Below are 515,668 nucleotides of genomic sequence, written 5' to 3'. Positions count from 1 at the left end.
ATTAGAAAACTAAATGAAATTAGGAAAACAATGCATGAACAAAATCAGAAGTTCAGAGAAATAGAAACCATCAAAAACCAAACAAATCCTAAAGCTGAAAAATACAATGACTGAACTGAAGAATTCAATAGAGTTTCAGAAGCAGACTCAAGCATGCAGAAAAAAGAAACAGTGACATAGAAGACAGGACATTTGAAAGGTGCAAAAGGAAAACAAGAATGAAGAACAGTGAAGAAAGCCTACAGGACCTATGGGACACAATCAACAGAAGCAATATTCACATTATGAGAATTCCAGAAAGAGGAGAGAAAAGGGAACAAAGTATATTTAAGGCAATAATGGCTGAAAACTTTCCAAACCTGGGGAAAGAAATGGACATCCAAATCCATGAGGCCCAAAGGACTTCAAATAGGTTGAGCCTGAATAGGGTTACACCAAGACACATTATCATTAAATTGTCAAAAGTGAAAGAAAGAATTTTGAAAGCTGCAAGAGAGAAGAGAGAAGTTACATACAAGGGTACCTCATAAGTTTATCAGTAGATTTCTCAACAGAAACTTTTTAGGCCAGAAGAGAATGGAATGATATTTTCAAAATATTTTGAATGTGTTTTGATATCAGTATGCTTTTGACTTCTTTATCTTATTCTTTTGTGTAATTACTACAGGTTTCTCCCTTGTGGGCACCATGAGGCTTACATAAAATACCTTAAAATTATAACACCCTATTATAAAGTGATAACGTCAATAGAATTCTCAAACTTTACACTTTTTATTCTCCTCCCCCTCACATTTTATGTTATTACAGTTTACATACAGTGACAGAAAAAAAAAATCCTGTCAACCAAGAATTCTATACTAGGCAAAGCTGTCCTTGAGAAATGAAGGAGAAATAAAGACTTTCCCAAACAAACAAAAGTTGAGGGAGTTCATCAACATTAGACCAGCCTTACTAGAAATGCTAAAGGGAGTTCTCTGAGTGGAAGTAAAAGGATACCACTTAACATCATAAAAACATAAGAAGGTAATGTATAACTCACTGGTAATGGTAAATAGATAGTCAAAGTTAGATTCTGTAATATGGTAATGGCAGTGTGTAATTCACTTACAACTCTAGTTTAAAAGTTAAAAAACTGCCACTGCCTCCTCTGCCCCTGCTGGCCCCAGCGGGCTTGTGCGCCCTGCCCATCACTGCCTCAGCCTCCACCGACCTGGGCAGGCATGTGTGCTCTGGGGCAGCCTCGGGGAGCAGATGCTGGTGGGAGGCCCACACGCAAAGGTGCGGCTGAAACCATAGCTGAGCCTCGGGGCCATGCTACTAAGGAAGAAGAGCTGAGATCTCTCCATGCAGCTGCAGGAACCACAGATTTATAACACCAACCCCCCCCACCCCCCCCCCCCCAACCTGGCCAGCTTTGTAAACTCAGCACCTGTGGAACATCCAAATGGATGAGTGCTCCCATAGCTGAGATGGGTCTAGCTTTAGCAGTTGTGGGCTTTGTGGGCATGTAAATGCAGGGATTGGAGCAGGCCAGAATCTGAGCTGCCTCCATAGCCTCCATAGGGGGTCCAGGTGCACGACTACTGCAGTCTTGGGACCTGGCATTGGTGGATCTGCACAGGTGGCCTGGTGAAAATAATGCCTGAGAGACACCAGAGCCAATTGCCCGCATACCCATGGTTAAGGTGGGACTGAGAGCAGTTCCAACAGCAGTGTAATTTGTGAGCCAGCAAAACAGGTGAGAAGTGACACAACAGAGTGCACTCACAGGTGAACAGCTCCAGTGGAGGAATACTCAGTGGCTTCTCTCCCAGTGGGAGTGCTCCAATCCTGCCTAACTCGCACCACAGATCAGAAACACAGCTCAGAAACAGATCTGGGGGCCTCTACTCCAACAACTAGGGAGCAGACCCTGCCCCTGACAGGGCAGTAACAACCACAGAGCAGAGGAGAGGCCCCACTCAATATCCAGTGCAGGCTCAGGTCACCACAACATCAGTCACACCTCCTATCAAGGGGATAATGGCCAGCTTACACTGAGGAAAGAGGTGGCAGACATCCATACTAAAAACAGCCCTCACACCAAAAATTATTAACCCACACAGGCTATGCAGGGATGTTCCCACATAAAAATAGCCCTCCCAAGACAGTCTGAGGGTCAGGCATCAGGAGGAAGGACCCCCAGAGCATTTGGCTTTGAAGGGCAGCAGAGCCTGAGTGCATGAGCTCCACAGGGCTGGGATAAGCAGAGACTCCACTCCTGGAGGGTGCACACAAGACCTCTCATGCACTGGGACCCAGCACAGAGCAATACCTCCATAGGAACCAGGGCTAGGCCTAATTAGGGATCTTGGAGGGTCTCCTGGGGAGGCAGGGGTTGGCTATAGCTCACTGTGGGGGCAAGGACACTCTGGTGGTGGAGGCCCCAGGGAATACTGATCACCATGAGCTCTTCCAGAGGTCCCCATTTTGGCACCAAGACCCAGCCCCACCCAACTGCCTACAGGATCCAGAGCTGGAACACCTCAGGCCAAATAACCAGCAAGACAGGAACAGAGCCCCACCCATTAACAGACAGGCTGCCCAAAGTTGTACTGAGCTCACAGTTACCTCAAAACACACCCCTTGGCGTGGCCCTGCCCACAAGAGGGACAAGCCCCAGCTCCACCCACCAGAGGGCAGGCACCAGTCCCTCCCACCAGGGAGCATGCACAAGCCCCTGGACCAACCTCACCCACCAGGGGGCAGACACCAGAAGAGGAACTATGATCCTGCAGCCTGCAGAAAGGAGACCACAAACACACAAAGTTAGACAAAATGAGATGGCAGAGAAATATGTTGGAAACGAAGGAACAAGATAAAAACCCACAAGAACAACTAAATGAAGAGATAAGCAATCTACTTGAAAAAGAATTCAGAGTAAAGGTAAGTAAAGATGATCCAAAATCTCAGAAAAAGAATGGAGGCACAGGTTGAGAAGACGCAAGCGATGTTTAGCAAGGAGATAGAAGATTTAAAGAACAAAGAGATGAACAATACGATAACTGAATGAAAAATACACTAGAAGGCATCAATAGCAGAATAACTGAGGCAGAAGAACAAATAAGTGAGCTGGAAGACAGAGTGGTGGAAATCACTGCCACAGAACAGAATAAAGAAAAAAGAATGCAAAGAAATGAGGACAGTCTCAGAGATCTCTGGGACAGCATTAAATACACCAACGTTAACATTATAGAGGTCACAGGAGAACAGAAAGAGAAAGAGCCTGAGAAAATATTTGAAGATATTATAGCTGAAAACTTCCCTAGCATGAGAAAGGAAACAATCAAGTCCAGTAAGTGCAGAGAGTCCCATACAGGATGAACTCAAGGAGTAACACTCCAAGACACATTAATCAAACTGACAAAAATTAAAGACAAAGAAAAAATATTAAAAGCAACAAGGGAAAAGCAACAAATAACATACAAGGGAATCCCCATAAGGTTATCAGCTGATTTTTTCAGCAGCAACTGCAGGCCAGAAAGGAGTGGCAGGATATATTTAAAGTGATGAAAGGGAAAAACCTACAACCAAGAATACTCTACCCAGTAAGGCTCTCATTTAGATTTGATGCAGAAATCAAAAGCTTTACATACAAGCAAAAGCTAAGAGAATTCAGCACCACCAAACCAGCTTTACAACAAATGCTAAAGGAAACTCTCTAGGCGTGAAAGAGACCATCAACTTAAAACAACCGTGTGTGTGTGTGTGTGTGTGTGTGTGTGTGTGTGTGTGTGTGTGTATTGCTATATCAAAAACCTCATGGGAACAGCAACCCAAAAACTACAATAAATACACACAAAAAAGAGGAAAAGCAAACCAAACACAACACTACAGATAGTCGTCAGATCACAAGAGAACAAAAGAGGAAGGGAAGAAAAAAGAACTACAAAAGCAAACCCAAAACAATGAAAAATGTCAATAGGAATACACATATCGATAATTACCTTAAATGTAAATGGATTAAATGCTCCAACCAAAAGACACAGACTGGCTGAATGGATACAAAAACGAGACCCATATATATGCTGTCTACAAGAGACCCATTTCACATCTAGGGACACATACAGACTGAAAGTGAGGGGATGGAAAAAGATATCCCATACAAATGGAAACCTAAAGAACGCTGGAGTAGCAATACTCATATCAGACAAAATAGACTTTAAAACAGACTTTTACAAGAGACAAGGAAGGACACTATATAATGATCAAGGGATCAATCCAAGAAGAAGATATAACAATCGTAAATATATATTCACCCAACATAGGAGGACCTCAATATGTAAGCCAAATGCTTACAGCCATAAAAGAGGAAATCAACAGTAACACGATAATGGTGGGGGACTTTAACACCCAACTTACACCAATGGACAGATCATCTAGACAGAAAATTAATAAGGAAACACAAACCTTAAATGACACGTTGGATCAGATGGACTTAATTGATATTTATAGAATATTCCATCTGAAAGCAGAATACACTTTCTTCTCAAATGCACATGGAACATTCTCTACAACAGATCACATCTTGGGCCACAAATCAAACCTCAGTAAGTTTAAGAAAATTGAAATCATATCAAGCATCTTTTCTGACCACAATGCTATGAGATTAGAAATAAATTACAGGAAAAAAACTGTAAAAAAACACAAACACATGGAGACTAAACAATATATTACTAAACAACCAATGGATCACCGAAGAAATCAAAGAGGAAATCAAAAAATACCTAGAGACAAATGACAACAAAAACATGATGATCCAAAACCTATGGGATGCAGCAAAAGCAGTTCTAAGAGGGAAGTTTATAGCAGTACAATCTTACCTCAGGAAACAAGAAAAATCTCCAATAAACAGCTTAACCAGGCTTCCCTGGTGGTGCAGTGGTTAAGCATCTGCCTGCCAATGCAGGGGACACGGGTTCAAGCCCTGGTCTGGGAAGATCCCACATGCCACAGAGCAACTAAGCCCGTGTGCCACAACTACTGAGCCTGCGCTCCGCAACAAGAGAAGCCACCACAATGAGAAGCCCATGCACTGCAACAAAGAGTAGCCCCTGCTCGCCGCAACTAGAGAAAGCCTGTGCATGGCAATGAAGACCCAACGCAGCCATAAATAAATTAATTAATTAATTAAAAAAAACCAAAAACAAAAAACAGTTTAACCTTACACCTAAAGCAACTAGAGAACAAACAAAACCCAAAGTTAGTAGAAGGAAAGAAATCACAAAGATCAGAGCAGAAATAAATGAAATATAGATGAAGAAAACAGTAGAAAAGATCAATGAAACTAAAAGCTGGTTCTTTGAAAAGATAAACAAAATTGATAAACCTTTAGCCAGACTCATCAAGAAAAAAAGGAGAAGACTCAAATCAATAATATTAGAAATGAAAAAGGAGGGAACTCCCTGGCAGTTAGGACTCTGCACTTCCACTGCAGAGGGCACAGGTTCAATCCTGGTCAGGGAACTAAAATTCCCACATGCCGTGCAGTGTGGCCAAATAAATAAATAAATCATAAAAGACTACTACAAGCAACTATATACCAATAAAATGGACAATTTAGAAGAAGTGGACAAATTCTTGGAAAGGTACAACATTCCAAGACTGAACCAAGAAGAAATAGAAAACATGAACAGAATAGTCACAAGTACTGAAATTGAAACTGTGATTTAAAAACTTCCAACAAACAAAAGTCCAGGACCAGATGGTTTCAAAGAGGAATTCTATCAAATATTTAGAGAGGAGTTAATACCTATGCTTCTGAAAATCTTTCAAAAAATTGCAGAGGAAAGAACACTCCCAAGCTCATTCTACAAGGCCACCATCACCCTGATACCAAAACCAAAGATACCACACAGAAAAAATTAAAGGCCATTATCACTGATGAACATACATGTAAAAATCCTCAACAAAATACTAGCAAACCAAATCCAACAACACATACACCGTGATCAAGCGGGATTTATCCCAGGGATGCAAGGATTCTTCAATATTCACAAATCAATCAATGTGATACACTACATTAACAAACTGAAGAAAAAAACCATATGATCATCTCAATAGATGCAGAAAAAGCTTTTGACAAAATTTACCACTCATTTATGATAAAAACTCTCCAGAAAGTAGGCATAGAGGGAACTTACCTCAACGTAATAAAGGCCATATATGACAAACCCACAGCAAACATCATTCTCAATGGTGAAAAACTGAAAGCATTTCCTCTAAGATCAGGAACAAGACAAGGATGTCCAGTCTCGCCAATTTTATTCAACATAGTTTTGGAAGTCCTAGGCATGGCAATCAGAGAAGAAAAAGAAATAAAAGGAATCCAAACTGGAAAAGAAGTAAAACTGTCACTGTTTGCAGATGACATGATACTATACATAGAAAATTCTGAAGATGTTACCAGAAAACTACTAGAGCCCATCAATGAATTTGGTAAAGTTGCAGGATACAAAATTAATACATAGAAATATTTTGCATTCCTACACACTAACAACGAAAGATCAGAAAGGGAAAGGAAACAATCCCATTTACCATCACATCAAAAAGAATAAAATACCTAGGAATAAACCTACCTAAGGAGGCAAAAGACCTGTACTCAGAAAACTATAAGATACTGATGAAAGAAATCAAACATGATATAAACAAATGGAGAGATATACCAGTTCTTGGATTGGAAGAATCAATATTATCAAAATGACTATACTACCCACAGCAAGCTACAGATTCAATGTAATCCCTATTAAATTACCAATGGCATTTTTCATAGAATTAAAAGATTTTACAATGTGTATGGAAACACAAAAGACCCTGAATAGCCAAAGCAATCTTGAGAAAGAAAAACGGAGCTGGAGGAATCAGGCGCCCTGACTTCAGACTATACTACAGAGCTACAGTTATCAAAACAGTATGGTACTGGCACAAAGAAATATAGATCAATGTAACAGGACAAAATGTCCAGAGATAAACCCACACACCTGTGGTCACCTAATCTATGACAAAGGTGGCAAGAATATACAGTAGAGAAAAGACAGTCTCTTCAATAAGTGGTGCTGCAAAAAGTGAACAGCTATATGTAAAAGAATGAATTAGGACACTCCCTAACACCATACATAAAAATAAAGTCAAAATGGGCTAAAGACCTAAATTTAAGGCTGGATACTGTAAAACTCTTAGAAGAAAACATAAGCAGAACACTCTGACACAAATCACAGCAAGATCTTTCTTGATCCACCTCCTAAAGTAATGAAAATAAAAATAAATGGGACATAATTAAACTCAAAAGCTTTTGCACAGCAAAGGAACCATAGACAAAACGAAAAGACAATCCACAGAATGGGAGAAAATATTTGCAGATGAAGAGACCAAAAAGGGATTAATTTCCAAAATATACAAACAGCTCATGCAGCTCAATATAAAAAAAAAAAGATCAAAAAATGAGTGGAAGACCTAAATAGACATTTCTCCAAAGACGACATACAGATTGCCAAAAAGTACATGAAAAGATGCTCAGCATCACTAGTTATTAGAGAAATGCAAATCAAAACTACAATGAGGTATCACCTCACATCAGTGAGAATGGGCATCACCAAAAAATCTACCAACAATAAATGCTGGAGAGGGTGTGGAGAAAAGGGAACCCTCCTATACTGTTGTTGGGAATGTAAATTGGTACAGCCACTATGGAGAACAGTATGGAGGTTCCTTAATAAACTAAAAATAGAGCTATCATATGATCCAGCAATCCCACTCTTGGGCATATATGTGGAGAAAACCATAATTCAAAGAGATACATGCACCCTGATGTTCACTGCAGCACTATTTACAATAGCTAGGACATGGAAGCAACATAAATGTCCATCAAAAGAAGAATGGATAAAGAAGATGTGGTACATATATACAATGGAATATTACTAAGCCATAAGAAGAATGAAATCATGCCATTTGTAGCAACATGGATGGACCTAGAGATTGTCATGCTGAGTGAAGTAAGTCAGAAAGAGAAGGACAAATATCATATGATATCACTTATATGTGGAATTTTTAAAAATGGTACAAATGAACTTATTTACAAAACAGAAACAGACTCACAGATTAGAAAACAATCTTATGGTTACCAGGGAGAATGGGGGATAAATTGGGAGATTGGGATTGACATATACACAGTATTATATATAAAATAGATAATTAATAAGGATCTATTGTATAGCACAAGGAACTCTACTCAATACTGTATAATGACCTATGTGAGAAAAGAATCTAAAAAAGAGAGGATATATGTGTATCTATAACTGATTCACTTTGCTGTACAGCAGAAACTAACACAATATTATAAATCAACTACACTCCAATAAAAATTTTAAAAGTAAAAGTAAAGTAAAAAAACATAGTAAAAAAGCATAACTACAATAATCTTATTGGTTACATGATATAAAAAATATGTAAACTATAACATCATAACCTAAAACGTGAGGGGGAAGAGAAGGAAAAGCGTAAAGTTTAGGAATGCTATTGAAGTTGTTATCACTTTAAAATAGGGTGTTATAATTTTAAGATATTTTATGTAAGTGTCAGGGTACCCACAAGGGAGATTTACCTGTAGTAATTACGCAAAAGAACATGATAAAGAAGTCGAAGCACACTGAAACCAAAAAACATCAAAACACACACACACACACACACACACACAAAGACAGCAGTATAAGAATAATGGATCTACAAAAGCCAGAAAACAATTAACAAAATGGCAGTTTTAAGTCCTGACCTATCAATGATTACTTTAATAATTAGATTCTCCAATCAAAAGACACAGAATGGCTGAATAATTATAAAAACAAGATCCAATGATATGCTGCCTACATGAGACTCACTTTAGCCTTAAAGCACACAGACTGAGAGTGAAAGGATACTTCAAGCAAATGGTAACAACAACAACAACAACAAAAGAGGTAGCTATCAGACTTATCAGACAATGGTATAGCAGTAGCTATCAGTTACTTAGACAAAACAGACTTGAAATGAAAAATGGTAAAAAGAGAAAAAGGTCATTAATGATAAAGCGATCAGTACATCAGGAGGATATAACAGTTGTAAATATTTGTGCACCCAACATTGAAGCACCTAAATATGTAAAGCAGAAACTAACAGAGCTAACAGGAGAGATAAACAGCAATACAATAGTAGTTGGGGACTTTAATACCCCACTCTCAACAATGGAGAGATCATCCACACAGAGACTCAATAAGGAAACAGTGGATTTGAACAACACAATGGAGCAAATGGACCTGACATACAGAACACCATAGATAACAGCAGAATTCACATTCTTCTCAAGCACACATGGAATACTTTCTAGGACAGACCATATATTAGGCCACAAAAGAAGTCCTGGAAAATTTAGGAAGATTGAAATCACACCAAGTATCTTCTCTGACTACAATGGTATGAAAGTAGAAATCAATAACAGAAGGAAAACTGGAAAACTCACAAATACATGGAAATTAAGCACTCTCCTGAACAACCAATGGATCAAAGCATAAATTAAAAGGGAAGTAAAAAAATGTGTTGAGACAAATGAAATTGGAAACACAACATACTAAAACTTACAGGATGCAACAAAAGCCATTGTAAGAGGGAAGTTCATAGCAATAAATGCCTACATTAAGAAACAAGAAAGACTGCAAACAACCTAACTCTATGCCTTAAGCAACTAGAAAAAGCAAATTGAGCCTAAAGTTAGCAGAAGGAAGGAAATAATAAAGATTAGAGCATAAATAAATGAAATAGAGAACAGGAAAATAATAGAATTAACAAAACTAGGAGTTATTTCTTTGAAAAGATAAAATTGATAAACTTTTAGCTAAATTAACCAAGGAAAGAAGAGGACACAAATCAAAAAAATTATAACTGAAAAAGGAGATGTTACAATGGATACCACAGAAATACAAAGGATCATGAGGCTTCTATGTAAAACTACATGCCAACAAACTGGATAACCTAAGAGAAATGGACAAAATCTTAGAAACATACAACTTACCAAGACTGAATCAGAAAGAAACAGAAAATCTGAACAGGCCAGTTATTAGTAAAGAGATTGAATGAATAATGAAGAAAAAATCTCCCAGTGAAGAAAAGGTCGGGATCAGATGACTTTATGGGTGAATTTTACCAAACATTTAAAGAAGAATTAACACCAATCCTTCTCAGACTCTTCCAAAAAATTGAAGAGGAGGGAACATTCCCAAACTCATTTTACGAGGCCAGCATTACCTGCTACCAAAGTCAGAAAAGGACACTATGAGAAAAGAAAACTACTGGCCGTTATCTTGATGAAAATAGATGCAAAAATTCTCAATAAAGTATTAGCAAATGAAATTCAGTAGCATTTTTTAAAAAATAAATTTATTTATTTATTTATTTTATTTTTGGCCACATTGGGTCTTTGTTGCTGCATGTGGGCTTTCTCTACTTGTGGCGAGCGGGGGCTACTCTTCATTGCAGTGCATGGGCTTCTCATTGTGGTGGCTTCTCTTGTTGCAGAGCACAGGCTCTAGGCACGTGGGCTTCAGTAGTTGTGGTACATGGGCTCAGTAGTTGTGGCTTGCGGGCTCTAGAGCACAAGCTCAGTGGTTGTGGCACACGGGCTTAGTTGCTCCACGGCATGTGGGATCTTCCCGGACCAGGGTTCAAACCCGTGTCCCCTGCATTGGCAGGCAGATTCTTAACCACTGCACCATGAGGGAAGTCCCTTAGTAGCATTTTTAAAGGGATCATTCACCATGATCAAGTGGGAATCATCCCTGGGATACAGGGATGGCAAATCAATATGATACATCATATTAATAGAATGAAAGAAAAATACCATGCAGGAAATGCAGGAAAAAAATTGAAAAAATTCAACATCCATCCATGATTTAAAAAAAACTTTTAACAAATTAGGTTTAAAAGGAATGTAATTTGACATAATAAAGGCCATATATCACAAGCCTAGAGCTAACATCATACTCAACAGTGAAAGGTTGAAAGCTTTTCCTCTAAGATCAGGAACAAGACAAGGGTGCCCATTCTCACTCCTATTCAACATAATACTGGAAATCCTAGCTAGGGCAGTTAGCCAGGAGGGGAAAAAAAGTGGAAAAGCCATCTGAATTGGAAAGGATGAAGTAAAGTTGTCTCTATCTGAAAATGACATGATTTTATATATAGAATATCCTAAGGACTCCACCAAAAAACAGATCTAATCAACAAATTCAGTAAAGTTGCAAGATACAAAATTAACATACAAAAATCAGTAGTTTCTATATACTAACAATAAATTATCTGAAAAACAAATTATCCCATTTACAATAGCATCAAGAGCAATAAAATACATAGGAATAAATTTAACCAAGGAGGTGAAAGATCTCTACATTGAAAACCACAAGACATTAATGAGAGAAATTGAAGAAGCCAGAAATAAATGGAAAGGTATCCCAAGTTCATGGATTGGAAGAATATTGTTAAAATGCCCATACTGCCCAAAGCCATCTATAGGTCAAATGTAATCCCTATCAAGAGTCCAACAGCAGTTATTTTTTTTACAAAAGTAGAAAAAAGCTTTCCTAAAATTTATATGGAACCACAAAAGACCCTGGATAGCCAAAGCAATCCTGAGAAAAGAACAAATTGGGAGGCATCACACTTCCTGATTTCAAGCTATATTATAAAGCTACAGTAATCAAAACAATATGGTATTGGTGTAAAAACAGACACATAGACCAATGGCACAGAATCAAGAGCCTAGAAATAAACCCATGCATATATTGGCAAATAATATTTGATGAGAGCTGAGAATACGCAATGGAGAAAATACAGTTTCTTCAATAAATGGTGCTGGGGAAATAGGATATATCCATGTAAAAGAATGAAACTAGACCCCTATCTTCCCCCACAAAATTAACTTGAAATGGGCTAAAGACTTAAATGTAAGACCAAAGACCATAAAACTCCTAGAAGAAAATATACTGAAAAAGCTCCTTGACATGGGTCTTAGTAGTGATTTTTTTGGATATGACATCTAAAGTATAAGCAACAAAATTAAAAATAAACAAGTGGGACTACATCAAACTGAAAAGCTTCTGCACAGCAAACCATCAACAAAATGAAAAGACAGTTTATGCATTGGGAAAAAATATTTGCGAACTATATATCTGATAAAGGGTTAATATCCAAAATATAAAAAGAATTCATACAACTCAGTAGCAAAATAACCCAAATAATCCAATTAAAAATGGGCAGGAATAGACAATCCAAAGAAGGCCAACAGTTACATGAAAGAGTCTCAACATCACTAATCATTAGGGGAATGAGTTATCACCTCATGCCTGTTAGAATGGCTATCATCAAAAAGACAAGCAATAAATGCTGGCGAGGATTGGGAGAAAAATAAATCCCTGTGCATTATTGATGGGATTGTAAACTGGTACAGCCACTATGGAAAAGAGTATGAAGTCTCCTCTAAAAAAGTTAAAAACAGAGTTACCATATGATCCAGCAATTCCACTTCTGGGAATATACCCAAAGGGAAAAAAACCACTGTCAAAAAGATATCTGCACCCCCATGTTCATAGCAACATTATTTACAATAGCCAAGACATGGAAACAACCTAAGTGTCCACTGATGGATCAATGGACAAAGAAGATGTGATCTCTCTCTCTCTCTCTCTCATACACACACACACACACACACACACACACACACACACACACAAAGGAATATCATTCAGCCATAAAAAAGAAGAAAATCCTGCCATTTGCAACAACATGGATGGATCTTGAGGGCATAATGCTAAGTAAAATAAATCAGACAGAGAAAGACAAATACTGTATGATGATGACATCACTTATATTTAGAACCTTTTTTAAAAAGGGGAGGAGAAAAAAACTTATAGAAAAAGAGATTAGATTTGTGGTTACCATAGGTGTGGGTTAGGGGGACGGGGAACTGGATAAAGGTGGTCAAAAGGTGCATACTTCCAGTTATAAGAGAAGTAAGTCCTGGGGATGTAATGTACAGTATTGTAAATATAGTTAACAAAACTATATTGTATATTTGAAAGTTGCTAAGAGTGGATTTTAAAAGTTTTCATCTTTTTTCAAGAAAAAACTTATAACTGTGGTGATGAATGTTAACTAAACTCGTGGTAATCATTTCTCAATATATACATATATCAGGTTATTATGTTGTACCCCTAAAATTAATACAATGTTACATGTTAATTATATCCCAATAAAGAAAAAGAGTTGGTTTGGAATTTGAGATATGAGTATTAACTTATGATTTTGTGTGTGTGTGTGTGTGTGTGTGTGTGTGTGTGAGAGAGAGAGAGAGAGAGAGAGAGAGAGAGGGAGAGGGAGAGGGAGAGGGAGAGGGAGAGGGAGAGGGAGAGGGAGGGAGAGAGGGAGAGAGAGAGAGAGAGAGAAAGAAAGAGAGAGAGAGAGAGAGAGCCCAGAAACAACATCACACCAGTAGCAATGAGCACATTAAGAGCTAAGATCTTGATTTCAAAATACTGAAAGCAACCACTGGAGAAAAGACTAATTCCAGGTCTGAAATGGGAAAAGTATAAGATGAGCCTAGAAGATCTTGTTGTACCAGAGAGGGCTTGAACACACTCCTAGTTGCCAAATATGAGACAATTTGAGCATCATAATAAATAATGATAGTGATAGATTATAACCTGTTTAGCAAAATAGGAATCTATGAGCCCAAACAGACATAAATAAATTAAAAAATTAATGCGGGAGAGGAGAAAGCTCTTTATAGTAGCAAGGCAATAAGAATATAGAAGAAATGATGAAGTTTGGTAGTCATCAATGGATGCTAAAACCAGTGGGTAAATTTTTTATGGGGAACAGCATATTTACCTAGTCTCAAAGTATTTCCCAATAAACTACTAATTACAAAGAGAAAAAGAATAACTTTACAGTGGAAGAATTGGGCAGACATTATCTAACCTAAGGATCAAATTTAACATCACCAACATTGGGACAAACCTCCACCCTGTGGCAAGATGTTTTCAACTTATTGTCAAGTTGCTCAGAAAATGCACGTGTGCACTCATGCACACACACAGATTGATAAAGCAAATGAGACAAAATGTAATTAGCAAACAGCGGTATAAGGGCTTTCCTTGAACTATTCTTGCTTGCAACTTAAGTTTGAAATTGTATCAAAATAAAAAGTTGCCAAAAAAATGTTGGAAAAGATGCTGGGAGAAAATTTTCCGTGGGTCTTCCATGTTTCTCTCTATCTTGTGAGCAGAGGCACTGATAGCTTTTGTCCCAGTCTAACTTTTCAAGGATATTTGTAAAGTTAAAGAGCCTTAGAGATTGTATCCCCTTCTGGTGCAAAGGACAAGTTTGTTTACTGTCAAGTATAATAACATAATGTCTCCCTCCAGGGCAAAGTTTGGGCAGGATTGCTTGTCGTCCATTTAAAGATTCAGATCCCCTAAACTTAAGGTTCCTCAGCTTTGAGGCACATCTACTGTGTGCACAGCACGCACCTAGACCCCTTTGTGTCACTCTTTGAGACTTTGGGGGCGAGAGGAACCAATGGAATCATGAAGCTCCATGCTGCCAGATGTCCCATGAATAATAAAATCCTTTGTCTCTGACCTTGGAGTCTTACATCTTCTGCCAGCAACCAGGAAACTGTGACAAGCTAACTTCTTGATTTGCAAGTGGGGGGAAATCTCAGAACCATCACAGTTCTTAGCAAAAAGAAATGTAAAAACAAGAACTGTCAACCAATTTGACAAATGTTGATATGTGTTGTTCTATATTAGCAGACACTTAATGGAAGGCATGGGGGAAAAATATCAATATATGTGGGGGAAGTGTGGCTAGAGAGGAGTCTGGAAGAAGTAGAGAACTGGTGTCAATCAACAGTGAAAGGAGGAGGGAACAAAGGGGGCAGAACAGTCATCAGGGAGCAATGATTAAGATCAGAATTCTGAGATTTACAGTAATAGAAGCAAGTGTCCTGAATCAGTAACATCAGTGAAAATTCGTTTGGGGCGTTATTTTTGGGCACTGTTTGCTTGTTTATTTCTCATCACATATGTACACATAAAATACAGACTGGAGAAAATGTCTCCATTTGGGATTTTAAGATAACTGAGGCCAGAGAAAGTGACTATTTCTTTATTTTGCCCCTAGTAGCATATAACTCAGTGGTTGGTCCAATAAATATCTTTTAATTGATTGATTCTATAAGAAATAGCCCCCTGGGGGCTTCCCTGGCGGCGCAGTGGTTGAGAATCTGCCTGCCAATGCAGGGGACACGGGTTCGAGCCCTGGTCTGGGAAGATCCCACATGCCGCAGAGCAACTAGGCCCGTGAGCCACAACTACTGAGCCTGCGCGTCTGGAGCCTGTGCTCCGCAACAAGAGAGGCCGCGATAGTGAGAGGCCCGCGCACAGCGATGAAGAGTGGCCCCCGCTCGCCGCAACTAGAGAAAGCCCTCGCACAGAAAGGAAGACCCAACACAGCCATAAATAAATAAATAAACAAACAAACAAACAAACCCAAAGTTAAAAAAAAAAAAAGAAATAGCCCTCTTTTTGCACTGGTAGTAATGGTAGAAAATGAGTTTTCATGAATCCCCTTCTTACTATTTTACTAAAAAGTACTTTTTAAAATTCACATTATAAAATAAATGTTTATTGTTAAAGAGAAAATAATAAAGAAAAAATTTAGATCACCCTCATTATACTATTCAGAGAAAAATCACCATTAATATTTTAGCTTATTTTCACTTCGTACAAAATTTAAATTCTATGGTATATAACTTTCTATCTTGCCTTTTTAACCCAACATTATATTAAACTATTTTTACATCATTAAATTTTCTTTGAAAGCATGACTTTGATGGCTGCATAATATTATAGCTAATGAATCTACTATCATGTATCTGTAATTATCTTTCTGGGTTTTGTCATTTAAACTGTTTTTAATTTTTTGCTTTTATGGGATAAACTCTGATTATTTGGTTAGGATTAATTTCCATGCGTGGGATTACTGGATGAAGTCATTATAAACTAGCTTTCTATAAAAGTTCTGCTACTTTGCCATTCCATATAGAAACTTTCTGGTATGTATGTTACCTGGCAAAATCTTAACCAAATTTAAATAACCAAATTTAAGTAAAAACATGTGTTTTAATTTGTGTTCATTATTAGTGGCTTATATTTTAGAATATAAGTATTAATCAAAACAGTATGGTATTGTCACAAAAACAGACACATAGATCAATGGAGCAGAATAGAGAGCCCAGAAATAAACCCATGCATATATTATCAATTAATTTATGACAAAGGAGCCAAGAATATACAATGGAAAAAGGACAGTCTCTTCAATAAATGGTGTTGCAAAAACTGGACAGCCACATGCAAAAGAATGAAACTGGACCCCTATCTTACACCATACAAAAGAATTAACTTCAAAATGGATTAAAGACTTGAATGAAAGACCTGAAACCATAAAACTTTTAGAAGAAAACATAGGCGATGAGCTCCTTGACATTGGTCTTGGTGATGAAAAAGTTTTGGATTTGACACCAAAAGCAAAGGCAACAAAGGCAAAAATCAAGTGGGACTACATCAAACTAAAAAGTTCCTGGTACAACAAGGGAAACCATCAGCAAAATGAAAAGGCAACCTACCAAATGGGAGAAAATATTTGCAAGTCATATCTCTGGTAAGAGATTAATATCCAGATTAATATCTGGTAAGAGATTAATATGTGGAGAAAAGGGAACCCTTGGTGCACTGTTGGTAGAAATGTAAATTGGTGTAGTCCCTGTGGAAAACAGTACAGAGGTTCCTCACAAAATTAAACATAGAACTACTGTATGATCCAGCAATTTCACTTCCAGGCGTTTATCCAAAGAAAAGGAAAACACTGACTTGAAAAGATACATGCACCCCCCCCCCCCATATTCACTGCAGCATTATTTACAATAGCCAAGATATGGAAGCAACCTAAGTATCCATCGATGGATGAATGGATAAAGAAAATGTGATATATATATATGGTAGAATATACTCAGCTATAAAAAAAGAAGGAAATTTTGCCATTTGCAACAACATGGATGGACCCTGAGGGCATTATGCTAAGTGAAATAAACTGGACAGAGAAAGACAAATACTGTATGATCTCACTTATACATGGAATCTAAAACAAAACAAAATAGAACAAAAAGTGAACTCATAGATACAGAGAAGAGATTGGTGGTTGCCAGATGTGGAGGGTGGGAATGGCTGAAATGAGTGAAGGAGGTCAAAAGGTATAAACTTCCCGTTATAAAATAAATTAGTACTGAGGATGTAATGTATAGCATGATGATTATGTTTAATAATACTCTATTGCATATTTGCAAGTTGCTAAGAAAATAGATCTTAACGGTTCTCATCACAAGAAAAAAATTGTAACTATGTATAGTGTTAACAAGACTTATTGTGGTGATGGTTTTACAATATATAAAACTATCAAATCACTGTGTTGCACACCTGAAGTTAATATATATTATATAATGTTATGTCAGTTATATGGCAATGAAAATAAATATTTAAATATGACAAAGTAAGGAATACAATTCACATTAAGTGGGCATTTTTTCTGTGAAAAGAAATTTTTAAGGGAAACATGACATCCTTCTTTCTAATCTTTGTTATCAAAACAGCTTACTCTAACCCTGTTCTTATTTTTAAAAATTACAATTATTGACATTTGTATTCTTTCACAACTTATCTGTTCGTGTCCTTTGCCTAACTTTTTTTTTACTGAGACATTAATGATTATGTCATTGATTTGTAAGAATGCTTTAAATATTAAGATTGTTAACCTTTTCTCCATAATTGTCACAAACTGTGTTATTACTGCCTTTTAAATTTTTTGTGGCTTTTTTTTTTTGATATGCAGAAGTTTGAATTTTTATGTAACCAAATCTATCTTCTATGTTGTGTGTTTTTAAACTATTTTAAAACCTGGAATATATGTGGTACAAATTCTGATGGGAAGCTCTAACTTATTTTTTTCCCCCAATAATTAACCATTTCCCTCAGTATGAATTACTGAATAGACTTTCCCCTGTTAATTTGAGATACACTTTTAATCATATCTAAAATTCTTATTATGGAGAAGTGGCTCTTAGTATTTCTTCTGTCTCCACAAAATTCAAACTCACAACATGCAGTGATTTACAAGGAGGGTTGTAAATGGAGGCATACTAGAATTTCCAATGAATGGCACGCATTGTTTGAAAAAGCCCCTCTTTTTGAAAATCACTGCATTGGGAGTCACATAAACTATTTCATTGATCTAGTTATACATTCTTGTGTTTTATTTATTGTAGCCTTATAGCATGCTTTCATTTCTGCTAGAATTAGCCTTTTTCTTCCAAAAATTTATTGGTTATTTTTGCTTGTTTATTCCTTTATATGAAGTTTAAAATTCCTTTGTTAAGCACCTTCTTACTAGGAGAGTAATTCTAATTATATTAAATGCGAATGTTAATCTGTAAAGCATTGGCATTTCCTCCATATTTAGACTTAATAACTTTTTGTGTCTTCCAGTAATATTGTACGCTTTTCTTCATATAGGTTATTACCTGAAACTTTATCCTATACTAGGTCTTAGTTTATTTTTGGATCCTACTCACCATCCAAGTTTCACTCACTTTTGCCTTTTACTCACTCTCCTATCTAGACAGGTTCCATGATTTTCAGTAATTTAATATGAGGCAGCGTGGTATAAACCGGTGGCTCTCAAACTTTAGTGTGCATCAAATCACCTGAAGAGCTTGTTAAAACACAGATGCTCTGATTTAATAGTTCTAGAATTGGGTCCAAGAATTTGCATCTCTAACAAGTCCTCAGGTGATACAGATGCTGCTGGTCCAGAGATTACACTTTGAGAACCACTGGTATAGACCAATGCTTCTCAAAGCATTTGTATGCTTTAATGTGCATACAAACTTCCCAAGCACCTTGTTAAATGCAGATTCTGATTTAGTAGGTCTTCACCAGGACCTGCGATTCTTCACTTCTAACAAGCTCCCAGATAATTCTCCTGCTGCTGGTTCACACACCATATTTTGAGTATCAAGGGAATAGAATGAAGAGTCTGGACTCTGAATTCTGGCAGAACTGAGTTTGAATCCTAGTCTACGCTTATTAATTGATGACCTTGAACAAAGAAGTTCTTTTTCTTAGCTCAACTTTCTTATCAGTAAAATACTTTATATTAAACCAAGAACAATAAAACTTATTTTATGAAATGATACTGCCTGGCACATAACAAGCACTTAGTACAAAGTTGTTCTCTGCCCCATATCTCAGAATTATATCTGCCCTACAGAATACTGATTCAGTACCAGAGTCAAACCAAAGCCCTAGAGCTTTTGTTTACAGTCTAATCACAGACCCCTTAACTTGAATGTCTAAGGTAGTATTATTCAAACTGTGTTCTATTGTGTTCTTTACAGTTCTGTGATGAAATTTGGGAAACAGTTCTATAGTTCATTTCCCTCATGATGCACATGAACACATTTTAAAAATCTGCATTAAAGAAATCTGTGTAATTTTAAGATATTATATTTTTCAGTTCTAGAATTTCTATTTTTCTGCTGAGATTTCGTATCTTTTCATTCACTGTGAGCTCACTTTCTTTTATAATCCTTGGACATTGAGAATAATACACTGTAGACACTCTGAATTCTATCATGTTCCTTTAAAGAGTTTTCAGTTTTTGTTTTAGCAGAAAGATAACGTGGCTGAACTCAAATTGCAAACTATCTTCCCTGAGAAGGGCATCAACTAAAATCTCAGTTTATTTATTTTAGTCTTAGCTGGGCTGCTTGGAGTCTGCCCCATGCATGCATGGTACAAATATCAGACAGAGACTTGGGCAGAGTTTATATCAAGAATGTGGGCCTCCCCCTTTCTGGTTCTCTCCTTTCTGAAATGCCTCCCGTTTTCTAGCTGCTGTGGTCACCCAGAACTGTGTCTTCTAGTTCTTCAACTCAGTAATACTGAGTTTCTATTTGAATTTTAGCCACTCTGCTTGGCACAGCTGTCTGTAGGGGCCTGCTTTACGCAAAGGCCAACAGCTATAAAAATGGGAAGTTCATCCCATGCCATCCCCTTCTTCATAGTGTTGGCCACGTTCAGTATCTGCTTGCATTCAGTTTTTCCAGTTTTTGTTTATAGTTTTCAAGAATTATATTTTCTCAAGAATTTAGCTTTCCTCTGCAGAAGCGTTGGTCTAACATGAGCTCCTGGGCCATCACTGGAAGTGGAACCTGTATAATTTCTTTGATCTAGGATTCCCGAAAGAGATTCCTCATTTGGTAGAACCTTATGACTATATCACAGGCCTTAGTATTTCACAGAACTCATTTTGGGAGATGCTATTCTAAGATTTTTATCCTGGGAGACTTAAAAAGTGATGATAAAATTAACAGATTAGATAGTTAAGAAGCAAAATGGGTTTTGAGGGAAAGATGATGGAAATTAACTTGAGAAATGCATTAAAAATGCAATCTTTCTCTTAATATTCTCTGAGGGAAGAGTGGTGGTTTTCCATGATAATGCTCTCAGAAATTAGGGATGTACCCCCAAATTACTTTATTCCTCTTAATCTATTAGGCAGCTGAGATCCACAAGTTTTTCTCAACTCTTCTTGAACCTGTTTATATTTTCAACTATTATTTAAGGTCATAGTTAACTCGAAAACAAAACGTTTGTTTGGGAGAATTAAGGCCCGTAATTTTGTTTTGCTTGAAGTTCTTATGGCCAAATGTTGAGAGCAGGTCATAATGGATCTACACAAAGAGGTAAATAATAGCAAATACTATATGGAATCCACACAACCAAAATTCTCAAATAACTACCTTTTTGTTCTTCTGGCCTCTCATTTTATTAGAAAAAGCAATTAATTAAATAATTTGATATTAGAATATGACATAGGATCAGTATAGTTGCAGCCTTACCTACTCCTGTTTTATTTTTAACTATGATGTATGTGAAAGTAATAAGATAAAGCTAAGCCATGATAGTTGCTGTTTAGAGAAATCGAACCTGAGATAAAGTGCATTTTTGATCACAATAGAAGATTAAGTTTTTTTCACTATGATTTTACTGTCAAGTAAATTTTGTTATATTCTCTTTCTCTGAAAATTGGCAAACTGTGTGCCATAATGGAACACAGAGGGAGGATCTCAAGCATAGGAACCAGACACTCTGGGGTTTAATAATTATTCAGTGTTGTAAAAATTAAATTAGATAATATTTATGAAATATATACTGTATGTAAAGTACCTAACATAATGCCTGACATTCAGTAAATGTTGGTTTTCTTCTCCTATCTGGTTTTCTGGGACTGCAAAAAGGAAATTCTTTGATACCAAACATGGATAGGAACATTTTACTATTATTTATTTTAACTTTGGACATGGAAAGGAATGAAAGAAATGTGCCTTTCTATTGATAGATCGACAGCCCAGATCCTAAACTGAACCAAAAGTTCCAAAAGGTGAACCTGATCTTGTAATATTTTTAATCCAAATTTTAATGTACTTCATGAGAATTGTTTCCCATCACTTATACCTTTATTCCCAAACTGTCAAAATAGCAACTTCCTACTTAAGTTATATTTATACAAACACATAAAGGGCTTCTTATTAAATTTGCTTTTGGTTGAATTAGATGGAATCTTTTAGAGGAAATAAATCATTCTTACAATAGTGAGGAAGTTGACCTTATGGGCACCTTCCTGAGAATGATGTTTCATTAGTCTTGGATCAGCTTTTGGTGACTGCAAGACAAATCTGAGGTCTGGAAACTCTGAGCAGTTTCTCTCACATTCATACGCCACAGGCTCTCTACCTGGGTCCTAATTTACCTTGACAGTAGCTTACTTTTGTCTTCATTCTTTGTCCCTGTTACATAGACTGGTGTATTTGAGACAAAACAATTAAGAAGGCAGGAGCCGGGAGCTGTCTCCAATCTGAGCATCCTACACAGGTTGAACCTTTAAAGATGAAAATGAAAAAGAAGCTGTCCACTATGGTCCATTGTGAAAGAGGTCTTTTGGCTCTCATCTCACAAATGGAGCAGAATAAAAAATGGGAGGAATGGAGTGAGATGGGGGAGGGTAGGCAGAAATTATGAGACAGGAGGTTAGGCCCTTGGTTTCTCAGCCCACAAATCCTGGCTATGATTAGATATGGGTGCATGAACTTTCCAAAGATGGCTGGAGAAGAAATCACCTGCGAACTGCATTCTGCTGGTTGGATTTGGAAGGAGTAGGTTTTACCCAAGACCTCAATTTTTTACTGCAGATACATGTGCCAGCACCAGAGGAGACTGATGGTAACCAATTGTCTATGTGCTGTTGTTAGTGCCTCTTTCCTGCTGTGCTGGGCTATGTAATTACTGGAGCCCTTGAGAATGCTGATTGTCAATGTGAGTAATTTCACATCCCATCCATTTAGTGAAAAGATGTGAAAGTTGATCTTGCTTCTGCGGTAAGACTGGAACCAGAACGCAGGCTACAAATGCCTTGGAAATAAATATGTGCCCATCATTGTTTTCATTAGGTGTTGCTGTAGCCCAGCCTCCAGGGAAATGAACTCTAGTCCGGCTGTCTTTCTGGAGAAGTCCAGATGTATTCTCAGTCTTGTGAAGTAGGCTGTCAGTTTCATTTATTGTTAAATTTTTGTAGTGGTTGTCAAGTTAGATGTTGGCAGCCTCGAAGAGCACAGTTCTCTGTTTTATCCTCAGACAGGGGACATTGTAATTTGACACTTACTGCCAAAGAGGAACTCACCCTTGCAATTCAGCTTATTGTTTTGTTTTCCCTTACAGGCTTTTTATGGTTTCAAAATTCTTCTTAAAAGGGCAGCAAAATTAACCTTACATAGTATTTCTTGGATTGCTTTTTAACAATGGCAAGAAGGCCAAAGCTTCTAGTCTTGACAGAAGTGGTTTCTTTACAACTTGCTTTTATCTTGCCAGAATAAGAAACTTAAAAATGTGTTTTCATTATAGCTAAAGACCATGTTTTAGCTGATATCTCCTGCAAGGAGAGAACAACCTGCAACCTCGATGATTATGTCTCTCTTTAGCTTTCTGCTCCTAAGGCAAAAAGTAGGTTTGTTTGTGTTTTATAGAGGACTTCTGCTTCAATTAGCACATTTAACATATCAAAAAGAATTTGTATGGCCATAAGTTCTGCATTTCACTGCAAGGAATCAGACTTTTAAAATGACATCTATTTACCAAGAGCTGTAATCAAGATGAAAATCTTTATCTTAAAATTTAACTTTGGAGGGACTTCCCTGGTGCGCTCTAGAGCCCTTGAGCCACAACCACTGAGCCTGTGCACCTAGAGCCTGTGCTCCACAACAAGAGAAGCCACTGCAATGAGAAGCCCAGTCACCACAACGAAGAGCAGCCCCCGCTCGCCGCAACTAGAGAAAGCCCACACGCAGCAATGAAGACCCAACGCGGCCAAAAAAATAAATAAAATAAAATAAAATAATTTAACTTTGGGAACAGAAGGCAACAAAACAAAACAAAACAAAAAAACCCACCCATAACAGAAACTATTTTTCAACTCTTTTTTCCTTGCAGGTGACACTAGCCCGACTTTGATCTACAGACATGAAATCATCTGCAGGCTGTGCCCAGTGCCAAACTACTGAATTCTTTTGACCAAAACAGTGGTTTTGTGCAGCCTTACAGATGCAGGCTAAATAGCTTCAGAGTTGGCCTGAGTCTTCACAAACAGGTCAGAGCAGATTTGAGTTACACAACCCCTGCAGAAAGAGCCTCTTCCCCTGTGGCCAGCTGGAGAGTTTACATCTGTCAATTACTTCCTTCAGGGCCTGGCTCAAGATTCATTTCCTCCAAGACTCCCTCTTTCAGGAACTTCCCGCCCTCAGCCATTCCCTTATACCACATATGCTGATTACTCGTCTGATGTTCTCTGTTCTGCTCTGCCATGGCACTGTGATGTCTTACCTCGTGACCATTCTCTAAATTTTTACTTTATCCTTCAGCTAAATTAAAACTGCCTTGAAATTAGGACCTGTCTACTACCTCTTTTGTGTACTTCTATAGCATTTAAGTATAGTGCTATAGGTACATAGTTTCTTAATAAAGGAGGAAGGTTTCGTGGTGGTTGTGTTGGAGTTGGGATCCTGCCTTTGCCTTCTGTTCCTGAAAACCAGACTCACCGCTTCCACTTCATGGGATTTTCCCAGACTGCTCTGGTGATGGCATGCCACCCTGGCCTATTTCTCTCTGCTCTGACCCCAGAAATCTGTCACAAGTTTCTCTCCTAACATCTCATGAATTTGATTTTTCCAAAGGTTAGACTGTCCATAATCAAGATGGTAAGTAAGGGTAGGGAGGCAGGGAAGAGTGAGGTCTGCAAAGAGTGATATTCAGTGGAGAGCAGAGGACCCAAGAAGGCATGGGAGCAAACCTGTAAGTGTTGGGAGAATCGTGGGGGGAACAGGTAGTTGGGATATGACATGGCAAAGAGCTTAAACTCTTCACAGGCAGCTCAGGTTGAGGAGGGGCTGGGGAAATTTAGAGCAAAAGTGTTCCGAATCAATGCTGATTTGAAGAATAGTTAGAGATGCAGTTAAAGCATCTCTGAAATAACGATTATAAGGCCTCACACATTCCTAAGGGATACATGACAATGTGCCGGGGGAAATATGAAGCCACAGGATAAACAAGGCACTTTTTCTGGAATGTCTATTTTACTAAACAATTTTGGAATCTTTCAGTCGCACATGAACTAGCTTAAGCAAACCTACCGCCCGTTTCTTGGAGGGGCTCACTTGTCTGGGAAGCCCATGAAGCTTCAGATGTGGCTGGATATACAGGGGCTCCAATGATGTCAGAATTCTAGCTCTCTTTCCATCTTTCTGCTCTGCTTGGCCTCGTTCTATATGCAGGCTCTCTCCAACTTGCACTTAAGCTGATTGCTGGCAACTCGGGATCCTTATTTACCTTACTTAGCCAACCACAAGAAGGAAAAGAACTTCTTTCTCCTTATATCCATACACCTATGAAAAGACACTGCAGCTGTGCCTTGCTTGAGATATGTGCCAGTGGGGTACCATGACTGCTAGGAAATTGGTGCCTTCCCTAGTCCATGTCAGCATCTCAGCCCTGTGACAAGGGATCAAAGCCATTATGAATAACAGCTCCCTGGCAATGATGCAATAGGTGAACAGTGATTTCCCCCAAGGAAAGGATGCTGGCACACAAAACCGTCAGGTCTACTACACTCAATGTCCAATCATTTAAAACATTTTATATTCAAATAAACCCACTTTGGGCTACCAGCAGGGTTAGGGGTATGCGGTTTAACTTTTTCTGCCGGTATCGGAACTTTCATGAAAACGTTTGGAGAGCACTGATCCGTACACATTGCTTTTTCAAGCCACAGCTACTGTGTTAGTTGTGACTGTCCTTATCACACAGATGTTATACTTTTCAGATGGAAGTCTGACACTGTAGATGTTGTAAAACTGCAGGGCCTGTGTTTCCAATTTCATAGACAGCATCCATCTCTTCGCCCCACAGACCAAACAGACCTGAACTGTCAGACTTGTGGGCAGCTACAGTAAAAGCCAGTCATGGGCGTTGCCACCCATCTTCATCCCAGTGGAATGGACACCCTAGAAAGTGATAGAAGGGATGAGAAAGGACTGGAAAAGACACAGGAAAATGTACATAAGTATTAAAAAAAAATAGTGGCATGGAGGAGGACATGGGGTCCCAGTGCTCCAATCTGACCAGCACATGCTTGACCTGCCTAGCACTCAACCTACCGTGGTTTCATGCTCCCCAAATTGAGGCAGAACCCGAATGGAGGAGCCGCAGACACATCAGTGCCCCCCACCCTTATCCCTTTGCCTATCACTTCCAGTACAAGACGACCAGACTCCTGATCGCCAACATCTGCATTTCCCTGTCTGAGGGTGTTCTCTGGCTGCTAGTGTGGCTGGCTGGAAGTACCCGGATATTATCCCCCCAGTGACTGACTGGCCAGAGCTGAAGCAGCACCCCAGCTCCCCATCCCTGGATGGGATTGCTCTGAGGCATGGTCTGCACTGGCTCTCAGCTCTCAGCTCTCAGCTCTCCCGATGGGATTAAGCTCCAGTTGTTCATAGTAGCTGGCTTAGTAACACATCCTTTATTGTCAAGTTTTCCTCCCTTGTGTTACCCACTCCCACACTTACACCACTTAAACTACTTGCACTTGAGTCCTTATCTCAATGTCAACATGTGGAGGTACCCAAGACAAGATGAAGATTTCAGGTAAAGATTCAGGAGTTTTCTTTAGGCTAAGGAAGGCTTTCTGTGGTTCTGGATAGGAATGGTGGGCCTATTATGCAAATATCCACTACTGTCTCTGTTGATTCATTTGGTTATTAACCCTTATGACATTAGGCCTATTCTGAGGTTATAGAACTACCTGGGGGGCCAATATGACCCCGTAACACCTCTATTGGTTAGTTGCTGTTGCACAACAACAGTAACCGACCATAGTAATAATAATCCTTTATTATTACAGTTCATGCATCTAGGGATTGGTTGGAGTTGGCTGATCTAAACTGGGCTTGCTCATTCATGGGCAGTCAGCTGGGGCTCTCTTGCAGGCTGAGCTTAGCAGGGCAACTCTGCTCCACGTGTCTTTCCATCCCCCCTCCTGGGACCAGCCAGCCAGCCTGCCTGGGCACATTCTTCTCTTGGCGATGGCAGAGGTAGAAGAGTAACATGTCCAATGGAGCAAGTGCTTTTATAAGCCTCTATTTGTACCATCTATGTGAATCTTCCTTTGGCCCAAGTAAATTAGATGACCAAACTCAGAGTCAAAGGGTAGGAAAATCTACTCTTCCCCTCTTGGGGAGGATCTGCAAAATCCCATGGCAAGGGGCATGGAGAGAGCAAGGGATGAGGAACTGAGGCCAAATCTACTCAACACCTATTCATTTGTCTTCATAAGTCTTTAACCTTTCTACTCATCTGTCTCCTGGGAGAGTCCTGCAGGAAACACTTGGCTGTCATCTATTTTTGTAACTTTTGTAAATTACATTCTGACTTGCTTAGGAAGGACTTTTATCTATTTCTCTTATACAGTGAACAACCTGTTTTTACACTTTAAAATGGATCCAATAAAGGTGCCCATCTGAACTTGTCTTAGTACTGAACTAATGAATTTGAAGTGAAGTGTGTATTTCAATAGCTGAAGCATGACAGAAAAACCAATTAGCAGCCAGGAGCACTGCTTCAAGACAACACACAAATTTCCAGAAGTGTTTAATTGGAGGATTCCTTTTCATGATGATTCAGACGGCATTATTTCTTAACCTTGACATAGATGATCCTCATGCCTTCCCCAGACATGCTGAAACAGCAGTGAAATGGAAACACCTAGCATCAGTATTCATGCTGCCCTTTTTTGTATTCTCTGCCCATCAGAGGAGTTCAAAAAAAAGAAAAAAAAGATTTATGACTCATTGTTTTCAAGGACACTGCTCCCTCTGCAGTTTTCCAAGCTGTTTTGGGATAAGATTTTCTCCTTGTTTATATACTGCCCACTGAAGTTCTTTTTATATCCTAGGTTTGTATGTTTATGGGCCCATTAGCAAACTTCATAATACTATTTTCTGCCCCTCAGTTGTCTTTGGTGCTTTGAAAGAGACAATACACAAAAGAGAAAGAAAATGTACCTAGATTCAGCCAGTGCCATTAAAAACAATCATATTGTTTGACTCCTTACTCTGATGGTAACCTTTTATAATAGTTCTGTTTCCTCAGATCTGCCTTTTGGGATTGCCTTTGGGCCATTTCTGAAGTGGTAGGTTCCCGGGGTTCTCTAGGGAATTGTCCCATTATCTGTGGGAGCACAGGAAGGAATTTTACAGTAATTCTGCTACAGTGAAACATTTGCCTTGAGGCCAGAATCGAAAATAGCAGCTGGAAGGACATTTGGAAAAGGGGGGGTAGAGGGAGGTGTGGGAGTGCAAGAGAGGTGGAGAGGGAGAGTTTTTCACATTTGGATAAAAACACTAGCTCCAAGGCAAAACTGAGACAGGGCTGGCATCTCCCACCCTTGAAACTATCCCAAACTCAATTTCTCCTCGGGCTTGGCTCTCAAAGCCAGTGATTTCAGTGTCGAGTCGAGCGTGCTGGCCGGGGTCAGCACACTGCTCTTGGCGATGAACAGCGAGCACCAAGATTCCTGGATGTCAGCCAGCAGCACTGGCCTCTCTTCCACCACACCAAGAGGTGCAGAAAGACTGCTGCCCTCCCACAGCAAGTTAGCCTCCAAAACGTACAGCAGCTTCCTGGAGTAACTTGAAATTGAAGGACTAGCGTCAGTCCTCTGAAAACTTGCAGAAGAGATGCTCAACCTTTACCAATAAGTGTCCTTGCAATAAAGGACACAAATTATAGAAGGCGAGGGCAAGAGCCTAAGAGAAATAAACAAAGGAATGTAAACTAGGAACAGAGGCACCTACATCTTCATGGTATAAGAGATCGTAGCAGCTAGTCTGCCAAGATGGCCCCCAGTGAATCATACTTCTCAGCACCAGCCCTTTATGCCCTTGTAAAATTTCCTCCCTTGAATCTGGGTTGCCTTGTGACTTACTTGTCACTACTAGAATATGGCTTAAATGACACTGTGGGTCTTCTGAAGCTAGGTCATAAGAAGCCTTGCAGCTTCTGCTTTGGTCTCCTAGACAAAAGGAGATACTCCCTTGTGACACTCCTTCTCGAACCCAGCCACCAAGCTGTAAGCAGCCCAAGCCACATGGAGAATCCAGGTGCAGACATTCTAGTTGACAACCCAGCTCTGCTCCTTGCTGACAGCCTGCACTGACTGTCACTTCAGATGACTCCAGCTCCAGCTGCCACTGGGCTGCAGCCACATGAGATACCTCAAGAAAAACTGCCCAGTTGAGACCACTGAATGCACAGAACATGAGATAATCAGTTGTTGTGTTAAGCCATTAAATTCAGTGGTTTGTAATCCAGCAATAGGTAACCAGAACAGAAGTTATACATTTACACGCATGGACAGATACACTTATGGATGGATCCATCCATTGATGGATCAACTGAATGGCTTTTTATTTACTGACTTATTAATTTCTCAACAAGTATCTACGGAGCATGCATGTGCCAGGCACTGTGCTAGTCTCTGGGAAGACAGTGGTGAGTAAATTAATTATGGTGCCTGCCTCCGAGGAGCTTACAGTCTACTGGGAGGGAGTGGGGGGGCGGAGATGACAATAAATAAGCAAACATATAAATCATTGTAAAATTATAAATTATGTCAAGTTTTATGATTTAAAAAAAAAAGGGGGGCTTCCCTGGTGGCGCAGTGGTTAAGAATCCGCCTGCCAATGCAGGGGACACGGGTTCAAGCCCTGGCCGGGGAAGATCCCACATGCCGCGGAGCAACTAAGCCTGTGCGCCACAACTACTGAAGCCTGCACGCTTAGAGCCAGTGCTCCGCAACAAGAGAAGCCACGACAATGAGAAGCCCATGCACCACAACGAAGAGTAGTCCCCACTCACCGCAACTAGAGAAAACCTGCGCTCGGCAATGAACACCCAATGCAGCCAAAAATAAATAAATAAAAAAAAGACCATAGTGCAATGCTAGAATAAGAGAGGGAGGCCTGGGTGGTCAGGAAAAGTCCCTCTGAGGTGTGATTTTTCTTTTCTTTTTTTTTTTTTTTGGCCTTGCCACGTGGCATGCGGGGATGGGGATCTCAGTTCCCCAACCAGGGATCAAACCCGCGCCCCCTGCAGTAGAAGCGTGGAGTCTTAACCACTGGACCACCAGGGAAGGCCTGAGGTGTGATTTTTAAGTAGATATCTGAAATATGAGAAGGAGCTAGCCACATTAGGGGTGGGGGTGGGTGCAAAGAACTTTCTAGAATAAGGGAATAATAAGGACCCTAAAGTGGGAAGGAGCTTGGAGTATTGGAAGAACCGAGAGAAAGCCAGTGTAGTTGAGCTGGAGGAATTCTAGGGAGAAACCCTGGAGAGGGAGACCTGGGCCGCACTGGGCAGACTTGCAGGCCATGATGAAGAGTCTGGATCTTCTCCTAAATGCAATGGGAAAGCGTTAAAGGTTTTTAAACAGAGGAGTGACAAGATCCAATTTACATTTTAAAAAGGTCACTCAGGCAGCCTGATTGGAAGAGGGCAAGAGGGGAACCAGGGAGGCCGTCATCCAGGTGAGATGATGGAGGCCTACAACACTCCAGCTGGAGCCCTAAGAGACATCCCACAGCACCTGCTTCCCACTGTGTCATTTGGGTCACCGCTCCTCAAAGAGCCCCAGCAGCATTTGTCCTAAGGCAGGTGTTCTATGGCATGTGCTTCCGATTGATGACAAATGCCACAGGTCCATCAATTCACATCCAGAGAATCTCTGAATTGTTTCAGTGATGAAAATGCTACCCTTGTTCTGGCCTGATAGATGAGCAAGGCTCACAGCTAACCCATCCTGGTGAGAGTGTGTGTCAGGAGTGCTCAACAAGCCTGTTTCCCTCACCCACCTCTCCCCACGCACCCTCATTTCACACAGGACACCACCCCAGGCTGGCTGTGCACCAGGGACTGTAGCAATGCCACCCCCCCCCCCCAAGCCGGCAGCAAATCCTGCATCTTGAGGCACTTGATGTTCCAAGTGCCAATCCATCTGGTTGACCAGATTTACTGCCTGGGTGAAGCTGTCTTTCCTGACCAAGTTGGCTACTGTTACTAGCAGATACTGGGTCCTTGCGCTGTTGTTAAATTAGCTGTGAATAAAGGCAACCAAAGTAACTAAAGCCTACAATCCTCATAGGCTAGAGAAAAACCTGTCAATAGTAATTATTCCCCAGAATTGTCATTACAAAGGTATTTAGCTCTGCAGGCTCAGCTTCTCTCCGACTTTCTCAGGATTTATAGATTGTATTTTCATAGAAACTGCCAGCCACATTTCTGACAAAAAAGAAATTATGCATGTGTGTGTGTGTGTGTGTGTGTGTGTGTGTGTGTGTATGGCAAGCACTAAACTGAGCCCTCAGGGGAATAGATCCCATCACCTATCCCCAACCCACCCCTCAAATCTGCTTCCCCCAGTTCTCCCACTTCCCCCCAGCATCATCTACCCACTGCCTGTCTGGGCGTCGGCCTTGACCCTCCCTCTCCCTATGACCACTCACTGAATCTCTCCCTAAACCATTCACTTTTCTCCCTCTGCCCACTGCTACCCTAGCCCGGGAAGCCTAGGCAGCAAACTCTCTGGTCTCTGCATCCAGACGCCTCCCATCCACTTTCTGCAGCTCTGTTTTTAACTCCCCAGACCCCTCCCTCCCTGCTTCCCCATCATCCCCTCTGCAGCAGCCATACTGATCGACTGTCAGTGCCTCAAATAAGCTTTTTCTGAACACTGGGCCTTCCCGTATACTAAGGAGATGGCAAACTAGGATCTTCGGGCCTGCTGCCTGTTTTGTAAATAAAGTTCCATTGGAACATATCCACACCCATTCATTTATGTTTTGTCTACAATACACATAACAACGTATTGTTACATACAACAGTGGAGGTGAGTAGTTGCAACAGAGGCTGTATGGCTTGCAAAGCCTCAAATATTTACTATCTGGTCCTTCATAGAAAAACTTTGCTGCCCCTGCCACACACGATTCCTTCTGCCTGGAACTCTCTTCATCTTATGTCCTTTTTCCATTTCTAATCCTTCCCTCCCTTCACTTGGTTACATCTGATTATCCTTCAGCTCTTAGCCTAGAAATAACTTCCTTCAGGAAGTCCTCCCTGACCACATCCCATCCTCTGTATATGTTTCCCTAGCACTCTATTGTTGTATCACAACAATAATTACAAGGGCCTACTAGTCTCTCCCTTTAGACTGTAAGCTCCTTAAGGACAAAGACTGGGTCTGCCTTGCAGACCTGCTTCTCCATTAGAGGGCCCTGGGGCAAGAGTATAAAGTCCTGTGTATCATTTGTCTAAATATTTAAGCATTATAAACTACATTATAAACTACAAGCTAGCAAACCATTAAATAAAATAACTTTATACTCTTACCCTGACAAGTATTCCTTCATATATGGTGAAAAATACATATCAAGCTATTATTTTGATATGATTAAAAGCTGGCAAAATATTAGACAATTTAATTATTATTGTGAATGTCTGAGTATTCCACTGATAGACCAGTGTTTAGATGAGTAACGAAAATGACACACAATTTAAGAACTATTGTATTATTTATTTTGTAAAATTTATTTTTGCCTTCGTTTTGGCAAAACCACCAATCATGTTATTATAATCTAGATTTTCACATAATGTGTGTTCAACTGCTTGTAATAATCTAAAGGATTAAAAATAAAATTGTATTAAAAGTAACAAAAAATTTGGATTACTTACATCAAAAAAGTAAATTAAAGTAAAAATAAGGAAAACGTGATTTTATATGTTATTTTTCTTCTAAGTTATTCAAAACCATGCATTAAAAAGGCAAAATCAGGGAATTCCCTGGTGGTCCAGTGGTTAAGACACCGCACTTCCAATGCAAGGGGTGTGGGTTTGATTCCTGGTCGGGGAACTAAGATCCCACATGCCTTGCGGTGCAGCCAAAACATTAAAAAAAAAAAAAAAAAAAGCTAAATTTAAAATTTAATTTTGTGAAAAATTAACGAAATCTTATTAAATATATACATAAAGGATTTCAATTCTAGTGTGCAATGCCTATTAGTTGACAATGTAAAGAATTGGTATCACTCTTCATATAGTATATCTAGACCTACAAATGCACAAATATAATGTAAATTATTTAACATAGTTAATATCATGCTATTTCATAAGTACTCTGAGAACTGTAAATTGGAAGAATACTAAAAAGAAAATGGACTCTCAGCCCCCCTGGGAAATCATACTTCGTTTTGCACCAATCTATTGCATTCATGCTGAAAGGAGGATTTGAGAACGTATTTGTCTTGTCTCTTACCTAAGCCCTTCCACTGCTCAAATCCTCCTTGCATGCCAAAGAAGTGTGTTGCTCCAACATTAGCAGTGCCACAACACACAAACCTCTGTGGCCCTGACACAGTCATCTATAGTTTTGAGGACATATTGCCAGGGATGTAATGAAGCATCTTCCTGGGGCCTGAATGAGCTGCAAAGGGTAGTTGCTTAGAGTTACAGGTCATGCTCTGCCAATGCTGAGCACAAGGGCTCAAGTGACAGAAGCACCATGTATTCTTTAATAAATTTGTGTCTGTGTGTATTTGTAATATGCATAGGCTTCTAAAGTGAGGACTCCCTGGTAGGGCTTCCTCTTGCTGGAGTATAAGGGCAATATGGGTCTCTTGTCCACGGTTGTATCCCTGCTTCTTACCATAGAGTCTGGCACATCGTAGGTGCTCAGTAAATGCCAAACTGGGTACACTGTGAAGGATTTTTATTCTTTTGGACCAGTGAGACACTAATATATAAATGACTGGTCTCTGGCCTAACCACCATTAGGGTGTAGTCATCTACTAAAGCAGGGGTCGGTAAACCTTTTCTGTAAAGGGCCAGATAGTAAATAGTTTAGGCTTTGTAGGCTACTATGGTCTTTGTTGCAAATACTCTGTTGTAGTGCAAAAGCAGCCATAGACAATACATAAACAAGTGTGACTGTCCTCCAATAAGACTTTATAAAAACAGGTGGCTGACCATCACCCTGATACCAAAACCAGACAAAGACACCACCAAAAAAGAAAATTACAGGCCAATATCTTTGATGAATATAGATGCAAAAATTCTCAAAATATTAGCAAACCAAATCCAACAACACATAAAAAAGATCATACACCACAACCAAGTTGGATTCATCCCAGGGTTATAAGGATGGTTCAACATGTGCAAAATCAATATGATACACCACAACAACAAAAAGAAAAGATAAAAACCACATGATCATCTCAATAGATGCAGAAAAAGCATTTGATAAAATTCAACATCCATTCATGATGAAAACTCTTATGAAAGTGGGTATAGAGGGAACATATATGTCAACATAATAAAAACTATCTATGACAAACCCACAGCCAATATAATATTAAACGGTGAAAAGCTGAAAGACTTCCCTCTAAAATCTGGAACAAGACAAGGATGCTCACTCTCACCACTTCTCTTCAACATAGTATTGGAACTCCTAGCCACAGCAATCGGACAAGAAAAAGAATTAAAAGGTATTCAAATTGGTAGGGAAGAGGTAAAATTGCCATTATACGTAGATGACATATTATACATAGAAAACCCTAAAGACTTCACACAAAAACTACTAGAAATGATAAATGAATTCAGCAAGGTGGCAGGATACAAGATTAACACACAGAAATGGTTTCATTTGTTTACACTAACAATGAAATATCAGAAAGGCAATGTAAACAAAAATCCCTTTGAAAATCACATCAAGAAAAATAAAATACTTAGGAATAAACCTCACTGAGGAGGTGAAAGACATATGCTGAAAACTACAAAACATTAATAAAGGAAATTAAAGATGATTCAAAGACATGGAAAGATATCCATGCTCTTAGATTGAAAGAATTAATATTATTAAAATGGCCATACTACCCAAAGCAATCTACAGATTTAATGTGATCCCTATCAAAATACCCATGACATTTTTTTTTTTTTTAACAGAACTAGAACAAATAATCTTAAAGTTTATATGTGAACCATAAAGGACCCAAAATTGCCAAAGCAGTCCTGAGGAAAAAGTACAAAGCAGGAGGCATAACCTTTACAGACTTCAGACAATGCTACAAAGCTACAGTAATCAAAATATCAATAGCACGGTTTTGACAAAGCAGACATATGGATCAATGGAACAGAATAGAGAGCCCAGAGATAAACCCACACACCTATGGACAATTAATCTCCTCAAGGAGGCAAGAATATACACAATGGAGAAAAGACAGTCTCTTCAGCAAGTGGTGTTGGGAAAGTTGGACAGCCACATGTAAATCAATGAAGTTAGAACAAACCCTCACACCATACACAAAAATAAACTAAAAATGGCTTAAAGACTTAAATATAAAACACCATAAAACTCCTAGAACATAGGCAAAACATTCTCTGACATAAATCATACCAATGTTTTCTTAGGTCAGTCTCCCAAGGCAATAGACATAAAAGCAAAAATAAACAAATGGGACTTAATCAAGCTTGTAAACTGTAAATAAAATGAGAAGACAAACTGTGAACTGGGAGAAAATTTGCAAATGATGTCACCGATAAGGGCTTGATTTTCAAAATATACAAACAGCTCATACAATTCAAAAAAACACAAACACACACACACCCAGTCGAAAAACAGGCAGAAGACCGAAATAGACCTTTCTCCAAAGAAGACATACAGATGGCAAATAGGCACATGAAAAGATGTCATCATTGCTAATTATTAGAGAAATGCAAATCAAAACTACAATGAGGTACCACCTCACACCAGTCAGAATGGCCACCATTAAAAAGTCTACAAATAATAAATGCTGGAACAGGTGTGGGGAAAAAGGAACCCTCTTACACTGTTGTTGGGAATGTAAATTGGTACAGCCACTATGGAAGACAGTATGGAGGTTCCTCAAAAAACTAAAAATAGAGTTGCCATATGATCCAGCAATTCCACTCCTGGGCATATACCCAGACAAAAGCTATAATTTGAAAAAATACATGCACTCCTATGTTCATAGCAGCACTATTTACAATAGCCGAAACATGGAAACAACCTAAATGTCCATCGACAGACGGATGGATAAAGAAGATGTGGTGTGTGGTGTGTGTGTGTGGTGTGTGTGTGTATATACACACACACACACACACCACACACACACAATGGAATATTACTCAGCCATTAAAAAGAATGAAATAATGCCATTTGCAGCAACATGGATGGACCTAGACATTATCATACTAAGTGAAGTAAGTCAGAAAGAGAAAGACAAATACCATATGATATCCCTTATATGTGGAATCTAAAATATGACACAAATGAACATATCTATGAAACAGACTCACAGACATAGAGAACGGACTTGTGGTTGCCGAGGCGGAATGGGGGAGGGAAGTACTGGGAGTCTGGGATTAGCAGATGCAAACTATTATATATAGAATGGATAAACAACAAGGTCCTTCTGTATAGCACAGGGAACTATATTCAATATCTTGTGATAAACCATAAGGTAAAGAATATGAAAAAGAATATATACATGTATAACTGAGTCACTGCTGTACAGCAGAAACTAACACAACATTGTTAATCAACTATACTTCAATAAAATTTAAAAAATTTAAAACAAAACCCAAAAAACATTTGGCTGGCCAGATTTGGCCCATGGGTCATAGTTTGCCAACCCCCATACTGGAGGATAGGAGGAAAGGGACAGTGCTGATGGAGAGGGGGAGGCAGAATTGGGAAATAGGAGGTGGAATTATCAGGAGCTGATGACTCCTAAGGGCATGGCCACCCTACTCAGACGGATCCCCTTAATTACTCTGAGGTGCCAGTGGAAGCCGAGCTGAAACTGTGCTGAGATGTTAAAGGCATCCTGGAGGCTGGCTTTCCTTTATCTGGGTTGCTCCTCCTCCTTGGCTTCCCTGGTTAGTCACCGTGTTTGTCTTTTTATAGATATCTCCAGTTTTCTGTCTGGCTCAATGCTTCTCCAACCTGGCTGTACATTAGAATCACCCAGGGAGTTTATGAGAAAGATTCCTGTCTGGACTTTCTACCAGGTGTATTAGTTTGCTTGGGCTGCCAAACAAAATACCACAGACTGGTTGGCTTAAACAAAAATTTAATTGACTCAGTTCTGGAGGCTCGAAGTCCAAAATCAAGGTGCTGTCAGGGTTAGTTTCTGGTGCAGCCTCTCCTAGGTTTTATAATGGCCCCCTTCTTGCTGTGTCCTCACTTGGCCTCTCCTCTGCGCATGCACCGGGAGACAGCTCGAGGGAGCTCTGGCATCTCTTTTTCTCATAAGGACACCAGTCCTATCAGACTAGGGCTCTACTCTTGTGACCTCATTTAACCTTAATACCTCCTTAAAGGCTTTATCTCCAAATATAGTCACATTGCAGGTTAGGGCTTCAACATATGAATTTGGCAAGGGGGTGGGGGGAGACACAGTTCAGTCCTGTGATACTGTGATTTATAATAAGAAATATATATTAGGTCTTCGTCCACTGTTCCTAGCACATAGTTCCTAAAAGCCTTGTGAAGAACCATAGGGGTATCTTTTGTTACAATATTTCATTTTGTCCTCAGTTCTTGAGATCGCTTCAGAGCATAAAGGTGAAATGGGTGTCTTTTGTTATTCATAACAAGCTCCTTTCAACCACACTAAGTTTATGCTAACGAGGTAATTTTTGGAAAGCTCCGAAGGACGGGGCAGACTGCCAGGGGAACCAACCACGTTTAGAGGGTTGGAACCTATAGTCCCACATCCAGGCCCCCACCCCCATCTCTGGGGAGGGGAGAGCCGCTGGAGATTGAGTTCAGTTGTTCGGGGAAACACTGACCAACACGGCCTGCCCTGGCCAGGCCCGATAGTAATCACTTGCATGAATTATCTTACAACAGGAGGTCTTGGTAAGGAATGCGGAACTAACAAGCTACTACCAACCAGAAGAATTCCGGAAAGGTCAAAAGGAGAGAGAAGACACCAGTCCCTATGTCCTACCAACCTCCCAGAATCCTTCTCGCTGGAATCCATCTTGGCTTAGAGATGTATGCGACACCAGGAAGGACCCTGAGTCAGAATGATTGGCCAGAGACAACCTGGAAAATTAACCCAATTACCATAAAACCTGAGACTGGGAGCCGCGTGGCAGAACAGTTCTTCTGAGTTCCCTTACCCTGCTGCTCTCTGCCCGGGCACCCCTTCCCGATAAAGTCTCTTGCTTTGTCAGCACATGTGTCTCCTCAGACAATTCATTTCTGAGTGTTTGACAAGAGCCCACTCTCGGGCCCTGGAAGGGGTCCCCCTTCCTGCAACATGAGCACCAATGACCTATAATCTAATTATAGCTATGTTATGAGCCTCCTATAAAACCCCAAAAGGACAGGATTTGGAGAGCTTCCAGGTTGATGAACAAGTATGCACCCATGTGCTGGGAGGGTGGCACATCCCAAGCGCCACTGGGACAGAAGCCCCTGCACTCAGGACCCTCCCAGACCTTGCCCCATATATCTGTTCATCTGGTTGTTCATATCCTTTAATGTCCTTTGTAATAAACTGGTAATCTAGTAAGTAAACTTGTCTCCTGACTTCTGTGAGCCCTGCCAGCAAATGAATCAAACCAGAGGAGGGGAGCCTGGGAAGCTCAGAGTTAGCTGGTCTGTCAGAAGCACAGGTGACAACCTGAACTTGTGACCAGTGCCTGAAGTGGGGGAGGCAGTCTTTTAGGACTGAACCTCTACCCTGTGGTGTCTGACACTAACCCCAGTGTCAGAGCTGGGTTAAATTGTAGGACACTCAGCTGGTGTCACAGAATTGCTTGCAGTGTGGAAAACCTACACATCTGGTTTCAGAAGTGATGTAGTGGTGTATCAAAAATAGAGGAGACACACAGGAGGTGTGCTTTTCCTTTCTAAGTCCATAACACCATATTCTTGGATTCATTGGTTTTAGGTGGGGTCCAGGTACCCAGAAAAATCTAATGCTCAGCACAGTTGAGAAGCCACTTAGATTGGATATCCTGGTTCTGGTCTTATTTTCCCAGCTCTGTCACCTCTTCAGGACAAATCCAGTTAATAGCTCACCATTTCTGCACTTGAGCTCTCCTTTGACCAGTCCCCATTTCAAGGGAAAGAGAAGTGGACAGTATGTGGAAGGCAAGGAATTAGAGGAAGATTTCAGGGTAGTGGCAGGGCCATTCACTTGGTGGGAACCGTAAGGAAAGGAGCAGGTTTATAGGGGAAGTTGATGTGTTTGGCTTTGCTGTGCTGACTTTGAGAAGCCAGTGAGACAGTCCCATGTTGCTATCAATAAGTAAGTCTGGAATCGAGATGAGAGGTCTTGGCTAGACATAAAGAATTTGGTCTTTATCAGCAAAGAGTTGGGAGTTACATGCATGGGAGTGACTGAATGAGGAAAGAGGATCAGACATGGAAACCTGGAGAATTCTAACACTTAAGAGAGGAGTGAACAAGACTAGCAAGGAGCCATTTGAGTTAGCTGGAAAACTAGAGGAGGGAGTATAAAGGAGGAGAAAAGTCACATGTAAATTATAACCAAGAAGCTAAGTTTAAAAGCATCCGAAGCATCTCCCGGGTTTGACAATTAGCAGGAAGTGGCAAACTTTGTGAGACATGGTGGAGCCTATGGATACTCTCAGTTTGTCCCTGTTCTGAGTCCTGGGAAGCTGACCCGTATGGGCAGCATCAGTGGATTTCTTGGCCCAGTGGTTTCGGGCTGGGCTTGGCCAAAGGAGGATACTGACAGGAAATCAGAGGGAGGGAGGACAGGGAGGTGGAGGTACCCATTCTCTCCAGTTCCCTTGAGGAGGGTCACCATAGGCTGGCTGCATTCCTTGATAAAGGCCACTACTCCTGTTGGGTGGTTCTTTCCACATAGCACTCTCTCAGGCTTTGCTCCTTCCCCTTTTCCTGCAGGCCCCCAGACAGTGACAGCTTCCTGCTGTTACCAGCCCCTGGGGTGCCACACTTTTCTGTTGGCTTCCCTGTATCCTGTCAGTATCTTTGTAAATAGTGCTTATATTAAACTCCCCTAAAGTTAGCCAGTTTGAGTGTGCCCTTTGTTTCCTGCTGGGATCCTGAGTGATGTAGGATGCAATCCAGACTGTAGTGTGTGGGGGAATGAGTGGGAGATTAGAGAATAGAAAGCATTATTTTGAGAAGTACCATAGAAAAAGAACAGATAATATAAAACTGTATATCTACTACCAGAATGAAAAAAAGAGGATATTGGATCACTCTGTTTCATATTTTTAAAAAAGAAATAAAATTAAAATGAAGTTTCTTTTGTTTTCCATTCCAACCCCTATCTCTTCTATATCTTAATGGAGATCACTGCTCTCATGAATTAGGTATGAACCCTTATAGCCCCCCCCCCACCTTTTTATTCTTTTAGTATGTATTTTAGAATTTACCTAATTGCTGCCATACTGTATATGTCACTCAGCAGTTCCTTTATTTTCTCAAGAATACACTTTTGAGAACTATCCATGTTGACATTTATAGAGCTAGGCCATTTAATTGTTCCATAGCATTTTTTTTTAAATTGGGGCATAGTTGATTTACAATGTTGTGTTAGTTTCAGGTATACAGCAAAGTGAATCTGTTATACATATACATATATCCACTCTTTTTTAGATTCTTTTCCCATATAGGCCATTACAGAGTATTGAGTAGAGTTCCCTGTACTATACAGTAGGTCCCCATTAGTTATCTATTTTATACATAATAGTGTGTATGTGTCAATCCCAATCTTCCAGTTTATTCCTCCCCCTCCCCCTTAGCCCCCGCAAAGTATTTTTTTTTTAACAACAATTTAATTAGCTTATGATACTGTGTGTAGCCTGGGTGGTCCCTTTGAGGGTTTTTGGTTTGTTTTTTGTTTTTTTAAGTATAGTTGATTTACAATGTTGTGTTATTTTCTGGTGTACAGCAAAGTGATTCAGTTACACATATACATTCTTTTTCATTATGGTTTATTACAGGATATTGAATATAGTTCCCTGTGCTATATAACAGGACCTTGTTATTCATCTATCCTATATATGATAGTTTGCATCTGCTAATCCCAAACTCCCAATCCTTCCCTTCCCCACCCGCCCTCCGCCTTGGCAACCACAAGTCTATTCTGTCTGTGAGTCTGTTTCTGTTTTGTAAATAAGTTCATTTGTGTCATATTGTAGATTCCACAAAATGGTATTTTTTTTATATCAATTTATTTATTTCCTAATAATGGACATTTTTATGATTCCAGTTCTTCTACTATTATAAACAATACCGTAATGAACATCTTTGTACCTTTCTCCTGATGTATGAGCCTTTCTCCAGGGTATGTACATAAAAGAGGAACTGATGATGATCAGGTTTGTGCATTTTTGATCTTACTTGACATTACCGAATTGACACCCTTAGGAAGTAGTTCTATAAACTTCCATAACAATGGATACAAGTTGTCGTTTTTTCATTTCATGGTCAACATTTTATGTTGTTAGAGTTTATGATTTTTTAAAAATCTGATGATTGTAAAATCAGTATATAAAAAACAACATACAACTATTGCTATTAAACATAAATGTATGTTTTTGGAATAGATAATACATGCACATGGCATAAAATTCAGAAGGTACAAGAGCATATGCAGTAGAAAATAAGTCTTCCCCCAACCCTTGTCTCTTAGCCACCTAGCTCTCTGTCCTGTAATCTGTTTCTTGTGTGTTCTTCAGATACATCTAACTGCATAGAATGTATGTAGTAAAACACTAAGACAATTCATTCTATTGCACTTCTTTTGTCTCAGTAGGTTCTACACAGTTTTATAGACTCAGTGTTAATTATTTCATTTTACCATAAACCCTGTTTCTGTAGATCCCACAAGCATAGGTTTGGGTGACAACTTGAAGAACTCCCAATTCCAAAGTCAAGGACCCATCAATTCTAAAGGTCCCATCACTACTGCTCTGAGGGGCTTAGGGAACAACTATATCAAGTTCTACTCTCCTAGACTTTCCAATGGAAGATTGTGGACTAGGTCCTATTATCTGTCATGGTACCATTAGGAAAACAGTCAGCACTGTAGGTATTTCAAATAGGAAGGGATTTAACACAGGGAATTAGAGGCTTTCACAACTCTGGGAAAGCAGCAGGAAGGATGGCGGTTAAGATCTGTTTCAGGAAATCTGGAAGTGCAGGGATCACAAGGAAGCTACTGCCATTGATCTCAGCTGCCTGTAAAAGCAACAGGAGGGTTCTCAGACCACCCACCCAAAAGCTGTAGGCAAAAATCCCACGTCAGCCATCCCATCTGCTGCTGCCTATACTTCTGCCCATAACTGCCTCTAGAAGCCAATGACTTCTCCTTCTCTTCCCTACCACATCTCATGCAAGTGCCTCTCATTAGTGGAGTCTAAGAGAACATGTTCTCCTGTGGAAAAAGACAGATATGATACCGAATATCCACATATGGCAACCAGAAGGATTCTCAATAAACCCTCCCTCCCTTATACATAGGTGATTTTATTACTCAAATTTGTAGTATTACATTCTGCTCCTATTAGAGACAGACAGCATGAGAATTGGTAGAATACATATGATTTATTTCATACATTTTATATAAGGCAACAGTAATTAAGCACCTATTTTACTCTCCAAAATCACCCAGTATGTGAGAAAGACTTTGGGAAGAGTAACAGAAAAGGAAGGAAAAGATCCATTTCCTATTCAAGCAAGCAAGCATTACTCATTTAACAAACTTTGAGATCCCACTATGTGTTCACATCAGAAACCCGAGGAAAGCAGAACTTGATATGGACTCATACATATTCAATCAAGGGAAAAAAATCTGCATAGGAAACAAGCTTATGGTTACCAAAGGGGAAAGGTGGAGAGCAGGGATAAATTGGGAGTTTGGGATTGACATATACACACTACTATATTTAAAATAGATAACCAACAAGGATCTAATGTATAGCACAGGAAACTCTGCTCAATATTCTGTAATAACCTAAATGGGAAAAGAATTTGAAAAAGAATAGATATATGTATATGTATAACTGAATCACTTTGCTGTATACCTGAAACTAACACAACACTGTAAATCAACTACAGTCCAGGCTTCCCTGGTGGCGCAGTGATTAAGAATCTGCCTGCCAATGCAGGGGACACGGGTTTGAGCCCTGGTCCAGGAAAATCCCACATGCTGCAAAGCAACTAAGCCCATGCGCCACAACTGCTGAGCTGACGCTCTAGAGCCTGCGAGCCACAACTACTGAGCCCATGTGCCACAACTACTGAAGCCCGTGCACCTTAGAGCCCGTGCTCTGCAACAAGAGAAGCCACCACAATGAGAAGCCCGCATACTGCAATGAAGAGTAGCCCCCACTCTCCGTAACTAGAGAAAGCCCTCACGCAGCAACGAAGACCCAATGCAGCCAAAACTAAAAAAAAAAATAAAAAAATAAAATTCTTAAAAATAAATCAACTACAGTCCAATATAAAATAAAAATTTTTTAAAAAAGAAAAAAGAAAAAACATACTATCTCAAAAAAAAAAACAAACAACGATAAGTACAAACCAATCTTTGTGGAGCTAATTAACTAGATCAAGAAGATAAATTATATATGAACTCTGCAACAAAAGATAAATTTAGTGTTGGTATAAACTTTCATTTTTTTAAAAAAAACTTTCATTTTTAAATCAAGGTGTTCAACTTAAAATCCTTCTTGTTTTGGGAGGGAAGACAGAATAAAGCTAAAGTCCCACCTCATGTTTTCTGTGATTCTACATCCAACAGAACACTCTATAGATCAAAAATGCAAGTATAAAGAGATACGAGGTAAGGTGGTGAGCAGCACGAGATGGGGTTTCGCACAGCAGAAGGAAAGGGAAAGAAAAGGAGGGGAACAAAAGGCAAGCATTCAAAATTCACTTATACTTAGGGCTATATGTTAGATGCCATGGAAAATTTAAAGATAAGACATGTTCCCTGGCCTCAAGGAACTTAAGGCAGGATTTGCCCAAAGGCTCTGAGGTGCCTAGAAAAAGGCTGTTTGCTGTGTGCCTTACAAGAATGGTCTCATTTAATTCACACACTAACCCCACAAGGCAAGCACTTCTGAGCCTATGATTCAGGAAAGGAAACTGAGGCACAAATAAGTTCCATGACTTGCTCCCCTCCAGCAAGAAGTGGAGCCAGGAGTTTATGTCAGCACCATTCCTAACCGCTACCCTCTCCAGGGCAGAAAGACTCTAGTGGACGATGGAACTGATGTCTCCTAGAAAAATTTGTCTCTAGAAGGTAGAAGCATAACTCATTCATTCCTCAGCCCCCCTCCCCAGGTCCCACAGATACATTTTCTAACTCTGTACTATTTTAAAAATCATATTTCTTTCTTCTCTTGCCTTCCCTAATTCCCATTTCTCCATGCTTATCTTCTCTTTCTGTCCCACTTCTCTCCCAAAGCCTGCAATACATACATAATGAATGTAAGCTGTGCTTTTAGTTTTTCCAAATTGTCATCTTTCTTTGGGTCTACGCTTGGAGGAGATGGGATAGGTAACCTCTCAGACTAATTTTTCCCTCTGTCCTGCATCATTCCCATCAGCTTACATAGTTTAGTACTCTCATCTTAAAAAAATATATAGTAACTATTTTAAAGAAAATAGTCCTTGGCCCCTCATTCTCCTGCAACTGTATTTCTCTACTCCCCATTTGCAGCGTCAGCTTATAAAAAGTTGTTTGTAGCTACTGTCTTCATTTCTTACCTTTTCATTCTCTCTTCAGCCCACTTCATGGGCTTTTGTCCTACTCTCTACGCTGATATCTCCCAAATTTGTATTTCCAGCCCCAACCTTCTTTTTTTTTTTTTTTAAACATCTTTATTGGAGTATAATTGCTTTACAATGGTGTGTTAGTTTCTGCTTTATAACTAAGTGAATCAGTTATACATACACATATGTTCCCATATCTCTTCCCTCTTGCATCTCCCTCCCTCCCACCCTCCCTATCCCACTCCTCTAGGTGGTCACAAAGCACCGAGCTGATCTCCCTGTGCTATGCGGCTGCTTCCCACTAACTATCTATTTTACATATGGTAGTGTATGTATGTCTATGCCACTCTCTCACCCTGTCACATCTTCAGCCCCAACCTTCTTAACCAGCTGTCTACTTCACTCTGATATGGATGTTTAATTTCAAAATTAACATGCTGCCAAGGCAAACCCTTTTTTCCCCAGCCTGATCTACGCCTCTCCCAGCTTTCCTTATCTGGCAAATAGCTCCAACAGGAGCCCAAAGAGTCTGAGGATCATCCATTCCCTCGTTCCCCCACCTTGAACCCACCAACAAGAGCTATCTACTCTACCTCAGACACATCCAAAATCTGTCTGCTTCTCCCCATCTTGATCCTCATCCAAGCCACCATTATCTCTTACTGAGATTGTTATAGACACTTTATATAACCCATGCTACATGTGGTAGCCAGAGTAATATTTTAAAATGCAGACCAGGTAATATCACTCCTCTGCTCAAAACCCCTCGATGTCATTCCATCACGTTTAGCATAAATTCTGGCTTTCAAGGCTCTGCATTGTTAGGTTTCTGGTCCTCTCTCTGACTAGATCATCCCCTCCCCCTGCTCTCCAAGCCCCAGCCGTACTTGCTATTTTTCTGCTCCTCGTGCAGGTTAAGGTTTGGAGCTTCTGCATTATTTGCCCTCCTCCCTAGATTATCAGCTCCTTTGATCTTCATTGCTGGCTTCCTCCCAATATTTGGGTCTCAAATCAAATGTCACCTTCTCAGAATGGCCTTCCTGCATCACCCAATTTAAAACATCCACTCATCTACTCTCTATCACCCTGTCCTGTTTTATTTGATATCAGCACTTATTACTACCTAGTGTTCCATTGCTTCGTGTGAGTCTATCCACATTAGAATGCAAGCTCTGTGAGGACTAGAACCTTGTGTTTCTTGTGTTTTGTTATGTGCCCAGCACCTAGAATGGTGCCTAGCACATAGCAGGGACTCAAATATTTAATAAATTAGCGAAAGATAAGATTCTTGAAATCTAGGACCATTATGACTCATAAATTGCTACATAATTTTTCCAATTGCCTAATGACATTGCTACATAACTTATGAGCTCTCAAAATGTGATTCATGATGATGAAAGCACAAAAAATAACTTTCCCTTAAAAATTCTGGAGAGACAAAGGAAAAGAGAAGATCTTAATGTATGCTTTCATCTTAATGAAAATTTGGGTTTTTTTTTAGTTTTTAGTTTTTTTTTTTTTAAGGGGGGGATGAAGCACTTCCAAATTAAGTTTCAGATTGCATTAATTATTTCTATCACTCAACGAAAATTTCTGATGAAAATCTGTTATGATATACTAACTGCAATCCCCCAAATATGGGAATCTTTTCTAGGTTTGGGGTTCAAACCTTTGAACCAATAAGTGGTTGACAAGTCCCAAGGACAAAGCATTCCTCATGCCCTTAGTCTGTCACACTTACCCTCCTTTCCCCTTCTACCCTGTGAACTATAGGAGCAGCGAGTATTTAATTGAGAATTCTTCTCTTCCATCAAGAAACAGTGTCAAGAATTCCACGCCCTGAAGAATTTTCTAAGGTTTTCGAGTCTATATTATGAAACACTTTTAAATAAGTGGGTTATAGGCACTTTTCTATCCACTCTGTATAACTCGAATAGATTGTGTAATGCCTCATGACGGGCCTGGATACTCACCACCCACATCTCCAGTCTAAAACTAGGTTATGAGTAAAATGAAAACTCCGCAAAAAAAAAAAAAAAAAAAAACCTTCTGCTTCTCATAAAGTCCTCGGCTCAATTCATATCTCACAGGCATGAAAATCCAGATCGTGTAAAGAGGTCAAGAACCTAAATAATGATTCAGCTCATAATGAACAGAAACAGACACTCCCTTTAAAATTGTGGAAATTCTCATTTCCACACTATAGCCAAGGGAACAGAGGCATGCCGTCAGCAGGCAAGAAACTGAAAGGGTACTTTCCTTATTTACCTGATAGTTCTTGCCCTACTTCATCCTGAACAAAAGCAAGCCTGCCACACCTAGGGTTCAGGGAATTTTAGGGTGGAGGAGGGGTAGGATGGAATGGAGAGGCTTTATCTAGTCTGGGAAAGTGCCCAAGTGAAAACAATTGAATACCAAATCATTTTCCCACAAGGCTGACAGAGTTCTCCATAGACTGTTAAGCTTCAACCACTCTGCAAACTCTATGAAGACATCTTTAAGGCCCTACTTTTTTCCCCTCTGGGGAAATGTCTTCACTCCAAGAGGTTAGCCTGGGAAGATAACATTATCTTCAAACCACAACAACAAAGCCCTTAGTCCCCCCATAGTGAAATTCCTGTGCTCCACCCTAATTGAGTTTAGGAAACTGATAAGACAGCTGTGAAAATAAAACGGAAAAACGTTCCCTCTCATTCAAATCAGCTGGCACAGTTTGCACTTTTTAAGAAGAAACCAGGAGGTGGTTTTTTTCCATTTTTTAAAATGGTTATGGACCAACACACATCTAAGCAACCACACTTATACTGCAAAGTGAATCTGTCCACCCATTAGCTCATGTGTATATTCATTTAAAACTCTGTATCATCAATATTTTAAAACATCCACAAAGGTAGAGAGAATAATACAATGAACCCCACGTACTCGATACCCAACTTCAATGATTATCCACATAAATCCATTCCATTTTAATGTCTTGCAATAAAACACACAATTCTGCTGTGAGAAATATGCCCATGTGTCTTACAGGCTATAACATGTGTTATGATACATAATAACTTCTTTAGAGTTTGGGGGCAAAAGAATAAAACTTCACAAATTCTGACTAGTTGGCTACAACTCTGTCCAAACTATTGAAAAAGCTGCCCTATACTATTTTCTAAAGGGCACTTTTATCACTTCCAAGTTAAAGAGTATCATAAAAGCGTTGCCATGGAGAGGTCCTATCTCTCCTCTAAAGAACGCACACACAAATGATAACTGTAAAATTATTATCTTTGCATGCAAATAGGTGCTTCTAAAGTAATGAATGATGTATTTATCAGCTCAGGCTACCAAAACAAAACACCATAAACTGGGCGGCTTAACCAACAGAAATTAATTTTCTCACGGTTCTGGAGGCTGGAAGTCCGAAATCAGGGAGCCAACATGGTCAGGTTCTCTTCCTGGTTTGCAGACGACCCTGTCTAGCTGGGTGCTCAAGGCAGAGTGAGAGCACGCAAGTTCTCTGGTATCCACTAATCCCTTCACCGATCACACCCTCATGACCTCACCTAAACCTAATTATCTCTCAAAGGCCCTACTTCCAAATACCATCACACTGGGGATTAGAGCTTCAACATACAAATTTTGGGGAAACACAATTCAGTTCATAGCAAAAGACATGTTTTTTTGCCTAGCAAATCCTTTCAATTCAGGGTACAAATACAAACTTTGGACAAGTTCATAACAAACATCACAAATTCCACAATAGATACATTTTATGGAAGAGGTTTTATAGCATATGAGATAACTCTCTAGTCAGTACCTGCCAGAACGTTACTCTTCTCTTTGGGATACATTTTCCCCTAAATAAACTGGTAAGGGGCAAGAAATAATAAGGAGTAGGTAGGCTTTCTGAGTCTGCCCCTGAGCCTGAAGTTGGGGGCAGGGTGGGGGGAGGGTATAGCTGATTTTACAACAAACAGGCTAGTTTAGGGTTTATAGAGTTAATTATCAAAGCTTACCTAATAATACTCAAAATAAATACTAAGATCTTCGAAAAGAAACCTGAATTTAAACCTTGTTTGTGTTTTTCTAAGGATCAGTAATTGTTTATTAACTGAAATTAGGTTGCTTACCAAGAACCTGGAAAAAAATCCAGGCCCTCAAAATTCCCCTTGAATCTTCAAGTGGGCAATTCATTATTCTGCTCCTGTCCCGTGGATGCCCAGCTGTTGGTAGCTGAACTCTCCCGCAAAGGTGGCCCCCACTTGGAGGAGTGAAGTCCTGATTGCAGAGCACTGTTGAGAGCTCACCTTAGGATGAAAAGGGGAATCAATTCTCTTCATAAAAGGGCTCTCTGACTACAGATGAAAGTGCTTTGGGGATTTGGGGCCACACCTCGTGAACTGAGTGGGAAAAAAAAAAAAGGTACTTTGTGAAGGGTATTTGAGTTGCCAATATCCTGAGATACCCTTAAGAATGATCTGCAACTGACCGTAGTGAAACTTACTTTGACATTTTCCCGAAAATGGGAAGTAAATATTGGAAATCAGAATGCTTCGGTTGAGGAGTAACAACAAATTAACTCGAATATGGCTCATTATTACATAAAGCCTTATTATATTGTATTATTGTTTGTGAGGCTGAGTGTGGGCTTGGCAACATCTCTGAAGCTTTAGAGAGGACCCCAAGTTGCAGATGAGAATGCAACTGCCAACACTTTGATTGTAACCTTGTGAGACTCTGACCAGAAAACCCAGCCACTCCATGCCAGACTTCTAACCTACAGTTCTGTAAAGCTAATAAATGTGTATTGTTTCAAGCCAAAAAAAAAAGAGTGTGGGCTTGGGATTTCAGGAAGTTCTGAATTCAAATCTTGATGCCAACATTTAGTACCTATGTGACCTCAGACTAATTTCTAACTTCCCCGTTTCTTGTTTGGTTTTTTAAATCTATAAAATCGAGATAATACTACCTACCTTCACTAAGTAAGGAATAAATAAGATAATACATGTAAATAGCTTGGCAGAGTATCTGGTATAGAGTAAGAGCCAAATAAATGGTGACTACTATCATTAGCTTAGCATAATTGAACGTCAACAATTATAATCAACTACACTTGCAAAAATCTGAGTAAAAGATGGCTTTACTTACTTAACAACCAGAAACACCTTCCCAAGGGGAGGGAAGTGGATTTTTAAAACTCTTCTCAGTGTTAGTTTGCATATCTTTGGGGTATATTCAAAGGTGGTAAGCAGCACTTTGAAGTATCCTTCTGGTTCATAGGTTTGGGGAGCTTATTTGCCACTTACATAAGAAGCTGTGTCTTCTTTACGTCTCACTTTGCAGAAAACAGTGGGAATATTTACCAAGCATTTTTCAGAAATGAGAGGTAAGAAATTCAGTCAAGGTTCTGGGGATACATACACAGTGCAACAACATAAATAAGGGGTCTCAATGTAATATACAATACTACTAAAAATAATAGCTTACATCCCCAGTGATGTAGAAGTTGCCTGAATGGGCTTCTCTGACTATTGCAATCACAGTGAAAAGACCAGCTTGAGCTGACTGTAGCCCTGGGGTGCACCCAGTGAGATAGCTCGGCCTAGATAATGCCTGTTTCTCATTTATGGCCAGAAAAGCAGTGTTTGCCTCAGAGAGTGTGAAATTCATCTGCAGATTTCAAGGGGAAAGCTGGAGGCCAAGGATTAAGTGAGAAGACACGAAATCTTTCAGTAAAACACTGGGAAGTGGTAATATGAAAATGACACTCTTGAGTCCTACTTCCCATCAGTGAGATGCTTGAGAATAGTTGGTCTGATTAAGACAGGGAAAAAAATATTCATGAGCCAGAAAATGAGAAGTGGAAGTCTTGCTTTGTGGTCTTCCTCACTACAAACATCTTCTGCGTATTTAGAGCTAGGAAGGGGAGGTGGTGGTGGAAATTTTGGTATTTATGAAGAGTGTAAATCAAGTTTTACTAACGGGATTCTAAAACAGGGGAGTGATTAGAAAATTGGGGAGTAAAATGCTTCATCAGTGTGAAGTTTTGCCAGCTGCTGCAGTTATAGCCTAATATATCCCTGGGTAGAATTATGGCATACTGGTGCCAAGAGGGCTCTAGTTCATCTGGATTTGATAAGATACTGACAATCACACAGCTCCGTGGGCCTGGGACTGTGTGTTACAGGTAAAGTGTTCAGGCTCCTTCACCCTAAAGGCTTTCATAGTGTTTCTCAATCTTGAGTAATGTAATGAACTCTTCTAAGAGGAATGAAAATTCTCCAGGGATCCTTACATTTACTTAAATTATCCTTAGTATAATGTTATCTTAAAATGTACACAAATAAAACTAGGTGCAAACTCCTAATATAGTTCTTATAAACCAAAGGCTTTTTTTTTTCCAGATTAAATTTAAATAAAACTATGGAGCGAATGATATTTAAATTGACAATACTAATTTAATGAGATGAATAATGTTATTTTGCTGCAACTATGTAACTGATTACAAAGTAAACATGGTACTGATTGCCACAGGGCAGGCTCTTTTGATGTTGGTGCATTTATAAAATGATCTCTCTCAATTTTTCTTTATTTGAACTATTAGGTTACCTTCATTAATACAGTGGTAGTGCATCATTCACATACTAAGGCCAGCTCTATTCTTTTTTAAAAAAATTTTTATTTATTTATGGCTGTGTTGGGTCTTCGTTTCTGTGCGAGGGCTTTCTCTAGTTGCGGCGAGCGGGGGCCACTCTTCATCGCGGTGCGCGGGCCTCTCACTATCGCGGCCTCTCTTGTTGAGGAGCACAGGCTCCAGACGCGCAGGCTCAGTAGTCGTGGCTCACGGGCCCAGTTGCTCCGCGGCATGTGGGATCTTCCCAGACCAGGGCTCGAACCCGTGTCCCCTGCATTGGCAGGCAGATTCTCAACCACTGCGCCACCAGGGAAGCCCTCTATTCTTTTATTTGCCCGGGACAATTGGAGAATGCTACATCGTGTCAATATGATCACAAACACAAAGCAAACATGAGCAAAATCATGAGGTTGTACTCAGTGATAAAGTATTTATCTTATTCTTAGTGAAAATGTTCTATATCTGCACTGTCCAATATGGTAGCCCCTGGCCACATGTGGCTATTGAGCACTTAAAGGGGACTAGTGTAACCCATGAACAGAATTTTTAATTAATTTCCATTTAAAAAGCCATATGTGGCTAGTGGCTACTGTGTTGGACAGTGCAGAATTCTAGTTCATGCATTTATTATAGTTTTTTAGATTATCATTAAAATGAAATCACTAGCTGTTTGAGTAGGGCAATGTATTTAACCTCTCTAAATCTCACTGCCTTCATCTATAAATTGGAGATAATGAGATATAATGCATGTAATCACTTAGCACAGTGTCTGGAACAGAAACAACACTCAATCCCTAGGGATGTGAATGGGTGATAGGCCAGGAGGAGGGTTTGCCCCTTTTCATAGTCTCCATCACTGCCCCTTCAAGCCACCCCTGGGTGTGCTTATTCTTTGAAATATGCAATTGACATTTTCTCCATTTTATGTGAAGTGCCAGTGAAGGCATCTTTAGACAACATTGCTATCTTTATTAGTCTATAATAGGCAAACTAAGTAAAACTAAATAAAAACAATGTGTTTATCATGCAAATGTAGCTTTGATAAGTCACCCACCTACCAATTAGATTATCTCCCTGTGCCCCTCCTACACTGAAATTTTTTTTTTATGTATCCTTATTGGAGTATAATTGCTTTACAATGTTGTGTTAGTTTCTGTTGTACAACAAAGTGTATACTGAAATTTTGAAGCTGCCAGTGATCTTGAATAACTGTCACAGAGGCATCACTGGCCAAGGTGTTTAGACCTCATTTTTATTTCTCTGGAAAACAGGAGGCCTAAGCCCCTTTCGAGTTGTGGTAGAACACTGTGAAATTGGTTATGTCACACTCCTTACTGCCTCTGTTGCTGCTCCGACAGGGGATGCTCTTCCATTCCCCAGGCCCAACTCACACCCCATTTGCACCTGGCAAACGTTCAACATCATTTTCCAAAATCTGCTCAAGCTTCACCTCATCCATACAACCTTTTCTGTCTCTCCCAGGTAAAACTCATCCCCTCTCTCCCTGGCCTCACCCTGTACTTGACACAGACTTCCATCATAGCAACTGTTAAGTTTTCACATTTATTTCACATTTATTCTTACCTGGTGTTATGGACTGAATTGTGTCCCCCTTAAAAAGATATGTTGAAGTCCTAACTCCCGGTACCTCAGAATATGACCTTATTTGGAAATAGGGTTGTTGCAGATATAATTAGTTCAAAGAAGATGAGGTCATACTGGAGTAGGGTGGGCTCTGAATCTATTATGACAGGGGTCCTTAATGGAAGAGGAAGGAGACAGAGACACAGACACACAAGGGGAGAATGCCATGTGATGACAGAGGCAGAAATTGAAGAGCTGTAGTTATAAGGATTGCAGGCAAACCACCAGAAGCTAAGAAGAGGCTAGGAAGGACTGTTCCCTACAGGTTTCAGGGGGAGTGTGGCTCAGCTAACACCTCGATTTCAGACTTCTAGCCTCCAGAACTCTGAGACATTAAACTTCTGTTTTTTTAAAGCCACTTAGTTTGTGGTACTTTGTTACGGCAGTCCTAGCAAACACCTTACTAAACCACAAGCTCCTTGAGGACAAGGACCTTGTTTGATATATTTATTGGCAGTTGTCACAGTGTCTGAACTAATACGTGGGATGGATAAATGAATGAACACACTACCTATTCCTTTGCCTTAATCTGGTCTCAGATTGGAACAGCAGAAAAATCACTTTAAATACATTCAGTGCTGCTGCATTTGGCCACACAGGCTAGGCACTGCATGACTCCAGAGTTGTGTGATGTGGTGACCTTCAATTATTTATTATTGAATAACAATCAACGTAAGGAAAGTCAATAGATCAGTGAACCTCCAGGCCATGTGTTAGAAAAACCACTACTATTGGGAGGTGCAGCTCTTACCCAGCCAAACAGCAGAAACCATAAATAATTATCCTCTAGATTGGGAATTGGTAAACTACAGCCTTGGGCCAAGTCCAGCCTGCTGTCTGCTTTTGTAAATAAAGTTTTACTGGAGCACAGCCATACTCATTGATTTACATATTGTCTACAGCTGCTTTAGTCCTACAATGAGAGAGTTGAGTGGTTGTGATGGATAGTGTTTGTGATATAAAACCTAAAATAGTTACTATCTGGTCCCTTACAGAAAGAGTTTGCAGAACCCTGCCCTAGACAGTATAAATTGAGAGACATTTGCCAAAATGTTTTATATTAAGTGGTAAAAAAAAAAATCTCACCTTGAAACTGAAACCATTCGTTTTATCACACTTCGGAAGATTCTACGTTACTACTGTTAACGTCAGCATGCCAGGAAGAAAACTATGTGTAGAAAATAATTTATTTCCATCTCAAAAATGGGAGCCAGGGGTGTTTTATATATATATATATATTAGCTAATTTATGTGTGTATGTGAATAGGGGGTGTGGGTGGAGTAAATTCCAAGCAGATACAACATACGCAACTTACAAAATGAGGTGCTCTATATAGGGAATTTTTTGAACTGTGTCCAGCTCCCCAAATTGGAGAGAAGAAATGGATGGAGATCTGTCATGAAGTCCAGGAGGAGAAATGCTATTCCAATGTTTATGAGAACAGTTCTGCCTGCAGTTTTATTCCTTCTGGAAAGTATTGTGGAAAGTCTTTGACCTTTCTGAGAGGTCCCTTATGCATCAAGTACAGGCCTGCCATGTGACCGCATCACCCTGGCCTCAGCTGATTGGGTCAAGGCTGGATACCTGATCCAAAGGTCAAAGGCATATATAATGGCCTGGTACAAGGGCTCTGCCCAATAGGGGTGAATGAGGGCCACACCAACCTCATGCTCACTCTTGGGGAGCTTAAAGACTTCTGGAGACAGTGAATCTATGTATCAAGATTAGCAAAAGCAAAAACAGAGCGTACTTGTCACCACAATGACAGGGCAATTGTTACCTAAGGGACAGGAAGAAAACCTGTTCACAGCAGCAACACTGCATCCTGAGTGATGCTTCCATTTCTAGAGGTCTGACTGTGCCACTGGGGCACTGTCACTAACCATGGTCCAGTATGTTCCATTTTCGTGTTATCATTTAAGGATGGGTTTAGTTCATGGTCAGCTCAACTTCTGTATTTCATCACTTCATCCACTTGCTTCCCATCCTCTGTACCCTTCCCTGATTGTTCTTTATTTGTAACTGCCTTGCAAACTCTAACCCTCTACCAACCCAACTGTGTACTTCTCTACTCCTATACATGGGCAGTTTAGGGTTTAATCAGCCCTAAATACATTACCTAGCCACTGTATTAGTGGCATTATAAATGCATGGTTTCCAACCTCAGTTTGTCTATTTAGAATTCCATTGTATATACATATTTGACTCACTCTCCTATTCCTCACAGCTGATACTGCGAAGCTTCAATGCTCCCCAGGCTTCCATCTCCATTGCGCACCTTACATCCAACCTCAGAGAAAGGAGAGGTATCTGGCCCCAATTTCCAGACTCTCTCCAAGAACGTAAATAAACCTGCATCCTTTCTTTCCTGCTTTCCTGTTCCTAAGGAAGAGGTGAAGCTACTCTTGTTCAAAGCTAATCCCTCTGCCTGTGCTCCAGATCCTAAGATCTTCCATTCTTGATTCTAGCCTTGTTCCTACACAATTATTCCCTCTCATTCCCGTATCTTCCACTTCTCCCTTGTCCATGGTCTCTTTCCTTGTGCATATGTATATATGCTCATGTCTCTCCTCTTTAAAAAAATCTTTCTTGACTCTTCATAACCTACTAGCTATCATCTGATTGAACTCATTCATTTAATGGCTATTCATCTTAAAAGGTATAGGAAATTCTGCTCAATATGGAGAATGGAGGTAATTTAAAAGAGCCCCAGGGACTTCCCTGGCAGTTCAGTGGTTAGGGCTCTGCACTTTCACTGCAGGGTGCACGGGTTCAATCCCTGGTCAGGGAACTAAGATCATGCCAACCGCGAGGTGTGGCCACAAAAATAAAATAAAATAAAATAGCCCCATTCCCAAGTCCCTGCACATAGAAATGCTGCTTAAAATATAATAAACTATTTTTTTCTTAAAAGAATAACTAAGCTCAGATTGTGTAAGAGGTCAGGGGTGAGGTCATACTGAAGTAGAGAGGGCCTCTAATCCAGTTTGCTGTGTGTCCTTCTAAAAAACACCACCATGTGAAGAGACACAGGGAGACCTCCATGCGATAATGCTGGATTGGAGTGATGTATCTGCAAGCCAAGGAAAAGCAAGGATTGCAGGCAAACCAGCAGAAGCTAAGACCAGGCAAGGAAGGATTCACCAACAGGTTTCAGAGGAAGTAGGATTTTGGACTTCCAGCCTCCAGAACTGTGAGAGAATAAATTTCTGTTGTTCTAAGTTACCCAGTTTGTGTTTTTTTGTTATGACAACTAACTAGGAAACTAATGCAAACAGCAAAGCCATCTTTCCTCTCTGCCACACCATTTTAATATATTTAGGACAGGATTGGCTTATATGGGATGAGCAGAGAAAGAATGTGTGCGTAAAGGGTCTGGAGACTTCATGTGAAATCCTTAGGTTCAGAAAGTACCACAACCATTTGATTCGCATTATGATATTCATGAATGTGAAGAAGTAAGTCCCCCAGTTGACCAAGTACAAGTTATTTCACCAGGGAGAGTACACCAGGGAAAATTAAATGCCCCCCTGGGTACCCTCCCCAACATGTGTTTCTCATTGCCTACCTCTCCACCCCCAAATTCAGGGTGATATGTAGGGACCTCCCTAATTATACCCAAGATGCTTCTCTTTTCTGTTCTTTGTTTTTTCTCCCCAATCTCTACCCCCAACAACCATTTTTTTTTTTTTCTTTAGCTTATCCTGGTTTTGCTTTAAAGCTGTCAGTGGCATCCAAAATAATTTCTTTAATCCCTGTGGAAGAAAACAGACTACCAAAATATCTAATCCCTACTCTAGCACTTTAACCCACATGTATTCCTTCGAATAATATTATAACTCTCCCTGGTGCTGCTGTCAAGACAGGGAGTTGGAGGTGGGGAAGGCAGAGAGAGACAGGATCTGTGTTGCCAGGAGAAGAATAGAGAGGGTAAAAAGGAACACGAAAGTAGACATGGAGGTGGGTGACTAAAGGTCACCAGCCTTTCCTCGTGGAATGGATGTTCTGAGACCTCCTGACCCTTGGGAAAGAAGCGTTTTCCAATGCTTCCTTGCCTTCTGCTCTGAATCTCTGGTATCCTGATTTTTAGAAGTGAAAAAAATATTTTGATTTAAGCCATATGGCCTTTTTCTCCTTACGCTGGAGCTGTAGAAAACTCAGAGGGGCAGGTGTGGAAAGCAGTGGCAGCAGAGTGGGTGGGTACACAGGGTCTGTGTGTCTACCGCTTGTGCAGCTCTGTAGCTATGGCAACCATGTGCAATGCCACTCGCATAGCATCATAACATGGCCCTAGAGTTACCCTTGGCTATTCAACTATTCCTTTTCACTGCACTATCTGTGCTGCTGTTTCCTAGCTACTATAGCTCTATCATAATTTTTTGAAGTCATGCTTAAGTATTGTTTCTGTTGGTTATGCTTGTTGTCAGAACACCTTAGTTCATCTGGTAGAAAAACTAGGTAGCAAAACCAAAAACCTATTTCTTACAGATATTGTTAATAGTTAAAAATTGTCTGGTACTAGATATAGAAAACAAACTTATGGTTACCAAAGGGGCAAGGTGGAGGGAGAAAGGGATAAATTAGATGTTTGGGATGAACAGATATATACTACTATATATAAAATAGATAAACAACAAGGGCCTACTGTGTAGCACAGGGAACTATATTCAATATCTTATAATAACCTATAATGGAAAAGAATCTGAAAAAGAATACATATATATATATATATAAATATATAAAACTGAATCACTTTGCTGTACACCTGAAAATAACACAACATTGTAAATCAACTATACTTCAATAAAAAAAATTGTTTGTACTGAAACATGTTGAGTTAGAAAGATTCTTGAGGCTGTGGTCTGGACAAGATGACCACCTGGGACTTTTTTTAGTTCTAAAGGTCCATGCTAGATTCTGTTTAGAGCTAATGATAGTATCGATTGACTGCCTGCCTACTGAAAATCAATTTTTTTTGTCAGTTGTTACAATTTCCTAACTACAAGAGTAATAAAATTTAAATAAAATTCACAACAATATATGCAAATATATTATTTCCTATGGAGCTTTTATGCAAGTTATTTATGCATATGTACCCCATAAAAGAAAGCTGCATTGTGTTAATTCTGAGAATATATACACAAATGGTTTCTTTTATTTGTTGTTAAAAGCAATCCCCAAATCCTCAGAAATATTTCTGCTGTAATTAAATTTAAATGTTGTGTTTTTTTGTTTTTTTTTAATTCATGTGAGTTGACAATTTACTATGTTCATATTTTTAGCTTCCTTATGTTTGGTCATTAATTGTGGTATCATAAATAGCTAAGATTTAAAGCCCTTAACCTTCCCAGACCCAAGTAGAAGCAAAATGTCAACACCCATAAGTTATGAGCAGTCTCCCAAAGGAACTGTAATACAAAATACACTTATAATTGAATTAACTCAGGAGAGGATTCTGGGAAGATGACAGCATCAGTAGCATAGATTTTCATTCTCTCTGAATCCTTACACAGAAACAGAGAGAACAAATGGATAGCAAAACCTAAAACCCATGAACAACATTTACAACAAAACCAAGAACAAAGTATCCTCACGAACTCCAAAATACAAGTAGGAGGGTACAAATCATCAATAGCCCCAAGATCTGCATGGTAACAGTGTCTGTGTGAGAGAAAGGATAAGGAAGTTGCACCTGGATCTGAGAACAGGAGGACTCCAAAATAGCCAATAGGTATCGACTGAGAAGAGGGCAAGGCAATCTGAGAACATCAGCGGAAACTGGGAGAGGTTTGAACAAAACCAGTATAAAGCCCATGGGAAAAAAGGTCTGATGAAGCTGGAGCAGCCTAGCTCCTATGAACTCTCAAAACCAACTGCTTTGCAGGACAGAACCCCAAACCAAAGAGAAACTACTTGGAGTAGAATAAAAGTTGAACAGGACATGGACAAGAGAGGAGGGAAAGAAAAGCTCCAGACCAAAGCGGTGTAATATTATAAAGCAAGTTGCCTTATTTTTTGACAGTCCCCAAAATCAAGAGAGGAAGTTCTGTGAAGTAAGGAAAGGTTTCTTGTAAATTAAAAAATGTTTTTATTTATTTTTGGCTGCATTGGGTCTTTGTTACTGCGTGGGGCTTTCTCCAGTTGTGGGGAGCAGGGGCTACTCTTTGTTGCTGTGAACAGGCTTCTCATTGTGGTGGCTTCTCTTGTTGCAGAGCATGGACTCTAGGCCCACAGGCTTCAGTAGTTGTGGCACACAGGTTCAGTAGTTGTGGCGCATGGGCTTAGTTGTCCCACGGCATGTGGGATCTTAATTCCCTGACCAGGGGTTGAACCCAAGTCCCCTGCATTGGCAGGCGGATTCTTAACCACTGTGCCACCAGGGAAGTCCCCAAGGAAAGCTTTCTTGAACGCCACCTTATAACAAAAGTTCAGGAAAACTAATTTCACATTAAAAGAAGCAACAGAAAAATATCAAGGCTGCATAGTTTTTATAAAGAAAAAGAAGGGGAGACAAAGCTGAGTAACATCCCTACAGACAATGAAAGCACTCCAGAAAGACATACCCACAAAACAGATAACAAGAGTAACCTAGTAGTTCCAAATGAGCTAAAAGACATTAAGAAAATAATAAAAGATATGAAATAACAGAAATAAGAATTTGAAACTCAGAGAAGAAGTGACTGGATTCAGGAAATAATAAGAAATAAAGAAACAATAATTTAAGAAATAAAGAGTATTCTAGAAAGGAAATAAGAGCAAATAAATCAAACAGTAGTGCCTGAAGAGAAATCAGTGAAATAGAAGAAAATATTTTTAAAAAATTTTAGATGAAGGGACAAAAAAGGATTTGAAAGAAAGTGACAGATATTGAAGAGTAACCAAGACGATCCAAAATATAGATGACAAGAAGATCCAAAATACAGATGACCGAAGTCCCTAAAGAAGAAAACAAAAGTAAGGGAAAAGAACTAATACTAAAACTATATTTAAGAAAACCTTTCTGGAAAAAAAAAAATTGAAATGACACACTGATAGAATATACCACAAACACAGAATGACAAATTCTAGTAAAATTACTGGATATTTATGAACTCAACATCTATGAACTCAGGAAATAGTATTCCCATGAGTCTTTCCTGAGAAATATACTGGCAAATGAGCTTCAGACAAACAAAATGACTGGGGAGACATCAATGTAAGGATTGGCAGTGAGCATTAAATACAGTTTCTGGTATAACTAAGACTAAGTGAGGTTTAAAGGAGAGACAGTATGATATATAATGGCTATATGCTCTGACAATGTAGATGTAGTCCAACTATAAAACAGGGAAGCAGAACATTAGTAAAAAATGTTTAAATGTTTTTATTATCCATAATGGTGGTAGTATTAGTACTAGTAGTATTATTTTGAGATTGTCCTGGGAGACAAAAGTTGGAGTTCATAGTCTGTATTAGTCAGGGTTCTCCAGAGAAACAGAACCAATAGGATGGATGAATAGATAGATAGATAGATAGATAGATAGATAGATAGATAGATAAAAGAACAGATTTACTATAGCAATTCTTTTTTTTTTTTTTTTTGGCTGCGCAGCTTGTGGGATCTTAGTTCCCCAACCAGGGATCAAACCTGTGCCCCCTGCAGTGGAAGTGAAGAGTCCTAACCACTGGACCACCAGGGAATTCCCAAGATTTATTATAGAAATTGGCTCAAGGAGTTATGGAGGCCAAGAAGTCCCATGATCTTCCATCTGCAAGCTGGAGACCCAGGAAAGCTGGTGGTATAATTTAGTTCAAGTCTGAAGGCCTGACAACCAGAGGAACCAATGATTAACTCCCAGTCCGAGGCTGAAGGCCTGAGAGTGGGGATCCACTGGTACAAGCCTTGGAATCTGAAGGCCCAAGAACCTGAAGCACCAATGTCGGAGGGCAGGAGAAGATGAACCTTCTGGCTCAAGAAGAGAGAGAGAGAGAATTCACCCTTCCTCCACTTTTTTGTTCTATTCAGACCCTCAACAGATTGGATGATGCCTGCCCATTTTGGTGAGGGAAATCTTCATTACCCAGTCTACTGATTCAAATGCTAATGTCTCCAGGAAACACGCTTATAGACACCCCCAGAAATAATGTTTTATCAGCTATTTGGGCACCCCGTAGCCCAGTCAAATTGCCACATAAAATTAACCATTACAGGGTCTGTCAAGGAGAAAGGACTCTGATAAACAAAGAAGGTTTTTAAGTAAAAGTCCTGAAAGGGCTATGCCCTTGAATTAGGGCAAGCTAGTCTTACCTGGATAAAGGTGATATGCCTGAAGTGTATCTCACTGCCAGAAGGTGATACTTATATAACTGAATCACTTTCTCCTTCTTTGGAGGAGAGTACCATCATCCAGAGTCTTAAAATTTTATAAAGTCTAGCATTCAAAAAAAAAAAAAAATCAATAATGCCAGGAAACAGGACCAAATGACTGAAAATCAAGAGACAAAACAGACCATGGAAGTAAACCTATAGGGGACAAACATACTTGTATTATTTATTTAGTCACAGTTGTAAAAAAAAAAATGTAGTTAGTATGTTTAAGGAATTAGATGAAAATATGGAGAATTTCAGTAGACAACTGGTATTAATAAAAAAGAATTAATTGTGAATCCTAGAATTAAAAAGTATAATAACTAAATTAAGAATCCAATGGATGGGTTTAACAGTATTAGACCTAGCAGCAGAGATTACTGAACGGGAAGATAGAGCAGTACAAAATATCCAGATTGAAGCACAGAGAAAAAAAGTATGGAATATAGAGAAAAGAATGTAAGAGACATATGGGACACGATGAAAGATATTATTATGATTGTCACTGGAGTCTCAGAAGGAATAGAGACAAGGAATGCAGCAAGAGCCACATTTGAAGAGATATTAGCCAAGAATTTCCCCAAATTAACAGAAGACATTAAGGTACAGAATCAATAAACTCTATGACTCTGAAGCAGGATTAATACAAGGAAAACCACACTTAGTCAAACCACTGAAAACTAAATGCTAATATAAAAATGTTAAAATTAGCCAGAGTGAAAAAAGGTACATTATCTTCAAATGAGCTACAGTAACACTGACAGCTAACTTTTCCAAAATAAATGATGGAAACCAGAAGACAATGATATTACACCTTTAGAGTGGAAAGAATTACAGCAAACTTAGAATCCTAACAAAAAATATTCATCAAAAATTAAGGTAAAACAGTGACATCCTCATAAAAATAAGAAACTACAGAGTTCACAGTCAGCAGATATACACTAAAAGAAATAATATAAAGAATTCTTCAAGTAGAAGTCCAAAGAATCTGAGCTAGAAGCCCAGAAATGCAGGAAGGAACAAACAGCACCAGAAAGAAGATATCTAAATTAGTATTTATTGTTCAAAACAATAATAATAAAGATGTCTTGTGATTTTTTTTTATTTTTTTAACATCTTTATTGGAGTATAATTGCTTTACAATGGTGTGTTAGTTTCTGCTTTATAACAAAGTGAATCAGCTATACATATACATATATCCCCATATCCCCTCCCTCTTGCATCTCCCTCCCACCCTCCCTATCCCACCCCTCTAGGTGGTCACAAAGCACCGAGCTGATCTCCCTGTGCTATGCGGCTGCTTCCCACTAGCTATCTATTTTACATTTGGTAGTGTATATATGTCCATGCCACTCTCTCACTTCATCCCAGCTTACCCTTCCCCCTCCCCGTGTCCTCAAGTCCATTCTCTACGTCTGCGTCTTTATTCCTGTCCTGCCCCTAGGTTCTTCAGAACCATTTTTTTTTGTTTTTTTTAGATTCCATATATATGTGGTAGCATATGGTATTTGTTTTTCTCTTTCTGACTTACTTCACTCTGTATGACAGACACTAGGTCCATCCACCTCACTATAAATAACTCAATTTTGTCCCTTTTTATGGCTGAGTATTATTCCATTGTATATATATGCCACATCTTCTTTATCCATTCATCTGTTGATGGACACTTAGGTTGCTTCCATGTCCTGGCTATTGTAAATAGAGCTGCAATGAACATTTTGGTACATGACTCTTTTTGAATTACAGTTTTCTCAGGGTATATGCCCAGTAGTGGGATTGCTGGGTCACATGGTAGTTCTGTTTTTAGTTTTTTAAGAAACCTCCATACTGTTCTCCATAGTGGCTGTATCAATTTACATTCCCATCAACAGTGCAAGAGGGTTCCCTTTTCTCCACACCCTCTCCAACAGTTATTGTTTGTAGATTTTTTGATGATGGCCATACTGACTGGTGTGAGGTGATACCTCATTGTAGTTTTGGTCTGCATTTCTCTAATGATTAGTGATGTTGAGCATCCTTTAATGTGTTTGTTGGCAATCTGTACATCTTCTTTGGAGAAATGTCTACTTAGGTCTTCTGCCCATTTTTGGATTGGGTTGTTTGTTTTTTGGATATTGAGCTGCATGAGCTGCTTGTAAATTTTGGAGATTAATCCTGTCAGTTGCTTCATTTGCAAATATTTTCTCCCACTCTGAGGGTTGTCTTTTCATCTTGTTTATGGTTTCCTTTGCTGTGAGAAGCTTTTAAGTTTCATTAGGTCCCATTTGTTTATTTTTGTTTTGTTTATTTTTGTTTTTATTTCCATTTCTCTAGGAGGTGGATCAAAAAGGATCTTGCTGTGATTTATGTCATAGAGTGTTCTGCCTATGTTTTCCTCTAAGAGTTTGATAGTGTCTAGCCTTACATTTAGGTCTTTAATCCATTTTGAGTTTATTTTTGTGTATGGTGTTAGGGAGTGTTCTAATTTCATTCTTTCACATGTAGCTGTCCAGTTTTCCCAGCACCACTTACTGAAGAGGCTGTCTTTTCTCCATTGTATATGCTTGCCTCCTTTATCAAAGATAAGGTGACCATATGTGTGTGGGTTTATCTCTGGGCTTTCTATCCTGTTCCATTGATCTATATTTCTGTTTTTGTGCCAGTACCATACTGTCTTGCTGACTGTAGCTTTGTAGTATAGTCTGAAGTCCGGGAGCCTGATTCCCCCAGCTCCGTTTTTCTTTCTCAAGATTGCTTTGGCTATTCGGGGTCTTTTGTGTTTCCATACAAATTGTGAAATTTTTTGTTCTAGTTCTGTGAAAAATGTCATTGGTAGTTTGATAGGGATTGCATTGAATCTGTAGATCGCTTTGGGTAGTATAGTCATTTTCACAATTTTGATTCTTCCAATCCAAGAACGTGGTATATCTCTCCATCTGTATCATCTTTAATTTCTTTCATCAGTGTTTTATAGTTTCCTGCATACAGGTCTTTTGTTTCCTTAGGTAGGTTTATTCCTAGGTATTTTATTCTTTTTGTTGCAATGGTAAATGGGAGTGTTTCCTTAATTTCTCTTTCAGATTTCTCATCATAGTGTATAGGAATGCAAGAGATTTCTGTGAATTAATTTTGTATCCTGCTACTTTACCAAATGCATTGATTAGCTCTAGTAGTTTTCTGGTAGCATCTTTAGGATTCTCTATGTATAGTATCATGTCATCTGCAAAGAGTGACAGCTTTACTTCTTTTCCGATTTGGATTCCTTTTATTTATTTTTCTTCTCTGATTGCTATGGCTAAAACTTCCAAAACTATGTTGAATAATGGTGTCTTGTGATGTTTAAAAAGGTTTTCTATACCCTTTCATAGAGATGGACCAAATACCGTCAATCAAACATGGCATTTACTTTCTTGTCTCTGGGCCTATTGTCTCTCCCTTGCCCATCCTTTGAGGCTAAATTTACATCATAACATCTTCAGAAGAGTTCACTGACCATTCCGTCATTTATATCTCTTCTCCCACGCCTCTAACTCATCACCACGTTGTATGGCTCACTTATTCAGAACTTAAACTGACAACTTTTTGTGTTATTTTTTGTTTTTATTTTGCTTTGCGCTTCTTGGTTTCTCAGAGTGCAAATTTAATGTCTTTTCAAAGTGTCTCCTATATGTTATCTATATAGTATGTGCTCAATAAATGTTTGTTGAATAAATTTGTTGAAGAATAAATTGGTAATGAGTGAGATGACCTTGCTGTTTTCTAGGACAGAACCTTCCATCCATTAGTTAATAAATTGTTTTACTGAGATTTAGTAATCTAAGTCATCTTAGATTACTAAATCTAAGGGGCCCAGTCAGACCCCTTAGCTGATACAGTGACGATCCCAGTTCCTAGGCTGTTATTTGCAATAATTTCTGCCATATGAGTGTAATGGGGAAAACACACTGCAAAGTGAATTACTTTTATTTATTTATTTATTTATGTCTGCGCTGGGTCTTCATTGCTGCGCGCGAGCTTTCTATAGTTGTGGCGAGTGGGGGCTACTCTTCGTTGTGGTGTGCAGGCTTCTCATTGCAGTGGCTTCTCTTGTGGAGCACGGGCTCTAGGCGCACGGGTTTCAGTAGTTTTGGCACATGGGCTCAGTAGTTGTGGCTCATGGGCTCTAGAGCACAGGCTCAGTAGTTGTGGTGCACAGGCTTAGTTGCTTCGTGGCATGTGGGATCTTCCCAGACCAGGGCTCAAACCCGTGTCCCCAGCATTGGCAGGCAGATTCTTAACCACTGTGACAACAGGGAAGTCCCAAGTGAATTACTTTTGAAATGTATAGCATGCTGACATTTGGGAAATTAGATCCTGAACACAATGCATCCTGATTGTTTGAAGTGCCGTGCCATTATGAAAAGATAATTTCAGTCCAATAATTAAAACAATATCTGCATGTTAAATTAATTTAAAGTTCTATCATTTGGCGAGGTTCTTCTCAAAACTTTCGGTCACTATTCAGATGAATAACCGTGGACAGGGATTGTTCCTTGCCTAAACAATCTACGTGGGTCTGAGGAGTCCAGAAATGCCCTCATTCAAACATACTTTAGGCTAGCCCCTGGCAGTGACTGCCAACCTAGCTCCATTTGTGAAGAATTCTCTTGTGCCCATTCTCTATGTCCCCAAATGTGTCACTGCTAGAGATGACCCTGCTCAGCTGGCTTCCTTTCCATTTTCTGGAAAAAGCACAGCCACGCTCTCTTATGAAGAACAAACAGCTCTTCACTTCTCCATCCCCACTCAGCAAATTCCTCTGGCACCACTGGTCCATCTTGTCATGAATATACATTTGCTTTGGCCCTTCCTCCTCCTCCAATAAGTTTCTGTGTTAATGGGCTTCCGGGCTGAGCCACAGTAAGTCCTGAATCCAGGAGCACAGCTAGGGAATGAGTTTGACAAAGGGCCTTCTGAGAACTGCCATAAATGTTGCTATTTCAAGGCAGAAGCCTTCCTTGTTTACTGAACATTTCCAATTTGTGTGCTGAATAGAACAATGTGATTAGAGTATGGGAAGATGGACAGAGAGAAAATGAGACCTCACATGAAGATTAGAGAGTAAATCTGGAAATTAACTAGGAATGCTAAAGAGGAATAAGGATATGAATGCCATAGTGGAGGGTCAATAATTTCCACATAAGTGAGATTAGATTGTTATTTTGATCATTAAATTGATCTAAGCATGCATATAACCATGGCTTTACATATAAAATAATAGCTCTTGGTCATGAACCTGTGCTTTGGAGTCAGAGAGACCTGAGTTTGAATCCTGGCTTTACTGCTTACTAGATTAATGACCTTGGTTCTATTATTTAATCTCTCTAAACCTTTGTTTATTTCTTTATAAAATGAGAATGCTAATAGTACCTACCTCAGTAGGGTTATTGTGAGGATAAAAAAGCTAATACTTATAAAGAGCTTAGCACTTTGCCTAGCATGCAGCAAGCACAAAATAAATGTTAGCTTTTATTATTTTTGAAATTTATGTAAGTCTAATTTCTCTAAGGCAAATTGGTTTATATTCACTAGGAGGAATGCCTAATTAAAAGAATCTTATATTGAGTCTTTGGGGGCAGCAAATTATCACTCTCTGACTGATCTTTTTGTATTTTCATTGAGTTGGCTTAAAAGAAGTTGCACCTGTAAATATAAACACGCCTCTGACACCACTGAGCAAGGTTTTTTGTTTTTTTTTGAAAGCTAGGCAAATATTTAATAGTTAATAGAGTTTGCAGTTTCCCCAAAGCAGATTTGGTGAATATCCCTAATACCAAATTCTGATATATATATCATATATGCATATATGATATATGTATCATATATATGGTTAGTTCATTTTTATTACAATACTGCCATTTTATAGATCAGGAAACTGCATCAGAGAGAGATTAAAGTTATTGCCTGCTGGACACATTCGCTTGACCATTTTCCAGGTGTCTTCTACCTAAGTATTGTCCCAAACTAAACTTAAAATTTAAGCCTACAAATTTCCTCTTTTTATATTTCTTTTCTCAGTTAATGGTACCATCATCCACCCAGTGACCCAAGCCAGAAATCTGTGAGTCATCCCAGACTTCTCCCTCCCCCTCATTTATCATCACACCAAGCTTTATAGAGTTTTACCTATTAAACATTATTTTGAATCTCACCTCCTCTTCTCCATTCTTACCACCACTGTTTTCATTCAAGCTTCCACCACTTCTCACTCAAACTACTGCAACTGTCTCCTAACTGATCTCTCTGATGCTAGCCATGCTACCTTCATATCAGTCTTCTACACAGCTGCCAGGATGATGAATCTAAAACACAAAACTGATCATGTCAATACCCAGCCTAAAAACTTTCAATGGTTCCCTACTGCCTCTGGAACAAAGCCCAGGTTTCTTGGTTTGGCCCTCATGATCCCAAAGCACACTTCTATCTTAGTCCTAACCAAGTTCAGTTAAAGTGAAGTATGTATATGATGTTCTCCCTTTTTAGACTCTGGGCTCTTTAAAGGTAGAGACAAAGTCTTTTCATCTTTGTATCTGAGCATCTAGCAGCACCAGTAAAAAACTGTTAAACTCAAATGAAACAGTGATGTTAGGTTTGAAGTCAGGTGGATCAGCTGATACTTTTAAAAGTGATTTTTATACTTAAAAAATTGAGATATAATTCAGGTACCAGGAAATCTACCATTTTAATGTATTATATATATACTATAACATTACTAATATATATAATACATATTACTATATTCACAGTTGTACAGCCATCATAACTAATTCCATAATACTTTTGTCACCTGAAAAAGAAACTCTTTACCCATTAATGGCCTCTTTCTACTATTCCCTCTTCTTCATCATCAAGAAAGTGAAAAGAATGGGAGAAAATATTTGCAAACCATATATCTGGTAAAGGGCTATTACCCAGAATATATAAAGAACACTTACAATTTAATAATAAAAAGATAAATAACCCAATTAAAGAATAGGGAAAGGATTTGAACAGCTATTTCTCCAAAGGAAATATACAAATGGCCAATAAGCACATGAAAATATGTTCAACATCATTAGTCATTGGGGAAATGCAAATCAAAACCACAATGAAATACCACTTCATACCCACCAAAATAGCTATAATCAAAAGAATGGACAACATCAAGTGTTGGAAAGGATATGGATAAATTGGAACCTACATATATTGCTGGTGGGAATGTAAAATGGTACAGTTGCTTTGGAAAACAGTTTGGCAGTTTCTCAAAAAGTTAAAAATGTTACATATATACAATGGGATATTACTCAGCCATTAAAAAGAATGAAGTAATGCCACTTGCAGCAACATGGATGGACCTGGAGATTAGCATACTAAGTGAAGTAAGTCAGACAAAGACAAATATATGATATCGCTTATATGCGGAATCTAAAAAAATGATACAAATGAACTTATTTACAAAACAGAAACAGACTCAGACTTAGAGAATGAACTGATGGTTACTGGGGGGAGGGATAGATTGGGAGTTTGGGATTGACATGTACACACTGCTATATTTAAAATAGATAACCAACAAGGACCTACTGTACAGCATAGGGAACTCTGCTCAATATTCTGTAATAACCTAAATGGGAAAAGAATTTGAAAAAGAATTGATACTTGTATAACTAAATCACTTTGCTGTATACCTGAAAGTAACACAACATTGTTAATCAACTATACTCCAATATAAAATAAAAGTTCAAAAAAAAAAAGAAATGAAAACCAGAGAACCTCTTCTTCCTCCCAAAAAAAGTTAAAAATGGAGTTACCATATGACCCAGCAATTCTACTCCTAGGTATATACCAAGAAAACTGAAAATGTATATCCACACAAAAACATGTACGTGAATATTCATAGCAGCATTATTCATAATAGCTCCAAAGTGGAAACAACTCAAATACGCATAAAATGATGAATTGATAATTAAAATGTGATAGAGCCAAACAATGGAATATTATTCAGCCTCAAAAAGGAATGGAGGGCTTCCCTGGTGGTGCAATGGTTAAGAATCCACCTGCCAATGCAGGGGACACGGGTTCGATCCCTGGTCCGGGAAGATCCCACATGCCGCAGAGCAACTAAGCCTGTGAGCCACAACTTCTGAGCCCACGAGCCAGAACCACTGAAGCCCGCACACCTAGAGCCCATGCTCTGCAACAAGAGAAGCCACTGCAGTGAGAAGCCCACACACCACAATGAAGAGCAGCCCCTGCTCGCCGCAACTAGAGAAAGCCCATGCGCAGCAACGAAGACCCAATGTACCAAAAAAAAAAAAAAAAAGGAATGGAATATTGACACAAGCTACAACATAGATGAACCTCAAAGACACTGTGCTATGTAAAAGAAGCCACACACAAAAGACCACATATTGAATGATTTCATTTATATGAAATGTCCAGAATAAGCAAATCTATAGAGAAAGAAATGGATTAGTGGTTGCCTAGAGATGGAAAGATTGAGAGGAAATGGGGAGTGACTGCTAATGGGTAAAAGGTTTCTTTTTGGGGTGATGAAATATTCTAAAATCTATGGTGGTGATGGTTGCTCAACTCTGTGAATATACTAAAACCCACTGAATTATCCACTTTGAATGATGAATCTGGTGGTATGTGAATTACAACTCAATAAAACACTGTATAAGAAAAAAAGCCCCCCCTCAAAAAAAAGCAACTTAAATACAAAACTGGCCATCTGCACCTAAAAAAGAAAAAGAAAAATGAAAAAGATGGCTAGTCTGTCTTTCCTGTCTTAAGAATGGCAGAATCTGATCAGGTTGGCAGGAATCATCACTCTGATAAATTGCTTGGAGCAAGAGAAAAGAAAGGGAATTTAAATATCCTTTAAATAAGAGATAATAGGGGTTAAGGAGGCAGAGGAGGAATTTTACATTTTCAAGTTCACCCCCAAACTCTGGTTTGAACAGTTGTTTCCAATTTGAGCTGCTAAGCCACTCTTGAAAATAGCTGTCTAGTCCTGCATATTGTGATTGAGGTCTTGAAAGCGTAACTGAAAAGCGCTGGCACAGTTTATCCCAGTCCAGGGCTTGGCTAGCATGCCAAATTTAGCCTTTGGCAACTTCTTCCTGTTGAGAGTCCCTGGGGACTTGTTTGACCTCCTTTTGGAGAGCTGCAAGGGAATTCACTTCTGGATGGTGGCCTAGCAAGCAGGGAGCGGCTCAGCCGGCTGCCTAATACTCTATTAAGTTAATGGTAAAGTGTTCCTGGGCACAGTCCACTGGAAGGCCAATTCCCTATATGCGGCGTTTGGACTAGTTTTCCAGATAACCCAAGGTAATTCCCAGCAGTAAATATTATAACCACCTTGAGAGGAAATCTTTCAGAATGTATCGTATACATTCCTGCCTTTTTGTACTTAGGCTTTATTTCAACTGATAATAAAGTATTACATGCCACTATGGAAAACTTGGAAAGTATACTATTCTCCTTCCCTAGAGTTAACCATTGCTAATAGCTTGGTGTGTATCCTTTCAGACCATTTTTAAAATTTGTTTATAAACATAGATACGCACAGATACACACAATTCACACAACTCACACCCACAGCAGACTTTTTGAAAGCTTTTTTTTTTTTTTAATTTTATTTATTTATTTATTTATGGCTGTGTTGGGTCTTCGTTTCTGTGCGAGGGCTTTCTCTAGTTGCGGCGAGCGGGGGCCACTCCTCGTCGCGGTGCACGGGCCTCTCACTATCGCGGCCTCTCCTGCTGTGGAGCACAGGCTCCAGACGCGCAGGCTCAGTAATTGTGGCCCACGGGCCCAGCCGCTCCGCGACATGTGGGATCTCCCCAGACCAGGGCTCGAACCCGTGTCCTCTGCATTAGCAGGCAGACTCTCAACCACTGTGCCACCAGGGAAGCCCCTAAAAACTTAAAAAAAAAAAATACAAATGGGATCATACTCTACCTCTTGGTCTGTCACTTGCTTTTCCATTTAATACAACCTGGAGATCTCTCCATGTCAGTGCATTGTCAGTACATACAGATCTACCTTATTCTTTTCTATGCCTGCACACCATTCCATGGATGGATATACTATAATTTATTTAACCATTCCCTATTGATGCATATTTCCTACGTTTTAAATTATTATTTCTAAATATGAACTCGTACATATACAACATCTTTGTGTATATGTGAGAAATTTGGGGGACAGATTCCAGGAAGTAGAATTATTTAGATTTTTGATACATCTGGAAATTATTTTTATGACTTTTTACTCTGAAATAATTTCAAACTCACTGAAAAGTTGCAAGAGTAGCATAATGAACTCCCATAACCTATGTGCCTTGATTCCCCAATTATTATCATTTCATTACATTTGCTTCATCTCTTCTCTCTGTCCCCCACCTTACATATATGTTATATACATGCAGTATTTTTTTTCTGAACCATTTGAGACATCTGATCCATTGTGAACATGAAGCCCTTACCTCTAAATACTTCACTGTATATTTCCTAAAAACAAGGGCTGCTCCTATATAACCTTAGCACAAGCATCCAAATTAGAACACAGATATATAAAACGTTGAGTTCACACCAATTCCTCCAATCCAAAATTATACAGTTCATTTTAGGTTTCTCACTTTCCATATTTGCAACTCCCTTCTCCAAAAGAGAAACCTGCTCTCATCATTTTCCTTAATTTCCCTGTTTGCCCAATAGCCCTGGGCATAACAGATCTCCCTGCCATGTCGTTTCCTCTGCCCCACCCCTGTGGCCTGCTGTCTGCTTGGCTTCAGCTCTGCCCATCCCCGCCATGCTGGCCTTCAACCTTGCTCTTCAGGCCTTGACCCTGACCAGACCAATTTCTGGGAAGGGGAAGTTAATTAATTTATTTTTGAATGGTGTGATGTAAGAGATATATCTTTTTTTTTTTTTAATGGATAACCAATTGTCCTGACATCTATTTTCAATTATTTGAAATGCTCCCACATATATTTGTGTCAGTAGTTGATGATCTATTCTTTTTCATTATTTTATTTTTTAATTTGTGACCCAATGTCACACTTTAATCACTGTGATTATATATTTTGATATCTGGTAGGAAGAGGCCCCTCATTATGTTTAAAAAAATATCTAGCTATTCTTAAGTATGTAGTCTTCCAGATGAATTTTAGAATTAGCATGTCAATTTTGTTAAAAATCCTATTATAATTTTGATTGGAATTACATTGAATTTGCAAATTATTTGGGCAAAATGGCTTCTTTGCAATATCGTGAGTCTTCCCATCAGGGAACATGGTATGCATTTTCGTTTATGCAGTTTTTATTTTCCTTCAGTGAATATTCGTAGTTTTCTTTGTGTGGGTATTGCATATATAGTTTTTTCCTAGGTTAAGATTTTTTTTGGTGGCCATCATTAATGAGAGCTTTTCATCTTCTTTCTATGTATTTTGTACATTGTAGACATTATGCTGCATATACAATTCTGTATCTTGTATTTTTTTTAAAATAAATTTTATTTATTTATTTATTTATTTTTGGCTGCGTTGGGTCTTTGTTTCTGCGCGGGCTTTCTCTAGCTGCGGTGAGCGGGGGCTACTCTTCGTTGTGGTGCGCGGGCTTCTCATTGTGGTGGCTTCTCTTGTTGCAGAGCACGGGCTCTAGAGCACACGCTCAGTAGTTGTGGCACACAGGCTTAGTTGCTCTGCGGCATGTGGGATCTTCCCGGACTAGGGCTCAAACCCATGTCCCCTGCATCGGCAGGCGGATTCTTAACCACTGAGCCACCAGGGAAGCCCTGTATCCTGTTTTTTAACTTTAAATTATGTCATACAAATTTCCTGACTACCAAAATATAATTTTTATGGTTGCATAATTGTCCTTCAAATTTTTATGAACCATAATTTAACCATTCTTTAAGGTTGGTAAATTGGATTGCTTCCAATTTTTAAAATGCTAAATACTGCCATGATGAACATCTTTGTGCATAAATCTTTGTTCTATTTTGGATTGTTCCTTAAAATATATTCCTATTAGTGATATTCTCTATCTTATGCATAATACAGATATCCCCTGAAAGGTCCTGGATAACACAAAATCAGAGTAGGGTGAAAATATCTTCAGACTTGTTTAAAGTTTTAATATTTTGCTCTCATTCATTTTACCTACTCTTATAAACCGGTCCTGCCTTCTTCCCATCACTTAGCCACTTTTTGGACATGATTAGAAAGTAACAAAATGGGGAACAAACAAACAGTAGTGTCATAACATGAGCTGATGCAGTGAGAATCTGCATGGGGACAAAAGCCATGCAAGACTGACCATGGAAGGCCATTATCTCCTTGAACCGGCAACTTCTGGCCTTGCACACTTATTTTGCGGTGTTCATTTACACACTCGACTTCTTTGCATTTCTCAATGTGATATGAAATCTCTCACATCTTGGGGACTTGGTGGTCCAGTGGTTAAGACTCTGCGCTTTCAATGCAGAGGGCACGGGTTCGATCCCTGGTTGGGGAACTAAGATCCCACATGCCGTGTGGCCAAAAAAATCTCTCTTATCTTCAAAATTTCATTATGTGCCTTATGGAACTACTTACATAACGTTGAGTGCTGCAAAACTCTGAGAATGTCTGTATATTGAATAAATTTAATTTTCTTGATTACTCAGGGTTAATATAGACTCAGACTTAAAAATTTCTTCCCCAAGCTCTATGGAGGTACGTAGAACTGTTTTTCCCTTGCTAAAGGCACTAAATTGCTGTGCTTTTTTGATCATTAAGTCAATTTTTATGCCTCTTTTCCTCTCTACCCTGCTTACAGACTTGCAGTGTTCTCTTCTCAGTGCTACCTGCATGCCTACATGGGATAGTTTCTCCTCCCTCTTCTAGTTTACCGCTTTTAATTTTTTATGAGTTTGGAAGCCAGATTGCCAGGTCTTTTAAAATCGAATCCAAGTAAAAATTAATAGCCTCTGAGAAAGGGCTTCGATAAATCTCTAGGAGTAATGGGTGTGATCTTTAGGGCATGGACTTTGGTGAGCTCTATTTTGTTTCTGCAGAGGTCTTTTTCCATCTCCTTTGTTTCCTTGGTTCCTTGCTGCACTTCAGATAGATGAGATTGTCAGACAGCAGAGTTTCACACATATGAAGTTTTATTACAATTATCAGGTTGATAACGTAATATTAAAATGCCTCCTTTCCTTTTCCTCTACTGAATTCTGATTCTTTACTTCCTTTTGTTCCTTTCACATTGTGTGTTAGGTTGACTAAATCTAGAGAAATTGTTACTTGGGCTTCAGGACCAATCGAAACCTTCATTTCCCTTACCTTTTCTTTCTCCCACCTCTTTTTAATAACTAAAATATCTCTACATTTCACATCAACAAAGCTATAATTCCCTTATATTAAAAAATCATTTCCTTGGTACAAATGAACTTATTTACAAAACAGAAATAGAGTCACAGATGTAGAAAACAAAGTTATGGTTACCAAGGGGGAAAGGCAGGGGAGGGATAAATTGGGAGATTGGGATTGACATATACACACTACTATATATAAAATAGATAACTAATAAGAACCTACTGTATAGCACAGGGAACTCTACTCAATACTCTGTAATGACCTATATGGGAAAAGAATCTAAAAAAAGAGTGGATATATGTATATATATAACTGATTCACTTTGCTGTACAGCAGAAACTAACACAACATTGTAAATCAACTATACTCCAATAAAAATTAATTTAAAAAATTATCTAAGGCCTCTTTTGATTAAAAAGAAATTAAGTGTATTCCATTTTGTGAAGAAAACGAAGACAATTTACACAACTCTACTGCATTCTTACCTTCACTCTTACTCATGGCTAATTGATAAGGGCTGTGGTACTAAACCATGATTGTGTGGTCATTCTCTGTAAAGGCCAATCATTCTTCCTTTGCTGCTGATTGCCTCCCTTAATATTTAACTACATTGCAACTACTTAGGTGCTTTGAGTGAGGGGATATGGCAGGTTCAATAAAACCCACACAATACTGGAGAGTCAACTCAATCTTCATGTCTTATTAGTGGTGGGTCAGTGGCATCATCTTTGTATTAGGGCACAATAAATACCCTTGATGATGACAGTGTTGTGATTCCTTTAGTATGTTGTCCTTGAAGAAAAAATGTGTCAAGTACGAGTGCAAAATAGGTGGTCATCAATGTTTATAATTTCAACTTTGGATCAACTCAAACTTTCTTATACAATGCCATTCCTCAGTCATTTTAAAATACATTGAATTGTAATATTCACGCATTTGCAGATGAATGAACATTTTATGCTCTTACACAGTGGTGTAGCCTACCAGTCAAGAGTTTATTTTCAGCATCATCACCATTTTCAGTATTTGTTTATGCAATTATTTGAATATTTTATTACATTTTTTACCACTATTTATAAATGAGTAGAAAATGGAAATGCTGATACTAGTAATAAGAAGCATAGTTTTCCTAAACATAACCCAGTTGAGCAAAGGTGGAGTCATTAGCTATATACAAAGCAGGGACTCTATCCTCAGTCAGGTAGATGTTAGGACAAAATTAGAAAATATTATATATGCTGGAAATACTTTACCAAAGATCATATCTTAAATGTGAGTTGCAAATAGCAATTGAATACTGCTTTCAGCTCTTTGGGGGAAAATGCTCTTGTATTATGTGTGCATTTAATTTTTTCATAGTCAACTTTTGTATATGTTACCAGGATTGTATTGAGAAATTGCATAGGAATGGGTAGGGAATAAACTAGGGGTCCACCTATAGGGAGTTCCAAATGGAACTTTATTTACCCTCCTTTTCCCTTCCAAGCATCTTTTTTTTTTTTTTTTTAAGTTTTTAAAAATTACTTATTTATTTATTTTTGGCTGGGTCGGGTCTTCGTTTCTGTGCGAGGGCTTTCTCCAGTTGCGGCAAGCGGGGGCCACTCTTCATCGCGACGCGCGGGCCTCTCACTATCGCGGCCTCTCTTGTTGCGGAGCACAGGCTCCAGACGCGCAGGCTCAGTAGCTGTGGCTCACGGGCCCAGTTCCTCCGCGGCATGTGGGATCTTCCCAGACCAGGGCTCGAACCCGTGTCCCCTGCATTGGCAGGCAGACTCTCAACCACTGCGCCACCAAGGAAGCCCCCAAGCATCTTTTATAGAATTTACATGATCAATACTAAGTACCTTCAAACTCTGTAGAGAAGCGAGGAAGAGGCCTGTGTCTAAAACAGTACCAGACATACAGATGTGCTTTCTGCCTCTTGCTTCTCTGTATCCTTTCCTGACTTCCCTTTCCCCAAATAAAGGTGTTTCTCAAGGTTCAGCCATAACCTAGGGTGTCTGAGTTTTAATGGTAAATGTATTTTCACAGTTTTAAGTCGTTACGAATTGAAAGGGCATGGCAAGAAGGCGAGGGTTCTTTGAGGAAGTTTGGTTGAAAGGTCAACTAGGTCGAGAGCCTTGTCCTCAGTTTTATAGGTCCACAAATTCTAGCTTGTCCATAACATAGAGTGGACTAGACTCTGAAAGTGTGGTTCAGGCTAACTAAAATCATGAGAAATGATTATATTTTCCAGAGGGCCAATATTTAATTTTAATATGCAAAACTGTACATGGATTAGAAGGGTTATGTTGGTATGAACACTCTTTCCATACCCTTTTTTACAGATCTGGATTATTTAATAAATTTAATTCACAAATATATATCCAGCATCTATATGAGATAGATGCTATATGAGATAGATGCCGAATAAATATATATATACATAATTAGTATATACACATATATACACATTAATTCTTAGGATAGGTAGTATGCTCTATTAATTGTAATGAAAATCTTCTTCATTTTCTATTCAAATATTCTGTATTTTAATTTGGATTTTGTCTCTTACTGTGGGATCTGGGGCAAGTTATTTTGAGCCACAATGTTTTCATCTAGTAAAATGGGCATAATAATTCCGATCCTGTAAAGTTTTTATGAGGATTAGATTAAATAATATAACATATGTGAAACGCCTAGGTACAGGTCTGTTACATTGAATGATAATAGTCCATAGAGACTTGCTATGGACCAGGTACTTCCACCTGTACCAACCTAAGCCTCACATCCACCCTATAAGGTAGGTATAGTTTTTAATCCCCAATCCACAGATGAGTATCCTGAAATCTAGAAATGTAGAATAACTTGCTTGTGGTCATGCATTTAGTAGATAGTTGAGTTAGGATTTGAGTGTAGTCTGGGTCCAGGGTCCTTGCTCTTATACACCTGTGCTATATTCCCTCTCCTTGAGTATTCACTATCTTCCCTTTCTCACCTAAATCCCATCTTTCTACTAGGTATTTCCAAGTTATCTTAAATTAGGAGTTCTTACCTGGAGCCCATGGGTGGGTTTCAATTAATACCTTTAACCTGTGAATTAATCAGACCTCTCATATAAATGGCAGAAATGTGGCTCAAACAAGCTGAACCATGGAGGAATTTCAACAAAGGACTAGGAAATGTCCTGGAATCCAAGGATAGGAATGTGAAGGATCCTGGACTCAAATGCATTTGAGCATTCTTCGTTTCTCGGGCTCATGTGTTAGGAAACACATCAGCTAACAGCATCCATTGCTTCAGTTACTAGGGAGAGATTGACATGATCCTTTGGATATAAAGTACAAAAATTCCAGAAAGGGCTTTAATGTGCCCAGCTGGGGTCAAGAGCTCTCCAGCAGCCAATTCTATGGGTGTCCATTACAAATCGTATAACATGTATAAGTACGAATACATTTTTTTTTCCTGAGAAAAGGATCCATTGATTCTGTCAGATTCTCAAAAGAAGTGATTTGTAACTGTAAAGCAGTAAAGAACTACTACAGCACAAAACATGCCAAAACCATCTCTTTCTTCTCCTTAACACCAATCCTCTGACTCCCCTGCTTCTGTCACAGGTACCACAGTCTTCTAGACAGTTAGTCTTGTCACCTTGCTGTATTTTCATTTCTCACTGTTCTTTTCTCTCTGCATTCAGCTATTCAGAAAGTTCTGTTAATTCTTCCCACGCAATGGCTGTTGGGACTATTCCTTTCTATCTCTACTGTCACAGTTCTTGACTAAAGCTGTCCTCTTCTTTAGCTCCTTAAATAGTAATAGTAGTATCTTACCCAAATCATTATTACTTGTCCCTCCTTGCTCAAATCTACCCTATGAGATGAATATTTTAAACACTGTCTTCTTGTCATTCTTCTGCTCAGAGACTCCAGGGTGTTCCCCTTCCTGGGCAGGACCCACTGCAGTTCAGTCCTGTCCCACCTTTCCAACCTCTTACCAACTGATGTTTTCTCCCCTGATTAGTAAATACTCTTCTGTTCATTCACACCTGTTGCTTGCTGGTCTGTTTTTTCGACTTGCAACACGTCTATTTAGAGTTCACGTCATTGCTTGTCTTTGTTAAGAAATAAGAAAGCAACTCAGACCTCCCTGGTGGCGCAGTGGTTAAGAATCCGCCTGCCAATGCAGGGAACACGGGTTTGATCCCTGGTCCGGGAAGATCCTACACCCCGCGGAGCAACTAAGCTCATGTGCCACAACTACTGAGCCTGTGCTCTAGGGCCCGCGAGTCACAACTACTGAAGTCCGTGTGCCACAACTACTGAAGCCTGTGCGCCTAGAGCCCGTGCTCCGCAACGAGAAGCCACTGCAATGAGAAGCCCGCGTATTGCAACAAAGAGTAGCCCCTGCTCACTGCAACTAAAGAAAGCCCATGTGCAGCAGCTAAGATCCAATGCAGCCAAAAATTAAACAAATGAATAAAATAAAAAAAAACCAAAAACTTACCTGATAGGATGTTGTGAGAATTAAATGAAGTAGTATATACAAGGCATTTAGTAAAGTATTTGCAGCCAGTAGGCAATCCATCAATGGTAGATGTTATGACTCTTTATTCAGTAGGGAGAGAGAGGTGGCCCCGATGCTTTACTTAAGAGACTTGGAGGTGCCAGGGAAGGCATATGCCATATGCAGAGGTGAGTGATTGTGCAGAGTTGACAAAGCAAGGAAGGTCATTTTGAATGGTATAGATGGCACTGAAAAGTTGGGAGGTATAGAGTATGGTTGGGCCACTTTACGGACAATTGCTTACAGGTTCCTCTTACATGGCATAAATTACGTTTCCAAGTTTAAGTTACAGACTAAATTATCATCTTGACTAGAATGGAGTTTTAGTAGGTAAAAAAAAAAAAAAAAAGCATTCTCAGGATTTCAAGTATTAGTGACCGAAAAGGAAATCAGGGTGAGGAGTTGAGAACAGAGGTGGCTTCTCTCTACATTGTTGCTTTCCATCCCTACCGTACCTCACCCTTACCTCTGTCAGGGACAGACTGTTTCCTCCACAAAGTTAAGAGTGTGGCAGCAAATAGCAAGACTTAACAGCAGAGCTATGTGGAAGAGAACTGGCTAAGTAGCATCATGTTAGATGATCGAAACAGCGAAGCAGTAAGTTCATTCCAGTGGGCACTGGCACTGCTCAGTGTGAACATGGGATCTTGGAAAGGTTGGCTGAAAGAAATGGAGACGGATCTTTGGAAGTATGATGAGGATAGTGAGTCAGAGCTACTCACTTCATCAGAGCAAGAGACCCTGTGGGTCACAGCTATTAGAGTTTACTGTGGGAAAATCCAATAAAGAGCTCTGCTGCTAAAATTGAACAGTTACAGTGTTTTTCTAATTTCCAGGAAGAATGGATTTAAAGGTTTTCATTTTGTGAATTGTTATTAAACTTTTGGTACTTTCTAGTGAAAAGTTGCAAACAAATTTTATAGGAAAAACACAGACATATTATTTCTTAAAAATACATTTTTTTAATATGTGGGAGATCTGCATAAACATAATGTAGCCAGATTTAGTGCTAGTAAAATTGTGTCAAGTCCATATGGCAGAATTCAATCTAACAATATTTCATGGTGTTCCACAATGAGCACCATAATTTCTAAGTATCACCACCTGAACTAGTTTGAAAACCAACACGTTACACCCCTGACCGCCTTGTGTTATTTCTTAGGGAAAGGAATGTTATTAGCTCAGTGAAACTCACAGGCAAAGGCTCAGAATCAAAGTAATCTTTAAAATAAATAAAAAGACCAGAAGAGAATTAAATAAGGTAAATTTGAGTGCAAGAAGAATAGCATAACAATAGCTAATGTTTCCTGAGCATTTATTATACACCAGGCTCTGTGATAAGTACTTTTCAAACATAATTTCATTTAATCTTCACAACCATCCTGTGAGGTAACATCACCCATATTAGATAGATAAAGAAAAAGAAGGCTCAGACCTGCTCAAGGTCTCATAGGCTGGTAAGTGGTAGGTGACACTGAGATTCAAATCTAGGTTTCCAGACTCCAATCATGATGACGTTGTAATGCCTCTTTTGTGTATACAATTTTTTAAAAACTCTAAAAATTGAGATAGAGTAAAGCACACCAATCGTTTTGCACATATATTAACCCTTGTAATCATTAACAAGATCAAGGTATTGAGCATTTCCAGCAACCCAGAAGGCTCCCTCCTGCCCCCCCCCCCATTCAATTCCTCCAAAGTAATCACTACTCTGCCTCTATCACCATAGATAAATAGGTTTTAGTTGGAGTAATCTAACTTTTTGGAGTTATAACCAAAAGATTCCATAGACCAATCCTTCATCTTGCCATTTTAGCTGTAGTATTCAAAGCTGCTCTAGCTCTGACTTTTCAAGAATTCACTGTAGAGACTAGCTGTTACAAAATGGCTTCATATTCAGTTTCCTGCATTACTCTGAAATTAATACTAATTTTGAAAAAAACACAAAGAAAATCCTGGATGCAGTAGATTAAAGGACTGTTATCAAATCTCTCTTAGAAACACCACAGACACAGGTTGCTTGACTAAAATAATTTGGTGTATCTATTTCCAATCATGGTGTCTCATTAAGGAATGGATGACCACGAAAGGTCATCTCAGTTTACGGAAGAAAGGCTAGCCAGGCAGAGTAGGTAACAGTGATTGCTTTGCATCATCTTAAAGCACACGAACAAATTTATGTGCAGATATCTTCCACAGTTGACTTGTTGTTCTACGATGCAAGGGAAAGGAAGAGTAAAGGGGAAGAAGATCTAGGTGGAGGGAAGTGAGGGAAATATGACCTTCAAGGAGGCTTCGTTGTGGTGGCTTTCCGTGCCTTGCCAACTAGCTCTTAAAATCACATTACTTCTTGTCCAACCTGGCAGTGACAGAAGCAGCGTCACAACTTCACCTCAGGTTCCCAAGCTGTGGTTGGTGAATTTCAGCAATGATTCTAGATAATAGCTCTCACTTCTCTCTCTCCCCTCCCCACTATCCCCCCATTCCTGGTTTTGCACTTCATTCTGTTTTCTACACCAGCCAACTATGGCATTTTGAAGCAGTCTACAGATTACAAATGAGCATCAGGGAAAGAATAACTGACATTTGTAGGGTTCGAAAACTTCTAGAAGTGATATGTGTATGAGGTGACTTAAGTGGGGAAAATCTAGAGGAACGTTCTGGCCATCAAAGCAGCAGGACAGGCCCAGAAGTGGGCGCACGTGACAGCAGCAGCACCTCGAGAGTGACATCACCCTGGGGGCGGAGCCGAATCATCCAGGGCCTTGTCTGCTATTGAGCTCCCCTCCCCTCTTCCCCACTGAATGCCGATGACCCCACCAGTCAAAGTCCCCTGAGGAAACAGAAATGCCCAGACCTCACAGAGAGGCAGAGCCAGGGCCAAACCTCTCGGCGGAGAAAAGGGCTCGATCTTCTCTCTCTCTCCCTGCCACTCCCCACCCCCAAACGGTGGAGGGGGCGGGGGCGCGCGCGCTCCACCACGCACGCGCTCCCACGCACGCGCTCTCCCTCCGCGCTCGCGCTCCTCCCCACCCCGGCCCGGAGGGGGCGGGGCTGCGGGCGGCCTCGGAGGGTGCGACGCCCCCGGCGCGGCGGCGGCGCTAGCGAGCGGCCGGCCGGGCGCGGGTTGCTGGGTGCGCTGCTCCGGCGGGGCCCGCTTGCACGGCTGCCTCGTGCGAGCCGCCCGTTCGGCGGCTGAAGCTGCGAGCGCTCTGAGTGCCGGGCCCGGGGCCGCCAGCGCTGCCCTCCAGCCGCCGCCCTCCGTGCCTCCTTCGGGCGGCCCCGCCCCCGTTCCCATCCCCCTCGCGCTCACCTCCTGGCTGTGCAGCGCGCGAGGCGGAGCAAGTTGCCCGCCGCCGCCGCCGCCGCCGCCGCCGCCGCGCTGGGCGAGAGCCTGCACCCGCGCCGCCGCTGACAGGAGGACCGCCGAGGGCTGCGCTAGCCGCCGGGAGGCCCCGCCGCGCCTTTCCCGGACGCAGACCCACAGCGGGCGTCGGAGCGCAGCGAGGTGCTCTGGGATCGCGGGCGGCGCCGGCGGGCGGCGCGGTCCTCACAGGAGACCCCGGGGACTCGGGCTTGACCCCGAGGTGCAGCGAACCCCCCTCAGAGCGGCAGGTGAGAGACCCCGGGAGCCCGGGAAGGGAAGGTTGCTTCAGTGACAGCGGCGTTCGCCTCCGACGCCTGGGCTCCAGGGAGAGGGGCGGGGGCGAGCGGGGAGGCAGCGAAATGGGCAGTGGAGTGCCTCTGGTGTCCAGGGCGTGGGGAAGGTTGGCTCCAAATGTGGCACTCGGGGCGGCTTCGGATGGGTCCGGGGTCGGTCACTTCGGTGTCACCGAAGGTGTCATGGAATTTGGTACCGAGAGAGTCTCCGGATGACGGGGACCCAGGAGGAGATGCGAGGCAGATTGCTAAACGTGGCAGGGAATGTGGTGCAGAACGAGTTGTAAAATGTGCCCCCTGAATGCAGCATGAAAGTAGTTGTGAAATGTGCCAGGTAAGGCACAGGGTGAGTTGGCCTGTGTGGCGTTGAAATTCACGGTAGAAGTGTTATTAGTGATATTATTAATTTCTCTGGGAAAGGAGGCGTAGTCTAAGAAGAGATTAATAAGGCTCATAGCTAGATATTTTAACACAGGGAATCGAGAGGAGCTATGATACGCTATTTTTTGAGATAGAGATAGTGCCCACGTGAAAGAAACAAGCAAATTGTGTCTGGTTGTGAGATGGGAAAGAAAAAATGGGGCTAAATAATTCCAGGGTTTGCCGTCAGCGTGTAGAGCACTGATATAATTGTATCCTGTGTTGTATTCCAGGTGTGGAATGTTTAAAATGGTTTTCACCAAACATAAACCATGGTAATTAATATTAGGAAGAAGATTTGGTGTTTTGGGTGTCTTGCACTGTCTTCTCTGCTCCTCTCCAGGAAAAGGAAAAAAACAAACCAAAAAAAAAACCACACAAAAAACCCACCCCACATCTTGACCATAATTCTGAGTTCAAGACCATCAGGCAAAAGGACGTTTTTTCATAGGTGCCCCTGTCTTCATTTTTATACAGGTGAAAATTTCTGGAATGAGGAAAACAAAACAATATGGTGAACAAAAGGGATAAATTTTCAGGCATTTTGAGGGTTTGAAGCCAAAAGCTGTTGCAATGGCTAATTACGGTGAATGACGGTAGTGAAATATTCTTGATGTTGGGGTGGCAGAATAGGGAAAAAATTGAATACAGTAAATGTGGCATAAAAAGCAACAACATGTATACTGTCAGTGGAGCGCTTCTTGCAGCATTTCCCAGGTAGATCATATAAGGAATGTGAGCACAGAAATGAAATATTAAATATTCTTATTCTCTCTCTCTCCCTATTTGTGTGCGTGTGTGTGTGTGTATATATATATGTATATATATATCATTACCCACATGCTGCAAAACATTGTGACTTCCATTTAAGAAGAACATCTGTGTTTTGAGAGGATTGTCAGAACATAGCTGGAATTTCAGAAGTAACAAAAGACAGCTCCGTGGGCTATTTAATATAACTTATATACATTCAGTGAGTATATGTCTGTATAGTATGAAACAAGCAGAAATATCGGCATGTGTTCATTAGGGTATAGTTAATTACTGATGAGATTTTAGTGTCTTATGTTACAATTCTTGCAGAGAAACGGAGTTACTTGCCTGAATGTTGTTCTTATAAGAAGAACAGTAAGTAATTTGCCAGATAATTAACATTCGTACTGATTGGCTTCCTCCTGGATCCAGATTCAGCCATTGAGGGATCATTTGCTTCAAAGACAAAACTGGATTTTCCTTGGTGATTAATTTTGGGTTTTAGTCTTTTCTGTTGATATGTCTCTCACCTTGAGGCTGTGTTGGGCCTAAAACATAGAGGAGAGGGCCTGAGGAGAAGAAAGAACAATTCTGTTGGGTCTTCCTGTTTTGTTCTGACTGTAAGCCATATGTACTGCCACCCCCTACTGTCTGTAGGAGGAGGTGTCACAGAGCCCAGTTCTTTTCTTGTTATCACTGCCCCCTTGTGTAAGGGAAGAAATTGATAGTTGCACTTTGGAAAACCGCTCTCCCCAGATTGTTCTTGATAGAGTGGTTATGTAGATTTATAATCACCTATTCAGAGTTGCAGGGCTTTAAACTTACTGTCAGTCAGGCTTCAGGCTTAATGTCTATTTTTAATAGTATCTAATTTTAGCCAGTAATTCAAATTGCTAAGAATGCTTTCAGTATGTTTGGGAAGATGGTACTACTAGTAGTGCTAGTAGTAATGGCTCACCCTTACATAGCACCTACTTTGCGCCAGTCCTGCTACACAGGTTTTAATCAGTTCCAACACCCTACTGTTATTTCCATTTTACAAATGAGAAACTGAAACACTGAGATGTTAAATAGATTAGTTAGTTAGCAAGTGGAAGAGCTGAGTTCCAATTCAGGAACACTGGCTCCACACTCTGTGCTCTTCGTAAGTATACTATACTGCCCTCAATCAAATTAGTATTGACGCACATCATGAAAATGCAGGTGCCCATCATGAAAAAGCAAATACTGTAAGATGTGGATAGGCCCAAGTAGGTAGTAAGACACATAAATGCTAAGCCTACAAATACACCAAAAATACAGTTACTTACAGTATGAACATTTCTCTTTAGGAATTTATTTTTGTAATTTATTTCTGGGATTATGAGTAGAGGAGTATCAGTACTTTTTATGTGGTTAAGGTAATATTTGTGATGGAGGTTGGTTTTGGGGGGATCTTTGGAGGTAGAAAGTTTTACTTTCAGGTAGTTTGGTGTGTATGTCTGTGTGTGTATGTACACGTAGTGTGCAGGAAAGGTTTAGTGGTGCTTTTAAAGAAATAATATATAGATCTCTGTGTAGAGCTATAGAAATTGTTTTCTACAGAAAAATTATGTTCCTACCTACTTACATTTTTATGATCTCTATTTTAAAATTTTTAATTAATTATTTATTTACTGGCCACACTCGTGCCCCCTGCAGTGGAAGCGCAGTCTTTTTTCTTTTTTTTAAATAGAGCTAACCTCATAATAAACTTTTTAAAAAAAATTTATTTAATTAATTTATTTTTGGCTGCGTTGGGTCTTCGTTGTTGCGCACTGGCTTTCTCTAGTTGCAGCGAGCGGGGGCTACTCTTCGTTGCGGTGGAAGCGCAGAGTCTTAACCACTGGATCGCCAGGGAAGTTCCTATGATCTCTATTTATTTAAAAAAATAATTAGCAAAAATGGATTAGATGTATATGTACTTTTTACCTCTTTTTTCCAACAAATATTTGCTCAGATTTTTCTTGCACTTAAACATTGTTTAATATCGACTACATATGAAATAATATTTATAAAAATGTGTAAAGTATAGAAGACTAATAATGCAGCCAACACTTATATACCTTCCACCCAGTTTAAGAAATGGAATATCACCTTCTATACCTAACATTTATTTTCTTAGTCAAACTTTGTGCCATTCTGTGAATCACATATGTCATGTAATCAAACACTTCCTTCATTTTTACATACATTGGTTGATAAGGCAATTTACTGATTATAGCTAAGACTTATTCATGTATGTTTATATATTTTAGTTTATTTAATAAATCATCATAGACTCAGATCGTGCTCTGTATTTATATTGGTTGATGGTTCATTTTAGCATACTTATAAAACCTAATTTGTTGTTTGCATCTTTATCATAAAGTTTTACTAACATGGTTAAACAGTAGTAGATTTATTTCCCTCTTCTGTCATTGATTCTTACTGTCCCATGCTAGCTGTCTAGCTTCCCCCGGCCTTCCTCATAAAGGCCTTTGTTCTTTTAGTATTTTCTGAATGACTCTGTGTGCATTGTTTTGAATGGAGAAGGAAGTAGGCCTAGAAAAGAGTATACTAAACCAGTACTTCCAAAAGGGGAATTTTAAGGTAGTTGATACTAATTAGATATAAGGAAGAACAAGTATGATTAAACGAATGCATCAAAATTCTCTCCTTGTCATATTAATTCCTCTTACAACAGAATTAAAATTGAATCTCTGAGATGTATGGATTGGGCACACTAGTTGAATTATGTTGGATTGTACTTATACAGGATCACCAGTGTTAGCTGTAATATTTTTACTGATGGTACCCAGATTTCATTTCAAGGAGCTAGAATAAGCGGTTGCAGATAGTTGTTTACTTTTCTAGTACGAGTCTGATCAAGGTAACAAATGTTATAAAATAGTTTGGAAGTTAGTTTAATTATTTGGATTTTTTTTTTTCTCAGCATTGTCGTATCTGTTGAGTGCCTATAGTCATCAAATACGATTGTCATTTGGAGAGAAGGCACTGTGTAAATAAATAGTTTAGTCTTTGTTATAATACCATGAAAACTACCACTTGGTTTATTTGAGTAGTATCTTTTGTAATAACTTGTATTAGATGAAGATTGTTTACGATTTAAAAAAAAATGAGTCGAGATGTGTGTATGGTGATCGAGAGACTACATCATGACCTTGATGAATCTCTAAAAGTCTGTGGAGAGAAATAGGTTACAAGAAGAGCTTAAAGACTTACAGCTATATTTCCCCACCCAATGGTCCTTTTTCTTTCTTTTAGAGGATATTTTTACCTTGAGTATTTACGAGTCAAGATAATATTAGATGGGGCTTCCCTGGTGGTGCAGTGGTTAAGAATCCGCCTGCCAACGCAGGGGACACGGGTTCGAGCCCTGGTCTGGGAAGATCCCACATGCCGCGGAGCAACTAAGCCCGTGCGCCACAACTACTGAGCCTGCACTCTAGAGCTCGAGAGCCACAACTACTGAGCTCGTGTGCCACAACTACTGAGCCCGCGAGCCTAGAGCCCGTACTCCGCAACAGGAGAAGCCACTGCAGTGAGAAGCCCGCGCACCACAACAAAGAGTAGCCCCCGCTCGTCGCAACTAGAGAAAGCCCACGTGCAGCAACGTAGACCCAATGCAGCCAAAAATAAATAAATAAATAAACAAATTTTAAAAAGATAATATTAGATGGAGAACGAGCTATTTGGGCCTGGGTTTTAGAAGGCTAAAGCAGGTTGAGGATGCAATCAGTGAAAGAAGTTTCTGGTAGGGATCTTTCATATTCTAGAAAGCTCTAAGTAAATAATTGTAATACCATAATTTTTTTCTGGAAACAAATTTCTTTTATTAGGTCAATTTATTTTATTTACAGAATCCTTATAAATCATTTGAAAGCTGTGTTTGTGGATGTTATAAGTATCAGGTAAGTTGCTTTTTTATGGGCCGCACATTACAACTGGTATCTTGTTATGTTCAACTTCTGTTTGTTCTTGAGTAGTTAAGGGTAAACATGACTAAGTTTAAGAGGCAAAAGAATTAAGTTGGTGTTAGTCATAATCACACCCTTTCTTTACCCTTTCCTTCCCCATAATATTAATTTCTGCCTTTATTCAGTGCATGGTATATCTTACCTCTCAAATGCCTTTCTTTTGATCAGAACTTGAGAGATTCTGGTGTCAGTTATTTAAACCAAATAGTTGCGTTATAGTGAATAATATTGTTGGTATGTTTTTAAAAAATCTAATTGCCTTAGTAATGATTTATCTGACAGGCTCATCTTATGCCTCCTTATGACACCCATATTATGTCTAACTGAAGAAGTTTCTGCCAAAATACATTATTCGATTCTACTTTTTTTTCTCAGAAGAGGTATCCCAAGTGGAGAGGTTTTGGAGCACAGCATGTAAGAGAACATTTTTCTTTGTTTGCTCCGATCTCAGTCTCTCATATACTTATTTTGTATAGAAAAGGTTGTATGAAAAAAACATTGATTTTTGTATATTAGTTTATTATACAGACACATTATGTTTAAGGTATATGAGTTGAGTTAGATTTGTTATGTTGGAAAAATTGGGGGAGTTTTATGCAGTATATTAATACATTAAATCCTTCACTTAAATATTTACTGACCACTATGTGTAAGTAGTTACCTTTACTACTGTAATCTTTCAGTTGAAGGTAGACATATCATATTCTTCCTTAAATAAAAACTAAATTTGTAGTTCAGAATTGTGTCCTGGGTATTCACTCTACCTCTAGGAAAAATATAGTTGAAAAAATATTTTAAAGTTTGTCACTTTCCTAAAGTTTCACTGGCCAATGTTGATAAATTTTACTTTCTTCTTTAGATGGCAAAGGTATCATGAAAAGAAAAACAGTGACTTATATATTTCTTTTTATAAATATCAGCAAGTACTACAGACATAAAATTCAGAATGAAAAGTATGTGAGCAATAGTAATGGAAAACTTTTGTTATTCCAAGCAGATATCTTTGGACCAGGTAGCCATGCTTGTCTGTAACACCATGCTTACATTATCATATATGATTATATCAGATGACATATCTGATCATAGAGATGAACAACATGAAGAGATATGGCACCAGTTTTTTATTGCTGTGGAAACTCCCTTTCCCCACCAATGGATCTAGCCTTATAAGTCGATTCGTTAGTTATTAAATTTGGAAATGGGAGTGGGTGTGTAGATACTGTGATTTATTCATTTAGACAGGAGCCTCTGCCTCACATCTCAGTAAATTCCCTCTGCCTAAATGAAGGAAGTCTCTTTGTAGCCCTTTGTTCCTAATCTTGTGTTGTGAGGTCCCACAATTTCTAGCTCTAATTGCTGAAATTTGATAAGGCAAAACTAAGGAAGCTTGATGGGTATTTGTACTCTAGAATTCTGTTTCTGTTCAAATTCCATGGAATCCTGTAGAGCTCCCAAAGATGTGAATTAGGGTGAATGAAGGTAATTAGCTTTAGTAGACAACGTGGGATGTAGACTTACTACACACTCAAATGCTGCTTCAGCGTCAGAGAATCTTAGCTCTTCCTTTTTAGGGATTTAAAGAGGAAGAGAGACTTCCTTTGGAAGCTGTTATTCAGATGTTGCTATATTGTAGGATGTGACAATACTGTTGTTTGGTTGTAAGTAGCTTTTGAAATTTTACAATCATGAGACCCTTTGTATAGTAGAGAGAACATGAATTTGTGAGTTTTTGAATCATGAAAACAGGTTGAGATTATCACTCTGTCACTTACTAGCTGTGTGAGGGGCTAAAACCTCTCTTGTAGGGTTTCGATGATGATAAAATGAAATAATGCCAGTGAAAAATCCTTAGGACAATGTCTAGTTCTTAATAAATGGTAAGTTTTATTAGGTTTTGGAAAGTGTCCTGGATTTGTTTCGTGATGTGTGCTTCACATAGCTCCGCCCCACAGTGTTTTACTAGCATTGTCTGCCCAGCTTTTCCTTGTTATTTTGTCTTTTCAGCCTAGCAAGGTATTTAAAACAAAAAACAAAAAAAACCTGTGGTAATTCGGCTACTCATTAATTTTGTGTCTTGAAATTTTCTTTTATGAAGGATTTGATGAGAGCTGAGAGGAAAAGTTCTTGAATAACTGTAAACTTAAAAATATAAACTCTCAGGCAGACTCCTAGTATGCGTTTCTTTTTGCACTATTTCCCTTTAAGTACCACAAACTTGCAAAAAATTAATTTTTGATTTCCTCTATAAAATAGCAAACCTCAGCACTTCTTGAGACATTGAGTCCTTTGACAGTTTTTTTTTCAATTTGATCATGTGGACATTTTCTACTTTTACAAACATTTCTCATTTTTGTGAATAACTGAAGCATTCTCTGTTTGATAACTTTATCCCCCACTCACCCGCCACCATGCGCCATGTTGTTAGCTTTTTGTAATTTTTCTTTTTAAAAAATTTGTAAGTGACAGTCATGGTGGTTGATTGTCTTTTGTGATCTGCTTAATAAAAAGGACTTGTTTATTTACAGTGTAAAATTATACATCAAAAGAAGTTTGCCCCTCTTTAGTATAACAAGCTAATTATCAAAATCTCACTTTCTTCCCAAGCTTCGAGGAGTTCTGTAACATTTTGCCCATTTCTGCTAATCTGTTTACGTATCATGCGAACAGTAATTCACTGACTATTTTTCTTTAAATGGACGTGACTCACTTTATCTTAGTTTTATTCTTGGTCATCGTAATATCCCTGAACTGATCAGTTTGTGCTAGTTGTAAGATAAAAACTAGTTCATCCTGAAGACATCTTGCTTAATGCCTTTAGGAAGACCACTTTTATGCGACTTTGGTTCCAGATTGGATTGTTTTGTATTTTTAATCCATTCTTTTTTTTTTTTTTTTTTTACCTTTTTAAAAAAAAATTATTTATTTATATTTATTTTTGGCTGCATTGGGTCTTTGTTGCTGCGTGCGGGCTTTCTCTAGTTGCGGCGAGTGGGGGCTACTCTTCCTTGCGGTGCGCGGGCTTCTCATTGTGGTGGCTTCTCTTGTTGTGGATCACGAGCTCTAGGCGTGCAGGATTCAGCAGTTGTGGCACGTGGGCTCAGTAGTTGTGGCTCACGGGTTCTAGAGCACAGGCTCAGTAGTTGTGGCGCATGGGCTTAGTTGCTCCCCGGATGTGGGATCTTCCCAGACCAGGGCTTGAACCCGTGTCCCCTGCATTGGCAGGCGGATTCTTAACTGCTGAGCTACCAGGGAAGCCCCAGGATTGTTTTGTATTTTTAAGTAAATGAACTTCATAGTGATGCCTCTCCTTGTTTTAGATAATGTAATTCTATCTTGTCTTTGGATGTATTAAAGATAGCCATTTATTAGTTGTTAACAAATGTTAATTTGTCATTAATTATAGTAGATAACTGCTCTCTCTCCCCTCCCCCCCCACGCTTCTACTTTTTTAAAAAAATTACAAAAGTATCTCTCTGCTTGCAACCACTAAAATAAACAAACCAGGGGTGAATAAAGAAAAAAATAATATTTTCCTTTCCTTCTCCACTTTTCCCTTGTTGGTTTAGCCAGCATTAACCAACACTTTGAGTGTTGAGTTTTTTACCGTCTTTCTCTTTGCTCAAAAGCCTTTAAGCATATATATATATATATACACATACACACATATATAGGCTTTTTGTAACTTGCTTTATTTATTTAAGAATATGTCATGGCTGTCTCCAGTTTAGTAAATGGAGCGCTAATTAATTTTAAAAAGCTGAATAACATTCCATAGCATACTACACCATAATTTAGTCTGTTGTTCTCCAACAGATGGATGCTACGATTGTTTTCATTTTTTTTTTCTATTATAAGCATTAGTCCAGTCTTACTCATAAGTAGACAAGCAAACATTCTAAATAAAATATTAGCAAAATAAATCCAGCAGTGTATATAAAAGACAATATATTCCAGGAAGGCAAGGACAGTTAAATATTAACGTAATTTGTTATGTTAACAGATTTTGAGATTAAAAACTGTATGATTATCTCTCTCTTTTGGGGTGAGTTGGGGGACTTTGTATTGTATTTATATAAAACAGCAAAAGGAGATGCCTGCAGACAGTAGTCTAAGTTTTGTAGAATTCTTTGATCCTCAGAGTTGATAGACAAAAACCTTTTTTTCTGGATTCTTTGGGAGGACTCTGTGGAACCTGGGCCTTGGCTCTCACCTTTTGGTTGCTAAAGCTGGTACTCTTGACAGTATGAAAATAAGCATACTTCTAGAAGCTGGGATGGATGATATGGGTGAGCCTGTCCAATTTAGGGCTGGCACTTTTTAAGATCTTGTATTTGATTACTTTGGGCTTAATGAGCACCTTATTGGCCTCTGTATAGGTGCTCAGTGTCTTGAAAATGTTGGCCTGAATCTTTTTGAGGCCTTTCTTGTTGTGCTTGTTGGCAAAATATACATTCCTTAGGATCTGTGTTTCCTGAAGTCATTTCTAGGACTGGTCGTATATGATATTGTTATTGGATTTGGCCACATCTCGACTACTAGCCACAACTCTGGGAGTGGTGGAGACTGGAAAAAAGAGACCCATGACTATCTTAACAGGTGCTAGAAAAACATTTGATAACATTTTGGAGTAATTTCCTCAGAGTGGCATAATTTCTGAATCCTTGCTTAAGTGAAGATGCCTTTCTTTTCTCTTGATCAGTAAAGGGTATCTTGGCTGGATATAGTGTTCTTGAATCATAATCCTTTTTTTTCCTATACAGCATAGACACCTTATACCACTGTCTCTAAGCTTCTTGTGCAATAGATAAGTCTGATGCCAGTCTGATTCTCCTTTCTTTTTAAGTATCAATAACTCGTTCTTTATCTTCTACACAAAAAGTCTTGCCACCTTTATGTGCCCTGAGATTATCAGGTCTAATCTCATTATGCACTTTATCCTTTTTATATCATGCGAAACTCAGTACTGCCAGTTCATCGCTCATTTTCTGGAGTCTAATTCCTATCTGTATAGTTCTGTATTTCTCCCTTTCTGACTCCAGTTTTTCCCTTTTTTTTTTTTTCTTCTTATTCTTTAATGTTTAGTGATAGTAAAATCATTTTGGTCATTCTGAGTTGATATTCTCAGGTACACATTGTGCTCTTTCAAAATGTAGTCTCAATAAATGTACACTGCAAGAAGTGTGCAGTGTACATTTATATAGAGTGTCTGACCCAAACCCTTTACACGTACCAGAAGCTAAGTAACCATTTGTTTTTTGGGTTTTTGTTTTGTTTTGACCACACCACGCTGCATGTGGGATCTTAGTTCCCTGACCAGGGATCTAACCCATGCCCCCTGCATTGGAAGTGCAGAGTCTTAACCACTGGACCTGCCAGGGAAGTCCCAGTAACCATTTGTTGAATGAATTATTAAACGCTTAATAATTGGCTGAGTTCACGGTTAAACAAGAAGGAATTCTCTATAACCACAAAGGAGGAAAACCAACTCTGCGAGTTATGTGTTTACCCCAACCTGTCCCTCATCCTCCAGTGGAATCCAAGTTTTAAAGGCCAAGTAATGCAATAATTCAGCATCTCTGTAATAACTAAAAGAAAATGAGGTGGTGATGCTTGCTGTTATTTTTAGGATTTGTTTCTCACTGGGGGGGTTGAAAAATATTTCTTCTTGAAGTTTTTTAAGATAAATATAACTTTAAAAAAAAAATCAAGTGCTTCCCTGGTGGCGCAGTGGTTGAGAGTCTGCCTGCTAATGCAGGGGACACGGGTTCGAGCCCTGGTCTGGGAAGATCCCACGTGCCGTGGAGCAACTAGGCCCGTGAGCCACACCTACTGAGCCTGTGCGTCTGGAGCCTGTGCTCCGCAACGGGAGAGGCCGCGACAGTGAGAGGCCCGTGAACCGCGATGAAGAGTGGCCCCCGCTTGCCACAACTAGAGAAAGCCCTCGCACAGAAACAAAGACCCAACCCAGCCAAAAATAAATAAATAAATAATTTTAAAAAAAAAATCTAAAAAAAAAAACAAAAAAAACAAAATGTAGTCTCAAATATTTTTTTATTTCATCAAAGTGTTTTTGAATTATTGTTTTGACTGTGTTCTGTTCCTTGCTTTGATTTTCTTCTTCAGGAGTTCCTATCAGCTGTATGTTCAATCTTCTTTGCCTGTCTTCAGTATTTGTCACTTTTTCTCAAATCCTTTTTATCTCTTTTTTTGAGTTTAAATTTTTTTTCTCTTTTTTACCTTCTATTTTTCTTAAGGGACTGTCTTTTTATTTACTCTTGTCTTCATTTCTGGAATGTGTCTTTCCTTTTATTTTTAATTCTTACCTCAGTTATGTCATCTCATTTTGAGTTTTTATAGTTCTTATATTTGTTATTCTTTCATGTCTTACGTCATTTTCTTAAGGTCTTTTAGCTCATTCTGAAATAGCATGTTTTAATTTTGATCTGTTATGTGGGCATGTCTTTCTGGCATACTTTCATTGTCTGCAGGGATGTTATTCCATTTCATATTCTCTCTTTTCTTGTAACAACTTTATATGGGATTGACCTTGATATGTTTCTGTGACTCAGTTTTCCTTGAACTTAGTTAAATGAATCTTTTAGAATGTGGCTGGGTTCAGGAAAACTGCTTCTTTCACTGAGCTTTTTCTTTTGTTGTTTTTGTGTAGTGTTAAAAAATATGGCAGCTTGCTTTCTGAGATGTCCTGGCTTTATTCTCCTCCAGTAGTTTCGTCTGGACCTTCTCTTTCCTTCATCTCTCTTGCCTGATCTCAATTTTCATCCCTTTATGATTGTGAAACGCTTCTCTGTGCCTTCTGGGTCTCATTGTCAGTCATCTCCAAAACTCCCTTTTATCTTTAACCTCTTCTCTAAACATTACTACCTTCTTGCTCTAACTGAAACTTACGTCTCTGCTGAGGGCACTTACTTCTCCTGGAGAGTTCTTAAGTGGTGGTTCCTCCTGGTGAGGTGGATTAAATATTCTCTTTGCTTTTTCATATTTGCTTCTAGACTTCTTCTGGGCTCACTGCTAGTTTCCTACTACTCCAGCTGTAATTATTGGCGATTTCAGTATTCATGCAGATGATCCTTCTGACATTCTGGTCTCTTGACTTCCTCTCCTCCACTCAGCCATTCACTTCTGTGGCATGTCCTGTGCAGATGTTTTTAAACTCTCAGTGCATCTGCATTAACTGGGGAGCTTTGACAAACTACAGATGCCTAGAACTTACTCCCAGAGAGTCTGTTTTGCCTGGTCTGAGGTGTGGCCTGGGATAATATTTTTAACAGCTTTCCAAGGTGACTTTAATGTGCAGCCAGGATTGAGAGACACTGCCCTAGAACTTGTTATTACCCCAAAACTACAACTTTCTATAATATCAATTTCTGGCATTTTACTCTCCAATTACCACCTCCATTTTTTCAGGCTCATTTCTTCTAGTACCCAACAACCTTCATTCCTTGATCTCACAGGGACCTTTTAATTTACCACCTTTTCAACTGTTCTTCAGTGCATTCATGTCCTCACTTTTTTTTTTTTTAAACTAGTTGAATTCCCATAGTCCATCATTACAATTGCTCTCCTGCCTCTACCTCAACCCCCTTGATTTGACCTTTCTTCCTTGGTTGTTCTTGCCTGGTTAAAACTAAGTCTACTTATGTTACACCTGTATACTTGTAGCTGAATGTGGCTGGAACAGAACAACTGTGTTGACTTTAAATTCTTGGCCAGTACCAAATGACTTTAAATGCCTTGCTTAGTGCTGCCAAGCTGTCCTACTGTATTACTCTAGTTCTTCCATACTCCTATTCACTTAGATGATCCTGTCCTTCCCTTGCACCGAAATTTTCCGCATTTCTCTCTTTCAGCTTGTGACTTTACTTTCTATTTTACTAAGAAAACAGAAATAATCTTCTTACCACCTGCATACCAGTGTTACTGTGAATTAATTGTCTTTTCCTCTCTTGAAGGCCATTCCCACCAATTGTCCATTAGAGCTCACCCCTTCTTGCCTTCTCAAGGACATTCTTCCTGTAATTCTTCTCTGTCTCTCCTTTTCTGGATTGCTGTCAACAGAATAAAAACACTGTATTGATAATTCTTTCATCTTAAAGAAACTCTCTCTTAACCTTACTTCTCCTTCCAGCTGCCACCCCATTTCTTATCTCATTTATACCAGACTCCACAAAAACAGTTCTTTGTTCACCTTATCCAACTCTCTTTTTTACAGCTTTATTGAGGTATTATTTACATTTAACAAAATTCAGCTATTGTAACAGCATAATTCAGTGATTATTGGTAAATTTATAGAGTTGTGCAGTCATCACCACAATCCAGTTTTACAGTATTTCCGTCACCCCCCAAAATTCTCTTGAGCCCATTTGCATTCAGTCTCCATTCCCAGCCCCATCCCTAGGCAACAGAAAGATCTGCTTTCTGTTTCTATAAATTGGCCTTTGGGCATTCATATAAATGGAATCATACAATATGTAGTTTTGTTTTATACTGTGCAGTCTTTTGCTTCTGTCTTTTCATTTAGTGTAATGTTTTTGAGGTTAATCCGTGTTGCGCATGTATCAGTACTTGATTTTTATTGCTGAATATTATTCTATTGTATAGACATACTGCGTTTTGTTTATCCATTCACCAAATAATGGACATTTGGATTGTTTCTGGTTTTTGTTTATTATGAATAGTGCTGCTATAAACATTCAGGTACAAGCTTTGAGTGTGGATATATGTTTTAATTTCTGTTGGATAGATTCCTAGGAGTAGAATTGCTGGGTTTGGGATCCATTTTAAGTCAATTTTTGTATGTGGTGTGAGGCAAGGATTTAAGCTTATTTTTCTGTGTATGGATATCCAGTTGCCCCAGTAACATTTATTGAAAAGGTTATTCTTTCTTCCATTGAATTGTCTTGGCACAATAAAAAAAATCATTACCTGGGGTATGAGGAGGGATTATCAACCTCCTATGGCTATCTCACCACCTGGAGCTTTCTCTTAAATCCCCAGATAGTCCATTAGTCCATTGCTTGCTCCAAACAGGACTACAACCTCAGGCAATTGGAGATACCGGCCCTTCCTGTTCACTTGCCACTGAGATGGCTACTATAATTGGCAGTGCTACCAGTTGAGTCCTGTTTGGCAGTGGCAGCAAAGCTGCTGGTTTTCATGGCCTTCCCCACCATGGTTGAATGCTGCTTGTTGGAGGCAGTAGTCCTTTTTTGGGAGGAATGAGAGTAGTCACAGGCAAAAAGATGCCACAGGCTTGCTTTGCTCTTATCCAATGTTAAGTAGTTTGCATGAATGAATACTTCTTAGTTTGTTGTATGCCTTTAGTTGATTTCCAGAGTGCTAAAAAGTCAGATCTCCATTCTCTTTTGAACCCATTCCAACGAGGCATTCTCTCCTACCATTTCACTGAAACTGCTTATTATGATCATTAGTGGCTTTCACATTGCTTAATCCATTGGTTGTTTTTTAGTGTCCATCTTGCTTGAGGTATTTGATACAGTTGGTTACTCTCTCCCCTGGAAAGTCTTTGGCTTCTAAGATGCCACTATCTCTTGGTTATTCTATGTCATGGATACTCCATTTTAGTGAATTTCTTTCACTGATGCCTTCTCATCTTTCCAGCCTATAAGTTGTAGTGCCTTAGGAATTTTATCTCCCTTGAGGACATTGCTTCCCCTTTTGCCCTCTCAAGTGATGCCCTCTTCCTTTCCTTCTTTACATAACCCTCATACCACTGGATCTGGAAATGGAGTAGATGTTCTCTTTATTCCCCTTTTCAGCATTCAAATCATTCTCTCTTTCCTAAAATTCTCTACCTTTGAATCTCATGTCATCAGATTTATTTACTACAGCCCCTCATTATTGCTGTTGACTGTATCTCCTGGTTCATTCCCTACAATGACTTCTGATGCTTACTACCCAGAGTTAGGCCAGACTTCACAGTTAAGGGCACAGCCCTCTGTAAGACTACTCTGACTTCAAACACTAGCTGCAAGTGTCTCCCTCACTTCTGACTAACTGGCTACAAATTTGAGGGTTCCCACTACTCCCTAAAATTCAATAATTCACTAGAACAACTTATAGAACTCAGGAAAGTGCTATACTTATGATTATAGTTTTATTGTAGCAAAAACGATACAAAGCAGAACAACCCAAAAGAAGGGACACATAGGGCTTCCGTGGTGGCACAGTGGTTAAGAATCCGCCTGCCAATGCAGGGGACACAGGTTTGATCCCTGGACTAGGAAGATCCCACATGCCACGGAGCAACTAAGCCCGTGTGCCACAACTACTGAGCCTGCTCTCTAGAGCCTGTGAGCCACAACTAGGGAGCCCATGTGCCACGACTACTGAAGCCTGCGCGTCTAAAGCCTGTGCTCCACAACAAGAGAAGCCACAGCAGTGAGAAGCCCGCGCACCGCAACGAAGAGCAACCCCTGCTCGCTGCAACTAGAGACAGCCACACATGGCAACAAATAACCAAAGCAGCCAAAAATAAATAAATAAATTTATTTAAAAAAAAAAGATCATCTATTCCATTTTTCTAGATTCCACATATATGCGTTAATATATGATATTTGTTTTTCTCTTTCTGGCTTACTTCACTCTGTATGACAGACTTTAGGTCCATCCACATCTCTACGAATGACCCAGTTTCGTTCCTTTATATGGCTGAGTAATATTCCATTGTATATATGTACCACATCTTTATCCATTCATCTGTCATTGGACATTTAGGTTGTTTTCATGTCCTGGCTATTGTAAATAGTGCTGCAGTGAACATTGGGGTACATGTGTCCTTTTGAATTATGGTTTTCTCAGGGTATATGCCCAGTACTGGGATTGCTGGGTCATATGGTAGTTCTATTTTTAGTTTTTTAAGGAACCTCCATACTGTTCTCCATAGTGGCTGTATCAATTTACATTCCCACCAACAGTGCAAGGGGGTTCCCTTTTCTCCACACCCTCTCCAGCATTTATTGTTTGTAGATTTTTTGATGATGGCCATTCTGACTGGTGTGAGGTGATACCTCATTGTAGTTTTGATTTGCATTTCTCTAATGATCAGTGATGTTGAGCATCCTTTCATGTGTTTGTTGGCAATCTGTATATCTTCTTTGGAGAAATGTCTATTTAGGTCTTCTGACCATTTTTGGATTGGGTTGTTTGTTTTTTTGATATTGAGCTGCATGAGCTGCTTGTATATTTTGGAGATTAATCCTTTGTCAGTTACTTCATTTGCAAATATTTTCTCTCATTCTGTGGGTTGTCTTTTCGTCTTGTTTGTGGTTTTCTTTGCTGGGCAAAAGCTTTTAAGTTTCATTAGGTCCCATTTGTTTATTTTTGTTTTTATTTTCATTGCTCTAGGAGGTGGTTCAAAAAAGATCTTGCTGTGATTTATGTCAAAGAGTGTTTTTTCTGTGTTTTCCTCTAAGTGTTTATAGTGTCTGGTCTTACATTAGGTCTTACATTTGGAGTTTATTTTTGTGTATGGTGTTAGGTAGTGTTCTAATTTCATTGTTTTACATGTAGCTGTCCAGTTTTCGCAGCACCACTTATTGAAGAGGCTGTTTTTTCTCCATTGTATGTTCTTGCTTCCTTTGTCATAGATTAGGTGAACATATGTGCGTGGGTTTATCTCTGGGCTTTCTATCCTGTACCATTGATCTATATTTCTGTTTTTGTGCCAATATCATATTGTCTTGATTACTGTAGCTTTGTAGTATAGTTTGAAGTCAGGTAGCCTGATTCCTCCAACTCTGTTTTTCTTTCTCAAGATTGCTTTGGCTATTCGGGGTCTTTTGTGTTTCCATACAAATTGTAAATTTTTTGTTCTAATTCTGTGAAGAATGCCATTGGTAGTTTGATAGGGATTGCATTGAATTTACTAGCTACATGTTAATAACTCCCATATGTCTGTATCCAATCCAGATTTCTTTCCCAAATTCCAGACTCATATATCCAGCTGCTTACTTGACCTTTCTATATACTTGGGTGTCTAATAGATATATCAAGCACATTTGCCCAAAATTATCTTCTCACTGTTCCCCACCCCCCCGACCCCATCTATTTTGCCCGTAGTCTTTTCTATCTTGCTGATGGCAGCTCCATCCTTCTACTTGTTCAGGATGTTGGAGCCATCCTTGATTTCTCCCTTTCACTCACTCCCCATATTCAATCTATCAGGAGATCTATTGGCTATACCTTCAAAACATCTAGAATCTGGCCACTGCTGACCACTTCCACCCAGGTCTAAGCTACTCATATCGCTTACCTGGATTACTGTAGCCAGCCTCCTAACTGGTTTGCTTCTACAACTTCTTTTCAAAACAGCAGCCAGAGTGTTCTTTTAAAAATATGTCAGATCATGTCTTTACTCTTTTTAATATCTGCCCTGTGACTTCCTGTCTTATTCAGAATAAAAGCTAAAGTTCTTACAAGGGTTATTAAGGCTCTAGACATTGTGGCTCAAGTCATTTCTGTCATCTCATCTACTTCCCTAACCCCTCTCTCCTGGCCACTGATCCACTGTGCTCAAGGTACACAGGCCTTCTTGCTGTTCCTTAAACAAGCTGAGCATGCTTCTGGCTTAATGACCTTTGCGTTACTGTTTTTTCTGCCTAGAATTTTCTTTCCCCTGCATAGCTTGCTTTATCATCATCTTCACGTTTTTGCTTATCTCTTTACAATTGAAACCCTCTAACCTCTCTTTCCCTCAACCCCCGATATTCTTTTCCCTGTTCCCTGCCTTTTCTCCCCCTTTAGAGTTTATCACTTTCTGACATACTATATTTTACTTATTTATTTATATAAATATTTATCTAGATTCTAAGCTCACTAAAGGGAATGCTGACTGGTTCCTTGCTGTATTCTCAGTACCTAGAATGGTGTTTGGCACATAGTAGATAATCAGTAGTTACTTGTTGAAAGAGTTGAATAAATTAATTAGTCCTGTCCGGAGCTCAGAGCTCTTTAAATGTTAAGGTTTAAATTATTTTTTTCAACTTACAGCAGTGGTTCTCAAACTTTAGCATGCCTCATAGTCAGAAGAAGGAAAAACTAAAATTTCATTTACTATAGAAGTACATCTAGAATAATTGTTTTAAATGTTATGAATGTATGTGAAGATTATCAGAAAAAATGGTAGAAAAAATAGGACTTTAATAGATCTTGCAGGACTCACAAGGAGAAAGAAGGGGGTATTATTAAGGAGGAGGACTAGGATGATTTATAGAGAAAACAATATAAAGATTAAATATAATAAATATGTTTGCTTAGGTGGCAGGAAGGGATCTGGCAGGGTGTGTGAATGGGGTTTAAAGTTGTTAGTGGGTTAACTTAAACTTTGTTCTTAACGCTTATATCTCTCGTTACCCTTTTTATTTTCTGACTCTGTCTTGATCTGTCTTCACCCTTTGTCTGCCCCTTTCCCTGATCGTTGTGTTACCTATCTATTCTGACTGTTTTGCTTTGTATTACATTCTATACTCTTCTATATTCTGATTCAGGAGATTATCTTGGTAGTATTCTCTTTTGGCTATCATTTTGTAATTCATTATTTTAAGGTAAGAGCTCTGACTGTTATTTAAAAAGAAGAAAACAACTAAACTTTTTCTTAATCTGTCAGTAACTCTCCTTTTAAATTTTTACTTTATCTGAAATAGAAATCTTAGTTCTAGTTGTGTTTACTTCCCCCTCTCTCCCTCTTATTTGAGCCTTTATTTTCTAATTTTTTATAGCTGTCTCCGATTCATATAGTTCGTGCCATAGCATCTAGGGCTTGCACATTATGGTGTGGATGTGCTGTAAATATTAGTGAATGAACTTATAAGCTATAATAATAGAATTTCTATCCAATTGCATTTTTTTCTTCTACCTCATCAAGGATACCTTTCTTTTTTTTTTTTTTTTTTAAATTATTTATTTATGGCTGTGTTGGGTCTTCGTTTCTGTGCGAGGGCTTATCTCTAGCTGCGGCAAGCGGGGGCCACTCTTCATCGCGGTGCGCGGGCCTCTCACTATCGCGGCCTCTCTTGTTGCGGAGCACAGGCTCCAGACACGCAGGCTCAGTAGTTGTGGCTCACGGGCCTAGTTGCTCCGCGGCATGTGGGATCTTCCCAGACCAGGGCTCGAACCCGTGTCCCCTGCATTAACAGGCAGATTCTCAACCACTGCGCCACCAGGGAAGCCCAAGGATACCTTTCTTGATTAAATCTTTGATCCTATACTGACAGAATGTTTATCTTAAGTACATTATAATACCCCATTTTTAATAACTGGGTTGTGTGTGGTGTATATGTTTGTGTGTTAGTTGACATCCTACTGTTTCATTGCTTTACTGTTGAATAATTTAACACTACTTTACTGATGAATAATTTAACACATTCTGTTAAATAAGAAGTTTTGTGGAATAATTGCCTTTACTGATCTTCTGGATGGATTCTTTTCCTAGGTGCTTACATACATTATATTAGGGTGTAACAGCTTCATGTAATGGAAACTCAAGTACAGTGGCTTAATCAAAAAGGATCTTTTTTCTTTGGGTAACAGGAAATATGGATATAGGCAGTCCAGGGTTTATGGCAGTCACACAGTGCCATCAGGAACACTGGCTTCTGTGTTTCTTCTTTCCTCTCCTTGAAGGGTGGCTTTTGCCCTGTGGATTGCAAGATGGCTGTTTCTTCCCCAGACGTCTTTGTTTTAGCAGCAGAACAGTAGTTTTCCTTCAGTCCTGGCTTGTAAGACTTATGCTTTCATCTCATTGGTTACAACTGAGTCGCATGGCCACCATAGGATCCAAAATTAGTGTTCTGTTAATAAGGAAGGGAGTGAGGATCTGGGGTGGGCAACTTTAGCACTTGGTGGGTGGTAGGCAATCACACATCTCTCTATTCCTTAAAACAGCAAGTTACATGGTGTCTTATTTGTTGCAGAGCAGAAACTGGGGAGTCAGAGAGGCTAAGCAACTCGTACAGAGTCATACAGCTAGTAATTGGTAGAGGCAGGGTATGAACACAGGTAAATCTCTGTCCAAAGACCATAGTCTTTCCATTACAGGAGCTCTTTATATTGTCCATTTGCCAGTCTGATTTAAGTAAAGATTTTGTACAAATAGTATTTAAGTTATTTCAATAAAATGTGATGCTTTTTTTTAGACTAGTTTGTTGGTGTTTAAAAAATTATAGTGAATAACAGAGGGTTCCTGTTGCTTGATCTTCTGGATATGTAAAAGCAATGAGATTCTTGTTATATCAGAATCAAGATAAACTGTGAATGCTGTGAATAACTTTGTTGAGGTCTGTTCAGATAGAGAATTTTCACAAGCATCTTATAAGGACTGTGCCTGACTCTTCAAATTAAACTAGATATAATAATGTTTACTCACCTGGGGATTGTCAGAAAGCAGATCATTTCAGGTTTGTTTTACTGAGTTCATTAGCGTTCTATGATTTATGATCACTAAAACACCTGAACACTAATACAGCTGACCCTTGAACATCGCAGGTTTGAACTGCTTTTTTCAATAGTAAATACACATCAGTGGTTGGTTGAATCTTCGGATGTGGAACTGTGGATACAGAGGAGCCACCTATACGAACTATAAGTTATATGTGGATTTTTGACTACCCCTAACCCCAGCGTTGTTCAAGGGTCAGTTGTATTTCTTAGCATGTCTGACCAAAAAACCTAATATATCAAACCATAAAGTGTCACCAATCTGTTATTTTGATAAATGTCCTTAAATGGGCAAAACAGTCCCCATTTTGTTTTATATCCTTTTAATTTTTTATTTTCAAATACTGGTACTTCATATACCTGTTTGGGCTGCATTTTTTCTTCTTTGTAGTAACTACTTATTAAAATGTGTTTGTGTACCTTACTTATATAAACATGTCAAAGAGCTTATAATAAGATATGTATAGGTGGGGATATTACAACAAGGAGAAATTATTATTTACACTGGGAGAAAAGCCTAAGTTCTCTTCTCCTCCTCCCTTCCCCACTGCCAGGATTCAAATCCCGTGGACCCCAGTGATTATAATTTGGTTGGGGAAGAAGGTTTGTCTTAAGGAATAGTGGGAATTTCCTTCTCTCTCCCAGTGGGAATCCTTGAATGTCAGAATAATTAAACTAAACGTATCCTTTCAGAAAATATTTATTGAATTTTACATGCCACACAATGAGCTACATACTAAAAAAATTTTAAAACATTTTCTCATAGTATATAGGGAGGAAGTGATTACAAGCACAGGTTTTGGAGTTTGACAGATTTGAGATCACATTCTGACTCGTTTTAGTTGCTAGGTGTATGATTTGTGGCAAGTTATTTGACCCATGGAAGCCTCAGTTTTCTCATCCTGTAAAAGACTCGTTTCATAGGATTTTGGGGTTAAATTAATGCACCTAAAGTGCTTAGCCCAGTTTCTGGCATATAGTAAGCATTTCAATAATTATTATCTACTGATGTGATGATGATGAAGGTGTAGTAGGGAGTAAATACAGTGGAGGAAAAGTGAGGTTTTTTGCGGGGGTGGGGTGGGGACAGGAGACTAAAATGTAGAAATAAGAGAAGTAACATGATTAAAAAAGCATGTTAGGAAGATTGATATTCTCCATGGTTTTTATAGTCAATATAGTAAATCTTCACTAAACACAGTCTTTTTGATTCACCTGTGGTATTTTTGCTTGGTGAGAGCAGTAATTTTTCTTGCAAGATAAGGGACAACTATCTGGGAAATCAGATTACTTTGGTCTCAGGATGTCTTAGATGGAACCTACTTTCTTGCTCTAATTACTTTTTTGTAGATTTTCTTCAGCTTTCCTCATATTATACTAACACTTAAGCTTTCCTCATACTATAATGAGGTTTTTTTCTGATTGTATGTTGAGAACAACAGTGGTGTTCAGGTTTAAGAATAATTTTTGAAGTTTAAATGCAGTTGATGTACAGTGAGATTTTGTATTAAGGCATAGTAACAATTTCTTTGGGTTGTAGCCCGAAATAGGCAAATCAGGAGCTTGGAGGAAAATAAGGAAGGGAAATTTATTTTAATGGTATGTAATTTGGGCTACATAATTAGGGCAAATATAATAAGGTGATTCTCAGTATGATTTGGATACCCCAGATTTACATATGCAGCACACAGGCGCAGCTCTGAAGTTCCTTTTCAGAAGACAAAACCAGTGCCAGCTCCACTTCTTCAGCGTGCCCAGGAACCGAGCCTAGAGACAGAAGGAAGCAAGGTTAATTGTCTACTTCCTTCAGGATGGAGAAAAGGAGCTGTGGTTTCTCTGTAAACTTTCCCTTGAACTTTATTTCAGAGAAGCTATGAAAAATTATTTTACTTATGCAAAAGTCTAGTCTGGGAAGGTGACATTTTTAAAAAAGAAGAAATAGGCAGCCAGTGTAAGAGGCATATTATAAATCAAGAATTAAGGGGTTTAGAAAAGTGATGATCAGAAGATAAGGGAAAAATTGATGATGGTTTATGTCCTCAATTAATACTGATTTTCATTGAACACTTTAATGTTTATTGATCGCTTAGTAGGTGCCAGACTGTGCTAAGTGCTTTACTTGCTTTAGTTCCCTTAATTTTCACAAGTGATTGGAAAGGTACTTTTCTATTATTAGCTTCAATTTACAGATGGGAAGCTGAGGCTTTGAAAGGCTAATAAGTTTGCTCTTGCGCACAAAACTAGTAACTGGTGATGGAGACTGTCCCCCAAATCCCAATTCTTACGATTACACTATTATAATTATGTCTCTTTGTTTTGTATGAGGATTCAGGACAGATATTGGGAAACTTGATATCTGTTACTGGTTCTGACTTGGTGAAAATTCTGGGAAAGTTAAGCCATCTGCTTTGCATCTTCTTCTGAGCCTTCTCATCAAACTTGGCCTCCCTTCTGGTATCTTCTGCTTCCTATGTCTGTCAGTTTCAGAAACCAGAGGCTGGTACTGGCATTATCCATAAATGTTCAAAACAGACAGCTGGAAATAGGGTTGAAGCCAAGTAAAGGTGTATATAGCATTTTTGGAATTTTGAAGATGATTTGATCAGTTGATTTGACTATGTCCATATTTCATGATGAAATCATGGAAAAACTTGCCTTGGAAGACAGATACCTGATAAAAGTAGTTAATTTCTTACTACAGCTAATCATCATTATTGTTATCCCTGGCATTAACTGTTTTGGTCAGCAAACGTTAGTGTTCTTGTGGGTAACTTATTTTGATCTCCTTAATGATAATGACACTATTGTATTAATAACTTACAAATTATGAGTTTATTGACAGGTTTTTGTTTTAGGTTATTGCAGTATCTGAGTCACTGCTTGCTAAGGATGTTCATTAGGAAACAGTAAATTGTTTCCCATCCTCAACACCCTAAAAATTGAGATTTGAGTATTTTCTTTCTTCCTTCCTTCTTTCCTCCCTCCCTTCCTCCCTTCCTTTTTGTATTTGGTGAACAGAAGCACTTATTTAGTCAGTTCTGCTATACTGCTTGTTTTGAGAATGTGAATTCTAATGTGATTGATAGACATTTACCACCTACCTCAGTTTACCTTGTGTGTTGAGTTATACCCATCCACATTTGGTGTTACAACTTTATACTTGGTATCTGATAACCCTTCTTCTGCCACTTTACAACTCACAAGTTGCAACCCTTCTGACACTCACTTCCACAAGCAAATCTCAGGTCTTTCTCAAGGTAAAGTACCATATTTATTGTGGTATTTATTACTTAGCCATTTAGTATGTGTAAAATTGTGTTTGTTTTTTTCCCATAAGCGCTCTGGTTTTTATTGCATAATTCTGCATAGAATTTTAGGATGGGTTTTCTTATTATGCAAGTCTATTATTTTTATAGTTAAATATTTTGTATCTACATTTTTAATACGTCTAGAATTTATTTTTGTATATGGGTAAAAGTAGGAATACATCCATCCCTCCCACCCCCTCTTTTTCCTTTAATGGCCAGCCATTTGACCCAGCATTTACTGAACCTCTTCCTCTTTTGCTCTTGCCTTAGTCTGACATTTTATCTTTATCCTATACTTAATTTTGGGGGGTTCTCTCTGTATAACAATAAATTATTATTTTAATTATTAATGCTTTATGTCAACTGAAGCCTTATCTCTGGATATCTATTGGGAATTAAAATAAATTAATGTATCGGTATAGATGGATTCCTGTTCTTAAAAGTCCTATTAGTGTTTTGACACTAATAAGGATGTTTAACTTTGTTTGACAATTAGTGTCTATAAACTGCCCTAGAAACCATCCTTAGGTCTAAAAACCATGCTTATAAAGATAATGATTTTTGTGATTGTATTTTTAAGATAGGGGATATGATGAGAGGATGTTATTTACACTTTTTTCTTTAAGTATTTTTTAACCCCTAAAAAATTATGTCAATAAACCAGCAGAATAATTTTAATTCATTAGGATTATTTTCACCCACTATCTAAAGGTGGGTAGATAAGCATGTAAAGTTTTTTGTACTACCAGGCATTTTGTGAATACCTCTATCACTGAATTTTATAATAAGCCATTTATAAGGTTTCTTGTTCACCTGTTGGCTCTACGTTTCTTGAGGGCAGGACAGTGTTGCTATCTTAGTATCCAGCATGGTGCTAGGCACATAGCAGACACTTAAGAAGTGTTTGTTTACTTAATCCTGTAAGTAATCTCTCCCTCTTGTAAATTCCCATTACATTTTGTATTTCTCTTGTGATACCTAGCACCTTCTATCTGGAATTGTGCTTGGGTTCACTTTTCCTTAATTCTCATTACCTGACTGGATGCTCCTTTTAGGCAGGAACTGTTATTAACCTTTTAAAAATTTCCTCCAGTATTTGTTCAAGGCCTTATCTTAGCTTGTTCATAATAAAGATTGAATAAATAGTAGATCAAAAGACACTTTATTTAAAAAATTTATTTCTAGGTTACTACTAGAAAAAGATTAGAGGTAGCTTTGCCATCTGTATTTTACGTGTTTTAGAAGTAGAGAAGTATTCCTAAGCCCAAGAATATAATTTGTAAAGAATTTTAGCTAATATATGTTGCTAAAATAAAGTTTCTGCTGTGTGTGTATGTGTTTTGGTTGTTTCTTGATGTTATTTATAAGAATGCTTAGTGTCTGGACTTTGCCTCTAAAATAGTTTAATTTTAACTTCACAGGCATGCTGGACCGGTTCATTATATGGTTTGGAGAAACCAAGGGAAAGCAAATGATGCAGGGAGTGGTAGTGGCAGTTCTGTAAATACTCTTCTTTTCACTTGACCTTTTACTGAACTGGTAACAAAACAGTTCTCTAATGTAACTTTAAATTTTTTTGTTAGAAAATGGGTATATTAAGAAGGATCTAAACTTTTAAACTTAAAAAAATGATTTTTAATTTTGGGGGTATATATGCCACTGGGTATGCATTGAAACAATGTAGGTTGGTGGGATAACCGAGGAGGCAGCCAACTTGAAAGGCAAAGGTTTTCTAGAGTGCTCTCTCATCCTTCACCCTGTGAGATCTTATCTGCTTTTTGGGGGAGTCAAAGAAAATTTATGCCAACTTAATGAATAATTTAAAAATTTATACTGATATCAATAATGAATAAATACTTTCGGGATGATGAAAATGTTTTGGAACTAGACAGAGATGGTGAATGTACTGTGGGTCGACTGATTTTTATTTATTATTTTTTAACATTAATACAAATACATTTAATAAAAAATTCACATTTATCTTCCTTTCAACATTGTATTCATCTCCTACGGAAACCACTGAGAAGTTTTGTGTATCTTCTCTCACAAGTTTTACTCCACAGTTTTAAGTACATATGTATATCTAGTACAGGTCAATAAACTCATAGTTTTTAAAATTATAAGACTGTACTGCACACACTGCTCTGTTACTTGCTTTTTTTCACTTAAGGATAAAGCTTGGAGAATTTTTAATCTTAGAAGAGATGTGCTACATGTTGTTTAAACCATATACAGTATTCCATAGTTCATAGTATTTCCTATGCCAAATTTAATCATTTTCCTATTAATGGGTCCTCTCTTCCTCTCTACCTCCCTCATTCTGTGCCTTCTTTTATTCTCTTTTTTAAAAAAATTAAGAAGCTTTATATTTTAGAGCAGTTTTAGATTCACAGTGAAGTTAAGTAGAAAGTACAGAGTTCCTGTGTACCCCCTGTCCCCACACATGTACAACCTTCCCCACAGTCAGCATCCCACATTTCAGTGGTACATTTGTTAAAATTGATGAACCTACACTGACACATCATTATCACCCAAAGTCCATAGTTTACATTAGGGTTCACTCTTGGTGGTATACATTCTGTGGGTTTTGACAAACATATAACGACATATATCTACAATTGTAATATCATACAGAATATTTTTGCTGCCCTAAAAATCCTCTGCTCTGCCTAATCATCACCCCCCCCCCGCCCCCAACCCCTAGCAGCCACTAATCTTTTTAGTATTCATAGTTTTGCCTTTTGCAGAATGTCACATAGTTGGAATCTTATAGTCTTTTCAGATTGGTTTCTTTCACTTAATATGCATTTAAGTTTCCTCCGTGTCTTTTCATGGCTTGATAGCTCACCTCTTTTTAGTGCTGAATAATATTCCATAATCTGGATACCACAGTTTATTTATCCACTCACCTGCTTAAGGACATCTTGGTTGCTTCCAAGTTTGGGCAGTTATAAATAAAGCTGCTGTACATACCCATGTCTTCCTTTATTTTTCATACACTGCTAGAGTGAGCATCCTTGTGTGGGCATTACAGTGAGATGATTGAGAGTAAGATGGAGCCCATCATCAATTTCTCCCCTTACTTGAGAAATTAATTGCCCTACATTCCTTCCTGTGCCCTCAAATCTTGAATGAGATTGCATGATTTGATGCTCTTCAGTGCAGTTCAGAATTTCTCTCTTAGAGAAATTATCAGTGTTTATCCGTGGACAGAGCTCAGCTAATTTTGTTCAGTCCAAAGACTTCTCTGGATATAACTTGTTCAAAACGTTCTAGTATGAGCAGATATTTTATGATTATTGTATATTATACTGGATACTCTGGATTTTCCCTTAGTCCTTCCGTCTTTATATTGTCACCGTCTCTTATCTTTGATTAATTGTAGGTACTTCCGGAGTTATTTAATGGAATGTATCTGACACACCTAGCAATTTACCTCAGTCAACATTCAATGGATAGCCATTCTTGATAATATCCTGGTCATTCAACATGCCTTTCACAGATGGAAAAACATGCAATTTCCAGATAGTGGACAGATGATTCTTCTTTCTTGTATTGATTTTGTCCTATCATTGTTTATCCTTTTTTTTTTTTTAACGTAGAGTTTTTACCTTTTTTCAAAAGCCCCAGTTTATGCTGCTGGATTTATTTTTTAACTAATATTCTCATGGTTCACATTATTGCATTTGTCATTGGTTATTTACTTCTCCTGTTACAGTTATGTGCATACTTTTTTGAGATCTTCTGTTCTTCTCTATTTCTCTCTTAGATTATTTGTGAGTCCATTTTTTGGAACCCCCTCATGCCTTTAACAAATACTCACTAAATGCCTTTTATGTGCCAGCTTCTGTGTCTGGTGCCAGGTTTTCAGTGGTAACCTCGCTTTTACAATCTAGTGAGATAAACATATACTAAATAAACACTAAACAACTATATAGTCATTAATTACATTCTTGTGCCATGTTTTCTTTCAGGTTTTCTGTATGAGGAATATGCTATCTTTTAGATATTTTAAAATCAAGGATATGTATTTAAGTGCTTAGCATCTTTCATTAAAACCATGTATTATAAAATGATATTATCATATTTTCCAACATTTCCATCATATCTGCATCATTAACCACTGCATCTTTCCCTGTAATGTTTAAAATTTTTCTTTGAAATGTTTAGTAAGCATGGGTATGTGTGTGTGTTTTTTTCCCTTACAAAAATTTCTCTGAAGGGAAGAGTAATAAATGCTCAAAAATGAGTGGCATTTACTTTAAAGATCTATAGTTTACTTTTCACAGTTATACCAACAGGTTTGTTTTCAAGGGGACTCTGATAAAGGCAGTATCCAAATTAATATTGTGGAGAGAATTCTAGAAGGAGATTTTGTTGGTTTTCTGGATAGGGAAAGATAATACTTAATTCATCATTTGGATCAGTATGTATTCTTGTTTTTGTAATTAAAATTCTACAGACAATATCTTAATTTATTATTTTTCCTTGTTTTTTATTTTCTTACTGTTGAAAACATTTTCTTCAGATCCTATAGAACTTTAACAGCATGTTAATAGTATAATTTATCTACTAGGCGTAGTTCCAACGTCAAGAAACTTGTTTCTAGAATGAGAAAACAACAAAAAAAGTAAGAATAAGTCAATCTACCACAAAACCAGAAATAAGAATAAAAATAATACCAAACCACTGATAATGAAAGAGGATTTAGGAACACAGATTATTTTTTTTTGAAGCTGGCTAACAGAACGCAAAATGTCTGATATGGAAAAGTTAAAGGGAATTCTGCGATTATTTAGCCTGAATGGTGCAGAAGTGCTTAAGAGTTAACTTGATTACATTATTATTACATAAATATTTAAATGAAGGGGGATATTGTGCTCCTTTTTTGAATAACAGGATAAGAAAAGGGCTTTCTATGTGCAGGAGGGATGAACATTGAAAATGAAACTTGATTATCCACTAATAAAATAGTGCAAGAAGATATTGAGATAGGACATTGAATTTCCAGCCTTGGTGGACCATTAGGACCAGAATAGTCAATACTTTTCCTGAATGGTTTAAGCCAGGTGTCACAAACATAGGGTCATGTAGATAACATAAGGTTTGAATCAGTTAAGTACAAGACAATTAGAAATGATTGGGGGTCTGTGAATGTTGGTTGTTATTCTCCTGCCAGAGATTCACTTGCCAGGAATTTATTTGATTATTTCTCCTAGAGAGTTAACATTTAAAAAAATTTGGATCTAAAACTTGGAAAAGTAGGGTGAAATTTAGCCATATATTACTGTCATAAATCCAATTAGATCAAACTGTCATTTTCCACTTAGCTTCAGTTTTGTAGAGTTTCTGTATTAATATTTTATTATAATAAATTTTCTAGTGGTGGGTTAACTTGAATAAGAAAGTCATTTTATCAAAATGTAGCAATGAGATGGATAATTAGCCTTAAATAAGTATTTTATGTTTCATTTCATTCTTTATACATTTTAGTCAATTTTTATAAAATGTTTTAGGACTACCAAAGACCAAAAAAAAAACCCCTATACTTCAAAAAGTGATTATCATTATAATTAATTTATTTCACCCATCATCATTTTTTACTTAAATTAACTGTGGAATGTTATCTTGGTTTATTTTTAGATTTAAAATTTTTATTCTTTTTTACTCCTAGTTTTAGTAAATTTTAAGCAATAATTCGTTTTTCTTCTAATAATAATCTGTGCCTATACATTTTTTTTCCTTTTGAAACTTTGAAGAACTATACATATATAGTAGTAAGGTCTGAGTTAGGCAGAAGTTTGAAGTATGTCTAGAATTTTCTTGATTTTTCCTCAGATAAAAATTTGGACTTGCCTAAAATTTCTGTACCCTTCTCTGACGCACAATCATCTTAGTCTTCATTATTCTAGTTAGTTCATAACCTGTTTTTGTCTATTGAAGCTTACTTATATTACATCCGTTTACCTCTTTACCAAGTTAATAATCTGATGAATCAAGTCTTTGCTCAATTATTCATTGATTTATTTACTCATTTAAGAAGTGTTGAGAACCTCCTATGAGCTAGGCATCAAGGATAAAAAGAGTAAGATCAGGTTTCTCTACAAGAGATTCGATTTGGACAGTGATATACAAACTAAAGAAATTAATTAATTCAATAAATATTTATTTGGTACCTGCTGTTTACCAGGCATTATTCTCCAGTTATGGGCTTGCAGCAGTGAGTTAAATAAGCAGCTTTCATACCCTTGTGAAGCTCATATTCTAGTGGGGGAACTGACAGTAAAAAAAACAGGTATATAACACATCATTTAGAGATCAGTATTTGAAGAAAAATAAAGAATAGAAAGAGATGGGCGAGGGCTTTGGAGCATAAATCATTCCACAGAGTTGCCCTCCTTGAGTTAAAAGGAGCTGGTCTTTTGTACTCCTGCACTAATGAGTCATTGGTGGCTCTAGTCAGTCTAGAGCAGTTCTCTGGTGAAGCGGGAGCAGCTCTCAGCCAATAATAACACCTGGAGGGATGGGTGCACTGATCCTGTAATGAGGATCTGGGTGGGACATCATAGTGTCCACTAAAGCAGGATGTCTTTTCTCCCCCCACCCCCAAATGAGTTTTGTCATAATTTTTCTTTCTTTTTTTAAATTTATTTTTGGCTGTGTTGGGTCTTCGTTTCTGTGCGAGGGCTTTCTCTAGTTGCGGCAAGTGGGGGCCACTCTTCATCGTGGTGCGCGGGCCTCTCACTATCGCGGCCTCTCTTGTTACGGAGCACAGGCTCCAGACGCGCAGGCTCAGTAATTGTGGTTCATGGGCCTAGTCGCTCCGCGGCATGTGGGATCTTCCCAGACCAGGGCTCGAACCCGTGTCCCCTGCATTGGCAGGCAGATTCTCAACCACTGCGCCACCAGGGAAGCCCCATAATTTTTCTTGATGCATTTGCAAAGACTAATGCCAACCTGTAGCAGTACTTAAAAAAGAAAATTTACTAGAGTAAGGTAAAATAAGTATGTGGTAGTGCCACAAAAAGATAAATAAATTAAACGTATTTTAAAAACAAGAACCAAATGGAATACTGCTTCTGGGAGTTTTAATTTGGATCACTAGATTTAGAAATTTCATAGTTTCAGCTCTTTTAAATAGATTTATTAAGTGTTTCTTATTTAAGAAGAGACAATGAGGAGGCGGACAAAGAGCATGGGTTCAAATATGACCTTAAGCATTTATTAGCTGTATAACTGTGGACATGCTATTTTGCTTTTCTTTAATTCAGCTTCCTTTTCTTTAAAATGAAGCAAATACTACCTGTCTTAAGGAGGTTTTGATGAGGACTAAATGAAATCATATGTGTATAATATTTTACATAATATATATTTTTCTCACCTGTATACATGCAGAGAATCTGATATATAAGAAAATAGTTGTTCATTCTCTTCTAAGAAAATATAAATTTAAGAATTCTAAAGTTTGCTATTTAAATTTCATGGTATGTTTTAAAGCATGAAGTGTATTTTTTATATATCCCTACATATAAAACAATTTTTTCAAGTCTTTCAAATATTAGTGAAGTAAGTACTTATCAAGCTTGGAACTTTTACTTCTCAGATAGTCTCTTAAAGTAAGATTAGGGGGCAGAAACCCTAAAAATGGCTCTCAAGATGCATGTATAAAAGGAATATTTCATAAATGCTTGAAATATTTTTAGGATTCATCACCATATTTATCTTCACTGGAAAAAGGATAAGTTATTTTTTCATGTTCACCTTAAATCTTGTTTTACATTGTATCTAATGACCTTGCTAAATTCACTTATTAATTCTAATGGTTTATAAATTCTTTTAGGTTTTCTAAGTAAGTAATCATACTGTTTGTGAAAGTGGCATTTTTGTTCTCATTCTTTATACTTTCTATTTCATGTTCTTACCTATTTGTACTGGCTAAGACCTTCAGGACCATGTTAAGTGCCAGTAGTGATAATAAGTGGTCACATTCTTCAGTCTCAGGGGGAATGTTTGCAGTCATTCACCATTTAGTATGATGTTTGCTGTAGGCTTTTTATTTTTTTATTTTTTAAAATAAATTTATTTATTTTTGGCTGTGTTGCGTCTTCATTGCTGCGCACGGGCTTTCTCTGGTTGCGGTGAGCAGGGGCTACTCTCTGTTGCAGTGTGGTGGCTTCTTTTGTTGCGGAGCATGGGCTGTAGGCATGCAGGCTTCAGTAGTTGTGGCTCGTGGGCTCAGTAGTTGTGGCTCACTGGGTCTAGAGCGCAGGCTCAGTAGTTGTGGTGCATGTGCTTAGTTGCTCCGCGGCATGTGGGATCTTCCCGGACCAGGAATCAAACCCGCGTCCCCTGCATTGGCAGGCAGATTCTTAACCGCTGCGCCACCAGGGAAGTCCTCTATAGGCTTTTTAAAAGATACGCTTTATGATATTAAAGAGCTTCTCTTTTATTTCTTGTTTTGTGTAAGTTTTTTAAAAAATAATGAATGTTGAATTTTATCAATTGGTTTTGTTTCATCTATTGATAATATGATTTATTTCTTTTGTTACATGGTAAATTATATTGATTTTCATGTGTTAAATCATTTTTGCATTTCTGAATTAAACCACCACTTGGTCCTGATCTATATATTGGTAGATTTGATTTTGCTAATATTTTGTTTAGAATTGTTGTACTTATGGCAAAAGAGAGGTCTGTAACATTTCTTTCCTGTAACAACCTTGTTGACTTTTGTTATCAAGCTTATGCTGTCTTTAGAAAACATGTTTGGAAATGCTTCCTATTCTTCTGTGGTCTGGAACAATTTGTGTAAGATTGATATTATTTCTTCCTTAAATTGTTGAAATCATCTGGGCCTAGAGTTTCTTTTGTGGCAGAGTGTTTTTACCTCATATAAAAAAGTTCAAACATACAGATATTTAACATAATTTTACATTTAACACATGTATATCCACTACTTAGAATCTTGTGTTAACATTTTGCTATAATTGCTTTATTACATGTGTGCCTTCACTTCCCTCTATCCATCCATCATTTTGTCTTATTTTTTTAATGCATGTCAAAGTAATTGGATATATCAGTATGCTTTCCTCTAAATATTTAAGCATGAATATCATTAAGTAAAGTTGAATATTTTCTCACTTTTTTCTTCTGAAGTAAAATTTATATGCAATATGATGCATAAATCTGGTGTGAACATTGGCTGAGTTTTGACAAATGTATGCATATGTGTATCCCAAGCTCCCTCAAGATAACAGAATATTACCATCATACTAGAAAATTTTCTCATGCCTTTTCTCAGTTAATTCTCATATGTATCCCTAAGAGACAACCATTATTCTGATTTTTTTCTTACCATATATTACTGCATACATTTTAATGTAAGTTTCTTTCACTCAACATATTATATTTTGAGATTTATCTGTGTTGTTGAACATATGAATAGTTCATACCTTTTTATTGCTGAGTAGTATTCCACTGTAAGAAGATCCCACGGTTTATCCATCTTCCTGTTGATGGGCACCTGTGCTAGTTTTTGGCTGTTATGAATAAAGCTGCTATGAAAATTGTTGTACTAGTCTTTTTAAGCACATATGTTTTCATTTCTCCTGGGTAAATATGTAAGGGGTGGAGTCATATGTTAGGTATATGCTTAGTTTTATAATAAACTCTCCAAAGCAATTGTACCATTATACTCCTAAAACAATGTATTAAGAATTTCAGTTGCTCTCCATCCTGGTCAATATTTGATATTGTCAGGCTTTAAAAAATTAGCTCTTCTGGTGGGAATATAGAGGTAGCTCGTTGTAATTTGTATTTACCCAATGACAAAATGTTGAGCTCCTTTTATATGTGTGTTAAAAAAGAAGATATATCTTTTTTTTAAAAAGTGTCTATTCAAATCTTTTACACATTTAAAAATTGAATTGTCTCTTTATTATCGAGTTGTAGGTATTTTTTATATATCTTGTATGTTTATTTGTGTTAGATATATGTTTTGTGCATAATTTTTCCCAGTTTGTGATTTGTCTATTCATTTACTCAATGTTATTTTTGATGAGCACATGTTTTTTTACATTCTAATGAATTTTTATGGTTATTACTTGCTGTGTCTAAGAATCCTTTGCCTGCCTCTAAATAATGAAGATATTCTCCTGTGTTTTCTTCTAAAAGCTTTATGATTTTAGCATTTATACGATGTTTGATGTTTGATTTACTTTGAATTAATTTTCATGTGTAGTGTGAGGCACAGACCAAGGTTAAGTTTTAAAAAATGGATATGTATTTGTTCCACCACCATTTGTTGAAAAGACTTTCCTTTACCCATTAATGACTTTGTTGAAAACAAATGACGGTATTAAGTATAGGTCTTTTTCTGCACTAGCTATTCTGTTCCATTGATCTATTTGATGAATCTTACAACAGTACTATACTGTCACAATTACTGGAGCTTTATAGAGTGAGTCTTGATTTTGGGTCTTATAAGTGCTTTAGCTTTTTTTGGTAGTTTCCAAGATTGCTTTGGATGTTCTAGGCTCTTTGCAGTACCATATACATTTTAGAATCAGCTTCTCAATTTACACACAAAAAAAATGCCTGCTGAAATTTGGTTGAGATTGTATTGTTTCTTTAGAGCAATATAGGGAAATTGACAGTTTAACGATATTGAACCTTCCAATCTGTGAACATAGTATATAGGCATACCTTGTTTTACTACGCTTCGCTTTACTGTGCTTTGCAGATATTGTGTTTTTTACATATTGAAGGTTTGTGGCAACCCTGAGTCGAGCAAGTCTATTGGCACCATTTTTCCAACAGTATTTGTTCACTTCATGTCTCTGTCACAATTTGGTAGTTCTTGCAATATTTCAAACATTTTCATTTTTTATTATATTTGTTATGGTGATCTGTGATCAATGATCTTTTTTAAAATGGAGGTATGATTTATACAATATTATATTAGTTTCAGGTATACAGCATAGTGATTCAATATTTTTACAGATTGTACTCCATTAAAAGTTACTACAAGATAATGGCTATAATTTCCTGTGCTATACAATATATCCTTGTTGCTTATCTATTTTATGCACAGTAGTTTGTAAGTCTTAATCCCATACCCCTAATTTGCCTCTCGCCTTTGGTAGCCACTAGTTTATTTTCTGTATGTGATCAGTGATCTTTGATGTTATCACTATAAATTGCCGAAGGCTTGGGTGATGGTTAGCGTTTTTTAGCATTAAAGTATTTTAAAATTAAGGTATATACAATACATTGTTTTCTCAGACATAATGGTATTGCATACTTAATAGACTACAGTATAAACATAATTTTCATATGCACTGGGAAACCAAAAAATTCGTGTGACTCACTTTATTGTAGTATTTACTTTTCTGCAGTGGTCTGGAACTAAACCCACAGTATCTCCGAGGTGTGCCTCTGTCTCTACTTATTTAGGTCTTCTTTAATTCTTTTTAAAGCAACCTTTTGTAGTTTTCAGTGTCTTTCGTTAAGGATTTTTGAGTCGATGTTCATGAGATATGTAATCTGTAATTGTCTTTTCTTATAATCTCTGTTAGATTTTGTGATTAAGATCATGTTGCCCTCTTAAAATGTGTTGGGAAGTATTATTTTTATTTTCTTAAAGAATTTTTATAAGGTTGGTGTTTTTCTTAAATGTTTGCCAGACTTCACCAGTGAAATAGTCTGGCCCGGTACTTTTCTTTGTGGGAAAAGTTTTGATAAATTCAGTTTCTTTAATAGAGATAGAGGTAGTTGAGATTTTCTGCTCAACTTTGTGTTTCATTAAGTTGTATTTTTCAAAGAATTTGTTTCATGTAAAATGTTAAATTTGGTGTAAAGTTGTTTGTATATCTTCCTATTTAGAAAAAGGCTTTAGTATCTGAAATGATGTCCCCTATTGCATTCCTGATATTGGTAATTTCCATCTGTTTTTCTTGATCAGCCTTGCTACTAGGTTTTTCAATTTTGCTACTTTTCAGAAATCCATTGTTTGACTTTGTTGATTTTATCCATTTTGGATTTGTTTTCTGCTTCACTCATTTTTACTCTTTACTCTTTCTTTCCATTTACTTTCTTTGGATTTTGTTTGCTGTTTGTTTTTGAACTTCTTGAGATAGAAGTTTAGCTATTGATTTTGACCCTTCTGTTCTAATACTGCATTTAAGGTATACATTTATTTATAAACATTGCTTTAGTTACATCCCATATGTTTCTCTAAGTCATTTTTTCATTATCATTCATTGCAAATATTTTTAAATTTCCATTGTGATTTATTTACTTTTTTTGACTCATGGGTTATTTAGAAGTGCATCACTTAATTTTCAAGCAGTAGGGGATTTTCTCCATTTTTAAAAATTATTCACTTGTAATAATTTGCATTGTAGTCAGAGAATATACTCCCAAAGAGTTCAGTGCTTTGAAATTTATTGAGACTTGCTTTATAACCCAGCATATGGTCCATTTTGGTATATGTTTTGTGTATAGTTTGTGTATTCTCTTTTTATTTGGAAGAGCATACTGTACATATACTTTGTAAGTCTAGTTGGTTAATTATGTAGTTCTAATCTTCTATCAATATATCTTAAGTAAATTTTTTGTCTGCTTGACTTGTAGCTATTGACAAATGTGTGTTAGTCTCCCATGTGATTATGGATTTGTCTGTATCATCTATTAGTCTTGGATATTCTTGCTTTATATATTTTTAAGCTTTGTTGTTGGGTCCATTGAGGTTTAGAATTAGGGTATCTTCTTGTTGGTATGACTTTTTAATTATTAAGAAATATCTTTCCTTGTCTACTTTGTCTGATATTGGCATAGCTATGCTAGCTTCTTTTTAATTGGTTTTTGTGTAGTATATCTTTTCTCATCATTTTATATTTAATCTTTCTGTGTCCATAAATAGTCTTTTAGTAGAGTATTTAACATAATAACAGATATAATTTAAGTTTAAAGCTACCAACATACTATTTGTTTTATATTTTATCCACAGGTACTGTGCTTTTTCTCTCACTTCTTACCTTCTTTGGTTCAGTCAGATATTTTAATCATTCTTTTTCTCACATCAGTTAGCTTTTAATGGCTATCCTAGAAATTACTACATGAATTTTGAGTTGTTGCAGTCTAGTGTAAATTATTACTTCTGCCACTTCCTGCACAATGTAGACAGATATCTTGCACACTTTAACTTCGTTTACCCCACTCCTCACTTTTCTGTCATTGTCGTTATGCATTTAAAATCTCTATATATTTTAAACTTAACAAGTTAGTAATGTTATTTTTTTTACAATTATTGTTCATTCTTATTTGCCAATATGCTTACTTTTCTATGGCTCTTCCTTTTTGCATTTCTATGTTTTTTTCTAGTATCATTTTCCTTCTGTTGGAAGAACTCCCTTTTAGTATTTCTTTTACTGATAAATTCCTTGTTTTTGTTCTGAAATCACCTTTATTTCATTTTCATTTTTCAAAACATTTTAAACTGTGAATAGATTTCTTGATTGGCACCTCTTTTCTTTCAAAAATTTTAAGCAGTCATTCCATTGTCTTGTGCCATTCAGCATTTCTATTGAAAGTTATCTCTCAGTCTGTTGATTGTTGCTTCTTTCAGTGTGTTTATTTTTTCCCTAGCTGCTTAAAGATGTGGCTTTATGTCTCATCAATGTTAGGAAATTCTTGATTGTTGTCACTTCAGATAACGTTTCTTTATTATTTTTTCTGGGATTTCAATGATATGTATGTTAGAACCTTTCAAAGGATTCCATATGCCTCTCATACTCTTCTGTAGTTTTCAACCTTTAATTTCTCTGTGCTTTGGTTCAGAGATTTTCTATTAACCTCTGTTCTAATTCACATTTGCTCTGTTCAATCTGCTGCAGGTGCCAAGTATTGACACTTGGGAAATTTTGCTGTGCAGAGCAAGGATATAGGAGCAGTAATTGGTCCTTGTGGGAATACAGAGAGGGACTTAACTTATTTGTTTTTGGTTAAGACATACTAGCATGTTTATGTTATGACTGGAATGATTCAGTAGAGAGAAAAAAATTAAAGCCACGTGAAAGAGAAAAGGAAGATGATTTTTAGATAAAAGTTCTTGAGGTGAGAGAGGACATAATCCAAAGCACAATCAGCAGGATTTTCCTTTGATAGGAGTGGGACATACAGAGGTTAGTAGTATATCTGTATACTGATGTACTCATATATATTAGTAGTCTTGTGAGGTGGAATTCTGGCTTGACCAATGGGAAATAGGCATCTATTCTTAAGTTCTGAACTCTTAAACTTTGGGTGTGTGTATTGAGCATATGGGAAAATTGTCCAAGAAATGGAGAGCCTGGTGGAAGGGTAAACTGTATTTATACCTACCTAATTGTTTTCTATTTCTGTGTACCCTCAGTGATGTCTACCTTTGTCTCTTAGGGTACTCAAAGTATTATAGTATATTTTTAAGAAACAACATAAATGTTTAATTAAATTAAATTATTTAAATAAATGTTTCTCTCATGTAGTTAAAATTTCTGTACTATAAACAGAGTAGTTAATTCCTTATAGCACATTTAAAATTAATTCTTAATAGTATTTTGAATAGAAAACCAAGTTTTCTAACGTTTTCCCACATTTTCTTTTACAGTTTTGTGAATACTAGACTAGCACAACCATGTTTCGGAATAGTCTCAAGATGCTTCTTACTGGAGGGAAATCAAGTCGTAAGAACAGATCAAGTGGTGAGTGACTCTGCTACATTTATTCCGTGTGATGTTTTAGAAAAGAAAGTTCTCTTAGGGATCTGAATTAGTGCTACAACACTTTATATATTTATTTATTAAATGGCTTATTTAATTTAGAAAAAAAGAAAGTGTACGTTCCTGTAGGCTGTCAGACTCTTTATTAAGAGGAACACTTGATGAACACTCATCAGGAATAGTCAGGTAAAGGAAGAGTTTATGAAAGAAAAATATTTATTTCTTATATATGAGAGTATAATGCTTTTGTGAACTATGTATTAAAGACTTTCTAGACCTAAATTTACTTTTGAATTAACATGTGAAATTATTTCAGTCCTAGATACTCTTTGGGGAATGAGACTAAAAATAATAGAAACTGTCCTCAAAGGGTTATACAGAAAGTGAAATATAAGTTGAACATTTTTCTAGTCATTAAAATAAAGATTTTTTTAAAAAAACAAGAGTGTAATTCTTAGGCTTTTAAGGTAAAAACAAACCAAAACTGTATAGATACTTTTTTGGGAGAAATGTTGAAGATTAATGTACTAAATGTTTGTTTTCTGCAAATGGGTTGTTGGTATTTATCATGTTCTTTTCTTTAATTGAAGTATAGTTGATTTACAATATTGTGTTAGTTTCAGGTGTGCATCATAGCGATTCAGTATTTTTGCAGATTATATTCCATTATAGGTTATTATAAGATAATGGATATAATCCCCTGGGCTATATAGTATATCCTTGTTGCTATTATATCCTTTTAATCTTTTCAATTTCCTAATTTTTATGCATTTTACAAGTTTTCATAAGTAGTATTATGTTCATTATCATTCTCTTCAAAATGTTTTTTAGCTCTCTTTGTGATTTCTTCTTGATCCATAGGTATTTAAAGTATAATTGTTAATTTCCAAACAGTTGATGATTTCCTGGTTATCTTATTATTAACTTAGCTTAATTGTACTCTTATCAGGGAACCTATCCTGTATTTTATTCTTATCATATTTATTGAGATTTCCCTTACAGCTCAGCATATGATCAATTTAGTCTAATGTTCTAGATGCACCAAATAATGTAGATTCTGCAGTTATTGGGTGTAGTGTGGGTCCGTTTTTGTTAATGGTAGTCCTCAAACGTTTTATATCCTAACTTATTTTTTAAAAATTATTTACTGAGAAAGGTGTGATTAAATCTCACACTTTGATTGTAGAATTGTCTATATTTGAAAGATATCTTATTAGATGCATTGAAATTTAGACTTACTATATCTTCCTGGTGAATTAACTGTTTTACCATGATGAAATGTCCCTCTGTATTTTTAATAATGCCTTTTGTTTGAAAGCTGACTTTGTCTAATGTTAGTATAGCTATACTAGCTTTCTTTTGATTAGTATTTATAAGGTATAATTTGTTCCATTCTTTTATTTTCAACATATATATCTGGTTATACTGTTAATAGCACATAGTTGAATTTTCTTTTTTTATTCATTCAGACAAGTTTTTCTCTTAAGGGAGATGTTGGTTCGTCTACAGTAATTCAACCAGTGATACATTTGGGTTTAAATATAACATATTGCTGTGTGTTTTGTGCTTGTCCTGACTGTTCTATGCTTTTTCTCTCTCCTTTATTGCTTTATTTTGGATTGATCAAAAGATTTTTTACATTCCACATCTCTCCTTATTGACTTGGAGATTATATACTCTTATAATTCATTCAGTGGTTAGTTTAAAGATTAAAACATCAATCAAAGTTTGGTATCAATTGGTACTTTTACCCCCTTCCTGGACAATGGAAGAGCCTTATAATCTTTACACCTATATGTATTTAAACACCACAAGACATTATTATTGTTTTATATAGTCACTGTTGTTTGGGTTTATTCACATATTTGACATTTTTATTGATATTCGTTCCCTCCTGCTTCCTTCACTTTCTAGATGGGATCACCAAATTTCTTTTTGTTTGTAGAATACCCTTTAAAATTTCCTTTAGTTGGGATCTTGATGTGGTGATTTTACTTTGTGTTTAGTTATCTGAAAGTGTCTTTATTTTGCCTTTATTTTTGTAGGATGTTTTTGCTGGGAGTGGAATTATAGGTTGGCAGTTATTTTCTTTCAGCACTTTGAAATATTGTTCATTGTCTTCTGGCTTCTTGAATTATTTCTGGTGAAAAGTCAACTGTCAGTCTAATTGCTCCCTCTTTAAAGGCAATCTGTCGTTTTTCTCTTTGTTTTTAGTTTTCTACATTTACATTGATGTGCCTAGGAGTGGTTTTCTTTTTAATCTGTCTTTGTTTCTCTTCTATTCATTTATGTTTGTAGGGTTTTTTGAATCTGTGGCTTGATGACTTTCATCAGTTTTGGAAAGCTATTACTCATTATCTCTTCAAATTTTATTTTTTTCCCTTTTTTCTCTTTCTCCTTTCTTTCTAGGACTCCAGTTATGCATTTGATAGACTACATGCGTGTCATCTATGTCTCTTACACTCTCTTTCTATTCTTTTGTCTCTATATGCTTTATGTTGGATATTTTCTTTTTATCTATCTTATAGTTCACTAATTCACTCTTCATTGGTATATAATCTGCTCTTAACCACATTCAGTTCTTAATTTTAGTTTTTGTATATTTCAGTTCTAGAACTTCCATTTGCTTTAAAAAAATTTTTTTTAATTTGGAAATACTTTTTTTTTATTAATTTTTTTTGGCTACGCTGTGTGGCTTGCAGGATCCTTGTTCCCTGAGCAGGGATTGAACCCAGGCCCTTGGCAGTGAAAGCACAGAGTTCTAACCACTGGACCTCCAGGGAATTCCCAAAATTTGGAAATAATTTTAAGCTTACTGAAAGGTTGCAGCAGTAGTACAAAGAACTCCATATACCCTTGCACAGATTCATGAACTTTTCACCGCACTTGTTTGATCATTCTCTCTCTATAAGTACACACGCACAGTGTCTCCGTTTCTCCCCTACTTCACCCTTTCTCTCTCTCTCACTCTTTTTTAAATCACTTGAGGGTGGGTTAAATACATCATGCCCCTTTACTCCTAAAAATTTCAACAGGTATTTCTTAAGGAAATTCTTTTTTATACCACAGTCCAGTTATCAACCTCAAGCAGTTTAAGATTGATATAATACTTTTATCCAATCTACCATCTATTCTCCAAGTTTTGTCAGTTTACCTAGTAATTTTTTAAAAAAGAATTTTCCCCCTTCGTTTCCAAGATCCAGTCTAGAATAAGGTATTATATTACTTGTTATGTCTTTTTACTCTCATTTAATTTGAAACAGTTTCTCAGCCTTTCTTGACATGTTTGAAGAATAACTAGAATGCTCCTAATTTTATATTTGTTCTGATTTTTTTTTAATGATTAGATTCAGGGTATGTTTCTGTGGTCTGAATGTTACATATGTTCTTTTCTTCTTGGGTTATCACAGCTGGAGGCACATAATGTCCATCTGTCACTCATTAGTGATTTTGATGACCAAATCAGTGTACTGTCCAGTTTCTCTGCTATATAGATACTAATTTTCCCCTTTCAACTTAAAAACAGTCTGCAGGTAGACACCATTAGGTTCTTTTTATTTTTTTCTGTTCTTTGTCAGTACTATTCTCAATCTTGTCTCTTATCTTTTATAAATATAGACCTACTATATTTATGTCTATATTTTTCTGTCTAACTCTAAATGTGTGTTTCTGTTGGTTTTTATTAATAATTTTATTTCCTCCTGTGCCTCTTTTTATTTTTTTTTTCCATGAGCTTTTCATTTTGGGTTAATTTTAGTTTTACAGAAAAGTTGCAAAGATAGTACAGAGAATTCCTGTATATCCTTTACCTAATTTTCCCAACTGTTACATCTTATATTACCATGGTGCATTTGTCAAAACTAAGAAACCAACATTGGTATATTGCTATTAACTAAACTCCACACTTTTATTTGGATTTCATTAGCTTTTTCATTAAACTCCTCATTGTGTTCCAGAATTGAATCCAGAGAACTACATTGCATTTAGGTATTGTATCTCCCCAGACATTAACTGGATTTAGCAGAAGACGAATAATAGTTGACGTCACCCCACTGGTCACTTTTTGAAAGACACACACACACGCGCACACAGAGTAACTCATACATGTCAGAGATCCAAGCTGCCTCCACATTTGACACTTAAAGAAATGGTTTATCCAAAATTTATTTTCTGGTCAAGAACTATGATTTCCGTAGACACCTACAGTTGTTCACTTTTAACACCAGCAGTAGGATTTTCTGTCACTTCACAACAACTAATCCATATAAAATAACTAGTAGAAAACAGTAAAGCCATATTAAGATGCAGATGCTGGGTAGACTTTTTGCCCTGAGTACCAGGTGAGTGATTTATTTCCACATACTACCCTTATTAGAGGTAGGCACCAAATTTGTGCTTTAGCAAAATTACAAATTATTGTATCCTAGACTTCTGAGTAACTACTGCTTTAGTAACAGTCATATTATTAAATCCATATATGTCAAGGTTCTACTGTATTATTAAAGCTTATTATTTTGATTTACTATGTATTTAATTATGTCAGTAATGATTTCAGGGGGTCTTATTCTAGTGTTTATTCTTCTCCATGGCTTTTCATGTAAAATGTTTATAATTTAGAGTAGTTAGTTGTAAGTTAGAGTAGTTATAAAAATAGTGATTTATATTATATATGGCAAGAATTTATAGAGAAGCAGTATTTTTTTTTCAAATGTACTCTAAGACAAGAATTCCAAAGCAAGAATAAATTTGATATTTAAAGAAAAAGTGGTATATGGGATGATACCATTAATGTTTTCATCATTACAGTTTTTTTCTTTAATCATTAATGAATAATTGGGTGGGTACTTTATTCTTTATATTAACTTTTGGCTCATGGCTTATTTTTAAAATTAGTAAGGTAAGTTTTCTCATGGCATAATCTTTTTTTTGTTTTGTTTTAGGGAACCAATTTAGTTTTTAGTTTGAAAAGCACTTGTAATAAAGGAAATTGACTGTTCTAATTTGTCCTTTAAATAGTTGATCTCAACTCTTGTGTGGGGCACTAGGTAAATATTTAACAGAAATAGATTTTATATCAAGTAATAACAAATGAATTTTCTCCAACAAAGTTTTCCCTCTAAGGATATGTGACTATCAGCTTTGAATTTTATAGCTTAATTCAGTTTTATGATGTGAAAATTGTTTCTGATGTACATAGGACTTGGAACTCTTGTTTTGTGAAAAGACAACTGTGTGGCTCTTTTGAATTATGAGTTACAAAGAAATGATGTGTGTTTTTATGTTTTCTAAAAATTAAATGTTTATGTATTTTTTTCTTAACTGTTGTTTTTATTATTTAAAATCATGCAAGTAATTAGTAAAAGTTCCAATATGTTTCTTTGATATAACTAAGCCACTATTTGGTATCATTGTATCATTGTTTTGGTAAACCATCACTCAGGTATGAGGGGGGCAAAATACTGTCAGTTTCAGATATTCAAGAACTCAGGAAGTATAGTACCCTTAATATAACACAGCCATTGGGAGAAAAAAAATATCTTGAGGCTGTCTCCTACCAAAATAAAAAATAAATGTGAGGAAAGAAGGAGATGCAGAAAGAAAAGTGAGCAAAGTAAGTAAAACTTACAGTTAAATATAAATAATTCCTGATTGTGTACTACAACAGTAGAATTTGTTCCAGGAATGCAAAGACGTTTCTATATCAGAAAATCAACGTAAGTTTTTTACTTAGAAAAAAAATTTAAAACCACATTATCATATCATTATATTCTAAAAAAGCATTTTATAAATCTGAGCAGCCATTAAAAACATTAAAATAGAAAAAGGATACTTTAAATGTAATAAAGAGTATTCACCAAATCCAACAGCCAGCATCATTCTAAACAAAGAAGTGGATCAGCCATTTTCATTAAAACAGAAACATGATAGAGATTTCTCCTATTGCCACTCTTTTTCAAAATTGTTTGGAAGGTTCTAGTATACAATAAAGACAAGAAAATAAAGTGACTAATATAAATATTGGAAAAGACAAGACAGTGTCATTTTTATTTTTAAGCAAGGTAAAAACCCCAGAGAATCCATTAAATACTTACTAGAAATAATAATGTAATTTGGCAAAGTGGTTAGCACTTTTAGCCCTACCAACATTTCCTGATTAGAAATGTAAATGAGAAAAAAATTACATTCACAATGATAACAGCCATCAAATTCTCAGGAATAGATTTGACAAGAAACCTTATTGAAGTGTGTAAGACTTGGACAAATGGAAAGACATATCATGCTTCTGGATTTACACAAAAATTTGTTTCAGTTCCATTCAGGAAACAGCAGGTTCATTTTCAGTTGGGTAAAATAACTTTAAAAATTCTATGGAAGAATAAGTATGAAAAGGAATAATTGATTTTGGTCAGGGTATGACTTACAAGATATTAAAACTAGCTGTAAATACTTGGTTACATAGGCACATAGGCTAGACATATGTCTAGGAAAGAGAGCAAAGAAAACCATGGCATTACTGAGGCAAGAGCATTATTGCCACTTCATTTTGTGGCGCTGTCCAACACATTGTAGGACACAAATGCCATTATGACCAAAAGATACATTCTAAATTTGGGAACAGCCAGAAGCTGTCTTTGATTTAGACTTAAACTAGGGATAGAATGGATGTGTTAGAGCTTATGTTTTCTGGCATCATTGTATTACCTTTAATGCTTGGGGCACTGATTCTTCTATGATGGTTTGTGACTTGTTCATGGTGGATCATTTCCGATGTGTTTTCTAAGTTTGTTTATAAGCTCATCTCAGGCAGGAATTGTTCTCTGTGAGGATCCTGTGCTGTTAGTTATTGTAATGGTCTCTTGCTAGGCACTGCACTGGTATCACAGGCCACGGACTGATTTTTTTTAAGTTTTTTATTGTGGTAAATATATATAATATAAAGTTCACTATTTTAACCATTTTTAATTTTACAATTTATTGGCATTAATTACATTCACCATGTTATGCAACCACCACCACTATTTCCCCAAATTTTTCATTACCCCAAGCACAAACTCTGTACCCATTAGGCAGTAACTCCCCATTTTCTCCTCTCCCCAGCCCCAATAACCTCGAATCTTTCTGTCTCTGTGAATTTGCCTTTTCTAGATATTTCATGTAAGTGTAATCATACTATTTTGTCCTTTTGTATGTAGCTTATTTCACCTAGCATAATGTTTTCAAGGCTCATTCCTGTTGTAGCGTGTATCAGAAGTTCATTCCTTTTTATGACTGAATACTATTCCTTTGTATGTGTATGCCACATTTTGTTTATCCATTCATCTGTTGATAGACACTGGTTTATTTCCATTTGAATAATGCTGCTCTGAGCATTGTCATACAGGTATCTGTTTGAGTCTCTGTTTTCAGTTTTTTGGGGGAATATATCTAGGAGTGGAATTGCTGGTCATATGGGGAAATATACAGGGTTTTGTGTGAACATGTGCTTTCATTTCTTTGGGGTAAATGTCCAGGGGTACAGTTGCCAGGACGTATTTTAGTTGCATGTTTAGTTTTTAAAGAAAGTGCCATCTCTTTCAGAGTGTCTATACCATTTTACATTCACACCAGCAATGTGTAAGTAATCCAGTTTCTCCTCATCCTTGCCAGCATTTGGTGTTGTCACTATTTTAATTTTAATTATTTTGATAAGTGTGTATTGGTATCTCATTGTGGTTTAATTTTCATTTCCCTAGTGGCTAAATGATACTGATCATCTTTTCATGTGCTTATTTGCCTTCTGTATGTCTTCTTTGGTGAAACATCTCTTCATGTCTTTTGGCTGTCTTCTAATTGGGCTGTGTGTGTGTGTGTGTGTGTGTATGTGTGTGTGTATTAAGTTTTGAGAGCTCTTTTTATATTCTAGCCTTTGTCAGATATGTTGTTTGCCAATATTTTCTCCCAGCCTATTGATTGTCTTTCTATCCCCTTAGCAGGGTCTTTTGTAAAGTTTTTAATATTTATGAAGTCCAGTTCATTGTTTTACTTTTATAGATCATGATTTGGTTTCTGTCAACAGATGTTTATTCATTAATCACTAAGTACTGGGTAGTGTACTGGTTGCCTGATATTTGAGTTTGAGTTAATTTCTCTTTAACCACTTCATGAGCAAAAATCAGTCCATCTGTGAAAATAGGGCACTTTGTTAGAAGCATTTGTTATTGGCATTCCCTCCGCCCTCCTCACCACCACCAACTGGGCATTGAAATTAATTAAAATCTTCATTGCTGTCTGAATAGTGAATGTTCATAATAAAATGTTCAAAGAAATATGTACAATAGCATTTATGTAAATATACTTTGCTATAAAAATATCTTTTTCCTTCCAGGGACAGTAAGTTTTATTTCACTAATAAACCATGAAATTACAGCATAAGCTTTTCAAGGGTTTTTACCTTTTCTGTACCCTGTTCTAACAAATTTGGTTAGAAAACATACTCCTGTTTAATATGAGGAAAGGATTTTACTTATTTAATTGTAGAGCTATAGCATCTTTTGTAATAAAACCCAAACCTGTCATATTTTTATTGACTGCTGTTTCCCTTTCTCTTCTCTGCCCATCTATTTGCCGAAATTGTGTTTGTCAGTTGAGATATTTACTCTTTATGAAATTCGTTTGTCCTTGCCAATTAAGATAGGCTGTCATAGAACTTGAGGGGAAAAGTCATTAGAGGAAATGACGGAGTGTGGCTGTGTTAAAAAGAAGAAGGATTCTTATTCGGTGGTGGGCTGTGAAAATGAACATGACTGGAGAGTGAAAAAAGTGGTGAGAGCCTTGAAATTGCATTTTGAAACATATCTGATTTGACTGGTTTTATTTATATTTCAGGTATTTGTGGTGGTTTAGCAATTAAACTAATAGCACTTCTCATCAGATAGACACATACACTTGCACTCATGTTTTCACTTCTATTTCCAGTTTTATTTTTACCCTATTTATTCAGAGTTGTTTGAGTTATGCTGACTTCACAAGATGAATTGTCATGGTTTCATCTTTTACGGTGCTTCATGTATCATATAAATTATTTATTCCTTGAAAGTTTAGTGGAACTCAGACATAAAAATGGCTAGCCTGAGCTTTTTGGGGGTTTTTTAGGTAGTTTTTTGACAGTATTTTCTATTTTATTTTCATCAGTGTAATTAGGTTTCCTTTAGGCAATTTGGATAATTTATTGTTTTCCTAGAAAATGTCCATTTCATTGAGATTTTTAAATTTATTTGTATAAAGTTATAAATATTGTGTTCATTTGAGTTTAATTCAGTTTCTCCTAATATTGAATGTTTTTATATTTTCTGTCTCTTAGCTTTGAGGCTTATATATCTTATTAGCTTTTTCAGAAGATCCAACTCTTGATTTTACTAATTTTCTGTTTATTTTTCTTCTCATTTACATTATGAATTTTCTATGATATAGCTTATGCTGTATTCCATAAATTTTGATATATAGTATTCTCAATATTAACTTTTTACATAGTATGATTTTACTGGAACATAGCCACACCCATTCGTGATAGAGACTGTACAGCCCACACTCCTGAAATACTTATGATCTGACCCTGTGAGAAAGTTTGCCAACTTTTGCTTTAAAACATTGAGGGTTTTGTTTTTTTATTTTTGGTTTTTTTTGGCTGTATTTTGATCAGATCTTATAACTATCTAATGGATGCTAGAAAACAAAATGTATTTTCTTTTTATAGGGCAAAGTTTGCTATATTTCTTAAGTAAACTTTACTGCTTTTTTTAGCTACTGTATGTTAATGTTTTGCTTAGTTGAGCTTCTGATACTTTGGCCTTAAATCTATCTAGATTTTGTATTTAAGGTGTATCTCTTGTTGTAAATATGTAGTTTTGTCTTGTTGAATCCAATCTGATTTTCTGTTTTTAAATGCTATATTCAGTCCATTTACATTGACTATATAACTATTGATGTGATTTGGTTTCAGTTTCTCATCTTGCTCTTTGTTTCTTTTGCATTCATGTGTTCCTCGTTCTTTTTTTCCCCTGTTCCCTGTCTTTTTTAGAATTTATGAAATATTTTAAATTCTGTTGTCTTGGCCTTTTAGCTATACCTTCTTGGATTTTTTAAAAAAGAGACTGTGCAAAGGATTACCATATGCATCTTTAACTTTTTATGGTTTAACTTGAAATTTTATTCTACTACTCTGTGAGCACTGTAAGGACTTTAGAATATTTAATTCTATTTATATCCCACTTTTTGTTGTCCTGTATTTTACTTCCACTGTAGTATTGATATATATCCCACAATACATTTGTTACTTTAAGTAGTCATTAGTCTTTAAGATGCTTTTTAAATGTCTTAAAAAATATTAACCCATATATTTCCTTCTTCTAGTATTCTTCATTCCTTTTTGTAAAATGGTGTTTTATCTGGGATAATTTTTTTTTCACCCTGCAGAACTTCCTTTGCATTCTTGAGGTGTAGGTCACTGGCAGTGAATTATCTCAGCTTTCATTTACTCATAATGTTTTAATTTTACCTTCATTTTTGAAGGATATTTTCCCTGGGTATAAAATCTTAGATTGGCAGTTCTTTTCTTTCGACACTTTAAAGATGTTATTCTGTTATTTTTTGTTTCTGATAAGCAGTTGGCAATCATTCTCATTGTTTTTGCCTTTAAATGAAATGTGATTTATTTATTTATTTTATTTAGTATGGCTGCTTAAAAAATTTCTTTATCTTGGCTGTTAGCATTTGGCTATGATATACCTAGGTGTATGCTTCTCTTTCTGTTATATTGTTTGGATTTTGGTGAGCTTCTTGAGTCTAAGTGTTGATGTCTTTCATCAGTTGTGGAAAACCTTAGCCATTATTTCTTAAGGCATTTCTTCTATCCTTTTTTCATCTGTGTTTTGGAACTTTTAGTTTGTACATTAGATTGTTTGATATTACCTAATACATCTCAAACTGTTCTTTTTCTTTGTTTTTTTTTTTTTGGTAATTTTTCCCCTTGGTTAATTTATGTTGGCCTGTCTTCAGGTTTATTAATATTTTTCTGCTGAGTCCAGTCAGCTTTTAAGCCCAGTCAGTTAATTCTTAATTTAGATAGTGTTTTTCAGTTATAGAATGTTCATTTGGTTCTTTTAAAGATAGTTCATTTCTCTGTTGAAATTTTTAATCTTTTCATCTGTTTTTTCTGTTTTTAACCTTTTTTTACTTTTACATAATAGCTAAAAATAATAGTTTAATAGCTGATGTGTCTGCTAAGTCCTGCATTTAGGTCAGATGTGTATCTGCTTCTGTTAATTCTTTTGCTGCTTCACACATCTCATCATTTTTCTGTTGTTTATCAGATATTGTGTTTAAAAGATTTGTAGAGGCTAGAGTAAATAATATTTTTCCCTTGATGAAATAAAATTCATATTTTAAGGCAAGACAAGAAAAAATAAACGTAAAATTCCCTCTCTGTGTTTGTTTGGGCCTTCTCCCTCCCTAATGTGCAGTGTGCATCTGCATTACGCATTAACCAGAGCTCCTCAAAGGTGGGAGTGCCTGCTCAATTGTAAAGGTAAATTTTTTTTTCTTCCTTCTGACGCTAGCAATGTAATTTTTTAAAAGAATAGTGTTCTTTCCCAGCTCTGTAGGGGTCATGGTGCCTTGCTGTTCGCTTTGTACGTGTTTACCTGGACTGTGTATCCTTGGTGAACTTTATGTAAAATCAGTATATCATTTTGATGTATGATCCTTTGTCTCAAAAATGTATATGACTATGCCTTCAACTTCTAACAGGTGGAACAGTTCTCAGAGCTTTCTGAGAATCTGCTTCCTGGGTTATAATCCTCAGTTTGGCTTGAATAAAATTCTCTTTTTTCTTCTTAACTTGATAGTTAATTGAATTTTCGTCAACATGTAGAGAGGGAAAGCTTTTTCCTATGTAAGACAGCTATGGTGAGGGTCTGCTCTCTTGGACCTGATGGAGGGTTGAGGTGGATAAGAGCTAGGTTGCAGTTTAGTTTGTCTCAGTTCACATGTGTTTCAGATGTCTAGGTTGAGGTCTGTTCTGTGTGTATGTCAGTCCTCTCCCTTTAGCAGGACTCTGGGATCTAAGTATCATCTCATTATGAGATCTTGCTCAACATTATTGTCAAGCTTCCAGTCTCCCAGATTGTTGTCTCCCTGAATTTGGTAGAAGTCTTGTGTGGAGTATCAGTGGGCAGGGAGAACTAGCTTTGAATTTGGGGTTCCTTCACTTTCTATACCAGGAGTTGACAACCCATGGCCTCCAGGCTAAATCTGGCCTACCACCTGCTTTTGTAAGTAGAATTTTGTGTGGACATAACCATAATCATTTGTTTATGTGTTGTCTGTGTCTGCTTTCATGCTATAAGAGCAGAATTCTATACTTGGGAAAGAGACTAAAATATTTACTATTTGGCCCATTCTGGACAAATTTGGTGGTCGTTAAAAAAATTTGCTGATTTCTCTTTTTTCCCATATTTTTGTTCTTTTTATTTTTTAATTTATTTCTTTAATTTATTTTTATTGAAGTATAGTTGATTTATAGTATTGTGTTATTTCAGGTGTACTTGCCTATGGTAGACCAGTCTTCCTCTTACTGCCCATGCTTTGACTTAGTAAATGGCTTTAGTGATCTTAAATCAACTTCATCATATTATATCAGTCCTAATCTTAGAACCCTGCAATAGATTTCAGTAGGTTTTAGAATAAAGTTTAAAGTCTTTCACTAAGCTTATAGAGCCCTTGGGACTTCCCTGGCCGTCCAGTGGTTAAGACTCCGCACTCCCAATGCAGGGGGCCCCGGTTCGATCCCTGGTCAGGGAACTTGATCCCACATGCTGCAACGAAGAGCCTGCATGCCGCAACTAAAGGATCCTGTGTGTCGCAACTAAGACCCAGTGCAGCCAAATAAATAAATAAATAAATATTTTTAAAAAAAAGCTTAGAGAGCCCTTGATAATATAAACACTGCCTGCCTCCCCACTCTCCTTCTTTTTTTTTTTTAATAGATTTTTTTTTTTAGAGCACTAAGGTTCATGGCAATATTGAGGGACAGATACAGAGATTTCCCATGTACCGTCTGCCCCTCACATGCATACAGCTTTCTTTTTTTAATAGTCACTGGTCTTTCTTTTCAGTCTCCTCACCAGTCTTCCTTCTCAGTCCCCACCACATTCAAACTCCATCCAGTTACCCTTTCTATCCTTATTGCACATATCACTCTTTGAGGTATTTTACTTTGTTTGCATGGTTTTATTTATTGTTTGCATTCCTTAATAAAGGTAAGTCTTACAAATTCACTGACTGTATTATTCCCAGAATCAGGAATAGTGCCTGGAAATTAGTAGATCAATAAATATTTGTTGAACGGATGAATAAATATACTGTTTTCTCTGACTCACCAGCACTTGCCCTACTCTCATCCTGCTGCCATCTTAATTTTCTTAATTAGAAAATTCTTAGCTTGGCACCTGACCTTACAACTTCTCTAGCCTTATTCCCTATAACTCTTACTCAGAAACTTTCTACTTTATCCAAGTCGATCTTCTTAATGCTTTATATTTTCTGTGACCCTTTGATCATGACATTCACCCTGTCTGGAATAAGCTTGCCATTTATACTTAAGTCACCTCTTTAAATACTACCCAGTCAATCATTAAAGTCCAGCTTATATCTTATTCAGGTTCACAATGATCACTCTTGTGTCTCATGTACTGTAGTGTTTATTCCTAATGTGAAACTTAATAATGTAATGCCTTTTATTGCATATAAACTTTCTAGAAATGCTTCCCTAATACAGTTTAACTATCCTAAGGGTAAGAAATGCTCACTGCCTTTTTACCCTCCATCAGTTCATACTGTCATTATATTTACATTTATATATCTATATTTCATTGAAAGAGAATGTAAGATGTTATTTGGTTAAATTTCTTGTCTTCGATAAAACATGTATTGAGTAACAGTTACCTTACATTTGCATGTGTTCTGTGGTTCACAAAAGGAAAAGACTTTAACGTGTTATTACCTCATTTAATCTGTATAGCAAATACCACTCCATTTTACTGATGAGAGATAAAAAGACTTGCCCAAGATAAAAAGACTTTCCCAAGTATCTATAGCTAGTAGAGAGCCATTGGAGTAGAAGCAATTGAATTCTCACTCTTCCTATATTGCTGTCTCTGAGTAAATGAGACAGTTAGTAACAGAATTAAGTCTAAATTGAGATCTGAACACTACTAAATGTCTTTTATTTGAAGTAGCGAGTCAGTTTTTAACAGATCTTAGGTTGCTAATGATTGTACCAAAACAGAAAGTAGCCAAGAGTTTGGTGACTTCTTTTGGTAGTTGAGAGAGATTTTATTTTAAACTGCATGCATTTTTGCTCTCTGATTTTTTTTTTGCTCTCTCATTTTTTCTGATTGTTTTTCATGAAAACATTTAAAATATGGGTACCAATTATACATTGTGAGTTGATAATTTATAACTATGATACTAATTTTATTTCTGTAACAAATATGGTTTTACTTTCCTCAGATGAATCTGTGGTATATGTACATAAAGAAATAAAACTTAGAAAAATACTTTGTTCATCTCTGCATAAAGTTGATTTAGATTTAGCATGCATTTATTGAATATTACGTTTCTTGCACTATATTAAACACTTTAATCAAACACACATTTATTACTTAGTCTACATTAATGTGAAATATGTGTAATATGTGAAAATTGTGGGATGATTTCCTTTTTGCTCACTAAAGATTTTATTTTAGGGAGCCTATAGTTTTGATTAGGAATGGTAAATATCATTTATGGCTATTGTAAAGCATTTAGGTAGTAGTCTGTGGTCAGACCAAGAATGTTATTGGGAACAGAGACATCTCTTATCCATTTTTTTATCCTTGGTCATTGTTTCATAATAAATGTTTGTCACATAGCATGAATTTTCTTAAAAAGTTATAACATTATTTTGTCTTATGTTTTGTTATTCTTTTAAAAGTCATATAAAACTGGTTTTGAATCATTTTAAAACAAATTAACAACCCTTTAAAATAGTGCTGTTTAATAGAACTTGATGTGATGATGGATATATTTTATAAATCTGCATCATCCAGTACTGCAATGGAAGGAACTTATGACTGCCCCCAAATGTGGTTCATTAAATCATTCCACCAAGATTTTTTTAGTGTTTACTGTGTATCAGTCATTGTGATACATGTTGGAAACAGTTGCTACTCCCAGGGAACTCAAAGTCTAATAGAGGAGAGAGCTTGCTAAACCAACAGTGGCAACAGTTGGGTGATAGGCAGGGAGGAGAGGAGAATGCAAGTTGAACTTTGAAGGATAAGTATGCATTAGGGGTCCACATAGAGAAAGTCGCATTTGCCAGTAGATGAAGATAGGAGACTATATGGTGCATTCTAGCAACTACAAGAATTCTTGATTCCTGGAACCTAGGGTGAGTTAGAAAGTTGCTTAAAAAAAAATGGACAGTTAATCGCACATCAGTTAATGCAGTGTCTTGTATGCCATGCTAAAGAGTTCAGATTATATCCTTAAAGCCTCAAGTGAGCCATTGCAGGACTTCAAACTGGTAAATAAAGAAAGATTTTAACATCTAAACTCAGTACCTCTGCTCCATATTTATTAAATTTGAGATTTCTAGAGGAAATAATAATTTTATGTTAAAATTTAAATTTGATTAGATTCTATAGTCATTTCTCTGGTCATTTTTATTTGCTCTTGTAACAGAGTGGTTAGAATTACCAAAGATCCAATTTACAATGACTGAGATATGAAGGGGATTTATTAGTTCACATGATAAAGAATTTCGGAGGTGTGGTGATTATAGATAAGTTAATTCTGAAGCTCGATAGCATCATCAAGGACCCAATTTCTTTCCAACTTTCTGCCCTGCCATTTTTAGAATTTTGGTTATTCTTCTCAGGCTTATCCTTGCATAGCTGCACGAGGACTGCCATACTTTCAACTTGTATATCCACACACAGCATTGTTCAAAGACTGGTAGAACAGCTGGCCCTTTCTTGGGTCCATATTTAAGATTAAGAAAAACTTTCCTGAAAGCTACCTCTCTCTCTCTCGCTCTCGCATTTGCCTCACGTCCCACTGGCCAAATTTTAGCACATAACCTTTCTTATACCAGTTAATGGAATTGCAGCTGGTGTTCTTAAGATTCATTTACTAATTAAAGTTTGGCTCTGAGGCTAGGGAGAGGACCAGCCTCCCTTGAAGCAAATACCAAAAATAAAATTGGGATTCTGTGAGTATGAAAGAAGGGATTGCACTGAACTTGATAGATTGGGTGTGGGCAACCAGAGGAGTCCACCACTTTGTTTTACTAACCTAGTTATGGGTTTTGTTTATTTTTAAAATTAGTGGTGTTTCCCATGCCAAGAGTTAGAAGGACAAGCCCATATTTGCCCCAAAATAGGAAAGACAGGATCTTCTTACATTTGTCAATAATACTAATATTTTGCTATGAAGTTTGCAGGTGATATAGAGCTGTTATGGTGTGACTCAATCTCTTTGAGTTTTATCCACTTTGAAAATCTTTAAAGACTTGGTTTCTGACCTGCAAGGTTGAGGACTGGGCCTTGAACCATAGGATTTTACTGTATGAGAGGCTTTGCCTGGGAAATAAACCCACCGATCATCTCAGAAGACAGATTTCTGTGATTGTTCTTGGCCAGGGGAATTCTTTTCTAGTCTAGAGTAGGAGTGGATGGGAGATTTGCTCTAAATTTTTTTCCTGAATATATATATATTTTTAAATAAATTTATTTATTTATTTTTGGCTGTGTTGGGTCTTCATTTCTGTGCGAGGGCTTTCTCTAGTTGCGGCGAGCGGGGGCCACTCTTCATCGCGGTGTGCGGGCCTCTCACTATCGCGGCCTCTCTTGTTGCGGAGCACAGGCTCTAGACGCGCAGGCTCAGTAGTTGTGGCTCACGGGCCCAGTTGCTCTGTGGCATGTGGGATCTTCCCAGACCAGGGCTCGAACCCGTGTCCCCTGCATTGGCAGGCGGATTCTCAACCACTGCACCACCAGGGAAGCCCCTGAATATTTTTTTTAAATGAAGGGAAGCCTTTTTTTAAAAAATTAATTTATTTGATGGCGTGGGGTTTTAGTTGTAGCAGGTGGGCTCCTTAGTTGCAGCTCGCCAGCTCCTTAGTTGTGGCACGCAGCCTCCTTAGTTGTGGCATGCAAACTCTTAATTTTGGCATGCATGTGGGATCTAGTTCCCTGACCAGGGATCAAACCAAGGCCCCCTGCATTGGGAGCGCGGAGTCTTACCCACTACGCCACCAGAGAAGTCCCGATTGGAAGCCTTTTTGTGTCTGTAAGGGGCCAGGTCAAATATTTGGAACAGATTTGTCTGCTTTCTTGCTGTCACCTAACCACAGAAAACTTGGCTGCTTGAAAAAGGGGATGTTTACTGGGAGAAAGACAATATTGAATGAAAAATTAATTTCTTCAAAATAATGCCAAGCTTTACTTTTTTTTTCTAAAAATTTACCTCAAGCCTCATTCCATTACCTCTGATATTTTTCATATCAGCCATTTCTTTACTCAGACTATTGTGTTACTTTGCCATTCTTCTTTGTTCCTATCTTAGAGACTGATCGCCATACTGCTAGTAAATCTCCACTCTGTTAACCTTCCAATCACTTCATACTCTGAGGCTACAGTACTATTAGATACTATTTAGATGCTTCTTTCCTTCCTCCCTCTCTGTGTTCTGTCTTTTCATCCCTGATTATATAGTGAGTGCCTGCTGTGGGCCAGGTAAAGTCCTGAGGGATACAGTTTACTTAGAGCTATAAGACATCGTCCCTATTAGATTTGACTATATGGTACGAGTAATCCAGTACTATTAAAATATAGTGTGAGAAGTATTAGGATAAAGTTCTGCACAGGATACTACTGGAGTACAGAGGAAGGACTCCATCTCAGACTGGGAAATAGAACAATTCTTGGAGGAGGTAGTGGCTATTGTTGGACCTAACTAGTAGTTAGCCACTTTGATAAATGGAGAAAAGTACGTTTCAGGCAGAGGATACAGCAAATATAAAGGCATGAAGTTGTGAGAGAGCTTGACAATTAGCAGATGGAATGAGGATTGGTAAAGGGCAGTTTGCAGAAAGGGTGTGTGTGTGATGGTGGGCAGGCAATATGTCATCCTTAGGAGTGATTGCAACAGCAACCAGGGGAGAGTGATGAGAGCCTAAAATAAGAGGATGGCAGTGGGGATGGAGGGATGTCAAGAAAGAATCAACTGAACTTGATAGATTGGGTGTGGGTCCAATGAAGAAAGAGCCCTGGTCTTATATATTCATTCACTCAACAAAAATATTGACTGAGCACTTGCTATGTGCTGGATACAGTTAGAGTTACTGGAGATACAGTAGTGCTATAGATCAAGTTACTGTCCTAGTTACATAGTAACTCACCGAACTTATGCAAGGATGACACCATGTTCTGGCTTAGGTGACTGGGTGAATTGTGGTTGCCATTCATTTGAGGTTTGTGGGGAAATGTAATGAAATCAGTTTTAGAGATATTAAGTTTGAGGTGATGATGGGATAACCAGGAGAAGTTAGACACATGAGTTAGGTTCCTGTAGAAGAGGGCAGAGTAAGAGATCTTAGAACCTCTGTAGTAGTGGTTAAAGTTTTAAAAATTTATCATAAGGTAAAATTTACTTTGTGTGTGTGTACCATTTAGTGAATTTTAACACGTATAGGTGTGTGTAGCTGCCACCACAATTAGTATACATGATGGTACAGGTTGTATTATGATATCCCTTTCTAGTCATACCCTTACCCCATCCTGGATCCTGGAAACCAATGAGCTATTTATTCTCTATCTCTGTTGTTGTTTTTTTGTTTTTGTTTGTTTGTTTGTTTTTTTAAGAATGTCATTTAATGGAAAATGGAATAATATAGCCTTTTAAGACTGGCTTCGTTCATTCAGCATAATGCCTTTGAGATTCATCCAAGTTGGTCCAACAGTAGTTTTTTTGTTTTTTTTTTTTATTGCTGAGTAGTATTCCATTGTATAGATGTATCACAGTTTGTTTATTCATTCACCCACTGAAGACCATTTGGGTTGTTACCCATTTTTTGGCAGTTATGAATAGAGCCACTATAAACATTCATGGACAGGTTTTGTGTGAACATAAGTTTTCATTTCTCTAGGGTCAGTGCCTAGGAGTGAGATTGTTGGATTTTATGGTAAGGTTATGTTTAACTTTATGAGAAACTGCCACGCTATTTTTTTTTTAACATCTTTATTGGAGTATAATTGCTTTACAATGTTGTGTTAGTTTCTGCTGTATAATAAAGAGAATTAGCTATACGTATACATATATCCTCATATCCCCTCCCTCTTGTGTCTCCTTCCCACCCTCCCTATCCCACTTCTCTAGGCGGTCACAAAGCACCAAGCCGATCTCCCTTTCTTATGTGGCTGCTTCCCACTAGCTATCTATTTTACATTTGGTAGTGTATATATGTCAATGCCACTTTCTCACTTCATCCCAGCTTACCCTTCCCCCTCCCTGTGTCCTCAAGTCCATTCTCTACGTCTGTATCACTATTCCTGTCCTGTCCCTAGGTTCTTCAGAACCTTTTTTTTTTTTTTTTACATTCCATATATATGTGTTAGCATATGGTATTTGTTTTTCTCTTTCTGACTTACTTCATTCTGTATGACAGATTCTAGGTCCATCCACCTCACTACAAATAGCTCGATTTCGTTCCTTTTTATGCCTGAGTAATATTCCATTGTAAGACACTGAGGTTGCTTCCATGTCCTGGCTATTGTAAATAGTGCTGCAATGAACAGTGTGGTACATGACTCTTTGAATTATGGTTTTCTCAGGGTATATGCCCAGTAGTGGGATTGCTAGGCTGTATGGTAGTTCTATTTTTAGTTTTTTAAGGAACCTCGGTACTGTTCTCCATAGTGGCTGTATCAATATACATTCCCACCAACAGTGCAAGAGGATTCCCTTTTCTCCACACCCTCTCCAGCATTTATTGTTTGTAGATTTTTTTGATGATGGCCATTCTGACTGGTGTGACGTGATACCTCATTGTAGTTTTGATTTGCATTTCTCTAATGATTAGTGATGTTGAGCATCCTTTCATGTGTTTGTTGGCAATCTGTATATCTTCTTTGGAGAAATGTCTGTTTAGGTCTTCTGCCTATTTTTGGATTGGGTTGTTTGTTTTTTGATATTGAGCTGCACGAGCTGCTTGTATATTTTGGAGATTAATCCTTTGTCAGTTGCTTCGTTTGCAAATATTTTCTCCCATTCTGAGGGTTGTCTTTTTGTGTTGTTTATATTTTCCTTTGCTGTGCAACAGCTTTTATGTTTCATTAGGTCCCATTTGTTTTTTGTTTTTATTACCATTTCTCTAGTAGGTGGGTCAAAAAGGATCTTGCTGTGATTTATGTCATAGAGTGTTCTGCCTATGTTTTCCTCTAAGAGTTTGATAGTGTCTAGCCTTACATTTAGATCTTTAATCCATTTTGAGTTTATTTTTGTGTATGGTGTCAGGGTGTCTTCTAATTTCATTCTTTTACATGTAGCTGTCCAGTTTTCCCAGAACCACTTATTGAAGAGGCTGTCTTTTCTCCATTGTATATTCTTGCCTCCTTTATCAAAGATAAGGTGACCATATGTGTGTGGGTTTATCTCTGGGCTTTCTATCGTGTTCCATTGATCTATATTTCTGTTTTTGTGCCAGTACCATACTGTCTTGCTGACTGTAGCTTTGTAGTATAGTCTGAAGTCAGGGAGCCTCATTCCTCCAGATCTGTTTTTCTTTCTCAAGATTGCTTTGGCTCTTCGGGGTCTTTTGTGTTTCCATACAAATTGTGAAATTTTTTTGTTCTAGTTCTGTGAAAAATGCCATTGGTAGTTTGATAGGGATTGCATTGAATCTGTAGACTGCTTTGGGTAGTATAATCATTTTCACAATGCTGGTTCTTCCAATCTAGAACATGGAATATCTCTCCATCTGTTTGTATCGTCTTTAACTTTTCCATCAATGTCTTAATAGTTTTCTGCATACAGGTCTTTTGTCTCCTTAGGTAGATTTATTTCTAAGTATTTTATTCTTTTTGCTGCAATGGTAAATGGGAGTGTTTCCTTAATTTCTCTTTCAGATTTTTCATCATTAGTGTATAGGAATGCAAGAGATTTCTGTGCACTAATTTTGTATCCTGCTGCTTTACCAAATTCATTGATTAGCTCTAGTAGTTTTCTGGTAGCATCTTTAGGATTCTCTATGTATAGTATCATGTCATCTGCAAACAGTGACAGCTTTACTTCTTCTTTTCCGATTTGGATTCCTTTTATTTCTTTTTATTCTCTGATTACTGTGGCTAAAACTTCCAAAACTATGTTGAATAATAGCGGTGAGAGTGGGCAACCTTGTCTTGTTCCTGATCTTAGCGGAAATGGTTTCAGTTTTTCACCATTGAGAACGATGTTGGCTGTGGGTTTGCCATATATGGCCTTCATTATGTTGAGGTAAGTTCCCTCTATGCCTACTTTCTGGAGGGTTTTTATCATAAATGGGTGTTGAATTTTGTCAAAAGCTTTTTCTGCATCTATTGAGATTATCGTATGGTTTTTATCCTTCAGTTTGTTAATATGGTGTATCACATTGATTGATTTGTGTATATTGAAGAATCCTTGTATTCCTGGTATAAACCTCACTTGATCATGGTGTATGATCCTTTTAATGTGGTGTTGGATTCTGTTTGCTAATATTTTGTTGAGGATTTTTGCATCTATGTTCATCAGTGATATTGGCCTGTAGTTTTCTTTCTTTGTGACATCATTGTCTGGTTTTGGTATCAGGGTGATGGTGGCCTCGTAGAATGAGTTGGGGAGTGTTCCTCCCTCTGCTATATTTTGAAAGAGTTTGAGAAGGATAGGTGTTAGCTCCTCTCTAAATGTTTGATAGAATTCACCTGTGAAGCCATCTGGTCCTGGGCTTTTGTTTGTTGGAAGATTTTTAATCACAGTTTCAATTTCACTGCTTGTGATTGGTCTGTTTCTATTTTCTATTTCTTCCTGGTTCAGTCTTGGAAGGTTGTGCATTTCTAAGAATTTGTCCATTTCTTCCAGGTTGTCCATTTTATTGACAAATAGCTGCTTGTAGTAATCTCTCATGATCCTTTGTATTTCTGCAGTGTCAGTTGTTACTTCTCGTTTTTCGTTTCTAATTCTGTTGATTTGAGTCTTCTCCCTTTTTTTCTTGATGAGTCTGGCTGATGGTTTATCAATTTTGTTTATTGTCTCAAAGAACCAGCTTTTAGTTTTATTGATCTTTGCTATTGTTTCCTTTATTTCTTTTTCATTTATTTCTGCTCTGATCTTTATGATTTTTCCTTCTGCTAACTTTGGGTTTTATTTGTTCTTCCTTCTCTGACTGCTTTAGGTGTAAGGTTAGGTTGTTTATTTGAGTTGTTTCTTGTTTCTTGAGGTAGGAATGTATTGCTATAAACTTCCCTCTTAGAACTGCTTTTGCTGCATCCCATAGGTTTTGGGTCGTTGTGTTTTCGTTGTCATTTGTTTCTAGGTATATTTTGATTTCCTCTTTGATTTCTTCAGTGATCTCTTGATTATTTAGTAGCATATTGTTTAGCCTCCATGTGTTTGTATTTTTTACAGGTTTTTTCCTGTAATCAATATCTAGTATCATAGCATTGTGGTTGGAAAAGATACTTGATATGATTTCAATTTTCTTAAATTTACCAAGGCTTGATTTGTGACCCAAGATATGATCTACCCTGGAGAGTGTTCCATGAGCACTTGAGAAGAAAGTGTATTCTGTTCTTTTTGGATGGAATGTCCTATAAATATCAATTAATTCCATCTTGTTTAATGTATCATTTAAAGCTTGTGTTTCCTTATTTATTTTCACTTTCAATGATCTGTCCATTGGTTAAAGTGGGGTATTAAAGTCCCATACTATTATTGTGTTACTGTCAATTTCCCCTTTTATGGCTGTTAGCATTTGCCTTATGTATTTGGGTGCTTCTATGTTGAGTGCATAAATATTTACAGTTGTTATATCTTCTTCTTGGATTGATCCCTTGATCATTTTGTAGTGTCCTTCTTTGGCTGTTGTAATAGTCTTTATTTTAAAGTCTATTTTGTCTGATGTGAGAATTGCTACTCCAGCTTTCTTTTGATTTCCATTTCCATCCCCTCACTTTCAGTCTGTATGTGTCCCTAGGTCTGAAGTGGGTCTCTTTTAGACAGCATATATATGGGTCTTGTTTTTATATCCATTCAGCCAGTCTTTGTCTTTTGGTTGGAGCATTTAATCCATTTACATTTAAGGTAATTATCGATATGTATGGTCCTATTACCATTTTCTTAATTGTTTTTGGTTTGTTTTTGTAGGTCTTTTCCTTCTCTTGTGTTTCCTGCCTAGAGAAGTTCCTTTAGCATTTGTTGTAGAGCTGGTTTGATGGTGCTGAATTCTCTTAACTTTTGCTTGTCTGTAAAGGTTTTAATTTCTCCATCGAATCTGAATGAGATCCTTGCTGGGTAGAGTAATCTTGGTTGTAAGTTTTTCCCTTTCATCACTTTAAATATGTCCTGCCACTCCCTTCTGACTTGCAGAGTTTCTCCTGAAAGTTCAGCTGTTAATCTTATGGGGATTCTCTTGTATGTTATTTGTTGCTTTTCCCTTGCTGCTTTTAATATTTGTTCTTTGTATTTAATTTTTGATAGTTTGATTAATATTTGTCTTTGCTTGTTTCTCCTTGGATTGATCCTGTATGGGACTCTCTGTGCTTCCTGGACTTGATTAACTATTTCCTTTCCCATATTAGGGAAATTTTCAACTGTAATCTCTTCAAATATTTTCTCAGTCCCTTTCTTTTTCTCTTCTTCTTCTGGGACTCTAATTCGACTGTTGGTGCGTTTAATGTTGTCCCAGAGGTCTCTGAGACTGTCCTCAATTCTTTTCATTCTTTTTTCTTTATTCTGCTCTGTGGTAGTTATTTCCACTATTTTATCTTCCAGGTCACTTATCCATTCTTCTGCCTCAGTTATTCTGTTATTGATTCCTCCTAGAGAATTTTTAATTCAATTTATTGTGGTGTTCATCATTTGTTTGCTCTTTAGTTCTTCTAGGTCCTTGTTAAACGTTTTCTTGTATTTTCTCCATTCTATTTCCAAGATTTTGGATCATCTTTACTATCATTACTCTGAATTCTTTTTCAGGTAGACTGCCTATTTCTGCTTCATTTGTTTGGTCTGGTGGGTTTTTACGTTGCTCCTTTATCTGCTGTGTATTTCTCTGTCTTCTCATTTTGCTTAACTTACTGTGTTTGGGGTCTACTCTTCACAGACTGCCAGTTCGTAGTGCCCGTTGTTTTTGGTGTCTGCCCCCAGTGGGTAAGGTTGGTTCAATGGGTTGTGTAGGCTTCCTGGTGGAGGGGACTGGTGCCTGTGTTCTGGTGGATGAGGCTGGATCTTGTCTTTCTGGTGGGCAGGACTGCATCTCTTGGTGTGTTTTGGGGTGTCTGTTGCCTTATTATGATTTTAGGCAGCCTCTCTGTTAGTGGGTTGGGTTGTGTTCCTGTCTTGCTAGTTGTTTGGCATGGGATGTCCAGCACTGGAGCTTGCTGGTCAATGAGTGGAGCTACGTCTTAGTGTTGAGACGGAGATCTCTGGGAGAGCTCTCACCAATTGATATTATGTGGGCCCAGGAGGTCTCTTGTAGTCCAACGTCCTGAAGTCAGCTCTCCCACCTCAGAGGCTCTGGCCTGACACCCGGCCAGAGCACCAAGACCCTTTCAGCCACATGGCAGTGTTGCGATTCAACCAAGTCTGTTCTCTGGATCTGATTCCTTGCCAGGCTTGTCTTCAACAGCCGAAAGAGAAGAGCTCTGACCCTGTTACCAAACTAGGTTGCTCTTGCCTGACATCCCGCAAGCCAAGATGCTCAGATGTAGAGGTTTGCAGTAAAGAGAGGGTTTATTCACAAGACAGGCAGGGGATGAAATGGGAGAATGAATCTCGAATCCTCCTCCCTGAAGGCAGGGTATTTGTGGCGTAAAGAAGCAGCATGGTGTGAGCATCTCAGGAAATGTCTGCCGAGCTATTTTTCAGAGTGGCTGTATTATGTTGATCCCCAGCAGCTATGTATGAGAGTTCCAGTTGTTCCACATCCTTGCTAGCACTAGATATTGTCAGTATGTAAATTTTTTATTTTAGCCACTCTATTAAATGTGTACCGGTATCTCATTGTGGTTTTAATTTGCAATTTTCTAATGGTGAATGACGTGGAACATCTTTTCCTGTGCATATTTTGCCTTTTGTATATCCCCTATGGTGAAGTGTCTGTTTAGATCTTTTGTTCAGTTTTTAATTAGGTTGTTCGTTTTCTTACTCTTGAGTTTTGAGAGTTCATTGTATATTCTAGATACAGGTCCTTTGTTGGATATGTGATTTGCTTGTTTTGTTTATTCTCGTAACAGTAATTTTTGCAGAACAAAGTTTTAAATTTTGATGAAGTTCAATTTATCTTTTTTTTTTTAAGTGGATCATGCTTTTGGTATCATATCTAAAAATTCTGCCTAACCTGGTCATAAAGATTTCTCCTATTTTTTTCTTAAGTTTTATAGTTTTATATTTAGATTTATGATCCTTTTTGAGTTTTTTAAAAATTAATTTATTTTATTTATTTTTGGCTGCGTTGGGACTTCGTTGTTGCGCATGGGCTTTCTTTAGTTGCAGCAAGCGGGGCTACTCTTCGTTGCGGTGAGTGAGCTTCTCATTGTGGTGGCTTGTCTTGTTGCAGAGCATGGGCTCTAGGCACACGAGCTTCAGTAGTTGTGGCACACGGGCTCAGTAGTTGTGGCACGTGGGCTCTAGAGCGCAGGCTCAGTAGTTGTGGTACACGGGCTTAGTTGTTCCGTGGCATGTGAAATCTTCCCAGACCAGGGATTGAACCCGTGTCCCCTGCATTGGCAGGCGGATTCTTAACCACTGCACCACCAGGGAAGTCCCTTGAGTTTTTTTTAATATGTCTGAGGTTAAAGTTGATGTGTATGTTTGTTTTTTTACATCTGCATATGCACTTGTTCCAACAACATTGTTGAAGAGGCTATCCCTTCTCCTTTGAATTGCTTTTGCACCATTGTCACAAATCAATTGACCATAGTTGTCGAACAGGTCTGTTTTTGCACTGTCCTGTTCCACTGGTCTGTTTCTGTCAATTTGCCAATACCACACTGTTTTGATTACTGTAGCTTTATAGTAAGTCTTAAAAACAGGGTAGTGTGATTCCTACAACTTTGTTGTTTTTCAGACGTGTTTTAGATATTTTAGATCCTTTACCTTTCTGTGTATATTTTAGAATCTTTATCTATAAAAACATCCTTCTGGGATATTGGTTAGAATTGCATTAAATCTATGGACCAGTTGGAGTAGAATTGAAATCTTTCCATGTGGGATCTTCCAGTTCATGAACATATGTTTTTCATTTATTTAGGTCTTATTTGATGTCTTTCATCAGCACTTTTTAGTACTGCCATACAGATCTTGTATTTGTTTTGTTAGATTTATAACTATTTCTTTTCTTTTCCTTTTTTTAAGCTATTGTGTGTTTAACATGTTTGTTTCTAATTGTACATTGCTAATATGTAAAAGTCTAAATAAATAATTTAATTAATTAAAAATATGATTTTTTTTGACTTTGTGCTGTGACCTTGCTAAACTCACTTAGTTTTAAGAGGTTTTTGGAGGGGTTTGTTTGCTTTTGGTAGATTTGTTTGAATTTTTTAAGTGTAAAATAATGTCTTTGGAGAACAGGGACAGTTTTATTTTTTCTTTTCCAGTCTGTATACACTGATGAGTGCTTCTAGTATGATGGTGGCTAGGAGTGGTGAGAGTGGGTGTTCTTGCCTTGGTCCTGATCTTTGGGGTTTGTGGGTAAGCATTCAGTCTTTGACTAAGTATGATGTTGGCTGTAGGTTTTTTGTAGATATCCTTTATCAAGCTGAGGAAATTTCCCTCTCTTCCTAGTTTTCCAGTTTTTATCATGAATGGATGTTGGAATTTGTTAAATGCTTTTTCTATGTCAAGTGATCAAGTGATTTTTCTTCTTTGAATCATTAATATAATGGATTACGTTAGTGATTTCCAAATGTTGACTAGCTTAGCATTCCCAGGATAAATCCCTCTTGGTCATAGTGTATGTGGGTCTTTTAAAAATACATTACTGGATTTGATTTGCTAATATTTTGTTGAGGATTTCTGTTTCTATGTTCATGACGGATATTGGTCTATACTTTTCTGTAATGTTTTTGTCTGCTTTGATATCAGAGTGATTCTGTCCTCATAAAATGAGTTGGGAGTGTTTCCCTCTCTTCTGTTATCTGGAGGAGAGTGTGTAGAATTGTTATTTCTTTAAATGTTTGGTAGAATTTACCTGTGAAGCCATCTGGGCCTGGAGATTTCTTTTTATAAAGGTTTTTTAATCCCAAACTTTATTTAATAGTTATAGGAATATTCAGGTTACTATTTAATCTTTGGTGAGTTTCAGTAGTTATTAATTATTTATTAAAAGATGTGGGTAGAAATCCAGGTTTTGCTACTGACTGCCTATGTGACCTTGGGAAAGGTACTTTAGCATTAGCCTCTCTGGTTCTTAATTTGTTCATCTGAAAAATTAAAGAGTTAGATTTATTTGTCTTCTTTAAGGTTTCTCTCAGTTTTTAAATTCTATAATTCTGGTAGAACGAGAGTGTGTATGTTTGAAGTTTATGTGAAAGGATTGTGAGCTTCTGTTTTTTGTTTCATCCGTCAGTGTTTGAACAATGGTTTACTTAGGTTCACTTTGCCTTTTAACAGATAAGTTCTGTATTTTCTTATCAATGGATTATTTGTTGTTGAAAAGGTATGGTTAAAGGTAGGCCTCTTTATACATTTATTCATGATATACTTAAATGGTATGCAAAAAATTACTTGTAAAGCCATTCATGTAAGACGATGTAAGACATATCACATGTTACTTTTTAATGTTACACTTTCTTGAAAAAATTATCAATTTAGAATTTTTAAAATGTTAGAAATGTATTTCTTTTTTGGTGATTATTCTTCTGAATCTTCATAATTTGGTAATTATCATCCTGATTTAAAAAGTCAGTCATTTTTGGTTACTTAATAGAGATAATATCTATGTATTTTGTGTAAAATGAATTTTTAAAAGATTCATACTGTTGTGTACCCTGTCCATTTATTGGGTTAAAACAAAGTGAAGGTAGCATACAGATCTGCTGCTGAAGGAAACATTAAGTTGCAGGCTGCAGCTAGAGGATTTTACGTAGGCACCTGTGGGTTTGAGTGCGTTCAATATACAGACTGCAGTAGGAGGCTGGCACTGCCTCTGCTGACTTCAGTACACTCCTTCACTGCTGTTCTGCCGAGTTCTCCACTGTCCAGAAGACAAACAAAATGGTGCAGCACGTAGAGGGCATGGGAAAAAAATAACCGACAATATGATCCAAAGGTGGGTTTGCTACACTGCATAGCAGAGAAAATTGTCTAACAAGATTAAAAGCTTAGCTATAGTTCAGTATGTCAGATATCCTTAGCTGTTTTAATATTTGATTATGGCCACTTAAGAATGAAAATATATAGTTCTGAAATCTGCATGCCCTCTATATATAGAAGTTTCAGGTATATTGCATGAGTAGCTTTAATAAATGCATGCATGGTAGCTTATAAACAGATATATACTTGTACTAAATATGTGTAATGTGTATATATAAAAATAGCTACACATATACATATACATGAAGGGTTTTTTTCCTATTAATAGTAGATTTTTTTAAAGGTAAGCACTTACAGGTTTTATATTTTCTTTTGCATATCTGTCGCAGCTCCTAGCAATGTCTCTTTCCTAATAGTGTTCATTTTGTAATAGTAGAGAGCGTTAGTAGAGCATTCTCTGGTGAGATGGAGAATAAGTAGAATGAACACTGGAGTTGGCACTTCATATTTTATTGATGACTGTAATGCAGTGTGAGTTTGCATTGCACATAGTCATGATTTAAATGACTACCTCTTTTATGAAAGCAAAATGTTAGTAAGAACAGCCATGTTGTACACAGTGAGTATAAAATAAGGAGAGGAAATAGGACAAGTAAAATTTCTCTGTCCTTGGTTTCTTGAGCAATGCTCACTATTGATTCAAGGCACTGTCATTTTAGAAGTACAGTAAAGAAACAATGGAACATCAAGCTTAGAAAAACATGGGGGTTTAGTTTCCCACCCTCTCCCGGGAGCACTTACATACTCATATATTTTGGGTGTCGGTGGCTGCATGGTACTGGGGAGCTGTCCAGTTGAGACAAGATGTATTTACTTAAGCCACACCCAACGGATTCAGCTTTTTTATGCATTCAGGCACTATTTTAATCCTGTGCTGATTTGTAAGCATCAAATGTGGGATGCCTTTGAGTTGTAAAAAGAAAGAAAAGACTAGATTCACAGGTTCCAGCTGGCTTTATTCTTGAATATCTGAGTTGTTATATTAATAGCACAGAAGAGCAGTATTTAAGTTATGCAGCATTATCTCTAGCAGAGAGAGAGAGAGAGAGAGAGAATATGAATACTCGCGTGGTTCCAGTATAAGTGTACTGCAAGTATTCTGATCATATAGGTAACAGTGCTGCTGGTATATTGTTTTTTTGGTTGGTATTGTGGGTGTTTATTTGGGCTATGACATATAGAGTTCAGATGTTCTTGTTTGAGGAAATATTTGTTTAAATATTAAATACTTAATTTTTCTGTGCTTTAAAAAAATTAGCAAAAGATTAAGCCTGAGTTTAAATCTATTTATAATGTTTTATTCTGTACTAATGACATGTTGTATGTGATAAGAATTAACAAACTACATGGCTGTTTGCTGCTGTGTTGGATTACCTCACCCACTTTACTGTAGACAGAAATAAGAAGAATCAGCATTAATCTTACTAGTCTGCAGAGTGCTCATATTTTATATTTTCAAAAACTCTTTCTTTTAGACAAAGCAAATTCATTCTATCTTCTCCCCAAAAAGAAAATATTACCTTTTCATCTGTACTGTATTCCTTGATTTTATCGAATGACACAGAAGAATAATAGGGATTTTCATGTGCCAAATTTAGTGACAATAGATAATTAACTATAGATCGAAATACACTATATTATTAGAATGTTTCATGTATCTAAAATGTTATATAACCCTGATGGAATGTTGCAGATGAAACAAAGAAATCTGATTGGTTCCTCACAAGACACAGCAGCCTTGAAATCCATTCTAACCAGAGGCTTCTACAGCAGCCTGGATGGTTAGTTAACATCACAGTAAAAACAGAAAAATGCCTTGGAGGGGTTTGGAAGAGAAAATGAAGTTGTTAAAGCACTCTGATAATCCTTATCCTTGAGCATTTTATTTCCTTGTGGGTTTTTATCCCCTTCAGACTCTGTTGTTGTTCATTGTTATTTCAAGGAAGTGTTATATTCTATTAAGTTAACAAACTTGCTAAATAGTATTATTTAATGAGCTAGAGGAGTCTCTCTAAAAGGAGTTTTATGTTAAGTGGAGTGGGTTAATGAATAATATAATTTCAGAACATTTATTAAATATGGATGAGTGGAACTTACTGGGGGAGGGGGAAGGATGGGATGGAAAGAGTTCTGAAGAACAACAGGACACTAATAGAAACTCTTTGGCCCTACCCTTTCCCATCATATTAAAATTGCATTAGATAGTTTGTCATCTAAGACTTTAGTGATGCTTGGTGAGGGCACATTGTTATTGACATTCAAACAGCAGGCTATTGCAAGTCAAAACAGGTGAAGACTTGTTTGCTGTCTGCTGGTTACTAGAAACACCCTTGAGATGTGAGAACAATATATGTTAGCTTTTAAGTATTTATTATTCTTGGCTAGGTGGCCTGCTGGAATACAGGTGTAAATTACAGTACCAAATATCCAACCCTTTTATCCTTTTACAGAGCATATTTAAAATACACTTGTAGTTTATTCTATTAAAATTGGAAAAGTCTTATATTTAAACAGTAATAGGTCAACATCATTTATAGGACTTGGGGGGAGGAAAAATTACTGTGAGCAGGAATGAGCATTTATATTAAAAAAATAATTATTAATTTCAATTATTATATTGAAAAGAAATAGAGAAGCATCATTTTTAAAACATATTTAGAGAGTATATCTAATGTATCGTTATATTCTGATACAAACCAACTATATCTTTTAGTTCCATTTCTGTGCTTATTTCGTAAATTATCCGATATGCTAATAGAGTCAGGCTGAAGGCAGCTAGTGGCTAGTGTTACAAGCTGAAAACAAAATGGCTGGCAAGGATTAGTACTGTAAATTTGCAATAGAGAGCTGGATGCAATTAAGATATCTTTTGTTGAAGGAGAATGTTGCAAAGTAAGTTGGACTGAATGACTGTTGTACTAGGTGCTTTTGACAATAAAGAAACATCATTTTATTAAAGAAAACGTACAAATACTCTTACAGAATAAAAACAAAAGATTTTACGCTATAAATAGAGAATAATTCATTTTCAACTAAGCAATAAAAAAACTATTGCTAATATTCGTTTAACCATCTTTGTATTTATAATTCTAAGATCCAGGTAGTTTCTTAGGGTATTATTTATGATTTCACAGTAACAGTGTAGTTAAGAATAAAAGGAATAAAAAATGAAAACATTCTTACAATGGGGTGAAATTTAAAGATAAGTTTCTGGGAGTTTTATTTATTCTGGGAGTTTATTTTAGTATTTGTTTTGTGTTACTACAAATAATGCTGCAGTGAATATCCTTACATACGTATCTAGGGGCTCTACCTAAAAGTGGAATTGACGAGATGTAGATTATTTGCATTTTCAGTTGTACTAGATAATTTCTCTCCTGTGTCACTATATCAGTTTACACTCTTCTCAGAAGTGTTTGAGAGTTCCTGTTTTGCTATATCCTTTCCAACATTCACATGGTCAGACTTCTCCATTTTCCCCATTCTGGTAGATGAAAGGTAATACCCTACTGCTTTAATTTCTCTTTCCCTAATTTTTAGCAAGGCTGAATATCCTTTCATGTGGTTATTGGCCTTTCACATTTCCTCTTTTGTTAACAGCCTTCTCGTATCCTTTATGCATTTTCTCATGGATTATTTATCTTTTTCTTATTGAGTTGTGAATATTCTTTATATATTCTAGACAGGGTTCAGCAAACTATATAGCTCATGGGTCAGATCCAGCCCACCACCTGTTTTTGTGCAGATAGTTTTTACATTCATTTTAAATGATTCAGAAAAAAAAATAAGAATAAAATGTCATAACGTGAACATTTATGAAATTTAGATTTCAGTGTCCATAAATAAAGTTTTATTGGAACAGAGCTTTAGCACTACAGTGGCAGAGTTGAGTAGTTGCAACAGAGAACATGTGATCTGCAAAGCCTAGAATATTTGTTCTCTTTACAGAAGTTTGTAGACCCTTAGATTGATCCTTAGTCTGTGATGTTTATGGCAGATATCGTCTCTCAGTCTCCATCTGGTCTTAAAACTTTGCTTTTGGTTATGAGACTAAAACTCTAAACTCCTGTTGAATAGAAGTTAAAATTTTTAATTTATTCATATTTGACATTCTTTTCCCTCATTTTGTTTCAGAAATCTTTCCTTAAAAGATCGCCAATATATACTCCTGTATTTTCTTAAAATGGTTAAAGTTGTGTTTTTCAGTTTCAGATTTTTAGTACATTTTGGTTTTTCTTTTTCTATTTTTTCCGTTTAATTTTTGGTGATGGGATTATGGTGTGAGAAGAGGATATAATTGTTTTTTCTTATATGGAGGAAGACAATTTTCCCACCTTATTTGTTGTTGAGTAGCCTTTCCTTACTCCAGTGTTTTATAATACTATTTTCTCATATACACAGTTTCTTTATTTATATGCAAGTCTGTTTTCTGGTTTTTTATTCAGTTCCTTGCTTGTTCTTTGATTAAATATTTCTATATTCTCCTTGATCCTAATGATCTCTATTATTCAAACACTTCATCATTGTATTCACATTTCCAAAGTTCCTTGGGAGAAAAATACAAAATGGTAATACTCTAGTCTTACCTTACTAGTGACATGTTTAGGGAAAGGAATATAGTTTTTGAGTTTTGTATATAATGTATATCAAGGTCATATTGTTAGCTTTAATAGCATTTTTTCCTTAAAACATTTTGATCTTTTTTTTCTTAACATCTTTATTGGAGTATAATTGCTTTACAATGGTGTGTTAGTTTCTGCTTTATAACAAAGTGAATCAGTTATACATATACATATGTTCCCATATCTCTTCCCTCTTGCATCCCCCTCCCTCCCACCCTCCCTATCCCACCCCTCTAGGTGGTCACAAAGCACCGAGCTGATCTCCCTGTGCTATGTGGCTGCTTCCCACTAGCTATCTATTTTACGTTTGGTAGTGTATATATGTCCATGCCACTCTCTCACTTTGTCACAGCTTACCCTTCCCCCTCCCCATATCCTCAAGACCATTCTCTAGTAGGTCTGTGTCTTTATTCCCGTCTTGCCCCTAAGTTCTTCATGACCTTTTTTTTTTTTTTCCTTAGATTCCGTATATATGTGTTAGCATATGGTATTTGTTTTTCTCTTTCTGACTTACTTCACTCTGTATGACAGACTCTAGGTCCATCCACCTGACTACAAATAACTCAATTTCATTTCTTTTTATGCCTGAGTAATATTCCATTGTATATATGTGCTACATCTTCTTTATCCATTCATCTGTTGATGGACACTTAGGTTGCTTCTGTGTCCTGGCTATTGTAAATAGTGCTGCAATGAACATTTTGGTACATGTCTCTTTTTGAATTATGGTTTTCTCAGGGTATATGCCCAGTAGTGGGATTGCTGGGTCATATGGTAGTTCTGTTTTTGGTTTTCTAAGGACCCTCCATACTGTTCTCCATAGTGGCTGTATCAATTTACATTCCCACCAACAGTGCAAGAGCGTTCCCTTTTCTCCACACCCTCTCCAGCATTTATTGTTTGTAGATTTTTTGATGATGGCCATTCTGACCGGTGTGAGATGATATCTCATTGTAGTTTTGATTTGCATTTCTCTAATGATTAATGATGTTGAGCATTCTTTCATGTGTTTGTTGGCAATCTGTATATCTTCTTTGGAGAAATGTCTATTTAGGTCTTCCGCCCATTTTTGGATTGGGTTGTTTGTTTCTTTGATATTGAGCTGCATGAGCTGCTTGTAAATTTTGGAGATTAATCCTTTGTCAGTTGCTTCATTTGCAAATATTTTCTCCCATTCTGAGGGTTGTCTTTTCATTTTGTTTATGGTTTCCTTTGCTGTGCAAAAGCTTTTAAGTTTCCTTAGGTCCCATTTGTTTATTTTTGTTTTTATTCCCATTTCTCTAGGAGGTGGGTCAAAAAGGATCTTGCTGTGATTTATGTCATAGAGTGTTCTGCCTATGTTTTCCTCTAAGAGTTTGATAGTGTCTGGCCTTACATTTAGGTCTTTAATCCATTTTGAGTTTATTTTTGTGTATGGTGTTAGGGAGTGTTCTAATTTCATTCTTTTACATGTAGCTGTCCAGTTTTCCCAGCACCACTTATTGAAAAGGCTGTCTTTTCTCCACTGTATATTCCTGCCTCCTTTATCAAAGATAAGGTGACCATATGTGAATGGGTTTATCTCTGGGCTTTCTATCCTGTTCCATTGATCTATATTTCTGTTTCCGTGCCAGTACCATACTGTCTTGATGACTGTAACTTTGTAGTATAGTCTGAAGTCAGGAAGCCTGATTCCTCCAGCTTGGTTTTTCTTTCTCAAGATTGCTTTGGCTATTCGGGATCTTTTGTGTTTCCATACAAATTGTGAATTTTTTTGTTGTAGTTCTGTGAAAAATGCCAGTGGTAGTTTGATAGGGATTGCATTGAATCTGTAGATTGCTTTGGGTAGTAGAGTCATTTTCACAGTGTTGATTCTTCCAATCCAAGAACATGGTATATCTCTCCATCTATTTGTATCATCTTTAATTTCTTTCATCAGTGTCTTATAATTTTCTGCATATAGGTCTTTTGTCTCCTTAGGTAGGTTTATTCCTAGGTATTTTATTCTTTTTGTTGCAGTGGTAAATGGGAGTGTTTCCTTAATTTCACTTTTAGGTTTTTCATCATTAGTATATAGGAATGCAAGAGATTTCTGTGCATTAATTTTGTATCCTGCTACTTTACCACATTCATTGATTAGCTCTAGTAGTTTTCTGGTAGCATCTTTAGGATTCTCTATGTATAGTATCATGTCATCTGCAAACAGTGACAGCTTTACTTCTTCTTTTTCGATTTGGATTCCTTTTATTTCTTTTTCTTCTCTGATTGCTGTGGCTAAAACTTCCAAAACTATGTTGAATAATAGTGGTGAGAGAGGGCAACCTTGTCTTATTCCTGATCTTAGTGGAAATGGTTTCAGTTTTTACCATTGAGGACGATGTTGGCTGTGGGTTTGTCACATATGGCCTTTATTATGTTGAGGAAAGTTCCCTCTATGCCTACTTTCTGGAGGGTTTTTATCATAAACGGGTGTTGAATTTTGTCGAAAGCTTTCTCTGCATCTATTGAGATGATCATATGGTTTTCCTCCTTCAATTTGTTAATATGGTTTATCACATTGATTGATTTGCGTATATTGAAGAATCCTTGCATTCCAGGGATAAACCCCACTTGATCATGGTGTATGATCCTTTTAATGTGCTGTTGGATTCTGTTTGCTAGTATTTTGTTGAGGATTTTTGCATCTATGTTCATCAGTGATATTGGCCTGTAGTTTTCTTTCTTTGTGACATCTTTGTCTGGTTTTGGTATCAGGGTGATGGTTGCCTTGTAGAACGAGTTTGGGAGTGTTCCTCCCTCTGCTATATTTTGAAAGAGTTTGAGAAGGATAGGTGTTAGCTCTTCTCTAAATGTTTGATAGAATTCACCTGTGAAGCCATCTGGTCCTGGGCTTTTGTTTGTTGGAAGATTTTTAATCACAGTTTCAATTTCACTGCTTGTGATTGGTCTGTTTATATTTTCTATTTCTCCTGGTTCAGTCTTGGAAGGTTGTGCATTTCTAAGAATTTGTCCATTTCTTCCATGTTGTCCATTTTATTGGCATAGAGTTGCTTGTAGTAATCTCTCATGATCCTTTGTATTTCTGCAGTGTCAGTTGTTACTTCTCCTTTTTCATTTGTAATTCTATTTATTTGAGTCTTCTCCCTTTTTTTCTTGCTGAGTCTGGCTAATGGTTTATCAATTTTGTTTATCTTCTCAAAGAACCAGCTTTTAGTTTATTGATCTTTGCTATCATTTCCTTCATTTCTTTTTCATTCATTTCTGATCTGATGTTTATGATTTCTTTCCTCCTGCTAACTTTGGGGGTTTTTTTGTTCTTCGTTCTCTAATTGCTTTAGGTGTAAGGTTAGGTTGTTTATTTGAGATGTTTCTTATTTCTTGTGGTAGGAATGTATTGCTGTAAACTTACCTCTTAGAACTGCTTTTGCTGCATGCCATCGATTTTGGGTCGTTGTGTTTTCATTGTCATTTTTTTCTAGGTATATTTTGATTTCCTCTTTGATTTCTTCAGTGATCTCTTGGTTATTAAGTAGTGTATTGTTTAGCCTCCATGTGTTTGTATTTTTTACAGTTTTTTTCCTGTAATTGATATCTAGTCTCGTAGCGTTGTGGTCGGAAAAGATGCTTGATACGATTTCAGTTTTCTTAAATTTACCAAGGCTTGATTTGTGACCCAAGATATGATCTATCCTGGAGAATGTTCCATGAGCACTTGAGAAGAATGTGTATTCTGTTGTTTTTGGATGGAATGTCCTATAAATATCAATTAATTCCATCTTGTTTAATGTATCATTTAAAGCTTGTGTTTCCTTATTTATTTTCATTTTGGATGATCTGTCCATTGGTGAAAGTGGGGTGTTAAAGTCCCCTACTATGATTGTGTTACTGTCAATTTCCCCTTTTATGGCTGTTAGTATTTGCCTTATGTATTGAGGTGTTCCTATGTTGGGTGCATAAATTTTTACAGTAGTTATATCTTCTTCTTGGATTGATCCCTTGATCATTATGTAGTGTCTTTCTTTGTTTCTTGTAATAGTCTTTATTTTAAAGTCTGTTTTGTCTGATATGAGAATTGCTACTCCAGCTTTCTTTTGATTTCCATTTGCATGGAATATCTTTTTCCATCCCCTCACTTTCAGTCTGTATGTGTCCCTAGGTCTGAAGAGGGTTTCTTGTAGACAGCATATATACGGGTCTTGTTTTTGTATCCATTCAGCCAGTCTGTGTCTTTTGGTTGGAGCACTTAATCCATTTACATTTAAGGTAATTACTGATATGTATGGTCCTATTACCATTTTCTTAATTGTTTTCGGTTTGTTTTTGTAGGTCTTTTCCTTCTCCTGTGTTTCCTGCCTAGAGAAGTTCCTTTAGCATTTGTTGTAAAGCTCGCTTGGTGGTGCTGAATTCTCTTAGCTTTTGCTTGTCTGTAAAGGTTTTAATTTTTCCATCAAATCTGAATGAGATCCTTTCTGGGTAGAGTAATCTTGGTTGTAGGTTTTTCCCTTTCATCACTTTAAATATGTCCTGCCACTCCCTTCTGGCTTGCAGAGTTTCTGCTGAAAGATAAGCTGTTAACCTTATGGGGATTCCCTTGTGTGTTATTTGTTGTTTTTCCCTTGCTGCTTTTAACATTTTTTCTTTGTATTTAATTTTTGATAGCTTGATTAATATGTGTCTTGGCGTGTTTCTCCTTGGATTGATCCTGTATGGGACTCTCTGTGCTTCCTGGACTTGATTAACTATTTCCTTTCCCATATTAGGGAAATTTTCAACTGTAATCTCTTCAAATATTTTCTCAGTCCCTTTCTTTTTCTCTTCTTCTTCTGGGACTCCTTTAATTCGACTGTTGGTGCGTTTAATGTTGTCCCAGAAGTCTCTGAGACTGTCCTCAATTCTTTTCATTCTTTTTTCTTTATTCTGCTCTGCAGTAGTTACGTCCACTATTTTATCTTCCAGGTCACTTATCCGTTCTTCTGCCTCAGTTATTCTGCTATTGATCTCTTCTAGAGAATTTTAAATTTCATTTATTGTGTTGTTCATCACTGTTTGTTTGCTCTTTAGTTCTTCTAGGTCCTTGTTAAACGTTTCTTGTATTTTCTCCATTCTATTTCCAAGATTTTGGATCATCTTTAGTATCATTATTCTGAATTCTTTTTCAGGTAGACTGCCTATTTCCTCTTCATTTGTTAGGTCTGGTGGGTTTTTGCTTTGCTCCTTCATCTGCTGTGTGTTTCTCTGTCTTCTCATTTTGCTTAACTTACTGTGTTTGGGGTCTCCTTTTCGCAGGCTGCAGGTTCGTAGTTCCCGTTGTTTTTGGTGTCTGTCCCCAGTGGCTAAGGTTGGTTCAGTGGGTTGTGTAGGCTTCCTGTTTGAGGGGACTAGTGCCTGTGTTCTGGTGGATGAGGCTGGATCTTGTCTTTCTGGTGGGCAGGTCCATGTTTGGTGGCATGTTTTGGGGTGTCTGTTGCCTTATTATGATTTTAGGCAGCCTCTGTGCTAACGGATGGAGTTGTGTTCCTGTCTTGCTAGTTGTTTGGCATAGGGTGTCCAGCACTGAGCTTGCTGGTCGTTGAGTGAAGCTGGGTCTTGGTGTTGAGATGGAGATCTCTGGGAGCTTTTCGCCGTTTGATATTACATGGAGCTATGAGGTCTCTGTGGACCAGTGTCCTGAACTTGGTTCTCCCACCTCAGAGGCACAGCCCTGACGCTTGGCTGGAGCACCAAGAGCCTTTCTTCCGCATGGCTCAGAATAAAAGGGAGAAAAAATAGGAAGAAGATAAAATAAAATAAAATAAAGTAAAATAAAATAAAATGAAGTTATTAAAATAAAAAATAAAAAGTAATTATTGAGAAAAAATTTTTAAAAAGTGAACAAAACAAAACAGAACAAAACAAAAAACGGACAGACAGAACCCTAGGACAAATGGTAAAAGCAAAGCTATACAGACAAAATCACAGATGCATACACATACACACTCACAAAAAGAGAAAAAGGGAAAAAAATATAGATATCTTTGCTCCCAAAGTCCACCTCCTCAATTTGGGATGATTTGTTGTCTATTCACGTATTCCACAGATACAGGGTACATCAAGTTGATTGTGGAGCTTTAATCCGCTGCTCCTGAGGCTGCTGGGAGAAATTTCCCTTTCTCTTCTTTGTTCGCACAGCTCCCGGGGTTCAGCTTTGGATCTGGACCCGCCTCTGCGTGTAGGTCGCCTGAGGGCGTCTGTTCTTCGCTCAGACAGGACAGGGTTAAAGGAGCAGCTGATTTGGGGGCTCTGGCTCACTCAGGCCGGGGGGAGGGAGGGGTACGGAGTGTGGGGCGAGCCTGTGGCGGCAGAGGCCGGTGTGACGTTGCAACAGCCTGTGGCGCGCCGTGTGTTCTCCCGGGGAAGTTGTCCCTGGATCACGGGATCCTGGCAGTGGCGGGCTGCACAGGCTCCCGGGAGGGGAGGTGTGGAGAGTGAGCTGTGCTTGCACACAGGCTCCTTGGTGGCTGCAGCAACAGCCTTAGCGTCTCATTCCCATCTGTGGGGTCCACGCTGGTAGCTGCGGCTAGCGCCCATCTCTGGAGCTCCTTTAAGCGGCGCTGGTAATATCCTCTCCTCACGCACCAGGAAACAAAGAGGCAAGAAAAACTCTCTTGCCTCTTCGGCAGCTCCATACTTTAACATTTTGATCTTGAATTTTTATTTTCATTGCCATCACTATCAAAATCAAATAATATAGTAAAGATTAGGTACTCACAAGTGCGTGGTATTGTGCTGAATACTTGAAAAAAACTTATGTATATATAAATATAAACCAGTAGCAACAAAGTATTATTTACAGATATAGGATAAATAAAGAATAATTTATTTGAAAAAAAATTGAAGAATATTTAGATAATATATGATTTGGGGGCTTTTTAATTACTTTGGGTTTTCGGTGTCAATACATTGTTTTTTTCATTTTGCAATTTTATTTATACTGGGCTTTTACTTAAATCATCTCTAGGTGATAACCATGGCTCCCTGTATCTATAATCCCCTTGTATGCTAACACTACTTTTAAATTTATGATTCTGATTCTGTTTGCAACCCACAGATGACGAAGAGAAGTGGGTGGTACTCAGTGAGTTAGGGAATTTGTTCATAGGAAGTTCCTGCTGAGGAGTAACAGGCTGGGGTGTAGCCAGGCCTTTGTGCACTCCCCCAGTAGATTCCCTACCTGCTCCTGTAGTAGTACTGATGTTCTACACTCATCAACCGAGCTTGCATTGCAGCTGGGCTAACATGGCCATGTCAGTGTCAATACATTTAAACATACTTATCAGTCAAAACAGAAAGATGCTGTGCCTTGGGGATGAAGTGGGGAAAGGGAGATTTGAGTTTTAGTCTGTCAGTAGCTATCTTTCTTTTTAGGAAGTAAGAGGAATAAATATAAAGGTTTATTTTATTGTGAACTATGTGACATAAAGTTCTCTATTACTACTGCATTTGAAACTTATCCTCATATATGAAGGCAGGAATTTTGGATGAAAACCATTTTATCCTGGCTCCACAAGTATATAGTAGTTGTTTCTTAGGTTTCTGCTCTGGATATCCTGAGAGTAGAGATCAGAAAATGAAAGAAAGCCAGTATTAGGAAAACAAAGGGAGAACTAATTAGAAATGAAGCTGGAAAAGTAGAACCTTATAGATCATGTTAAGAATTTTTATCTATTCTGATGGGAGATTGTTTAAACATTTTAAACATTAAATGGGGTAACTACTAGATTTGCGTTTCTAAATGATTACTCAGATGCTTCGTGGATAAACATTTAGAAGAGAATCAATATAGGAATGGATGCAGGTTGGATATGGAGATGGGAGGATGGATTCAAGAGACATTTAAGAAGGAAGATCAGCAGTATTTGGGAATGAATTCATTGAGATGGGGAACTCTGATAGAGAGTATCAGGTCTGAAGGGTGAGGGGAAGGTCATAATTTCATGTTTGGATATTTCGAGTTTGAAGTATATTTAAGACATTCAAATACACATTGCAAAAAACAGTTGTTATGTAGATGGAGCTTTCCAGTTTTCATGCAGATAGATGAATGAGGAGCTCCCTAAATAGAATAATGGATTTTAAAGTAGAGCATAAATATTTGGGTTGAGAATTGAGAATCAGTACAAAACTCTTGAGAGTGACTGATTTGGTTTTCAGGGGATTAAATAATTTCATTTCTGGCTGTTCATGTTTTCCTCCACCTAGTTCTAGATCTAGAAATTGATGAGGCTCTAAATAGAGGTGAAGATCAAATCAGATTTTAAATTGACTCCTTGGTTACAGTGGCTTTTATTTTCTCTTTCCCAATCTCCCATCTTCTATTCTCTGTCTTGGTTAATGACATTATAATCAGCGCAGTGGAATTCCCAAATCAATAATTCTAAGGCATCCTTAGAATTTCTTCCTTTTACTCATTTCACTCATGCAAGTTAATTAATTCAAGAGCTATTTTTTGAGCACCTATTATGTGTCAGATACTGTTCTAGGCATGGGGGATAGAACAGTGAATACAAAATTATTTACCCTCATGGAACTTAAATTCTAGTGGAGAACATGCCAAAATTAAGATAAATAAGCAAAATGTAGAATACGTTAGTGATAACTACTAAGAAAAATTAAGAAGGGAAGGGAGAAAAAAGTCTATCTGTGTAAATATGGTGTGTGTGTGGGGGTACAGTTTTAGATAGGGGTGGTGAGGGAAGGCATCACTGAGGGGACATTTAGGTATCTCCCTGAAGGAGATGAAGCAACAAGCCATACTGATATCTGAGAGAAAAGTATTCCAGGCAGAGGTCTTGATATGGGTATATTCTTGGAGTGTTTAAAGCACGGTGAGGGGAACCAGTATGCTTCCAGAAGTAAGAGAAGCCAGAGAGGCAAGAGTAGTAGGAGGTGAAGTCAGAGAGGGGATGGGGGGCAGATCATATAATGCTTTGACCTAAGGACTTTGACTTTTACTCTTATTAAGGTGGGAAATCTTTGAAGGGTTTTCAGGAGAGGAATGTCATGGTCTGATTTGTGTTTTCACAGAACCATTCTGCTTGCTCTGTTGAGACTAGATTGAAGCCAGGCTGGGGCAGAAGCTGAGAAACCAGGTTGTAGATGAAGGTGGCTTGGACCAGTAGCAAAGGGTGAGAGATAGTTTTGCTATGTTATGAATGTATGGCTGACAGGATTTACTGTTGGTTTGTCTGTGCAGTGTGAGAGGAAAAGACGGGTTAAGGATGACTCCAAGGTTTTAGACTTGAGCAACTAAAAGAGTGGAGTTGCTGTTTACAGAGATGAAGAAGATTGTGAGAGGAGCAGGTTTATGGAGGAATATTAAGACATTAAATCTTGAGATGTTTATTTGATATTCAAAGTAGAGATGTAGGGTAGGTAACTCCATAAATATGGAGTTAGTCCATGGATGAGGTCCAGATAGAGATATAAATTTGGAAATCATCAGCATATAGATGAAACATAAAACCCTGGATCTGTTTGAGATAACCAAGGGAATGTACACAGCAAAGAGTACAGATTAGAAAAATGAGCCCTGGGGCAGTACAACATTTAGAGATGGGGGAGATGAAAAAGAACAAGTCAGGGAGACTGAGAAGGAGGAGCCACAGAGGTAGGAAAGTGTGGTGTCTTGGAAGTTAAGTGAAGACAAAGCTTCAGGGAAAAAAGAATGATTAACTGCATCAAATGTTGTTGACAAGTCAAAAAATAAGAAAACTGAGAAATGACCATTGGATTTAGCAATGGACTTTATAAGAGATCCTTGTAAGTGTGAATTTTCTGGAGTGGTGTGGGCAAATGCCTGATGGGAGTGGATTCAAGGAAGAAAAGGGTAAGAAGATTGTTGATAGTGATTAGAAACAACTCTTTTAACCGGCTACAAAGTCTTTGTACTTCTAAGTCCCAAATAGTCCATGAACCTACCTTTTCCTCTTTATTCTTAATGTTAATGCATTTACTCAGGCTTTCCTTTCCTGTGGACTCACTGCAGCGATCTCTTTGCCTTTAGCCTATGACCCCATAGAGCCAACTTATATACACATGCCAAGTTTATCTTCTCAGAACACTAGTCAGATCATGCTCCTCCCCTGCTTAACGTCCTTCATTTTCTTCCCCACACTTAACAGGATAAAGGTCAAACTGATCATCGTGATTATGCCGTTTGTGATTTTGCCTCTGCCAACTTTTCTACTTTTATATTCTGCCTCTTCCCCGTACTTTTCTGTTCTCTAGCCATACCAAACTCTTTGAATTTCCCTAAATGCACTATGTTCTTTTACTCCTGTCTGTCTTTGCAAATAAAATATGGTACTGTTTCTGAACATCCCTTCTCATACTTTAGAAGCTGTGGCTTCCCTGAGACCCAGGTTAATAGGAAGAAGCAGAGGCTTATTCTAGTTTTTAGAATCTTAGGAAACTTTACATTTAGGTGAAATCATCATCTCAGTGATGTAACTTATCAAGCCCAGTACAGAGATGTACATTCAGACTAGTTAACTGTAGGTTAAACTCTTCTCCACTTTACTATCCCAGTTTAATCTACAACCCTCTGTGCAAGTCACCAAAATAAATTATAATAAAAAATAAACAGAAGAGATCAGAGAGTGAACCTGTGAATATAATCTTTGTCCTCAATTGAGAGATCGTATCCTTCTCTGCAGTTAGTATCTTTGACCTACAGCATCTGTCTGTCAGCACTGGAAAATTTCAGATGGATTCAGTTCATCACTGTACCACAGCACCACTTAATCTCTACTAACGTTTCCCAACTTTGGCTGCAATTTGTAATCATCCAGGGAGCTCTAAAGAAATATTCATGCCTGGGTCTCACTCTCAGTGATTCTTGTTTAATTGATTTGGGGGAGTAGCTTCAGCATTGAGGATTTTTCACAATCCCTGGATTCCTAGATCATTCTAATGTGCAGCCAAGATTGAGACCTATATGTATGCTCTTCAGCATCCAGTTTCAACAGATAAGAACACTAAATATAAATTAAGTAAGTATGTGTGTGTATATATACAGTTATTGTTGACATTCAGGTATATTTTTAACTATTATAAATTGCTGTGCTGGACCTTTTTTTAAAGCTTCAACTTCACAGAATGTTAAAAAAATAATAAATTGACAAAAACAAAGAAACCCCAGATTCCTTCTGGCTCTGTCATTCTGTGAATCTAAGAAGTACTTATGTGTAGAGCTATCTATCTTACTAGGAAACTCCATGTGGAGAAAACTGTTAGATCAAGCTCAAGAATTTAAGTGAGCTATACTGAGTACCCAGTTTGAGGGGAAGAAGTTTGAAATCAGAGATTATTTCAAATTCACCTTGGAATTTTTTCATCTTTTTTTTTATATCCTACAACCATATTGTTAGAGCTCCTTAACATGTCATGGTATGTTTGTATATAGATGTGAATAAACTATATTCCCTTTTGCAAGGAGGTGACCTAGAATGGTGGAGAAGAGAACAGGCCTTAGAATCAGGCCATTTCAGATCCTGGGTCCTGCACTTACTAACTCTACAGTTGTGACCATTTTTGCTTAAAGTCTCGACTCCTGTTTCCTGATCTAGTAAAAAGAAAACTAATATTTATCTCATAAGGGTTTTTTTTGTTTTTTGTTTTTCTTTTAATTTTTGGCTGCATTGGGTCTTCGTTGCTGCCTGCGGGCTTTCTCTAGTTGCGGCGAATGGGGTCTACTCTTTGTTGCGGTGAGTGGGCTTCACGTTGTCGTGGCTTCTCTTGTTGCGGAGCACGGGCTCTAGGTGCATGGGCTTCAGTAGTTGTGGCTCGCGGGCTCTAGAACGCAGGCTCAATAGTTGTAGCACATGGGCTTAGTTGCTCCACAGCATGTGGGATCTTCCCGGACCAGGGATCGAACCCCTGTCCCCTGCATTGGCAGGCGGATTCTTAACCACTGCACCACCGGGGAAGTCCCGTCTCATAAGGTTTTACTGAGAATTGAACTACATAAATTCGTAAAACATTTATCATAGTGCCTGACACATAGTAAAGACCAAGTAGGTAATGACTTTTTTCACTAATGTTGGCACACTCTAAGAAGCTTGAGCTTCACTTTTTCCTTTTCAGTTATGTAGGATATTTATTTAACTAGTTTCATGCTATTAATAGTATGTATTCTTGAAATGATATGGTGAGGATGGCAATTTGCCTGTGTCTTCCTCCCCGAAACCTATAATCTCAGTCTAATTCCAATCTAATCATGAGAAAAACATTAAACAAACCCAGCTGAGGGACATTCTACAAAATTCCTGACCAGTACTCCTCAAAACTGTCAAGGTCACCCAAAACAAGGAAAGTCTGATAAACTGTTATAGTCTGAGGAGACTTAGGAGACAGGATGACTAAATGTAGTATAGTATCATGGAATGGAAAAAACAGTAGATAAAAACTGAGGAAATCTAAATAAGTATGGACTTTAGTTAATAATAATGTCAATATTGATTGATTAGTTTGGACAAATGACTAGACTAATCTAAGATGGGAAGCCAGGTTTAGGGTTTATAAGATCTCCCTGTACCGTCTTAGCAACTTTTCTGTAAATCTAAAACTATTCTAAGATAAAAAGTTTACTTTTAAAAAAAAGCAAAAAATATATAATTGTAGACACCTTTATTTTTAACAGAGTTACTCTATTAATTTAACTCAGTGTTAGGCTTGATATTTTGTATATTCATTGTGCACCTTGAAAGCACAGTAATCAACTTTTAAACTACTGACATTATTACTGGTGATTGCTCCATTTACAATTAGCAAGTCTACCTTGTTTCCCTGTTATTAGTCATCATCATTGATGCATTAGCTACATCATGAGAATCAAAACATTCTGTGTTTAGCAGAACTTTTCTTGAGCTACAGATCAGACTTTTTAGGACATTTTGGATGCCTTAGGCAAATATAAATTACTAACTCATCATAGAGAAGTTATTATTTTTTAAATTTAGAGTATACAAGCTAGGTCTATGAAAACCTGTGAACTTGGCAGTTTTATATTCTGGCAAACTTTGAAAATATTTTATAGTATACTTTTGAAAAGTGTTAGCTGTAGTACTTATGGCATGTTAATCAGTATATTTTATTTGGTGTAGAATGCTTCCTTTTCTCTTTAAAGAAACGCTGTATATGTTTTGTTAAGAACTAAATAAACTTTTAGGTGGGTCTGGGCTTCCCTATGAAAATTTTTATTGATAAATAAAGATCATGGAGATAGATGTGGAGGATAAGGTCATAGTGCTTTTGAATGATGCCGCTCATCTTTTCTTTTCATAGAAATAGTTTGGATAAGAAAAGAGAAACACTGAACTCCTAAAACTGTATCTCAAACCATATCAATACCACTTTTTGGTTTTTTCCTTGAACTTAATTTGATGAATACATTAATTTTAGAGCTGGCCGTTGACAAAATTAATTCAACTGTTGTTTTTTCTTTTCAAGGAATACCTTTTAACTCCCAAGTTGGCACTGAAAATACCAATATGAAAAAGGCTTTCAAAGGCACATTTTGAACATTTTACAGTCCAGAGATAGTCATATAAATAATTATTATACAGTGTGGCAGTGCTATAAAACAGATATGTATAATGTGCTTTGGAAGCACAGAAGAGGGAACGTTTAATCCTTTCTGATAGGCCTCCAGAAAGTCTTTACAGAGAAGATTGGAAATGACATTTAAGCCATCTTTTGGTGAAAGGATGTTGTTGATCATGATGATGATAGATAAAAGAGTACAGTTATCATTTAATAAGTGTTTACTTAGTGCCAGATGGCATGCTGTGTTTTATATTACTACATTTGTTTCTCACCACAACTCAATAGGGTATTACTGTATCAATTTCACAGAAGTATGTAGATGAGTGATCATGACTGTGTTCTAATAAAACTTTATTTATGGGTACTAAAATTTCAATTTTATACCATTTTTATTTGTCACAGAATATTATTTTTTTAACTGTTTTTCAGTTATTTAAAAATGTAAAAACCATTCTTAGCTCACTGGCTGTCCAAAAAAAGGCGGCAGGGTAGATTTGGCTTATGGACTAGTTTACTGACCTCTGGTTTATATGATGAAGGGGATTTATTGGATTATATAACTGTAGTCCAGAGATAGGGTACTTTTCTTCAGTAATTCAGTGTCAACAAGGATCTTAGTGTCTTCTGTCTCTCTACTGTAACTTTCATAGTGTTAGCTTTATCCCATAGTTTATTCCCCTTGTGTTTAACAAGATGGCAGTCAGTATATCCACGTCTCCATGGGTTATCTTCCATGTCTAGGGAGAGACAAGACCTTTTTCAGAAGCTCTTTCTAATCTCTCTTGAACTTAATCCCATCAGGTTTTACCCCTACCACTCCACAGGGACCATACTAAATCATCTACACTGACAAATTCAGTGATCAGTTCTCACTCTTCATATTACTTGACCTGTCAACATCTGATCTTTTCCCTTCCATGAAACTCTTTACTTGACTTCTGTACTCTTCTAGTTTTGTTCCTGTTCTCTGGCCACTGCTTCTTATTGTCTGCTGGTCTCTCCTCATACCTGCAGCCTCTACATGTTGAATTCAGCCCCAAGACTTAGACCTCTGACCTCTTTTCTCTCTCTCTGTCTCTCTCCTATCTATACTCCCTTCCTTGGGAATGTCATACACTTTATTTATTTATTTATTTATTTATTTAATAGTCAGGCTATAGTTTATTACAGCAAAGGGATAAAAAGCAGGATCAATAAAGGAAAAAGGTACATCAGGCAGAAGCTGGAGGATACCAGGTATAAGCTTCCAAGAGTCCTCTCCCAGTGGAGTCACACAGGACATACTAAATCCCCCAGCAATGAACTGGAGAAACACATGCAAAATGTTTTCTGCCAGGGAAGTTTGCTTGAGCCTAAAAGTCCAGGGTTTTTATTGGGGTAACTGCAGTGCTGATTGCAGTTACTGAAACTTCAGACCCCCCAGAAGGAAAGCAGGTGTTCACCATAAATCACATTTTTTACACACACTGTCCACACAAGCTGGTATAATGTGGTTCAAGACCTCAAGCATGCACAGTGCCCTAACCAGTTAGTAGCATAGGGAACATTCTAAGACCTCAGTTCCTAGGAGCCAGCCAAGGCTAGTCATACAGGTAGGCCCTTCTGAGAATGTACAAGATTTGAGTAACTCAAGGCTACTGGGTTAATTCTTTACTTCACAGATAGGTATCAAATTATCGTGAATTTAATGTACTATATAAATACATATCTGATAAAGCAGTACATTATAAAATACGTACATCAAATTATTAAATTATAATTAAATGTAAATAAATATATCATAAATGTTATATGACATATCATATATATGATAAGCAGCACATTAAATACAAGGTATTATTATTATTACAAATGAGTAATGAAGGCTAGAGCTGTCCTAGGGTGTGACTGAGCTGAGTAATAAGGGACATTTGCAAGGCAACTCCTCAGAGCAGTGAATGGGAGGCTGTGAAAAAATCCCACTGAAGAGTTTTTCTCTCTGATAGAGATAATTTTGTCACTAGAACCATTTTGTCCCTCTCCAGTTTGTGGGAATGTCATACACTTTAAATGTGATTTATGTAATGATGGCATATGTATGTGTCCATCTCTGCTTATTTGTCTAATAGGCATCTCAAACTTAGTATGTCCAAAACTGAGCTCCACATACTCTTCTCATCCCCAAGCCTATTCTCTCACAGTCTTTCCTATCTCAGTAAATTGCAGATCCATTGTTTGGGCCCCAAATAGCAGAATTACCCATGACTTCTTTCTGTATCTTTCTCTTCTGACAGCAGATTCTCTCCACTGTTCCTTCAGAATATATCCAGAATCTGACCTCTTCTCACCACCTCTACTACTCACTTAGTCCAGGTGTTTATCCTTTTCGTGTTTTTTCAGTAGCCTCTTAATTGGTCTCTACTTCTGTCCTCTTCTGTTCACTTCAGTTCCAAACCACTGCCACCACCACCATCTTAATGATTTGTTTGTTATAGTAAAAGACAGTGGAGGGTCTGGAAATGAAGACAGATTTTTGAAACCAGACACTTTAAATTTTAGGATTGCTACTTACTAGCAGTGTGATTTTGGGAAAGTCACTTTTCTTCTCTGAATGTGTCTTACATTTAAAATGGGCATAGGGCTTCCCTGGTGGCACAGTGGTTGAGAATCCGCCTGCCAAGGCAGGGGACATGGGTTCGATCCCTGGTCTGGGAAGATCCCATATGCCGTGGAGCAACTAAGCCCGTGCGCCACAACTACTGAGCCTGTGCTCTAGAGCCCGTGAGCCACAACTACTGAGCCCACGTGCCTAGAGCCCGTGCTCCGCAACGAGAGAAGCCACCACAATGAGAAGCCCACACACTGCAACGAAGAGTAGCCCCCGCTCGCCGCAACTAGAGAAAGCCTGCGCGCAGCAACGAAGACCCAACACAGCCAAAAATAAATAAACAAAATAAATAAATTTATTTTAAAAAATGGGCATAGTACTTGTTTAATTGAATTATTAGTAGTATTAAATGAGATAATGTTGTAAAGACCTTACTGACCCCATAGCCAGCAGAGAATAGATACTGAACAAATTGTAGTTCTTTTCTCTTTTCTACACCAAACAGATGAGCTGCTTTTCATCTTTTCTGGTTATCATCGTGCTTATGTAGCCAAGGAACATCTTCTGTATGTACCTCTTCATAAGTGGACCTTGGCTGATAAATAAATCTAGCTTATGTTCCTGGTCCCTACTTTTGCATTTTCATTACATTCCATATATGTCCTCCAATTCATGTCTCCCCTTGTTGGCAGTAAGTGTATACAGTTCTTGCAGATTCATACCTGAATAGTAAAAGAGACCAGAGTTCAAACCTGAATAGTAAAACTTTAATCTATATGTATAATAGATTATATGTATATAGTTTTAATAGTTCCCACCCCTTCTATTAAGGTCATATATTTATACTTCTAAAGGAGGATTGAAGACAGTCAACTTCAAAATCTTAATTCATAAAATCTAATATTTATTCTGGCACATTATTTAACTGCGAATACTAAAGATGGGCTGGGGCTACCAAATTCAAGGTCACTTAAGTTGTTTATTTTTCAACTGTAATATTTTGATCCTGGACTGAGAAGAATAATCATTTGAAGTATCTTCTACTTGCAGGAAAGAAAACATTTGTCTTGGACTTGGGCACTTTCTTATAAGCCTTTCTCTAACTTAAATTTCTTCATAGGAAAACACTAAATACGGAATATCCCTATGTGGTTGGTATTTTTTTTACTTAGACTATTTTAGTGTATTTATAACCTGAGTTGAAAGCTGTTCACACTATGAAGTAAATATTCCTATGACATTTTCCCCTTTTAAATAATGGGACGAGGAAGTCTATTAAAGGTGTATTGTTTTATATTATTTGCTGGATTTAATTTAGCATGCTGATAAAAAACAAATGTTCTCTGATGAGAACAAATCTAGGAAACCTAAGCTCTAATTTTAAAAGCTAGCACTTAAATTGGACAGTCAGGTCTTTTCTTTTTGAATTTTGTACCTGTTACATCAGTGGGATTTCCTTTGTAAAGCTCAGTAAGTATATTTGAAGAAAGTCTTTAACTCAAGCTTGATGAGTAAATTCTAACTTCACAGACACAGCCCTGTTCTCCCTTCTGCACTTCAGGGTGAGGTAATGAGTCTTATGCAAGTAACTTGACTTGCTTGATGACTGAAGATCTTCTGTTTTGTCCATAAATGTAGTTGTATGTATTATGTGTGGGAGGTCTTATCTGTACTGAAGGAATTGTGTTTTAAGGAAAGCAAAAATATGTAAAGTACTGTACATCATTGCAGTCTTGCTGTTTTGGATAATGGAGTCATTGATTGCATAGCATACCACAAGACACTTTTAAAGAGCTTGAACTTTTTTTCTGTACCATCTTGGGTCAGTGGTGAGTTTATTATTTTAAAAAAATCTTTAGCTGTTTACTTTTACCTGAGAGTTAATCTCAACTCTTATGACTGACCTCCACTGGAGTAAGACATGGTTAAGATTTCAGTCGTAGAGGAGTGATTTGCTCAAATTTACTGCAATGTATTTCTGATTTAATTTTTTAAATTCAGGCAATTAAAACATTTTAGATTATGATGGTATCAAAATTGGTGACTTTTTATCTTGCCGTTGGCTGGCTGACTCAAAACTGTCTTAAACCATTTCTTGTCTGTAGTTGTCCTGTAGGTTGTTTTATTGATACGCTGACATACTGCAGATCGTGCAAATTTAATGCTGTTTGAAGCCTTGTTTTTTTATTTCTTATTCTCCTTTTATTATTTAGAAAGACATCCTGGTGAGGGGAAATGTCTGTATTTTATTCATATTACTTCTTACGTACTTCAGGGGCATGTTTTGATGTTAAAACAGAGAATGTGATGCGTGTATGTAATTTTATCCATGTGGAAAATGAAAATTTAAGACAGGCCTGAATACAAGTGTTGCTCATTGTAATTTATTCCCAAGTAAAAGAGAAGAAAGAAATTTGCTTTAAAAAATTAGATGATCAGTAGGAAGGGAAATTGACTCGGACTGTATTTACATATCCCGATCCCTGATATAAGATGCCACAGATTTCTTGTATAGTTTTATCTTTTCATAAAATGAATTTTTGTTTCACAATAATTTAGGACCTCATAATACTTTATTTTTTTTCTTTACCTGTTGAGAGACCTGGATTGTTTGACATGTAGAATTTCCCACAATCAGTATTTTTGTTGATTATACACTCAGGAACAATTCAGCATTTTCTTCTGTTCTTTGTTTTTCCTGGAAACTGACAGCTAGTTTCAGAGGTTTGACTAGACTCAGGTTTGATTGCTTTGGCAAAACTGTAGTTGTGTTCCTATCATTAGGAGGCATATAATGTCCAGTTTTTTCTCTTTTTTTATGTTACTAGCCATTGATGTTCGATGGCTGCAGAGATATTAATTAATTGCAATTTGTGAAATGGTGATATTTTATCTTTTGTTTCCCATTTATGTGGAATAATTTTATAGAGAGAGCTCTCTTATATACTTTTTGGCTACTAGTACAGTTTATATAGGAAATGTAGGATGAATTGCTAATTCTTTCATTTCCACAGTTTTCAAGATAATGAACTGGGCCCCTCTCAACCTCAGAAGGTGACCAGTTAGTGTGGTAGCACTGTGGTTTGTTTGTTGTTTGTTTGTTTTAAATCATTATGATCTATAGTCAATTGTACATTTAGTTAGTTAGTTCTCTGGTAGAGCTAGGAAGAGATCCATGGGACAGTATTCGCTGAGTTCTTGCATGTTGATGAGCTTCTTCACTGAGTCTTTTTTGACATGACCTCAATTTTACATTGTCTTTAATAGCTTCTTTACTGTTGCATATGTCAGGGTGTTCCAAGTTCATCTAGTACTTTTCCTTTGCTAAACCAGCTGGTTCTTTAAGAAGTTCTGATTTCTTTTAATGGAGAATGGCATTTGAGGATAACAGTCTGGGCCCTAGGAGTGGTTAGTACTACTTGATCAGTCAAGATGTTAGGTGTTTTAAGTGAACAGAGCTAGGACATACATGTGACTTATAAGACTGTACTGATGTTTCCAATATAGATTCAATACTAAAGAGTTTTTACTTAACTTCTTCTATAGTCTTATATCTATAGTTCCTTTCTTCCACACTGAAAATTCTGGTTCTCAAGATGATACCATTAGAGTATCCCATAATTATTCATTTGCTTTATCCCGCTTTTTAAATACAGTGGTCTCACAACATTACAATTACCAGTTTTGATTTCTGAAATCAGTTACTTTTTGTTTATTCTTTCTTCGTTTGTTTTGGCTGTACTGTATCTTCATTGTCAGATCTTATAGCCATTACATATTATAATCTCTCCATTTAAAACTCTTAGTCTTTTTTTTTTTTGAACTTTTATTTATTTTATACAGCAGATTCTTGTTAGTTAACTATTTTATACGTATTAGTGTATATATGTCAATCCCAATTCATCCCCCCTGCCCCCGCTTTCCCCCCTTGGTGTCCATACATTTGTTCTCTACATCTCATTTAGTCTTAATTCTACAGTCAGTTGTATATGTAATGCTCACCACCAGTCCTTATTTAATGTCTCTCTAGTCACTTTGATTGCCTAAAGGTAGTTTTCTGGTAGAGCTAGGAAGAGGCCCATGGGAACAATATTCCTTGAGTTCTTGCATGTTAGTAATAGTTTTTCTTTACTCTTTATACTTAAAGGTAAGTTTTACTGGTTGTAAAGCCTTTGGTTCAAATTTTCTTTCCTTGTGTGTTTTAAATATATTATTCCATTTTCTTCTGTTGTTTTCCCTTATTAATCATGTGATGTATTTGCCTAAATGCCCAAAGGATTTTTTTCCCCTTTTCTTTAAAGTCCAGTAGTTTTAGTAGAAAATGTCTTGGTACATTGATCTAAGTTGATTAAGTAGGACACAGGGTGCTCTTGAAATATGTAGTTTCAAATATAGATGTATATATATGTGTGTGCACGTATAAATGTATTTATACACATATATAACTATATATATTACACACACATAGCTACTTTTTTTCCTCTGGAAAGCTTTCTTGAATTATAGTTTTTCAGTATTTGTTCTATTCTCTCACTTTGGTTTTCTTCTTCAGGGACTCCTATGTTTATCCTTATGCTGGATCTTCTTTGCCTGTCTCCAGTATTTATCCCCTTCTTGCAGATCCTTTTTAATCTATTTCTTCTTTTTAAAAATTTTGTTAAAGATTTTCTTCCATCTTACCTTCTATTTCTTTTAAGATCTTTTGTGTTTGTTTGCCCTTGTATTTCTTATAGTTTAGTCTTCATTACTGAAATGATTTTTGTTTGTTTTCTCATTATTTCTTGGTTTCTGCCTCCTCATTTCTGAGTTTTTCTGATTCTGATTTATATTGCTCTTTCATGTATTATGTAATTTTCCCATTATCTCTCATAAAACATGTAAATGTGACTTTTATTAGAGTAAAATATATAGCCCTAAGGATTATTTGACATACTTTAGATTAAATAAACAGATGTAATTAATTTAGACATTGCTTTAAATCAAGGCTTTTAAATTGAAATTCTGTGAATGAACTTCAGAGTAGATAACATTGCTTTATTATGTGCAAAGTAGAGTGTATATGTATGGGGGTAGGGAAAGAACACCTTCACTTTCTTTAGACTTTCAGAGAGGAGTGTAAACCATCCCCACAAAAATAAGGGTAAGGACCTTTGGTTTGTGTATGAAAAATCCTCAAATATTTTAATGATTGAGCTTAGAAGAAATGAAAACAAATGATAGATATAGTAGTTTTAAGATATAGATGTCGCCAGGAATGATATTACAACAATTTCATTATCTATTCGCTTATGATCGCTCTAATTTTATGCAGATGGAGGGAACGAGGAAGGACCGGATCGAAGACAGTCAAGTGTAGACTCTCGCCAAAGCCGCTCTGGGCAAGGTAAATTTTCCTCAAATTTATTATTAAATTAAAAAGAATAGATACCAGCTATTCCTTTCCAGTACTTAATCTGAGGACTGGGGTTTTCACTGGGTCAAGTTTAGATATTCTCATTTCTCATTTAGGAGTTCAGATGGTACAATCTAATTAGTTCCATATGATAATCATCTATTCAGGATAAAAGAAAATGAAAAATGGTCTCTTTTTTAACAATATTAAGGTTTTAAGTAATTTTGGAGCATTGTGGTATATGTCTGGATATCACTTTTGGAATATAACCAAAAGTAAATTTTTAGCAGTAACGTTTGTTGTAAGTATCATCACACTGGCTTTTGAAAGTTCATCAATGCAATATTTGTTGTCTTAGCTGTCTCAGAAGAAATGGGTTTTGTTTATAATTGTTATCTAAAATTAAGATCTTCTTACTTATTTTCCTTTTCAGTTTAAAATTTATTACCCGTAGGCTTTTGACTGGTTTTTTTGAAGTGACAACTTCAAAACTAGGTTAAAGTATTCTCTACCAGTGGATTTTCAGATAGGCCTTCCCTAAGGAACATTTAAATTTGCAGGACTAGCACCTCCACATTTTTCTTTATAGTACTTATCACCTTTATATTTGTTTTCTCTAACCAAAACTAGAATGAATGTTGCATGATTGCAGAGATTTTTGGTTTTCTTTGTTCACTACTGTATTTCCAGTGCCAAGAATAAGTACCTGGTATATACAATAGTAGTTACTGAATGAATACTGTTGGATGAATGAAGTCATCTCTAAGAGAATGAGAGTTAGGAACCCAGACTGATTAAAATATTGCAAAATTTCAAGCAGTCATTACTGAGTTTAGTTTTTTGAGAGTATTTACAAATAAAATAAAGCCTTAGATATACAAATGTGTGATGTTTTAATCCTGTAAAAGCTCCTGGTTCATTTATTCTATAATCCTCTTCCCCTTTTTCTCCAACTTTGCTCTTCCCAAGTTTTAGAGTTGTACTACTTTTAATACAATTGTTTGTTGCAGAACAAAAAGAAGAATAATATATGCAGGTTGATTTGGAAATTTTAACTTAACACTAGTACTTTTAATCATTTTTAAATAATATGCGTGTATTGTAAATGTCAGGAATTTATGTAAGTTTTCACTTTTTCACCTTACATGTATTTTGATATAAAAAAAATTAAGAGAAAAACTGAATTGTAATATATAAGTATATCAAATCAACACATTGTACACCTTAAACTTATATAATGTTTTATGTCAGTTATATCTCAATAAACTTTGGTGGCGGGGGAAAGAAAGAAAATGAGCTTATGTATTTAAAATCCTTGCTGGGCTACACCCCGCAGGCCTGCATGCCCTGTACTTGCCCAGCCTCAAGACAGAAGAAAGAGCCCAGAGTCAGCAACAGAGACATCAGTGGTTTAATGGATAGGAGAATCTTACATGTCTGAAGCAAGGTCCTGTGTGCAGCAGACAGTGGGCAGGATATGGCAGCAGTCTTCACTCCTGGGAGAGGGGATGGGTGGAAGTGTTTACCAGTTATAGGGGGAATTGATGTCAGGTTGGCTCATCGGTTACCAGGGAAACCACACCCCTCACTGCCCCTTTGATAAGTTATCGTGGTGGAGATGTTCTGATCTGAAGATTAGACCAGGCATTTACTGATTAGGCTCTATGATTAAGAGGGAAGGTCAATCATGTGAGTAGGGTGTAGGTGAAGAAGGGACTGGTGAACAGGGGTTGTAGAGAGAGCAAGAGAACAGCCACCTTGGGTGCCCTCATCATATAACCCTAAAAATGAAATTAGTGCAAATTAATAGAAAAATAATTATACTAACTTTTATTAAAGTTTAATTTTATTTAATGTCACAGATATAGATGTGGGAGATTATTAATTTACCTTGTGCCCTCTGAATTATGTCAGTTGAAATATTTTTCAAATCAATGAGCATAATTGAATTTTAGTAACAAAAGCTGAACTTAACAGCAAAATCAGTGATTTTCATGATCTGAGCACAGCTGCCTGATCTCAGAACTCATCAGGACTGATCTTAATTAGAAGGCATCAGGAACTGTATCATTATGAGAGTTAACTGATAGTAAAAGCATGTTTCTCACCTTCTTAGAGATTTTATTTGTAATACAGTAAGTCCCCTACATACGAATACTTCAAGTTGCAAACTTTCAAAGATGCGAACATGTGTTCGCATGTCCAGTCACGTAAGTTAGTTCACGTCTGACGTATATTATCACGTACGTGCATCCTCTACAAGTGGTTGTGCTTTTGTGTACTTTACTGTACAGTACTGTATAGAGTACAGTAGTACAGTATCTTTTTGTCAAGCCCAGGATGTCCGGAAGCAAGCATAAAAGCAGCAGTATATAGCCAACTGTGTTAGTTGTGTTGGACTTTCGAACAAATTGGACTTACAAATGCGCTCTCATAACAGAACTCGTTCGTATGTAGGGGACTTACTTTATCTTTTTATTCAAAAGACAGAAATAAAAATACAAAGCCATCTATAATGAGTTGGAATGAATGAGAATCCATATTATCAGGAATAAAGAGATAGGATGAACAGATACTTCTAGTTTTTCTCCTAAAAATAGTAGATGTTTTAGTAGTCCTAAAAGATCAGTAAAGGGGAATTAGAGAGGAGACAAAATCAACACAATTTTAGAAACTAGGGAGTATATGAATAATTGAAGACTGGACGCTAAACTCAGTAGCAGAGAAAATCAAGAAAATAATCTGATTTACCCTCCAAAAGACTAAAAAAACTCAAGAATGGCAGCATGTGGAAGTGGAAGTGAAAGGAGGATTGGTTGAAAGTCAGTTGAAGAAGCCCTTGGTTCCTGGGACCTCCTTCTCAAAATTAGCTAACCAGTCAGCTGGACAAGTGCCCAGCTCTTCACCCCTCACTTTGGCAAAGCCCAGAAATTTATTCTTTGGAGAGGGCAAAAATAGAGACTCTATCTAGAGCAGAAGACACCAGGCATAGTGGAGGGCAGGAGTCCCATACTGAAAATAATCAACCTTTTAGTCCTTTTCTCCTAACTATGAGCAGCTGACCAAGGATTACTAGATATTTGAGGAAACCCTGTAATATATGAAAGGTAGAGATTAAAATAAACAGGATAGAGCAACTGAGAACAGATCTTTTGCAGAGGAAAATAACCATTATAAACAACTTCAGGGAAATAAGAGAAAATAATACAGTCATGAAATAAGGAGTTACTGTAAAAGAGTAATAATTCTGATTTTTAAAAGAGGCTCTTAGACATTAAAATTCTGATAGCAGAGATCAAAAAAGCTTTGTCGAAGTACTTAGAAAATTAATGTTGAAGAAATCTGTGAAAAAGTCAAGTAAAAGAACAAAGGTTACAGAAAAGAAGTGAGGAGTATTAAGAAACTTACAGGGGCAGTCCAGGAATCTCAGTATTCAAATAATAGTAGTTGGGACTTCCCTGGTGGCGCAGTGGTTAAGAATCTGCCTGCCAGTGCAGGAGACACGGTTTCGAGCCCTGGTCTGGGAGGATCCCACATGCTGCGGGGCAGCTGAGCCCGTGCACCGCAACTACTGAGCCTGCACTCTAGAGCCCGTGTGCCACAACTACTGAAGCCTGCGTGCCTAGAGCCCGTTCTCCGCAACAAGAGAAACCACCACAATGAGAAGCCCACGCACTGCAATGAAGAGTAGTCCCCGCTCACCACAACTAGAGAAAGCCCGCACACAGCAACAAAGACCCAACGCAGCCAAAAATAAATAAATTAATTTTAAAAACCCAAAAAACAAAAAACACCAGTAGTTCCCAGAAGAAACAGAGAAAATGAGGAAGAAATCATCAACAAAATGATTCAAGAAAACTTTCTTGGACCAAAGAACATGAGGTTCTGGTTCAAAAGGCTTACTGAGTACTCATTACAATGGATGAATGTAAACACAAACTAAGACACATCATGGTGAAATTTCAAATCACTGGGTGAAACAGAAGATCTTTCCATGCTTTCAGAGAGAGAAAAAAAATGTGTCAAACAAAGTAACAGGAATCAGTTGGCTTTGGACTTCTTAATGGTAGCATTAGATACTAAATGAGAAATGGAGCATCATCTTCAAAATTCTGAGGGAAAGTAATTTCAACCCCTTTGTATTTCATATGCATTGAAACTATTAATCAGATATAAGAGTTAAATTAAGATGTTTTAAGACATGTAAGGTTTTTGTTTGTTTTTTTGGTTTGTTTGTTTGTTTGTTTGCCTACCTTGTACCCTTTCTTAGAAATCTGTTGGAGGATGTGATCCATCAAAATGAGAAAGTCAGCCAAATAAAAAAGGGAAAGGTTACAGGAAATAGGAAATTTAACAAAAGAGAAGGGTAAAGAAATCTTCAGCATACAATGAAAAGACAGGGTTGGAGGGCAAACAGACCAGATTGGAGTCGGTTAGAAGCTTCCAGAAGAACCATTCTCAGGAAAATGAAATTGGTAGAAATCTGATGCATTTAATTATCTTTAGAAAAGTTTTAAGTAATTGATGAAAGGCTTAGGGTTGAATTGGTGATAAATACATAAAGTATTAAGTGAAAAAAGATCTAAACTCAAATAAAAGCAAGTAATGTGTGAAAGGAGATGTTAGAATAAGTTCTCAGTCCTTGGGGTAGTGTCTGGAGTAGCTGAAGTTCATGTCAGTCACCTCCAGTGGTAAACCATATCAGTTTTCTCCAGTGTGGTACAAATATTTTTATTATTTGATTTGGACCATTATGGTTGAGCAGTAGTGCTCTAAAGCAGGGTGAGCAAATCTGGCCTGTGTGGCCTGCTTTTGTACAGTTAATAGATTTGATTTGCTAAGACACTTAATTATTTTTGTATCTGTGTTCATGTGAGATATTGGCCTTTAATTTTCCTGTCTTAGGATGTCTTTGTCTGATTTTTGTATCAAGGTAATCCTGGTCTCATAGAATCAGTTGAAAGTTGAGAGATACTTCTCCCTCTTCAATTTCCTGTAGTATTTTTTATAGAATTGATATTATTTTATTCATAAATGTTTGATAGAATTTCCCAGGGAGGCATCTGGGCCTGGAATTTTCATTGTGGGAAAGTTTTAAAATATAAATTAAATTTCTTTAGTAAATATAGGACTATTCAAATTAACTCTTTCTTCTTGAGTAACCTTTTTAAATCTATAGAATCTGTAGTGGTGTCACCTCTCCTCATTCCTAATATGGGTAATTTGAGTATTCTTTCTCCTTGTCTTGATCATTCTGGATAGAGATATATCAATTTTATTGATCTTAAAGAATCAGTTTCAGTTTTCATTCATTTTCTGTATTGCTTTCCTGTTTTCTATTTTATCAATTTCTTCTTTGCTCTTTATTATTTCCTTACTTCTGCCTGCTTTGGGTTTAATTTTCTCTTCTTTTTCTAGCTTCTTAAGGTAGAAGCTAATATCACTGATATTGGAACTTTCTTTTCTAATACAGGAATTTTAGTGCTATAAATTTCCCTCTATGTACTGACTTAGCTGCATTTCACAGACTTTGATGAGTAATGCTTTTCATTTATTTCAAAATACTGCCTAATTCCCCTTTTGGTTTCTTCTTTAACCCATGTGTTATTTAGAAGTGTGTTGATGTAGTTTTCAAACATTTGAGAATTTTCCAGATACCTTCCTCATATTAATTTCTGGTTTAATTTTGCTGTGGCCAAAGAACACACATTCCGAGTTAAATCACGTTTTATTGAGATTTGTTTTATGGCCCAGGAAATTTTGTATCTTAAATGTTCTGTGTGCACTTAAAATATGTGTATTATGCTCTTTGGGGGTGGAAGGCTCTATGAATATTAGTCTGGTTGAGTTAATTGATAGTGTTGTTCAAGTCTTCTATATCTTTGCTGATTTTATGTCTGCTCATTCTGTCAGTTATTAAGAGAGGAATATTGAAATCTCAGACCATAAGTGTGGATTTATCTATTTCCCCTTGCAGTTCTACCACATTCCTCATACCACTGATCCTCTGGTCAGAAAGGATTCCCCTTCCTCAGAGATTTAAGTATGCCCTACAGCTGCCATTACTGAAATAGTCTTACCTATAGGCGGGGCTGGAAGAGGAAGGTAAAAAGAGAAAAAGGCCAGATCTTCCCACTCTCACAGTCCTATATGGTCTGTCCCCCCACCACTGCCCCATTTATACTCTCTAATCAGAAAGAGAAGACTTGTATCTGTTTGACTCTGGTGTGCCAATCCAGGATTTGGATTTCTTTTGAGTTCATGCTGGGAGTTTGGTGACATTAAAAAACAACAGGAAATGCATCACTGAATTGGTTGTCCTTCAAGCTCTGGTTTCCTTCCACAATTTGCCTGCTACTGTTTAGTTTTCAGAGTCCTCAGATTGCTGCTCCATCGTTCTTTCCAGGGTTTTCAGTTACATTCATGGGTTTTAGTTATATTCAGTTAAGGCAGAGTGTGCTTACTCCATTTTAACCCAGAACCAGAAGAGCTCTTCCATTTTTTTTTTAATAAATTGATTTATTTTATTTATTTTGGCCACGTTGGGCCTTCGTTGCTGCGCGTGGGCTTTCTCTAGTTGAGGCAAGCAGGGGCTACCCTTCGTTGCGGTGTGCAGGCTTCTCATTGTGGTGGCTTCTCTTGTTGCAGAGCACGGGCTCCAGGTGCACGGCCTTCAGTAGTTGCGGTGCGTGGGCTCAGTAGTTGTGGCTTGTGGGCTCTAGAGTGCAGGCTCAGTAGTTGTGGCGCACCGGCTTAGTTGCTCCATGGCATGTGGGATCTTCCCAGACCAGGGATCGAACCCATGTCCCCTGCACTGGCAGGCAGATTCTTAACCACTGTGCCACCAGGGAAGTCCCTTTCCGTTTTATTATATTTAGTGTTGGCCTGTCTGGAGGGTAATATTCAAAATATTTAATAATTGGTATGCCATAAATATCAACCAACCAGAACAGATGCCAGTCTGTTCAGAACAAACATTATCTTTAAACAACTGATATGCCTGTAGAGGGCCATAACGCTTGATAATCTGCCCTGCCTGATTGTGGATATAGTTGCTATTTAAGTCTCTTCTCAGTAGTAATGGCAGACATGTAAGGTAAGGTGTCTGGTGAGGTGTGTTAATCTTTGGGCATGAGGGCTCTCTCTTGTGTGTTAACTAAGTAGTTTGGCCTCTGATCTTTCAGATGCAGTGGATTCTGACTCAAATATACCCACACTCATTGCTATTGGTTTAGGGACAGAGACCTCTGATGTCATCTGCTTATCAAATGTAGGAGATGGGAGATGGCCTGACTGCTTGGACTGAATCAGATCCCATGCCACTCATTAAGATTGCTGCCCCTGAGAACTTCCTGTTCCTTGCATCTCTTGCTTTTGTGGTTAAAACAGACCTGGAAACACTCTCATCTTTTACAGTTATCCTCCTACACATGCTGTGGGCTATAATTTCCTCCCTCCAGTTGCATGTAGTTTCTGTCTTCCATGGATTTCTTAACATTCCTCCTCCATTATTGGCTTTTTGTTTGTTTTATAATGCTTTAAGAATTTGTTCTTTTTAAGATACATTTTCTATCATTTCCCCACCACCTATATGGTTGTCATTTTAGTCTGAACTACCGTCGTTTCTTTCCTTTACTACTATTATAGTGTCCTTATTATTTCCATTCTTGCCAACATATAGTCTGTTGTCCATTTGATAGCTATACTGCTCTGGTTAAAATAAATCAAATTGTATATTTCCCCAAACTTGAAAAAAAAATTCTCCAGTGGCTTCCTATCACATTCAGAATAAATTCCAAAGTCATTTTTTTTTTTTTTTAAATTTAGGGAAGGCTCTTTTATTTATTTATTTATTTTTATATTTATTTTTGTGTTGGGTCTTTGTTTCTGTGCGAGGGCTTCCTCTAGTTGCGGCAAGCGGGGGCCACTCTTCATCGCGGTGCGCGGGCCTCTTCACTATCACAGCCTCTCTTGTTGCGGAGCACAGGCTCCAGACGCGCAGGCTCAGTAGTTGTGGCTCACGGGCCTAGTTGCTCCGTGGCATGTGGGATCTTCCCAGACCAGGGCTCGAACCCGTGTCCCCTGCATTAGCAGGCAGATGCTCAACCACTGCGCCACCAGGGAAGCCCTCAATTCCAAAGTCTTTATCATTCCCTATATGACCCTACCTAAGCTACCCTTTTCCTAATACTTTATGTCCTCCCACTCCCTTCATTATCCACTTTGTTTCATCTATTGCTGGCTTTTTTGCTTAAACATGTTAAAGAGTGTTTTCTTTTCAGGGCCTGTACATTTGTTCTTTCTTGACTAAAGGACTGTAGATTTCTACTCAGGTCAGAGAGGCCTTCTCTCTGACCACCTAAACACCCAGCTCTAGCCTTCATAATTGCCACTACTTTACTTGTTCATTGTTGTCTCAACTACCAGAAAACTGGTTTCATTTGAGTGGAGACTTTGTCTTATTCACCACTCTAGCCTTAGAACACTTGCGTATACAATTTTTTCAGTATTTGTTGAATGAAGGAATGAACAAATATCTAGCACTTAGTGTCCATGGGAAAGTATGTGGATGTGCCCAGGTCACATATTGATCCAATATTCACTTCTGTTATTTATGTAACGGAAAAAGTAAAGCAGCAGTGTGAGAAATTTGTTGGATGTATGTAGTTTGTCAGACTATCAACTATCTATTGATTTGTGAATTGAGGCTCTTGAAATAAGACTGTAAAACTGATTGTGACAGTTTAACCCTAGTATAGCCTTTAAGGTTGGGTGGTTATTTTCGGCTTTCCAGCGTAGCATTTTGTATATTATTGGGTTATATTATTTACTACATTTGGTCTTATTTGTCTGTTGGATCTCTATTTTTCTTAGTAATCTAGGAGTTCATTAATGGTAGGATCTTAGCATCTAGCACAGTACCAATGTCTTGCATTTAGGCCATCGAATTGATGAAGGAAGCTTATCAATTCTAGGAATTCTGGTTCTGTATTTCAGAAATCATGGGGTACTTCATCAGAATTGTTTTTTTATTGTACTAGCTCCATTTTCTGAATCAAATGATTTTTCATTAGAGGTCATCTGTACATAAGCCGACTTATTGCTTCTAGATACTAAATAGGTGCATGAGCTTATGTAATATGGCTGAAACCCAGTTTTGATTCACTTCTGCAAAGATAGCATTATGCAGGCATTAGACTCTGATATACAAGATGTGTATTGGTATAATAATGCCTATGATCAGTTCATGCTGGAAGACTGGGAAATTGTACAGTATTTGACTTTGTGTGATTCCCATTATTTTTAGCCAGTTTCATTTGATTATTACATGCTGGTGTATCTATAGTAATAATGTACTAAATTTTTAAATATGCTGTCTCCTGGTTCTTTTTCTTTCGTTATAAACATATGAAATATTTCGTAGAAATGAGATGTGCTTGAAACATATACAAATTATTCTTTAGTCTGGTGATGATGATTTCTTTATTAAGCTCAGAGTGTTTTATTATATAGAATGATAAGGAAAATTATTTCAATATTCAGTATATCATTTCTTTATCTCAGTGTAAGAGTATATCTGGCATAGTGGCATCACTAATGTACAGGATTATTTTGTTGTTTTAGTACTTTCTCCTTCTGATAAAAATTATTTAGCTTTCAACATAGATTGCTTTAGGAATAAAGAAAAAAATTTTAATAATACATATGTGCCAGGCTCTGAGCTAGGTGCTTTCACAAAATCCTCGTTTAATTCTCAGAATAATGCTGTGAAGTAAGTATTATTTTCAGTCGGAAAATATTTCAGGCTTTACACTAATCTATGCCAAAAGTTTCGAATCAGACTTGTTGGTAGCACATATTTAGAATCTTTCCATTCTGATATTTAAAACACAAATTTGTTTGTTGGTGGTTGGACCAACAGACTTGAAAAGATCTGACCTTAAATGATAAATCCCTCTGAAGTGTCTTTATTTCTAGTCATGTTTCTTCTGAGATTTAACTTCTTGTTGATAATTCTTTGTGTAACACTCTTTTTTCCAAAAAATTAAACTTGAAATTGGCCCTCTAGCCAACAATTTCTTATTATCTTAGGGTGCTAGGGGTATGTCAATGTGTTTATATATTTCAGTTACACTTTATATTTTTTAATGTGAGTTATAATAATTGTATTAAGTAAAAAATTACTTTTATCAAACAATGTAGACATTTAAAAAGGATACGTTAGGACTTCTTCCTCTTCCACTCCCCTAAAGTAACTAGTATTAACTGTATTCAGTCTGTATCCTTCCATGTTTTCCCCTAAACTCATACTGGCACATGCATGGGTGTGTGTGTGTGTGTGTGTGTGTGTGTGTGTGTGTGTGTGTGTATTACTTTGAAGATTTTAAAAAATAAAATGCAGTTTTAATTCTCTTCTCCCTCAGTTAACAGTGTAGCATGGCCATCCCTCCAGGAACATACTTAAATTCTAATTTCTTAAAATCTGTATAATCCTCCTTAGCTAAGTAATCCATAATTTTTTCCACCATTTCCTCATCTATGAGTGTTCAGATTTTCAAAGTGATTCATAATAATTTACTTAGTAATATCTTAAACTCTAGGAATATGCAACCCTAAGCACGTTTTGTGTCAGAACATATTAAGTATCCTACTTAGTATTATGATAATTGGACTAGTTAACACTAGAAGGTTTGTAGAAGCCACTCCTTGCTTATCCATATTTATGAATGAAACGGAATAAAAGCATGGGAACTAAAAAGGTTGGAAAAGGTATGTTGGACATTTAGAAAGATTCTGATTTAAAATATTTTTATCTGAATTCTTCTGGCACGAGATAAAAATGACAAAAACCTCTTTGAAAAACTTCATAAGTTTTATTGAAGGGTCATAAAGAGTTGGATAACAAAGGATGAGGAGGGAACCTATTAGTGAAGCCTAGGGTAACATTATTATCTAGTAAATACATTTTGTGTTTTGTTTTGTTTGAGGACCAGGCTGGATTTAATAAGTTTTATTCCTAGTGAAAGATTGAAGAGCTGGTTCCCACAAGGGGGCAGACTAAGACAATCTGAAATCCTTGACACTATAAACAATATTTATTTTAAATTCATAATTGATTTACTAAGAAGGAAGGGGAAGTCACCAGGGACTAGAAATGAGTAGAGAGACAACTGACCAACCATCCCGTGAATGGTACCGTATATTGGGGGCATCCACCTGCCTCTTCCCCAGTGCATGCGTGAACTTTTGGCAGGTTGGACACTCAGCTGTGGCTGTAGTCAGGTTGGCCTCAGTGAGCAGAAGCCCATATTGCTGAGCCCATGTATAAATTGCATTCCTGCTACCATGGCCTCTTTGTTAATGAGCCCATTGGGCAAAGATAGAATGGCTGGGTAAAGAGACTGGCTTAGTCCTCCAAACTGGTTATTTTATCTACGGGGTTATTAAGCACCTTCTCTGTAGAGTTTGCCCTTTGGTAAGCATTCACATGGGGCATAAATTGCTTCATATTCTGTGCCCTTTCAAAGAGGTCTGTCCATATACCTTATCCCCAGATTTCCTTGTCACCAGTTCTCTAATTATTCCTTCCAAATCTCTGAATATCCAGTCATACCATTAAACACTGTCCATGAGTCAGTATAGAACAGTATCTCTGTCATCTCTCCTTCCAGGCAAAATGAACAACTAGGTACCCTGTTCAAACTTCTGGCCCTGGAAGGGTTTCCCTTCACCACTGTCCTTCAGGACCCCAGAATGGGGCTCTAGTATTGTTGTCATCTGCATGTTATCATGCAGAGATATCAGTAAACAAGCTTGATTTTTTTTTTCCCCCTCAGTGAGATGGTCATAGAGAATTCTCCATGAGATAAAATATATCCAGATTGAGAGGAAAGAAGCAATATAGCAGGAATAGGAACCTTGGGCATATGGGCCACTTGCTTATGCAAATTATTTATGCCTTCAGGACCTGCTCAAGCCTGATCTCATGTACATCCCTTCCTTCTGATGATGAAGTGCTTCAGTATACACCCAACCATAGTGCTTTGTTGGTCCAACAAAACTTAGTTCATGATGGACTGCCCAGGTCACATGGTAACATGGTGGCCCATGATCAAGCAAGCATTCATTCTAAGGCCCTGTGGTAAGCCAAAAGCTGTTTTTCAAAAAAGGGTAATAGTTATTTGTACCGGATGACATAGCTTTTTTACAGAATGCTGGAGATCTGGCCTGAGATTCACCTAAAGTTGTGCAATAACCGTTCAAGATCCCTATCTAGCACAGATACGTCAAGCAACATTGGATCTAGTGGGTTATATAACCCAAGTGGCAAAGCAGCTTTCACAGCAGCCCATATGTGTTGCAGAGCCTTCAATTGCTGTGGGCCTCTCTTACATCCAGCAGTCTTGGTAAATGGTTCATAGTTGCATACCCAAATGAGGAACAGATTGCTTCAAAAATCCAAGGAGGTCTACTGGGCATTGCACTTCTTTCTCAGTATTAAGAGAGAGTAGGTGCAGCAACTTCATCACCTTGAAAGGGATATCTTGAATTGCTCAAGACCATAGGGCTCACAGAAATTTTACCAGTGTGGAAGACCTGTGAATTTTTGTGGAATTTATTTCCCACCCTCTGGAGTGCATATATTTTACCACAGTATTTAGATCAGTTGCTGCTTCTTGTTCACCAAGTCTAATCAACATGAAATTATTAGTGTAGTAGACCAGCATGGTGCCCTTAGAATGGAAAGGCAGTTAAGGTCCCTGTGGATTAGATTATTACTAAGACCAGGAGAATTAATAGCAGGTAGGCCAGTGAAAATGTATAGCTAACCCTGACAGCTGAATGCTTACTGCTTATGATGATCTCATTCTCAGGTCTGTAGCTGCAGACCTGGTACCAGGGATATGTTGATTTGCTTTAGCAAGAAAACCACATCTAAAGCAGCAGCAGCAGTGGGATACACAACCTGACTAAGTTACAAAAATCCATTGTCATTCTCCAAGATTTGTCTTTCTTCTGCTTAGGCCATATAGATGAGTTGAATGGGAATGTGGTAAGAGTCATCACCCTAGGATCTTTCCAGTATTTAGTGATTGGATCATACTTTTTGCCTTATATTCTAGAAACTAAGTGAACTTGATTCTGGACATAGGTGTAAAGCTTTACTGTGCAATACAGTAGTCATTGACCACAGGGAGCTGTGAGTGCCTGAAATGTGACTGGTCCAAAAGGAGATGTGTTGTATGTGTAAACTACACACTAGATTTTGAAACTTTCTGTCTTCCCGTTCATTCAGTAATGTTTGCCTTTACTTATTGAAGCATTGTTGTAATAGTTGCTTTAAGGTCTTTGGTGTTTAATTCTAATATCTGTGTAATCTTGGGAATAACATCTGTTGACTTTTCCTTCTCATGTTGAGATTTCCCTGTTTCTTCATGTGCCATATTATTTTGGATTATATCTTGGACATTTTGAATATTATGATATGAGACCCTAGGTTTTATTTAAGTTCTAAGGAAAAGGTTGATTTGTGTGTGTGTGTGTGTGTGTGTGTCAGTGTCTAGTCAACCAGATTACGTTCAGGAAACAGATTCCTACCTGCATTCTCAGGGCTCTAGTTCCAACGTCAGTTCGGTTTTCTGAGCATTTCTCTTTAGATTATTTCCATGTGTGTGACCCAGTGTCCATTCTGGGACCAGAGTGGTAGTAAGTATATCTTGTTGCTCTGTTCTTAAAGCCTATGGTATGGATGTTTAGGGTCACATCCATGCACGCAGAGCTCAGAGGTGAGCCCTGAAGTTCATATACAACTCTGTGCGATTGTTTGCTTGATACCCCTCCACACCCCAATCTTACCAACATTTTCCAGCTCTCAGACTTTCCCTTGCCAGTAGTCTGGCTAAAAAACAGGGACTTTCGTTTTCCTGTTCCGCTGTTCAATTCCTACAACTGTGTCTGTTTCCAAGTCAAGTGATAAGAGGACAGAGAGATAAAAAGCAGTGAGGATTTGCCTCACACTCTTGGGATTACAATTCCTGGGGTCAGAAAAAAGGGTTCACTTCTCCCAGGGTTTTAGGTGCCTGCCCAGTCACCACTACCATCTCTCTGCTGCTACTGCCATAGAATTGGCTGGAGACCAGGATAGAAGAGAAGGGAAAAAAGAGGGATTTCCCCTAGTTTCTCAGATCAACAAGGGCCCCCTTCCCTGTTCCTCACTAGAAAGGGAGGGATTTTCTTGGAGCTTTTTCTTATCCGGTGTACACTTCTCAGTTTTGGGCTGCCTTTGGGTCCAGGCGAGGCAATACCTGAGAAAAAACATGGCAAACTCACCATCACTTCAATGGAACTTCACATTCTGTGCTTCTTTTCCAATCTGCCTGCTACTGTTTATTTTCATAGTCTTCAGATAGGTACTCTATGCATTCTTTTTGTTTGGTTGGTTTTTGGTTATAGATTTATTTGTTTTAAAAAATAGATTTTCTATTTTAGAGTAGTTTTAGGTTCACAGCAAAGTTGAGTGGAAAGTACAGAGTTTCTATATATGACTCTTGCACCCACACACCCACAGCCTCCCCCACTGTTAACATCCCAGCACCACAGTGGTACATTTGTTACAATAGATGAAGCGACATTGACACATCATTATCACCCACAGTTCATAGTTTACATTAGGGTTCACTCTTTTTTTTTTTTTAAGGAAGCCTTTCATTTTTGTTTTTTTAAAAATTTTTTAAAATTAATTAATTAATTAATTAAATTTATTTTTTGGCTGCGTTGGGTCTTCATTGCTGCACGCGGGCTTTCTCTAGTTGCGGCTAGGGGAGGCTACTCTTCATTGCGGTGCACGGGCTTCTCATTGTGGTGGCTTCTCTTGTTGTGGAACACAGGCCTTAGATGCACGGACTTCAGTAGTTGTGGCACGTGGGCTCAGTAGTTGTGACTCTCGGGCTCTAGAGCACAGGCTCAGTAGTTGTGGCGCACAGGCTTAGTTGCTCCGCAGCAGGTGGGATCTTCCTGGACCAGGGCTTGAACACATGTCCCCTGCATTGACAGGTGGATTCTTAACCACTGTGCCACCAGAGAAGCCCTGAAACAGGCTCTTAGAGTTGGTTCATGGTCCATCTCTTTGAGCAAGTTGTCTCCTGTTTGGACTTGGAACTTAATCTCAAAGAAATTAGTATTTTGCATCAAAATTTTGGGAAGTTTTGCCAAGTGTGATTATGATATTACCCATGATACTGAATTGTTGAAAAACTTGCCTTTCTGTGCCTGATGTCTTTCTGGTGTTATTTGACCTATTACTAGTAGATTGGGGAGGAAAATGTCTGTTTCATCCAGTCACAAATCCCAAATGTATTTCATAGATTACTGAGGTAAGTTAAACATTATTATGTTTTCAGCTTTCATCTTACCTTCTACAATAGCCATTCAGTGGCTATTGTCTTGTTGCGGAGCATGGGCTCTAGGTGTGCGGGCTCAGGAGTTGTGGCTCTCAGGCTCTAGAGTACAGGCTTAGTAGTTGTGGCGTACGGACTTAGTTGCTCCGTGGCATGTGGGATCTTACTGGACCAGGGCTCGAACCCGTGTCCCCTGCATTGGCCGGCGGATTCTTAACCACTGTGCCACCACGGAAGCCCTCCCTGTGCTATCTTAATTCAACTTTTGAATATCTAATCACCGGGTATCCAGCAAAACTGAATTTTTTCTGTCACATTAGCAGTTTATTTTTTTCTGCCATATCTCGATCACATTATTTCAGTAACTTTTATTCAGTTGATTATAGCAGGATAAGTGAGTGGTAGGAAAAGGAAGATTGAGTAATTTGGGGTACCAGGAAATATCATCTTACATGCTTGGTAAATTGGATTTCTTTTCTTTTTTTTTCTTAACATTTATTTATTTACTTGGCTGTGCTGGGTCTTAGTTGCGGCACGGGGGTCTTCATTGCTGCATGCGGGAGCTTTGTTGCAGCATGCAGGATCTTTTAGTTGCGGCACGTGGGATCTTTAATTGCGGCATGTGGGATCTTTTAGTTGCGGCATGCAGAATCTTTAGATGCAGCATGTGAACTCTTTATTTGCGGCAAGTGGGCTCTAGTTCCCTGACCAGGGATTGAACCCGGACCCCCTGCATTGGGAGTGTGGAGTCTTAGCCACTGGACCACCAAGGAAGTCCTGGTAAATTGGATTTCAAATTTTTTACTTCCTTCCTGTTATAAAATTATACATCCATTCCTTTTGCTATGCAGCTTTTCAGTGGTTCATGGTGTATTTCCATGCCCTGTTGATGTTTTTCTTGGACTTGCTTGGGCCAGTAAAATATTAGTGAACAGAGGTTTTAAATATGCTCCTCTGATTTAACTTGGTCTCCTGCAGCCCTGTAATCTACCATGACAGGAGTGTGCCCCACATATTCACTGCCCCTTCAGTGACTAGGCCCAATATGAATGACACATTGGAATAGTTCTGAACTTGATAACCCAACCAAGATCAGCTGATCCACAGTCAATCTGCAGACTCATGAGCATAAAAGTGAATGTTGTAGACTACAGAGATTTTGAGGTTGTTAGTTACCCAAGAAAAACTGACTAATGCAGTCAAATTCTGTTAATGCATACCAGTACTTTTCTTTACTTGAAACATATATTTTTAGTTTTTTCTCTGTATTTATAGGGCAGAGAAGATAGAGGAAAATATTTTTAAGCAAAAAAGTAAACTAGGACATCTATACTGGACTAATTGCAGTATTATTCCTTAAGGAGTATTATTAGATTCTAAAATTATCAGCTGAGTTTTAACATTAGAACATTTCAAGTGAAAAGAGATACCTCACTAAATCAAATGCATTCTTCTAGATATATCATCTTTAAACAATCTAGTGCTGATTTTTCTTTAATTAGGGAATTATTACACTAATGACATGCCTCTTTGTAAACCTGTAAAATACTATAATTCCATATAAATCAGTCTCATGTCTATTCATGAAAGCCCAAAGATTAGAAATCTATTAAGAAAGAGACTTGAAAAATAGGTCTAGGAGATATAGTGTTCATCTGATCACAGTTCCAGAGAGAAAGAGAAGAGAACCGTTGGAAGAAAAGAATTGGTCAACATAGTAAAAGAAAGGACCCAGTGACTAATGAGAAATAAAAAGTTAAGACCTGTTCTGGTAAAATTTTTGAAATCCAAAGATAAGGAATAAATCCTAGATTTCTACCAACAGAAGTTCGGGGGAAAGATAATAGTGATCTGTACTATGGTAGTGATAGGAGAAATGAAGAGAACATGGTAGATTTGAACTCTATATGAGGTTGATAATCTGCAGAATAGCTATTGCATTTGTTGCAAAGGGATGTGATGGGAAGAAATGAATGATTACTAGTCTTCTAGTTCGAATAAATATGTGAGTAGGTGGTAAATACGTAATATTTTTTAATTGAGGTAATTTACCATTTTAACCATTTTAATGTGTACAATTCAGTGGTTTTAGAACATTTACAATGTTGTGCAACCATCACCGCTATATAATCCATCACCCCAAAAGGAAGCCCTGTACCTATTAAGCAGTCACTCCCCATTCCTGTAGTCACCTCTGGCAACCACTAATCTACTTTCTGTCTGGATTTGCTTATTCTGAACATTTCATATAAATGGAATCATACAACATGTGGCATTGTTTTTGTCTGGCTTCTTTCACTTAGTATAAAGTTTTCAAAGTTTATCAGTGTTGTAGCATCAATCAAGCCTTCATTATTTTTATTGCTAAATAATATTTCATTGTATAGATATACCACATTTTGTTTATTGATTCATCAGTTAATGACATTTGAGTTGTTGCTGCTTCTTGGCTATTATGAATAATGCTTCATGAACATGAACATTCATGCTCAGGTTTTTGCTTGAAAACCTGTTTTCATTGCCTTTGGGTATATACATAGAAGAGGGATAGCTGGGTTGTATGGTAATTCTGTGTCTAACTTTTTGAGGAACTGCCAAACTGTTTTATACAGCAGCTGTACCATCTTATATTCCCACCAGCAATGTATGAAGGTTCTAATTTCTCCACATCCTTACCAACACTTCTTTGTTGTTGTTGTTGTTTTATTAGCCATCCTACTGGGTGTGAAATGGTATTTCATTGTGGCTCTGATTTGCATTTCTTTAATGACTGATGATATGAGTATCTTTTTATGAGCTTATTGTCCATTTGTATTGTACATTTCTCTTTGGAGAAATGTCTGCTCAAGTTTTTTGCCTACTTTTAAATTTCATTGTTTCTCTTTTTGTGGTTGAGTTCTAGGAGTTCTTTTTATGTTCTTGATTCTAGACTCTTTTTTTTTTTAAGTTTTTTATTTTAAAAACTTTTTTTGGCCGTGCCATGCTGGCATGTGGATCTTAGTTCCCCGACCAGGGATTGAACCTGTGCCCCCTTCAGTGGAAGCACGGAGTCTTAACCACTGGACTGCCAGGGAAGTCCCCTCAATTCTAGACTCTTATCAGATAAATGATTTGCAAATATTTTCTCCCATTCTGAGGGTTGTCTTTTCACTCTCTTGATAGTGTCCTTTGATGCACAAATGTTTTATCTTCCAGTTTGCTAATTCTCTCTTCATCTGTGTCTAATCTGTTTTTTCAATCCATCTATTGAGTTTTTATTTTCATAATTTTAATTCATTGCTGAAATTCTAAACTTTTACTTTCTTTAAATATTAAGCATGTTAATTTTTTTCTTTTTACATAAGATGACACACAATTTTAATACAGCATTTGGTCAGTATTTCTCAATAGAAACTCTCAGCACTTTTGAGTCAGTGATTGACTGTGTCTAGGAGCCATGATGTATATTAGGTCTCCAGAACTTATTCATCTAATAACTGAAAGTTTTTACCCTTTGACCAACATCTCCTTTTGCCACCACCATTCTCCTCTCTACTACTATGATTTTGACCTTATTTTTTAGATTCCACATGTAAGTGAGATTACATAGAGATTATTTCTTTCTGTGTCTGGTGGCTTATTTCACTTAGCTTAATGTCCTCCAGGTTCATCCTATTGTTGCAAGTGGAAGGAGTTTCTTCTTTTTTAAGGCTGAATAATATTCCTCAGAGAGAGAGGGAGAGAGAGGGAAAGAGAGAGAGAGAGAGAGAGAGTGTGTATGTATGTGTGTGTGTGTGTGTGTGTGTGTAAAATCACATTTTCTTCATCCATCCATCCATTGACAGACACTGAAATTGTTTCTATATTGTGGCTACTTTGAATAATGCTGCAGTGAACATGGGAGTACAAGTATCTCTTTGAAATGGTAATTTTATTTCCTTTTGATATATACTCAGAAGTAGGTTTGCTGGCTCATATGGTAGCTCTATTTTTAATTTTTTGAGGAATCTCCATACTGTTTTTTGTAATCATTGTACCCATTTACATTCCCACCAACAGTGTATAAGGGTTCCTTTTTCTCTGCATCATTGCCAATACTTATTATCTTTTGACTTTTTGGTAATAGCTTTCCTAACAGGTGTGAGGTGGTATCTCATTGTGATTTTGATTTTTGTGATTGATGATTGTTGATGTTGAGTACATTTTCGTGTGCCTGTTGGCCATTCGTATGTCTTCTTTGGAAAATATTTATTCAGGTCCTTTGCCCATTTTTTAAAAAAATTATTTATTTATTTATAATTATTTTTTTGGCTGTGTTGGGTCTTCGTTGCTGTGTGTGGGCTTTCTCTAGTTGCGGTGAGTGGGGGCTACTCTTTGTTGTGGGGTGTGGGCTTCTCATTGCAGTGGCTTCTCTTGTTGAGGAGCATGGGCTCTAGGCACGCAGGCTTCAGTAGTTCTGGCTCGCGGGCTCTAGAGTGCAGGCTCAGTAGTTGTGGTGCATGGGCTTAGCTGCTCCGCGGCATGTGGGATCTTCCTGGACCAGGGCTCAAACCCATGTCCTCTGCATTGGCAGGTGGATTCTTAACCACTGCACCACCAGGGAAGTCCTGCCCATTTTTTAATTAGGTTTTTTGTTTGTTTTATTTTGCTATTGAGTATGAGTTCTTTACATATTTTTAGTATTAACCCCTTATCAGATATTATGGTTTGCAAACATTTTCTCCCATTCTGTAGGTTACCTTTTCATTTTGTTGATGGTTTCCTTTGCTGTGCAGAAACTTTTTAGTTTGATATAGTCTCACTTGTTTTACTTTTGTTTTTGTTGCTTGTGCTTTTGATGTCAAATCCAAAAAAAATCATTTTCAAGATGAATTTCATGGACTTTTCCCCCTGTGTTTTCTTCTAAGAGCTTTATGGTTTCAGGTCTTAGGTTTAAGTTTTAACCCATTTTCAGTTGATTTTTGTGTATGGTGTAGGATAAGGATCCAGTTTCATTCTTTTGCATGTGGATATTCAGTTTTTCCAATGCTGTTTATTGAAGAGACTATCCTTTCCCCATTGTATATTCTTGGTGCCCTTGTCAAAGATTAGTTGACTGTATAGGCATGGGTTTATTTCTGGGTTCTCTGTTCTGTTCCATTGATCTATGTGTCTGTTTTTGTGCTAGTACCAAATTGTTTTCCTACTGCTTTGTAATATAATTTGAAATTAGGAAGTGTGTTATGCCTCCAATTTTGTTCTTCTTGCTCAAGATTACTTGATTACGTTAGCTATTCAGAATCTTTTTTGGATCCATGCAAATTTTAGAGTTGCTTTTTCTATTTCTGTGAAAAAATGCCATTGGAATTTTGATAGGGATTACATTGGATCTGTAGATTACTTTGGATAGTATGGACATTTTAACAATATTAATTCTTACAGTCCATGAATACAGGATATCTTTCCATTTATTTGTGTCTTCAGTTTCTTCATCAGTGTCTTATAGTTCTCAATGTACAGATCTTTCACCTCCTTGGTTAAATTCATTCCTAAGTACTTTAATCTTTTTGGTGTTAAGCATACTACTTTAAATTCTGTGTCTTATTGTTCCATAGTCTGTATTCCCTCTGAGACTATTTATTTTGCATGGTCTTTCTGATTTGCTTTTTTCATGTTCTCTCTTTGTTATTGTTAGTTAAGGACCAGATATTGTATATGAAAGATAGTGGAAGTATTTTGAGATCTATGATGATGTTATCTTCTTCTAAGAAGATTTATGTTTGTTTTTGGCAGGGACTAGCAATCCAAGATTGCCTTAATTAAATTTTGTGGTAGACATTTGGAGCTGAGCTTCAGTCCTGTAAAGGCCAGTCTAGTTTTTTTTTTTGTTTTTTTTTTAAAATAAATTAATTAATTTATTTTTGGCTGCGTTGGGTCTTTCTTGCTGCACGTGGGCTTTCTCTAGTTTCAGAGAGCGGGGGCTACTCTTTGTTGTGGTGCGCAGGCTTCTCACTGCGGTGGCTTCTCTTGTTGCAGAGCATAGGCTCTAGGGTGTGTGGGCTTCAGTAGTTGTGGCATGCAGGCTCTGTAGTCATGGCACGTGGGCTCTAGAGTGCAGACTCAGTAGTTGTGGCACATGGGCTTAGTTGCTCTGTGGCATGTGGGATCTTCCCGGACCAGGGCTCGAACCCGTGTTCCCTGCATTGGCAGGCAGATTCTTAACCACTGCGCCACCAGGAAGGTCCCTAGTTTTGGTTTATACTCACTTCTGGAATGTAGCCCTTTGGGGTTCCAAACAAAAGTGTTGGAGTTTTACCAGCTCCCCCTTCGCAACTTGGTTCTCCAGCCATTCCAGTACTTGTCTTCCCAGCTCTGTAAAACTGTCAATGGCTTCTTAGCCTTTCAGATGCCACAAAGTAAAAAATGGCCCCAAATACCAGGTCTCAGTCTTCTCCTTGTAATTCTTTATCATGCTATTAACTCTCCAGTGCCTTCAGGAAGATTTTTAAAATGTATATAGTTGTAGTTTTCTTAGGGAAAAGTTGGTCTGAAGTATTTAATCTGCCATTACCAGAAGTAGAAGTCAACAGTATGTAAGTGGAAGTAAACAGCATATCATTTACTCTTTTTTTAAATGTTTGAGCAGATTCAAAAATCAGCATATAATGTTAGTCTTACCCATTTATATTTTCATGTACATTCTTGGAGAAAGAGAATAAGAAATAGAGTTAACAGTGATCCTACTAGGAATTGCACAGATTGGATTGTCAAGCAGGGGGATATCTTCTTTCATGTTTGTCTTCTCAGGGACAATTGAAGACCATTGCTGTAATCGTAACACTTGTTGCATTGTACTGTAATCATTTTTTATTATGACTACGTTTTTCATGAGACAGTGAGCCCCTTACAAGGAGGAATCCTGTCTTATTCATGTTCAGTTTCCTAGTGCTGGACTTGAAGTTAAGTACCCAGTTATGTAGAAATGAATCTGTGTGTTGGGAATTCCTTATTTTCTTTTCACAGTGAAAAATCAACATCAGTGTACACTGTGCTGAGTCATCCAAAAAGATAAATTTTAATAGAGAAGAATTTTAGTAGAAGAATATTTTCTCACCAGCTCTTTTCTCCCATTCTCTTCTGTGTAACAGGTGGCATCTCCACAGAAAGCGACTGTGCTTTTGAGCCAGACTACGCCGTCCCACCACTTGCAGTGAGTGAAGGTATGCAGCACATTCGGATTATGGAGGGCATGTCTCGCTCTCTTCCATCCTCCCCCTTACTCACACATCAGTCTATCAGTGTTCGGCTCCAACCTGTGAAGAAGTTAACTGGTAAGGACTTTACCTAAATTTAGTATATTTAACAGGAAACCTAACAGTATGGCACTCTAGGTCATATCAGATATGTTTATGTGCATCTCTAGGTTTTTCCTCTTTGGCCTTATTAATGTCACAGACTCTTAGAAAGTGGAGCTCCTACTGATTTTAGTTTAGGGAATTAGAATAGTGCTCCATTTGACAGATTGTTGTATTTATTTCCTAAATGATCCATCTGTTGTGGACATATTTTTCTAGGCTTTCAGGAAGTTTTCAGTTTTGCCAGAATATACTGTTGTTCTGATTGCATTTATCAGCTTGTTCATGCCAGATTACCAAATGGAGATATTGTAATTTTAGAATAATAAAAGCTTCATAGTTTAGCAAAGGTACATCAGTTTGAAATTCTGATTTGTATATTTCATACCTGTTTTTAAAAGCTGATCTAGATATTTACCTCTCCATGGTGCAGTACTCCAACTTGTTAGGATATTTACTATAATTCATAAGTTGTGGATTGACTTTAATATGATCTCACAGTATGTATTGTGCAGTCAGATCAAGTTGTTAGGTATGAAACTGTGTCTTGATTAAATGAACTTTTATCCCTTAAAGCTTTTTCAGGGAAGAAATTTTAATATATTAAATGATACTTATGTGCGAAAATATGTACACCTGGATCACTTTGTCCGGTTTCTTTTAACATTATTAGTTTATATCAACATCAGTAAGTTGACTGGTATTGAATGGATTATGAGTGTATGGAGGCAAGAAATGAAGTCATTCCCAAAGACTATATTGACTTCCTCCTATGTGTCTGGCATTGAGTTAGACAGTAGTGTTGATTATCGAATGACAATTCAAAAGAAAATAAGATGATAGAGGGGGAAATGAGATTTTTCAGACTCTTCCATCTATTTTGAATGAAACTTTTACAATGTTTATAATTTTCATTAAAATAATAGTATTTCTTTATTCTGTAGTTCCACAGAGCATAACTTATGCTTCTTTACAACCTGCACAAAGCATAAGTTATGCCTCTTATATTTTTTATTGTTTTTTTTAGGCATCTTCAAATGACTGAGTCAAAGTCTACTTTGATTCTTGGGTCATTAGGTAAAAATCAGTAAAGTAGCTTAATAACATTTTACTAAAATACTTATTCCTTCTGTTATCTGAAAACAGGGTAAGTTTTATGTGATTGGGCTTGAATAAAACTTTCAATGCTTAGAAATCCCTGCTTTTTCTTACAGTTTAAGGTATTATTGATTACTGAAAATACAGATAATCAAATCTGATGGCTGTGTAGTGATGTGCTTCATTTTACTACACATATTGGAAGAAATAGTAAGAAAAATTCAGTTTCCATATAGAAGTTAGCTGAATTGCCTGAGGTTTTAGAGATAGCACTTTCCTATCCCATTAGCCTATCCCAGTTTGAACTTTAACTTAAATAGACAACCTTTAGATGACCTAAAAGATAAATACATATACTAACAAAGTCAACAACATGCCTGATGTCACAGAGATAGTACAGGGAAGCAGTAATAGGAAGTACACTTGGTTAATTACAGGTATGAACTATTCAGTTTTAATTTTACAGTGCTCGAAGTATAATCATCCTCTCAAATAATTTTATTTACTGAAGAGGTTGTCAGAGGCCTAAGAATTTGAAGTTTGAGAATGCATTTTTAAATATCTGAATGAAAGAAATCTGTCTCCTGAAAGAGGATGCCATGAAAATTTTTCTGTGGCCAATTTTCTGCCAAGTGAATTAGATGATAAGAATTTTCTGGTTTAACCTGGAATGAAATTACTTTGAAATTTAAATTAAAAATATTATTTAGTAGATTATTCATCAGTTATCTTTCCTTTCCTAATTATATTTTGTTATAAATAAGTAAAAAGAACTTTGTATGGGAAAAGATTAACTGACCATAAGGAAATGTCCTTCAGAGAATGGTTCTTAACAAAATACATTAATTTAATATGGCCATTAGGGCTACACTTCCTAATTTATGCATTTCCATTCATTTAAACTTCCAACTACCTTATCCTTCTTGTATTCATATTACAACCAAACTGAATAAGTAGGGCCAGAATAGTTATTTTCTTCTGTTTTCTTTCTGACTTTCTAATATTTAGTCCCCTGTCTCTGCTATGGTCAGGGTAGTTTGCTCATTATTCTTCTGTGCTTTTCACTTAATCATTAAACAAATATTTGTTTAGGACCTACTATATGCCAGGCACTGCTATAGATACAGTAAATAGAGTAGAGGAAAAGACAGTTGAGGCTCCTGCCTTCAAGGTATTTATACTCCAGTTGGGAGGGAGACTGATAATAAACATATAACCAATAAATAAATAATTTTAGATAGTAACGAGTACTGTGAAGGTGAGAAAGACTGGGGTAGAGGTAGGTTCTTTCTATGAAGTGATCAAGGAGAGTCAGAGAAGGAGATATTTGAACTGAGGTCTGAATAACAAAAAGAAGCCAGCCATGGGAAGATCTGGGATCAGAGCCTTCCAGGCAGAGGGAACAGCGGGAACAAAAGTCCTAAAGCAGAAAGCAACGTTGGCATGTTCAAGTATTAGAAAGAAGGCAGGTGTGTTGTCAGCAAAATAAGTCAGAGGGGAGGGGAGTATGAAATAATTGAAGAGGTAGGCAGAAGCCAGAGTTTTTAGAATCATGGTAAGGAACGTACTCTGTAGGATTTTAAACAGAGCTGGAATGGGATGTAATATGATCTGATTTAGCTTTTAATCAGATCTTGGTGGCAAATGTGCTAAGAGTAGATAGAGTATGGAGATCTGGAGTATCCCATTAACCTTGGGTGTGTTTTCCTGATCTTTAATAGATCTTTAACTTCTAACAAGTTAGTAGAGGTTGAAAAGACAATTAATCTTTTTTTTTTGTTTTATCTTGTAAAACATAATGGAGCAACCTTTTCCTATTATTATATAACCTTTGTACTCTCAACGTATTTGTCTTATACACACAGGTGTATGTGAAGATCCATTTCCAAATACTTTGACTTCTCTTTAGTCTCGAGGGAGTGAGAATGGGGAAAGGTTTGCTCAAGAATAAAGACATGTAGTTTGAAGCTTGAAAACTAATTATATATATATTAACTATGTATATTTAGAATATATATAGCTCTGTCCTGTACAAAAACAAGTTACCATAAAAGTGATCAAGAGAGAAACAGGCTCTGTGGTCATACTGCTTGAGTTTGTATCCCAGCTCTGAGAAAGTCACGTTACTACTGCCTGCTTCTGTTTCTTCATCTGCAAAATGGGGTTAACAATACCTCCTACCTCATGGATAGTCAGGTCTATAACCCATTGATGGTTATCACATTGCTTAATACTTGATTAAAACTGTGTTTGGCAAATAATAAATGCTCAGAATGTGTTCGCTGTTATTTTTAACAAAATTGTTAAATTTGGTGAGAAGTTTTTAAAAATTTCTTTTAGCATTAGACACCAGTTTGGAACTTTAAAACTTTGCACGTTTTAAAAATTATACTTTTTAATGAGTAATAGTAATAACGATAATAATTCTCATTTGAGTGCCTGTTGTGTTGACATACACATGTAAACTCACGTATTCTTCACATGTATCTCAATTTTACACATGAATAAATTAAATCTTACAGAGGTAAAATGTCTTGCTCAAAATGATACAACTAGGAAACGGTCAGAGCCAAGATTAATACCTAGGCCTTTAAACCCTAAATGTGTCTCATTTTACCAATGAAAAAATTGAGGTTTAGAGAACTTAACCAACTCACCCAAGGCATCTGGTATATCGCTTAAGACATTTTTGTTAAAAAAAGTAACATAGCCAAATGGTTTAAGCCAATATAGGGAAACTAGAAGACCTAGAGGTTAGTCAAGCCTCAAGGTTCACTTGCTCAGTGGATGTTGCTCTGCACTGGGGGAGGCGTGGAAGAGAGTGTGCAGAGACATACCGTTGGCCCCAGTAACCGTGGTCATGGGATTGCCCCCGTTCTCTGGATTCTTACTCAGTGACCTTTTCCAGATGCTTTTGTTCATAATATCATAAAGCCCCTCAGCATACTTCTTAAAATATAGAGAATTGGGAGTGCCAGTAGTTCACTCATTCAACACTTAATGAATTTACACTGTCTGCCTACTATGTACACTGTAGGTTTAGTAAAAGTTAAAGTTTGAGTATTCATACTGTTAGTAGAGCTGTAAATTGGTACACCCTTTTTTTATTAAAGTTTTTAAAAATTTATTTATTTATTTGTTTATTTATGGCTGCGTTGGGTTGCTGTGCGCGGGCTTTCTCCAGTTGTGCCGAGCGGGGGCTACGCTTCGTTGCAGTGCGCAGGCTTCTCATTGCGGTGGCTTCTCTTTGTGGAGCACGGGCTCTAGGCACGCGGGCTTCAGTAGTTGTGGCGTGCGGGCTTCAGTAGTTGTGGCTCGCGGGCTCTAGAGCGCAGGCTCAGTAGTTGTGGCCACGGGCTTAGTTGCTCCACGGCATGTGGGATCTTTCCGGACCAGGGATTGAACCCATGTCCCCTGCATTGGGAGGTGGATTCTTAACCACTGTGCTACCAGGGAAGTTCCAGTACGCCTTTTTGTAGAACAGTTTGAAATATGTATCAAAATTGTAATGCACATAATCTTTGACACAACAATTTTATTGCTAAGATTGTATTTTATAAATAAATTTGAACAAATTTGAAATGTATATGTGTGTATGTGTATATAATATTGTTTATGTAGTAAAAAAATGAAAATCTAAATATCAATAATAGTAATCCACTTGTGTTTTAAAATGATATGCAAACATACACACATCACAGGTGTGTTCATTTGGTGGTGGAGTGGAGATATAATAGCTCTAACTCAAAAGCAGGAGGAGAATGACATGAATGTTGTTGTCTATCCTTCTATCATGTTTGTATTTTTATGTGTAAAACACAATGTATCTCATGAGGCAATATAACGAAATGGACCCTGACTGCCCTTTTCTAATTGTGTCAACTTGTGTAAAGTTGCTTAGTCTCTATACTTCAGTTTCCTTGTTTCTAAAATAAGAATAATAATAGTATTTACCTCATAGGACTATAAGAGAATTGGATGAGTTGGTTTGTGTAAAAGCTCATAAAACAGCGTCTGGCATAGAATAAGTAGTCCAATAAATGTTAGCAACGGTCATTATTATAATTTTAAAATAGATTTGGGTGACTTTCTGTCAGCTGTCAAATATGAATTCTGAGCCTTTGGAAGATGACCTTCAAGTAATTTATTTAATAGCCTTAAGTAAGTCCCTCTCCTGTTCTGAGGAGTAACCTTAAAATACTGATATCAAAAGGATTAGTATCTGGGAATACTAATTAGTATTATCCTCTGAGAAAAGATTTTTTGGCCTGATTTTTAAAGTATTTGCTACCAGTAGATTGTAATGACCAAGTGGCAATCCAATTTAGATGGTAAATAAGTTACAATAACCAGTCTGATCATGCTGCAGCCTAGTTATTTTAGATGCTAGCTAAGGCCAAAATATTATTTTAAAATACGTTATTAATAAAATGGAATCATTGACTTATTTCTGAGACATCCTGGAAAAATTGCTTACAGCTATTTTGACATTAAAAGGAGTCTATACATAGTCTACGTAGTCTGATATATTGTAGTGTACTTATGATATGTTCTTCACATAAGAATAATTATCTTACAATTGTTAGAAACACTGGAATTCAAGGTGTACTTTAGTAAATTTTATTAGAAAAAATACAGGGTTGCTATGAAGATTAAATAAGATTTCTTAAACATACAACCTAGCATGTAATAAACATTGATAAATGTTACTTTTCTTTTTTTAATTTAATTTATTTTTTATACAGCAGGTTCTTATTAGTTATGATAAATGTTAGTTTTCATTTTATATCTTGGATAAAGTGGAAATATAGTCTTGAGAAAATTATTGAAAAGCCAGTTTGGAAATGTAAAGAGCCTAGAGATCATGTTAGTCTTCACAGTTTGATTTATCTTAGTGTACTCATGCTACTGTAGGATAAGAGTAAATAGAGCTAGGGATTTATAACCAGGGAGGAAGATGGCAAGGGTGGCAGTGGATGGAAAATTACTAAGTGGAGACATCAAGGGTAGGGGAATTCTTGCTGAAGGCAAACCAGGGAATTAGATATCAGGTGTGGGGGGTTCTTGCTGAACTGACTTTGCAGAATTCTTGATACAACTGGTCTAAGCTGGGTGTAAGATAGGCTACAAGGATGTACTGTACAACATGGGGAATAGAGCCAATATTTTGTAATAACTGTAAGTGGAGTGTAACTTTTAAAAATTGTGTAGATAGGTAGGTAGGTAGGTAGGTAGATAGATAGATAGATAGATAGATAGATAGATAGATAGATAGATAGGGGGCTCAGAGCAGCCTGACTAAATTTTAGTTAAGGAGAGAGTCTTTGTCATTATGTATATTTTGAACACCTAAATGGCAACATACATTATCAAATAAAGAGTTCTTTATTTGATGTTTGCATGCGCTGAATTTGCAACATAATTAAATCTGCTCTTTTTAGATTTTTATAGGAACTCAAGAGTTTGTATAGAGCAAAAAATTTTCTCTTCTACTATTTTTTTTCATATTTAAATGGAAGTCACTCATACAGAGTAAAAGCATTGTTTATACCATTGTGGTATTTATAGTGGGATTATTTAAGGCAACTATAGTGTTGCTGTGTATATTCCACTGAAATACAGTAGTTCTGTCTTCCTACCTCTATTCAACCACTACTGGGTAAAGGTTGAAAAAAAATGCCAAAGTGTCCCTTGACGGAGAAAGAGCCAGAATCCTCTGGTAAGGATCAGCAGTGCCCAGGAACCTCTGGAGTCAAATACTCACATTTTAGGGTCTGAGTTGACTTAGCCAAGTATATGCAAGATTGTAAGAAACCATGATAGTATTTTTCAACAGAACTCTTATCAGTACCTACCTATGAGAAGTTGTTCTTTATAAACTTGTACTCAGTTTCCCATTTCCTTGTATCTCTCTAAATGGTCATTACCTCCTACAATGTATTCTTTTTTATTTGAAGACTAATATTTTCTAGAAGAAAATAGTGTCTTCCTAGGAAAGCTATAGAATATAGTACAAACGAGGGTAATTCCCAACAAGATGTTTTTATAATTTTCCCGTGAAACTGTTATTTTTAGCCTTCATCTGTGTTTAAAAAAAAAAAAATTCCTGAGAGGTGTTCTTTTCTTTGATGTAGAATTTAACTGGTAAGCAAATGAGCTGATCCCCTACTTTCTTTTTCTATCTTAGTAGTTGTTTGGTTAGGATCTCAGTTGTAGAAAACTGAGTTGCCTTGGCTAGTCTAAACAGAAAGACATTTAGTGAAGTGTTATGATAGCTTTCAGAATCTCCAGGAAGGCCTGACTGCAGCCAGAAACTCCACCACCCTACAATCCTAAAGGAACAACACAACTACCTCTATCACAGTTGCCCTGGAGGAACCAGATGTACCCTCACCTTAGTGTTTATCATATACTAATTGATTTCTTTTTTTCCAGTGTGCATATATATATGGTGTATGTATGTTCGAGTGCTTTTATTAGAAAACAAGAAGTACCGAAAGTAAATTTACTATTAATTTAACTCAAGGAGATAGAAGAAGTAAACATAAAACAAGTAATCAAAAAATTAAAAGCAAAAATGAGTAAAACTAAAAAACAAAATAAAAATTGTTGATCAGTGAAGCCACAAACAAGTTCACTGAAAAGATTAAGAGAGTAGAACAATCTTTGACAGGTATGATTTCCCACCAAAGAGGAAAAGAGGAGAGAGGAAAGTTAACATATAAGATACATAGAACAAGGAATGAAATAGCTGCTGATAATAATGTTCTTTACTGTAACAGAATATAGTATACAGGCTTATAGCAGAACAACATAAAAACTAGATTAATGGAAGAAAACAAACTGTAAAATTGACTCGAGTAAACTTAAAAATATGACTAGCCCAGTAACCATAGAAATCAAAGAACCCTAAGACTCAGCAGGTCCAGATGATTTTACAGGCAAGTTTTATTAAACTTTTAGGTAATAATAATACTAATAGTAATAATAGATAATGTATATTGAGCTGTTTCTCTGTTCTAGACGGTATGAAATGCTTTACGTAGTGAGCAGATTTAATTTTCATGGCAATCTTAAGTGGATAGTCAGTGGCTTCTATGTGAAAAATTTCAGTGATGGCAAGCTTTCTACTTTGTACTTAGCCTATTTTGTTGAATAGTTTTAACCATCAATTTTCTATTTACAATATTTCTATTATATGCAAATATCCTCTGTTGTTCCCACCTGCTAGTTCAAGTTCTGTTTATTTATGACATAAATGAACCTCCTCTTTCACATGGCAGTCCTTTATATCCTGGAAAGCCATTTTTCATATCTGCTTTCTCTAGCTTAAGAGACTTCATTAAGACCTGTCCAGCAAAGTGAGAGAGTGGCATGGACATATATACACTACCAAACGTAAAATAGATAGCTAGTGGGAAGCAGCCGCATAGCACAGGGAGATCAGCTCGGTGGTTTGTGACCACCTAGAGGGGTGGGATAAGGAGGGTGGGAGGGAGGGAGACGCAAGAGGCAAGAGATATGGGAACATATGTGTATGTATAACTGATTCACTTTGTTATAAAGCAGAAACTAACACACCATTGTAAAGCAATTATACTCCAATAAATATGTTAAAAAATAAATAAATAAATAAAATAAAAAGAATGGCTTTGAAAAAAAAAAAAAAAGACCTGTCCAGTATCGAGATGGTCCTAGGTCTATGTTATTTCCTTTATCTTCTAGTCTAGTAACTATATCAAAATGGACACGAGATTATTTCGGAATTACTTTCCTTTGTGACCCTTTCTTGAATCTTAGTGAACATTTTACCTTTTATGAAGGTTTTTTATAAACTATTTGAAATGCATATTTTCCCACTTTCTAGTCCTGTAGCCCTCCTAATTTCTTACGTGGGTTTACAGAGAATGCTATTAGTAGTTTCATGTTCCTGCCTTCATGTTCTTTTAGAACTCAAGTGTAAATTGTGTGGGCCTGGATTTCAAGTGTGTTTTTAAACTCATAACTTGGACTTCAGTGACTTAACAATGTTTATTCCACCCTTTTTAGTTTAAATGTAATTAATGGAGAAGATTAAAGCAGAAAAAGGGAGTAATTGTTCTATGTCTCTTGCTTGGAGGCAGGTTGTTGTTAACCACGGCAAACTTTGGAGGCAGTTATACTTGTTATGCAGGGTTCAAGCCCTTACTCTGCCACTTATTAGCTGTATGACCTTGGTCAAGACACTTCAGTCCTCTGAGCATGTTTTCTAATCTGTATTATAATATTATTATTATCATTGTTCAAGGCTACTTAGTAAGGTACAATCTGGTAACAATCACTAAGAGGAGGTCTAAACAGACCCTAAACATTAGGGTGATCAGCAGTATGTAACTGGTGGTGTGAACAGGAAAAGGGTGAAACCTGTTAATCCAAGGGAATCTTGGGACAGACAGCAGACACAGTTCCAGGGGGGGACAAGTGGTTAATATTAAGGAAAATGTTTAACAATGAGAACCCATCATAAAGCAATGTTTTGTTGTCAGCAGATCTTTATGGAAGAATGATACTGATATATCTATAATGTGGCAGAGTTAAGGCTCAGAACTCTAGGCCCAAAAGAACCAATAGTGCCATACTGGTCAAGAGCCCAGCCTTTCCAGTTGGACAGAGAACCAGGTTAAAATTCCACACTCATTCATTTGTAAGCTGTATGTCTGGACAGATGAATACTTTTTGAGCTTCTCTTTCCTCTATAATATGTATAGTAGGAAAAATAATGCCTTAGGGCTGAGAGGAATACAGAAATGTTTGTATAGAGTTTCTCTATGTTCCTAGCATTACTGTGTCAAACATTTAAGTATGATTTGACAGTTACTACCATGAAGCTCTGTTACATTCGACACTACACCCTGGATGAAATTCTCAATATTTGAAAGAGCCTAAAAGAAAATATACATTTACTTGTCATAAAATTATATAGGCTAGCTTATTTTGTTTTGGATGAAATTATATCACCTTTCTGTGATCAACTTATATTTATTTGAAACTCCATTTAATTGTTTATTATATCTCTGTTTAAATTAATAAATAAAATTTTTGACAGATAAAACCTTTTAAAATTTAAGTCTATATGGGAGGAAATAATAAAAGGAATCCTAAGAGGTGAAAAAGTTGGCAAGTACTTGGTTGATAATCTCTGATAACCTTTTGAGCTAGTGTGTGGTGTTTCTAAGAGTTGAATATCACTTTTAAAGATGGCAGTGAAGTTTACAGAAAAAAAATTCTTCATTGTCCATCCTTCCTTTGTGATTTCCCCAGAAAACTCACCATGATTTTCTGGCACAGTTCCTAGGAAGTCTATTTTTAAAGTTAATTGTCCCTGTTTTCCCTACTTATCTACCCACTTGCTATGGAATATGAGCAGTTCAAAAAGTGTCAGATATTGAATGTAGGTACTAAATAACGTTGGTCATCAGTAATACTCTTCAGTCACAAAGCATCATAAAGGCAAATAAGTAAATATCCATGATTCAAAGGAAATCCTCTTAGTGACTCTCCAAACAGGAAGTAAATTATAGTATGGGATTATATAAAGCTTAGCATAGAATATATATTCACATTATAACAGTGCTTATTATAATGCTAACCCATGTTTTTTTTTCTCATTATAGAATATTATGTGCCCTAAATGATGTATTCAGCTTGTAAGAGTAATAAATTCACGGCATGACAGAATACTCCCTCTTTGATGAACATTTTAAACACCAGAGGGCAGAGTGTTCCAAAGGACATTTTCTATTATCCCATTATCATTCATTCTTTCATGTCATTGGCTGCATTTAAAAAAAGTAAGAAATATGGCCATTTGAGAATCACCTATGTATCTGAGTGATCTGTTTTGTTTAGACAACATAATGAGCAGTGTTCTGATACATGCTAGAGTTGGTTAGTCCACATTTTCCCTCCTTTTCTAGTTAAAGTCTATATTTCTGGCTTCTGAAAGCGACTATTTTTTTAAGTCATATGTACATCTATATCATTTAGTGAGTTTCATAAATTGAAGATTTATTTAGTGAATTAAGTAAAGTGAGAGAAAGGTAATCAATAGGTATGTCTTGTAACTCACATGCCCTTTTATGTTCTACTTATCCATAAAAACATTCTGAAAGAGCCACCTGCCAGCTAATGATCTTTTTCAGCTATTGGGATTGTAATGTAGAGATAGCATCACATACATTTGAGGAAATTTTATTCAGGTCTTAGGTAATAAAGTCAACATATCAAGTAAAAACTGTATATAATAAAAATTATCCTCTGAAATCCCTTAAGAGGATAATTCACAGCATTCATTAAACAGAAATACTGCTTTTCAATATGTCCAACCCTGCCAGTTTTTTAAACTCTTTTACTGACCACCAGATGAATAGTTGGCTCATGTGTAGAGACCACATTATATGATTTTTAAGAATATATTTCTTTCTCTTCTCGGTTAGTCATCACTCTTCTCTTGGAAGTTGAAGTCCTGATCTGGAACAGTAGCCATTCCTGGGAAAGGAAGAAACCAAAATTAGAAATTTGGCCAAAGCTTGAATTGCTATAATAAGTAGGATGGATACTTTCTTACTTCTGTGCCAATAGAGATTTCATATATTCACCTCTTCATAAGTATTACCCTACCTTTAAGCACTATAGAGTTTAACACTGATGATTACTCCTTAGAGAAAGCTTATAAAGGGAGAAGACTGGGAAAAGAATAAAAAGAATATAAAACTCTGTGTAAGGTTTAGAATGACTTACCTAAATTAATCATAAGGGAGTTAAAAATTAGTAGTCAGGGGAATAGCTTAGTCTCTTAAATCTCTTTCTACCCTTACCTTAAGTTAAATCCAATTTTTAAAAAAACAAAAACCAAACCAAACCTATGTGCTTTGTCTTTTAAAGTATCTTAACCACGTCCTCATCTCAGTCAGCTCCTACAGAGCATAAGCAACATTAAAATGAAAGCCAGTGGAAAAATGATTTGTTGTCCAAGTTTGCATTTTTTCCAGAATTATTCTGGAATCCATCTAATGCATGGATCAGCTCAACTTGATTTGGGGGAGAAGGGAATTTGCCCTCTTTTTCCTGAAGTATTGAGTTTTTGGTATTCTAGAAGACACAAAGAGAATTTCCCTGAAAAATAACCATTGGGGCAAGAAAATATTTGATTAAAAAAAAAAAACTAGATAGATTAGACTATCAGGGAAACAGAACAGAGGTGTGCTGTCCATAGAATTTTCAAATCTAATGTAAATGCTCATTTTTAGGTTTGCCTTACAGTTTTCTAGTTAGGTGAGAGAAAAAGTAATTGAAGATCATTTGAAACAAGTTTCTTTGCATGATCTTTAGTATTACCGTTCTATAGAAATTGCTTATACTTCTGTATCTCCAAGTTATCATTTTCTAAAGATGTTTATAAGTCATGTTGGGGCAGTAAAATTACTTTTACATGATTATCTTAAATACTCCTTTAACACTAGTCTACAGAATCTCTGTTTACTATAATTCTAAAATGGTGCAATATGTTGACACCAAATATTCAGTCAAACATAAAACTAGGGGCTTCCCTGGTGGCGCAGTGGTTGAGAATCTGCCTGCCAATGCAGGGGACACGGGTTCGAGCCCTGGTCTGGGAAGATCCCACATGCCGCGGAGCAACTGGGCCCGTGAGCCATAACTACTGAGCCTGAGCGTCTGGAGCCTCTGCTCCGCAACAAGAGAGGCCGCGATAGTGAGAGGCCCGCGCACCGCGATGAAGAGTGGCCCCCACTCACCGCAACTGGAGAAAGCCCTCACACGGAAACGAAGACCCAACACAGCCAAAAATAAACATAATAAATAAATAATAAATAAAAATTTAAAAAAAAAAACAAAACATAAAACTAGCCTGAAAAAATATTTACTCTTTTAGGCTATTTTCCATGTCTATTGAGTTCTATTGAAATCCCTTTTTCCTTTTCATCTTTGCTATTTTGCTTAATTAGGTATTTTTAAATAAGATGACATAGATTTTTAGAATTTCAAGCCTTTGCATTACATTATTTTATTTTATTTCCACAGTAGCTTTAGGAAGAAAGTAGAAAATATGTTATTACCCATACTTTACTTATGAAGAATTTAAGGGTTGGAGTTAAGTGACTTACCCAGGGTATGTCTAGTAAGCAACTGAGCCATTATCACACCTACAATCAAAAGTCTAGCCAAGTGCATGTCCTTCCTACTACATTGCAGTCCTTTTTATTCACATTTTACTGAGGTTATCATCATTTAGGGAGAGTAATGCAACATAAATCTATGACTAACAAATATATAATTATACCAGAATTGTTATTACAGTGGTAATGCTGCCCACATAAGAGAACAATATAATTAAAAAATTACCTAATTGTTTTGCTTTCCTTTGTTTGTGAACATTTCATTAAATATGTGGTGATGGGAAAGAAACCCACACTGATTAATATAGAACAATTCCATATAGAATTGCCCTATCTAAATAGATGAATAGTACCAGTGAACCATGCTTCAGAAGCCTAGTGAAAGATTTTTTTCTCAAGTCAGTTCAGAACGATGTCTACAATACTGCAGAGGGAGTGCCGTTACCACTGCTAAATCCATGCATTGACACTTTCCCTAGCTCCCCCTTCTCCCATGGTTCTTTTTTGAAACTATTCTGCTGTCCAGTGAAAGAGAAGGGACTCTTCTGGATTCCAGGGAGGTGAGGAGAAGCTATGACAGGAGAAAAGTTCTCCAGGCCTTGAAGGGAAAGTTCATCAGAAGCATGGAGTGGGCTAGTAACCCTTTCTCACCAGCGACTGACACAAAGAATTTCCTTGATCACACGTGAAGGCTGTGAGCATTTTCAGGGCAGTTAGTGTCTTTTGTACCTTTCTGCATGTGTAAGGAATATAGGAGGTAGTATACCTCTCTTTGAAATTGAAACCATTGCTATTATATCAGTCAGTTGATGGTTCTGCAGTTTTGGTCTATCTGATGATCCATCTGAATGAAAGGCATTTAATCAAGTTTTTAACATCTCTATTTAAAAATAAATTTTCTGCTGTCTCACATTTTAGACAGTTCCTTATTTCTCACTGTCTAATTTTACCATTTAACCCAATAAACTGTGACGATATTACAGGCACATATTAGCTTGCTAAAGTATTATTAATCTTTTCAGAAACCTCAATATGCAGTTTTTTGTTAGTGTCTTATTTAGTTTTTTTTTTTTTTTTTTGCAATATACACATAGTTCTGATTTAGGAATTCAGAAGAGTAAAATCTAAGGAGAAATCAGTAAGAAAGGAGTTTATAGCTTTAAGGCATAAGGAGCTTACAGCTTTTTAATATAAATTGTTCCCAGAATCCATGTCACAGCTCCTTATATGGTGCTGCTTTTTTCCCTTCGGTTGCTATGACAACAGCAGCACTGCACCATTCATCAGCTCTGGACCTGGGCTGCATTGCTAGCCTTCCGTGTTACTCCTGAATGTTAAGAACATCCGTGAATCATTCACTATGTTAACGCTGCGCCATTAGAAACCCAAGAACCAGTTCTTCCAGCATTTTGCTCTAACAGAAGGGTAAACTAAACTGCGCCACAGAGGAAAATTGTATAAATATTTCTTTTTTCCTAAGGGAATCTTACAATCTATATTTGCTGCAGTATTCTGAAAGGATAAGCTCATGTCAAGCAGGCTAATGAAAAGAACTCGTCTGTGTAATCTTTCTTGAAATCATTAGCTGTTCAAAACAAATACCACATTGCATCTCTGGATACAGAAAGGAGCAGGTGATGTTGTTAGGGGTTCTAAGGTCCTTTGGGAGCATCACTTGTGCTTTGGGACCATTACCAGCATCTGCTATAAGAAGTATCACCTGTAACACACAGTAAGTTCTGAGCAGTGTGAATTGCTGGCTGGGGAAGATTAAAGTGTGGATCGTTATTGACGTGTCAGCTCTGGTAACAGCACGACCGGTGAATAAAAAGAAGCCTTTCCGGTTTTCAGGAGACAAGACTATATAGTATTGACTAATGAGGAAGAAAAACTAAAGCCTGTGAGTATGAGTAGAGTATTTGTATATTACATGGATTTCTGAGCTATGAGGCCTACTTTGAGCTTTGTAGAAAAGCAAACGCCACCTAAGAGAATTTTACACTTAGTTTTCAGGGAAGCCATTAAGAAATGTCATTAGGTACATTTATTTAATTTTTAATTGTGTTTGTTTACTTGTGTGTGTGTATATATGAATCTTTTAAAGTGTTATACTTTTAAAAATAATATTTCATTGTAAAGAATGCTGTTTAACTCAGTGTTTTAATGAAATGTGAAGGTCAGATTGCTTTTTTTGTTAGATTGTGATTCCAGAATAGATTTCTACTTCCTATTGCAATATCCTTATAAGTAAAATACATTAAAAAAAATAACAGTATGGAAAACCAGAATTTTGTAAGCATATTTCCTTAATACATCAAATCTTACTTTTTTCATTAACTGGAGTGCTTGCAGATGGATGTTCTTGCATAGTTTAAGGACTTTTTTTAAACTTAACATTATTTGCTAGTTATGTTGATTTATATTGTCTGTTTTCCCAGGTGAGAAAGGTGAATTAGAGATTTACCATTCTTACTTGTATTTTTAGACCATTTGGTAATTATCAATTTAAAAGAAATTGAATTTATAGATTACATTTTCTCAAAAGACTCTGTCCATTTTCTGGCTTTTAATTATTCTTTCTTTTTAGTTCTTCAGCTAACCATGGTAACTTAGAAATGTACTAAAAGTAGGAACTTGATTTTTCAAAATTAGAATATTTAGACTGATCTTCAGCCACCTCACAAAAGAAAAAGGCATTTCATCTGGGCTTATTCTTGTAGTTATTTACCTTCTTAAATTGTTCTTCTTAAATACATGTTCAGAGTAGATAGACTTCAGGGACATAATTTAGATTAAATTACTATAAATTTACTTGTAAATTACTAGTGTTTGCCATTACTATATTTTGATTTGTATTCCTTCTTCCGTTTTTGAGATTTTCCCCTATAGAGCTATACATATGATTTTGCGCAATGTTTAAGAAACCTTTAAATAGGGAGAATTAATATATTAAAGGATAATGAAAGTACTAATCACTTATACTTACTGTCATTTCTGTCATTAGTAGTAATATTTTACTTTTACTTGAAAGCCTATAATTAATAGATTAAATAAATCGATTCACGTTTTAACCATTGCCATGCAAGAAAATATGAATTTTAAAATTTATGTATATTTAATAACTGTGTACATTGTAAGTTAACACTCCTTTTTGACTAATCTATCCTCATAAGTATACAAAGGATTTTGTATTCCATTATCTCTGAAACTATAATTCTTATTAATAGTAACAAAGACTGATTTGGATTTTTATTTTGTCTGCATTGGGTCTTCGCTGCTGTGCACGGGCTTTCTCCAGTTGCGGCGAGCAGGGGCTACTCTTCGTTGCGGTGCGCGGACTTCTCATTGCGGTGGCTTCTCTTGTTGTGGAGCATGGGCTCTAGGTGCACGGGCTTCAGTAGTTGCAGCACATGGGTTCAGTAGTTGTGGCTCTCGGGCTCTAGAGCACAGGCTTAGTGGTTGTGGCGTGCAGGCTTAGTTGCTCCGCGGCATGTGGGATCTTCCCGGACCAGGGCTCGAACCCATATCCCCTACATTGGCAGGTGGATTCTTAACCACTGCACCACCAGGAAGTCCCTGATTTGGATATTTTTAATTAGGATAGTATTTTTAATATCAGATTTATTCATTTTAAAGTAATCTTTCTTGGCACATCCTGTGATTTTTTTTTTTTTTAATGTTTGGGTCCTTGCCTAACGTATGTATTCCTAAAAGGTTGTATATAAGTATATTTGTTTGCAAATTGTCTAATTTAAAATCCACTAGTGAAGCTTCCTGTTTTGAGAGATTCTGCCGTTAAGTTGATTAGGTGAATCTGTATATCATATCCTAGGTTTTCTTAAAGAGCCATCCAGTTTATTTCAGTATCTAGGGATTCAAGTTGCAGATTTAACTGGCAGCATTCTGTGAAGAAATTAAACCTCATGCTTCAGACTAAAGTATAACCTCTCAATTTCAAAATAGTTTGACATCTTCAGGTTTACTTTCTGAAATCCTTTAGTGTCTTTACAATATTTTTCATATAACAGATAACTGGGTAAAATCTTAGTTCGAAGTAGGCATTGCTTTCATTTGGGGGGAAATGTGCTAGTGAAGAAATAATACATAAAATTTATAAATATAAAAGGCTTAGGTTTCTTCCCTAGTTTCCATTAACTAAAACTTAAATTTGTCATCCTAATACCACTTCTGAATATCTGGAAAATTGTTAGTACCACTAATAAGCTTTTACTAGGAAATAGGTGCCTAATTTCTCTCAGGATCTACATTAAGATTGAAAGTCTCATATTGGTGATAAATTATTTTAAAAGAGTGATTCCTAGTTACTGTTTTCTCATGGACATCAGTCATAATATATCTATGATAAATGTGTCTTCTTTACACTCCAACGTTATATAGTAAGACATTCTAACCACTTTTGTAAGCTCTGCAGCTTGGGACATGTTTACCTCTCTAAAGTTTCTCTTTTATAAAATTAATGAAATAATGCCTTTTGTAGTGTCATTGTAGGCATTAAGAAAGATAATATATATGTGAAATATCTAGTATAGTACTTAGCACAAAGGAAACATTTTCTAAGTAATAATTCTCTACCCTTCCTCTCCATTGTCCAAAAGTTCTTGGACTTTTCCCTGGGAGTACCTTTAGGGCCTAGGAATTTGAATGCATACCAAAAGGGTATGCGATGTAGCCTAAAGAGACATCCAAAAGCAAATCTGGAAATTTCTTGGAAGTCTCATGTTTCCCCTTTTAAAATAGTCTACGTTCTATATTTTTTTTAAATCATAAAAATGTTTCCCCAAAAAATCTTTGAGTAAAAGTCAACTTTTCAGGAAAATATGCCACATTTTCTCCTATAAATTTGCACCAACATACTACTGCCTATCCTTATGAATTCCCAAGTTTAAGACATACTACTCAGATCTCTGGGTCTGGGTATCATTTTTTTTTTTTAAGATTTAATTTTTATTTATTTTTGGCTGCGTTGTGTCTTCATTGCTGCACACGGGCTTTCTCTAGTTGTGGCGAGTGGGGGCTACTCTTCACTGTGGTGCACGGGCTTCTCATTGCAGTGGCTTCTCTTGTTGAGGAGCACAGGCTCTAGGCGCACGGGCTTCGGTAGTTGTGGCACACGGGCTCAGTAGTTGTGGCGCGCAAGCTCTAGAGCACAGGCTCAGTAGTTTGGCACACGGGCTTAGTTGCTCCACGGCATGTGGGATCTTCCTGGACCAGGGCTCGAAGCCACGTGCCCTTCACTGGCAGGTGGACTCCCAACCACTGCGCCACCAGGGAAGTCCCTGGGTATCATTTTTTAAGAAATAAAGATCCTTTATTAAAAGACACGTGTTTCTCTGGAGAAATAGATTGAGAATCAAGAGGCAGGGATGAAAAATGAATCTGGTAAAAGCTGAAAGGCTTATTACTCAGTTCAAAAGAGCGAGCAGTGGTATGGAGCTGGGTCAAGCTGTAGTGGGATGAGAAAGGAATACCTTCATGTCAGAAATGAAGAACGGTGATGGAGGAACTAACAGTTTTAGCATTTTTAAAACTGTGAGAAGTCCTGAAATAAAGCAACCTATTTTAACTGCTTAACCTAGCATCTCTAAAACTTAAATCAGGCCCCCTTACACAACTCCTGCAAACTCATGTGCAACAAATAAGTGTTCTAAGGAGTATGTCTAAGGAAATAAGTGACCAAAGGAAGTTATGTCATTCAGAAGGAACGAAGAATGGATAACCATACAGAACAAAGTATGAAAGCAATCACCTGGGCATTCCAGACAATTATGGGAAAGTTACTTTACTCAAATTCCCCAGATAAGTTGTGCTTTAATATTCTAAAGAATAGTATGTTTTGTTTTGTTTTTTTAATGAGAGAAAAGGTTGTATTTATCATGTGGATTAGAAAGTGAAATGATAAATAAAGTGACGAATTAAAACTTGAAACAAGAGTGTACAGGACACATTCAAATGGTAAATCAGTTTGTGTGGACAGAGGTTTTGTAAAGGATGATGTGGAAGAGAAAACTGCGACTGGATCGAGGAGGCCTTTGGTTTGGGGCAATGGTCAACTAAGATGGTAGCAGTGGAAAAGGTACAAAGAGATGAAGATTTTGAGAATAAGCAAACTGGTGACTGACCAGTTACAGAATCCAGGAATATGGAAGATCTGTCCAAGATGAGTCCAAGACTTTAAGAATGGGAATTGGTGGCTTTATTAATAGGAACAGAGAGATTAGGACAGCTGGTTCTGAGAGAATGAGACACATGGAGTTCACGGTGATAGCAGAATATTAGAGTGGCAATGCAGTTTCAACACTTAACAAGAGTAAGGTTTTAGGATATAAATTTGGAAGTTATATCCATAGAGAGTACTTACAACACTAAGAATAGGTAAAAAAAAAATCTCTTAATGAGAATAGAACAAATAAACAGAAAAAGGTGGCAAATGAATATTTTATGAGCATTTACCAGGCATTATCACTTTAAGTCAGTTGAGCTTTTCAGTAGCAGTTTGAATTATCATGGCCGTGATCTTTTAGATGAAGAAAACAAGACCTAATCAGGTTAACCATTAAGCAATTTAGGCGTAAGAGATCAGGATTCCAACTTAGGTCTTTCTCTAACTATAGTTCCTACTCTCGGGAGTCAAGACGTAAACCTTAAGAAATATCCCATTTAAGGGACCAAAAGAGAAAAACCCATGTTAAAAAGACAGATATGAATAAACAGTAGTCTGAAGGGTGTTGGGAGAACCACGGTGGTATAACTATTACAGAAGCTGAGGTTTGAGAGGGTTTTAGGGAACATTTAGTCACTATTTTCAAATTCACTTAGAGGTCAAGAATACAGGTTCACATGGGACCATGAATATATTGTTTCTATGTGATCTGCTTTTTGCTTTCCTGAGCTGTAGTCCAAACTCTTAGCTGCAGTGGTCTGCATTAGGTAAACAATTGTATTCTATTTCATTAAAGAGGAGAAAGGGGGAAAAGCTACATAACAGAACAGGTGGAAGTGGAGCTGAGGGAAGGAAGCATCTAATGAGAAACTCACAGCCGAATACACTTTTAGAGTTCTGGTTGTTTTTTGGTGTCTATAATATATAGTCACATATAGGACTCTTCAAAGCTTTTGAAGCTAAAATAAGTTTCTCTCCATTTAACATCATTACCCCAATAAATATCCCATTTTTTATTTTAACATAGCTGAAGCTATCCCTAAAGCAAGATGACTGTTTTCCATTAACTCCTGTGACATGGTGTAGTAGTTCAGGTTCTGCCACTTAACTAGCTTTGCGATCTTGGATGTGTTATGTAACCTGTCTGTGTTTCAGTTTTCTCATCTGTGAAATAGATATATAACAACTCCCATAGGGTTTGTAAGGATTAAGTGAGTTTTTACAGGTAAAATGCTTACACCAGCCTCTAGGAGATAGTAGGTACTCAATAATAGTGATTGATGATGATGTCACTTATTGGCAATTTCAAGACCCTATTTCTCTCTTTCTGTACCTTTTTTACTTTTCCAGTTTTTCCTTTGATGTTAAGGGAAACTGTTTTCACTTTTACTTGTTAGGTTAAGTTTTTAAAGTGAGCAGAGAGTATTTAAAGAGCAGAAGGTTTAAAGCGTAATTGAATTTAGAAAACATCTTGCTGTTACGAGCAGTGGGTACTGGTGTTGACTTCTCTCTGTAATGTTGATCCAGTAGCCATTCATGTGTGGAGTATTTATTATGAATTTATATTACTTCCAGTGAAAACTGGGTTTATAGTCAAAGAGAAATGACTGAGAAGTGTATAATTTCCCCTTCTTTGTTTAATTTAAAAGAACCCCCTTCCGAAAAAGTATGAATAAATATGTTGTATTATTATGATATGATGGCAAACTTAGAATTATGGTAAAGTTATACATTCAGTGTACAGTGGGGTTTTCCATTTTAGCATTTATTACACTGTAAGTTTTAAATTATTTAGCAATGTAGTTTAGTATAAAGGCTGTCTACCATAGTTTGTGGACTCTGGAGCCAGACTAATTGGATATGAATCCTGACTGACACTTACTAGTTCTGTGTCCTTGGGCAGGTAATTTAACCTCATCTGTGCCTCAGTTTCCTCATCTATAAAAAGCAGCTAATAATAGTATCTACTTCATAGGTTTATTGTGAGGATTAAATGAGTAAAATACTTTGAGCAGTTTCAGATCATAATTGCTCAGTCTTTGTTAATTTGTTATTAGTTAGTATGTGTGTAATTTATCTCTTATCTCCTTACAAGGCAGAAACAGTATTTATCCTCTTTATTATTATATCCTCAGTCTTGAGTGCAATGCCTGGTACATAGTAGATATTCATAGTAGATGTTCAGTACACATTTGTTGATCAGTAAAACATTGAGGTTACATAGGGCTTCAATAATGTTCTTCGCTTGAATACTTTCAGCCAAGCAGACCAAAGCAGATAACCCTCATATAGTGTTAAGAGCCTTTGCTCACTGAGGTTTTTTTTTTAAGTGAAATCTTGAGAATGCTCTACTCACCCTTTTGTTTATTGATCACAGCTGTGATGGCAAACATTTTTAAACTGAGGCTAGAAGTAGGTATGACAAATGAGTGAGGTTCCTCCTCTCCTCCCTCATTCTTAGGATTCTCTGTAGACCTTGTAATGCCTAGAAAAGGAAGAAATAGCTTTCTCCATGCCAATTTTGACCTGGTTTAAGAAGTTCTTACTGAAAAGTTGCCCCAACATATGAAGTCAGTTTACCAAGGCCCAAGGTTGGGAACATACTGCAGGTATGACAGAGTTTCTCATTTTTAAGTACCTAAAAAGGTCAGATTTAACTTGGCAAAACTGAAATTAAAGTTGGCTGTTATTTTCTTATTCTCACCACTAGGTCTTCTCTACTGTGTTTTGGAATTCTCTTCATTGTACCAGATGCCTAGTATTTGCTACTCTCCCCCATTCTGAGGATAAATCATTGCTTTAATGAACAGTTTTTTTAGACATGTCAATATCTAATCTATTTAGCTTAGGTTATTTTAAACAATATTTCATTTGTCTATGCAATGTGACATTGAACCGTGGACTACCTCTTCTAATTCAGACTTAATTTTAATTTAATTTAAATTCTAATTAATATTTCCTAGATTATTTATGCCTTGGATTTTGAAAAGGAATATTTTTGGTCAACATTTATCTGTCTGAAATGGCTTTGTTTTATGTTTGTAGTATTGCTTTTGACCCTTTACTTCTCAAATAGTTTATTGTTAAGAATATAGCTAGTAGAATGTCACAAAAATAGTATAGTTTTAGAGAATGAAATATGACAAAGTGTAAACAGCTCCCTCTGTGGGAATCTATTCATGCTTTAATTTCCCACTCCATCACTGTTTAGGTCATCACTGTCCTTTTAATTATGGACACTGGCTCTCATTAATCACCATAGGGGATTGGCAGAATTTTATACTCTGTGTTTTATTTCCAAATCTCAGTCTTGATAATTGGTGCCTTACAGGCATGGTGACATCTGAAGATGTTCAGTTAGGCATCTGAGTCCAGTCTTATGTTTTCATCTGCATTCTGCATATAATCATGCCCCAGGCAGGGTAGATTAGCTCTACCAGTTACAGGAGATGCTTTCTTAACTGACCTTCACCTAACCACTTGCAGGATTAATGCTCTCCATCCTCTTTTTGACACTTACTGACGGTTGCCAGGACAAGGTGGATGTTATAGGCCAGTAGGCTACCTTCTGATATACCCACGTACTTCTGTTATCCCTGTAGTGGCATGTGCTTACTGAGAGGCAGTTAAATTAATGCCCATTTTATGTCCTATTATGATAATATAGTTAAATATATATATATTAACTAATGAAATACCAATGCAAGTAGGAGAGCATTTATAAAGTTATTGTTCTTAGAAAAACTATGTTAAAAGCTTGGAAAAAATCAATTAAAACGTCAGTAAAGGTAATTTGCTAAAAAAAAAATGCTATAATGAATTAGGGTGAAAACACTACATGGGGGATAAGATTGTTAGTATTTAAGGGTAAAAATTTATAATGAGTAGTAAATAAGCCATGGAGATCTAATGCACAGTATAACGAATATAGACAATAATCCCATACTATAATTACATAATGTGATAAATAACACTACATCAGCATATTACAATATATCAGTATATCAAAATAACATGCTGTGCACCTTAAACTTACACAGTGTTACATGTCAAATTTATTCGGTTAAAAAAAAGCACTTTAAAAATCCACCTATACTTAGGTTGTCTATGTTTTTGTTTTATTTTAAATGAAATGAATAGAATACATTTTAGTGCAGTTTATGCCAGAAAGAAAAATTGGAACTGATATGCAAACAAGAAGATCTTGGCTTTACATTAAAAGTTTGATGAATAAATGTACTTACATATTAAGTTAAAGAGCTTCATACATACATCATTTTTGTCTCTTCCCACTTCTTCCAAGATTTTTGATAAATTGATCAACTGCTATTCCCTATCAGGGTAGGAAGAGAGAACTTCTAGTATATATATCACCATCATATTTTTTGAAAGCCCTGACCAAGTTTGGGGGAATCATGAGACAAGCTGTAGAATAACATGGAACAGACCTATGAATTCTGGTCTTACCTCATGTGAGTTAGGTCCAGGTTTAACTGTAAGTGGAGATTTGTGTTTAGTCGCATGTCACCCCCTATCCGTTGAGCATATATGCCCTCTAGCAAACCACGGCTGTGTATAAAGAATCTTCTGTTCCTTTGGGTAGAAGTGCATACTTTAAGGCAGTTTATAGAAGTAGTTAAGTTCCTGGATTTTGTAGTCTGACATACAGAGTTCAGGTTCCAGCATTACCACTCAGCAGCTGTGTGACTTTTACAAGTTATTCCTACTCTGTCAGTTTCAATTTCCTCACTGACAAAATATGCATAATGAGCAACTGCCTTGCAAGAATGTTGAGGGTAAGCAAACAATGTATGTCGAGTGTCTAGCAGTGCGTAGCCCATAGTGAGCACTTATACCATTAGTATACTTTAAGTGGTCTTTATTACTAACAGTTAAATCATTTTGAAAGCTTGTACAGAAATATGTGATAGAACTACTAAGTCTAAAGTACACCTATGCACGGAAACACATAGCAACAACTAAGAGCAAGAGACTTGGTGTCGTATCTACAGTATTCTACCTGTTGTTATAAGTCCAATTAAATTGGAAAAATAAATTATACTCACCACCTCCTATTTCCCTGTAGTAATCTTCTGTTATATGTCTACACAATTATAAAATAGGAAATAAAATTGGGAAAGCTATTTTATTTTTCCTTCAGTATTTAAATTAATTGTTTTTCTCATCTTAACCAAATTTTTTTCTCATTTAGGTAGCACAATAAAAGATTTACTGTCTTTTGTTAGCTATTTGTTAATTATTTTCTTAAAAGGAGTCAGTATTGACAATGACTTTATAAATCTGTTAATTTGCTGTCTGTTTACGTTTCAGGGGACATGGTCTAACCTAACTTGTACTATAATTGAATCTATACAATAGTAAAATGTTTTATTATGGTTATTATTACTAGACAATTCTACGTATTCTTTATTAAGAGCAAAGTAGTTTATTTCTGCCTTGAGAGTCCCCTAAGAATTTAAAGCTCTGATTTAGTACAGTTGGAATTGTATATAAAACACTAACTTCAGAAATAGCTGTTGTAATATACATAACTCACTGCAGCTTACATTGATATGTAAGAACACCACTAAAATCTATGGATAATTGATAATCAGTTTATTTTTCAGGAATCTAAAAACAAAATACATTAACTCTTTGTTCCTTCAAAGCTGTGGAAAAATGAATTTAGCAAAGTTTACAAGAGTCAGACAGCATCAATGAAGAGTAAGCTTCAGGGAGTTCAAATTGAGAAACATGGAGCAGATCAGAAAAGCCAAAATACTGACTAGAATTTAGAAACCCAGGAAAGGTTTTTCTAGAATTGTGACTAAATAGAATTTAATTAAAAGAAAATAGCTCTAATCAAATTGCTGTGGAATATATTGTATTATAGCTGTAGGAATATAGGCCTGATTCTCCACCCTGTTTTTTTAAGCTCATAGCACAGTCTGATAAAGTAAAATGTTTAAAAGTGAGAAGGAATACCAAATGATTTCACTCATATGTGGAATATAAAAAACAAATAAACAAATGAAAAAACAAAATAAGTGAACAAACCAAACCAAAACAAACACATAGATACAGAGAACAGAGTAGTGGTTTCCAAAGGGGAAGGGGTGGAGGGAGAGGAAAATGGGTAAAGGGGATCAACTATATAGTGATGAATGGAAACTAAATTTTTGGTGGTGAGCATGCTGTAGCATATACAGAAATAGAAATATACTGTTGTACACATGAAGCTTACATAATGTTATAAATCATTGTTACCAGAATGAAAAATAAAAATTTCTTAATTTTAAAAATTAAAAGAAGAATGCAGTTACTGCTACATTAATGTGCAGACTAAAATAAAATCATAATAGAAATCTAGACTAAAATTTTGCCCTGTAGAAAGTCTGTGGCTGTAATGGCTAAGGATATAAAAAATGACTGGGGAAAGGAAAAGGTCAAGATCACTTGTTGATTAGTTGTATGTTCAAACATTTTGGAAGTACAGATTCTTGGGCCCACCACACCAAAACATACAGCTAATCAACAAATGATTCTTTTCTTACTGAACAATCCCTTCCTCATCCCATGAAAAAAAAGGGAAGAAGATTCAACATGCGTATCTTAACAAATGGCACATCATTATTACTTTTTCAACAGAACTTCTTTAGTTTTTCCTGTTTTGCACCAATTACATGGGTTTGTATGAAAATTTGCTTTCATCACACGGCTCATAAAACCATCTGGTATTAATGGATGTTCAAATCAAATGTAAACAACTTAACTTTCAAGACTTTTTTTTTTTTTAATTAATTTATTTATTTTTGGCTGTGTTGGGTCTTCGTTTCTGTGCGAGGGCTTTCTCCAGTTGCAGCGAGCGGGGGCCACTCTTCATCGCGGTGCGCGGGCCTCTCACTGTCGCGGCCTCTGCCGTTGCGGAGCACAGGCTCCAGACGTGCAGGCTCAGTAGTTGTGGCTCACGGGCCTAGCTGCTCCGCGGCATGTGGGATCTTCCCGGACCGGGGCACGAACCCATGTCCCCTGCATTGGCAGGCGGATTCTTAACCACTGCACCACCAGGGAAGCCCTCAAGACATTTTTTATGATATTGTTTCAGAGTGTTCAGATTTTGAATGAACTTTGGAGATCACCTAGATTTGTGAGTCTTAAAGTGTGGTCTGTGGACCAGCAACAAGGACGTCAGCATCCCCTAGAAACCTTTTGGAAGTACATATTCTTGGGCCCGCCACACCAGAACTACTGAATCAGAAACTGTGAGGGTGGGGCCCACCAGTCTGCGTTTTAACAAGCTCTCTAAGTGATTCTTCTGATGCATGCTAAAGTTTGAGATTCATTTTTCTAGACAACACAACCTCTAAGGAAGGTATTTTTCACCATAGTGCTTCAAGTAGAATTATACACTACTTGCTTTTGAGGTCAGCTGGAAAGGGAAGTCTACTTCCCAGGCAATAGGTACCTTTGTGTTATACCTAGAACAAAATGGCTATCCTTTGTGTGTTAGGCTGCCTGGCTGTTCTCTCTGTAGTTGAACAGACTGGATATAAAGTTTTGGGGACAGCAAACAAACTAGTCTTTGGCCAGGGTTACCCATCAAGTTGGCTGTAAGATAGACTTGCCTTGTAGGGAAAAACTGCAGAGTTCTTAATTGCTTGAACTGCTTTACTTTAGAATTGGTGGGAAATAGCTGCGTTGCCCAGACTTCACAACGAAAAGAAAAAAAGAGACATACCAGTATTCCCGTAGGAGTAGTGGAGACTTAGATGACATTACCACCACTATTTATTAGACTCTAATAAGCACCCTAAAGCTGAAAGTTTGGCACTTCTTTCTTGGTGAATGCTTCATGATGGCCTGTTATCAGTGTAGCTGATTCTGTTCTTTCTTGTGTGAAAGAAAGAAAGAGAACTGAACATTAGAAACAAAAAAAGAAGTCAAGACTGTTGGTTGAAAATGACATGTTTATTTTTCTTTTTCATTCCCTCTGTGCCCTACATATTTTTTGAGTTATCCAGGGATTAATATAACTTTTAAATGGATATTTATTCCATTTTAGTATACCTAGTAATATAGATTGTGCTATGAAAACATGTCTATAACTTGCTATATAAAGGTCTGCTACTTTAATAATTGAGAATAAGATAAAATTGACTTTCTGGTAATGTTATTATTAATAGTTACACTCAAACTAGATTGATCATTTATGACAGAGATCAGTAGACTTTTTCTTTTTCTTCTTCCAGTTTTTGTACATTACACATTTGGTGTACAGCATAACGATTTGACTTACGTTCATCATGAAACGATTATCACCATCAAGTTTCGTGAACACCCATCATCTCAGATACAAAATTAAAGAAATAGAAAAAAAAATTTTTTTCCCTTGTGATGAGAACTTAAGATTTACTCTTTTAACAGCTTTCATAGATAACATACAGCAATGTTCATTATATTTATCGTGTTGTACATTACATCTCTAGTGCTTACTTATTTTATAACTGGAAGTTTGTACCTTTTGACTGCCCTCATCCAGTCCCCCCTCTCCCCACCCCCTGCCTCTGGTAACCACAGATCGAGATCAGTAAACTTTTTCTTAAAGGAACAGAGAGTAAATAATTTAGGCTTTGTTGGCTGACAGGCAAAATCAAGGGTGTTATGTAGGTATTTATGTAACCGTTTAAAATGTAACTATTTGAAACAGTAAAATCCATTCTTAGCTTACAGGTCATAAAAAGATAGCCAGATGGCCAGATCTGGCCCTCAAGCCATAGTCTACCAATTTTTGGTTTATGATATAGAGAGGATTCTTAGATATTTACCCTTCATATTTTGAGATGGTGTAAGTCAATGATTATATTATAGATTAATTATGTATTTCCACATAATATTGTTGACACTATAAATTTGACAATTTTTCCAGAATACTTTAAAAAATACAAACATTAGTCCCTCTTCAGATAAATTAACAAGCATTCCAAATTGTAGAGTTTAATTTCATGATACCTTACATTAATGGGAAATCAGGAAGAAGGGTTCTTTTTTTTTTTTTTTAGAAGCCCTTCAAGATAACTTTTGAATACTGTGAAAGTATTATAGACAGAGATACGAAAATTTACATCAATTCATGAATAAGAAACCCTTAAGAAACTTATTAGTGACAGAATAGAGGGAAAAATGCATGATAATAAGAGAAACTGGTCATGTTTTATGAATAAGTAGAAAAGTTCAGCAGAGTTTGGAATCGTGGACTCTTCAGAATTTCATAGCCTAAGCTACAATATCTCATTGCATAGGAGGAGAGAGATATGGGGGACTATTCTTGTAATATTTTGGAAAAATAACCCACCATGACCCATTTACCAAAGCAGAACAAGATAGGGACAAAATATGCACCAATAGGAAGCTGGGGCTAGCCTTAACCATAAGTCAGGAAAGGAAGTCTCATTACTTGAGAAGAAGGATTAGAAGAAATCTCTCTCTCTGCCCATTGTGTCTTCCAGATGATCTGATACATTCTGATGACTTTAAAATATCATCCATATACTCATATCAAGAACTCAGAACTCTGTTATTACTAGTAAATCCAGCTGTCTTACTGACAGTTCTGTATCGATTATGTCAAGGACTAGGTATTAAGGAAGAAAAAGCAGATTTTGGTGCCTATCATAATGTCCTGCATGTCGAAGTTACCCAATAAATACTTACTGGTTTCAGAATTCTTAGGTGGGAGAAACATTGGTTCCCTAGCAGTTTTATGTGAGTATACTTGTTTTAATTAAGGTGTAAATATACATGATTTTTTTAAAAATCAATTTGTGCAGAAGGGCTTGAAATGAAAAGCTACAGTCTCCAGCTTCATCCTTTTCCATTCCTAATTCCACTCCTCGGGGGGACAGTCGCTTAAATGCTTTTTGCTGTTTCTTTGGTGGTTGCCTTCATATCTCTAAATTATTATGCTTCTGCTGAAATTCCTTGATTGATCAGTTTTAAATATATCTTGTGAAACATTAAGCTTATTTGCACTGCTCCGTTTTCTTCCCAACGTAATTGTCACTGTTTTTTGTTTTATTGATTATAGCCATTTAATTTCTATATTTCTTGTTCTATCAAGTATAAGACAGTATTCTTGATTTCCACTTTGTAAGAAGATGATATTGGCAACCCTGGATACATAGTTTCTGAGGAGAAGTTAGACATCATTCAGATCGTTGGCCCATGTATGTAATATATTGTTTTTCTTTGGATGCTTTTAAGATTTTCTCTTTTTCATTGGTTTTCAACAGTTTGAATATGACAGGCTTAATGTGGTTCTGTTTATATTTATTCTGCCTAGGGTTTCTGGGCTTCTTGATTATGTAAACTTATGTTCTTTGCAGATTTGAGATATTTAGCCATCATTTCTTCAAATATTTTTTTCTGCCCCCTTTTCTCTTCTTCTGAGACTCTAATTACATATATATCAGACCTTGGGATGTCATCTCACAGATCTTGAGGGGTTTTTTTAGTTGATTTTTTTCCTTTTAATCTTTGTTCTCTGTAGTTTTCAGATTGGATAATTTCCATTCATTTATCTTCAAATTCACTGACTCTATCATTTTAAACTATTTTCAATTTACTATATACTATATATGTATGGGTGTGTAGATACATAGTATGTACATATATACACAGTCATTTAAATTGTCATATTTAGAAATTTTTGGTGGTGAGCACGCTGTAGGGTATACAGAAATAGAAATATAATGTACACATGAAACTTATATAATGTTATAAACCAGTGGTACCTCAATAACAAAAAATTTAATGTCATGTTTAAACATTTAAATATGTTGTTAAACCCATTTGGTGATGTTTCATTTCAGCTATTGTGTTTATCAGTTCTAGAATTTCCATTTGGTTCTTTTTTTTTTTTAATTTATTTTTATTGACGTATAGTTGATTTACAGTGTTGTGTTAATTTCTCTTAGTTTTTTTAACATCTTTATTGGAGTATAATTGCTTTACAATGTTGTGTTAGTTTCTGCTTTACAACAAAGTGAATCAGTTATACATATGTCCCCATATCTCTTCCCTCTTGCATCTCCCTCCCTCCCACCCTCACTATCCCACCCCTCTAGGTGGTCACAAAGCACCGAGCTGATCTCCTGTGCTATGTGGCTGCTTCCCACTAGCTATCTATTTTACGTTTGGTAGTGTATATATGTCCATGCCACTCTCTCACTTTGTCACAGCTTACCCTTCCCCCTCCCCGTATCCTCAACTCCATTCTCTAGTAGGTCTGCATCTTTATTCCCATCTTGCCCCTAGGTTCTTCATGACCTTTTTTTTTTTTTCGATTCCATATATATGTGTTAGCATACGGTATTTGTTTTTCTCTTTCTGACTTACGTCACTCTGTATGACAGTATCTAGGTCCATCCACCTCACTACAAACAACTCAGTTTCGTTCCTTTTTATGGCTGAGTAATATTCCATTGAATATGTGCCACATCTTCTTTATCCATTCATCTGTTGATGGACACTTAGGTTGCTTCCATGTCCTGGCTATTGTAAATAGAGCTGCAATGAACATTTTGGTGCATGACTCTTTTTGAATTATGGTTTTCTCAAGGTATATGCCCAGTAGTGGGATTGCTGGGTCGTATGGTAGTTCTGTTTTTAGTTTTTTAAGGAATATCCATACTGTTCTCCATAGTGGCTGTATGAATTTACATTCCCACCAACAGTGCAAGAGGGTTCCCTTTTCTCCACACCCTCTCCAGCATTTATTGTTTGTAGATTTTTTGATGATGGCCATTCTGACCGTGAGATGATAGCTCATTGTAGTTTTGATTTGCATTTCTCTAATGATTAATGATGTTGAGCATCCTTTCATGTGTCTGCTGGCAATCTGTATATCTTCTTTGGAGAAGTGTCTATTTAGGTCTTCTGCCCATTGTTGGATTGGGTTTTTGTTTTTTTAATATTGAGCTGCATGAGCTGCTTGTAAATTTTGGAGACTAATCCTTTGTCAGTTGCTTCATTTGCAAATATTTTCTCCCATTCTGAGGGTTGTCTTTTTGTCTTGTTTATGGTTTCCTTTGCTGTGCAAAAGCTTTTAAATTTCCTTAGGTCCCATTTGTTTATTTTTGTTTTTATTTCCATTTCTCTAGCAGGTGGGTCAAAAGGTATCTTGCTGTGATTTATGTCACAGAAGTGTTCTGCCTATGTTTTCCTCTAAGAGTTTGATGGTATCTGGCCTTACATTTAGGTCTTTAATCCATTTTGAGTTTATTTTTGTGTATGGTGTTAGGGAGTGTTCTAATTTCATTCTTCTGCATGTAGCTGTCCAGTTTTCCCAGCACCACTTATTGAAGAGGCTGTCTTTTCTCCATTGTATATGCTTGCCTCCTTTATCAAAGATAAGGTGACCATATGTGCATGGGTTTATCTCTGGGCTTTCTGTCCTGTTCCATTGATCTATATTTCTGTTTCCGTGCCAGTACCATACTGTCTTGCTGACTGTAGCTTTGTAGTATAGTCTGAAGTCAGGGAGCCTGATTCCTCCAACTGTTTTTCTTTCTCAAGATTGCTTTGGCTATTTGGGGTCCTTTGTGTTTCCATACAAATTGTGAAATTTTTTGTTGTAGTTCTGTGAAAAATGCCAGTGGTAGTTTGATAGGGATTGCATTGAATCAGTAGATTGCTTTGGTTAGTAGAGTCATTTTCACAGTGTTGATTCTTCCAATCCAAGAACATGGTATATCTCTCCATCTATTTGTATCATCTTTAATTTCTTTCATCAGTGTCTTATAATTTTCTGCATATAGGTCTTTTGTTTCCTTAGGTAGGTTTATTCCTAGGTATTTTATTCTTTTTGTTGCAGTGGTAAATGGGAGTGTTTCCTTAATTTCACTTTCAGATTTTTCATCACTCGTGTATAGGAATGCAAGAGATTTCTGTGCATTAATTTTGTATCCTGCTACTTTACCAAATTCATTGATTAGCTCTAGTAGTTTTCTGGTAGCATCTTTAGCTTCTCTATGTATAGTATCATATCATCTGCAAGCAGTGACAGCTTTACTTGTTCTTTTCCAATTTGTATTCCTTTTATTTCTTTTTCTTCTCTGATTGCTGTGGCTAAAACTTCCAAAACTATGTTGAATAATAGCGGTGAGAGTGGGCAACCTTGTCTTGTTCCTGACCTTAGTGGAAATGGTTTCAGTTTTTCACCATCGAGGATGATGTTGGCTGTGGGTTTGTCATATATGGCCTTTATTATGTTGAGGAAAGTTCCCTCTATGCCTACTTTCTGGGGGGTTTTTATCATAAATGGATGTTGAATTTTGTCAAAAGCTTTTTCTACATCTATTGAGATGATCATATGGTTTTTCTCCTTCAGTTTGTTAATATGGTGTATCACATTGATTGATTTGTGTATATTGAAGAATCCTTGCATTCCTGGGATGAACCCCACTTGATCATAGTATATGATCCTTTTAATGTGCTGTTGGATTCTGTTTGCTAGTATTTTGTTGAGGATTTTTGCATCTATGTTCATCAGTGATATTGGCCTGTAGTTTTCTTTCTTTGTGACATCTTTGTCTGGTTTTGGTATTAGAGTGATGGTGGCCTCGTAGAATGAGTGTGGGCGTGTTCCTCCCTCTGCTATATTTTGAAAGAGTTTGAGAAGGATAGGTGTTAATTCTTCTCTAAATGTTTGATAGAATTTGCCTGTGAAGCCATCTGGTCCTGGGCTTTGGTTTGTTGGAAGATTTTAAATCACAGTTTCATTTTCAGTGCTTGTGATTGGTCTGTTCATATTTTCTGTTTCCTCCTGGTTCAGTCTTGGAAGGTTTTACATTTCTAAGAATTTGTCCATTTCTTCCAGGTTGTCCATTTTATTGACGTACAGTTGCTTGCAGTAATCTCTCCGGATCCTTTGTATTTCTGCAGTGTCAGTTGTTACTTCTCCTTTTTCATTTCTAATTCTGTTGATTTGAGTCTTCTCCCTTTTTTTCTTGCTGAGTCTGGCTAATGGTTTATCAATTTTGTTTATTTTCTCAAAGAACCAGCTTTTAGTTTTTTGCTATTGTTTCCTTCATTTCTTTTTCATTTATTTCTGATCTGATCTTTATGATTTCTTACCTTCTGCTAACTTTGGGGTTTTTTTGTCTTCTTTCTCTAATTGATTTAGGTGTAAGGTTAGGTGGTTTATTTGAGATGTTTCTTGTTTCTTGAGGTAGGAATGTATTGCTATAAACTTCCCTCTTAGAACTGCTTTTGCTGCATCCCATAGGTTTTGGGTCGTCATGTTTTCATTGTCATTTGTTTCTAGGTATTTTTTTATTTCCTCTTTGATTTCTTCAGTGACGTCTTCGTTATTAAGTAGTGTGTTGTTTAGCCTCCATGTCTTTGTATTTCTTACAGATTTTTTCCTGTAACTGATATCTAGTCTCATAGCGTTATGGCCGGAAAAGATACTTGATATGATTTCAATTTTCTTAAATTTACCAAGGCTTGATTTGTGACCCAAGATATGATCTATCCTGGAGAATGTTCCATGAGCACTTGAGAAGAATGTGTATTCTGTTGTTTTTGGATGGAATGTCCTATAAATATCAATTAATTCCATCTTGTTTAATGTATCATTTAAAGCTTGTGTTTCCTTATTTATTTTCACTTTCGATGATCTGTCCATTGGTTAAAGTGGGGTGTTAAAGTCCCCTACTATGATTGTGTTACTGTCAATTTCCCCTTTTATGGCTGTTAGCATTTGCCTTATGTATTTGGGTGCTTCTATGTTGAGTGCATAAATATTTACAGTTGTTATATCTTCTTCTTGGATTGATCCCTTGATCATTATGTAGTGTCCTTCTTTGTCTCTTGTAATAGTCTTTGTTTTAAAGTCCATTTTGTCTGATATGAGAATTGCCACTCAAGCTTTCTTTTGATTTCCATTTGTATGGAATATCTTTTTCCATCCCCTCACTTTCAGTCTGTATGTGTCCCTAGGTCTGAAGTGGTCTCTTGTAGACATCATATATACAGGTCTTGTTTTTGTATCCATTCAGCCAATCTATGTCTTTTGGTTGGAACATTTAATCCATTTACATTTAAGGTAATTATCGATATGTATGTTCCTATTACCATTTTCTTAATTGTTTGGGGTTTATTATTGTAGGTCTTTTCCTTCTCTTGTGTTTGCTGCCTAGAGAAGTTCCTTTAGCATTTGTTGTAAAGCTGGTTTGGTGGTGCTGAATTCTCTTAGCTTTTGCTTGTCTGTAAAGGCTTTAATTTCTCCGTCAAATCTGAATGAGATCCTTGCTGGGTAGAGTAATCTTGGTTGTAGGTTTTTCTCCTTCATCACTTTAAATATGTCCTGCCACTCGCTTCTGGCTTACAGAGTTTCTGCTGAAAGATAAGCTGTTAACCTTATGGGGATTCCCTTATGTGTTATTTTTCCCTTGCTGCTTTTAATATTTTTTCTTTGTATTTAATTTTTGATAGTTTGATTAATATGCGTCTTGGCGTGTTTCTCCTTGGATTTATCCTGTATGGGACTCTGTGCTTCCTGGACTTGATTAACTATTTCCTTTCCCATATTAGGGAAATTTTCAACTATAATCTCTTCAAATATTTTCTCAGTCCCTTTCTTTTTCTCTTCTTCTTCTGGGACCCCTATAATTCGAATGTTGGTGGGTTTAGTGTTGTCCCAGAGGTCTCTGAGACTGTCTTCAATTCTTTTCATTCTTTTTTCTTTATTCTGCTCTGCAGTAGTTATTTCCAGTATTTTATCTTCCAGGTCACTTATCCGTTCTTCTGCCTCAGTTATTCTGCTATTGATCCCTTGTAGAGAATTTTTAATTTCATTTATTGTGTTGTTCATCACTGTTTGTTTGCTCTTTGGTTCTTCTAGGTCCTCTTTAAACGTTTCTTGTATTTTCTCCTTTCTATTTGCAAGATTTTGGATCATCTTTACTATCATTATTCTGAATTCTTTTTCAGGTAGACTTCCTATTTCCTCTTCATTTGTTAGGTCTGGTGGGTTTTTGCCTTGATCCTTCATCTGCTATGTGTTTCTCTGTCTTCTCATTTTGCTTAACTTACTGTGTTTGGGGTCTCCTTTTCGCAGGCTGCGGGTTCGTAGTTCCCGTTGTTTTTGATATCTGTCCCCAGTGGCTAAGGTTGGTTCAGTGGGTTGTGTAGGCTTCCTGTTTGAGGGGACTAGTGCCTGTGTTCTGGTGGATGAGGCTGGATCTTGTCTTTCTGGTGGGCAGGTCCACATCTGGTGGCGTGTTTTGGGGTGTCTGTTGCCTTATTATGATTTTAGGCAGCCTCTGTGCTAATGGATGGAGTTGTGTTCCTATCTTGCTAGTTGTTTGGCATAGGGTGTCCAGCACTGTAGCTTGCTGGTCATTGAGTGGAGCTGGGTCTTCGCGTTGAGATGAAGATCTCTGGGAGCTTTTCGCCGTTTGATATTACGTAGAGCTGGGAGGTCTCTTGTGGACCAGTGTCCTGAACTTGGTTCTCCCACCTCAGAGGCACAGCACTGATGCCTGGCTGGAGCACCAAGAGCCTTTCATCCACATGGCTCAGAATAGAAGGGAGAAAAAATAGAAAGAAAGAAAAGATAAAATAAAGTAAAATAAAACAAAATAGAGTTATTAAAAAAATAAAAAATAATTATTAAGAAAAAAAATTTTTTAAGTAAAAAAAAACAAAAGAAAACAAAACAAAACGGACATACAGAACCCTAGGACAAATGGTAAAAGCAAAGCTATACAGACAAAATCACACACGGAAGCATACACATAGATACTCACAAAAAGAGAAAAAGGGGAAAAAATATATCTTTGCTCCCAAAGTCCACCTCCTCAATTTGGGATGATTCGTTGTCTATTCAGGTATTCCACAGATGCAGGTACATCAAGTTGATTGTGGAGATTTAATCCGCTGCTTCTGAGGCTGCTGGGAGAGATTTCCCTTTCTCTTCTTTGTTCGCACAGCTCTCGGGGTTCAGCTTTGGATTTGGACCCGCCTCTGCATGTAGGTCGCCTGAGGGCGTCTGTTCTTTGCTCCGACAGGATGGGGTTAAAGGAGCAGCTGATTCGGGGGCTCTGGCTCACTCAGGCCGGGGGGAGGGAGGGGTACGGAGTGTGGGGCGAGCCTGTGGCGTCAGAGGCCGGCGTGACGTTGCACCAGCCTGCGGTGCGCCGTGCGTTCTCCTGGGGAAGTTGTCCCTGGATCTCGGCACCCTGGCAGTGGCGGCGGGCTGCACAGGCTCCCGGGAGGGGAGGTGTGGATAGTGACCTGTGCTCGCACACAAGCTTCCTGGTGGCGGTAGCAGCAGCCTTAGCATCTCATGCCCGTGTCTGGGGTCTGTGCTGGTAGCCGCGGCTCGCGACTGTCTCTGGAGCTCCTTTAAGCAGCGCTCTTAATCTCCTCGTGCACCAGGAAACAAAGAGGCAAGAAAAAGTCTCTTGCCTCTTCGGCAGCTCCATACTTTTTCCCGGACTCCCTCCCGGCTAGCCGTGGTGCACTAGCCCCTTCAGGCTGTGTCCACGCAGCCAACCCCAGTCCTCTCCCTGGGATCCAACCGAAGCTGGAGCCTTAGCTCCCAACCCCTGCCCACCCCGGCTGGTGAGCAGACAAGCCTCTCGGGCTGGTGAGTGCTGGTCAGCACCGATCCTCTGTGCGGGAATCTCTCCGCTTTGCCCTCCGCACCCCTGTTGCTGCGCTCTCCTCCATGGCTCCGAAGCTTCCCCCCTCTGCCACCCGCAGTCTCTGCCCGTGAAGGGGCTCCTAGTGTGTGGAAACTTCCTCCATCACAGCTCCCTCCCACTGGTGCAGGTCCTGTCCCTATTCTTTTGTCTCTGTTTTTTCTTTTGCCCTACCCAGGTACGTGGGGAGTTTCTTGCCTTTTGGGAGGTCTGAGGTCTTCTGCCAGCGTTCAGTAGGTGTTCTGTAGGAGTTGTTCCACATGTAGATGTATTTTTGATGTATTTGTGGGAAGGAAGGTGATCTCCGTGTCTTACTCTTCCGCCATCTTGAAGCTCCTCCTGGTTCTTTTTTATAGTTTCTACTTCTCTGCTAAGATTTCCTCCCTTTGTAAATTAAGAGAATATATTTCTTTACCATGCTGAAACTAGTTATAATAGCTGCTTTTAATTCCTCATCTGCTAGTTACAATATCTGGAGTGTTTTAGGGTTGGTCTTCATCTTTCTGTTGATAATGGGTCACATTTTCCTGGTTCTTCATGTATTGATTAATTTTCATGTATTGTATCGTGGACATTTTATTTAGTGGATACTCTGGATTTTGTCATATTCCTTCAAAGAGTGTTAATATCTTTCTTTTAGCAGGCAATTAACTTGGTTTGACTCAATGGAAAATTCTGTCTCTTGGGCATCAGTTCAGTTCAGTTTAATTGTTTTATCATTAGCCATCCTGCTCCATGTATGCATGGTTCAGAATCAGCCAGAGATCTGAGTGGAGTTTATACACAGAATCTGGGCCACCTCCTCTAGCTCTCTCTCCCTTTTCTGGAAATCCTCCTCCCCTCACTTTTCAGAGACTATTGTCACTGCAAGCTCTGTCTTTGGATACTTCAGACTAGAAAAACTGTAGGTATTCTATTGGAGTTTTAATGGCCCCGTGCTGTGCTGACTGTGGTCTGCTTGTAGTCTAAAAGCCGGGGGAAAAAAAAGAGAGAGAGAGAAATCCCAATCTGGTTTTCTCTTGCAACTGTCAGCTCTTCTCCAAGAAGCTCTTTATTGTATTCAATCCTCAGAGCCTTGAGGTGGTTGTGTTTTGTCCAGAGTTTATGGTTATTATCTGTGAGAGGGTCCATCAGATAGAGAAGCTTACTTGGCTGTATAGAAACAGAACCTCCCCAAATAGGATTTTGAGATTTTTGTCTTTCATTAACACTGACACTTTCTCAAGTTATTTATTTCTAACCGTAGAAACATTTATGCATTGGGGAGCTGACATGTACCAAATTTTATAGAGGCTCTGATTTTAGTGTTCTTTTCTTTACCACTTATTGTTACATACTTACATGTTTTCGCTTTTCCATACATCCAGTGAGGTACATTATTAAAATGACAGAAATCATAAGAAAAATTTATAAACTTTTTAAGTTGAGATTTACTTTTTGGCTTCCATTCCTCTTTACTGTATTATGTAACACTGCTTCATACTAACATACAACCAAGAAGAGTAAAGCAAACAGTATTTCATGCCTTTGTATATTTAAGGAAAGTCAGAATAAAAATCTCTGCTTCTACTTCTAAATCAAAGCCTTGCCTGGTAGAACAATAGTTCTGTTCCTCCAGTTAACTCTCTTTTTTCATGGTTTCATTTGCATTAGAGGCTGCAACTCATCTTTCCATACCCTGTTCTTCTCAGGAGTTAATCATCTTATTTTCCTCTCTGTTCCTTCCTAGTCAGAGATGATCTCAAGGTTTCAGAGTGATGTGAAGCAACTTGTATTGTTACAAAGACTGGGAATTGCTGACAGATATTCTAAGATTAGAGAAATGTGATTCTTTACCCACAGTTAGTGGATAGTAAAGTATTCTCTGTTGTAAGTTCTTTATTATAAGATCAATAGCAACTGTACACTCCAAAAACAAGCCAGAAGGTATTGGTGAAGGCACACTTAATCTTTGAAAATGTCTCAGTAGTCATTTTTGTCCATAAAACAAAGATTTAATTTGTTGTTATCTATCCTTGTAGAATTTTAGCACAGCCTGGCGCAATGCTTCCTTTTACGGCAGATTGCAGCAGTTTTCTGCCTCCCACCTTGACTGCCTAGGATGTTCTTCAGCGTACTTTCTTGAAGTTTTGTAAAAGAAAAAAAAGGGTTTAATTTCCTTCCTTAATTGTTAACTTTCTGTTTTCTTTTTAACCCTAGTCCTTTTGGAGAAATCAATTTGGTTGTCAGGAATTGATGGCTGACCATTATTTACATGCTAACTAACTATCCACATCTATTTCTCTTCATTTCTTAAGTACATGTAAAACTATTTTTTCCAAGGAATTTTATGTTATTGCACCTAGTCAGCATATTTTCAGCCATTATTGATAGCTGATGAAAAGTGGAAAGCAGCAGTGTGATGGCATTATACATCGTTCTCAAAACACTGTTCTGAGATGATTATTCTACAGTCCCTGCCTTAAAAGAGTTTATAATCTAGTAGGGTTTGACAGTTCAGACACAAATAATAGAGGGATGGAATTTGTACTTCAAATGTATAATTCCTGGATCCAATAACTTAACACACTTTTAAATTATACTTTGTAAAATGTTCAAAAAGGAATTAACCACTAGATTTCTCATATTCTAAATACCACTTCTCCAACATACTGTACCTTTCCCCATCATATATGTAAGAGGACCTATACTAGTACTCTTGTTATAATACATATTCCAGTAAAGAGAATAACTTCATCCATTAAATAACAGCTATCCTTTTGGGTACAGATAGATAGACAGAACTGAGGCAAGAAGCATGAGTAGATTAATTCTTGCACTTTGACGTCATAAATCATCCCCTCTAGATACCAAATTCTGATCAGCCTCTTAAAATTTACTTATGTATTTCCATGTTCCTCTGTTACCTATGACATCCTCCTCCTCCTCCTCCTCATCATCATCATCACCATCACCATCACCATCACATACTAATAACAAGAACAACATCTAGTATTGAGCGCATTGTGTGTGCAAGGCAGTATGCTAATTGCTTTACAAAGATGAGTTTGTTTAAATCTTTACAGTAACCTTGAGGGGTAAGTGGCATATTATTACTATGATTTTGTAGGCCACTTAGTTTAGAGATGTACAGAGCATCTATTGTGGCATTATGGTTGATCCATGAATCCAAGATCACATTTTAGTTTCTATTCCAGGGGTAGCTCAGTCTGTGGCCTTGAGTAGCACATTATGCTTCAGCTGCCTATTTCCAAAGAATAATAAATACTAATATCTTCTTTTTTAGCTTTATCTGTACTTTATTCTTTAAATTTAATCCTTATAACAACTCTAAGAGAGAGATTATGGCTCACATTTTAAAGATGTGGAATCCAAGCTTGGAAAAGTTAAATAATTTGTTGAACCACATACATAGGCCATGTAACATAAGTCTCACTTTAATGTTCTTTCTTTTAATCACCGTGTTCTTTTCTTTATCCTGTTTCTTTCTTCCTACTTTCTCATAGGTGTATGATGAGAAAATATGAATTATACAGATGTAATATTTCTGTCATAAAGGTGCTTAGAAAAGATGTATTTTTCCTCTAATTGGAGAGAGATGGTGGCTAATTTTTAGAACTAATTTTTAGAACATTTACAAGTACATCTAGCTTCATGCCTTCCAGTCCTATCACATGTCTGTTCTGTATTATTGCATAAATTATATATATAAAGTACATATATAAATGTTATATATTTATAAGTTACATATGTAAATTTGTTTGAGGCATTTTATATTTTGAGAAGGTAAGAGGCATTTAACAAGGAAAAACCTTTGGCTAAATATTCAGGTTTATATTAGTGATGCAGCTCTTCTCAGGCATCATACTGTCTCACTTCATGTAAAATGTTGCTCAGTGAATTCACTTGCCGCTTTTAGGGTCTTAAGTATTCCTCTCAGTCATTTTTAGCTGCTTTAGTTGGCATTAATGTTTTATATAAAATAAAATAATAGGAAAGGCCATATGCTCTGAAACTTTAACAGAGGTAGGATTCTGATCATTTTTAGTTGCATTATTTTTGCCTCTTATATTTTCCAGTTTTCCTATGATGAAACATGTTTATGTACTATTTTAAATTTTCATGTAGTTATATAATATAGGTACTTTAGAACTCAGAAGCTGGCCTGACAAATATATAGAATTGCTTATATCAGTAAATCAGTAATCATACATAAGCCAGCATACCCAAATTTTTGAAATTTGGAACTCTTTTTTTTTTTTTTTGGAACTCTTTTTTTTTATACTATCAAAAACCCAGTACTTCTTCAGATGTATGGAAATGAAACATAATACCATTAAACTAACTGGCATTTGAATATTGTATAAGCATATTTAAATGGTTTTTCTGAACTCTGATTATTGATTTGTATATGCAAAGATATTAAGATGGGTAATTGAAATCTATACTGCCTTATTTTATCTCAGACACCCTAAGTTTTGCCACTCACTGCTGTAAAGAGATGGCATTTACAGCAATGAGTTTGTAGGCTATAATAATTTGCCTTTTTCTTTGTAGTAATGTGTATGGTAAACAAAGATTTAAATCTCAATTTCTTATTGAAATGAGAATTTCTATTTAATTTTATTAAAAATTCCATTGAAGTAATGTCTTGTGGGAATGTCTTAAAAGTTATTGCCCTCATTTTTGGAGTAACTGTTTCTTTGGAGCACCATGTTGTCTCCATACTTATTGCTTGTAGAGTCTATCTATATATCAATTTGTCTAGCATATCCCTTTGTATAGCACAACATAATTGCATGAAAATAGAACTTATGTGGGAGACTTACTCTTGAGTTACCTTGGATACAGCTTAGAATCACCAGTTTCTTAGGCTGTAATCACTAAATGGGTGAAAGACATAAACAGATCATTTATACCTTCAAAAATATATAGATAAACATAAATAGTTAATCCATTTAACAAATAATAGTACTTGCTCTGTGCCCTGCACTGTTGTAAGCATGACTAAGGCTACAGCAGTATATAAGACAGGCAAAGGTTCTGCCTTTTGTCAGCTACATTATGAATACTAAACATCTGGAAAATGCAAATTAAAACACCATGAGAGACTTCTTCCCATCATGATGGATTAACCAGTACTGGACTTGCCCTTCCACTAGAGACAACTTTTTTCAGACATTGGACAGTTGACAGCATAGTAATGTGATCCCTGGGAGAAAGTGTGGGGGAGGAAACTAGGTGAATCCTGGCTTTTTGCCTAAAGGTATTCAAGGTATTGTCCTGATGATGGAGAATTTAGAGAATGACAGTCTTGACGAACTGAGGAAACAGATTAGAAATTGGTGTTGGTAGATGCAAACTGTTACATTTAAAACAGATAAACAGCAAGGTCTTACTGTATAGTAACAGGGAACTATGTCCAATCTCCTGGGATAAACCATAATGGAAAAGAACATAAAAAAAGAATGTCTCTGTGTATAACTGAGGCACTTTGCTGTATAGCAGAGATTGCCACAACGGTGTAAGTCAACTATACTTCAATTAAAAAAAAAAAAAAAAGAAATTGGGAAAGCCAAGGCAACTGGAATTTACAGAGTACTGAAGAATGGGGAGCTAAATAGAAACAGAGCTACAAAATTCTGCATAGGGGCCCTTTTGAGTCTTTAACTTAATACTGAATGGCACATAGGTGGGGTGAGACTCCATGAAGCTGAAGAAAGAATAAATACCTATAAATCAAACTATTCTTAGAGTTCTCCCAGCAATGGGAGATTTTTTTCATTCTGACCAGTCAGAGTGTAGAGTTCTTGTTAAAAACTTGGAGCATTCAGTAGAGATCCAAGAAAGGACACACTTTCGTAGTAGGGCTAAATGTCTTTTGAGTAAAAGGTTACTGCAAACCTGCCTAAACAAAGCTTTTAAAGTAAGGCTCAAAAAGATCAGACTGATCAGCCAGTGACTGATATGCCTTGGAGGGTCAGAAAGCAGCTGCTTAGCTTTCCTGGTGAAAGTCAAGAATCAAGAGGATGTTGACTTCCTTTGTTAATGCATCCTTCAAATATCCCTGAATGTGGAAGAGCTTGGACACAGCCAAAGTATCTTTTGTAGTGTTTCCCTTTTAACTCGACTATGTTCTCAGCATATTTTGTTGGATAATTTTTATGGAAAATAAAGCCGATGTTAAATAATTATAGTCTAATTATAATGATGATTTATACAATGTTTGTTTTCTGGAAGTCTAAGTCTCTCAGTGAGATGATTCATTCATCCATTCATTCATTCATTCATTTATTTTTGGCTGTGTTGGGTCTTCCTTGCTGCGTGCGGGCTTTTCTCTACTTTCGGTGAGCAGGGGCTACTCTTCATTGCGGTGCGCAGGCTTCTTATGCGGTGGCTTCTCTTGTTTCGGAGCACGGGCTCTAGGCGTGCGGGCTTCAGTAGTTGTGGCTCGCGAGCTCTAGAGTGCAGGCTCAGTAGTTGTGGCGCACGTGCTTAGTTGCTCCATGGCATGTGAGATCTTCCTGGACCAGGGCTCGAACCTGTGTCGCCTGCATTGGCAGGCGGATTCTTAACTGCTGCGCCACCAGGGAAGCCCTCAGTGAAATGATTTATAGTGTGATTAACATTTATATTATCCACGAGTGCTTTTTTTTTAAATGCACATGATTTACAAAATTTTATTTTATTTATTTATTTATTTTTACATCTTTATTGGAGTATAATTGCTTTACAATGTTGTGTTAGCTTCTGCTGTATAACAAAGTGAATCAGCTATATGTATACATATATCCCCATATCCCCTCCCTCTTGCATCTCCCTCCCACCCTCCCTATCCCACCCCTCTAGGTGGTCACAAAGCACCAAGCTGATCTCCCTGTGCTATGCAGCTGCTTCCCACTAGCTATCTGTTTTACATTTGGTAGTGTATATATGTCAGTGCAACTCTCTCACTTCATCCCAGCTTCCCCTTCCCCTTCCCCTTCCCCTTTCCCGTGTCCGCAAGTCCATTCTCTACATCTACGTCTTTATTCCTGTCCTGCCCCTAGGTTCACCAGAACCTTTTTTTTTAAAAAACATCTTTATTGGAGTATAATTGCTTTACAATGGTGTGTTAGTTTCTGCTTTATAACAAAGTGAATCAGCTATACATATACACGTATCCCCATATCTCCTCCCTCTTGCGTCTCCCTCCCACCCTCCTTATCCCACCCCTCTAGGTGGTCACAAAGCACTGAGCTGATCTCCCTATGCTATGCAGCTGCTTCCCACTAACTGTCTATTTTAGATTTGGTAGTATATATAAGTCCTGGCACTCTCTCACTTTGTCCCAGCTTACCCTTCCCCCTCCCCGTGTCCTCAAGTCCATTCTCTACGTCTGGGTCTTTATTCCTATCCTGCCCCTAGGTTCTTCAGAACCTTTTTTTTTTTTTTTAAGATTCCATATATATGTGTTAACATATGGTATTTGTTTTTCTCTTTCTGACTTACTTCACTCTGTATGACAGACTCTAGGTCCATCCACCTCACTACAAGTAACTCAGTTTTGTTTCTTTTTATGGCTGAGTAATATTCCATTGTAAATATGTGTCACATCTTCTTTCCATTCATCTGTTGATGGACACTTAGGTTGCTTCCATGTCCTGGGTATTGTAAATAGTGCTGCAATAAACATTTCCACAAGTGCTTTTTAAAACTCACTTTTTAAGACATTTCTTTTATTAAAACTATTATTTATAATTCCTGGCTTTGCTTTGATTTTCTACTCTATACTCTTCATTAGCAAATAATTATTAACCAGGTACCATATGCGGACACTATTCTAGGCACCATAGTCTAAAGCATTATACTTGAATAAAAATAATTGTATAGATTTAGGCTGTTCCTAATTCTTGGTGATGTATGTTCAGCCCATTTAAAAGAAAGGCAGGGGGTGGGGTGAATTGGGAGATTGGGATTGACATATATACACTATTGATGCTATGTATAAAATAGATAACTAATGAGAACCTACTGTATAGCACAGGGAACTGTACTCAATGCTCTGTGGTGACCTAAATGGGAAGGAAATCCCAAAAAGAGGGGAAATATGTATACGTAGAACTGATTCACTATAGCTGATTCTGTAAAGTAGAAACACAACATTGTAAAGCTATATACTCCAATAAAAATTAATTAAAAAAAAAAAGGGGGCTAAGTTTATATAGAATTTGCTGCTTTGTTCATTAGTTCCACATCTAACTTATATGAATTTCAAAGCTGTTTTGTAGAACGTGGCAAAGAATACTATGCGTTCTCCAAAACCTAGTCTCCTTTCCTCCTGCACACACAGGTAAACTATACATCCCAGCCTTCTTTGCAGATAAATGTGTCATGTGACTGAATTTTGAATAATATGAGTGGAAATAATATATACCAATTCCAGACTGGGCTATAAAAACTTCACATATGCAGTTCTTCCCTTTTTCCCCTGGTCTTTAGCTTGATGAATAGAATCCACCAGAGAACTCTGAGACTCTAAGATAAGAAGCTTCTTACTGAGCATCCATATTGAATGAGAACTCTATTCTGTTGTCTTAAGCCACTGAGATTTTAGGGTTGTTTGTTTTAGCTCTTGGTTTACCCTAATACAAAGAAGAACCATGATTGTCCTATAACTATGGTTATATGTCTATGGGAGAGGACCATAATTTTTATGAATACATAAGTCTAAAAGTGGGCTTAAGAGACTTAAGTCTTTACCAGCCAGTTTGCATGTACACCAGTTGATTAAGATGAAAACACCACCCTTCCTTTGGGCTCTGGTGCTGGCTCTTAGTCTGCTTGAACTATGGAAAGGGCTGCTTTAATCTGTGTACTTCCCGTATCCTGTCCCATCATCCCTGTCAATCTGTATCCTTCCTTCTATCTCCCTGAAATAAAATACTTTTCTCTTCTCCATCTTCTCTATATTTCCTTTTCTCTTTCTTCATGACAAGAAGCAAATTTTTCAAGGGTTTTTCTTTCTGTGGCAAGTATGGTGAGTGAGCATACGAGACCCTTTACATATTATGGAGTGTGGTAGCACAGTTTTGAAACTATAGTGTTAGAACCCTCTAATCACCTGTTTACCTCTAAGAACAACCTGATGGTTTATTCTCAGTTTAATAAAGTCACTAAAGCTTTTTCTATATTGACAGACCGCACTTGTCTAAGGATGCCACAATATAACCCTGTATGTAGGTTCTTCAGAGTTTGTGTATTGTATGTACAGCTGATTCACTCTGTGCTTCCTCTCTCCCCACTTTTGACCTCTGATGGTGCCATCAGTGGCTATTACAAGTATGTGGAATTGGATTGGCCCCCCTGAAAAGATGGCAAAAAATTTAAAGAGGCAACTTCTCTGATTATTTAATCAAATGACTAGATTGCTCAAATGACCATAAATCTATTCATATAAGTCTTTTTTAAAGTTATTAATTTACTCTTACCATTTACAACTGTTGTCTCCTGATTCTTTTATCTTTAATGCCTAACCAATATCCCAGTCATGACTGTTACAGATTGTTCGTTATTACCAAAAAATATTTTATCAGTTCTATCCATCCCTTCATGCTGGATACCAATTTAAATGTAGCTGCCTAAATAGTTTGCTAACAACTCAACATATAATGAATTGAAAACAGATCAAGAGCTACCTTACTGAGATACAGTTTGGTACAGTGCACCGTCCGAAGTTTCATTCACTGGCAGAGCATCTTCATGTTCTTGCCACATGTCCTCTTAACCTTTTTTAATCTAATATTTTCTTTGAATTTCATGTTTTTATTTAAATAAATTTACTTTAAAAGAAACTTTATATTACTAGTCAAACTGGAAAATCAGTATCACATGCTGTAACTATAAGATTAACTAGAACATTAATTCTAGCTAAATAACTTTCACATGGCTCTGAACTAAACTCTTCTCCCTCTTTGTTAAAAAGGAGGATTAGCTAGTATTAACACTACATTACATTTTTCTTCTTGACGTATTCAGAAGGATTGAAAGATAATTGAAAAGGGAATAACATTGTAGCTATTTCAGTAGTCAGAATAGGCTAGACTATACTGTCATAGCAAAGAACCTTAAAAATCTCAGTGGCTTAATACAACAAAGGTCTATTTCTAGTTTATCCAGCAAGCCCGGGCAACTTTCCAGGACAGCTGTCCTTTATGCAATAACACAGCAACCCAGGCTGCTTCAGTCTTGTGTCTCCACCATCTCAACATGATACCTGTCTGTGATTTTTGTGCCAGAGGAAGAAACAGACTGTAAAATCACTCAGGGACTGTGTCACCTCTGCTCTTGTTTCATAAGCCAGAACTAGGCACATAGTCCTTCCTAAACCTCACAGGAGCTGGCAATTGTAGTCATCCCTGTGCCCAGAAAGGAATGGAGGCTGCAGGATGCTGGTAGGCACTAGTAAAGTCTACCATACTGTGTAATTCAATGTACTGCCACTTCTATAGATTGTGTAAAATCATCTCTTCCTTAAATGAGTGCCACCTTTTGAAGAACTATATTGTGAATGAAATAATATAATATTCTGAATCAAAAGTCTTTAATCTACCACTTGAATACTGTGATCTTGGGCAAGAGATCTTTTGTGGGGTTTTTTTTTTTTAATTAATTAATTTATTTATTTATTTTTGGCTGTGTTGGGTCTTTGTTTCTGTGCGAGGGCTTTCTCTAGTTGCGGCAAGCAGGGGCCACTCTTCATCATGGTGCGCGGGCCTCTCACTATCGCGGCCTCTCTTGTTGCGGAGCACAGGCTCCAGACGCGCAGGCTCAGTAGTTGTGGCTCACGGGCCCAGCTGCTCCGTGGCATGTGGGATCTTCCCAGACCAGGGCTCGAACCTGTGTCCCCTGCATTAGCAGGCAGATTCTCGACCACTGCGCCACCAGGGAAGCCCCAAGAGATCTTTTGATTCTATTTTCCCATCTGCAAAACAAGGTTAATGTGTTCATCATGGAAAATTATGAACGTTGAATGAGTTAGGTAAACTGTTATACAGATGTTAGCTGTTGTTCTATTGGTTGTTGCATAACTTTTTGAAAGTGAGATATTTTGTTTTTAGAGCTATGTACCTAGCATTAGAATTAGGCTCCAGCAAGAAGTTAGTTTCACTAACAAAAGAGGCTATACAAGTCTCAAACAGAATTACCCTTCCCACTGATCTTTCTAAAACAAAGTTTAAGCATATTTTTCTACTATTGGAATGCTCTTTCTACAAGATTTTTTTATACTTAATTTTGCTTTGAACTACCAAATAAGATCAGAGCAAAATTATAATTTTTTATAAAGCTTTATAAGAAAACTTATCAATAGATGTAATATTGGAAAAAGCTTAGTTTTTAAACTTTTTTATTTGATAAAACTTAAAATGGTGTCATATTAACTAATTTTTAAAACAAGGCAAAAATGTGATGATATTTATTTAAGTGCTTAAGCTAAGTATGAATAAACTAAATTCATAAATTAAATAAATATCACTACAGATTTCTTGTAGACTGTTGATACAAAATCTAGCCACATGTACCTAAACTAACCTGTTTTTCTAGGTCTCTTGCTCCTGTCCCAACTTCTTTCCTAATTTTCTGATAGAGTTTGTAAAAGCATGCTATTATTTCTTCTTTAAATATTTGGTAGAATTCACCAGTGAGGCCAACTAGGATTGGGTTTTTCTTTATGGGAAGATGTTTAATTACTAATTCAGTTTCCTTACATGTAATAGTCTATTCAGATTTTCCATTTTTTAATGCATTAATTTTGATCATTTGTGTCAGGAATTTGTCCACTTCATCTAAACCGTCTAATTTGTTGGCATAAAGTTGTTTATAACATTCTCTTATAATCTGTTTCATTTCTGTGGAGTCGATAGCAATGTCCTCTCTTTCATTCGTAAGTTTTGGTAATTTGTGTCTTTGCTGTTTTTCTTGGTCAATCTGGTTTAAGATTAAAAAAAATTTTTTTTTTTAAGGTATAAATCCTTTTATTTTGTAAAATCTGAAAATTGTATGTAACTTTAAAATACAGTGCATCTTTTTTGTTTGTTTTTTGTTTGTTTATTGAAGTATAGTTGCTGTACAATATTATATAAGTTACAGGTATATAATAGAGTAATTCACAATTTTTAAAGGTTATACTCCATTTATAGTTATTATAAAATAATGGCTGTATTCCCTGTGTTGTATAATATACCCTTGTAGCTTATTTTATACCTAATAGTTTGTACTTCTTAGTCCCCTACCCCTTTTTAGTCCCTCCCTCCTTCCCCCTCCCCACTGGTAACCACTAGTTCTCTGTATTTGTGAGTCTGCTTCTTTTTCATTATATTCACTAATTTGTCGTATTTTTTAGATTCCACATATAAGTGATATCATGCAGTATTTTTCTTTCTCTCTCTGACTTATATCACTTAGCATTTTGCCCTCCAAGTCTATCCATGTTGCTGCTAGTGGCAAAATTTCATTCTTTTTTACAGCTGAGTAGTATTCTGGTGTGTGTATATGTGTGTGTGTGTGTGTGTGTGTGTGTGTGTGTGTGTGCGCGCGCCACATCTTTATCCATTCATCTGTTGATGGATATTTAGTTTGCTTCCGTATCTTGGCAATTGTAAATAATGCTGCTAGGACCATTGGGATGCATGTATCTTTTTTTTTTTTTCCAAAATGGCTCAGACAGAGCCAGTAACTCTTTTTTTTTTTTTTTTTTTTTTTTTGCTACTTTATTTATTTATTTTTATTTTTTGGCTGTGTTGGGTCTTCAGTTCGTGCGAGGGCTTTCTCTAGTTGCGGCAAGCGGGGGCCACTCTTCATCGCGGTGCGGGGACTGCTCTTCATCGCGGTGCGCGGGCCTTTCACTATCGCGGCCCCTCCCGTTGCGGGGCACAGGCTCCAGATGCGCAGGCTCAGTAGTTGTGGCTCACGGGCCCAGCTACTCCGTGGCATGTGGGATCCTCCCAGACCAGGGCTCGAACCCGTGTCCCCTGCATTAGCAGGCAGACTCCCAACCACTGCGCCACCAGGGAAGCCCTGCATGTATCTTTTCAAATTAGTTTTTTCGAGGTTTTTTTTTTGATATATACTAGGAGTAAGTCGCTGGGGCATATGGTAGTTCTATTTTTAGTTTTTTGAGAAATCTCCATACTGTTTTTGACAGTGGCTGCACCAATTTACATTCCTACCAACAGTGTACAAAGGTTCCCTTTTCTCCACATCCTCACCAACATTTGTTATTTGTGTTCTTTTTGTTGATAGCCATTCTGACAGGTGCGAGGTGATAGCTCTTTATGGTTCTGATTTGCATTTTCCTGATGATTAGCAGTGTTGAGCATCTTTTTCATGTGTCTGTTGGCCATCTGCATTTCCTCTTTGGAAAAATGTCTATTCAGTTCTTCTGCCCATTTTTAAAGATTTTTTCATTTTGTTCATCTTTTCAAAGAATTAAATTCTGATTTCATTACTGTCCTCAATCCTCAATTTTTTATTTACTATTTAATGCTTCTGCTCTAATCTTTATTATTTCCTTTTTCTGCTTGATTTTAGGTTTAGTTTGTTCTTTTTCAACTTTTTAAAAACATATGCTGAGCATTTTTTCCCCTAGTACCTTTTCAACCATTGTAACCATAAAATTCTTCATTGAAACTTTAAAAAAGGTGAATTAGCAAGATTAGTAATTCTCTCAAAATTAGCTCCTTAAATTAACCTTGTAATTTTGATTTTAATAGAAAATTAATTATATTTATTAAACTTCATACTGAATTGGGAGGCATTCTGAAGTAGAGATGCTCCCCTGATTTATGATGGTTTGATTTAAGATTTTTCAGCTTTACAATGATGCAAAAGCAATATACATTTAATAGAAACCATACCTCGAACTTTGAATTTTGATATTTTCTTGGACTAGCAATATGTAGTATGAGATGCTTTTGTCATGCTGGGCAGCAGCAGCCAAAGCTCCCAGTAGCCAGGCAATCATGAGGGTAAACCAGCGGTGCACTTAGAACCATTCTCTACTCATACATCCATTCTGCTTTTCACTTAGTATGGTATTCAATAAACACATGAGGTACTCAACACTGTATTATAAAATAGGCTTTGTGTTAGATGATTTTGCTCAACTGTATGCTAATGTAAGTGTTCTGAGCAAATTCAAGGTAGGCTAGGCTAAGTTATGATGTTTGGTAGGTTAGGTGTATTAAATGCATTTTCAACTTTGGATATTTTCAACTTACAGTGAGTTTATCAAGATGTAACCCCATCATAAGTTGAGGAAGATATGTACATTTTTCTCTTCTTTAAACCCTATAGCTTCTGTTTTGTACTTTTTTCATGGCACTTTCTCTGCTTCTTATCATAGCTGTTCTTGTTCTGTCTTATCCCATTGTTGCATTCCTTCAGGTCAGAGACTGCCTTAATCATGTTTGAATCCCCTGAAGTGTCTAGCACTGTGCTTTGCACATGGTAGGAACACAATAGCATTTATTGAATTGAATGGAAGAGCTCTTATGGAATTGGCTTACAAATGGTTGTATGCAGTTTTCTAACAAAAAGAATTCTCACTTTAAAAGTATCAGTATTTATATGTAAAACTTTCATTTAGGATTAAATTTACATTTTGAGTAAATATGAATTTTCATGTTAGTGAAGTATCCTAATCCTGTCAAATGATTATGATAATCCCTAAAATGTATTCTGATGCCTCCTTTTTTATTACCTATTAGCATCTCTAGTAGAGGAGGTGCCTTTGTTATGTTGTATTTTTTTACAAGATTATTTAAGTAAGGGGTACCTTAAAGATGAAAAAATTAAATAGGAAGAAATTAGATTCATATTAGAGTTTTCAGCTATATGTGTTTATATATAAATTTATACCTCACAGCTATAACTTCTGAAGAAGAAAGTACTAAAAAAAAAAATTTAGCACTGATCTCACAACCTCTATATTTTGGTCGATAGACAGCCTTATGAATGTATTTGAGACATCCTATTGCTTTGAAGTTGTTACTTGTAAATAAATAAATATACCAATGTACTATCTCAAGTTCCATTTATTGTTATTTATCTGTAGCAGTTTGCTGTGTCACTGTTAGTGAATAGTTGTTCCATACTTTATTGAATTCTTTATAAATTTAAAATTATTAATGTCATTTCAGTTATTTGGGTTTTGTTTCTTCAGAGTTTTTTGTTTTGTTTTCATTATTAGGAAGTTAGTATTAAAGTTTTTAGGTACTTTAGGTATAGGTACTTTAAAAGAACTTATTTTGATATTCAAATTGCTAAATTTCTCTGTACTTGGATAGCTTCTGTATTCTTTGTGTTATGTTCAAGTGGGACCTTCTTTTCAGTCCTTACTTTCAGTGGGACCATAATGCTGTAAGTTGATGCTGATCAGCTACCTTTCAAGTAAAAAAAAAAAAATAGATGTAGTTGCTGTTAGTTTTGGAAATGGTAAAACTATGCAATGTTGCTTTTTTGCTCAAATAAAATGAATTCTGGATTCCTCCTTTATAAAGCTGTTCACTACGATCAGTGGAGATAGGAAATGTTCACAGGCGAGCCCACCCACTAGTTATCCAGGGATAACTAGTGACCACACACTAACTGATATTTGTATTGGTAAACATAGTTGACTTTGCCACACTGCACACATTTCATATTTCACTTATATTTGTATAGGTTTCAAAGACATCAGATCTCTAATAGTCTGTTGTCAAGAATAAATATGCATATTGTATTTCTAGCTATACTAATATATATTTAGATTTAAAATAAATGCATTCTAATTATTTGATACTTCACTGCATAGTATGGGTGTAAAACAACATGCAACAATTTTCATTTGTAGCTTAGAGTCTGGAAAGTGGGGAGACTAAAGAAGATAACACATGGTATTTGGGGAAGAAGCAGGGTAAAGAGAAATGTGTAAAACATATACTTCATTTTTAAATACTTTTATAGAAGAAAAGAGAACCAGAAAAATACTTTGCCAGTTTTATGTTAATTTTGTCATTGGTTAGAGCAGCAAGTTTTATTTTTCATTATAATGAGTCAGAAACCCTTTCTGTAGTAGACTAACCATTATTTGATAAAGACTGTCATGTCACGTTTTAATTTCCTCTTTCTGGGTTGCATCTGAGGGTGTTTATTTGTTTTATATGTTTTTTCTTTTCTATAGATGGATACTTTCTCCTTGCAAAAAATGGGGAACTATATGAATTATAGTTTTTCTCTTTATCTGTGTTTCACTTACATCTAGCATGTGTCAAATTGTCAAATTCTATTGGTTTTTCTTTCTCAGTTTTTTTTAGTTTTTCTTCCCTCTATTTTGGGGGATTCATTTGTTTATTGGTGCATAACTAAAAAAGAAAAGCTCCTTGGCATTCTTTCTTTCTTCAAGGTGTGGTTTATGTCACCATTTAAGCACAATTATGACAAGCAATCAGGATATCAGATAAATTGGAAGGATGCTGTTACCACCTATTTCCCGATTTTAAACTCACCATAGATTGGGGGTTAAGAAGGAGGAAATAAAGAGTTTCTCAAATAATCTCTCTCCTTTTATGCTTTTTTCCCACACCCACTCCAGGAAATCCATTGTTACTGAAAGGTTTATTTTCTAATAAACGTTTAGGAACTAAAATTTTATGAATGTCCTAAGATTCTGCCTGTGAAAGCTCTGTTGAAAACTTTTAAAAATACAGTTTTCTCTTTCCAGATAAATTTTCCACTGTTTCTCTCTACTTCGTTAACAATTCTATAGTTCAGATCTTTTTCTCCTATGTTTTCTTCTAAGAATTTTATAACTTTAATTTACATTCAGGTTTTTGACCCATTTTGAGTTAATTTTTGTATATGGTATAAGATAAGGGTCCAACTTCATTCTTTTGCATGCACATATCCAAGTTTCCCAACGACATTTATTGAAAAGACTATCCTTTCCTCACTAAATGGTCTTGGTACATTTGTCAAATCATTTGACCATGGGTTTTATTTCTGGAATCTCTATTCTGTTCCACTGTCTATATGTCTGTCCTTATGCCAGTACCACACTGTTTTAATTCTGTAGCTTTATAGTAAGTTTTGAAATCATGAAGTTTAAGATCTCCAACTTCATTCTTTTTAAGATTATTCTGGCTATTCAGGGTTCCTTGAGACCCATATGAATTTTAGGATGAGTTTTTCTATTTATGCAAAAAATGCCATTGGGATTTTGATGGGGATTGCATTGAATCTATGGATCACTTTGGGTAGTATTGCCATCTTAACAATATTAAGTCTTCGAATTCGTGAACAAGGGTTATCCTTCCATTTATTTGTGTCTTTAATTACTTTCAGCAACATTTTGTAGTTTCAGTGTTCCAAGTCTTTAGCTTCCTTGATTAAATTTATTCCTAAGTATTCTTTTTGTTGTTATTTTAAATTGAATTGTTTTCTTAATTTCTTTTTCAGATTGTTCATTGTTAGTGTATTTTTGTGTATTGATTTTGTATCCTACAACTTTGCTGAGTTCATTTATTAGTGGAATCTTTAGGATTTTCTACATTTAAGATTGTGTCATCTGTAAACAAAGATAATTTTACTTCTTCCTTTCTAATTTGGGTGCCTTGCATTTCTTTTTCTTGCCTATAGCTAAAATCATTTTATCCTCCTTTCACATTTAGTAGAAACCATATTCATTTGACAGTGAATTTGTTTTTAGATTAAGCTTACTGAATATGCTTTTAATCTCAAAACCAACTTTGTGAAAGTACTTTCTTGGTACTTTATGTTCTGCTCATCTTTATATTTATCCTTCAGTTCTCATTTTCCTGGTCCTTGCTTTATTTTATCTGCCTCCATACCATTCTTCCATGAGTATCTGAGTCTTGTGACAGTTTATCCCTAAAAATTCCCCTTTGCTATGAAACTTTTATCAAAGACAGATATTTCAATAGTTATTAAAATTTATATTTTAATGCCTTTATAATTGCTTGAATTAGGTGTGCTTCAACATCATCTACAGCATCTCAGTTTACAGAGGATCTCCATAGGTGGATTTTCTCTTTCACCATTAACATTTCTTTGTGATATATCTGAGTGCTCTTATTACCCCGTCCTCCACGCCTCAGTGATCTTGGTAAGAATTAGTGAGTACAGACATATTGGTCTCTCTCAAAATAGGCCCCAAATGATGGATACTTTATTACTTGGAACTGTTTAAAAACAAAACAAAACAAAACAAAAAAACATAACACAAGAGTTATATTGCTAAAAGAGTGACTGAGAAGAAATCCTAACTTTCACAATAGACGTTAATTCTTTCAGAGATGAGGCCTTGATTTCTGTTTTATTTCAACTTTTTTCTTAGAAAAGGCCTTTTAATGATCTGTTTTCATGAGGTATTTATAGATCTCTCTCTCTCTCTAATTCAGTGTCTACAAACTTTAGTGTGCTTCAGAATCACTTGGAGGGCTTGCTAAGCACAGATTGCTGGGACTGTACCCTCTTGAGTTTCTGATCATCAGCTGATTTGACATGGGGTCTGATCATCTGCATTTTTAACAAACTCCCAGATGATGCTATGCTGCTGGTCCAGGCACCACAGTTTGAGAACCAGTGGTCTAAATCATAGTGTTTAACTTTCTTTATATACCCACATATTTCTCATTGTCTAACCTAGACCACTTTGATTTGGGTATTCTACCACCTTCTAAGGTATAACATGTTTTCTTCAACATTATTCCCTTCTCAATTTTAAAAACAAAATTGGTAATGTCACCATTTTTGTCATTCCCCTATGGCATCTTAAATGTCTTTGTTTTACCCCCTCACACACAATTCAGACTTTCCAAATAATGCTGCATCTGTGACGGTGATGATGATGACAACAACAGCAGAAACAATGATAAAAACAGCTAACATTTATAGAGGATTTATTCTGTTCTAGGCGCTGTTCTGAGCATTTTATTTGAATTAATTAGTGTAATCCTTAACAACTCCCCCATGGTGTAGCTACTGTTACTAACTCCAAGTAACTGATGAGGAAACTTAGGCACAGAAAAACTCTCACAGCTAGGAAAAAGTGGAAGAGATGGGATCTAACTTAGGCTTTCTGGTTTCAGGGCTCAGACCCTTCATTCCTCTCTTATCCAACCCCTCATTACTATATTACCGTGTTATACTGCCTCTCCATGCTATGTCTTGGAACCACACGCTTACTTTGTTTTCCACAGCCATTGCCCTCCCTGCTCCATGTCTTAATAAACTCCTAGATGAACTATATCATCATATCCAAGCACTATGCTAAGTACTTTGCATGCTTGGAATTATTTAAGCCTCATAATAATCCTGTGACTTTTTGAGAAAACTGAGCCTTAGTAACGTTAACTAACTTGCCCAGTTTCTTATTACTTATAAGTACTAGAGCCACAACCTCAATCTTTGAAATGACTAAACCCATATTCTTAACCAGTATGCATCCTCCTCTCAACTCTGCCAGATTCCCACACTCAAGTCTCTTACAGCATAAGACTCATATTCCCAGTGTTGGTTGAGATCTCTTTTCAGATCAGTAGTTTCCTGTTATCTCTCATATCATAATAAAATACCTGGTTTGGTTTTAGAGTCCCCTACCCATCTCATTTCAACCACTTTTTTTTAAAACTATCTGGTAAACCCTTTTGACAAAGATTTCTTTTACCCATCTGATTAATCTTATATACCGTTTATTTTACAATAAAGTATATTGGAATTCTAGGCTTCCAAACGAAATACTGTGTCCCATCTTCCATGTTGACCTGTTATGTTCTCCACCAAGTAGTGTTAAGACTATTGGACAATCTGTCATGCCTGTGATTGTACCTCCTCTGTGTGATTGACTTACAGGTAACACTAGTTTTCTGTAATTTGGCTGAGAGTAACATTATAATCTACCTTATAGAATAATGAAAATTCATTATTAGACATGTACAGTGTCCCATGGATCACAGTTAGAGATGAAGGTAGAAAAACAATTAAATGTCCACTATGAGCTATAAAGTTAGCAGTTGGGATTCCCTGAGAAGGGAAAAGAGAAGTCTGCATGGTGTTGAGTTTCACAGATCTCTAGGATCCTAATTTTCCCCCTTGACTCCATCTCATAATTCTTAATACATTCTTCATACCTCCCTCAATTTTCTCCTGCCATCTTTCAATTTCTTTCTCACATATCTACCCTAAGTTGCTGATTTCTGTCTGTCTACTAGCCCCAAATTTCATTATAAATATTGTTAAGATTTTTAGATGTATAGAGTCCCTTGAACAGGGACCAGGGCTGTCTTTGTCAGAACTCAGCAGGTAAAATAATTATTCTACTGCCATGATAAAATAAAATAATAAAATTCTAGTAAAAGACTTAAGAGATTTAAGAATTAAATTATAATAATTTCTCCTATACAAAGCAATATTGGATAAATAAAATGTTTCATTATTTTCGAATTGGTGAGATCAGAGTGAAAGAGATTCTAATATTGGCTATAAGTAGCCTGCAGATTTGCATATAAATCATTTGAGATCTTCATTTGTGATAGTGATTTTTAAAAATAGGCTCAAGTTTTAACTCTCATCAGAGGTGAGAGTTCTGCTATTCCAGAGCTTACTTTTGGCAGAGAACCATATTGTTAGCACCCTTAGCCTTTGTTGCCATGGAGACAGTAAGGCTTTATTTTGTTTTTTTTTTAACATACACTTAAAATATACATACATACCTTAAGATTTAAAGTGTGGTTTAGTTGACTGCAGGTTTTGAGTATTGGCACATATCAAAAATATTTTCTATTTTTTAAAAACTTTATATTTTTGTCCTCCAAAGAAAATAGAGGAGAATTCTAGTCATTGTAATGACAAAGTTTTATATCACTTTTTACAGGGTCTTTTAGGAATAACTTAAAATCCCCCTGTGAATCAGTAATGGATGAGGATTTTGAAGAACATGCAGAAACTTTTGAAAAAAGTAATGTGATCTTAAGCACTCACATGTCTGGGACACCTATAGTTATGATATAATGTGTAATGCATACAAGTCAATTTCAAATTCAACTGTTACTTTTGCACCAGTATTATGCTAAGGACTTTCACCCTATTACAGTTTATTTAATAGAACTCAGTTTAAAAGTACCAAAGCAATCTTCGTAATTATAACTTTTAATATATTTAACTGATTATTTAAATGTATATCAATAATGTTCCTTAACTTTTCCCCCTAAAACCATTAAATAAAATTTATATGAGCTTTTAATATGAAAACTTTTAATTCATGAATTATACTTTTTTCGTTCATTCATTTCTTACAAGAATGAATGTTTTCCATGGCATGCAATATTACTGTTCCATAGACCTCATGATTATATTTGTAACTAAATCACATCTCTTTATCTTTAGCATCCAGTTGTAAACTGGCATGGCCTAGTTAATATTTTAGTCCACTAGCAGTTTTGACTTCTTACCTAACAGCTGAGCAGTTAGGTAATTGATTTCCTTGTTAAGCTAAATATCAATAGATTAATCTTACTTAAGGTATTTATCACAACCCAGTATTATATAATAGTTATTTCTGGATAAAGAAGACTTTTGATTACAATTATTATAAACAAAATCTTAAAACTTAGTCCTATACTTTACTCAGTCAATACCTGTATTTAATGACAAAGGAAGACAAAATAAGAAAGCTCTTGCTTTATAAGGAGAGAGAAAATAGCTAAAGGTGATAGACTAGACAGTTAACAACTTATGCTCGTAGTTTTGATTATGAGATTTTAGCTTTTCCAGTTTGCAGTGACTTTTTAACAAGACCCATCTCCTCTATGAAGAATGCAGTTAATTTTTTTTCTGGCACAAAAAAATAGGGTAACCTGATCTGAGTCTGACAGAGTGTGTCGTTCATTTAAGTGCTTCCATCTGTTGCCTGCTGTTCCCCTTACTCATGACCCCTCTATGTTTCTCTTTCCTTTCTCTTTCCCTCTGTTTCTCTTTCCTTTTTCTTTCTTCCTTCCTTTCTATTTTCCTCTCTCTTTTTTTTTTTTTCTCTCCCTCTCTGTCTATCTCTCTTTTTTGTCCTTAGCCCCTCTGAGGAAGGCAAAGTTTGTTGAGAGCCCACGAATTCCAGAATCCGAGCTTGGCTCACCAACCCTCACTTCAGCTCAGAAACTGGACGTGGATGCATACTGCCCTGGTAAGCGTGCATGCAAAGTTTCTGCTTTGAAAGAGGGAGGTTTGGATCAGGCCCATCAAGCAGAGCAGTGTTTTGCATGTATATTATTCATAAAAACATAACCGTTACCTCTTTTGCAACTGTGGTCGCATATTTTCCTTACTAGAGCGCTGTTTTTACTGAACATCCTTTTTGATTATTGGTATAATTATGTAAGTATTGAAAACAGCTTCAAAGATAATTTTCAAAGGAAATTAAAATAATTCAGTAGATACGTTTTCAGGGTGATTTTTGTGATCTGAGATACTTGAAATTTTGCTTTGGCCATGTGCAATCAGGAACGTTCAAGTGTGAATAAAAATGTTCATTCAACACTAGCCCTTTGCATATGACCTTTTTTGCCTAATCCCTGTTGGTTTTCTGGACAGTTATAGAAAATAGTTGTGATGTTGGAAACATTATACTTGAATTAAAAAAGAAACATTATAGGTTTCTGATTTGGGCTCCTGGACACTCACTCACTGTTAGAAATACCTCTTCTCATGAATGGCCTGTAAGCACATGTGGGAGTTCACTAAAACCCTTCTTGTGTGGGAGCAAACCTGAGACAGACTCATTATCAATGCTTAGATTCTTCCAAACTTAGATGAGTTGCCTGGCAACATCCTTTACACTCACTCTACAGTGAGTCTATAGAGCTGTGTCAGAAATGTTCACAGCTCTAGTTGAGTATACAGAACAGAGCTTCAGTAAAGAACTTTACAAGACTTGGTTTTAGGTCTTTTGTTTATTCCTGCTTATTAAAATTGCACAGTGGCTGCAACTACTACATATTTACAGCATTACAGATCAGCAGAATAAGGTGATTTCTAGTTCTAAGGAAGTTATCAGTAGCTGTAATCTGAAATAGCAGGATACTATACCTCTGAAGCCAGATAAGACATGTTTTAAAAGAAGACAGTAGGCAAAAACTTGAGCCAAACCTAATCAGAGACATTTGATTCTGTGAATCAGTTTTGAATATTGAAAGACCTCGGGGATTTCGCTTGCAGGTTGCAGAAACTTGGGCTTCATCCACTGTTGTAAATGACTATTCAATTTAAATCAATCACAGATATGTGTTAGGAATAGCTTTTCTATTTCTAAAAGGAACAAAATTTTTTCACGTTCTGAGGTACTGTCACATTTCTTGGGCAATGGAATATTATGCTCTGCATTTCTTCATGCAAATTTTAGTGTAATAAAGTAAAATAAATAAATGCACTAATTCTCTATTCCTGCATTGAGTTTTGGAAGAGAAACCCTATCAGAGGCCTTTTCTTTTCCAGATTTGCAAATCAGAATGATTGTGGGGAGACTAACCTTTCACTTCCTGATTGCCCATCTGACATCCTTAATCTAATCTAGCTTTTGTTATTGTCAAGAAGCAAGGTAGCTGCTGTTGGTTAGAATGCCCGTGCTGAATCACTGTGAAAAATCTTGTCCGTGTTATTACTTACGTATATTTTCCACAAGCAGGAATCTTTGCTGAATTGGAATTGAACCAAACTAAACCTGTTAAGATTTTCAGAAAACCAGGAAGAAACTAAAACATGTTGCCAAAATGTTAATTGCCATACGCTTCAGTCTCTCCTTTTCTTATCTGAAATAGATTTAAGGTGCAGAAGCTTTTTAATGATTTGTTCTTTTATAGTAAAGTTATTAAACTCTGTGGAAATAGGTTTCTACTGAGATAAGATTAGTGACCTGAGGGTTGAAGCTATTATCTTCTACATAGTACCAAAAATTAACAATAAACAAATGAATTTGGTAGACTCATAAAGCAAACAAATAATCCATCCTTTTTGAATTTCTCTTACATAGGCTATATGAACCGAATAATGATCATATTTTATTGTATACTCATACATAATAGTGCAGTTAAAGCTAGTGATCTGATATCTTCCGGTCCACCTGCTTTATTCATTATCACATGCAAATTTAGGAAAATAGTATATCTGACAGAGGCAACAGTCCTAAGCTAAAGGTTAAACGAGCAATGGTTCTCAAATTTTAGCATGCTTCAAGAATTACCTGGAGGACTTGTTCAAATACAGATTGCAAGACCCACCCCCAGAATTTCTGATTCAGTAAGCCTGGGTGGGTTGAGAATTCACTTCTCTAAGAAATTCTCAGTTAATGGTGAAGCTGCTGGTTGAGGTGCCACACTTGGGAGAACCAACTGGGTTACAGGGCTGCTGGAGGCTGCTTGCAAACCTGTAGGGTTCATTCTGCTGTTGACTTCTGAGGAGTAATTGGGGATGTTGTTTCCTTATTAGCTTAACTTAAACCTGTTGGTGCCTGTATTTTAGGTGGGAAGAATAAAGCTTTTGTGTCTGAGAAATTGACATATATTTTTCTTGATCTGTCCTTTTGTACATGGTATCTGTGTACCCATGACTAGTTTTCAGTGTTGTCCTACAAGAAAAAGGAAACTGTGGATCAAACCAGAGCAAGTTGTTGATATTTGGTCTGCAAAGCTTAGGGAAAGCTGCAGTGGGATAGAGCTGTTGATCCAGAATATTTGTCTAAAGAACTGAAGGATTCAGTTTACATAGCATTAGATTCTAGAATATTAATTTGTTTTACTCTTCCTCAAATCAGATTTGTTGTATGCAGAAAACCTGAGGAAAAGTTATAAGTTAACAGTATGTTTTGGTTCTGCAGCTTAACCATGGAGATGATTGATGATGTTACATAACTGAACTACCAGAGTAGGCGAGGTCAAGTGAATTGTGTTTGATAATCGTCTTACAGTGGGGAAATTAAGACCTAGAGAATTTAAGTGATTTGTGGAAGGTCACAAGCAGGATTTATTGTTGAACTCTTGAAGTGGACACAGTATAGTCCAGAAATACACTGTCCCTAATTCTATTACTGTGTAAATTCTATAAGCACCCCTTGACTGACCCTTAAATTAAAAAGTAGAAAATTCAGTTTTTACATATGAGACAGGGCCGTATTCTCTTTTTAGGGTAACCAGCTGATATCAGTGATTTCAATAAAACAATTCCCAAAATAAAAGAACATGTTCACCCTACACTCTGACTTTTCTACCTACAGCATTAGTTATTAGCTGTGTGATTTTAGGCAAGTCACTTAACCTGTCTAAGCCTCAGTTTCCTCAGTTGTAAAAATGGAAATGGTAATCTTAGATTAATAAATATAGAGCACTTAGCACAATGCTTGTTTTATAGTAGATGCTTATAAATGTTAGCTAATTTTGTTATTATTATAGTGATGATCCTGAGGTGTATAACATAAGATCTTAAAGTTTTTCTAAACAGTCAGGAAAAACAAGATGTAAAGGTTTAGGGTCATTTTTAGTTAAATGTGTCTTACTGTGTTTCAATTATGATTTTCCCCTAACTAGTTTTGTGATCTTAAGCATGTCATGTCATGTCTCTGTGCCTCAATTTCCTATCACAGCAACGTTACATGTAACATGATGTTACTTATATAATTTAACAAATTAAATATATATTTGTATAGATACATGAGTACACATTCAAAGGGGAAAATGTCCGGAAGAATACACCAAACTAACATTGGTTGCCTAAAGAGGGAGAGAATTGGGATTGTTTGGATGTCAGAGGAGAAAGTAGCATTGGTGAGATAATGATCATGTTAGCAGTGGTTATATCTGGCTGGTGGAATTACAGATGATTTTACTTTTCTTTATTGGGCAATATGTTAGTGCATGAGAGCTCTGGTTCTGAAATTAGATCTGAGTTTAATTCCTGACTCTGTCGCCTACTAGCTGTGTGAATACATGTAACATTCATAGTCTTAAATTCCTTGTCTATAAGATTGTGATAAAAATAGGTCTTTTTTTTTTTTGCAATAAATCTATCTCATGGAGTTGTTAAGATTAAGTAAAATAATGTATATGACAAATGATTAGCTCAGGCAAAACAAACAAGAAGAGATATGTAGCACCCTTCCTGTTATTGTTCATCATCATCATCATACTTTTCTTCATTTTCTAAAATTTCTGCAATGAATTTGTATTGAAATTTTTCAGTGATCAGGTTCTGCTAAAGGATAGCAACATTCCTATGTCTTAGTTTTTTAAGTTTTTATTTTGCACGTTGTAACACATAGTTTCAAGTGTAGAAATGAGCCTTGATACAGATGGCAGGCCATGTTGACAGTTTTATAGGACTTTTGACTACGTGTGCAAGGTTAAGGGCCAAAGTCCAGACCAGTGTTCTGAAAATAGACAGGCTTTTATCCACAGCAGATACTTTCAGAGGAATTTGAGATTAATCTTTTTATAATAGATTCTTTTAAATCTCTTTAAAAATGGCACTGTCCTTCAAAGGACAGTGTTATTTAAGGTGACAACAAAATTAGGATGTATTTGAAACTCAAGAATGGAAGAGAGTTTTATGATACTTATTTGAGAGTACATACTCTTTATATAGGTTTTGAATTTGTAAAGGATTTTTCATTTGGATTTCTTATCAGCATGGTACTCTATAGCACAAGTACAAACCACTGTTGATAGATCAAATATTTTACATAAAGTGAGTAGTTCCTTGAATCCTCTTTTTCCAACTCCTATATAGTCATGGTCATTCCACTTAGAAGAAAAGGATGATTTGTTTTCTCATTTTCTTCCTTCCATGTTTTTCCTGAAAACATTATCAAATGTTATCTTTATCCTAAATAGTTAGGCATGCTTCTTTTTTTTTTTTGGCTATGAATTTTATACTTTAGACATAAAACCCTCTGATTTTTTATTGGTATATGGATACCAGAAGGCTTTTTCTTGTAATTCACGTCTTCTGTTATGTTGTATTTGTATTCCTTAAGTCTACTATGTTGTAAACACAATAAGTATACAGCAAGATTTTTAACCTGAATTAAGCAGGTGAGCTTTAGGGAGGCGGGTTCTAAACTCCTTAAAATTACATACAAACACTATTCTATATGCATATATGTACTTCTTTTTATAACTGGTTCTCAAAATGGTCTGTAACACATACTTCCCCCACCCCCAAGAAAAAGGAAAAAAGAAATGCTGTTATAAAGGTTGACATGAAATGAAGGTTGTTAATGGTACAACTGTTAGAACAACAACAACAAAAAGCACCTAAAGGTTGGATAGTGGACAGACTTGTAAATCAAATGAAGGGTATAAATGAACTTCAGTGCTGCCCTAATCGGGATATGAAAGTCAGTATAGCAACTAGAGATAGGAAGCAGAGAGATAAACAGGAATAATTTCAGTATATTTTAAGTATGAGAGATACTGCCTGAAAACTGATTATGAACATAAACACACCAAAGAGCTAGAATATGAAAATAAATAGCTTTTCATCTGCACACTCCCTTATCCAGTAGTAAGTTCTTAACATGTTAGAAAGTTCTTTCAGTGGACAGATGCTTTGTTGAATAGAACTTTTCACTTTGAACATTTTCAGTTGTTTTCTTGGTTCATATTTTATCATTATTTAAAAGGTTAACCATCTTTTAACTAACTTTCAGATAAACTTTTCTCAAGGTGTTTTGCATCACTAATTGTAAAGACTTGGGCTGTGAGTATGGTGCTTAGATCCGTAATTTAGTTAGATATCCAAATGGACAGTTTTTTCATTCACTCTGAAAACTAATTTTAACTTTTGGTTTTTTGAGGTAGTAAAGTGCACTGGTTTAGACAACAGACCCTGGAGCCAGACTGCCTGTGTTCAAATACTGACTCTACCACTTAGTGCTTGTGTGACCTTGGGCAAATTACTTAACCATAAGAATGATTAGTTTCCTTATCTGTAAAATGGGGATTATAATATTACCTGTATCGTAGGAATGCTATGAAGATGTAATAAAATATGTAAAATAATAAGGACAATTATGTGGTCCATAGTTAGTGCTAGATAACTCTTAGCTACAATTTTTAAAGTGTTTCAGAGCCTTTACTACCCTTTATCTAAGAATGTTATGGGTAAGGTTATATCCTTTTTATGAGCGCTTTGCAAAGAGGATAAAATTACGCGTATAACCTGTTGTCACTAGCCTGTTTTCATAAGCAGTCCATGTATAGATACTAAGTTTTGTGGGTTTTGGTTGTTTTTTTAGTGGAGGCAGCTTTTCGTAATGGTAAATAGCCCTGGGATCAGATGAGTTTGGTTAAGTTCTAATTATGCCACTTACTAGCTGTATAACTTTTATTACTTAATCTTTCTAATTTTCTGGTTCCTCATCTGTAAAATAACCCTACTCCATAGGGTGTGGTGATTAAATAAGATAATACACATAATGTGCTTAGCACAATGTCTGGAACATCAGTTATTATGACTAACAACATCTCTCACATTTATATATTATTATACATTTATTTCTGAAAAAAAATGTTTTGTGTTTTTCTTTCCCTAAACAGTATATACATTCCTGCAGCCCAATGTTCATGAAAAATTCAGTGGGAACAAGGAAGAGACAGAAAGCTATTCATGACTTGTGTTTTGATACCTAAGAAACTAGAGATTTATGAATTCTGCATCTGATATCACCACTGCCATCCTTCATCTCTAAGTCACTTAAAATCCTCTTTGTCATTTTGTTTTTCCTTATCTGGAAGTTATTCATTATAACATTTAAAGTTAGGGAATTCTCTGGCAGTGCGGTGGTTAGAACTCTGCGCTTTCACTGCCAAGGGCCTGGGTTCGATCCCTGGTTGGGGAACTAAGATCCCACAAGCCTCATGGCCACCAAAAAAAAAAATATAAGACATGGGGAATGTTGGTTATATTCTGTTTATCATTATTGAGTACCCTTGTGAATAGGTCCTTGTATTGGTTATCTATTGCTATATAACCAATTACCATAAAACTTAGTAGCTTAAAACAGCAACATTTTCTATCACAGTTTCTGTGGGTCAGGAATCTAGATGCTACTTAGCTCATTCTGTGGGTCAGGGTCTCTCACAGGCTGCAATCAAGATGCAGCCTGGGGAGTTCCCTGGCGGTCCAGTGGTTGGGACTCTGCACTTTCACTGCCAAGGGCCCAGGTTCAATCCCTGGTCAGGGAACTAAGATCCTGCAAGCTGCGAGGAGCAGCAAAAAAAAAAAAAAATGACAGCCTGGGCTGTAGTCATCTCAGGGCTCAACTGGAAAAGGCTCCCCTTTCAGGTTTATGCACATAGTTGTTGGAAGGATTCAGTTCCTATGGGCTGTTGAACTGAGGGCCTCAGTTCCTTGCTGGCCTTTACCAGAGGCCAGCCTCAGTTCCTCACCTTGTGGGCTTCTCCACAGGGCACCTCACGCATGGCAACTTGCTTCATGAGAGCAAGCAAGCAAGAGGCAGAGAGAGTGCGAGCTATATGAGAGTGACAGTTTTTTATAACTTAGTCTCAAAAGTGACATCCTGTCACTTTTTGTTGTATTCTTTTCATGAGAAGCAAGTCACCAGGTCCAACCCACACTCAAAGGAGTAAATTGAAATTTTAAAGAAAGTTGTTTAAATGAAGCAACGAATTTTCCTTGCTTTTTCTACATATTTGATATTACCTTTCTGTGTTCTGGAAGCATGAATCCTTCTCATCCTTGTCTTCCAATAGAAGAGTTCCATAGTATTCCTGGTACCCTACCCTTTTATATTCAGAATTCCCCTGCTGCCCTTCTAATAACTGTCTGTAGTTCTTTCTTCTTGCCTAACCTATACTATTATGGTCCAGTGAAATACTTGTTCCTAGAATGGTGTTTTTCTCTTTAAGTCTGGGTAACTACATCATGTTATTTTAACATGCAGGTTCTAGAATAAATTCCAGATTTGGAAGCTAACAGAGAATACATTTGCCATTTAGACAAAGGTGACTTTTGAGGATAATACTTTTCTTACTGTGAGCAATCTATAAATGCCTTGCTTTCCACATTAGAATACATTGTACGATGGGTAAGGAAATCCAGGTCAGTAGGGGAATAATATGGAAATACTGTATTATACAAGTAACACATTTTTACCATATTTTGTATCTCAAACATATGTCTGTTCAAAGCAGTTGTTAGAAACCTCAGTTTAAAATCCAAAGGAACATTCAGTGATAAACGTCAGTCTTACAGATTTCAGTGAAGCATTTAAGGTTCTTGAGCTTGTCAAATATTGCTTTTCATTTCAGCCAAATAGTCCTCATCATACATTGATGTGCACATAGTACTTCTTGTACATTGGGGGAATTATGTAGGCAAGGAAACTAGTGTAAGTTTTGCCAAACAATGAGTACTTTCTATCTCTAGGTGTCCTGCCTCTATAGTGATTCCCACTTCCAGTGGGAGAGAATCAGAATAGTGGGATGTTGTAATGGAAGATTATAAGCATTTAAAAGCCTGTTCTCTTAGCTAAGTGCTAAACTAATGAATTTTTTAAAATGCAAAGAGTCCCTAATCTTATAAAAATTGTATTCCTAAATAGCACAAGGGAGAACCACCGTGTGTGTGTGTGTGTGTGTGTGTGTAGGACTTTTTCCCCCCATTTATTTGTGTATGTCTAAGTTATTAATAAAAAGAGTATAGGGGCTTCCCTGGTGGCGCAGTGGTTAAGAATCTGCCTGCCAATGCAGGGGACACAGGTTCGAGCCCTGGTCCGGGAAGATCCCACATGCCGCGGAGCAACTAAGCCTGTGCGCCACAACTACTGAGCCTGCACTCTAGAGCCCACGAGCCACAACTGCTGAGCCCACATGCCAAACTACTGAAGCCCACGCACCTAGAGCCCGTGCTCTGCAACAAAGAGAAGCCACCGCAATGAGAAGCCCGCGCACCGCAACGAAGTGTAGCACCTGCTTACTGCAACTAGAGAAAGCCCGCGCACAACAGTGAAGACCCAACACAGCCATAAATAAATTAATTAATTAAAAATAAAAAAGAGTATAGGATTATTAGGAGATAAATTTACTTTTTAGGGAGCATCTTTTTCCTTTTTCAGCTTTATTGAGATATAACTGACATATAACATTGGGTAAGTTCATTGTGTACAACACTATCATTTTATATATATGGATTACTGATGAAATTTATGGACAGCCTCTGCAGAAAATTGCACCCACGTGCAAAATTTTGCATATTGTCTGAGTTTTGAAGAAATTAATGAAACATTTAGGTTTGTTTGCCCTGTGTAATAGTTTTATCTGAAAACTAGTCTAAGCAAACCAAAATTAATAAGAATCAAAGACTAGAGTCTTCTAAGGAAGTTACATTATTGCTAACTTCCATTCCATACCCTAAAGCTAGGTATCTAAATAATGCAACTGTAGAGATTCCCTAAAAGTTGGTTCTTTAACTTAGGCTCTAGGTGAGTTAATTTAAAGAAGGCAGTTATTTAGGAAGGAAGTAGGGGAAAGGAAGGGTAAGTAGGAGAAATTCAAACACTTCTGTTTTAAAGAGATGGGGTCCTGTGATTAAAGGTTCCTTAGATTTCTCTGCACCTGCCCCAACTAAGGCACTTTTTTCCCCTCAGTTGAGGATTGACAGTGTGACCTGTGTCACTGGTACCCTGACATGGATCTAGTTTTCCCATCTACATCCAGGGACCATTCTTCCCTATTTTCTGCCCTCTGGATCCTCCATATTGAGAGGTGGCTCTCACTTAGAACTATGGAAGACATCTCAGACCAAGACCACCATCTTAACCTCCAACTTATATTTAATTTTAAAACAGTAGACACATTTTTCGAGATAAGGTATTCAAAAACTGTTTAGCAAGCACATTGAAAAGAAATAGAGTGCCTTCAGCCTGGCTGTATATTCTGCAGCTCAACATACACTTTATCATTTCCTACTACCATCACCCCTAGCCATGCCAGATACATTAAAATTTCCCATATCCTGAAGGTATTTGAGTTTGCAACCTCTGCTGTGGGTTACAGGAAGTCGTTACTTTTTTAGGAGGTGGCAAAGAAGAACTGGAAGATGAAAGAATGAAAATTTCCCTTACTCTCTCCCTGTTAAAACATGCAATTTCAGGAGATTCATAGACTTCCAAAAGTGTATCAGAGGATCTCATATCAAGAGTTCTAGATTTAGATCATTCATTACCTGACATAAGCTGCTATTTAGAGTATCATTTGTTATTAGCTACTATGGTTTAGCTCTGCTAGGAGGAAGCATTATGCATGATTGAACAATTGCAATGTAATGTTACTTTAAAAAGAGAAGAACTAAAGGAGAATTTCCTCAACCAATAACCTCTAGTGGTATTAGGGAAATATTCACCTTCTCCAACACGGTGTTCATCAAATGACTCTTATTCTTGTAACTCTTCCACTGCTCTCTCCTTCCTCCATCTCCACCACTCATCTTCCCACAGACTCTAGCTCTTTTCTACCACATTTTTACAATATTATATTAAGAATAATCTTAAAAGATTGACTGTACTACTCTAACCCTATGACCTTTACCATTATTTCTTTTGCCTATTATTCTGCTAATTCTCTTGCCTTTTCATACCCCTAATTATTTTTGTGTGCTGGATTTAATATTTGACAATATGTGTAGAAATAATCTGAAAGTAGGATGATTTTTTTTTTTTTTCCAGAGAGGGTTTTCATTTGCTTCTGCCACCTGTGACCAGTTCAATCCAAGTTCAGGGTGTGAAGTTTTCCAAGCCAATGAAATGACACAAATCAGGACTGCAGGACCTAGTTTACTTCTGGTTCATCTTTATCCTTAGGGTGTAGCTCTTAAGGGTCTCAGCCTAAAGTATGGGGTGTTTTACTAGATTTCCCACTCCTGGCAGATCCTAGACTCCATTTTTGTTCCCCTGACCTTGTGAGACAGCTAAACACACAGCTCAGCTGCTCAGTCATTTCTTCCCTGTTAAGAAATGCCCCCAGTGCTAAAGTGGCCCTCCGTGCTGGGCAAGATCTCCATTTCTGATTTCCATCTTCTCCCTGTTCTTATAATGATGACTTACCACCATCTTGTTGGATCTTTAATGCTTTCCAAAAGATTTTTTAAATATATTTTGTCCAGCTTTTAATGATTGTCATCAGCTGGAAGGTTTCCAATTACTAAAAGGTCCCTACCATCATTATTTCCTTTGGGGAAAAAAAATTCTAGCATTTGTATTTGTAGATCGTGTATACATCTGAAGGTATGTATACATTTTTATTTTTCTGTTCTGTGTTCCTCATGAAGCTACATGGGAACAGACTGTATGCTAAAACAGTCTTAGAACACTACCTCTTTGGACAAACCAGTCCCCATAAATTCTGGGAGCTATCTACTAAGAAATTGAACTGATAGTATTAGCCAGTTAATTAAATATCAATATAAAGAACTTCTCTTTTCAAACAGGCCTTTTAAAAATTATTTATTTATTTATTTATTTTAATTAATTTATTTATTTTTGGCTGCGTTGGATCTTCGTTGCTGCACATGGGCTTTCTCTAGTTACTGCGAGCAGGGGCTACTCTTTGTTGAAATGCGCGGGCTTCTCATTGCAGTGGCTTCTCTTGTTGCGGAGCACGGGCTCTAGGCACATGGGCTTCAGCAGTTGTGGCACGTGGGCTCAGTAGTTGTGGCTCACAGGCTCTAGAGCTCAGGCTCAGTAGTTGTGGCGCACGGGCTTAGTTGCTCCGCAGCATGCGGTATCTTCCCAGACCAGGGCTCAAATCCGTGTCCCCTGCATTGGCAGGTGGATTCTTAACCACTGTGCCACCAGGGAAGCCCTGAAACAGGCTCTTAGAGTTGGTTCATGGTCCATCTCTTTGAGCAAGTTGTCTCCTGTTTGGACTTGGAACTTAATCTCAAAGAAATTAGTATTTTGCATCAAAATTTTGGGAAGTTTTGCCAAGTGTGATTATGATATTACCCATGATACTGAATTGTTGAAAAACTTGCCTTTCTGTGCCTGATGTCTTTCTGGTGTTATTTGACCTATTACTGTTACATTGGGGAGGAAAATGTCTGTTTCATCCAGTCACAAATCCCAAATGTATTTCATAGATTACTGAGGTAAGTTAAACATTATTATGTTTTCAGCTTTCATCTTACCTTCTACAATAGCCATAATAGTTAAATTATAATTGTGAGTGGTTGAAGCTGATGTTTATATTGCTGCCAGAAAAAAAATTTTAAATAGGGAATGGGAGTCATCATGCAAAATGATTGGAGAGTTTCTTTAGTGTTTGAAGAGGATCATGAGACACAAGCTTACTACAGTCTGGCTTTCTATTGCTCGGCTCTGTTGCAAACCAGTTTTAAAAGGAATGTTCTTATCTGCTGGTTATTAATGTTTCATTAAAACATTGAATATCAAAAGCCATGTAATATATTTTTTGTATTTACCACAAAATTCCTAGTGCATATATTAAAGACTCAATTTTCTATTAATCCATGTAAATCATCTTTGATACTGTAGAACAGAAGGCTACCCTTAAAATGTAAAGGTATTATTTGTTTCATATAAATAATTTTTCTGTTTATAAGTCTTAAAGTGAAAGAACTCTGGTTAGAATTCATTTGTATACAAGTAAAACTTCCATTACAGTCAAGGGCATAAAATATGGATGCTATTTTCTGGTACCTTACCAGAGCAATGATGCTTATTTTCTTAGTTAAAATTTATTCTATACAATGAATTCTCTAGTACAACAAATGCTTTATCTGGTCCCTAATCAAGTAACATTTTTTATAATGACCCAGATTATATGCTCTCTGCCTTAGAGAGAAGAAAGAATTAAACTATAAGTGAATCGTCACAGCATTTCTCTAATGAAAGCTTCTGAATAACAGTTATCCCTAAATCATTTCTTCTTAACTATCCAAACAAGAAAAAAAAAAAACACTAAAATGACCAAAAACACTCATCTGGACAATTTGCACATTTTCTCCTTTATGCTTTACCACTGTATCCACAGTGCCTAGTGCAGTGACTGACTAATACATAGTAGGTGTTCGTTCAGTGTGTGTTGAATGAATGAAATGAACCTAAAAAGTCAGAGGAAGGCAAAATGAAAAAAATTTAGTATGTTACAAATATGTGCAAATTACATGGTTTTCTCTCTACTTAAGAATATGTCTTTTTCTAATTTACTACAGAGGGGCTTGTAAGCATGAACAACTGGAACCCTGATTTCTTAATCTGTGCTTATAATGTAATTTCACTATGGTGTTGAGAAAGGGGAAGTAGTATTTCTTTCAGTGGTTTTTTTATTTGTGGTATCTCATTTGCTTTAAATTCCTAAACTTTCTCCTTCCATTGATAGACGTCTACTTACAAGGCCAATGTGACTAGCATATGGGAAGGGGCATAAAGCTTCACTGGATAAGAATTCGGCCATGGCAGCCAACTGAGATTAATCAGCTACGAGTGAATTGTAATAAATGTAATTATAGAACATAATCAATTAGTATAAAGCAAAGAATGAGGATTTCAGGAAAATATCTGCCAGCCAGATGTGACACATTTATCCTCAAAGGTCAGGAAAAAGAAAATAAATACATGAATAAACTTAACACTATCCTTTGAGAAACTGAATATATATACAATGACCAGACCATGTATAAAAATAGAGTTCTGACACCCAATTTGCAGCAGATAGCCTAGGAACCCAACTTACTATCTACAAGTCAGACTTGTAGGAAGTAAGGCTACTATCTCTAATAACCAGTCCAGGAAGCCAACAATAACCCCTGTAACTATTGGAACTAAATGACCAGGGCTTGATTTTTAACTGACAGCTTCCCTAGTATTTGCCCTCACTTCCAACTTAGGAGTAACCAGAGAAGGCTAAATACGCACACGTAACCAGTCATGTAGGGTGCTTCTAGTTAGCCCACCTTCAGCTCTTCTGTGCCAGGTGCCTCCGATCAGGGCATACCTGAAGCCTCTCCTTTTTTTCCCCACTATAAAGCTTTTCAACTCCTCTGCCTGCCTTTAAGTCTCCTCCAGGTGCAAGTGATAGTAGCTGATTCCCTTGCTATAGCAAGCTCTGAATAAATAGCCTTTACTTGTTCTTATTTGGGTGGTCTTCATTTATTTCCATACCTTTTTTTCACATAACATCATTCCCAGTGACAGAGGCAGATCTTGACATGACTTTGGAATCTGTTAATGCCTTGGTGGTATATCACTTTCCACATTAACTGATTTTGATTTAGTCGTCTCATGGCACTGAAGCTATGCTGTGTGAGGTAAGCACTTTTTTAGTATACCAGTATTACAGCTCTTGTCAGACTTCTAAATTAGAATTAACTTACTCTTTCGGTTCTGTACAGTACCCCTAGTTTTACAGCTCTTTTATTAGCCTCTTTTTCTTACAACCTTACACCACCTCCATTCCCCTTATTACCTTTATCCCCAGCTGGAAGAACTCAGAACCAGGTTCCTGCAGTTAAGTTCGAAAGTATTGTAAGTGGCATCTCATCTTCCACCCCAAATTGTTTCACCTAGGAACACTAAAAAAAAGTTTCCATATATGTCAGTATTTATGGACATGCCTGAGGAATTTAGAAGATAGTCTATGACTATCTTCCTTTCCTGTTTAAGAATCCTAATGCCAGAACTAGTTAATACCTGAGTGCCTCATCATTGTTTCTCCCAAATTTGGTGTAAAGCAAGCCTCTGATAAGCTGCCTCGATATGTCAGTGTTCTATGTGGACATGGAGATTCCCACCCCAAGTCTAACTACCTTTATATTATATAAATATGTTTATATACTAGCAGAGCAATACACAAACACAGACTAATACTTGCAAGATACGTTTCCAATAACATTTATATAAATGCATTTATGTAAGTATAAAAGAAGGACAGTGAGGTCAGTATATAAAAATCAGGAGTATTTCTATATTCTAGCAAAGAACAATTGGAAAATTAAATCTAAAAACAATTTCATTTACAATAACATCCAAAATCATGAAATATTTAGGGATAAATTTAACAAAACATGTACACTAAAAATTATAAATAAAACAATGCTGAGATAAAGATCCAAATAAATGAAGATATCATTTATGGATTAGAAGATTCAGTATTGCTAAAGTAGCAATTTTGATTTACTACAATCCCAAGAAAAAAATGTTTGTAGAAATTTATAAGATTTACATGGTTATAAATTTAGAAATTTACATGATTTTAAAATTTTTATAGGAATGCAGGTGACCTAGAGTGGCCCCAGTGCTTTTTCAAAAGAACAGCAGGACTTCCATTATTAAAGGACTTCCATTATTCTTCAATAAAGGTGTCAGGGGAATTCAGTGGGGAAGTGAACATCAATCCTTACATCATACCATGCACAAAAGTTAACTTAAAGTACCATAGACCTAAATGTAAGAGCTAGGAGCAAATCTTTTCAATCTTAAGGTAGGCAAAGTTTTCTTGGATAGGACAAAAGAAGTGTGAGCTATAAAAAAAAAACTTAAAAGTTGGACTTTATCTAAATTTAAAACTTTTGTTCTTCAAAAGAGACTTTTGAGAAAAGGAAAAGGCAAGCCATAGAACAGGAAAAATATTAGCATACATATGTCTGACAGATTTGTATCCAATATAAAGAACTCCTACAAATAATTAATAAGAGAACCTAATTTTTTAAAGTACAGAAGATTTGAAGAAACATTCACAAAAGAAGATATAAGAATGGCCAGTAAATACATGAAAAGGTGTTCAATATCTTTAGTCATCAGAGAAATGCAAAGTGAAACCATGAGATACCTCTGTGCACCCATTGGTATGGCTAAAATCAAAATGGCTCACAATACCAAGCGTTGGCGAGGATATGGAGCAACTAGAAATCTTACACACTACTTGAGAGTGTAAACTGAACAATCTCTTTGGAAACCGGCAATGTCTTACAAAGTTAAATGTTCAAACTTTATAACCCAGCCATTACACAACTTCGTATTTGTCCAAGAGAAGTTAAAATATATATCCACACAAAGACTTTTATAAGAATGTTCGTAGTTTCTTCATATATAAAAGCCAAAAAACTATTGTATATGAAACAACCCAGTGTTCATCAGCAGGAAGAAAAAAAAGGTGATATAGCCATACGAAGGAATACTACTCAGCTATAAAAAGAAACAAACTGTTGAAACATGGATAGATTTCAAAAACCGAACGAAAGAAGCCAGACAAAAGAGAAAATATACTGTTTAATTCCAGTTATATAAAATTATAGAAGATATACACTAAGATAACAGAAAGCAGTGGTTTCTGTTTCTGATAACAGAAAAAGTGGTTGCCTGTGGCTAGGGTTTGAGAGAGGGTTTGACTTCAAAGGGACCTAGGGAAACTTCTGGGGATGATAGAAATGTTCTATATCTCGATTTTGGTGGTAGTTTCACAGATGTATATATCTGTCAAAATTCATTGAATTGCATACTTTATTGGAATATAATTTATTGTATGTAAATTACATCTTTAAAAAGACAAGATCAATAGGTGAGTAAGAAACAGAATAGAATCCTGGAATAAGATGACAGCTAGAAGTGAGTGGGTATGAAGGTGAGTAAGAGAATGGTTATATTGAACAGAAAATACATGGCAAGAGAAATCACCAGGGCTTCATTTTGGTCTACTAATAAGTTATGGTTGCATTTGAATCAAATTAAGTACCTAAAAATTAAATGCTCATAATAATGCTGTGTAACAAACCACCCTAAAATTTAGAGCAACCATAAAATAAGCAATTTTTTTTAGACATGGATTTGCAAGTGTGGGTTGGGATGGCTCTGTCTCAGGCTGCAGGTTGGCTGAGCAGCTCTGAGGTTCAAGCTGGGCTCAGGCCTGTGGGTGTTCATTCTGGGGCCCAGGATGAAGGGGCATCCGCTGGAGAGAAGCTCTTTCTCCTGGTGGATCACCAGAGCACAAGAACACAAGCCCAACTGCTCAGGCACATTTCACGCGTCTGCTCATAACATTCCAAGGTCCAAATAAAGTCACATGGCCAAGCCGAAAACATCTTTTATTGTGTAAACTTTTAAACCTACCCAAAGAACCTCCCATATACCCACCCCACAGTATCAACAATCAGTTCATGTATTTTCTCCCCCTCTTCTTCAGTTATGCCCAAGGGAACTAAGAAGTGTAGGGATATGCTTTCAGGTCAGCCTCTATGAGTGGAGATGGGCTAGTGGTGTTGCTTTGATTCCTGATCACTTGATCACTGGCAGTGACTCTCACAGTCAGGAGCTCAGCGTGGGGAGGATGTGGAAGAGCTCCATGCCGGCTTTAGCACTTACTGTGGCAAATTGCAGCCACTGCTTTTGTCGGTCACCCATTTCCAATGTTCATCAGAAAAGGAAAAATTTAGGTTGCCATTTAAGAACTAAGAAATGAAAATATAACCAGGTTTGCTTTGGCAGTCGGGCCAAGCTAATCATAGGTTTTGTAACTCTGTTGGAGAGAAAGCATGGGTTTCTTTATTTGATTAAATGTAGTACAAATTTCTGAGTCTTGAAATAGATGAGAACAAGCAGTTTATAATTAACAGATCATAAAGGAAAATGTAAACAGCCCGATGAGAAAATACTAAGAGAATGCTGAGAATTAAGAGAGTCTGTGGAACGGTTCTGTGTAGCCTGCCATGTTAGGAATACAGATTAGGGATTTGGATACATTAGCTAAGCCTATCCAAGAAATGAATTCATTTCTTGGCACAGTTTTAATCATTGTTTAATCCCTCTGCAGTTTGGCTACTTAGAGTAAAAAATACTTTTTGCAAATGTTTTAAAGTATAAACCATCTCTGAAAAGAAAATTGATGTCATCAAAACACAAAAATATTCTGAAATATTCAGCATTTGCTTTTTTACAGCATCCTATTTCTTGCCTGCATTATATTTCTCAGAGTTTAATTTACTATGATTCAACCAAATTATTTACTTTCCGTTTTTCCTCACAAGACTATAAGCTCCTTAAGGATAGGGACTGTACCCATTGTTCATAAATGTGATCTAATACCTCACACAGTGCTGGACACACAGAAAGTACTTAGTAAATATTTATTGAATTAATTCATGCTTTCTTGTATTGTCCATGGAGGTTATTCTGCTGGATCCCATTAATAAATAAAATAACCATTTAAACAATTTGTACTTAATAATCACTTATTTCCTGGCAAGATAATGAGTCCAGCAGCCAGGCAGCCTGGACTTCAAAATTGACTCTCTCCCTTGCCTAACTGTGTAACCGTGGGCAAGCAAAAGCTTGAGCTACGTGTGCCTCACTTTTACTATCTGTAAGGTAAGGAAGGTGTTGTGAAGATTAAATAATTTAATACATGTAAAGCACTTAGAAAAGTACCAGACGGTAATGCCTCAATAAGTTATTGTTATTATTACTACTAGTACAACTATCAATATAATTTATTATTCCAGAAATAAACTTAAAACACTCTTTTAAAACAATGCTAAATATGCTATATTACTCAGTTTTGATCTTAGAATTCTGTATTTGTGTTGAACTGGTAAGTCATACAGAATTTGAATCTGAAAATTGCTCCCTCTCCTCTTTTTCCTTAACTCTACTGTTAAAAAATCAAACAAGTATGGCCTCCTGCAAAAAACCTTCTTTCCTCCTTTTCTTCCTCCACCTTTCCAGAACAAGTTTAATTGTTTCTTTCTCTGTGCTCTCTACTACTTCCTTTAATTTACAAAATACTTCTTGTATATACTGGCTTCTCTCTATCCTTAGGTCATTGCTCCACTTTAAGTTAACCGATGTAAGAGGGGAGTGGTCCGATAATTTTTTATTTTACACTCAATTTTTAATTATATATAGCATTAGTTAGTTTTTCATAGCTGTAGACTTCTTTCTTGGAGGAAAAAAAAGTATTGTGAATATTGTTTCATTCTCAAACCCAGTGTCCTATGTCCTTAATACATTTTCTGTAATTTTTGAAAATTAATATATAACATAATTACAGAAAGGTATACAAGTAATAATTATGCAGCTCTATGAAATTTTCAGAAGTGAACACACTTGTATAACCACTACCTAAATCAAGACACAGCACATTACCAGCACTTCAGAACCTTTCCTCATGTTTCCTCTGTATCATAATCCACTCCTTATAAGCTTGACCACTGTTCTGACTGCATTATCAACGATTTCTTTTACCAGTTTTCAAACTTTATATAAATGAAGTCATTTAGTATGTACTCCTTTGAGTCTGTCTTCTTTTGTTTAGTAGTATGTTTGTGAGATTCTCTTTCATTGCTGTCGTATTTCATTGTCTGTCTACTGTTCATGGGCATTTTCAACTTTGGCTATTATGAACAATTCTATGAATGTTTGTTACATCTATTTTGATGCCCCTATGTATACTTTTCCTTTCGGTATATACCTAGTAGTAGACTTGCTGGGTCATGGGGTCTCAGTCCCCAGTCTAAATTTTTTTCCAAATTTGATGCTACCAGTTTACATTCACATACATTGTACACATTTACATTGTACATACACCAGTACAACAGGATTTAACTGTCCTTTTACCCCATATTATCAGGTGTTTTTGGTTTGTTTCTTTTGTGTGCTATCCTGCACTACACATACGTAGTGGTATCTCATTGTGGTTTTGATTTTCATTTCCGTACAATGTTGAACATTTTGTATAAAACAGGAGTTTTGTAAATTCCCATGTGGAATTTCTTTTGTTCATCTTTTAATCGTACTGTCTTTATTTTTCTTATTGATTTGTACGAGTTCTTTGTATATTCTAAATACAAGTCCTTTGTTGGATGTATGAATTAAAGATATTCTTCCCACTCTATGGCTTGCCTTTTTACTGTTTTAATGGAGTCTTTGGTGAACAGAAGTTTTTCTCATTAATAAACTTACCCATCTTTTCTTTTTTGTGTTCTGTTTAAGAAATCTTTGCCTAGTCCTAGTTCATGAAGATATTCTATTAGGCTGTCTTCCAGAAAATGTATTATCTTTCATATTTGGGTCTTTTATCCACCTGGAATTGATTTTTGTGTATGGGATGAGGTAGGGACAGGTTTCATTTTTATTCATACATATTGATCTGTCACCAATGATTGAAAACGCCATTTGGTTACTAAAATATTGCAATGGCATCTCTGTCCAAATAAGGTGATTATACATGTATAGATATGTTTCTGGATTCTTTATTCTGTTCTCCTGGTCATTTTATCTGTGCTTGTACCAATCATACTCTGTCTTAATTACTTTAGCATTAGATTAAACCTTGATATTAAGTAATAGCAGTCATTCTTCTTCACATTTTCTTTACTATTCCTAGACCTTTCCGTTTCCATGTGAATTTTAGATCCTTTTTTTTTTAATGTTTAATAATAATTCCTATTAACTTTAAAGAAAGCTTTTCAAAATTACAAAATCCATTAAAATAGTTCATCATACTAATAGCTGTAAGAGAAATAAAAACAACTAGTTTTCTTCATAGAGGCTAAAAAAGGCATTTGATAAACATTCAATAACCACTTCTGCTGAGGAAAAAAAATCCAGACATAAGAATCCTTTAGTTTTATGGTGCTGTATTCCTCATTCAGTATTCTGGGAGCAAAGCCTATTGCATAAACACACTGCTCCCAAATAGCCAAGATATATTTCAAGAGTTTTAATCAACATAATGTATGAATGATATTTATTTTCTGTATAATAGTGTCACAGTGATTATTTTCCAACAACCTACCAGCCATCTTGTTTTGTGTATCATACTCCAAATTCATCATTATTAAAGAAGTCACAGTAGAATTCCACTCAAGAAAAGTACTGTCTTTGTTTAGGGACATACCTTAATTGGGCGTGTTTGGTTATGAAGATGACACCTTCTTCACATCACCTGGATGGTCATGGATGAGACAGAAAGATAGGTAAAATATTTGGTATGAGGATTTAAGAGGAATTTTGAGAGTTTTGAACAAATACCCTGGGCAGAGGGGAGGTAGGAAGTGATGCCCAGCAAAATGGTGAGAGACTGGAATCAAGGATGACAGTAGAGCTTAGGGGTTAAGAGCCTGAGTTCTAGATCCAGATTTCCTGGATCAGCTACTTATTAGCTTATGAATTTGGGTAAGTTACTCATCCCTCTGTGCTTCACTTTCTTTATTCATAAAAAGGGGATATGTGCCTACCTCATAGGGTGGTTATGATCATTGAAAGAGTTAAAGTATATAAAATACTTAGAAACAGTACCTGGCATATAATTAATCCCCATATGTGCTAGCTGTTATTATAATTAATAAACGATAATCTGAAAATATGAGATATATCATATTTTTTAGTTTCATTTAATTGTTCTGTGCCATGATATAATCCCCCACCCTTACCAAACACACTGTAACCCCAGTAAAGTCCTGTCCACACACCACCATAAGACTAAGGTTCATTGAAGACTGAAAAGATTACAGCAGAATCTAGTAGTACAGAAAACAGACCCTACACTCAGGAAAGAAATAGCCCAAAGACTAAAAATTCATTGTAAGTTAGAAATTGGAAGTAACAGGTTGGACACTGATTTTCCTACTGACTGTGTATTAAGAGTTCATCCAATTTGACAGATTTTAAAGGATAAGGTGATTCTAGTTGTTGCAGGGATTCTCAACCTCAATACTATGTAATGACTTTCGGGGCTAGATAATCCTTTATTGTGGGGAGCTGTCTTGTGTATTGTAGGATGTTTGGCAGAGTCCCTGGCCTCTACCTACTAGATGCCAGTAGCAACACCGCTCCCTGCAGTGTGACAACCAGAAATATCCCCACTCATTGCCAAACGTTCCCTGGGGGGCAAAATTGTCACCAGTTGAGAACTGCTAAGTTATTTAAAAGAAACTTCCCTGCATAGAGTTTTTTCCTCAAGTTCCAAACATTCACAAACAGAGAATAGAATAATGCACTACTATGTAGTCATTTCCTAGCTTCAATAATTTTGACAACTTTGTTTTATCTATATCGTCTCCAATTTTTCTGTATTAATTTCAGCAAAACCTGGTCATTATATCATTTCTCCCATAAATACTTTAATGTATATAAAGTATATGAGCTTGTGGACTTCTTAAAAATAATAAATATTAGTATCTTTTTAAGAAACTAATATTTAGGGAAAAAAGCACTTAAGAGAAATAGAGTGATATAGTAAGACTAAGAGTAACATGAGTATAAGAGCCTAGAAGAAAAAGGAAGAGTTTGGTTTCTTTTCCCCTAGCCTCTTTCTTAAGTGAGTAACATTTGGACTTTTGCAAATAATGCATGAAATGATAATATAATTATAGCCTCTTGCCTGCCATTTGTATATAGTGTAGTAGTATGTTGTGAAATTTAAAGAGGTCAGGGACTTTTACATTTTATTATAGATGTCTTCAGAATTACATTTAGCATTTTAACCTGAAACTGTTTACTTCAAATTTCATATGCTATAAATATTCTTGTTATTATAGTAGACTTTGATAAATTTTAATAATATTAAATAGTTGACTCAGTAGTTTAGAAATTCTACACACTGTGGTAATGAAATGAAAAATTCTTCATAGCAAGGGTTTAAAGGTGGAAATTTGCTTGAATGACGGATAGGGGATTTGTTTGTTTTTAATTGAAGTTTAGTTGATTTACAGTATTGTGTTAGCTTCAGGTGTACAGCATAATGATTCAGTATTTTTGCAGATTATATTCCATTATAGATTATTACAAGATAATGGGTATAATTCCCTGTGCTATGTAGTATACCCTTGTTGCTCATCTACTTATATATAGTAGTTTGTATCTGTTAATCTCATACCCCTAATTTGTCCCTCCTCCCTTCCCTCTCCCCTTTGGTAACCACAGGTTTGTTTTCTATCTCTGCAACTCTGTTTCTGTTTTGTATATATATTCATTTGTATTATTTTTTAGAGTTAGGGTACTTGTTTTGAAGATGCATTTGCATGCCTTTTGTAACACAGCTTTTTCCTGAGATTTTATGTTAGAGTATCATAATTGGGCAGAGGTAGAGAGATAAGGAACTGTCTGTAATGTTGGACATTATAGAGGTAAAAAAGCCCCTGGGATATCTTTCTGGTCTGTGGCAGAGAAATGCATTTTTGTTGCCTTTTGCAGAGAAGTAGGGAAGGGAATATAGATCCTGTTTTTCTACTCTGACATAATTTCAATGAGAATTCTTCTTTTTTTTTTTTTTTTTTAATAGGACTTTAACGCTGGTAGAATTAGGTTTGAATGCCAGTCTAGGCACTTTCTTTTTTTTTTTTTTTTAATATTAATTAATTTATTTATTTAGTCTGCGTTGGGCCTTCGTTGCTGTGCATGGGCTTTCTCTAGTTGTGGCGAGCGGGGGCTACTCTTCATTGCGGTGCACAGGCTTCTCATTGTGGTGGCTTCTCTTGTTGCGGAGCACAGGCTCTAGGCGCGAGGGCTTCAGTAGTTGTGGCACGTGGGCTCAGTAATTGTGGCTCGCGGGCTCAGTAGTTGTGGCTCGCAGGTTCTAGAGCGCAGGCTCAGTAGTTGTGGTGCGCGGGCTTAGTTACTCCGCGGCATATGGGATCTTCCCAGATCAGGGCTTGAACCCGTATCCCCTGCAGTGGCAGGCGGATTCTTAACCACTGTGCTACCAGGGAAGTCCTCAGTGAGAATTCTATATAGATTTTCCACAGATGGAGCACTTGAGTTCAATAATACTATACAAGGATACACCTGTAGTCCCTTCCTCTGACCTGCAGCTTGTGACTTTAGTAGAGAAGTTAAGATAAATGTTAAATTGAATAGTAAGAACATAAACCTCACTTTCTTGCCATTAGGAGTGATTTAATGTGTAACACGGAATATACTAAAAAATTAAGCTATTATATTTTAGCATCAAACCATACAATACTCTATAGTTAATGCTTGCTATGGTGAAAGGACATATCTGACTCCAAAAAAAAAAAAGATTTGTGTAATATCCTATATAGGATATGTGCTACTGTGGATTGTTAACAGGTTAGACTGAATGCATCTGAACATAAAACAAAATCTGAAAAAAATGTTGACAATGAATCAAGTTAATGTAAAGAGATATTCAGTTTAGGTAACTTAGTTCTGCATCACATTTAAAATAGATCATCTTGAGTTCCCTGGCTATTTTTTATGTCTATAAATTCCTATAAATTCTCTATTTGGAAATAAATTGAGTCCAAGGAAAAAACCTCATACTGACATTGTTCAGCATCCCTCAGTGAAAAGGTTTGAAAAAGAATAATTCCTGTAGTTGGTAACCACTGAAAAATAGCCTAAATAGAAAGAAAAGTACGCTTTCCTCAGCTGCCGCTAAGGTGCTCGGTCCTTCTGAGGAAGCAAGGCTGCGTTGGGCTGTAGGCCCTCACTTCATCCAGCGACTGCACCATGCCCGGCAACCCCTGCCTAGCGCTCACCTGCACCACGGCCTCCGACTCGGAGCTCACCTGCATCTACTTGGCCCTCATCCTGCCCGACAATGAGGTGACAGTCACCGAGGATAAGATCTATGCCCTCATTAAAGCAGCCAGTGTAAATGTTGAACTTTTCTGGCCAGGCTTGTTTGCAAAGGCTTTGGCCAGTGTCAACATCGGGAGCCTCATCTGCAGTGTGGGGGCAGGTGGACCTGCCCCAGCATCTGGGGCTGCACCGGCAGGAGGTCCTGCCCCCTCCACCACTGCTGCCCCAGCTGAGGAGAAGAAAGTGGAAGCAAAGAAAGAAGAATCTGAAGAGTCTGATGATGACATGGGCTTTGGTCTTTTTGACTAAACCTCTTTAGTAACACGTTCAATAAAAAGCTGAGCTCTTAAAAAAGAAAAAAGAAAAAAAAATTGTGTTAAAAGCTAATTGTATGGAAAGAGTGTAGCAGTCTGGAAGCACAGGATTAAAATGAATGCCAGAGATCAGGAATTTTAGGGGTCTGAATTCCAGGGCAAAAAAATGAACCTGAATGGGGTTTCTTTTTGGAGTGATGAAAGTATTCTGGAATTAGAAAGTGGTGATGGTTCCATAAACTTATGAAGAGACTAAAGCCATTGAGCTGTATACTTTAAGAGGATAGAGTTTATGGTATATGAATTATTTTGAAAAAATGACCCTGACTATGGGGGAAATGATAGCTCAGGGCTATCTGGCATAGGATAGGAACCCAACTAGGGTGAGTAGAGCACCTGTGTGCAGGGTGGCAATGAGCAGCGGTGAGATTTGTTACATGTAGGGGGATAGATTAAATAAGTATAGTATTAAATAAGGAAAACAAGAACCAGATTTTTCACTATTGGAGAACAGAGTTGTAACTTTGGAAAGGAAGAAATCTAGAATTAACCCTATTGAATTGGAATTGGAGCATCTTTGTGAACATTTAGAGTGTATGTTTGTATTTGGATTTACAAATAAAAGCGAATATAGAGTTGTGTGTATGTATATAAGTGTATGAGCATACTGCCTAACTCTGTCGACGAAGTGGACCTGGGGGGCAGTGACATCCTGATCGCAATGAGCATACCTGATATTCTAAATACCTTTCCCCACTAAAAAAAAAAAAAAATCAACCCTTCTTGGGAAGAGGACTGATTCTAGGGCTAGGGCAGGGAAAGTACAAGATGAGCCTGGAACATCTGGTGCCAGAAAGCAAAGAAGTGCTCAGAAAATGACAGGGATATATCAGAAGGTTACAAGAGCCAAATCGAAAGGGCTTACATGGCCAACTTTGGGACAATTTGAGCATCAAAATAAATAATAATAGTAACAGGTTATAACTCATTGAGTACGATAGGAGTCTTTGAGTTCAGATAGGTAGGTAGATAGATAAAGGAAAAGAAACTAAACTATAGAAGAGTGATGGATTTAGAAAATATCACTATTTGGCAAGCATGATAGTAATTCTACCAAGAAACATTAATGGATGCTAAAAATAGTGGGCAAAAGTTTACTGAGAAGAGATTCAGACTGCTACTTGTACACCAGTGTTCATACTATCATTATTCATAATACCTAATAGATGGAAACAGCTCAAGTGTCCAACTTGATGGACAGATGAATAGATAAACTAAATGTGGTATGTACATAAAATGGAGTCAGTCATAAAAAGGAGTGAAATTCTGATACATGATCTAACATGGGATGAACCTTGAAAATTTGCAAAGTGAGATAAGTTAGACATAAAAGGACAAATACTGTGTGATTCCACTTATATGGGGTACCTAGAATAAGCAAATTCATAAAGACAGAAAGTAGAATAGAGGTTACTAGGGGCTAGTAAGAGGGGAGATTGGGGAGTTTTATTTAGTGGATACAGAGTTTCTCTGGGGGATGATTAAAAAGTTCTGAAAATGGAGATGGTTGCACAACATTGTGAACGTACTTAATGCCACTGAATCGTACACTTAAAAATGGTTAAAATGGCAAATTTTGTTACGTGTATTTTTATCACAAAAATTTTTTTTAATTTAAAAGTTTGTTGAAAAATGGTATACTTACATACTTTCAAAGTATCCCCACATTACATACTTATTAATTACAAAGAGAAAGAGTATAATTTTAGAGTGGAAATATCTGGCAAACACTACCATAACCAAGTGATCAAAGTTAACACAGCATTGCTTTTGCAATAGTCCTGCCAAAAATGCATAACCTGAATTAAATCATGAGATAACTTCAAATTGAGGGACACTGTGCAAAATAGCTGGCCTGTAATCTTCAAAAGTGTCAAGATCATGAAAGTTTAGAAGAGACTGAGGAACTGTTCGAGATTAAGGGAGTCAAAGAGAACTAAGAACTAAGTGCATTGCTTAATCCTGAATTGGATCTTTTTGCTAGAAATGACATTACTGGATAAATATCAAAACTTAAATGGGGTCTGTGGATGAGATCATAATAATGTAAAATGTTAGGTTCCTGATTTCTCTGCTAGTACTGTGGTTATGTAAGAGAATTGCTTGTTTATAGGAAATGCATACTGTCTGGGCATGATGAGATATCATGTCTATATTTTCAAGTGGTTAAGGAAAAAAATGTCCTTTTTACTATTCTTGAAACTTTTCTGTAAGTTTGAACTGATTTTAAAATAAAAAAGGATATTTACACGAACTGTAAGAAAAAAAAAAAAAGATAAAAGAACATGAATGAAGGTGGTGATTATGGCCAGGACTAGATCCCAACACGAGGACTTGTATTGGAAGGCCAACTGCCAAAGAAATGGGAAACTTCTATTCAGTGAGTTACAAAAACATTTTCTCAAATTCAAGGGTTTCAAGTAAATATATTGAGGATTCTGAGTAGACTATCAATTATAATATGTAACAGTGGAAAAATCAGCTTCTAGTCAGGGACTTCGTAATTTTGCATTTAGAATGTGCAAACAAAGGAAATGACCAAACTGAATGTAAAAATAGTTGCAAAACTGGCCATTTTATTTTGATAGTTTCAGGTGTTTCAATGTCTTCCTGTTATAGGTGATGCTGAACAAGAACTTGGTCCCCCTCCATCTGTAGATGAGGCAGCAAACACACTCATGACTCGTCTGGGTTTCCTCCTTGGAGAGAAAGTCACGGAAGTTCAGCCAGGTGACCAATACAACATGGAAGTACAGGATGAAAATCAGGTAAACTGCTTCCTATCAACTTAGTGAAACATGGGATGAAACAGCCTATTATAACCAGGAAAGGAAAAATGTTGCAGGGTGTCGGTGTTCTGAGAAGAATAATCCCAAGTATAGAATGCCTTTTGAGGCCTGGAGATATAACTTAATTTTCCATAATCACTGTATTTCTTCAGTTTATGGAACATCTTTTAGTTTCCTTCTTAAGTTTAAAAAGCCACTTTAAGGTTTTGACTTATTTATTGAATGAATGAGGAAATAAATAAGTAAATAAGCCAACAAACAAAATAGACATATATATGAGCACCGCACCCCCAAATTGCAGAGTACATATTGTTTTCAGGTACACATAGATTATTTGCCAAATTGACAATATGCTGATGCATAGAACAGATCTCAACAAATGTCAAAAGATTTCAATTACTGTGACCATAGTAGAATTAATCAATTGTAAAATAACATAGAAAATGATAGCTAAAAGATAACTTAGAAATCAAAATCCCCAAGTGTTGGGATATTAATATACTCCTAAGTAGCCTTTAAGTCAGAAAATCACAAGAAATTGGAAAATATTTTAAATGGAAATAATAAAAAACAAAATATAATAAAACTTGTAGTATATAAAATATGCTTTAAAAAACTTTCGTTTTGGATACATATATTAGAAAAGCAGAAAATCTGAAAAATTAATGGCCTAGATATTTATCTCAGAAAGTTAAAAATATCAGCAGTTTGAAAAAATTATTATTTCATAGACTCTTTTCTTTTGGCTGTTCCATTCTTTTCAGTTAAAATGTAGCAAAAGAAGTATTAGACTCAGATTCATTTATGTGGTCTTAATCTTTAAAATGAATGTCCGGTAGTGAACCATTTTACTCAGAAGATGACAAATTAAATTCAAATTGCGTATTCTCAGTAATGTTGGTGAAGATTCTATGTCATATGTTAGCTTCACCATAAAGTGTACAAGGATTATTTGAATATATTTGTAGATCATGTGGTTAATGCTCAGATGTTCCAGAGCTCTCTCCTCAGACTTTTCCTTTCTTTATATTCTCACTCCTAAGGTCATTGGTTTTGCTGGCTGCACATTCTGATCACGTGGGCAGTTTCTGTAAAATTCAAGTACCTGGAGATTCTAATCAGATTGAAACTCTTCCATTCTTATGTCTTTAAATACTGTCTTAACTCCTAAACTATCTCTAGCCCTGCCTTTCCCCTTAACTCTAGATCTGTATTTCTAGCTGCCTACACTGCCTTTTCTACCTATGTGTCCAAGATACATCTCAAATTTAACATGTCAAAAAACTGAACTCTTGCATTTTTTCCCAGAACCTGCTCCTTCTACTGAGTTTCCTGTCTGAATAGGTGGCATCACCTACAGGCATAAGACAAAAGCACTGGAGTCATTCTTGGCTTTACTCTGTCGCACTCTACATTCACTCTTTCAGCAAATTATGTAGGCTTTGTCTTCAGAATGTGTGCTAAATCTGATCCCTTTTCATTACTTCCACTGGTACACCTAAATCCAGGTCACTGTCATCTCTTGCCTGGGCTAGTGGAATAGCTCCTAGAATGTAAGGTTAGAAGGCTGGAACTTTTGCCTGTTCTGTTTACGGCTGTATCCTCTGCACCTAGAACAATGTCTACTATTAGTAGGTGCTCAATAAATATTTGCTCTCTGAATAAATGGCCTCCTAATAGGGCTCTGCTTCCACTCTTGCCCCCTGTAGTCTGTTTACACAGAAGCCAGCGTGATCCTTGTAAAATGTGAACCTGGTCCTTTGACTTCTCTTCTCTCAATCTCCCACTGTATTCCCCCACATTTAACATTAAATCTGAAATCTCTACCATGACCAGCAAGGGGCTACCTGATCTGACCCCTCGCTGCCTCTCCTACATCATTGCCTGCCCCTCTCCCTTTCACCTGCAGCTCGCCAGCAACACTGACCTCCCTGTCATTCCTCGAACACATAAAACATTCATTTATACTGGAATGTTCTTCCCACATAACTCACTTCCTCACTTTATCCAGTGCTCTGCTCAAATGTTACCTCCTCCAAGAGGCCTCTTCCTTAATTTATCTAATAGCACCTGCCCATCACTGTATCCCCTTATCCTGGTACTTTATTTTTTTTATAGCTCTTATCATTAATTTATTACGTTATATATTTAGTTGTGTGGGGGGTTGTCTGTATATCATACAAGAATGTAAGCTTCATGGTGATAGGGATTAATTTTTTTTAAACTAATTTACATTGTAATTGTGTCAGTATGCTGTGATCTGTGAATAAAAAATGGAAATGATATATGTTGAGGGCTTCATTTAAATTGGTCTAAATAAAACATCTATTTTACTTTTTATCTCTTTATATTCACAGCAGGTTAAAATATGACTGCTCTAATAATGACCAAGAAACATGACATTACAATCTGAGAATTTGCCAAGGACCCTGTTGTTTCTAAAAAGCTACATTTCTTGAGGTGCTAAAATTTATATTTGGTTGCTTTTAAGATGCTTCATGTCACAGCCTGTTGCAGTAATTTCTAAATAAAGTCACATGTCTTGTGACTTCATTTAGAAATCAGGTAGCCCCTTCCTGGTCATGGTAAAGATTTCAGATTAGAGCGTGCCTTGTGCATTTACTGAATAAATTCGTCATAAAATAAGTAAATGAGTAGTATCATTGACTTAATGTAATTAAAGTGATATAGTATAATAGAAAAGTCACTGAACCAGGAGGTAGAAGATTTGTAGGGTTCATTTATATTTCAATTTTCAGGTAAAAAAAAATGGAAACACACTGCCAGAAAGTGATGGAATAGTATTCAAATCCAGGCAGTCTGCTTTTACAACTTATGTTCTTAATAGCTACACCATGCTGGTCCAGTATAGTATGAAATAATGACAGGATTGTTGTGAAGATCAAGTTAAATCATGAATATGAAATCACTTTGTAAGCTGTAAAATGTCATATAAATAAAAGATATATATGCAATATAATTAGTATGTAAATGTATGCAGGACCTGTATGATTTGGGGGAAATTGCTTCATAGCTTGCATACTTAGGGTAGTTTCATTTTCACATTTCTTAAATGGGGAAATAATATTTATTATGCCTCATACTTGGTTGATAAGGAGATAATGAAGTATCAATTACAACATTTAAAAAATTTTAACTACGAAACATTGAACAAATGTAAAATATTAATAATGAAGCTACATGATAGCCCTCTTGGAATATAATGTACCATGAAACTATCTGGAACCACAGAAGAAAGTGGCTGAATTGATCATTGGAATTTCTAGTCTTAGGAAAATTATTAAGAACTAGGAGGTCATGTTCACTTAGTGACTTTCTTCTGTAGTAAACAGCATACTGACAAAGACAGATCGCTTTGTTTAGGAAGACCCTATAGTAATGGTGTCCTCAGAATAGTGCTAGTAATGACAGAATCCAGCACAGGCAAGTCAGCATATATCATTTTTTTGCAAAGGACAACGTATTGAAAGTGATATTCAACTGATCACTATATTTCCTTCTCTCAGTAGTTTCTGGGCTATTAGGATGTACCTTATAAATTCCATCATTAGATTCTTCCCTTGTGTATTTGTAGAACCTTTAAGAGATCCGATTGGGAGTTTGGGATCCTTCTGGAGACCACTAAAAGATCAATGGGAAAACCACTGAAAGGTTTTAGAAGTGGAGCAGCTTAATTAGATGTCCATTTTAGCCTGCAGTATGGAGAGTAGATAATGTTGTCTTTCTGTGCCTAGAAGAGATTTCTATGTCTCATTAACTAGCCTCCTTAAATAAATATAAGGCTTGCCTTTTAATTCACAAGCCATGGACAATTTTCTGCTTTCTGAATGGCTTGATCTTTAAGCTTTGCTTTTACAGTTAAAGCTTTTAAAGCATACAGTCTGTGATAAATGCTTTATTTTCCAGAAAATAACTTGTAGTAAAAAGTATGCATCATTTGAGCTTAACCTCCACATTGGCTATATTATGCATATAATACAGTTTCCTTTCTCACAGAACAGACTGAGAATCTTGTCTAAAAATGGAAATTAGTTGCTATAGAGGTAATAGATTTACACCCAAATGAAACTTTTTCAACATGGAATGACTGGAGTATAGATATATCTAATGTAAAAGACTCTAATACAGTTCTATTACAGTACCCACATATTTCTTAAACTGAGAATGAGGCAGTTAAAAATTGCCATGCCAAATTCTAACTAGGGAGGATTCTAATTCAGTAAGACTGGGGTGGGGTGGGTTCAGTATCTGTCAGTTTTGTGGGGGAACTTGTTTTTTACATTCCACAGGTAATTCTACTGCAAGCCCAGTTTTAAAAAAATCATTGCTCTGGTAGACCAACATCATTTTATAGAAATAGAGGAAATTACAAAGAAATTGAAACTCCTCCCTCCTCTGGAGAAAAATTCTGTAGAAGAGAAATGGCATAGATTTGAGGGCTTATTGTGTTATTAAGAAAAATCAGTTTCTAATATTATTCATATGATTGAAAAGATTTACTTGGCTGCAGGGTTCTGAGAATGTCAGTTATGCTTGGTTGAGTTGAATGTATCTTTTATGACCTGGTTATAGCATTTAAATTAAAATCAAAACCTGGATTCAACACAGATAATTAAATATAAGAGATTGCATCTGGAAGTCATTTGGGGACGAGTCTAAGAGCCTTAATATTCTCATATTCAGTGATCAACATATTTTCCAGTCAAGTTATAAAATGTAAATCTTCAATTTTAGCAGAGAGGTTATGAATAGACTCTGTATGTGAAGTTGAAATGCTTTTTTTTTAATTTAACATTTAAAGATGTCAAATTTATCATTAGTACTCCTTCAAGTAATTTTGCAACTGATCAGTTACTGTTGTGAAAAGGATAACATTTTTTTTTTAACATCATTATTGGAGTATAATTGCTTTACAGTGGTGTGTTAGTTTCTGCTTTATAACAAAGTGAATCAGCTATACATATACATATATCCCCATATCTCCTCCCTCTTGCGTCTCCCTCCCACCCTCCCTATCCCACCCCTTTAGGGGGTCACAAAGCACCAAGCTGATCTCCCTGTGCTGTGCAGCTGCTTCCCACTAGCTATCTGTTTTCCATTTGGTAGTGTATATATGTCCATGCCACTCTCTCACTTCATCCCAGTTTACCCTTCCCCCTCCCTGTGTCCTCAAGTCCATTCTCTACGTCTGCGTCTTTATTCCTGTCCTGCCCCTAGGTTTTTCAGAACCTTTTTTTTTTTTAGATTCCATATATGTGTGTTAGCATACGGTATTTGTTTTTCTCTTTCTGACTTACTTCACTCTGTATGACAGACTCTAGGTCCATCCACCTCACTACAAATAACTCAATTTCATTTCTTTTTATGGCTGAGTAATATTCCATTGTATATATGTGCCACATCTTCCTTATCCATTCATCTGTTGATGGACACTTAGGTTGCTTCCATGTCCTGGCTACTGTAAATAGAGCTGCAGTGAACATTGTGGTACATGACTCTTTCTGAATTATGGTTTCCTCAAGGTATATGCCCAGTAGTGGGATTGCTGGGTCGTGTAGTAGTTCTATTTTTAGTTTTTGAAGGAACCTCCATACTATTTTCCATAGTGGCTGTATCAATTTACATTCCCACCAACAGTGCAAGAGGGTTCCCTTTTCTCCACACCCTCTCCAGCATTTATTGTTTGTAGATTTTTTGATGATGGCCATTCTGACTGGTGTGAGGTGATAACCTCATTGTAGTTTTGATTTGCATTTCTCTAATGATTAGTGATGTTGAGCATCCTTTCATGTGTTTGTTGGCAATCTGTATATCTTCTTTGGAGAGATGTCTATTTAGGTCTTCTACCCATTTTTGGATTGGGTTGTTTGGTTTTTGGATGTTGAGCTGAATGAGCTGCTTGTAAATTTTGAAGATTAATCCTTTGTCAGTTGCTTCATTTGCAAATATTTTCTCCCATTCTGAGGGTTGTCTTTTCGTCTTGTTTATGGTTTCCTTTGCTGTGCAAAAGCTTTTAAGTTTCATTAGGTCCCATTTGTTTATTTTTGTTTTTATTTCCATTTCTCTAGGAGGTGGATCAAAAAGGATCTTGCTGTGATTCATGTCATAGAGTGTTCTGCCTATGTTTTCCTCTAAGAGTTTGATAGTGTCTGGCCTTACATTTAGGTCTTTAATCCATTTTTAGTTTATTTTTGTGTATGGTGTTAGGCAGTGTTCTAATTTCATTCTTTCACACGTAGCTGTCCAGTTTTCCCAGCACCACTTATTGAAGAGGCTGACTTTTCTCCATTGTATATTCTTGCCTCCTTTATCAAAGATAAGGTGACCATATGTGTGTGGGTTTATCTCTGGGCTTTCTACCCTGTTCCATTGATCTATATTTCTGTTTTAGTGCCAGTACCATACTGTCTTGATGACTGTAGCTTTGTAGTATAGTCTGAAGTCCGGGAGCCTGATTCCCCCAGCTCCGTTTTTCTTTCTCAAGATTGCTTTGGCTATTCGGGGTCTTTTGTGTTTCCATACAAATTGTGAAATTTTTTGTTCTAGTTCTGTGAAAAATGCCATTGGTAGTTTGATAGGGATTGCACTGAATCTGTAGATTGCTTTGGGTAGTATAATCATTTTCACAGTGTTGATTCTTCCAATCCAAGAACATGGTATATCTCTCCAACTGTTTGTATCATCTTTAATTTCTTTCATCAGTGTCTTATAGCTTTCTGCATACAGGTCTTTTGTCTCCTTAGGTAGGTTTATTCCTAGGTATTTTACTCTTTTTGTTGCAGTGGTAAATGGGAGTGTTTCTTTAATATCTCTTTCAGATTTTTCATCATTAGTGTATAGGAATGCAAGAGATTTCTGTGCATTCATTTTGTATCCTGGTACTCCACCAAATTCATTGATTAGCTCTAGTAGTTTTCTGGTAGCATCTTTAGGATTCTCTATGTGTAGTATCATGTCATCTGCAAACAGTGACAGTTTTACTTCTTCTTTTCCAATTTGTATTCCTTTTATTTCTTTTTCTTCTCTGATTGCTGTGGCTAAAACTTCCAAAACTATGTTGAATAATAGTGGTGAGAGTGGGCAACCTTGTCTTGTTCCTGGTCTTAGAGGAAATAGTTTCAGTTTTTCACCATTGAGAACGATGTTGGCTGTGGGTTTGTCATATATGGCCTTTATTATGTTGAGGTAAGTTCCCTCTAGGCCTACTTTCTGGAGGGTTTTTATCATAAATGGGTGTTGAATTTTGTCAAAAGCTTTTTCTGCATCTATTGAGATGATCATATGGTTTCTCTCCTTCAATTTGTTAATATGGTTTATCACATTGATTGATTTGCGTATATTGAAGAATCCTTGCATTCCTGCGATAAACCCCACTTGATCAAGGTGTATGATCCTTTTAATGTGCTTTCTGGAGGGTTTTTATCATAAATGGGTGTTGAATTTTCTGGAGGGTTTTTCTGGAGGGTTTTTATCATACTTTCTGGAGGGTTTTTATCATAAATGGGTGTTGAATTTTGTCAAAAGCTTTTTCTGCATCTATTGAGATGATCATATGGTTTCTCTCCTTCAATTTGTTAATATGGTTTATCACATTGATTGATTTGCGTATATTGAAGAATCCTTGCATTCCTGCGATAAACCCCACTTGATCAAGGTGTATGATCCTTTTAATGTGCTGTTGGATTCTGTTTGCTAGTATTTTGTTGAGGGTTTTTGCATCTATGTTCATCAGTGATATTGGCCTGTAGTTTTCTTTCTTTGTGACATCTTTGTCTGGTTTTGGTATCAGGGTAGGATAACATTTCTTGAGTGTTTGAAAAAACATAGACTTTCATTCATATTTCATTAATTTATTTGGGTAGAAAGAGCTAAAGAAAAGCGAATTGTCATTAAATTAGGTAAACTAGAATATATTACCGTCAGTCTTTTTGGTGATTATTCATTACTTCCCATCAAAAATGTGAAAAGGAGGTAACTTTAGGTGTAAGAATCACTCAGTGATCTCAGTCTGTAATCAGTTTCTACAGAGAAATTATTTCATTTTGTTTTAAATTAATATTGTTTGATCTATTTTATTTGACAAACTTTTAGATAAAGCATTTTCCCTGCATTCGTTTATTGTCTCTGAGCAGCCCCCTATGTATCAAAAAACAACCCATTTATTTGCATTAAGAACTTTATTTTTATTTCTCCTTGGCTGCAGAGATTTTTTTTTTCTATCCAAAGAAAATTATTAGCAAGAAAAAGTTCCAAGCCTTCAGAAAAATTTCGATTGAAAATAGCAAGAAAAATTTGTGATTAATAAGTAAATTCCTCTATTAGTTCATAGCAATGATAAAGACTACTTGTCACTGTGAGTTTCCTAGGCAGAAAAACAGGCCAGTCTCTGCTCATGTTAAATTTATCAAGTTTCACCTTAATTATAGAACACAGAATGCTTTATCCTGGAAGGCAAAAACAAACAGAACTTAATAGATGTAAAAGTTGTGCATGTAGATTTTTTTCCTTTTCTTATCAAAACATGTGTTTTACCATAAGATATATTTTACTTTAACAGCTGATCAGTTTATCTTATTTTTCATTTCAATTTTTCAGACCTCAGCAATCACCCAGAGGATAAGTCCCTGTTCCACCTTGACTAGCAGCACTGCCTCTCCACCAGCCAGTAGCCCCTGCTCCACTCTCCCGCAAGTCAGTACAAATGCAACTGCCAAGGATGGCAGCTATGGGGCTGTCACTAGTCCAACCTCCACCCTCGAAAGCAGAGATAGTGGTATCATTGGTAAGTTGGTTTTTATATTAATCATTAAAAAAGAAATCATTTTGTGTCTTTTTTTCTTTTTAAAATAATTACACAAGCTCAAGGTTTTCAAAAATTCTGCTTTTGAGTTACTGAGATGTATATATAAAATGTGTCCTTTTCTTTTTAATGATACAGGAGAGAGACATAAAGGGTAAACAAAATGAGAGGTATCCCTCCCTGCTTAACCAGTCCTTTAAGGATATTATCTGATAAAAGAAGGGATGAATAGAAAAATTTCTTTCTACTTCTTCTTGTAAATTCACATGCATCATCTGTCTACCAACAGAAGTGGTTCAGAAAAAGTTTATTCCTCACTGAACTAGTAGAGTTTCTTGGTGGTTCTCAGTTCTTCGTATTATTGCCTGTTGTATACTTGTTAAGGGGAGTCAGTCACATGGAAATGAGCAAAGTTTTGGGAAAAGAAGAATCTGAAGACAAAGAAATGCAAAGAGAAGAAAAGAAGACTGAGCACAGAATCTTAGGGCATGTTCAAATTGAGCAGGGGGTGAGAGGTGTGAGAATGAGCCAGTAGATACAGAAAAAGGGTAGTCAGACAGATAGGAGAAAAAGTGGGGCAGTATAATGTTACCAGTGCCAAGGAAGATAAAAGTTTCAAGGAAGGGGTGAGGAGAGGCTGGTCAACAAATGACAGAAGCTGAAGAGGCTAGGAAAATGGAAACGATAAAGGAATAAAGACAATGAAATATTTTTTCCTCATTTGGCTTCCTTCTAAAGGTTATCAAATCAAAATATTTATTTGTTTAGATGTTATTGCAGATATTTTAATGCCATGTCAACTAAGCATATCTCTAGTACTTAAATGAATATACATCAACATGTGAATTTATTCACTTTAAATAAATAATGAGTTGATAAAAAGAATATTTTTACAGCAAAGTTACAGGATACAAAATCAACATACAAAAACCAGTTGCATTTCTATACCCTAACAATGGATAACCAAAAAAAATAAAATTAAGAAAGCAATTCCATTACAGTAGCATCAAAAAGAATAAAATACTTAGGAATAAATTTAACCAAGGAGGCAAAAGGCATGTACACTAAACACTACAAAACATTGCTAAAGAAATTTTAAAAGACTTAAATAATTGGAAATATATCCTGTGTTCATGGATTGGAAGACTGATATTGTTAAAATGATAATATTTCTCAAAGCAATCTGCAGAATCATTGACATCCTTATAATAATCCCAACAATGTTCTTTGCAGAAATAGAAACACCCATTGTAAAATTCATGTGAAATCTCAAAGGACCCCAAATAATCAAAACAATTTTGAAAAAGGAGAACAAAGTTGGAGGACTCACATTTCCTGATTTTAAAACTTATTACAAAGCTCCTAAAAGGCGGTATTCATGTCTAATAATTTTATATACCCTTAGTATCTAACATAATAATTTCTAATTTGTGATTACTTTATATGAGAAGTCATTATGAAGATATTATCATTAAATAGCTAAATATTTTAACTAAATAAAATACATAGATAGATAAAATATGATGAAAATTGACCTCTTTTCCTAACCTCTGAAATAGTTTATAGAAAATTGGAATTACCTGTTTCTTGACTATTTAGTAGGACCTGCCATTAAAATATTTCGGACCTGTTATTTTCTTTATGTCGATTTTTTAAACTACTGTTTCAGTGTATTTAATACTATAGGACTTAAAAATTTTTCTTTTTCTTCCTGAATCTGTTTTCCTTAGTAATGGTTTTTATCTTTTTTCAAATTTATTTGCAAAAAGTTGTCCAAAATATTCTCTTATAATGACATCACTAGCTACCCAGGAACCCAAGCTAGAAAGCCAAGAGGAGAGTCCTTCCCACCTTCCTTCCCCCTGTATTTCTCACCCCTGTATTGTTTTTTCATCTTTCCTAGCGTTGCCTTGATAGTCTGCATTATCTTAGACCTAGATTAATACAAATCTAACTGTGTTCTCTCTGCGTTTTTTGTCTTGTCCTAAGTCTGTTTTTCACACAGCCACCAAAGCGAATTAACTGAAAAACAATTACTATTTTGATTCTGTTATCTATAAGATGAGGTGAGCTACCTGAAAATCAAATCTGATCAGATCACTCCTTTGGCTCCCATTTACCTAGCAGATAAAGGCCAGGCTCTCCTGATCTGACCGCAGCCAATTTCTCCAGCCTTCAAGCCCACTACTTTCGGCCTTGTATATATTATTCTGGCAACTTTAGATTTTGTTGTTACCTGACACATTCGTTTTTTCATCTCTGTGCTTTTGCTCATATTGATCATTCTGCCTTGTAATCTCCTCTCTCTCTCTTAAATTTGACTAACTCCTACATATTTTTTAAGATTCACCTTGAGTATTCTGTCACCACTACTACCACCACCTCTCTTCACTTCTCCACTCCACCTCCTATCCAATACATATTATTATTCTGTGTTCCCAGTAATACCTGTACATATCTGTATCATTACATTTAACACATGGTATTATAATTACTTTTGGAGCCTGCTTTTCACCATTAGACTGTTTCTTGTTAGCCAAAATTGTGTCTTATTCATCCGTATCTGTAGCACCTAGTCCAGTGACTGACATGTGGTAGCATAGTAGGTGCTCAAAGGAAAGAAAGCTTAAGTGTGGAAGGATAGGGGATAAAGGACTGACCTGGCACTTTACTTTTTTGACAGGTGTTTAGAGTGTTTAGAGTGACCATTGGGTACAAGATGGAACTTTATTAAATTTTTAATAAATAATAGAGATTAGAATTCTCCATCGACTAATCTTATTCTCTTAAGTTCTCTTTATGATTCATTTTGGCCCAGTGACTTTTATAATCCCAGCCAAACCTCTTCCTGGGTTCTTCTGTCAATCTTATTAGAGTGTCTGTAACTGCATATCATCTATTCTGCCATACATAAAAAAATAGCTTTAGAAATATGTTCATCCAAGCAGAAGGCATGGTGCTGACAGATTGGATAAAATCCGTTTACAAGTAGTTACCTTTCAAAGTGGAAGCTTAACATGTCAGTGAGTGTTCAGAATAAATGTTCATAATGTTTCTGAAAATTAAAAATGAGATCCTGCTTTGACTTATAGCAGACAGTGTTCCTCATTTTTTTTTTCTGATAAATTTCCAGAATTGTGTTCCTTGTAAATATAAGTGCCTTTGTGGATAAGAGAGCTAATTTGAAGAGTAATGAACTTCCATTCTTTAATGTGTATAAATACTGAAACAGATTTACTTGCAAAATAATGAGAGAAGAAAGAGAATAATGTCTGTTCCTAAAATTACATAAGACTATAGAGTAGTTATCAAATTATATGTGAGCAGCTTATCTTGAGAAATGACTTGTTTCCCTTTAGTTTTTTTTCACTGCAGTCTGATTTGGAAGAAAATTGTATATGGCATAAGTAATAATAGTCAAAGATATTGTTATTACCTTGGAAATCTCAAGGCTGGCCTACCTTAACTGTTAAATATGTTTCAAGTGTTTTCCCCACTGATTATAGAAACATCTGCTTTTCCAAATTAACTATTGCTTATATTATTTCAAACAGAAACTTCCAAGATGGTCTGTTGTTTATTAGTGTTCCATATTTAAATCTTGCCCCATCAGCAAAAAGCACAAAAGTTATTAAATGTATTAATTTAAATTATCTATTTTTAATTTCTTTATGTATCAGTCAGTTCAGTGTGAATTCCTTATGATTACATTTTATAATTATAGCAATCAGAATTTTAGTGATGCCTGCTGTATCACTCTTATAGCATGCCAAAATATGTAGAATTCTAGTTATAAGAATCAGAATACTAGAAATGCAGAGTTCCTGAATTTTTAAGTATTGTTAATGTAAAAAGTTCCTCTCTCAGATTCTAAAAGGTTGTAAACAACTGTAACTTCTTAGATTCTATGTGGTCTAGATTCACCCCAGATGTAATTTGATTTCTACCACAGAAAGCATTCTCTGTTCCAATCATAGCTTCCCTTTCCTCAAACTCACAACCTTTCTTAAACATGTGGTAAAATATCACTGACATGATTGTCAGGTATTTACAGTGTAATTTCATATTTGTTACTCTTATTTTATTGGTATAACTTTAATGGTATAATGGCCTTATATATGTGCCTAGTTAGATACTACATATAACTACATATAATCTCCTATCAGCTTATATATAAGCTCCTATATAGCTTCAAGCAAAAATCTTGATAATCATAAACTCTGTGAGATATACATCATTTTTATATCCTATTCCTTTTTCATGTTAAGTTTTAATAATGGGCTGATTTGGTATGGTGTTACATAGCAAAATGAATTTAAGCATGGATCCATTTAGGCATGTTTCTTGCCTTTTGTTTATCTGGAGATCACAGTTCCTTCCAGAAGGGTATAATTCTTTTTAAATTTCTTTTTTTTAATTTATTTATTTGTTTATTTTTTATTTTTGGCTGCACTGGGTCTTCGTTGCTGTACGCGGGCTTTCTCTAGTTGCGGTGAGCGGGGGCTACTCTTCATTGCAGTGCGTGGGCTTCATATTGCTGTGGCTTCTCTTGTTGCGGAGAATGGGCTCTAGGTGCGCGGGCTTTAGTAGTTGCGGCACTCAGGCTCAGTAGTTGTGGCTCGCGGGCTCTAGAGCACAGGCTCAGTAGTTGTGATGCACGAGCTTAGTTGCTCCACAGCATGTGGGATCTTCCCGGACCAGGGATCAAACCTGTGTCCCCTGCATTGACAGGCAGATTCTTAACCACTGTGCCTCCAGGGAAGTCCCAGAAAGGTATAATTCTTGAATTCCCTCTTTTAATCAAATCTCAGGATTTTTTTTTCTTTAGATTCTGATTTATTGCCAAATTTGGTCTTATATCCTTTAGCCTTATATCACTTAACACCTAGGAAGATGAAGTATCTACAGCTTTGCTCATTGTTGAGTGATTATGTTTTCCTAATATTTCACATTAGTAACTAAAAAGCAAAATCAGAAACTCCTAATCAAAGACCTTTGTTCCTTTCGTAACATATATTCCAGTAGGATGTTATATGTTCTTTTTTTGATCCAAATTTTCACGTTTAAAAAATCACCTCCCTGAGTCATAAACTTGAACGTTAGATAATTTGAGTTATTTTTTTATATTTTCTCCAACCTGTTTTCAGAAATGTGCAATTGTATCTTCACTGCTAAGTTTCTCCAGTTATTGTGCTAGTGACTCTGTCATCCTTCCCACCTTCTACTTACTTAGCACTAATAAATTTTTGGTAGCTATAGCGTTATATTTATATGGCATGGCATATATGTTAAAGAAGTCTAGATACTGCCTATTAAATTGATCAAGGAGACCAAACAGAGCATTTCTCTTGCATAATTGACCTAACTAATATAATAATAATAATAATAATAATAGTAACAACAACCATTGATTGAGTACGAAGTATGAGGTGGGTACCATTACTTAATCCTTACAATCATCTTATAAGAAAATAGTTGTAAAGGTTTCACAGGATCAGGTAATTGAAAGGGTACGTAAGACTCCGCAGAAAAATGGTTACGAAAAGCTTTTAGTAAAGATACAGTACAGCAGGCAAAAGAGAGTGCAGGCGAGCACCAAGGATCCATTCCCAAGTGCAGCTCTCCAGGTTCTTTTTTTCTTTTTCACATCTTTATTAAAAAGTTAATAAATACTTTGGAGTATAATTGCTTTACATTGTTGTTAGTTGCTGCTGTATAACAAAGTGAATCAGCTATACATATACATATATCCCCATATCCCCTCCCTCTTGCATCTCCCTCCCACCCTCCCTATCCCACCCCTCTAGGTGGTCACAAAGCACCGAGCTGATCTCCCTGTGCTATGCAGCTGCTTCCCACTAGCTATCTGTTTTACGTTTGGTAGTGTATACATGTCCATGCCACTCTCTCACTTTGTCCCAGCTTACCCTTCCCCCTCCCCGTGTCCTCAAGTCCATTCTCTACATCTGCATCTTTATTCCTGTCCTGCCCCTAGGTTCTTCAGGACCATTTTTGTTTTTTTAGATTCCATATATATCCAGGTTCTTTCGTAATCAAATAGGATGTGCCTGTCCCCAGAGTATAAATCACCGAGATTTGTATAAGGAATCTTGGTTTCAGGAGAGCCCCCCAGAAGTTTACAGTGAAGCTTTTTATGCCCCTCTGGTCACATAGCTAAGCTAAGCTGTCCAAGTAGTCCAGGTGTAAGCTGTCAATAAACAACTAGACCTGGTTGCTACCAGGGGAGTTTCAAACTTTAAACAGCAAATTATAAATCATTAGTTATCCCAGTTGACCTTATCTTGGCAAAGAGTTCCAGGCATCCCCAGAGATAAGCGTAGGGCTGGCCCAGTCTAGCTGTAAATTAACTCTGTCTTACATAATAGTATAACAATCTTTCTTAAACTTGGAAAACTGAGATTCAAAAATAATTGGTCCCAGATCACATAGATATTAAGAGGCAAAGCTAAGAGTCAAGTTCAGGTCTGTATAACTTCAAAACCCATGGTCCTAATTATTACAAAACAGTGCATAGTTTTAAAATAATTCTCTCTCAGAACAGAGGACCTAAGACTATTATCCGGCATTAAAAATTTAGTCTTTAGCAACAAAAGCAAAGTAGTGAATCAAGATAAAAATTATTTCTATCAGTTTTTTTTTATATTTACTTGTTTATTTATTTGGTTGTGTCGGGTCTTGGTTGCAGCAGGCAGGCTCCTTAGTTGTGGCTCACGGGCTCCTTAGTTGTGGCTCGAGGGCTCCTTAGTTGCAGCACGTGGGCTCCTTAGTTGCGGCAGGTGGGCTCCTTAGTAGTGACATGCCTGTGGGATCTAGTTCCTGGACCAGGGATCAAACCCAGGCCCCCTACATTGGGAGTGTGGAATCTTAATGACAGTGCCACCAGGGAAGTCCCTACTATCAGTTTTTAATTATTATAGATGACAAGCAAATGTGCTTGTACCCATGTACACTTACAATGGGTGCATTTTTATGGTATGTAAATTGTACCTCAATAAAACTTTTAAATATATGGAGCTAATTTTATTCACAATGAGCCTGTTTATAAGTCTGTAATTCCTACTTCCTCACACTATCTTCCTGGCCTATATGGCAATATAAACAGAAATGCCATGTAAGCAGTTCTTTATACTGAGGTAGCAATTTTTTTTTCTATATCAAGGAAGGAAAATGGAGAAATTCTCAGAAAAACCTCTTTAGTTACTTACAACTCAATATTTCCCACTATTCTTTGTTCCACCTGGGAATGACTAGGTCTAGAGAATTAAAATGGAGATAGGATAGGTCTAGTGGAAAACAAATATGTATATTTTTCAATGAGAGGCCATGTCTTCCTCTTCAACTCCACTCATAGAAACTTTGCACATAGGGGTGCTTAATTTATATAGGCCAATATCTGACATATAGACTGCTTGGGCTTTAGACTTTTGAAACTTTTAGTAGCCACATGAATCAAAATATCATTGCATTCTCTGGTGCTTCATTCACCTTGGTGACTTTAAGTTATATGATAAGTTCTCACTATAGAGGAATGGTTGAGTAAAATAGGAGCATCCATAAAATTGACTAATATGCAAACATTAGTATGTTGTTATTAAAAATAGCATTTCATTTTGTGATTCTTCATTTTTTCTGTGTGTGACCTCTTCTGCCACAGGATTGTCCTTTTTCTGGGATTAAGGATTTAGGACCTATCTTGTTCACCACTGTAGTCTGACACATACTAGTTGCTCAATAAAATTTTATTGGCTAGATAAGTGAATGAAATTAACTAAAAGTCAGCATATTCTGTGAAAAGCATCAGTGAAGCAAAAATGTACAAAATTCCTAAATGAGAATGGTTAACCAGAGGATTTTACTTCTAGTATTTTATGTGAGTTGTCTGTTTTCACTCGTTCTGTGCCCCAATGGTTCTGGACCATTGAGCATCCAATAAAACTAATTTATTCATCCTCTCAACAAATATTTGTTGATCATATACTGTGTGCCAGGGACTAGATACATTTCTCTCTAGTGAAAAAGGGCAAGGGATACTTTGGGTTTGAAAAACAAGTGAACTATGTAATAACAGGTTTGGTTCATGCAGATAGTACAATTGTAGTGCAAAATGACATCACTGCTCTTCTCACGTTGGGAAACTGGATGTCTTCCTTGTCTTTACTTTTAAATACCATGACCATAGAAGCCCTTCCTTATTATAAACTTTATCATTTAAATGATAAAATAGGGTCCATAGGCCACTGAATAATTCTGTCTTTGTACCATGAATTAATTCAAAGTTTCTCAAATCTTTTCACCACCAATGAGGACTTTCATAATTTTTATTGATAGACCCCGTATTTTTGAAAAAATTTTCAGCATCACTCTATTCATTATCCAATAGTTTCTATCTCATTTTTTATTTATCAAATGTATACATATATATATCTATATACATATGATATGTATACATATATATATCTGCCAAAATTTCTGTTCAACATGAGATAACTAACGTTATCACCCTTGATATTATTGCAGCTAAGTTTATAGAAACTTGATGTTTTAGGTAACTAGTCGACATATTATTACTTATAAATTATTTGAAAACATATTATTACTTACAAATTATTTGAAATATTGAAAATAGTGAAACCCATTACTACCTTCTCAGACCTTTAAAGGTGTCGTGCTCCAGTGTTTGGAGCCTATTGAATGTGCTCAGGGTTTATCTGGAGAAAAGGGGTATATTTCTGGAATATATACCAGGGTAAGACCACACAGATACAAGTGAATCTTAGCCAGCTCTGATTTGGGACCTAAGGATAAAAACTTCTGCTGGGACACACCACCAAAAAAAACATGAAAGGCAAAGGGTTAACTAACAGACACTTTACATGTAGACAAGTCCTCCGGGAAACAGAAGTTTTACATCCTCCAGCTTTCATTATACTGAGTCTAGCAGCTGTGTGAACTCCAAGCTTCTAGCTAAGAATTAAAAGCCAGCTGAATCACCACATCTTTAAACCAAATGAAATTATACTTCAGTCAAATTTTACAGAAAGAAAAATGTTTAAATATATTTTAAAGTAATAAGACAATTTCCAGAAATTAGGATAAGAAGCATGCCTCTGTTTAAAAAGAACGCATGCAGACACATATACGCATAATATAAATTTGCACCTATATATTATCACTGAACATATTTAGAGATTATACAGTATGCTATAGAATCCTTAAAATCTCATTGGGGAAGGTGTAACATTGTGTTTGGTGGCAAAAAGGGTAGGATCCGTTGGGCTATTTATGACTGAAAGATAAATACATGAAATGAATTTTTAATTAAAAACAGAGGCCTTGTAGTGTTTCCTTATTTAGACAGATTCTTTCTCCCATATTAGCGTCTACTTAGGGAATGTTTCTATATTTTCTAATTCTTTGTTTCATATAAAGGGCCAGGAAGGAAAAATATAGGATAAAAAGAGTATAAAGATCTTTTTGACACCTCTAGGGCTCTCCAGCAGTCCATGAAAAGTATGTAAATTCCCTTTTGATGAAATTCTACAGTTTTTACCATTGATAGGCCTTATTTGTAGGCCCTTTAGCACTGAATTTGTTTAATTCATTCAAATAGAGTTGTTAAAAGTAAATCTTTGAGAGAGAACCTGTGTGAGAGAGTTATATTTTGGTTTCAATTGTTTAAACTTCATGATGGAGATGAAATCATCAGTAACTTTTTAAAAATAATGTTTCTAATATTGTCATTATCTAGTCATGTATTTGGAGAGTAGTAAACAGATTAACCTCTAGGTTTGGTTTTCTTTTTTAATTCACTTTACTCTTTTTTTCAGCTACCTTGACAAGCTATTCTGAAAACATGGAACGCACAAAATACGTTGGGGAAAGCAGTAAAGAATTAGGATCTGGAGGAAACCTAAAGCCTTGGCAGTCTCAAAAATCCAGCATGGATTCCTGTTTATATCGAGTAGATGAAAACATGACGGCTTCCACCTATAGTCTGAATAAGATCCCAGAGAGGAATTTGGAAACAGTTTTATCACAGTCAGTACAGTCTATTCCTCTTTATCTTATGCCACGGCCAAATTCAGTAGCAGGTAAGTTTTATTTTTTTTAAATCACCATTTTACTGGCATATATATTGAAATGAAGATAAATTCTGCTCTCACAGTATTTAAATTTTCCATTCATCTTCTTCAACTAAGCTATTCTTTTATGTTTGGGTAATATACATGTGTATATCTTTTTGAACCCGGGGGAAGGTTCGTGTTCCTTAAGTGATTGTTTAGTTCTGCTTCCAAAATATAAATATAAAATAGGGACTTCCCTTGCAGCCCAGTGGTTAAGACTTCACCTACCAAAGCAGGGGCTGCGGGTTTGATCCCTGCTCAGGGAGCTAAGATCCCACATGCCTCCGGCCAAAAAACCAAAACATAGAACAGAAGCAATGTTGTAACAAATTCAATAAAGACTTAAAAAAAGAAAAAAAAAAAGGTCCACATCAAAAAAAAATCTTAAAAGAAAACCAAAATATAAATATAAAATAAAAACACATAAAATCAAAAAGAGAACCTATAAAGTATATTGTCAAACTGTTAAAAATCTTTTCTCACATCATTAGTCTTTCACAGGATTTCAATTTGAGATTTTAGATTTTAAAAACTTTAGTTATAAAAAACATTATTTGGGAATTCCCTGGCAGGCCAGTGGTTAGGATTCTGAGCTTTCACTGCCAAGGGCCTGGGTTCGATCCCTGGTCAGGGAACTAAGATCCCACAAGCTGTGCTGTGCAGCCAAAATAAAAAATAAAAAACATTATTAAATTGAAGTATATTTCAGTAAAATTTATATTACCAGAAACATCACCTATAGTTTGAGAGAGTGACAGGCAGGCAAGAATTCACCTTCCCCATTCGAAGAGCTCAATATTTTCACAATACACTGGCTATCTTACCGTAGTAGAATCATCAGGTACCTACATTGCTAGAGAATAACTCAAACACCGCTAGCAGTCTCAGTCATAAGGGGATGATACAGATAATAAGTGGCTGGAGTATGGAGCCATTATTCTTTAGCAGCTGTTCAGAACTACATCAAGGGATATTTTTAATACAGCTAAGTTGCTATTTAATAATTCAGACCAGGACTTTTGCAGAATAGTTGGGCATTCTGACATTTTCAAAATGCATCATCATCTGGACTTTGTCCATGCTACAAAATCAAAGTTATGTTTGTCTTTCTTACTTGCCTGATGAGTGTCAGGATGGGTTTATCTCACTGACACAAGATAGTAAAATACTTATTGTAGTCAAGAGCTCTTTCCAGATGTAATTATTTATGTTACGCAGATGATGGTGTGATGCTTCTTGCCTTTCCCATCTCCCTTCTGTACCTTTTCTAAACCATTACTCTTTGTTCCGTCCTCTGGGGACCATCAGCATCTGTCATCAGATGTGATTACGAGGGGCATGGCTCATCTGGAAGATCAGTAACTGCAGAAGATTTTAATATTAATTTTTCAAGATTATTCACTTTTATATAATGACAGAAAATTTTCTCTCCTGGGTTCTTTTAAATATGATGATCCCCAACCATGACATCATTTTTAGAATCCTAGAATGCTATAACTTATGAGAAATTGCTAGGCAAATTCAGTATATCCAAAAGAGAAGCATTTAAATCCTTGCTTACATAAAAATGGAAAATATAGCTACCAACCTTAATGGTACATCCCAGTTTACTTCTTAACTAAGCTGCAATGATTTCTAAGAGAGTTCTGGCTCTGTTACTTGAGAAGAACACTGAGCACTTAGTAGGAAACCGAGGTATAAGCTTCTTCTGTTCTCTTTTTAGTTTACTGAAGAGATTATAAAATACTTTTCCCTTGTTGAGCATAAGTGTCTGTAAAGATTCATTATTTTACCCTATGCAAAAACTAACTTTAGGTTTTACAAAAAGTTGTACAGGACTAATTAGACAGATATGATTCATCCCTCACTGTCTCTAAAGGTTTCTAACACTGTTGCTTTCCAGAAATTGGCATAAGGCAGCTGTCAGAAGCATCAATAAGTTATCAGACATTTCTCTAACTAATAGATATTTAAGAAATTGACTGTATAGAACCCAGGTTTCTATACCAGGTATTTTCATCACCGGGTAAAAATATAATTTGAAATATGTTTTTTAAAAAACTTTAAAAAGCAAGCAGTATTTTATCAGGTGAAGAGTACATTCTTCCATTATATGGATTGTAAGATTTTTGTCTATTTAGAATTTTATCTTGTAAGCACTGTTATTCTAGTTACTTAATAAAATCTTTTAAATTGTGGTCAACTTTTAGGGAATTGTCATTCAATTTGTGAATTTTTCAGACTTCTTAACTACCTCTCATGGTATATTTTTTGCAAACTGCCATTTAGCAACTTCACTGTTTGTAGTCGTCAGCATACTTGTGGCTACAATTGTACTTCAGTAACTTTTTGCATATCCATTGGAACAGTGACTGAAGCAAATATTAAGATTTTTTTGGAGAATTACAGGAGGGAATTCTAATTGACATCCATTGTTGTTTTGGTAACCTACTCGGCTACAGTCTGACAAATGCTATAATACAGTAATTTATAAAGTACCATAGGAACACAGAGAAGGAAGCATCTAAGTGCAAAGGGGAGAGTAGGGTAGAGAAGAACAGAAAACATCACAGAGAAGGACAAATAAGAATTCACTAGAAGGACTAAGAGAAGAAAGAGGAAGGAGGCACCAAGAACTTAAAGAACTTGGCATATAATTGGTATTTCTGCATGACTAGGACCTGGGGTATATGGAAGAAATGGTAGAAAATGATGTTGAAAGGGATGCCAAGGACCTTATGCACTCTGATGTTATGTTGGGTTTACTTTGTTGATAGTGAGTTTAAACAGGAGCCATATTATCACATTTGCAGTTCAAAAGAATGACTGTACGTATCCATCCCTTATAAGATAGACTGAAGGTCAAAAGCCTGGAGTTAGAGAAAATAGTTAAAAGCTTCTGGTATTGTGCAAAATTATAGTGAATTGAATTGCCAGGTTATATCAATAGAGTTGAGAGAGTGGCTTGAGAGATCTTCTTCTTTTTTACCTTAAAAAATAACATTTATTAGATTTTTTAATACAGAGAGATATAAAGAAGAAAACAAAACAAAAAATGAGCTATAATCTCCTTGCCCAGTGGTTCCTGCTGACATATTCTAGAAATTAAAGATTCATATATATTACATAATATATATAAAATAAAAATTCAAATTCAAACAAAAAACACAGAAGGAAAAGCCACTCTCCCCTCTCTTCTTAGTATAACGTTAATATTATGATTCTTTAAAAAATATATATTATACATATAATATATACATAATATAATATATATTATATAGCTACATGTGATTATAATATATGTAAGAGACATGTGAGGTCAAAAATCAGTAAGATTTATACAAGAGAAATGAAAGCATATGTTCTTACCCAGATTTACACAAATCATAGCAGCTTTATTTGTAATGGCCACGAATTGTCAGTATCCCAAATGCCCATCAACAGGTGAATGGATAAACTAATTAAGCATATCTTTACAGTGAATACTACCCAGCAGTAAAAAGAATGAACTGATACTGCAACAACACGTATGAATCTCAAAATAGTTAATGCTGAGTGAAAGAAGCCAGATTTTTTTGAAGTACATACTATATGATTACATTTATATAAAATCCTAGAAAATGCAAACTAATCTATAGGCACAGAGGGTCTCTCTTGCAGTACAACCATCTGCACGTGCAAGTTTCACAGAGCCCTCTTTGTATTACCCTGTGGGAATTGGGGCTCATAACTGACACAGTGTTGATACTCTGGCTACTGTTACTCCTCTGAGTAATAAACTGTCTTTCATCTATGACCTAGATGTCTCATGTCTTCTTCCTCAAACATCCAGGCTTGTTAGCTTACAAGTAGGATAAAATATCAGATCCTTCACGGCTCTTGACAATGAAATACCATTATACCCATACCTAAAAAAATTAAAAGGAATGGCAATGCCAAGTGTTCGTGAGGATGTGATGCAATTGGAATTGTCATACATTGCTGCTGGGGATATATTAATAAATTGGCATTACCACTTTGTAAAGCTGCTTGGCAAGATCTGTTAAAGGTGTATAAAGCTATATGTGCATGTTACCTAAAACCTAGCGATTCCACTCCTGCATAGACTAGCCATCAAAAGTAAGTCCTTATATTCACCAAAAGACAAATATAAGAATGTTCATATCAGTTTTAGTTATAATACCCAAAAGCTGAAATTAATCCACATGTCCATCAACAGTCTTGATGAATTGTGTACAACAATGAAAAAGAACGTACTGCTGCTATAGACAACATCATGGAGAGTGCATACTATATGAAGTATGTATATTTATATAAAGTTCAGAAAAACAGAAAAAACTATGGCACTTCTGTGGTGAAGAACTGAAGTAGTGGTTACCTTTGGTGGGAATATCAATTAAGGGAGCCTTCTATATCTTGATCTGAATGGTGGTTGCATGGGTGTATACATAGATAAAAATTTATTGAGCTAAATACTTAAGATTTATGTACACTATGTATATAAATTATACCTCAACTTAAAATACATATAAAGTATATATTTAAGCTCTTGTCTTTCTAAAAGGGTTTCCCTTTGTCTTTGGTTTAGAAATAGCAGTCCTAGGTGACATCACTAGATCTTTGAAGAAATACCTATTTTTAGTGTTAATTAAAAATATCCAAATAACTTCAAGAACTGGATGATTTACTTAAGGTGTCACAGAAGTTTGTTCCTTTTTCTTGCAAATAGTATTCCATTGTACGTCTATACCTCCTTTTAATCTGTCCATTCACCAAGTTGATGGACATTGAGGTTTTTTCCATTTTTTAGCTATTGTGAATACTGCTGCTATGAACATTCTTGCGCCAGTCTTTGAATGGATATATATTTTCATTTCTCTTGAATAGATACCTAGGATTGGAATTGCTGGATCATAGGGTAAATTTATGTTTAACTTTTTAAGAAACTGTGAAACTGTTTTCCAAAGTGACTGCACCACCCACAGTGTCTGGAGACTTCTGTTTCTCCACCTCCCGTCTGCCATTTGTTATTGTCTTACCTCTTATTATGGTTATTCTAGCAGATATGAAATGCTGTCTTGTGGTTTTAATTTGCATTTTCCTAGTGACTAATGATGTTGAGCTTATTTTGTGTGTTTATTAGCTATTCATATATCTTCTTTGGTGAAATACCTATTTTTTATGGGCTGTCTGTCTTCCTATTATTGAGTTGTAAGAATTTGTTGTATATTCTGTATACAAATCCTTATTAGAGATGTGTTTGTAAAATATTTTCTTCCAGTCTGTTGCTTATCTTTTTGTTTTCTTATTGATGTATTTTGAAACACAAAATTTTTTTAAATTTTTATTCCTTTATTGAAGTATACTTGATTTACAATGTTTCAGGTGTACAGCAAGGTTTTTCAGTTATACATATATATTTGTATGTATTCTCTTTCAGATTCTTTTCCATTATAGGTTATTACAAGGCATTGAATACAGTACCCTGTGCTATACAGTAGGTCCTTGTTGGTTATCTATTTTATATATAGTAGCGTGTATCTGTTTATCCCAAATTCCAAATTTTTCCCTCCCCCCCCTTTCCCCTTTGATAACCATAAGTTTGTTTTCTATGTCTGTAAGTCTGTTTCTGTTTTGTAAATGAGTTCATTTGTATCGTTTTTTAGATTCCACATACAAGTGGTATCATCTGATATTTGTCTTTCTCTGTCTGACTTACTTCACTTAGTATGATAATCTCTAGGTCCTTCCATGTTGCTGCAAATGGCACTATTTCATTCCTTTTTATGGCTAAGTAATATTCCATTGTATATATATACCACATCTTCTTTATCCATTCATCTGAAACACAAAAAATTTGATGACATCAATTTATCAGATTTTTCTTCTGTGGACCATGCTTTTAGTGCCATTTTTTTTAATCATTTTAACAGAAAGTAAACTGTTTATATCAAGTATTATAAAACACTGATTTTTCTTTGTTATTGGAGTTTAACTCAAGTACTGAGAAGTACTTCCTTACATACTTAAATGCTTTCTTCCTTCTTCTTTTCCTTCTACCCTCCCTCATGTTAAAACATAAATAAGAGGGATAATATTAGTCTAAATTGTTATTCCGATAAACCTTAAATATTGATTAGTTTTTCATCTATCACAGTGGTCATCTCATAACACTGGCCTTTCTGGCTAGCAGAGATTTTTCAGATTCTTAAGCAGTACTGATCATGCTTCTTCAATAGATCTGTCCTGGAGAATAGGAATTTATACTGTTGGAGGAGCACTTACTGACTATGTTGAACAAAATACTTCATCAGAGAATTATTTCTTGTCAATGTTGAATGTAATACAAACAGACCTGCTATTGCCTACAGGGCAAGTCATAGGTCAAGGAGTAGTTTGTATGGGAAACCATGTATCTGTATCTGTAACCATGTTCTGTATCTGGAAACCGTGGTTTCAGATCCTCACACAGAGGCAGGAAAGTAAACCAAATGACTCAATTATTTTCAAAATTTAATAGATTATAGGTTGAAAGTGTTTCCAGAATGTAGAAAGACAAAATTACTTTCACCTGCTAACTGTATAATGTGTGTAAATATTTGATAAGACCACAGTCTCTAGTAGCTTAAGTGATTAGATATCTAAATCAGTTTTTAAAGTAAATTGTATTAGCTCAGGAGGGTCCTCTCTTCTCATTTTAGCTCTAGATATATATGTTTTCCTTTACTTTCTAATGTACGTAGAAGTGGTTCCCCAAGCTGGGGGAAGATCAAATACTCAAATCTCCTTGGTGAACAGGAATGATTGAGGATTTCAAATATGAGATGAGTTTGAAATAGGGAAAAAAGTCAGTATATTTTACTTATTAAATTGTTCTAAGCATATGTACGAGGTTAGGGGGTGATGAATGCCAATAATAAAAGGCTTTGTTCAAACTCAGCTTTTAAATTTCCTTCTTTTTTAAACTTTATCCAGTATGAGTGATATAATTATTTATTTTAGAGACCAATTAATGTTGAATGATGATATGAAAATACCATTTTCTTCACATTTTTAAAAACCTAGGGCATTACTTGTTTAATTGGTCCTTGCTGTGTTATAGACTTCTCCCCACCTGGGGAAGAGAAGCATCCTCTTTAGCTTGAGCTTTGTGGCATCTTTACAGGACCACATTTGTCACGACCAGGAAATTGTCAAGGAATTATATGAGGCTGATGCTGGATTGAACTCTGAAGAGTAAAACTGTCTATGTTGTTCCATAATTCTTGATTTTAAAGAGAATTGGAAAGGATGTGTGGCTTTTAAAATACTTTTACTTTCAGGGAATGGAGTCAGCACATATAAAATGTTTATGGTGATTTATTTTTTTAAATATTTTCTGAGATTTTAACTCACTACAATGTATTGAAGTAACATATGTAATGAAATTTTTTAAACAATCATGTACTTTTTATTGATTACTAAAATAGGTCTGATTGAATAAATATATTGGTCAATTAGATTTAGCTATATACCTTTAGCAACATAAAGATTCTTAAACAAGTGAAGTCTAAAGTTAATGTACCAATTAAAAGCTCCGTATACCACAAATGAATATAGTACTATTTACTGAAAACACAAAAACTTTTATCTTGAATGATGAAGTGATTAAAGGTGAGTTTTGGCAGTCTAGCATTAAAGGTTGGGTTTTTCCTGGAGCAGCTCGGTTTTCTGAATATAAATTTAGAAGTTTATGCACCTTTAAATTAAAATTGTAAAATATGAAAAAATAAAAACTGTCTTTTATTGTTTTCAAAATGTAAATCACTATTGCATATTTTTAAGCCTGTTGTGTTGGAAGGAAGCAGAGAACCTTTGTGGACTTGTGGTTGCATAGCAGAAATTATCAGAGTAGGCTGTCTGTGGTCATCCTTGATGTCTTAAAATGAGATTGGCAATGAATTGGAGGGATATGGGAAGCAGGAAATGTTCGCTTACAACAGCTGTCCTCAGTGCTTTGTGTGAAAATGAAGAGTCTATCAGGGAAACATGCAAACAACAGAAGTCAGTTAAAATACAAACTTTCACCATCTGCTTCTTAATGTTTGGAGCTGCACAATTTCCTAAGAGAAGGATCTTAAGAATCAGGTAAATGCAAAATGGGAATCCTGGGGGATTTAAATGAATCCAATCGGAAACTGTAATAAAGATTTTACCAAAAAAAATGAAATCAGAAATGGGCTTTTCTGCAGTCAGAATGTTGGCTTTATGAATCAGGGGTGTAAGAACAGCAGAGTGGCTTCTTGCCCAGGCTGTAGCAAACATAAAGTATCATTCCAGGCTCCCTGCTCAGGTCAGCCAGAATGGCAGTTGTGCTACTAAAATCTGTTTGCATTAGTGGCAACTGATATAAGAAGAAACAATTTAAACTGATTCCAAACTCTATAATACAGAGTTGCCTCTGGAATGTTTTGTACCAAATGTCATCTGCTGGATTTCTTCCTGCCCACTTGTGTATTAAATTCAAAAAGTATGTCAGTTAAATGTTCTGTAAATGAGTCAGCTGTTCCAATCTGATGAAATCTCAGAAAAATATATGCTCCCTTTTTCCACTTCCCTCTTCCTTCTCTGAAAACAAGGATTTTTAATGACATAGATTTTATGGGCTTACTTTTTTAAAAGCATTTTCTTCTTACATAGAACTTTTTTTTGTTGATTTGTTTTTCCTGTTTCATCAGTTCACTTCAACTTACCTGATTAATTCTTTTATTTGTATCTAGAAAGTGTTCATTAAATATTATACTATTAATTTAATTTGACAGAATTATCTCAAAAAAATTGCCAGGACAATTTCACAGTAAGAGTAGCACTACAAGGTGGGAATATATGTGTCCCTATAGATCTGCCACCGGTGTTTGTATGGGATGATGATGTACAAGGCATTGTTGTTATAGCCACCTCCTTCATCCTTAGCGTTCAGATAACCCAGTGAGACAAAACCTAATTTGTTATTCATTGATTGTTTAAATATAGGCAAAACACAACGTGTTTTGTTAAATACAATTATTTAGTCATTAAATAGCACTTATTGAGCATATGCTATATATGCCAGGCACTCTTCTAAGCACTTGAGAATCATCAATAAACAAAACAAAGATTCTCACCCTCGTGGAACTTACATTCTCACCAGGGAAAGTAAAATAAAGAGAATAAATAAGTAATTTATATAGTATTCAATACAATAGAAAGTGATATGTGTTATAGAAAAACGTAAAGGATTAGCAGTACCTGAAGAAAGATTTTATGAACATCATTGGAGCCAAGCATATTACCATAGCGATGTCTGTTAAACATTAAGCAGAGCAATGAGGAAGGTGAGGATAAAGCCAGACAGATTTCTAAATCTAAGTAGGACTAGCCTGGAATTTAGTTCTGTATTGAGCATTACGTGCAGGGCACTCTGATTGACTCTGAAGGAATGTAGTTATCAAAGATGAATCAGACATTGCCTAGTTGCCCTCAAGAACCTACCATAATCTAGTAAGGGAAGACAGACAATGTAAACAATTAGCTGAATAACACAAGTTCTAATTAGCCATATATGTATGTGGTTGCTGAAAGGGAGAAGCAATTAATTCTGACTGGGGGATCTATCAGGGAAGCAGAAAAAGTGTAGCCTGAGCAAATTTTGACGATGAGTGAGATGTTTGACAAAGTATGACAAAGACTTTTTCTCAGAAATTGGCTTGCAAATGGAAAAGATTCATGGGACTTCGCTGGAGAGTACAACTACGTACAGTTAGTGAAACAAAGGCCACAGCGCATAGAATTTCAGGTCTCCTGACTGATCTTTCCAATATTTGTCTGCTAAGTCTTTAAATACTGTATTTGAAGGGACAAGAATTTTGAAAATGATGAAGCAGAAAGAAACTGAAAATAAGACTAAGGAAAACAATTTAATAAGGAAAAGAGGCAGTAAAGAAATTATTTTGGATTATTTGATAAAATAGTGATAGATTCAGAGATCAGAGAAAAAGATATTATTGCCAAAATAAGAAAAAGAATGAATGTTTTAAGAGACTTAGGTAACACTAACCATAACTCAATTGCAGTCCAGAATAAAGCAGTAGTTCCCCATTGGCTGGTTCAGAGCTATAGTGCTTGATATTGAATATCTCTGCTTTTCCTTAGTTCAATTTGCCTGAGTATTTGGACTTGTAAAGGAATGAACTGTTTTTCAGTTCGGTTATTACAATATTTTTTCTTTTTCTTCTAATGTCATTTGTCTGAATTGAGAAATGTGCTGATTCCAAAATATATTTTACTACATTTCTTGGTTTTGTGAAAAAAAGCAATAGAACAACTGATGTTCATTTTTCTAGGAATAACTATGGTAAAGCTTAGTTTAGTAAAACTTGTTAAGTTCACAGTAGACATTTACATTTTATGAAAGCTGCCAGTAGCTCTTCATTGAATATAAGAAGCTGAACATGTGAAACGAAGGCTGTGCCAGAAGATTTTTTTAATACAAAGAAATTAAAATGGATTATGTAACTTATTTAATTTAAATCTGTACTCCAAGTATAGATCTCCCGTAGTTTAATCTTTAAAAGATTCATAGATGGATATAACATATAAAAAGAAAAGACTTTAGGCTTCTTTTTTTAACAAAGCTTTTTGCTCCACTTCATGTTGTGTATTTCTATATCATTCTGCCTACTGTTAATGAAATATATATTCTCTTTTTATTAAAACATATCAAACCATCTTATTGTGTTAGCATATAGAACCATTTTAGTAAAAGTACCCTGCTAGAACCTTGCTTTAAAATCATATAATGTACCATTAATATTGCCATAATGATAACCAGAAATTTCTATCACTCATCCAGCTGTTAGTTTTTATTTGAATTTTGTTTTAATGTGAATAAAAGAAAATAAAAAATTTTCATTGTCATTGGTCTTTTCATATTACTCTTCAGTTTATCAGCTTAAAAAGTACCTTATAAGTATCTTTCTTATTAAAAAAATAACAAATTTGGACTTTTGTTTGTTCTTTTGTTTCTTACTGCAGAAAATTTTGAAGTGAGATTTATTAGTCTGTGACATGCAGGGCACCTAACTATGCATTGGCAAGGCCTGTATTGCCCAAGTTTGATCACTGCTCTTTGAAGCCATAAAAAACAGAGAATTGAGGGAAAGTGACAAAGATGAAGAAGGAATGAAAAATAAGCCTTTTAAGAAAGAATTAGATTTGTTTAGGTTTAAAAGGAGAGGAGGGTACAATGCAAATAGTGCTCACTGGATTGAGAGTTAAGATAGCTGGTTTCCAGGCCTGGCTCTCCAGTGAATAAGTGAGTCACTGTAGATAAATGACTTCACTGTCTCCTAAACTGTAAAAGGAGGGGATCTGACTAGATTGGGGTCAGCTAGTATTTTAGGCTTTGCAGGCCATATGGTCTGTGTCGAAACTATTCAACTCTATGGTAAACAGCTATTTAAACAAAGAGGCAAGGCTGTGTTCCAGTAAAACTTTATGCGACAGGCCAGATTTCATCCACAGGCCATAGTTTGCTGACCTCTAGTCTAGATGGCCTTTAAAACTCCTTTTACATCTGCGTTCTGTGTTATTGCTTTATTATCAACATCACATAGTAAAAGAATTGCTGTTCAGTTATTTTCTATGCTATCTCAGCCAGGGGCTAGCCAGGAGACAGAAACCACACAGATATTTTAACAGAAGATGTTATATATAAAGAATTGTTAACTAGGTTTTAAAGAACTGAAAAGGTAAAAGAGAACACTGAGATTTCATGGACTTAGCAACTTCAGGAAGCAGCTACCACTTCTGAGCCTGTAAACGAGAAGAGATTGGGATGATTAAACCATAGAAGCTTGGAGGAGATGCCCCACAAAGCTGAAACAAACATCTCTGGGAAGGGGCCATGCTCAGCTGATGCTAATATTTCTGCGCTCCAAGGAGGGCTCTGTGGGGACAGGACTTCTGGGGGCTACCCACGCCCTGCCTTTATTTTTTTGGTAGCTACACCCATATGGATAAAGAACCTAGCAAAAGAAAATAGACTTTGGTTAAAACAGGAGGGATTGTATGAAACATAAGAAAGAACTAATTCACAGAACCAAATTAGAACCAGTGGGGATGGTGTAATTGTCCCCAGTGTTTTTAAATAAGAGATTAGAAAGTTATCTATTCTGGATAGTTTTAATTTCAGAATGCAGAAGTAGAGATTATCTTTTATTCTTCTGATATTTATTCTCTTCCTCTCTCTGGTGTGTCATGTGTCATTTGGCTTCCCTTTCTTGGTTTAAGTTCCCTGGACTAGCTTTCAAAGACTTTTATTTCCTTATAGAAACTATATGTATAATTTGGATAAATTCCTTTTGTGTGGGTTTCCAGTAGATCCAGGTAAATAAGACAATTGCAGTAATTGAAGGGTGAAGGGAATATACGTCTCTTGCACTTGTTCTTATTCTTTTCTCTCTTCCTCTCCCTCTCTTCGATTTTCTCCATCTTTTCTCTCTCTGTTTCAGCTCATGGAGCACTTTGTAACTGTCTTTGTGCCAGTTGTCATAGCCCTCTTTATGTTATTGTTGTGTCTTACCTTGACTGAGGATGTGGGCAATGCTTCATTGGAGCTCCGCAGCCAAGAGGGATCTCATTTTGCCTCCCTTCACCCACTCCAAATTGTCACAGAGGTAGACTAGCAATGAAGCCAGCAAGGGCACCAAGAACAGAGCCTGGCACACAGGAGTCTCTCAGTAAATAATTGTCATGGAATTACTGAACTAACCCCCAGCACAGTATCTTACATAGTTGGCAGCAGTTTGAATTAACGGTTTAATTAATCACGTATAAGCTCTAAATAAACATTTCCTGACGGAAGTTTGGGTTTTTTTTTCTTTTTTGTTAAAAGCTTTTTGTCTTCAGCACTCCCTGATTCTTGATTTCTTCACTTTTTGATTCATTGTAAGTGGACTCAATAGCTCTCAGTATGTAGCAGTGCCATTTTACCCCCATCTTCTGCCATTTTCTCTTTCTCTTTCATGGCTAGGTTAGGGGTTAAAGGATTTATAGATGCAGTGGGAAGCCACTGTTACTTGACTTTCATCTTCAGAGAGCAACAACATGTTCTTTGGAATTCATGGACATTGGCAGTTCCCTAAATGCTATTTGGCAATTCTCCGTCCATTGCCCCAGGTGCCCGCCTTTCCATTATATACATATATATACACACATGTGAAAATTGTTTTTAGAATGTTTTCATATTTCACTCTTTACCGTGAATGGGAAATGTTGAAAATAGAGCTTCATGGTTCTTTTATAGCTTAATATAATTTGGAACAGATTTCTCCACTGATGTTGTTTATATAAATGGGATTTGTGACCCAAAAGAAGCAAAAACTAATAATCTTTGTTGTCAGGTACTAATGTGTTTGCCAACTTGTTGCTAGTATTGTCTATAAGCTCAGGCATTTGATAGTAGTGAAGGAGCCACAGACAACTTTGGACATGTTTTCCTGGCACATGTTCGAGACACTGATGAGGACTTTGAGTTGAGCAAATTCTCAGTAAATGTATCTGCTCTGATTCTGAAGTCTGGAGATACAGACTAACTGACAGTTTTCTAAACTTAGGTATTCTGACTAAACTCTTCTGTCTTATCAGCCACAAGCTCCACCCACTTGGAGGACCTCGCTTACCTGGATGAGCAGAGACATACACCCTTGAGAACTTCTCTTCGAATGCCAAGACAGAGCATGGCCGGTGCTCGCACACAACAGGATTTAAGAGGTTAGAACCACAAGAGAGCTTTGCATGGGGATGCCCAGGGGAAAATGGAAATGGGCAGTAGGCAAAAAGTTCCTTTGTTTCCAATTTCCACACCTATTTAAGCCTCCCTTAAGTGAGCATGTAACCAGTTCATTTCTGCTGAATCTAGAGAGAAAGATGAACACAAATACGTTGTACTCGTCATAGAAAGGCAGTGTAATTACCAACAGTTGGAAGCATTGATTCCTTGAAATTCTGAAAGAAAACAAGTGGAAAGGGCTGGGGTTGATGGGGGAAATAACCTTTTTAAGGTCCTGGATTTTAGAGGTAATTGTTGACCAATTTCAGTCCTAGCCCTGTTGCAGGTGAACTTGATGCTGCTAATTTGTTTCACTAGAGAATGCATTTCATTTACATTCTAGTGGCCATTTCTAGTGACATACAGTACTTTTATTTTCTTAGAATTTTAGTGCTTCTAGTCCTGTCCTGGCAACATCTAAACAACTTATCCTTTTCCCATTCAGACACCTGTTTCTTTACACCCTTTGTGCATGCTACATGCTTCTGCAGTCAGGAACCTGATGTTTTTGAAGACTTTTCATTTTGGTATAACCACAGTCTAGTTGAGAGGCCTATTATTGGTATCTCTGCTTGTGCCTCTTGTTTGTTCAAGTGAACCAAACTGTCTGTGATAGTCTTAACAGATGGTCTGCTTTCTCTAGTATCTAGTAATCCATAGTTCTACTACATCAGGTGCATTATTTATTTTATCTTATAGATTATTTGCATCTTTGCTTTGCTCTCCTCCTCACCCCTTGTCCTGTGCCCTACTCTAATCTGTGTAGTGCCACATGCATAACTCACACAGGAAGGGACTCAAACATGCCTGCTGTCCATTCTGGAAGTCATTATGCTGACCGTTTTTCACTGATGGCTCGGCAACTAGGAGCATAAAATAATTAGTTGTATTGCTACAATTACCATACCTCCCATCAACAGTGGTGAGTTGATGGCCTCAGTCATGGTTTTAGTTCCCAATCCTATCCATCCTGCTTGCCGTTTCTTCAGTTAGCCACATCTTAGTTGCTTATCCCAGAAAGTGGAATTATGTCAAGTACTACTTTAGTGCTGCTATACTGATTATGTTCAAAGCCTGAATAAATTTATTCAAAGACCAACTAAATTATTTGTGCCATGACCAGAAGGCATAACCATAATAAAGAAGATTGGATACAACTGTTGATCTATATAGACCTTCAGATTTGATTGAAAATCCGCCACATTGGCATCACCTTGCATTGCATTACTGAAAAACATACTGACATTGTTGATTTTATTTTCTGCTTTGCTAGTCATTGAATAATGGATTTTATACTACATCAAAAACAAAATTAATGACAGATTTCAGCTGTGTATTTTTTTTTTTTTTTTTTTTTGGCTGTGTTGGGTCTTCGTTTCTATACGAGGGCTTTCTCTATTTGCGGCAAGCGGGGGCCACTCTTCATCGCGGTGCGCGGGCCTCTCACTATCACGGCCTCTCCTGTTGCGGAGCACAGGCTCCAGACGCGCAGGCTCAGCAGTTGTGGCTCATGGGCCCAGTCACTCCACGGCATGTGGGATCTTCCCAGACCAGGGTTCGAACCCGTGTCCCCTGCATTGGCAGGCAGATTCTCAACCACTGCGCCACCAGGGAAGCCCTCAGCTGTGTATTTTTGAGAACTCTTCGTGTTGGGTTTTATTGATACTTGATGACACATGTCTACTTCCAGTATCTAAAGATTTAGTAAGGTCTTCGACAGATACATTCTGGTGAGCTTGATGTTTACACATAGATATCAGCTGTGTATAGAACACAACGAAAATCTTTTCCATTTCACTGAGCTTCAGCCTAAACATTCAGTAAAACCGAAGTGCATCCAAAGATTTTTCCAAAGCATACCTAAATCTTTAGGATGCTCTCCACCTGAATAATGCATTCCTAACAAAACTAATTTCATATCCCTTGCAGATAGGGTTTCAACTTATTGCTTACATTAATACTTGAAGATGGAGTCTGTCCGTTGATGAGTGTGCTATGGTATTAGTGTTTCAGTTCCTTAAAGTTGTCTTTTCTTTCAAGAAGTTTTCTTTTAGCAGTCCAAAGGGTTGGAACATGCCATCCAGTTGAGTGTATTAATCCATAAGAGACAGGGTGTTTACTAAGCGGTATTTTATCTTCTAAAATTAGCATACTTTAATTTAGAACTTTGAGGCCCTAGACAATAACCTTCCCTCAAAAACATGTTATCTTGATTACTATTTACAAATGAACTCTGTAGCTTGAACATTAACAAGAAAGGAAAGCAAACTTGGACAGATTTTCCTTGTGTTTCTGTAGACCTGTTTGGCAAGCCTTTATAATTTGTGGTTATTATATCCAAAACAGTACACTTTACTATGGAAACAGAATCATATTGTTTTCCTGGTATAATTTTAAAAAATCATGACACATCATGTTTTCTACTTTTATTTTAAGGAGCATACAAATTGCAGTCGTATTTCAGTTTTATATCTTCCGCTAACTCTGGTTATGATTGAAGTAAAACAACTTTACCCCAAAAAAGTAATAAAGTGATTGAAAACCTTTTTTAGTGTACATTAAGGTATCTCTTTCTACATTAGAGGTATATCTTTCTGTATTTTAAAGTATAACTCAAACAAGTCCTATGAAATAGTTTTTAAATCACAATTCCGGTTTTAAATGACCCTGGATCTTCAGAAGAAGGTAGTTTATGGTCATGTACACTGTAGTATATCCAGTGGGTACTAAATTAACTGACTGATTTCAAGTACAGAGATTATCTGAAGTAAAATCACTTTAATATATGAAGAGATGACAAGCATTTATTGGGCGCTTCATACAGGCAGTCCTGCACTATTTTGTTCAGAGCAGTGGTTCTCAAACTTTTGGTCCCAGGAACTCTTTCCACCTTAAAAAATTATTGAGGACCCAAAAAAGCTTGTGTTATATGAGTTGTATTGATTGATAATTTACCATATTAAATTAGAACTGATAAATTGTTAAAATACCTGTTCTTTTTTTTTTTTTTAATAGTAGACCCATTATGTGTTAATGTAAGCTCTGGAAAATTCCACCCTACCCTTGTGAGAGAATGAGAGTAGAAAAAGACAAATAATCTCTTAATATTATGAAAATAGTTTTGCCTTTGTGGACCCGCGAAAGTGTCTTGAGAAGCCCCAGGGGTCCCAAGATCACAGTAAGAAAGACTGGTTTAGAGGATACCATTGTAGCTGAAGATAAGTTTTATGCCTTTAAGGATCACACAGCCTGTTTACAGAAATGTGGAAAAGTGTAGTTTGAGAGTTGGTTAGAAGTTATTCATGAACATGGTTTAATAGTACAGGCATAGTTCATTTAACAGTTATCTTAATAATAACTGCAATTGTTTGATCATAATAATAGTCTTTTGACTGCTGAAGCAGAAGTTGCTGAGGTAACCCATGAGCTACAGTTTGGATCTTCAAGTTGAGTATTAACATTAACATTTGCTTCATTAGTAAAAAGTCTTTTTTTTTTTTTTTTTTTTTTTTACTTCTCAAGACAGCTGTTTTGAACAACTGTTCTCCCAAAATTGATGTTTCCAGATACCCAGCCCAACAGCAGGGAGGAGGTCACATAAGTGCACTGTCCAGGATCTTAGTGCAGCAAGTCAGTAGATTCCTAGCTGTCAACCATCCAAGAGCTTGAGCTCTAATGACAAAATAGTTACAGTAGATTGTGTCCTAATGCAGAGTATACAACTAGCTAACCTACTACATGTGCCTTTTAAGTCCCAAAGCCTAATGTCCTTGACAGATATTAATTTGAAATCTTAAAGTTTTTAACTCAAGTTTTAAAAATTATTTTCAGGGTCCATTTTTAATTTAATCACCTTGTGTAAATGTGGAGTCATGCTATACCTGAAACCTCTCACTCTCTCTGACCACCTTAATGGAATCTCTTTTTACCCAGATAAAGACAGAAACTGTTTACTGTCCAGTAAAAGGGAAGAAGAGGATGTTGGTTTTTATGGATAAATATAATAAATCTGAAGAAAGAACATATAAATGGAACCAGGGGAAGTTAAAATACACAAAGCAAATCATAGCATAATGACTTTGAATAGTAGCTACTTGGGGTAAATTAACAACAGATTATTATTGATAAGACTCTGGAACCTGCCTGATATGAAATCATAATCACACTATTCTGCTTAAAGAGATTATACATTCCTAATTAAAACTTCATTTCTCATTATGTGTTGGTTTCCTTAGGACTTTTACTAAATCCCATTACATAGATGGCCATTCACAGGCATTGGATTTAGTTAATAGCTGCTTTAATAGATACTAGGTTGGGGGCGTATGTGCAAATGATGGTCTGACTCATTGGCAGAACTGATGTGAAATTGACCCTGACACAGTTAACTTGGCTTTGTCAAAGAAAAAAATTGAATTTTTATCAAATAAAATCAGTGTTTCATGCCATTTGTGAGTCCCCTACTTTTCCAAAACAATGAATCCTTTCTGAAGATGGCTAAGATGTGTGTCATGAAGCTAATAATCTTGCATTAGCCTACTGAGTCACACATCCCTGAGGTTGCTTAGTCATCTTGATCATTGCCTGGCTAGCTCTCACATTTACAAGGGAATATTTCCATCAGTCTTTTCTATCTCATTGTTCATTGTTTTATTTTTACAAGATTAAATTTCTTTCTTTTTAGGTAAATGGAAAATCCAGAAATAAAGTTGCATGCACATAACTGCCTATATATAAATATTAGGGTAGATTGTAAGCTTTAGTTGTATGAGATGATCCTCTCACCCCCAACCAGCTCTTTTACAAAGTACCCTGAAATTTGAAAATGCAGTACTCAAACTGGATGTCTTTGTCTGCTAGAAACTGATTTATACTTTTTGGAGTAGTCTAGCTGTAGTTTTTTAAAGCAGATCACTACTTGTTAAAGTAGCTCCAGATCAGTACACAGATCTGGTTTTTATATAAACCAGCTTTAGTTGGTAAATTCTGTCTTAAAATTTGAAAGCCCAAACAGTGGCTAATATACAACAAAGTTCCCCCACAAGACCTGAAAGGGAAAATTAGCCTTTGGGAAAGAGAAGAGTCTATAAACCATTTAATCTTCTAACAGGGCACGTATTGACCTCTTGCATTAAATAACACACTACTTAGAGAAAGGCTGTGGAGTAACATGAAAGAAATTCTAATCATGATATCTAGTTCTGCAGGAATAAATCACTGAAAATATTTTTAAATGCCTTAAGTGCAATAAAGAAAAATAACCGTTAAGCCATTTTTATGTTTTGATCTAAATTAGATTTAAAGAATAGCTTCCCAGTTAATCTTTCTATCATTATTTTCTCCAAAAGTGACTAAATCTTATTAAACTAACCATAATGCCAGTAAATTTATTTAGGTAACACTTTGTAAAACTTTTTTGATTCAGTAAAATGATCTTAGCGTTCCAATCTTGCAGTATGTAATAAAAGATTTTTTATGTAATAACTTCCCCAGATACTAATAAAATATAGCACGGGAGAATTTCCTTTGTAGGGCCATAGCTATTTCATCACTGAGTGTTCACTTTAAAAATGTTTAATCTGGGTTTCCCTGATGGTGCAGTGGTTAAGAATCCGCCTGCAAATGCAGGGGATACGGGTTCGATCCCTGGTCCAGGAAGATCCCACATGCCGCGGAGCAACTAAGCCCATGCACCACAACTACTGAGCCTGCGCTCTAGAGCCTGCGAGCCACAACTGCTGAGCCCATGTGCCACAACTACTGAAGCCCGCGCACATAGAGCCCGTGCTCCGCAACAAGAGAAGCCACCACAATGAGAAGCCTGCACACTGCAACAAAGAGTAGCCCCCGCTCACCACAGCTAGAGAAAGCCTGCGAGCAGCAACAAAGACCCAACGCAGCCAATTAATTAATTAATTATTTTTAAAGTTTAATCTTAAATTTCAAGTAATTAGCCAGTTCTGATTCTCCAATAAAAAATCTCATCTTCAAGACCAACAATCTAATAGCACAAAACTATGTTGACATAGTTATATAATTCTTTTATCAGATGTTTCACATTTTAAAAGCTTTACCATTTCTATACTTTCCCCACATTTTGAGGTATTAAATGTGAGGAAACATGTAAAAAGTAGCATCATTTGGGAGAGTTGGATTTTCCCTATTTCTTCCACTGTTTTTGAAGGATCATTGTTCCCTTCCTGAAAATTCCACTCAGCAATGACTCCAGGTTTTTCTCAACTAATGTTTTTCTATAAGACCAATGTCAGAAAGCTGAAATTTAATATACAAGTTTTTCAAGGACTCAAAGTATTATTTTCCAGAGTCAAGCCTTTTCCCATTTTTATCCCCACATTGATAGAATACAATAGACTTCTTAAAACACTAAGACAAATGCTGAGAATGGGGCACTGTTAAACAGATAAAAATGATAGCTTACATTTATTGGAGTTCTTATTCTTTATAGACCCAGTGCTAAGAGCTTTAAACATGTTATTTAATCCTCACAACTCTTTGATGCAAGTGGTGGTAGTAAGGAAACTGGGACTTAGAGAGATGAAATAACTTGCTTAGAGTTACAGGTCTAGTAATTGGCAGTGCGAGGATTCATTTCATATGTAGAAGACCCTGGAGCCTGTGCTCTTAACCACCATGCTATCCTATGTCATAGACAATATAATATAAAAAGCTTTAAGTAATATAATAATAGCAATACGATGGCTTATTGTACATAGTTCAGTACACTGGGGTGTTAGGGATGGGAAGCAGTTGCATATAAACACTAATTGCCGGATGGTGGTTGCTGGGACCTGCAGGGAGTGGAAAATGGGGAGTTGCTGTTGATTGGGCATATAAAGTTTGAGTCATGCAAGATGAAAAAGTTCTAGGGATCTGCTGTACAACATTGTGCTTATTGTTAATCATCTCATATGATTATTTGCCATCAAATATCTTTTTTAGTGAAGTGTCTATTCAAATATTTTGTCCCCTTTTATTGGATGGTTTCTTTTTTTATTAATGAGTTTCGAGAGTTTGTTATATAATTTGGATACAAGTCCTTTATCAGATGGGTACTTTGCAAATATGTTTTCCCAGTTTTTGGCTTGTCTTTTCATTCTCTTAACAGTATCTTTTAAAGAACAGAAGTTTTTAGAAGTCCAGTTTATGAATTTTTGCTTTGATGGATCATTCTTCTGGTGTTGTATCTAAGATTTCTTTGACAAACCCAAAGTTACAAATATTTTCTCCTGTATTTTCTTCTAGACGTTTTACAGTTTTAGGTTTTACGTTTAGGTCTGTGGTTGATTTTGAGTTAATTTTTGTATGTGGTGTGGTGCATGATATGTATCAAAGTTTTTTGGGTTTTTGTTTTTGGCATGTAGATATACAGCTGTTCTAACATCATTTGTTGCAAAGACTGTTCTTCCTCTACGGAATTCCTTTTGCACCTTTGCACTGTCAAAAATCAGTCATCCATATATTTATGGATCTGTTTCTGGACTGCTTCTGTTCCATTCATCTGTTCATCTTACCTTGATGCTAATACCACACCTTCTTGATTACTGTAGCTTTATAATAAAGGTTAAAATCAGGTATTGTTAACCCTCCAATGTTGTTGTTCATTTTCAGAATTGTTTTGGCTATTCTAGGTTCTTTGTATTTCCGTATGAAACCTTGTAAATTTCTACCCATAAAGCCTGCGGGAATTTTGATGGGGATTGCATTGGATCTGTAGATCAATTTGAGGAAAATTGACTTCTTATCAATGTTGAATCTTCCAGTCCATGAACATAATATATCTCTCCATTCATTTAGGTCTTCCTTAACTTCTCTCAGCAATGTTTTGTAGATGTACAGAGGTTGAAAATATTTTGTCATATTTATCCTTCAGTATTTCATACTTCTTATGCTATTATAAATAGTATTGCTTTTTGTTTCAATTTCTAATTGTTCATTGCTAGTGAACAATTACATAGAAGTACTGTTGATTTTTGTATATTGCTCCTGTATCCTGAAACCTTGCTAAACTCATTTATTATGTCTAATGACTTTTTTATAGATTCCATAGGATTTTCTACATTAAGATAATCATATAGTCTGCAAATATAGTTTTACTTCTTCCTTTTTCTTTTTCTTATCTTGTGACTCTGACTAGAACTAGTACATTGTTGAATAGAAGCGAAGAAAGCAGAAATCCTTAACCTTATTCTGATCTTTGAGAGAAAGCATTCAGTCTTTCACCATGAGATACGTTAGTGATAGGTTTTCAGTAGATGCACTTTATCAGGTTGAGGTTGTTCCCCTACTATTGTTAGTTTGTAAGAGTTGTTTGATTTTTTTTTTTTAATCAGGAGTTTATGTTGGATTTTGTCAAGTGGTTTTTCTGTATCTGTGGAAATAATCATATGGTTTTCTTTTTTGCTTTTTTGTTAATATGATGAATTCCATTGATTTTTCAAATGTTAAGCCAACTTTGAATTCCTAGTATAAAATCCACTTGATCATGATGTATTTTTTTATATTGGCTTCAATTTACTATAATTTTGTATATTTTTTTACATCTGTGTTCATGAGATATATTGGGTTGTAGATTTCTTGCAATGTCTTTGTCTGGTTTTAATACCACAGTAATGAGAAAGTATTCTCTCCTCTTTAGTTTTATAAAGAGTTTGTGTAAAATAGATATTATTTCTTCCTTAAATGATTGGTAGAATTTGCTCATGAAGCCATCAGGGTCTGCAGTTTTAATTATGGGAAGGTTTTAACTATCAATTCAATTACTTTAGTAGATATAGGCTATTCAGGTCATGTGTGGGGTTTTTTAGTGGGCTTCATTAGTTTGTGTCTTTCAAGAAATTTGTCCGTTTTATATAACCTGTTGAATTTATTGGTGTAAAATTGTTCATAGTATCCCTTACCCTTTTAATCTGTAGTCATGTTACCCCTCATTCTTGATTCTATCCTTATTGATATGTCTTCTCTTTCTTTCCTTATTAGTCTGCTTAGAGATTTATCAATTTTATTGAGCTTATTAAATCTTTTATTTTCATTAATTTTTCTATTGTTTTTCTGTTTACTGTTTTATTTCCACTCTGATTTTTATTATTTCCTTTCTTCTGCTTGCTTTGGGATTTTTTTCTTTATTTGCTAATTTGCTAAGGTAAGCGGTGAGGTCATTGACATAGACCTTTCTTCTATTCTAATATAGGCATTTTAATGCTATAAATTTCCCTGTTAAGTACTGCTTTAGCTGTATTTCACAGATTTTGTATTTTCACTTTCATCCAGTTCAAAATACGAATTTGCTTTTTGATTTCTTCTTCATCTCATGGATATTTCTGGGGAATTTCCAGATATATTTCTACTGTTGATTCCTAACTTAGTTCTGTTATGGTCAAAGAACACACTTTGAACAGCATGAATTCATTTAAATTTATCCAGAATTTTTCATGAGCCAAAATATGGTCTATCTTGGTAAATTTTTCAAGGCCTTTATAATACTTGTGTCTGGGGTGTCCCTCAGGTTCACTGATTCACTAGGAGGACTCACAGTACTCAGCATATAGTCATTCCCATAGCTATGCTTTATTACAGTAGAATGATACAAAACAAAATCAACAAAGGGAAAGGTACATGGGTGAAAGTCCAGAGGAAAGCGGACACAAGCTTCCAAGTATTCTCTCTCAGTGAAGTCACACAACATGCACTTAATTCCTCCAGCAATAAGTTGTGACCTGTGTGAAATGTTTACCAGGAGAGCTCATTAGAGATTCAGTGCCCAAGATTTTTATGGGGGTCTGGTCACATAGACCTCCTTGGCTAAAAAAAAATACCAAAATTCCAGACTTCCAGAGGAAAAGCAAGTATTCAGCATAAACAATATTGTTTGTACAAACCAATTAGGCACAGTGAGCCATACTTCTTAGTTCTTGGAGTGGTGTGAATCCTCTTGAAATCTACGTTCCCAAACTTCAGTAAGGGCCAATCTTGTAAGCAGGCTTTCTGAGGGTTAGTAGTCTTAGGCCTGTTATGTTAACTCTTTTCTGCACTGGAGTATATTTCTGTTTCTCTCCTCTGAGCCTTTATGTTATTGTTGTGAGACAGTTTATTTATCTAAATGTTATAAACCCCACCATATAAAAGTCAGTTATCTTTTAAGGAGTTGTGAAAAAAATTTTATATATTAATCCACATAGTTCCCAGTTCTGGTGCTCTTCATTTCTTTCGTAATATTTTTCTATCAGGTGTCATTTTTCTTCTGCCTGAAGGACTTCTTTTAACGTTTCTTATATTGTGGGTCTGCTGGTAACTAATAATTTTTTTCAGCTTTTATATGTCTGAAAATCTTTATTTCATCTTTTTTTCAATAGTTTTATTTATTTATTTATTTATTTATTTATGGCTGTGTTGGGTCTTCGTTTCTGTGCGAGGGCTTTCTCTAGTTGTGGCAAGTGGGGGCCACTCTTCATCACAGTGCACGGGCCTCTCATTATCACGGCCTCTCTTATTGCGGAGCACAGGCTCCAGATGCGCAGGCTCAGTAATTGTGGCTCACGGGCCTAGTTGCTCCGCGGCATGTGGGATCTTCCCAGACCAGGGCTCGAACCCGTGTCCCCTCCATGGGCAGGCAGATTCTCAACCACTGTGCCACCAGGGAAGCCCCTCATCGTTATTTTTGAAAGATATTTTCGGTGGGTATAGAATTCCAGATTGACATGTTTTTTCTTCTCATAATTTAAAGCTTTAGGTCTACTACCTTCTCATTTGCATTGTTTTTGACAAGAAATCTGCTGTCATCCTTATCTTTGTTCCTCTGTACTTAATGTGTCTTTTTATTCTGTGGCTGCTTTTTTTTTTCTCTTTATCACTGGTTTTGAGCAATTTGACTGTGATGTGCCTTGGTGTCATTTTCTTCATGTTTCTTGCACTTGGGGCTCATTGAGTTTCCTGGATCAGTAAGTTTATAGCTTTTGACATATTTGGAAATTTCATAGCCATTATTTATTTAAATATTTTTTTTGTCCTCCACCTTCAAGGACTCCAGTTACACCTATATTTAACCACTTGGAGTTGTCCCACAGTTTGCAGATGCTCTTTTTATTTTTTTTAATAATTTTTAAATTTTTATCTCTTTTTTCTCTGTGTCTTTAATTTTGCATAGTTTTTATTACTGTGTCTTCAAGGTTACTCATCTTTTCTTTTGTAATGTCAAATTTGTCACAAATCCCATGTCATGTATTTTTCATTTCTGATGGTTTTTTCTGTAGAAGTGCAATTTGGGTCTTTTGTATCTTCCATGTCCCTTTTGAACAGATAGAATATAGTCATGGTTTTAATACTTTTCTCTGCTAATTCTAACATCTGTGTCAGTTCTGGGTCAGTTTCAGTTGATTGGTTTTTCTCCTAATTATGGCTCATATTTTCCTGCTTCTTTTTGCATGCCTGATAATCTTCATTTGGATGCCAGACATTGTGAATTTTACCTTATTGGGTGTTGGATATTTTTGTATTCCTATAAATATTCTTCAGCTTTTTTCTGGAATGTGACTTAGTTATTTGGAAACAGTATGATCAATTTTGGGTCTTGCCTTTAAAATTTGTTGAGTAGAACCAGAACAATATTTACAGGTCTCATTATTCTATACTACTGTGTCAGGGTCTTCCTGGATTTATCCAATGTCCTGTGCATTGTGAGGTTTTCCATTCTGGCTGGTAGGAACAGGCACTATTCCTGGCCCTACGTAAGATGCAGATACTCTTGTCTCCAATCCACATGCTTGTGCTAATCACTACCCTGCTGATTATTCAAGGGTTACTCTCCACAGGTCTCCAGAATTATTTCTGTACAGCTCTCTCCTTTCTAGTACTCTGTTCTTTGAACAGTGGCTGCCTTGGTCTCCCTGGATTCTCAGCTTGGTCTACTCAACTAAGGGAGTCTGCCAGAATCTGACTGGGCTCTCCCTCCCTACATAGTGCTTTGAAAATTTTCTCAATGTTGTGAGTGGGCATAGGGTTTAACCTCATTTGTTTTTCATCTCTCAGGGATTACTATTTTTCATTGCCTGTGTCTAGTGTCTTGAAAACCATCATTTCATATACCTTGTCTAGAGCTTTATATGTTTGTTTTGGAGGTGTTTTAGGTGGGAGGGCAAATCTAGTCCTTGTTTCTCCTTCGCCAGAAGTGGAAATTCATGTCAGATTTTTAAAAAGAAAGTTATAGATGAAATGAACCAGAGCATCAACCCATCTCTCCTTAGAAAATGACTGGCTTGAGAGTTAGAATTGGGTTTTCTGTAAGCTAAAATACATATTTACCTATAATAATGAAGAAAAATATGGTTATTATTTGCACAGAGTAAATCCCACGTCACATTAGCAAGACTTTAGTTACTAAGTGGATGTGTGTGACTTCAGCCTTCTCAGTAACTTTTCTAAAAGAAAGGAACTAGCCTTTAAAAAAATATATCCTGTCCTCTCTGGACACTAGCTCTAAGGCACATTTTCTCCCTTCCCCCAGCTTCCTGTAGGAATATGATTGTTTGTGTCTTGGCCAGCCTCCAGGCCTTGCCTGTGATGTGTACAGAGCTTCGAAAATAACAGTTTTTCTTCCCTGAATGTCTTGTTACTTAATGGCCCTCTTGTTTATGACAGTAGCCTTTAAATAGGAATTTATCCCTGAAAGGTGTCAAACAAATGATTCATTTCTTTTTATTATCATAGTATGGTTCAAGTGATTTTCAAAGACCTTGGTTTGCATCCTATAACTGTCTTCCTATAGCCCTGCTGTCCTACCAAAGCCAAGTCTATAAACATTTCCCTGCAGTTAAGAATGGAAAATTCATATTCACTGTTTTCATTCACTAATTCATTTATTAAACGTTATTAAATGTACATACTCTGTGACAAGAACTGTCCTAGTTAATAAGGACTTACTAGGTTGGGTGATTGTGGTAGGGTAAGTTGATGAGATATGAGGGTAGAAGTGTAGGGGCTGACATGATTATATCATATACATATCATTGATGACTGTATACAGGAGGGATGTGTGGAATGCAAAGTTATTCATTAAAAGCTTGTTTAAGTACATGGTAAAAAGCAAGAGATGTTGAGAATCTGAACTATATGACTGTCATTCATTGAGGATTAACTAGGTTCTGAACTAAGAACTTAATGTACATTTTCTTGTTTAGCCTTATGAGATAGATGTTCTTATTATCCTCATTTTACAGATAACAGAACTGAGGCTTAGAGTAATCTGGCAACACCTCCAAGGTTATATCATTATAAGTAACAGTGGAATGGGAAAAGAAAACAGGAATTATATCTGGGAGATATTCCTCAAGAATAATTGATAGGACCTGTGACAAATTAGATGTAAAGGTCAAGAAAGAAGAAATCCTGGTGAGTCCCAAGTTTCTATCTTGGGAGACCAGGCAGATGATGATATTTCATTAACTGAGATAATGAATGGAAAATAAAGAATAGGTTAAGGTGAGTGAGAAAATAACTTTAGTTCTAAACATTTTAAGTTTGAGATATCTATTGGAAATCCACATAGATAACTCTTGTAAATTGCTGGAAAAGCTATACAGGAGTTTAGGAATGGGATCTGGAACAGAAATGTAAACCATCACCACTTAGATGGTTATAAAAGCCATTAGTCTGTTCCTTTGAGATTACCCAGGGAGATCATGAAGAAGAAAAAAATAATAAAATATAGAACCTAAGATTGGCAATATTTTAGGGATGGGCAGAAGAGGAGGAATCATTAAAGATATATCAGGAAGAGAGGACCAAAAAAAGAACTAGAAGAAAGTGTTATTATGTAAAGCCCAAGAAGGGAATGTATTTCAAAAAGTGGGGATTGATTAGAAGTGTTAAATACTAAAGCATGGTTAAGTATAAAGACTGAAAATAATTCATTGGACTTAAAAGTTAGAAAGTCTTTAGTGTCATTACCTAAAACAATTTCAACAGAGTAACATGGGAGGAAGCCAGGCTAGGATGAGTTACTGCTGTGGAAGTGAAGATAGCAAGCATGGCCCTTTCAAAATGTTGCAGGGGTTGGGGGTGAAAGGGAGAAGGGACATAAGTCAGAAACTCAAAGGGATGAGGGCTCCAAGAGAGCCAGTATGTTCTCAATATCCTTTTCATTATGTTTGTTTTAAATAAATGTGTGTGGGAGGGAGGTGATTAGGTTACACTGGCTTCTTTTTTGGCTTGATCGTGTGGATAGTAGTAGCAGCTACCAGAGTTAACCAGCAGACTCTGTCCTAGGCACACTACATGTATTAACTCATTTTAATCCTCACGTGTCATGGTTATCCCTGTTTTAAAGATAAGGAAAACTGAGATACCAAGAACATAAGTAACTATCCTAAGGTCGCACAGCTCGTAAGTAACAGAGACTGGATACAAGCTGAAGCATCCTGGTTCTGAGTCCACAGTTTTACCCACCCTGCTCTGTTTCCCTGCTCACCCAAAAAGTGACTCTGCTTTATTTAATCTTTTTTTTTTTTAAACAGAAGTTATCTGGAATGAACATTTCTCAAGCTATTATCTTTAGATTGTTTTTTAGGACCTGCTTCAAATTGCTTTACATTCTTCCAAAACTCATTTCCTGGGGTAGGAGTACCTGCTGACTGTAGTCCTATTCCTGAGTGCCATAAATAAGGAACAGATCCTAAAGAGATTTGACTCTTGTAAATGGAAGAATGAGTCTTCTAGAAACTCAGTAGACAAATGAGCCCTGCCTTGGGTTAATAAATATACTTGAGAAAAAAATAAGCATGTTTTTTGACTTATGTTTGGCACTAAAGTGATATCAGGTTTTGTCTGAAGTACATGTTTTTTTCCTCCGCTCTGTGTCGGAAATAGCATGCATGGCCTGAACCCTAAGAATAAGCCTGAAATTATCTTTTGTTCTGAGGAACAGAGGTGCTTCCAGGCTAGACTGTCCAGCCATAATGGAAGAATGTGAGGAAATACAACTCTGCTCCTGTTTGCACCAGACCTTTGTCTGTATTACACACACCCTTTCTTCGGTCAGTCCTGTGACTGACTTCTTTTAAGATGATTCATGAGTAAATATGCTTTAGTCTAAATCCAGTTAGAGCTCTTTTGCCCCCACTTCCCCTTCCCCTTTTCCTCTTGCTGCAGCTGTTTATATTTGCATTTGGACGAGCTGGTCTGTTAGCCTTAATGCACTTTTGTTTGTTTTTTAAATGTTTGCTCTTTGCCATAGTTAAAGAAAGGTCAGTTTTCTCTATAAGCCCAGATATATAATTATTTGTATTGATGGTCTCACAGAGACTGTTTCCTAGAGAGCATTCATTTGTCTGTCACAAGCCTAATTTGCATTGAAGAGGTGCACACACGGATCTGAGTCTTGAGTGGTTATTAAATTTCTTTAAAAAACTGCCTTCCAAAGCTTGTCTTATTTGTATACCCTGTTGGAATGTTTTTCCTCTTTGTGTATTTTCCTTCAACATTTTATTAGGAAAATTTTCGGATATACCCCAAAAAAGGACAATTTTACAGTAAACCCTCGTTTACTTGCCTTGATTATATCATTAATATTTTATTATTTTTATCACATATCTATCTGCCCATCTCTTTAACCACGCATCATTTTTTACAAATTTCAAAGTAAATTCCAGATGTCAGTATACTTTGGAATATTTTGAGAAGGATGGGATGGTGTTCCTGCTCTCTTGCCACCCTGGGACTGCCACTTCTTGGGTGCCAGGGGTAAGGAGACCACATCTGTTACTAAATGTATGGATTAGCTCATCTTTTTCCCTTGGCTCAGCTATAGTTGCAGTGGTCATTTCTCACTGGATTATTTCGGTGGTTTCTGCCTTAGAAAATCTCTTGGAAGCCAGTGGATATCCTAAACAAAGAAACATTTATTTAGGAATATGAACTCCACAGGGGGTATTCATTACCTCCATGTTTCACAGTGCAGGCCAAAGTGCCTTCTTGTTCGTATGCCCTAAATTTATTGTTGGTACATAGGAAGTATGGCTTTCTTTTATCATATTGATCTGACAAAAGCCTTAGATTCTGAGGTACAGAAATTGTTTCTAGGCTGTTCTTGGCGTCTACAGTTGTTTTACCATATGGTGCTGGGCTAATTTTGTCTGTTCTTCCCTTGAGGCTTTTGTAAATTGATTACATTTTTAGAAAAATTTTAAAATAACTTTTTAAAATGTCAAAGCTTTCTCAGTAGAATAAAATATGATGAGAGATTACATCAACATGAGAACAAGTTATCTTAATAAAGTTTTTCTCAAAAACTTCAGCATTTAAGTTGAATCTGTACTTATCCCATATTATAAATTGGCACCGGTCATATTCATGAAACCCCCTTTTGATGCAAAATGTTAAGTCATCTTGGACCTGAAGAGATAGGTCTGTTAGTTTAGAAAGCAACTGAGTGTCTCAGAAGCTCTTCCCTCTGTGGAAAGGTCAAGCATGCAGTTCCTAAAGGGGAACACAGGAGAGGTGAAGGAGAAAGAAGCTAGCCTAGCCAGTCAGCTAAGTCTACTCAATTCTGGTCATCAGTGGTATAACTCATGACCAGATTTCAGACTTAATAGTGACATCCTATAGAGCAGCAACATAAAATAATAGAAAAAAACCTGAATTTTGGAGTCAAAATTAGGTTTTGATTCTAGTTCTGCAACCAGCTGTGTGATCTTAGATCTCTCTGGGCCTAATTACACTTACCTCAAACCAACTGATCTATTTTCTCCTTCCTCGCTGTGAGTCCTGTGACTGCTCAACCAGAGCTCAGCATGTTTGTCTGAGTGTCTGCCCACGAAGGGCACTCAGATACCAGGGAACCCCCCTGCATGGTTAGCAGCCCCCTACTATCAAGTGACATTATGGAAAATGGAGTAAGGAGCTCCAAGAAGCAGTCCCTCCACTGAAGCAAGTCTGACAGAACTCTAGAGTTTTTCAGAACTCTAGAATTGCTAAGCAAAGCAAGAAAAGCAGATTATGAAACAGTATCTATAGTATGTATGATTTTTGTCTTAAAAATAAGTATATATAATACAGACAAAACTCGGGGAAAAAAATGAATTGTGCGGGGCTTCCATGGTGGCGCAGTAGTTAAGAATTCTCCTGCCAATTCAGGAGACACGGGTTTGAGCCCTGGTCCGGGAAGATCCTACATGCCACGGAGCAACTAAGCCTGTGCTTCACAACTACTGAGCCTGCGCTCTAGAGCCCACGAGCCACAACTACTGAGCCCACGTGCCACAACTGCTGAGCCCATGTGCCACGATTACTGAAGCCCACCAGAAAGACAAGCACGCATAGAGCTCGTGCTCCTAACAAGAGAAGCCACCACAATGAGAAGCCTGTGCACCACAACGAAGAGTAGCCCCCGCTCGCCACAACCAGAGAAAGGCCGCATGCAGCAACGAAGACCCACCGCAGCCAAAAATAAAATAAATAAAATAAAATTAATTAATTAAAATAATTTATTTTAATTAAATAAATTAATTTTTTTAAGTGAATTGTGTTTCTCTCTAGCCAGTGGGAGTAAAATTATTATTTTGTTTATCTGCTATTCCTAAATTTTCTGTAGTATGTATTACTTCCATGTAAAAAAAAATAGCAAAAGTAAAATAGAACAGTTTGGCGGTTTCTCAAAAAGCTGAAACATAGAGTTTCCATATGACCCAGCAATACCACTCCTAGACATATACCCAAGAGAACTGAAAACATTTGTACATAGGAGGACCTTCAAGATGGCAGAAGAGTAAGACATGGAGATCACCTTCCTCCCCACAGATACATCAAAAATACATCTACATGTGGAACAACTCTTACAGAACACCTGCTGAAAGCTGGCAGAAGACCTCAGACTTCCCAAAAGCCGTGTGGCTGAGCGGGTCTTGGTACTCCAGCTGGATGTTGGGCCTGAGCCTCTGAGGTTGGAAAGCCGAGTTCAGGACATTGGTCCACCAGAAGCCTCCTGGCCCCTCGTAATATCAATCGGCTAGAGCTCTCCCAGAGATCTCGATCTCAACGCTGAGACCCAGCTCCACACAACAACCAGCAAGCTACAGTACTGGACACCCTATACCAAACAACTAGCAAGACAGGAACACAACCCCACCTATTAGCAGAGAGGCTGCCTAAAATCATAAGTTCACAGATACCCCAAAACACACCACCAGACGTGGTCCTGCCCACCAGAAAGACAAGATCCAGCCTCATCCACCAAAACACAGGCACTAGTCCCCTCAAACAGGAAGCCTACACAACCCACTGAACCAACCTTACCCACTGGGGGCAGACCCCAAAAACAACGGGAACTACAAACCTGCAGCCTGTGAAAAGGAGACCCCAAACACACTAAATTAAGCAAAATGAGAAGGCAGAGAAATACGCAGCAGATGAAGGAGAAAGGTAAAAACCCACCAGATCAAACAAAGGAAATAGGCAGTCTACCTGAAAAAGAATTCAGATTAATGATAGTAAAGATGATCCAAATTCTTGGAAATAGAATGGAGAAAATACAAGAAACATTTAACAAGGACCTAGAAGAACTAAAGAGCAAACAAACAATGATGAACAACACAATAAATGAAATTAAAAATTCTCTAGAAGGAATCAATAGCAGAATAACTGAGGCAAAAGAACAGATAAGTGACCTGGAAGATAAAATAGTGGAAATAACTACTACAGAGCAAAATAAAGAAAAAAGAATGAAAAGAATTGAGGACAGTCTCAGAGACCTCTGGGACAACATTAAATGCACCAACATTCAAATTGTAGGGTCCCAGAGGGAATGAGAAAATATTTGAAGAGATTATAGTTGAAAACTTCCCTAATATGGGAAAGGAAGTAGACAATCAAGTCCAGAAGTGCAGAGAGTCCCATACAGGATAAATCCAAGGAGAAACATGCCAAGACACATACTAATCAAACTATCAAAAATTAAATACAAAGAAAAAAATATTAAAAGCAGCAAGGAGAAAGCAACAAATAACATACAAGGGAATCCCCGTAAGGTTAACAGCTGATTTTTCAGCAGAAACTCTGCAAGCCAGAAGGGAGTGGCAGGACATATTTAAAGTGATGAAAGGGAAAAACCTACAACCAAGATTACTCTACCAAACAAGGATCTCATTCAGATTCGATGGAGAAATTAAAACCTTTACAGACAAGCAAAAGCTAAGAGAATTCTGCACCACCAAACCAGCTTTACAACAAATGCTAAAGGAACTTCTCTAGGCAGGAAACACAGAGGAGGAAAAGACCTACAATAACAAACCAAAAACAATTAAAAAAATGGTAATAGGAACAAACATATCAATAATTACTTTAAATGTAAATGGATTAAATGCTTCAACCAAAAGACATAGACTGGCTGAATGGATACAAAAGCAAGACCCATATATATGTTGTCTACAGGAGACCCAATTCAGACCTAGGGACACATACAGACTGAAAGTGAGGGGATGGAAAAAGATATTCCATACAAATGGAAATCAAAAGAAAGCTTGAGTGGCAATTCTCATATCAGACAAAATAGGCTTTAAAATAAAGACTATTACAAGAGACAAAGAAGGACACTACATTATGATCAAGGGATCAATCCAAGAAGAAGATATAACAATTGTAAATATTTATGCACCCAACATAGGAGCACCTCAGTACACAAGCCAAATGCTAAAAGCCATAAAAGGGGAAATTGACAGTAACACAGTAATAGTAGGGGACTTTAACACCCCACTTTCACCAATGGACAGATCATCCAAAATGAAAATAAATAAGGAAACACAACCTTTAAATGACACATTCAACAAGATGGACTTAATTGATATTGAGAGGACATTCCATCCAAAAAAACAGAATACACTTTCAAGTGCTCATGGACCATTCTCCAGGATAGATCATATCTTGGGTCCCAAATCAAGCCTTGGTAAATTTAAGAAAATTGAAATTGTATCAAGTATCTTTTCTGACCACAACACTATAAGAGTGGATATCAATTACAGGAAAAAAACTGTAAAAAATACAAACACATGGAGGCTAAACAATACACTACTAAATAACCAAGAGATCACTGAAGAAATCAAAGAGGAAATCAAAAAATACCTAGAAAAAAATGACAACAAAAACATGACGATCCAAAACCTGTGGGATGCAGCAAAAGCAGTTCTAGGAAGGAAGTTTATAGCAATACAATCCTACCTCAAGAAATATCTCAAATAGACAACCTAACCTTACACCTAAAGCAATTAGAGAACGAAGAACAAAAAAAACCCCGAAGTTAGCAGGAGGAAAGAAATCATAAAGATCGAATCAGAAATAAATGAAAAAGAAATGAAGGAAATGATAGCCAAGATCAATAAACTAAAAGCTGGTTCTTTGAGAAGATAAACAAAATTGATAAACCATTAGCCAGACTCATCAAGAAAAAAAGGGAAAAGACTCAGATCAATAGAATTAGAACTGAAAAAGGAGAAGTAACAACTGAAACTGCAGAAATACAAAGGATCATGAGAAATTACTACAAGAAACTATATGCCAATAAAATGGACAACCTGGAAGACATGGACAAATTCTTAGAAAAGCACAACCTTCTGAGACTGAACCAGGAAGAAATAGAAAATATAAACAGACCAATCACAAGCAGTGAAATTGAAACTGTGATTAAAAATCTTCCAACAGGGCTTCCCTGGTGGCGCAGTGGTTGAGAGTCTGCCTGCCAATGCAGGGGACACGGGTTTGAGCCCTGGTCTGGGAGGATCCCACATGCCGCGGAGCGACTGGGCCCGTGAGCCACAACTACTGAGCCTGCGCGTCTGGAGCCTGTGCTCCGCAACAAGAGAGGCCGCGAAGGTGGGGGGCCCGCGCACCACGATGAGGAGTGGCCCCCGCTCTCCCTAAATGGAGAAAGCCCTCGCACGGAGACGAAGACCCAACACAGCCAAAAATAAATATAAATAAATAAATAAATTTATTAAAAAAAAAAAAAATCTTCCAGCAAACCAAAGCCCGGGACCAGATGGCTTCACAGGGGAATTCTATCAAACATTTAGAGAAGAGCTAACACCTATCCTTCTCAAACTCTCCCAAAATATAGCAGAGGGAGGAACACTCCCAAACTCATTTTACAAGGCCACCATCACCATGATACCAAAACCAGACAAAGATGTCACAAAAAAAGAAAACTACACTGCAGTATCACTGATGAACATAGATGCAAAAATCCTCAACAAAATACTAGCAAACAGAATCCAACAGCACATTAAAAGGATCATACACCATGATCAAATGGGGTTTATCCCAGTAATGCAAGGATTCTTCAATATACGCAAATCAATCAATGTGATACACCATATTAACAAATTGAAGGATGAAAACCATATGATCATCTGAATAGATGCGGAAAAAGCGTTCGACAAAATTCAACACCCATTTATGATAAAAACCCTCCAGAAAGTAGGCCTAGAGGGAACTTACCTCAACATAATAAAGGTCATGTACGACAGACCCACAGCCAACGTCGTCCTCAATGGTGAAAAACTGAAACCATTTCCACTAAGATCAGGAACAAGACAAGGTTGCCCACTCTCACCACTACTATTCACGATAGTTTTGGAAGTTTTAGCCACAGCAATCAGAGAAGAAAAGGAATCCAAATCGGAAAAGAAGAAGTAAAATTGTCACTGTTTGCAGATAACATGCTATACATAGGGAATCCTAAAGATGCTACCAGAAAACTACTAGAGCTAATATATGAATTTGGTAGAGTAGCAGGATACAAAATTAATGCACAGAAATCTCTTGCATTCCTATACACTAATGATGAAAAATCTGAAAGAGATATTAAGGAAACACTCCCATTTACTATTGCAACAACGATAATAAAATACCTAGGAATAATCCTACCTAAGGAGACAAAAGACCTGTATGCAGAAAACTATAAGACACTGATGAAAGAAATTAAAGACGATACAAACAGATGGAGAGATATACCACGTTCTTGGACTGGAAGAATCAACGCTGTGAAAATGACTGTACTACCCAAAGCAATCTACAGATTCAGTACAATCCCAATCAAACTACCAATGACATTTTTCACAGAACTACAACAAAAAAAATCACAATTTGTATGGAAACACAAAAGACCCCAAATAGCCAAAGCAATCTTGAGAAAGAAAAATGGATCTGGAGGAATCAGGCTCCCTGACTTCAGACTATACTACAAAGCTACAGTCAGCAAGACAGTTTGGTACTGGCACAAAAACAGAAATACAGATCAATGGAACAGGATAGAAAGCCCAGAGATAAACCCACACACATATGGTCACCTTATCTTTGATAAAGGAGGCAAGAATATACAATGGAGAAAAGACAGCCTCTTCAATAAGTGATGCTGGGAAAACTGGACAGCTCCATGTAAAAGAATGAAATTAGAACACTCCCTAACACTGTATACAACAGTAAACTCAGAATGGACTAAAGACCTAAATGTAAAGTCAGACACTATCAAACTCTTAGTGGAAAACATAGGCAGTACACTCTATGACATAAATCACAGCAAGATCCTTTTTGACCCACCTGCTAGAGAAATGGAAATAAAAACAAAAATAAACAAATGGGACCTAATGAAACTTAAAAGCTTTTGCACAGCAAAGGAAACCATAAACAAAACCAAAAGACAACCCTCAGAATGGGAGAAAGTGTTTGCAAATGAAGCAGCTGACAAAGGATTAAACTCCAAAATATACAAGCAGCTCATGCAGCTCAATATCCAAAAAACAAAGAACCCAATCCAAAAATGGGCAGAAGACCTAATTAGACATCTCTCCAAAGAAGATATACAAATTGCCAACAAACACATGAAAGGTTGCTCAGTATCGCTAAACATTAGAGAAATGCAAATCAAAACTACAATGAGGTATCACCTCACAGTTGTCAGAATAGCCATCATCAAAAAATCTACAAACAATAAATGCTGGAGAGGGTGTGGAGAAAAGGAAACCCTCTTGCACTGTTGGTGGGAATGTAAATTGATAACAGCTACTATGGAGAGCAGTATGGAGCTTCCTTATAAAACTAAAAATAGAACTACCATACAACCCAGCAATCCCACTATTGGGCATATACCCTGAGAAAACCATAATTCAAAAAGAGTCATGTACCACGATGCTCATTGCAGCACTATTTACAATAGCCAGGACATGGAAGCAACCTAAGTGTCCATCGACAGATGACTGGATAAAGAAGATGTGGCACATATATACAATGGAATATTACTCAGCCATAAAAAGAAACGAAATTGAGTTATTTGTAGTGAGGTGGAAGGACCTAGAGTCTGTCATACAGAGTGAAGTAAGTCAAAAAGAGAAAAACAAATACCGTATGCTAACACATATATATGGAATCTAAAAAAAAAAAATGGTTCTGAAGAACCTAGGGGCAGGACAGGAATAAAGACGCAGACGTAGAGAATGGACTTGAAGACGTGGGGAGGGGGAAGGGTAAGCTGGGACGAAGTGAGAGAGTGGCATGGACATATATACACTACCAAATGTAAAATAGATAGCTAGTGGGAAGCAGCCGCATAGCACAGGGAGATCAGCTCGGTGCTTTGTGACCACCTAGAGGGGTGGGATAAGGAGGGTGGGAGGGAGATGCAAGAGGGAGGGGATATGGGGATATATGTATGTGTATAGCTGATTCACTTTGTTATACAGCAGAAACTAACACACCATTGTAAAGCACTTATACTCCAGTAAAGATGTTTTTAAAAATTAGTAATTAATTTTAAAAAAGAAAAAGAAGAAATTTGTACATGAATGTTCATAGTAGCATGATTCATAATAGAAAGTGGAAACAACCCAAATTTTTGTCAGCTGATACATGGGATAAACAAAATGTGATATATCAGTATAATGGAATATTGTTCAGCAATAAAAAGGATGAAGTACTGATACATGCTACAACATGGATGAACCTCAAAAACATGCTAAGTGAAAGAAGCCAGACACAAAAGGCCACGTATCGTATGATAATATATATGTGAACTGTCTCAAATAGGCAAATCTGTAAAGACAGAAATTCTCTGGTTGCCAGGGGCTGGGAGAAACGGGGACTAGAGAGTGACAGCTAATGGGTATGTGGTTTTTTGGGGGGCAGTGATGAAAATGTTCAGGAATTAAATAGTGATGTTTGCAACTTTCTGAATATACTAAAAATCACCAAATTGTATGCTTTAAAAGGATGAATTTTATGGCATGTGAGTTATAGTTCAATAAAATAATGTTTAAGAAAAATAAAATAGAATCTATTTAGCTAAGACACTAGAATTAAGATTTTTAACAAGTTGAAGTCTAATTTTTCACTTAATTCTGTAATTATATATGTATTTTAAAAGAGTACGTTTTGATAAAAAGATGTGAATCAGGAAATTATAAGTAACCATGTAGGTGTATCTCCACAGCCTTTTTTTTTTTTTTTTTTTTTTTAGTGAAAATTTGGGACATTTTAAAACTTACATAGGAAACAATTTGCTTCTATTATTAGAGTTTGGCTTTATATTTTTAATTTTGGTGCTACTTTTGGAATTGTTACCTTTTTGAAAATGGTCAGCTATCATTCTAATGGCTTTCAGACAGTTTTAAATGAGTGTTTACATGAAGTGTGCTTGTGTGTGTTTTCTCAAGTAAGCTGTCGTCTCCAGATCCCAATTTATGATGTATAAGTGGTTTAAGTATGTTCCAGAGTAATATAAGCAGTATTAATAGATCTAATTCCCCCCTTTATGATTTCCCTTTCTCCTGTCCTTGTTCCCTTCCCACCCCTGGACTTTATTCTTCAAAATATAAAATGGGATGAGAGTGTAATACTTTGTTTTTAATTAATTCTTTCAGTAAGCATTATTTAGCATCTACTATGTGTCAAGGTCCTGTGCTAAGGTTAATGATACAGGAAAAAATGAACTTCTAAAAAATAAATAATAAAATGAAAAAAAAAAATGATACATCTAGAACTACTCTTGAAACAGTTAAGAAGGGAATTCCCTGGTGGTCCAGTGGTTAGGATTCCGGGCTTTCACTGCTGGGGGCCTGGGTTTGATCCCTGGTCAGGGAACTAAGATCCCACAGGCCCCACAGCGTGGCCAAAAAAAAAAAGAAAGAGTTAAGAAGGCATTTAACTCAGATAAGGGAGGTCAGGCAGGACTTGTTTTTACCATCAATGTAATTAGAAGGTTGATCATTGAAACCAGGTTATATCTGTTATACGTTTTTAGAGAGCAAGTAGAGCTCATGCTTGGTTGGCCCTTAGCACATCTCACAACTACATAAGCACAGAAAAACATCTCGAGAAAAGCAATAGGGATTTGTCCCCAAGACATGTGTGTGTAAACCAGAAATCTTTTTTTTTTTTCTTTCCAGTTGGCATGAATACAAGCTTTACAGGTGCAGAGACGTTAAATGAAAATTTGGTTTCTGCTTCCTTGACTGCTTAACATATTGAAAACCTTTTAAACCATCACAGCTTTTAGGGGTTTGCTTCCCTTAATATACTTACTAGATTTTTAAAAACTACCATTGTGAACTTAAAGGAATTACTGTTTTTATTGGTATTTTTAAAGAAACAAGTTCTCTTTACATTGCTTTCTACAGGACTGATGCTGTAAGCCATCCGGATTCTCTGCCTCACCCCGACCTCTCCCCCAGAAACTCCAACCCTACATCTCCCCACAATCCAACATTTTGAAGGTTATCCCCAGGCATAGAAGGAGGCCTTAAGGACCCTGCATTTTGTTACTTTTGCATCCATCCTGATGGCTGGTGCCTGGGCCATCTCCATTGCTTAATAATTTTGAATATCACCCTGACTTTCTGCCTATAACGTAAATTATTACTATTTTAACTATGTTTGTGTTCTGCCAGCTACAGTATCAAATAGCTCTAGCTCACGTGCCATTGCTTATCTGTGTAGAACCAAAATTCAGAGTTTTATTATTTTCTGAATAACTCAGAATACCATCATACTCTAACTCCCAGTGGTCTCCTAAACCATACTGGTTTTTTTGTTTATTTCTCTCAGTGTTGATGGTTTGGCCTAAGTTCTGTGTTCTCTTATTGTTCCTTCCAGTTCGCTTTGCACCTTATAGGCCTCCAGATATCTCCCTGAAGCCGCTGCTCTTTGAAGTGCCCAGCATCACTACAGAGTCAGTGTTTGTTGGCCGGGATTGGGTTTTCCACGAAATAGATGCTCAACTTCAAAGTTCAAATGCCAGCGTGAACCAAGGAGTAGTGATCGTGGGAAACATTGGGTTCGGCAAAACTGCCATCATCTCCAGACTGGTGGCCCTCAGCTGCCATGGAACACGGATGAGACAGATCGCCTCAGACAGCCCACACGCCTCCCCCAAACGTATGTATCCCTTTTTAAAGAACTCCATGCGGTGGGATAGGGAGGGTGGGAGGGAGACCCAAGAGGGAGGAGATATGGGGATATATGTAAATGTATAGCTGATTCACTGTGTTATAAAGCAGAAACTAACACACCATTGTAAAGCAATTATACTCCAATAAAGATATTTTTTTTAAAAAACCACTAAAAAATTTTTTTTAAAAATAAAGAACTCCATGCTTCATTGCTCTGAAATTTTTTCTGGCATCTTTGTATTAAGTCTTATATCCTTTCATTTTCTGATCTGCAGAACCTGACTGGCATGTGAGGACCATTAACTCAGAGTTGAGGGAAAGAATGTAATACTCTGTTGACATTTAACCCACATACCCAACAGTCACCTGAGTGTGACCGAAAAAACCTTTCTCTCAGAATAAATGTATGCCTCTTCCCTCCGGACTGCCTGGCTGGTCTGTCCTTTGGATAATGACTACAGCAATTGCCTATAAGAGCTTGTTTGCATCCATCACTGTCAGCTTTTGCTCAGCCTGTGTGCAGGCTTCCTGTTCACGCCGGCACAGTCTGTTTGCGGCCTTCATTTCCTTGCAGTCGATGTCAGTGTTGCACTGCTTGGGCTTGAACTTCTTTGTGTCCTTGAAGGGTTTCTTCTGCTTCCTTGTGAAAAGATGCTGAGATCTCATATATATTTATGCTTCTTTCATCACAGACAGGGTGCAGCTTAATGATCGACATCAGGATCCTGTTTATTTGTTTTTAAAATACTTATATGGTCCTTAGTACCAGGCACTCTCTAAGAGCTTAACAAATATTAATTCATCCAACCCTCTTATCTTATCTCTTTCAGTGAGGTAGTTCCTGTTATCTTCCTTTCACAGATAAGTGGTTTAAGGCTCAGAGAGGTTAGGTAAGCCTCCCAGGTTTCATAGCCAGTAAATAGTGAAACTAGAATTTGAGCCTAAGCAGTCTGGTTTCAGAGGCCAGTGTCATCCATTTTGCCGTGCTCCCTCTCCTTATTGATGGAACTCACTTGAGTAAAGGAGATAAAAAGAAATGTATAGGGGTTCTTCCTATACACACTATATGTATCGAACCAGTCTACCTGGCTTCTGCTAGTTATAAGAGAACAAAAAGAAACTATTGCCCTGCTAGTCCAAATCAATAATCTAGCTCACCACAGATTTCCAGACAACAACCACTAGAAATGGTTTGTTTGGGATCACAGTATTTTAGTTACAGAGTCTAGCACGGTGCTGTGGGAACTCAACAGGAACTCACTGAACACCCTCCAAACATCCTGGCTTCCTGTTGAAATTAATTCCTGTTTCATGTCATTAAGTAGGCAGATTGCCTCTGGTAAACTTATGGATATCTGACACGTAGAAGAACTAGTGTCTAGAAGGAAAACTGGTTGGATCAAGAGTCCCGTTTGCCAGGGTATGGTAAGAATTGGTATGGAAGAATTCATGTCTTAAGAGCAGTATCATGCTTAGTTTCTGGATGAAGTTTTTCTGAGGTAGGTTGGCATAATGTCATGGGAATCGAGAGCCCACAGTTTGGCCCCAGCGTTCAAACTGACTATACTTTGTAACCTTGAGAATTTTACTTTAATTCTTTAGACCTCGGTTTTTGTCATCTGTAAAATAAGTCAGTGGGATTAGGTGATCTTTAAGATTCATTCCTATGCTAAAATTCTGTGATTCTAAGATGTCTGCATGGTTGAAAGTAAGTTTCCATACCTATTCCAGTATTTTCGTTAGAGTGCTTAAGTATCACACCAGACTACTTCTTATCTGAGTAATCCAAGAGGTTAACTATTTGAGTGTGTCAGAAAGAAAACCAGCTAGGTAATAGTCTCTCTGACTCCTCTATATATCAGTCACTGTTGCAGATAACAGATGGTAGAATCATGGCTCAAGGGCAAGAAGAGCTGCTTTGTCTGAAAGCACAGGTGCCTGGAAGTGCCCCCTCTAAGCCTGGGAGAGCAGGAGTTAATAGAAAACAGCCCATGTGCTCCCCAAAGCAGAGGTCCTTTAAAGATAGTTCATTAAGTGATTCTCTAACATCCATTGCCTTTTACCTCCAGAGAAACTCTAAAAATACCCCATTCATGTGATAAATGTCCACAGGTCAAGACTATAGATTTGGCCTGATAGTTAACTTAGAAAACTTGAAAAGGTGTTAAAGGAGATCGAGTATGTGGCCAGGTATTTATCAGAATTACACAGAACCAGCATTGCCTTGTCGTAATTTGATGTAATAATTTTTGTTGTCAGCTTTGATGTCCAAACTACATTCCACCTCTGCCATCTTAACCAAACCACTTAAGAATGGTCAAGAATAAGTGGTTGATGTCATTTACTGGTATTTAAATATTAACTCTGAAAAACAAAATCAACTCTTGAAATTACCCCAATAGCTACACACATCTGTAAAATTTTCATTTTCTGTTATGCAAATGATTAATAATAAAATCTATCTTCAGTTTGTTTTAGAACTGGCTCTCATTAAATTTTCTAGTTTTGAGGACAAATGTTTTGTCTTTCTTGTATTATGCTCACGAGGTTTTGGTTAAAGCTTTTCAAGTATTAGGACTCAAAAATGTTACTTTTTAAAAAAAATCAATGATCTGTATGTTTTTATTTTATATTTCTATTATTTCTGTAAACAAACATGAACTGAATATATCTTAACCAATTTAAAGATATTTCTTTGAGAAAAAAAAAAAAAAGAATAAGTAGTTGATAAAGAACAAGCTGTTTTTCGGCATTGATCTGTTACTGTATGAGCCGGCCCTGGAAATGTTACTGGCAGTAGCAGAATTTTTTTCATTAGTGAATAAGAATGATGTCTATCGAGAGAGAGTTGGCTTAATTTTTTACAGTTTAATTTACATTCAGCTTTGATAGGTGTATTTGGGATCCCACTGGCCTTCCCAACCCTAAGTCAGTGATGCAGTTGTAGTAGTAATGAAAATAGGTGGAAGGTTATTGGAGCTCCCCACTTCCGTTTCTGCATCCTGTGTCATTCTTTCTTCTGTCCCTGACTCCTCCACGCTGAGCAGCGCTGCTGTGGAAGACGTGAGCAGTCTAGCCTGCAGCACTGCATTGCCTGGCTCTGTCCTTCCCCCACAGACACCCAGCCCCCAGCCGCCCCCTCCTTGTCATTTCCCTGGGAAGGCACAGAGAAGCTGTCAAGGCAGGCACTAGCCTGTCATCCTGCTGTCCACCTACACCCCTTCCCAAACCTGACTCCCCCATCAATCTCTACCACCACCGTCACCACCCACCCCCCAACACATACGTACAAAGAACAGAAACATTTTGTGAAAATGGACCTGTTGTGTAATCCAGGCATTATTACATTAACTACGAGTATACTCAGTACAGTAGTTAGGGAAGTTCGGTCTAATACAAGACTGTATTTTCCTATCACTGAAAGTCTCAGTGTAGTTGCTGTTTGGATTTGACATTTGCCAACAGCTGCCATGCCCCCAAATAGCTGTTCAGTGAGTAACCCCTACCCTCCCCGCTCTGCTCCTTCCAGAAGTCTGTGTTGCCAGTTTGCTGTGCATACTGACTGCTCCTCCCTATTAACTTTTATTTCTACTGTTCTCTGAATACCAAGCAGAAAGTAAAGACACCCAGACAAAAAGGAGGGCCTCTCCAAAAGGGAACAGCTAGAAGACAGAAGGTACTCAGACAGTAATTCGCCACAAAACCAGATAAGGGGGAGTGGTGTGGACAGAGGGAGTGAACAACGGGCATGATACAGTGACAGTCACTGAACTTTACTGCGCACATTTCTTCAGTCTTTTTCACTGCCGTCTCCCACACCTCCCCTCCTACAGTTTATTCAGAACTCTATGCAGTGGCCAGGGCATTTACTTTGCCAGTTGGATGGAAGAAGTCTCAATTAAGTCCTACTGGTAGGGAGTTAAATGAGAACTATTTTCCCCTATTTCTTCTCCTTTTCAGTAGCTATTGACCCTCAAATAACAGTCTACTTATTTTGTACCCATTTTTAAAATATGGTCTGTATTTATAAATAGAGTCTATAATTTCTAGTAGTAGTTAAGATGTTACCTAAATAACATGAATGAATGGAATTTTTAAGAAACAGCTTTATTAAGCTACAATTCACATACTGTATAATTCACCCATTTAAATGGTTCAATTCACTGCTTTTTAGTGTATTCACTGAGTTGTGCAGCAATCACCATAATCTTAGAACTTTTTCATTCCCCCCTAAAAGAAATCCCATGCCCATTAGCAGTCAGTCTTCATTTCCCCCCTAAGTCCCTATCTCTACCCCTAGGTAACCACTAATCTGCTTTTTGTCCCTATGGATTTCCATCTTCTGGGCATTTCAAATAAATAGAATCATATACTATATGGTCTTTTGTAACTGCTTCTTTGAGTGAGTGTAACATTTCAAGGGTTATCCATGTTGTAACATATATTGGTATTTCATTTCTTTTTATTGTTGAGTAATGTTCCATTGTGAGGCTGTACCACCTTTTATCCATTCATCAGTTGATGGACATTTGAGTTGTTTCCGCTTTGGGGCTATTATGAATCTTGCTTCTTTGAACATTTGTGTACAAGTTTTTACGTGGACATATGTTTTTAATTCTCTTGGGTACATACCCCTAGGAGTAGAATTGCTGGATCAAAGAACAAACGGGATTTAACCAGTCTTTCTTTAGTTCAGAGTTTTATGATTATCTGATGCAAACATCTCATCTTTTTAATACAGATGTGGATGCCAACAGAGAGCTGCCACTCACACAGCCACCTTCAGCCCACTCATCCATCGCCAGTGGAAGCTGCCCAGGAACTCCAGAAATGCGGAGGCGGCAGGAGGAGGCCATGCGGAGACTAGCCTCGCAGGTACAATAGGATTCTCAGGTTGCGGGCATGCTAGTTCCATTTTAACATCAAGGGGGCAATGGAAGGGAGACCCCTGGCGAAGTGAACAAAAGTATGTACAGGTGGACCATGAGAACATGGAGAAAAGTTTCTCTGTCTTTGCTGTTCCTAGAAAAATACTTCGTTATTATGGAATCAGAACCTTATTGTTGGAACGGCCCTTAGAAATAACCAAAGTCCCACAATGAATAGATAAGGAAATGGAGACTCAAAGAAGTTGTATGATTTACCCAAGATCACAGTAGAAGTAATCAATAGCTTTGTATTTTCATTCCTAGCTCAAAACTCTTCCTGCTCTACCGCACTATCCATAACTTCTTTATATGTTTGCATTTTAATTTTCTATTTTTATCAAAGTAACATATATACACAGTTTAGGAAATCAAATAATGTTCAAAGACTTATAATAAAAACCAGAAATTCTTTTCCCCTCCTGAGCCCACCCTCTCCCCAAAGGCAGCTACTTTCAACATTTGGAGATGTTTCTCTGATCTTTACCTCCATGTTTCATATACTGCTATAACTATTTTGATCAGTTTTGTACATTATCTATTGCTTCTTATTATGGATGATGAAAATGTTAGCTCTTTCACTTTCCTTCCTCCCTCTACCATCTCAGTACAGTTATATCATGAGTTTAGTCTGAATCCATGTTATAGTGTTTTCAGTATTAATACTACACAAATATGGTTCACTGTGGAACCAAGGATAACATTTTCTTCTTGAGCAGTTTTGTTTTTCCTGGGTTGTGAAATGCCTCATTGTAAAATTTGCTTATTTTTCTTCAAAACTGTAGCTGTCATTCCATAAGCCTTAATGCTTTGTAAAATGCCTCTCAATACAGTTTTCCACATCAGTTACATTTTTCCCCTCCTGGAAATCCTAGAGCTTTCCATCGAGCTAATCTGGACCTAGGATGCTCTGAAGTCTTACCACCTACTTGTTATCCTGGAAATTCCTGTTACTTCCCTTTTGTGTTTGATCCCATGTCATGGTCTTTCTTGATTGTATGCCTTATTTTGATGGAGCACGTCCTCTGGTAGCTTCCTAAGAAAGAATGCGTAGGAGGTAAGTTTTTTGAGACTTAATGTTCCTAAAAGCATCTTTATTCCATTCTCATACATTACTCTTTGTTTGACATAATATAATTCTAGGTTAAAAATTATTTTCCCTCAGAATTTTGAAGGCATCCATCTTGAACTTCCAGTATTACTATTAAATAATATGGTACTATTCTTTTTCCTAATTCTTTATATATACCTTTTTTCTCTCCAGAAGCTTTTAGAATCTTCTTTTTATCACCACTGTTCTTGGGTCTTTTTTTCATATTCTGTCAGTACCTAGTGAGCCCTGGAGATATTTTTTGATTCAGGGAAATGCTTTTGTAGTATTTATTGAAAATTTTCTCACCACCACTTCCTCTGTTCTCTCCTTCTACAACTCCTTTTAGTCAAAAATTAGATTTCCTATATTGTTACTCTTCTTAACTTTTCTGTTTCCTATATTTCTGTTTTCCTATTTGTTTTATCCACTTTTAAAAGCTTTCCTCAACATTACCTTTCAATTCTTTCACAAAAAAATTTTTTGGCTATCATAGTTTTAATTTCCAATAGGTCTTTTTTTCCCCCAGTTGTTACCTTCTTTTTTTTTTAATTGAGACTTTTTTTTTTCTTGGCTGCGTTGGGTCTTCATTGCTGTGCACGGGCTTTCTCTAGTTGCAGCGAATGGGAGCTACTCTTCGTTGTGGTTCACGGGCTCCTCATTGCGGTGGCTTCTCATTGCGGAGCATGGGCTCTAGGTGCGCGGGTTTCAGTAGTTGTGGCGTGCAGACTCAGTAGTTGTGGCTCAGGGGCTCTGGAGCACAGACTCAGTAGTTGTGGTGCGTGGGCTTAGTTGCTCCATGGCATGTGGGATCTTCCCAGACCAGGGATCGAACCCGTGTCCCCTGCATTGGCAGGTGGATTCTTAACCACTGTGCCACCAGGGAAGCTGAGATTTTTTTTTTTTTAATTTTAGTTTTTGGCAACACTGCATGGCATGTGGGATCTTAGTTCCCTGACCAGGGATTGAACCCAGGCCCCCTGCATTGGAAGCACAGAGTCTTAACCACTGGACCACCAGGGAAGTCCCTGTTCCCCTCTTTTTTATAGCATAGTGTTTTTGTTTTATAGATGCAGTATGTTCTCTTATCTCTTCCTTAATAGTTAGGCACCGAAAAACTGATGGAAGCTTGTATGTATGGAGAGCTTAACTATAGAGCATTAAGATGACCCACCAGCCTTTATGGGAAAACCCAAAAGTCAGTGTCCATAAGTTTTTTCCTTGCACTGTTCATCTTTTCTAGCAAAGAATCCACCAATTTCCTGGAGGGTGTATAACCTGGTCGCCAACATTCTGGAGCTGGTAGGAGAAGGTGGCGGAGCTTCATCGTTTAGGTTGCAGCCTTTTACCTAAGCCCCTTGTTTTCAGTCCTGCACCTGATCCTCACCTACTCTGTGTCTGGTGTTCCTAAGCCTAGATTCTCTGGTTTAGTTTCTCTAGTGATGTTAATTTCTCTTTCCTGTGGGTTTTGGGGAAGGTAGTCACCTGGCTGGGCAGGATAGGGATGGATATCTGGGAATCTAACTGCTCTTTATATAAACTTCAAATAATTTCTGTGTTTGCAACTTCCTTCCTCACCCCCATCTTCCATAGTACCTGGTGCTTCTAACACCTATGCTTTTCTGAGGTTTGACAGATGATTTGGCTCATTCCTGTTGTTAACCCCAGCAGGCATTTGTTTCACCTTCTTCTGTCTGTTAGGTTATTTAATCCTACATCCACTTTCCATCTTTATATATTATAATCTAAGATTAGAGATAGATATTCCTAATCAATGGAGTTTGCATTTCTCTTTCTTATTCTCCTTATTTTTGAGGATTTTAAGGAGAAGTATAGAGTGCAGAATGCCTGTCTCCAGTATCTAAAGAAATCTCTTGTCATGGTTAATTAGTAATGAGGAACAGGGAGCCATCTTCAGTGTCATAAGGTTCTAATTTCCTTATAGAAATCCTGTCCAGCTTACAGCCAGAAACAGCATGTTTCCCCCAAATACGTTTTCAATTGTCCCCACTTATTGGTACACATCCATTTATAAATGGGCTTCTGAAAACAGTCTGAGATTTCCCTTATACTCATTGCTAACTCAGTGCAACTTTAAAAGACATCTTTGGGGGACTTCCCTGGTGGCGCAGTGGTTAAGAATCCGCCTGCCAATGCAGGGGACACGGGTTCGATCCCTGGTCCAGGAAGATCCCACATGCCGCAGAGCAACTAAGCCCGTGCGCCACAACTACTGAGCCTCTGCTCTAGAGCCTGCGAGCCACAACTACTGAGCCTGCGCACCACAACTACTGAAGCCCACATGCCTTAGAGCCAGCGCACCACAACTACTGAGCCCACGCACCACAACTACTGAAACCTGCACGCTCTAGGGCCCGCGTGCCGCAACTACTGAAGCCCACACACCTAGAGCCCATGCTCTGCAACAAGAGAAGCCACCGCAGTGAGAAGCCCGCGCACCGCAACGAAGAGTAGCCCCCACTCGCTGCAACTAAAGAAAGCCCGTGCACAGCAACGAAGACCCAGTGGAGCCAAAAAAAAAGAAAAAAAGACATCTTTGTTTTACCTTTCCAAATATTCCATGTAAGCTGACTCCTGCCTCTTCTTTAGAACAATCAGAATAACTGTCATCTTAGAGATACACAAATGCTGAAGAGCTTTCATCATCACAGTCATTTATTTATTCATTTAGAATATATGCTTGGAATGCCTATAACACAAGATTGAAGTTAAAGCAGTGAACAAGACAGGCACAATCCCTGCTGTTATGTAGCCCACATTTTTGTGGTGGGAAAAGGCCAATTAACAAACAAATATGTAATATGTCAGATGGTGATGAGTGCTAAAAAGAAAGTCTCCCCATGTTGTCACTTCTTAGCCTCTCTCTCATCAAGAGAAAAAGTCCCAAGATGTTTATGTTCAATATTTGGAAAATGTTATTTATTTTTAGTAGGTAATTAGTGACTATACTTACTTGAAAAGTGATCACATTTTCAATTCCATGGTTATACCTTCCTTAAGCAAAATATAAATAAATGTCTTTTGTACCTAGAAATGGGATATTTTTAAATTTATATTAAATATTATATAAGAAATGGCCCTTTAGATTAAAATTGATGTTTAGTTCAATATTTGGAAAATGTTAAATATTATAAGTGAGAAATTAGTGATTATTTACACTTACTCAAGGAACATATTTAAAATTTCACACTTATTTCTAACTTAAGCAAAATATAAATACATCTGTTCACACCTAGAGATGGGATATTGTGAAGTTTACACTAAACAAAAAAAGTCTAAAACAAATGGCCCCTTAGATTAAAATTGAATATTATCCCAGTAATTGTGCCACAGGTCACAGTTCAAGTGCAAGTGTGTGCTGTAGAAGCATAGAGCAGAAGCCAACAATCTTACTTCTCATCTGTAACAAACTGGTAAGCAGAAATTATCTTTTCAAACCAGTTAGTATTTTGATAAAGTAAGCTAATGTATGAGAATTAAAAGTATCCTTGAAAAACTTCTTGATTTGCTAGCCAGAGTTCTTAGTGTTGGTTCTTGTATATCATTAATTATCATTGGTATTTCGTAGTATGCTTGCTGCTTCTTATGCTTCTTCATAATTGAGAACATTGAAGAGTTCTTGTCACAACTTTAGAGCAATTTTATTTATTGAAGAAACACTTCCCACTTGAAGTAACAGGTTTTGCTAGGTGTACATCTCTTAAATGTATTTCCAGTTAATCTTACATGTTCTGAAGTATAATCACAGTAGAGCAGTGCAAAGATCTCATTCGGGGCCTTTCCTGGGTGTGTGACTTTATAACAACCATAGATTTTCCAGGCTTTCGGTCTGTTGCCACCAAGTGATCATACATGCAGAATTCTCCAGACAAGGAGAGGCTGACTTCCATTTACTGAGGGCTTAATGTGTGTTGAGCTTAGTACTTTTTACATTATATTTGTTATTTCACTTCTTCATTCTTAAGCCTGTGAGGTGGTCATTATCATCCCCATTTTACAGATGAGGAAACTGTGCTTCAGTGATAGTTAATTTTCCCAAGGTCTTACTATTAGTAAATGGCAGAGCTAGGATACAGAGCCAGTATTCACCCCAATGAAGTGAATCTTCTTCTTCTCCCCATTTTACAGATAAACAGAGGCTCTGAGGTTACACAACTTGCTGAGATAACTAGTACGTGACTTGAAACCAGATTTAAACTGAGGCAGGCAGGCTCCAGAGTCCATGCTTTTAACCACTGTGCTGCCTCTGTAGTGTGACAGGAAGGATTTTTGTTTAATGTTCTTTTGGAAAATCTATCTATAATTGAATGCGGCTTTAAAGTAAGGAAGTCATAATGAAGGGGCACCTTTCAGAAATTTTGCTGACCTAAAATTCTTCTTCAAAAAGTTTTTATGCAGGACTTCCCTGGTGGTCCAGTGGTCAAGACTTCACCTTCCAATGCAGGGGGTACGGGTTTGCTTAGCTTAGCTTCCCTGGTTGAGGAGCTAAGATCCCACACACCTTGCGGCCAAAAAACCAAAATATGAAACAGAAGCAATATTGTAACAGATTCAATAAAGACTTTAAAAATAGTCCACATCCAAAAAAAGTCTTTAAAAAAAGTTTTTATGCAACTAGAAGCTCTTGTCACATTAGGTAAATTGTCCCTAGCTTAGTCCTTAGATTAAGAAGCTAATACATCTGAAATAAGCTAATTAGAGAAACCAGCTAATTTTAAGAAGTGTCACAGAGACACAAAAAGTAAAGGTTTTTTTCCCCCGAAGGAAATCTATGAAAGAAAAAAAACTGAAATGTCATCCTTGCCAAGAGACTAGTTCTGTACTAAATCAGGAGGATGTCAAGTGATATGGTTCCTGAGATTGTTGCTGCTACTGTTAAAGCTATCAGCCAAAGAAGTGATCGTTTCAGCAGTTCACACATGTGTGTTGAGCATAATACAGAGACTTAAGCCACACATATACACATGGAGAGAGAAAAACAAAAAATGACAACAGTGAAGTATAAGATTTGGTTTGTATTCCAGTTGGGTATTTTTTAAAAGATTTACATTTTAGGAGAAATGTGATCAGAACTAAACAAGTAACCTATAAATGATGTTTTATAAAATGTGTCTAGGGCTTTTTTCCTCTAAAAATTAACACTGAAATTTTATAGTGAGACCCAGATTGCATCTACATTCAGGATACTGAATATGGGAAACAACCTTATTTATTCCTTTGTCAATCTTGTGTTTTTTATCTGTCTCCTCCACCAGAATGGGTCAGTATTTAAATTATTGTTCACCACTCTATCCCCAGCTCCTAGCACAATGCCTTGCACAGAAATATGTGTTAAATGAGTGACTAAATTGTAGTCTGTTCTCTATACTGAAGCCTGAGTAATCTTTCTAAAACGTATTTTTGTTCTTGGTACATAAAACCTGTCAATGGCTCCTCCTTGCCCTTAAATGGAATCCACACTCCCTTCTTGAAACATCACATGTATTAGCATAAAGGGCTTTTACCTTTTATATCTAGCTCAGGTTTTCTCAGCCTCAGCACCATTGACATTTTGGGCCAGAGGATTCTTTGTTTGGGGCCATCCTGTTTATTGTAGTATGTGTAGGAGTGTCCTTGGCCTTTACCCACTATCCAGTAGCATCTTCCCACCCCCGGTTGTGATGACCAAAGCTGTCTCCAGACGTTGCCAAGTGTCCCGTGGGGAGCAGAGCCACCCCAGATGAAAACCTCTGCTCTGTCTTATCTCCTACTACTCCCAGCTCACTTCCACTGTAGCCACACTAAAACTGATTTCCTGAAAGTGTCAAGCTGTGTCTTGCCTGAGGGCCTTTGCACGTATTGCTTTCCTCTGCCTGGGACACTCCTGCGCCCGTTCACTCCACCTCATCCTTTAGATCTCAGCTTAAGTTTTACTTTCAAGAAGCCTTCTCTGGCTCTTCTAAGTTACTTAGATATGTTGTACCAATATCTTATATTTCCTCTCTCATAGTGCTTTTCCCCCAGTTTTATTGAGATAGAATTGACATATAGCATTGTATTAGTTAAAGATGTACAGCATAATGATTTGATATGTGTCTATATTGTGAAACGATTACCACACTAAGTTTAGTTAATACCCATCAGCTCCCGTAGTTACAGAATTTTTTCTTGTGATGAGAACTTTTAAGATCTACTCTCTTAGCCATTTTCAACTATACAGCATAGTATTGTTAACTATAGTCACCGTGTTGTACAACATCACAATAATAATAATGTTGCAGACAACATCCACTGATGGATACTAAAAGTAGTGGGCAAAAATTTGTGGAGAAATAGGATTTGCATTCTCTCAAAGTATCTCCCCCAAGATATTTATTAGCTACAAAGGGTAAGATAGTAACTTTACAGTAGAGAAACGTAGAAGAAACCTTTATCTTAGCCAAGCGATCAAGGTCAGCATCACCAGTAACAGGACATGTCAACATCATGAACCCCATGACATGATGCACTGAGAATGACACAACATTGTTTTTGCGGTATTCTTGCCAAAAAGTCTCAGTTGGAATATGAGGAAAATATTAGACAAACCCACGTTGACTGATGTTCAACAAAATAACAGATCAGGACTCTTCAAAAGTGTCAAGGTCATGAAAGACAAAGACTGAGGAGCTCTTACAGACTACAGGAGTCTAAGGAGAAATGACAACTAAATGCAACATGGGGTCCTGGATAGAATGCTGGAACAGAAAAAGGTTATTAGTGGAAAACTGACAAAATTCAAATACTGCCTTTAGTTAATAGTGTTGTGCCAGTGTTATTTCCTGGTTTTGATAATTATGCTACGGTTATATAAAATGTTAAGGGAAGCTGGGTAAGGGATATACAGAAACTCACATCTTTTTGCAACATTTAAGTCTAAAATTAGCTCAAAATAAAAAGTTTTTAAAAATAAATAACAGTCCTACTGACAAAAAAAAAGTTAGAGCTCCAAGCTGGAAAATTACTGAGGCCGAACCCAAGTCTGGAGCTATTCTTAGCTTCCAGCCCCAGGATGGGGATTAGAGTCAGAGTTGAGGGACAGGAGAAAAGGCAGAGAAAGTAGTTTTTGACACTGAGCCTCCAGGTCCCTAGAAACACGAAAAGCCAAAGTAACCGAAGTGTTGGAAGGGATGCGCTGAGTCAGAAATCAGTCAGGTGGTGGTGAGGGCGTTCAAGAAGTGATGAGAAGGAGACAGGGAATAAGAATATGAGAGCAGACCTGAAGGAAGGTCAGTGGTAACATTAGAATTTAAGTAATGCAAATGCCAGTCATGATGTAAATTAAATTTTTATGTCCAAATGAGTTCCAGATATTCAAAGCTGCCTTTTCTTTATGTGAGATTAGCTTAATCCTGTCACAGATTATTCATTTGAAGTAGAAAAGAATCTTTAAAGAGTGAAGGCCTGGGACTTTTAACACAAGCCTGACAGGTTTGCTGCCATTCAATCATTTGATTAAGGCCTTTGATGAGGATTTTGCTTAGTTGTATGATTTCTTGTGTATAGCTTTAAATCAAAACCTCTTTATACCCAAGGCGATACTGACCTCCAGTCTTCTTTTGTTTTTTTTGTTTTTTGTTTTTTTTTGGTCTGTATAGTCTACAAACCTGGCCTTTTTTTTCTTCCCTCACAGCAGTAATCTAAAAGTTACTTGCCGTCGTCTTCAAAGAATTACTACAGTTTTGGTCATATAAGATATATTTTGGATAGAATTGTTTTAATCAAAAGTATAAAGATTTAACATAAGGAAAATGTGAGATGGAAAAAAATAACATAAGAAAAACATAGCTGAAAATGAAATTTCAACAAGTCATTGTTAGAGACAAGAGTTCACCAAGGAGAAAGGTTTTACCTACTGATTTATTGAGGGTGGACTAATTCTGAACCATTTCCAAGAAGTTGGAATAGTAGTGACTGAGTATGGGTGGCTGTGATGACTTCCTCAGAGCTGTAGGGAGTGATCTATTATCCATCACTGAACACTAGTACAATGAGAGAATGCAGGAAAAAGCTGCATTCCCAGACTTGTTTCCTATTTGTATATGTAGGAAAAGTTGTAGATAGTGTCAGTAGACAATTTAGGGAAGTACAAAGTGTTTTTGACAGATTGTGTGTACATTTACATACTATGTAGCTGCTTTGAAATGTCTAATAGATGGTCAGTTCTGAGTCAAACTACAGATTTCATGAAGATGTTGCATGGTCTTTCTGCCTGAATTCTTCAGAGGACTCGAGATTTTATATTTCGAATGCCTAAAATTTTTTTAAATTAAAGAAAGGCAGCCACAGAAGGGGCAACTTTAGCAATGATCTTTGTTAGATAAAACCTCATACAGCCAAGAGCACAGATGATTTTTAATGAAATCAGTAAAAGAACCCTCTTCCTAAATTTCAGAATTTTTATCTTCAAACTCCTATCCCGTTACTTTAGGTAAAGGGTAAGTTACAGCTGATTTGCTCAGCTGTGCTTTGCCTCGAAATGTGAAATCAATTGAGGTAAAATATGATGAAAGTTCATATTGATTCAGAGGTTTGCTGTTTGCTTTTTATAAAGTGGAGATTTGTGTCCTTGTGGGCATAACCATTGACATTCACTGTTCATGGAGAGCACAGATGGATTGTTGCCAGGTTTTCTCTTTGGGTTCCTTACGTTGTGCTTAAGGTCGGTAATAAAGCTGTAATCAATCTGTCTACAGAAAGGAGTGGAGATTTCTAAGTACACCTCCTCATTGCCAGTTCCACACTGTGCTCAGACATCATTGCTTCACTCACAAGCAATTCCTATCCTCAGCTTTACATGTGTAGTAACATTTCTTGTATTGTTCAGTTTTCTTAATGCTTAATGAGAACAATTTCAGGCGTTTTTTAAAAAGTGACATTTCCAGCATTTGGGATTTTGTTTTGTTTTAATTTATTTATTTACTTATTTATTTATTTTTGGCTGCGTTGGGTCTTTGTTGCTGCGCGTAGGCTTTCTCTATTTGCGGCGAGCTGGGGCTACTCTTCGTTGCGGTGCGCGGGCTTCTCCCTGTGGTGGCTTCTCTTGTTGCGGAGCACGGGCTCTAGGCGCATGGGCTTCAGTAGTTGTGGCACACGGGCTCAGTAGTTGCAGCTCGTGGGCTCTAGAGCACAGGTTCAGTAGTTGTGGTGCACAAGCTTAGTTGCTCCGCAGCATGTGGGATCTTCGCAGACCAGGGCTGGAACCAGTGTCCCCTGCATTGGCAGGCGGACTCCTAACCACTGCACCACCAGAGAAACCCCAGCATTTGTTAAAGAGCTAGATTAAGAGTCATTTCAAAGCAGAATACTTTTGTGGATGACTGTTCTCTGAGAGATGATTGAGGAGCTGGGGTCCCAGTGGTATATCTATGCATGCTCCTAGGGAAAATTTCAAATGCCTGTAGGCACAAAGCCAGTAGCTGAGAAGGAGAGGGTATACAGAACCTTGATGATGACCGTGATTTTTTTTTTTCACACACACACACCGTATTTCATTTTTACAAGAGATAAATAGACTGACACCAAGCATTGTACATGGATGACCACAACAAAAGCAACAATGATTGCAATTACCAAACATGAAACACACTCATACTATGTCATAATATTGACATTCAGATGACCGTGATGTTGATGGAGATGATGTGATGGAAGAGGAAAAGAAGGAAGGCAATGATGATGGTGGTGGCGGCCTCGGCTAACATTACTGTGCACTTATATGTTCTGAGCACCATGTCAATGCTTTCCATACGTTCAGACTGACTCTCCCCTGCAGTTTCTGTTATCTACACAATCCCATCACTTTTGTAGGTAGTACTGAGCCAACATAGTGGTCTAGATTAAAATCACCCTCTGCACTTGCCCTTGAGGCAAAGGGAACAACCAGAAGGTATAGAGCGAACCCTGTGCAAATTCAAACAAACAAACAAAAAAAACCAGAGCTTAAAATTGCAGGTTCCAGCCTGACAGACCAGACTGTAGGAATGGTATTAAGATGCATACATTTTCTAGGGTCTTTGAATTTAACACCTGCATCTGACGAAAATCTCACTCCTTTTCTGCTTCCTGTTATCTAATTCTGATTCTATCTCTGGGTGCTCAGGAAATACTTAGTGATAATTCTTAAGTCTGAGTCATTTTATTTTTTATAAGACTGTTTATAATGAAATTATAATTTTTTAATAATTTTAAAAATACGCCTTAGGAGCATATGTTTGTTGAGTCTAACATATGGTATTTCTCTGGTTATTTTATCCCTAAATGCTTTGTTACAATATCAGACTCTTTCCTCTACTACTCTATGCTGAATAAATATTAGAGAGATTAATATAAATCTTTATTCTCAGGCCTGCTTCCTATTTCTTATAATCCAGAGGGAAAACTCAATTTGTAGTTATAAATTTTAATTACGAATTATGATACCATACATGTACAAGAGAAATATTGGGTCAAATTTCTGATCTTAGATAAATCAGGCAGTTTCGAAGTTAGCAGCTTTTATTCTTACTTGAAGAAGTTGAGGAGTGGGGAGACAGAAGACAGTGTTAGAGAATGACTGTACAATAACCATGACCGTTGCTCTTGCTACTGATAAACCTGTGTTCTCATCTTTCTGTTTTAGGTGGTTGCCTATCACTATTGCCAAGCAGATAATGCCTACACCTGCCTGGTGCCGGAATTCGTCCACAATGTTGCTGCCCTGCTCTGCCGCTCACCGCAGCTGGCGGCCTATCGGGAGCAGCTTCTCCGGGAGCCTCACCTACAGAGCATGCTGAGCCTTCGGTCCTGTGTTCAAGATCCCATGGCCTCCTTCCGGAGGGGAGTGCTGGAGCCCCTGGAGAATCTCCACAAAGGTACAGATGAGATGCAAAGCAGGTGGAAGGTGGAGGCTCTGGAGCCCAAGTTCACCTGGGGTCATGCTATGGAAATGATTATTTTTATCACACTGCGAGAACTAAATGTTCCTACAGGATGCAGTTAACAACTAAAAGGTTTTACCTGAAAAAATAAAAATTCCTCCAGGAATTGCTACTTCCTCCTTTCTTTGTAAAAATTCTCATTCTTATTTCCAAATATAATGCATTTCTCTAGAACTAAAGGTACTAGAGCTACCAGTCCTCCGTGGAGTTCAAATAAATCAGTAAAGCCATGACTCCAACCCAGTGCCATGGAGTTTCTATGGTTAGAAACAGCCTCAGTTTTTATATTTGCTATTTTTTTTTTATTACTCCACAGTCAGGTAAAATGAAATGGCATGCAGAGTTGCATAACTGTGTGTATGCTAAAAATTACTTAATTGTCCACTAAAAGGTATTAAGATACTTTTAAGAAGTGGGGGGAAATGAAATGGGATCCATCTCCCTCTCATGCCTCATGCCTTTCCTCCGTTTTAACTCTGCAACTCAAGTGTTGGCTGTGACCTAAATGTAACCATCTCCTCCTTCACCGGTCTCTCTGCCTCATCCCCTTCCTGATGGTCTGTCAGTGCTGGAAGCCGAAGAAAAGGACCTGAGTAAGCATGAGATTGCTGAGCAATCCTGTTTATTCCTGAGAGACTTATATACTTTTCTCAAGCATTTCGGAGATACTTATAAGAATTTACATTCTTCCGGCCTCTATCTTCAGTTATGTGAACTTCCATGCCAGTTACTTGGATATCAGAGTTTCTCTTCTCAATGCTGATGACCTCTGTCTGTACTTCTACTACCTACCTATTAGCTTTACCATACCCTAGACTTTTTTAAACATTGGAATTTCTCCTCAAGTATTTTGAGCAAAATTAAAGAGAAATCTCTGTACATTCAGTCGATCTTTAAATCCTGTTAATTCTGCCCTCCTGATGTTTCTCACATCCATTAATCTCAAAGTCGTTCCTACCACTGTTACCCTGAAGGCTGTTCAGCTGCCCATGATATCACATCTGTGTTGCTACCCTTCCTGGTCTTCTCTGGTTTTCTGGTCTAGTGCTTCTTTCACATCATAACATACTTGGAAAATTATTAAAATTTGTATAGCACATTGGGATAAAAAATCATGCCTCTTCATGGCTGGACATGGCCGGCCCTGAGGCTACAGCTGCACAAATCCCCCGAAGCCCTGAGGGCTGAAGGAATTCATTTTTAGGCTCACCTCTAACCCATTAATGGCATACCTGGTGGGTAGTCTCTGCCCAGTCTCTCCAGTCTTCTAGACTTATGTACTGCTTCCAGATAAAGCTTCGTAAAGCATTGCTCTGATCACTGAATTTCCCTGTTCAGAAACCTCCAGTGCTTCCCTATTACCTCACTGAATTAACTTCCAGCTCCTTAACCTATCATTTAAGGTCCTTAATGGCCTGGATCCAACCTACTTTCCAGCCTTATTATCTACTTTTACCCTTATGAACCCTGTGTTTACATGTAAACCAAAGTATCCACTAATCCTTAAATACTCCCCTCCATTTCCCTGCCTCCATACATTTGTTCATTGTTTCCTTTTCTTGATATACCTTCTCCTCACATCTCTGCCTGTCAGAATCCTACCCATCTTTCAAGGACCACCTTAAATCCCACCTCATTCATGAAATACCTGCTGATCCACCTGCCCTCTCCAGTAAGTTACAGTATCCTTCCAAATTGACAATAGGTTTTTCTTTTTTATATCTCACTTATGGTACTTCATACATTACTGTATGTATAATAAGAACTTAAATTTTTATTACTAACATTTATTGAACATCTATTATATGTCAGATATTATACTTTGTGCTTTATAAGAATTAGTTATTTCTGTACTTATTCCTTTGACTAAATTGTACGCTTTTGAAGTTAGGAATCTTTTCTTATTCAACTTTTATCCTTCATAGTGATTACCTTACCTTGGACATAGTAGGCATTTCAGGAAATAAATTTTGAACAAATAAGTGAACATAGAAATTGCTCACATGTAGGGGTACCTTGAAGGAAAGTCAGTGATACAAGGATCTACATCTTAAGGCTAATTCAAGGAGAATATCCAAATGCATGTAGACTCAGCTCTGGATTTGCAACCATAATTCATGTGTTTTTTAATTTTGCTACTAGATATATTTACTTCTCATTTAGGTCTCCATAACCAGCTTTAGATATCCCCATGGGTAAATGTTGTTCTGAGTGAATTTAATTATTCTATAAAATTCCCATGTTCTTACCCTTAAAACAAAATCACCATCATGAGCAATAACTGGAAACACAATTTATAAAATTAATGAAATACTAAAAATTATTTGATTAATCCAAAAGAAGCCTGGAAAGAAAGAACAGAATAATTTTTTTAGTATGTAACAACAAGATGAGAGATTAAAATCAACCATATCAATAATTACATTAAATTTAAATTGACCAAATACTTCTATCAAAAGGCAGAAACTGTCAGACTGGATAAAAAACAAGACCCAACCATATGCTGTCTGTAGGAGAGGTTATTTAAAGACACAGATTGAAAATGAAAGGATAGAAAAATAATATACTCTATAAACATGGAGCATAAGAAGGCTGGAGTGGGTCTATTAATGTGAGGCAGAGTAGACTTCAAGACTAGGAGTATTATCAGAGGGGCATTTGATAAACATAAGAAGACTAATTTATCAGAAGATAAAGTAATCCTAAATGTGTATGAACCTAATAATGGAGGTTCAAAATACATGAATCAAAAACTAATAGAACCTAAGAGCTAAATAGACAAATACTCAATCATAGTTGGAAATTTTAACACGTCTCTCTCAGTAACTGTTAGAACAAGTAGACAAAAATTAGTAAATATATAGAAGATTTTAACAACACTGTCAACCAATTTGATCCAACTGACATTTATAGAACACTACCCAATAACTGCACAATATACATTCTTTTCAAGTGCATATGGACCTTATTCTGGGCCATAAAATAAGTCTGAAATTTTCAAAAAATTAAAATCTTACAGAAAATGTTCTCTGACATAATGGAATTAAATTAGAAATCAATACACATAAAATCCCTAAATATGTAGGAATTTAGCAGTGCACTTCTAAACAACCCATAAGAGAAAGAAGAAATCACAAAGGGAATTATAGAATATTTCAAACTGAGTAATACGTTAAATCAGTGGTTAAGTTTATGACTTAATTGGGGCTTCCCTGGTAGCGCAGTGGTTGAGAATCTGCCTGCCAATGCAGGGGACACGGGTTCGAGCCCTGGTCTGGGAAGATCCCACATGCCATGGAGCAACTAGGCCCGTGAGCCACAATTGCTGAGCCTGCGCGTCTGGAGCCTGTGCTCCGCAACAGGAGAGGCCGCGATGGTAAGAGGCCCGCGCACCGCGATGAGGAGTGGCCCCCACTTGCCGCAACTAGAGGAAGCCCTCGTACAGAAACGAAGACCCAACACAGCCATAAATAAATAAATAAATAAATAGATAATTTAAAAAAAAAAAAAAAAGTTTATGACTTAATAAACTAGAAAAAAATGAGGAAAATAAACCCAGAGTAAGCAGAAAGAAGGAAATAATGAAAAGCAAGAGCAGCCGTCAGTGAAATAGAAAAAGATTAATAGTTAAAATGAATAAACAAACCCCTAGGAAGACTGATCAAGAAAATGAGAGGGAAACACATCAGGCATGAAAGAGGAGCTATCACTACAGTTCCTACAGACATAAAAAGAAAAATAAGGGATTATTATGAACAACTATATAACAATAAATTCAACAACTTAAATTGGGCAAATTCTATAAAAAACACAACTTAACCAAAAGTGACTCAAGAGGAAAGAGAAAATCTGACTAGCTCTTATCTATTTAATTTGTAAGTTAAAAGGAAAAAAAAAAACCTCCAAAAAAAAACTCCAGGCTCAGATGGTTTTTACTAATGAATTGTATCCAACATTTAAAGAAGAAATAATATGAATCTTACGCAAATGTTTTCAGAAAATAAAGGAAAAGAGAACATTTCTCAATTTGTTTTATTAGACAAGCATTAATGCTGAAAGCAAAATATGATAAGGACTTTATAAGAAAAGAAAATTACAGACATGTTTTCCTCATAACCATAATAGCAAAATCCTGAAACACACTAATAGCAAAATTAGTTTTACTTGACCAGGAATGCAATGTTAGTTTACATTTGGAAGTTAATCACTGTAGTTCATAATATTAACAGAATAAATGAGAAAATCTATATGTCTTTATATAAATATATATCTATAATCTCAACAAATGCAGAAAAACATTTAACAAAAAACATTACAATTAACAATAAAAACTTTCTGCACACTAAGAATAGAAGAAAACTTAGTCTCATAAAGGACAATTCCAAAACACATGCAGGTAACAATGAAATATTAAATACATTTCCCCTATTGTCAGGAGCAAGGCGACTTACATTCGACATTCCATGTGTGGTCCACGCTAGCACAATAAGAAAACAAACAAGCAAATAGTGTAAAGATTGGAAAGGAAGAAGTAAAACTGTCTTTATTTGCAGATGTGATTGTTTACCTAGAACACTCCAAGGAATCTACAAAAGAAAAAAAAAGCCTACGAGAATTAACATAGGTGGAGCTACAGTCTATATGGTTAATATGCAGTATCTGTTGTATTTCTATACTAGCAGCAAACAACTGAAAACTGAAATTTAAAAAGTAGTGTGGCAGGGGCTTCCCTGGTGGCACAGTGGTTGAGAGTCTGCCTGCCAATGCAGCGGACACGGGTTCGAGCCCTGGTCTGGGAAGATCCCACATGCCGCGGAGCAACTAAGCCCGTGAGCCACAATTACTGAGCCTGCGCATCTGGAGCCTGTGCTCCGCAACAAGAGAGGCCGCGATAGTGAGAGGCCCGCGCACCGCGATGAAGAGTGGCCCCCGCTTGCCACAACTAGAGAAAGCCTTCACACAGAAACAAAGACCCAACACAGCCATTTAAAAAAAAAAAAAAAGTAGTGTGGCAGTTTTAAAACGTGGCTGCAAAATCTTTGACATTCCTCCCATCCAGAGGTAGGGTCTGTGTCTCCTTCCCTTGCATCTTAGCAGACTTGTGGCTGCTTCAACCAATAAAATACTACAAAATGATGCTATGTGATATCTGCGGCTAGGTCATAAATGGTCATGCTGCTTCCATCTTGTTCACTGAAACACTTGCTTTTGGGGGTACGCATTGCCATGTCAAAAAACTGACTACTCTGAGTTTACCCTGCTTTGAGGAAGTACAAACCACATGGAGCAGCCGTATATTAAGTGTTCCAGTTGACTGTTCTAGTCATCAAGTCATTCTGGCCCTGACACCAAACATGTGAGTTTTTGTTGCAGATGATTCCGTTTCCCAGCCATTTGAGTAACTCTGTTTGATGCAGCAGTAGATAACTGGAGCAAATACCGTTTTCTATGGAATCAAAATGCTTAAGAATAAATTTAACAAAAGATGTGTAAGACTTCCACAGTGAGAACTACAAAACATGCAGAGTGAAATTAAAGAACTTAGTAAATGGAAGAGATACGCCATGTTTGTAGATTGGAGTTTTTCCCCAAACTGGTCTGTAGATTCAACATAACAATCAAAATCCCAGCAGGATTTTTTTTTTTTAATTGACAACTTTCAGAAATTCAAAGGACTGTGAATAGCCAAAACAATCTTAAAAAAGAAAAAAATTGGAAGACCAACAGTACTGGAAGACCAACAGTACCTGGTTTCAAGATTTAATATAAAGCTATAGAAATCATGACAGGCAGTAATATGTTAGTAAATGTTTAACAGTCAGTCCAGGGGTGGGGGCCTGATTTGACCATAAGAAATTTAGCAATCAGCTCCCATGAACCAGCTTGAGCTGGCTCTAGCACTCCACTGACAGGGTGGTATTCCCACAAGGATAGATAAATAGATCAGTGGAACAGAATGGAAAATCTAAAAGGAAATCCACACATATGGAGTCAGTTGACCTTCCTCAAAGATGCCAAGACAATTTGGAAAAGAGAATTTTTGTCATCAAATGATGCTACAACAACTGGATACATGTATGGAGAAAAAATGAATCTTAATCCTTACCTCACACCATAGGTGCGCAAAAATAAATTCAAGATAGATCATGGTCCAAAATATAAAAGCTAAATCTCTAAAGCTAAGAGAAAAAACTTAGAATATCTTCACAACCTTGGGGTAGGTAAAGATTTCTTAGGTCCTAAAAATCATTAACCATGTAGGAAAAAATTAATAAATTGGACTTCATCAAAATGTTAAATGTCTGCTCAACATAAGATACACTAAGAAAAAGGAAAAGCAAATCACAAAAGGAGAGAAAATAATTCACTCTGTGTACATGTGTGACAAAGCACTTGTATCCATAGTATCTAAAGAATTTCTATAAATCATTGATGAAAAGATAAATAATCCAATTCTTAAATGGACAAAAGATTTAGATGCTTCACAAAAGAAGGTATTCAAATAGGCTGCCAGCACATAGAAAGGTGTTTGCCATCATTAGTCATCAGGGAAATGCAAATTAAAATCACAATGAGACACCACTTTACTCCCACTACAGTGGTTAAAATTTTTAAAGTTGAACATCAGATGTTGGTGAGGATGGTAAGCAGCTGGAACCCTCACACTTTACCGGTGGGAGTTTAAAATGGTACAACTACTTTGGAAAACTATTTGGCAGTTCCTTATAAAGTTAAAGATAAATCTGCCTTATGACCAAGCAATTCTATTCCTATGTATTTACCCAAAAGAAATGAAAACATATGTCTACAAAAAGACTCATACAAAAATGTTTGTATTGACTTTATTCATAGTAGTTAAAAACTGGAAACAACCGAAGGTCCTTCAACAAAAGAATACATAAACAAATTGTATATTCATTCGATGGATATTAAATGAAATCTTAGTATTAAATTCTTAGTATTCTTCTTAGTAGTAGAAAGGAACAAACTAATAATACCCTCAACAACATAAATGAATCTCAGAAACATTATATCAAGCATAAGAAGCAAGTATAGTCTATGGTGATATGAATCAGAACAGTGGTTGCCTATTGAGAACTGGGAATGAACCTCTCTGGAATGATGGAGATGTTCTCTACTTTGATCAGGATGTTAGTTACATGAGTATACATGTTTGTCAAAACTCACCAAAGTGTACAGTTAAGATCTTCACAATTAATTGTATTAATCATATATAAATTTTATCACAGTAGTTTTTAAAATAGGGAATTTTTTAAAGGTAGCTGGAGTTTTCTTTCCAGGAAAGTTCAGTTGAAAACACTTTCAATTTAGATTCAGGAGCTAGATTTCAAATTATATATTTTTCTTTAAAAAATGAGAGTCAACGTTTTTCATGATACTTTAAGGTTCTACTCAGTGACAAAGGATAGCTCTAGTATATTGCCAAGCAGAATGCAATTAGAAAATTCCTCTATGGGAATTAAAGACACAAGTATGCTAAAGGGAGCCAAGGTCCTCAAAATCAAGAACTTAAGAGCCCCCATTTGTGTGGGTAAATCCCAGTTAGTTCCAAGCAACTCCTCTCTCTTCCGGAGTTCTTTGGACTCCCTAAAGGAGTAATGTGTTTTCTTAGCCCTATATCATCTAGAATGCCATTTCATTAATAATCATTGTTAACAGTTAGAGAGCTGAAATCCATAGTTCATTTCTCTTCCTAAAGTCACCAGATGAAAGTAATAGTTGAAACTCTTTATAATTTGAGAACTAATTTATAGTACCTAGGCTATTGAAATTAAACTCCTTTATGTAAAGCTTGTACTTTAGAGGGGAAATATAAAGTTTTATTAATCATGCAAAAAATCTGCGTATTTTCAAATGTGAAACAAAAATATGTAGAGTTTCAATTAGTCTTGACTCTTTCAAAAGCTAAAAGAGCCAGTGTGGTACAGAGTTGCTCAGAGTTTTCCTTCTGTCCCCAGCTTCACTTTCTTTTTCCTCTTCAGATATAACCTATTTCCTGTTTCAGGCATCCAGTGACTTCTTTCTCTCTTCCCCTGCTTTCCTTTCTTCAGACCCTGTAAGGTCCTACCAACTAGGAACTTTTACTTGTTATTTGCAATTCATTTATACTGAAATGTTCATTCAGCCAGGGGATTTTTTTAATCTCTAATTGTTCAGTATTGTTTAAGAATCAGTAAGCATTTAATGGGAGTGGAAACCTGAAATCTTACCAAGTCTTCTACAGCCTAGCCCTAACGATAAACTGATTTTGTCAATTTAGGGTAGTATAGACTCCAGGCAGGAAAGGGAAACAAAAGATATTTGTCTTTCCTACATGACTCCTGCCTGCTCCCCTGGGAAGATCATGTAAGGGTCTGGTCTCCTTGAAGCTGCTTTAGGTATAATCTTGGAAGCTGCTGATTCTGTAAGATCTTGGAATCCAGCCTGCCTAGTGTAGATCTGTCTGTTGGTTGGGATTCCTTTTCTCTGTTCCTCCATCCCTTCCTTCCTACTACGTATTCACATATAGTCTTATATACTGCTGTGGACTCCAAATAAAACCTTTTTTTTTTTTTTTTTTTTTGAAATTCCCAAAAGAACATGTGATACTGTTCTCTTTAATGCTGTCAGATTCAGGGGGGGGGGGGGCGGAGGGGGAGAAAAACATTCTTTCCAGCTTTTTCAGGTATGAGAGAAAAATAAATTTACATGTGAAAATTCTCATAAATGCAATGCTCAGGCTGTCTCACAACTGATAACACGGGGGAAATGATGATGATGATACATATGCTTTATATATTATTTATGTGACAAACACATTCATACCTGGTAAAAAACAAAATGAACTCACTAAATGAATTATTCCATGTCTTTATAATAAATTATGTGCCCTGCATTCACTAAACACAACACACAGCAGACCTTTTCTAATTTTTTCTTCCAAAGAGATATGTGATCAAAGACCCAGAAAGAACTCACTTATCCACTTGGTAATTATTAAGTAATTTGTTTCTTTCTATCTCAGAGAGAAAAATCCCAGATGAAGATTTCATCATCTTAATTGATGGATTAAATGAAGCAGAATTTCACAAACCGGATTATGGGGATACAATTGTATCATTTCTGAGTAAAATGATTGGAAAATTTCCTTCCTGGCTCAAACTAATTGTAACAGTTAGGACCAGTTTACAGGTATGTGTTTGTTTGCTTTTGGACCATAAATTATTTCCCTTGGAGAGTGCTTAAAGTGAAAAAGTTCTAGGTCCTTGTACCCTTAGTGATGAGCTTTTCTAAATCTCTACCATGTCCTAGAGCGCTAGCAAGAGTAATTCCCAACGAGCATATTTTGAGAGTAAGAGATACAATCTAGAGAGAGCATTCTCTGTATACTACTCTCTTAGCTCAAATTCCCATTTCCATTGCTCTGAGTAAGTTTTGATAAAGTGTCCCTCAAAAAAGCATGAAAAGAAAGTCCACTTTTCTAGACTTTGTCATGAGTATAGCAAAGCAAATAGATCCTGTAACACTCTAATTCACTGTTTGACTTTTATTTTATGTTTTTTATCATTTAATGCCAGGCAAAATCCAGTTCAGTGTACAGTGTAGAGTCAGATTTTCTAGTTCTTCCCTCTGTTTCTCAACTTTCTATAGCATGAAGATGGACTTTCTTCTATATATTTCTTTTTCTAAGAAATATTGGCAATATTAAGACTTTATATTAAATTTACTGCAACTGGGAGATAAGAGTTTTTTTTAATTACCTTCCCTGCTCACTCACTGATCACTCAGTTTATGGCCTAGAAGAATGACTAGGAATGTTGGAACTGTGCCTGTAAAGACATATGTGCTAAGGATAAATGACTCCCCCTTCTCTGCCATTCACAGTATAGCTGAGTTGGTATTTTCCATTCTTTACATATTCACACTTGGTTTGAAACAGGGTTTCTCAACTTTTTTTCCCCTAACCATAGCCTCTTTTAAAGAACATTAAAATTTTGCATATTATACACCCATCCCACTATTTTGATGCAACTCCCTTAAAACAGTTGTTAATATACAGAAAATAGTCTCGGTGCCCTCCTTTTCCCCTCTCCCAGGCATTTAGTATTTTTCCTGTAGATTGACCAATATAGGTCAATCTGCCTTCTTTGATCAGAGACTGTACTTCTGATCCTGACCACCAACTTGCAGATGTTTGTTATTAAAATCTCAAAGTAATTTGAATGAATCAACATAAATGCATCTTTACAACTAAAAATTATGTAATCCGCCATTATTGGTCAGTAGCTTGTTAAAGATGAAAGATGAATAAAAGAAACTTCCAGGAACACAATCTCTGACTAGTTTTACTAAGTACGTACTTAGGAGATATCTTCATTTATATAATTTTTGTTTGTTTTGGTTTTTTTCCTTCATTTATATTTTTATATAATGCCGTGCGCAATCTCAAAAGATGTTTTAAGTATGACTTGGTAGACCATGTGACTTTAATTTTTCAGCTGTGCCAAAGAACAGGAAAAGTATTATACACACAAAGTCCAAATGTCAATGTCTTCATAGATCAAGACCTGCAATAACTTCCCAGATACTTCATTCACTTCAACCAATAACTTTTTAAAATTATTTAGCTGACAATGAAACAATTCCTAGGTCTTTAAAAATGAACCCTCGTAATTGATCATTCATTATTTCCACAAACATTTTTTACGTACTTCAAGTATAAAAGGCTCTTTCTAAGAGCTGAGGATACAATGGTGAACAAGACAGACAATACCCCTGCCCTCATAAAGCTTGTATTCTAGTGAGGAACACAAATAATAAAGTAAAAAATGGACATATATTAAAAATTTAGGTAGTGTTAGTGCTATGAAGACAAATATAACAGAGTAAAGGGATAAATGAGGATGACAGATATTTTAGATAGGGCAGATAGGAAAGGCCTCTCCAAGGAGCCTTGTAAAGTGATAACATCTGATTTACCTTCTTTGGCTGCTGGCTGTGTAGATAATAATATGTAGGGGATCAAGAATGGAAGCAGAAGTACAGGTGAAAGGTGATGGTGGCTTAGACTAGAGTGGGAACAGTGGAGACCCTCTGAAGTGGTCATATTTGGAGTATATTTTGAAGAAGAATCAAAAGGACTTGATGATGGGCTGGATGTGGGAATGAGCAAGAGAGAAGATTCAAGGATGAATTGTGGGGTTTTGGTGAGCAACTAGGTAGATGCTGGTTTGAGGAAAAGAGAAGGATCATAGATAGTTCCTACGATTTGGTGGTAGGGTCAGTGGTAATACCATTTATTGACATGCGGAGGTTTTGTGGTGGGGGCAAATTTTAGTAGTTCTGATTTGATCACATTAAGTTTGTCTATGAAACATCCAAGTGTCGTTGTTGAGTAGATGGAGATATAAGATGAGAGCTCAGAAGAAATGACTAAGCTGGAAATATGAAATTAGACATCATCCACATATAGATGATATTTAGAACCATGGGACCCAACTATTCTAGGGAGTGAGGGTGGCCAGATAAGAGGAAAGAATGGAGACGTGAGCCCTGGCTGGACTGAGAAATGAGAGAGGAGCCAGCCAAAAAGGCTGGGTAGGAGTAACCAGTGTGCTAAGAGGAAAATGAGGGGAGCATGCTGTGGAAGCAAAAGCTGCAGGAGGGGACTCGAGAAGAAAGATGTGTTCACCTGTGTCAGATACTGCTGAGAGGTTGAGGAGGATGAGAAATGAAACTTGGTTATTGGATTTGGCAAGATGAAGATTGCTGATCATCTTGACAGGACCATTTCAGTGAAGTGACGGGATTGAAGCCCGATTGCAACAAATGGAGGAGAGAATGGGAAGGGAGGAATGAAATACAGTAAGTAGAGAAAACTTTTCTGTTAGGTTTTGCTAAACATGGGAACAGAGATATAGTAGTTGGAGGGAGGAATATGGAGTCACATGTCTCTGTGGAGACAAGACAGAAAGAGAAGAGAAGAGGAAATTAATGCAGGAGAGGGAATGGATACTTACAGGAGCAAAGTCTATAAGCAGATAAGTAAAGATGGATTCCAGAGCATGAGAGTCACCACAAAGCCCTGTCACCTTCCCCCAATGTAATTTCCAAGCAGATCACCAAGGTACCAAGCTTCCCACTATTAGAAGTGTTCCTTTGGGCTAAGGCATCTCCAAAGAACCTACATTAAAATAAAGTCATTTTATCAGGCAGGATAGAAGGTCACATTTTTATATGACATTCTTTAAGTCCTTTTACATTTATCTTAGTGAGTTGTACTTTGACATTATGCTATGGTTTACACTGAGAAAAATTACAACAAAAGTTATATGGCATTCTCTTTTCTATTTTAGGAGTGAGTGTTATTTAGGATATTGACCATTAAATCACTCCTAAAGTGCCCTTTATGAAGACCCATAAAAGTTATTTTAAGTCTCAATATTAGGAAAAGTGTCCCTCCTGTGCAACTAATATGTCTTAATCTATGGACACTAATACTCGATCGTATTTCCCTCTTTTCTTTGACCACTCAGAAGTTCAGAATAAATTTGTGGACCTCGTAGTTTATCACAAGAGTTAGGGGAAACTGAAGGTCTTTCTCTCTCTCTCTCTCTCTCTCTCTCTCTCTCTCTCTCTCCATCTGTTTTAGGAAATTACCAAGCTGCTGCCTTTCCATAGGATTTTTTTGGATCGACTAGAAGAGAATGAAGCCATAGACCAGGACCTGCAGGCTTACATCCTGCACCGGATACACAGCAGCTCAGAGATCCAGAATAACATTTCACTTAATGGCAAAATGGACAATACTACATTTGGCAAACTCAGTTCTCATCTCAAGACACTCAGTCAAGGGTCCTATCTATACCTGAAACTCACATTTGACCTCATAGAGAAAGGCTATCTAGTGTTAAAGAGCTCTAGCTACAAAGTAGTTCCTGTTTCGCTCTCTGAGGTTTACTTACTCCAGTGCAATATGAAGTTCCCAACCCAGTCTTCCTTTGACCGGGTGATGCCTCTCCTGAATGTGGCAGTGGCCTCTCTCCACCCACTGACTGATGAACACATCTTCCAAGCCATCAATGCTGGCAGCATTGAAGGCACGCTAGAATGGGAGGATTTTCAGCAGAGAATGGAGAACCTCTCCATGTTCCTAATCAAGCGCAGAGACATGACTCGTATGTTTGTGCATCCTTCTTTTCGAGAATGGCTTATCTGGAGAGAAGAAGGAGAGAAAACCAAATTTCTCTGTGATCCCAGGTAAGCCATAGACCTGTAATAAGCAATTTGTGAGCCTATTTTGTATTTATTGCATGGAGCATGGGTATTGAAAACAGTGAGAAGTGTTCTTCATTGAACATTTCACATAAAGGAAACATCATCTCTGTTTCTTCTGAAGACAAAGCTATAATGAAGTTTATTTTCTCACAATATTATTTCCTTAAGACTCAAAATCTGCATAGATGTTTAGAATGCTCCCTACATTCCTATATTTTTCTAAACAATTTTGTCTGATTCCACTAGGGTTCACAGGCTATAATTAATTTTTTTTAATTAATTTATTTATTTTTGGCTGCATTGGGTCTTCGTTGCTGCATGCGGGCTTTCTCTAGTTGCGGCGAGTAGGGGCTACTCTTCGTTGCGGTGCGCGGGCTTCTCATCGCGGTGGCTTCTCTTGTTGTGGAGCACAGGCTCAGTAGCTGTGGCTTGCAGGCTCTAGAGTACAGGCTCATTAGTTGTGGTGCACAGGCTTAGTTGGTCTGCAGCATGTGGGATCTTCCCGGACCAGGGCTTGAACCCGTGTCCCCTGCATTGGCAGGCGAATTCTTAACCACTGCGCCACCAGGGAAGTCCCCAGGCTGTAATTAATTTAACCATTTGACAGACTTCCTCAGTATTCTTCAGAAAGAATTGATAGATTGTTCACCTCTTTGACTTAGAGCAGAATTGTTTTAAAATTGTGAGTGCCCTTTTAAAAGCCATGCCGTTGTTAAAGTCACCAGTGACTGACCCCATTAGAGCCCAGCTGATGCTAAGCTTTACAGTGGAAAATGGAATCTTACACCTTATAGCTGAAAAAGACTTGAGGAGATCAGCTGATTTAGCCACTCTTACCTTTAGATAAATAAAGTGTCATTATCCCTATTTTACTATAAAGGCCTTAAAATGCTGAAGCACTTGTGAAAAGCCATAAGGTTAACAGGTGGGAGAAAGGAAGAGGAGTTAAAAGAGGAATGGCAAATGTGCTGTGTGTACCACCGCTCCCCTATCCTGCACCCGTGGCAGACGTCACTGATTTACCCCAGCACTCTTTCCTGATGAGCTTGATCCTGACTTAATCTTTCTCAGCTCAACAAACCAGACTCGATATGAAACTATGCTCAACAAACCAGACTCGATATGAAACTATTTCCCACTCTCTTGGATAGAACCTAGATATCTAGCATCCTAGTGAGGTGTGCTTTCTACTCTTCCACACTCCTTTTTGAAAGAATTATTCCTTTAATAAAGTTGATGTTTTCAAAAGCAGGTATAGTCCTGATTTCCTGGAAACAAAGAAGACACCAACAACATAGCTGACAAACGCAGAGCTTATTCTGGCTCAGAAAGAAGATAGGCCAGGTTTGCCTGGGCCTTCCGCTGTGAGTCATCAGAGAGGCTGACCGTCTCTGACCGTGCTGGGATTTTATTATTACTCGCGGGGCATGTTCTTCACCAGGTCCTGTTAGAGACACCTGTGCTTGTGGGCGTGCTGCTCGGCCTACTTCATGCCGACTCATTAGAAGATCAGTTCCAGATTCTGATGACGATATTAAGCCAGGCAGTAAATTTTGTGCTGTCTTCCCTAAGAGGGAAACTTTTTAAAGAAACATGCTGTAGTGGAAAGAACATAAACGTTAGAGTCAGATGACCTGCTTAATTAAATCCTACCTCTTCTAGGAACTGTGGCCTTTGGGAAATTACATAATGTTTCTGAGACAGTTTTCTCATCTACATAAAAGGAGTAATAATTCCTAGAGCTGTTGAGAATTGAGGTCATGTCGTGTAATGCCTAGACTAGCACAGAGTACAGAGAAAGTGGTCAGGGGATGTTCTTTGTCTTCCCCTCTCTTTACAGTAATAGACCTTTCAGGTGTTCCTTAACTAAGTCCTGTGGCTAATTGGATAGGCAGCAGGAGTCTTCTGCTGTCAGCATTTGGGGGCACAAGATTTTTTTTAAAAACCCTGGGTCTGAGTCTCTTCTATGAATTGTATGCCATTCCCAAGAGGATTTTATTGTAAATACCACTAGTACTGCTGTTGATGTTAGTACACAGAGTTGGCAACGACATAGTTAAGAAAAAGAGACCCATCTAGAATTGCCTAATAAACACTGAAATCAGTTTCCAGAGGAACTTTGCTGGCTGATCTGCTCTCTTATCCAGGAACGTCTCCGAGGATTGAGAACTGAGGTCCAAGGGAGCCAGACTAGCGCTGAATTAACAGTATCCTTACAACAGATAAAACCCTCAGGCTCTCAAAGGGGAAGAGATGGTATTTATGCAGCCATATCATGGCTTTACAGGCTTACCTTCTCAACATTGTTTATTAACTAGAATCATTTTGGCAAGAGGCTGATGCACTGGGACAAGGAGAGCAAACGCTTCTAAGTTCAAATGCTGTGTAGTCTGTTGCCTGGTGATTGAATAACACTCAGGGCTGCTGAGGGATCATCATATATCACTTAATGGCAGAGAGTAAACAGGACCAGGCATTATCAAAAAAGCTTTCTTACATGTTTCATCTCAGTTGGAATTCAGCCTTCTTCCCAACACTGTCTGGCACCAGCTTTGTTCCTAAGGTATTGATCTCAGAGCTTGAGGCCCCCTGGGTCAATGAGATGGAAATGCACTAAGGATTTAATGTCACTGGCAGAGCCCAGGCTGGCCTTTCAAAGAAACTGGCTGTAATTGCTTTCCATTGTAGGCGAGTCTGATTAGCAGGACTCTCTCCAGGCAGGGTTTGCCTTTGTGGCTTCAGCCTCTACTTCCTGTACATTGTTCCCCACTCTGTTCTCCACTTTATCTCCAGCTTCTCTCTAGAACATCTAATGTGGTTCAGTAGACCAGGGAAGACTAACTCAGTGCCTCTGAAGTCACATTATGTAGGCCAGTGCCTGACGTGCATAACTCTGTGTAAGGAGAACTTTCAGAAGCTACAGAACATCTCTTCTAGTCCGTCTTCCTGGGCTTTCAACACTCACGTCTTCACCCTGAACTTACTGACCTTATTAGGGAATTAGACACAGATGAGACTATTCTACTGAAGCCAAAAAGTAGTTGACCTTCATCAGAAATAGGCCACCCAGGGTGGTACTTCTGCTAAGTGAAGAGAGTCAGTAATCTGAGGATGGCGCTAGAAAGAGGAAAAAGCAGAGCTGGAGGTCAGTGCAGCAGCTAAGATAGAGTTTTCCTTATTTTAAATATCAGACTTCCTGTTGTCCCAGAATCAGGGCAGACAATTGACATCCCAGAAAGAGTGACCTAAGGTTGCATACACGTCTGTCACAGAAAGAAGTGAGTTATAGGTACCTTTTCTTGGCTTGGTAACAGGGTAGAGTATTTGTATATATATGCATGTTGGTGTTTATCAAACTGTAAGTAAAGTATCACTGCAAAATCTTTTATTACATCAAAACTTCTAAGATTTTAGATGAACATTCTAGATAAAAGTTTGCCCCTTGAAGCACTCATAAGCCTTAGACCTCACCACCTTATTCTGCCTTCTGTTTCCCACTATTCATCACTGTCATATTCTGTCATACTCTGAAATTAATCTGTCTTATATGTTATTCGCTCGGCCACTGAGCTATCAGATTAACTCACTAATCTAATAAACTAATCTCTGTTGTTATGGTCATAACAGGGAAGTAGAAAACATTAAATGCAACTTGCGTATTTTAAGTAAAGCATTTAAGAGAAGTCACCAGCCTTTATAATCCAACCTATTAATGACTTTGATAGTTGAAATGTGAGGCTGATAGAGTAGACAGTTGGGGCCACCAGCCTTGTGGTGCTGTCCAATTACTGCCTAATATTTCTACATAGCTTTAGGCTAGCCCTGAATGAATCCCCACTCTTTTTTTTCCTGTTTCTTTCCTGTTATCTCTGTTTTCATGGTATTAGCCTCCCCTTCCCTAAGAACAGCTCTCAGATCAACATTTTGATGTGTATATACATGTAAGATTTTAACATAGAGATTCAAAGACTCAGCTGCCTTATTTTTAACTGTTTGAATAAAACGCAGGAAGCCTGTTGTAAACTTTAACGAGTCTTAAGCTGTAGACCCTAATGAGGTTTGATTTGGAAGCCTAATTTGAGCTGGCCTGATTTCCTCAAACTAAGAGAAGCAAATTTATAGTGGGTGGAAAAGGGAAAAGGCTACACAAGTCCTGACTGTACCTGTGGGGACAGTTGAGTACTTACTCGATTCCTCGTGGCCAGAGTTGATATCTTACAATAAATGTTCTTTAAGATTTTTCTTAATTATTTTGGCCATGTTAGCAAATTACACAGTGGAGACTGGGTGCTCCAAAATCCATGTCACAAAGCAGTGTGTCAGAGAAGAAGCAGTTTGTCAAAGGGAGAAAAAAAAAAAAAAAAGAGGCCATTCTCCCTATAAAGGAAAACTAATTCTGTGTCAGGAACTTGTACAGCCTGGCTTCTTAAAGAATACATAAGTCTGAAATGACCACAAAATGGTGAGTTGCAGGGTTGTGGTGGTTTTATTTGTTTTTTTAATCCAAACAGGAGCCTCCAGGCAGGACGACACTTAACCTTACCCTCACGGAAGCACGAACTTGAGGTTACTGTTCCTCAGCCATTGCGGGCTCCCACCAACAACCCCTTGAACTGGCAGATGGATTCTGCTTTCTAAAAGCATTAGGAAAGAATTCAGCAAAGTGATAGATCATGCGAAGAAAAAAAAAAGGCTTGTGGAACTAAGTCAGCCTTTAGGAGGTTTGGAAGAGTTAATGCAGAGAGAAGAGAGGTGTACCAAACACCTTTTGCTAGTACATGTCCCTTAGTAGATGACCTTACCTGCCTAGAAATATTAGCTCTCTAATCTCTGTTCTGGGTCCAGATCTGCTTCACTTCTAATTCTTTTTCTACCACTAAGGGGAAGTCAGTCTTCTGGTGTCATGATTTTGGATATGTGATTTTCATGGAGAGATTTCATTAATCTATAATAATTGGGGGGATTTGTCTAATTTGCCATAAATATTTTGTCCTTATTATCTAAACCATTTTCTAACTCCCTGTTGGCATCAAGAATAAATTTGAGACTCAAAATAATAATGGAATATCTATTATTCTAGTGACCCAGGGTCATGGTTTTGTAATATAATGCAAGGGAGATATTACATGAAATCTAATATATATCTGGGAATATGTCCAGTTTCCCCAGGCATGATGTCCTTAAACTTCACAAATTTGTTCCTCTCAGCATAAATCATGGAACCCACATCTATCAGTCAAATAGGTAAATTGTCCCCATTGTTAAAACTCTCATGCCTTCAAAGATGGACAGCTATAACATATTTTTTTCCTTTTCCAAGTCCAAAATTAAGTTTGCAGAAAGCTGGTAATCAGAATTCTTCTCCACACCTATTTAAAACTGAGAACTACTTATTTTTACTGTCATAAAAACTCATGTGAAGTTTGCTAAGTTAATAAACATACAGAGAAGTAGTTCTGCTTATAAGATGGAGAGAGAGCATCATTTTATGACTTGGCAGGCATGCAGAAGAGTCAACTAACGAAAACACAGAAGGGCTCGTCCTCTCCTGTATTTGATTTTGCTACAAGCATAATATTGCTTTATTTCTTTAAATTATATATATATATTGCTTTTTTAAGGTGTAGCAAATACGGGTTAAAGCAACTTCCCATAAGAAGTAGAGCAGGGAAATTTTAAGGGAAATTTTTGGTACTGAGAGTAGCGTAGGAAATAGAGGCTAATTTGTCCTGTTAATGAGTCTCTGAAGCAACACTGGCTGAATGAAAAGATGGGAATCCCACAGGCTTTCCTAGATTGTCAGACCAAGATTCATGGCACAGCAATCAGAAGGAGTTACTGCCAGCTTAGTGGGATATGACAGCACATTTTCTTTTTTTGTGAGCGGAGCAACTTACTCAGCTGTCTCTAGACTTTCAAAAGCAGCTGAATCTCCACATTTGGTAAAATCAACACTAATAGCCTTCTATTCACTCAACCGTAAGAACCCACAGCTGTGAGACATGTGTTCACTATAGCCATCAGCATACCCACTTGGTTCTACCACCCAAATTTTACTTGTAAGTATCCACTTATTTCCACCTCTACTGACCACACCCTGTGTAACGTCCTCCTGAAAATCCTGCAATGGCTTCTTGTTGTGATTAGAATAAATCAAAGCCAGATCCTTCAAAGCCCTGTATTACAAAGATAGCTTCTGCCTACTCTCTCTAATTAAGTTCATTTGTTCTCCCTCTTATTCACAATTTTCTGGTCATAAATGGTCATCTACCAGTTCCTAGAACTTGCTAAGCTCTTTTCCACCCCTGGCTCTTTGCACTTAATAGTTCGCTCCATCTGGAGCTCACTTTCCCTCATCACATGGCAAGATCTCTCACTCCTTCAGGTCTCAGCCTAATGGCCACCTCCTAAGACTTCCACGTGTCACCTTATCTAAGAAAGTCCTTCCTGGCTTTAACATAGCAACCTTCTGACTTTCTAGTCTTTTATTAATTTATTGTCTGTGAATACTTGTTTATTGTCCACTTTCCCGTCTAGAATGTGAGTGAGCTCCATGAGGACAGGAACCTTCCTATCACGCTCACCTTGGTCTTCCTAATGATTAATAGAGTGGCTGGCACACAGTCAGCACTCAGCAAATATTTTGTTAGATAATGAATTAATGAGTGAACAAAGAAGTGGTCAGTGGTACTAACTTGAAGCTTGCAACTGGAAGTATTTGAGAAACTCTTCCCACAGTTAAGTAGTTTCGTTTGTTCTGCTCCTGCACGTCAGTGGAAAGTGAAGGCATGCATTTCAGCACGCACCCAGTGAACATTTGTTAGGTGACATATTCAAGGCTCTGTGTTAAGCACTGCAGCAGATACAAATACAAGTAAGATAGATCTGTCTACCATGACTTACAGGATAGCGGTTTTAACAGACATATTTATAACCAGCTATAATTTAAGGCCGAGTGCTGTGCTGGAGGTACAAAGAAAGAGCTGAGGAACGTGGAGGAGGAAGAAGTGATCCATCTTCCTGTGCCTGTTGTTGGCGTTTCAAACGGTGGCAGTTCAGTGGCGTCACAGCTCTGCTGCCTCGTGAAGCCCTGCAACTGCCTAAAGGCTTCACTGGCACAGCAGAGGCAGACAGCGTCCGTTCTCCTAGGGCCAGTGATGCATTAACAGAACAGAAGCGCAGGAGGAAACTGTGAGGCATAGCGGGAGAAAGCAGCAAATTTCTATCCAAGTTCTATGTTTAAAAAGAAATTATGCTGTTCCACCCATTTCTACAAAGGTACATCTTGGGCACACTTTACTTATAGTCTCCTCCTTATCGTTAACGCTTCCATCTCTGCGTTGAATATGAAACAGTAAGACAAGCTGACTAGAAATGTATTTTGTATTCCGGTTCCACGAGAAAGCCACGAAAAGAACATGCCAAAGCAGTTACTAACTGAAAAGCTGAAGATAGAGGCGAGCATTTTTGTAAAGATGTGGGTGTCATTTGCAACAAGCAGACTATAAGGCAGCAACCACCAAAGTTTAACTGCAGGCAGGGTTTTTAAGATGAGAGATGAAAAAGATCAGGATTGTCAGTGTATGGTCAGTATTTGAGTCGTGGTCACACTCATTTCACAGTTGATCCGTGGCAACAGAGATGCCTGCTAATTCAGGGTTGAATTGGGTAGTGCATTAGACAGTGGATCTGGAAGTCCTTGTGTTGCTCTTCCACGCACGCATCTGCGTGGCATTTATTCATGCATGAAACATTTATTGAACTTTTACTCTACGCCAAGGACTCTGCTAGGTACTAGAGAAACTTAGGTGACTAAGACACCCCCAACACTAGAGCCATGACCTTCTAGAGGAACGCCAGACACATAGCAACCAATGACAGTGCCATAGTACTGAGTAGCAGAGGGACCTAGACAAAGAGAAAATACTTTGCAGAGTAAGTGACAGTCGAGTTCAGCCTTGAAGGATGAGTTGATTCCGTTTAGCAGCATTGGCACAGGAGAGCGCTGGAAGCAGGCTAGAAAACATAATGGCAGGGACAAAAACTAGTTTGAAGACATGAAGTGCCCTTGGGGAATTGTGAGAAGCCATAATTAGAAAATAAGACTTAGGGTCAGAGAGAATGATAGGAAGTGTCACTAGGCAAAAAGTCTTGAATGCCAGGTGTAAGGCTTTACAGTTTATTCTGTAGGTAACAGGGAGTCTATAATTTTGTGAGAAGGCGGAGACAATGATCAGGTAACTCTGATAATGTGCAAAATAGCTCTGACAAGTAGCATGTGGAAGATGGGTTGAAGAAGAGGAGAGACTGCAGGTCAGGATACTAGTTATGAGGTTTAGAGCAGTAGTCTAGGTGAGAAGTACTAAGGCCTGTAATGTGAGAACAGAGAGCAAGGTAGACATTTTGGAGATACTCAGAAGCACTTGGTCTTTTTTTGTGTGTATGGGAGGTTAGGGTGGAGGGATCAAAAATGACTTCAGAACTTATCTTGAATGATGGAAAATAGTGAAGCTACTGACCAGCATAGAACATTCTGAAAGGAGGAAGGGTTCTAGCATGAACAAAGGCAGGAGGAAGAACAGGCTTATGGGGAGAGGTGAAATCCTATTTTTGGCATGTTTATAATGAATTGCCTCCAAGGGAAGATGAACAAATATATATAGAAATGTGACCTTGGAAAACAGGAAAAGAGAAAGTTGAAGGCATGAGGTTATGGACTGCAGAGTTATCAGCAAATAACTGACAGTAGAAGCCATAGAACTTAACAAGATCATCCAGGTTAAGAGTATAAAGCAGGAAGTTTGGAAGCATGAAAACAGAACAGGTGTATTTTTTTATTGACATATATTTGTTTTACAGTGATGTGTTAGTTTCTCCTGTACAGCAAAGTGATCTATATATATATATATATACACACACACACACACACACACACTCACACACACATTCTTTTTTTTTGTATTCTTTTCCATTATGGTTTATCATAGGACATTGAATATATTTCCCTGTGCTATAACAGTAATACCTTGTTGTTCATCCATTCTATACATAATAGTTTACATCTGCTAACCCCAGCCTCCCACTCCATCCCTCTCTCAACCCTTTCCCCCTTGGCAACCACAAGTCTGTTCTCTATGTCTGTGAGTCTATTTCTGTTTTGTAAATAGGTTCATATCAGAGTAGGTGTATTTAAATGCTAGAAGAAAATGGTGAGCCAAATAATAATTTACAAGAGTAATATTAGAGAAACAAGAGAAAGTAAGGTCATGGAAATCAAAGGAGAAGATTTTTCCTGGTTAGGTCTGAAGTAATGAATATAATTTCTGCCTGTATTCCATTAGCCAGAACTGTCAAGTGACCCCACTTGAATGTGAATGCAAGGTCCCTGGCAAAGTAACTGCTTCCCAACAACTCTCGACTGTGGATGGGAGCACAGACCTTTTGCAGACAGATACCCTTCTCTGCCCCATAATTCTAATCTCACTAGGTCTCCCTAAATAATTCCCCACAAGCACCTCTATAATATAAAGACATTCCACAGCAGCACATGTTATTTCAGCCCACATTATAAGATAGCTAGGATAGGCTTTAGGTTGTAAGCAGTTCCTCACCAGCTGGCTGTCCCTGTACCACTTTATCACATCTGAGCACCACATAGAAGAATATCAGAACACTTAAGTGTTATTTCTCTGAAACACTAAAGTGTTGTATATCAAGTTTGTCATCACCAGAGCTGATGAAATCTATGTGACTACACATTAGTGACTCTGGCTAGAACAATGGAGAAAACATCCATGCTGGAAATATTTGAGTCCACTTGTTAGCGTGTTTCAGTACTACAAATAGAAACTTTAAGATTAACTATCTCCCTTGGGTGCTAAGTGAAAATCTATTAGAAAAACATAGTACCATTGTATATTTTGTGTATAACAACTGTTATGCAACTTCCAAACAGGTAAATGGGCGGAGGGTAGGGATGCCCTAGAGGGTAGTCTTGCCTTAGAAAGAGATTTTGTCTGAAAGATTCCGTACTTCTGAACTCCTGAGGTACAGGGGCATCAGGTAAGGGCAGCTCCTCACTGTCTTATAACCTACAGTTGTCCAAGGGTGAGTATCGCTTGTCTCCAGTAATCCTTATCGAGGGGCTGCTGATGCCTACAGATGGAATGGAGGTTGGATCTACCCTCTGTTATTCTGGATACACCCTTCCCTGCCTTTTGTCAGGAGAGGGGAGAGAGGACAGTTCTGGGGAGAAGAATCTTTAACTCTGACATGTGATTGATTCTCTCCTAAAATATCGCAAAGCAAATATATCTTGAATGTAAGGTTTATATCCTCCTGAAAACCTCTGATCTACATGAAAGGTTCATATTCCTCCTGTTAGCTTAACTTTTACCTTATTTCTTAGGGACTGGTTAGCTCTGTCCTTATCCCCACTCTCTGCCTGAAGTTACACTACCAAGTTTTCCTGCAGTGACTAACAGTGAATGACATCCATCCCCAGTCATTTTTCCCTGATCCATGGATTTCCTTTCTGGCTGTAAAAGTAGTGAGGTTAGGTGTGGAGGGGCAAAGATTGGAGTTAAGGATAGGGTACTGCATTTCACCCTGCTGCATACGTTAAAGATTAAAGTTCTGTTTGAGCACACAGTCATCTTCTAATATGTTTAAAGTCTTTTATGGTTAACGTTCATTCCTTTAGTCCAGCAGTGTGCTAGTTACTATGGAGGATATAAAAGAAATATAAAATACATTTTACTTAATATCTGTCACTTAATTCTCACCACAGTCCTGAGAGATAGGTGTTACTATCCCTGTCTTACAGAGAAGTTCGAAAGCTTATTCAAGGCTATAAAGCTTGTAAGTGACAGAACTGGGATTTGACTTTCTTTCAGGGATGGAGTCCGCAGGGTGACTGAATCACAAGGTGACCTCATTATATAAGCTATGTGGAAATACTTCTTCTGCCCTCACCGCTGCCACCCCCCCCCATTGGTCATTATAACCACATATGAACCCACATTAATGTTGATTTTGATCACCATCATCCTTAATTATAGGGGAAAACATAGTTGTGTTCAGTCATGCGTAAAAAGTCACAGTGACTAGGGCTGTCTCTATTTCTTAACTACGCTCTCCCAAAATGCTAATCGAAAAATGTCAAAATTAACAGTTGCTGATTTTAATTGTAAGAATCCAGATTGTACACTGTAAAAATGAACATACTGTTCTTTACATTGGTCAACTTTTTCATACAAATTTGCCCAGAAATAAAAACCAGTTCCTAATCTTGTCAGTGTGGCAGTGGAACGAGGTTTCAGAAGACCTTGGGTTCTCATCTCATCTCTTTTACGTCTGAGCAGCGTGAGCTAGGATCTGTCCTTCAATCTTCCTGAGTTTCAGTCAATTTTCTACCGTATTAGGAGTAATATTCACTCCTGTGCCTGTAGTATAGGTGTACGGGAGAATATAAGTGTTGTAGTATTTCGAAAGCCATAAGGTAGTTTACAAATGTAAGGGGTTATTATTCATTCATTCTGCAGCTATTTACTCCTATTAGCAGGTTGTACATATGTGAAAAAACGTAGCTTCCGTCCTCAGTACAGTCTAGTGGGAAGACCGACGTGCAGACAGAGAGAGAGTGCTGCAGTTGGTGCAGTGATGGGGACGTGTACCAGGTAAGACAGAGCCTAAAGGAAAGAATCGCTGAGTCCATCTAGGGGCACCAGGGAAGGCTTCACAGAGGAGATGGTGTGGACTGAGACTTGAAGAATGAGAAGTAGTTTGCCTGATGAACTAAACGCAGAAGAGAATTCCAGGCAGAGGGAAAGCATGTTTGAAACTCTAGAATAAGTTACTCTGTCTGGAATTAGAAGTACCAGGTAAGGAGGTAAAGACACAGACAGATAGATAAGGGACAAATTATGGAGAGCCTTTGAATACCATGCTAAGGAGTTTAGATTATGTACAGGAGGAAATATAAAGCCACTGAAGAATTTTGAGGTGAATTTTGATCAGGTTTCTGTGTGGGCCAGGAAGGAGGCAGTGGAGAGAATGAGTGGATTGCAATTATCCAAGAGAGACGATGCAAAGGGGGGAGAAAAACAGCAGCTGATGTTATGCCTGAGTGACTGGAAGTATTTTTTAAAAATAAAGAACTCTTAAGGGGATTTGGTTTTAAGGGAAGACTTCAGCTTCAAACAGCATCGTTTGGCAGGTCATTTGGAGGAAGAGGGATCAGCGGGCAGCTAGAGAAGCAAAGGAAATCTCAGTGCTGGAGATGCTGTTGCAGTGAGAGCTGAAGCCAGGAGTCGAGGGGAGGGCTGCCTACGAAAGAAGAGTGAATGGGGAATAGAGCAAAGAAGTTAACGTAACCGAAGGAAAGGAAAAGTGCCAAGGTAGTGTCACAGATGTCAAGAAAAGAGACAGTTTCAAGGAAAATAGTCCATAAGACTTAAAGCTGGAGGGAGAAAATAAAAAGAAAGAAAAAGATCAAAGGCTAAAAGAAAACCAATTAAGAGGCTCCTGGTGATCTTAGAGAATGGTGATGCTAGGAGTCAAAAGGAATAAGGTTTGGCTTCAGTGCCTCCCTGTTGCCTGTGGTGTTGAATACTGACTCCTCAGCCCAGAATCTTAACTTTCCTGGGAAGCCAAAGCAGTTGACTTGTTTCTCCCCATACATTCTCTGGGATTGTAAAAATTTGCCTTTATATGTTCATTCATTCTGTTCCCTCCATCTTCTACGCCTTTCCCCACTTTCCTATTTTCCTACCTATCAGCATCACACTCAAACTTCCAGGACCCAGAGACAAAGGATTTCTCTTCCAGGAAGACTTTCAATTCCCTCTCTCTCCTCTGAATCACTGTTACATTTAATTTCAGGAACTCAGTAGCAGTCAAGAGGTTCAGAGCACAAGCTTGGTTTTCAGATAGACCTGGGATGGAATCTGGGTTCTGTCACTTACTGTGCTGTCTTGGTGGAGTCACTTCCCCTCTCTAATTTTTATATTTAATATCTGTAAAATGGGGATAATGATATTTACTTCTTTGTGTTGTTGTGGGGAGTAAATGAAATGATGTATATGAAACAGCATATTGCCTGGTCCATGTTTATTCTCAGAAATGGACTCATAGTAATGTATTTTATATTTGTTTCTTTGTAGCACATACCACAATCAGTGCCCACTCTCCTCCATCCACTACTCCAGCCGGAATGCTAGCTCCTTGCAAACTCATCTTTGTATCATTGTCTGGTAAATTGCATCATGGACTTTAATTATTTGTTCTTTCTTGTAGCCAAGCCCTTGGTCATGTGACTTTGCAGGGACTTGTTTTGGTTAACACTTGCCATCTTCAATGAGAGGGATGTAAACAAAAAATTCAAAGTGTTATATTTGAAATTTATAACCCTAAATAAGTATAAAAGAAAGTTAAATAAATGTTCAAATGTTTTATTCTTAAAAAAAAAAATAAGGTTTGGGAGTGAGCAAATAATAAGAAAAATAGAAATAAATGTAGACAACTCCACATATAGGCACATTCAGACTATGGATTAGCCAGTGACATCATATTTTGTCAGAACAGTAAGGTACAGGGGAGAGACCTTCAAGATGGCAGACAAGTAAGATATGGAGATCACCTTCCTCCCCACAAATACATCAAAAATACATCTACATGTGTAACAACTCCTAAAGAACACCTACTGAACGCTGGCAGAAGACCTCAGACTTCCCAAAAGACGCCCTCAGGTGACCTACACGCAGAGGTGGGGCCAAATCCAAAGCTGAACCCCAGGAGCTATGTGAACAAAGAAGAGAAAAGTAAATCTCTCCATGCAGCCTCAGGAGCAGCAGATTAAATCTCCACAATCAACTTGATGTACCCTGCATCTGTGGAATACCTGAATAGACAATGAATCATCCCAAAATTGAGGCAGTGGACTTTGGGAGCAACTGTAGACTTGGCGTTTGCTTTCTGCATCTAATTTGTTTTCTAGTTTTATATTTATCTTAGTTTAGTATTTACAGCTGATTATCATTGGCAGATTTGTTTATTGATTTGGTTGCTTTCTTCCTTTTTTTTATATATATTTTTTTTTTTCCTTTTTCTCTTTTTGTGAGTGTGTATGTGTATGCTTCTTTGCGTGATTTTTTCTGTATAGCTTTCTTTTACCATTTGTGCTAGGGTTCTGTCCGTGTTTTTTTGTTTGTTTGTTTTTGTAAGTATAGTTTTTAGCACTTGTTATCATTGGTGGATTTGTTTTTTGGTTTCGTTGCTATCTTCTTTTTTATTACTTTATTTTTAATATTTTTTTATTTTAATAACTTTATTTTATTTATTTTCCTTTTTTTTTCTTCTGAGCCAAGTGGCTGACAGGGTCTTGGTTCTCTGCCCAGGTGTCAGGCCTGAGCCTCTGAGGTGGGAGAGCTGAGTTCAGGACATTGGTCCACCAGAAGCCTCCTGGCCCCTCGTAATATCAATTGGCGAGAGCTCTCCCAGAGATCTCGATCTCAACGCTAAGACCCAGCTCCACACAACGACCAGCAAGCTACAGTACTGGACACCCTATGCCAAACAATTAGCAAGACAGGAACACAACCCCACCCATTAGCAGAGAGCCTGCCTAAAATCATAGTAAGTTCATAGATACCCCAAAACACACCACCAGACGTGGACCTGCCCACCAGAAAGACAAGATCCAGCCTCATCCCCCAGAACACAGGCGCTAGTCCACTCCACCAGAAAGCCTACACAACCCACTGAACCAACCTTACCCACAGGAGGCAGACACCAAAAACAACGGGAACTACGAACCTGCAGCCTGTGAAAAGGAGACCCCAAACACACTAAGTTAAGCAAAATGAGAAGACAGAGAAATATGCGGCAGATGAAGGAGCAAAGTAAAAACCCACCAGACCAAACAAATGAAGAGGAAATAGGCAGTCTACCTGAAAAAGAATTCAGAGTAATGATAGTGAAGATGATCCAAAATCTCGGAAATAGAATGGAGAAAATACAAGAAACATTTAACAAGGACCTAGAAGAACTAAAGAGCAAACAAACAGTGATGAACAACACAATAAATGAAATTAAAAATTCTCTAGAAGGAATCAATAGCAGAATAACTGAGGCAGAAGAATGGATAAGTGACCTGGAAGATAAAATAGTGGGAATAACTACGAAAGAGCAGAATAAAGAAAAAAGGATGAAAAGAATTGAGGACAGTCTCAGAGACCTCTGAGACAACATTAAATGAACCAATATTTGCATTATAGGGGTCCCAGAAGAAGAAGAGAAAAAGGGCCTGAGAAAATATTTGAAGAGATTATAGTTGAAAACTTCCCTAATATGGGAAAGGAAATAGTCAATCAAGTCCAGGAAGTGCAGAGAGTCCCATACAGGATAAATGCAAGGAGAAACACGCCAAGACACATAGTAATCAAACTATCAAAAATTAAATACAAAGAAAAAAATATTAAAAGCAGCAAGGGAAAAGCAACAAATAACATACAAGAGAATCCCCATATGATTAACAGCTGAACTTTCAGCAGAAACTCTGCAAGCCAGAAGGGAGTGGCAGGGCATAGTGATGAAAGTGAAAAACCTACAACCAAGATTACTCTACCCAGCAAGGATCTCATTCAGATTCGACAGAGAAATTAAAACCTTTACAGACAAGTAAAAGCTAAGAGAATTCAGCACCACCAAACCAGCTTTACAACAAATGCTAAAGGAACTTCTCTAGGCAGGAAACACAAGAGAAGGAAGAGACCTACAATAACAAACCCCAAACAATTAAGAAAATGGTAATAGGAACATACATATCAATAATTACCTTAAATGGAAATGGATTAAATGCTCCAACCAAAAGATATAGACTGGCTGAATGGATACAAAAACAAGACCCGTATATATGCTGTCTACAAGAGACCCGCTTCAGACCTGGGGGCACATACAGACTGAAAGTGAGGGGATGAAAAAAGATATTCCATGCAAATGGACATCAAAAGAAAGCTGGAGCAGCAGTTCTCATATCAGACAAAATAAACTTTAAAATAAAGACTATTACAAGAGACAAAGAAAGACACTACATAATGATCAAGGGATCAATCCAAGAAGAAGATATAACAATCGTAAATATTTATACACCCAACATAGGAGCACCTCAATACATAAGGCAAATGCTAACAGCCATAAAAGAGGAAATTGACAGTAGCACAGGCATAATAGGGGACTTTAACACCCCACTTTCACCACTGGACAGATCATCCAAAATGAAAATAAATAAGGAAACACAACCTTTAAATGACACATTCAACAAGATGGACGTAATTGATATTTAGAGGACATTCCATCCAAAAACAACAGAATACACTTCTCAAGTGCTCATGGACCATTCTCCAGGATCATATCTTGGGTCACAAATCAAGCCTTGGTAAATTTAAGAAATTTGAAATTGTATCAAGTATCTTTTCTGACCACAACACTATAGGACTAGATATCAATTACAGGGGAAAAAACCTGTAAAAAATACAAACACATGGAGGCTAAACAATGCGTTAGTAAATAACCAATAGGTCACTGAAGAAATCAAAGAGGAAATCAAAAAATACCTAGAGACAAATGACCACAAAAACATGACGACCCACAACCTATGGGATGCAGCAAAAGCAGTTTTAAGAGGGAAGTTTATAGCAATACAATCCTACCTCAAGAAACAAGAAACATCTCAAATAAACTAACCTTACACCTAAAGCAATTAGAGAAAGAAGAACAAAAACACCTCAAACTTAGCAGAAGGAAAGAAATCATAAAGATGAGATCAGAAATAAATGAAAAAGAAATGAAGGAAACGATAGCCAAGATCAGTAAAACTAAAAGCTGGCTCTTTGAGAAGATAAACAAAATTGATAAACCATTAGCCAGACTCATCAAGAAAAAAAGGGAAAAGACTCAAATAGAATTAGAACTGAAAAAGGAGAAGTAACAACTGCCACTGCAGAAATGCAAAGGATCATGAGAAATTACTACAAGCAACTGTATGCCAATAAAATGGACAACCTGGAAGACATGGACAAATTCTTAGAAAAGCACAACTTTCCGAGACTGAACCAGGAAGAAATAGAAAATATAAACAGACCAATCACAAGCACTGAAATTGAAACTGTGATTAAAAATCTTCCAACAAACCAAAGCCCAGGACCAGATGGCTTCCCAGGCGAATTCTATCAAACATTTAGGGAAGAGCTAACACCTATCCTTCTCAAACTCTTCCAAAATATAGCAGAGGAAGGAAGACTCCCAAAGTCATTCTGTGAGACCACCATCACCGTGATACCAAAACCAGACAGAGATGTCACAAAAAGAGAAAACTACAGGCCAATATCACTGATGAACATAGATGCAAAAATGCTCAACAAAATACTAGCAAACAGAATCCAACAGCACATTAAAAGGATCATACACCTTGATCAAGTGGGGTTTATCGCAGGAATGCAAGGATTCTTCAGTATACACAAATCAATCAATGTGATACACCATATTAACAAATTGAAGGAGAAGAACCATGTGATCATCTCAATAGATGCAGAAAAAGCTTTTGACAAAATTCAACACCCATTTATGATAAAAACCCTCCAGAAAGTAGGCATATAGGGAACTTACCTCAACATAATGAAGGCCATATATGACAAGCCCACAGCCAGCATCGTTCTCAATGGTGAAAAACTGAAACCATTTCCACTAAGATCAGGAACAAGACAAGGTTGCCTACTCTCACCACTGGTATTCAACATAGTTTTGGAAGTTTTAGCCACAGCAATCAGAGAAGAAAAAGAAATAAAAGGAATCCAAATCGGAAAAGAAGAAGTAAAACTGTCACTGTTTGCAGATAACATGATACTATACATAGGGAATCCTAAAGATGCTACCAGAAAACTACTAGAGCTAATCAATGAATTTGGTAGAGTACCAGGATACGAAATGAATGCACAGAAATCTCTTGCATTCCTATACACTAATGATGAAAAATCTGGAAGAGATATTAAAGAAGCACTCCCATTTACCATTGCAACAAAAAGAATAAAATACCTAGGAATAAACCTACCTAAGGAGACAAAAGACCTGTATGCAGAAAACTATAAGACACTGATGAAATAAATTAAAGATGATAGAAACAGATGGTGAGATATACCATGTTCTTGGATTGGAAGAATCAACACTGTGAAAATGACTCTACTACCCAAAGCAATCTACAGATTCAATGCAATCCCTATCAAACTACCAATGGCATTTTTCACAGAACTACAACAAAAAATTCACAATTTGTATGGAAACACAAAAGATCCTGAATAGCCAAAGCAATCTTGAGAAAGAAAAACCGAGCTGGAGGAATCAGGCTTCCTGACTTCAGACTATACTACAAAGTTACATTCATCAAGACAGTATGGTACTGGCACGGAAACAGAAATATAGATCAATGGAACAGGATAGAAAGCCCAGAGATAAACCCATTCACATATGGTCACCTTATCTTTGATAAAGGAGGCAGGAATATACAGTGGAGAAAAGACAGCCTTTTCAATAAGTGGTCCTGGGAAAACTGGACAGCTACATGCAGAAGAATGAAATTAGAACACTCCCTAACACCATACACAAAAATAAACTCAAAATGGATTAAAGACCTAGATGTAAGGCCAGACACTATAAAACTCTTAGAAAAAACATAGGCAGAACACTTCTGTGACATAAATCACAGCAAGATCCTTTTTGACCCACCTGCTAGAGAAATGGAAACAAAAATAAACAAATGGGACCTAATGAAACTTAAAAGCTTTTGCACAGCAAAGGAAACCATAAGATGAAAAGACAACCCTCAGAATGAGAGAAAATATTTGCAAATGAAGCAACTGACAAAGGATTAATCCCCAAAATATACAAGCAGCTCATGCAGCTCAATGTCAAAAAAACAAACAACCCAATCCAAAAATGGGCAGAAAACCTAAGACATTTCTCCAAAGAAGATATACAGATTGCCAACAAACACATGAAAGGTTGGTCAACATCACTAATCATTAGAGAAATGCAAATCAAAACTACAATGAGGTATCACCTCACACCTGTCAGAATGGCCATCATCAAAAAATCTACAAACAATAACTGCTGGAGAGGGTGTGGAGAAAAGGGAACCCTCTTGCACTGTTGGTGGGAGTGTAAATTGATACAGCCACTATGGAGAACAGTATGGAGGTTCCTTAAAAAACTAAAAATAGAACTACCATACGACCCAGCAATCCCACTACTGGGCATATACCCTGAGAAAACCATAATTCAGAAAGAGTCATGTACCACAATGTTCATTGCAGCACTATCTACAATAGCCAGGACATGGAAGCAACCTAAGTGTCCATCGACAGATGAATGGATAAAGAAGATGTGGCACATATATACAATGGAATATTACTCAGCCATGAAAAGAAACGAAATTGAGTTATTTGTAGTGAGGTGGATGGACCTAGAGACTGTCATACAGAGTGGAGTAAGTCAGAAAGAGAAAAACAAATACCATATGCTAACACATATATATGGAATCTTAAAAAAAAAAAAAAAAGGTTCTGCTGAGCCTAAGGGCAGGACAGGAATAAAGACACAGACATAGAGAATGGACTTGAGGACACAGGAAGCGAGAAGGGTAAGCTGAGACGAAGTGAGAGAGTGGCATGGACATATATACACTACCAAATGTAAAACAGATAGCTAGTGGAAAGCAGCCGCATAGCACAGGGAGATCAGCTCAGTGCTTTGTGACCACCTGGGTGGGGGGGAGGGAGACACAAGAGGTAGGAGAAATGGGGATATATGTATATGTATAGCTGATTCACTTTGTTATACAACAGAAACTGACACATCAGTGTAAGGCAATTATATTCCAATAAAGATGTTAAAAAAAAAAAAAAGAATAGTAAGGTACAAATGGAAATGCCAGCATGTAATGGAAATTGCTATTTTACCTTTTGTGTCCTCAACACCATAAGCTTTGAGTCCGGTGAACTGATCAGAATCATTCTTTTATGAATAACGTAATATGCTTGTATCCAAAAATAAATATACTATTGTTGTCACCTTCATCTTTTCCTTGACCCATATGGCTTGCTGTTTCTCCTCAGTGCCTGATCAACAATAACAAAAGCAAGCACTGTCCTCTGTAGCTGGCTGAAATGCATACTAGAGAGATGGAAGCATCTTCCCAGGGTATCCTAGTCACGGTAGTAAAGTAAATGCACTAGGGCAAGTCAGTTCTGTGTCTAACTGACAATTCATATCCTTGTCAGACATGAGCTTTATCCTTATTCCTCACCAGCATGGATTCTCATTAATGGCCTGAAGCATAAGTGGTGGATCGTATTCAGGAGTTCTAGTCACTATGAACAGCCATGGATGAGACACTTAATGTAATAATTCTTACACTAGGGAGGCTACAATAATTTCATTGTTAATAACTGGTTAGGATTTTGAGAACTTGAGATAGGGAGCTTTTATAAATGGTTCTCATTAACTTCTGTTAAAATAGCCTACCAACTACATTGGGCTTTCAAGGGATATATAAGAGTTCAGTAGCAATTTCTAGATTTTGTGAGTGTGAAACAACCCTGGGCTCATATCTTCAGATGACACTGATGATTCCATACAAGATACAGTTGTCTGAGACATTCTCTCAATTAAATAACTTTCTTTCCTTTATGGTTAGTCTTATCTGATCAAGTAAGATGACCTGGTATCCACTAGAATTCAGAAATTCTATGAAGCCGAAGGTTAGAACATGGTAGAATTTCTTTTTAAAGTTTTATAGGATGATTCCTACCTAAGATGGGAACTGTCCCATCCTCTGTTCTCCAAGTTCTTTACTGAAGCTTAAAAAAAAGGGAGGGAGGAAGGGAGGAAGGAAAGGAAGAAGGAAGGAAGGATATGTTTGTTTTTCAGACTTCAGTATTAGACATCTTCAAATATTAAACCTGGCAGAGTAACCAGTGTTAAATATGAGAGAAAATCATCCAGTAGACATTTGGGCCTCCTCTCAGCAAAGTGTCACCAACAAAAATTCACTTGCTGTTTTTCCTTCTGTTTGATTAATTCATTAGGCTTGAAACTGAGATAACAGTTTGATTTCCCTCCTCTATGACACTCCAAGTGAAAGGAGTAAAAGAGTTGTGTTGTCAGTAGCATAGAGAACTCTGCTGACACTATCCTGGTTGGGGAGTAGAGAGACGGTTCTAAGTGTCACAGTTCCTACAGACTACAGCAAATGTGGTAAGAAGGCACAGCCCAAAGGTGACCCAGTATCCTTTCTTTAATGTCCGATCTTGCTTCCAAAAAAAAAAATTTTTTTTAATAAATTTATTTATCTATTTATTTGTTTTATTTTTGGCTGTGTTGGGTCTTCGTTGCTGTGCACAGGCTTTCTCTAGTTGTGGCGAGCGGGGGCTACTCTTCATTGCGGTGCGCAGGCTTCTCACTGCGGTGGCTTCTCTTGTTGCGGAGCACAGGCTCTAGGCGTGCGGGCTTCAGTAGTTGTGGCATGTGAGCTCTAGAGCACATGCTCACTATTAGTAGTACACTGGCTTAGTTACTCTGTGGCATGTGGGATCTTCCCATACCAGGGCTCGAACCCGTGTCTCCTGCATTGGCAGGCAGATTCTTAACCACTGTGCCACCAGGGAAGCCCCCCAAAAAATTTTATTGAGAATTTTTATGTGCAATACACAATGTTTGGCACTGTGGAGAGTATAAACAATTCGGGATTTCTGTCCTAAATGTAAATAAAAATACACATACACAATCCTGCATGTATACACATACCTTACATGCATATATATACATATATACATTCACATGTAAAGGCATATATCATTAGTATGCTTTGAGCTGGAAGAAATAGAAAACATCAACTCAAATGGATTAAACAATAAAGAAATTTATCACTTCATATAACAAGTAGTCCAAAATTAGGACTGCTTCTGATGCTGTACAGTCAGGACTCAGGCTCTATTTTTCAGCAGTTCTCTTAGCTTAGCCTTTTTGTTGGCTTTGTCTTCAGGCCAGCTGACCACGTGATTACAGGAGGGCTGTGGCAGTACTGAGCATCCTGGGCAGATGAGACAACATGCAGAGGCAGAGAAAAGGGTTTTCTCTTTCATGAACAGATTGGGGATCTGTTGACAAGGAGATGGGGGGTGAGAATGATGCCATCAGGAAACCTACAGTCTAGTAGAGGAGAGAGCATGTAATAGTGTGGTAGACACTGTACTAAAGGCATATACAACCGATGAGATTGCACCAAAGAGAGTGCTGTGTTCTCAGCTGGGAGAAAATGTTAGAGAGAAAGGATAGAGGCTGATCAGAGAAGACTTCCCTTGGGGAAGAGGTTGTTAATCCAGTTTGGGACATGTTGAGTTTAAGGTACTATAGGACCTCCTGGTAGAGAAATCCAGTAGACAGTTGATGTATATTGATCTAAAGCTGAAACATCTAGATAGAGAAAAAGATAATAGGGTTTAGGTGATGGCGAAGGCTCTGAGGATGGATGAGCTAAATCCAGAGGACACACTAGGACCAGAAATGAGATCCTGAGGAAGCAACACTGACTTTTAAAGCATGGGTGAAATAAGAGGAGTTGACAGAGACAGAAAATAAAAATGGATCTTTTAATGCCATCTATGTGTGGGATGGGTGTAAGCCAACTAGAAATGACATTCTGTGATATTCACACATGTGATTTGGGTAAAGGACTGGTAAAAGCTAGGAACCTTTCACTACCCGTTATTTGCCCAATAGCAGGTACCCTTCCCTAAGAAACTGGTTGAATGAGACAGAGTTTCATTGGAGGTATGGCTAGACCTGAACAGTCATCCACCCAAAGGAGAATTGGAGCATTAAATTTTCTAAAATGGGTCTCTTTTTTTTTTTTGGCAGGAGTGGTCACACATTACTTGCCTTCTGGTTTTCCCGCCAAGAGGGAAAACTAAACCGACAGCAGACAATTGAACTGGGACATCACATCCTCAAAGCACACATTTTTAAGGTAATTAAAGAAGTTGGAGGTGTTTTTCTTTCCATTTCCATCAGGCTTTCCTTAACACTGTGTGTATGAAGCTACTGTTATGTCAGTGTGGCCCCTGCTTTCTGAAATCAGTTTGTTGCAAAATTGGTCCATCTCCTAAAATTTCTGACCTGTTCCTCCCTAGGACTTTGAAAGAAAGCCACATTTGTCATCTCCCAGTTTAGTGGATTGCTAGGCTTTCCAGGAAAGGTACATGTATAATCATTTAGGTAAGAAGCATATACACATACACATGTGTACTCCATATATGACCCACCATCTCCTGAGAAGAGTCACGTTGTAGCATTAGTTGCAGGTTTTCACAGTGTCTAAAAAAAATCGCTGAGAGCAGTTTACTCTCTCAGTGTTCTCTTAATTGTTTTAGTGAAGATTTTAATATTCCTGGTGCTGTGATTTTCAAACTCTTTGTCTAGAACCAACTATAACCTTCCTTTAAGCTACTTCCCCCATTCTCTCTTCAAATTATAATCCCAGTTTTTCGCAGTAGTTTCAAAACTTCTAAGGACTCCAAGCATCAAGCCTCCCTCTCCCAACATCCACACGGCTGGAGTGGAGGACCCAGAGGAGGGCACGTAATTCATCTGTTTGTGCTTGTATGCATTCATTTGTTTATTCAGTGCTTACTGAGGCATTGTACTAGGTACTAGGGATACACAAACCAAAAATATACAGCCCCTAATCTCAAGGAATTTATAGTCTAGATAGCAGTTGTGGGGCAAAGGACAGAAGTCAAGGAAGAAATTTGTTTTCCTGATTTTCCTAGCCCACAGCTTGCTATTTCATCTGCCACCTACAATCCCTACAATCTCTTCAGACCACTTTTGCTGCTCCCAGATTGAGAAATACAGAGATCTTAAATAGTCCTCTGGCTTGGACTTCCCCCAAGAGATACTGTTAAAGATAAAACAGTTCTGTTCTCTTCAGAGAGAAAAATGGCATTAAGGGCAACTTCAAGAGCCTAGCAAATTCTTCCCAGTATATAAGTACACAGCTAGAGAAGCCTTTTCATCAGATGGACAGAAGTAAAACCCACAGTGACAAGTCCTTTATTTGAATCATAATTGTCTTATTAATAAATCACTCTACCAAAAATGACCTTATCTAGTGACCTTACTTAATGGGAGCAGAGTGAGACTATTTTATTTTAACAGGCAAGGTGTCTCATTCCAATTTCAAGTGAACCAAAAACTATCTGCTACTTCTACAAACTCTGAGATGAGTATCCTTCAATTAGACGGGAAAGTAACTTACGTATTAAGCATCACTGCTTTAAACACTTGAACATTTGGCATCACCCTCTGCCTAGGATCAGATGCAATGAAGATGATGCCTGTCTTTATGCCCTGCACCATAAAATAAATACCACATGAAACAGATAAATGATATGAAGTTTCATTTGATCCCCTGTGACTTTATCCACTACAGGGAGACCTACATTTATTTATTTTTTTATATCCCCATGGCTTATTTATTTTATAACCAGACATTTGTACCTCTTGATCCCTTCACCTACTTCATCCTCCCCACAACCCCCTCTTCTCTGGCAACCACCAGCCTGTCATGGAGACCTACACTTAAACCATACACTCCTGTCACTGACACAGTTTTATCTTATGTTGCTGCAGACAACATGGTTGCCTGAGATAAGACTGGCTCCGTGTGTGATTCAGGCCATAAATACTCGGGTGTATAGCATGTGGCGATGACATGACTGCAAGCTGAAGAATGTGGACTCGGACCATGGTTTTCCTGATGCTGCACTTTTCAGGGTCCTTTAAATGCAGCGTGCTCCCTGTTGATAGACTTAAGCTTCTCTCAGACTGCCAGAATTCTCACTTCCTATCAGCTGAGGGTCATGAAAAGGCAAAGACAGACTCAATGCTTAGACTCAGCGCCACTTAGAACTGCCAATCAGCAGTGACATATAGTCCAATTCATATTTCTTTCCAATTAGTTTTAAATTTCCCTTATTTTATCTTTGTTCATGAAAAATTACATATGATGTCATTAATCACCTTAAAAATATGAGGTTGAGTATCTGTAATTCTGGATATTTGGTATATTTACAGAGTTGTGTAATTATTACCACTATTACTACATTTCCATCACCTTAAAAATAAACCTTGTGTCCATTTGAAGTCACTCCCCATGAGCTTCCCCCAACCCCTGGCAACCACTAATCTACTGTCTATAAGTTTGACTTTTCTGGACGTCTAGTATAAATGGAATCATACAATCCATGGTTGTCTATGTCTGGCTTCTTTCACTTAACATGATGTTTTTAGGGTTCATCCATGTTGTAGCATGTATCAGTACTTGATTCCTTCTTATTGCCAAATAATACACCTTTTTGTTTATCCATTCACTAGTTGCACATTTCGGTTGTTTCCACTTTTTGGCTGTTGTGAATAATGCTGCTATGAACATAGCATACAGGGTTTTTTTCCCTCTTTTTATTCTTTTAAAATAAAATTAGACATATTAAAGTGAATAACTCATTGGCATTTAGTACACTTACAATGTTAGTGTTCAGGTTTTTGTGTGGACATGTCTTCAGTTCTTCCAAAGGAGTGAGAGGTCTGAGTCCCTCCTCAGGCTCCCCAGCCTGGGTGTCCTGTACCAGGAAGATGAGTCCACAGAGCATTTGGCTTTGACGGCCAGTGGAGATTACTTTTGGGAGTCCCAAAGAGCTGCAGAAATAGAGTGGCTAAGTGGACTGGAAAAAAAAAAAAAAGACCTGTATATATGCTGCCTACAAGAGACTCACTTCAGATCAAAGATACACAGACTGAAAGTAAGGGGATAGAAAAAGGTATTCCATGCAAATGGAAACAAAAAGAAAGCTGGGCTGGCATTACTTATACAAAATAGACTTTAAAACAAGGACTAACAAAGAGGGGTAAAGGGATCAATGATGATAGAGGGATCAATGATACATAATGATAAAGGAGTAAAGGGATCAATCCAACAAGAAGATGTAACAATTGTAAATATGGATGCATAGTAGCACGTAAATACATAAAGCAAATTTTAACAAACATAAAGGGAGAAATTGACAGTAATATAATAATAGTAGGGGACTTAATACCCCACTCATATCAATGGACAGATCATCCAGACAGAAAATCAACAAAGAAACACTGGGCTTAAATGACAATTATGGAATTAATAGATATGTACAGAACGTTTCGTCCAAAAACAGCAGAACACACACTTTCTTCAAGTGCACATGGAACATCCTCTAGAATAGAGCACATGCTATTCCACAAACAATTCTCAATAAATTTAAGAAGATTGAATTATATCAAGCATCTTTTTTTGACCACAGTGGTATGAGACTACAAATCAACTATACGGAAAAAAACTACAAAAAACACAAACACGTGAACTCCAAACAACACACTACTAAACGACCAGTGAGTCACTGAGGAAATCAAAGAGGAAATCAAAAAATATCTAGAGATAAATGAAAATGGAAACACAATGATCCAAAGTCTATGGGATGCGGCAAAAGCTAGTCTAAGAGAGAAGTTTATACTGATAGAAGCCTACCTCAGGAAACAGGAAAAATCTCAAACAATCTAACCTTACAACGTAAAGGAACTGGAAAAAAAAAAGAACAAATAAAACCCAAAGTTAGTAGAAGAAAAGAAATCTTAAAGATCAGAGCAGAAATAAATGAATAGAAAAAATAGAAAACATCAGTGAAACCAAGAGCTGCTTCTTTGAAAAGACAAACAAAATTGATAAATGTTTAGCCAGACTCGTGAAGAAAAAGAGAGGGCCCAAATAAATAAAATCAAAAATGAAAGAGGAGAAGTTAAAACAAATACCACAGAAATACAAAGGAGCATAAGAGATTACTACAAACAATTGTACACCAATAAAACGGACAACCTGAAGAAACAGATAAGTTCCTAGGAACTTACAATCTCCCAAGACTAAATAAGGAAGAAATAGAAAATATGAACAAATTGATTACCAGTAATGAAATTGAAAATTGAATCAGTAATTTAAAAAAAAAACTCCCAACAAACAAAAGTCCAGGACCAGACAGCTTCACAGGTGAATTCTACCAAACATTTAAAGAGTTAATGCCTATCCTTCTCAAACTGTTCCAAAAACTTGAAGAGGAAGGAGCACTTCCAAACTCATTCTGTGTGGCCAGCATCACCCTGATACCAAAACCAGACAAAGACACCGCAAAGAAAGAAAATGACAGGCCCAGATCACTGATAAACATAGATACAAAAGTTCTCAGTGAAATATTAGTAACCCGAATTCAATAATACATAAAAAGGATCATACACCATGATCAAGTGGGATTTATCCTAGGGATGCAAGGATGGTTCAATATCTGCAAATCAATCAACATGTTACACCACATTAACAAAATGAAGGATAAAAATCATATGATTATCTCAGTAGATGCAGAAAAAGCTTTTGACAAAATTCAACATCGATTTATAATAAAAAGTCTCAACAGAGTATACAGAGGGAACATACTTCAACATAATAAAAGTTGTATATGACAAATCCATAGCCAACATCATCCTCAATGATGAAAAGCTGAAAGCATTTCCTCTGAGATCAGGAACAAGACAAGGATACCCACTCTCACCACTTTTATTCAACATAGATTGGAAGTCCTAGCCACAACAATCAGACAAGGAAAAGAAAAGGCATCCAAATTGGAAAGGAAGACGTAAAATTGTCACTGTTTGCAGGTGACATGATACTATATATAGAAAATCCCAAAGATGCTACCAAAAACCGTTGGAACTAATCAGTTAATTCAGTAAAGTTGCAGGACACAAAGTTAATAAACAGATACCTGTTGTGTTTCTATACACTAATAATAAACTATTGGAAAGAGAAATTAAGAAAACAATCCCATTTACAATTGCATCAAAAAAAATAAAATACTTAGGAATAAATCTAACTAAAGTAGTAAAACACTTGTACCCAGAAAACTATAAGACATTGATGAAAGAAATCGAAAACTACACAAATGGAAAGATATACCATACTCATGGATTGGAAGAATTAATATTGTTAAAATGACCATACTACCCAAGGCAATCTACAGATTCAGTGCAATCTCTGTCAAAACATGAAAGGCATTTTTCACAGAACTAGAACAAATAATTCTAAAATTTGTGTGGAAATGCAAAAGACCCTGAATAGCAAAAGCAATCTTGAGAAAGAAGAACAAAGCTGGAGGTATCATGCTCCCTGGTTTCAAACTATACTACAAAGCTACAGTAATCAAAACAGTATGGTACTGGCACAAAAACAGACACATAAATCAGTGGAACAGAATAGAGAACCCAAAAATGAACCCACACTTATATGGTCAATTAATCCATGACAAAAGAGGCAAGAATATACAATGGGGAAAAGACAGCCTCTTCAATAAATGGTATTGAGAAAACTGGACAGTTACACACAAAAGAATCAAACTGGACTACTTTCTCACAAAGCAAACAGAACAGATTAAGTTTTTAAAAAGAATACCTCCTCAGATCTACTTTGTGGTTCCCAAACTTCATTGTTAATATCTTGCGGCCCTCAGGATTTCCTGCTTTAACTCACTTGACCCAGATATTGGCAGAATAGTAAGAAGATTGCTGGGAATTCCCTGGTGGTCCAGTGGTTAGGACTCCACACTTCCACTGCAGGGGGCCCAGGTTCAATCCCTGGTTGGGGAGCAAAGATCCTGCAAGCCACACTGCACGGCCTTAAGAAAGAAGAAGAAGAAGATTGCCAGAGAATCTTGCCATCACAGCAGGAGATTTTAAAAAACAATTTATTCTAACTTCCTTTTGGAGAAATCCAAGTAAAAGGGGCAAACATTAGTACATACAGTGGGACTTAGGCCAGTCATACTAGAGAAAATTTGTTGCTGATGGCAATCAAACCTATGTTGTTTCCCTGAGGATGAACAGATGTGATTATTTTAGGCTATGTTAGGGTGAGCAATGCTAGCTACTATAACAAACGTGCAAAATCTCAGTGACTTAACAAAGGCTTATTTTTCACTTTCGTTGCAGTCCAGTACAGATCATTGGGCAGGCTTTTTCCACATAGTAGTTCCAAAATCTCCTAGGGCCTCAGGATCCTCCATTGGATCATCTGGCCTGCAATCAAGAGGAACAATAGAAAGTGTGGAGAAACACATGGGGAATTTGGGGCCAAGGCTGGACATGACATATTACTTCTGCCCACATTTTATTAGCCAGAAGTCAGTCCCATGGCCCACATAACTGTAAAGGAGGCTGGGAGATACAGTTTTCACAAATGCCCAGGAAATGAGATGGAGATCAGTGATCACACTGCATTATCTCTGTTACCGTGTATACTTTAATAACTTGAATTTAAGAGCTTGATTCAAGAAGGCTAATAGAAAAGATCTGGGGAGAGGGGGGATTATATCCAGATATAGCAGAAAAGAGAGGTATTAAGTAGATTTGTTGCCGCAGACTGCCAAGGTAGAGACAGTTTAAGTTAGCCTGTTCCTACAGGACTAGTCTTCGTCTGCATCAGTGGATTGGCTTTGTTATGCCTGGGTATTGTTTGAGCAAGACTCTATTCTCATTTGTTAGTACCACAAACCTAGAGGCTCCTAACTTACTACTGATGGTACTTTTTAGCTGGGCTAATGATTTAATTGTCTCTATATTTCTTTTTCAGGGTTTGAGTAAAAAAGTTGGAGTATCATCCTCCATCCTCCAAGGTCTCTGGATCTCCTATAGCACAGAGGGTCTTTCCATGGCATTGGCATCTTTACGAAATCTCTATACTCCAAATATAAAGGTAAGTGATAAATTACAGCCAGATTAAAGAATTAACTATGAAAACCTAAAACCTAAAGCTAGGAGGACATTTAAGTAGCTATTTAATCGATCTTTGACTTGCCTTAGACTGTCTCCTATTAATTAACCTTTTACTGATAATTTGATATATTTTACATTTTGTTCTGTGAGTTGAAGACCAAACCTATTGACCTTGCACCTTGTATAAGATGACTCTGATTGTAGAATAAGTCCTGCTGCTTCTAGGGAGTAAGTCATTCTTGGACCACCTTTGTTTTGATAGGGGTTTTTCTGACTGACAGCTCACTTAGTGGAGACTCTGACAGCACTACAGTATGGGTGGTGTTGACTTTAGTTACTGAGCAGTTTATATAAAGGAGACATTTCACATCCCTTTCCAAAGGCAAGGTATTGAAAAAGAAACAAATGAAGATTTTAAAATAAAGCCGTTACTAAATGCTTCTGGGCACTTATTGTGGGGTCCCAGAGGACTTAATAAAAGATGACTAATAGGATATAACTGATATTTATGTGAGTATTATTTCTGTTTATTCACTTATTTCTAGGTCAGCCGACTGCTGATTTTGGGAGGTGCCAACATTAATTACCGGACAGAGGTTTTAAATAATGCTCCAATTCTATGTGTCCAGTGTCATCTTGGTTACACAGAAATGGTGGCCCTGCTGTTGGAGTTTGGGGCCAACGTGGATGCCTCCTCGGAAAGCGGCCTGACTCCTCTGGGCTATGCTGCAGCCGCAGGCTTCCTAAGCATTGTCGTGCTGCTGTGCAAGAAACGGGCCAAGGTAGTGGCTGTCCAGCTCTGCTGCCTTTTCTTCTTCCCTTTTCTTTCTTCCTGCTATAGACTCTTCCTTATCTCCTGTGTTACCTCCTGAGTGTAGGTAGAATATATCAGATCCTATTAGGGAGCAGATCAAAGGGAGAACCAGCTCTGATTACGTCCTACTGTTGCCCACTTGCCATGGCCAGTTCCATGCTGCATCTGCACACAGTTCTAAAACTTTTGAGAGGCACTTAGGAAACTGCATTTATCAGCAGCCACAAAAAGTCCCTGCCTAACAACCAAGAAATTCTCTCCTGAGCTCAGAGTGAGGAAAGAGAAATGGGGGAGCAAGGAGATGGCACTGTGAAGTCTGAACTGAATGGTGCCTCTAGACTCTAAGCCTGTCATGTTAGAGTCTTGAAGACACCCCTGAAGAGGTATGGGGAGAAGATGATTCTCTCTGACCAGAGGAACTCAGAAGTGTTTCTGTTAGTGTATTTTAATTCTCTCAAAACATTTCTCAAAAATATATTTGCTTTATAGTATCTCAAAGGCCACTGATATAACTCAATTTCAAAATATTGGTGAAAAGAAAAATGCTGGTCTCAAAAATGTAGGCCTCTGGGGAACATTGTAACCCAATGGTATTTTGTTTCCATCCTGAAAACAAACTGAGGATTTTGGTGGTTTTGCAGTGAAATATAAGTAATATGTATGACCTCGTTCTGAGGTGTCCAGTGTCCTTACCAGGGAAGAACTGTGTCTCCTGAGACTCCTTTGGGAGCTGGGACCTGGGAACCTCAGTGAAATCTCAGAGCCGTAGATGTTAACTGTGACACAGGAATGGTCCACCTGTAATGTCCTAGTCATTTGAATGAACACCTCTAGAAACAGAGTGATAACTGGGCCTTATTACTACTGCTGTGAATTCATATTCTAATCTCAGCTGGATCTTTCCTGTTGCTCAGGTATCATTTTATTCATCTCTTATTTTCCCCAGAGCAGATAAATAAATCATTTGTGATCTTTTCAAGATGCTATCAAACCTCTTTTGCCCTCCTACGACTACCAAGATGGAGTTTATCTCACTGTGCCTCTATCTCAAAACTCTATTAATCCTTACCTACACTCACCTTTACTTCTGCCTCAGAGAAGGAAGTGTTTACCTTCCTTTCCAGAATGCTTGCCTCCACTATATATATTTTGTTTTTATTTTTTTTCTTTTTCGGCAATGCTGCATGGCTTGCGGGATCTTAATTCCCGACCAAGGATGGAACCCATGCCCCCTGCAGTGGAAGTGCGGAGTCCTAACCACTGGACTGCCAGGGAATTCCCCACCTATATTTTTTAATCTCAGTATGTTGCTCTTTCTCTCACATCATTTCATTCTTTTTCTAAATTCACACTACCTTTCTTCTCAGTTTCTACAACCTATGAATGTCTTATCTAACCCAAAAGAGAAACTCCCCTCTCTCTCCTAACCAGAAGCCACCATCCCATCTCTTCCCACCCATGTCTACCAAGCCTGTCCTAAGTGTCATCTCTACTTGCTACCACTGCTTCCTTACTACTCCTTAACCACTTGTGGTCTGGCTTCCGTGAGAGAAAGAGGAGGCAAGTCATTAAAATCATAAACTTTGGCTTCAAGCACGACCTGGTCAAAGCCTGCATTCACACTCGCTTTCTCTGAGGGCTTGGATGAGTCATTTGACCTCTCTCAGTCTCACTTGTTTAACCTAGAAACAGGATTAAGAGGGGCATTGTGACAATTAAAAGTGATCGAACCTTTTTAAAAAGAGATGAAGTCTCTTTTAGTCTCATGCAGTGCCTAATAAATAATATCCTTAAAAAAGAAAACAAAAAAAAAAAAACCCTAACCTCTTGGCATTCAACTGAAGCTGCTCTCAAAAGTCACTAACAACTGCCAATCACCAAATAAAGTAACTATTTCTCATTTCTCACCCCTCTAAACCACTTAAGTATTTAGCCAGTTATTTTGTTGCATAACTGAATTGAATGTTCTTCAATTATAGTTGGTCTGATATTTTCTCTTCATTAGATTGAGTCTGTATGTTTTTGGCAAGCACACCACAGACATGATGCTCTGCCCTTATTCATGCAGCACTGCAGGAGGTGCATGATGTTGAGATCTCATTACAGGGGATGTTAACCTCTATCACTTGGATAAGGTGGTATCTTCCAGGTTTCTCAACCTGAAGTTACTGTTTCTCCCATTTGGAATTAAGAAGTATCTTTTAGGGAGATGCTTTCAGACTAGGCAGATACCTTGTATCTTTTTTTTGTCCACTAATTTTTTTGTCCACTAGTTTAGGATCCATCCATTGATGGGTCCATTCTTGCTGCAGTAATTATTGCTATGATATTTGCATAATAGTGATTTTCTATTTCCCTCTTCCTTCTACATTTATTAATTGGAATTCTACTGTAAGGAAGAGCTCTCCCTTCTCCTCAATGTATTCATTTATTCATTTACTTATAGCACTATGGGTTCCTGGATATTTATTTTATTCTATGATCTATAACTCATTGCCAGTATTTTCTTTTTTTGCTCAAATTGCCCCAGATTTGGCCATTGGGAGCTTCTTCACGTTGGTTCCTGTGTCCTTTCAAGCCCCCACCCCCATTATTTCATGAGTGCTTCTGTACTTTCTGGCACCACAGATGTTCCAAACTCATCTTTTGCTATTACTGTCCCAGCCCTGGAATCAACCGTTTCCCCAAGAAGCCAAGGGTTCTTTTAATTCATTCCCTTAGTTTTTAAAAAATACAGTTCTGAACATGAAAATTCTCAATGACTCTCCATTACTTATTAAAATTCAGACCACTAGCCTGGCATTCAAAATATCCATGCTCTTGTCCCAAAAGACCCTCTCAACTTTGTAGTTTGAACTCCCCCTTAATGTATTTTACCCTTCAGAAACTAGAATTAATCATTTCCTATCCCAGCCAGTTGAGATAGCCCTTTTCTTAGTCCATTTGGGCTGCTGTAATAAAATACCATAGACTGAGTATCTTATAAACATTTCCTTCTTACAGTTCTGGAAGCTAAGTCCCCACAGCATGGTGCCAGCAGATTTGGTGTCTGGTGAGAGCTTCCTGGTTTACAGACAGTGCTTCTCGCTGTGTCGTCACACGGTGGAAGGGGGCAAGCAAGCTCTCTGGGGCCTCTGTATAAGGATACTAATCCCATTCATGAGGGCTCTGCCCTCATGACCCAATCACTTTCCAAAGGCACCACCTCCTAATTACCTCAGGGGTTATCATTCCAACGAATAATGGTGGGAGAACACAAACATTCAGACCATTGCACCTTTCCCTCTGAATCTGTTCCTGATTCTGGCTGGAAATTCTCTGAAATTTTATTGCACTTTTGCTTTCCTTCTTACATTTATTATATTACACCTTTGTTGGACAAGTTTTTGTTGTATTGGTCGCATTGCCCCTATCTTGTTCAAAACTTTGAGAGTAGAATCTATATTTTACTCTCTTATTTACCTTTTTATCCTATCGTGTACCTTGTACATGGTAGGCATTCAGTAAACATTTGTTATGTGGATGGCCAGGTGGAACTAAAGCTGGAGAGAACCAGATACAGAACTTAGGCTTCAAGTGCTCTAACTACCACTGGAAAATAACCTGCCCACCTGCCAGAAAAGGCTGTTCATCTATTGAGACTGTAGCTGGGGACCTTCTGGTAGACTGACCTTAATCAGCCTTCTCTTTCAGCCTAAACTTGTAACCAGCACTGCAACTGTAAAAACTGCTGTTGGAACATAGTCTAGCATTAAGTTCCAAGTACCTCTAGCCATTTTGGCCAGATGGTTGAGATTCTGCCCTCCCACTGGAAGAGAGCAGTGGCCTTTGCCAAAGCATAGTGGTCAAATGTGTGATTCATGATATGAGATGTTTTGCTTCTTTGGAAGACCAAAAAATTTGAGCTTCAAAACTTTTTTCTTCCCTTTCGTGATTTCAAAGACAGTTTTTTGTGCCAACGCAGCTTACAAGTCTTTCAAATTTGGGTCTAAAAAGAACTATTTGAGGACAAGGGAGAGTGTACCTCAGGAAAACAAAGCTGGAGCTGGGAGTTTTGGTGTTTTGTTTTTGGGTGTTTTTTTTTTTGGTTTCTTTTGATGTGAAAACAAAAGCCTGACGTTATGCAAAGAGGTTCTCCCCAGAGGGGCATCTACCAGAGTTGTAGCTCAGTGAAGATCTAACCTGAGTAGGAGAGTATCTTCTAAATTTTCTCAGGGATTGGTCCAAAGAATAGGAGAGGAGGAATCTTAGTAGTCCAGACCTGTGCAGTGGGCTGATGTGACTAGATTGGGAATACAGCCACAGTCTTTTTCACATAGGTTTCTCTGTCCCCTCCCGTAGGTGGATCACTTGGATAAGAATGGGCAGTGTGCCTTGGTCCATGCTGCACTCCGAGGTCATCTGGAGGTTGTCAAGTTTTTGATTCAGTGTGACTGGACAATGGCGGGCCAGCAGCAAGGGGTGTTTAAGAAGAGCCACGCCATCCAGCAGGCCCTCATCGCTGCAGCCAGCATGGGTTATACTGAGGTAAGAAAGCAGCGGATAAGGTTTGGGGGAGTTTTTCAAGCTGTGTATTGAAGGACCTAGGAAACCAGGAAAAAGGGGTTGCATTATTATAAAATTGCCAGCCTAGGGCTTCCCTGGTGGCACAGTGGTTAAGAATCCACCTGCCAATGCAGGGGACACGGGTTCAAGCCCTGGTCCAGGAAGATTCCACATGCCGCGGAGCAACTAAGCCCGTGTGCCACAGCTACTGAGCCTGTGCTCTAGAGCCCGCAAGCCACAACTACTGAGCCCGCATGCTGCAACTACTGAAGCCCACGCGCCTAGAGCCTGTGCTCTGCAACAAGAGAAGCCACCACAATGAGAAGCCCGCACACCGCAACAAAGAGAAGCCCCCGCTCGCTGCAACTAGAGAAAGCCCACACGCAGCAACAAAGACCCAACTCAGCCAAAAATAAATTAAAAAAAAAAAAATTTGTCAGCCTAATTAATGTGAATTAGGTTTTTGGTCATTGATCTGAGGAGTAGGGAGATTCCAGGGTACCTAGAATTATGTTGGAAAGGATCTCGGGAATTATCTAATCTGATTCCTCCCCATCTTTCCACCCCTATTTAACAGACAATGACACTAGGCTCAGGGGGATTATTTTTTGACCTGTGTTCACATGGGTAGGCAGAGTGGAATGGAAAGGGCACAACAGTTGGAATCTCAGAAGAACCAGGTTTGAGGCCCAGCTTTCCTACTCATCAGCTCTGGACCTTGGGCAATTTACCTAATCTCTTAGAACCTTAGTTTCCCACCAGTAAAGCGAGGCTAATAAATTCTTTTTTACAAGGTTGATATGAGATGTAAACTGTTAAACACTGTGCAGATGGTATTTTTGCTAATTTATTTATTAATGAAAGTAATAATACAGTGGCAAAATATGTGGAATTGGTAGTGTTCTAGGAAATGTGTAACAGCTAGCTCTGGGGAGTGGAGTGGAGCAGAAGTTTGTGTGTGTGTGTGTGTGTGTGTGTGTGTGTGTGTGTGTACATACAGACTTAAATTTATTATAAAATTTACTGATATTAAAAAAAATGTTGCACACAGTTTACAAATAATAATGAATTGTGTAATACTCTTAATTGAATGCTTTTGTTGATTTTTGCTAAATGTATATCCATACCCAACCTGTGATTACAACTCAACCATGATTTGATAAATGAAGTTGCACCCGTATTTGCTCTTTTCCCAATAATTTTGTCATTAAATCTGATGTGCGATCTACTGTTAAACTACTTCTCACCCTCATACAAATTATATTCATTAAACTGGAACCTCTTTTAGCTTTAGCACTAAATCAAATCTTCATTTACAAAGTTTGCCGATTTCCAGGGTATAAATACCCCCACCATGGCTGATTTCAAGCTGCCAACGTGACATCACCGAACACAAAGTTTCAAAGAGATGCACAGGAGCACACCATTATATAAAATTTCCACCATACACATACAGTAAATATAAATAACCTGAAGAGCATAGATAATAGCAAAATGTAATTAAATAATTAAGAAGTTATAACATTTGATATTTTAACCTTTTTTAATATAATTTTTTAATAAACATCTTTGTTTACTGACTGGCTTGCAAAATTCCGAAAATTTAACAGTCCGCTTTCATGGGCCAGTACAAGGTGGCTCACCACTGCTTGAGATGCTTCAGTGACACAGCTACCCCATCAGCTGACCTGACGTATCACCAAGGGAATATTAAGTGAAATTGGAATTTTTATTATCTATAGAAGGCTTTTTAGCTCTCTCTACAGTCAAATTCCTGGAAACAGAGCTGTCATTTTCCTTTGTTGTTAGCAGCCATTCTCCTTTTATTATCCCCAAACAGTCCTTGTAATTCCAAGAGGAAAAAAGAAGATAATAGCTCCGCTCTGAAAAACTACAGGCCCTCAGTTTTCTCCATATTTATTTTCTGGGTTTTGTTTATTGATTTTTTTCCTGTTTATTTCTTGGTAGCATTTTTATTAGGAGGATGAGGGTTCGCTTTTTTAACTCAAATGTGATAAATATGTGATTTTTAAAAGTCACATGCTGTGTAAGTTAATTGTGTTCAAGGGAAACATGTAAACTGTACCTGGTAGAACAAATGCTCATCATGGCAGCTTTGGGTTGTTATGCGAGGACAGTCAGTTCTGACTCCTTTTGTGTGCAAGAGAGAGCATGACCCTTGGGTATCCGGGTATCTTCCAAACCTCACAGGCTAGTATCAGTAGTATAGTTTTCCGCCTGACGTTTGAGCTGACACAACTTCTTGTTTCAGATTGTCTCCTACCTACTTGATCTTCCAGAAAAAGATGAGGAGGAGGTGGAGCGAGCACAGATCAACAGCTTTGACAGCCTCTGGGGAGAGACAGGTACCTCTTGTGGGCATCTCTCTCTTCTCTGTGCATGTGTCATGTCTGTGTGGAGATATTCTCTGCATCTCACACCCTGATTTTTTTCTCTGCCAGACCAAAGGTGGCAGGCTCTGTCTTATGGCTATTGTGTTGGAGACTGATTCTGCCAAAGTAAAAAGTCACGCAGTTTCCTTCTTTCAATCCTCTTTCCCTTTGGATGCTCCATGCCATTAGCCCCAGAGTCTTCTTTCAGACAAAACCTTCCCCCGCTCTTGTTTCCAAATATTTTAAAAGACTGAAAGTTTCCTTACAGTGTGCCAAACCATAGCAGAAAATAGTTGTGAACTTTTTTTTTCCTGTGATCCTTATAGCAGTTAGGAATAAATATTTCTCCTGTAGCTATAAACCAAGAAGTTAAATTTTTATCGACACCTCTGGCTTACTGAACCAAGTGTTATCATGGCAGAGTGGTCCTGACATGGTAAAACTGATACGTCATGAGTACAGTTGCTATCAGGATGCAAAATGAAGGTCCCCCCTGTAGGGCACAGCCCTGCGCAGTCTCTCACGATCTGTAGCAAAGCCATTTCTATATTGCTTGGTACTTACTCCACAAACGGAAGCCTCTTCCTTGTGGCCTTTGCAGGAAATGATTGTTGTCTTTCCCCCAAGTCTAAACTGGAACATCTGGAAAAACATTAGTAACCTTTTATGTGTTTTTATGAAACCAGGGCAGTAAAAACTGTAGAATCACCACAGATATGTGTCGTGTTTGCCAGGATAAGTAGACCAACATTGAGATGGCCGATTTTAGGGAGAACATTTTACTAAACAAGAGGGGGATATGCTTTGGTTAGGGTCAGAATGTTATTAAAAATGAGAAGATGCTTGAATTCACTTAAAATGTATAATTACCTATTGAACTGTGATGTTTCCACACATGGCAGTAATCTTATATAGGTTTCATGTCTTCTTTAACATCGTGTAGAATGGTCCAGAGCTCAGGAATTTGCTTCTCAAACAATCCCTCCCTCTGTCAGAGCCAAAGGGAGCAGATGCCGGGCAGCTGCAGCTTAAGAGCCCATGACAGATTAAAGGAAAATGTGCAGCTGGCAACAGCTGCTGTCTCTGGGGCCCCACCCTGAGGGAAGCCAGAGGACAGACTGAGGGGAAGGGGCTGGCCAGGGCGCCAGCAGTTGTGGAGTGTGCATCCTGAGACCTGGAGCTGCGGGAGAGACATGATGGTTTACATCCCATCAACACAGCCTCCCCGGCACAGCCCCGCCGTCCCTCCCAGAGTCTCCTGTTGCCAGGCCACACGCGTGCAACCCTAACCCTACCTGGGGAGGGCAACAAAAAGTAGCGGCCCGATGGCGATAATGGACAGAAATTACAAGACTAGCAATCATAGTGATGAATATCACACACATCCTAGTGCTGTCCTTGAAAGAATTCCTTAAAAATGTTCAAGAAGGGTGTGAACTAAGTGGAAGACTTATTTTTATTGATATGAATTTCTTATTAGAATAAAACTTTACAGCCTCAGGACTTTTAAAGGATTTCCTGCTTTAAAGTGTGCAATAAAGTTTGTTACATTAATTTCCTTACATACGTACCATATCTCAAGATTGTAAAAAAAAAATCAAAGTTTCATGTCAGTTTGCTTGTAGTCAGAATTGTGTTGTGTTTAATTTGATATTTATATGAACTAATTTCAGCATTATGAACATAAGACTAATTATTTAAATATGAGTTAGAATGAAATGCATTTGTAATATAATTTATAGAGCTATAAAAAGTTATTTGACTTCAGAAAAATTTCTGGGAAATGATGTCTTTGCTATGTTAAAAAATGTCCCTACAACTCACCACTAGTGTAGGGTAGACTCTGAGTTGCTTTTCTATCTATAGTGATGGATTTACCAAGTACACATGTTTCTTTTTAACTTACAGCACATAATCATTTAAAATTTATAATGACTCATTGACTTGTGATGTTTCCTCCAATGGCAAAATCTTATACATGTTTCCTTTGCATAGAGAATGAAGGTCTATGACCTGCAGCCAGCTGGTTAGGGTCTCATATCTGCAACCCTGGCCTAAACAACCCAATTTTTTACTTAGGAAAAATATGATGGTAATGATGTTTCCAACAATTTGCATCATTTACTGTATTAAATCTAAAACACCAGTAACTATAAGAAACTATATAACCATTATTTTATGTGCCATGCCAAAAAAAAAAAAAAACCAGAAAGAAAAACCCTCTGCCTATAAAACTGACACAGTTCTTTATTATCACATCGATTATAAGATGCAACCTGACTTTGAGATGTTAAAAATGCGGAGGGAAGAAAGTACATCTTAGAATCAATGAAATATATCTTAGCATATGGTGAAATATTTATTGAGATGTAATTTTTACATATCAGATTTTCTAAAAGCAGGTCACTAGAATATCCTGGTTGTCTTCGTCCTCCTTTTATGGCCTTTTGTCCTTCCAAAGAGCACCTTCCTACATCGAGCTTTCACCATCTGGCTGACTCCTCCCATCCTGCAGGGTTTTCACAGATTTCTTATAGAACACAGAAATCTGTGTTCCAATTACATGAAATTTCTAAAAATCTTAGAAAAAAAAAAAAAGAAATCTGTGTTCCCACACAGAAGAAAGGCAATTAAGGTGACAAGATTGTTCACCAATCCCTCCTCTCCTTTGTCTTACAGCTATAGAACAGAACCAGCATTAAAAGCTTCTAGCAACTCTGGAGAGCCTGAGCCACATGGCCCAAAAGTAGCGAAAATTCAGAAAATAAACAAGATACCATTAATTCATGCCTTCATCATCTTTTGCCTAGATTATTGCAACTACTTCCTAGCTGATCTTCTTGTCTCTGGCCTCACCCTTTTGTGATTTATCTCCCAGACTTCAGCCAAAGTGATCTCTCTAAGCCACAATCTGTCCATGTCACTTTCCTGCTTACCACCCTTCATTGACCACCTGTAACATTAATGTAGCATAAAAAGGGACTTCCCTGGTGGTCCAGTGGTTAAGACTCCACGCTCCCGATGCAGGGGGCACAGGTTCGATCCCTGGTCAGGGAACTAAGATCCCACATGCTGTGTGATGCGGCCAAAAAAAAAAAAAGGTAGCATAAAAAGACGTGTCATGATCTCTAGCATCATCTATTGCCTGTCTTCTCCAGTAGGAGTAAACGTGCCGTTCCCCACCTCAGTGCCTTTATACGTGCTGTCCCTGTGCCTAGAATGCCTCCCTGTTGTCGTTGCCTGTAAGTCTCCTATTTCTCTTTCAGCATCTGGTTTAGATTGTCATCTCTTCCTGGAGACCTTCTCAGACACTTCTTCCTCTGTGCCACCTCCAGACAACCCCCATGGACTTATCTCTGTTGTGCTTATCACACTGTATAGTAATGTATTTGTTTGTCTGTTATCCTTATTCAACCCTGAGTTCCTTGAGAGCCGACAGTATCTGACAGATAGCTCTATAAATGTTTAATTAATGTTGTTTTGGATAGCAGTGATCAGTATATGTCTTCCCCACCCACCTCCATCCCATCGGTCTTCCATGACCTGTCTGTGCTGTACACTTTCAAGGTTGAGAAGAGATAAAAGAACCATTTGCTTCTCTACGTTCTATTCGCATCAGCATGCCATCGAAGCCGACTTTGGCTGTTTCCTCAACTCTGAGCTGTATCCTGTCTGTCTCTTCAAACTCCTTAGCTGTTTCCCTTTGAAAAAGGGCCATTTATTTCAGATAATCTCATCAGATGCTGACACGCTAGGGAACGAATTCTGTTACTGGTCTCTTAGGAAAAGAGATTTGGCTCCAAACTGTTAACATTTGCTCTAAGAATCAGTTTGTTGTTTTACAGAGCTGGCTTTGCCTTAATCGTCTCTCTTTCAAAAAGTTTTAACGGTTTTTGATAAGACCTATATAAAATCCAGCCAAAGCAACTCCTTGCTCTTGGATTTTGAAAAGTACAGACCCAATTTTCCATAGTTGTGTTGTTCTGAGATGAAGTTGGCCAGCTGTGTTAATGACCATGTCCAGATATCAGCTGGAGAGTCCTGCCAAATTACATCATAACCTAAGTAACAGAGATGATACAACAAAGAAAAAGGCCGAATGGAACATTCCCTCTCATATAAACATGTTGTCCGGTGGGTTGAGATGGGCCAGCCCCCAGCAACATGACTCCAGGTTAGAGCAGACAGTATATAAGTTTAGCTTTCAGGATGGGCACTGCTTGTGAATTTTCATCTGTGTTCTGTGAACTAGCATCATTGACGAGAGGCTTGATTCTGAAATACTGTCTGTATTTTCTCCAGAGTGCTATAAATTCTTGCGTGAAAAAGAATGTATTTGCGCACACACACACACACACACCCCACGCCATACACAAGACATTGAAAGGGAGGTTTGCTGCAACCCTGCCCCCTGGTAGCTACTTTAAACTTGGGAGGGTTAGAAATTTTCCAAACCCTTTGTTTTATGTACCAACGAGATGATTCTTATGGTTCCTAACAAGTGTCTAACCCAGTCAAGTTCTTTCTTTTTCCCCAACTTGACTGAGATGTAATTGACATACAACATTGTGTAAGTTTAATGTATACAATGTGATGATTGCCAGTCAAATTCTTAAGCTACTCTTGTGTTCTGACCCAAGAACTAAAGTTGTGTTTTTTTTTTCCTGAACTATTAGAAATGTGAACTTGGAAAAGAGGGAAAATCACTTTGATTTAAAGAACAAGAGACAAAACTTCTCAGTCAAGTAAACAATCAAACCCATCAATACTTGTAACTTATCCATTCGGGACTTGGAAATGACCCTCACCTCAGATAGGATGAAGCCTCTGCCCTTCTGTGAGGAACAGGACGGAAATGCCTATGCTAAGAGTTCCAAAAAATAAAATGAAAAATACACATAAGACAAGGCCTAGATACATCTAGTTTAAGATCTTCTAAAACTGCCACATTTTCCTTCATAAGCCCTTTCTATCCTTGAGGAAGGAAAAGATTACTTTGAAGGTTTATCTCAGTGGAAATTACAGGTAGTTTTAGTTTTGCATATGAGTCAGTTGTGGATAAATTTGGCCAAGCTCAAAGACAAAATGCCGTAATTTGCACTTAAATGAAAAAAATCACAAGTGACCATTTGATTTGAATTTCAATTGCTTCCCTGATTAGATACCAACATTTGCAAACTGAAATATTATCTGCACCTGCCAAGTATTATCTTCCTCTGATTTGTCATTGGAGTAGGTGGCCACCTACTAAATAAAGGAAGGACCCGCTGACTACCACATCCGTTTTTCAAGTCTGTGTGGGGAAAAAGGTCTCCATACTCTTTCTTTAAAAGCATAACTCCTGCCATTTTCTAACAGTGTTTACCATCTTCCCTACCCTCATCCATTTAACACACTAAGTGTACACATTTGAGATCCCTGGTTAAGAGACAAATACGTATTTGTTCAAATATAGACTTAGTAAGAAGTATATCGACAAATTCCTCTTACTGCTATTGAAATAGTACTCAAAGGATGAAATAAGCACTCTTAGAATCTCCAGTGTATCAGAGATCATGAACAATGGACAGTAGCACAGAAGGGAGAATGTTTATGTTTCTTCCTGCTGTGTGTCCTTTATCCTCGCTATAGCTGTTCTTTATCTGTGACTCCATTATCCTGTATTCAGAAGAAAAGAGCCTTTGTCACACTTCTCTCATCCCTAAGACTATTACCTTGAACAGTTTTGACCCTCCTATGAAAATGGTCACGCATGTACTAGAAACTTCTGTCTCAACTGATGAAAAAAAAAAAAGAATGAAAACTGGCCCAAGGCTCTTAGACTGTAATTTCTTTTTTCTTTTTCTTTTTTTTTACATTTTTTTATATATTTTTATTGTAAATACGCACTTAAAAGCAACCCAGGAAACTGTCATTTAAGAAATCAACAAAATTAAGACGGCAATTTCCGACTGGTTCTCTGAGTTTAAGGGCCCAGGAGTAGAAATTGGCCAGAGGTGGTTCCTAGCTAACTCTCTAAAAGACCTTAGTCTGCAAAGACCCTTCTCTCTGCATTCTTACCCATGCACATACCAGTAAAAGGTTTATAGCTGGGACGAGGTACCAAAAAAGAGAGGGATTAAAAGCAGAGAAGACAGTCTGGGTAGGAAACATGAAACCAAGTAAGTTTGGTCAAAGGTGATTTTTTCAATAAAATTATTATAATTGTCTCCATATATGTAAGCCCTTTTATTTTTCTTTGAAAATTTCCTTCATGGCAAAAGTAGCCAAAATCATCATTCTTGGAGGTGAAGTAGCAATCGCATTCATCAAACACAGGTATGCTGCCCTGCTTACCCTAGAGGGCTGGAGAAGGCAAGACCCCCTGTCCTCACTCTGTGCTCTCTGCCCTTAGCCCTGACAGCTGCAGCCGGAAGGGGCAAACTGGAGGTGTGTCGTCTGCTCCTGGAACAGGGGGCAGCAGTGGCCCAGCCAAACCGCCGAGGGGCAGTGCCCTTATTCAGCACCGTTCGCCAAGGCCACTGGCAGGTAAGCAGGTAGCTACTTCCAGTGCCCCAGGCAGGGGTGAGTGCTGGGTGGGAACTTCTGAAGCAGAGAGCAAAAAAATCACAAAATTTGGGTTATCCAGCAGTCACTGGGTTTGAAGACTTGGGCCTCTGTTATTAATATTCTGGTTAATTGAGAATATGTCAGAAAATTAACATTCATACCTTCTATACCATACAGATCATTCCTGATGATCTGTATCGTATAGAAGGACTAGCTACTTTTGGCCTGGTCGTGCAGTGACCTCCTTCTCACACTTCACAACATCCCCAGGGTCTCTGGAAGGTTCAGACCTCAACAGATCCCTGCTAACCACTTACAACAGGTGTGTCTCAGACTTGCAAAAAGAAAATGTGGTATATGTAAATTCTAGTTATGCGATCTTTCCAGATGTTTGGATTCTGGATAAACGCTAATTTATATATTTAGGATGGAAAAAAAAGTATATTGGTTATAATCTTTTTTTTTTTTTTTTTTTGGTTATAATCTTTGAAAATGTTTAAGTAGGAAATAACTCCTAGGAGCCAAACAGTGCTAAAGAGTTATCAGAGGCTGTATTTTGTATTTACTGTATTCTGTTCAGTTGTAAATATTCACTGCAGGCAGGTTTGCAACCCCTGGAGGCCAGTAAAATGGCACTGACATAGGTGTTGGCGCTTCCATCATGGGGTTGTTTAGTCTACATCTTGGCCTTTGTTACCTTGAATTCTTTTTTACTGAGTGGCTGAGTCGGACATTTAGAGTTGAGTTCTTCTCATTTGGCTGTCCCTGAGAGAGTCAGAGATGGAACCCCATGGTACTAGACCACGCAGGGGGTTCTTGCAGTGGGAAGTTTCTTTAGAGGTGACTCGCGGGGAGTTCTCACAGTGTGGGGGAGGGCGTGCGTGTGTCTGCTCAGCAGCGCTTCCTGGCTGATTGGTCCCTGCTTCTCTGCACCTGCAGATTGTTGATCTTTTACTCACCCATGGAGCTGATGTCAACATGGCGGACAAGCAGGGCCGTACTCCCCTGATGATGGCGGCTTCCGAAGGCCACCTGGGGACTGTGGACTTTCTCCTTGCTCAAGGTCAGTCCTACAATGCCAGAGCTTGATGATCAGTGCCCATAACAACCCAAGGAACTCATGATTTCCAGGGATGGATTCCAAGAGGAGTTGAGAATGGATATTCTTAAGCCAGTTGGTTAGAAAATGAAAGTCCGTCTCCTCTCTTCTCATATACAGTGGGACCCTTCTAATTCTGACGTTCTCTGTTTCTTTATGGCTTGAGGGGTTTTTGGTATCCTAATCAAATTTACATAATCTAAGCTCTTTAATCTCCCAACTTTGATTTTTTTTAATGCACACTCAATAAATGTTCATCTTCCAGGGATCGTATTTTGACTTCATCAATTCTTTTGTAAGCCTGCACAACTAATATTTTTCTTGTATCCTAAGGAGGCAAATGGAAGTTGAAATGACTGTTGACCATGGGACCCTATTTGAGGAATCAGGGTATTACTACCCTCCTATTGTAATAAATTCCTTTTGACATTTACCAACATTCACATATTCCTGGTGAATGGGAAATAAATTAAAGGAGACTGTGGTCACACTATCCAAAGCATTCCCTTCCATGGCTCTGACCTCAGTCATCTATACAGAACAGTAGTGAGTGACAGGGGAACCTCTGTAGTAGAAAAGCTCCAGTCACTGGTGACTCTGCAGTACCATCTAGTGGAGCTTGAGCATTTGCATCAAGCAGGAGGTGGTGTGACTGTGGCCAGCTTTTACTCCATTCCAGCAAGCCTCCCCTATGAGTAAACGGGATCTTTTCATCTATAATTAATATCCACAAGTGCACACACTTCAAGAAAAACAAGCTCCTGCAAATCATGCCCAGGCTGGAGCAGCTGAAGGGTAGTTGATTTAGGAAGAAGACAAGGTTTCTTCTTCTAAGATTTCAAACTACAACTCAGTCAGAGACTTACTGGATCTTTAGCTCTCTCCTGCAAAGATTTGTTTCCACAACCTTAGACTCACAAAACTGGGTCAGAATCAGAGAACTGTTTTCCCCGTGTACAGAGTGGTTCTTGCTTCCCCAACACAAGCCACCAAACAAACCAGATTTCATGGTATCTATCCTTCTGCTAAGAGGGGGCTGGAGGAGCAAGGGAGATATGCCTAGCTTCTCAGGATAAAACATGGCAGGAGTAAATGTCCCAGAACAACCTGAGCCTACTGGAAAAGGCAGGACCCCTTTACCACAGATAAGCTGTAGATGACTGCACACAGTCTGCCGTGAGCCCGTAGAAGCTCATCAGACACAGATCCCAGAGATTTGTTCCCTTTACGCTGCAGGCATTCTGGTCTCCGGTCTTCGTACTGTTTCATTCTTTCACACTTAAATCAGAGACTTTCTCTTAATCAACAAATCCTACCCAAGTTTATTTAGCCTACGTTATCTGCAAAACACTATGCTAGGAACTGAGTGATTTTTTAAAATAAATACACTACAATCCATGTCTTCAAAGGGTCTGTAATCTGGCAAGGAGGGGATAAAACAAAGATAAGGAACTACCTTAAAAAGCAGAGAATCCTAAGTACTCTGATGATAAAGGTATTTGAGTTAGAACAGAACAGACTTTGAAATTTGAATGGGAAAAATGTTCTATATTCAGGGAGAGGACATAATGTAAATGAAAGGTCGGAGAGGAGAAACAGTACACAACAGGTTTGGGGAAATATGCAAGTTGTCCAGTGACATACATGAGGACTGCTGGGAAATAAAATTGGAAATGTATGTGGAAAGAAATTGAAAAGGAGCAGATTAAAAGAGTTTGGACTTATCTGAAGGCAGTAGGGAGCCTTTCAAAGATTTTAAAAAAGGGAATCAGTGCCAGAGTTGCGCTTTAAAAAAAAAAAATCACTTTGGCAGTGGTGTGAATAGTAGAGTTGATGAAGGGATTATAGTGGACCTGGGGGTCAATTAGGAAGCCATTGTCATCGAGTAGATGAGAGGTAATGCCGAATCCAGGTGCAGTAGCTGTTAGGATAGAACAGGAGGGCCACGTGCAAAAAAGATTTTGGATATAAGGGTTGATTACATGCAGGACGTAAGGATAGATGAGTTGACGATAACTCCAAAGTTCTAAAATGGATGTTTGGGAGAACTGTGATTCTGTTAACTGCCAGGAGAAGAAAAGAGAGAAGAGGAAGACTTGAAATTGAATTTTCGGAGGAAATTGAATACATGGGTTTTTTTCATATGCATCTCCTTTTAATTTCTTAAATTCCAGCTTCCCTTATCTTTGTAAAATCAATTTATCTGTAACATACATCCAGAACCTTCTTATCCTGCTTTTTCCATCCCTGAAGACTCTGTCCAGGAAATTTATAGATGTTGCATCTGAGAAAACTCCTTAGATTCTGTCCCATATTCAGACTCATTCCATGTTAGAGTCAGTGTTTTAGTTGCAAACTACACTGTTGTGAAAAGATAACCCAGTACATGGATGTCTCTCCTCAGGGTTAGAAGTATCGTACTTTCCAACCCTTCATCCTGTTACGGGAAGCCCCAAAGTCTGGTTGTCTGACCTCTAGGGATACAGAGGTGATAGGCCACATAACTGCTGAGTAGCCCCAGAGCCTGGCTGTGGCAGGTCCTGAGCTTGATCTGACATCTGAATCCTGTCCAGCTGAGGAGGCAGCCTGGAAAATGAACTGTGTGTGCAGTAAGTTGATCTCTGATTTAGTTAGTGAGCATGTCATGCCAACTGTGTGGAAAGAGTCATCTTAGGTACTCTTCAAAACTAGCAAGGGAACAACGGGCTCTTTGCCATCCAAGAGCTTACAGTCTAGGCTGAGAACCAAACGTGTATTGAATTTTAGACTAATTACAAAACTACGTCAAGTGTGCTTGCTCCTCACAGGTGAGAATAGAAATGTTGAAGGGAAGAAGATGCAGAATATAAAATAGGCTAAAAGAGTGGGGATGGGGTTGTTGAAGGCTGACGAGTTTAATTAAACTCCTGATTTCCTTCCTGGCCTGGGCTCAGTCTCTTCCGATGAGTCCGTTTCCCTCCCATTCTAAGGAAGGAGAAGGTGACCTGGTACTATCGTCAATGATAAACATGTTCTGAGCTCCTTATTTTATGAGAACCTCTCAAGGAGTTTATACTATTAGAAATCGAAGATTTTTGCCGAGTTCAGAAAACATGCACTGAGAATTTATTACATATAAGTGGGATACATAAAAAAAAAAAAGATTAATAACAGAATAAGGTGACATATGTCAAGCAGGTTCAAGATGAGGTAACAGTGAATGGGAGAAGCGTTTTGGAGACAGGGAGGTTTGAGATGGTTCCTAGAGAACAGGTAGAAGTGAGGTAAGTCATGGGGAGAAAAAAGGTTTCCACACATGGGAGCAACGTAACCAGAAGTGAGGATACAGGAGTACTTGTGGGAGATTCTAGGGGTGGTGAGCACATCCATTTTGGCCAAAGTTGAGGATTCTCACAGAGGAGTAATGAAACTTAAGGATAGACAGTAAGCTTGGGGAGAGATTATGCACAACCCAGGATAGGCTGCCCTGTCAAAGAACTGGACTCTTGTATTGACAGCTTGTGGGAGCAACTTTGTTAACAGTTTTATCAAAAGACAACTCACATGCCAGAAACATAAGCTGTGCTTTGGCCGAGTGTACACCTTGAATACCAGCTTTCCCTCCTGCTGTGAACTTTCACGTTTCTCATGTTTCCTCAGCCCTGTGTTATGCCTGCTCTTGTAGGTGCCTCCATCGCGCTAATGGACAAAGAAGGATTGACAGCCCTCAGCTGGGCTTGTTTGAAGGGTCATCTCTCGGTAGTACGTTCTCTGGTGGATAATGGAGCTGCCACAGACCATGCTGACAAGAATGGCCGCACCCCACTGGATCTGGCGGCTTTCTACGGTGATGCTGAGGTGGTGAGTGCCTTTAACCAAGCCTCAGGGTGGTAAGAATAGGGAAGGTCCTCAATCCACAGTGTCATCTGGGGTTGATGATTCCTGACATAAAGTTCTCAGATCTATACTTGCTGGAGGGCAGGAACATTCACAACACCATTAAAGACCAGGAACAGAGGTCTGGCCTGGAATACCATGGCGTCCAGCCTGGTTCAAACCAGCAGTTGAATAAAGGGCAGGCAGCAGCCAGAGCCCTGAGTGGAGCAGTGTGAGCCGTTACACCTGGGTTAACTGCGCTGCTTCATCTGTGTCCTAGGTCCAGTTCCTGGTGGATCACGGGGCCATGATCGAGCACGTTGACTACAGCGGAATGCGCCCTTTGGATAGGGCAGTGGGGTGCCGGAACACTTCTGTTGTTGTCACTCTTCTGAAGAAAGGAGCCAAGATAGGTAGGAGAAAGGAAGAGGGTGCTGGCCATCTGTGCCCAGGGGCCAGACTGGTCCGGTGGTCTGGCTGCCCCGGGTGTGTGGCGTGAGTGTGTATAGTTTCCCCTGTGCCCTGGCCCAGTTATTGTCCGAGTGAACAGAAAGACTCTTGGCCCAGAGAAAGCACCATCTGAGCCGTGGTCTACACTACCCTGTGTCCAAAATCACACGGCTATCTGCCGTGCCGCGAGTAGCCTCAGCCAGGAGGCTGCTCTGACCTTAAGCGCATCTCGGCGCTGATGCCTTGGTAGCAGCCCCGCCCTGTGAGCATCCTGGATCCCTGCACTGCCACAGCCTTCGCTTTCCCTTGCTCTGTATGTGCTTTGGCCTCTCAAGTCCCTGCGGCTGCTGTCCCATCCATCCCTCAGACCTGTAGACAAGGGTTGGCTGATATGCTGGCTTTTTTGCTGCCTGCCTCTCACTGCTGCTTTTTCCTTCTTTTTTTTTTTTTTTTTTTTTTTCACCTTCATCCATTTTTTTTTCCTCTCCTACAACTTTTTGTTTTCTCCTTTCTTTGAAGGTTGTCAGACGTTACCGAGTCGCCCACGAGGTATATTTCACCGCTGTCAGCATCAGGCGTGGTCTGATGGCTTGGTCAGCTTTGCCTTCTCCTCTTTGATTTAGCCTGCATGAGTTCCCTACACCTCTAATCTTTTAATTTACTTCACCTTAAAAGAAGATTTTTTTTAATGACTGTTGTAGAGAATAACTTGAACTTTTGATAACTAACCCTGAAAAGCTTAGTTGGTAAATAATTCAGGCATCCGTAAACTAATCGAGTTAACCTTTTCTTTCTCTTTGTGGGTAAAGTGGTCCTCAGTCATGTTGGCTTGTTTCACATTGGAACCGTGCTCCTGGTTCAGCATGAATCCCAGGAGTCCTATTCAGTACTTACAAATTAAGGGAGCCTTTAGAGTCTTTCATGGTTTCCCTTCTGCAAAGAACGTATTTAAAAATTGAGACTGAACAGCTGGGGGTTTTGAGTCCCAGATTCTGAAATAAATTACCCTTTATGGATTTTTAAAATCTTACGGTGACATTTAATGTAAACCCTTTCTCCCAATTTCCTTATTTAAAATAACCCCAAACTAAACCATCGCCTGCCCAGATACAACACGCAGGCTTTGCTGCCCTCCAATGGTGCAAACTCAGACAGTGCAAACATTCTTATTTTAAGGTGAATACAAATCCAACGCAGCTTCTTGGCAGGGGGAGTTAGTAAGACGCTCCCAGTTCTAAAAGATGAGGCCGTTGTTGTGGAGCAAGTTGTTCTCTCAGCAGAAATTCCCCAGGGGTGTTTTTTTCACCCAGCTTCCTACCACCCTTACATTGTATGAGTTTTTTACCCATCATGCATCCTGTACACTACAGGTCCAGCCACGTGGGCGATGGCCACCTCCAAACCAGACATCATGATCATCCTGCTGAGCAAGCTGATGGAAGAGGGGGACATGTTTTATAAGGTGAGGGGAGGAAGGAACCGTGTCCTCCAGAAAGCCGCTGACTGTTCTCTACTTGTAGAATCTCCCAAAGTCTCGGCAGGTCTCACCCTTGGTTCTAGAGGCAGTGCCGTCCCTCAGTGGTGGGCTCATAAGCTGAGGATCCCAGGTTTTTGCTTTCTCAACAAGAGAGCAAGAGTAGCCTGCACATGCCTGCAGCTGATGAACCTAAAGACCTAGTTTTACCTGGTCACTAATAGGCAGATACATAGATTCTACATGGCATCTGTTCATTGGAGCCTGGAAACCATGGGACAAGTAAAAGAAGAGTTACATAGTGCAGATATTTCTAGTCTGTGGGAAACAGGCATCAATCTTAGCTTTTATATTTAATATATATGTAGATTTAAAAATCTGTAGTAATAATAGCTTATCAGCATCCCTGAGGAAGAAAAGGAAACCAAGACAAATAGCAGTTACAAGATTTACTTGAAGTCATTCACTGAATGACAACAAAAAAGGTATGAAGTCTTCTTGTACTCACAGTTCAAGCTGAAGGCTCCATACCCTAACACACCAAACTCCCATGGGCTGCAGGAAGTCCCGTAAGAACGTTCCATGTCAGAGTTATCTCATTGTGTTAAGATTAGCTGAATCTTCTTCTCCTAAAGTAAATACAAATCCAGCCCAGCTTTTGGCAGCGGGTGTCACTGAGACATGCCCAGGCCCAAAGATGAGGAAATGATTATGATGCACGTTACTTCCGCCCTGTGTAAGGAGTATACAGAGCTCCTGGGAGTAGAGTTGTATTTCCCGAAGACCCTTTGAGTGAGAGTTATTGTAATCTAGGACTCTTAGGCTTCTAGGAAACTTGAGTTCTGACTCAACCATGATTCTACATGACTTCAAAGAAGGGCCTCTCTAGGTGTCATGTTTATGGACTTGAGAATGGCATTGCTGTCAAGAATCTCAGCCCTGTTTATAACGTAACTTCTGGCATCCTAAGACAAGGAGTCCTACCTCCTAAACAGGCAGAGCTACTCCTGCTCCTACCCAGAATTCTGCCTTGGAAGACTCCCAAGTCTGTCCTCAGTGAAAGCGTCTAAAGAGAAAATAAAAGATCAGGATCCCTGGTTGGAGTTGCAGCTATACAGAAGGAATGGAGTGGATAAAGTTCAGCTAACAGAGTGTGAGATGCCTCCTGCCTCATTCTGGGCTCAGCTTATAGATTTTCAGATGCAAAATGTAAGAAAAGTTCAAGGCCCCTGTGACCAGGTCCCTAGGTGGGTCATAGATTTACCTCATCTTGGAAAATCCCTCTGACATAGTCAGATGGAATCACAAATTCTGAATTTCACTTCTCTACCACCACCCTACCCCATGCCTTTTCGAAAAACAGGGGAAGACTCTTTGATATTCTTTTATGCCATGAGATTAGGGGAGCAACAGCTAGACTGCTTTAGCTCCCACATCCCTTGTGAGGAAGAGAATGGCCTCTTGTAGAGGATTGGCAAGGTGGAACAAAAAGAATTTCCAGATAAGACAAATGTAACGAAGTAGTAATAACTTTGGAGTGATTGGGACTGGGAAATGCTATGTGTCCTAGGGAGATCAGGTCGAGAAAAAGCTCCTTTGAAATGAACAAGGTCAGTTCCTTGGGAGTCCAGGTGGGAAGCTGGGGTCCCAGGCCTTTCATACGCCCAGACTTTGTTTCTCTGGCTTGTATCTTGGGAATCCCCTTCGTCACCCCTCGCCTGCCTGGTGAGCTTCCAGTAGAAAAGACTGGACTCTTCTGCTCTCACCGTCAGGGCTGGTGTCGGGAGGGCCAACCCTTCGTAGTAACTGCGGAGAGAGGAAGGGAATGGGAGCAACCTTCCTCAGCTGCTCAGCAGACCAACTGTGTGCTTTGCTGTCTTGTGCTCCCGCTAGAAAGGGAAAGTAAAGGAAGCTGCCCAGCGCTACCAGTACGCTCTGAAGAAATTCCCTAGAGAAGGGTTTGGTGAGGACTTGAAAACCTTCCGGGAGCTAAAAGTGTCTCTCCTCCTCAACCTCTCTCGATGTCGCAGGAAAATGAACGTAAGTCCCTCTCATCCCAGCTCCTTTCTGCAGTCCTGGAAGTTGACGGTCCATGTCATGCACTGGCTTTTACCAGGCCCCTGAAATCCTTGTCTGCCCCATTTGGAACTTGGTTGTCCTTCACAGAGCACTGACATTTGCAATTTGAAAGAAATCAAGTCTAAGTACAATCCGTACCTCAAACTATAAAAAAGTTAATCCTGTGGGCACTTTGTAGCTTTCTGAATTTTCCTAATTCCTGCTGAAAGTGACTGGAATACCATCATCATCCTGCCCTGCCCCCAAGTCAGTTTTCTGGTCTTTGGGAAAATGTGAGAGCAGTGGTCGCTGGAATTCCAGCTGCAGTGAGATACAAATTTTAGTCATTCCCTTCCTTACTGGTAGACCCCCTAGTCATTTAAGGAAGGGCTGGAAAGAGGGCCCAGGACCATGAACTTCAAGGTTTAATTTCTAAGGCTAATCTTCAGCTTTTCACTTCTTTCTTCGTTCTTTTATTCTAACATGACATGTCCCTTCTTGTCACAGAGGGAGTCTTAGAACTCCTCCTGGTCCTTTATTATCCCCTAAATAGTCCTTGGTCCTTCTTGCCTGCCTTGCAGATACAGCCTCTGATGCCCTCAGGCACTGCTCCCTTGACCTGCAGACACTCCTGGGCCAAGAACCCTCTCTCAGATCCTGGGAATAGCCAGGATCATGTCAGGAATCTCTGACATCCACTAGCCTGAGGTCTCATGGTTCCTCAGGAGATAAAAATAATCCAAGCCAAACAGGAATGTTTGAATAAAGGGATAGAGAACTCAGGTGTACAGAAGTGAGCTTTCAGCCTCAGTAGCAAGAGATCTGCTATCGGTTCTGGAAAAGTGACCTTTATATCATCCATCTTTAGATGGCAATGAAAAGAGCGCCCTGATAAATAGACTTGGGTATCTCAGAGGGCACAGTGATGCCCTAAGAGGCAGAGTTTTCCCAGGTGCTGAGGAGAGTGGGGATGTGGGAGGAGTTCTCGGGGAAAGGCAGTGAGGTTCTTATGTGAAACAGAAGAAACAGCACCAAGGGTCTCCTCCAGCTCCAGTTAGTGAGACTTAGACAAAGCTCCGAAGCTGCTGCCAAGCTGCTGGCTGCCTTTTTGCCTCACAAATAGTCTGCTTCTTAAAAATACTCTATAATCTTCCCAGAAATAATGATTGTCCCGAAAGAAAAAATTAAGGGGAAAGGTTGAAACAGTAGAGCTGGAAGCCGATGCTATAAAATAGAACACTTCCTCTCTAGCTCCACGTTGGATCAGAAACAGTTAATCACCTCCCAGGACCACCTGAAGTCTGTCGTCCTATGTAGAAAGTTGCCCATTAATTTTTTTTCTTTTTTTTTTTTTTCCAACTTTACCTCCACCCCAGGGCCTTTGTTCTGCCTTGGGACTCACAAGTTTAACCAGAGGCTACTGTGCTGTACTATGGCTTTGATAGTAAAAGAGGAGAAAACCTTCCCCTTTAGTTTAGTATGTAAGGGTGTCTTGAAGACTATGCCTTCGTTCCCCTGGTTCCTGTTCCCAGGGCTTCTCAGAATGAGGACAGATGGGACTGTGTTCCTCCAGGAAGCCTCAGTGATTAAGAGATGAGGTGACAGCACAGGTCCCAGTGACAGCCAGTCTTCTCTCTTGTTTTATTATTATTATTTAAATTTTAAATGTTTCCTAAGTAAGGAACAAGTTTAGAGAAGGAGCAGGCCAGAGAAGCCTCTATGAAACAGAATGGAAACTACCCTTCATTGAGCATCTCCTGTGTGCCAGGGACTGTGTATGGGGCTTTCAAATGCTTTATTGCTCTTAATCCTACCTGGGAAGTCCGTATGGATAAGCAAACATACAACACACCCTGAGGGCTTACAAAGCAGAGCAGAGAATTGAACGCAAGCCTGTCTGACATTCCTCCTCCATCGAGTCTCCATAGCCAGTCATTTCTTTTTTACACAAATCCCATCTTCCTGGACTTATTTCTCATCCCTTTATAAAGCCAAGGAATAGTGGGTGCGGCAGGAAGGTGGGGGGTAGGATAAGGGTACACATGAGGCGTCGACATGTGTGTTTGCCTCACACATGCGTGTGCAACAAGAGTTTGGGTTTCCAACTTCAGGAGCTTCAGTGGGTTGACATTTGGCTTCTGGACCAGAAAGAACTATGTTGCAAAAGGCAGAAAGAGGACAAATTAAAAATATTTTCATACTTTCGGGCAGATGAATTCCTGTGAGCCATTGCAGGGCCACACAGGGCAAAAGGCAGAAGGAACTTTCAGTCTGGGCCACGTGGCTAGAGCCATGCCAGGCATGTCAAGAATCCCAGGTGTTCCGTCCATAAATGTCAAAGAAATGTACATATAATCTGTTTTATTCCCAAGCTGTCTATTTTTCATATCTCTTCAATGACTCATTTGCACACCTATTGTAATGACAGGATTTTGGAATGGCGGAGGAATTTGCTACTAAGGCCCTGGAGCTGAAACCGAAATCTTATGAAGCTTACTATGCAAGAGCAAGGGCAAAACGCAGCAGCAGGTGAGGAGAGAGAGAGAGAGGGTGAGAAGCAAGAGCTCTCTTTTCTGAAAATCTGGCCGAGGCAACGTAGACCATCCTGGGGCGTATCGGACAGACCCATATGTCTGTCCCTGAGGACTCGCAGGACCAAGCTTTGGGGATGGCTCCCATCACACAGAACACATCATACAGCTGGCAACTCTTTGGGGCTGTGGAGATGTAGAGCATTTTACTTTGGGAGAAAACTGCCTTTTCATTGTTGGAGAATGGCACCTTCTTCCAAGAAGCCTCTGCCATATCTCAGTCGCTTTTTAACCCCCAAAGCAGATAGCGTAGAGACACTGGTGGCTTAAGAAGAGGTCACTTGAGCAAAATATCTTCCCAGCCCTTTTAGAGGGGAAAGTAGGATGGGTCATATATCACGGGCTCCTCTTTCTTTTCTTACAGGCGTTTGGGAGATTCCCTGGATCATTTAGTCTTCCTCCTGGGGCTCTCCTCCAGTCTGGTGGCATCAAGCCTCCTTCTCACATACCCACCCCTCCCAGCACCACACCACACACGCATGGAGACAGGAGGTCCTGCTGCCGGGACTGAGGGGGCCCAAGAGAAACCCCATCTCTTATGCCCCATCTGCTATGGTTTGGCCAGTGGGCAGGAAAGGCTCCAGAAAGATCTAGAAACTGCCATCAGTGATCTTTAGATAACTTGTCACTGTCCTTAATGCCTCCTGCCCGGCGCCCTGCCCTTCTCCCCAACTCTGCCTGTAAAAGAACTGCTTCAGGTTCACAGCTATGACCAGGGGGCATGTGGTCCTGAAAATCAAACCCAGCTTAAGTCTAGTGATGACGGTGGCAGTGATCTTAGTCTTAATTAGCTGGGGCAACAGAGTTCTTACAGAAGCTTGACTGTCAAATTCTCTTTCCCCTTGGATTATTCCTTCCCCACAAGGCCAATTGCCCCTTTTCTGGGCAAGGTTAATAGAGAGGATGGGAGTATCTCTGACTGTCTGTGTCCTTATTTGTAGATTAGAATCTGAGTTTTCTAGTCAGCAAGCCTAATACCTGCCCAGCTTTGATGTAGCAGAATGGAGGAGCCGCAGTGTTGTGGGGCGAGGGGTAGAAAGGGCAGAGGACGGCGTTCTTGCCTAGGATGGAACAGGCCTGAAAATTGGAGCTAAAATATAAAGAAAAAATTCTGCTGGATCAGCAAGATTTTAAATATTGTAGTTACTGTTTTGTTCCTAAGCTAATTGACAGTGACCCTGTAAATGACAACCCCACCCAACCCTCCTACTACCTGGTGTGCATTTGGACACTGAGAGAAACTTCCTGAAGGGCCTGTCTGGACTGACAAAATGGGGACATTTCTCCACTGATGCCAGAGAGGCCAGAGGGAAGATGGAGGCTGAACTGGCTAGGGAATCATTCTGGACTCTTCTGGAATGACAGCCTACCTATTTCCTTCCTTACAAATCAGACGAAACCAAAGCCCCCCAGATGCCCCCAGACGCTAACAGTTCTCTGAAACAGTGACCATGTTCTCAGCTCTTGGTGGTTCCTATTGATTCAGAATAACTCCAGTTCCTGTGTTTACATTTTGTCAAGCAGACAGTTTGCAGCAGCCTTAGAGGACCTGAACGAGGCCATCAAGCTGTGTCCAAACAACCGTGAGATCCAGAGACTCCTGCTGAGAGTGGAGGAAGAGTGCCGACAGATGCAGCAACAGCCGCCGGCGGCACAGCAGCAGCCTCAGCAGCAGTTACCGGAAGAAACAGAACCCGAACCCCAGCATGAAGATATCTACTCCGTGCAGGACATACTCGAGGAGGAGTTCTTGGAACAGGATGTTGAGAATGTGTCCATCGGCCTCCAGACGGAGGCTCGGCCCAGCCAGGGGCTCCCGATAATCCAGAGCCCGCCCTCCTCCCCGGCCCACCGCGACTCGGCCTGCATCTCCAGCTCGCCTCTCGGCTCCCACCAGGGTTTTGACTTCCGGCCCAGCAGCTCTGTGGGCTCTCCCACTAGGCAGGGTTACCAGTCCGCCTCACCTGCCCTTTCTCCAACTCACCAGAACTCGCATTACAGGCCCAGCCCCCCGCATACTTCCCCCGCTCATCAGGGAGGGTCTTACCGCTTCAGCCCCCCTCCTGTGGGAGGGCAGGGCAAGGAGTACCCGAGCCCGCCCCCGTCCCCTCTCCGCAGAGGCCCTCAGTATCGGGCCAGCCCTCCAGCGGAAAGCGTGAGCGTCTACAGAGCCCAGTCAGGCTCGCCCGTGCGCTATCAGCAAGAAACAAGTGTGAGTCAGCTTCCTGGCAGACCGAAATCTCCATTATCCAAGATGGCCCAGCGGCCCTACCAGATGCCCCAGCTTCCTGTGGCAGTGCCCCAGCAAGGGCTCAGGCTCCAGCCGGCCAAAGCCCAGATCGTGAGAAGCAACCAGCCCAGCTCAGCAGTTCATTCGAGCACCGTCATCTCCACAGGGGCCTATGGCCAAGTGGCCCATTCGATGGCTGCTAAATACCAGTCTTCACAAGGAGACATAGGAGTAAGTCAGAGCCGGTTGGTTTATCAGGGGTCCATCGGGGGGATTGTAGGGGACGGGAGACCCGTGCAGCATGTGCAGGCCAGCCTGAGTGCAGGCGCCATCTGTCAGCACGGAGGGTTGACCAAAGAAGAGCTTCCCCAGCGACCTTCCTCCGCCTATCGAGGTGGCGTGAGATACAGCCAGACACCACAGATTGGGCGTAGCCAGTCCGCATCCTATTACCCAGTCTGTCACTCAAAACTAGATCTGGAGCGTTCCTCCAGCCAACTAGGTTCCCCCGATGTGTCACATTTAATCAGAAGACCTATTAGTGTCAACCCTAATGAAATCAAACCCCACCCACCAACTCCCAGGCCATTGCTGCACTCCCAAAGCGTAGGCCTTCGTTTCTCTCCATCTAGCAATAGTATCTCATCCGCCTCCAACCTAACTCCTACCTTCCGGCCATCTTCCTCGATTCAACAAATGGAGATCCCACTGAAACCGGCATACGACAGGTCGTGTGACGAGCTATCGCCAGTGTCTCCCACTCAGGGAGGTTACCCCAGTGAGCCCACCCGATCCAGGACCACACCATTCATGGGGATCATAGATAAAACGGCCCGGACTCAACAGTACCCCCACCTTCACCAGCAGAATCGGACCTGGGCAGTGTCATCAGTGGATACCGTTCTCAGTCCTACGTCTCCAGGCAACCTGCCTCAGCCTGAGTCCTTCAGCCCACCGTCATCCATCAGCAACATTGCCTTTTATAACAAAACCAACAATGCACAGAACGGCCATTTGCTGGAGGACGATTACTACAGCCCCCATGGGATGCTGGCTAACGGGTCCCGCGGAGACCTGCTGGAGAGAGTTAGCCAGGCCTCCTCGTACCCCGACGTGAAGGTGGCTCGGACCCTCCCTGTGGCTCAGGCGTACCAGGACAACCTGCACAGGCAGCTGTCCCGGGACCCTCGACATGGGCAGACGTCCCCTATCAAACCAAAGAGACCATTTGTGGAGTCTAACGTTTAAAAGACGTGTGTTGGAGCGAGACCCCTATGTGTTCACTGCACATTTTCAGGCTTGGTTTCCACATTCGAGGTAGTTCTCTGGCTTAATTTCTCATGTAGTTTCCGCGTGGTGTTCAGAGGTGGCAGCCCACATGCCGAAATCCTTTGCATGCAGCCGACTGGGAAGCTGGCCTCCGGGGAGCCGGGACTTGGGTTTCTTTTGTCTGTACCCTAGCCACACGCTCTCTCCCTCTCTTCAGATGCCAACGAGGAGATTGTTGTGCCGTGTGCTTTAACCCAGGGAGATCAGACACACTGGTCAGCTTTTTCCAGGAGACAATCGCTTTCACTGATGTTCTTGTTGTGTAAAATGTCTTTCTCCTTTTTTACAAAAATAAGATGTTCTTGTTCGTTTTCTTCTAGGAACTTTAGAAAGAGTGTGATGCTCCTTTGCCTTTGCATTCTTATCCAGTGTTATCCAAATAGCAGCCCCAGTGCATTCTTGTGCCATGGTCTCCTCCCCTGGACCGCCAGCTCCCTGCAGCCACCAGGTCTAGAATGTTCATTTAGATTATTGCTGGTCTTCCTATGGGGGTAAAGGATCAAGGAGAAAGAGAAGAAATAAGAAAGCACCAATACAGTTATTTGAAATGTCACTACATGGATTTCCCAAGAGGCGTTTTAGGAACATTCAGAAAACAACCAGCCCTTTAAATATTTCAGTCAGCCGAGGAAACTGGATGAGAATCATGCATATTTTTAAATAATTCACTGAGTTATTCTTTACGTTTTTAGCCAAATTAACCATTAAAAGCTACCAATTTTCCATGGGTGGGGGAGAGAATAAATACATAGAGAGAGACTGTTCTGGATTCTCAGTGGAAGGCTGTAGAAAATCTGTCTTGGAGAAATCTACTTTCTGGGTTCTGATACGTCACTGAGCATCGTATTCCACAAAAAGCATACTCTTCCCGGAGGTTGACTGGTGTATAATCCTGTTAAGTTGGATCTTTGCCTAGAGCCAGATTTTGTTCTACTGGCCCTCTTTTTTTTTTTTTTTAAACCCAGATGGTATAGTGAAGAATTGGTTTTTGGGGAAGGAAGTTGAATTCTCTGGGGACGGTAAGACTTATTCCCAGAGCTTGCACCCAGGGCCATTGCATTCCATGGCAAATGTTGTCTAACTCCATTTCAAGATCTATTGTTTCATTATCTGTTATTACAGGAACTGTTTACTCTTTTCTTTTTCTAGGTAGGAGTGTTTGGGGATTGACATTTAAAAACCAGGCACAGCAAAGTGTTTCAGGGTGAAGAAAGACCCCTTTCAGCCCTGGGTAGGAGCACATAAGGTAGACAGCAAGTCTTCTGATCCAATCACCCTCCAGACATCTCCTGTGTCTGGTGGTCCTTTGCTAACCGGTCCTTTGAGTGACTGAGGCCAGCATGAGATGGACGGCAAGAACACTGAAATCAAAGCCTTAGCACAGGCCTGGTAGCGACTGCACATCAGCTCTTAAAATTAACAAACTAAACAACTAAAACTAAACAAAAGAGAATTCGGTCACTGTTACCAGGAATCATTCTGCTCTTGTTAGTAAAGGGCTACAGGAAGGGAGGCTTCCTGAATAAACATCCAGATGTGACCAGACCTGTTTGTAATCGTAAGTGTCCTCTGAAAGAATCGTTAAGACATGGGGAGCATGAAGCTGAAATCAGAAACACTTCTTTGCTAACTTAGATTCTGCCAAATAGATGAACCCCTCCACCCCCAAGCCTGGAACAGGCCAGGATGTGTGTCCTGTGCTAGAAGTAAACAGCAAGGCTAACTCAAGACCCAGCCTCTGTCCACTCTCTCTGATGCTGAAGGACTATCTCCCACTCAGCCAGCCCAGAGTGGACGTCAGTGTCTCTTCTCTCTCTGTCTCTCATCAAGAAGGTGAAATGTACAGCTATAGCGTCAGCCTACAGCCAGGAGCCCAGCAGCCTCTCAGCTTTTTTTGTCCAGGTCTCAGCCCTGTTGGGCTCTTTGCATCTTACCCTTTTTAACTACTACTCACTGAGGAGCTGCTGCCACATTTTGAAAACTTCTCAGTGTTTATTAGAAAAGTGCCCCCTGTTTATTTGGAACACCACACGTACCACCTGCACCCACCTGAGTGGGTGAGCAGGTTCTACGGTTTTACAAATAACACCACTGATGCCACTTCTCCCGAACGTGTATCTTAGAATTTTCTAGGACGGACAGATTTAGGGTCCATGCCTTACTGGACAAAACACCTAGACTGTCAACAGTCACGATGCAATTCTTTTTTAGCCATTGTAAGAGGGAGTGAATATCACTACTGGGCGCCGGTTGTTTTTGTCTAAAAATTGCCAACTGGACCTTATTGGAGCAGGAGACAAAGTCTTTCCTTGTAAGCAGACTGCCTGTGCCCTGTTTTGCTACTTCACTGCCACGGGATGATCTCAGTGCTGTACCTTAGAGATGCCTCCTCCCCGAGCAGCACTTGCTGAGTCAATGTCTGGCTTCAGATGGGGGGAAATTTTTCACATGAAACCGGTAAGTTCCACTCACCCGATTCACATCACCCTGAAATGGAGACAGTGGTGACAGACTTTAGCTTACAGGTTTCTCACCAAATCCTACCTTCCGTTCACCCAGAATTCTTGCACTAATGGGTTTCCATCACATCATGTCTTTAAGTGGGTGCACTTTATTGTTTGAATTTGTAACTCTGATAAATACTGGATATTTAAGTGTGAGTAATGTCTTCATTAGAAAATAGCAAAACCGCCCTTTTAGTGTATTTTTCAAGGGAAAAAAAAAGAAAGAAAGCAAGCAGTGGATCACAACATTTATAGCACAAGAAATAACTGTTGTATATAAGCATCAAAAAGATTAAGAGTTTTTAAATACAAAAAAATATTTGCAGTGATTTTAAAGTGCTTTTCCAGCAATTTTCTTAGGGACTCCTGAGACATGGTTACTTTATTTACTGGATCAGTAAGGCACACAATTAACAATTAAAAATTAATGTTTATTTACAAAGTAAAGGGAAAACCTGTGTAACATGAGAATTTGGCATGGACAAAATGGAGACCATTTTGTATCTGCTGTTGTATCTTGTCCGGGTTGCAGACGTGCGCTATTAAAAGTCCCAAGTTAATAGAGCACAAACCCTTCTTGTTCCTCTCCCATTTGCCCTTCTTTCTAGACGTGTTTAACTTAAACTTGAAGGCTCAGGAAAATTCCACTAATTAGAATCATGTACAGTACCCCAGGTCGTTGTCCAGAGATACAGGTTTGCTAATTGAGGTAAGCCTGGACTGTTGTAAACAGAACAGCTTAGAGAAAGGTATTCTCGGTCCTTATATTGTATAGTAGTTTATGAACCCCCTCTCTAAATATTGGTATTTTTATATTCCAGAGATGTACCCAACAGAAAAATTAATCAGTATCTAATTTAATATCCATAAGTATTTTCCTTAGATTTTAGTCATAGACAGTGGGTTTTTGTGGATGTCACCTTGCTTCACCGTACTTTACCACTAGGTGTCACTGTGGCTCTGCACCAGGCTTGTCTGGTAGCAAAGAATGGCAGCATCTCCGGAGGAGCGACATCCAGGCCAACAGACGGGCCCGTAGGCTCAAGAGGGTTCGAGAAGGAGGGAACAAAGGCCTGGAAAGGGGTCGTCACACACCTGTGCCAGATGTGGCGAGATAAGCTCTTTGAACACTACCTGCTTTGGACCTTCAGCCAGGCAGAGGCTGGGGGAAGGCTGACCAGAGCCCCCTTTCTCTGGTGGGTGAATGGGTGCGCAGAAGACCTGTCCTCTCAGTTCCTCTCGGCCTCCAGCTTTTATAACTCCAGGGGTGTCACGGTTGGGTGGTTTGATTCACAGATAGTTATTTTTCTCCTGCGGAATTGCCTTGGAAAAAACCAATTGCTGAATCTTTGCCACAGAATGGAACGGGCTCCCCCAGGAGGCAGGATGTACCCACCCCATCCCAGCCTCGCCCGCCCCGCCTGTCTACCCGGGGCTGCCCCCTTCTCAAGAAGCTACCCTGCAGAGGCAGGCTGCTGCTGCCCCGCGCCAGGCCCGTGCCGCCCGGTTGTGTGTGCACTGGGGGGGGTGGCTTTCTCTCCTCTCCTAGGAATTCCAGACTGACCGTCTACCATGACAACAGTGAACAAAGGGCTTAGGGGTAGGAGCTACCTACAAAGACGTGTCATGGAAACCTTCACCATGCAATGCCTTGAACTCAGCTCTGGCTGCTCCCAAGAAAAGGTGGCTGGCTGGGGGCCTGGACACAAGCACAATGGGGCTGGTGGAGCCACTGTGCAGAGCTACTTGAATAATCACTGGGTCTTCATCAACTTTTATAACACAGACCACTCAAGGGCTGAAGTGTTGGTAACCTGCATTTCGGTGTCCAATGCCTCACAGCAGCTGAACCACCCTGAGATGCTTGTGGCCAGCTGATGGCCACAGTCAGAGCTTTGAAAGTCAGTACCAAATGAACGCATAATTGGACACCAAAAATCAAGTGTTACTTTCATGTTTCCTCACCCGTATCCTCTCATTTCTTCCTGCTGACTCTGTGATATCTCCACTAAGCTGACCTGTCAGGTTTTAGCTGGATGCATATATAGGTGCAGGCCGGCATCGCGCTCGTTTTTTCCACCTAGTCTGTGGAAAGGAAGGAGCTTAGCGGGCTGTGTTGTAGCACTTGCTGGCTGGATTTTTCTCTTGCCTAATCACTAACCAGAACACCTGGTTAGGGGGACTCAACTCAATCCCTCTGGTCCCCAGGACCAGACAGAGAGTTAATTCTGGAAAATTCAGTACTTGAATGTACCTGCCTTATTGTGAACCAACTTACTGGAAAAAAAGTTAGAAATGCTGGCTCCAGATCTCTACTTCATTCACAGGTTATTTTGGAAGTTCTGTAAGTTACACTTCCTGTTCTGGTTTGGTGTTTTTGGTTTGTTTTTGTTTCTGTTTTTTTTTCCTCTTTGGCTGATTCCTGCTGAGTGGGGCCAGTTCCTCGTCAGGCTCAGGGCAGGTGCCATTCTCAGGCATGGCCTCCTTTCCATCCAGCATAGCATCTTTGTCTCTGTTCTGTCTCCTCCAAATCCAAGATGATTTTAATTAGTACAGACATGTACAGTCTATAATTAAAGAGTGATTTGTACTAATATGATTTTGATTCTTCCTCCTCTTTGCTGTCCTTTCAAGACACTTGCTGGAAAAAGCTTTAATGCACTTAGTTTTCCTTTAGGTTTTCTATAACTCAGATGTAAAGGACTTTCTCTGTACAGTATATTATCCAATGCATGTTTGTTCTCTATCCTGATATATTGAACACCACACAGTTGTGAACTCGTGCAGTGGGGATGTCCCACACCCAACAGAGGCATCTAGGCCCCTGTGTATAAGGAAAGACGTTTTCCTTTGCTGTACTTGCTTGAGCAGTTTTATTGTCTGTACATGTGAGCTGTGTGAGATAGATGTGAAAAGTTAAATGAATGCAGTTTCCTGCCCATGTATACAGATCGCCATCTGTACAATGAACTGTATGTATGAAAGCAAATGTACTTATTTATAAATGGGTAACACTTGGAAAAACACGGCGTTGTGGTGCACTCCTTTCATTACAGTACCTCTCAGGGGAGCTGACTTGCACTCAGCGTCACTGAGGCCTGCGGTGTGAGGAAGCCTCCCCCAGGAACAGCTGGCAGAGGCCAAATTCCTAACGATTTGGCTGGTCTCTTAAGGGATATTTAGAGTCACCCCTTCAGGCTCTGGTTCATCAGAGAAGTTACTGAGCACCTCTCTCGGGAGCTGGACACTGCGGTGGGCACGCAAGAACCATGCGCAAGACAGTCCTGAGGGCCCATCAGCCAAGGCCCACTGCATTCATTGACAAAGGGAGGCTTTTTCTTCCGTGGAAGAGTCTTTCTCCAGCCATGCCAAGGGAGCACTGAGTTCCTCTCCTTTGATTTTAATAGCTGAGGCTACACCCCAATCCAGCTACCGTACCAAAATCCAAGGCTGCCAGTTAGAACTGTTAGGTTTAGAGACTGCAGGTCCGAGGCGGGGGGACAGCACCAGCTATAGTTCCCAAGGCTAACTTGGTTAAAGTTGGAAGCCCACTGCTTCCAGTGACTTTATTTTTTCTTCAGAAATCTGGCCGGAATTTCCAGTCCTCGCCATGTAGAGAGCTAGGCAGCTGCCCCGTGAACGGAGAGGTTGCAGATTTTCTGAAACTGGCTGGAGCCTCCATACCCTTCGTTAAGGACGGAGTCCTGTGGTCTTTCCTGCCTGGCTTCGACCTGTCTACTTCAGGCACAAGCAAGGAAGGAGACCGCCTCCTCTAGACGCCAGACTTTGTTGAACAAACATCCCTGCTGTGTAAGTACATCCATTTCCCCCAAAGCACCAAAGCTGGGGAAGCAGGAAAACTCCAGGCATGCAGTCATCCCAGCCTGGACGCCACAACTGCCTTTAAAGAGGAGAGGACTCTGGAAGGAACTACCTGCTCAGTCTGAAAAGCATTCCTGGGCTGTTCCAGTTATTTCATTAAAAGTTAAAAATGGAGAAGTGGTTGAAAGAAAAACAGGTGTTTTTTTTTTTGGTTTGGTTTGGTTTTTAATAAATTTATTTTATTTTTGGCTGCATTGGGTCTTTGTTGCTGTGTGCGGGCTTTCTCTAGTTGTGGTGAGCTGGGGCTACTCTTCGTTGCAGTGCTTAGTCTTCTCATCGCAGTGGCTTCTCTTGTCGCGGAGCACAGGCTCTAGGCGTGCGGGCTTCAGTAGTTGTGGCACGCGGGCTCAGTAGTTGTGGCTCACAGGTTCTAGAGCACAGGTTCAGTAGTTGTGGCGCACAGGCTTAGTTGCTCCGTGGCATGTGGGATCTTCCCGGACCAGGGCTCGAACCCGTGTCCCCTGCATTGGCAGGCGGATTCTTAACCACTGTGCCACCAGGGAAGCCCAGGAAAACAGTTTTTTAAGAATTCCTGAGGCACTGAATGATTCCTAAAAAGCTAATTCTTTTTTTTTTTTTTTAATAAATTTATTTATTTTTGGCTGCGTTGGGTCTTCATTGCTGCGCAGGCTTTCTCTAGTTGTGGCGAGCAGAGGCTACTCGTCGTTGCGGTGTGCAGGCTTCTCATTGCGGTGCCTTCTCGTTGCGGAGCACGGGCTCTAGGCGTGCGGGCTTCAGTAGTTGTGGCTCACGGGCTCTAGAGCACAGGCTCAGTAGTTGTGGCGCACAGGCTTAGTTGCTCCGTGGCATGTGGGGTCTTCCCGGACCAGGACTCGAACCCGTGTCCCTTGCATTGGTAGGCAAATTCTTAAGCACTGCGCCACCAGGGAAGTCCCAGAAAGCTAATTCTTAAAAGCTGTTTGCCCTGAACCTAACTAAAGAGCCACTCAGAGCAGCAGGAAACAGTGCACTCAGCACATTCTGGTAGGTCTTCCCCTAGTCATTTTCATTCCCGGGTAGGTGCCCTTCAGTTGCTCTTTATAGCTCGACACACCGCTGTGCACACATGCACGTGGGCAGTCAGACTCCCCTTCCACAGGCCAAGGCTGAGGGGGGAACATAGCATCGTCTTCTTTCACCTTTAAAAATGGAAGCTGGAGGAGCTTGAAGAAACTTGGAGACTGAGTCTTCCCATTGCCAGGAATAAGGACATCATGTCTGGAAGGCCCTATGATAAAAAGGGCCTCATAGAAGAGACAGCACTGGGGCTTCCCTGGTGGTGCAGTGGTTGAGAATCTGCCTGCCAATGCAGGGGACACGGGTTCGAGCCCTGGTCTGGGAAGATCCCATATGCCGCGGAGCGGCTAGGCCCGTGAGCCACAACTGCTGAGCCTGTGCATCTGGAGCCTGTGCTCCGCAACAAGAGAGGCCACGATAGTGAGAGGCCCGCGCACCGCAATGAAGAGTGGCCCCCGCTTGCCACAACTAGAGAAAGCCCTAGCACAGAAACGAAGACCCAACATAGCAATCAATAAATCTTTAAAAAAAAAAAAAAAAAGAAGAGACAGCACTGAGTCCATTGTAAAGGGCCATTCTCCTGAGATACCCTTTATGTCCCAGACACTGTGATGGGGACTTCCCACGTGTTCTCTAATGCATTCCTCATCCAATTTCTGACAGACGTTGCCGTCTCCAAAACACAAATGAGGAAGCAGATCCTGAGAGTTTAGGTTGCTCAAGGTCATGGAGTCAAAGGTGGGACTCTGAATCAGATCTGCCCAGCAAGCATTTTCCCTGTACCATGCTGCCTGCCCCCTTCCTGAGAAGGGGTAATCCAAGACAAGCAAGCAATCTGGATGACCCCGGAAGCAGCACAGGCAGTGGTCCAGAAGGAAGCTTAGAGAATGCTACTTTGTGCTCCTTTAGAGAAACAACTCTGTGCCATGGGCAAGAGGCATAACTCTGGGACCTCTCAAGGTTCCAAACCCAGTGAGAAGGTGAGTTGGTTAAGGAGTAGCCCCCTGGAGGGAGAGGCAGCATCTGGGATCATTTGAATATTCAAACACAAAGAGACCCTTAAGATTCAGAGGCTAGCACAAAAGCTGCAAGAGAGATGGCACCCTCACAGGGTCAGGATGCCTCTGCCCCCGCGCGGAGAGCCAGCCCTGACCCTGACCGAGAGATCACCTTATGACATGTACCAGGCCGTGCTTTGCAGGCTTTTAAAGCAAATGAAGGTCCACATAGAAGGCTGGATTCAGGAGAAAGACTCTATAGATGCATCAAGCAAAGACCTCTCAAGCTCTGGCTGAGACACGCCAGAAACCAGATTCAATACAGAAAATAAAGTGCTAGGAAGTAAGAATCCATGGTCCCTTTCAATAGTGAGCCCTCTTAGTAAGTTTTTCAGCTGTCAAGTGACAGTGCTTTTGAGGAGCACACGGTAGATCCCGGTGGGATCTGAGTCACACCCAGGTTTACTGTAAACACATCTGCCTGAGCCTCAGGAATTGATCTAAAGTGGAATCTCAGCTTGTTCTCAAAGCTTTGCTCCTCTTCTTAAGGAATGAAGAGACATTTTTAAAAGGAAAAAGGTTAATTGAATACTGGGGAAAATTCTTGCCAAGGCCCTTGTCAGGCTCTTACGGCTCCACCCTCCAGGCCACTCTGGGTTGAGAAGAGAATTTCTCTAACCGTGTGGAAGAGCCTCCCTCACTGGGTCCAGAGTCAGGACAGCCACTGGGCTGTTTCAGAGCCTGTGTCATCATAAATATCATTAATCACTTTACCTTCTGTGCCCAGCCTGGGGATATGCAAATTCTTTCAACCCTAGTAGACTAACTTCACGCATCTTCTAAAAGCACTGGCTCCTTTTATTGCCACAGTAAGTGAAGATAACAGGCAAGAGACCTGCTGTAGACATTTATTGAATCATCTGTTGTACCAACACTACATTGTACTTCATAGAAGATTGGCCACAGGCAAAATAAAATAAACCACCACGGATCAGCTTGGGGGTGGGGAGGAGGCTTTTTGGCTCATGAGTCATCCAGCATACGCTTTGGCAAACAGGCCAGCTTGCAGACTTTTCTTGCAAATCCAAGGTTCCATTTCTCTCTGTGGCTTTCTGGCAACGGAGATATACAATTGTACTCTGGTAGTTTGTCTAAGGTGGAGTTTTCCCACGTGTAAACACTGACCATACCAGGTGATCAAAGAGTTGCCGGAGCCCGTGCCCTTGCAGAGCGTATGATATAAACAGGGTGCGGAGACACCCTGGTGCCGGGGCTGCAGCAGAGCCCGGAATGCCCACGGGAGGGAGCAGGGAGCCCTGCTGGTAAGGCGCCCAACACAGCCACCTGCTCTGAGAAGCAGCATCGCCTGAGGCAGGACCCACCGCAAAAGCTGTTTTAGAAATCTGAGCATTAGGGGAGACAAGCCCCCTTTCTCGAAGGCAGCATTTAGGTGTGAGAAAGGCAGCCGTTAAAAAACAAAAACCAGTAGTCAGATTTGGAAGTTTTATTAATGTCTTCATCTAAGTAAACTGTGTCTTGTCTCAAACAGTGCCATGCTCCTCAAAGCCCGGAAAACGAGGAAAACAAGGAGAGAGCATTCACCAGGTCCAAGAAGCACAAGATCGATGCTGTAATCACGTTATTTCTAGACAGAAGCCAAACAGTGACTCAGCTAACAGCACTACACACTCATGGGGTTGGGGGGATTAATCCGATTCTGACTTGGTCCCAACTTCCTGCAAAGATGGGCCCCAGGTAGGAGAGGATGAGGCTTTCCTCCTGATCAGGCAGCCCCTACCCTCCCTATGGGAAGGGAAAGGGGGCAACAGCGGCAGCTTTTTGTTTAAAGCAAAAAGGCTTGTGTCCTGGGCCTCTGTCAGAGCAGCGCCTGAGTGAGCTCCGAGGGTGGGCAGCTGGTGGGCAGCTGGCTCTCCGAGACCGGCCCCCCGCGGGGAGGGGAGCCCCTGCAGGCGGCACACGGCCCGCAGCGCCCGCCCAGGCCCACCTCCTGCCTCTTCTTCGGGCTGCTGGGCCCCAAAGGCAAAGAAAGCCGCCCTGGGGCTAAGGGGTTAAAGAAAGAGAAGCCTGCAGAGCGCAGCTGGGCCAAAGCCCCGCGTCCAGAGCTTCCCAAGGGCCAGTCCCTCCCCTCTCCTGGGGAACCCTGCCCTGACACCAGCATATTTTACACATAATATCACTTGCTCCGCTGCCAAAGGCTGGGCCCGCAAGACTCCTGGTTGGAGTTCGGTGTCACACAAAGCAAGTCTTGGCCTCGCCAGGCACGGCGCTGAGCCCCGCCTTCTCCGCAGACACAGCCCAGGCCCCGCTGCCCCGAGCGGGGAGCCACCCCCCACTCTCCGACCCCTTTAGGGATCTGTGCTTCTGCGACCAGGCCCAACCGCCCAGAACCCTACCCAAAGCTGCTCCATCTGAGGGGGTGACAGGGGCAACGGGGGCGCGGGTCTGCGCAGGACTAACACGGCGGCGGCAGCAGCAGCAGCAGCGAGGAGGGGAAAGCGGAGGGCGCCTGAACCCCGGAAATCAGCGCTCAGGGAGGAGGGCTGCCCCACCCCCGCTCCCCACCCCCGGAGCCTCGGCGGGTGCGGGACAGACACCTGTCGGGGCCCCGAAACGGCGGAGACCGCCTCGCGGGACGGGACGGGATGGCACGGGGCGCGCGTCACTGGGAGCTGGGGCTGTCGCCCTCCGTCAGCGTCTTGAAGTCCATGGAGAGCGCTTGCTCTTCCGCCTGGAGGGGCCGCTTCCAGTCGGCGCGGGTCAGGATGTAGAGCACGACCGCGCCGAAGGCGGCCAGCAGCAGGCCCAGCACGTTGGCCAGGACGCCCTCGGGCTCGAACTTGCTGTATTTGGTCCTGCGGGATTGGGGCGCAGGGCGAGGCCACCCGAGGCGTAGCCGTTAGGCCGAGTGCCATTCGCCCCCGGCCCGCAAGATGCGGTGCGATCCCAAGCCCAACCCCGCCCCCCGCCGCCCCCCGCCGCCCCCCGCCGCCCCCCTCCCCCGGGAGAAAAGCCGCTGTTCGGCGGCCCCACACAGAGCCGCCGGGAGGGGGCGCTCACCCGAGCTCGAACAGCAGCGCCTCCTTCAGGCCCAGCAGGGCGGTGCCCACCGAGAGGAGGAAGATGGCGCCGCCAAGGAAGACGTGTTGCGGCCGGTAGCGGCTCCGCAGAGAAAACGACGCGCCGGGGAACAGGAAGAAGCTAAAGCCCACGAGCCACTGGGAGGAAAGGCGAGGTGCTGCCGGAGGCTGAGCTGCGCTGGAGACTGGAGCCCGAGGACGCCCCAGGTGGGCCGCCTCCCGCGAGGACCGCAGGCCCCGCCACCCCGCCCCGCGCGGTGGCCTCCGGCCGGAGCGGCGGCGGGAGCGCTGAGCACGTGGGGAAGGTCGGCCGGCGCTCGAAGCCGGTCTCAGCCCCACACTGTGCGCCCCGAGGTGGGACCTGGGACCAAACCCACGTGCCTGTCGGCCAGAAGGGCGCCGGAAGGGCGCCGGGTCGGAGGCAGCGCCCGGCGGGCTGGAGCGCCTTTCGCCTGTGCGCACGCCTGGCCCCGGCCCTGTTTGGGCCCTGCTCCCCGCCCCTCCCCAGCGCCGTGGGGCGGCAAGGACTCACCTGCACAAAGAAGAGGACGAAGACCAGAATGCCACACCAGCTGTGCAGGCTGTACAGGTCGGCGTAGCCCTCCTTCCTGTGGTAGTCGAACACCGCCACCAGGCCTGGCCGGAGGCGGGGGTCGCGTGAGGACTGGCTGATGGCGACGGAGGGGGTGCGGTGACCCAAGGGAAACCCGACCCGCCGGGACTTCTGGGCTCCAGTACCGGCTCGGTGGCTGCCAGCACCCAGTGTCCCTGCCTGGAAGGGGGAGGAGGGGTGGGGAGGGGGGACTGGACAGTAAAGCACCTCCTTCCCCAAGTCAGCAGAGGTGGGGGAAGGAGGGCGGGCCCGTGCCAGGAACTCACCCACCAGGGCGATGACGAAGGCGAAGACGTGCAGCAGCCCGTGCAGGATTTTGGTGGTGCGTTTGGCCTCATTCCTGAAGACACGGTAAACCAGCAGGGCTGGTGGGCCGTGAGAAAGGGAATGTCAGGGCGCTAAGCCGAGCACGAGGCCTTCCTGTCAGGGCAGCGAGGAGACACCCCCGGCTGGAGAGGGGAGGGCTTGTCCAGGTACCCCAGCCACAGAAAGTGGGGGAGGAAACGAGGCTCCGTACGCCCCCGCACCGCCCGCCCCCTTCTTAGCTGTCCTGTGTATCCCAGGCTTTGTTTTAGGCTCGTCGTGCAGTCAACATCAAGGTGCCACCAAGCTTCTGAGTTCACCTCTTAGCTATGATGGTTCTCAGATTGTACAGCACTGAAGCCGGATCAGACATTCACTACTCTTGGCCAGCAGGCTCCCCGGTTGGGAAACCCCAGGTTCTCAAAGCAGAACCTTGCGACCCCAAGCTAATCCCCCCTCTTCGGGCTGAAGCAGTCAGGGCCAGGGCTCCTGCGGAATGTCCCTCAGGAGTCTGCTGCTGAAGGGGTGGCTGTCACCAGGACCACATCTAGGAAGAATGCATGGATCCAGCTTTCTTGTTACCAGAAGGAGAAGGCCAAGGCCCCCTGGCCTTGAGGCAGGGTGGGGGCCAGCCACGGCCTGGATCCTACCCCAGAGAGAGGCGCTCTAGCTCCACCAAGTCCAGCATCTACACACACACACACACACACACGTGTACACTCACACTCACACTCACTTTCTCTCCCTCAATTTCAAACCGCCTCTGCAGAAGATTGTCTTGCTCACAGCCCAGCCCCTGGGCCTCCGCTGTGTGAAGCACACACACCTTCGGATGTTCCTTGTTGAAGCACGAGGTGAAAGATCTGGGATAAGTCAGAAAGGAGTTGCCACCCACCAGCCTTGGGGCCCTTGATTTGGATTCCCAGTGTCCCCAAGGTCCAAGCCAGCTTCCTTCTCTAACTGGGCAGATTCAGGTGTGAAAGGGTCCCTGCAAATCTCCTCTCTCAGGCGGCATCGCCCAGGGACTCACCATCTCCCTGCAAGAAGACCAGGCCGATGATCATGCAGAGGGGATGCACATTGAACTGCAGGGCACTCTCCCAGGCGATGCCTCCTCGGTACACACCGAGCCAGGTGCCAGTCATGGCCACCACGGCCAGGCCCAGCAGCTGGGAGAAGGCCACATAGTAAAGCAGCGTCGCGGGGGCGGGTGCTGGGCGGGCAGGGCTCTCCATGCCGAGGTGGCTCTATGCCGAGGCGACTGCTGCAGGAAAGATGGTGGAGCTCAGAGGGACGGCCCACAGCCTCCAAAAATACATCCCAGGCCTCCCTTGCCCACCTCTGCCTCCTCCCTCTCGGCCCACAACCCCAGGCCTCCGTGAGAGCGCCCAGCGGGACGGGCCCGCCTTCCTGCAGAGACAGACCCACACCTGGCTGCACTTCCACCTGCAATGAGGGAGCAAGTCGGAGTCCTCCAAGTTCTGGCCGGAGCAGGAGGGCCCAGTGCCAGTGCTTTACTTTCTGTTTCAGGAGGCCCTGGGTTTTCTCAGGTGGGGTTCACAGGTGAAACAAACACAGAGAAGTGAGCAAATTCCTTGAAGGTGCCGGAATTTTTCCTCCAGATGAATCATAAAGGACATCTAGGGTGAGAAATGGGGAACCTGACTCCCGCGTGCCTGCTTTTTCAGCTCCCAGCTGGAGATGAAAGAAGTCCTGCCCACAGAGAGCTGCATGGCAGCTGCCGGTAGAAGGAATGTTCTCTGAGCCGCTTCAGTAGAAAGGACCAGGGGACAGGAGCCGCCGAGCTGCCCGTTTCCCTTCCTGCCTCGTCTTCCCCTCCACACCTGGGGCGTGGGCCTGCGCCCCTCCCTCAGGCCAGGCTTCCCAAACGGAGACCTACAAGGTGAGAACTCCTGGGGTCACTTAGCGCACAAGGATCCTGTGAGAGCAGGTGTCACTGCTCCCGTCTGCAGACAAGGAACCGGGGGCTCAACGGGGTTTGGGGAAGCGAGGCTCAGGGGCCAGTGGGAGGCATTTCCTGGCTCCTCTGCCCAGTCCCTGGCATCTCCACAGCCTCGCCCGGGCTCAGGGTGGCCTGTGTGCCGGCTCTTCCCCCTGAACCTGCTGGTTCTCCCCACACCCAGGCGGGAGAGGCAGCTGGAAGATGGGAGGAGAGGAGGCAGTTGATGAACAAGTACGGGCTCCGTTTGCTGGGCCTCGGTGCTGGCGGCCTGGGGCCACACAAAGGCGCTGCTGCAGCTCCCAGAGGGCCGAGCGCTCCATCCCCCCAGCTTGCCTCTCCCACTGCCCCAGCCTCTCCCAGCAGCGCTGGAGACACCCTCCTTCTCCTTCATTACCAGCAGAGAACAGCAGCTGAGCAGAGATGTTTGACTAACACATTTTGGGGTCCCCCCGCTAATACCGAGCACACACCCTGTACCCTGTGCTGCTCAAGAACTAGTTTCCAGTTGGCCTGGCCTTGTCCTCCTGGGGACCGGGCTCTCTTTACCCCCAGTTCTCTCTGCCACCTTTGACAACTGTTGGCAACTCCATCATTTTTTAAAAAGGGGGGCAGGCAGTGTTAACACACCTCCCTGCGGTAAAATACAGATAAGCAAAAAGAAAAATTACAAGTAATCAACATTTTGATTTATATCCTTTTCCTCTAGAAATATATGTACCTTCTTTCATAGAAACATGACCATACCAATTTCTAACCTGCTTTTTTCACTTCATTATAGATCATGCACATCTTTTCATGTCAGTACACGGCTATTTCATATTTTAACCAATCCCCTAATCTCCTGTTGTTAAATATTTAGCCAGCTTTCAGCTTTTCACTAAATAAACAACACTGTGATCATCTTTGCACACTCGTCTAATTCCTAAATGAAGAAATAGAATCCTGAGCAAGGGCTAGGTTCTTTTTTAAGTTGTGGATACATTCTGTCAAATCATCTTCCAGAAAACACTCCCAAGGCAGGTGGGAACACCTGTTTCCAGAAGCCCTGGGCAACAGTGAAGCCGTATTTCTGGAACTCTTGCCCTCGTGCTTATCTGTCACCTCGACACTGATGACTCCTAAATCTAGTGCCAGCTTGTCATCTCCCCCAAATTTAAACCCCATTTCTAACTGTCCACTAACATCTCTACCTGGACATCCCTCAAACACTTCAAACTCAGCACATCCAAAGTTACACCCCTCTCCTGACCTCCCAGGTCGCCCTTCTGCCCAGTGCCCAATCCTCCTGCTTCTCCCCCAGGTCTCGCCATCACTTCCCTCTTGGCCACCTTCATTTCCACCACCCAGCAGGGCCTGGAGCTTCTGCCCCCGTCTCCCTACCCTCCTCAACCTGCCTGACCGACAGGGACAAAGCCAGGTCCCAGTCATGTTGCCCCACCAGGCACAAAGGGCCACCAGCGTATGGTGGTCAAATGCCAACTCCATAACTGACCCTAACCCAGTGCCCACCTGCAGCCCCCACTGTTTTCCTACCAAGTCCACTCGGAAGAGATGCTCCCAGTTCCCCAGCTCTAGCAACACAACCTGCTGTTAGCCCCTCCACCTCACACTCCCCGCTCCTCCTCCTCCTCCGCCTCTATCGATTTGCTCCACGACCTGAAATGGGCATTTTGTTCACCACTTTGTCCCCCTCCTCTGTGTCCCCAAGGCTGGCCTGGCGCTCACTTACCCTCGGTGTCCTGCCTCGCGTTAAGCCCTGTGAGCTCCCAGAAGGCAGGAAATGCACCTACCTCTCCCTCGGGGATCTCATCCCTTGGCCGCCTCTGACAGGAAAAATGTACGGACCTGAGAAATGCTGTCCTCCTCTGCTTTATTAGATTCCTCCCCGAGAGCCTGGGGCGCAGTCAGAATCTGATTAGCTCTGAATTAGGAAGACTGGAAGGAACGTGCTCTGCCCCGGCAGACCTGCCACAGCGTCCCCACCGAGTAGCCACTGAGCACAGAGGGGAAGCTCAAGGCTGCAAAGACTGCCACTCCTGGGTCAAGAGCCGCTCTGTGGTGACGCAAGCCGGAGCCAGATTTCCACCCCCCGCAGCCAACCTCCTCAGGAGTCGGGCAGGAATCAGACTTCTCTTCACAGCCGTGATAGCGTGATTTATAATAAGAAATATATGGGACTGAGCCTGTAAAACCCTAGGAATTTTCCAGGTGACAAAGCAATCGTTTCTTTTGTTATGTTAATATTACATCATGTTACTGAAGCCCCTCGAAAACCTGAGGGTGGGGCTGGTTACCAGGGGAACCAACCATGTGACTGGAGGGTTGGAACGTTCAGTCCCACCCTTGACCTCCAGGGAGTGAGAGGGGCTGGAGACTGAGTGCAGCCACCAGTGGCCAATGATTTAATCAATCGGGCCTGTGTAATGAAGCCTCCATAAACCCCCTAAAGGACAGGGTTTGGAGAGCTCCCAGGTTGGTGAACACATCCACGAGCCGGGAAGGTGGTGCAGCCCAGTTCCCCGGGGACAGAAGCTCCTGTGCTCCAGACCCTTCCAGACCTTGCCCTACGTACCTCTTCATCTGGCTGTCCCTGAGTTATATCCTTTTATAACAAACCAGCAATCTAGCAGGTTTCTCTGGGTTCTGTGAGCTGCTCTAGCAAATTAATTGAACCTGAGGAAAAGGTCGTGGGACGCTCTGATCTATAGCCTGTTGTTCAGCAGCACAGGTGACAACCTGGACTTGCAATTAGCATCTGAAGGGGGTGGGGGCAGTGTTGTGGGACTGAGCCCTGCGGGATCTGATGCCGTCTCCAGTAGGTAGTGACAATGTGGAGTTAAATTGTAGGACACCCAGGAGCACCTGCTGAGAAATGGAGACTCGCTTGGTGGTGCTGAAAAGAAAACATGTGGGAACAGCACGGTGACTAAACACGTGGCTTTAACGTCCTCACTGAAAACTCACAACCTGAATTCCCTTCGGAGTCCAAACCCTAGTGCTGTTTGCACCCCAGGGTGGTGGACTGGGGTTGCGAGCCTCAGGGCTAGGGAGCCCCGCTCTGTACTCAGTTCAATCTTCACAATAACCTATGGTGATAACAGGAGTATTACCCCAATTTGACAGATGAGGAAATTGAGACTCAAAGAGGATAAACAACTTGCCCCAAATCATCCGCAGCAAAGAAGTGCTCAACTCAGTTGTTTATCAAGCGCCTACGATATGGGGGTCACACTGCTGGATACAGACGAGCCATGGCCTCCGCCTTCCAGGGCCTTGCAGACAAGGTGCAGAGCAGAGGCAGATTCTAGAGTAAAGGGCCGTAACAACTTAGGCTATGAGTTAAACTCCCAGAGCACTTTCCAGAGTCTATGCTGGCTTCACCACACTGGGGTGGCCACTCCCTTGGATTTCCTACAGGGGTTGCCTGCTCAGGGTGTGGCTCTGCACTTTCTCAGGCCAGTAACTAGGGAAGAAAGGAAAACTTCCTGAATACTGAATCCAGTATTCAGGGGATCTGAATCTGCTTGGAGGCAGGGCTCCAGGAAGGCCTCTCCCCTCACACGCCAGTCTTCCTGGGCCCTCCCCACCCCTTGGGGAACCATGCTTCTAAGGCAGTTTACACCCACCATAGCATCAAGCATTGGTGTCCCCCGTGGGCTCTCCTGGGAGAAAAGGCTGCAGGATGGAAACAGGTGGGTTAGAGAGAAGAGGTGATGGGGACAAACTAGCTGCAAGATCTTCATGCCAACTGCTCCAAAGGCATCTTTCCTGGTCCCTGTGCCCTGGTAACTAGGCATCCCAGAGGAAGCCAGAGATAAAGAATGACCTTTGGACTCATGGAGGCCTAAGCAGTCTCCCCTGTGGCCCCTTCCAATTTGAAGGTGATTCTAAATCCAGGGATGAGGGATGACAGGAAAACACACACAGAAAGACCAGTCCTCGGGCAGGCCTGTAGCTTCCCCATAGGTGACCTCAGCCAATAAGATCTAAGTGAAAAATCCAGATTTACAGAAAAGACAAAGCATCAAGTGGTTTCTGTGCTTCACAGAAGATGAACTGAGACCCCTTCAGCAATGCCGTTGCCCCATTGCTTATTCGGTTCAACCTAATTGACAACGTATCTTTGTACACGAAGGGGCTGCTTCCGATGATGGGGGAAACAGAGAGGACATTTCAAGGACTCTGGTTGGAATCTGACTCACCCACAAACAAATGTGCATTTGCAAACCTTGAAATCAGTTGAGATTCACTCCCTAGTAAGCAAATATCTTTTATCCTGCTCCCTCATTTCCCAGTCTAGACAGTGGGAACATTCTCTCACCCTTCCTTCCTTCCTTCCTTCCTTCCTTCCTTCCTTCCTTCCTCCTACCTTCCTCCTCCCTTCCTTCCTCCCTTCCTGTGGAACCCCAGAACACGGGCTGCTTTGGGATCTCCTGTGTTCCCAGTGCAGCAGTACAGGCAGCAATGTCAACAGTCTGGAAGCAGCCCATCTACACCCGCAAAGGCTTCCTCAGCCCAGTAGACCAGAGTCTCAGAACCAGGGCGAGCCCTTGTGGATCCTTACCCGGCCACCCTCCTTCCTGTCAGAGCACAGGATGGGGATGTCAGATCTCTGGCAGCTTTTGGAACCTTGGGCTGTGACAGTCACCCCTCCCCTCCCACACACACCTGCAGCCAGACTCCACTTAATGTGATCAACCAGGGCCAGGAGCTGCCGCAGGGCTTGAACGTGCTAACGAGCATCCCTCTCCCTCCCTGAGCCCAGGGGGTTTCATTGAAAGGCCACCAGGCCTAATCTCATTATGGGGACCAGACACCGCACAAGTCCCACAGCCTGGAAGCAGGGAGCCTGGCCTGGCCACAGCCTCCTTATCCGCAGCAGGGTTTTAATTGGGTTAGAAAAGATTGTGTTGGGGGCTAGATCTTTTCTTGATGGGTGAAGGGGAGAAACGACTCAATTGTCCTAGAATGTCCTGAAATGTGATAAAAGAAAAGGCAAAATGAGGGCTGAGCTGTTAGGTGGGGCACTTTCTTACTACCCACACCCAAGTAACCCCTGGGTAGAAAGTTTGAAGTCAGACACTGAGCCCTGTTCTCCACTGGGCCCAGGGGCTCAGTGTTGGGGCTCCCAGTACTTGTAGGGACTCACAAAAAATGTTTTGATTTCTGTTAAAATCATAAGAAAAAACAAACTTGTAGGGTTGAAGAAAATATTTTAATTTTTAATCCAGCCTGGATTATATTCATCTTTATACCAATGTGGTTGTAAAATATAATTCTCTTTATTTTTTTATGGAGGAAGGGGAAAGCCACAGTGCAGCCCTGGTCAGACGGATATGATTTCAAAGCCAGCCCCACTGTTCATGACTGTGTGCGCCCAGGCGAGCCAAGCACCCTCTCTGAGCCTGCTTCCTCTTCCATAAGGCAGGGGGATGTTGAGATCCACCTTACTGGCCTGTAGCAAAGATTAAACAGGATAAATATGTACCAATGCCTAGCACACTGCCTGCCACATAGTAGGTATTCAGTTAAATAGCAATCTAACAAAAACTAAACCTGTTCCTAATAGCACCTTAGGAAGAGTCATGCATCCGAAGCTGCTGACACATGAGGTTTGGGGCCACAGAGAGCCAGATGGCAGCAGACAGCACGACCCCCTCTAATAAATCCATACCCCGCCTTCTGTCTACCATGAATCCCCCCACTGGGCAGAAACCCCTGGATCTGGGGTGAATTCCTCCACCAAATTCTTCTAGTGCTGCTGAACCACTTTGCATTAGAAGCCGCCCAAGCTCTGCCTGCCAAGGGAAGGTGGCGCAGGCAGGGAAGAAGTGGGACAAGCAGGGCATCCACTCAGGTCCAGGAGGCGCCTCCTGCCCCGGGGGCGGGGTTGTAGCAACCGTTTCTCTGTATGGGGCTCCCCTTGGCATTTACAAGTTGCCTATATTTTCTGCCTCCATCCAGTTTCACAGGAGAAATCAAGATATGTATGAGAAGGTAGAACAGCTCTGTGGGGTGTTGTTGTTGTTCTTTGTTTTGTTTTCCATTTGCTATGAAAACGAAGGACCTGGGCTTCCCTGGTGGCGCAGTGGTTGAGAATCCGCCTGCCAATGCAGGGCACACAGGTTCGAGCCCTGGTCCTGGAAGATCCCACATTCTGTGGAGCAACTAAGCCCGTGAGCCACAGCTACTTAGCCCACGTGCCTAGAGCCCGTGCTCCACCACAAGAGAAGCCACTGCAATGAGAAGCCTGCGCACCGCCATGAAGAGTAGCCCCCGCTCGCTGCAACTAGAGAAAGACTGCGCACAGCAACCAAGACCCAACGCAGCCAAAAATTAAATAAATAAAATAAATGAATTTATATTAAAAACAGAAGAAAACGAAGGAACAGAATCCAGATAAGATAGAGCTTCATTTAATGAGTCTTAGAAAATCCTCAAAGCCAAGGTAGAGTGAGAGTGGAGAGGGGCAACCAGAAGGGAGAAAGACTTGGGAGGGGTGCCAGCTTCTAAAGACATGTCTGGGACTCCAGGGTCCACCTGGATCCTCCTCTCTGTGGTGCCCTGGGGGGAAGGGCAGGCAGAGAGGGGAGGTACCCCCCACCATTCCCAGGTGTCAAAGGCAGCAGCAGATCCCTTCCTCAGCTCAGTTCTGCATCCCCTGTACCCACAGTTCAGGGGCTACCAAGGCCAACCCAAGGAGTAAGGATTTCCCAAACGGGAAACTCCTTGCACACCAAGAGGCTGGAGATGTTGGAGAAGAACAAGGAAGGGCTCTACTAGCTAGACATCTCACCCCAAGAGGAAAGAGGCAGAGGGAGGGAGGCCCCGCCACTAGCGAAGCAGTTTGGCAGCTCGGTCTCAGGATTCAAAAGAACAGTCGTGGCAAATGTTGGTTGATCCACTTCTATGCCACCTAGTTTCTAGAGTAGGGCAAAACATTACGCCGTACGTAAACTTGGGATCACCTGCTGCTCCGTGCTAACTTCCGCAGAGACTGGGCACAGAGGCAGACCCGGGACCGACGGCTGACAGCTCCAGGCAGGAGTGGGATGAGCTCCTAACCTTGGGCCTTGCTCGGTGGCCCCGAGCCGGGGAAGCAGGTGAGGTGAGTCAGGTGTGGCGGCAGGAGAGGGAAAGAGAAAGAATGGCTGCGGCGCCGGGATCCCGGCCTGTCCCGGCGCGGGCACGGTCCCGCCCCAGGCCGGGCACACCTGAGCTCGCCGTCCCCCCCCCCCGCCCCGCACACACCCGGGGCCCCTCCCACCTCCGCGCCGGGGCTCGGCTCGCCCCCAACCGCCCCGGCCACCTACCTGGCCGGACGTCGAGCCCGGACCTCGTCCTCGCTGCGCAGCGTCACGCTGCCCACTGGCCCGCGAGCTGCCCGCGCCACGCCCGGGCTGTTCTGCCGGTTCGGCCAGCCGCGCGGACTTCGGAGCTACCGCGTCTCCATGGCGACCGGGGGGGGGCGGCGGGTTGGCAGCCCGGCGGGCGACGCGGCGGGCGGGGACCGGAAGTGCCCCCGGCGGGTCCACGCACCTGGGACCGGGCCCGGCCCCCCAAGGTCCCGGGTCTAGGGACAGGGTCCCGCCAGACTCCGGGCCCGAACCTTGACGCCCGCGTGCTAGGGCCTGCGGCGCGAGAACGGCGGCCACCGTGACCCGGCCTCCGGACCCGAGCTCGGGTAACCTTCGAATCCGGGCCTCACGACCTGGCTTCCCGGGTCCATCACGTTCGGGGACGTATGGGGTTCTGCGACCCACCCGTGGGTGTGGGAGGCGTCCAAGTCCAGGCCTGACTCGGAGGCCAAGGGCGAGGCTGAGGGGGTATGGGCTGCCGGGGCTGTTGGGGCGGGGCCCCGGGCAGAGGGAAGGGGGATGCCGGCCGGGAGAACGGGAGAACGGCCGCCCTGCTCGGGCCTGGTCTCCGCGCTTCCAGGTTCCCGCCCTCCACGCCCTCCCTTGCCTCCCCGCTTCTTCCCTCGCCCTGCCCCGGGCTCAGGTGGCCACTAGGTGTCAGGCGTGGCCCGGACCTTGGCCTACCTTGCCGCTCCTGCAGCCCTGAGGGACTCGCCCCTTCCTTGCAGCCGGATGGTGGACGTGTCACTCTGCAGGGAGGCTGGACTCACCCCTTCTCCAGGTCCGCAGCACCCCCCGACACACACACACACACACACACACACACACACACACACACACGGCGCGCGCGCACTAGGTGACGTTTCTTGCCCCCTTTCCCAAGCCAGGGGCCTTTGCCAGGCTATAGCGCCCACCCCACACACACCCCCTCCAGCAGCCTAAAGATAAATACCAGTTCTCACCAGCCTTTCGTGAAGACCTAGACCTTGCCATGGGCAGCCTCCCCGGCCCCAGCCGCTGAGAGGAAGGAACCAAGGCCAAGGCTGGGAGCCAGCCCCTAGTGCAGCCCCGTCCAGGCCCCCTATCCAGGAAATGCTGTGGGTAGATAACAAGTCCAGCTCAGACTTCCTACAAGCTCAGAACAAAAGGTTCTTTCCTGTCGGATGCCTGGCAAGACTCACCGAGGGCCTGGCGGTAGTAGGGAAATGGGGTTTCCTCCCCTGGAGACATAAAAGAGCCTCCGCAAAGGGACGTCACCCCCACCCCCTGCCCCAGCACTGTGGGCTTCCCAAGGGCCCTGGCCAAAGTGGGCCTTGGGGATCCAATACCTCCTGACAGAGAGAACATACTCTCAAGCCATGGCAAGACACCTAAGGGTGCCCACTGCCCTGGGCACACCTTCCGATGGGGCAAACCCAGCTGGGCCCATGCCCTCAGAGTGAGCAAGCTTAAACCCTCCACAAACAGAAGTTTTGTTGGGGTAGCTTTCCAGCTGGAGGGAGTTAATGGACATTTTTTTTTTTTTTTTTTAATAATGACTCAGGTGCTGCCTTTGGGTTAGGTTTTTTTTTTTTTTTTAAAGGAATCTTATTTTGTGTAGTCAAAGCTGGCTAAGATTGGACAGATTTATTTATAAGATTTCTTTCTTTCTTTCTTTTGGCTGTGTTGGGTCTTCATCTCTGTGCAAGGGCTTTCTCTAGCTGCGGCAAGCGGGGGCCACTCTTCATCGCGGTGCGCGGGCCTCTCATTATCGCGACCTCTCTTGCTGCAGAGCACAGGCTCCAGACGCGCAGGCTCAGTAGTTGTGGCTCACGGGCCTAGTTGCTCCGCGGCACGCGGGATCTTCCCAGACCAGGGCTCGAACCCATGTCCCCTGCATTAGCAGGCAGACTCTCAACCACTGCGCCACCAGGGAAGCCCATAATGGACATTTTAAATTAAGAAACAGCTTCCTTCACATGCCAACAGGCAAACAGCAGGCAACAAGTGTCTTGTGAGTTGAGTCCTTGGAAACGAGCCATTTCCCGTTTTTTGGCCTGCGTATTTGGGTTTGGAGGAGGAGGACTGGGGTGGGCAGGCCTGCACAAAGGAGCAGAGCCTCACTGGGGACCTGATTTGAGTTTCCCGGTGTAGGGCTTTCAACCCCTTCCAAAGCCAGGAGAGAGACTCCTGCTGAGGTGGGATGGAGCCCTTTGGGTCCTCCCCACGCCGTGGCCCTGTGACCCTGGGCTGCAGCACTTTCCCCTAGAAAGGAGAGCACACCTGACTCCCAGAAGTGCTCTCAGGAGGGGATGGAGGTGGCTCTCCACAGGGACCAGTCACATGGGGTCTTAGCTCTAAGCACTCATGGCTCCACACCATTTTTAAGAGCTGGAGATCCCACCAAACTGCAGTCAAGCACCAGGCCCCATGGCTTTGCCGCTGCTGCCAGAATCCCTGACCCCAGATGGCAGACACTCACTTCCTTCCTCCCCCATCTTTGCCGCTGAGACTCAGCCTTGGAGGCCAGAGAAGCATCCACCCTACAGCTGGGGGCGGTGACCAGCAAGGAGTGCAGCCTCAAGTCCCCTTCTTGGGGACCGAGGATGTGGCCCAAGGTCTTCCATGTAAACCCCTCCCTTCCTGCACTCACTACACTACACTAGCCTTTAAGTTCCTCAGACTCACCAAGTTCACAGCCACTCTCCTTTGGAACGATCTTCCCCCATCATCACTTGGCTCATTCCTTCAAATCTCAGCTCAAACATCCCCTCCTCAGAGAGGCCTTCCCTAACGATCCAGTCCAGTAGCCTGGGTCAGGGGTTGAGATGCAGGGAGATACCGTGGATTAAGCGTGCTAGTGACAGCCCTGGGAAACCACGCCTTGAGCTCACCCTGTTCTTTGCCCAAAAGCATTGAAAGAGCAGGAAGAACCCAGACAGTGAACAGAATGTACCTTGTGGAAGGACCTCAGATCCCCTAGCACCTGGCAGATCATGTCTGCCTTGCTAGGGTTCCCAGACTTAAAAAGAAGGAAAATACCCCAGGATGCCCCGTTAAATTTGAATTTAATATTTTTTTGGCGTAAGTATGTCCCACGTGTGACATGCAATATACTAAAAATGTATTTGCTGTTTATCCAAAATTCAAATCTAACTGGGCGCCCTGTATTGTATCTGGCAATCCTACCCTTGCTTCTGTGTGGGAAGGACAGAGGACCTCCCAGCAGTTCTGGCACCTCCCAGCAAAGCGTCCCTACCCCAGCAGGCGGAAACACCCAGTTAACTCCTGTTCAGCACACGCTTTAGCCAGAGGCCTTAACTTTGGGCTGCAGTGAATACCAAAGGCATTGGAGATGAGGTTCCCCAGTCCTAACACACTGTAAGATGCAAACACACACAATTCATTCACTCTTTATAATAGTTTTTATCTAGTCCCTTCAGTGTTCCAGGCGCTGGGCAACATTGGGTATAACAATGAACAGGACAGGCACAGCGCTGTTCTCTCCAGGTCCTAACAGTGCATAGAAAGGGCACTTAACCTAGATGTGAGGGTCAGGGAAGGCTTCTGGGGCATGGCATAGAATCGTAGAGCTGCAGGGCGAGCAGGGGTAACCTGGCGAAGGGACAGCAGGGAGAGAGCAGGAGTGTTGGCTGGAAGGCAGGCGAGGAGGCCCAACCAGTACTGCCGGCATAGGAATCAGGAATCCACGTGCCTGAACCAAACCCTGTGCCAGCTCTGGGAGGTGGGCGTGGCACTCGGGTGGCAAATAGTCGAAGGACACATCCGCTGACCTGTACTCTGAGGGTGAGAGCATCCTTCAGCAGGGGGCGGCATCGCCAGGCCCCCTTCCTGGGGAACTTGCCACAACTTGCTGGAAAAGAAAACTGGTTTGAATCTGAAAGCACATGGCTACTTTGATGAGTTTAAAATGGAACAATAATCACTCAGGGGGAAAATCCTATCTTCCAGCCTCAGGGGCAGCGAAGGAGGCCAGAAAATCAGCGGCCCGAGCAGAAACAGCCAGCGCGTCCAGCAGAGCAGCAGCGATGGTGGCGGGAGAAGCAGCACACAGGGGACTGACCACAAAGCTTCCAGTGAAGACAGTGAGTCACCTGGGACCTCCAGAATGCGAGGGGATGGGGCTGAGGAATGCCACAGGCTGTGGGTCCCCGGCTGACCCACAAAGTCGGTCCAAGTCTGGGAAAACAAGACTTAGATAAACAAGAGTAACCTGTCCACAAGCCAAGAGAACACTGCAGGTTGGATGGAGAAGCGATGAGAACGGAACAGTCCGGCCAGCTTTCACTTCTGCTGGCTCTGAGCAAACAGACGTGGGAGGCATAAGCGGCCGGGGTGGTGCAGGGGACTGGCCCAGTGGAAGAGGTGGCAAAACAGCACTGGGTGCCTGAAGTGGGTGGCAGTGGAAGGGGTGGGCTTTCCTGGCCTCTCAGTGTGCTCTGTGCAGCCCTCTGGGGGAGGGAAGGATCAGGAGGAAGTCCATTTCTCCTCCCTCCCTTCCTTCCTCCCTTCCTTTCTTTCTTTCAACAAAGATTTATTGGGCATCTACCTATGCCGGACATTGTTCCAGGCCCTGGAGAGACAGTAATCCATAAGACAGACAAGGTCCCTGCTTTCATGTAACTTACATGAAGTGGGGGAGACAGATAATTAAAAGGTAAACAAACAAACAACCCACACACACATACACAGAAACCTAATTGCATGTAGTAACAGATGATACAAAGAAAATTAAGCAGGGGAAGGGGATGGAGTGTCCCGGGAGGGAGGGCTGTTGTTGAGGGGTGCTAGTAAAGGCTCTCTGAGGAGAGAGAAGTGAGGGTGCAGCCACGTGAGGGTCCAGGGGAAGGTAATTCCAGCCGAGAAAAGAGGAGGGAAGAAGGACAAAGGTCCCAGGACAGGAATGTGCATGGCCGGCTCCATTCCACCCTGCCCTCCAACACTTCTCTTCCCCCAACACAGGAGAAATCAGCCACGTGTGCAGACAAGAAAGCAGGGATGTAAACAGGTCATTAGAGAGGGCAGAGGTTGAAGATGTGAGGTGTGCAGTGGGGACCCCACCAGAGGTTCCTGGGGCGTCTAAGAAGTGTCTGTAGGCACATAGTTGTGGTGGTGTCTGAGCACTGACCATGTCTATCACCAACTGGAGAATCCAGACATCAGTCCCGGTCAGTAGGGCACCACCAAGCTCCCCTGGTCCAGCCCAGGTTTACCTGTGGCTGGTGGTACACGGCCTGAGAAGGAGGCATTGGAGCCCAGCCCCAGCATGACATCCACCCAGGCCAGCGCTCCCCTCCAGACAAGAAACCATGAGGACGTGTGTTTCCCAGTCGTGTCCTCAATCCCACCTCCCCACTTTTCTCCGAGTCCATCAGTCATTGAGTCTCAGTCAACAAACATTGAAGACCCGCTATGTGAGTGCTAGGCGCGTTGTGGAGAGCAAGAAAGACCCAGGAGGGCAAGGGTGTGGGGCCAGGGGTGAGGACTGGCTAAAGCTTGGGGTGGTGTCAGCAGAGACGTGAAGGGGGAGGGCATGAGCTGCTGATGACAGCCATCTAATCGCCTCCACTAACCAGCCATAAACCCTGCAGGGCCAGGACTGCTGCACTTTGTTCAGAGCCTGGGACAGCTGAGTGCTCATCTTGGCTCCCAAAGCTACTCCAGCCCTGGCTCCACACCCCCTGTTTCTCAGCCACACTCCTCATGCTAGGAGTGTGCTGAGGACGTGGAGGCCACTCTGAGCCAAACGCGTGGGGTGACAAAGCCACGGCCCGGAGGATGCCCCTAGCGGGAGATGGGCAAAGGCACAGGCAGTGTTTCCCAGCTGCAGCTTTGTGATGACCCTCTTCCAGAGCAGGATGCAGCTGAACCCAGAGGAGCAGAACGAGGGGGAGGACAGGTCAGGCATTGTCCCTGATGAGTGCACTAAGGCTGCTGACTCTTCCAAGGTCCTAGCCAGTCAGCGGCCTGCTTGTCCTGAGTCAGAGGTCTCACTTCGCCCCGCTCTGCTCTGCCCCTCCCCTCATCCTTTATACTTCTCTTGACCTTGGCCATCACCTCCTGCCTGAGTGCTCCTATCAGGCCTTCTGCTCCTTGACTTGAGAGCAGCTTAGATTAGAAGGTACCCTGACCTTAGCTCAGAACTTCCCTCACGCAAGAAGCCACGCTCCTCTGACCCCTCCCAGCCAGTGGGAGACCCTAAGAGGGGGGCTGGTGCCAGGGAGAGCCACGCCCCTCAGCTGGTCCCCTGGTCTCTTGCCTCATGGCCTCCTGTGGGGCGGTCATGCCTCCTGCTCTTGAAGGGATCCAAGGGGCCAGAGCTAGGCCCTCCTGCTCCTACAGCAATGGGTAGCTCAGGTCTTCTGGGTAGCTCCCCGCGACGCTCCAGGGCCCATAAATGATGACCCTGAGTGCCGTCTCTTAGGTCGCACGGACTAAGGCTGCTGGGAGGCACGGACACTGCTTGGAGTCATCAGCCGTCCCGACATCCCATTGTCTGTGGTACCTTCACAGCTTGGAAGGCAATGTCAAGTCCAAACGGGTGTAACTTGGAGTGCTGTCATCCGTCTTGAGGAGTTTTTCTCCCCTTCCACAGGCCTCTCTTCATCTGATAAACCCAGGCACCTCCAAGAGCTTATTTTGGCCCAGGGCTCAGTCCTGGCTTCAGCTGGCCACAGAGTCAAGACCAATGGTGCCATGCCAGTGAGCCCAGCTTCTAAGCTCTTTAGAGACCCCGTGCTCTGTTTCCCGCCCCCCGTGGCCTCCCCGCAGTGCTCAGGTGGCCAGGTCAGCAGCCGTCATGTGCGGTGAACAGCACCAGCTACCCCGCAAGATGACTGAGTCCGACTGGGGCCTCCGCAGAGCCCGGCCCCATCCACGTTCCTCCGCGGAGAGGTTTCTGCCCAGCAGCCCCAGTGCCTCCCTTGCCAGCTGACCGTCAGAGAAGGTCAAAGGGTCTCAGCTCCGATTCTCGCTTCCTCTTATGCGCATTGGTCAACCCACCACCCCACTCTCAAGGGGGGGTGACCTGAGGTGGCCTCTGCCCAGCCACAGAAGGCCACTGCCTCCGTCTCCTCAACAGACTTTCTTCTTCTTTTTTTTTTTTTTTTATAAATTTATTTTATTTATTTATTTTTGGCTGTGTTGGGTCTTCGTTGCTGCGCAGGGGCTTTCTCTAGTTGCGGCGAGCAGAGGCTACTCTTCATTGCGGTGCACGGGCTTCTCATCGCGGTGGCTTCTCTTGTTGCGGAGCACGGGCTCCAGGTGTGCGGCTTTCAGTAGTTGTGGCACGTGGGCTCAGTAGTTGTGGCTCGTGGGCTCCGGAGCACAGGCTCAGTAGTTGTGGCGCACGGGCTTAGTTGCTCAGTGGCATGTGGGATCTTCCCGGCCCAGTGCTCGAACCCATGTCCCCTGCATTGGCAGGCGGATTCTTAACCACTGTGCCACTAGCGAAGTCCCCAGACTTTCTTCTTGATGTCTGCATAAAAGCCCCTCTCAGGACTTCCCTGGCGGCCCAGTGGTTAAGACTCCGCGCTTCCATTGCGGGGGGCGCAGGTTCGATCCCTGGATGGGGAACTAAGATCCTGCATGCCACGCGGCGTGGCCAAAAAAAAAAAAAAAAGGCCTTCTCAAGTGGTACCTGCTAAAGCAAAGCAAACTACTCCAAGTTAACTAAAAAACAAAATGTCATTTTCTCCCTTAGGGACCCCTCCTCTGACCCATCCTTGATGCCTTCCAGGGAGTTTGATTATTGAAGGGTCCCAGGGAAGGGATGTGGAGACCAGGATGCTGCTGGAGATGGCAGGGGGGCTGCAGGCCCTTCAGGGGCCCTGGGCATTCAGAAGGCCTTGCTGGGCCCTGGACATGTAGAGGTGGGGGCAGACCCCAAAGGTGCATTTGCCTCCTGCGTTCTGGGTCCCATGATGGAGACCGTATTAGAGGGCAGCGGGAGGATGCATCTCCCCAGCCCAGCAGGAGGCAGTCCAGACCCCCGGCTCCAGGCTTCCGCCGCCCACCGTTCCAATGACAGCTGTCCCTCCTGACCCCCTTCTCTGTGGGTCCCCCACGTTGCCCTCTCTGCTGCCACAACAGGCCTTGTTTTGTTTCCCCTGACTGTCTGTCTGTCTCTTTCTCAGTTTCTCTCTCGGTCTCTCCCCCTTCCCTCCACCTCTGTTTTCCTGTCTGACCTGACGTTTCCTGGGCTTCCAGGAGGGAGATGATGATCTCCAGCATTTCAGGGCAAGGGTGGTTTCACGACCCCCCTGGGAACAATGAGTGAGATACACACAGGTGCGCTTTAGGGCCTGTTAGGATTCCAAGCTCTGAGCTGGGCCCCACTGGGGTTGGGGAAGAGTCGCTGGCACCCAACTGGGCCTTCAGAGCAGGAGAGAGCTGGCCGTGCCCCGGCCTGACAGCTGAGGCCAGCGGAAGCCTGGACACCTCCACCCACTGCCCCTCACCACCACACACTCAACCTGCTGCAAAGAAGGCTGGAATTCATTCTAGTCAGGCTCTCAGCAAACCTCCAAGTACATGGGTGGCTGGGTCTGCACCAGGCTCTGGAAATGTGAATATGATGGTGCTGCAGACGTGCTTTTTGGGAAGGAAGGTCAGGCCTCAGGCACGGTGGGTGATGACCAGCACTGGGTCAGGGAGTGAGCATTGCAGACAGAAGGAATGAATGGCAGGAAAGACTCAGGAATCTAAGAGATCAGGGTCTGCTTGGCACGCCAGTGGGGCAAGCTTCCATCAACCCCTGAATTGTCAGAATAAAAAAAGAGTCTGACTAGAGTTGCAAACATTTTTTAGTTTGCCAAGTAAGGACATTTTTTTAAAAAATCCATCATTTTTCTCTCAGTACCATTTTATGAAAGAAGTATTTTAACTATAAAAAAAAGAAATAGAATACTTAGAATAAAAGATATTGTGACCAAGAAAGGACAGCTGGCAACTTGGCTGACGTATGCCGATCGATTTTATATATCTCATTATTCTTGTTTGTCTTGCTTTATTGCTGACTATCGAACACTTTATCAAGGGCCAGACCAGCCAGTGGACTGGCCTCTGGAAAGTGCTGACAGAGGGGCCTGTAGAGGCAGGGCAGGAACTGGCGACCTGGAGAAGGCAGGGGCCACACCAGGAAGGACTTTGGACTACGCACTCGGGAGTGTGGATTTTATCCCCCAGCTGATGTGGAGCCAGGAGGGGCTCTCAGGGAACAGATGCTGTGGTCAGATCCGTGCTTTGGGACAAGCATTCATTCTCACAGCTGTAAGGATGGACCAGAGGGAGAGAGACGGGGGAGCCCGGGGGAGGAAGCTGGCGGAAATGATGAGGGTCTGTCCCAAGGTGGGGACAGTGGCGGTGGGACTGGAGAAGGGGGAGGAGCTAGGAAGAGGAAGGTGTCATCCCGCTCTCACATTCACGTTCTCACAGGGACCGTGAACAGAGGTAACCTCACTAGGGGCAGAACCAGAGGAAGCGGGCTTAGGATTTGGGATTAAAGATAAGAACATCCTGACTGTAAAGAATATGACACATGACACGTCGGTGAGAGTGGACCAAGGCAGTGAGCATTCTGGAAGGCGGGGGAGGAGTGGGCAGTGGGGCAGCTCACAGTGTGGGGGGACTTGTCTGACTTTGCACTTGGGCTCCACCTCTTGTGCGACCTTAGTCAACGTACTAACCTCTCTGTGCCTTAGTTTCCTCATCCGTAAAATGGGAACCAAATACTACCTAACTCATAAGGTTGCTGGGAGGTTTACATTAATTAAGATGTGTAAAGCGCTTAGATGCCCAGCTCCATAGACATGGCCTGATATTATTATACATTGTCACATCCCCAGCACTCACACAGCCCCCAGAGAATAGGAGGGATTGTTAATGTTGGTGAAAGTACTAGGCCTGGCTTCGAGGAAGGCCCTGGGCTCGTAGCCTGCCTTCCGGGGTGTTGGGCGGGGTTTTGAACCCTCCTGGCCTCTCTTGGGGCAGCTCTTACCTGCCACTCCCACACACACCTAACGCTGATTGAGATGGAAACTTGGTGAGCCTGTGACTGAGCTGGGCCCAGGAGTGGGAAGGGACTCGACACCTCCTGGGAGGTTCTCTGGGGTGGAGGCCCGGTCCAGTGGCAGGAGGCAGGCAGAGAAAAGGGGACAGAGGGTCTGGTGGCCGCAGGAGGGAGAGCAGACTGGAGGATGCCCGTTGGTGGCAGGAGTGAGAAGACCTGGCTCCTCAGTCACCCACCTCCTCACAGCGAAGGACTAGTGCCCTCCCAAACCAAGTCCTCATCTCCTTGCCCCCCACCACCCAGGCCTGCTTCTAGGCTGTTTGCTGCCTAGGGACATGCCTTTCAAGGCACCATCACCCCTCAACCCCTCCCCACCCTGCCCCCCATCCATTCGGCCCCTGTCTCCCTCAGCAGACCCTGAATCTACTCAGTCTCTGGGGGACCCTGAGCCCTATCTTTTCCTGCCACCTCTGGGCCTCCAGAGTTTGCTAATCACTTATCTTCACTGAACACCCTGAAATACAGTTGTGGCATTGGCACTGCCCTATGCGAGCCCTTCCTTAGGAGGAAGTCTGACCACACACCTTGACTTGGCAGCCGCAGCCTGCTCTCCAGCCCCCACTCACATCCATGTGCTGACCGGGGGAAATTGCTTTCTCTTTCATCTGCTTCAAATGTGAGTCCTCCAACGACTGACCTGATCAAGTCCTACCCCTCCTTTCATGGCTCAGCCCAAGCAACACCCCCAGAGGGGGCACAGGGCCTGTCACCACTTTGGGAATTGCTGTTAAACATCCAGGGAGGGCTTCCCTGGTGGCGCACTGGTTAAGAATCCGCCTGCCAATGCAGGGGACATGGGTTCGAGCCCATGTGCCACAACTACTGAGCCTGCGCTCTAGAGCCCACGAGCCACAACTACTGAGCCCACGTGCCACAACTACTGAAGCCCGCGCGCCTAGAGCCCGTGCTCGCAACAAAGAGAAGCCACTGCAATGAGAAGCCCGCGCACTGCAACGAAGAGTAGCCCCCGCTCGCCGCAACTAGAGAAAGCCCGCACGCAGCAATGAAGACCCAACACGGCCAAAAAATAAATAAATTTGTAAAAAAAAAAAAATCCAGGGAGTCTCTGTGCTCCCAGTACAGGGGGTGCGGGTTCCACCCCTGGTCAGAGAACTAAGATCCCACATGCCGCGCCAAAGTCCCTAAAGAAAACATCCAGGGATTCTGTGTTGGTGAGACCATCTTCAGCACAAGCACAGTGCCTGCACCCCATGGTCTCAGGAGAAATGTGCAGAGGAACCAGTGAATGAAAGAAAAGGAGGGAGACATTTTTAATGAAGACCAGGCAAGATTAGGCAAGAGGAGACAGGACAGATGTGAGTCAAAGATTTCTCAGATGCTCCCGGCCTGGGAGACAGACCTGACCGTCACTGCCCACAGCTGTGGCAGAGCTGGGCCTCAGCCTGGGCCTGGAGTGATGCAGTGCACCTCCCCTTCCCCTGCTCCCTGCGGTCAGGGGCCTGACATCCCAAAGGCAGAGCACAACGCAGACAGGGTCCACGGATGCTTAGTTGCCATAGGGCACTGTCCTGGGGATGCCAACATTTTTAAAAAAACAATATCTTGCTGACTAAATCTGTGCTTGACATGGAGCTGAGGGGAAGAACAAAATGAGACATGAAAGTGAAGAAAATTGTCTCAAAAGATAGGATTGCTGAGTCAAAAGCAGTAAGATTGAATTTTACATATATTCTGCGTTTAGACAAGGGGGAAATCAGATGCACATAAACAAACTGGTAATTTTTAATACGAAAAAAAATCTAAGGGTTTTCATCAAATCCCAGGTTCAGTATGAGCCACAGGGCCGATGAGGCTGCCAGAACAGCCACGGCCCTCGGGCTGCACCAATAGACTCACATTAACTGGATCAGGACCCCTCTGCAGCAGCCCTGAGGTTAGACCAGCCCTGGGGTCTTCCTCAAATATGGGCGTGTGGTTTACCTGGAATATGGAAGCTCTGCAGTCCATTCACAAGAGGGTGAGCAAGTATGGAGGGATCTGGAAACCATCTCTTCCCGGGAATCGCTGGAGGCAATGGATTTCTCCTGGAGAAAAGGAGACGTGGAGAGACAGACCTCTCCTGTTGGAGGATGGTCGTGCCAAAGAGAGAAAAGACGAAGTGTTTCTCTAGAGAGCAGAGTGAAGAACAGTAAGTATAAATGGTGAGGCAGGAGACACAACAGAAGAAAGCAGTTCCTAACAGCTGGAGCAATCCAGCCCACCAAGGTGGTGAGCTTCCTGTCCCTGGAAATGTTCTAACGGAAGCAGGATGATGTCAGGGATATCATGGCCGTCACTGGCAAGAGACCAGCGTTTCCTAACCTTTCTTCCCCTTCCAAACATCCCATTGTTCACGAGTCCCATGTTTTATAATAATGTATCTATTTAATAAATTGCACTTATTCAAAGTAAAATTTATTCCATTGTCATAGTCAAAAACCTGTGTATTGTCAGTTATCTGATGCTTAGCCAGGCTTGGGGCCCACTGAACAAGGAAGGAAGAAATGCTTCTAAGAAGAGGAAGCTGTGCCTTTCCTCCCGAGCCACCATTTTCCAGTAAGTCACCAAAGTGACCAACACAAAAGCGGGGAGGAGAGGCACTTACTGTATGTTCTCCAGGCCTTTCAGAAAACAAGGAGCCATTCCTTTGGCCACATACACGTGAATCTACAAGAAAGGTGATGTCGTAGACATGAAGGGAAGGGGCACCATTTAAAAAGGAACGCCCACCAGTGTCCCCATGGCAAAACAGGAAGAGTCTACAGTGCACACACAGCACGTGGCTGGCATTGTTGTAAACAAACAAGATAAGGGCAAGATTCTTGGCAAGAGAATTAAGGTATGAACTGAGAACTGAGCGTAGGAATTACTCCACCAGCCGAGACAGCTTCCTGAAACGTGTGAAAGAAAATGATCAGAAAAAGAAGGAAGAAATGTACTTGGGTTCAACTGAAGCCCCAGCCTCCTCCAGCCAGAGAGTCCCGCTTTGTGAGAACCGGTGAGAGGGGCCTGCCCTGCTGGGACGCATTCCCTGTGAATTCATGGCTTGATAGCTGTAAAGAAGTAAAAGACCTCTGGACTGTGGGGAAAAAAAGAGAGAGAGAAGGAGAAGAGAGGGAGAGGGAGAGGGAGGGGAAGGGAGGAGGTTGTGCCAGAGCTGAGATTTGAGGAGTGATGGGGTTCTATGAGCAGATGAAGGGAAGTCTTTGCAGCCCGGACAGACTCAGGGGTGAAAACATGAGCTCCAGAGCAAACTACTGAGTGTAAAGTGGGACTGAGATGAGGCTGGAGGCAGGAGGCCGTCCATGCTCTGCTCAGAGCTTATCAGTTCAGTAGGGACCATGCAGAGGCTTTGACCAGGAAACAGGCATGATCTGCAAGGAGCAAAGAGGAGCTAGCCAAAAAAAGGAAAAATAGAGAAAAAAAAGTAAGACCTTCTCTTATTAAAAGACACCACAAGGAAATTCAAACGAGTTACACACTGGGAATGATTTCTGCAACACATTTAAATGACACGGGACTAATATTCAGAATATATAAAGAACTGTATGAGTTGATAAGAAAATGAAAGAAAAAAAAGGGCAAAGGAAACAAACAGGAATAGCACAGAAGAGGAAACACAGTTGCCCCGTAAACATATGAAAAGATGTTCAACCTGATTAGCAACAAAGGAATGAAAATATGTCATGCCCACAAAATTGGCACAAATTTAAAAATAGGAGAACACTAAGTGTTGATGAAGATGTGGAGCAGTGTGCAAACTCCCATCCACTGCTGACAGGAGTGCTAATCAGTACAACTATTTTAGAAAGCAGTTTGACATTGGGACCCCCTTGAACTTTTGCGTATCTCTGAACATCTGCATATCCTTGGCCCAGCAATTTTACTCCCTAGAGCAATATTTCTCAATGAGGACCAGTTTTGTTTTGATTTTTAATTTGTTGGGGGAAAAATACTTTTGTAAAATACAGTAAAAATGAATTCCTAAAAATGAAGTGAAAATAGACATACAGTATACAAGCCTGATATCTTATTATTAGATTCAACAGACATAAAGTTACTTATGTATACCAAGGAGACATGTGCGAGAATGTTGCTGGCAAATTGTTTTGTAGTAACTGAAAACAAGAAGTAACTCACATGTCCAGTGACAGGATTAGAGGCTGGAGGAAAAAAATGTGGCATAATCACATGATGGATTATTATGGACTATGAAAAAGTTATAAAAATAAATGAACTGTAAACATGCAACAGCAACGACAAAGTCTCAGAAACGTAATTGTAAGAGAAAAAACAAACCTTAGAAGACTCTAATATGATGCCTTTAAAAAAAAAAAAAGCTTTATCAAAGTGTAATTTACATTTCCACATTTTAGCATAATTCACCCATTTTAAGTGTACAATTCAATGATTAATAGATTATTTTGAGAATTGTGCAACTATCACACTATCTAATTTCAGTGCATTTCCATCACCTTCAAGATAACCCTCCTGCCAATTTTCAGTCACTCCTCATTCCCACACCCCGCCCCAGGCAACCCCTGATCTATATTCTGTCTCTATAGATTTGACTTTTCTGGACATTACATATAAATGGAATCATACAATATGTAGCCTCTTGTGTCTGGGTTCTTTCACTTAGCATAATGTTTTTGGAGTTCATCACGTTGTAGCATGTATCAGAACTTCATTCCCTTTTATTGCCAACTAATATTCTACTGTGTGGACCTACCACATTTTGTCTACCCATTCACCAGTTGATGGACGTCAGGGTTGCTTCCACTGTTCAGCTCCCTTGAGTAACACTGCTCTGCACGCAGGTCTCCACACAGACGTGTTTTCATTTCTCTTAGGTACATACCTAGGTGACGCCGTCTTTATAAAGCTCTAAAACAAGCAAAACTAAACAGTGTGATGTTTAGAGATACATACAAAGTACTGAAACTCTTCACAGGAGAATGATAAAGATAGCATTCAGGGGAGCTGGTGTGGGTGCATGTGGGTGTGGGGGAGGGAGATGGGAAAGGGAAGGACCGGACGCAGCTAGACAAGAGTAATGTTGGGCAGTGGATTTATGGGTCCTTGCTTTATTATGCTTCATAATTTACATATACATTAGATATCATATATACATACTACTTATATTCTACGTAACATATATTACATTATAAGAAGACACTTTAAAAAATGAAAGCCTGTCACCAATACCCAACAATTGCACTGGGTTCTCGTCTCAAGATAACCGGGTCCCTGCTCTGGCCACCTGTCCACACTCAGCCTATTCTTGTCTCCCCCTGCTCCAGCCGCCCTGGTCCCTTAGCTGTTCCTCAACTCAGGCAGCAACCCTTAGAGGGAGAATGGGTAAAAATGTCAATAGCTGTTTTTACACATGAGGAAACTGAGGCTCAAAGAGGTTATTTTGCTCAAGTCATATGGCTTGTAAGTGTGGCCCAGATTTTTCTGGCTCCTGATCCAGTGCTATTTCCCCTACCCCTGGCTTGTGGTGTCCATGTGAGTTAATGCTGAATAAATATCGAAAGGCGAGATTATCATTGGTTGAGAGCTAGAGCTGTTCATGTGAGAGGCAGGACTTGATCTGGTCTTTGAGAGATGGGTAGGTTTTGGCTAAACAAAGAGGAGCAGGTGGGTATCCAGTGAGAGAACCACGGCTCCTCTGAAAACCAATCAATGATCGTGAGATTCCTGATGAACATAGAATGACAAAAGTCAACATTCGGGCATATTTTTTAATAACAGCTTTATTGAGATATAATTCACGTGCTATAACATTCCCCCTTTTAAATTGTATGATTTGGTGGTTTTTAGTATATTTAGTATATTCAGAGTTGTGCAACTACTAATTTCAAAACATTTTCATCATCTCATAAAGAAACTCCATAGCATTGGCAGTCACTCCCATTCCCTCTCCCTCAAACCTCTGGCAACCACTCATCTACTTTCTGTCTCTATGGATTTGCCTATTCCAGACATTTCATGTAAATGGATTTATACAACATGTGGCCTTTCACTTAGCATCATGTTTTGAAGGCTCATCCATGCTGTAGCAAGTAATCAATTCTTCATTTCTTTTATGGCTGAATAATATTCTGTGGTATGAATATACCACATTTTGATTATCTATTCATCAGTTGGTGGACATTTAGGTTATTTCCCATTTTGGGCTATCATGCTTAGGAATGGAATTGCAGGGTCACATGGCATCTCTGTTTAAAGTTTTGAGGAACTGCGCTGTTTTTTCCAAAGTGGCTGTACCATTTTACAATCCCACCAGCAACGTATAAGGTCTCCAATTTCTCCGTATCCTCAACATTTGTTATCGTCTATCTTTTTGATTTTAGGCCTCTTGGTGGGTATGAAGTGGTATCTCATTGTGGTTTGATTTGCATTTCCACGATGACTGATGGAGTTGAGCATCTTTTCATGTGTTTATTGGTCAGGTCTCAGTTTTATTCCATTGTTGGGCATATTTTCTAAGGGATATTTTTCTCAAACTGTGGTGACTTGCGACCTGTCCTTCCCTGGAAGGGAGGTGGAGAGATGGGGCGCTCTCCCAGGCAGACTGCATTTCCTTGGTGGGTCAGCCCTCCGGGGGGTCATAATTACATCCTCCTGCAGGATTCAGAGCTGTCTCTATTGTTTTGATGGCAGCTGGGAGGTAGCTGACTGAACAAAGGACCTTATCTCTTTACTACCTCTCAAGGTTATTATAAATATCAAATAAGATCATTTACTCAAAAGAATTTAGAAAGGTCTAAAATGCTATCCAAATGTAAGTTGTATTTACTTTTAGATTATCTTCCAACCCCATTTAGCCTTTGCTTTTATGGATTTTCAATGAGGCCGAGGCTGTTCCATGCTGAACCCAGATGTTCTATAGACATCGTCACAAGGCCACGTTAGAGCTGAGGATGGGCCACGGAACAAAACCCCTGCCCTACCAGCCTCCCAGACATGGTGCTCAAGATCTCTTCAGAGACAAGGCCCTGCTCAGACCTACCCAAACCCTTCAGCTTTCCACGCTGTTTCTTTCCTGGTAGAAGAGAAGGGCTCCCTGGTCACGAGCTAAGCGTCAGGCTCTTTACCCCCTCTACCCATCCTTCCGCTCCAGGACCCCTTCTTTGGGACCTGAAGGGGTGCCACTCACAAAATCCCCCCCACCCAAGCCTTAGCTGGTGGAGAGACCGCTCTCTCCCAGAAGACAGCAGCTCACTGTGCACACACGGCCCATTGCCCTCAAAGCCTGGAGAACATGGTTGTTAGAGACACTCGAGAGCCGGCGAGTTCTGAGGAAGAGAGGCCAGGCCCACTGCGTCGCCCTCAGCCGGGCCCCTGCCCTCGATGGGGCTGCTCTGATCACAGGTGTCCGCTTCGCCAGCTCTGAAGTGTCCGCTGGAGTGAAGGAAAGCCAGGGGCCCAGGACTCCTCTTCCTCCCCTCCCGCCTTCCCCCCACACTGTTGAACAACAGCACTGACGATGCCCTGCTCCCCCTCCTAGGGCTGGGGCAGCCACCCTCCTCTTCTCCCCGCCTTCCTCCCTCACCCCCCCCCTCCTCCACACACCGCCCTGGCACCATGTCACCTGGCAGCTCGGCACGGTCTCGGGCCACACAGCCTCCTGCACACACTCCAGAGGGCACAGCGAGCCCACATGTCCCTCAGAGCCCCAGGCGCCATCCCGCATACAGATACCCAGGAGCCCAGGTGATTCCCAAGGGACCCAAGCTGCGGATGGGTTGGGTCTCCTGAGCAGCTGTCACTGGCCCCTTCCCTGCTCCCTCTGCCCAGCCTGCGCGTCCCCCGTCGCCCTGCCCTCACCCTTGTCGGCGTCTGCTGGGGGTAGGTCCTCCCGCCTCCGCCTCCGGGGACACACACCGTGATGCTGAGGGGTTAGGGGAGGGCCCTCAGCCCCCCAGCCGCTCTCCTTCCTCCCCCGTGCTTGTCACTTGGAGGAATGCGTGGTGAGACAGGGAAAGACTGATGGGGAGTGTGGAGACCTGGAGTGACTTGGAGCAAGCCATTCAACCTGAGTCTTAATGTCTTCCTCTGCTGAAGGAGAGGTTGCTGACATCTCTGCGCTCATCTTTGTAGCTAGCTCTCGAAGTCGGCCAGTCTGGGACCGTTTCTGCCTGAGCGAATGACAGCTCGTGTGAAGAAAGCAGGTGTGCCAGTGCTCCTGTGGCTCTATTACCCGCCCCCTCCTCCCAGAACAGCCCCTCCATTCTTTCCCCCCCTTCTGACAGCCCCCCCCCCTCCCCAGTCCGCAGGTGAGCCGGGGGCTCTGAGCACCGCCCCCAGGCGCCTGCGGAAGCTAGCCTCTCCCCGACCCGCGCAGGCCACACCCTCTCCCCCAAGGGCCTCGTGAAGAAGCTGGACCGGGCGACCATCCTTAACCCTATCCTGCAGCACTAGCGGCACTGCGGACAGCTCCCCCACCTTGTCACTCCCGAGTCCAGAGAGCCCGGGGGCGGCGAGGCCGGAAGATTGAGCGTCAGAGACCGCTGGGCCCCGGGTCCCTGCGCCGCGGTTGTGTGATGGAAGGGGAGGGCAGGCTGGCAGTCTGGGGTGTTCCAGCAAACTGCTGGGTCCCTCAGCTTCAGAGGTGTGTGTGCGCGTTGGGGGGCTTCTCCTTTCTAGCCTCCCTTGTGAGAACCTGACCTAAGGCCCATCCGCCACCCCCGGGCTGCATCTCGCAGGGGGCCGCCTCGGCCCCTCCTCGGGCCCGCGCCCCTGCCTGGGGCGGGCCAGGAAGCCTCGGTCCCCGCCCCGCTCCGTTAGGCCCGCGCAGCGGCCGGGGGACTTTGGAGCCGAGGAGGAAGCTCGGCGGGGCGGGGAGGTGAGGGTGTGTCGGAAGGCGGCGGCGGCGGCGGCCGGGTTTTATAACCCGCAGGGCGGGCGCGGCGCGGGAGAAGGGGCTGCACCGCGCACCGCGCCATGGGGGCCGCGTCGGGCCGCCGGTGGCTGCGGCCGCCGCTGCTGCCTTTGCTGCTGCTGCTGCTGCCGCCACCGCCGCCTGTGGTCCTGGCGCTCGACCCCGCGTTGCAGCCGGGGAACTTTTCCGCCGATGAGGCCGGGGCGCAGCTCTTCGCAGAGAGCTTCAATTCGAGCGCGGAGCAGGTGCTGTACCACAGCACGGCCGCCAGCTGGGCGCACGACACCGACATCAACGAGGAGAACGCGCGGCGCCAGGTGGGCGCGCGGGCCCGGGGCAGGGGCGGGGCCCGGGCACCCAATCACAGGCGGGCGGCCGGGCGCGGGGGGGCGGGGAGTCACCGCCCCGCGCGCGCCCCCGGCCCCTGAGCGGTGGGGACCGGGCTGGGCCAGCCGGCCTCCCCGCTAACCCCCCACCCCAGCGCCGTCCCAGCAGACAGGCCGTCGGTTCCCTAGCACGGTGCTGGGCACATGCTCCTGCCCAGTAAGGAACCGAATGGATGAGGCTGGCCCCTCTGACCCCGAGTCCCTCCAGGTGGCAGCGCCTGGGGATGACGACGGGCTGGGTCCGCGGCGGTCTTCGCTGAGGGTGCCCGCTCTGCTCTGGGTTCTCATCCTCTCCGGCCGCAACCTACCCCTCTCTCACTGTGCCTGTCACCACTCATCACTGTTCACACTCTCTTCCCCCGCCTCACTTCTGGCCCCAGTTTCTGCTCCACCGCCTCCCTGAGGCAGACTCCCCCAGTTCTTCCCCACCCCCCGCCCCGAGGGCCCAGGAGGAGGGAGCCGTGCTCCCACAAGCCCCAGTCTCCTGAAGCCCTTGGCCTTCCTCCCCTCCCCCGCACCACAGCTTCCCCTATTTACCCTCTCGTGCCCTGCTGGTACCCACAGGAAGAGGCAGCCCTGCTCAGCCAGGAGTTTTCAGAGGTCTGGGGCCAGAAGGCCAAGGCTCTGTTCGACCCAATCTGGCAGAACTTCACCGATCCCACGCTGCGACGCATCATCAGTGCCGTGCGCACCCTGGGCCCTGCCAACCTGCCCCTGGAGGAGCGGCAGCAGGTGGGCCTGGCAGAGGGGTGGAGGCCACACTTGACCCGGGTGCCCTCATTGCCCCGGGGGGGTGGGGCCTGGCAGGGAGGGACCCTGGGATCTCTACCGGCCCCGACTGTAGGGCAAGCCCCACAAGCACAGAACGGATTCCTGAAGCACTGATTTTCCTTGGAGTTGGAGTGAGAGAAGTTCATTTCTATCAAAGCAAGTATTATGGAGCAGAAAGCAAAATTCAAGTAAAGAGTAAAGGATGAAACAGGGGTTTTCAAACTTTCTCCATAGGTGGTTTGTTTTATGGGCTTCCTCAGAAAGATTGGGAAGGGCTGAGAAGGCATCAAGGTCAGAGAATGAGAGGGATTTGCCCTCGCTCAAGGTGGTGGCTGGGCTCAGAATTGAACCCTGGTCCCTAATTCTCAGGACACTAGTTTCCCAGGCTGCCTCCACTGGAAGGGGAATCTGTGCATTCATGCTCAGCTGTGCTCTGGGTGCCACAGCGTGGCCTTGCCCTAGCCACGTCCCCCTCTCCGGGCATCTCCCCTTTTCCTCCCAGCAGAAAGAGGAGAGGGGGCCAGATTACCTCCAAGGGCTGTTCATCGCTAACATTTTCTCAACTCTAACTCCCCAGTACAACTCTCTGCTAAGCAACATGTCCAGGATTTACTCCACCGCCAAGGTCTGCTTCCCCAACAAGACTGCCACCTGCTGGTCCCTGGACCCAGGTACGGCCCTGTGTCTACTCTCTCTGTCTTCGGGGGCTTCCTACCCTTCCCCATCGACCTGCTGCACTCAGGAGGATGGCGTGTTTTTGCAGAGAGAGTGGGTAAACCCAAAGGCATTAACCTCCAATTGGGACTGGACTGCCAGATGCCCCCAGACCCCTGCTCCTCCAGGCAAACTGATTTCTGGAATCTCCAGCCTCCAGCCCCTGCTCCACCCCCACCCTCATGTGTGCTTTTTCCTCTCCCATCACAACCGGCTTTCCTCCTGGCTGCCTGGTTTTCCCTTTCGTGGGTCCTCTCATTCCCCGCAAGAGCCCTCCACAGGCCTTAGACCCCTCATGGCTTCCCTTGCAAACCTCCTCCTCTCCCCCCACACCCCCCCCCCACCACGTACCAGGCAGCCTTGAGGTCAGCCACTCCAGCCAAGGAGCCATGAAGGGTCTGCCTGGGTTTCAACTTCTGGGTGTCCTCTTTGTGTCAATCACCTTAGATAATCATTTCCTGGGAACCAGGACCCTGCCTGGCTGCTTACTTTGTATAGCTCCCAGTCCCATCCTGTCCAGCTTGTAGGTTGCCCTTGGCTTTGAGAGTATCATGATGCTGAGGAAGTAGGTGGAGATGGTGAGGACCAGTGCGGGAGCTCTGGTGAAGGCTATTGCTGACTTCAACGCAGAAGCCTCCGAACTGACCCTGCTCACCTGTGTCTCAGAGCTCACCAACATCCTGGCTGCGTCGCGAAGCTACGCCCTGCTACTATATGCCTGGGAGGGCTGGCACAACGCTGTGGGCATCCCGCTGAAACCCCTGTACCAGAACTTCACTGCCCTCAGCAATGCGGCCTACAGGCAGGATGGTGAGCATGACCACCCTGTCTCTTCTGTGGGCGTTTCCCTCTCATCTTCTGTCTCCACTGAGCCCCGCCCCCTGAGGCAAGCAGAGCGGCTCTTACAATGACTCCATACACTGGTCCAAGGTCACACAGATAGTGGATGGCGGAATGGGCATTAGCCCCATCCGCCCTCATGCCGCCGCTCCTGGCACTCCTCCCAGCTCTAGGGCTCAACTTTGCCTCTCCTGCTCTCTAGGATCTGTTTAGCTGGAGTTGGAGCAACCCCTAGTTAGAAGATTGTAGAGCAGCAACCCCCAAGCTCTCCCTTCCAGCTAGCAGGCAGATACACTGGCCCTGAGCCGGGAGAATGGCCAGGTGGTAGCTGGGAGGCGGAGGTGCCAGAGCCTGGGGCCTGAGCTGCACCCCAATGCCACCCCCCGGCTAGGCTTCTCAGACACGGGGGCCTACTGGCGCTCCTGGTACGACTCCCCCACCTTCACGGAGGATCTGGAGCACCTCTACCATCAGTTAGAGCCCCTCTACCTGAACCTCCACGCCTACGTCCGCCGCGCACTGCACCGCCGATACGGGGACAGATTCATCAACCTCAGGGGACCCATCCCTGCTCACCTGCTGGGTAAGGACCTGGCCTTGCCGCCACACATGTCCAGGGTCATCCTCGTCGTGCGTCACATTTCAGAGCACCGCACTGCTCGATCCTCTGCACATGAGCCCATAAAGCAGGTGATCCTTCTCATGGTCACTATTGTTCCTACTTTTCAGACGGGGACCCTGAGGCTTAGGGTGCGCGAGTGACTTGGCAGAGGGCAGAAAACTATTAAAAGGCAGAGCCAGGAGTCACACTGAAGGCTTTAGCTCCAGGTCCAGTGGAAAAGGAAAAATAAGCCTAGTTTACACCCCAGGAAGCCAGCCCTGTGGCCCTGCGTCAGGGTTGGGAGGCAGGGACCCTGGCATGGTCAGAAAGGACCCAGCAGCATCACCTGGGCTCACACTTGGCCTCTGCCAGCCCCAGGGAACGCGGAGCACTCGGGAGTGTGGGTGGGACTGATGTGTGAGCCAGCTGAGAGGGCTGTGGCCCTGCAGCGCCCTGGGTCCAGACACCAGGCGCCCAGGGTGCTGTTCGGTGACACACATGGGGAAGCAGGCACTGGCTGGACTCGGAGGCAAGCTGTCTGGCTCCCCTCCTCTGTCTAGGGGACATGTGGGCCCAGAGCTGGGACAAAATCTACGACATGGTGGTGCCTTTCTCTGACAAGCCCAATCTTGATGTTACCAGTACCATGGTGCAGAAGGTAAGCTCGGAGTCAGGCCAGGTGGGGGCCACAGGAGGGAATCAGACATGAGGAGAGGGACGGGAAGGGACCTCAGTCCCTCCCTTTCTACAGAGCAGCAGCCTGGAGTGTGTGTCCAAGCCATGAGCTGGGGTCTGTGTCCTCGTCCTTGCTGAGGGGCCAGTCGTCCTTCCGGGGCCCCTCGGGGGCGGGGTTTGTGAGCAGCGGTCCATCCGGCTCTAGCCAGCAGGGGCCGGACGTCTGGGAAGGGAGGCCACAGAGCAGAGGTGCTCTTCATGAGCAGGGAGCTGAGCTGGGTGGGGGACCACAGACGTGCCCCCGGGGCAGCCATGGCGGGCTCCAGCGGCTGGCCCCTGACCCGTGCGAACACCCCTACCAGGGATGGAACGCTACACACATGTTCCGGGTGGCAGAGGAATTCTTCACCTCCCTAGGGCTCTTGCCCATGCCTCCTGAGTTCTGGGCAGAGTCCATGCTGGAGAAACCAAGCGACGGGCGCGAGGTGGTGTGCCACGCCTCCGCCTGGGACTTCTACAACAGGAAAGACTTCAGGTCTCGATTCGGGAGGAGGGTTCTGGGGCTCCCGAAGGGCTGACAGCCTGGGCACAGAGAAGCCAGTTCCCAGGCCCGCCTCTAACCCAGCACCAGCACTGGCTGGGGGCGGGGTCCCTTCCCTGGGCATCTTTGACAGGCAGTCAGCTCTGTACCTTGGAACGGAGGGAAAAGGCCAGAGTGTGGGCTGGGGCAGGGGAAAGGGTTTGCCTGTTTCCGCCAGCTCCTTCGAGCCCCAGGGCAGTGCCCGCCTGGCTCCTTTCCCTCAGGCGCCAGCCCCACCGTTCTCTGGTCCCTGGCCCGCCCCTCCTTCACCCTCACGCACGCCCTCTCCCCGCCCCAGGATCAAGCAGTGCACGCAGGTCACTATGGACCAGCTGTCCACGGTGCACCACGAGATGGGCCACGTGCAGTACTACCTGCAGTACAAGGACCAACACGTCTCCCTGCGCCAAGGCGCCAACCCCGGCTTCCATGAGGCCATCGGGGATGTGCTGGCGCTCTCCGTCTCCACTCCTGCACATCTGTACAAAATCGGCCTGCTGGACCATGTCACCAACGACAGGGGTATGGGGGTGGGTGGAGAGAGCCCAGCACAGCCCCACCCAGACCCCGCTCCATCCCACAGCAGGCCCACACTTGTCCCCACTCCCCTCTGCCCTTCTTGTTTCTGCCTCACTGCCCCACGTCAGGCAGGTTTGGGGGTCCACCCAGAGCCTCACAGCCCACCCTGAGTCCCAGCTCCACTGCCCAAGCGCCCTCTTCCAAGCGGGGGCCCAGGGTCCCAAAGGCTGGCGCTCCCTTCTCTGCGTCTGCCCAGCCTCACCTCCTGCTGGCTTCTCCCCAGGCCCACTCTGTCCCAGCTGGACTCCCGTCTCCCTCTGACCTCTCTCTTTTCATCTCATCTCCCGACAGAAAGCGACATCAATTACTTGTTAAAGATGGCACTGGAAAAAATTGCCTTCCTGCCCTTTGGCTACTTGGTGGACCAGTGGCGTTGGGGGGTCTTTAGTGGGCGTACACCCCCTTCCCTCTACAACTATGACTGGTGGTATCTTCGGTGAGCAAAGCGGGACCGGGAAGGGCCTAATCCCAAGTGGCCCTCCCCCTGCTCCTGGGCAACCTGCCTCCTGCCTCCCTCCTCTCTAATGATGCCTCCCTCCTCTCTAATGATGCCTCCCTCCTCTCTAATGATGCCTCCCTCCTCTCTAATGATGCCTCCCTCCTCTCCCGCAAGGCATTCTTTCCTGCCTAGAACTTCCTCCGTCAGGCAGCCTCTCCCGGTTCGCCAGGATGGGGACGGGATGGCCGGTGGGAATTTCTGCTTAGCAGACTTTTCTGCAAAGGTAAAATCAGCCTGTGTACAACCCTTGGGTCCTAAGACAATTTAACCACATCCTCTTCCAGAACCAAGTATCAGGGGATCTGTCCTCCAGTTGTCCGAAACGAAACCCACTTTGACGCTGGAGCCAAGTTTCATGTCCCAAATGTGACACCATACATCAGGTACTATTGCCCCCAGTTCCAGCACACCTTTAGTCCCCTTCCCCCTACTCTGGGACCCCCATTCCCAGGGCTTGTTCCCACACCCTTCTGGACCCCTCAGCGGCCTGGAATTTGAGGGGGCCTCTCTCCTGAGCTAAGCCCGGTTCTCCCTTCTCCCCCAGGCAGCCCCTGGTCTGGCCTCTGCCCGGCAGAAGCTGGCTGGGACCTGGGCAAGGGGCCTCCACCATCCCCCTCATGCCCACCCTGTGCCTGCAGGTACTTCGTGAGTTTTGTCCTGCAGTTCCAGTTCCATCAAGCCCTGTGCAAGGAGGCGGGCCACCAGGGCCCCCTGCACCAGTGTGACATCTACCAATCCACGCAGGCAGGGGCCAAGCTCCGGTGTGTGGGGCACAGGGAGGGCAGTGGGAGGTGAGGGGAGCGACCGGTGGAAGGCATGCTGGTGAGGGCACCACCACCAGACCAGTGGAGGGAGCCTTTCTCCCCTCCCCCTCCCTTTCTTTCTCTCATCGAATGTTTATTGAGTGGGCCTCTTGGCTGGCATGGGGCAAAACATATGTCCCCCCCTTCACAGAGCTCCTAGGCCCTGAGTCTTAATGCTGCCGTTCTTGCCATCCAGTGGGGGCAGAAGTGGCCGGAGATGGGGCAGGTGGGCTAGGGCAGCGGTAGTGGCCCCTGGCCCGAGAGCCCCGTGCCAACCGTGCCCGCTCTGCCTGACAGGGCAATGCTGCAGGCAGGCTCCTCACGGCCCTGGCAGGAGGTGCTGAAGGACATGGTCGGCTCAGATTCCCTGGACGCTCAGCCGCTGCTCAACTACTTCCAGCCGGTCACACAGTGGCTACAAGAGCAGAACCAGCAGAATGGCGAGGTCCTGGGCTGGCCGGAATATCAGTGGCGCCCACCGATGCCCGACAATTACCCAGAGGGCATTGGTAAAGCCCGAGGGAGCCTGGGGCGGGGCGCTACAGCAGGTTCTCAGTTCCAGGCTCGGGACCAGGCCCCCGGTTCATGGTTCCCGATCAGCTTCTCCCAGCCGGGCCCTGGCGCCCTGCCTGGAGGGCCAGGCAGCCCCCTGAGCTGGTTGGCAGGGCCCTGGGGTGGGGTGGGCACATCTTTCCCAACATCCTGGGGAGGGTATGCCCAGATCTGAGGCCCCGGCCAGGGGGCTGGCTGGCAGGCACACTGCTCTATGAGGTCACACTGCAGGCTCCGCTCTTATTGGCCAGGGGGCAGGGGCTGCAGGACTCTGCTCTCCTGCTGCCATGGGCCAAGGTTGGGCTGCTCCAGGACTGTCCCGCCTCCTCCTCCTCCTCCTTCTCTGCTGTGGGCACCCGCTGCTGGCCCCTGGCCAGGGCACCACCAGCCAGGGGACCACCGGCCAGGTGTCAGTCAACCAGGGAACAACCAGCCGGGCAACAACCATCAGCCAGACGACTACCCGCCACCCAACAACCAGCAGCCCGAAACCCCAGAGCCCAAGTGGGACCAGCTAGGGGCCGGGGCGGGGAGGCCGGGGCAGCAGTGGAAGGGCAAGGGGAGGCCTGTCTGTGTTTCTCTGCTCTGTCCCACAGACCTGGTGTCCGACGAGGCTGAGGCCAGCAAGTTTGTGGAGGAATGTGACCGGAGATCCCGGGTGGTGTGGAACGAGTATGCCGAGGCCAACTGGGACTACAGTACCAACATCACCAAGGAGGGCAGCAAGATACTGGTAGGGGCCCCTCCACGCCCCCTCCCCCCCCCCCCCCCCGGAGCTCGCTCACAGACTCAGCACCGTATGCTCCTCCCCCGGGGGCCCATCCTCTGAAACCCAAGGCACTGCAGGCCGCCCTTCCGCCCCCGACGTCACCTCAGTGGGAACAGGCTGTCAGAATTTGTGAAAAATCCCAATGGCATATTGAAAAGTGTCCAATTTCAGGCACACACCCAGTGCCTAAACAAGTTGTCTCATCGTTAACAATCAATCTGTTGTTGGTAACGGAATAATTTGTACAGAAATAAGTGATGCTAAAGTCAGTTTTTAAAAAGATTGAAAGCTCCTGTTTGCCACCATAGAGAGGGCTCTGCGTCCCCTCCAACCCCCCTCCCCGCCTGTGTGGCTGAGCGCTGATTATAACCAAGGTGAGTTGCAGAGGACTAACATTTCCTGAAGACCCACCGTGTGCTGGCCACTGTTCCTTGGCACTTGACGTCTGTTGCCTCATTTATTCCTCAACAGCCTTGCAACACCAGTGACCTTATTCCCATTTTACAGCTGGGACCCTGAGGCTCAGAGAGGCCACAGAGCAAATACCAGGCTGCATCTATCCTAACAGTTTTTAGGACATGGGGTGGGTTTTCCTTCTCTGCCGCTGCCATCAGATGTCTTGCTCGATATGACCATCTGTTGAGGGGCAGGTACTGCACACAGGATGTTATAGACAGTCCGGGTTGAAGAGGGTCTTTATAGGCAAAGGCAGCAACTTGGTAAAACTGCCCCCACCCTGACACCCCCAGTCCCTTTGGCTCCCCTCAATGCACCTCCTCCTAGGAGGCCTTTCTAGAGCTCCTGGGCTTCATGATATGGTTCCCCCGTGCTTTCAGCTGGAGAAGAATGTACAGATGGCAAACCACACTGTCAAGTACGGCACCTGGGCCAGGAAGTTTGATGTGACCAACTTCCAGAACGCCACCATGAAGCGGATGATAAAGAAGATTCAGGATCTAGAGCGGGCGGCACTGCCTGTCAAGGAGCTGGAGGAGGTGTGTACCTTGGGGGAGCAGGGGGTGGAGGATCCGAGGTCAGGAGAGGGTCCTAGCTCAGGGGACAGTGTCTGGCCTTCATGCTGCTTCCCCTTCCTCGATTTGTCACGTCGTGACATCTGGCACGTCAACACACACCTACAGACTTACTGAGAAGGCAGAGCTTTGGGAACACCCGCCCCAGCTGCAGAGCCCGGGTCCACGATGGTGCCTGGGGCGGAGCAGGAAGCCCAGGGCTAAAGCTCGCTGCCCCTCTTCTTCCCCCTGCAGTACAACCAGATCCTGCTGGACATGGAGACCACTTACAGCGTGGCCTCTGTGTGCCATAGCAATGGCACTTGTCTACGGCTCGAGCCTGGTGAGCACACGTGGGGAGTGAGAGGGAGGCCTGGGGAGGTTAGGGGTGCTGGCCGTGAAGGGGCGGAGTTCACTTCTGAGTCATGGGGTCCGCACGCCCAGGAGACTCACTTCCCTGTTTTCCACCGCTGGTGCTCCTCTGCCCCTGCTTAGAACCGACGCCTACTTCATCGCTGCCCTGGTCCCCTGCCCTGCCCTTGGCTCCGCCCGTCCGCTCCCTCTGGGTCCCCTCTGTTCCTCCCTCCATTCCGCCCTTCAGAGCAGGTGTATCTCAAATTTGTCTCTCAGGGGCTTGGACTCCCCAGTAGGGAGAGTAACTCTAGGCATCTCCCCTCTGCGCTCTTTCCTTGATCCTATCCACCTTCCCCATCTTCCCTGGCCCTTCCCTGGCCCCCTCCTCCACCCAGAAATTGAAGCCTCAGCCCGCAGAAGCCACGTCCGCGCCATTCTCACTTCACTCCCTCTGCCGCCACTTCCCACTGGAAGGAGTGGGCCAGCTCTGGCGTGTCCTCTTTCTCTCGCAGGAGACTGGGCTGGTCCTTCTTACCTTCTCCTCTTTGAAGGAGCTCAGCCCCGACACCCCAGTACCTGCGCACAGATACACCCCCTCCACTCTCTGATCCATGCTTCCCGGGGTCGAGGAGCCAGAGGCATAAACATTTTTCCTGAGGAATCTCCACCCAGAAACAGTCTCTTCCTGGCCCTCCGCCCAACTCCCACGTTAGAACAATGACAAATAGAAGGGGAAATGGAAAATAAACAGGAGAGAGAAACAGTTTTCCTGGGACAGGGTTTGGCCTGTGGGTTGTGTATGTGGGTAGGCACGCAAAGTGGGGGGAAGGGGATGCGCATTTGTGTGCATTTACGGAGAAGAGCGTTAAAGGGAGTATGGCCTTCACCCCCCCATCGGTCAGCCCCTTAATCCAGGGCTGGGCCGTCAGGTCGCTGCCAGTAGTAAGAATAAGAAGCACCCCCAAAAACAGAGCACTCACATCAGCAGAGGACAAAATTCTCAAGATACGTTTTTTCCCCAAATTAAATTAACTTGAATGTACTTTCTCTGTGAAAAGTAGATAGCACATAGCATGTTTCAGGACAGAGCACAAGTCCCCGAGGTGTGGGTGCCCGCAGGCCCCTGTCTCAGGCCAGGCCGGGCAGGAAGGGGAGCCACCTTCAGAGCCGACACGTGAGCTCACGCCAGCCTCATCCCAGCTCTGTGAGGTAGACGTGAGCTCCGTGTCATCCATAAGCCAGGAGGCCACTCATATAGTCATGGCTTTGACAGGACACAAACGCAAGATTTCTGGCTCCCTGAGGATGCTTGAATGGATCTCTGTACTTTGCCTTCACAGCAGTTCTTTTATTTAATCAGTTCAGTCAAAATGTGGGAAAGACGCCGTGGGCCCTGTGGGGACGTGGGGATGAAGGAGGCACCGTCCCTGCCCAGGGGCCTCCTGCCCCTGGGCCGGCATAGTCCCCATTTCATAGACAGGGAAGGAGGGTTCCCGTGACTCACCCAAGGTGATTTCGAGGTCAGGAGGAAACTGAACAAGAACTCGGGTCTTTTGACCTCCAAGCCATTTCTCCCAGGGAGGAGGTGGGCAGGGAACGAGTGGGGAGCAGCGGCTCTGGGGTCTGGGCCCTTGGTTTGTGCCCCAGCTCAGCCACTTGCTGGCTGGGGAACGCAGCCGTGTCACCAAACCGCTTGTGTGGAAAGAGGGTCAAGGGCATCCCTCACAGGGCTGTTGCAGCCCCGCAGTTGCCTGAGATTGTGTACGTGAAGCGCTGAGCCCCGGGCCTGGCGCCCTGTAAGCCCCATGGGAAGGGCACCAGCCTGTCTCCAATTTCCCTCGACTTGCTGCCTGTGCGGTCCCTTTCCAGTTTTATTCCACCTCTGAAGGAGGTGGGAAGTGAGCCAAGAGCTGGAGGCTGAAAGCCATCCAACCCCTCCCACCCAGATCTGACAAATCTGATGGCCACATCCCGGAACTATGAAGAACTGCTGTGGGCATGGAAGGGCTGGCGAGACAAGGTGGGGAGATCCATCCTCCCGTATTTCCCCAAATATGTGGAGCTCACCAACAAGGCTGCCAGGCTCAATGGTGAGTCCTCTCTGCCAGTGTCACTGGCTGTCGGGTCCCAGCCCCCCACGAGGCCCTCAGAAAGGTCCTCTGAGACCCAAGAGGTGAGGGGGGAGGAGGCAGGGTGCTCAGGGGATGGTCAGGTGTTCAAAGAGCCTGGCTGTGTCCCCTCTGCAGGCTACGAGGACGGAGGGGACTCCTGGAGATCTATGTACGAGATGCCATTCCTAGAGTACGACCTGGAGCAGCTCTTCCAGGAGCTGCAGCCGCTCTACCTGAACCTGCACGCCTACGTGCGCCGGGCCCTGTATCGCTTCTATGGGTCCAAGCTCATCAACCTGGAGGGCCCCATCCCAGCCCACCTGCTGGGTGAGGGCAAGTGAGACGGTCAACAGTATGAGGGAGGGGGTGCCCAGGGCTGGCCAGAGGGCAGACAGCAGACTGGGAAGGGTCTGCTGATGACACCTGAGGCTGGGGAAGTGAAACAACTGGAGCCTGGGGGAATGTTGCCAGGGCTGGAGTGGGGTCGGGGCTGGGGGTGGGGAGAAGAGCCCCCTCCCTGCATTTGGTGCCATGTTTGCTACAGATCCACGTTACACAGGTCACCAGGGATGGGGCAGTGGGTGGAGTTCATAGGCCCGTCATGGGGAGACCACATCACCCGTCACAGCTCCAGGCAGCATGAGGGAGAGGAGGGGGCTGTGAGTGGGAGCTGAGAAGGCCTCCCCAGGAGGTGGCACATGAGCAGAGCCTTGAAAGATGAGAGGTTCTGACAGATGGAGAAAGTAGTCGTGGGGAGAGAAGGGCAGACACGACATTCAGGCAAAGGGAGCTGTGAGAGTGTAGATCCCCCTCAACTTTTGGAGCCTCGTTCTCCAGGGGTTGTAAACTCAAATGCCCTGAACACATGAAGTAGGCAGTGGAAGACAATAAGGGATGGTAGGGACTGGGGCAAAGTAGAGGCTACTGGGTTCCTGTCTCTGTCGGGCCGTCAGGAACATGTTTCTGGGGGCTTCTTACTGTGAACAGAGAGGCCAGGCGGGGCCATGGACCATTTACAAATCGTGAGGGAGACCCCCGTCCAGCTTTGGGTCTAGCTCTGCTCAGCCTAGAGGGTCTTTGCAGCCCAAGAGAGCAGCCATTTTTGGTCCCTCTGTAGTGAGACCAGAGAATATCAGCTCCATGGCAGAGAAACACAGACCCCGGGAGGGAACACAGGTGCCCGGCTGGCCCTGGGAGCTGGGGCGTAGAGCTGAGCCCCCAGGACGAGCAGAGCAGCCAGGCCCAGGCTCGCTCCCCCCTCCCATTCTTGCTTCTCACTCACTCTGACTCTCACTGGTTTGCACTGTAGGCTCCACTTGACGTCAGCTCAAGCTTAGTCCCCTTTGGCTGTCAAAGCCTCTCCAAATGTATTTCTGCACCTGTCCACTCATTCTCAATAGCTTCCTTATCTCCACTCTTGTCTTGCCGTAAATGCAGAGGCATCAACCTCTCCAAAAGGAGGGTGGTTCTTGCCAGCTGACCGCATAAACTGACCTCAGGCGACATGGAGGGGACAGAGCAGTGGCTGGTCAGGTTATGATCAGTGTTCCCTCCCCCTGCGTGACGGTGCTGAGCCTAAGATCTAACACCTGTCTCTCCTCTCTCCGCCATCTCTTCCTCTACCTGCCTCCAGGGAACATGTGGGCACAGAGCTGGTCCAACATCTATGACTTGGTAGTACCCTTCCCTTCAGCCCCCAGGATGGATGCCACAGAGGCCATGATAAAGCAGGTCCGCACTGGCCCCCTCCTTGCACCCCTGCTCCTCCAGGGCACAGGGGAGGGGGACCCTGCCCAGGTGGGAGAGGGCCCTCTGATTCAGGACTCCCTTCCAGCTTGGCCCTCTCCCAGGGCCCTCCCACTGCGGCACACGGTCCATCCCCACAATCCCCAGCTTCGGCAGAGCTCCCTCTGCTTGCAGGGCTGGACACCCCAAAGGATGTTTAAGGAAGCGGACAATTTCTTCACCTCCCTGGGGCTGCTGCCCGTGCCCCCCGAGTTCTGGAACAAGTCTATGCTGGAGAAGCCGACCGACGGGCGGGAGGTGGTGTGCCACGCCTCCGCCTGGGACTTCTTCAACGGCAAGGATTTCAGGTATGTCCGGGCTACAGGACAGGGGGACCTGGTCCTGAGCCCAGAGGACAAGGAGACGAGCCAAGTAGAGGCTCCGCTGCCGTCTCCTTGGCCAGAACATGGGACGGAGGGTTAAGAGAGTTGGGCCTGGCCGCAGCCTGGCCACTGGCTTGTGGCAGGGTCTCCTCGAGCGCTGACCAGCTCTGTCAGCCCAGCGTTCAAGGTCCCAGTCCTGGGGGTAGCCCCATGTGAGCTGCCAGCCTTCCCTCCCTCTCAGGCGGCCCCTGTGTACAGCTGGCCCTCTCCCTGGGTGCCTGTGCCTTGACACGGAGGCACATGGGGACGTGGGGGCTTTGCACAGATCCAGTCTCACCACTGATGGGCTCAGAAGCTGTCTTCATTGGAGGACAGTGTTTCAGTTACCTACTGCTGCATAACAAACCAGCCCAAACCTAGTGGTGTAAAACAACCATTTGATTATGCTCATGATTTTATGGGCCAAGAATTCAGGCACGGTGGAAATGGCTTGTCCTGCTCTGCAATGGTGGAGACCTCCGCAGGGCTAGAGAGGGCTGGCATGGCTCAGTGGGGCCTTCTATCTGGGGCTGTGCTTCTGGCTGTCTGCTCGGTTCCTCCGTTTTTCTCTGTGTGGTACGTGCTGGGGCAGGGATGTTCACGTTGGCTCCTTCACTCACGTGCTGGGTGCCTGGGCTGGCATGGCTGGAGCAGCTGGGGTTTGGTGGGGCATCTCTCTCCAGGAAAGCTTGGACTTCCTCACAGTATGGCAGCCTTAGGCGGTCAGATTTTTTACCTGGAGGCTGGCATCCCCAGAGCAAAAGTAGAAGCAGCCAGATCTCTTAAAGACTAAGTCCAAAATTGGGACAGGTCACTTCTACCACATTTTATTGGCTAAAGCAAGTCACAAGGCCAACCCAGTTTCAAGAGAAGGTAAAGAAGATTCCACCTCTTGGGAGAAGTGGCAGACATGATCTGCCACAGCTGATGAAGTGTCTCTTATGAGAAGAGTGGGCACAGAGATCCTGGAACAAAGCAGTCAGTTTCACTGGCTCACCTGGCCTTGGGCCCTTCCTTCAAAGGCACAAGGACCAGAGCTGTAGGGCTGGGCGCAGACAGAATCAAGGGGGTGAGGGCTCTTTGGGGATCTTCCCTGTATGGGGAGGCATAGCAGAAGGTGGACAGATCCCAACCTCATTGTCACCAGGGTGCTGGGCAGCTCTTTCCCCTCCCCCTAGAATGACAGACAAAGGGGGTCAACTGAGCTGAGGAGCTCTGGTTAGATCCAAGGGAGAATTTCTTTGGCTCACAAAAGATGGAAAGTGAGGTGCAGCCTCTGGCTTGGACTGCTCTGCAGATGTCCCTCCAGTCCTGGCCCTGAGAAATCCTGGGATGAAGATGCTTGCTGGCATTGGGCACAAGGGATGCAGAAGAGCTCAGACACTGTTGTTTCCTTCAGGAAGCCTAAGTCTTGGGAGAGACAAAATGTGTAATGAGGAACCACATGACTCACATGACCCAAGCCCTACACTGACCATGACTGAGGGTCCCCATGCCTCTAGAGCACGTACTTCGTACAGTTAGAAAGCCACACGGCAGCGTGGGCTGGAGTTAGTTGTTCAGGGAAGTTGGGGGCAGAGGAATGGCCTGGAGGACCAGACGTTAGGGGCTTCTAACCCCCAGATTCCCTCTATTTCCCCTTTTGGCTTTCCTTCCCATAATGCTGTGTTCCTTGCATAAAGCAGTCCTGGGGGTATGCTCTGCATACAGTAAGGACAGCAGGTCCCTTTGCCCCAGGGATCCTCACTGCCCCCTTCCACACCCTCTCCCCACCCCCGTGTTCCCAGGATCAAGCAGTGCACCACTGTGAACATGGAGGACTTGGTGGTGGCCCACCACGAAATGGGCCACATACAGTATTTCATGCAGTACAAGGACTTGCCTGTGACCTTCCGGGAGGGTGCCAACCCTGGTTTTCACGAGGCCATTGGGGATGTGCTGGCCCTCTCAGTGTCTACCCCCAAGCACCTGCACAAGATCAACCTGCTGAGTAGTGGGGACGGCAGCTATGGTGAGAGAGGAACGGGGAGATCCTAGTGGGCAGAGGGGCCAAGAAGGGGCAGCAAGCCTGGGAGGTGGAGAGAGGAGACTTCATGGCCCACAGGCAGAGCTGGGACAGAACAGTGGGGAACAAGAGGGGCAGCCAGCAGGGAGAGTGGGAGGATGAAACCCATACCATCCCAAGAGGCAGGTCGCAGGACCCAGAGAGGTACAGCTCGCCCCGCCCGCTCCCCCCATCGCGCGCCCATCACAGCCCCACTGCTAGGAGGCAGGCCTGGATCTGATGCCAGGGCCCCCTTCCCTTGGCAGAGGAGGACATCAACTTTCTGATGAAGATGGCGCTCGACAAGATCGCCTTTGTTCCCTTCAGCTATCTTGTGGACCAGTGGCGCTGGAGGGTATTTGACGGAAGCATCACCAAGGAGAACTACAACCAGGAGTGGTGGAGCCTCAGGTTCTAGAATGCTGCTGTGGGCGGGGGGGCCTCCATGGGGGGGCGGAGGCGCCTGCATCTGTGTGCACGTGGTGTGTCTGCGTCTGTGGCGTCTAGGGGGGTGTGTGTGTGTAAGTGCCGTGACGCGCAGAGGCACAGCACGCAGGAGTCTGGAGCGCCCAGTGCAGGCGCCATACTTCAAATCAAAAACACCAACCCTCCTGGCTTGATTCTTCCCAAACCCTCCCTCTAATGTGTCTTCCTCCTCAACAGGCTGAAGTACCAGGGCCTCTGTCCCCCAGTGGCCAGGTCTCAAGGCGACTTTGACCCAGGGGCCAAGTTCCACATTCCTTCAAGCGTGCCATATATCAGGTAACAGGAAAGGGAGGAGGGCGCCATGAGGGGCAGCGCCTCTGCTCAGCGTTCAGACTGCCCTTGCTGCCCCCCCGGCAGCTACCGTCAGGGTGACCGGGGCACCCGGCTGCATGGCCCACTGTGTCTGGGCCACTCACCTGTGGCCAAGGCTGACCGTTGTTTCACTCTTGTGATGTGACGAGAGCCCGCACCCTCCTGACAGCTGAAAACAGAAACTTCACTATAACTGGCTAACGCTTATAAGACCTTGGTTAGTTAACATTAACCATGACCCACGGCCAGATCATGACCTGAGCACTGTTTCTTTATTTTTACAAGATTGTGATTCCTTTACTATATATTGAACGTATTTCCTCTGATATAACTTAAGTTGTACCTGGAATACCTTCTATCCACTAGAACTAGGATTAGAGACCCAGCTAGATTGGGAGTCTGTATTATTAGGGGCAAGGGGTCATAGGCTTGGGCCCAGACAGAACTGGGTTCAAATCTCATCTCCACAACTCTGTTTCCTTGAGTAAATTCCTCAGTCTCTGTAAGCATCAGTTTCCTCAGCTGTGGAATCCTATTTCACAGGATCATCGCGAGAGCTAACTTCTTATCACACTGTCTAATACATAGCATGCTTGGGAACTGGTGGCCATAACCCACCATTATTAAGTTACTGTCTTTTTTTCTTTTCTTTTCTTTTTTTAAAAAATTTATTTATTTATTTTTGGTTAGATTGGGTTTTTGTTGCTGCGCGCGGGCTTTCTCTAGTTGCGGTGCGCGGGCTTCTCATTGCGGTGGCTTCTCTTGCTGCAGAGCACGACCTCTAGGTGCACGGGCTTCAGTGGTTGTGGCTCGCGGGCTCAGTAGTTGTGGCGCACGGGCTTAGTTGCTCCACGGCATGTGGGATCTTCCCAGACCAGGGCTCGAACCCGTGTCCCCTGCGTTGGCAGGCGGATTCTTAACCACTGCGCCACCAGGGAAGTCCCTAAGCCACTGTCTTAAATGGAATACAGGAACACAGCCGCGTTGTGAGTCACGCAGCCATAGCGTGAATGCGCCCACTGCAGCCCCTTTCCCTCTGTGTGCTGCAGGGGAGCACTTGCTGAGGACCAGGAAGGGTAATTAGAGGATCTGGAGCCCTCCCCAGAGGTAGGGATCTGGGGACACCTCAGGGTAGAGGGCTGGGGGCCCCTGGGCTACAAGTAGCCCAGGCCACCCGTGAGGCAGGACGTAGAGGGCACCCCAGCCCTTGCCTCCTGTTCTCCCCGGAAGGCAGTGAGGGAGGGCTTATGCCCACTGTGCCCAGTCCTCCACCCCAGCACCTGGCACGATGTCAGCACATAGTCAAGACCTAATAAATAAGCATGGGGTGGGTGAATTCTGTCCCCGAGTCCAGGAAGAAAGAGAAAGCCTGCTCAGATGCTCCAGAGAGCACAGGTGGGCAGGGAGCCAAGGAGGCTCAAGGGCACCTCAGCGCAGGCCTGACCTGGCCACTGCTCCAGGATGACCCGCAGGGGGGGCCTCCGCCCGCCTTCCCGAAGGATTTCTGAGCTTCCAAGCTGGCACCCACTTTCACACAGAAGCCAGGCCCACGTGATGGTTAGCTTCCGGGCTTAGCACAGATAATTCTCTAGGCGGGGGTGGGCAAAGGGGATGCACTCCAAATTCTGACCAGCAGCCTTGGCGAAGCACTTTAGGAAATGCCAGGAAAGTCAGTGACACACGGCTTGTGCCCAGCTTTCAAAGCGGGAGGACTGCCCTGCTGGTTCAGGATATCCCCAGGCTCGGAGAGGCGACCCCCACCTTGACCGGCAGACTTCTGCAGGGAATTCCTGCTGCCAAATTTGGGATAAAGGAGGTCATGCGGGCTGGCCTCCCTGCCTCGTCAGAGACGTGACCCCTTGGGCAACACCCGGCCTCTCCATGCACGTAGCCCAGGGACGGAGACCTCGCCGCCACGTCTGTCCGTGAAGGGCTCTGCCCCTGGCCCTCCTCGCCCATGAGGGATGCCCAGAGCCGCTCAGAGCAGGCCCTCCTGAGAAGGGCGGGCAGCCTCGTGGGCGTGGGCGTGGGCGTGGGCGGGAGGTGCGGGGCGGAGGCAGGGGTGGTGGGGCTCGGTGACACCGCCCCTCCGCCCCGGCCTCAGGCCTCGCCTGCCCTCCCGCAGGTATTTCGTCAGCTTCGTCATCCAGTTCCAGTTCCACGAGGCGCTGTGTCAGGCGGCGGGCCACAAGGGCCCCCTGCACGAGTGCGACATCTACCAGTCCCAGGAGGCCGGGAAGCGCCTGGCGTGAGTCCTCTGGCCTCCCCCTGCCTGCTGCCACCCTCTGACCTACTTCCCTGGGCCTGAGCAGCCCCTCCGCCAGCGCGCCCCCGACCTGTCCTGCCCGGGCCTCTCAGTCAGGCCGAGGGAAGCTGGCGCTGGGAGGTGGGGTACAGAGAGCGCGGGCACGAGGCTGGGGCGGACGGGCAGGGGGCCTCGCGGCCTGTCCCTCTGACTCGGTTCCCTTCCCGGGGCTCCCCCAGGGACGCCATGAAGCTGGGCTTCAGTCGGCCGTGGCCCGAAGCCATGCGGCTCATCACGGGCCAGCCCAACATGTCGGCCGCTGCCATGATGACCTACTTCAAGCCGCTGCTGGACTGGCTCGTGACCGAGAACAGGCGGCACGGGGAGAAGCTGGGCTGGCCTCAGTACAACTGGACGCCAAACTCAGGTACCGCCACCCACCCCCCTCGGCCCCAGGCCGCCCCGGGGCTCGCTCAGGGCCAGGCCCCCCCAGGTTCAGGCAGGTGGGAGGCCGACCTCCGAGCGGGGGCGGGTGGGAAGCCAGCCCGCGCCCCGGGACCGGCCCAGCCCCCGCTCTCCTTCCTCCCTGCCCAGCTCGCTTGGAAGACTCCTTCCCGGGCTCCGGCCGCGTCAACTTCCTGGGCCTGAGCCTGGAGGAGGAGCAGGCCCGCGTGGGCCAGTGGGTGCTGCTCTTCCTGGGCGTCGCCCTGCTGGTGGCCACGCTGGGCCTCACCCAGCGGCTCTTCAGCATCCGCCACCGCAGCCTCCACCAGCCCCACCCCGAGCCCCAGTTTGGCTCCGAGGTGGAGCTCAGACACTCCTGAGATGAGGGCTGGGCGGGCCTGCCGGGGAATGCGCCACCGCCACCGGGAGACCCAGGGACCGGGAAGGGCCCGGGGGTGGGCTGAGGACCCGCCACTGCTCTCACGGCTCACCCCAGCTCTCCTCCCCCTCCCGCCCCGCCTCCCCTCCCCTCCCCCTCCCCTCCCGCCCCGCCTCCCCTCCCCTCCCCCTCCCCCTCCCGCCCCTCCTCCCCCTCCCCTCCCCCCCCTGGGGACCAGGCCACCTAACATGGAACCCCCTCCCGTTCTCTCTCTGAATTCAATTAAAGGTCCTGCTCTCCCCATCTGTGTCCGTGTCCCTCACAGGGAAGCCAGGGACGGGGGAAGCCCTCTCGCCTCCTGACAGTCAAGGGGTCACTTCTCGGGGGTCTTCATCCTCCTCCAAGAAGAGGCTGGAAAACACCCAGAGCTCTGGCCCCAGCACCCCCCAGCTCCCATACCAGTCCCCCCTTCAGCTGGGGCAGCTGGCCCCTGTCCTGCCGTGGCAGGCAGCCCCTGCCAGGCCTGGACACCAACCCAGGAGGGCTCTGGGCAGCAAAGGGGAAGCAGACATTCTGGGCTTCTGGAGCCCTGCCCCAGCTGTTCCCATAAATGGCCAAGTCCCCCAGATGGAAGGCTCCTGGCTGTCCTCTGGTTCCCTGGGGAGGGCGCCTTGCATGCTGAAGCTGTAAAACTGGCCCCGGCGTCACCTCAGGCGCCTGCCTGCCCCAGTTCCATTTCCACCCGAAAGAGTGGGCAGAGCCACCAGAGTATTGCCCACAGGACCCGGGGTCAGGACCCTTCACCCCAGCTAGGCAGTAGCTGGTGCCCACGCAGGGACTGACTGCTAGGGGACACCCCTGCCCGTCCCCCCAGCACATGCCCTCGCCCTGAGCCTTCCTTGGAAGGCCAGCATGGGTTTGAGGGAGTATCATTTTGAGAGACATTTTAAAATCTCTTATCTACATGTTTATTGTAGAAAATCTAGAAAACACAGAATAATATAAAGAAAATAAAAGCCCTTTATATCAACACAGAGATAACCACTGTTGACATTTGGTGTATATCTTTCCAGACTTTTTTTCTCAGCACATATTTTAAGTGGGGTCACACTGTATTTACAGTTGTGTAACCTTTTTTCCAGTTAACATGACTAGACCTGTTTTTTTAGATATTTAAATGCCAAACCTAGAAACTGGCCAAAGCCTGGCCGCCTCTGTGAGGACCCTCGGCCTTGAGCCTCTTCTCGGCTTTGCTGATGACTTGGCCCAGCCCCTAGTATCTGTCCCCCAACATCCTTTAGTCCTCAGCTTTTGCCCAGCCCCCCAGTCTCCAGCTGCCATTGTGTCAGTGTGTGTGTGTATGTGTGTGTGTCTGTGTTTGTGTGTCTGTGTGTGTATGTTGTACATAGACTTAATTGTACAGGCCTGTTCCATGGGGCAGGACGTGGGGTTGAGGTATTTTGGATTTGCAAGAGGGTGGAAGTTTATGATTACTTAGAACAATGGAATTTATAAACATAGCCTCTAAATAGTTCCAAGCCTTCTACCACCAAAGACTTCTTTAATTACCCGCTCCCCAGCCTGATGTTTCAAAAGCCCTTTGCTAGACGAAGGTCACTGTCAAATCACCCCCCTTTCCTATCTTTATGAACGACATAGGTTCCTGCTGCCTGTCAGAGCTTGCGGGCAGTGTGAGAGCAACAGCATTCAACACCCAAAGGTCTGAGGTGCAAAGAAGACTTAACAGCCTTATTCACTAGGCCTTTTGAGATATTAAAACTGTTCAGACTCCTGTTTCTGCCTCCTCGGATGAGTGAGGAGAGGCCATGTCTACCTGAGAGGTGGCCTAGGGAAAAGGAGGTGGTGACAGCAGGAAGAGGGGCCGTTCCAACATTTTCTCCCAGTGGCCTGAAGGCTGAGCGCTGCCCGTCAAGCAGTCATTTCTCTGTGACAGCTCTGACGCACACAGGCCAGGGGTGATGGTGGTTTCTCTGATCTCCGCCCCCCTGCCCCCAGCTGCTCACTCTGGCTCTCATGAGTGAGTCCAGTGGCTTTGGATTAGGCCCGAGTCAAATCCCACCTCTGCACTTACCAGCTATGTGACCTTGAGTGATTTACTTCCATTTTCTGAGCCTCCATTTTCACGTGTGAGTGAGATGGTTCTTATGACGCTGCTTATAATTGTAATGCTTATAATTATAATGGTTCTTATGACGCTGCCTCACGATTGCTGCAGTTGATCGAATGAGATAATACAAATTCCCGGTGCCTAGTTTCCTCTCTTTGTAATGACTGCATCATCTCCTGATAAAGATTGCTTCATATCTGCCTCCCACTTCAAATGTCCCCTCGAGTCGCAAACTGGAGAGCTGGAAAGGCAAGCCCCTCACTAGAGAGACAGAGAAAGTCATCCAGAGCAGCTCACTGCCAGCTGGATAGACATTTCTCATGATCCTCCGTGCACCATTGGACGTTCTCTCCCTGGGAGTGCAGTGAGCTTGTTCACCTCAGGGACTCGGCTTCCATCGGTTCTGGAGACGCTCAGCCATCATCTCCTCGTCCTTTTCAGTCTCCTCTTCGGGACTCCTGCCAGACCCAGCTTGGAGCTTCCTACTTTGTCCTCTGTGTCTCCTCATTCCCACTCGTATTTCTCATCTCTTTTTCTGTCCTGTGCTCCAAGCGATTTTCCCCAGCTGTGTTTTAGCCTGTGCATCGAGATTACTATTTTTCCAATTTAATAACTATATTTTTTATTTTTGCATCTCTATTACTTTCAAACCTACTGTGTTTCCACAAAAGTCTATCCTTGCTTCACAGATCCTGTTCCTTCTCTCATCCCTTTAAAGACCTTTTTTTAAACTGTTGTAACATATACATAACATTTACCATTTTAACCTTTTTTTTTTAAATTTATTTTTGGCTGCATTGGGTCTTCGTTGTTGTGCTGCGCAGGCTTTCTCTAGTTGTGGCGAGCGGGGGCTACTCTTTGTCGCGGAGCACGGGCTCTAGGCACGCGGGCTTCAGTAGTTGTGGTGCACAGGCTTAGTTGCTCCGCGGCATGTGGGATCTTCCCGGATCAGGGCTCGAACCCATGTCGCCGGCATTGGCAGGCGGACTCTTAACCACTGCGCCACCAGGGAAGTCTCATTAACCATATTTAAGTGTACAGTTAAAAATGGCATTGAGTATATTCAATTGTTGTGCAACCATCAGCATATCTGTTCAAGTCTCTGCTTTGACTTCTTTTGGGTATACATCCCAAATTGAAATTCCTGGATCATATGGTAATTCTATGCTGTTTTCCACAGTGCCTGAGCCATTTTATAGTCCCACCAGCAGTGCACAGGGTTCCAATTTCTGTACGTGCTGGCCATCACTTGATGTTTTCTGGGGTTTTTTGTTTGTTATTTTGTAATATCCATCCTAGTGGTATCTCGTGGTTTTGATTTGTATTTGCCTAATTATGAGTGATATTGAGCATCTTTTCAAGTGCTTATTATCCATTTATATATCATCTTTAGAGAGATGTCCATTCAAGTCCTTTGCCCATGTTTGAACTGGGTTGTTTCTTTGTTCACTGCTGAGTTTGGGGAGCTCTTCACATATTCTGGATATTAATCACTTATCAGATCCATGATTCGCAAATATTTTCTCCAGTTCTGTAGCTTGCCTTTTTACTCTGTTGTTAGTGTCCTTTGATGTGCAAAAACTCTTAACTTTAATGAGGTCCAACTTGTCTGTTTTTTTCTTTTGTTGCCTGAGCTTTTGGTATCATATCCAAGAAATCATTGCCAAATCCAATGTCATGAAGTTTTCCCCTGTGATTTCTTCAAAGAGTTTTATAGTCTGAGTTCTTATGTTTAGGTCTGTAATCCGTTTTGAGTTAATTTTTGTAGATGGTGTAAAACCCAGATTTTAAGTCCCTTTCAGATTGCTCTAACACCTGCCCTTCCTCAGGTGTGGTCTAAGCCATGCCTGTGTCTGTAGTTTAGCACAGACTCTGGAGTCAAACTATGTGGATTTGAGTCCCACCTCCACTATTTGCTAGCTATGTAACTATGAGCAAGTTTCTCAACCTCTTCGTGCCCATTTTCCTCATCTGTAAACTGGGGGAGTTGATCTCAGTACCTACCTCATGGGTTTGTTGTGAGGATTCATGTCCTGAAAGCCCTCAAAGGGTCCCTCGCCCCTGGAAAATGCTCAGTGGGGGCTGGCGATCATTATTAACACCGACTGCATTGGACTTCCTCTTTTACATGGAAATCTTGACCTATGAGCCATCTTCAGTGGGACAGCCTTCTGCAGGGGGACCCTTCCCATGCAACACCAGGTTGTGAAGATGTCCTCAGGGTCGGTTTCATGGTTGCTTCTTGCAGGGCTCCCTTAGAAAAGAAGCTGTCTGCTGGCTCCCTTGATGTAGGCAGTACTTCCACTACGACTGGCTATCCCCAGGCAGGCACCAATGCTGCAGCCCTTTGGGCATGGGTGAAATTTGATTTACCACATGGGCCCCCACTCACTGCTGCATGAGCCCTCCTTGTCTCCCAGGCATCTGAAGAGTCCCTTTTCTTGCTTTCCATCTCAGCTCTGTATTTTGCATTTTTAAAAATACTATGTTTTGACCCCAAATAGACAAAGCAATCTTGAGAAAGAAGAGCAAAGCTGGAGGCATCACACTTCCAGATTTCAAACTTTATTACAAAGCTATAGTAATCAGAACGTTATGGTATTGGCATAAAAACAGACACATAGATCAATAGAACAGAATAGAGAGCCCAGAAATAAACCCATGCATATATGGTCAATATATTTATGACAAAAGTCAAGAATATACAATGGGGAAAGGATAGTGTCTTCAATAAATGGTGTTGGGAAAGCTGGACAGCCACATGCAAAAGAATGAAACTGGACCCCTATCTTACACCATAGACAAAAATTAACTCAAAATGGATTAAAGACTTGAATGTGAAGCCTGAAACCATAAAACTCCTAGAAGAAAATATAGGAGGTAAGCTCCTAGATATCAGTCTTGGTAATGAATTTTTTTGGATTTGACACCAAAAGCAAAGGCAACAAAAGCAGAAATCAACAAGTGGGTCTACATCAAACTAAAAAGCTCATGCACAGCAAAAGAAGCCATCGACAAAATGAAAAGGCAACCCCCAGATTTTCAGAAAATATTTGCAAATCATATATCTGATAAGGGGTTAAATATTCAACATATATAAAGAACTAATACAGCTCAATAACAACAACAAAAACAATTTGATTAAAAAGTGGGCAAGGATCTGAATAGACTTTTTTTTCCAAAGAGGACACATGGATGGCCAAAAGTACATGAAAATGTGCACAACATCACTAACCATCACTACTCATGAAAATGCAAATCAAAACCACAATGAGATATCACCTCACACCTCTGAGAATGGCTATTATCAAAAAGACAAGAAATAACTGTGGGCAAGGATATGAAGAAAAAGAAACCCTTGTGCACTGTTGGTGGGAATGTAAATTGGTGCAGCCACTTGGAAAACAGTATGGAGGTTCCTCAAAAAATTAAAAACAGAATTACCATATGATACAGCAATTCCACTTCTGGGTAAAGGAAATGAAACCAGTAGCTTGACATCTGTACCCCCATGTTCATTGCAGCATTATTCACAATAGCCAAGATATGGAAACAACCTGAGTGTCCATTGATGGACACTGAAAAGGTAATGCACACACACACACAGGAATACTATTCAGCCATGTAAAAGAAGGCAATCTTGCCATTTACAACAACATGAATGGAACTTCAGAGCATTATGCTAAGTGAAAGAGGTCAGACAGAGAAAGACAAATACTGTATGATCTCACTTATATGTGGAATCTAAAAAACAAAAACACAAAGACAGCCCAAAACAAAACAAAACTGAACTGAACTTATAGATTGGTGATTGCCAGAGGCAAGGGTGGGAGGATGGGTGAAATGGGTGAAGGCAGTCAAAACGTGTAAACTTCTAGTTACAAGATAAATAAGTCCTGAGGATGTAATGTATAGCATGATGACAATAGTTAACAACAACCAAAAAGTACTGTTTTTATCATAGTAGACAGTCCTCTACCTTCCGAAAGCAAACTCATAGTATCAGGCTCTCCCTGGGGAAGCAGGTGTAAGAACAGGGAAAGGGAGGAAGGGTCCTGCACAGCCCTGGGATGATCATACATCCCACAAGAGAGAAAAAGGCCAAAAATATGAACACAGGAGGTCAAGTCAGAAGAACACGGAGAGACAACTGTGCTTCCAGAGTCCAGAGACCCAGAGATGTCATTTCCTTCCATCCATCCATCCTCCCACCCACCTGCTCAGAGGTGATCCCAGCCTGTGGAGGGAGGAGACTCATCAATCCCTGGTCATGGCCAAGGGTGGCTCCAATGCCAGGAAGAAGTGACTGAGTAGAATGAGACAAGCTCTGGTGTAGAAGTCAAGAGCCCTGGTTCTCCTCTTGGCTCTGCCACTGACTAGCTGTGTGAATCGGGTCGTATGGCTAGATCATTCTAGACCTCAGTCTCCTCACCTGTAAAATGGGGACAGTTGGACCAGAAGGTAGGTGGGGGCTTTCCAGTTCTGACATTGCATGGCTGACCCTTTGGCCCCTGATGTCACAATATGGAGCTTGATTGTGATTGGCCCATAGCCTCACCCAGCTCTGCTGTTCTCCTGGTCATGGGAACAAGATGGACTTGCCCTGGACCTTCCTTACTTGTGCTCTTCTGTTATGGGCAGCTCTTGCCATGGCTCAGGACCGAGGGTGATCAGAACTCAGGTAGGGCTGGGACCTGAAGGAGCATAGGATCAGACAAGGGCACCAGGCAGGGGCAGACCCCTCCCAGGACATCATTATACCTGTCTCCTTCTCCGCAGACAAGCTCTACAATGAGACCGTGGCAAAGGCCTTCCTGCAGTTTTATGAGCATACAGCCCAAGTTGTGTGGAACCAGTTCATGGAGGCCACCTGGAACTATGTCACCAACATCACCAAGAAAAATCGCGAGGAGATGGTGTGGTACCACTTCCACCCCAGCCCCTTCTCCCCTTGCTCTTCTCAGGGGTCTCGGTGGGGGGTTGGGGGGGAACCACACTTTTTGCCCCCTTTCCAGAGCTAGAGGAAAAAGGGAAGCCCCAAAGTACATGTCAAAACAGACTGTAAGCTCTGGGCCTTTTGGTAGCCCTAAAAGATCTCTAGGCAAGAGTCTCTTGTTTCTTTCCCCTTGTAGATATCACCTGCTTGCTTTTAAGGACCAGGCTCCCTCCCTTCTCCCTCTTAGCAAATTTTCAATGATTCCAAACCCTTAAAGTGGGCTTTGGGGGACTTCCCTGGCAGTCCAGTGGTTAGGACTTCACCTTCCAATGCAGGGGGTGCGGGTTCGATCCCTGGTCGGGGAGCTATGATCCCACATGCCTAGCGGCCAGAAAAACAAAACAGAGCAATATTGTAACAAATTCAATGAAGACTTTAAAAATGGTCCACATCAAAAAAAATCTTTAAAAAAAAAAAGTGGGCTTTGGGAGGAGCTTGGGGGGTTGTGGGACCCTGACCCTCTCCCTCAGCCTCACATGACAAACACAGTGACCCTCCTTCCAGCTGGACAAGGACGTGGAGAGGCCCCAGCACACGCTGTACTTTGGCATGCGGGCCCTCCTGTTTAAGATCGCCAGCTTCCAGGACCCAGCCGTGAAGCGCGTGCTGAGTGAGCTGCAGAACTTCGACAGGGCGGCCCTGCCCAAGGAGGAGCTCCGGGAGGTGAGGACGAGCCCCCAGGCCTCCAGGCACATGATCCCCACCCCAGGGTGGGTGGGCTGCCTGGCGGGGAGCCGCAGGGGGCAGGAGGGAGGTTGGCAGGCAGGGCCAGAGCTTCCTCTGGAAGAGGAGGGAAGCAGAGACTGGTGGGAAGATGCCTTGGCCAGGCCCGCCTCTCCAGGCTGGTGGGGCTAGCACCGGGGGTGGGCCCACAGGTACCGGCCTGCCCTGGGTGACACCTGTCCCCCCAGTGCAGCCAGATTGTGGCCCACATGGAGACCACGTACAGCGTGGCCCAGGTGTGCCTGAATGCGGGACCCTGCCTGCCCCTGGAGCCTGGGGAGCGCCCAAGCCCACCCCTGCCAACCCCCGAGCCTCAGCACCAGCCCCTTCCAGGAGCCTCCAGACTCCCACCCTCCTCCTGGCCCCAACTGCCCTTGTTGGTGGGGGCGGGGAGAGTGGGTGCCTGGGGCAGGTGAGGGCAGAAGTCCACCCGCCGGAGTGGGTGGCCTTGGCTCCTTTTCCGGGCACAGGCCTCCAAGAAGTCACGGCCACCTCCCGGGAGCAGAAGGAGCTGCTGTGGGCCTGGCAGGGCTGGCGGGATGCTCTGGGTCGCCAGCTCCGCAGCACCTTCGAGCGCTACGTGCAGCTCAGCAACAAGGCTGCGTAGCTCAACGGTGAGGCCCCTCCCCCCGCACCTGCCAGCCAGCCCAGCCAGGGGCAGACCGGGTACTGCGTGGGGCTCAGGGCAATGCTGGGAAGGGCGAAGCAGAGTCTGCAGAGGGGAAGGGTGGTGGTAGGACCTGGAGATGGGAACCCTGAGCCCTGCCGCTGGGGAGGGCAAGGTGGCTTACTCATTGTGTGGTTCCACAAACGGTGATTGGGCACCTACTGTGTGCTGGTGCTGGGGAGGTTCTGAGGATGCACAGGTGAAAAGACAGAGAACGTGCCCACCCTCCTAGGACTTACAGTTCGCTGGGGGACAGACGCACATCTCCAGTTGTTGCCACCCGGGATGAATGCTGAGCAGGAAGGGGCTGCAGAGAGAGAATAGGGGAGCCCTGCTTCAGCTAGGTGGTCAGGGAAGGCCTCGCTGACGTTTATCCAAGGCCTGAAAGATGGAACGAGCCAGGCAGCAAGAAGAAAAGAGCATCCTGAAGTCCTTGGGAGGATCTGAAGGAAGGCAGGCTGGGTGGGTAGGGCTTGAGGTGGGTGAGAGAGGAACAGGGCTTTACCCAGGTCCTATCCAGCCAGGCAAGGGGAGGAGCACACAGTATGTACTTTGCTAAGTGCCTTTCCACCCTGATCTCATCCAATACGGACAGTGGCCTTGGGAGGTGTTTTTCCTGTTTGGCAGGTGAAGACCCCCAAGGATCTGGGAGGTCAAGTGGCTTCCCTAGAGGGTGCTTGGGTCTCCTGCCAGCCCGGCGAGGCTGAAGGGTGGTGAGCGCCTCTGAGCCCCCTCCCCTGTCCTAGGTTACAAAGACATGGGGGCCTTATGGCGGTCCACGTACGAGTCCGACACACTGGAAGAAGACCTGGAGCAGCTCTTCCAGGAGCTGCAGCCGCTCTACCTGAACCTACACGCCTACGTGCGCCGGACCCTGTATCACTTCTACGGGCCCGAGCTCATCGATCCGAGGGGGCCATCCCTGTCCACGTTCTGGGTAAAACCCCAGCTGGCGGCAGAGGCAGGGCGGGCGGAGCGGGCCTCCAGGCAGGCAGGCGAGCAGACGCTCAGTCGGGGGAGAGCCGGTCTCCTGCCTCCTCTTAGCCCTCCCCCTCCCCTTCCAGGCAACGTGTGGGCTCAGTCCTGGGTCAACATCTTAGACCTGGTCCTGCCCTTCCCGGAGAAGCCCCCTGAGGACATCACGAAGATCATGCGAGGCCAGGTCAGCGCTCGGCCTCGGTCTGCGCCTGCCCCCTCCGCAGCCCTGAGGGGGGCCCCACGCACTTCCTCTTCCTCACAGCAGTGGAAGTCTGAGAAAATGTTCCAAGAGGCTGAAAAATTCGTCACCTCCCCAGGGCTGCTTTCCACCCCTCCTGGGTTCTGGAAAAATTCCAAGATGGAAAGGCCAACGGACGGGCGGGAGGTGGAGTGCCACGCATCCGCCTGGGACTTCTACAACAGGAAGGACTTCAGGAGCTCAGCCTGCGGCCAGCATCACCCCCCTGCCTCTGCTCCTTCCGCTCTCCACCTGTCTGCCTGGCTCAGGAGGGCGGCGGGGGTTGGGGGGTGAGCCAGCCACACGGGCCAGGTGGGTGAGAGCAAAGGGCTTGGCCGCTGCTTGGATGTGAGGCCTGGAGTAACAGCATAAGGCCCTGCTGGTCTCTGGCTTGACCACCCCCGTCCCTTAACAGAGCCTGAATGGAGAAATCTCTCCTTCTCCCAGGGCATCCCCATGCTCCTTGACCCTTGCCCTTTAACCCCAGGATAAAGAAGTGCACCGAAGTGACCATAGAAGACCTGCTCTCCATCTTTCACCAGATGGGCCGTATCCAGTACTTCCTGCAGTACAAGAACCCCTCTGTGATCTTCCGCGCAGGCGCCAACCCAGCCTTTGCAGAGGCCGTGGGGCCGGTGATCACTCTCTCGGCCTCCTCCCATAAGCACCTGCTCAGCAGAGGCCTGCTCAGCCACCAGCACCAGGACGAAGGTGATGGGGACCAAGGGGATCATAAGAGGCCAGCCTGGGCCTGGGGCTGCAGCTGGGGCTCTCCAGGCAAAGCTGAGGGGAGGGGGAACTGGGAGCAGCCTCCTAACGGCCCGGCTTTCCCCAGAGGAGGTCGGTTTCCTGATGAACGTTGCCCTGGAGAAGATGGCCTTCATCCCCTTCGCCTACCTGGTGGACCTGTTTCGCTGGAAGGTCTTTGACGGCACCATCGAGAAGGCCGTGTACAACCAGGAGTGGTGGAACCTCAGGTGGGGAGGACCGCTGATCGGGGCCCGCTGCCCAGGCCCAGCCCTGGTGTGGGCTTTCCCAGGGCTTTCGGGGCAGCCTCAAGGGTACCGCCTGCTACCAAAGAGCGCTGCTGCCTCTCCTGTGAGGGCAGAGCTAGGCGTGAGACGCTGCTGACCCGGGGCCGTGGGGAAGCCCTGGGGTGGCGTTGGCTGTTTGTTGTCACCGGACAAAAGCGCTCCTGCTGAAGTGGGTAGGGCCCGAGCGTGCAGTCATGGGGGGTCATGTCGAATCCAGCACCAGCACTGAGCAGGCCCCTTAGCCTCTCTGGGGATCCTGGGAGGCCGGGAAGCTCACGCAGTCGTTGCGCCTGGGCTCCTCCAAGAACAGGACACCGACTGCCGGGCAGGCCTTCCTGCTCCTCCCCTCCCTTTCTGTGCCCACCAGTGGGGCCAGCAGAAGGGGTGTTTGGGGGGCTGAGCTCTTTCCCTCCTGGGGAAAGAGTCCTCATGGGACAGGGGCAGGCCCAGTGCCCCCTTTCCTGCTACCCCGACACACACACACACCTGCCTCTGACTTAGCATCCGCAGACCTGTCTGCGGGCAGAGCTGGCAACGGAAGGAGCACCACCGGCAGTCGGGCAGCATCAGTCCTGAGTGAGGGGCACCTGTGTCCATCCCACCACCGACCCCTGGCTGTTTGCTTGGATGATAACTGCCCATGACTATGGCTTCTCCATCTCCACTAGGAGATGGTCAGACTGACCAGCTCAGGTCTGCTTGCTACAGACGACCCTGATGGGCCTGCTAGCTCTGCACCAGGCCCTTACGTTGGCCATTCACAGAAGAAGAAGGTGTGACCACCCTGCGGTCACACCACCATCCAGGGATGGCAGAGCTGGGCACCCCTCCCTTCGTCCTCTCACCCTCACACCCCCGCCCTGAATACAGGGCCAGGCCTCACTGGTGGGACAGGCAGGGTCTTGACTTCGTGCCCCCTCCAAGGGCACCCCCACCAGCCATGTGAGGTGCCTGCCCAGGACCTTTTCCTTCCTCTCTCGGCCATGCCCACCACCACCTGAGTGATGGAAACCTGGGGTTGAGGGAAAGGGAAGGCAACTCCCTGGTCCTTGAACAAAACCCTGTCAATGAGAGAGGAACTCCCCTGAGAGGATGGTTCAGGGCTCCAGTGGGCCAACAATGAAACTATGAGCTTGTTCATAGACTTTGTCTCATCCCAAAGATGGGTCATTTTATCCCCATTTCACAGACAACATTTTACAACAAGGCTCAGTGACAATCAGTAACTTTCCCATAGTCACACAACTCAGAGGGGCAAAACCAGACCTGAACATGAAAGTTATTAGGGTCTGCCCATGACTGTTCTGTGTCCTGCTACCAATTCCCTGATCCCTAAACCTCAGTTTTCTTCATCTGTAGAATGGGAATAGTAGTAGTACTATACCACAGGGATGTTACTCTGTTTTCTTCTTGGCACTTCTTTTTTTTTTTTTTTAATTTTTATTGGAGTATAGTTGACTTATATGTTGTGTTAGTTTCAGATGGACAGCAAAGTGAATCAGTTATACATATACATATATCCACTCTTTTTTTTTTTTAAGATTCCTTTTCCATATAGGCCATTACAGAGTACTGAGTAGAGTTCCCTGTGCTATACAGCAGGTTCTCAGAAGTTATTTTATATATAGTAGTGTGTATATGTCAGTCCCAATCTCCCAATTTATCCCACCCCCTCTTATCCTCTGGTATCCTCTTGGCACTTCTTATCAGATGAAACAACCTTGTTGGTTGGTCTACAACCGTCCTCCATCACTAGGATGAAAGCAGTGACCTTGCTTAGCTCATTCCCTCCTGTGCCCCTAGAACCAGGACAATGTTGAGTGAGTCTGTGTGAAGAGCTTGGCACGGTTCCTGCAGAGAGGAAGTGCTCAGTGTTAACTATTGTTATTATTTGATTCTGATTCCCAATCCCATGTGTTTTGAACTCATTTATTTAATCAGTAAAAATGCATTAAGTGTCCTCTGCACGCCAAGTCGCTTTGATAGCTGTGCAAATGTTTCAAAAGGAAAAGGCTCTGGGAACCCTACCGGATGGCACTATCAAGCCCCCAATTTACCCCCCGCCCCCAGGTTGAAGTACCAGGGCCTGTGCCCCCCTGTCCCTCGGACAGAGGATGACTTTGATCCGGGCACCAAGTTCCACATCTCTGCCAGCTTGCCCTACATTCGGTAAAGGTCTGGGCCCTGCCAGCAGAACCGGCTCTTCGAGTTGGGAGTCGGGGACACAGGACCCAAGCTGAGGATTTCCAGGAAGGCCCCAGATCCAAATGTCCCCCTGCACCCCTCCCCACCTCCTCCCATCAGACGGCACAACCTTCTGAGGGCCATGCCCTGAATCCACTGGGCTTTTACATCAGCTCCCGTGTGGAGGGCAGAGCTAATGGGAAAGCATGTCTGATGTCCCTGAGAGGAGGGAAGGAAAGAGGGAGGCCAGCATAGGTTTGATCCAGAAGGCTAGGAAGGAGAGCCCTTGCAGTGTTCCAGGGCCAGCCATCCCATTGTGACTGCTGACCCAGGCCCACCTCTGCCACCCCTCCCCAGCCAGCCTCGCCTTCTCTCCCCAGGTACTTCCTCAGCCTCGTGCTGCAGTTCCAGTTCCACGAAGCACTCTGCAAGGCCTCAGGCCACGTGGGGCTGCTGCACCGTAACATCTATAACTCCAAGCCGGCTGGGAAGCTCCTGGAGTGAGTGCCCTCCTCCCTCCCCTGTCCTTGGCTCCCCTTCCCCACCTTGCTGGACGCCTGCCCCAGGGCCCCTCTTCTCACCTGGCCACCCTAGGCCCCCTGAGCAGAGCTTGTGTTCTAGTGGAAGTTCTTCCTTCTGTCAGACTGCAGTCTCTCCTATGTTAATCAAAGCTCATTTCGTCTTGTGTAGCCCCTTGTGGTCAGAGAGACTGTTTAGCCCCTCCTGCTAACACACACACACACACACACACACACACACACACACACACACACGCTCACTCACTCACTCACTCACATAGCCAATAAACCAAACTGTCCCAGATCAGAACCCAGTGTTGGAGTCCTGCCTCTGCCTCCATCTTCCATCTGAATCCCCTTATTCTTCCCTGGCAAGGCGCTTGCCTAGCCTCTCAGCAGCATTTGATAAGGCGCACTCTGCTTTTTCCATCTTTTCTTGGAAGTGTCTGAACCCAGTTCCCAGGCCGATCCAGGTGGCTTTCACACCAGCCTCTTGGCACACTCAGATCAGCTGTGGTCTACTTTGACCCCCTACCCGCAGTCTTTTTCCCTGCACTTGGTATCTAGCCCATCCTTTCCATCCCTGCCTCTGTGGCACTGCTTTCTGGTCCTGAAACAAACCTGGAGTGGGGCGAGAGGCTGACCTGATGGTGGGAAGCATTTACTGCTACAGGCTGGGCTCTCTAACAAGCGCTCTTATAGTCTTTCATGTTAGCAGCTCATAACTTTGCAAAATGGATATTATTATCCACATTTCATAAATGATGAAACCAAAGCCAAGAGGGGTAACGTGATTGCACATGGCTCAACTAGGAAGTGGCAGAGTCATGCTTTGAGGCCCAAACTGACTCCAGAACACATTATCTTTCACCCTGTTGCTTCCATCAGTCAAACGACACTGGTCTGGTGAAGTTGACCTAGTCCACTGGTCCCAAGATCAGCGCTCCAACCACTGAGACATGAAGCCCACCCAGTGACATGGTCTTTTCCCCATTGAGTTTCAACCGATTTCAGTAGGTCCATTACCCTAACCTGTCAAGGTCATGTTGAGTTTTATTCCTGGTTTCCCAGAGGATGAACAAAGCCTCTTTTTAGTATCCTAATAATTATCCACAATAATTTAGTAACCTTTGCAAATTTAATGAGCACATTTGTGATTCCACCATGCCATTCATCAGTAACCACAAGGCCAGATGGAGTTGCAGGACTGATCCCTGCCTTTGCTTGCAGGAGGGCTACACCTTGCATGCCTTCTTGTCTCCCTAGTCTATTTGCTTTTCCATCTTTTCATACTACAGCAGTTTATTCTAGTCGACTGCCCAGGTTTGAGCTTCTCTGAATGTGTGAAACATAAGAGGCCTCTCTGCTCCCTGTATTCATGTCTCTGGCTGCCTATCATTTATTCATTCAGCAAACATTTACTTGTGCACGTGCCGACCAGCCTGCCCTGCGTCCAGCAGGGGGCAATGGGCCACAGGATAAATCAATAACCGTAATCCAAGAAAGGAGCTGGTGCAGTAGGAAAGGGCTTTGGTGAACATGCAAAGAGAGTGAGGAGGTCATGCCAGGGGATCAAGGAGGGATCTCTGACCCCCAACGCAGGAGTACAAAAAATAGCAGACATCCATTTCTTATACATCAACTCACTTTTGTTTTGTTTTCTTGTTTTGGCTGCACCACGTGGCACGTGGGATCTTAGTTCCCCGACCAGGAATCGAACCCGCACCCCCTGCAGTGGAAGCCTGGAGTCTTAACCATTGGACCCTCAGGGAATTCCCAACATCAACTCACTTTTGACTCTGAGCCTTCATCCCGCTTGATCGCTGGGACTTTTGAGCTCAGTCATTCTCATCGCTTCCCTCCCCCACTCCACGCAGGGCACACAAGGCTCCCAGGGTCTGACTTGACACCAAGCATGTAGAAGCCTTGCTGGTCATCACTAGGCATATTGTGGAGGCATGGGGCAGGCACATGCTTGCAGGGGAGAAGGGGAAGGGCAAGATTCTTGGCTGCTCTTTTGCCTAACACAGCTTAAAACTTGATTTTGCTATTTTTGACTCATCGTCCTAAATGTGATTGCCGTGGGACAGGCTCTGAGCTGGTTCTGCTGGGAAGAGAGGGTCGAAGTGGACTTGGTCCAAATTCCCAAAGTCCCCTGCCTCACCCAGCCAGCCACGAGGACCTGACCCTGTTCGTGGGGCCCGTTGCTGCCACATTGGAGCTGAGGGCTCCAGGCAGTGCCCAGTTGTCACCCTTGCAAGTCTCATGTGCTGCCCACATCAAACCTCTTGTCCCGCCCAGCCTGAAAGACTATTTCTGAGTAGGCGGACTCTCAGTGGTTGACACTTTTCCCCCACCAGGGCCTTCCTTTTTCCCAGGACCTGGCATCTGATAAAAATCCTCTAACCTAAAGTCAGTTTTGTTTGTTTTTTTCTTTCTATCTTGATGACTTTTCTCCTCCATTTCTCTAGGCTCATAACTACATTTTCCCCTAGTGGTTTCTTCCAAGGATCCACTGACCTTTAGTTTCCCCACCTCATTCTTTCCCAGCTGTTTATTAAGCGATGTGTATAAGTCTTTGCAAGCAACAAAGCCCTCTTTGCTGCCATTATGTGACTTAATCCTCACCACAGTGAAATGCAAGTGTTAATGGAACCCGGTTTTACTGGTGAAGAAACTGAGGCTAAGAGAGGTTAAGTTGGTTGTCTGTGGTTGTGCGGCCTATAACTAGCACTGCTGGGTCTGAACCTGGGTCCTGTTAGTCTAGATTCCACACTCTGACTTCTGGGCCTCTCAGCCCCACCTCTCTCCTGGTCGGATCAGGGGAAACAGGTTGAGAAGCATCAACATACGCCTCCTGCTGCCTCTGCGGATGGCCCTGGGGTGGAGGAGCCCAGAGCCCTGGCTGCAGCACACTCTGTAACGCCACCGTGAGTGCACGGGCCAAGTCTAAGGCTAGACCCCTGCCACCAAGCACAGGGTGTGCCTTGAGACAGAGCTGACATTTCTGCAGCTCTGCAGGCAGTGCACACGACGCATCCCATGCTTATTATCTCTCTAATCATCCCACACGCTCCCTGTGAGACCGGAAGGGACAAGAGTGACCTCTCTCTACTAACACTGAGCGCCTCATGGGAAACATGAGGTTTCCCTCTTGACTTTAGGCTTATTTGAGTCCAGGAGAACAGTAATCATCACAGTAGTAGTAATAACAATAATAATAATATTAGGCAAGCATTTATTGCCTACCTAGTATGCTCCCAGAATTGTGTTTATTTGGCCAACACAACAACCCTAGGAGATAGGTACTGTTATTTTCTCCATTTTACGGATATGGAAATTGTAGTTCAGAAAGGTTAAGTACTTGCCCAAGGTCCCACAGCTGAGCCACAGAGGACTCAAGCACAGGTTGGTGTTATTTCAAAGCTTGTGATTTAATCCACTGCGCTGAGCTCTGTTGGAAGAGTCTGGGTATCAAAGCCCTAAAGGCGGGGTTGGGCATACTGAGGGGTCCCAGCAGCATTAGCCGATTCCCCCACACAGCCTCACAGCTGTAGCCACTCTCCCAGGGATGTCCTAAAGCTGGGCTCGAGCAAGCCCTGGCCAGAGGTCCTGCAGAAGATAACCGGGGAGACCAAGGTGTCTACAAAGGCCCTCATGACCTACTTCAAGCCCCTGTTGAACTGTCTGGTCACCGAGAATGTGCGGCGTGGGGAGATCCTGGGCTGGCCACACTTCAGCTGTTCCTTTGAAGGTTTGGTGATCTGACCCTAATCCCGCCACTGTTCTAGCCCCAAGCCCTACCCTAGCCTGCCCTGGGCCAGCCCCTACCCCAACCCAGCCTTCACCCCTAGCCCATCTATGACCTGGCTTTCTGCTGTGGAACCCTGTCTGCACCTGATGCAGCCTCGGCCAAGACCACAGCCCACGGCCCAGCCACTAGCTCGCTCGGATGCTTCCTTGCCCACTCTCCAGCTAGACTGCCGGGCTGGCTTCTGAGCACGGGGTGGGCATCTTGCCTCCTGACCCTTGCACGGAGCCACTGCGGGCACCATGTGGTACACAGCCCTGTCTGTACCGTCCCTTCCTTCTCTTCCTTTTGCTCCTCTTTCTCACCCTGCTTCCCAGGCAAGGCCCTCAACTTTGGCATGGAAGGTAGGTGCCAGAGGCTGAGGGAGAAGGCCTGTGGCAGTCAGATCCTCTCTGATCACCATGAGGTACCCTCCCCAGTTCCACCTGCTCGGCAAGATTCCTATGTCTTCCACAGAGAAAGAAACAGACAGGGTGGCATTCCTGGGTCTGGAGCTGGACCCTGCCCAGGCCAAATCTGGGCAGTGGGTGTTGCTGGCCCTGAGCTTTGTCATGTTACTGGTGGTCCTGCTGCTGGCCCACAGGCTGTACATCCTGGAAAAAAGCTCACTGGCCCAAGACACCAGTGCGCGGGACACCAGTACACAGGACACCAGTGCACAGGACACCAGTGCACTCAAGTCACCACCCAAGGCCTACTTTCTAGGCATAGCCATGGAGCCCCACCAAGTTGTCAAAAAACAGTGGCTGCTGCTGGGCCTCTGCCTCATCCTGATGCTGTGCTCAATCGGCCTGACCATTCGGATTTTCACACAGCACAACAGGAGGCCTCCGTGGATGAGAGCTGAATGGTGGAGCTGGGACTAGACACCACTGTGACTGGTGAGGCTGGGGGGCAGGAGGAAGGTGGCCAAGCCAGAGAGGATGTTGGGGAGGTTGAGGAGGGGACCGCTCGCACGCATAGTGCCCAACTGTAATTGGGTGCAGCTGTGGCAGATCTGGGTACATGCGGAGTTGTAACTGTGTGTTTGTGCACTCATGTATGTGAGGCCATGTGCACAGGTGACTGTGTGATTCCATGTACGCCCTGGGTTCCAGGCCAGCCTCCTTCCCTGGGGGCTCAGGAACCATGGTTTTAGTGACTCAGGGGCTATGTCCCTCCAAGCCAGCCCTCAGCCCCAATTCATGCCCAGAACTTGTTCTTCATAGTCATGCTTTCTTCAGGAGCCCAACTGTGGGGCTGGAGAGGGGCTGCAGTACCCAAGGAGAATCTGCTCTGTTTAGAAACTGGACACTGCTTCAGTCCCCTTATACAATGTATTCAAGTAGAGCCAGACACTCCTGTACGAACCATCAGCGCCCAGTTCATGAGCACGATGCTCTGTACACTGGCCGGCCCCTCTTTCTGCTGATCCTCTGGCCTGCCCTGTGTTGGGCTGCATAATCCAGCCCCCAAAAGCTGCTTGTTAGCTGTCTGAGATGCAAGTAGCCTTACAAACTGCCCCATGGCCCTCCCTGCCCCAGTCCAGGCCCTCCCAAATGGAGACAGTGGATAACTGGGCACCAAGCGAAGCTTGATTAATGATTGACTTCTTTAATATTTAAACAAAGCTCATCTCCAGCCACTGCGCCCCAGAGATGGCCTTGTTCAACACACACACCTGCTGCCTGGGCTGTTGCCCTGGGGATTGAGCACAGGGCAAACAGCACCTTTCCAGGCTCAGTGGGGGAGGGGAGGATGGGGAGGGAGAGCTTTAGGAGGACACTGGGGAGGGAGAGCTTTAGGAGGACACTGGGGAATGAGTACTCTAGGAGGACATTGGGGAGGGAGAGCTTTAGGAGGACACTGGGGAGGGAGAGCTTTAGGAGGACACTGGGGAGGGAGAGCTTTAGGAGGACACTGGGGAATGAGCACTCTAGGGGGACACTGGGGAGGGAGAGCTTTAGGAGGACACTGGGGAATGAGCACTCTAGGGGCAAACCTAGGCAGAGCGAGGGAAGGCCTCTGCTCCTGCCTCTTCCCACCCTTTCTTTCTCGCGTTGTCTGTCGAACCCAAGGATGCCACACCCGGCATACGGGAACTCACCGAGTTTGGACTGAGGCCCCAGGGGCTGCTGGGGAGGCTGAGAGTCAATGCCCGTCGGAGATTAGAGAAACCTTGAGGAGAAGTAGCATCACAGCCAGTAACCACAGAGAGGAGGCACAAGAGCTCCAGTTGAGCTAGTGGGAAGGTGGCCAAAAGATGGAACTGGCTCTCTCTAGACTAAGGATCTGAGCCCAGAAGTCAGGGGATCAGGGTACAGAAGGACTGTACCCGTGGGCTGAGACCTCCATGGATCCTACCTCTGCCCAGGTCTCAAGAGGCCTTCTTGAGTTCTGGCTGAGCCCAAGCACTTCCTGTTCTGACCGCAGGCTGCTCGTTTGATGTCTCTGTCACTGCTGTTACTTTGCTGTGCTGCAGTGTCCTTATTTGTCCCCATTATTAGCTGTCAGCTCTGTAAGGGCAGGACACTGTGTAACATCTGTAGCCAGCACAAGCCATGGCACACAGTGGGGACTTGGAAAATGTTTGAGTAAGTGAATGAATGAGTGTCCCACTGCCCAAATCCCTCCTCAGAGCTCAGCACCCCACACACTGAGTCCATGAGAAACAGCCCCACCTTTCCTCCACAGATAGCTTATCCCCCCACACACAGGGTCAGCCAGGACAACTCTGCCCCCAGCAGGAGGCCACACTTGCAGCCCTCCCATCCCCCAGCCACAGTGGCCAACGAGGCCCCCATCAGGCACTGTGGCTCTGCGTGGCAAAGGCACATCCAACCCAGGACTCCGAGCCTCTCACCTGGACTCCAGCAAAAACCTCACTGAGCCTCCTTGTCCGTCTTCCCTCCCCCACCCGCCACTGTAAAATTTCTTTCACTGGAATACTTCCTTCATGTCTAACTGCTTAACAACTTGGTTGTCCATCAATTAAATCTAGATGTTCAAAATGGCATCTGAGGGTCCTTATCATTCCCTTCTTCTCCCACCTGACCTCTCCCACCCCCCAGCTCAGCCCCTTGCACTGATTCCACCATGAGCCTTTGCCTAAAGTGCACTCCCCATTTGAATGCTTGCCCCCCAAGGCCTGGCTTGAAACTGGCCATTGGACCCTCTGCAAAGCTCCAAGCCCACCAAGATGCTCAGCAAACAGTGGTCCCCTTCTCTCCCTCCTCTCCAAGAAGCCTCTTTCAATAAACCTCACCCCATCCCCATCTGCTTATTCTATTGTATTCATTTTCAACCAGTACTCAGACACTTTTATCAGTGGTCACTTGCTAATAGGTAGTTTTAAATCTGTTCTCTTCCCAAGCAGTGCCTGTATGCTAAGAGCTCAAGAAAGCACCTCATTGCATATTTCTTGTACATCACTCTGCCAGGATCAGGTGCTGGATGGGCTTGCCACTAGGAGTTCTACATGGACACCGAGGTTCAGCTGGAGGGCACTTGGTAAGGATGGGCAAGAGGTCTAACCGTACCATTGCCGGAGTCCAGCCCAACGGTCAGATCAGGAAAGAGACCTTCAGCAGAAAACCACCTGAGGCCTCTAACAACCCCTTCTGC

At 40.2% G+C, this 515,668-nt stretch overlaps 5 protein-coding genes across 26 annotated transcripts; 4 read left to right on the top strand and 1 right to left on the bottom strand.

Moving 5' to 3' along the window:
* The first annotated feature begins 82,316 nt into the window (after positions 1-82,316).
* Positions 82,317-440,320, top strand: TANC2 (tetratricopeptide repeat, ankyrin repeat and coiled-coil containing 2). Of its 7 annotated transcripts, none has more exons than XM_059909103.1 (28): positions 82,317-82,777; positions 121,423-121,516; positions 176,244-176,315; positions 198,829-199,011; positions 258,301-258,411; positions 285,783-285,931; positions 294,569-294,755; positions 304,622-304,885; positions 318,584-318,709; positions 344,907-345,188; positions 349,944-350,077; positions 361,878-362,109; positions 371,201-371,367; positions 374,828-375,435; positions 398,422-398,530; positions 405,263-405,385; positions 405,951-406,187; positions 410,561-410,746; positions 413,037-413,130; positions 419,552-419,685; positions 420,646-420,769; positions 424,470-424,645; positions 424,941-425,073; positions 425,630-425,659; positions 426,481-426,572; positions 428,478-428,624; positions 431,071-431,171; positions 432,758-440,320. In XM_059909103.1, the coding sequence occupies exons 2-28, from the start codon at positions 121,450-121,452 to the stop codon at positions 434,709-434,711; spliced, it is 6,222 nt and encodes a 2,073-aa protein (XP_059765086.1). In that variant the 5' UTR covers positions 82,317-82,777; positions 121,423-121,449; the 3' UTR covers positions 434,712-440,320. The 7 variants fall into 7 exon arrangements, with proteins under 7 accessions (XP_059765086.1, XP_059765085.1, XP_059765082.1 ...); XM_059909102.1 differs by lacking the exon at positions 258,301-258,411 and having other exon boundaries at positions 432,758-433,694; positions 434,096-434,170; XM_059909099.1 differs by lacking the exon at positions 258,301-258,411 and having other exon boundaries at positions 198,829-198,900.
* Positions 282,718-283,127, top strand: LOC132355335 (large ribosomal subunit protein P1-like). The gene has a single exon (XM_059907622.1). It carries the CDS (start codon positions 282,718-282,720, stop codon positions 283,096-283,098), a length of 381 nt encoding a protein of 126 aa, XP_059763605.1. The 3' UTR covers positions 283,099-283,127.
* A 4,362-nt stretch (positions 440,321-444,682) lies between the features above and the next one.
* On the bottom strand, positions 444,683-457,566 carry LOC132355985 (transmembrane ascorbate-dependent reductase CYB561). 11 transcript variants are annotated; one of them, XR_009499727.1, is made up of 8 exons: positions 456,484-457,171; positions 448,638-448,847; positions 448,238-448,471; positions 447,171-447,269; positions 446,824-446,927; positions 446,272-446,429; positions 445,809-446,066; positions 444,683-444,838 (listed from the first exon to the last, which is right to left on the bottom strand). XR_009499727.1 is itself a non-coding variant. In XM_059908607.1 (8 exons), the coding sequence occupies exons 4-8, from the start codon at positions 448,440-448,442 to the stop codon at positions 445,874-445,876; spliced, it is 759 nt and encodes a 252-aa protein (XP_059764590.1). In that variant the 5' UTR covers positions 448,443-448,471; positions 448,638-448,847; positions 457,213-457,277; positions 457,491-457,566; the 3' UTR covers positions 444,683-445,873. The 11 variants fall into 11 exon arrangements, 10 of the variants coding, with proteins under 10 accessions (XP_059764590.1, XP_059764588.1, XP_059764595.1 ...); XM_059908607.1 differs by lacking the exon at positions 456,484-457,171 and adding exons at positions 457,213-457,277; positions 457,491-457,566 and having other exon boundaries at positions 444,683-446,066; XM_059908605.1 differs by having other exon boundaries at positions 444,683-446,066.
* LOC132355984 (angiotensin-converting enzyme) lies at positions 456,135-495,089 on the top strand. 6 transcript variants are annotated; one of them, XM_059908602.1, is made up of 29 exons: positions 456,517-456,854; positions 457,257-457,309; positions 460,480-460,613; positions 474,707-474,777; positions 474,876-475,804; positions 476,438-476,605; positions 477,222-477,315; positions 478,025-478,168; positions 478,590-478,781; positions 479,360-479,457; positions 479,837-480,009; positions 480,353-480,576; positions 480,925-481,069; positions 481,417-481,515; positions 481,771-481,893; positions 482,233-482,444; positions 483,084-483,220; positions 484,093-484,251; positions 484,522-484,609; positions 486,567-486,710; positions 486,867-487,058; positions 488,365-488,462; positions 488,652-488,824; positions 490,666-490,889; positions 491,189-491,333; positions 491,586-491,684; positions 493,846-493,968; positions 494,205-494,392; positions 494,560-495,089. In XM_059908602.1, exons 5-29 carry the CDS (start codon positions 475,550-475,552, stop codon positions 494,787-494,789), a joined length of 3,927 nt encoding a protein of 1,308 aa, XP_059764585.1. In that variant the 5' UTR covers positions 456,517-456,854; positions 457,257-457,309; positions 460,480-460,613; positions 474,707-474,777; positions 474,876-475,549; the 3' UTR covers positions 494,790-495,089. The 6 variants fall into 6 exon arrangements, with proteins under 6 accessions (XP_059764584.1, XP_059764585.1, XP_059764583.1 ...); XM_059908600.1 differs by having other exon boundaries at positions 457,172-457,309; XM_059908601.1 differs by lacking the exons at positions 456,517-456,854; positions 457,257-457,309 and adding an exon at positions 456,135-456,273.
* Positions 495,090-501,497: 6,408 nt separating this feature from the next.
* LOC132355879 (angiotensin-converting enzyme-like protein Ace3) lies at positions 501,498-512,931 on the top strand. Its single transcript, XM_059908442.1, is given in 14 exon segments — positions 501,498-501,597; positions 501,696-501,832; positions 502,417-502,575; positions 502,824-502,917; positions 503,106-503,249; positions 504,049-504,226; positions 504,347-504,464; positions 504,543-504,722; positions 505,013-505,229; positions 505,354-505,495; positions 507,623-507,721; positions 508,117-508,236; positions 511,824-512,008; positions 512,522-512,931. Coding segments are annotated over 14 exon segments (2,283 nt in total).
* Positions 512,932-515,668: the final 2,737 nt, after the last annotated feature.

Source organism: Balaenoptera ricei, chromosome 20 (assembly GCF_028023285.1).
Source record: "Balaenoptera ricei isolate mBalRic1 chromosome 20, mBalRic1.hap2, whole genome shotgun sequence".
In the NCBI taxonomy this organism is placed as follows: Eukaryota; Metazoa; Chordata; class Mammalia; order Artiodactyla; family Balaenopteridae; genus Balaenoptera; species Balaenoptera ricei.
This window is presented reverse-complemented; position numbering and strand designations above follow the sequence as displayed.

Bases quoted from the DNA above. Each gene is read 5' to 3' on its own strand.
- LOC132355984 (XM_059908601.1), top strand. From the start codon at position 475,550: ATGGGGGCCGCGTCGGGCCGCCGGTGGCTGCGGCCGCCGCTGCTGCCT. The intron at 481,516-481,770 runs GTACTATTGCCC...CTGTGCCTGCAG, and splicing joins AATGTGACACCATACATCAG to GTACTTCGTGAGTTTTGTCC. The intron at 482,445-483,083 runs GTAAAGCCCGAG...TCTGTCCCACAG, and splicing joins CAATTACCCAGAGGGCATTG to ACCTGGTGTCCGACGAGGCT.
- TANC2 (XM_059909103.1), top strand. From the start codon at position 121,450: ATGTTTCGGAATAGTCTCAAGATGCTTCTTACTGGAGGGAAATCAAGT. The intron at 362,110-371,200 runs GTACAGATGAGA...TTTCTATCTCAG, and splicing joins CCTGGAGAATCTCCACAAAG to AGAGAAAAATCCCAGATGAA. The intron at 398,531-405,262 runs GTAATTAAAGAA...TTTCTTTTTCAG, and splicing joins TCAAAGCACACATTTTTAAG to GGTTTGAGTAAAAAAGTTGG.
- LOC132355335 (XM_059907622.1), top strand. From the start codon at position 282,718: ATGCCCGGCAACCCCTGCCTAGCGCTCACCTGCACCACGGCCTCCGAC.
- LOC132355985 (XM_059908607.1), bottom strand. From the start codon at position 448,442: ATGGAGAGCCCTGCCCGCCCAGCACCCGCCCCCGCGACGCTGCTTTAC. The intron at 446,928-447,170 runs GTGAGTTCCTGG...GCCTCCGGCCAG, and splicing joins CTTCGTCATCGCCCTGGTGG to GCCTGGTGGCGGTGTTCGAC. The intron at 446,067-446,271 runs GTGAGCGCCCCC...CCAATCCCGCAG, and splicing joins GCGCTGCTGTTCGAGCTCGG to GACCAAATACAGCAAGTTCG.